Source organism: Staurois parvus, unplaced genomic scaffold (genome assembly GCF_062004578.1).
Source record: "Staurois parvus isolate SC_StPar_1 unplaced genomic scaffold, SC_StPar_1.0 ptg000295l, whole genome shotgun sequence".
NCBI lineage: Eukaryota > Metazoa > Chordata > Amphibia > Anura > Ranidae > Staurois > Staurois parvus.
The window spans coordinates 5460-582175 of NW_028318091.1; the positions used below are offsets into that span (position 1 = coordinate 5460).

At 43.1% G+C, this 576716-nt stretch overlaps 3 protein-coding genes across 7 annotated transcripts in view; 1 reads left to right on the plus strand and 2 right to left on the minus strand.

Annotated features, from left to right (window-relative positions):
- The first annotated feature begins 30206 nt into the window (after positions 1–30206).
- Positions 30207–107433, plus strand: RTN4 (reticulon 4). 3 transcript variants are annotated; one of them, XM_089682707.1, is made up of 8 exons: positions 30207–30261; positions 36392–38635; positions 77090–77297; positions 86030–86168; positions 98526–98595; positions 101355–101401; positions 104770–104828; positions 106356–107433. In XM_089682707.1, exons 1-8 carry the CDS (start codon positions 30246–30248, stop codon positions 106396–106398), a joined length of 2826 nt encoding a protein of 941 aa, XP_089538833.1. In that variant the 5' UTR covers positions 30207–30245; the 3' UTR covers positions 106399–107433. The 3 variants fall into 3 exon arrangements, with proteins under 3 accessions (XP_089538833.1, XP_089538834.1, XP_089538836.1); XM_089682708.1 differs by lacking the exons at positions 30207–30261; positions 36392–38635 and adding an exon at positions 48959–49117; XM_089682710.1 differs by lacking the exons at positions 30207–30261; positions 36392–38635 and adding an exon at positions 61885–62044.
- A 30756-nt stretch (positions 107434–138189) lies between these two features.
- EML6 (EMAP like 6) lies at positions 138190–410902 on the minus strand. Of its 3 annotated transcripts, XM_089682713.1 has the most exons (44): positions 410332–410902; positions 330942–331101; positions 325572–325670; positions 321271–321339; positions 314218–314403; positions 307824–307959; positions 301029–301230; positions 296040–296177; positions 292097–292353; positions 291193–291405; positions 283839–284006; positions 269322–269428; positions 256161–256279; positions 248821–249007; positions 245824–245929; positions 239918–240011; positions 238518–238618; positions 237146–237348; positions 232910–233021; positions 231283–231410; positions 224433–224574; positions 221789–221941; positions 219934–220065; positions 217070–217158; positions 214839–215015; positions 211886–212087; positions 208928–209054; positions 206328–206435; positions 199424–199438; positions 178743–178821; positions 175528–175657; positions 170686–170784; positions 161370–161390; positions 156183–156356; positions 155801–156009; positions 152631–152788; positions 150237–150351; positions 149963–150151; positions 149689–149861; positions 148148–148310; positions 145729–145832; positions 144729–144882; positions 140813–140913; positions 138190–139020 (listed from the first exon to the last, which is right to left on the minus strand). In XM_089682713.1, the coding sequence occupies exons 1-44, from the start codon at positions 410526–410528 to the stop codon at positions 138996–138998; spliced, it is 6021 nt and encodes a 2006-aa protein (XP_089538839.1). In that variant the 5' UTR covers positions 410529–410902; the 3' UTR covers positions 138190–138995. The 3 variants fall into 3 exon arrangements, with proteins under 3 accessions (XP_089538839.1, XP_089538837.1, XP_089538838.1); XM_089682711.1 differs by lacking the exons at positions 199424–199438; positions 206328–206435 and having other exon boundaries at positions 410332–410901; XM_089682712.1 differs by lacking the exons at positions 161370–161390; positions 199424–199438; positions 206328–206435 and having other exon boundaries at positions 410332–410901.
- Positions 410903–460128: 49226 nt separating this feature from the next.
- The window catches only part of SPTBN1 (spectrin beta, non-erythrocytic 1), a 215342-nt gene continuing 98754 nt past the window's right edge, over positions 460129–576716 (minus strand). Inside the window, exons 8-35 of the mRNA XM_089682714.1 lie at positions 574236–574423; positions 571613–571730; positions 564488–564646; positions 561601–561903; positions 557696–557849; positions 556090–556960; positions 555852–555989; positions 553095–553851; positions 549001–549203; positions 547355–547445; positions 543418–543564; positions 540007–540270; positions 535605–535829; positions 534361–534450; positions 524711–524989; positions 518261–518391; positions 513103–513307; positions 511749–512123; positions 508291–508535; positions 500726–500864; positions 496763–496847; positions 494341–494537; positions 490022–490131; positions 489857–489920; positions 469107–469345; positions 466272–466445; positions 464715–464757; positions 460129–462104 (exon numbers count right to left, since the gene is read on the minus strand). Of these exons, the coding sequence (XP_089538840.1) occupies positions 461889–462104; positions 464715–464757; positions 466272–466445; positions 469107–469345; positions 489857–489920; positions 490022–490131; positions 494341–494537; positions 496763–496847; positions 500726–500864; positions 508291–508535; positions 511749–512123; positions 513103–513307; positions 518261–518391; positions 524711–524989; positions 534361–534450; positions 535605–535829; positions 540007–540270; positions 543418–543564; positions 547355–547445; positions 549001–549203; positions 553095–553851; positions 555852–555989; positions 556090–556960; positions 557696–557849; positions 561601–561903; positions 564488–564646; positions 571613–571730; positions 574236–574423 (6210 nt within the window). The 3' untranslated portion in view covers positions 460129–461888. The remainder of the gene's footprint in view (positions 462105–464714; positions 464758–466271; positions 466446–469106; positions 469346–489856; positions 489921–490021; positions 490132–494340; positions 494538–496762; positions 496848–500725; positions 500865–508290; positions 508536–511748; positions 512124–513102; positions 513308–518260; positions 518392–524710; positions 524990–534360; positions 534451–535604; positions 535830–540006; positions 540271–543417; positions 543565–547354; positions 547446–549000; positions 549204–553094; positions 553852–555851; positions 555990–556089; positions 556961–557695; positions 557850–561600; positions 561904–564487; positions 564647–571612; positions 571731–574235; positions 574424–576716) is intronic.

The window sequence follows — 576716 nt, forward strand, 5'->3', positions numbered from 1 at the left end:
ATATAGCAGATAGGAAACCCATCCCTCGCCCTGTGTATAGGAGATATGGGATCCCTCGCCCTGTATATAGGAGATATGGGATCCCTCGCCCTGTATATAGGAGATATGGGATCCCTGGCCCTGTATGTAGGAGATATGGGATCCCTGGCCCTGTATATGTAGGAGATATGGGATCCCTGGCCCTGTATATGTAGGAGATATGGGATCCCTGGCCCTGTATATGTAGGAGATATGGGATCCCTGGCCCTGTATATGTAGGAGATATGGGATCCCTGGCCCTGTATATGTAGGAGATATGGGATCCCTGGCCCTGTATATGTAGGAGATATGGGATCCCTGGCCCTGTATATGTAGGAGATATGGGATCCCTGGCCCTGTATATGTAGGAGATATGGGATCCCTCGCCCTGTATATGTAGGAGATATGGGATCCCTGGCCCTGTATATGTAGGAGATATGGGATCCCTCGCCCTGTGTATAGGAGATATGGGATCCCTCACCCTGTATGCAGAGGGGGATATGGGATGCCAATTCTTTTCATTGTATATAGCAGATAGGACACCCATCCCTCGCCCTGTGTATAGGAGATATGGGATCCCTCGCCCTGTGTGTAGGAGATATGGGATCCCTCGCCCTGTATGTAGGAGATATGGGATCCCTCGCCCTGTATGTAGGAGATATGGGATCCCTCGCCCTGTATGTAGGAGATATGGGATCCCTCGCCCTGTATATAGGAGATATGGGATCCCTCGCCCTGTATGTAGGAGATATGGGATCCCTGGCCCTGTATATGTAGGAGATATGGGATCCCTGGCCCTGTATATGTAGGAGATATGGGATCCCTCGCCCTGTGTGTAGGAGATATGGGATCCCTCGCCCTGTGTATAGGAGCTATGGGATCCCTCACCCTGTATGCAGGGGGGGATATGGGATGCCAATTCTTTTCATTGTATATAGCAGATAGGACACCCATCCCTCGCCCTGTATGTAGGAGATGTGGGATCCCTCGCCCTGTATGTAGGAGATGTGGGATCCCTCGCCCTGTATGTAGGAGATATGGGATCCCTCGCCCTGTATATGTAGGATGCCAGTTCCTTTCACTGTATATAGAATATATAGGACACCCATCCCTTGGCACTCACACAGTTGAATGCCTGGATCTGTCATTCTTACCATGTTGCATTGCTTTTCCCCTGAAGATGGCAGGTCTGTGCTGGTCATGCTCCTGCGATGGGTGGAGCGCGGGCAGTGAGCATGCATTGAGCGTACATAATAGTGATTTGGATGTCTGGGTGGGGACTGATGTTTGCCAGCTGCTTGGAGAAGCCGGATTCATGGCTGACAAGGCCTTGGCTGCAGGGGGTGTGACTGGTGTCAGGCTCCCCCATCGCTTCTATCGGCCGGGTTTAATCATTATCTCCCTCAGACTAGTCCTGTGTGTAGAGGATTCTGCATCCCTCTCCTCCATGACATGGCTGGGTTAATAAATGACCTGAACTGTCCTTGCAGGCCAGGGCCATCAGCTGTAGACTTTGCAATGGATCCCGAGTCATAGTTTAGGATTAGGTAGCCGTATGGTGAGGTCATCGCTTGGTGCACAATGCCAGCGATTGCCTGCCGGATGCTGAATCCTTTATATGTCATTAATATAACCTTTTATATTTTTGCCGTTCTTTAGAACTAGAAACCTTCACAGCACTCCTTACTCCTTAGAGCTTCCAATTCATTCTCATTACTACAACACCCAACCTTCCAGCAAGTGTTTTGGATGGTAATATGAAACCCATGCTGTTTTGCCTCAAAACAAAGTGTTTTTAACACTACTACAATCGCTCACTAATACACGGATTAGGCTTACTAAATATTAAAGCAAAACGTGATTTATTGAATAAGTTCTGTTAGTATAATAACATAGGAATTGGCAGAATTGCAAATCATATTTCAATCGTATTATAGCAAGAATAAAGCATCAATACATCACCAGATATTGTAGCATCACCCGTTGCCCAACAATTGGGGGACTCCGCAATCAGCAAAGGGGAAATCCAGGAAATCACCGCAAGGCACGTCTGCCGCGTCTTCAATGAGCCCAAAATTCCCCTAGAATCCCGTCTTTTATATACATCATTTGCAGTGTCCTTGTCTACTGCCATGCGCAGTAGACTCTGTGTAACTATTGTGACTATTAACCTTGACTTGTTCGACTATATATCTTGTAACTATAAGTCCTTGACTGATTGCAACTGCACATCTGATAACTATGAATCATAGATCTAGCCTTGATAGATTTTAACAATGTTCTTGTCTTTTATTCTAAACTCTAGTTACTCCTCCACTGACGTATCCTACCAAAATTATGGCAATTGAGTGTCAATCATCCTTCACATATACATTCTATACACCCATGTCACATATGTATTACACATGCAAACATGCTGGATATACAAACTCCATGCAGACGGTGACCTTGTGGAAATGAACCCAGGAGACAAGTGCTGCAATGCATATGCACTAGCTAACCACTGAACTGCTATACCATATACGCAGGAAGGAAGGTGTCTGCCGCTCGGGGGATGAGAATTGTGTGCAGAAGACTTGTTTTTCTCCGCACTGATTGTTTCCTGTGTGTTTGTTCTCTCCAGCAGCTTTCCTATATAGAGGAGTGTAGACACAGCCACGGTCCTGGCAGGGTGTGGAGTACATGTCTGTCTTCACTATGCTTGTGTACTTTTTTATTATTATTATACAGTATTTATAAAGCTCCAATAGTTCGCTCAGCGCTGTACATTACAAAGGGGGACAGAACATGTGACGGAACAATACCAATACAATGCAAAACATGAGGGGATCGAGGGCCCTGCTCTTTCGAGCTTACAATCTTGACCGTATTATTTTTCCTAGCTCCCAACTCTACGGCTTTGTGTGCGATATTCTGCAGAGAAGCAGAGGTCTGTATTGAATCATGGACAGGGTGGCCTTTGCAGTTTACAAACCGGAACCTTTGACTAAATCTGGAAATAGAATTATTTTATTTATTTCAGGTACTTATATAGCGCCATCAATTTACACAGCGCTTTACATATATATTGTACATTCACATCGGTCCCTATTCCTCAAGGGGCGCACAATCTAAGGTCCCTAACTTACATTCATATACAAGGGCCAATTTAGACCGGATCCAGTTAACCTACCAGCATGTCTTTGGAGGTGGGAGGAAACTGGAGTACCCGGAGGAAACCCACGCAGGCACAGGGAGAACATGCAAACTCCAGACAGGTGGTGCCGTGGTTGGGTTTCGAACCAATGACCCTAGTACTGCCAGGTGGAAGTGCACTGCTAACCATTTAGCCAGAATAACATCACCCCCCCCATGTGTACACGGTGTAATCCTTGTCTTGTGTATAGCACTGCTGGTAAACATTGCATTCACACATTATGGGGCAATAATATACAATGCTGCCATGAAAGTATATTTTAAGGTTCCTCACATAGAGTACGGGGGGATTAAAACTACTGTCAGCAAATGAAATAAAAAAAAAATCCCTATCTGTATCAGAGAAGATTCCCTTCACTTCCTCCCCTGTAGACTCAACAAAGTGCAGATATCCCCATTGGAAGCTTAGAATTTTGGATTTACTCTTGGATTCATTCCCAGTGACATTGGTGGTGCCCCAAACAGGGACACAGCAATAAGAAACCCCTACATTGATTCTAAACCCTCACCTTTCTATCCAGATCTTAGCAGTGGACACTGGATGTGTTACACATGTGTCACACGCCCAAAAAACATAATCAAAGTACAAGGGTGTGTGTAGTACGTCCATTCCTTCTGCTCTGCTGCCAAGTCCCCCACTCCCTGACAGTTCTTACAATGAGGTTAGGAGTTGCTGTGAACATACAGCAGGTCTAGGAGCTGCTGCTCTTTATTTAGAAAAAAAAAAAACAAAAACGTTTGGATGCCAACATGGCTACTTTTGTTAAATAACAAAAAATGGAGCGCTAATAAAATATCAACATAAAAGTCCAAAGTAAAAGTCCAAATCATTCTCAAGTGAATGAGACAGATTGCAGAAGAAGATTCTGGCGTCCTAAACACCTGAATAGATAAGCCCCTTACCGGACGTTCAGACCGTAACCGGTCAATATACGCAGTAAATAAGAAATCACTGAAGCAAGTAATTTTCACTAGGAATCCTCCTTTTAAGATGATGAATAATCCTCTTTAGAGATCTTCACAAGCCGGAAAAACTCCCATCCGATAATCAAATAAGGGAAAATAACAAAAGCAACTCATAGTGTAGTAATTCAGTAAATTTTGACCAATCTAATAAAGGATCCATGTACATCAAGCATTAAAACAACCAGCAATGAATGTGAAATGTTTCAAACCAAAAATATGGCCGCCGTCCCTTCAAAACATGGTGACGTCACACGCCAAAGCTCCACCCACAACGTGCTTTGTCATCAGGGGTGTGGCCAGCAGGATGCACTGCCGTCTATATATAGGGCATGGAGGGACACTCCCATTGGGTGGAGAATTGTTTGGAATTTTATAAATCCTGTATAATAATGTTGATATTTTATTAGTGGTGCATTTTTTTGTTATCTTTATATTTGCCTATTGTGCGCAACCTGCTTTTCCCTATTTAATTTGCATTCTTGAATTCAGATTTTAGTTACATCCAAGCGCATGTTTTTTGTGTTTTATGTCTACTTTTGTAACTACTGTTTGATGAAACCAGCTGCGCTGTGGTTTGGCTGCAGTGCGCGTGTTTTTGCACATTTTAGCCACGATACCATAGTTTCTATTTTTCTGAAGGCACCAAAAATGCAGCATACAGGACTTTTGGTTCACTTTCTAAAGAACATGCCAAAACTGTGCACCCTAATAAAGAGGGTCTGTGGCTACCACCACGGGTAAAAGTACAAAAATCGCTGATTCACTCACGTTGCAGCCAAACGACACTTGGAGACTGTCTGCCTTAGTCTGAAGACCAAATGGATGAGATACATCTGCAGATGTTGTTGGTTAAGGGCCCATTCACATTTGCAAATGAGGCTGTTTGCAATTACCTGGGGGAGGCTCAGCAGGGATCCAAGTGAATAGGTGGGGGTGGGAAGCTTCCTTAAAATACAATGGGGGGGGCCTCATAGCACCCAAAGCGATTTCCAGCCATTCGCAAGTAATTGCTCATTTTGAAAAAATGCTAGTTGCCTGGCTAGTACATTTGAGTCAGTCCTGGAACTAGTATGCTGAAGATGGTGTTTGGAATAGCTCTATATTTGCCGGTGACTCGAGACAGCATTGAAGTCAAAACAAAACATCAACATGACAGCCAGGCAACTAGTAATCTAAAATTTAGTTAAGCGATGGCAGCCCCCCCCCCCCCCCTATTATTTTTGTTCCTCTAAAGCAGTGGTCTCCAAACTGCAGCCCAAGGGCCAGATGCTGCCCTTTGCTTGCTTTTATCTGGCCCTTGGGGCACTATTTCATCCACTGACACCAACGATGGGGCAGGATGCCTCCCAATGACACCAACGATGGGGCAGGATGCCTCCCAATGACACCAACGATGGGGCAGGATGCCTCCCAATGACACCAACGATGGGATGCTATTCCTACATATGACACCAACAATGGGGCCCATTCCTACATATGACACCAACAATGGGGCCCATTCACACCTCTCACTGACACCAAAGATGTTTAGAAAGTTTGGAGACCCCTGCTCTAAAGAGATGCCATCTCCAAATATACATTTCTGGTTGGGATTCGAATTGATTACGCTAGTGCTGCCAGGCATAAGTGCTAACCACTTAGCTACTGTGCTGCTAGTTCTTCATTAGCCTTCAGGTTCTCGGCACCGGCATCCTAACTGGGCAGCTGGCTTTGCTGCTTTACAGCCGGCTGCTCACTGCGCATGCGCAAGACTCGCTGAGCTTTGTGATTGGTCCCGCAATCTTATGGGACCTGTGCCATGTCCTAAAAGACTGTGTAGAGGTGGTGATCCGATCGGAAGTGGGAGCTGGTACCTATCAAAATGATATGCCTAATATCGTGGTGGGGGAGGGAGGACTTCAAGCAGAACTGTTGTGCAATATATCGTGCCTATCATTGTCTAACATGGTAAACCTAACCTCACCAGCTGTCAATATACAGTCAGGCCTGTTTGTGGCCTGCTGACTGGCTTCACCAAGGACAACTTGCTATCAGCACTTGCTTGACAATGCTAGCTATTAAACAGTAAGGCCCCATTCACAGTATGGCGGTTTGAAACAGATTCTGCCCACAATTTCAAAAGGCTTTGCTAAATTAATACATTGCACAACAGCGTATTCGGTACCATTCATTTTAATTGCGGCAAACCGTGTCACCCAAAAGAAACTCCTGAACTTCTTTTGAAAGACAGACTTGGGTACGATGCAGTTTGGGGGTCCCCAAGGAATTCCCTTAATTTGCAGGGATTTTCTTCCTTCCTTTTCTGGCTATCAGACAGGAAGCAAAGGGAAATTTCCCCAATAGAACACAAGGCAAAAAATAAACTTGTCAGGGATGATGACCCTCAATTACTCTATCCCAGATGGGAGGTGGGAGGGAGGTTTTGCCTAATTAGCTTTTTTTTTTTTTTATTTATTTATTTATTTTTATAAATACAAGTCCAGAAACCAGTAGAAAGTGAATAAAAATGCATACAAATCCATTTTTAATTTTAATGCAGAACCAAATCCATCAAGTTATCAATTTCACAAAGCATTTACATTCAAGGCATGCTATAAATAACTGTCACAGTTGCTTATGCTCTCAACCAAACCGTCAAGCTACCAAATGGCTGGTGACACAACTGATCACATGTGCAACACCATGGCAACTGTAGAAGAGAGACTATGGTAGCAGCTTCCTTGGCTGTAAAGGAGAGGAGGGTTCGGCTTAAAGCTGGCCATGCACTGTTCAGTTTTTGTTTTTTTTAAGCCCGCAGGCTGAAGGGGGCAAAAAAAAAAAAAATTAAGATTCCCCATCCTCACAATTGAGTTGGACGGGGGAATCCTCCCTGCTGCATTATTGTATTCTAACAGCAGGGAGACTCCCCTCACTGTCAGAAGTCACAGATCTGCACCACAGCCACTGATCGAGCAGCGGGTGGTTGAACAGAAGTCGATTGGTGGAATCCAAGTCTTTTGTTTACAGGGACCAATGGCGTTCAGATTTAGCTATTTGGAATTCTTCAGCGATTTGTGCACTTTTTTTTGTTTTTTATGGCAGCCAGGCGCATTCAGGATAGAGCATGAAATGCCTCCTCGTTTTTTTATGAAAAATATAAATGTTTAAAGGCGTACTTGTTCTGTGCGCATTGCAACACTGGCAGCACGTGATTCATTTTCTGTTCGTGTGAAACTGAATATGGCATCTTACCAAATTGCTTTGATGCCTCTTCCAAGCAAACATTTTAGCTAATGAGCTGGCAAGTAGAAGGTTCTCCGATGTACATGACTAACACTGGCTGAACTTTGCAAAACCTTGCCTCTGTTTATGTCCATACTCCGTCTTCAGCATAATCAGAATTGATGTGCAAATGTTTTATACATGTATCCTAGACATTGATGACAATTGTTAACATAATATAATATTGACTACCTTTTTGTTTGTATTGATCAGTCAACTATGGGGTCTCCAAACGTTCAACACAAAAGGGCCAGGTTACTGTCCTTTGAACTTTAGTGGGGCTGGACTGTGGCCAGTGGGAATAGAAAATCATCATTGGCATTTGTGGGAGTAAACCATGCCATAGACTTGCTAGTCAGTGGGAGAAAAAAAATGAATTGGCGTCAGTGGGAGGACTAGTGCCCCATCATTGGCGTCAGTGGGAGGACTAGTGCCCCATCATTGGCGTCGGTGGGAGGACTAGTGCCCCATCATTGGCGTCGGTGGGAGGACTAGTGCCCCATCATTGGCGTCGGTGGGAGGACTAGTGCCCCATCATTGGCGTCAGTGGGAGGACTAGTGCCCCATCATTGGCGTCGGTGGGAGGACTAGTGCCCCATCATTGGCGTCGGTGGGAGGACTAGTGCCCCATCATTGGCGTCGGTGGGAGGACTAGTGCCCCATCATTGGCGTCGGTGGGAGGACTAGTGCCCCATCATTGGCGTCGGTGGGAGGACTAGTGCCCCATCATTGGCGTCGGTGGGAGGACTAGTGCCCCATCATTGGCGTCGGTGGGAGGACTAGTGCCCCATCATTGGCGTCGGTGGGAGGACTAGTGCCCCATCATTGGCGTCGGTGGGAGGACTAGTGCCCCATCATTGGCGTCGGTGGGAGGACTAGTGCCCCATCATTGGCGTCGGTGGGAGGACTAGTGCCCCGTCGTTGGCGTCGGTGGGAGGACTAGTGCCCCGTCGTTGGTATCAGTGGGAGGAATAGTGCCTCATCATTGGTATCAGTGGGAGGAATAGTGCCCCATCATTGGTATCAGTGGGAGGAATAGTGCCCCATCATTGGTGTCAGTGGGAGGAATAGTGCCCCATCATTGGTATCAGTGGGAGGAATAGTGCCCCATCATTGGTATCAGTGGGAGGAATAGTGCCCCATCATTGGTATCAGTGGGAGGAATAGTGCCCCATCATTGGTATCAGTGGGAGGAATAGTGCCCCATCATTGGTGTCAGTGGGAGGAATAGTGCCCCGTCATTGGTGTCAGTGGGGGGAATAGTGCCCCGTCATTGGCGTCAGTGGGAGGAATGGTGCCCCGTCATTGGCGTCAGTGGGGGGAATAGTGCCCCGTCATTGGCATCAGTGGGAGGACTAGTGGCCCGTCGTTGGCGCCAGGTGGGAGGACTAGTGGCCCGTCGTTGGCGCCAGGTGGGAGGACTAGTGCCCCGTCGTTGGCGCCAGGTGGGAGGCAGAGTGCCCCGTCGTTGGCGTCAGGTGGAGAATAGTCTACAGTTGAAATACATCTCTTACTTGTCAGAATAATTGACCCCTGCTGTATAGCCTGGATGGCTGTTCTACTTTATTTCCCCCTAGCTTCAAGTGCCTGAAAGCATATTAGATTGCTAGGAGTATGTATTGGGGTGCATTTAAACTTCTGAATGCACCCAACTGGCAGTTGCTTACCGGCAGGGGTTCTTGCGATTTAGCAAGGAGAAGCATCCCCATTGGAAGTAATGGGAGGTTGCCGTCTAATCGTTCTCATGCAATCTCTTGTTTAGCGATCACAGGTGTGTCTGCGTCCAGGGAGCATGTGATTTCTGCATGAGAGATTAGCTGCGGGTGGGCATGATTAGCTGCGGGTGGGCATGATTAGCTGCGGGTGCCAACAACCTTCCATTGCTTTAAATGGTGCTGCCTCATGCAGCTAATCGCTGAAAACCCCTCTGGGGTTACTATATATAATCAGAAGCGGTGTGCATTTGCAAGTGTGAATGTACACTGACAGTATATGCATAGGAAAGGTTTTTTGTGAATAAATAGCTGGACTGAAGTTGTGGGGTTGTTTGTGGTTTTTTTTTTTTTTGCCTGGAGTTCTGCCATTAGTGTAGCTGACGTGGTGAGCAATTCCTTCAAGAGACTGTCGCCCCAACGTTGAAGGTGTCAGATTTGATGTGCAGGCACCCAGAGGTATAGCCGTATACGCTTTGTATGTCGAGCCATTCTGATTGGATAAAGTTTTGGCATTTTTTGCACTGCTGAAGCTCGTCCATCCACTTCAGCCTTAGACACATTCCTTTTGGTCAGTGAGGCCATCCATCATAATAATGGGCGAGTAGAAACATGAAATGGGGTTTAGCTGCAAGTTCTAACACAATTTAGGACATGAAAGTGTTGAAGCTTTGCCTGAGGATACTAAAAACTGCTGACTCTTAAAGGATAAGTTTACTTTTGGGAACATGTTGTTTTCCAGACATTTTTAGGGTGTTGCAGCCTCTCCCCAACCCACCGCCTCTAGTGACCGCACGATGAGGATCTTCTCCCTGAACTTTCGCCATCACAATTTTAAAGAAAACAGGGCTGTGCGGGGCTCCGCCCACCTGGCTGCCTCATTCATTCACAGGGTTCTGAGAATGGGGGAACTACAAGTACTGACAGCCTTTGCAGCTGTCAGCTTGTAATTCTCAGTGGACTACCACGGTGTTGTTGAGCACTCCAAGTAGTCCATTGTTTCTTCCTGTCATTGTGTAACTGCCTGCCCGTGCAAGCAGACCATCTACAAAGACAGTCTGCAGGAGCCCTGCATTTCACCTGCAGTCTGCTGATTGCATGTGCATTACTTTGCAGGTTCCTAAAAGGGAAAAAAAAGAAGTAATGCACAATTCTTTTTACCTGCAAAAGGGTATAAACATAATAGCAGCAGCAGCCTACCCCCCCCCCCCCCCCCCCAATCCAGGATCCTTGCTGTCCTCATTGACTGATATCTTCTGCACCCTGAGAGGACCCACACTAAAGGAAATGGGTCACATCTGGCAGCATTATCCACCCTCTGAATGTGACGTGCCGTTTCATTATTGCCATGGTCTCGGCATGTGCCCAGTCCTAAGCCAGCCTGTATTTCTGTGTTCAGTAGGTGGTCGGGGGGCTGGTAAAACTGCAGCTCAGCTTCCTTCTTTTACTACCTCCTGGCCACCCTAGTAAATGAGGCCTAGAACGGGACGGTAGAAGGAACTCTGTCAATACACTTCATTGTGAGTCTGCAGTCACACCTAAGCAGAGGGCATTTATTTTATTTTTTTTTCTTCTGTAAGGTGTTTGTTTTTGTAGGCTGGGCAAGAGAAGGGGAGGCATTCTTCAGGTTCAAAAATATGAATATCACTTGTTCACAGGTGTTCCTGTTGAAATCTGTGGGGCCAAACCCCCTCCCACCAGAAAAAAAAAAGTTCATGTAAGTGTGTGAACAGACAACTAGAAAGATCAAGATTCTGCATGTTGAGTGTAGTCAGGTATAGGGAAATGTAAACATAGTATATAAATGGTAAACCTACCCTCTAAAAAATCTGATAAAATAGGGATGCAGCACTAAAATGATACAAGTGAAAACATGTGCAGGCGTCAACTGGTGTAAAGGTGAAATCACGTGAATTGTCCAAATATGACGTAAATAATGTAAACACTATCCAATAATAATATACTATAGTCATGTGACTATGGTGGTGAGTAGGAAGTCCACTGAAGTGATAATCCAATTCCGTGACTTGAGTGCTTACAGAATGGTAATGTGAATGCACTAACCAGAAGTGCAATCTTTTTGCGCATTTGTGTAAATGGTGTAACCCGTCATGGTCATCTGGATGCGGACAGGACCAAGGCAATCATCTGGCACACGAGTAGATTAGCAGATCCTACACACACTCTCCAAGGACATCTCCTCACATGTACATGACCAATGGACAGGGACCCACAAAGCATGTAGTGGTATCCACCCTGGAAGGCTCGTGGAATGACAAGCCAAGAAGGTACTTGATAGTGCAGTATTTTATTTTGAGAATGGGTAATATACAGGGGCGGACTGACGATTTGGAAACTCGGGTACCGCCCGGGGTCAGTAGGGGGCCCCATGAGATGCCCCTGGTACCTTTTTTTTTTTTTTTTTTTTTTTTTGATCTAAAGGGGGAGCTGAGGACACTTATCTAGAGGGAATCTTGCTGTGGAAGGGTTGGGGACTGATGTGCAATGGGGATTGAGGACACTGATGTAAGAACAGGTTCAGATCTGTACATGTGCATTTGGTGCACACGACGTGGGTAGCTCACGCCATTAATTTTAAAGGGCTGATCCAAATCAAAAAACATTAGGTCCCCAACACTTTTTTTTTTTTTCTTCCAAAATTGCACTGCATCTACATGCGGTTTGGCACACGAAAATGCATCACAGGTGCCGACATGAGATTCAGACCTCTTCTGGATGAAACTTTTACTGCCCAGACCTCCGTGAATTTGAATTCAGTACCTCTAGTGTAAATGGTTAACCCCCCTGGCGGTATTCCCGAGTGTAGCTCGGGGTTGAGTTTCAGTACCAGAAGCAGTAACCCCGAGCTACACTCGGGATCACACTGCAGCGTTGCTCAGGGATCCCTCCAGCACTTACCTTGTCCCGCGCTGTCCTCCCACTGCGTTCCTGGCCATGTCCTCTGGCCGATGCCAGCATCTGTCTTCTGGGTTCCATTCCCTGCAAACGTCGGGACGTACGGGAGACAGAACCGGCAGGAGATTGAAAAATGTAAATTTTACATACACATAATACACTAAAATCACATTTCTGTATCAAACCATTTCACATACTTTTTGTCCTGAGTGCTTTGTCCTGCGCCCTGCCTGCATTTGTACTGTTCTTTCTGCCTGGAAACTGAGGGAAAAAAAGCGTCCCTTTAGGTCAAAATCGGTTTTAGACCGGCTAGAGAACAGCGATAGTAAATCAGAACCACTTGCAGAATTGAGTGATAATGATTCGTGGGGGAAATTCCTCATCAGACACTGAAAATGATTCTGCGACTTTGCTCAGCGATCTGCGAACTTGGAGCTCTATTTCACATTTCAGTGTTTTTGGTTTGATTATATTGAATTAAATGTATTATATTATTTTTTATTATAATTTATGATTTCGTGTTTCAAGTTTTATCTTACCCGGGCTGTTTACTAGACTCTTGTTTGGACAGATCTCAGTGAGTTATTCCTAAGAATTACAAGCAACAAAAAAAACAAAACAAAAACATTTCCATTGAATACAGTGTACCGCTTTGAGCACAGAAATACTGACATATTCAGACCGGCAGGGAGGTTAATGTAAAACTCCCAATGCATCCAATATGAAGGTGTTGGTGGGTGTTTGGAGTTGTACCTCTACGACTGCTGATCTTGCCAAGTGACCAGACCCGGCTGATGGCCTCCTATTGCACAGTGATGATGGGAGCATCCAGTTAGGAAGTCTTGAACAGCTTGTTTCTGTGCTCATCTGGATTTCTCTTCTCTCCTGATCTAGTGGACTAGATTGGTAAAAGGCAGAGTCAGGCTCTATTTTCATACCGTTGATGGTTGAGTTCTTACATTCATGTTTAAAATAACATCTGTGGTTTCAGGTTCTCCGTGTACATACACAGACATTATATGCATTAGCTAGGCATGTGATCTGGGATGGGTCGTAGTAAAACATGGGATAGTTGAAGTGCCGGGGGGTTCTTTTTTAAATGCCGTAACTTTACTGACATGGACTTTCTACTTTATTTACAGGGCGTACATTTTTAGCCCAGTTTCTTCGAACAGAAGGTAACTAAAAACCTGGATGTTCTAAACCGATCCCAGCAATATAAATCAATGATTTCGAACTTTAATTATAGCATCATTTATAATAATTGAACATCCAATCCTATAGTGCAGATAATTCATTTTTAGTAATGGCGGATGATTTTGATGTGGAAAATTTCCAGAAATGATCATGTATGAAATATTTACTAATGAATCTTGCTGACCCATGTCATTGCAATTTATAGGAATCGGTAAAGTAGTGTTAACAAATCGAGTTCTTTTTGTGTAAATTTAAATCTGTAGCTGTCTCTTGCTATGCTGTCAAGCTGTGTGGATGTTTTTATTTTATTTTTGTCTGTGGGAAATGTTCTTTTTTACTTCCTTTCCTAGACACACAACAGGAATTAAGTGGAAATAAGTGCTGCACCAAAATTAAAATTCTGGTGCAGAAACCGAAAATTCAGGATGCACTTGGCTGGAAATGGACAGTTTGAAAAATGTTAATTTTTAAAAATGCAACTTTTTTGGAAAATACACATTAATTTACAAAAAACAAACACAATATATACCCCATTTTTTTGGAAGGATTATGTTATGCCAAGTAAATAGATACCCAACATGTCATGCTTTAAAATTGCGCACGCTCATGGAATGGCGTCAAACTACGGTGCTTAAAAATTTCTACAGCTTACCAGTTTAAAGTTAGAGGAAATCTAGTGCTAGAATAATTGCTCTTGCTCTGACGTTCGTGGCGATACCTCATCTTTGTGGTTTGAACGCCGTTTACATATGTGGACGTGGCCTACGTATGCATTCACCACTACCCAGGAGGACGGGGCACTTTAAACTTTTTATTTATTTAATTTGTTTTATTTATTTATTTTTACACTGTACCTTTTAAATGTATTTATTTCTTTTAAATCCCTTTTTATTCCTATCACAAGGAATGCATGCATCCCTTGTGATAGAATATGCAGTAACAGGTCCTCTTTATGGAGAGATGTGGGGTCAATAAGACCCCACATCTCTCCTCTACAGTGTAAAGCATTAGATCAAAAAAAGCTCTGATCTAGTGCTTTTAGGGAAAAAAAAGAAAAAGGCGGAACCAGAAGTGACGTAGTGATGTCACTCCGGTCCTCCAAGGGCATAGAGATGAGTGGAGGCCATCTTTCCTTCACTTATCTCTATGCACAGCACCAGGATCATTCGATGGGTTCTCAGGTAAGCCTGACAACCACCGAACGGTGGCGGGCGGGGTTATTTTTGGCACCTGTATTGGTCTGTATTTTCATATCAGCTAAAGGCCGATAGGGTTGTTTTCGGGCTAAATGTTTTGGCCACTGACATTTTGGTGCATCCCTAGTGCAAATCCTTCCAAACTGATGGGAATACCCCTTTTTATTTATTTATTTCAGGTACTTATATAGCGCCATCCATTTACGCAGCACTTTACATATATATTGTACATTCACATCAGTCCCTAACCCTCAAGGGGCGTACAATCTAAGGTCCCTAACTCACATTCATACATACACATACTAGGGACAATTTAGACAGGAGCCAATTAACCCACCAGCATGTCTTTGGAGTACCCGGAGGAAACCCACGCAGGCACAGGGAGAACATGCAAACTCCAGGCAGGTGATGCCATGGTTGGGATTCGAACCAACGACCCGAGTACTGCCAGGCGGACGTGCTAACCATTTAGCCACTGTGCTTTTGAACGGTCAGTTTGTCTACCAAAAAATCTGCCTATGCAGATAAGGGTTGTCTGTAGATAAAACAAGCCGTGCAGCTCTGACTAAAGTTGGATAATGCCCTTGCTATATTAGGTGTATGCCATTTCCATACCTCCTGAAACCTGACTGGAAAACTCCTCGGACGTTTCTAAGTGAGGCCTAGTCATTACTGCTCACCTCCACCATCACAGGAGTAAGCTCAGCTACTGCATCGGGGAGGGAGAGAGCATGTGAGGGGGTTTGAATCAGAGAAAGTGCTCACTCCTGTGATGGTGGAGGTGAGCAGTAATGACTAGGCCTCACTTGGCAACATCCTGGTAATCCAGTCAGGCTTCGTGGGGTATGTAAATGACCTACACCTATAGCAATGGCATCGTTCATCATTGTAGATCGCAACAAACTGCGCAGCTCTGACTAAACACCCCTTAGGGCTCATGTACACTGCCGCTGATAAACTGACGGTCAGGAGCTGTTCAGCATTTTTTTCAGCAGCCCCTGAACTCCCCCTAATGTTTTCCTATTTGTCCATGTAAACATAGTCGTTTATAGTTTACAGGCAGTTGAGTTTACAGTCGTTTTCGTGAACTCACCAAAATTGCATTCAGCGTTTCAAACGGTTGTAAACACGGTTAACCATGTTTATAAGCGTTTGCGTTTAGAAGCGTTTTTTTAACTGTTCCATGTCCAGATGCTGTCCAGAGCCTTTTTTCATCAGAAATGCATACAAAGCGTTTTCCATGTGTTCAAATGGACCTGGTACACCAGCGCAGTCAGTTCCAGGTTTCGCGTGAAGGAAAAAATGGTAGAACGTGCCGCATTATGCTCATGATGGGATTCATAGTGAATACAACCAGAAAAGACAGGTCATCTCAACACATACTGTTCTCTCTGCTTCTGCTCTCTTTCAAAATGTCTGAAATAGTTAATTTATTATTTTTCAGTGCATTCTGGGCATTTAGGAGAGTCTCCTGAGGTTATCTTTTAAAAACTCTTCTAAGCGCACATAAATGCTGCTAAACACGGTATGCAAATGCGGCTAACCTGATGTTTGTACATGAACCCTTATCCGTGTAGGCAGTTTTTTTTTGGTAAAGGCAATGTTCACGTTTTGTGCGTGCAAAATTGGGCACTTTCACCACGCTCACAGAAACACACTGTCCTCTAGCAGTGTCCTCAATTCTTAATGACACCCCCACACATCTGCTAATGTGTGCACAAAAATGCACTGTGCTGCCGAACCACACATTTCAGTGCAGCACAATTTTGCAAAAGAGTCGGGGACTCGTGTATAGGCAACCTATTGGAATGAATCGGCTAGCCCTACATGCGATGTGCAACAGCATGCAGGACTTTGTTGCACCTACATCGTGTAAACAGAGCCTTAAACAATCATGCAGGAACTGAACCACTGGTTGAACACAAAAAAAAAAGTGTGTAATGTATTTACTGCCTTCTGTATACCCAATGAAGTGACTGGTTTCAGGTGATACAGAGATTAAACAAACTCGCCTATGTAAGCTGTACCTGTTTTTATCTGGAGCCATTCAAAGTATCTAGATCAATGGCTATTTCTCAGTTCGAAAAAGCAGCAGGGACGAGGATCTGATGTCATCCACTGCACAGCATAGTGCAGGGAGCTCAGTGTAATCTGAGCCCTTTGATAACGTGCACGGGCACGAAACTCGTTAGGAAGGAGCCCAGTCGGTGATGCCACGCCGCACAGGCCACGTGGGAGGCCGGCAGCCATCTTTAACACTGTATAGAAACAGATGTGAGTGCATTTTACTCTGCTTGTGGATTTCCCATAATTAAGCTACTACACTATCAAAGCTTTCTGCTTGGGCTTGTTTATTGCGAAGAGGCCCCCCCCCCCCAAGGTGGATTCCTTTGTGCTCCATATTATTGGGAGTGGTCCCCCTGCTGGAAGGATGTGAATCTCTGTTGCTTGGAGAGTGATCCCCCTGCTGGATGGATGAGTATTCCCGTTACCTGCAGAGTGATGACATGCTGATTACCTGTCAACCTGGTTTGCCAGATGATCCCTTGATCCTCCCCTTTCCAGATCCAGATGACCAGGAGTGGTCTGATTACTCAAATGCGCATTATTTTGCGCTATCTGGTTAGTGCAATATATACTCATTCATTATCACTGGAGTCATAGAATTCACTTGATTTTTCATATCTGGACTGATGTATTGTTTATCAGTGTTTTATTTAATATGTCACTTTTGCACTTTAAACATCATTCCTAGACGTCTTACGCACCTGTATATATCTGAGCGCTCCACAGCGCATGTACGGAATTATTATATTCATCATTTAATATACATTATCATAGCGCTGCATATTTTGTTCAGTAATCTGAGACCTGAATGAAGGGAATGGACACTCCCTCCTCTACACGGTCTCACAGGGACACATGTACAGCCTAGGCCAGTGGTGAGCAACCTTTTTTTTTCAACTGAGCCAAATCTTGCCAAAACCACGATTTATTAATTTATTTTGAGAGCCACATTTTTAAAACTGAAAATTCATCCCCCCTATAGTAATTCATCCCCCATATTGTGTCAATTCACTTACCTTTGCTCTGCGCGTTCCTCTCGCCGTGTTCCCGCGCCGTTCCGGTCTTCAGGGCGGACTGTGAGAGGAGAGGAGTTTGTCACGCTGCCCCGCCTACATCCTGACAGCCAATGTTTGCCACGCTCCGCGGGCCGGATTAAAAGGTCCGCCGGGCCGTAGTTTGTCCATTGCTGGGCTAGCTGCAGAGTCCTGACTTTTGGGGCGGCCGCCCGAGAGGAGGGAGGGGAGCGGGCGCCCGGCACACAGAAGAGCCGCATTAAAGAGTGTAAAGAGCCGCATGTGGCTCGCGAGCCGCGGCTTGCCGACCACTGGCCTAGGCTACCAATCTCCACCTGTGTGCTGTAGGGGAGGGAGTGCCGCTCTCAGGATCCCTTAGTGTTGGCATAACCAGTCAGAGGTGACTTCTGCAGAAAGCAGAGGAAGGAGACAGTTAGAAATCACACTTGTTACCTTGGATTGAGGCAAGTACATCATATAGAAGGATATGCTTTGTTCAGTTTTCTCTTCAGAGATTTACAACCACTTTAAACTTGGCTATCCTTCTGCTTCCCTAACATACCTGGTTGTTTGTGGGTTGCAGGCAACTGAATGGGGCCTGCCATGTGTGGTGTGTTTTTTTGTTTTTTTTTTTTGTTTTTTGTTTTTTTGTAGAGCGATGACCAGCCCATGGTAGAATGTCTTTGCCGGATTCATGATACAACTATGGCAATATATAGAGCTTGTAGTCAGGTCAACGGCTGTGACGTTTATGATTACTGGGCTGTGATAATCTCAGGACTGGATAGAGGTAACACAGCACCCATAAATGCATTGCAGCGGTGCATTTAGCTATTTGTATGGAGCTCAGCTTTGAAAAAGCTGGATTATTGCTGGCACATAATTGGATGATTGAAGTAAATACTGCTTCATCTTATTCACTTTGCTAAATGAACAGGCTCTATTCTAGGCTTAGTAAATCGACCCCAATGCGTCAGACGAAGCACTCCGCTAGGTAGTTAAGCAGGGAGGTAGAATGGTGATGGAGGTTAATCTACAGCTCTACACTTTTAATATTGTAACAAAAATAGGGCAGCGCATGTACCTACAAAGTCGTATCTATAAAACTTATTTTAGGTTAAGGAATTGTACACCTTTCAAATGTTTTTGTTGTTTGAACTAGGTATCAGTGTAGTTCTGTTCCCTGTGATGTATTTTTGCCGTACCTTGTAATGATGGACTCGCAGGTTGTGGCTGCAGTTTGTAGTGTCATGGATGATAGAGTCACCTATGTCCATGTATTCATTCACCAAGCTTGTCCCTGTTTGCTAAAGGGGCGGGAATCTTCTTGTATCTGGTCACACAGCATCCAGTGCATGACTCACCTGTGCTCACTTATGTGTTGCATCACAAATGTGAGAGTGTTGATGTGATGAAAAACTGCATGGTGATCTCTTGGTGGATGTTCTGCCTGTTTGTGTCTGTCAGATCTAGTTACTGTTTAGCTCTCACCTGCACCAGTGCTAGAATGAGAGACCAAGGGATTGTGGGATATGTAGTTCACAGGAAGTGTGAGTTCTTACACTGCATTAATAGCTGTGCAGTACCAGGCCGCATGCTCATGTTTGAACACAAACTGAAACTTTTGACCCCAGAATGTGAAGATTTACATAGTCTGTGTTTATAGGGCAGATGTCTCCAAACTGTGGCCCTTTTGCTTGCATGTATCTGACCCTTGGGGCACGATTCCATCCACTGATGCCAACAAAGGGGCACCATTCCTCCCGCTGATAGGACATTTTTTTCATCCTGCTGGCCTCAGTGAACCCCGACACGCACACGGACACGGACACGCACACGGAAATTATATAAAACCGTAAGCTGCAAAACCTAGCCTATAAACTTTTGGGATATACAAAACTTCAAAAAAATAGGTTGCGCTTAAATACATACAAAAGTGTAACAAAGTAAATAAAACAATATTTTAAATCAAAATAAAATCCAGCAAAAATGAAAGTCCAAAAGTTCAAATAATCAATGTCCAAAATAATTCATCACCAAGTAAATCCACCACCAAAAATGGTTAAATAGAACTTACCAGAGTAATATGCTTATTGTTGAAAAACCAGCATATAGTACTTGTTGTTCTGGGAGAAATGAATAATATGGTGACAACAACACTGAAGAAATGAGGGATGAACTCCAACAGATGATGTGCTGCAAAGTTGAAAATCCTTTCCAAAGGTGATTTAGTATCCAAACTGAGAGATGATCAGACCGTCACTCAAAAGAAAAAAGTGAGCAATCATGGTGCAGTATGTTTTAAAAAGCAGCAAACTTTAATGAAGAAATGCACCTACAAGCAAGGTGTCCAGACTGACACCAGTATAGACAGCGTGTGTAATGAATACAGGCGACTCAGACCCAGCCAAACATGCACATGCAACGTGCAGACAAACCAGGAGTATTCTGAACCTCACATCCAAAGGCACCGCCCTAAGCTTTTCGTCATCGACGTCCTCACGGAGCGGAGGTCCTTTTTTTTTTTTTTGTTTAGAAAGTTTGGAGACTCATGGTATAGGGCAGTGTTTTCTCAACTCCAGTCCTCATGGACCCCCAACAGGTCATGTTTTCAGGATTTCCATTATTTTGCACAGGTGATTTGATCAGTTTCACTGCCTTAGTAATTACCACAGCTGTTTCATCTGAGGGAAATCCTGAAAACATGACCTGTTGGGGGTCCATGAGGACTGGAGTTGAGAAACACTGGTATAGGGCAACAAATGACACAAAACTACAGGATCACTGCACATATGCACATGAAAAATACAAGGTGCAGGTAGGAAAGTTTAAATACTGTAGTAATAGCTACTCCTGTCTTTAACAGCTAGTGCCCATCCTCTGTACCTGCCATGTTGCTTGATGGTGATTCAGCAAGAACAGATTGTGGGAGTACCGCGTGTAACAATCCTGGTGGCCATTTTGCATTGGACAATATGCCTTGGTGTTGAGCTCGGTTATGTCTTATGAGCAACACTTAGATATAATTTAGCCCCAGCCCCCCCCCCCCCCCCCCCGTTTTCCTGATTTATTTATTTATCATGATGATCACTATGGCAACGAACAGTAGCACATTGCTGCTGGTATTATCAGATTGCAGTAATATCTCCCTGAGGTTCTGTTGTCCTGACCTTTGCTGGCGTCAGCTGCATGTGTTGGAAAGTGACCAAAAATTTATGTAAGGCAAATAAGCTGTAATTGATTTTGCATGTTTTAGATACAACCGTTTGGCTCAATGTAGAGATGGAAAAAATGATGACCACTAGACATGTATTTTATGCTTGTCTGTCTATATCAATATTAAACATTGGAAATTGGAGCTGCTCAGCCCTTGTTGTCTAAAAGCATATAAATTTGCTACACACAAGACCTGTTTAATATTATTAAAAATGACCTTTTCCATTTCAGTCTGCAGCTGCTGTCATTTTCTGTAAAATGTGATATGGCAACCTGGAGGAGTTCTGTACACAGCTGGTATGCAGAACACCAACAGAAATGTTATTTCCTGCTTCTGTGATTGGCTCACCTATTTTCCCAGAAGTCTGCACCAAGTCAGAGTTTGGGCATCCCCTGCAATAGGAATTTAAAATTTTGGTGAGATACTCCCCAAAGGGTTTAATACTTCTAAAGGGATGCAGACCCTGCAGCTTTTCTCACCAGGGCACTGAGAATGTATCAGGTAATTCTAGGGATTCAAGCCCTCCCACCTTCCAGAATCAGTCTAAGGACATGGGTGGAATGGGGAAAGATGGGGGGGAGGGCTATGGCAGATAAGAAGGTTCCTATGTTACAAACAACCAGTGGAAAGTGGTACCATTTGTATGAAAATAAAAAATATGCAAAATACGTGTGAACAAGGTGTCAATGATTTAAAGTGTTTGTTCACCAATGCCAGAAGTCTGCCAAGCAAAATAGGTGAGTTGGAAGCTTTGGTGCATGAAGAGAACTATGATTGGTAATGCTAAATCTTGGCTTGATTCTTCACATGACTGGGCCATTAATATTCCTGGCTATGTTCTCTTTCGGAGAGACAGAGTAAACAGGAAAGATGGTGGTGTCTGTCTCTGTGAGAAGTGATCTCAGAGCGAGTGTGAAAGAGGACCTAGTAGATGGAGAGTGTGATGAGGCTGAAGTGTTATGGGTGGAACTGCACCTTTGGGGTGTGTACTACAAAGGTAATCCATTGGAGTTTGTTATAGGCCTCCCAGTGTTGAGGTGGAAACTCAGCTCCTTGCACAGATCGAAAGGGCTGGGACAGTGATAATGGGGGATTTTAACTACCCGGAAATTGACTGGAGTAATGGTACTGCAGGAACAGTTAAAGGGCAAAAATTTCTAAACCTACTACAGGACAACTTTATGGTACAGTTCATAGAAGCCCCTACTAGAAATGATGCTCTGCTAGACCTGGTAATCTCAAACCATGCAGAGTTTATTACGAATGTCCATATAAAAGAACATCTGGGTAGCGGTGACCATAACATGATTTAATTTATTGTTAGCTGTAAATAGCAAACACATACTGGGAAAATAAAAATGCTCAATTTCAAGAGAGCTAATTTTCCACGACAGAGTTGCTCTCCAAGACTTAGACTGGTAGGGAATATTGGCATCCATGAACACTACACAGAAATGGGAGTTCTTCAAAAAGACTGTATGTGAACACACTGCAAAATATATTCCCATGCGCAGCACGTTTAAAAGGCTAAAAATCAAACCTATGTGGCTTACGGCCAAAGTTAAAGACTATTGATAATAAGAAAATAGCTTTTATTAAATATAATAACTAAGGAACGCTATCATCGTTTAAACATTACAAGGAATATAACGGAATATGTAAAAAGGAAATAAAGGCCACAAAAATTGAAAACGAACGACAGATTGCAAAAGATAGCAGGACCAACGCCCAAAAAATTCTTCAAATATATTAATAGTAAAAAGGTCCAGTCCAAGTATGTAGGCCCTTTACAACATAATCTAGAGTGGGTGACTGGGGACAAGGCAAATTTATTATATCCCTTCTTCAGCTCTGTGTATACAAAGGAGCATGGGGGAGCTCTTGTCCATAATGGGCATGGTACTGACACAGCTCCAAATGATCCACATTGGCTCACAACTGATGTGATCCAAAAATATTTAGACAGCATAAAGGAGAATAAAGCACCTGGACCAGACGGCATACACCCACGGGGCCTTAAAGAATTGAGCTCTGTCATTTCAAAGCCAGTTATTTTTTAGGGACTCTTTAATGACTGGCATAGTACCACTGGATTGGTGTAACGCCAATGTGGTGCCAATATTTAAAAAGGGGTCAAAATCTTTACCAAGTAATTATAGACCTGTTAGTGTAACTTCTATAGTTGGGAAGATACTGGAGAGTTTAATAAAAAACCACATAGATGAGTTCTTGCTGGAAAAAAATATTTTAAGCAACAGACAGCATGGATTCATGAAAGACAGAAGTTGGCAAACAAATCTGATTTCTTTTTATGAGGGAGTGAGCAAAACCTTGGACAGAGGGGTGGCGGTGGACGTGGTATACTTGGACAGAGGGGTGGCGGTGGACGTGGTATACTTGGACAGAGGGGTGGCGGTGGACGTGGTATACTTGGACAGAGGGGTGGCGGTGGACGTGGTATACTTGGACAGAGGGGGGGCTGTGGACGTGGTATACTTGGATTTTGCAAAAGCGTTTGACACAGTTCCCCACACCCGGCTAATGTGTAAGGTAAAGTCTACGGGTTTGGAAAAATCTGTATGTAAATGGATAGAAAACTGGCTAAAAGATCGCATTCAGAGAGTAGTGGTTAATGATTCATTATCTGAATGGTCTGGGGTTGGGACCCTTACTTTTTAATATATTTCTAAACGATTACGGGTCTGGGATTAAAAATACCATTTCAGTCATTGCAAACGACACCAAGCTGTGCAGTGGAATAATGTCCTTACAGGATATCTTCAATTTACAAGCTGACCTCAAAGCAATGTTTGATAAATGTAAGGTTCTGCACTTGGGGGCTAAGAATATGCATGCATCATAGATACTGGGGGGGGTACAGCTGGGGGAATCAATGGTGGAGAAGGATCTCGGGGTTCTAGTAGATCACAAGCTTAATAACGGCATGCAATGCCAAGCTGCGGGTTCTAAAGCGAGAAAAATCCTCTCTTGTATTAGGAGAGGTATAGACTCCAGAGAGAGAGATATCATTCCCCCCCCCCCCCCCCCCCCGGTACAAATCCTTAGTAAAACCTCATCTGGAATATGCAGTTCAGTTTTGGGCACCAATTCACAAAAAGAACATTGGGGAACTGGAGAAAGTACAGAGAAGGGCAACCAAACTGATAAGAGGCATGGAGGAGATCAGCTATGAGGAAAGATTAGAGGAACTGAATTTATTCTCTTGAGAAGAGGAGATTAAGGGGGGTATGATCTCCATGTATAATACATAAGGGGGGGATATGATCTCCATGCATAATATGGGGGGATATGATCTCCATGCATAATACATACGGGGGGATATGATCTCCATGTATAATACATAAGGGGGGGATATGATCACCATGTATAATACATAAGGAGGGATATGATCTCCATGTATAATACATAAGGAGGGATATGATCTCCATGTATAATACATAAGGGGGATATGATCTCCATGTATAATACATAAGGGGGGATATGATCTCCATGTATAAATACATAAGGGGGGATATGATCACCATGTATAATACATAAGGGGGGGATATGATCTCCATGTATAAATACATAAGGGGGGATATGATCTCCATGTATAATACATAAGGGGGGGATATGATCTCCATGCATAATATGGGGGGATATGATCTCCATGCATAATACATACGGGGGGATATGATCTCCATGTATAATACATAAGGGGGGGATATGATCACCATGTATAATACATAAGGAGGGATATGATCTCCATGTATAATACATAAGGAGGGATATGATCTCCATGTATAATACATAAGGGGGATATGATCTCCATGTATAATACATAAGGGGGGATATGATCTCCATGTATAAATACATAAGGGGGGATATGATCACCATGTATAATACATAAGGGGGGATATGATCTCCATGTGTAATACATAAGGGGGGATATGATCTCCATGTATAATACATAAGGGGGATATGATCTCCATGTATAATACATAAGGGGGGATATGATCACCATGTATAATACATAAGGGGGGATATGATCACCATGTATAATACATAAGGGGGGATATGATCTCCATGTATAATACATAAGTGGGGATATGATCTCCATGTATAAATACATAAGTGGGGATATGATCTCCATGTATAAATACATAAGGGGGGATATGATCTCCATGTATAATACATAAGGGGGATATGATCTCCATGTATAAATACATAAGGGGGGATATGATCTCCATGTATAAATACATCAGTGGTTCATATAGTGAACTCGGTGTAGAGTTATTCCCCCTGAGGTCATCACAGAGGACAAGGGGGCACTCTTTACGTCTGGAGGAAAAGAAATTTAATCTCCAAACACAGAAAGGTTTCTTCACGGTAAGAGCAGTGAAAACGTGGAATAGACTCCCTCAAGAGTTGGTTCTGGCCAGCTCAGTGGATTGCTTTAAAAAAAAAAAAGTCCTGGATTCTTTCTTGGATACACAGAATATAACTGGATACTAACATTTATTGGTAAAGTTGATCCAGGGAATATCCAATTGCCTCTCTGGGGATCAGGAAGGAATTTTTTTCCCCTGCAGAAACAAATTGAATCATTCTTTGCTGGGTTTTTTGCCTTCCTCTGGATCAACTGTGGGTGTAGGATTATAACTTTTTTTTTTTTTTAATGGTTGAACTGGATGGACTTTTGTCTTTTTATTTTTTTATTTTTTTTTTTTTCAGCCAGACTAACTATGTAACTATAGTGAAACAAACCGCTATAATTTCAGAGCAACAAAAGGTAGGAATCTGCTACAAAGTTTAATAGCTCTGTAATGTGCATTGATCAACCAGAGGGAGGGCGTGCGTGCGTGGTGTTTTTTGTTTTGTTGTGTGGTTTTGTTTTTTGTGTTTTTTTTTTCTTTCAAAAGTGGAATTATTTTTTAATCTCTTCTCTCAAATGGATGTACCCGTATGTCCTCTGGATTCCACCAGGGAGCAAGAGACTGAAACTGGTGGTTGAAGGAGGAACTTCTGTTCCCCAATCATCTCAACGGCATATGAAACCAGAAGAGACCAGGATTTTGTCACTTTGGTTTTGTTGTTTACACGCTATTACCGTCTTGTAAGGCCCCTTTCACACCGTCTGGCGGTTCCGATTACAGTCGGATGGAAACAGACAGGGGCCCGTTTCTATCTGACCACATCATAGAAAACAGCGGGTCTGTGCCTAGTGGAGGTCAGTGGAGTGCACACAGACCTGTCATCCACTTGTTTAGCGGGGGATCAGCGGAGAGATCTCCCAGTGAGCAAGTGGATCCGCTGACGGGACCGCCCCATCTGAAAGGGGCCTAAGGCATCTTGTAGTTTGGCTCCATTCCAAGGGCATGACGATTTTAAAGCGGGACATGTTTGTTATCTATTTACTGGGCTTAATACCATCTTTTATATTTTACCAAGCAATTGGGTTTGTGCACTAACATTTCGTAAGGTATTTTTTTTATTTTTTTTACAAAAGTCCAGTTTGGGTGTAATACTGTACCTACTCTGCTTGCTGTGTTCACCTCATTGGCTGCCCCCAGGATCACCATAGGTGAACAACAGACACCACTATAACCAAATATATAATTTCGTTATCCAGAAAGATCATAAATAAATTATAGAATGCTTTAAACTGTAAATCTAACAAAGTCCCACAAACACCTATTAAAAGAGGGTAATTGTATGCATTTCAACTCTAGAAGTGTTCACAAAGAGTGCACTATTTAATTTTATTTTATTTTGATTTATTTTGTTTTTATTTTTTTTAATATATTTTTTATCTTTATATTTTTGAGTGTACACTGATCGCTCATGTTTATTTATATATTTAAGGCGTACACAGAGTGATTTCACGATTCACGTGTTGCTCACGATTTGAATTTTGTGTATTAATTTTTGCACGTATTTGTGTTAAGTATATACTTGTTTGCTTAAAGTATATACCAGCTGTTATGTTATCAAAGGTAATGCACTAGGTAGTATTTTTTTTTTTTTTTTTTTGAGGTACACACTGGATTTTTTTTTTGGAAGTGCAAGTTGGACACGGAAGAGAATATTTTTGTAACTATTTTTGTGGACGTTATTTTTGTGGATTATATTTTACCACTATAACCAAGCCAAGCCAGGCCCAGATTCAGGGCAAGTGATGCCAAATGTGAGATCAAATGCAAAAGATTTCTCAAGGCAATATAGGTGAAGAATTGAGGGTTCTCAGTCGGCACTAGCTAAATAATAAAGGCAGTTTAAGCTGAACATATGATGAAATGTATATCTGAAATATTCTAGAAGCCCAACTTCAGACAAAACGCTTTTTTTTTTTTCTGCTTACTTATGGAAAGAGAATGTTTAGAACTTGACTCTGGTTTTTATCTTTATCTATTGTATAGATCTCTTAACCACTTGCAGACTGTAGACTGTCATATGATTTCTGTTGACAGTGGTTATACAGGCATCATCCCGGTATTAATATGTGCATTTCCCTTTTTAATGCAGAAGTGATTTAAGTGGCTGAACAACCACTCAAAAGCTTCTGCGAGCTGCGGAATGTGGTTCACTTGGAGACTCCCGGTCTGGCTTGCTCATCCATACTCTCCTAAATAGATGGGCAGGCTCTGCTAATGGAAAGCATGTGACATGGGTGTCATGCCAGCAGCCAGGCATCTTTGTCCTTCTTAATTATTTATTTCCTAGAAATGACCTCTCAATAAGTGATTTTTGCAAAAAATATATCTAGATGATTAACCTCCCTGGCGGTCTGATTATTTCAGATTTTTGGTGCTGAAAGCGTTACCATTATTTTGCATGGAAATATGTCGTTTTTTTTTATTGTAGGCTGTAATTTTTAGGAATAACTCACTGAAATCTGTCCGAACAAGAGTCTAGTAAACATCCCGGGTATGATAAAACTTGAAACACGAAATCATAAATTGTAATTTAATAAATAATCGTAAAAAATAATATAATACGTTTAATTCAATAATATAATCAAACCGAAAACACTGAAATTTGAAATATAGCGCCAAGTTCGCACATCACTGAGCAAAGTCGCAGAATCGTTTTCAGTGTCTGACGAATTTCCCCCACGAATCATTATCACTCAATTCTGCAAGTGGTTCTGACTTACTATCACTATTCTCTAGCTGATCTAAACCCGCTTTTGACATAAAGGGACACTTTTTGGACGCCATGGACGTTTCTCAGTTTCCAGGCAGAAAGAACAGACAAAATGCAGGCAGGGTACAGGACAAAGCACTCAGGACAATATGTATGTGATATGAGTTGAAACAGCAATGTTTTACTATGTAAAAGTTGTTTGGAAAAAAATGACATTTTTTAAAATTTTCAAATTTCCCGGCGGCGCCCGTACGTCCCGACGTCACAGGGACCGGAACACAGAAGCCGGATGCCGGCATCAGCCGGAGGAGATGGCCGGGGATGCTGCAGGGGACACATCGTGGGAGCGAAGGACAAGGTAAGTGCTGCAGGGACCCCCTATGCAGCGCTGCATGGTAAGCCTGAGTGTAGCTCGGGGTTACTGCTTTTGGTACTGACATTTTACCCCGAGCTACAGAAAGGAATACCGCCAGGGAGGTTAATGAAAAAATACTCTAAGGCTTCATGTACACGAGCAGCTGATAAACTCGTTTTAGGAGCTTTTTGGCATTTTTTTTGCCAAAGCTCCTAAACTTGTCTCCATAAAAGCCTAGATGTCCATGTACTCCATAGGCTTTTAGCAGAGTTTAGGAGCTGCCGAGTTTAGGTGAGGTTAGAATCACGTTCAGGATCTGAATGTTTTCACCGCCGACCATGGGAAATCGTGGTACCGAGGTTACCGCGATTTGAGTTTTTTCGGCAGTCAGGGTAGGCTCGTGTACATGAAGCTTAACAAGTGTTTTTGTTCTTTTCTGACCCTATTGGGGGGATTTAACTTCAGAACTTGTCTGGCTTCCCCTGTCACTGGGACAGGAGGTGAAGGATATCGGGGTGTCTTGGGCTTCGTGTACATGAGCAGCTCCTAAACTCAACTCCATAAAAGCCTAAGACACCCCGATATCCTTCACTTCCTGTCCCAGTGAATTTCAGAATATTTAGTTTTCTTTAACAAACTGGTTAACAAGACATGTTTCGCACACGGGTGTATTTTAGCACGTTATAGGAAGGCTATTCTTGCAGGCTCCTCCTGCGTTGGAGAAAATCGGCACATTTATTTTCTATAAATTTCAGCTGTAGGGGTAGAATTTACATCGAAACAAAAATATTTGATTGCATAGATGTGAACTAATGAGCAGTGACAACCAGTCTGCTGGAATACCTTCTGAACTGTACATCTGACAGACTTCACATGATACCTGGTGCCTGTAGCACCGTCCGTCCTGCATGACGACTTTACATGTAATGGACACCAATGCAGGGTATCTGTAACTTCAGTAGTCTGATCAGTGCCAATAGACCGCATGCAATGTGTTGATACAATTGAGACAGCAAATTTATGGGCTCTTTTTTGGTTTGCTGTGACCGCAAGCTCACTTAATTTTACTTGGATTCAGATATTTATTTTTCTTTCAGGTACTTCTATAGCGCCGTCAATTTTATGCAGCGCTTTACATATATATTGTACATTCACATCAGTCCCTAACCCTCAAGGGGTGCACAATCTAAGGTCCCTAGCTTACATTCATACATACACATACTAGGGCCAATTTAGACAAGATCCAATTAACCTACCAGCATGTCTTTGGAGTGTGGGAGGAAACCAGAGTACCCAGAGGAAACCCACGCAGGCACAGGGAGAACATGCAAACTCCAGGCAGGAGGTGTCATGGTTGGGATTCGAACCAGCGACCCTAGTACTGCCAGGCGGAAGTGCTAACCATTTAGCCACTGTGCTGATATGAAGAAATCTCCTCTTCATATGTGTTGTCAGAAACATACATGCCTTTAATATGAATAATGCTCAATGTTCACACGATGGGTGTATTTTTTTTATGAAACCTGGAATAAAGGGGACTGGTCCCTATGGCAGCCATCCACAATCCTTGTTTCCTGTTCCTGCGAGCAACTGGTTTAATGAACTGGAACTCAGTGCAGTGCGTTTACCCGTGGTACATCAAGGTAGCCTATTCATTTTGAATGGACTGCCAGTGCACCACAGATCACCGCAGACTACACCTTTGTTGGCAATGCACGGTAGCACTTTATGGCGGGTCTGTTGGTGTTCTATTGAAAATGAATGCCAACGTGCATGGTGCGCAATGCGTTGCTGAAACGGTTTGAAACCGGATAGAGCTGTCCTGTCTAATACAATAAATGTTTCTTGCATCACGTGCGGCGAGTCATGTTTGTGTTCCCTATTGCCCTTGCTTGTCTATTACGCATCTTACTTCTGCTGAGGCTTTCTTGTCTTTGTTTTTCAGATGTGAACCTCTTTCCTCTTCCTGCTTCATCTGCACCTCTGATGCAATCCTCTGCAGGCAAGTTCTCTCTGCTCCACTCTGCTGTCACTGTTTTTATGCTGGCTCTCTGCATCTGATGTCCTAGTGTAGCCTGTCTACCTCGTAGCTCTTCTTTCTGGTACTGCTGTGTAATAACACTTTTGTAAAATTTGCCATGGAATCAAAATGACCATTACCAAAGCTAATAACAAGGGCCCCAACCATTTTGATCCCCAGTTCTTGTACAACCAGAATATTGGATATATAAAATATAACATGCCTTTAGACGCCATTATTCTTTGCACTGTTTACGTTTTATTTTGTTCCAAAATGCAACTTTAGTTGTGAAAAGTATCATTTTGGATTTCCCAGCACACTTCTAGCTAATGTGGACAATTTGCAAAAATGAAAATGCTGTCTTATGGCTTTGTAGATCCAACCCAGAAAACAAATTCCCCTCTTGTGATACAGTAGGAATGGGCACCTAATGTTTCAGGGTGTCAGGCCTTGTACTGGATATTAATATTAATTGTCCTCCCATCCATACAAAAGGGTCAGGCCTTGTACTGGATATTAATTGTCCTCCCATCAATACAAAAGGGTCAGCGTTGCAATCTTTTCATCATATTAATGAGTTGCACTGTATATTCCCCAGAATGTGCTAAGGGATGAACTCCAGGCAAATCCTGTAATACATGAATGAAATGTTGATACGGTAGCTTTTTACCTGCCAAAGGGTCTGCAGTTCTGTCCATTCAGGCCTTTAGCCTGGGTTCACATATGTGCGGTGCAGTATATCGCATGTGATTCGCACAGGAACCGCACACTGCATTCCTGTGCAAATCACATGCGATTTGTGTACGGTGCGATCGGAGCCATACATTTTTGTACGGCTCTAATCGCACCGCACACGCACCAAAAATGTGCAGAAAAAATGTGCAGAACCCTTTTTTGGGTCCGCACTAGAATCGGATCGCATAGATATTCACACCTATGCAATCCGATTCTTCACATCGCACCACGTTTTACAGACCGCTTTCGGGGTGTTAACATACACACCTGCAGCGGTTCGCATGAACGGGGTGCTATTCTGATGCGGTGCGGAATTCGCACTGAAAACACTTCAAATTCCACAACAGTGTGAACCAGGACTTAACACAGCCCTATCTTACAGTATAGCAGATATGACACACTGTAAATTGATACAGTGGACAGTGAAGGAGCAGTGGGAGATGCATGAGGTCATCTCTCTGTTCCCTCTGTTTTCTTCCTATCACGTTCCTTGTAAGCACATACGTATGCTGCATATCCTATTTGGCTCCCAGTGCAGCCTCTTCCTCTTCTATGGAGTACTTTTTGAACAGGGAATTACAAGAGGCACATAAATGAAGCCAATTGGTTTGCAGTCTTCAGCACTGTGCTTGTGTGACAATTCGGTACATGTGCCAGCTGATGAACATATTGGGTGACATTAAAGTTGGTCCACTAAACTCTGAGCAACTGTAACCCCTGTTTACGGTAGATGTGAAGGTGGCTTCTCATGACTGATGTCAAAGTCAAAAGGTGTGTAAGGGCAGTCACACTTCTTCTAGAACAATGATTAGCAGCAGCTTAACAAGTTAATGTAAATGAGAGAGCCTTTAATTGGATTCATGAGTAGTGGACAATGCTGCAGCTGTCCAGACAACAACCAGGCAATATTGAACTAGAAGAGGAGCCACACGTGGTTTGTAAATATGTCATAGCTAACCGATCCCTGTATAAGCTGCACATCACTGTTCATCCCTGCTACTACAGTGATAGACGCATTCTTCAGGGTCCAGTATCGTGTGGCTGAAATTCTGCATAGCAACCACAGGGGATCACCTGCCACCATTCAGAGAGCCTTTTGTTTTCATCAGTGAATAAAGGGAATTCTCTGATTTGGATGAGGTGAAGATTGTGAAGTCAGCCCCTTGCCTGTCCACCTCATCCATTCAGAGAAGGCTTTGTATTTGGGAAAAAATGGCGGCAGTGTTGAGTGAGCAACTCCATATGGTTACTATGCAGAGTTGTGGCTGCAGGGCACTGGACCCTGAAGACTTCTGCTTTCACTGCAGTAGCAGCAGCCAGTATCGGGACAGGTTTGTTCAGGGCCCAGGGCAAGGATATGGAACTGCTCCCTCTCCCACGCTCCTAATAGAAGCTGTAGAATGGGTGTACCACCCTGTGCCCCTTCTCAGCCCCCTTTTTAAACCGCTTGTTCATGGTTGCCATGGAGTGTTTTCTACACATTTGGCCAATTGCTTGTGTTCTAGCATATAGAACGTACTTGCATATGCCCGGTGTGGTTTGTTGTAAAAAAAAAAGTTGTTTTTTTTATCAGCTGTGGGCAGATGGGGTTGAGTGTAGACAACTGGAACGTGTGTGGCATCAGTAGCTCTCAGAGCAGACCTGAATCTGCGCCCTTCCGATTGCTAGCCATTGGTCTGGGAATTGTGGTGAAGAGGCGTCTTCTCTACTGCTACTTCCTGGGCAGCTGCCCCTCCTGTCCACCCCTTGTCTTGGCCCTGGCAGCAGCGACTACTACAGTGATTTGCAGCATACACAGGGATTGGTCAGGTATGAAGGTATGACATATGCATGCATACATTGGTCCAAACTGGACTAATGGTTGCTCTGCAAAGAAAAAAACAAAAACAAAAAAACCCCCCTAAACTTCAGCCTTAACAAGTATGCATTGGTCATTTTGGTTCACATGGTAGATGTGGAATTCGAGCAGACATTACCTATCTTTTTAATGGTGTTCTTTCTGTTTCTTTTTGGGTACAGCAGGGAATATTTTACCCTGTCATTTATTACTGTCTGTGTCTTTCTTTGAGAGGTTCACCCTCCCTTTTTATTCTGGTGAGGATTGTCACGGGGACCGTAAGGCTGGCCATAGACTGGTCGTTTATCGGCCGATTTTTCGGCCCATAAATGAAAAATCGGTCGTTGCAGACAGCGATGCTGCTACCAATGTCCACGAAAAACGACCGGTTTTCATGAATTTTCCAACATGACTGATAAAAGTAAACGAGAAGATCCATGAAAAACGGCCGACGGGCTGGCCCCACTAACGGCGCGAATATCGGCTGATTTTTCGTGCGGGCGGAAAATCGGCCGATAAACGACCAATCTATGGCCTGCACAAGTGAAGAAAAATGTTAAATTGTCACCCAGATATAAAAGGAGGGGAAACCTATTGGGAACACTGTTATGTGAACAGATGTGATGAGAATTCTCTGTAATGGGACACAGATGGCAAAAAAGGCAGGACTTTTTAACATTCCCAATTTATCCAAAATGGAAGTTTTTTAGTTTTGGCTAAAGATATACTTTTAAAGGGTTGGTTCACCTTTATCAAAAAACATGCCTATGCAGGTAATGGGGTACCTATAGATAATAACAAAGTGCTAGTTTGGCTAAAGTTGGAATAATGCCCTTTCTCTAGGTGTAGGCTATTTTATGCACCTCTTGAAGCCAGGCTTTAACACTTCCAGAGATGGCATTATCCTCACCCGCCTTGTTGCTAGGACATTGCTAAGACACTTCCAGCCATTACTTCTCACCCACACTGTCACAGAAGCGAGTTCTCAAACGTGTGGTCAGTTATCTCCTCCATTGCAGCATTGCCGGGCTCAGAGCTACTGCGACGGGTGGAGAGAGAGCACATGGGAGAGGTTTATATTAAATGGGTGTGCCTTGCAATGTCCTAACAGGCCAGGATGGGAGGATTCTAGCTAGGTTTCAGGAGGCATGTAAATGGCCTAGATCAATGGTCTCCAAACTGCAGCCCGGGAGCTGGATGTGGCCCTTTGCTTGTCTTTATCCGGCCCTTGATACATTATTACGGACATAAACAATGGGGCATAATTCCTGCCACTAACAATAGGGCACTATTCCTCCCCCTAATACCAAAGATGGTGCATTGTTTACTCCCACTGGGCACACTCCGACCCCCCTAAAGTCGGAAGAACAGTAAATTGGCCATTTGTTTAGAAAGTTTGGCCTAGATCCTACAGCAAGGGCATTATTTAACGTCTATTTAAAGAGAAAAAATTTACACTATGGTCTATTAAATTTTAAAAGCAGCTGGCAGAATACTGGAGTGTTCCTCCACTTTCAACGGCCTTGTGGTCCCTAATGGGTAGCCAAATAATTTTCCACTTCGGAACGAGACATCCGTTCAGAACAACATCATAGGCATGTACCAGGCATCATGGAGAAAAAAGTACCCTCCATAGTGAAGATCCGTATAAAACGGGGGAAAAAAAAAATTTATTAAACCAATACATTTACAGATTCCAGCATGTAAAACGCATGTGCAAGTCACAGGGAAAGAAAACTCCAAATGCCAGTATCTAGGGTGGATGCAAGTATCTCACTCATACGTGGTGCATCGTATGTTCCAGCTCCGCCTTACACATTTCATCATGCGTGGCATCATAAGGGGCTTTTCTATTTAACTTTGGTCAGAGCTGCATAGTTTTTTTTTGTTTTTATCTACAGGATCCCGTTACCTGCATAGGCAGTTTATTAGTAAAGGTGAATGAAGCCTTTATTGAAGCCATTGGTTACTCGTGAATTGACTGCTAAATACCCCATTCCAGAAAAATTTGAGACCTACATAATTTCATAAATTGTGTGAACAGCTTTTGAAGAAAAAACAAAAAACGTACATTTTGAAACTTCCATGTTTGCTGTGTTTTGAACATTTCTTTATGGATGCCTGAGAGTGACAAATATAACATGCTTCATGCTTGTTCACTTTTCTTTAATTAACTTCTCTATACTGCTTTATTCACCCTATCCTCTGCTCCACTCACCAGAGACCTTGTATTGTGCACATCTGTCCTAAACTTATCTAGGTGGTCCTTTTTTACCCCAAAGAGAAAAATTAGATTTCTTCACATATTTTAAGGAATGCCTCCTCTCCCCCCTTTTAAAGCATATTAAATACAAGAAGAAAAGCAGTTGCTGAGTATTCTGGGACTCTGCTTTTCAGTTTATTAGTTCAGATGTAGCTATCAAAAAAAGATGCCTAGCAATGACTATACAGACCCACATGGCCTTTTTTTGTTAAGGCCCGCCATTTTAAAAGGTTTGCCTTTTTTTAAGTGTGCAATAATGAATGTACACATTGAGGACCACACTTGGATCTCCGGGTACCTCTAACATATGATTCATGGAGAATGCTGTCATCCAGACTGTTATGTACATTTAAAGTGGAGTTCCAGTCAAACTATATTTAAAGTGGAGTTCCAGTTAAACTCACTCCCATTCTAAACCTATTCTATGCTACCCTGTAAAGAATAGATACCTATACTTCTGAACCCGCTGTGGCCTGGTCTTTAGTGGCTGCTTCTGTATTCAGGAAAGAAAACTGACAATGGCTGCAAATGTCTCAGGAGAGGACGTTGCCCATAGACTTACTATGGGGCTTTCATTGATGGCTTCCCCTCTACATAGAAGTCGCCACTGATGTCTAATCCTGGGACCGGACCAGAACAACTTTAGAATAGGTAAGGATAGGGATATTTTTAGGTTTAGAATGTGGTTGGAAGTAGGTTTAGCCTTCGATTTTGACTGGAATTCCACTTTAATACTGTCATGTCCTCCAAAAGCCTCAAAGGAAGGTAGAAGAAAGGATTATCAATCAGATAAAACACTTGTGCTTCAAAAAATGGTTGCTTCCATTAATGACTGGTACACATAGGAAGTGTTTTCAATCTTGAAAGGACCCCTGTTTCAGAGCCTCCTACTTACTAGAAGGGGCTAGTCAAATTCTAAGAGCCAGGTAGCCAAAATATGGAAAAAGCTGGGAATTTCCTTGAGCCCTTCCTTTGTTTTATTGATTTTAATGCTATTTTTCACTGGCTGTTTAAAAGTGCCTACTACTTGCTTTAATCAGACTGAGTGAATTCTGATTTCTACAACCATTTCCCCTCCCCTCCCATCCCCTAATGTCTTCTGTAGCTCTCCTGAAATGAGTCTGCTTCTCATTTAAACTGGTAAACCTCTTTTTAAGCTGACTATATTTCTTTAACAAAGCTTTGAGTGCTTGAGCTAACACTGTTTCCTGTTACTCTTCCCTAAGTAATCAGTTTTCTTTCTGCTTGTCATCTTTCCTTTCTATTCATGGCTACAGATAATGTAATGGATTTACAGCAGCCTTCTAGCACTGAGCCAGCTGCCAAAGAGGACCTTTCATCTCTGCTGTTTGAATCTACTACTACCCTTCCTTCTTTGTCTCCTCTGTCTGCTGATTACCCTAAAGAGCACACAGCCACTATCACTTTCTCTGCTGACTCCACTACTCCTGAAGCTTTGCAAAGGTATGCTACAAAGACTGACTATTCGGAGGGAAAAGACTACAAATACACCTTTGGTCTAGGAGATGTTGAAGATGTAATCTTTTCTGATAGAGGTTATGCAGTTGAACATCCCACGTCTCAGCTCGAGTCTGCATCTGTAGACCAAGCAAAGCTGTACACGCAGTCCGCTAAAGAGATGTTTTCAGGAATGCTTCAATCTGTTGGACCGCCTCATGAAGAGTTTTCAGATCTCAAAGAAGGAGTTGATGAACACTATGTGGACTTCAAACCATTTGTTAGCACAGTGGGCTACGAATTTAAAGATCTGGCTCTAGGCAATAAAAGTGATGTCGGTCATTTGACTTTTGAATCCATAAAGCCTGAAGGAAAATACATTGACGAGAAGGATATAGACCTATCTGATGATATATCTCCTGCATCTCCTGAAGCTATATCTGATTCCTCCAGTTATGAAACACTCGCTCCTTTACAAAAGGCTGCACCATTGGCATATGGAGGAAATCCATTTACTGAGAAGAGCTTGGATAGAATGGAGACTTTTCAAACATCCCATCTAGGTTCAAATGTCGCAACGGTTAATCCTTTCCTGGAACACGTTGCCAAAGATGTAGAGTACGTCACATCCAGCTATGCATCTGGAATTATAGGTGCCCAGGCTTCCAACAAAGCTGAAGGACTTACTCCTGATATTGTACAAGAAGCTTATGAAAGTGAGGTGTATGATATTGGCATACCAAAGCTGAATTATGAACCGAAAATAGATTTGGTTCAGACCACTGCAAAAGCATCAAAAGAAGTTACCCCTCCAACACAAAACACATCCCCGTTTGAAGATTCAAACTCTGTCTCTTCACCAGTTCTTCCTGATATTGTCATGGAGGCACCACTGACCTCTGCCTCCCAACCTGATGTTTCTCCAGCAGGACGTGTTGGCATTGTCAGTGAAGAGAAAATAAAGTTTGAATCTGAGAAACCTCCATCATATGAAGATGCCATTAATAAGGCAAGCTTGAAAGAACAGGAAATCACTGTGGCACATGTTGAGCCAGTGAAAAAGGCTAAAGCCGTAGAGGCTGAGGCACCATACATATCCATAGCATGTGATTTGATAAAGGAGACAATACCAGAAAAAGTTACCGATTTCCCAAAGGCCCTAAAAAATGAGTTTGATTCCCAGTATAGCTCACATTATGATGAAAGCTCTCCAGAGTCCGAGCCCAGTGAACCTTCATACAAGCATTGGAAGGCAGAAGTGATCTCCAAGGAAGAAGTCGCCACCATAGGCAACATAAAGTCTCACGATGATATATTCGAAAAGGAGCAAGAAAGTGATCAGGAGGAAGATGTGAATAAAGCTTATGTAGAGACTGGATCTGGCTTTTTTGATACACATTTGTTGGCCAAGGAACCAGTTACACAGTTATCTAGTCAGGAGAAACCTTTACAGATGGAAGCGTTTGGAAACACTGTCTATTCTGAAGAGGTGCGTCCGTTCAACAAGCCTGTGCACTTTGAAAAGACATTCGAAAAGGAACAAGAAAGTGATAAGAGGTCCAAGGAAGCTGTGAATAAAGCTTATGTAGAGACTTTGTCTTACGGTTTTGATACAAATTTGTTGGCTAAGGAACTGGTTACACAAATATCTAGTCAGGAGAAACCTTTACAGATGGAAGCATTTGGAAAAACTGTCTATTCTGAAGAGGCGCCTCACACTACCGAGTCCGTGCACTTTGAAAAGCCATCCGCTGTATCATTCATTCCGGAATTTTCCAAACCTAGTAAGGAGGATCAAGTTAAAGTCAAAAAGCAGGATGATCTTGTCCTGAAAGATGAGCCTAAGAAACCAGAAGACTTACATTCACAGCAAAAAGCCAAAGAACGTGCTCAAGCTTCTGATAAGTTGCTAGACTTTAATAAAGGGGAGTCTAAAATGGAAGACACTATTTCAAAGCCTGCACCACCTACCAAGGGCACAGATGTGGTAGTTTCATCAAGTACAGAAAAGAAACAACCCCCAGCTCCACCTGTGTTGGGTGCTTGCAGTTTCAGGACATCAGGTAATCAACTGTATACTTTGCAGTACGAATGTCACCTCTTATGGAATGATTTAACATTTTTCTATAGTTTGAGATGAGGGTGTGCAACGGTTTTTAATAAATTTAATTTGTGCTGGGCTATCTTGCCAAAGGTTGTAGATTTAGGTTGTCCTGAAAACTACTGTAAAAAGCTTGTGGGCGTACATGGGATCCCCACACTCATATGAACTCCATTGCGTGTTTCCTTGATTTAAGGATTAACGAACCCTATGGCTTGGAAACGAGCGCATAAAAGGCTAGCTGCACTTTCAGCAAATCCCACTCGCCTACGCTCAGCCTTGGCCATGACTGCACGGCCTGCACTCTCCATCCCATCCATGTTCTTACTATGTTGTCTGACACAAGCACTGGGCTGTCTTCTGGTTTACACACAAGGCTATGTGAAATTTGGTTGGAATGGAATGCAGCAAAGAGAAAACTAGTTTTGAAAGCGGAGTTGAAATAGGTTAGGTTTCTGACTTTTCGAGATGTGATGAGATCACACGAACACTTGTACGCAAAATCAAACTGTATATAATATTTAATTTAAAAACAGACAAAGATAACAAATGTAACAAGAATACTTGACTATAGATGCCTTTCGCCAAGGAGTCCCCCTGTTTCTGGCTTGACAAAGATGATCAAACCAGGTGTATGCACGAAGTGGCCCTGGTACGGGACTAGTTTATTTAAATTTTTGACAGTGGTATGTACAGGACTAATAGGTGAGTAAGGACCGATTGTAACCCTTTGGAAAGTATTACATTTAACCTCCCTGGCGGTATTCCCGAGTGTAGCTTGGGGTTAATTTTCAGTACCAAAAGCGGTAACCCCGTGTTACACTCGGGAATACACTGCAGCGTTTCTCAGGGATCCCTCCAGCACTTACCTTGTCCTGCGCTCCCGCGATTTCCCCCCTGCAGCGTCCCCGGTCATCTCCTCCGGCTGATGCCACCATCCGTCTTCCAGGTTCCGTTCCCTACGAGCGTCTGGACGGAACCGGCGGGAAATTCAAATACTGAAAAATACAGACCTGTGCTCAGAGGCTTTCATTGCTGCCGGTGCCAGATGGCACTTTGACTTTCTGTTCTTGAGAACTTGCTGGGCACTGTACTGTTCATGCACTAACTGACCGCATTTACTTTAGCGGATTGCCCTTAGATCAGTGTATAGATGCAATGTCATGTGGGTCTGTCACCTAGAACAGTGAAGTGTCCAAACTGCGGGCTATGCATTGGTTTGCTAAAGTGGTGGGAAGGGGATGTGGGGGGATTGGGGTGGAGGTGGGATTATCTCCGTATCACTTTGAAGTCCTAGGGAAAATTAAATAAACTTGTTTAAATCTCTAATAGCAGGTGCTACCCTCTAGTTCAGAGCCTTTTGTGAGTACCTTGGAAGTTCCTGAAGCCAAGTGCGCTCATGGTGCAAAGGTTGACTTCAATCTAAGCTCTCACTCCTCACCATCTCAGTTTAGTCCCACTGTCAATACAGTGTTGCAGAGGGAATTCCTCCATCCACCTAAAATGTGTGGATGGAGGAATCCATTACTTTTTTTTGGGGAAAAAAAAGTAATCTATGACCAGCCTTAAGCCAAGGACTGGCCAAGATTAGATCCATCTATGGGCAGGCTGATTGTATCTAATTTGATCCATTGATTTAGGTACAGCCAAGCCTGATGGATTATTTTACATGCAATTGCTGCCAACGTCTATAGTGGAGAGAACACAGTAGTGCTGTGGAAGGGATTTCCCCCATCAACTCTGACTGTACTGATGAGAGTACGTCTTTCTTTCCACCAGTGGTTGAAGGAAAGAAATTTGCATAATCTATGGCCTGCTGTAGGCTGATGTATAGATCTAGCTTGGCCTGTCCCAGCTGTAGCTTTTAGTGGGGGGTTAAGTTTTTTGCCTAACTTAGTCAACTTCAACTCTAGCAATTCTCAAGTTGAACATTCAGTGTTGAAGAGCAGAGAGGATCTGGCAGGATACATTGGCATGTTGATAATTTGGAGACTTTTGTGACTGCGATGACTGGAGAAGGGATAAAATGCAAGAAGCTGTTGGATTCAGTATAGTGCAGCTTGCCTTTCCCAATGTAGATGGTTGTGCCTTTGTGTCTTCTATTTTCAGTCGGGTCCCCAGGGAGGACAGTTGTTTCCCTTGCCGTAAGCCCAAGATGTTCCTCTGATGACTGGCTCTATAAACAAGGGCCTGTGTTTTGTTGTCAGGGAGCCCAGTATAAAGTCACATGCTGTCTTTTCTAATGCTGAATGTTAAAGCGCTGGTGTGAGAAGTGCTTTCCGTGGTGGAATTTGTCACACTGTACTGTCACTTGTTCTCTTAGACACTCCATCTCTATTCATGTAGCATGGCAGAATTATATTGATGGGTTCCAGCAAGACCAAGCAAATTATACGTTCATATTTTAAATTCTAAAAAATTTGTACAATTTGCTATGCGAGTTCTTTGTTTTGTATAAAACAAATTCCCAAATAATTGGGGTTTCCATCTATATAGATATAGAGAAAGTTGTTATTTAACTGTCCTTCCCCCCCCCCCCCCCCCCCCCAATGTTGAGTGGTCAGCCCCCCTAGAAACCTTGCTCCACCATGTACAGTAATTTAGCGAGAAGGCAAGTTTAGTTCTGCTTTAATGGTCTGGGACCTGTTCTGGCCTCTCCTCCGTGGAGCATTTCCGTTTTGGCCAGAGTGATCCTCTCTAGAAGTTGCTTGCTCTGAGAAGGGAGAGGTGGGCTCGCTCAGGACGATGTCCTATCCGTTTGATTCTTCTCTGCTTCAGGGTTCTGGATAGGATGGTAGGCTCCTTCAGGCAGTTTTCTTGCCCAGTTTCAAGTCCAGCATGCATAGGAGTCAGTTGTCCCAGCACACAGGGGTTGTGCTGATGTGACTAGGCTTAGGTGACCAGGGGCGGACTGACAACTCATGGGGCCTCCGGGCAATAGGGGATCATGGGGCCCCTGTGTCCTTGCCCAAACTCAAAAAAGCCTATGAAAAAGGTACCAGGGGCATCTCATGGAGCCCCCTACTGACCCCGGGCCCGAGTTTCCAAATGGTCAGTCTGCCCCTGGGTGATACAGAGATGACACAAATCCTCCTACATAAGTGGTACCTTTCTGTCGTCTTCTCTACATCTGTTCAAAGTGCTTAATGTATAAAGCTTGTCTGAGTGTTTTACAAAAGAGGGCGGAGAGCTGAAATTGTGCTCTGCAGAGCTCATTGAGGAGAGCTCTGAGAGCTGATTGGAGGGAAGGGACACAACACCCTCCACACAGCTCACAGAAACAGACTCGAGGCTGTCAAATCTGCTGGAGCTCCCTCACCTGTCACCATGCTGATTAGCAGAGGAACGAGGCAGCAGACAGAAATGACACTTGGTGCTCTTAATTGAGACAAACACACACTACAGAGGGATATGCTTTGTTCGTATTTCATATCTGAGGTTTACAACCGCTTTAATGTGTATTATTTTTTTGTTTTAACTAGAGATTCACTGATACCGAGTATTTTCACAAGTACTCATAAAAATACTCCTGACACTTTGCGGTGCAATTTGTGTTAATGGACGCAAATTGCACCACAAAGATTAGCATGCGATTTGAACAGGAATGTGATTCCTGTCCAAATCACATGCGGTTTCCCCACTGCTCCTGTGTGAACCCAAGCTTGTGCTAGCCTGAGTTCACACAGGAGCCGTGCGGGAAACCTCCCTGCACCAATCCCAGCTGTGGGGATTCAAACAGCCAAAGTCACATCCAAGGCACACCCATCCAACGTTGCACCAAAGTCGCAATGGAATTGCACGACGTTGGCATTGCACAAGTGTGACTAGAGCCTAATGGATAATGGTTTCCTTTTTGTAGCAGAGTCAAAAGATGTTCAATTTACTCCGTGTAACAGGTTAACGGTCTCATAATGGCGCCATCCATCCAGTGCGCCATCCATCCAGTGCGCCATCCATCCCCATCCATCCAGTGCGCTGTTATTCAGAAACTCCCACACCTAAAATGTTCTCTATCGTTTAATAAAAGTTCGAACGCCTGTTTAAATTTAGTTTTTTTTCTCTTCCTTTGAGCTGCAGTGTGCATAAGCCCTTAGTACCATATTTAGTTTTTGAAGCTTTTAGTTCATGTTATTGAAATGAAATCAGTTTTGTATTTGGCCCCTGAACCTCAGTGTGAGCCCGATCACCATCCCTATACTGCCATCTGCTGTCTACTATAAGGAACTGCTTTTTTTTTTTTTGCTTTTTTTCTCCTTCCACCCCCCTAACTTTCAAGATTTACTTAGGATTTCTGTAAAGCCTGCCTCTTACTAATTCAGGGCTGCAAAATCATCAGCTTCCAGTAAGATTTCCTGTCCATTTTATTTTATTGCTTAGAAACTAAACTTTCTCCGAACACGTTTTGAGGATAAATTTGGGGTTGCCATTGCTGACCATTTTCAACAAAAGCAAGTAGCCTTGTGATACAATTACTCTTGGACTTCTGCACTGTTTGTCATGGATTTGGAATGAGTGCACGATAGGGGTAAAGTCCAAAGTTCTTTTCCAAGGTCGGTGTATATTTTTTCCTATTTTATGACCCTGCTGAGAATCCATTGAAGTCCAGAATAGAGAAACACTGTTACACTGCCCTCTAGTGGTTTCTGTATAGGAATACATATAGAGAACTACAGTTTACCATGAGGTTCACTAGATCCATTGGATGTAGACTTGCATGCTAGTGTTTGCGTTCCTATATAGGACTTCACGCACACAGCTGTACAGCACGCAGAGGCTGCATTATCACTCTCAGGATCTGCGGGTGCCGAGTGATTGTATTGAGCAGCTAAACGCATGTATGCTCCAGAGTTTGTGTTCAGAACAGATTTCCTTGTGGGTGTTTTTACACAACACCTGGTGTGTAACTGCATACATCTGCATCTTCTAATTCATCTCTATGGACAGCTGTGGGTCCCTGGAGACGCTCGCTCTGTAAAGCCGTGTGTATGAAGCCCTAGGACAAGTATCACTAAATGGCGGACCGCGGTCTGGATCCGAACTGCCACAGTCCCACCATTTAGAAGCCACTTCTTCACCACTGCTGTCAGAGTGGACAGGTAGGCAGAACAGTTCTAGACAGAGTGAGAGGCAGGACAGATCTGGATGGAGGGCGGGAGCTGCTGGAGTTAACTTTTCATGCTAACCACAGGTGATTGGTTGCTAGGATGTACGGCAGCCCTAGCAACCAATCGCCTGCTGGTTAACTTGATATGTTAACACCGGCAGCTACTGCCCTCCATCCAGATCTGTCCTGCCTCCCGCTCTCTGCACTGTGTACTTGAGTAAGGTAAGAGAGTGAAGGTGTAGAGCTGCAGGGGGGCTGTAATGTGAATGGGGGAGCTGAACTGACATGGGCTCTGATGTGAAAAGGGGGGGACGGGGACGCAGAGCTGCAAGGTCTGCATTATGAAGGGGGAAGACAGAGGACACCACTGTGGGGGTGTGATGTGAAGTGGGGGGGGGGGGGGAGGGAGCTGTGATGTAAAGGGGGTCAGGGGATACCACTTTTTCTTATATTATTGTAAATTTTTATTCAAGACCAAAGCCCATTTTTTTCAGAACATGGTTACAACCAGGGGCGGACTGACCATTTGGAAACTCGGGCACTGCCCGAGTGCCCGGGGTCAGTAGGGGGCCCCATGAGATGCCCCTGGTACCTTTTTCATAGGCTTTTTTGAGTTTGGGCAAGGACACAGGGGCCCCATGATCCCCTATTGCCCGGGGGCCCCAGGAGGTGTCAGTCCACCCCTGGTTACAACAACACTTTAGGTGTGAACGTTGTGGTAAAAGAAATCCACTAACGATATAAAAGTGAACAAAAACTAAAAAATCTTTAGACCGCATGGTAAACTTACAGTTTGAAAACACAAGACAACATAAACCTGCACATTGTTGGGTTACAGTAATTGTCAGAGGTGTGGTAAGTAAAGAGGTATCTGAGCTATATAAGGGGGGGGAGCGGAAGGATTTCTACCAAAGAGAGTGATCCCATGGTTCCCAAATAGATCTGAATAGTCACCCACTAGGGCTGTAAGATATTCCATTCTCTGATTTCAGAGATCGCTCTTAAAAGATGAGTTAGTGTGGGGACATCGACTGATTTCCAGAGCCGTTGTATTACCGTCTAGCAGCCGTCAGAATATGTAGAGGATACCACTTTGAAGAGGAAACTGTGATGTAAAAGGGGAACGAGGACATTGATGTAAGAAAGGGTTTATGATAGAAGAGGGGGGGGGGGCTGTGATGTGAAGGATCCGAGTCATCACACAAGCATGCAATTCGGATCTGGAAGGAAATTTTACTGATCGGACCTCCATCAATTCTAATCCAATACCCCTTCCCTAGGAAGTTGATTTATTCTTTTAATTAAATAGAATCTGTCAGTTATCATTTCATCCATGGCTGGGGCACAGCTGTTGCCTGACTTCTGGATGTTACTTGGAGGTCATATCACTCTGTATCCGGCTGTAGAATTCTCCTGTCCTGGTCCTAGCACGGCTTCTAAAAGTTGGGTCATGGAAGCCTCCAGTGAAATGGTGACTCAGAGAACGGCTATATTGGGTCCCATTAAACCCACTGCAGCTGCTCCAGTATAGGTTTATTTTCTGGATTGTGGATCGCCTTAAAAAATCAAAGACACAAATATGTAATGGGGAATCCCATGAACAAATATGTAATTGGGAATCTTGGGGAGTCCAAGGCACTAAAGCCACATATTGATAAAAATATTTCCCAACATTTCAGGTTGGTTTAAAAAATTAAATATAAATGTGATTATGCCATTTGCAACCTCTTGCACCGTGTTCTATGACTGGAATTGTGCTGCTCGAATCTGGTTGCTGTTGGTAACAAATCATTTTCAGTAAATTCTCATAACTTTCATAATTGAATCTTATGTCAACATATTGCTGATATTTTATTTAGCCAGCATGGCAGGATAGGTGTTTGCATACTTACTGTTCTCTAGAAGCTGCTAAATAATCTGGATATATTTAGTATTCGTATTCTAACCTGGATTTATGAAATGTCATATCTGCTCAGATTTAATATTTTAGTTTTGGATGATGTCCGTATGTTGACTCGCCTGTCACTTTCTAAGGATGACTGTGCACAACCTGACAAAAGCAAGCGGTTTGATCTTGTGACCGTTGGGCTGTCAGATTGTGGTAACAAGTAGTTCCTGTCAATATAAATATTTGCTAATGCTGGTAGAAAATTTGAGCCTTGTGGGATAATCTCTTTGGGACCAGTAATAAAGTTTGATTGATTTATTTTCCCATGGAGAAAAGTTTTCACCCTTTCTCAATCTTTTTAACCACGAGGAACCCTTGAAATAACTTTCAGGTCTCAGGGAACATCTGCCAAGTATAATTACATCTATAGCTCACAAGACATTGGTGAGAACAGTAACATATGCATAGAAGAATAAAGAAAATAATTGGATGCCAATCTATTGTGTATTTAAAGAGGTTGTAAAGTTAATTTTTTTTTTTTTTTTTTACTAAAACAATCATGGTACAAATGAAGAAAATATAGATGCCGCGCTCTATCAAGACCTATTACCTGTATATAGTATAAGAACTGTATTTGGATTAAATTTCTAATAGCTGCATGATCTCTTATGTGTAACCATACATGATTGTAATGCCAATCAATACCCAAACCTGTGTTAATGAATAAATGAATTAGAAAAATATATATCAAAATTGGTGATATAAAAGAAAAAAAAAATGTAAAAAAAATAAATAAGTCTGTGCAAAATTATTCAAATTTGTGTCCTTCGATGATTAAATAAATAATCCAATTAATAAATTGAAAAATATGGAAAATGAATAAAAGGTAAAAATTCAATAAATATTGTGCAAAAACACAAAACTAACTTGGTGCAGAGTTCAGCAAGGATGAAATATCTGTGCGCTCTCCTTCCAATCAGCCTGAGGTGATGCAGGTGAAGGTTGCAGATAGAGGGCTACTATGTAAGCCTGAACGGTCATGTGGATCTCTCCCTCCTCAGATCTTTCCTTGAGCCCTGTAAGCATTCCTCATACGGATCATGTAAATAGAGAAAAGTGCTTTATCGTTGATAAAAATAAACACTTTAATTTGTGCTCATTATGCACTCACATTGATTAAAAACAATCTACACTTTGTATAATAGCCGCTTAAAGCGGTGAAGACCAGCCTCTCGGGTGTGCTCACATACACTACCAGTGCTCGCCGTGTAAGCATGCGTGGTGATGTCACTGCCCCTCCCCAACGCGTATCTCCACAGGGATTCGTGGCTTCGTCCGGGGGATGTAGTATTACGTTCCTGTTCTGGGCAATGGTATTGAACAATGCCACCCTGAACCCCCTCTTCTGGGGTCCCCCGCCGGTGCTCTTAGTTCTGCTTGTGCCACCACTGCATGCAGATTTTTTTTTTCCTGCACAGGAATGTGGTAAAATGCATTGGACTCCAGCACAGTGAAAAAAAGCATCTGGAACGCATCCAGAAACGCATCAAACATGCAGCAGAGCGTGTTTAAGAATTGTGCATTGGGAAACGCATTCAGAACAGATCTGGAGTGCGTTTGTTTTGTGGTTTGAACTGGCCATAAGGGTTTAATTCTACTTTACTGCATTTAGTCAATTAAATAATCTTGCAGGCTTCTATAGATGACAACTACACATCTATTAAATCACCCCAGTGCTAAATAAAATGCATACTATAACCAAAAACTATTTTATTTTTTTCCAAAATAAGTAGCCGCTAATGCAGCCAAACTTTCTCATATCAGGAATGGCTTATAAATGCAGTGATAAGTGCAGCGCTACATTATAAGTTACAAAATTGTAAATCACAAAAATATTTTACAATTTTGTAATTTATTATATTGTAGTGCTGCAATTTATAAGCTACTTTACTGCATTGCTGTCCCATCCTGCACTCTACTGGCTTAGCAATCAATTGAGGGCTGTCTTTTCTTGTATAACTACAAGCCCTGCTTGTCAAATATACAAAATGCAGCCAGACTGAGGCAGGCAGATAAATAGAAAGTTAAACTGCACCTGAAGAGTAAGGTGGGTTATATTCAACCAGCGGGTTGAAAGGAAAAAATGGCTGATTTTCCCCCATCCATACACTCTGTGGGGGAATCGCTAGCGATGTGCTATTGTGTTCTGATGGTGAGGAGACTTCTCCGTCATCAGAAAACAATGATCAGTGTTGCTATAGCCCAGTGGGCACTTGATTGTTTGGAAAAACCGGACAGGGTGGTTGTACAGAACTCTGATATAGATATACGGATCAAAATTCAGCCGGTCCCTGCTGAACTACCTGAATTTTGTTCCAGGTTTGGCTGGCTTAACTCCACTTTTGTTGAGGGGAAAACAAACCAATCCCCTCTGGATGATCTATGCACATTAGAAGGCTTCACAAACTTTGTTGCAGATTTCCTACATGTTCTTGCTCTGGAGAAAAAGCCATTTGGCTGTTATTATGTGTGCGTGCAAAATTGTGTGTATAAAATATATATATATATATATATATATATATATACACACAAATTAAAAAAAATTAAAAATATACATACATACATACACATAAAAAAATATATATACATACACACACATAAAAAAATGATCTCTCTCTCTCTCTCTCTCTCTCTCTCTCTCTCTCTCTCTCTCTCTCTCTCTCTCTCTCTCTCTCTCTCTCTCTCTCTCTCTCTCTCTCTCTCTCTCTCTCTCTCTCTCTCTCTCTCTCTCTCAAAATATATATACACACACACAAAAAAAAATATAAATATATACACACAAAAATATATGTGTGTGTGTGTATATATACACACACATAAAAATCTATATATACATACACAAAAAAAAAAATATATATATACACACACACTAAAAAAAATATATATATATATTTTTTTTTTATACATACATACATACATACATACATACATACATAAAAATGTGTGTGCGCAAAAACTGCTCTAGCAGTGGAAAGGCTAAAGCACCTTTTCCAATATTTGACTGTTGTAACTCCTCCAGTCTGTCTCTACATTTAAATAGCAGACTGAATAGCAATGACTTTTGTTCCTCAAGAATCCTGTTGCTTTCCTGTAGCATCTGCAGCTTAGTGAGGGTTTTCCATCACCCTGGGTTGCAGCAGACTTCAGTAATAAGATTTGATCAGCAGCCTCCTGTTTACATCACCCTGCTGCACGCCCATGTGGCAGTCAGGTGACCCTTGAGCAGTGGAGCAGAGGGTGAGCCGTCTGCTAGCCAGTCCACAGTTCACAGCTGAGGCTTGCAGGCATCTTCTGCACTTGCTAAGGGTATGCTGCAATTCTGATCCTGCCAGAAAGGAGGTCAGATCACTGGTCAGAGATGGCATGTCAGCTGGGAAACTGGAAACAAATAGGTATTTTTTTTACTTTATTTTCTACTTTTTAATTGTATTTATTTTTTTTTTTTCCATGATGCGGGAGAGCTCAGCAACTTCACGGCACAGCAGCCGCCCCTAATGAAGGGTTTAGCCTAATGTGTTAATCAGCTTCTGTGTTGAGCATTGTCCATGCTTTTAGTCTCTTGGTAACCAACAATAATGTCTGTTGTATTTGCAGGGAGTTCAGTGTTGTGTAGTTCGTTCTGCATGACTATTGAGAGTGGTTTTGTAGAGGACATCTCTTTATAGATTTGGTGGTTTGGTGACCAGAATGGTTGTATTGGGTTAAATATTTGTTCAGCAGAACGAACCATGAGAATGCAAGATTTTTGATATGGGGAGGGTGGTTCATTGGCACGTAGGAGGGGAGCAGGAAATGATCCAGGGTAGCGTGTTTCTTACTGGCATCACTCCCCCTGATTACTTGGCAGACGGGGGCTGTCATGTGGTCATTGTGTTCTGATATTTGAAGGTATCTATCTTGTTCAAAATGAGCCACCCTCTTTAACTGTCGTCTGTTGTGCGAATGTCCAAGTACAGCGCAATCTATCATTTCATATCTCTTGTTTTGGGTTCTAAGTTTTCTTCTCAAATCTTTTTAATCAAAGTGTTTTAAGAAAAGCGCCACACCCCAAAACTCCAAAGAAGCAAATTCCCAACTCAAAAAATCAAATAAATTTTTTGCTTAAATAAATAAAAGGAATGCACTAATTAAATAAATAATACAAAGTAAATATGAAAATTATAAAGAATAAAAAATTATGAAAAAAAGTGTCCATAAATAATGTTCAAAAAAGTCTTTCAAATAATGTCCACACTGTGTTGAAACCACCACCAAAAAAAGTTTTTTTAAATCGCTCACCAGAGCTCAAAACTGAACGAATAATTGGACTAACAAACACTTTTTGCTCTGGGCAATATATAACAATCCGATTTCTTAGATGCAATGCTGTGTAAATAAACGAACGAATCTTCCTCAGATGAAAAGCCACCATTCAAGGATATAGGCAATTTCCAGGAATAAATCTCACGACTCTTTCATATATTTCCATACCATAGGAACCATGTTTAAAGGTAAGAGAAAAGAATCATGGTGCAGCAAGTTTTATAAATGTAACAAACTTTTTAATGAACGAATAAAACTCACAAGTCGGGTGTCTCCACCGACACCAGTGTTACAAGCATGTGTTTAGGCAACAGTGCACGAACGTATCTTCGTTTGCCATCCGCCCTGTGAGGACGTCGGTGACGAAACGCGTAGGATGTGGCCTACTGGATGCCGACGTCTGAGACACTCTTTGGATGTGAGAGCAGGGGATCCAGGGCAAACGAAGATACGTTCGTGCACTGTTGCCTAAACACATGCTTGTAACACTGGTGTCGGTGGAGACACCCGACTTGGGAGTTTTATTCGTTCATTAAAAAGTTTGTTACATTTATAAAACTTGCTGCACCATGATTCTTTTCTCTTACCTTTAAACATGGTTCCTATGGTATGGAAATATATGAAAGAGTCGTGAGATTTATTCCTGGAAATTGCCTATATCCTTGAATGGTGGCTTTTCATCTGAGGAAGATTAGTTCATTTATTTACACAGCATTGCATCTAAGAATCGGATTGTTCTATATTGCCCAGAGCAAAAAGTGTTTTAGTCCAATTATTCATTCAGTTTTGAGCTCTGGTGAGTGATTTAAAAAAAAATTTTTTGGTGGTGGTTTCAACACAGTGTGGACATTGTTTGAAAGACTTTTTTGAACATTATTTATGGACACTTTTTTTTTCATAATTTTTTCTTCTTTATAATTTTTCATATTTACTTTGTATTTATTTAATTAGCGCATTCCTTTTATTTGTTTAAGCAAATCTTTTTAATGTTCGTTTTTGAAGGCCCCCATAGATATTAGAGGGTGGTGAGACATGTGGGTTCTATCTAACCGCCTTTAGGAATTTATGCTGGTGGCCAGGTCTCATGGTTGGTCGTGTTCTGCAATCGTTCTTGAAGGGCTCATGGAGGGAGGTGCACTATCCGTACCAGCGCATGTATAGCTTATTTCCACATTCAGGTCTCTGCTGATGGTATGTGGTGGGGACGGTATGTCTTGGTCTCCTTGTATTCCTCTAATATGGCTGAACACTGGGAGAATTCATCCTAATAAGTGGCCAATAAGTAACATTTATTGAATAATCACAAAGGAGGACACAAACTGCACTGCATGACAAGCACTTGTTGCAAAATACAATTTAAGATCGCATCTTTACAGAGCATTAAGATGGCCATAGGCAGTTTGATTTTCTTTACAGCATTCACAGGTTGCTGGAAAGAAAATTAGTGTTGATGGTGGAATCCCTCTTGCAGAGGCATTGTGTTCTTCACGCCGGGAGAACACCGTGATTACTGCAATAATTTCATGTAAAACCTGGCAGAATGGTTGGATCCAAGTTGATCGATCAACTTTGGTACAACCAAGCAGGGGCGGACTGACAACTCATAGGGCCCCCAGGCAATAGGGGATCATGGGGCCCCTGTGTCCTCACCAACACCCGAAAAAGCCAATGAAAGGTACCAGGGGCATCTCATGGGGCTGCTACTGACCCCGGGCCCTCGGGCAGTGCTTGCGTGTTCGAATGGTCAGTCCGCCCCTGCAACCAAGCTGCCCATACATGTCTTGAATCTTGGCAGGTCCCTCTGAACCGGCTGAGATTCAAACAGTCTATGGTCATATGTGTAAAGAACATAAGGAACATTCGTTGTACAAAAGGCCTCCCAATAAACTATAGTTCCCAAGTAAACACTTCCAAAAGAGATAGAAGAGCCTAAGTGTGTTGGAAACATAAGCAAAGATTGAGGCAGGGAACAACCATTAGACAACTGGATGAAGGCCACTGGATAGGTCTCCAAGGATGGGGGCAGGCTATCACACTCCTAATGAAAGGCTGTGTAATACCCCAGATACCACGCCTCCTTCATCCATCTAATTACCCTGGGTATCTGTCCAGGCCTACCAGATCTTGTCGAATTTGCTTGAGCAATTCCTGCCCTCGTAGGTTAGTCTATATAAAGGAAAGACTCCGGTTTATGGTAGCCTTCCAGCTGGCCAGGGTAGCAGGGGTGGCTCATTTACAACAAAGTAGAATTTCCCTGTAAGCATAGTACATAGAAAATAAATTGCCATATCTGCCTTTGTAGATCTACCTTTCCCAACAACACATACGTCATTAATGATTCTCACGACATAATCTCAAAGTTCAGAGAGGGGTAGGCCCACATGGCCACCTTTTTAAACTCTGAGTCCACCTTTCTTACCATGTTACACCCATATTTATGGTGTAGCACGGTACCAAACCTCCCCCACACCCACTGCACTAGTAGTCCATTCACACTTCTTCCTGCAGTCCTGCAACTGAAGCTCTGTACTGTACCTTCGTTTGGACCAGCGGCAGCAGAAAGTTTTGCAAACGGTAGACTTCTTGGTTGTAAACCACAGACATGAAGTATGAAAGTATCTCCCAATATGTTGTGTACTCGTCTCAATTAAGTGCACGTAGTGTCTTTTTTTTTTTTTTTTTTTTTTTTTCCCCCCTGCTGCTTTGTTCCTCTATCAGCATGAATCACTTCTGGCAAGTTTTCCTGACACCAAGAGAAAAATGGTGACATGGGAGGCACCTCCAGCAGATTGACAGCCTCCGCTTTGTTCCTGTGCTATATATGAAAGGGGGGGGGTGTCCCTGTCCTCCAATCAGCTTTCAGAGTTCTCCTCCCTGAGCTCTGCAGAGTAACTTCAGCTTTTTTTTACAGCTCTGCAAGCTTTATAAATTCAGCACTTTCAGTAGGTGTAGAGAGAAGACTGTAGATAAACAGGTACAACCTATTTAGGTGCATTTGTTTAATCTCTATCACCTGAGGCCAGTCAATTCACTGGGTATATGTAAGGGTTTACAAACACTTTGGTACACACCAAACCTTTCTAAGCAAACATGATGCGCAGATCTGTTTGATTGCATCATCACTTCTGGGCCCGTCACAACACGACCTTTGTTGTTGACTTGGCCAATGTTTAGATACAAGCACACAAGACCGGCATAGTTCTTTTTCTATGGGGAATTGGGGGGAATGAATCGTATGTAAGAAAAGTTGCATGCAGTAGCACATTTTCTATGGTACACTGCGGCTCTGGGATTAGTTCCTAATGGAACCTCCTATTTATGGTCCCATTCTCACTGGTCTGTTTTCTTGCAGTAAATCACATATGTAATATTCATTCCAAATAAAACTCCCATTCTTTCCTATATGGCTAGTTCACATCTACAATTTAAAGGATAGGTTCTCCTTTTGAACATGTTGCACTTGTATTTATTTATTATTTCAGGTACTTCTATAGCGCCATCAATTTACGCAGCGCTTTACATATATATATTGTACATTCACATCAGTCCCTAACCCTTAAGGCGCGTCCAATCTAAGGTCCCGAACTCCCATTCATACATACACATACTAGGGCCAATTTAGACAGGAACCAATTCACCTACCAGCATGTCTTTGGAGTGTGGGAGGAAACCGAAGTACCCGGAGGAAACCCACGCATGCATAGGGAGAACATGCAAACTCCAGGCAGGTGGTGGGGATTCGAACCAACGACACTAGTACTGCCGGGCGGAAGTGCTAACCATTTAGCCACTGTGCTGCCCATTTAGGGTGTATTATGTTCAATCAGAACCCCCCCTTCACTTTGACAGTAGGTAGGGGTCCCTCTTCCCCACAACCGATGTCACGTTTGAAATCAGTGTGGCTGTACAGAGCTACACCCACGTCACTTATGCACAAGGATCTGTGACAGACGGGCTTGTAGTTTTCAATGGACTGCCAGCATGTTGATCGTAACACTCAGTTAATTCACACTTCCTACAACTCTGAAACTGACTCAGTCGATCCTGAATACGGCTGCCAGACTCATTCACCTTACTAACCGCTCCATCTCCACCACCCCCCTCTGCCAATCCCTCCACTGGCTTCTGATTGCGCAACGGATCAAATTCAAAATCCTAACACTGACGTACAAAGCCGTCCACCATACTGCCCCGAACTACATCACTGACCTAATATCCAAGTACCACTCAGCACGCACACTCCGCTCCTCACAAGACCTCCTTCTTTCTAGTTCCCTGGTCTCCTCCTCCCATGTCCGCCTCCAGGACTTCTCCAGGGTGTCACCCATCCTCTGGAACTCCCTGCCCCAACCCATCAGATTATCACCTACTCTCCTTTAGGCGCACCCTGAAAACCCATCTCTTCAGGGAAGCCTACCCCACCCCCTGCTAACCTGCCGACCTCCTCCACTCTTCCTACCACTCCATCCCCCACAGCTATCTCCTCCTGTGCCACCATCCCCTCCCTCCTAGATTGTAAGCTCCAAGGAGCAGGGCCCTCGATCCCCTCATGTTTTGCATTGTATTGGTATTGTTCTGTCACATGTTCTGTCCCCCTTTGTAATGTACAGCGCTGAGTGAACCATTGGCGCTTTATAAATACTGTATAATAATAATAATACTGACTTTTCAGCTGTAGGCAGTGTCTGCAGGAGTCTTTTGTACTGATCGGGGGTGCAGCGGTCTGCAGGCTGCTGTGAAAAATAATAAATTCACATTTTTTTAACTGCCAAAATATGTGCATTTATTTTTTTCAGAAAGGTGGACCTAAACCGGACAAATTGCGATCCATGCTTGTACAAAACCAGCCTGCTGGATGTCTCCCGAATGATTATATATAGCCAGCAGAACTGATCATTGTATTCTGTCGGTGGGGAAGGCTTCCACCATCCACATCGAACGGCTATAGTTGTGATCCCAGATTCAAGTAATATAAACTTTTAGGATTTTTCCAAGCTTGAGTCATTCATTACGAAAGATTGCGTTGCTTTACTACCAGGCAAAGGTCAAGGACTCTTGATTTACCTGGTGTGTTGTGCTCTGGTCCACTGATAATCTTATCAAGTCATCTACAGCTGAATAGCATTGCGTGATTGTCATTATGGCAATCCCTTAAGCCGAGTACACACCATCAGAAATCCCGTACAAAATACCACGTTCAAAGAGATCATATGATCTGATCGTTGGTACACAACTTTCATCCGAAATTATTCGAAGGGACAAGCAGGAAAATGTTTCTAGTACGATCTGGTATCGTATTTTCGTTTTTAATCAGCACAGTTTTTGTCCGTAAATACAATTACATTACATCACTTCCAAATTTTTTATTCTGTCGAATTTTTATGACTTCAGTAACCTATTCGTTTTCGATATGCAACTACAATGCAAAAGGCTTGGCCATACACGAGCCTTTTTTTATTTTTCCCCGTTCAACCAGCAGGTTGAATTAATGAGAGAACATGACTCAATTCCAGCACCCATACATTCGAGGTGGGTGGGGGAATCCCTCCCACTGGGTTATTGTATGCTTTACAGTGGGAAGATTTTTTTTTTTCCTGTCATCAGACTACACTCCTCAGCACTGATGGTGAGAATTTTCCAACAGTCTGGTTGTACATAAGTCATTCGATAGATTGACTTTTGTACAACCAAGCCTGCCCATACATGGATTTAAATTTGGCTGGTCTCTGCTGAACTGTCTGAATTTCGATCTATGTATGGCTGGCTTAACTGAAACAATGGTGGATAGTCACTGTAGCCATAGGACCTGGTCTCTTCTAGGGGTAAAGAGGTTGTGAAATGCCATATTATTAAAATGCCTGGTCTACTAGAGCGTACCTTTTTTTTATTTTATACCACTGTGTTTAGTTCCATCAGCTTGGGCTTTTGAATGATTAGTCCCTTAGGCCATACAGGATGGTCTACTGACCTGCCTGGATCTTGTGATGAGCCAATGGCTTTGAGACACTCAGACAAAGGTTAGAGGTTCTATTCCTGCCTGACTGCTATGGTTTCCTCCTGAGATAACCTTGCCTGCTCCATAGACTAAACACAATAGGTTGCCAAAGGCAGCTATTGTTTTCTTGGATGGGCTAGTTGGATTGTGCCTGTGCATCTGGCCGTCTACGGGCCATCTACTTGAACATGCATTAAGAGCTGAAACCAGTGCAAAATTATTTAACCACTGAAAAAGACAGTTCTGAAGGTTTGTTCAGAATGTAAATTAAGTTTGTTTCGAAGATACCGATCAAGAGCCCTCTCTTTGAAATATATGTGCCTTGACTACCATGCGGTCTTTATGGTGCCTTACATTGGGTCTGGATGGTTCCCCATTGGGGAGTTGGTCCTTCTATTTTAAGATTGTGTTCAAGACCATGGGCTGGTCACTGAATGTGCCTGAATTTTCCACCCGCGAGGCAGTGGCTTCATTTCGGTTTACTTTTTCTATGGGCAACATGCACATGCTAGGAATTCCAGTCTACCCTACTGGTCGATATTACTCGATTAAAGATTAGGAGTGGGTTCCAGTGTACTGATTCTGTCACATGGACTCCTGAAGGATTTCCGAAATGCGTTGAGTCCACATGTGAACGTTAATCGGAATCTTTGCATGTTGTGAACCCCTATGTGGAGAATAATTTTTAATGTGTAATAGATCTTTATTGGGATATAATGTTGTTTTACGGTACTCTCTTCTGTAGGTCCACATAAAGTCCATGACTACATACTCTGTTTATTGTTGTACAGTTCTGATGGTAATGAGCCTTTTCACCCTGGTGTGCTTAATAGCTGTTTTTTTTTTTTTGTTTTTTTTTTTTTGTGTTTTTTTTTTTTTTTGTTTTTTTGCACTGTACACTGCAACTCAGGCTAGTAAAGTGAAGCACTTGTAGTTCCAGCCTTCACTTGGGGTCCTAATGCAGAATTGAGGCTCTTCATACTCTCAAAACTACATCATCTACCAACATGTCCAACTGAATATCCCAGATGGCCTGACAGGAGTCCTTCATGTCACTGTTTGTGTCTGTGGACTGATGTGCAGTGAAATGACCACTCCCATAATAAGCCCCTTTTTATGGCCCACCATAGGCCACTCCCATAATAAGCGCCTTTTTTATGGCCCACCATAACCCATGCTTCAGTTCAGGAATCCTGGGAAATTGTGTTCTGGTAAATGTCTGTCTTTTGGTGCACTTCCTTCTCTAAGCCTTATAGTCACTGTTTGGTAGAGAATATATTATTTTAAAAGATGTATATAGCGCCAACCGTTTGTTCAGCGCTTTACAATATGATGATAGACAGTACAGTTCGATACGGGAGGAATCCAAGAGCCCTGCTCATTTTAATTTAAAATCTAAGAGGCAGGGTCAAAGGATAAAAAAGGGAATTGTGGAGGATTGGCTGATGGTGTCAAATAAAAGTACACTTTGGTGGAGGCAGGATAGGCTTTCCTAACAAGAAGGGTTTTCAGGGATCGCCTAAAAATGGATAGAATAGGCGATAGTTGGACAGATTGGGGTAGGGCGTTCCATAGGATGTGGGAGGCTCTGGTGAAGTCCTGGAGGTGACCAGGGAGCCAGAGAGCAGGAAATATTGGGCAATCTGGTTGGTATTTTGAGGCTAGGATAAGGATTGTAGCTGGGGCTGAGTTTTGTATGGCATTGCAAGTAGTTTGTATTTTGAATTTAATTAGTTGGGTGAGTGGAAGCCAGTGGAGGGATTGACAGAGGTAGCAGACACTGAACGGTTGGTAGGGTGGATGAGTCTGGCAGCAGCATTCATGATTGACTGTACATGGAATAGCCTATGAAGAGGGAGTTGCAGTAGTCGAGGTGAGATAACAGAGTTGGCTAGAAGCTCTGTAGAGTCATGGGTTAGGAAGGGGTGTGTTTTGGAGATGTTGCGGTGGCAAGCTTTGGACAATTATTGGATATGGGGCCGAAAGGAGAGTTACTACCACCTAGCACCCTGGCATGAAGGGATGGGCTAATAGTTGTGCCATCGATCTTGACAGAGAAGTCCGGAGAAGGGGCACGTGGGGGAGGAAATATGAGCTCACTTTTGGATAGGTTGAGTTTGAAGAAGTGGTTTGCCATTCAAGCTGATTTTTCTTTTTAGTAATGTGTGAGCTCAGGGGTAGAGCGATGGATATGAGTGTCATCGGCATAGAAGTGGTATTCAAAGCCATGGGAAGCTATCTTGCATGGCCCTGGGCTGTAAAAGATGACACTTTTTTCTGTAACCATGACAGAGGGAAACACAGGATCCAGACATTTCTCTGAAATGGGCTATAGATTATAAAGACTGTTCTCTGAACAAGTTAGGTTTGTTTTGCCTTTTCAGTAAAGCTGTGGATGCATCGATCCAGCATTATGGACTGTTATCAGGTGTAGATTTGAGATCTATTTGCTCACAAAGGCATGAAGTTTGCTCAAGTCCTGAGGTAGTGCTCTGTGCTCCTAGTGCTGTTAATATCTATCTATCTATCTATCTATCTATCTATCTATCTATCTATCTATCTATCTATCTATCTATCTATCTATCTATCTATCCTAGTTCTGGATATATATTTATGGGCTGGAATGCTATCAGAGCCATTAGAAATGAATGGCCTCATGCGTGTTTGCACATTTTTTTTCTTTTTTCATTGTTTGAAAACGTATATAATTTGTGTGCTAAAGTGACAACAGCAAAAAACCCACAAGATGCATGACCAAATGCTGCTGGGAATGCACTTTCTAATTGCAGCGGTATAGACCGCCTAAGGCTGGCCATACATTATACAATTATCTGCAGATTTTTGGTTTAGATTTACCAAAAACCATATAATAGGAGGACAAACCTAAACAACACTTTCAGTTGTATCCAATTAGGCAGGCCCTTGCACTACATAGTTGAAGGTAAATCTAAAGGAAATTGGGCAGAAAATCTGCAGATAATTGTATAATGTATGGCCAGCCTAAGACTGGCCTTATTTTGACCATTATTTTTTTTTTTTTTTTTTGGGTTCAGCTAGTGGGTTTAATGAAAAATGTTCTGATTTCCCCCATCTACACGTTCGAGGTGGATGGAAGAATTATTCCCACTGTGCCATTTTTGTTCTGATGGCGGGGGGACTTCCCCACCATCAGAACACACTGATCAGTGTTGCCTGCTGTAGCCTGTGACTCTGATCATTTGGGGAAAAACCCGGCAGGCTGGGTATACTGAAGTTGATCAGTAGACCCTGCTGGACCACATTTCTATTGGTGTATGGCCTCCTTAAGTCTCGATCATTGGAATATAATTTGGTTCAGGGGTCTCCAAACTATGGCCCTCCTGGTGTTGAGGAACTGCAAGTCCCATGAGGCCTTGCAAGACTAACATCCACAGGCAAGACTTCAAGAGGCAGTGGCATGATGGGACTTGTAGTACTTCAACAGCTGGAGGGCCATCATTTGGAGACCCTTGTTTTAGTTGTTGGAATTTTTCTTTTGACTTGATTTGGGATTATGGAATTAAAGGTTACATTTCAGGCCTTTTTCAAGCATTTTGCTTTTCATGATCATTACATTTTCCAGTCACCTGATTGGCCACATTGCCATGTATGTGTATGTATATAATATAGATGTGTGTGTAAAATATAATTATATATATATATATATATATATATATATATATATATATATATATATATATATATACACACACACACACACACACTTACAGTGCAGAACACCACGTAGTACATACGGTTATGGCTGAGATGGGCAGTCTGTTCAATGTTGGAGCACACAAGACTGCATTCGGTTTACTACAGACTCATGTACAACTCTATTGCTAGTCTTTCATGTGATCATTAGAAAGTTCAAGTATGATTGTTCTCTTGGCTGCATTCTACATGCAGTTGGAAAGTATGGTGTACTATGGTGATTCCCGATTTCCCATAGATTGTTCATGTCTGAAAGGTTAGTCTCTTGGAGAGAGTATTTTTTTTTTTTTCCCTTTTATCTGCTGCCTATCCATTTTTCTTTTTTCTTTTCAGACTCTGTATCCTTTTGTATAGATGTTAGATTGCTGCATCCTGATAACTTGAAGCCAACTCTGGGAAACCATTCTATTATCCCTTGCAGTGGGGCTGCACTCAGTCTTCAGGGTAATTGCTTGTTTAGGGTCTAAGAGGCAAAGAACTGAAGATTATCCACTCTGTTCTGCTAGATCGGTCCCTGTAGCGTCTTCTCCCCCATTCTCCATCGTTCTCAGGTCCTGATGTCAGGATTGATGCACAATCCACAGCCCTGCATTGGGTGTGATGACATTGAGGGGCAGCCTAATGCTGGAGCATGGGGGTGGCGCAGTCTGCCAGGGGAGCAGAGGATTGGTATGTAAATGTGGTTTTACGCTCCCATAGAATAAATGTCTAGCTAACACCTTGCTTTGCGGGTGGAGCCCCACTGCTAGGGAGAATTTTCAAGTTTCCTGAGTTGGGCTTTAAGTGATTTTTGACCACCACCTCATGCCTATGGGTGTCCGGAGATGCTGCTGCCTAGCAGGGCTCAGGGAAAATAATTTGATGGGTTAGTAAATGCTGTTCAAGAACAGTAATTTTCTTGGAAATAAGCCAGAACGGTATAAACTTGAACTCTAGAGCCAGATAATGGTGTATGGCATTGGTGTAGTACAGCAGTCTCTAAACTGTAGCCCGGGGGCTGGATATGGTCCTTTGCTTGCCTTTATCTGGCCCTTGGGCCACTTCTTCCCACTGATACAACACACTGTTCCTCCCACTGACACCAGTGATGAGGCGCACTGCTCCTCCCACTGACACCAGTGATGGGGCGCACTGCTCCTCCCACTGACACCAGTGATGGGGCGCACTGTTCCTTCCCCTAATAACAAAGATGCATTGTTTTCTCCAACTGATGCCAGGACAATTTCTTTTCCCACTGATCCTTTGTTTATAAAGTTTGGAGACCTCTGGTGTAGTGAAGGAGGGTGTCCTGGCCATTGTTTGATTTGGGTCAGCCTTCGCTAAGGGTGTTAGTTGGTATTAGTGGATGATCTGACTATGCTTGAAAATGTGGTTGACATCTCGATTGGTGTTCGTTGATATTAGAGGATGGTTGGATGTGTGGGTTTGCAACGATCTCCCTGGGACATTCGGGTCTACCATGAAAATGTTTCTGATCTTGTGAATGGAGGTAGGAGGAGGAGATGATGGATGCTGGCAGATGCTACCACTTATTTTAGGGGTGGATGGTAACCATTCTGGCAGATTTTAGTCAGAAGATTGGCTGGGCAAGATCGAAAGAGTGGCCAGTAGAATAGGTGTCTTCCCTTATTAGATATAAGGCGGTCTCGTAATATGGCCCAAAAAAAAAAAAAAAAAAGTTTGACTTATTAATGTTTTATATTGGTGGGCTTTTTGGCATGTTTTTATTGGATGGCCATCTCTTTATATGCGGTTTTCAAGGAAATATGTATGTTATGAGATCTCATTCCAGAAACCTAGATTTGTGATAGGCATTTCCTTGCATCATTCTTTATGGTGATATTCTATATTGAGCATTCTCTCGAGGTGTGACCATTGCTAAATGAATAGATCCCCTTTGTGTAGACGTCTGAACTGTTCTCAGCTGACTGCATTGACCAATTTCTAGGTTACAGGCAGCTTTCTTTTTCTCTAAAAATCTATGCATTGGCCAAGGAAAGGAACTGCTTCTGGCACAACTTCATTGTACTGTTCACCCTCCCCTCCCCCCTCCGTGTGCCCTGCGTGTGCAATGATTGCAGCTCTCTCATTGACTGAATGCGGTGGCTCAGCAGCTTGGTAGTCTGGGGTCCGAGGGGTGTGTTCTGTCCATGGCTGAGTCACACAGCAGGCAGTTACGTGTTCTTTCTGACCTCCTGAACGCTCCAGCAGGAAGTGAAAGGAGCTCCAGTTAGTCAGCTGTGGAAGGTCTCCCTGCATGCGGCAAGCCTCAAGATGGACTCCAAAGCCGGTCAGTGCATCCTCTGAGCTTCTCTATGGGCTTCACAAAGTGCCTTCACCCAGTGCTGTGCTGCATGCCTAAATGTTAGCAACCATTGCTGCTCCTACAAGACTTTTTTGTCTGCTACTTTAGTAGATCAGCCTTTTGCATGAATGCATGTGAAAACTTTTTACTTTCCTTTTTCGGGAAAAAAAAAAAAAAGTGTGTGTTGGTGATAACTAGTATTGTGCTTCTGGTACAACGTGGGCTTGGTGTTCGCTGTGGGAGCTTTACATGGACGGCATAGATGCGGGCGGCTATTTTTAGTGCTAGCAGATGCCACTTTTTCATCCTTGCTTACCAAGTGACGGCAGCTGCAGCTGTTTAACAACTACTTTTTACTTTTATCATCATTAAACAGCCGATTTCTTGTCTTTTCATTGATGTTTCATTTGTCTGGCTTATTTCAGTGTAATTGTAAAGAAAAAAAAAATGTGGAGGGTAATTGGCATGTTTCCTGTGTCTGGTCTATTGGATGCAAGTGCGGCTATCGATTTACAAAAACGTACGGTTTAGGTAGGCTCTGCTTCATCAGAAAGCACATGGAGGCTTATTTTATGGAGCTGTTAACTTTGCCAAATGTCCATATACTGAGCTTAGCTGGGAAGATTTCACCCTGGAAATAATTGTAATTGGTTACTAATAGAGGGACTACAGGCGTACCTCGGTTTATGAATTGAATGCATTATTCGGGACGTTTCGTATTGCGAAAAATTCGTAAACAGTAACACGGTTTCCTATAGGAATGCATTGAAAGCCAATCAATCTGTTCCGGAGGTCAGAAAAAAGTGAAAAAAAAAGTCTTATCTGTTAAACTTTGTAAAATGATTAAAAATTAATTCGTAAATGCATTGAAAACCAATTAATCCGTTCCGGAGGTCAGAAAAAAGAAAAAAAGTGTTTTATCTGTTCAAAACTCTTTATAAAGTGCACTTTAAAGGCATAAATACTGTACAGGGACATAATTAAAAAAAAAAATCTGTAAATGCATTGAAAACCAATTAACTTTTTTCTGACCTCCTGAATAGATGAAGTCTGATCTGTTCAAACTCTTTATGCCTTTAAAGTGCACTTTATAAAGAGTTTGAACAGATAAGACTTAACTTTTTTCTGACCTCCTGACTAGATTAATTGGTTTTCAATGCATTTACAATTTTTTTAATCGTGTACCTGTAGAGTATTTATGCCTTTAAAGTGCACTTTATAAATACTCTACAGGTACATGATTAAAAAAAATTGTAAATGCATTGAAAACCAATACATCCATTCCGGAAAAAGTAAAAAAAAAAAAAGACTTCTCTGTTTAAAACTCTTTATAAAGTGCACTTTAAAGGCACGGGGCTGGCACTATAAACCTCCCAGGCGGAATGCATCCTGGGGAAACTTGCTTCGTATTGCGAAAAAAAAAAAGTAAACCGAGGCATTATTTTCAATGGATTTTCATTCGTAAACCGAAAATTACATTAACTGAGATGTTCATAAACCGAGTTACGACCGTACTTACACTGACTTGTTTGTGAAAGTTTAATACTTGTTTTCCTGTATAGTAAGTCACTGACATAATATGCAGGTGGAAGCTGACTTCACTGGCTGCATGCTTATTCCAAGGCAGTGACTTGCCAAGCTGTGATGCAAAAGTCATTTTCTTTAGAGTACGTTAACACCAGGTGTGGTAGGACTGCACTGGGTAGCTATTCCAGAACAGTCCCCACTGCAAGACCTGGTCTCTTACCAGGCTGGTGCACTGGAAAGAAAGTACAACATGCACTTCTTCTTTCTTTTTTCTTTCGCGCAGTGTAATGCAGTCCACCACTTCGCACTGCGCTGTGGCGAAAAGAATTTATGCAACCGCTGTTGTGAATGAACCCTTTGAAATTGCACCTTCAAGAATAAGTTAGCAGCATTTCCCATGTTTGTCTGATGTGGTCACACCATCAAGTCCTACTTCTGTAGGCTGTATTACATTTTTAAAAATACCTAATATGGGGACGTTTATTGGTATTTAATGAAAAATATGGTTTTATCTGTGAAAGATTATTCCAACGTAATGAATTTCATAGTTTGGCATGTAGGGGCTGGTGGTCCTCGATGTATGACTTTGCATGGGCTGGTTATACAGTAAAGTGTTTCCATTGACATGTGTAGGAGGTTCTTAATGTGTAGACCAGGGTTTCTCAACTAGGATTCCATGGAACCCTGGGGTTCCTCCAGAGGTTGTTAGGGGTTCCTGAACAGGGTTTCTCAACTAGGATTCCATGGAACCCTAGGGTTCCTCCAGAGGTTGTTAGGGGTTCCTGAACAATGAGCAATTTCTGCCTCTAAGATAGGTTCCCATTGATCTTTTTAGCTATCTGTAAGGGGGTAATTCTTCCCATTGACTACTAGTGTAAGCAGCATCCTTCCCCCTGACCATCACACTAATGTATTATGAGTTTGTTCATAGTCATTTTTAGCAGGGGGTTCCCTGAAACCAGAAAGTTATTTCAAGGGTTCCTCTGAGTTGAAAAGGTTGAGAAATGCTGATGAAGACTTTGGCAGCCATAGGGTGCTTCACGTGGCACTTGGTTTTAATGAGTGGAGCGTTGGGCCTCACTGCTTCCGTGATTGATAGATGTAGAGATCTGTGAACACCTAGTTTCATGTGTTTGGTCTCCGTAAAGGAGGAGGTTATATTGGGAATAACCAAAATGGATTTGCTTTAGTGCACATTTTTACAGATTTAAATAAATGTAGCGTCTTGTTATGGTGATCTGTTAGATTGAGATTAGAAATGACTGATCTGCCTCTTTTTTGTTTTATATAGACTATGGAGGAGGTGGGGGATTTAGATGTTTCTTGACTTGATTTTATCAATCCAAAGTCAGTTCAGAAAAAGCACCACTCTATTATAGGCTAAATATGCCCCTTCCAATGGTGCACTACAGTGGATTTCTCGTTTACACTGAACACCAAAGCCAAGTCTTTTATGGTATGGTGGGTTTCACACCTTCGAGTGGCTATGAAGGTAACCATCATTGTTTGTTTAAAACTTTGAGAAATTTCTTTTATATTGATAAATATGTTGTTGGTTCATTGTAAGGGACCGAGCCACCCATTGATTCTTGTAGCTCTCTGGGACTCCATTAGTGTGATTCTCCTGCCATAGTTCACAGGCCTCTTCCTAATCTGTAGATTCTTCTAATAAAATGGGGGCATATTCATTCCTCCTATTGCAATTTTTGAAATGCGTTTTCATAGTCATGCAACCCAACCAGGATCGCTTGTAGTACTCTAGCAATGAAGTTGCTAACAAAATTTCAAGAGAGTTGGCTGCAGAAAATGTTCCAGCAAGCTGGAAAATCTCTGAACTAGCAGTCCTCTCACAGGTTATTGGGCTCCCATCTTATAACTGGTTGAGGATGGCGAAGAGGAGAAGCAACTCCTTTACTAAAGAGTGAATTAAAGCTTGTACATTATTATTATTATACAGGATTTATATAACGCCAACAGTTTGCTCAGCACTTTACAATATAGCAACAATACAGTTCAATACAAGAGGGATTGGAGGGCCTTGCTCCTTGGAGTTTACAATCTAGGTACATGGTAAAATACTTGCGCAGCATTAGTGCTGCACAAAGATCTGGTGTTCAGACATGATGAAATGTGTGATTTGATGCTGGTGATGACCCCTGTTTGTACATATCATCACTTGCATAGCTGCTCACCCTTAACCTTTTGTGATTAGTGCACATGCATCACGGGTTGATGTATACTAGCATTTACCTCTGGGATCATTGTGCTTGCTGAGATGAGACGTGGTGCAGACCTATATGTACTTATTGCATTCAAAGTTTCTGATGTTGAGTTTTGATGGTGTAATGTGTGCTTTTATGCTGACCAGTGTTTGTACATATCTGTACTTGCACAGCTACTCACCTTTACCTTTTTGTGATCACATCACATGCATCACGGGTCGCTGTACACTAGCATTTACCTCTGGGCTCATTGTGCTTGCTGAAGAAAGATGTGGCGCTGACCTCTATGTGCTTGTTGCATTCACATTTCTGGAGTCATTGTAGACTTGCACCCCGGTCATGATCAGGTCTCAAGCAGCAAGACTCCCTTCTTACTCTTGCTCTTAAGAAATTTTCACCTTGAATTGCTTGAACTTACCTGCATTAGAAACTTTATTTTTTTTTTAATCTTGCTTGGTACACTATAGTCTATTTGCTTGCTAAAATGTAACCAGGGTTTAACTGCCCTACTGACGCAAGCTCTTGTTACATGATTTCACTGGACATATAGCACCTGAACATCAGCTAGATACTATCCCTGTCTTCTATATTAAGAGAGCTGCAGACCTTTCCTGCCCTTCGTATTCCATGGATTAAAGATTGGAGGAGTCAGCATGGTGTCGTTTTCAGGCTGCCATGTGTTCCCTTCATGGCTTTTCTACCCTGCTGTTCTGTAGACCCAATTCTGGTGCTCATTAACATACTCCTCCAGCTTCGGTGGAGGGCTCCTGTATTAACTCACTGCTCATGGTAACCAATCAGGTAATCACTCATTAGTCTGTCTATACTAGGCTAAGCAAAGCTGCTGCGTATTTGCTGTAATTGCTCCTCAGGCTTTAAAAAAAAAAAAAAAAAAAAAAAAAAAAAGCCTCTTAGGAGGTAATTACCTGCTTGATGGATGTGGGTATCTGCGTAGTGCACATTACAGCAATTGTATGATGCTCTAATGCTTGGTAATAAATTATGGATCTCTTCAGAGTGCCTGAAAGATGACCTGTTTGTGGCACACTTAGCAACTAGTCGGGCTCTTCCTTTCTTCCTCTAGCTTGTAGTAGGAAATGACAGTAGTTCTGACACCTCAGTAAGGAATTGGATACCAGGCCATTACATCTACCCAAAAATCCTTTGGTTAGCTCTGACCCAAAGGAAACCCTTTAAGATGTCTGTGTAGAGGGAATATTTGTCTTGAATAGTAGTAAGTAATTTTAAATATTCAAACTGGGAAATATGCTTTTTCCTTAGTATTTAAAAAATAAATATGTATTTTTTTTTATATATAGATGTATTTGATTTTTTTTATTTAATATCATGAATTTTAATAAAAAAAAAAAAAATACAATCCAGTAATATAAAATAACTTTTATTGAAAGTAATGCGTTTTTGCATTGAAGTTAGTGGGACGCGACTTTTTTGCATTGAAGTCAGTTATTATCTGCTTCTTTTTTTTTTTTTTTGGAGAGAACAGACAGCCCTCTTTTCGGACAATAACTAAGAATAGATAGATAGATATAGAGAGATAGATAGAGATATAGATAGATAGAGATAGAGATATATATATATAGATAGATAGATATAATTTTTTTTATTTATATATTTTTAAATTCTGACTGCACTTATGCTTTGAGTAAAAATGGGCATTTGTAGGCTATGGTTTGGACAATATATGTTAATTGAGGTTTTTGTAAATGGAATATCCACCTTAGACCAGAATAGTTGGCAAGCTAACTAAATTCCAAAGTGGATTAATTTCCATCTAGACATCTAGAATGAACGGAAGCTGATAATGGTCTGAGTAATGCATTCTGTTTGTATTGTTACTGTGGGCTCATTGAGAGATTCAGATTTTTAGAGGCAAAATCATGGTAAGATTTCTTCAGACAACACCTTTTTGGTTTCCATTTTTTCTTTTTTTTTTTTTGTTTCCCCTAAAATTCATACATATACATTGGAAAAAGATTTGTTTGAATAGTCTGTTTTTTTTTTTTTTTTTATTTTTTTTATGCAGTGCTGTCACAAACCTGCTAGTCCACATCGGTGACCAGAACACTAGGTTTGTGATTCTAGCCCTGGTTCAAACTGAATGCAACTTTGGAGTCGCTCTACTTCACTTGAAGTGGTGTGATTTCCTGTGTGACTTGCCTGACCTCTGTGTGCATTTATGTACAGGTGTCTATATGTAAGTCACACCTGAAATCGCTGAAAATAGTGCAGGGACTATTGTGTGCAAGAGCTTGATATTGCACGCGCAATCCACTGATCGACAGGAAGGGAGGCGGGGCTAGCAGGAAACTACGTGCCACAATAGGAAAGATCCCAGCCGCTTCTCTGCCATGCTCTGCATAGGAAACCGGTACTGTAATGTGCCATGCTCCTGTGCCCCATAATTTGCCCTGAACACATGAATGGATGATCTGACTATGCTTGAAAATGTGGTTGACATCTCGATGGGTGTTCATTGATATTAGAGGATGATTGGATGTGTGGGTATGCAACGATCTCCCTGGGACATTCGGATCTACCAGAGGGTCTACAGAGAAAATGTTCCTGATCTTGTGAATGGAGGTAGGAGGAGGAGATGATGGATCCCACTGACGCCAGTGATGGGCCACTGTTCCTTCCCACTGACGCCAGTGACGGGCCACTGTTCCTTCCCACTGACGCCAGTGACGGGCCACTGTTCCTTCCCACTGACGCCAGTGACGGGCCACTGTTCCTTCCCACTGACGCCAGTGACGGGCCGCTGTTCCTTCCCACTGACGCCAGTGACGGGCCGCTGTTCCTTCCCACTGACGCCAGTGACGGGCCGCTGTTCCTTCCCACTGACGCCAGTGACGGGCCGCTGTTCCTTCCCACTGACGCCAGTGACGGGCCGCTGTTCCTTCCCACTGACGCCAGTGACGGGCCGCTGTTCCTTCCCACTGACGCCAGTGACGGGCCGCTGTTCCTTCCCACTGACGCCAGTGACGGGCCGCTGTTCCTTCCCACTGACGCCAGTGACGGGCCGCTGTTCCTTCCCACTGACGCCAGTGACGGGCCGCTGTTCCTTCCCACTGACGCCAGTGACGGGCCGCTGTTCCTTCCCACTGACGCCAGTGACGGGCCGCTGTTCCTTCCCACTGACGCCAGTGACGGGCCGCTGTTCCTTCCCACTGACGCCAGTGACGGGCCGCTGTTCCTTCCCACTCACGCCAGTGACGGGCCACTGTTCCTTCCCACTCACGCCAGTGACGGGCCACTGTTCCTTCCCACTGACGCCAGTGACGGGCCACTGTTCCTCCCACTGACCCTTCCCCTAATAACAAAGATGCATTGTTTTCTCAAACTGATGCCAGGACAATTTCTTTTCCCACTGGTCCTTTGTTTAGAAAGTTTGGAGACCTCTGGTGTAGTGAAGAAAGGTGTCCTGGCCATTGTTTGATTTGGGACAGCCTTCTCTAAGGCTGTTAGTTGGTATTAGTGGATGATCTGACTATGCTTGAAAATATAGTTGACATCTCAATGGGTGCTCATTGATATTAGAGAATGGTTGCAGGGATGAGGGTCTACAGAGAAAATGTTCCTGATCTTGTGAATGGAGGTAGGAGGAGATGATGGATGCTGGCAGATGCTACCACTTATTTTAGGGGTGAACGGTAACCATTCAGGCAGATTTTCGATCTTGCCCAGCCAGTCTTCTGACTAGAGTGGCCAGTAAAATAGGTGTCTTCCCTTTCGATATAAGTGGTCTCTTAATATGGCCCAAAAAAAAAACTGTTTAGTGGCTTTCTAATGTTGGTGGGCTTTTTGGCATGTTTTATTGGATGGCCATCTCTTTTATATGCTGTTTTTCAAGAAAATATGTACGTTATGGGACCTTATTCCAGAAACCTAGATTTGTGATAGGCAATTAATAGTCATTTCTTTGCATCATTATTTATGGTGATATTCTATACTGAGCCTTAATATTGATTCCATTATTTAATGCCATTTCTAAAAATAATTGCTGATTAAATCAACATCTCGCTGACCATACCAATGTTTCATGAGCTATAGATGTGAACATTATTTCAAGGGTTCCCCAAGATCTCAAGCACCCAGAAGTTTTTACCTTTTAATGCTTAGAATGCATGAAAGTGACACTGAAGGTTTGTTTATTTAAAAAAAAAAAACACATCATGGCTACCTGCCGGGTGTACTAGTTTTGCACAGATCCCGATCCTTCTCTTTTTGGGTTTCCCGCTGATGCTCCTGGCTCCTCCCCCTTGACCACCGCCCCCAATAGCAAGCCACTTGATATGAGGGCATTGGTGCGTGCTTGCTCCCAAGCCCCGCTCTCTGCCACCATAAGATACAAATGAAGAAACAGAAAAAGGACGCACCGACCTAGTGCATTATCGTTTAAAATAATTTATTAAAGAAACAAAAATAGGTATCATACTCACAATGGACATAATAACACAGGCATGTCAAACTGAACAAGACGTATGATCCAAACAACATCTGAGTCCATACGATGGAACCCTGGATGACAAACTGGCTAACGCGTTTCGAGGACAACCTCTTCCTCAGAGCCCTGAGGAAGTGGTTGTGTCTTCGAAACGCATTAGTGAGATACCTATTTTTGTTTCTTTAATAAATTATCATACTAACGCGTTTCGAGGACACAATCTCTTCCTCAGAGCCCTGAGGAAGAGGTTGTGTCCTCGAAACGCGTTAGCCAGTTGGTCATCCAGGGTTCCATCGTATGGACTCATGTTGTTTGGATCATACATCTTGTTCAGTTTGACATGGCTGTGTTATGTCCATTGTGAGTATAATACCTATTTTTGTTTCTTTAATAAATTATTTTAAACGATAATGCACTAGGTCGGTGCGCCCTTTTTCTGTTTCTCCATTTGTATCCAGTGTATCCGGACCACCCCGTTCTGTTGAGGGCAGCAAGCAGTGCATATTCCAGAACATTCCTATTGGGTCAGAGTCCCTTCCTAGCGCAGGAGTAAAGTGTTTGTTGTGTTTGCTATGCCACCATAACACTCGTCCCGCCTCTGCTTTCTCACTTTCTGTGATTGACAGCGGTGGGAGCCAATGAGGGGGGGGGGGGGGAAGCACACAGGTTATTTACCTTTATGCATAGAATGCGCTAAAAAACCTTCTATCTGTAGAACCACCTTACATATATTGGTACATAGAAAAGATTATAGAGCGAGCAATAAATGCAGTATATGATATTAAAATTATATTCAAATGAATTAAAAGCAGCTAGCACTCAAGGTATAGGTAACATTCCCAGAATCACAATTTCTAGAATATTAGCGCTGCACTAATATTTTAGAAATGTATTGGCACATACGGTACTAACACACAATAATTGTAAGTGTTGGGGGTCCTCGGCCATTCTCTCATAGGGGGTCCTCGGCCATTCTGTCATAGGGGTCAGTTGTGTGTAGTGCTGTTCTAGGAGAAGTAAGCAGCCGTTGCTACAAAGTTTTGGCCGTTTGCTCATGTTTGGCACATTCTCAGGGTGTTATTAGGTAATGAGCCTTTTCCATGTTTATCTTACTGTGAACTGAACCATATTTAGAAGCAAATGAAACACATTGTCAGATACGTGTTCTCTGTTCCCCTCACAACTATGTCTACGCTTGTATTTGCTGTCCTTGTGTTGTAACTCTTCCGTGTCCTTTAATGTGTTACATTGGCCATTGCATCAGCTCACGCTTCCGTTTGTGCAAAGTAAATTTATGTAGATTTTCTAAAAAGAACTTGGCTGAATTCCAGGGATGTCTATTTTTATCTAGTGATATTGGCCCGGCTCAATGCAACTACAGTATGTACATACCATACCTGGCCGACACCTCTAGAAGAAGGAAATCCTCAACCGCTACCCCAGTGATCTCCACTTGCCTCTGGATACCGTATCAAGTGGCTGCATTCTGAATGCAGGAGGTTGGCCGCTCGGCATTGGTGCCATTTAGAGAATGCTTTGCTTTTTTTTTTTTTTTTTTTTTTTTTTCTGTGAGTGAATGCAAAACTTTCTCTCATTGGACAGCATAACACTCTTTATCTTGTCCAATTAAAGAATACATTCAGAAATTGCAAAGCATTCTGTTGTAAAAATGGACATGAATTTGGGGCACGCACTGTATGCAGAGGCACATTGGGACTGGAGTGTTTATGCAGATGCTTCATCCTCCGTGCAGCAGAGCTCCCTTGCCACCGATGCAGCTGTCACGCAGACACCGCAGTGGCTGAGAAGTTTTGAAGCTGAGTGGGCGGAGCCAGGTGGGGATTCAAAGACACTGGTTCCCATCAGGTCCGCTCCTCTACTGATTGACAGCAGACAGTGGGCTGTTCCGTAACCAATACACAGTCTGCTGTTGGCTATAGAACCTGCCTACAACCTGCTGTCATCACAAGTAGAATGGACCTGATGAAGCGTTAGGCCTCTTTCACACGGGCGTTCCATATGTCCGTTTTTCATCTGTCCGTTTTGCGGATGAAAAACTGACCCCCGTGTATTTCTATGGATTTGTGGATGTAAACGGATGAACATTAATGTCCGCATCCCTTAACATTTTCGTTTTTTTGAACAGAAGAAACCCCTATTTTTCTTCAGGAAAAAAAAAAAAATGGAACGGATGTAAACGGATGGAAAAAAGATGTAAAAACGGATGTAAACTCATCCGTTTTTTTTTTTTTTCTTTCTTTGAAAAAAAGTGACTGAACTGGAAAAAAAAACAAAACAGAATGGATGTGTGAAAGGACCCTATGTGTCTCGGCTTCCTCATCGGGCTCCACCATCAGTGTCAATGATTACTAGGAGTCTGTCTGCTGTGAAGTAAATGACATCCTTACAAATCAGTGAGGGGAGTGGAGAAGGCAGGGGCGGCTAGCATGCTGCTACCACTCAGCGGCGTACAGAGACAGGCACTCTTGCCTGTCTCTGTACACCAGCTTATAGCTGGTCCTGATTACCTCCAGTTTTATTATATATGGAGGTAATTATTTTTGAATTTGGTGCAGTAACAACAACACTTTGTAAAAGTGGCGCTTTTAAGAACTACCTGAATCTGCCTCAAGTGTCGGTAAAATGAACAAAGTGGGCAGCAACAATTTTTTAATCTGTCACAGGCCATTTTAATAGGTCCTACCACCAGAAAAATGTCATTAGGGCTTTGTTTTTTGATATATGTATCTTATTAGGTTTTGATACACCTGGAATTACTTGTAGCAGAGGTCTGACACTAGAGCTAGCACTCTTTTTTTAACTCCTTGATGCCGATCACACGCAAATATGCGGCGTCTGGGCCTTGACACCAAGCGGCCACATATTAGCGTGCAATTAGAAATTACATATGTGCTGAGAGTGCTCCCCGGTGCGCTCCCAGCACATATGTCCGTGACTCCTGGAAAGGTCCCGATCTCCCCTTTCGATTGGGACCTTTTCCGATCATGTGATGGCGAATCACGGCGGTCACATGACCCTAAAACCCCGTCCCCTCTCCCGGCTTCTGAAACTCTTAAAGGGCCAGGAGGCGCAGTAGATGTGCATTACTATGCAGAGTTAATTGCACCCAAACGCACATGTTTAGTGTGCTGCCGCACGTCTGTGTTAAAGCACTGTGCAGTCCACCACATCGCAATTTCCCTGTGTGAATAGAATGAAATGTCAGCTGTGATACTTCAATAAAGTTCTAAGAAAAGTGAAAAGGGGAAAAAAAAAAAGTAAACAGTGCAACTTGCTGGAGTCTCTGGTTTCTTCCAGTGCACACCAACAGCCATGCGTTCAGCTGATTGCTGGTGTGAATTTATGTCCCTGAGTTTAAATAGGAGTATATATTGAGCCACAAGTAGTAATCGCTGTATATTTTAGATTTGTATTTCACTTTACAATTTCCAATAATGTACTTTTACTAATCATCCAGTTTTAAAGACGCTTGTACTGGTAAAAATACAGGGCCTGTCATTGTGGAATTCCTCCTGAACATGCTAGTTGCTTGGCTGTCTCAGTGTTCAGTGCGTTGAGTTGTTTGAGTGATAAGAAGCAACACGTGGAATCAGAGTAATATTATATAATAACTTCCATGCCAGTGACTGGGAGGGCTTAACCACTTCAATACTGGGCACTTTCACCCCCTTCCTGGCCAGGCCAGCTTTAAACACTGCCACCACTTTAAATGACAGTTGCACGGTCATGCAACACTGTACCTATGTTAAATTTTTATAATTTTTTTTTTTTAGACAGATGGCTTTATTTTGGTGGTATTTATTTACCAATAGTAGTTTTTATTTTTTGCTAAACAGACCGTAAATGTTGAAAAAGAAAATTGTTTTTCTTAGTTGTAAGTAAATTTTCTTCACTGATGTGTGTTGATGAGGCAGCACTGATGATCAATTCCTGGATTATCAGTGTGCACAAAGTGCTGACTGCCTTGCCTGGTATCAGCTGTCTTTTACACACACGCACATGCGCGCTCTTGCACACGCGCGCTCTCGCACACACACGCACGCGCACTCTCTCTCTCTGTGTTTATATGTGATCATCTGTGGTTGGACACAGCTGATCACATGGTAAAAGGCCACTGTGATAGTAAGTGTCCATAGGACTTAGCGGTCACACAGCACGCCCCCAGGAGTGAGGTTATGGGAGGATGTCTATACACGCCATCCAAGAATCCCAACATGAGAGAGCTGCACTATATTATACAGGATTTATATAGTGCCAACAGTTTGCGCAGAGCTTTTCAATGTGATGGCAGACATTACAATACAATTTAATACCGTAGGAAATGAGGGCCCTGCTCTTTAGAGCTTACAATCTAGAAGAGAGGGTCAATTGATCCAAAGGAAATAACTGTGGGGGATGACCTGATGGATTACAGATATAAGGTGGGGGAAGAAAGGTTCATCTGAAGAAATGGGTTTTCAGAGATTGTCTGAATGTAGACCGTGTAGGAGATTCACAGAATGGGTTAGGGATTTCCATAGGACGTGAGAGACTCTGGAAGAGTCCTGTAGGCGAGCATGGGAGTAGTCCTTCCGCTATAGTGCGATAGTAAAGTGCTTAAAAGTTCTACTTGAGGTGATTGTAGCCGTATTAGTGCACTTGTGATAGAAACAATTGAGTACTGACGTGATACTTTTTTTATTTGCACTAACATACAATTTTGAGGACAAGCTTTCGGGGAATGTCCCCTTCTTCAAGGTCCAGGCAGTACTATTTCACAAAGTTTTTTAGCAGAATGTTAGAGACAATTTCGCACAACCGGACCACACTATGGAAGACCTCAATATTTTAGTTCTTAAAGGAAATTTCAAAACTATTCAGGAAAGGAAAACTTCTGAACTAAGAATGATAATTCTATTTGATACAAGAGATAACGGCCTGAATTTGGCCAACCCTTTCAACATCTCTTCTAAAAGTTCTAAAAATTGACATGACAGCCAGGAAATCGGGCAGGGTACCTTTTTTTAAAAGACCATTTAGGGGATACTAAAGGCCCATTCACACCATCGGCCTGTTGACATACTGCATGTATATTGTGATGCACTGCTTTTCTTTCTGATTGGCACCCCAATGCACATATCCAGTACATAAAAGGGGAAATAAAACTTGTGCTATACAAGATTGATTTATCTGCATTTACTGCAGCATATGTACAGATGTAACAATGTTCTGCGTATTGCGGTGTGCTGCATTATAACAAAAGTATTGGGTTGACAGACCATTCAAAATGAGTCAGTTTCCTTTATGCACCATTAAATGAAAAAGAAACCTTCCCCAGACACAAGTGCTTAAAGGCATAATCTGTCTTTTGTAACCGGTTTCCATATTTAGGGAGTAACATGAAACCTGCTCACATCCCTTTAATCCCACACCCCCATTATTGAATCAAGGGGTGCACCTCCCTGCATGCTTGGTTTCAATAGCATTCATTGGAGCAGAGTATTATATAATCTGTTATGTGGGATCCAAATAACATTATGGAAAAGGGAGCCACACAAGACTTTCATTGAGTACAACAAAGCCAGTTAACCAGTTGCCAAAAAAAAAAAAAAAATGTTTATATATATTTATATATTTTTACACATTTATATTTATATATTTTTATACATTTATATTTTTATACATTTATATTTTTATACATTTATATTTTTATACATTTATATTTTTATATTTATATATTTTTATACATTTATATTTATATATTTTTATACATTTATATTTTTATACATTTATATTTTTATATATTTATACATTTATATTTATATATTTTTATAGATAGATAGATATATATAGATATATATAATAATTTTTATTTATTTTTCCTAAATAATGGCAAGTTGGCCTCTCTGCGTTTTATCACATACATGTATGAGATTTGGCTCTTCTGGGCAGGGGGTGCATATGCCGATCACCAGGTCCTGGCTAATGATTTATGGCCGGGACCCACTAATCGATGGAGCAAATGACAAGAGAGTCCTGTGTTGGTAAACAGCACAGGGCTCTCTACTGACAGCAGCAATGTGCAGTGGGTGTTGTGTTTTTTTTTTTTTTTTTTTTTTCATGCTTCAAAAGGAAGGAAGAAAACTCCACACAGTAAACGCATAGTTGGGTACACTGTTAACTCCTCGATTGCCAATACATGTTAACCCCTTCCCAGCCAGTGTCATTAGTACAGTGACCGTGTATATTATTAGCACTGATCACTGAATTAGTGTCATTGGAGATGTCATTGATCATTCCCCCAGTGTTGGTTAGTGTCAGGTTGCCTGCTGCACTATCACAGTCCCACTATAAGTCGCTGATCGCCACCATTACCAGTATAAAAATATAAAAATTCCAGTGTGTGTTCATATATACTATGATTTGTAGATGATATAAATTATAAACACTTAGGTGTAAAACCCTGACCGATCCTAATCCTTTCTGAATCTGCCCAAAATGGTTTTGGCTGGAGTACCACTTTAAGCAATCAATGAATTATTGCACAGACATACACACTTGTATCTCCTGATCTCGCATGTCCATACAACATGTCCAGGGCCAACAATTCCTTCCTCCCTGAGGCTGGTTGGCTTTGGGCTTGGTACGGTATATGTCTTTAATCGCAAAATACCTTGGTGAACTTTACCTGTTAGATAAGATGATTATTATTGTCCTCTATTGCTAAATCTTTCTCTCCTGGTCAGATAATGAGTGCATTTTCATGCATGCTGTTTATTTTCCTGTTGCTAACATGCGTCTCCCTTTTTCCTCTAGTTGTTGACCTCCTGTACTGGCGGGATATAAAGAAATCCGGACTGGTGTTCGGGGCCAGCCTCTTCCTGTTGCTCTCTCTGACTGTGTTCAGCATAGTGAGTGTTTCCGCATACATTGCCTTGGCCCTGCTGTCTATCACCATCAGCTTTAGAATATACAAGGGGGTGCTGCAAGCAATTCAGAAATCCGATGAAGGCCATCCATTTAAGTAAGTAGGGCTTTGGAATATCTCATGAAAGTAAATAAAATAATCTATTGTACACATGTTGTCTGTAGCTATATTGTGTTTAGTCAATCAGTAAAGAAAATGGCCATCAGCCACTAGTGCAGCAGAATAAATAATTGGTAATCAGCATAACTCTTAAAGCGGAGTTCCACTCACTCTGTAAAAAAAAAAAAAAAAAGTCAGCAGCCAAAAAAAAACTGTAGCTGCTGACTTTTCAAAAACAGCCACTCACCTGTCCCACAATCCCGCATTGCCCCTGCCGCAGCCTGTTTCACCAGCTGTCCTGTATTCCAGGTGCCGACATCTTCAGTGTGGGCACCCGGCTGTGACAGCTTGCGGCTTCACAGCCGGGTGCCCACTGCGCATGCACGAGAAGTGCTGTGCATCCTGAATGGCCCAGTCTTCTAGGACCTGTCGCATGTCCCACAAGACTTCGGGGAGGGAGGACACCTTCCGTTTCCGATCGTCTAGGCGATCGGACCAGAAGTGGAAGCGGGTGCTTGTCAAATTTGGATACCCTCCCCCCACCCCCCAAAGGTGCCAATCCTTAATGGGGAGCGGGGGAGCAGTCCTTAAAGCAGAATTTCCCCTTTTGGGTGGAGCTCCGCTTTAAGGTGAAGAAAAAAAAGTGGGGAAAAAATGCACCGAACGCATCAAAACGTGTCAAAAATGCACATGCAGAAACACAACTTCCGCTTCTAATCGCTTAGGCCAGCGGTAGGCAACGTGCGGCTCTCCAGCTGTTGCAGGACTACAAGTTCCATCATGCCTCTGCAAGTCATAGCTGTAACTGTCAATTTTGCAATGTCTCATGGGAAGTGTAGTTCCACAACCGCAAGAGAGCCGCAGGTTGCCTACCCCTGGCCTAGGCGATCGTAGCGGAAGTGGGAGCGGTTACCTGTCAAATTCAGGTACCTGTTCCCCCTCCCCAAAGGGGCCAATCCTTAATGGGGAGCGGGGGACCAATCTTTAAAGCGAAACTTCCCCTTTTTGGTGGAACTCCGCTTTAAGAGACATAACAGAAGATGGCAATGCCAATCCTGCTTCTGAAGATGCTGGCTGTTGGATAACCTCACTCAATAACATTTGAGTCTCTGGTACAAGTATACATATCCGTAAAAGAATACAAATAAATATGACCAATGTTTCAAAGTTCAGGACATAGAGTATTGAAGGAAGAGGGTGAACGTGACAGCCAGAAGCTAGCATTTGCAGAAGGAAAAGTCGCAATGTCAGTCCTCGTCTCCTTCAGGAAATATTGTAAGATCCCATGCACACTGGGCGTTACTGTGAAACATGGGGCTACAGTGTTTGGGTGCAGGCGGAGGGCACGGGTGCACTGTCCAGCCCTGCTGCCAGCAGCCTATCAAACTCTTGAGTAGTTTACAGCTGCTGGGGCTGGACAGCGGATGTAGTGACACCAATGGGGCAGTATGCACCCAGGGACAAATGCCCAGAACACAGACTTCTAGCAATCTAGGCAGTTATCTCTGGGTACATGCTGCCCTAATTACTAGTACTGTTGATGGCTTCCACAGCAGCCACCAGCCTCTTGTTTGACAGGCTGCTGGCAGCGGGGCTGGATGGTCACCTGTGTCCTCTGCCTGCAGCTCAGTCTGCCTTACAGTGGCCTTGGCTGTCACACATTGAGAATGTTCAGGCACCCACTCTGCGTGTGGGGGGGGGGGGAGGTGTAGGTTTTTGCTTCTGTGCAACCATGCTGCTAACCTAAAAGATAAGTTCACCTTTGAACATGTTACCGATTTTTTTAGGGTGAAAGGTGTAACATGTTCCCCATGCTGCTGCCTGCTGATCCAAACAGCAAAAAACCTGCGAAAAAATGTGCATTTATTATTTTTGGTCAAAAGGTGAATTTATCCTTTTAAACTGAACATAGATTGATCAAACCTCAGCCGCTTCAGCGGGGAATGGCTGAGATTCAATCCATCTATGTGCAGGCTGGTGTACTAAAGTTGATCCATTGACCGACTTCAGTACAACCAGCATGTTGGATTTTTTGCATGCAATCGCTGCTAAAGATACCGGCAGTGATCATTGTGTTCTGCCAGCCAGGAATGCTCCCCGTCAGCAGAACACAGTGGCGCTGCGGGATCAACAGTGTTGATGGGGGAATCGAACCCTTTTCTTTCCTTCCACCCATGATGGAGGGAAAGAAAATCATATCTGTGGCCTGCCTTACAACAAATCGGGGGACAACTATCATGTGGCTTCTTTGTCCCTGCCTCCATATTGTCTACATTATTTTTTTTTTTTTTTACACCACTTGGTAACCGCACCATAGCCGAATGATGGCTACAGTGCGGTTACCCAGTTCTGGGAGGGCATCGTATGATCTCCCAGAACATGCTCTCCAGTGTCCAATGACACAGCTGATCACGGAGTAAATACAGTTGCTAGTTATCGGCAGCACTTTCCTCACGCTGTCACAACATGAGGAAAGCACTGCCGATAACCGGCAGCTATCACAGAGCAGATCGGCAATGATGATCAGTGCCCTGCAGTGCCTCTCGTCAGTGCTGCCCAGCAGTTGTGCCCATCGGTGCAGCATCATCACTTTTTTTTTTTTGTTTTTTTTTTTGTTTTCCAAATTGCTGTTTTTTTGTTTATAGTGCAAACAATAAAAAACCCAGTGGTGATTAAATACCACCAAAAGAAAGCTATTTGTGTGAAAAAATGATACAAATTTCATATGGGTACAATGTTGCATGACTGCGCAATTGCCATTCAAAGTGTAAGAGTGCTGAAAGCTGAATATTGGCCTGGGCACGAAAGGGATAAAAGTTCCTGGTAGGCAAGTGGTTAAATGTCATGTCCCTTGATGTGGTGGTTTGGTTTTAATTCTATAATTATGTAATGATGGAAGTTCAGTTTCACATTAGGTCTGTTACGTGATGCTTGGAATACGGAGCAGCTGTCATATGCTTTTACATACAGCATGAATAAGTGTGCCAGAGGAATTTTTATCCCATGATGAGGAACGTCGAGGAAGCCTTTCTTCCATAAGTGTTTATGGATCTGTAATATTGAGGAGGAACTTCACCCAACTTTTGTGGTTTTTATTTTTGGACACACTTTTTTTTTTTTTTTTTTTTTTTTTTTTTTAAATTTTCTTTTGTTCCTAAATATTTTTAGTTTAGAATGGGTATAATATACATAACTGAAAGTAGCAAATAATTTAGCCTAAAGTGGTAGTAAACACAACAATGAGCAGACGGTAATGTGATTTGCCACATGCATTACTGGACAGGAAAGGAATGATAGTTCATACTAAATATTTGACTGTGCGATCCTATCAGCAAAACATGATCAGGGTATTTGTCTTGTGGTCATTGGCTATAGAGTAGATTATAGCCCTGAACTGATGCAAAACAAAACTGTGCAGCTCATCTTTGTATATTTTAACCCCCCCCCCCCCCCTTTTTCCTTAATATTTACCTAAGCCCAAGATCCATCACTGTGCATGAGAGCAGCGGCTCTCCCAACTCTGTCCCTCCTGACAAGGGAAATCGATTGACAGAAGTGGGAGCCAATGACTCCCGCTGCAAACTGAGGGTGAGGGACTATGCCCCACTGTGTCTATGGACACAGGCAGGGGATCTTGGGAGTGAACCCCCATAGGAAGCCGCTTCCCATGGAGGCAATGGGTGAAGAGGAGCCGCCAGGAGCACCGATGGGGGGGCACAAGAAGAGATGGATCAGGGCTGCTCTGTGCAAAACCATTGAGCACCAGAGAGCAGGTACGTTTTACATGTTTGTAAAAAGTTTTTTCTTTTTTGTTATGAAAATAACAATCACTTTAATGCCTAAATTCACTTTTCATGTCCCTTGTTTAAAATAGTTTGTTTAGGCTAAGCTGGCCCAAAATTGCACTTGCTGGATGCACTGTAAGAGCTGTATGTAGACTCGGCTATAGACAGTACACAGGGCTGTGGTCCGGCGGAGGGATGAGAACCTCCTGCCCCACTCCTGCAACAAAATTGTCGGGCTGAATACTGCTCAGTCAGTCACAGAAAACTTCGTATTCTATGAATAAATACAAGGCTTCCTTTGATTGGCTGAGGCAGAGACGAAGAGATGTCACAATCTTTGCTTCAGCCAGTCAGAAGAAGCCTTCTCTTCATTCATAGAATACAAAGCTTCCCATAAATAGCTGAGCAGCCCTCAGCCCGACTCTTTATTATTCCAGTCATGGTTCTGGTATACAGCTCTGTATATAGCTGAGGCTACGTAAGGTTTTTAATACAATGTGCCTAGCAAGTGCACTTGTTCAGTAATTGGTTCGCTTGGGCCAGCTTGACCCAAATGAACGATTTAAAAGGGATGTTAATGTGGAATTACATTTTATTTTTTTTTATCAAATTGTTCCTTGCTAAAGAATGTTAAAGTTTAACTTTATCTATAACAAACATTCCACATTAATAGTTATGCCACCAAAATTAGTGTGTGCTGTAAACTGCCTCTAGTATTGCTTCTGTTTTCTTCTTGCTGGAGGCTGCCATTTTGCTGAAGCCTGGTAAAGTAAATCTTTAGGTTGCCAGCAGATCTGCCTCTGGTGGCTCTGATTTTTGACACCATGCCGAGAACGGAGAACTGAGGCTGTGCAGAGCAGAGGGAGACTGTATTACTGAATTTTAAACAGTATAGGTACTTATTTTTATTTTTTACATAGCTATACCAACAAAGGGGGCCAGCCTTAACCATTTCAATACCGTGCAATTTTACACCTTCCTGCCCAGGCCATTTTTCAGGTTTCAGCGCTCTCACACTTTGAATGACAATTGTGCAGTCATACAACATTGTACCCAAACTAAAATTTTATCATTTTCTTCACACAACTAGAGCTTTCTTTTGGTGGTATTTAATCACCGCTGGGGTTTATATTTTTTGCTAAATTAACAAAAAAAGACGAAAAATTTTGAAAAAACCCACGTTTTTCTTTGTTTCTGTTATAAAAGTTTACAAATAAATAATTGTTCTTCATAAATTTAGGCCGAGATGTATTCTGCTACATGTCTTTGGTGAAAATAACCCAAATTAGGATGTATTATTTAGTTTTTAGGAAAGTTATAGAGTTCACAAACTATGGTATAGATCTGAATATTGATCAATCCTGAAGTACTGACGGCCAATCTAATTTTTTGAGGTCCAAGAATGTCAGAACAGTACAGATATCCCCCAAATGACCCCTTTTTGCAGAGTAGACAGTCCGACCTACTTCATAAGAGGCATGGCGAGTTTTCTGAAGTTGTATTTTTTTTTGTCATAATTTTTCGGAAAATCAAAAAATTAAAAAAATTTTCACTTTTTTTTTTTTACATACTGTCACCAGTGCAGTACAGCGTCATCATATAACTGGCATGGCGGCGAACAGGGACACTGACTGGTGACAGTATGAAAAAAATATATATTTTTTTTATTTTTAATTTTTTATTACTTTTTTTTATTTTTTTTTAAGATTTTTTTTTAGATTTTACTATGACCAAAGTAGTACAATGTTACCTTAGTAACATTGTACTACTTTGGGGAAGTGATCAGTATTTTTTTTTTTCTTACACAATTTGCTTATAGCAAAGAATTACTTTGCTATAAGCAAGCATTTACCTGAATGAAATCGATTCATTCAGCTTTTTTTTTTTTTTTTTTTTTTTTGTGCTTAGCTGTGATTTGGTCACAGCTAATCACATGACATGTGCATGTGATTAGCTGTGACCATTCACAGCTAGGCACTAGTATACAATGGATGGCATGAATGAAGCCATCCATTGTATACAACTGTCATGTGACCTGCTGTGATTGGTCACAGCAGGTCACATGGTACCAGCAACGGGGGCCGATACTCAGATCTGTCATCGGCCGTGTCCGAGGTACACGGCCGGTGACAGATCGCGCTGGTGTGCCGCTCTGCATTAGCGCAAACTGCGCATGTGCGGGAGCACGCCAAATGGCGTGCACCCGGAATGCAGCAGCACTTTTGAAGCCGCCAAACGGCCATTGGCCGGGCGGCTAATGGTTAAGTGATTGATCACTTAATTTTTTTTTATTAAAGTTCCACTTTGATATATGGGTAGGAGAATGTGTGTCTGTTTACATCCAGCTGTGATATATGGGTAGGGGAATATGCATCAGTTTACATCCAGCTATGATATATGCAGGGGGGACTGACCACTCGGGCACTGCCCGAGGGCCAAGGGTCAGTAGGGGGCCCCATGAGATGCCCCTGCTACCTTTTTTTTTCATAGGCTTTTTTGGGTGTGGCTTGAGTGTGGGCAAGGCCACGGGCCCCATGATCCCCTATTGCCCGGGGGCCCCATGAGTTGTCAGTCCGCCCCTGCATCTATGGGTAGTTGAATATGCGTCCATTTACATCCAGCTATGATTTATGGGTAGGAGAATATGCATTAGTTTACATCCAGCTGTGATTTATGGGTAGAATATGCATACGTTTACATCCAGCTGTGATTTATGGGTAGAATGTGTCCGTTTACATCCAGCTGTGATTTATGGGTAGAATGTGTCCGTTTACATCCAGCTGTGACTTACGGGTATAATATGCATCTGTTTACATCCAGCTATCATTGCTTTATGGATAGGAGAATATGCGTCCGTTTGCATCCAGCTGTGATTGATTTCTGGGTAGGAGAATGTGTCCATTTACATCCAGCTATGTAGGAGTCCATCTAGGGTTGGGGAACAAAACCGAATGCTAGTCTAACATCCGCCTGCCTATAAACAAGGGTATATGCAGCTCAATAGTAAATAACTGACTAGGCACAGATATCATAAGAAGTGACATCCATTCTGTTCTGCTCTGATTCAGCAGGAAATCTGTTCTCGGATCCCCTGCTGAATGAATGGAATGGACGTCGCCTGTCTGAAAGGACCTTTTTAACCTTTTTCATCTTACTGTACTACGCCATTCAAACATTCTTCAGCTTGAAACAAAGTTCTATTTAAAGCAAATGGTATTTTCAGAAAGTTGCTAAGCGGTTGTTCAGAGCTGCTGGCCTAAGTGAATTTTGTGTCAGCCCTTACTGTACTGAAATTGACAGTGCGGCTGTGGCATCAGTGCCTTTTTTAGTTGCACTGTGAGCGATCTGCTGCAAATTCCCCTTATGCAGACATACTCCACATACTGAGCAGTTTAGGGAAAGCCTTGTCAAGGTCATCGAAGCAGGAATGCCGTAACTGCTTGACCCATCTTCAGACCTTGTACCTAAAATATCCACCAGACTAGATCTGTGCTTCTTCACCGTTCTGCACTGGTCATCACCCTTCTCGTACTTTTGGTGATGTAAAGCATACATAGTTTAATTCCCTCACCCCCCTACTGACCTGTTCCATGGCATTAGAGACCACTGTTACTCAGCCGATCCCAATCTGTTTTCACAAGTGAAGCTGTTCCTTTCAGGGAACCTTTTTTTTTTTTCTGCATATTTGTATGACATTTTAAGAATATTTGAACTAAGCTCATCAGATTACAATCTGTAAGGGGTGTCGAAACAGGACGTCCTGTTCATTTTCTCCGCAGTGTTGTGGAGAAATCTTGCAGAGCAATCCTTGTGAACCCCTAGGAGAGCTCTCACTTTACAGAGCCCAGACTATTTTTGGCAGCAAACGTCATGGCTTAATGGTGTGGGGAAGCATGGAAGATGGTACGGCAATTGTACATTTTTACACTATGGTTGAGATCTGTAAGCTTTGCAGTTAGACAACAAAGTTTATCACCAGATCATTTTAACTATTTTTAAAGTGAACCTGTCAGCAGGCCATGGACATTCAAATCTTCAGATTTCTAGCAGGCAGTAAATGAGCTTAAAAATTAAACCATCACTGACCTCCTGTATCTACAGGTACTATGGAGCAAGTAATCCTCAAAGTTTGCAGCAGAGGTGCTGAAGTCGTCCTCTCAGCAACTCTGCTCCCTTCCCAGAACTCCTGCTCTGTTTATATTAGAGCACGGGTGTCAAACTGGCGGCCCTCCAGCTGTTGCGAAACTACAAGTCCCATCATGCCTCTGCCTTTTGGGAGTCATGTTTGTAACGGTCAATTTTGCAATGCCTCATGGGACTTGTAGTTTGGCAACAGCTGGAGGGCCACCATATTGACACCCGTGCTCTAATATAAACAGAGCAGGAGTTCTGGGAAGGGGAGTAGAGTTGCTGAGAGGACGACTTCAGCACCTCTGCTGGGAACTTTGAGGATTACTTGCTCCATAGTACCTGTAAAGTTCCCAGCAGAGGTGCTGAAGTTGTCCTCTCAGCAACTCTGCTCCCCTTCCCAGAACTCCTGTTCTGTTTATATTAGAGCACGGGTGTCAAACTGGTGGCCCTCCAGCTGTTGCCAAACTACAAGTCCCATGAGGCATTGCAAAATTGACCGTTACAAACATGACTCCCAAAAGGCAGAGGCATGATGGGACTTGTAGTTTCGCAACAGCTGGAGGGCCGCCAGTTTGACACCCCTGCATTAGAGATAGAAGGAAAGCTGTGTTGGTATGCACTGAAAAAATATAGGACATGTTGCATTCTTGTGTAGCATGGTGTGATGGGCTGCAGCTCATGGTAAAACGCAGAATGCCCTGCAACACAATTTAGAAACCCAAGCTAGGAAGTGTGTTGTGTGAATGAGACTCTAAACAACTGAACTTTGGAAAAGTCCTGTATTCTGATCTGCCTCTGTTTCATCATTTTTAGATCTTATCTGGATTCCAATGTGGCTGTGTCTGAAGAACTTGTTAATAAGTATAGCAATGTTGCCCTGGGACATGTCAACTGCACTCTTAAGGAGCTGAGGCGTCTTTTCCTGGTGGAGGATCTGGTGGATTCTCTGAAGGTAGGTGTATATTTTGGATGGAAAAGCATTCCTAACTCTCTAGAGCTGGATTGTGTTTTTTTAGTACAGGGAAAGGGGCCAGAAAACCCCGAAACAACCTACACACTGAACAGTCACTTCCTGAGTCAAGTCTGGCACAAGCTGCCCAATGTATCATCAATTACAGTTCCAAAAAATATACTCCGCTTAAAGTAAAACTTAAGGCTAACACCTAAATATAGTTGCTGTATCCAGGGAGCACCTCTCTTGCTTGGTCTTTGAGGAACGTTTTCTTCTGACCTACGTTTTGACGTTCATGTCTTCAAGGATATCACTGGAGGTCAGGAGCATTCACTTGCCTCAGTGTTAAGAAGTCTAGGGAAAGGTTGACTGAATCCCAACCCTCTTTTCACCAGCTCCAGTAGTAGGTACAGCCAGACCCTCTAAGCATGGTTTCCTGGCAGCCCACAAGGCTGGAAGCAAGAAACCCACTAAACCCTTGAAGTCTTCAGCATGAAGGTGCGACCATACTTGTCAAAGCAAGGGGATGTTTGCTAATCCCTGTGGGCCCTTGGCTAGTTGCCTTACTTTTTCAGGAGCATTGGTTCTTGAGAGACTTTACTATCTGAGGCACCTCTTCTTCTTCTTTTTTGTTTTCCCTTCCATCTCTTCTCAATATACCTCAGCATCTTGGTTTGCTGTTGTGGGCTAGCCCCTGAGCATACTAGTGTGTCTGCCTCGAAGGATCCGTTTGTTTCCTGCCTGGTCCTTCAGTCACCCAATCATGCAGCTGATAAGGACTTCTCTCCCTATGTCCAGAAGGTTCCTTTTGTTGAAGAATCCTTGTCTCCTGGACTACATTCTGGATTTCCAGAATAGATGGTTCCTTCCACATTGTGGAATCCCTCTTGGGTCAAGTCTCCTAATGCAAAAAGCACTGGGTAGCATCCAGATTGTGTTTTCACCACCAAAGAATAGGAGTTCTTGTGAAAGAAAAGGTAGTTTGATCCCAGCTGTGAATGGAACTATGGGTCCTAGGCTTGCCAACACTGTTAACTATAAGAGCAGTCTTTTGTAAGCCAGTTTTTCCTTTGTGGTTGCTTCAGGATATGGAGGAAGATGTCCATGCACCAAAGTGCCTTTCAGACCCTGCCATGCAGATGTCGGGGCCCTGTAACTCCCTGGACTGTCTGCAGGCAGAACAAACTAGTCACAGACTCAGCCCTAGCATGCAATGCCAAGCTGCAGCAAACAAGGCCAGTAGAATATTAGTGTGTATTAAAAAGGGTATTTGCTCAAGAGATCAAACTCTAATTCTACTCATTTACAAAGCTCTGGTTTGGCCACATACTGAGTATGCCATCAAGTTCTGGTCACCAGTCCTCAGGAGGGATGTGCTGGAACTGGAGAGAGAACAGAGAAGGGCAACAAAACTAATAAGGGGACTGGAGGACCTCAGTTATGGGAAACCATTACAAACATTAAACTTATTCTCCTTTGTAGAAGAGATGCTTAAGAGGAGATAGAACGATGTACAAATGCCTTAATGGTGGTTCCAACATTGGAAGGAAACTTTTTTTCAGTCGCAGGTAACTCAAGGCACGTGATCCCGAAAATAAAGTTGGACAAGACGCGTTTAACCATAAACCGTGTAGAGGGTTCTTTACTGTTTGTGGAAAGGCATTCCACATCCTTACTGCACTATCGGTGGTTTCAGTTGGAAGTGTTGCTAATTTAATTAAAAAAAAAAAAAATGTTAGTTGGGCATCTTGTTGAACACGATATACAGGGATATGCGAAGTGGTAGAGATATATAAATGCACAATGGTTGAACTAGATGGACTGGTGTCTTTATTCAATCTTACCAACCATAAATCCTGCTGCAGGCATGCTATGATACTAACAAGGCTTTAATGGGGTCCCTCTTCCTGGGCTGATTTACAGGGTTGTGAAGAATCCTTTCTGGTGCTCCTCCCTGTTTTGAACGTAAAGTTGATATTAAAGGCATAATTTTTTAGTTTAAAAATAATGTAAAATGTTATACTTGCCTGCTCTGTGTAATGGTTTTGCACAGCGCAACCCTGATCCTCCTCTTCTTGGGTCCCCTGCTCCTGGCCTCTCCCTACTGCCTAGTGCCCCCATAGGATGCAACTTGCTATGGGGGCACCTGAGCAGGCTTGCTCCCAAGTCGCTGCTGTGTCCATTCACACACGGAGCATGGCTCGGCCCGGCGCACTGCTTGTGACTGACATTAGCGGGAGCCAATTACTATCTCTGCTGTCTCAACCAATGAGAATGGAGATACCCAGGGAGCCAATGCTCTCATGAACAACGCTGGATCGGGCTCAAGTAAGTTGCTGGGGGTTGATGCTGCACACAGAATGTTTTTTACCTTTATGCATAGAATGCATGAAGGTAAAAAGCTTTGAGCATTTACAACCGCTTGAAAGAAAAAATTTAAATATATGCATTTTAACTCTGTATTTTTCTCTTTTCTGGAGATTCTCAGCTCCTGTTGCTGACCTTCAGAAAATAATTTTGAATTTTATGACCATTCACCACTAGTAAGTCACGGAAGTGAAAGGCATCCAGGAAAGATGGCGAAAAGGCAGTCCATAAATGCATAACTTCCAGGATTCTGACTTGTAAAGCCAGAGAGTTAGCATGACAGCCAGGCAACTAGTATTTTCCGGATTTGAAGATTTAGAAACTGAAAAAGTGTTCAGAAAATGGCTACATACATAGATATCCTATATTACTGTGTCCTTCCACATAGCGGTCATGTAATCAAGGCTCCCTCTGAAGCCGGGCCAGTATAGTAGTAGCCTGCTCAGAGTGGGCAGCAATAAAGAGGGGAGTTTGAAAATTTTGGCTGTGATTTCCATCCACAGGGCAGGGTGTCAGATATGGCAGAAATGAATACACTGGAAGGGAGGCTGCGTAATGACTACATACCCCGGCAATCGCCTTAATTACAATTTTTTTTTTTTTTTTTTGCGCTTGTGCCTAGTGCTGCACTGCTATGGACATGTCCCCTTGGCCTGTAATATGAAGACAGGCTGGTATCTGGGCAGTATCCAGACGGCTGTCTATTCCTAGCAGTACATGTGTAACCCAATGCAAGGGAGGGAGGGCTGTGCTGTCTTATGGATGTAACTCGGCCAGCTGCCAAGTGTCATCCAAATGATGTTCTCAGGTTCAATTTAAAGGTCATTATACGTTCTGGCTTATCAGCAACAGGAAGGTCTGTGACTAGACACTGGAGTTTTGTGGCCTTTACCACAGATCTTCTTTATCAGCCGCATGAAGACTTTGTGCTCAGCCATTATAAAAGAGGTGTGTGACCGATGTGTCATGCTATCTTGTGCACTGTAAACGTGAACAAATTCATGTCGAATTTTGTCTGGTCAAGAGACCAACAATACTCTAGTAATCTAAGAAAAGGTTGGGCTCCATGTTTGGGTGCGTTGAATGGGTTTTTATTTATTTTTTATTACTATACCTCTTAGATTGTAAGCTCCAAGGAGCAGGGCCCTCCTAACCCTTTTGTATTGAACTATATGTCTCCCTTTATTTTGTAAAGCAAACTTGGCGCTATATAAATCCTGTATAATAATTATAATTACTATGATTGCGTACCCTTGGTTATAAAGCAACTAAGTAATATTATAAAATAAAATAACATAAAACGTAAAATGCAGCGCTGACACATGAAAGGTACCAATGATACAGATGCACAAACAATATGGTAAAATAAAAATAATTATAAATATAAAAATGCAGTAAAGTTCTGTGAAGGTGCTCTCTGCGTTTCCAGTGCATATGATAGAAATGCGCACTAACCAGAAGCGTATTCAAAATATGCGGTGTGTAATTATGCTGAAGATCCCCCTCTCTCTGGTCAGAGTATGGACTGGAACTGAAGAAAATGAGGAAGAAGCGCCCTCGTGTGGTGAAGATGGGATCCAGAAAGTCAGAGATCCCCTTCCAGGGATGTGTAGATAGGAAATCCTTGAAGGTAAAAAAAACTTTCCCCTCTCTGGAGCTGGTGGATCACATCAGGGCTCTGAAACTTGAAAAGCTACTCATAGGAGACCGAGGGAAATACTCATAGTGTAGTATGTAAGTAAAATCTTTATTAGAGCAAGTACAGCAGGGATGTAATGAATCGCAGTATCGGGTAAAACATGAATGACTGACCATCTAGTATCTAAGATAGGCGCCAGCCTCCACGTGGCACCGGCGGTGTGACGTCCTGGGCTTCAACTGACGCATTTCGTGCGCACGCACTTCTTCAGAGGTAGAGACTATTACTAAGTAATATTGTCTCTAAATATCACCCAAACCGTCCTCTCCGCTCCTCGAAAGACCTCCTACTCTCTAGCTCCCTTGTCTCCTCCTCCCATGCTCATCTCCAGGACTTCTCCAGAGCTTCCCCCATCCTCTGGAACTCTCTACCCCAATTTATCAACTATCGCCTACTCTGCTCACTTTTAGGCAGCCTCTGAAAACCTCTCTCTTCAGGGAAGCCTATCCTGCCCTCAGCTAATACTGGAATCTTCTACTCTTCCTACCAGTCCATCCCCCACAGTTACTACCTTTTTGTACCACTAGCCCCTCCCTCCTAGATTGTAAGCTTCGAGGATCAGGGCCCTCCTAACCCTCTTGTATTGAACTGTATTGTTGCTGAGCAAACTGTTGGTGCTATATAAATCCTGTATAATAATAAAGCAAAGGCCCATTCGAGTTTTGTGTATGATGGCAATGCGTGCTGAACCTTGCACATGGCACAAATTGTCGCAATGCCCCATCTCTCTGCGGCTTGTTGCAGTGCCATTCATTGAATGACAATCCGAAGTGTTGTACAGTAGAGCACACCACAGTCTACAAGACAAGCTGAGCGTTGTAGTGCACTGCTTTTAGAAAAAAGAGTATGTGGTGTTTTTTTTTTTTTTTGTGTGTTTTCCATTCTCCTTTGGGAGTTAGCAGCTCCTTCATGATGAATGGACTACCCTAAAGCAGTAGTTAATATGGCCTGGTGACTTGTACCTATAGGTAAGCGTGCAATAAAACTTATCTGTAAGTACGAAGAATATCTTCTAAACGTGCGCCATTTCTGCAGGCGGTGACATCACCAGCACATGCACACTGCTCTCTGAATTGAGGGCACAGTCGATCTAGAGCTCTGGGCCGCGGCCATGACTCCCATGCACTTGCACGGCCGACGCCTGCAAACTCGGAAAGACCAGGTGGAAGCCCTGTCAGTGGTGACAGCGTGCTGCTGGAGGGATCCCTTTGGCAGGTAAATCTGTCATAATGTGCTGGTATGCAGTGCATCCTATGACATTGCGCCAATTTCAATAATAAACCTGTTATACTTACCTATGTATTGTTGCATAGAGCAGCCCCAATCCTCCTCCTCAGGTCTCACAGTCTGCGCCTCCTGGCTCCACCTCTTCGGCGAATGCTCCCGTAGGAAGCCGCTTCCTGTGGGGTTAGGCCTCATTCACACAAATGCAGTTTGCTTACGATTCGTTTTTGCATTTCGCTTTGCGTTTTTACACACGCGTCTTTACGGCTTTTTTTTTTTTTTGGAAATGTTTTTGTTGCTGGACAGGATAAAAACGCGGCAAAAATGCACTACATGCGTTTCATCAGTGTTTCTTCTGAACTCTAAAAATGCAAAAAGCAGCATTTTTGCTAAAATAAAGTCCCTGACCCTTTCCAAAAACACAGCCGCTCAAAAAAGCATAGATGTGAACATGTCCCATAGGAGGCCATGTTACATGGACTATAGTGCGTTTTCTGCAAAAAGTAGTAAAAAATGCATAGGTGTGAACCAGGCCTTACTTGTGTGACCTCAAGCCGCACTGCCTGCATCTATAGACATATTATAATCAAAGAATAAATGTGAGCGCAAGACAAAAAAGGAAAAAGTAAAGCAGCTAGCACAACGTGGCAAACCCTCTGTCTCCCCCAAAACAAAACACTATAATATCAATGTGCAGCGCTAATAGAAATGTGTTCTAATCAAAGATGACCAGTGTGGTTGTAAAAAAGAAAGCAAACAAATTATTTTTTTATGATGTTTTTTACAACCACACTGGTCATCTTTGATTAGAACACATTTTTATTAGCGCTGCACATTGATATTATAGTATAGACAGACATGGCTGAATTTTGGTCTGGTATTGGCTTTTTCCAGTCCCTGTACAGCCAAGCTCACACTAAGCAGCACAGAGAACCAGTCGGTTTGTGTGTGGCCATGATGCATGCTGATAGGAGGAGAAAACCGTGACGGATTAGTTGACCACTGTGCTACTGTTCCTTTAATTACCCATTCATAGGGAGGGAACGACCTGGACACTTAGGAAGTGGGTTGAATGATGCTGGCCATCAGTCTGAGGATATTTAGTGATATTGAGCGACTAGAAATTGTGTAATGGCGCCAGGGTTCACACATGCCGCGCCCCGCAGACTTGGGCGGGAGGCCGCGCCCCGCAGACTTGGGCGGGAGGCCGCGCCCCGCAGACTTGGGCGGGAGGCCGCGCCCCGCAGACTTGGGCGGGAGGCCGCGCCCCGCAGACTTGGGCGGGCACGCCGCGCCCCGCAGACTTGGTCGGGCAGGCCGCGCCCCGCACTCTTGCCGGGCAGGCCGCGCCCCGCACTCTTGCCGGGCAGGCCGCGCCCCGCACTCTTGCCGGGCAGGCCGCGCCCCGCACTCTTGCCGGGCAGGCCGCGCCCCGCACTCTTGCCGGGCAGGCCGCGCCCCGCACTCTTGCCGGGCAGGCCGCGCCCCGCACTCTTGCCGGGCAGGCCGCGCCCCGCACTCTTGCCGGGCAGGCCGCGCCCCGCACTCTTGCCGGGCAGGCCGCGCCCCGCACTCTTGCCGGGCAGGCCGCGCCCCGCACTCTTGCCGGGCAGGCCGCGCCCCGCACTCTTGCCGGGCAGGCCGCGCCCCGCACTCTTGCCGCGCCCCGCACTCTTGCCGCGCCCCGCACTCTTGCCGCGCCCCGCACTCTTGCCGCCCCGCACTCTTGCCGCGCCCCGCACTCTTGCCGCGCCCCGCACTCTTGCCGGGCAGGCCGCGCCCCGCACTCTTCACATAGGGTTGCTATTGACAGGAGTTTTTGCGTTGAGCGCATATCTCTGCATGCCACTCTATCACTTGCGAGTCTGGAACGCACTGGCACAAACTCGAATGGGACGCTTTTAATAATGGCACTCAAGACACAATGCCTGTGGATCGCATCTGTGTGAACCACCTCATTAGGAACACAATAGCCTGTTATGCGAATCTGTATGTTTCAAAAATAAATCCAGAATCGTGTGTGAACCAGGGCGGCTCCATTCACACTTGTGTTTTGTGATCACAGCGATTCTGCTGGGATCCCAAAAATGCCCAAGTTCAGGTGCCATTATCTTCAGTGGCACCTAAAACGTGGTGTGGTTTTGCCGTGATTGTCATGTGGCAAATCGCATCACTTGAGTCTCGGACACCAAAAACAGATGCTACGCTAAAAAAAAAAAAAACTGGCTTCTAGATTCAAAGCAAATTTGTCAAGCCCTGGTATATGCGGTCTAAAGCACACTGGTCATTAGCATTTATTGTTGGACTTACCTTTCTAGCCAGAGTCCCCCTTCTTTTTTTCTTTTTTTTTTTTTTTTTTTTTTTTTTTTGGCTATCCATGTTCTATATGTAGTTATTGTTGCATTGGCTTGACATGGGATGCTTATCCATGTTAGGTGTACCCAGTCACTATGAGCTGCTGTATAACTTCTGAAGGAAAAATGCTCAATTCTTTCCTTCTTCAGATCCTTGGCTTCCGCTTTTCCACAGAAAGTGACTTATGATACAATAATGTGGGACATAATGTTCCTGTAAAGGAGATACTCTATATCCAGAATAGATGTACATATTGGGTTCATTGAACCTTGCAGGAAAGGTATGGATCATTGTACTGGAAAGAGCTTGTTCAGTAATATAGCACATGGAAGGTGTGCAACGTAATCCTCGTTTTAATACTTGGAAGCCCACAGCACTGTACTGCAGCATTGCAGAGTGGTTGCTGTGTGGCCGTGTTCATTTGAATAGGTTGCATTTAGTGGCCTTACCACCCTCTGCACACCCCCCCCCCCCCTTAAAATCTTATTGAATAAACTTAATTTTTTTTTTTTTTTAGCTTTTTATTGCTTTCAGAAGTGTGCTCATGAGGATAGTGCAGGTGACGCGATTACCTTAACCCTTTCCGACCTGCCCTGGTGTCCCTTTAAAAAGTTCTGAACCTTGGGGGGGCTGGAAAGATTGGTCGACCACTGGAATTGGCTGTCATAGTGGTCACATAATAGTGAGCTGATCCCACCAGCTACCAACCATTAGCAGGGACCAAGAGAAGTCTTTCTCTGTGCTGGGAGAGTTCATTGAGTGCACTCTCAGCACAGAAACATCTGCCACTCATTGACACGTGTGGTGGTTAAAGCCCATCTGTTTGCCACTGCACATACACTATATTGGCCCACCTGCCTTTACACACACAGGATCTTTAATGGCATCCCAGTCTTAGTCCGTAGGGTTCAATATTGAGTTGGCCCCGCCCTTTGCAGCTATAACAGCTTCAACTCTTCTGGGAAGGCCGTCTACAAGGATTAGGAGGGTGTCTATGGGAAGGTTGGACCATTCTTCCAGAAGCACATTTGTGAGGTCAGGCACTGATGTCGGGGGAGGAGGCCTGGCTCTCAGTCTCCGCTCTAATTCATCCCAAAGGTGTTCTATGGGGTTGAGGTCAGGACTCTGTGCAGGCCAGTCAAGTTTCTCCACCCCAAACTCGCTCATCCATATCTTTTATGGACCTTGCTTTGTGCACTGGTGTGCAGTCATGTTGGAACAGGAAGGGGCCATCCCCAAACTCTTCCCACAAAGTTGGGAGCATGAAATTGTCCAAAATGTCTTGGTATGCTGACGCCTTTGAAGTTCCCTTCACTGGAACTAAGGGGCCCAGCGCAACCCCTGAAAAACAACCCCACACCGTAATCCCCCCTCCACCAAACTTTACACTTGGCACAATGCAGTCAGGCAAGTACCGTTCTATTGGTACTGCCAGACAGAGAAGCGCGATTCGTCACTCCAGAGAACACGTCTCCGCTGCTCTAGAGTCCAGTGGCGGCGTGCTTTACACCACGGCATCCGACAGTTTGCATTGCACTTGGTGATGTAAGGCTTGGATGCAGCTGCTCGGCCATGGAAACCCATTCCATGAAGCTCTCTACGCACTGTTGTTGTGCTAATCTAAAGGTTACACCAAGTTTGGAGGTCTTTAGCTTTTGACTCAGCAGACAGTTGGCGACTTGGTGGCTGAGTTGCTGCTGTTCCCAGTTGCTTCCACTTTACTAAACATTCCACGCTCAACTGTTAGTGGTATAACAGCCAGGAAATGTCACGGATGGACTTATTGCACAGGTGGCAATCTATCACGGGACCACGCTTGAATTCATTGAGCTCCTGAGAGCGACCCATTCTTTCACAGATGTTTGTAGAAGCAGTCTGTATGCCTAGGGGCTTTTCTATACCTGTGGCCATGGAGGGGATTGGAACACCTGAATCCAATGATTTTTGGAGGGCTTGCCCAATACTTTGGCAATATAGTGTATGTGTTGGGTAGTCGTATGTCTCATTGCAATCTGTTGAAGCAGATTAAGTGCAGTCCATGCTCCATCACCTTCTTCCCCAGCCAGAGAGGCAGGAGATTGATGGCTCTGAACATGGAAGCGCTCAGAGTTGAGCACCTCCGGTTCATACTTCCCAGGGGAGATCATCAAACAGATCTTGATTGCACACATTTACAAAAAAGTTGGTGTAATATCAGTTGTTGATCTCCTAAATATTTCACACGGTGACGTGTGAATGTTTCTGGCATGTACTCAGCTCTAAAGCCGCTTATTCTACAAACATAATTGGCACACTTCAACTACTTCATGGTCCTGTAATCTATTTTTGATAAAATTGTTCTCTGTGTTTTTCTGCCTCCATGTCTATGAGCTCCCGAACCTCTCCTCACCCTCGCTTCCATTTGTTTGGATTAAGCAGTGCACACTGTTTGCAGTTATGTACACTGCTCTGTGCAAATGTAAAAATTCCATAATCCATCTCAGGAGTGAACTAGAGAGGGAGGCTACGTTCCTACATACAGTACAATAAAGCGAACGTAGCCACCCTCTAACAGGAGCTGAATCACAGCAGCAAAAACAAAAAAGACATTCTGGAGGAGGATGAAGGTACCAGAGATTAGTGGTGACCAATTACAATTCCCATCCTTGCACAGTATAGAAGAGTGTACATGTTCACAAGAACTGTGCCACTCATCAGAAGGCAATCCTTGAGTTCCAGTCAATGGACTGTGTGAAAGCCTAAGAGGAGCATCCTGGGAGAATGGTGTGGTCTGCTGCAGGTAGGAGGGAGCATTTCCTCAGTCTCCCCCACCCCAGCGATAATCCGTTGCACTCCTGTAACATAGTAGCCTAGTACAGGGCTTAAAATTTCAAGTCCTGAGCTACTAGCCAGGCCTTAGAGTTACTCGCCACCAACAAACACACACAGAGACACCTGTACACACACACAGACATGTACAAACACACCTGTACACACACACAGACATGTACATACACAAACACATGCACACACAGAAACGTGTACACACACACACACACACACAGACACACACAGACACATGTATACACATAGGCACGTACAGACATGCATACACACAGATACATGTATATACACAGAAATACACACACATGTACATACAGACATGTACATACGTACACACACGTCACATGTACGTACATACACACATGTACATGCACACATGTAGACATAGACACATGTACAATTGTACATGCATACACAGACACACACTTGTCCATGTACACACACAACCAACCCCCCAATAAAAAGTTGCAGTACTTCGTTGTTCACGCACAGATCCAGGTACTGCACTCTAGGGGGAGGCAGAGAGCACAGCACACACTCCTTGCTTTGCTTTCACTGCGTTCAGCTATTGAGCAGTCTGACGGCTCGCAGTGCCAATGACAGATCCGGCCTGAGCTCCGAGCCTGCTCAGCAGACGGCCCTGTGGGACACACATACATTCACCCCCCACCATAATTTCCACTCGCCACTGGCGAGCAGGCAAGTGGAAATTTCAAGCCCTGGCCTAGTAACACAAGTGAGAAGCAGGGAGGCTGAAATGTGTGAGCGGTTTACCCCAGCCCAACATACATGTACCTGTTCAGATGCTGGGATTTACAGTGCTGTATATTAAACAGCCTATAGATGATTCTATTAAGAAATTGGCTTGATTTCCCCCATCAACACAGTCGGTGTTGGTGGAGGAATGCCTCTCACAGTGTTCTTCCTGTGGGGGGGGGGGGGTTGTGCGGCGTTGTGGGGTTTGTGGGAGAACTCTTATGATTACTGCCAGCAGCGATCACATGTTGTACCCAAGTCGATTGATGGTCAGCTGCAGTACAACCAGCCTGCCCATACATGGATCGAATCTTGGACGGTCCCTGCTGATTCAGCCATATTTCGATCCAGCTTTAGTCCTGGAAGGAATTTGTGACGCTGAACAAACATGACAACAGAATACAAGAGAGAAAGGAAGATGAGTCAGGAATATTGTAATCTGAGAAATTATACCTGTAAACGGCATACGGACAAATAACCAGCATTTATGTATTTTATGTGGACACATGGGGGTCTAGAAAATGTTCTCTATGCAGATAGGGAATGCATGATGGCCGCTAGATGGTGATGACTATATAGGACAGGAGTGTCAAACTGGCGGCCCTCCAGCTGTTGCCAAACTACAAGTCCCATGAGGCATTGCAAGATTGACAGTTACAAGCCTGACTCCCAAGGGCAGAGGCACGATGGGACTTGTAGTTTTGCCACAACTGGAGGGCCGCCAGTTTGACACCCCTGATATAGGAACTCCTATTTGGAATAATACAGGACGTTCTGTGTGGATAGATGTTACGTTTGTTTTATACATGGACCTCATAGGTTGGTTTTAAATGCATTTGACTTTTTTTTTTTTTTTTTTGTCATTTAAATTGTGTTCACTGTCCTAAATTTTTAAGGTTTTAGAAACCCTCAAAATTAATTCAAAGAGAAGAAATCAGTTGTGTGTCCGGTGTTAATGGCGGCTTGTGTCGCATGGTGTGATGGTTACTAATCGTGAAATACCATCCACTCCTCACATATTTTATGATATAAGAAGGCTGAATAGATCCGGGATGGTCTATGTGAGCCATAAATGTCATGTAAACTTGTGTCAGAATTGTACAATCCCCTGACCTGTTCTGTTCTGTGTTCAGTTTGCAGTGTTGATGTGGGTGTTCACCTATATCGGTGCCTTGTTCAATGGCCTGACCTTACTGATCCTGGGTGAGTAGAAATCTGCTTATGTATGTCTTGTGTCTGTATCGCGGCTGCTTACCATGCTGTTGTCTTAGGGCCATAGTCTCTCAGCTTGTCGGCCCCATTCCAGTCAGATTGTGGCATTTGGTCCCCTGTCACACTTGGCAGATTCTGCTCTGATCAGCTCATAGATCCCCTGCTGATTGGAGCAGAGCGGGCGGATGACATGTCTGTGTCCACTCCGTTTGTACAGAGAAGACACGGACATAGCCTGCTGTGCTCTATGGGCATGGGGGTAAACCGACTCCGCTGTCTACACAGACTACCCTCTGATCTGCCTGAATGGAAGAGGGCGGATCCCCTTCCATTGTTTTTAGGAGAAGGGCAGGTGTAAACGCACAAATCCATTTTACGCCCTCCTGTCCATAGGGATCAATGGACCTTCTGATCTGGTCCGCCTACAAAAATGATAGGCTGGCCATGTGAAAGGGGCCTTAATACTATAAATATGTTCTAGTATTAATATTATGGTACACATAAGAGAAGACCTCTGCTCATCATCCCACTTGGGGGAAATAAAACCGATTATTATGATATTGAATAGGCTGCTGCAGCATTTTCAGCTGGATGTGTCTCTTCAGTGTAACAATAGGGATTTATTGTCCGAAAAAAATGGCATCTTCTGTGTTCTTTATATAACATGATTTGTGAGGTGTTGGCGCTAAAATGCCTGAATCCTTACTAAGGCTCCATTCATATGGGGCCATTTGCCCCCATGTGAATGGAGCCTTAGTAAGGATTCAGGTCCCATGTGAATGGAGCCTTAGTAAGGATTCAGGCCCCATGTGAATGGAGTAAGGATTCAGGCCCCATGTGAATGGAGTAAGGATTCAGGCCCCACGTGAATGGAGTAAGCATTCAGGCCCCACGTGAATGGAGTAAGGATTCAGGCCCCACGTGAATGGAGTAAGGATTCAGGTCCCACGTGAATGGAGCCGGAGTAAGGATTCAGGTCCCACGTGAATGGAGCCGGAGTAAGGATTCAGGTCCCACGTGAATGGAGCCGGAGTAAGGATTCAGGTCCCACGTGAATGGAGCCGGAGTAAGGATTCAGGTCCCACGTGAATGGAGCCGGAGTAAGGATTCAGGTCCCACGTGAATGGAGCCGGAGTAAGGATTCAGGTCCCACGTGAATGGAGCCGGAGTAAGGATTCAGATCCCACGTGAATGGAGCCGGAGTAAGGATTCAGGTCCCACGTGAATGGAGCCGGAGTAAGGATTCAGGCATTTTAGAGCCAACACCTCACAAGTCATGTGGGAGACTCAGCGGGAACCCATGCGATTAGGTGCAGACGGGAAGCCCTATTAAAGCAATGGGAGCCTGACCACACTCTCAGCCATTCACAGCCATCCTTCTGTAATTGTTCATGCAGCAGTTACCTACAAAAAATCGGCCCTGGACAGTCTGCATCCTGGGCAGATCATCTGCAGGTAATCCCTGCATCAGTGATTACATGAGAATGACCGTGAAGATCTGTGAGCGCTGTCAGGATTCCATTACTTTTAAAGGGGCTTCCCGCCTGCACCTCTTTGCATGGGTCCCTGCTGAGTCTTCTATAGGTGATCACATGTGTGAGTTATGAAAACACGGACATAGGACATTGATTTTTGCTCCCTATGAGAGATAGTAAACACAGATTGGAGTGCAGAAAAAAAAATGGCAATTTCTATCTGCATGTTTTATTTAGTGCTTTATTCACCAAAATAGAAGTGTTGCACACAGCCACTTCCTTCCACAGCGCTGCTCCTCAGTCTGCTCCTCTTCATTACAGGGTTTTGTGTACATTTTTAGAACGATTTGTAACCTGAAACATTGGCACAAACGCTCTGAATAGTTTAGCGCACGCTAGCGGACATTAAATGGTAACTATGGATAGAGTGCTGAGGGATTAGATATCCACAAAAACCAGACAGAGGGTCCATGTCCCCGTTGGGGAGATTCACCCTCTCTATTTGTCCCGTTTACTGTTATCACTGAAGGTGAAGGAAAAGCCCAAATTTGGGAGGATGTCACCAGAACAGGAATAGAGGGAAAACTTTCAGTGAGGAGTCTAGTTGTAGTGACATCCAGGGATTCCCCCATTCCTCTCACTTCCTGTTTTGGCTTTGGGACAGGAAGTGAAGAGAAATTTCCCCAATGAGACACAAATGGTAAAAAAGAAAAAAAAACGGGTTATAACCCTCCCTTCCTTTGTCCAAAATAGGGGGGGGGGGGGGGGGGTTGGGGTTGCCTTTTAATTCTACTTTAACAGAAATTATTTTTAGCATGAATCGGTGCAACACGTGGAATGTGTGCGATGTCATTGTTATTTGGCGCATGAAAAATGCTGATATTTGCACTAAAACAATGACGTATTTTCCATTGTGAATCCCCCTATTTGTATATAATATTCCCCCTGGTCCAGCCTGCTTTGTTTCTTGTGCTTGGTAATATCTGTCTTGTATACAGGGGCAGGGTGTATTGCCCAGGGGCGGACTGACCATTTGGAAACTCGGGCACTGCTCGAGGGCCCGGGGTCAGTAGGGGGCCCCATGAGATGCCCCTGGTACCGTTTTCATAGGCTTTTTTGAGTTTGGGCAAGGACACAGGGGCCCCATGATCCCCTATTGCCTGGGGGCCCCATGAGTTGTCAGTCCGCCCATGGTCTTGCCCCTAATAACTAAACATTTCTGAGCCTAGAACTTCTCACCACTTTTGTCTGACTTTTTTTTTCCTTTTTTTCTAGCACTGATTTCCTTGTTCAGTATTCCTGTAGTTTATGAAAGACATCAGGTAAGTACGCCTGTTTATCATAAGTGCTCATAAAAATAATGGAATGTACCTAACTACATTGGTGATCGGAGGTTATGCTGAAGGTAACTTGCAGCTGACTCGTCCTTCACCCCTTTGCAGCAACTATGCGGCCCCTCGGGGGTGGGCCTTGACACCTAGAGGCTGCATGTTTCCGTACCCAAATGTGAATAGACCTGTGCCAAGGGCGCTCGCCCTGCATGCTCTTAGCACACTTACTGATTGCTACTTGCGATTAGGAGCTTTCTGGTCATGTGACTGCTGTGACAGCCCATCATGGCAGTTGCATGATCATAAACCCCGCCTCCTGGCATCAGAAACCTTTTAAAGGGCAGGGAGGCACAGAGTCAAGGGGTTAAGCTGACCATAGACGGGTGTTTTGTTTTTGTTTTTTTTTTGGTTTTTGTTTTTTTTTTTCCAACCAAAGGTGGATGAAGGAAACTTCACCCTTCAGGACATTGTATTCCAATAGTGGGACCCACCACTGTCAGAATGCACTGATCAATGCTGCAACTACTTCTTGGCTGACTTCTGACATATTTTATCAAACTATCGACTTCTGTTGAGAAGGGACAGCCACACCTTAATTGAACTATCCAAATTTCAATCACTGTATGGCCAGCCTTAGATGTGATGGCTGAACTAGTTTTTAATTTTTTTTTTTAGTCTTAGAACATTTTTAGCAAGTACAGAAAATACAGGTTGGTCCTGCCAAAATGCTGTGTCCTTGTCACTTCTGTGAGCTGAAAAGAAAGCAAACATCCTTTCTCTTACATATGTAAACTACTAATCCCATCAATCCATCATGTAATGGCAATTAACATCAGCAGGCATGTTTGATGTCCAGCCTATGTGCCAACCATGGTCTCCCCAATAGTTACAGTGGAGAAATGAGTGTAGCCATGAAGGGGATTAATCACAGGATTACTAGATTACAATAAAATGAAAATCCTGCTATGATGAAGGCCATCAGCCGAAACGCATAAGCTGTTGTATTCGGTTATCGCCGAGTAGCTAATAAAGACTCCTACACCTGGAGGTTTTGGGTTGCCAGCTGCTTATTTTTGCTTCTAAAATGAAAATGGGTTGAAAAAGCCAATGCAGGCTCCACATCTAATGACTGATCGCTGCAATATATTACATTTTTGTCTGGCAGAGAGACTTCGTCCTGATCTGTGCATTGAACCCGACTCCTGGATTCGCATAGAAATAGTGCAGCCAACCGCCTTTCATTCATGTGAGCAGGCTGTCTACATGGGGCTCTGCAGAATACCTGTGCATCCCGTGCAGATGAAGATGTTTCTTTGCACAGGTGTATGGGATTGGCACCCCTATGTGAACAGACCTTGGGGCAGGCAGTTTCGCACTGTCTGTTGCGGTCCCGCTATACTTTGGGTGGGTCAGCTGCACTTTCCCATAGACTTCTGTGACCTCAGAAAGCGCACCACAGATGCAGCATGCAGGAGTTTTTGTGCACTTTCTGAAAATCCACAGGACCCCATAGAAGTCTTTGGGAAAGTGCAGCTAACCCACATAAAAAAACTGGGGGTCATCTGCTTGTTCTGTGTGTCCAATCTAAGCATTGATAGCGTGATCTCTGTAACTTACAGTTGTGATGAGATAGCGATAACTTCAACCTCAGTTGGATACCACAGTCAGTGACTCAATCAGACTGACATCCTGTAGATCTTGTGAAGTTTATTCCATAAACTGAGAGAATCTTACAACAATGACCATTCGATAGGTCAAAAGAACATACAGTGTCTTGCTCCATGCCATGAGGCTAACTGCAATGCATCTCTGGGAAGGGGGAGGGCTATCTATGCAACATTAGCTAAATTAAAGGAAAGGGAGGAGCAGAGACAAAACACTGAAAACATTTAAAGGTATATGACAGACAATACGACAGTCATGTGAAACATGCCACAGATCTTTAACAGAAGCACAGCAGGGCAGTGCCACTAGGCCCCAGTCACATAATTGCATAGCAATTCTCATGCGATTTTGTATGCTGCATATGGCCAGCTCATTCACATGAATAGGCTTCCCTATGCATGTTGCCCGAAAAGAAGCTCTTCCTCCTTTTTGGGGTGATGAGCGTCACATGATTTTCAAGGGCTCAGTTTGCCATGCAGCTCTGTCGGGTGCCAATCACTGGAGCATCACATTGCATTTGTGTTGCCTTTAAGGATAATGACTCCAAAATGCTCATCTCACATTGTACAGCAAATTGGAACCGCAGACAGAATTGTGATTTCTGCTCACGATCCCAAATCACAAGATGTGAATAGGGCCTTAGAATTGCTGATGATTTTAGTAATATACTCCTTTCATGCTTTCTCCTGATGTTCTTCTCTTTTAACCCCCCTGGCGGTATTCCTGAGTGTAGTTCGGGGTAAAGTTTCAGCACCACAAGTGGTAACCCCGAGCTACACTCGGGAATACACTGCAGCGTTGCTCCGGGATCTCTTCTGCACTTACCTTGTCCTGCGCTCCCGCGATGTCCCTCCTGCAGTGTCCCCTGTAATGTCCTCCAGCCAATGCCGGCATCTGTCTTCTGGGTTCCGTTCCCTGCGACGTCGGGGGGGACGGAACTGGTGGGAAATTTGAAAATTGTAGAAGTGCTATTCCCTGAATTCACTAAAATCACATAGTATAACATTCCTGTATCAAACCATTTCACATACATTTTGTCCCGAGTGCTTTGTCCGGCGCCCTGCCTGCATTTTTACTGTTCTTTCTGCCTGGAAACATCCATGGCGTCCAAAAAGCGTCCCTTTTAGGTCAACAGCGGTTTTAGACCGGCTAGAGAACAGCGATAGTAAATTAGAACCACTTGCAGAATTGAGTGATAATAATTCGTGTGGGAAATTCGTCATCAGACACTGAAAACGATTTTGCAACTTTGCTCAGCGATGTGAGAACTTGGCGCTATATTTCACATTTCAGTGTTTTTGGTTTGATTATATTATTGAATTAAATTCTATTTTTTATGATTATTAAATTATAATTTATGATTTCGTGTTTCAAATTTTATCATATCTGGAATGTTTACTAGACTTTTGTTCGGAAAGATTTCAGTGAGTTATTCCTAAAAATTACAGGCCTACAATAAAAAAAAAACATATTTCCAGGCAAAAAAAAATGTACCGATTTGAGCACAGAAATAGTGACATAATCAGACCGCTGGGGAGGCTACCAATTCCTTCCTTAAGATGTTGTGATGCTGTATAGGATAGAAATGGAGAAGCTGAGTTCTTTGTATTGGCAAATGATGAATGTCCTGAATAGTTTATGCCGGTCTTCCCACCATCTTTGTTTTCTAAGACGATTATTGTTTTCTTTTGCAGACTCAAGTGGATCACTATTTAGCGCTCATAAGCAAGAATGTTAACAATGTAAAAGACTTGTAAGTGTTCTTTGTGCTTTAGTTGTGTAATGTCAGCTTTTGTCATCTTCTGTGTGGCACGGCCCTGATAGGACTGGAGGATTTTTTAGATTCATAAGATAGTGACCGGCTTATATAAAGAACATGATTTTTGTGAATTGATCTCACTTAGGGCCCATTCACATCTAGGTGTTGCATGTGGTGGTGTGTTTGTTAACCACCTCCCGTCCAGCCCATGTATATAAACGGCCAGACGGTGGCAGTGCAGGGTCGGGTGGCCATTTATAACCTGCCTCACCGCTCCCTGCATGTGCGCGCTCCCTGGGAGCGTGCAGCACCGCGATCCGCTGCCCGCTGTGTCCTCCGGACACAGTGGGGTTTATTTACTAAAGCTGGAGAGTCCAAAATCAGACTCCCTTCTGCATAGAAACCAATCAGCTTCTAACCTCAGCTTGTTCAATGAAGCTTTGGCAATGAAACCTGGAAGCTGATTGGTTTCTATGCAGAAGGGAGTCTGATTTTGGACTCTCCAGCTTTAGTAACTAAACCCAAGTGGAACACCGATCGTTGTACGGGATCTCTGTGCGAGGTCCCGATCATGTGATCACTGATTGTGATCATTCATAGATTTCACACGTAGTAAGCAATGATGTCAGAAGTGACATCTTGCTTACTACTCTTCATGCGATCACTGATTGGCCAATCAGTGATCACATGAAGAGTAGTAAGCAAGATGTCACTTCTGACATCATTGCTTACTACGTGTGAAATCTGTGAATGATCAGAGATCATATGGTACAAGGCTATTCACAACAGCCTTGTACCATGTGACAAGAGGTGACCAATCACAGCACACAGTATTTCTCAATGGCTGCAAGAATGCAGCCAGAGAGAAGGAGAAATGATTGCTTTTACAGCCTTTGGTCCCATTTAATGCTTCAGCATACAGACACCCATGTGTAATTTGGAGGGATTTCCACAACCCTTCGACCATGTGCACATCATCCTTGTTACATAGTTAGTCTGGCTGAAAAAAGACAAAAGTCCATCCAGTTCAACCATAAAAAAAAAAAAAGTTATAATCCTATACCCACAGTTGATCCAGAGGAAGGCAAAAAACCCAGCAAAGCATGAGTTGCTCCTGCAGGGGAAAAAAATTCCTTCCTGATCCCCCGAGAGGCAAATCGGATATTCCCTGGATCAACTTTACCTATAAATGTTATATCCAGTTATATTCTGTGTATCCAAGAAAGAATCCAGGACTTTTTTGAAGCAATCCACTTGTATCTGGGGTGGTTTGCAGACTTTGGACAGGCAAGACGTGCTATTTTTTTAGTAAGGTGTTCTACAGTTATCAGAAGATGACTTGTGTCCTCCATCTACCCTGTTATTAATGTACGGTTTTCTCCATCTACCCTGTTATTAATGTACGGTTTTCTCCATCTACCCTGTTATTAATGTACGGTTTTCTCCATCTACCCTGTTATTAATGTACGGTTTTCTCCATCTACCCTGTTATTAATGTACGGTTTTCTTTCCCTTGCACAGGATCCTGGCTAAAGTCCCCGGACTGAAACGCAAAACCGATTAACTGCTACTAAAAAAAAAAAAAAAAAAAAAGTCAAGTTTGCCGCAGATACCAATAGGAGCCTCGGAATTTGAGCGCTGTGTATTTGGATGACTTGGGGTGGGTCAGGGGAAGACCAGCCTTGACATTGCAGTGCATTTTCTCAGATCTCTACTTTTATTTTAATATATTTTTTTTTTTTTTTCTGCAACGCAGTGTTTAAGGATCGAAACAACCGTTTTACTGCCATGTGTTTCATTCTGAGTATTGTAAGCTGCTATGTATGGGTTTGAAACTATTTTCTGTTTCTTCTCCTGTGTGAAGCACTGTTTAATACAGAACTTTATTTGTTTTATAGCATGCTGTATATTGTGCTTCCGAAGTAGTCTTACTGCGCTTTCATGGGCATAATGTTAATCAATTCTTGCACTGTGTATGAAGAGTAAGTTATATTTGGTGGCCCTTCAGCGTAGAACGGAAGCCGCGGCACACCCAACGGCTCCTCTGCCCTGAACGAGCTGCCGAACAAAAACCCCCCTCGTGATCATACCCAGAGACAACACGGCTTCTGTTCGGTATGATGGTAGCTCTATCTCGTGATTTTATCGTTTTATCAGTTGCCAATATCTATAGTGTTTTCAGAGAGCCTAGCCTCCCACAGTGCTTTTTTTTTTTATTTTTAGGATTTAAATGACATTCTAACTGCTAGCTCCATAGCACATACACCTAAAGACAAAAATCTATTTCTAGGAACACTATTGTCTGTTTAATGAACAGTTATGTATACCAATATAGGAACTTACACGTCGTCGCTCAGTAGTTGGGTTTGCACAACCACATTTACAGTCACTTGAACCTTCTGTGGACCGAGTACTAAAAACGCTGCAAATTTTTGTTTTAAGAGAAAAAAAAGAATAAAAAAAAAAAAGTCAAATCTCGTTGCCAGAACGTAAAGCGTTACCCAGCTGCAGGAATGTGCTGAAGCAAGTCTTTGGAATGCATTGTGATATGTAATAAAACCAACAAAAAACAAGTATCAATAAAGCTTGTAGACCTTAACTTGTTTAAATGTTATCGCGGACTCTTCTTTATGCGGCGCTGCTGTGCGCATGGCTTTCTGCTGGGGACATGGTGCTGCTATAGGGAGTGGTGAACCGAAATGAAAATTCTGCTGCCGAAACCGAAAATTCAGAATGCATGTGGCCGAAAATCAAAATGTATGTGGGGGTGGGGAGGCTCAGATTTAAAAAATTTAAATTTTTTTTTTAACTTTAATGTTTATTTTTATTTATTTAACTTATGATTTTATTACTATCACTTTGGGGACCAATAGTGATTTGCATGTGAGTGACAGGTCCTCTTTGTAGGGGGCAGTTTGTGTAAGGAGGGGGCAGGAGAGGAGTAGTGTATAAAGAGGGAGCAGTGTAGACACTGGGGTTCCCTCACTGGATGCCCCAACGTCACTTTTTAAATGTAATTACTGGCTCCCCCCACTATAGCTCCAAGAATGAGCTGTCATTCTCCATACCACTAAAGGAAACTAAGGGGTGGGGTCACTAGGTGACCCCAGCCCCTTAGTAGCAGGGTAAAAGCTGGTAATAGATTTAAAAACCACCATTGTTTTTAAATGCAAATTACCAGCTTCCTTTTTTTTTTCCCCTCTTCACTATAGCTCCAAGAAGGAGCTGTCATTCTCCCTGCCGCTAAGGGGTGGGGTCACCCAGTGAACCCGCCCCTCAGTTTCCTTTAGCGATTGTGAGAATGACAGCTCATTCTTGGTGCTATAGTGAAGGGGAAAGAAGCCGGTAATTACTTTTAAAAACCAGCAGTGACATTTTGTGGTATCTTACTATATGTACACTGCACCTCTCCTTCCTTTCTCCCTCCCCCTCTTCCCCATATGCAGTAGGTGTAACCTACTGGTAAGTAGGTGTGCAAATGAAGGAAAGGGTGGGGTCATAGTATTTTGAGCAGCTATCATTGGGAAACGAGAAAGTTAGTGTTACTAAACCCCGGACCCCGCAGTCGCGATGTCCGCTCTCCCCGGACCCCGCAGTCGCGATGTCCGCTCTCCCCGGACCCCGCAGTCGCGATGTCCGCTCTCCCCGGACCCCGCAGTCGCGATGTCCGCTCTCCCCGGACCCCGCAGTCGCGATGTCCGCTCTCCCCGGACCCCGCAGTCGCGATGTCCGCTCTCCCCGGACCCCGCAGTCGCGATGTCCGCTCTCCCCGGACCCCGCAGTCGCGATGTCCGCTCTCCCCGGACCCCGCAGTCGCGATGTCCGCTCTCCCCGGACCCCGCAGTCGCGATGTCCGCTCTCCCCGGACCCCGCAGTCGCGATGTCCGCTCTCCCCGGACCCCGCAGTCGCGATGTCCGCTCTCCCACAGAACATGGAAACGCAATTATTTTAGTAAATATAAACTGCTAAATACCTTTTCTCATCAGCAGTATATAGCAGTCTTGTGACTTCTATCAGTGTCCAACTGACCACTGGTTAAAGCTTGTAGGAGGAGTTTTCATTCTCCTGACTGTCCTATGAGGCTGCATAACCCATGATCTGCTGGGCAGTGCTGATTGGCCCTGTGCTGATCACATGCACCCTTCCAAAAAAACTCTAGCAATACATACCAAACTGAGTATGTGTAGAGTGCTTCCTAGAGCTCTGTACTATCAGAAAATGGATAGGGGACAGTAGGAGAGGATCAGAGAAGACAGGATCAAATAGCCTTTTTACACAATGCAGAGGACTAACCCCTTAGGTTCCACAGTGAGTATAACAAGCATGCTTTATTGTATATACAGACTGATTGTACTGTTGGGGGTTTAGTAACAATGTTTTAAGCACTTTCCCTCACACAGGGCTCAGAACGGCTTTCCATCACACATTCTAAATGTCTTAGAATGGCTCAATCAAAGCCGAGACCTTAGTTCCCTACGTGTGGACTGAGAGACACATGCAGCCCTTTGAGTGGTCCTCAGCAATCTGTAGTGGTAACGTTGATCAGGGTGATGACATTGGCCTCTTCTAGCCTCGTTCTCCGTTTCATATGGTCTTCTGCAGCATATCCCCAGCCAGCACTCTCCACACTCTGACCATCATTTCCTCTATTAGGTCTGCAGTCTCTGACATTCCTCAAGCATTACATATGTTGAACATTGTGTGGCCCTTTGGCGAGGTCAGGGGCTGCATTTGAGGGCCCCCTTTAGCTCATACGTTGACAACCACTGCCCTAGTGCATTTGCTTGCAGTAAAACCTGAAAATTGCTCTGGACCAATCCCCATCTAAGGGTGTTTAACCGCCTCCTGCCTGCCATATCAGGAAATGACGGACAGGCGGTGGTTCGTTCTGGGAGGACGTCATATATCTGGTGTGCTGTGTCCCTGGGAATCAGCGGAAAGAGCCAATGACTTAGGCTCTGTCATGTGCTCAGCTGATCACATGTATATAAGGAAATGCCAGTTATCGACATTTCAGTCCTCAAGCTGTCACACTGACGATTCATGAGGAGAGCTGGTAATCGGCATTCCTCAGAGGGTTTATCTAAAAAAACCAAAAACTGAAAATTTTGAAAAAAAAAAAATTCTTGGTTTGTTAAAAAATTTTGTAAATGAGTAATTTTTCTCCTTGACTGATGGGCGCTAATGAGACTGAAGTGATGGGCACTGATGAGGAGGCACTGAAAGGCCGTACTCATATGGCGCAGATAGGCAGCTCAGATGGTCATTGATGTGTAGTGGTAGGCAATGATATGTGGCATTGATGGGGCTACACTGATGATCAGGGCATGGATGATCAGTGTAGCCCCATCAATGCCACATATCATTGCCTACCACTACACATCAATGACCATCTGAGCTGCCTATCTGCGCCATATGAGTACGGCCTTTCAGTGCCTCCTCATCAGTGCCCATCACTTCAGTCTCATTAGCGCCCATCAGTCAAGGAGAAAAATTACTCATTTACAAAATTTTATAACAAAGATCAGTTTTTGGTTTGTTTAGCACAAAATACAAAAACAAAACCCCAACGGTGATTAAATACCACCAAAAGAAAGCTCTATTTGTCTTATAAAAATTTCATATGGGTACAGTGTTTCATGACCGTGCAATTGTCATTCAAAGTGTGAAAGCTGAAAAATGGGCCTGGGCTGGAAGGGGGTGAAAGTGCCTGGTAGGCAAGGGGTTAATACTGTCAATCCCTATCCATCACTCCAGCACATTTAAGTTGCTTCACTGCCTGTCCCAGAGCCACAGCGGGAAGTAAGAGGAGATCTGCACAAAGGGAGGTATATCCCTTAATTTAAGGGCCATACTCCCTGCCATTTCTTTGATCGGGGTGCTATTTGATCAGAACAATTGAATAGCCATGACTTCCCTTCCAAATGGTTTAGGCCTCATGTACACTTGAGCTCTAAAAGCCTGCTTGAAAGGCGTTCAACTTTCCCACCTCTAAATGCCCCTCCGTAGTGTCCTGTATGTCCATGCACAGGGGTGCTGAGAGGCAGAAAATGACCCATCACTTGTGTGCTCCAGAGAGAAGAAAACCATTCCTTGGTGCCTTTAGCGCTTCAGCATTTTTTTCATTTCAATGACCAGAATAAATTAACATTCCGGACAATTAAATAAATGCTTGACATGCCTAAACATATTTCCAAAAACGCAGCTTAGGTTTTGTTTTAACCTGCCAGGGAAAAAGCGTTTACGAAAGCCCCAGTGTGCCTTAGACTCTCTTTATATCAAATGGAGAAGATTGGCCAGGGTAGAAAACTATCGATCGGAAGCAGAGAGATACTTTGTTCATGAATCTCATCAATCCAATTATGACATTCCATGGCAGAAAATGGATATTCCATCGCTAACCTACAAAGATACGTTACAGTTGTATATTGACAGCAAAAACCTCTGCGCTCACCAAGCGAGAAAAAGGAAAAAGAGTTGCTGCAAACCACTTACCGTGTTCTCACAGCAAAATATGAGGCAATCAATAAATAGGGGCACAATAAAAATATACAATTCATACACATAAAATGTTCATATATTGAGTCCCATGTGAATATTACCATTATGAATATGATTAGTCTTCTGGTTTTCAAATTCTCATCATGTGCGCCACCAAAAACTTGAAAAGTGCACCAACCCCAGAAGATGTAGCTGTTCTGAACTGGACCTAGACAAGTCTCAAAGGCATGTGTTTCCCGAACCAAACTCCAGGTGGTGGCAGGTCCCCTTTAAATCTCCATAAAGTGAGCCTGGACCCTGCATTCACTATATCCGGTTTCCCCGGACCCTGCATTCACTATATCCGGTTTCCCCGGACCCTGCATTCACTATATCCGCTCTCCCCGGACCCCGCATTCACTATATCCGCTCTCCCCGGACCCCTCATTCACTGTATCTCCCCTCCCGAACCCCACAGTCACTGTATCCGGTCCCCCCGGACCCTGCATTCCCTATATCTGGTCTCCTCGGACCCCGTATTCGCTATATCTGGTCTCCTCGGACCCCGTATTCGCTATATCCGGTCTCCCCGGATCCAGCATTCACTATATCCGCTCTCCCCGGACCCTGCATTCACTATATCCGCTCTCCCCGGACCCTGCATTCACTATATCCGGTCTCCCCAGGCCCTGCATTCACTATATCCGGTCTCCCCAGGCCCTGCATTCACTATATCTGGTCTCCCCAGACCCTGCATTCACTATATCCGGTCTCCCAGGACCCTGCATTCACTATATCCGCTCTCCCCGGACCCTGCATTCACTATATCCGCTCTCCCCGGACCCTGCATTCACTATATCCGGTCTCCCAGGACCCTGCAATCACTAGATCTGGTCTCCCACAGTACACAGAACATGGAAATGCAATTATTTTAGTGAATATAAACTGCTAAATACTTTTTCTCATCAGCAGTATATAGCAGTCTTGTGACTTATATCAGTGTCCAGCAGAGCAATGGTTAAAGCTTGCAGGAGTTTTCATTCTGCTCTAGAAGGATGCAGGATCCCTGACCTCTGTCTGGATAATGCTGATTGGCCCTATGCTGATCACATGCACTCTCCCAAGAAAAAAAAAAAATAGCAATACTGCACACACCAAACTGAGCATGTGCAGCTTGCCCCCTAAGGCTCTGTTTTATCAGCAGATGGATTGGGGATAATAGAAGAAGGAGAGAATCACAGAAGACAGGATCAAACATCCTTTTTACACAATGCAGAGGATTAACCCCTTAGGTTCCACAGTGAGTATAACAAGCATGCTTTACTGCATCTACAGACTGATTGTACTGTTGGGGGTTTAGTAACACTTTAAGCTCTGCTGAATTGTTCAATAAAAATCATGACACCCCGATTCTCTGTCACATACAAGCATCAACGCTCTACGCGTTACGCCACTAACCCATGTGTCTTCGTCAGGGAAGGAAGCCGACTCACACTAGCATTCAGTATATAGAAACATTTATCTCCATGGTAACTGGAAGGAGCCACATTGTAGCGGGATTACAGCATAACTATTACAATGCGGTTCCCTTGGTTGGATTGGTGTTAGGTAGCGCTGTTTTATGTACATTTTATGTTTTTTTGTTCCAGTTACCATGGAGCTGAATGTGTTTATATTGAATCCTAGCATCACTCGGATTCCTTTCCCTGACGAAGTGAGTTGGTGGCGTAGGGCGGAGCTTAGTGATATCACTCCCAGTATGCAGACAAAAAACTGAAGTTCTCAGTATACAAACGCTGGTGACTTTTTTGCACTGTGAGCGCATTTTTTAATGCCATTTTAATCGCTATCTGTATTAAACTTTGACATGATTGGATGCTTCCTCTTCCTATGTGGTGATGGAGAGTCGGGTGTTTGGAGTTTTATTGAACGAGTTAATGGCGCTTAAGGGGACCTGCTGCCACCTGGAGTTTGGTTTGTGAAACACTGATAGAAGTCACAAGACTGCTATATACTGCTGATGAGAAAAGGTATAGTGAATGCAGGGTCCAGGGAGACCGGATATAGTGAACGCAGGGTCCGGGGAGACCGGATATAGTGAACGCAGGGTCCGGGGAGACCGGATATAGTGAACGCAGGGTCCGGGGAGACCGGATATAGTGAACGCAGGGTGCGGGGAGACCGGATATAGTGAACGCGGGGGCCCGGGGAGACCGGATATAGTGAACGCGGGGCCCGGGGAGAGCGGCTATAGTGAACGCGGGGTCCTGGGAGAGCGGATATAGTGAACGCAGGGTCCTGGGAGAGCGGATATAGTGAACGCAGGGTCCTGGGAGAGCGGATATAGTGAACGCAGGGTCCTGGGAGAGCGGATATAGTGAACGCAGGGTCCTGGGAGAGCGGATATAGTGAACGCAGGGTCCTGGGAGAGCGGATATAGTGAACGCAGGGTCCGGGGAGAGCGGATATAGTGAACGCAGGGTCCGGGGAGAGCGGATATAGTGAACGCAGGGTCCGGGGAGAGCGGATATAGTGAACGCAGGGTCCGGGGAGAGCGGATATAGTGAACGCGGGGTCCGGGGAGACCGGATATAGTGCACGCGGGGTCCGGGGAGACCAGATATAGTGAATGCAGGGTCCGGGGAGACCAGATATAGTGAATGCGGGGTCGGGGGAGACCAGATATAGTGAATGCGGGGTACGGGGAGACCAGATATAGTGAATGCAGGGTCCAGGGTATAGTAACACTTTCATACTAATCTTTTGTTTTTTTTATAAAAAGCCCACTAGATGGCGCACACTGGATTTGCTTTGCTGGGCCTGAGTTCCTGACATGGTTCTGGCGCCCTCTAGTGGGATCTTTTTGCTACAACCAAACAATTGATATTTCTATTAGGCTAAGGACAGATTTGTTGTGAATGTATAACGTATCGGCAATCAGATGTTCCAGTATTGCTCAGTTTAACAGATGTTCAACACATGGAACGTTTGCACATTGTCATGATCATCCATACTTCTCTCCATCTGTTCCGGCCAATATCTGGAGACCAGCAGAATGGTGATGACTGCACTAAGGAGGCATTTATCAGAGAAGGCCGGCATCATTTTCTGAAGACAATTAAACTAGAAGCACAAAAAAGTCTATTAAAGAAAAGCTTAAGTTAAGGCCCAACTATGGGATGGGAAAAAAAATCCCCTGCTCTGGGGTCCCCTGTACTGCAAAATGGGAGGGGGGGAGGGGAAGGGGGTCGATTGTTTACCGTATTCCTCGTTCTGGCACTACTTTTCTAACACAGTGGCTAAGTGGTTAGCCCTGCCCCCTGGCAGTAGTAGGGTCATCAGTTTAAATCCAAACCGTGGCACCACCTGCCTGGAGTTTGCATGTTCTCCCTGTGCCTGCGTGGGTTTCCTCCGGATACTCCGGTTTCCTCCCACACTCCATGCTGGGAGGTTAATTGGATCCTGTCTAAATTGTCCCTAGTATGTGTATGTATGAATGTGAGTTAGGGACCTTAGATTGTACGCCCCTTGAGGGTTAGGGACCGATGTGAATGTACAATATATATGTAAAGTGCTGGCGCTATATAAGTGCCTGTAATAATAATGCTGTGGGCGGTCCCTTGACATCATCCAAGTCCAAGACTGAAAACAAAATATATTCTAATTTTCCATAGCAGCCTTCACTGCCCATGTGCATCAATAAGCCTCGGCTGCTCCTGACCCTGCCGCTGGGCCTTTCCTTCCTTGGACCACACGTGGTGGCTGCATTCACATTTTTCACCTCTTAATCCTGTCAGTCTGTTGCTTTTCAACTTCTTTAACAGGCCAACTTGTCCAGATAAAGAGGAAATTTGAGAGTTGAGACAAACCATTCACCCCCCGGTTCACATATATGCAGCCGTGCACGCCGCATTTTGTGCAGGCACAAGAGCCCATTCATTTGAATGGACTCCTGTGCCCCGGGACACGCAGGGAAGAAGTCCCTGCACTTCTTCTGAAAACGCAGCTGAGGTTCCCAGTACGGCTGTGTCTTCCAGTGCAGACGGCGTGCCATTAGAATTAATGGCACCCGCCCACGGCGCCGCATTCCTCTGTGCGGGTGGTGCGGCTGCACGGATTTTCATGTGGATCCACAGCAGCACCACCAGCACAGATGTGACCTAGCCTTACCCCAGGTTCACACTTATGCAGATTTCGGTGCATTTTCCAGTTTGCAGAAACACACAGCAGTCCATTTAACATGATTTCCTATGGATCTAGTTCGCATCTGTGCGTTTTGTGCTGGTGCGTTCTTTGGAAAGGATCAGGGATTTTTTTTTTCCCCGCAGCAGATTGCGTTTATGCGCGTAACAGACGTCAATGGACCTGCATCAAAAATGTAAGCAATGCGTTATCGATGCATTTTGAGTTGGTTTGATTGTTGGCTAATAGAAAAGTATGACCATTGTGTTCATGTAGTGCGACTTTGATGCTACTTGAGTGCCAGAGAGTGTAAAGTCACAATAAAGTGAAACTACATGAACAGAACTGTCATACTTCCCTATATAATAAAAAACCAGCAAAACGCGCCGGAAAAACACATCAACTACAACCTACATAGATGCACAGAGCCGTATCTGGCCGTACAGCTTACAGTCGGCTCGTTTCCCCTCCAGGAAGCCCACAGGAGCTGCATCTGGCCGTTTGTAGAATTCAATGGCTGTACATGTCTATACGAATGTATCCAAGTACCCGTGTAAACGTGTATGCCTCTGGATGCAGAAATGTGTGTTATTTCAAGGGGTCCAACCAGGGGCAGACTGACAACTCATGGGGCCCCCGGGCAATAGGGGATCATGGGGCCCCTTTGTCCTTGCCCAAACTCAAAAAAGCCTATGAAAAAGATACCAGGGGCATCTCATGGGGCCCTCGGGCACTGCCCGAGTTTCCAAATGGTCAGTCCGCCCCTGGGTCCAACCAGCCCTCCCAGGTCCCAACAATCTAGAGAGAGGGATTCTGCAGGGCTGACACCATTCAGTCCATGATGATGCTGTGTGTTGTCAGCCCCTCAACAGGACTTAAGAGCTGAGTGCATTTCTGTCGGATCAAAAGGTATTTTCCTTTACTTGCAGGATCTTTGAACGGATAAAACACAGATAAAGTGCATGTATTGCTGAGATACACTGATCCGCCATAGCATCATGACCACCCACTATTGAGTAGGTCACCTTTTGCTGCCAAAACAGCCATGATCTATCGATGTATGGGATGTGTGCATTCCACTAGACCAGGGGGTCTAAGCAAAGGGCCAGTCTGTAGTTCTTCAGCCTTTAGGGGGGCTGGACTGTGACCAATGGGAGTAGAAGATGCCCCAGCATCTGTGGGCATGTTCTATCATTGGTTTGAAAGGAAGAAATAATGCTTCCTTGTTGGTATCAATGAGAAGAATAGGGCCCCATCAACATTGTCAGTTGGTGGAATAGTGCCCCAAGGGCCAGTTTAAGGCAAGCCAAGGGCCACACCTGGCCCCAGGCTGCAGACCACTGCACTAGACAAAGCATCACACTGCTTCTGCTGGCTTGCCTTGGTCCATCCTGGTGCCATCTCTTCCCCAGGTAAGTGATGCACATGTACCCGGCCATCCACATGATGTAAAAGAAAATGTGATTGATCAGACCAGGCCACCTTCTTCCATTCCTCCGTGGTCCAGTTCTGATGCTCACATGTCCGTTGTAGACACCAGGGGCAGACTGACAACTCATGGGGCCCCCGGGCAATAGGGGATCATGGGGCCCCTGTGTCTTTGCTCAAACTCAAAAAAGCCTATGAAAAAGGTACCAGGGGCATCTCATGAGGCCCCCAACTGACCCCGGGCCCTCAGGCAGTGCCCGAGTTTACAAATGGTCAGTCCGCCCCTGGTAGACACTTTTGGCTGTGGACATGGGTCAGCATGTCTTCGTAGTCCTTCCGTTTGCTTCTGGATCTTCTTTTATTAGGAATAAGGCTTTTGGCCGCATTTAAAAGATGGAACAATATCATATTTTTAGATTGCTTCACTGAATGCTCTGATTTATAAAATAGGCAAACCCACCGGTCCATCGGTACACTGATTCTGTGGATCTCTTGTATACATGGCACTGACACCTTTCTATCAGAACCAGCATTATCTTTTTCAGCAATCTGAACTACAGTATCTCTCCTATTGGAGCCCTGGCTGCCATGACAGTCTCGCCAGTTTGATGGTTTTCCTTCCTTTGACCACTTTTGGTCGGTCCTGACCACTGCAGATCAGGAACATCCCACAAGAGCTGCAGTTTTGGAGTTGCTCTGACCCAGTGCTCTGGCCATTACAATTTGCCCCTTGTCAAAATCGCTCAAATCCTTAAACTTGCCCATTTTATTCTGCTTTGAACGCATCACCTTCAGGGACAACATATATCAAGCATTTAGATGAAAATCAAATTAAATACACCGGAAGTGACCTCAATGGAGATGTAGTCGCCCGTCCAGGCCAGAAGTGACTGGGGAGCCTGCAGACAGAAAGCCTCTCTCGTATACATCAAATCTGTTATCTCACCACCCCTCTCATCCTCGCCACTTATACTCCTCCTCATCCCAAACATAGAGAAATTATCTTCATTAGTCCCTGGTTGTCCTGTCCGCAGTGGTATACGGGGACACCGGAAATTACATAGTTGGTGATAAAACTGTGTCCACAGACTGGAAGTGACGTCACCACGCCTTCCAAGACACGGAAGACTGAAACTACCACCCCCCCGGGATGGGGCACAGCAACACCTCCCGACATCTACAAACAGTACAAACATTCCATATTATGTAAAATGTACAAAGTAAATAGAACACCAAACAAAATACATTTATGTATACTCTTGTAATCAGATAGATACAGTATACTGCAACTCAGGAAGGGGGATTAGTAAATATGGGGGAGGGGGGACAGATGAAAGGGGGGGCTCATGGGGGATATTTATGTGTTACTAATAAAACAATTAAGGTTGAAATCAATGTTAAGTCTCCAATTCGATACACTTTGGTTTCATGTATCCAAAAGGATTCTATCTTAAGTAACAGTCTAATGTAATGTCGTTTCCCCCCTCCCCCCCCCCACCCAGTGTTTGTCTACTTTCTCTACTGCCAAGAACTGAAGACCCCTTGGGTCCCTATTGTGGGGAGAGAGAGAAGAGAAGAGAGGAGAGGAGAGAAGAGAAGAGGGGACAAAAGGGGAGAAAAGAGAAGAGAAGAGAAAAGGGGAGAAAAGAGAAGAGAAAAGGGGAGAAAAAAGAAGAGAAGAGAAAAGGGGAGAAAAAAGAAGAGAAGAGGGGAGAAAAAAGAAGAGAAAAGGGGAGAAAAAAAGAAGAGAAAAGAGGAGAAGAGGAAAAGAGAAGAGAGGAGAAGAGAAGAGAGGAGAAGAGAAAAGAGGAGAAGAGAAAAGAGGAGAAGAGAAAAGAAGAAAAGAGAAAAGGGGAGAAAAGAGGAGAAGAGAAGAGAAAAGGGGAGGGGAGAAGAGAAAAGGGGAGAAAAGAGAAGAGAAGAGAAAAAAGGAGAAAAGAGAAGAGTAGAAGAGAAGAGAAAAGGGGAGAAAAAAGAAGAGAAAAGGGGAGAAAAGAGAAGAGTAGAAGAGAAGAGAAAGGGGAGAAAAGAGAAGAAGAGAAAAGGGGAGAAAAGAGAAGAGGAGAAGAGAAAAGGGGAGAGAAGAGAAGAGAAAAGGGGAGAGAAGAGAAGAGAAAAGGGGAGAAAAGAGAAGAGAAAATGGGAGAGAAGAGAAGAAAAAAGGGGAAAAAAGAGAAGAGAAAAGGGGAAAAAAGAGGAAAGGGGAGAGAAGAGCAGAAGATAAGAGGAGAAAAGAGGAGAAGAGGAGAAAAAAGGAGGAGAAAAGAGGAGAGGAGAGAGAGATTGTTGTTACAGTTCCACATACTAATGGCATTGTAGCCTGTGCATTTTTCAATGAATTTAACTGACAATTAGAAATGTTGTTGCATTATTGATTCTTCCTTTCAGAGGACAAGGGGGCGCTCTTTACATCTGGAGGAAAAGAATTTTAATCTGCAAACACGGAAAGGTTTCTTCACAGTGAGAGCTGTGAAAATGTGGAATAGACTCCCTCAAGAGTTGGTTGTGGCCAGCTCAGTGAATTGCTTCAAAAAAGTCCTGGATTCTTTCCTAGATACACAGAATATAACTGGATACTATTTATAGGTAAAGTTGATCCAGGGAATATCCGATTGCCTCTCGGGGGATCAGGAAGGAATTTTTTCCCAACAGGAGCAAATTAGATCGTGCTTTGCTGGGTTTTTTTCCCTTCCTCTGGATCAACTGTGGGTATAGGATTATAACTTTGGTTTTTTAATGGTTGAACTGGATGGACTTTTGTCTTTTTTCAGCCAGAATAAGACAAATAAATACATTTAAAAAAAAAAAAAACTAAAAAGTGCAAACGTGGAAAAACACGGCAAAACGCCACTAAACACTAATGCAAAAAAGCTAAAAAAAAATGCTGAAAAACAAGTTTTTAACATGACTTTACACAGCTAACGTTACCAGCATCATCAAAATGCCCTGTGTGCATGGAGCCTGAAGGGTTGGCTGTCTGTCCATGCGTGTGGGTTTCAGCTGGACACGGTCCTTGGTGTACCTACTAAATGACTCGTAATCCAGGGAGCCCCGCTGCTGGTGCTTGGGGAGGTTTTTATCATAGCTAACAGCCTTGTCTGGGGTCCGCTGGGTCCATGTGAAGTGGGCAGCGGTGTTGGCAGAGTCTCCTCTAGGCATGTGCGCCCGCGCAGTGCAAGTGATTACAGTCAGATGCCGGAGGTTGGGTGAGCTAAATTAAAAAATGCTTTGTATCCAAATGAATACTGCATTGCTGGGTATTGTTGTGCCTTGCTCCCTGCAGCCGCTGTGCATACCCTGAGCTCCTCCACAGATAGTACCCTGCATAACGGGTGTACAAAGTAATACTTTGTCTGTTCACACATGGCATTACCTGTTGGCAGCTTCTCATGTTTGCTTTACTATTGTGCCATTATGCCAACCCCCTCTAAAGACCAGCATCCCCAGAGAAGGTAGAGGAGTTGTCTGTGGATGACTACTGTAGCCAGCATTGCCTGTTGGAGTATAGGACATCCCTTTATATTTGTCTGTGGTCTCCAGTTTCTACATGAAAAAAAAAAGAAGATCTCTATGATGTCAACAATTCCATTGGATGGTTTGTGCACATTTCAGAATATTGTTGTAATTCTGTGGCAGATTCCTACCTTTTTGTTGCTCTTCTGAACAAAACCTTCGCATTATTTCCTGCTCTCTGGTTCATTAACCACCTGGTGAAATCTGGTTGTGGTTGGAAGCTGCAGTATCATCCTCCATCTAGCGTTGGTTAACTCTTTAGTGTGTGTTACTAAGCAAGCTATTTTCTACTGCATTGAATTACAGGTGAAACTCAAAAAATTAGAATATGGTGCAAAAGTTCATTTATTTCAGTAATGCAACTTAAAAGGTGAAACTAATATATGAGATAGACTCATTACATGCAAAGCAAGATAGTTCAAGCCGTGATTTGTCATCATTGTGATGATTATGGCTTACAGCTCATGAAAACCCCAAATCCACAATCTCAGAAAATGAGAATATTGTGAAAAGGTGCAATATTCTCGGCTCAAAGTGTCCCACTCTAATCAGATAATTAAGCCATAACACCTGCAAAGGGTTCCTGAGCCTTTAAATGGTCTCTCAGTCTGGTTCAGTAGGAATCACAATCATGGAAAAGACTGCTGACCTGACAGTTGTGCAGAAACCCATCATTGACACCCTCCATAAGGAGGGAAAGCCTCAAAAGGTAATTGCAAAAGAAGTTGGATGTTCCCAAAGTGCTGTATCAAAGCACATTAATAGAAAGATATGTGGAAGGGAAAAGTGTGGAAGAAAAAGGTGCTCAAGCAGCAGGGATGACCGCAGCATGGAGAGGATTGTCAGGAAAAGGCCATTCAAAAGTGTTGGGTACTTTCACAAGGAGTGGACTGAGGCTGGAGTCAGTGCATCAAGAGCCACCACACACAGACGGATCCTGGACATGGGCTTCAAATGTCGTATTCCTCTTGTCAAGCCGCTCCTGAACAACAAAAAATTTCAGAAGCGTCTTACCTGGGCTAAATAAAAACAGACCTGGTCTGTTGCTCAGTGGTCCAAAGTCCTCTTTTCTGATGAGAGCAACTTTTGCATCTCATTTGGAAACCAAGAACCCCAAGTATGGAGGAAGAATGGAGAGGCACAAGGACCCCGAGTATGGAGGAAGAATGGAGAGGCCCAAGGACCCCGAGTATGGAGGAAGAATGGAGAGGCACAAGGACCCCGAGTATGGAGGAAGAATGGAGAGGCCCAAGGACCCCGAGTATGGAGGAAGAATGGAGAGGCACAAGGACCCCGAGTATGGAGGAAGAATGGAGAGGCCCAAGGACCCCGAGTATGGAGGAAGAATGGAGAGGCACACACTGCAAGATGCTTGAAGTCCAGTGTGAAGTTTCCACAGTCTGTGTTGATTTGGGGAGCCATGTCATCTGCTGGTGTTGGTCCACTGTGCTTCATTAGGTCCAGGGTCAGCGCAGCCATCTGCCAGGAGATTTTGGAGCACTTCATGCTTCCTTCCGCAGACGAGCTTTATGGGGATGCTGACTTCATTTTCCAGCAGGACTTGGCACCGCCCACACTGCCAAAAGCACCAAAACCTGGTTCAATGACCGTGGGATTACTGTGCTTGATTGGCCAGAAAACTCGCCTGACCTGAACCCCATAGAGAATCTATGGGGCATTGCCAAGAGAAAGATGAGAGACTGATCAATGCAGAAGAGCTGAAGGCCGCTATTGAAGCATCCTGGTCTTCCATAACACCTCAGCAGTGCCACAGGCTGATAGCTTCCATGCCACGCCGCATTGAGGCAGTAATTGCTGCAAAAGGGCTTAAACCAAGTACTGAGTACATATGCATGCTTCTACTTTTCAGAGGTCCGTTATTGTTCTATGTACAATCCTTGTTTTATTGATTGCACGGAATATTCTCATTTTCTGAGATTGCGGATTTGGGGCTTTCATGAGCTGTAAGCCATAATCATCACAATGATGACAATTCACGGCTTGAACTATCTTGCTTTGCATGTAATGAGTCTATCTCATATATTAGTTTCACCTTTTAAGTTGCATTACTGAAATAAAAACTTTTGCACTATATTCTAATTTTTCGAGTTTCACCTGTATTTTTTGAAATGCTTTGGTAAGTGGCAGGCAAAACCTTCTGAAAAGATTATCTATTCTGGCAATGAGCAGCCTCAGAGCTTTCCAAAGCAAAACAGCCCTCCTAATCAGACTCTTTGTAAAGAACATGCGGATGGACATAAATGTATGATGGACACGAGTGTTTTACTCACCCAGGTTGTATGTCCTAGCAATAAGCAGTCTCATAGCCTTCCCAGGCAAAACAGCCTCTTCAGACTCTCCAAAGGGGAAGATATGGATGAACGTGACTGTATGAATCTTGCTTTGTTCAAGCAACCAGAAATGAGGATGATGACACCAAACATGTCGCATTCATTAAACAAGTGGCCAGTGCACTCAAAAGGAGTTGCTTCCACTCACCCTGTGAAAGGGTTATATTAGAAGTCTCATAGCCTTGCCAGGCAAAACAGCCTCTTCAGACTCTATGAACAGGAAGATGCAGGTGAGCATGACTGTGTGAATCCTGCTGGTTCAAGCAGCCAGGGATAGAGATGATGACAGGATGTCACATTCAATAAACACATAGTCAATACACTCTAAAGGAGTGGATTCCTCTCACTCTTTGAAAGGGTCTGCTTTGGCAATGAGCAGCTGCCTAGCCTTCCCAGGCGGAACAGCCCTCTGCAAAGTTTCCAAAGAGGACGATGTGGAAGGACATGACTGCATGAATACTGCTTTGTTCAAGCAACCAAGGATAAAGATGACAACACCTAGCAGGATGTCACATGAGGCTAATATACTCTAAAGGAATGTTTCCACTCACACTGTGAATGGGTTATCTATTCTATCAATGAGCAGTCTCCTAGCCTTCCAGGCAAATAATCCTCTTCAAACTCTTCCAAAAGAAGAGTTGGATGAGCATGACTGTATGAGCCCTTCTGGTTCAAACAGCCAGGGATAAAAAAAAGTTGATACCTAACAAGTTATCACATTGATTGACCATATGGTCAATACATTCTAGAGGAGTTGCTTCAGCTCACCCTGTGAAGTGGTCATATATTCTGCCAATCAGCAGTCTCAGATCCTTCTCAGGCAAATCAACCCTTGTCAGATTCTTCCAAAGAAGATGTGGATGAACATGACTGTATGATTCTTGCTTTGTTCATGTAGACAGTGATTATGATGTTGGTGACCAAGTTGTCACAATTCATTAAGCATGTTGTCAAGACACTTTAAAGGAATTGCTGAATTCACCTTCTGCAAGGGCCATCTATTGTGGTAATGTCCGGTCTTCCTTTTAGAGCCATTAAAACCATTAAATCAGAGCCTTCTCAAGCCAATCAATCCTCTTCAATCCCTTCTGAACAAGAAGATGAGAGTGACCTTTTTCAGGTTTTTCATTCCTCCCTTTTGTAAGGTAGGTGAAATGTCTTTAACTAGAAGCAAAGCTATGGAAGTATTTCAAGTGCCTCCAGAGGACGGCCCTTATGGTGACTGAATCAAGCGCTCGTTCTACAAGATTGGAACATGTTGTCAGCAAAGTAGTTGGGGAGCCCTAATTCAGGAGCAATGGGCCCAGGACCAATGGTCTTTTTTAAGGGTCCAAGATGGTGTTCAACATCTTGGAGCTGAGAACAGCATTTCAGGCTCTCCTAGCCTTCCACTGACAGTGGAATTACCTTTTAAAGTGTTACTAAACCCACAACAGTAAAATCAGTCTGTATATGCAGTAAAGCATGCTTGTTATACTCACTGTGGAATCTAAGGGGTTAATCCTCCGCATTGTGTAAAAATGCCATTTGATCCTGACTTCTCTGATCCTCCCCTTCTTCCAGTGTCCCCCTCTTATCACCTGATAAGACATATTGTGTGAAGACACTGCACATGGTCAGTTTGGTGTGTATTGCTAGAGAGGTTTTTTTTTTTTCTTGGGAGAGTGAATGTGATCAGCACAGGGCCAATCAGCAGTGCACAGACAGAGGTCAGGGATTCTACAGCCTCCTAGAGAAAACTCCTCCTTCAAGCTTTAACCACTTCCATACCGGGCACTTTTACCCCCTTCCTGCCCAGGCCATTTTTCAGGTTTCAGCGCTCTCACACTTTGAATGACAATTGCGCGGTCATACAACATTGTACCCAAACTAAAATTGTATCATTCTCTTCACACAACTAGAGCTTTCTTTTGGTGGTATTTAATCACCGCTGGGGTTTTTATTTTTTGCTAAATTAACAAAAAAAGTCCAAAAATGTTGAAAAAAAAACACGTTTTTCTTTGTTTCTGTTATAAAAGTTTACAAATAAATAATTGTTCTTCATAAATTTAGGCCGAGATGTATTCTGCTACATGTCTTTGGTGAAAATAACCCAAATTAGTATTTATTATTTAGTCTGTAGGAAAGTTATAGAGTTCACAAAGTATGGTATAGATCTGAATATTGATCAGTCCTGAAGTACTGACGGCCAATCTCATTTCTTGAGGTCCAAGAATGTCAGAACAGTACAGATATCCCCCAAATGACCCCTTTTTGCAAAGTAGACAGTCCGACGTACTTCATAAGAGGCATGGCAAGTTTTTTGAAGTTGTAATTTTTTTTCGGAAATGAAGAAAATGATTTTCACTATTTTTTTTTTACATACTGTCACCAGTGCAGTACAGCATCATCATATAACTGACATGGCAGTGATCAGGGACACTGACTGGTGTTAGTATGAAAAAAAAAATTGATTTTTTTTTTTTTTTTTTTTAGATTTTTTTTTTCATATTTCACTATGACCAAAGTAGTATAATGTTACCATAGTAACATTGTACTACTTTGGGGAAGTGATATATATATATATATTTTTTTACACTATTTGCTTATAGCAAGAATTACTTTGCTATAAGCAAGCATTTACCTGAATGAAATCGTTTCATTCAGGATTTTTTTTTTCTTAACTGTGATTTGGCCACAGCTAATCACATGACACAGCTGGGCTGTGATTGGTCCAGTTTGTGCATGTGATTGCTGTGACCATTCACAGCTAGCCACACTTGTATACAATGGATGGCATGACAGGAAGCCATCCATTGTATACAACTGTCATGTGACCTGCTGTGATTGGTCACAGCAGGTCACATGGTACTGGCAACGGGGTTGGTACACAGATCTGTCATCGGCCGTGTCCGAGGTACTGCGGCTCTGCGGGCATGCAAACTGCGCATGCCTGAAAGGACGCCATATGGCGTCCACCCGGAGGAACAAGGTGTTTTGCTGGCCGCCATCTGGCCATAGGTCGGGCGGGAAGCTGTTAACCAGTGCTCTGCTGGACACTGATAGATGTCACATGACTGCTACATATTGCTGATGAGAAAAGGTATTTAGCAGTTTATATTTACTAAAATAATTGCATTTCCATTGTCTGTGTACGGTGGGAGACCAGATATAGTGAATGCAGGGTCCTAGGTTTAGTAACACTTTAAAGGATAAGTTCACCTATGGGAACATGTTACATATTCCACCGGTTTCTAGGGTGGAACATGTAACATGTTCCTAATGTTGCAGCTGGTGAACCCCCCCCCCCCCTTCGTACATCTCATACGGGCAAGCAGTACTGACAGGTCTGCAAGAGTCCTGCATGGCCCCAGTCCTGGCTTTCCATGCCTTTTTGCACCTCCCTTTCTTCATGTGTTCAATACTTTTTATCTTCCATTTTATTATGCATAACTTAATTTCTAAACTTTTTTTTGTTTTGGTTTCTTTGTATGTATGGATGGCATGGGTTGTTACCGACATGTGGTGAAACTTTCATGCGAATAGCACCTTTAGAAATATATTTACTGAGAAAAATGGTGATGTATTCAATACTTGTATTACCAGCTGTATGTGAACCCTCACCTTGTAAAACAACCCATTCAGTTTAAGATAGAAATGAAAGCCAAAACTGCTCATCTTATTAGGTACACCTTGCTAGTACCGGGTTGGACCTCCTTTTGCCTTCATTTTTCATGGCATAGATTCAACAAGGTGTTGGAAACGTTCCTCAGAGATTTTGGTCCATATTGACATGATAACATCACGCAGTTGCTGCAGATTTGTTGGCTGCACATCCATGAACCGTTGATACAAGCCAGGATGGATCCACAATTTCAAGTTGTTTACGCCAAATTCTGACCCTATTATCTGAATGTCACAGCTGAAATTGAGACTCATCAGACCAGGTAACGTTTTTCCAATCTTCTATAGTCCAATTTTGGTGAGCCTGTGTGAATTGTAGCCTCTGTTTCCTGTTCTTAGCTGACAGGAGTGGCACCCGGTGTGGTCTTCTGCTGCTGTTGCCCATCCGTTTCAAGGTTCATTCACAACATGCAGCCCTCTACCAGGAAATTCTAAAGCATTTCATGTTTCCCTCTGCTGACCAGCTTTATGGAGGTGCTGATTTCATTTTTCAGCAGGACTTGGCACCTGCCCAAACTACTAAAAGTACCAATATCTAGTTTAATGATTGTGGTATCACTGTGATTGATTGGACAGCAAACTCACCTGACCTAAACCCCATAGAGAATCGGTGGGGTATTGTCAAGAGGAAAATGAAAGACACCAGACCCAACAATGCAGACAAGGTGAAGGCCACTATCAAAGCAACCTGGGCTTCCATGACACATCAGCAGTGCCACAGGCTGATCGCCTCCATGCCATGCCGCATTGATGCAGTAATTCATGCAAAAGGAGCCCCGACCAAGTATTGAGTATATACTATACTGTACGTGGACATACTTTTCAGTAAGCCAACATTTCTGTATTAAAAATCCTTTTTTATTGGTCTTATGTAATTTTCTAGTTTTCTGAGTTACTGAATTTTGGGTTTTCACTGAATAATAGTATATCCACCTATTGTATTAACTAGGGCAGGGGTCTCCAAACTTTCTAAGCAAAGGGCCAGTTTACTGTCCTTCAGGCTTAGGGGGGCTGGACTGTGGCCAGTGGAAGTAGAAAGTGCCCCATCATTGGTGTTAATGGGAGGAATAGTGCCCCATTGTTGATATCAATGAGAAGACTAGTGCCCCATTGATAATATAAGTAGGGGGGAATGGTGCCCCATTGGTGATATCAATGAGAAGACTTGTGCCCCATTGATAATATTAGTAGGGGGGAATGGTGCCCCATTGTTGATATCAATGAGATTAGTGCCCCATTGATAATATTAGTAGGGGGGGAATGGTGCCCCATTGTTGATATCAATGAGAAGACTAGTGTCCCATTGATAATATTAGTAGGGGGGAATGGTGCCCCATTGTTGATATCAATGAGAAGACTAGTGTCCCATTGATAATATTAGTAGGGGGGAATGGTGCCCCATTGTTGATATCAATGAGATTAGTGCCCCATTGATAATATTAGTAGGGGGGGAATGGTGCCCCATTGTTGATATCAATGAGAAGACTTGTGCCCCATTGATAATATTAGTAGGGGGGAATGGTGCCCCATTGTTGATATCAATGAGAAGACTAGTGCCCCATTGATAATATTAGTAGGGGGGAATGGTGCCCCATTGTTGATATCAATGAGAAGACTAGTGTCCCATTGATAATATTAGTAGGGGGGAATGATGCCCCATCCTTTATGTCAGTTGGTGGAATAATGCCGCAACATATTTAGGGTGCAATATGTAACATGTTACCAAAAATCACCTGCCTACATCCCTCATTGTGACAGTGGGCGGGGGATCCTCTCCCCGCACCCGATGTCACAATTCAAAAACAGTGTGGTCATGTGGAGCTCCGTCCACGTCTCAGAGAGTTGAGAATGAATGCACTGCAACTACCATCTGCCACTGCGGCAGATGGCTGGTAGATCTCAATGAACTGTCAGGGCGCTGTTGAAAGTTCTCGTAGTTCAGTCTCGTAGTGTCTGCCCATATGGGAGGTATTGTTTCATCTGCAGTTTTAGCCTTTGTAGGTAAGATATCCCCTTTTGTGATGGCACAACCATCACCTTGGAAGGTTACTACATTGCCTTGTTTTGTGAGCTTCTTCACTGACAAAATATTAGTTTCAGGGGCATACAGGACATTTTTCACAGGTATTTTTCTGGTGACACTGGGAAATAGGACAGTATGGAAAACCATCTCCTAGTCCAATATTTGCCTATTAGCTGTAGTGTTTTTTCCTGTTTTACTCTCCTCAAGGTGAATAACGAAAATTCTGTCATTTGTCATGCGACTTGTAGCTCCTGAATCAACACACCATTCCTGCAAAGATGATGCGCAACGTTTGGATTAAATAAACATATTCATTATCTGAAGAAAAATCAGTTTCCCCATTTACACTTTTGACCTTTTATAGTTCAGGTTGTTTCTGCATTCTGGATTTCCAGATTCTACAATCTGATTTTATATGGTTTTGTTTCTTGTACACAAAAATCACATGTTTCTTGCTGCATGTTACTGTTTTTATTCCTATTTTTCGTCTTTAAAGCAGACTCTGCGACAGAAGCACCATCACTATGCTTTCTGTTTTAATTAATTATCTTTATATATTAAACATATTAATTACAAAAACATATAATTATAACATTTAAATAAATGTTTTGATCACCATTCTATAGACTCCATTCCAAGCACCACAAATGACTGTGAGCTTCTCTGCCCAGCTTGGATTGCTTTCAAGTAATTTGTCACTTGAAACATGTGCAAGTTGTGTCCTAAAAATTATCTCTGGTATTCAGTTGTCTGAACCTCTCTTGTGTTGTTCTGGCCTCTATCTGGAGACAGGCAGAATGGTGAAGTGATATTCTGATAACTGCATTAAGAAGGTTTTCATCAGAGACAACTTGCACCTCTTTCAAAAGGCAATTTAGCTGGAAGCACATAGAATTGATTAGCTGAGTGAAGAAATCAATTGCATTCATACATTGGAGGCATGCACAAGCTGCTTTAGTGATGATCACTAGCTCTTAAAGAAACTGGCTATTTTCTATGAATATTACATTAGCTTACAAAATGACTGTCTTCTCTACCTGTGTACTGGAAGGCCCCTTTCACACCTATACATTCAGTTGCAGGCATTACCGCATTCACCCTAATGTGCGTTGTGTTAAAGCTGAACTCCGGCACATAAACCTCCATTTAAATATATTCTTCAACAGTTGCAAAGGATATAAATCCACTTTGTGTACACCAAATGCCTCTGCAAACACAGATATTAACATATAAAATATAGAGGACATCATCACTGGGCAGTACATAGCCTGAGCTGAAGGAGGGGCCCAGCAGGCTCCGCCCAATTCAGGCTGCCTGTTGAAATCTACAGAAAGGGGCGGAGACGAGACCAGTCACCCTGCACAAGGAGAGAGAGCAGCAGTGAACGGTCTGTATTACAGGAAGCCACAGCCTCACACTGGATTATTGCACAGACCTGGAAGAAATACACAAAGCACACCAAGGAAGAAGGATTCAAGGAACAATACACGTGATGAATGTATTTAAACAGTATTTATTTATTCCGGAGTTCAGCTTTAAGGCAGCTCATTAATTTAGAGTTGGATGGCAACACACAGCAATGGAAGCACAATAGAATCTTTTTGTAACAGAAGGTATTTGCTTGTCTCACTTCCATCTCAGATCCAAAAAAACAAAGGGTTCATTCCTCATTATAGGATATTGGGGGGAGCCATGCAAATCATTTATGCATAGTGGGGGGTTTATGCGTAGTGGGGGGAGCTATGTGTGAAATGTTTGTGTGACATATCATTCACACCGGTCGCTGCATTGCAAGACAGCGACTGGTGTGCGGTGAAGCCGAGATCAGTGCAGCGATGATGCTCTAAGCTTGGCGTATTGCATTATTTCCTTTTTTGTGTGAGATGTCACACAAACATCTTATAAAGTACAATTACCGGATATGCGGTGCAGCAGTGGATTGCCTTGCCATACCCACACACCACCGCCTAAGGCAGTCCACCAAATCTGGTGTGAAGCCAGCTTAAATGCCCCTGTGGCCATATATACATCCAGAACCACTGGTCTATAGTACAGATACACAGGGGCGTAGATAAGGGGGGGAAGTCAGGGGAGTCTGAACCCCCCCAGAGAAGAGTCGCCAACCATCCCTGGCTGCAGCCCTTGAAATTTGGGCTACGCAGTGAGAAGAATACAGCAGCGGGAACACAGCGGCGGTGGGAGGTCAGAAAGAAAATAGTTCTGTGCAGCGCAGGGGCGTAGATAAGGGGGGGGGTCTGAACACCCCCCCAGAGGACAGTTTCCAACCATCTCTGGCTGCAGGCTGCAGCCCTTGAAATTTGGGCTGGGCAGTGAGAAGAACACAACGGCGGGAACACAGTGGCAGTGGGAGGGAGGGGGGCCAGAAAGAAAACCGTTCTGTGCAGCGGTGGAGGCGGCGAGAGCTCCCTCTCACCGCCGCTGTGTTCCAGCCGCTGTGTTCTTCTCACTGCCCAGCAGCCCAGCCACTCCCTCTATCTTCCGAACCAATAGGAGAAGAGGGGAGAGGCTGGATCTGCTCTGCCTCGCCCCTGTGCACGTCCACACTCCAGTCCATGCAGCTTCAGAGGAGGTGTGGGTGGGAAACTGAACACAGCAGCCGACAGTCACAGCTCTGATGCTTCTGAAGGAGTCATGGTGAATTTAACCTAACCTTCCATCCTTCCACCCCCCTCCTTCCTTTCATCTCCCCCTCTTCCTTCCATCCTCCCACCCCCCCTTCCTTCCTCCCCCCTCCCTTCCTTCCACCCCCCCCTTCCATCTTTCCACACCCCCTTCCTTCCATTTTTTCACCCCCTTTCTCCCACCCACCCTTCCTTCCTTCGACCCACCAACCCACCAACCCCTCCCTTTCCTCCCCTCCTTCCTTCCACCCACCCCTCTCTACTCTACTTCCTTCCACATGGCTACAGGCATAAAGAAGTTATTTGCATTACTCGCTCACAATCCGGCATTTTTATGGATCTGTAATGGAAGTGGACTTTCTGATTTGAGAAGGCTCAACTGAGCTTCTCATTAATTGAGTGGTTGGCTTTTTGGTTCCTTTTAGCCCACCTCACCCTAAGGTGTCCAGTTCTACAATGGAAAGAAAACGGGAACTGATACAAACTGCACTTCTGCACACAGCATGTGCTTATGTGTTGGGATGGCAATATCCAGAGTGCCATGCAGTAATGCATAGGTGTGAAGCAAGCCTTAAGGTCTACTCTAGACCATCCAAAATGGATATTTACAGTTGCAAGAAAAAGTATGTGAACCCCTTGGGATTACGTGGAGTTTTGCATGAATTGGGCATAAAATGTGCTCTGAACGTCATCTAAGTCACAACAATAGAAGAACACAGTCTGCTGAACATAATACTACACAAATATTAGATGTTGCCATGGTTTAATTGCACATAACATGTAAACATTCACAGTGCAGGGAGGAAAAGGTATGTGAGGCCCTAGCTTAATGACTTCTCCCAGAGCTAATTGGAGCCAGGAGTGAGCCAACCTTGACTCCAATCAGTGTGATGATATTGGATGTGTTGCTGACAGCTGTCCTGCCCTTAAAAAACACACACCTGTTTTGGGTTTACTGGTTTCAAGAAGCACTGTCTGATGTGAACCATGCCTCGCTGAAAATAGCTCTCAGAAGACCTACGATCAAGAATTGTTGACTTGCATGAAGTTGGAAAGGATTACAAAAGTATCTACAAAAGCCTTTATGTTCATGTGTCCACGGTAAGACAGACTGTCTACAAATGGAGAAAGTTTAGCACTGTTGCTACTCTCCCTAGGCGCGGTCGTCCTGTAAAAATGACTGCAAGAGCACAGCGCAGAATGCTGCATGAGGTAAATAGGAATCCCAGAGTGTCAGCTAAAGACCTACAGAAATCTCTGGCACATGCTAACATTTTTGTTGACACATCTACAATAAGGAAAACATTAAACAAGAATGGAGTACATGGGAGGACACCACGGAGGAAGCTATTGCTGTCCAAAAAGCATATTGCAGCACGTTTGAAGTTTGCAAAAGAGCACCTGGATGTTCCACAGCACTACTGGCAAAATATACTGTGGACAGATGAAACCAAGATTGAGTTGTTTGGGAAGAACACACAACACTATGTGTGGAGAAAAAAAGGCACAGCACACCAACATCAAAACCTCATCCCCACTGTAAAACATGGCGGAGGGAGCATCATGGTTTGGGGCTGCTTTGCTGCCTCAGGGCCTGGACGGATTGTTGTCATTGATGGGAAAATGAATTCCAGAGTTTATCAAGACATTTTGCAGGAAAACGTACGACCATCTGTCCGCCAACTGAAGCTCCGCACAGCATGGGTGATGCAACAGGACAATGACCCAAAGCATACAAGTAATTCAACAAAACAATGGCTGCAACAGCACAGAATACGCCTTCTGAAGTGGCCCAGTCAGAGTCCTGACCTCAACCCAATTGAAATGCTGTGGCATGACCTTAAGAGAGCGATTCACACCAGACATACCAAGAATATTGCTACACTGAAACAGTTTTGTGAAGAGGAGTGGTCCAAAATGACTCCAGATCGTTGTGCAGGTCTGATCTGCAACTACAGGAAACGTTTGGTTGAGGTTATTGCTGCCAAAGAAGGGTCAACCAGTTATTAAGTCCAAAGGTTCACATACTTTTTCCTCCCTGCACTGGGAATGTTTACATGTTATGTGCAATTAAACCATGGCAACAGCTAATGTTTGTGTAGTATTATGTTCAGCAGACTGTGTTCTTCTATTGTTGTGACTTAGATGACATTCAGAGCACATTTTATGCCCAATTCATGCAAAACTCCACGTAATCCCAAGGGGTTCACATACTTTTTCTTGCAACTGTACATTATAGGAGGGTGAGGTTGTTCGAATCACCCAGTGCCTTCCTATAGTACTCTGGGGACTCCAGTAAGGAAATCTAACGTCTTGATCTGTTTTTCCATAATGAATCCAACATAGGGTGTAAGACCCCCATAAAACCAGTAGTAGGAGCACCTCAGAACTCAGGCACTGATATCTTACCACTAATTAACAGTCCCCAACTGATACAAGCCAGTGGGTAATTTCATGCGCAAGCATGAGCCCTTAAGGTCTAGACCAGCCTTTCTCAACCTTTTCAACACAGAGGAACCCTTGAAATAACTTTCTGGTCTCAGCGAACCCCTGTTAAAACTTATCTACAACTCATGATACGTTAGTGTGTTGGTCAGTGAGAAGAATGCTCCTTATGCAGGCCATAGATGGATCTTTTATCGGCCGAATTTTCGTCCACACAAAAAATCGGCCGATAATCAAGCCTTTAGTGGGGCCAGCTCGTCGGCTGTTTTTCGCGGACCTCCTCATTTATTTTTATCGGTCATGCTGGAAAATCCACTTAAAAACGGCCGTTTTTCGTGGACATTGGTGACAGCATCGGCAACGGGGCCAACCGATTTTTCGTTTATCGGCCGACAATTCGGCCGATAAGCGGCCCGTCTGTGGCCTGCCTTACACTTGTGGCTATTGGGAAGAATTACCCCCTTACAGATAGATAAAGATCAATGGTGTCAGTGGAAACTTATCTGAAAGGCAGAAATTGCTCAATGCTCAAGGAAACCTTAGCAACCTCTGGAGAAACCCTAGTTGAGAAACCCTGGTCTAGACCGTAAGGCTTTGAGTGCACTGACCTGCACATTGCTCACTGACAGCAAAGTAAACGGTTCACATTATAGCGCCCCCACCCAACTGTCCCAGCTTGTACATACCTTCTCCTTGCCCACCTAGCTTCCTATTTACCTGCCAAAGCCAAGTGAGAGAGCCATGTGTGAGTTCCAAGTAAGTCTGATTGTAACTTGCAGTGAGCTGAAGACCCCACCCTATGAACGCTCTCTGGCACTGTAATTGGGTAATAAGCACATGCAGCATGGGGGGGGGGGCAAGTGAACCTATTATTTTGCCTAAAACATGCAATGTAATAGGCCAACCTTGAAGGAACATAACTACAAACCAGGTTCATACTTTACAAGCAGGTAATGTAAGGCATTAATCAACAGCCAGCATGATACAGTTCATGTTTGCAAATCACATCATTAATGATCTTTAGGGGCACTTGAAATAACGTATTAAATTCTACATCTCCACACAATGTAAATGTCATCATATCACACAATATCGCACTAGAAAAAAATATTTCATTCAGTCTCTATACAGAAAATGATTTGCATTAATATTCATCATTTATGGTATTACAATATATATATATATATATAAACAACCCAAACCATCATAATAAAAATAACATATATAAAATCAAGACAAATTACATTTGTTTTATATGTCAAAGCTTTAAATGTAATGATGCTACCAGATAGTTTTTGGTCTACAAGGATGTTCAATAGAACCCATTTAATTCTGGAAGTTCATACCCATCCGGTAGAGGGGCAATACGATGATGGCACAGAAGATGGCACCTGTCAATGCTGTTCACTGAACCCACGTCAATGGTTTTATCAACCTCTATATTTTATTTAGTACATTAGTGACTGGCCCTTAAGTAGTATTGATCCTTAAACAATGCACAAATATGTAACTATTACAGGACGGATATGTCTAAATTCAGAGTCTACATTAAGATGTCACATTACATTGTATTGGTCTATTATCAGCCACAATCTGCAGACAGAGTTCTCTAATAATCCCCCACAAATAACACAATTTCATATCTAAGACTTTTTTTTTTTTTAAATGTATATTTTACACAATAATTATAATACCAGTCAAAGGCTTGACCTATTAAAGATCTGAATATTCTCTTTAACTTGCAGCAAATCTTTGTGGGCAAAAATAGCTATAACCATTTATTGTCAATTACGACACAGGTTACAAATGCTATTTCAGACTTGGGAAAAAAAAAAAATATATATAGATATAAAATCAATTAATTAATTCAATATTCATTTTATTGTTCTTTAAATTAACATAAATATTTTCAATAATTAATTTAAGTTAATATATTATTGTTTTGATTATTCCCATGAATCCAAAAAGAAAAAAATCCATATATAAATGAAATGATTACCCTGTGGTCTTTCTTGGAAGGTCAGCATAGATTATCACAATCCATGTGACAGATGTCTGCAATAATCGAGTAGAATGAAAAAGTCATGAAAGTCTCTGGTATCAGCTGTTGAGCTGCCATGAATACTAGGTGAATGATCTCTTATAGATTAGCACGCAGACATCTTGTCTCTCTATCAGCTCAGAAGACACTCCTGGCAATGTTCTTATTTCAGTCTCTCAGAATCACTCAACCCAACCCTCCAAGATCCTTTGGCATCACCCCCTTTGGGGCATAGCTAAGCTTCCCTGGACTCTGGTGCAAACAAATTGGAGGTCTCACAATAGTAAAATCTACCTCACATAAATATCTTTTTGACAAAAGTCTCTGCTAATGAATACATCAAGCTGGCTCTTCTATTGGCAATAAGAGAAAAGTAGACAGCTACTCTACTCTACTGTCTAGGCCACTTGCACAGACCTGGAAATGTGCAAAGTCTTTTGATCTCCTCCTCTCCTTATTATACTTCACCCTTCTTGCTCCTTGCGCACTGACTATATGCCCCTAGTTTTGTGTAGTAAATAGCCGGCAGCATTTTCTGTGTATGATGCTGGATGTATATGGGTAAAAAGTTGTTACAGAATAAAACTAGTAAGATAAGAAATATGTGTATCAGAATAGGATTTCCCAGAGTCATGGGCACAGTAACAGTTGTCAGCTCCCAGAGCCATGAGCCCGGACAACGAATATTACCTCAAACAGTCTTTTGCCCAGACAACAGTTATTACCTTTCAAAGCCATGAGTCCAAGAACAGTTGTCACCTCCCACAGCCATTAGCCTGGACAAACGTTGTTGCTTTCCAAAGTCATGGGCCTAAACAACAGCTGTTACCTTGAGTAGTCATTGACCCAGACAACAGTTATCACTTCCCTGAGTCATGGGCCTAGACAACAGTTGTTACCTTAAACAGTCATCAGCCCAGACTACAGTTATCACTTCCCAGTCATGGGCCGAGACAACAGTTGCTACCTTAAACAGTCATTGGCCCATGCAACAACTATTACAGAGCCATAGGACAAGTAACAGTTGTCACCTTTCAGAGCTATGTGTCCAGTAACAATTGTTACCTCCCAGAACCATGTGCCTAGGAAACAGTTGTCACCTCCCAGAGGCATGGGTCCAGACAACAGTTGCTACCTTCCTGAGTCATGGACCAAGACAATAAATGTTACCTAGATAGCAGCTGTTACCTCCAAAAGCCATTGGCCCAGACAAGTTATGTCACAGAGCCATAGGCCCAGTACCGGCTTTCACCTTTCAGAGCCATGGGCCCAATAATAGTCTCAGAGCCATAGGCCTAGACAACCGTTGTTACCTCTCAGAACCGTGGGACCATTAACAGTTGTCACCTTGCAGGGCCAAGGGTCCAGTAACAGTTCTTACCTCCCGCAGCCATGGGCCTAGGCAACAGTTGTTCCCTCCAAAAGCCATTGGCCCAGACAACAGTAATTACCTCCCAGAGTAATAGGCCCAGTGACAGTTATCACCTTCCAGAGCCGTGGGCCAAACAACTGCTGTTACCTCCCAGAACTATGGACCCAGGGACAGTTGTAATTTTCCAGAGCCATGGGCCTAGAAAACAGTTGTCACCTCCTAGAGTTACGAGTCCATTAACAGCTGTTATCTCCTAGAGCCATGGGCATTGACAACCATTGTCACCTCCTAAAGACATGGGTCCAGACAACAATTGCTACCTTCCTGAGCCATGCACCCAGACAACAGATGTTACCTTCCAGAGACATGGGCCTACACAACAGCTGTTACCTCCAAATGTCAAGGGGCTTAGATAACAGTTATTAGCTCCAAGAGCAATAGGAACAATAACAGTCTCAGAGCCATGGACCTAGACAAGTGCTGTTACTTTCGAGAATCATGGGACCATTACCAGCTGTCACCTCCCAGAAGCATGGCCCTAAACAACAGTTGTCACCTCCCACAGCCATGGTTTCAGACAACATATGTTACCTCCGAGAGCCATGGGCCTAGCAAACAGCGGTTACCTTCAAAAGCCATTGGCCCAGAAAACAGTTTATTACTTCCCAGAGTCACAGGACCAGTAACAGTTGTCACCTCCCAGAGCCATGGTTTCAGACAACATATGTTACCTCCGAGAGCCATGGGCCTAGCAAACAGCTGTTGCCTCCAAAAGCCATTGGCGCAGAAAACAGTTTATTACTTCCCACAGGACCAGTAACAGTTGTCACCTCCCAGAGCCATGGACATAGCCATCAGTTGTCACCTCCTATACCCAGCTGCTGAGCCACCGTTTTGGCCAACTGTATGCTGTTGGACACTTTCTAAGGTAAGTAGTAAATTCACTGTATTAATTATCATTTGCAGTAGTAAACTAATTTGATACTCAGCTATGTGTGAGCATTTAAATTGCTCTTTACAATGAGATTATTATTAGTAATTTCTTTTAGACAAAAAGGGGTTTATTTACTAAAGCTGGAGAGTCCAAAATCAGACTCCCTTCTGCATAGAAACCAATCAGCTTCTAACCTCAGCTTGTTCAATGAAGCTTTGGCAATGAAACCTGGAAGCTGATTGGTTTCTATGCAGAAGGGAGTCTGATTTTGGACTCTCCAGCTTTAGTAAATAAACCCCAAAATGTCCAATTCAAAAAACAAAACAAAACATTGATTTAAATGTTTTGCAAAATATGTCTGAAAGTGGTTAACCTCACGCTAAGCTATTAAATATCCAACATTTGAGCCCTAAAGCCCCTCTTGGACAATACACATCCCCGTGTTCTTGTGTGCCTGTGTTGTATAGTAATGACCAGGTGATTATTCATACATCGAGCCACAAAAACAATGACGAAATCTCACTCCGTGTAAAGCCGCCATCACTGAGAACGTTAATAGCACCATCGCTGTGCACCGTGGCATGAGGCTGGCCGATAACAAATAGATCAAGGCACTTTATGAGTCGAAATAAAACAACTGCAAAGGAAAAGTACAAGTGCTTCGAACATGGCTTATGTAAAATAGAAAATGCAAAAATAGCATGACAGTTCTCATTATACAAAAAGTGCAATTTTCACTAAAGATGCAGCGCCGGTTCGTTCCGGAAAATAAATCCACGTTTGAAATATCAATGGCCAAAAGTGTAAACTTTTTAGAATATTTCTATAAAATCTAAAATATATAACAAAAGGCTAAAGAGAACATGTTTGGCCGGTGACATGTACGATTCGATGGACGGCTTTTCTTGTGTATTCTCTGTAGAAAAAGAACGGCTTTGTACTTTAGATTCCCCCGAAAAACACGCAGTCTTCATATCGTTATCTTACAGTAATAGAACACCAGAACTCATGCAGCATTTTACAAGGACGTGTGCAGCAGATGACAAAGGGGAGCAGCTAATGCGTTTTCGGCCTCCGTAGTTCACATTATAAACATCGCCAGACAAATACACTGAAAGAGAAGGGAAATGGTTACCACAAATCTCATTTTCTTAAGAAATATACAATTTGCATTATGTGATACATTAGAACAAAAAGCAGTGAAGCCTTGACCCTTACCGGCCAATCAGATTTCATATCTCATACCTGAGGGTCCGCTGGGGAAGCTGATAATCACTGCAGTAGTCAACATTACTACACTGATAGCTTTGATCATCCAGATTAGGTGCAAGCAGCTTCCCCTTTGCACACTGACCATAGGGTCAGTGAATTCAAGGCATTCTCTGACTAAACTAGGTGGTAATTGTGCCGCCACAACATCTCTTCTCCATCTTATCCATTCATAGAATGCCTTGTCATTTTTTTAAATGAATACAAGCCATTCTCTGATTGGACAATGTAGAGAGCAGGGGTGGTATTGCCACAATTTCCACCTAGTCCAAACAGAGAACGGCTTGAATTCATTGAAAAAATACAAGACGTTCTATGAATGGCAACAGTGGTGGCAGTGTGATCCCCTGTGGTCAGTGTGCAGAGGGGAAGTGCTCAGCATAGGACCCAGAAGGTCATGGCTATCACTGTAGCAGTGAAAATGTCTGCAGTGATTGTCAGCTCCCCCAGCAGCCCCTCTGGTATGAGCTATACATACTTTGTGTCACGCTAGACTAATTTAAAGCAGCCTATAGATTATGCAATTTTCTTCAAAGAAAATTGTTTGATTCCCCCACAGTCAGTGTTGTTGGGGGAATCCCTCAGCAGCACTATTGTGTTCTGTTGGCGAGGAGCCTTCCCTGCCAGCAGAACACAATGATCATTCCCGGCTGCTATAGCCACCAGCAGTGATTGCATAAACAAAAAGGACAGGCTGGTTGTATTGAAGGTGATTGATCAAATTCAGTACATAGATGGATCGAATCTCAGTCAATCCCTACTAAACCGGCCGAGATTCAATCCGTCTATGACCAGCTTAAGTATGCCATAAAGATCACACCTGCAGTTCAGCTTTGAAGCCCAACTGTGAGCAAATAAAGCATCTCTCGCAGTGAGGTGCCTGCTCTGCAAGGGTTAATTGCTTGTTTATGTCTAGGGGAACAATAGAAGGTTATATACTTACCCAATCCTCCACTGCTCCCCACAGCTAGACAGGTCCCTACAGATTCTGTACACCTACGCTCCATTAGTCTTAGGTCCTGACGTCATCAAGACCACAGCAGGGTCCATAACCCTGTTCTGGACATGAGGACATCAAGTGACAGGCCACTGCTGGATTTTGGGGGAGCACCACCTGCTGAAGAGTGAAGGATTAGGTAAGTAAAAATGTTGTGGTCACTACAATAGCAAGGGAAGATAAATGCCCCTAATTAGCCAGACAGTTAAAGGGTTTGTGAAAGTGCCTAGCCAGTTTCCTGAACAAAAGCCTAATGCTTACAGACCTCAATAGCTCAAGTTAAAATGTGTTCTCCAAACAGCAACTCCTTACGCTTCCCTCCCTGCTTTGTTCCTATGCTAGATTAGGTTTAGTCAGAGAGATTCTGAAGGTGCACAACTTTCTGAAACCTATAATGCTCCAACACATTAGTATCATGAGTGCACCCTGCATTAAATTCTTAAATGTCAAATCAATATTGTCTAAACATAAATAAAATAGAAAATGTATGAAATATTGCTTTCAAAACAAATAAAATAAACTGGACCCAAAACCAGTTTCCCTTTAGGCAAGTTCCATTACCCAAGTCTTTTCTGGTTTTCAAAAAATAAGTAACAATAATATCACTCAAGTACTGATGAAGGAAAGCGTTTGTTACCTGCAGTCGTCCCCTCCAGTGCTTATGAGATATTTGTCATCATGCGAGAAGCGTACATTAGTCACATGTGCTGAATGACCAAAGTACCGCTTATGTTTGGCCTGGAAAGAAAACACCATCAAATAAATCAGCAGCTCAACTTTGGGCTATCTTTATAGGCACAGTAAGCACATTTCATTATTGTACATTATTTGTATAGTTTGTGATAAAGAATAAGGACAAAGATCAATTCACAATGTTTATCACTCTTTAAAATGCCTCTAGCTTCAGGCTGGCATTGCTCCAGTATGGCCACTAGTTATTTCCTATGATCGTCAGCTCCATCTAGTGGCCATACTGTGGTATTTTCCCGATTCACTCTATTCTGTATGAATGAATAACTGTCAACCTGAAGAGAATATAGCCTAATGCACATGCAGCCTCACAGGATGGATAGCTCTGCAGATTTTTTACATACAGTCCCCATAGACTTTGTGAGATAAAATAGCAAATCCTAATAAAATAAGGCTTTTAACGGGTGAATGGCAGTTTCAAGTGACAAAAGTAAGTTTCAGATTAGATTAGGTTGTGCCAAGTAAATAGATACCCAGCATGTCAACCTTTAAATTTTCACATGCCCGCCAAAACTTCCAAATCCTATATTTTCCATTGGCAGAGATTTAAACACTTCTATAGGTCATCAGTTTAGAGTTTCAGTAATTGTAATTGTGAATATTGACTCTAAAATGATTGCTCTCATTGCAGCGCACGCAAGGATATGTAACATGAGTATTGTAAGTGGCATCTTTGCATGTAGGTGCCCCTGTGTTTGTTCATGTGTGTGTGCACGTGGGGGCAAGGTGGGCTCAACATTTTGTGGGGGGGATTGATTTAAGTGCTTGGGTGTAACTTTTTTTTTTTTTTTTAATTTCACTAAAACTTTAATGAGATCCCTGATGTCTCACCTGCCTTCCACTGAAGCTAACTGAGTGCAGATCGCTGTACAGCCATCAAATCGCTTTCATTCAAAAGCCACCAGAAGTTTGTGTAAAGCCCCCTGCTGCCACCGCTGCACACATACAGTGGTGCCAAATAAAGGGTTAACCACTTGACCTCCAAAAGGTTTTACCCCCTGCATGACCAGACCATTATTTTTATATTCGGCACTGGGCTAATTTAACTGGTAATTGTGCAGTCATGCAACACTGTACCCAAATTAACTTTATGCCATTTTTGTCACACAAATAGAGCTTTCTTTGGTGGCATTTATTCACCAGTGGGGTTATTTTATTCTTTATTATATAAAAAAAAGACTGAAATTTTGGAAAAATCAAGTTTTTCTAAGTTTCTGTTATAAAATTTTGCAAACAGTGAATCTTTCTTCATAAATTTAGGTCAAAATGTATTCTGGTACATCTAGTTGATAAAAATACCCCATATTAGTGTATATTATTTACTATTAGGAAAGTTATAAAGTCTACAAACTATGGGATATATACCGTATTTGCCGGCGTATAAGACGACCCCCTACTTTTCCTGCTAAAATGTAGTGTTTGGGCTATACTCGCCATATAAGACTACCCCTCTTCCAATGCACACCAGTGGGAGGAATAGTGCCCCATCATGGGTGTCAGTGGGAGGAATAGTGCCCCATCATTGGTGTCAGTGGGAGGAATAGTCCCCCATCATTGGTGTCAGTGGGAGGAATAGTGTCCCATCATTGGTGTCAGTGGGAAGAACCGTGCCCCATGACTGGTGTCAGTGGGAAGAAACGTGCCCCACCATTGGTGTCAGTGGGAGGAATAGTGCCCCATCATTGGTATCAGTGGCAGGAATAGTGCCCCATCATTAGTATCAGTGGGGGGAATAGTGCCCCATCATTGGTGTCAGTGGGAGGAATAGTGTCCCAACATTGGTGTCAGTGGGGGGTGGAATAGTGCCCCATCATTGGTGTCAGTGGGGGGGAATAGTGCCCCATCGTTGGTGTCAGTGGGGGGGAGGAATAGTGCCCCATCGTTGGTGTCAGTGGGAGGAATAGTGCCCCATCATTGGTGTCAGTGGGAGGAATAGTGCTCCATCATTGATATCAGTGACACCAATGATGGGGCACTATTCCTCCCACTGACACCAATTACACTTGCTGACCCTGTTCTAGTATGGTGCTGCTGCAGCCAGCATATGTGGTTGCAGCAGCACCTCTACACTGAACACTTACCTGCTTCTCCTGCACTCAATTTTCGCGGGGCCGCTCGGCTCCATCCCCTCGCCGGTGACACTCGCCTGTGTGCCTTTCCTGAGCTACAGTTCTGGCGGCCAATCACCGGTGAGGAGGCGAAGCCGAGCAGCCGCGCGAACATCCAGTGGCCGAACTGAAGGAGCAGCCGCGCTTCCTGGACCGGATCGTCGTGGGACCGGAGCCAGGTAGGAAACACCAGCCCCTGCCCACCCCTGTACTTAGTGTCCCTTCCTGTTGGAAGAGGGTGGTGCGGCGGCACCGCGCCGCCCCCTAAAAAGGGTCAGTATGCCGTATACCGGCGTATAAGACGACCCACAACTTTAGAGAAGATTTTCAAGGGGTAAAAAGTCGTCTTATACGCCGGAAAATACGGTATATGAAAATTGATCAATCCTGATGTACTGATGGCCTATCTCATTTCTTGTGGCCAAAAATGCCAGGACAAACACCCCACAAATCACCCCTTTTTGGAAAGTAGTGCAAGGTATTTAATTAGTAAGAGACATGTTGAGTTTTTGAAGTTGTAATTTTTTTGTCATCATTTTTTGGAGAATGAAGAAATTAAATAAAATGTAGAGTTTTTTTCGCAATTTTCCTTTTTTTACATACTGTCACCAGTGCAGCACAGCGTCATCATATGACTGGTGTGGCGGTTATCAGTGATACTGATTGGTGACAGCATGTAAAAAAATAATTAATTACATTTTTTACACATTGTTTTTCTTTTTTTACAATTTTTTTTTATTACATACTGTCAGCAGAATAGTTCAGTGTTGCCATAGTGACATTGGACTACTCTTGGGGGTGATCAGAGATTTTATTTTTGTTGCACTGATTGCTTGTTACAGTGATGATCACTGTAACAGCAGTTATTCAGGTCATTCATGAATGGCTTTCATTCATGACAGCTTGCTAACTATTGTACCACAGCTATCACATGGTACAGGGTGTTGTGATTGGCTCAGGTACAAAGTGATAGCTGTGGGCCAATCACAGCGTCACAATAGCAAGCAAGTTGTCAAGAATGAAAGCCATTCAAGACAGTTTACTTATATGCTATCATGTGATTTCTATGATTGGTCATAGCAATCACATGATACCCCAGCTGCTCACAGAAGCCGGGTACTGAGCACTGTGATCTGCTGTGTCCACAAGACACAGTGGTCACAGGATCCTGACGCTGCGGCCTGGGGAAGATGGCCACCAGTAGTAAATTTACTGTTGGTGGTAGGCAAGTGGTTAAAAAAAATTAAATTGACAAAATGCCGACATGGCCATGCTAGGATTAACTCAAACTGGAGTACTTTAATTACAAGAAATCAACAATCATGGGAGCATTCTGGACTGAGTTTGGCAATGCTTGGAAACACTTTGCACAGTTTAGAAGGCTTGACTTTATTTGATTCCAAGTCTCCAGTCTCATTTGTCCATAGAACAGATGGAGGTTGGGATAGAGGTCAATAACTGCTGTGCAATGTCTGCCTGACAGCTGGTTACAGATGAATATTGTACTTGGATGTCTCAGCAGAAATGGCATAGTGTCCATTACTGTACAGAGGTCACCAGTCTCTGCATGCTTTCCTCTTTTCCAGCACAAGATCAGCAAGCCAGAGTCAGGTACAGCCCAGTACACATAGTACTCCAAACCTATCAATGGAGAGTGTTCAGAATGCAGAAATTCTACAATCATACTTGACTTACAAACTTTTCAGTGCAAGGAAAGTCAAAAAGTTTAACAAGGCCAAAGTCATCTCCTGTGGCGACATTGAGACCAGCGTGGGACACGCAGGCACAGTTTACATCGGCTTTATCTGCGTTTCGTGGCCAGATACCGATCACTTCATCCCCCAGGATACTGCAAATAAACAAGACTTCTATGAGAACAACGCACACTCCTACTGTTATCTCCAGACAATAATTCATTAGTTCAAATAGAACAGTGAAGCCAGTGATCATTTCATAAAAAAAGGGAAATAGTTTGAAATAAACTCAGTCCACTGTACACTGATGACTCAGCTATACCCTGTTCACATCAGTCCCTGTCTCCCAAATGCTCCCAGTATACACTCACTTTATTAGGTACACCTGTTCAATTGCTTGGTAACACAAATTCCTAATCAGCCAATCACATGGCAGCAGCTCAATGCATTTAGGCATCTAGACGTGGTGATGACGACTTGCTGAAGTTCAAACTGAGCATCAGAATGGGGGAAGAAAGGGGATTTAAGTGACTTTGAACATGGCATGGTTGTTGGTACCAGACGGGCTGGTCTGAGTATTTCCAAAACTGTTGATCTACTGGGATCTTCACACACAACCATCTGTAGGGTTTACAGAGAATGGTCCGAAAAAGAGAAAATATCCAGTGAGTGGCAGTTGTGTGGATGAAAATGCCTTGTTGATGTCAGAGGAGAATGGGCAGAATGGTTGCTGCGACATTCAGATGGCAGGGTCAGAACTTGGTATAAACAACATGAAAGCACGGATCCATCCTGCCTTGTATCAATGGTTCAGGCTGCTGGTGGTGGTGTAATGGCGTGGGGGAGATTCAATTGGCACTAGCAAGCTGGACCTAATAAAGTGGCCGGTGAGTGTAATACTCCCACTGCCTTCACATACTCAAGGAGCAATTCGGGAGAACGCCAATTAGCAAAATCATACGTACATCTTCTCAATAACTTAAGCTTGTGTCTTCTATTACCTTGTCCACGTGGCCCACGTAATCCTTTCTATAAGTGCTGTGTCTGTTATCTGCTTTCCTGATGGCACTTCATGGACTTGACGTTTGTAAGCACCAGTTGCTACCTGAAAATGAAAACATTTGCAGTCTTTCCAGAAAGGAGCAGCAGAGCAGAAAAGCCTTCTTCTTCCAAGCCCTAGCGGTGACACAACTGGTACGCTGAGGCTACATGCAGTATATTATAGAAGTGATCTTGAACATGGTGTATCATGGGACAAATATAATCTTTACCGAGGATAAATATTACAAAAATTGAACCTGCATACGGACCGGTTCACACCTTAGAAATGCAGTCCGGATGTGTTCCGGATGTGTTTCTGCATGTGCATTTTTGACACGTTTTTGATGCGTTCCGGTGCATTTTTTTCCCACTTTTTTTTTTTCACCTTAAAGCGGAGCTCCACCCAAAAGGGGAAGTTCTGCTTTAAGGACTGCTCCCCCGCTCCCCATTAAGGATTGGCACCTTTGGGGGGTGGGGGGGGGAGAGGGTACCCAAATTTGACAGGTACCCGCTCCCACTTCCGGTTTCGATCGCCTAGGCGTTCGGAAACGGAAGGAGTCCTCCCTCCCTCCCTGTAGTCTTTTGGGACACGTGACAGGTCCCAGAAGACTACAGGACCATTCATGAAGCGCAGCACTACTCAAGCATGCGCAATGCGCAATGGGTAGCGCAATGTGAAGCCACAAGCTATCACAGCTGGGTGCCCACACTGAAGATGCCGGCCTCCTGAAATACAGGACGGCCGGTGAAATGGGCTGCGGCAGGGAACCGCGGGATCATGGGACAGGTAAGTGGCTGTTTTTTAAAAGTCAGCAGCTACAGTTTTTGTAGCTGCTAACTTTTATATTTTGACAGGGTTAGTGGAACCCCGCTTTAAGGACCAGTTCACACCGCAGAAATGCTGTCCAGATGCATTCTGAATGTGTTTCTGCGTGTACATTTTTGTAGACGTTTTTGATGCGTTCCGGTGCATTTTTTCCCCTCTTTTTTTCTTCACCTTATATAAGGACTGTAAGGAAATATGTCTTATTAACTGGCCTCCATTTTGTATAATGCCTCCATTTCTAGATGTGTGAACAGTTAGTTTCGTTTTTGTAACTTTTCTCCCGTTTTCTTAGACTAGTTTAATTTCTGTAAACGGAACGACCTTATATGGTATCCCTCAACTATTTGCAGTTTCTGTTCTTCATGTAACTACATTGATAAGAGTGGAATGTTTCATTGGTCATCTTAGGATTAAACAACGCCTACTGAGTTCTGTATCACCGTTCTTGTTTTGGTTTAAACTTTCAGAGATTTCACTTGCACACTTCAGTGTCCGCAGCTTTATTTCTCCCAGGCCTGAGGGTGAAAATAACGAGGACTGGAGCTACAGACATAGGTTGAATCCTGGCAAGGACATGTGCATTTTTGGTATGTTCTGGTCCATTTTTTTTTTTTTGTGCTAGGTGCGTTTTACCACGTTCCAATACAGTTTTGTACAGAAAAAATGCAACATGTAGTACTTTTTTTCTGGAACTGGAACTGACCGCACTGGTGTGAACTATGCTACTCTAAACCATATAATCTACTATCCATGCGTTTTTGATGCAGAAAAAAATGCACTGGACTGTGGGGTGAACTGGCCCCAATTAGGACATGTGCGTTCCTGTGTGTTTAGTTGTGTCCCAGTGTGTTTTTGATTCGTTTTACCATGTTCCAGTACAGTTCAGTGTAGAAAAATTGCAGCATGTTCTATTATTTTTTCTGGAAATGGAATGCACTGGAACTGAGCTCACTTGTCTGCATATGCATTTTTGACATGTTGATGAGTTCCAGTGTGTTTTTAATGTGTTCCTGTGCATTTTCCCCTCTTTTATTCCTCAACTAAAATAAGGACATGTGCCTTACAGGGCACTTTTTATGTATTTTACCATGTTCCAGTACAGTTCAGTGCAGAAAAAATGCAGCATGCTTTTTTTTTCTGGAACTGGAATGCACTGGAACTGACCACAGTAGTGGGAACTGTGCCACTGGAAAATCTAAAACCTACTATCCATGCGTTTTTGATGTAGAAAAAAAAATACACTGGACTGCATGTGGTGTGAACCGGCACTTAACGTGCAAATGACTTAAAATAAATCACTATGATTGTAGCAGGTGCTCCTCACCACATGACCAAGCATGACTAGGGGCGGACTGACCATTTGGAAACTCGGGCACTGCCCGAGGGCCCGGGGTCAGTAGGGGGCCCCATGAGATGCCCCTGGTACCTTTTTCATAGGCTTTTTTGAGTTTGGGCAAGGACACAGGGGCCCCATGATCCCTTATTGCCTGGGGGCCCCATGAGTTGTCAGTCCTCCCCTGAGCATGATAAACAGTCTTTTATAAAGTTCATACCTGAATATATTTATTGTCAGCAGAAAAGTCCATCTGTATGACAAAGCTGGCAATGTCTTTGCAGTAACCAATTCTATTTAAGGATGTGCCTTGTGTGATATCATAGAAATCGACCGTGTTTTCTGCAGAGCCTACTGCCAGATATTTGTTATCAGGACTGAACCTGGAAAATGAGCAAAAAGTCAGTATAATGGTATTGTGGTCGCTTTGCTTTTAGACAAAACAGTAGACATTACAGTAAATTTTCATAATTTTTTGGGGGTGCATTTCATACTAAGGAGGGAAAGGGACTACTCTAGTTTAGTAGTTGTAGTACAGCTGCCCAGTAGTATGAGAGTTATTTCATTATTAAAGTTTGGTGTTCCTTCGGTCAGACTAGTTGATTCCATGAGGATGGTCACTTTGTAAGGTCAAAGCCAAGTACTGAGACCTAATCTCAGAAGTGCAACATGGCCTGCATGGGATGTGCCACGGATATGTACCACTGGTTCTCACCACACGTTCTCAAACATACCAGCAGAAGCGGCCAAAATCTATTACAGCTGAATCCTGGGCTGCCCTGATTGGAAAAGCTTTAACACTCCAACGGTAAAACCTACTGCTCAGTCCCAACCCCGACACATAAGACTGGCTCATTGCTATGATGGGCTTCCTACCTGGCCAATAAGAATATACAGAAAGAGGTAGGAAAGCTTCTGCACTACCAGGTAGTGCCGCTGTCTTGCCCTTTAAAATCGCTTGGATATTTGGCCACAGTGGCGGGGTCTTGGAGGCTACCACAGGTATGTGTAAGTCAGGCATGTCCAAAGTCCGGCCCGCAGGCCATTTACGGCCCGGGGGTTGGTTTAATACGGCCCTCCAACAGCCCTCCCTGCTCTGTGTAATGTGGCCCTCCCACGGCCCTCCCTTCTATGGCAGACAGTCTTCTGCTTGAGAGCAGAGGGCAGTGCGCATGCCTGACTGCGGCGCGTTCTCCCTGGTCTGTGTAAATGCGGCTGTCGCACGGCCCTCCCTTCTGTGGCAGACAGTCTTCTGCTTGAGAACAGTGCGCATGCGTGACTGCGCCGCGCTGGGAGCGACAGAGGGCGGTAACGTCAGGGCCGGGCTTCCAGCGTGAAGTGTGTTTCTCTTCCCCTCCCGGCTGCCGAGCAGAGACTTCAGCTCCAGCTACCTTTTTCACCCTTCACATTAGTGCAGGTAAGTTTTTTTTTTAAATTTATTTTCAATACATTGTGAAAACTCAGCTGTCAGTTGATCTTAATGTTATGAAATGAAAAGTATGTCGTTTGCAATTAACTTGGCATAAAATAATTCATTTGCATTTAATTGTAATGGTTCAAAGAATGTTCGGAAAAATGTTCGCCCTCCACCATGTTCACTTCATCCAATCTGGCCCTCTTTGAAAAAAGTTTGGACACCCCTGGTGTAAACATTTCAAGCTGTACATAATACTCAACATCAGTAGTTTTACAGCAGAAAGGTTCCAGAAAAAACATGACTGATCTTTGGGAGGAGCCCGGATAAAACACATCATTGCACACCTGATATCTTGTATGGCACCCTTGCGGTCTCTCTTTTTGCCCCACATCTTCAGAGAATTTACAAGCAGGACAACAAACTCTCCATTCCTCATGCCGATGGTGACCATTTCTCCGTTGGGACTGTAAGCAGCACAGCATGCAGCGTGGCCCAAACTTACTTTGTTCAGCAGCTTCTGTAAAAGACAAAATTGAGACACAATGGTCAATCAATGGGCCACATGTAGGAGTGAAGGCTTCTATGTAGATTTTTAAATGCATGTGTTACAGTACTCACTGTATCAGATAGGTCCCATATCCTCGCTGTCCCGTCATTGCTGGCAGTGAGGAAGATATCTTTGGAGGGATGTGTTGCCAAACCCCAAATCTCTCCCTCCACATGGCCATTAATGAGGATGTTAGAAGCAGCATTCTTTTCTCCCACTTCAATGATTTCTCCATCTTTGGTTCCCACCAACACTTTACCCTGTAATCATATGTAATGGGTGTTAGCACAGACACAAGATGCTGGGGACTAACATGCCTGTGCAAGGGATGAAGAGATGCGGTACCTTCCCTCTGCATACTGATCGCACACAGTCCAGAGCTTGTCCTGTCTCCAGCTGAAATGCCCGACAGCGTTTCATCTCCTGATCCCATAGCTTGACAGCACCACCTTCCTTTGTACTAAATGTCAAAGAGAATAAAGTATAAATATATCAGGTCATTACAATTAGATGGCAGGTAACATTTTAATACACATACATATGTGAATTTCTAAATTTAAGGAAGAATTCCAGGTATAGAAATTATTGCATAGTTTCTATGGTCCATCTTGGACCAACGTAAGTGTGTATGTGCCACAGTGATTTCCAGCTTTCCAATGAAGCTGGAAATTACTGGAGTAGGCAAGGCTACTCCAATGATTTCCACTAGCTTCCGGGTCCTGTACTGAGCTGCTGCCTTGCTGTATTGTGAATACAGGAGGTCACCGCTCAGCACAGGCACCATTCATGGAATACTTTGTATTTTCTCAATGAATGTCAATGAATGCAAAGTGTTCTCTGATTGAACTAAGCGGGGATTATCATGTTACCACCCATTAGCAGACTGACAACTCATGGGGACCCCGGGCAATAGGGGATCATGGGGCCCCTGTGTCCTTGCCCAAATTCAAAAAAGCCTATGAAAAAGATACCAGGGGCATCTTATGGGGCCCCCTACTGACCCCAGGGCCCTCGGGCAGTGCCCAAGTTTCCAAATGGTCAGTCTGCCCGTTACCACCCCATCCAATCAGGGAGTGGTTTAAATTCATTGAGAAAATGCAAATTGTTCTCTGAATGGTGCCTGTGCAAAGAGGCCAGCTTCCTGTATTCACAGTGCAGCAGGCCAGCCTCTTGCCATACCTACTACAGTGATTTTCAGCTTCCACTGGGGTCCCACAGGCATGGTACATAAATACTTACATTGGTCCTTTTTCATCTGCCTAGATCATTACTTTGGCTCCGAATTGTCCTGGTAGAATAACAATATTATTTTTGGTATTCTGGGCAGATCATCGTGATTGCATTATATCTATCACAATGCCATCACTGTTCATGCCTTCTAGAAACCTAGAAGATATAAGCCATGATGTCATTTTGATTGGTATGATCAAAAAGTAGACTTCCCATTTGCAGTGACAATAGGAGTAGGCCACATCTGCCCTTCATGGTGCGGTACTGTTGTTCCAGTTAAGCCCCTACAGTTCCAACTGAATCCGCCAATCATCTTATATGGCTTCCAATTATGTGTACTTGCTATTTGTATGCTTTAAACTACCCAAAAAAGAAGGGGTGAGTTTGATGTGGAACTGTTGAAACGTGAAAAGATGTGGATATATAGACTTGATATACTGGGGTTTATTTACTAAAGCTGGAGAGTGCAAAATCAGACTCACTTCTGCATAGAAACCAATCAGCTTCCAGGTTTCATTGCCAAAGCTTCATTGAACAAGCTGAGGTTAGAAGCTGGTTTCTATGCAGAAGGGAGTCTGATTTTGGACTCTCCAGCTTTAGTAAATAAACCCCACTGAGTCCAAAAGGTTTAAATACAGAATTGGGTTTGCAAGTATTCCTGGAATACTAATATATGGACTCAGTGTACTGCAGTCTATAAAGATCCACACTTTTTCCTTTACCTACTAATTGGTACATTAGTACAGAAAAAGAGTGAAAAGTGGTAATAGGGTATAAATGATATCTAAACCCAATTTTTAAAGATTTAAACGTGAGTATACCAGTATATGATTGCAATGAGGAGGAGCCTATCTATTCATGACTAAATACATAGAAGGAACGACATAATTGTTAGATGTACCAATCAGTAAGTAAAGGGAAAAGTGTGGATCTTTATAGACCGCAGTACGCTGAGCCCATATATTAGTGTTCTAAGAATACTTGCAAATTCAATATTGTATTCAAACCTTTTGAACTCAGTGTATCAAGTCTATGTATCCACATCTTTTCACGTTTTAACAGTTCCACATCAAAATCACCCCTTCTTTTGGGGGAAGTTTAAAAACCCTTTACTTTTGTGCCCTTTAGTTTGCTTCCATAAAATTCTTTGTAATGATGGGCCAAGGGACTACCCAGATCATTTTTTTTTATATCTTTAAAGTGTTCTCCTATTCTTATCTTCACTTGCCTTTTAGTTTTCCCTACATAGATCTTATTACATGGGCAGGTGATCATATATAATACCCGTGTAGTTGAACAATTTATCAGACTATTAATTTTAAACTGAAATTGATTTTGTGAATCATTAAAGGCATCTGTATGCTCCATATAAAGGCAGACTTGACATTTCCCACAAGGAAACATCCCATTTCACTGTGTCCAGACCGCAACAACAGCCAGCAGTCTGCAGATTATAGCCCAATAGTTGGAGGACTATACTTTGATTCGTAAGGACATTTTCACACTTACGGCCTCTCTTTCCCACCAGTTACAATCAGTCCATCGCGTAGAGTTGTGTACATTGTGAAGACTGGTCCAGAGTGGGCCTTGGCCACCAGTCGTATAAGAAAGTGGTCTTTCCAGACATATACATCTCCATTGATGGCACCGGTGAAAGTTAGGCTATTCTGTAAAGACATAAGTTCATACATTTTCTGGTTAGTATGCCTCCAGTCCCAGATAAATATAAAGTACAGTGCTACATGGCCACATCGTTTTCATGCTTTGAAACCGCCAATCATCTTACATGGCATCCAATTATGTATATTTGCTATTTGTATTTCACTGTAAGCTGCAGTAGTCCAGCTAGTTCAGGTGATCAATTTACAACTTTGCAAATAGCTTGCAACTTTGAACCTCTAAGAAAAGGATATCAAGATCAAGATCTTATCAATATCAAGACTAAAGATCTTTTATTAGAACTATAGCATCCCATTAAAAAAAAAGTGTGCATCAGCAGTTAATTATACATGCATCTGAATTTAAAGTTTTCCTTTAGCCCCCATGAAAAGTCCCACAAATACCTATTGAACCTGCCGGTGAAAATAACATTAATATATATAAACTATTATTCCTGCGCCAACAGATTCCCACAGGTTCTTTACTGCTGCTGTGCACTGTGCAAAAAACACAAACCACAATAAATAATGAATAAACCAGCGCAAACATAGACCTCTACACACCATCAATACATAAAGTGCATCATAATAATAAAAAAAGTTATAATAAAAATTAATAATAAAAATGAATAGTGAAAGTCCACAGAAAACACCAAAAATATTGTCCGTGAAATATATATATATATATCAAGTGAAAAAAAATTTTTTTTTTAATCAAGTGAATTTCTTCTTTCCCAAAGACTCTTCAAATACACCAAAAGAACTTTCACCTTCCACCCGTGAAACCAACATTAAATACACTCACCAGATTTAGGTGAATGAGACACTTTTTAGGAATTTAAGGGATCCCTTTAGAGTGAACAGCAAAGAGGGCTTAGGATCCCTTAAATTCCTAAAAAGTGTCTCATTCACCTAAATCTGGTTAGTGTATTTGATTTTGGTTTCACGGGTGGAAGGTGGAAGTTCTTTTGGTGTATTTGAAGAGTCTTTGGGAAAGAAGAAATTCACTTGATTTAAAAAAAAAAAATTTTCACTTGATATATATATATATATTTCACGGACAATATTTTTGGTGTTTTCTGTGGACTTTCACTATTCATTTTTATTATTAATTTTTATTATAAATTTTTTTATTATTATGATGCACTTTATGTATTGATGGTGTGTAGAGGTCTATGTTTGCACTGGTTTATTCATTATAAATCCACATTAATGTAGCTTCCTGTGATCATGTGGCAACAATGCTGCACTGCCCCTAAATTCAAAGCATAGTTGCTGCTCTTATGTAGGCTGTGTCTGATTGCTATTACTACAGTGGGATGGAAACATGTTGCAGGGGGCATGGCCATCAGCATTGTCACTCCTGACAAGTCTGTAGCTTGTCAAGCAGCACCTGGCCACACCTAGTTCTGTCCTCTGCTTTCTGAATTATAGCACTCTCTCTATTTTTGAACTGCCCTAATTTGAGCTGCAGTGTCTGGGAGGGGAAGCATGTAAGACACAGAAGGAAAAGTATTTGGCTCAGTCAAGGATGGTAAAGAAAGTTTTTTTGTTAATTTTATAAATGTGCATCACATAGTAACTGGATTTGGTATTTGTTTAGACCGGTGTTTCATAACCAGAGTTTCATGAAACACTGGGGTTCCTCCAGAGGTTGATAGGGGTTCCTTGAGCAATCAGCAATTTCAGCCTCTCAGATACGTAACTGCTGACACCATTGACCTTTTTACTTATCTGTATTGAGGACATTCTTCACAATGACTACAAGTGAAAGGAGCATTCTGGCTAGTAATCATCACGCCAATGTACTATGAGCTGTAAATATTAGCGGGGCGGGGGGGGGGTTGTCTGAGACCCGAAAGTTATTTTAAGGGTTCCTCTGTCTTAAAAAAGATGAGAAAAGCTGATTTAGACACATGGGGGTTTATTTACTAAACCTGGAGAGTGCAAAGTCAGGCTCACTTTTGCATAGAAACCAATCAGCTTCTAGCCTCAGCTTGTTCAATTAAGCTTTGGCAATGAAACCTGGAAGCTGACTGGTTTCTATGCAGAAGTGAGCCTGACTTTGCACTCTCCAGGTTTAGTAAATAAACCCCATGGGATCTTTTTATTTCTACTTAAAATATAAGGTAGACTTCAGGTAATCATAGTAGCAGTGTATAAAAATAAATGGAGTTATGCTTTCATTTCAGATTGAATTACAGTATTTTCCGGCGTATAAGACTACTTTTTATACTTAAAAATATACCCCAAAAATTGGGGGTCGTCTTATACGCGGGGTATAAAATGTGAACCTTGAGTTTGTTTGGGTCAAGCTGGTTGGATGTGTGGTAATACTGTACATACAGTATACCGTGCTGAGCCAAGCTGGCTCAAAACAAATGAGATGTGCGGTATATACAGTATACTGCGGTGAGCCAAGCGGTTTCAAAATGTACCGGTACGTCCCTACTGTAATCAGCCCGCTGGATGCGTGTATGTACGGTAGCTGCAGCTACATACAGTATACGCTGGGCCAATCACGGCGAGTGATGTATTCTACTAATGAATACAAAGCCTGCTCGGATTGGCTGAGTCAGAGAGGTGGGCTGGTGATGTCACAACCTCAGCCAATCCGAGCAGGCTTTGTATTCATTAGTAGAATACATCACTCGCCGTGATTGGCACAGTGTATACTGTATGTAGCCGCAGCTACAGTACATACACGCATCCAGCAGATTGATTACAGTAGGGACGTACCGGTACGTTTTGAAACAGCTTGGCTCAGCACAGTATACTGTATATACCGCACATCCAGCGGGCTGACAGATTAATCTGTCATAGGAACATTTGTTTTGAGCCAGCTTGGCTCAGCACGGTATACTGTATGTTTTTAAATGGTGTTGCCTCGGAAGGGGGGTAGTCTTATACGGCGAGTATAGCCCAAAACCTATGTTTTAACTGGAAAATTAGGGGGTCATCTTATACACCCAGTCACCTTATATGCTGGAAAATACGGGTATATTTTATTATCATACTTACAGCACCAAAGGCAACAGAAAGCATGGTCTGCATTTTGGCATTGTCCACAGATCCGACAATCCCTTTCTTATATAGTAATGTGCTCCCCGCCAACGTCCAGAATTTGATGTGTTTTACTCCGACAGATACAAATTGTGTGTCCGAGTCTGGACGGAATTCAGCCACAAATATTCTCTCCATGTGGCCTCCTTTACTGGCGACTTTTGCACCTGGGAAACATGAATGCCAACTTTAAATACACAAAATAGATTTTTATGTTCAATTGACTGAAATCTTGTTTCATTGGAAGTTTAAACACTGTGTGGCACTGTCATAAGAGAACCCTCTTAATTGAGGAGAGTGCATCAACAATGTATGTGGCTAGCATAAGACTGACACTTACCTTCTTGCCATCGCCATACAGTTATGGTGTGTTCAGGATCGACTCCCACTGACAAAAGCAGCTTTCCAGTGGCACTGAAATTAATGTATCCTACCCCCTTGGCATGGAAACACCTCAGAATGGATAAAGTCTGCTTATTCATGGCATCCCAGATATGAATGGAAGGTGTAGCCCCTGTATTGAAGAAATCCACAGCAGTCAACTTCTAGCAAGAAAACCTTGGTGGCTTTTAGTTCATAAACATTCATAATAATAATAAGGCAGAGCTCCTGACATTTTACCATGTAGAGTTTATCCATATGCATGACTTTTTAAGAACTATGGTGAAAACGTTTTTAATCTGGGAGCTGTATGGGCTTATTACACGTAGTGATACTATGGGCAATCCTCTCTTTCCACTCCTTTATATCTTTCCAGATTTACATGCAGATCAAGCTGTCCAACTTGAGAGGGCTAAGACCAATTCTAACCAGCCAGGTCACTTACAATGGTTACCTTTCCTTTACATGGTGTACCTCTAGGCAAAACCTTTTTTCTGGTTTTGAATAAAATGGGGAAACGTTAGACCCTCTATTGGTTTTTTTTTTTTTTTTCTGCTGTCTGTGTCCATATTAGTGCGAGCTCTCCACCTCTATCCTGCTGATCACTGTCACTGAGAAGTGAGGGGGAATCCAAATTTTAGAGATGTCACCGAGATAAAGGGTTATGGGAAAACCTTCTATTGGCAACATCTGTGCAAGGAACAATGGTCTAAAAAGCACATTTTCCTCAATTTTGTTTTCTAATTATGTCTTGCATCTTTGTGTTAGCAAGAGAATGGAAATTCCCCGAGTGATACAAGGACATGTACTGTGAAGTTATTACCAAACTAACCAACACGCTATTGTAAAAAATGGCAGCTGGACGGACTAAATTTTCAATAAGGCAGCTTGAAGCTGCATCTTCTGGTAAAAACGTTTGATGAAATATCTATAAATACTTTCAAACCCTTTTGATACCAAGCATTAGTTATAAGCCCTATTGAAGGGGAATTTGTGGATCCACAAAATGTACTGGCATCCTTTTGCTATTTGTGATAAGAATAAAGAATTGCGGACTCTTTTTGGTTCCGTTAATTGAGAATGCCTTTATGAGATCTTTAAACAAGCTTGTTTGTTGTCGAATGCTTTGCGTGTTTGCTTCCAAAAGATCATGTTCTTTGGATTAGTGTTTAAAACCAAACATGTAACAATGGCCCTGTGTTTAGAAATATAAAGGGGGTTTAGATTGTTAAAGGAGCGCATTTCATATATTAAATGCAGAGCTGTTCTTACTATAATGGGGCTGGTGCCTATTAGCACAACAAGACGAGAGAGAGTATCAGGAAAACATAACTTATTTCTTTGTATTTTTGCAATTTGTGGCCAGCTCAGAGTATTTGTGCAGCAGACATGAGAATAAAGAGGTTTACAGTTGACATGACTGCTGCGTAAAGACATATCCTTAGTCTTTACAGCAGCCATTCTCAACCAGGGTTCTGTGGACTCCAGGGTTACACAAGACATGGCTAGGGATGCCTTGAGCTGTAGCTAAGTGAGCTCCTATCTGATGGTGTCTGCATAGTTGTCAATAAGGGTGACATTCGGACCACCACAGTAAGGGGAACGTTCTTCCTACTGACCAATGTAAGGGACATTTTCCCAATGGCCCCCATAGAAAAATATTAGTAGGGATTCCCTGTGACCTGAAAATTATGAGGGCTGTACCTAAAGTCATGTAAAAGTGGGCATACATGAGATTATCAGTGGTCTTATATGTCTTCCATTTTCTAATTATTGCTCCCACAGTTGATTTGTTCACACCAAGCTGCTTGCCTATTGCAGATTCAGTCTTCCCAGCCTGGTGCAGGTCTACAATTTTGTTTCTGGTGTCCTTCGACAGCTCTTTGATCTTCACCATAGTGGAGTTTAGAGTGTGACTGTTTGAGGTTGTGGACAGGTGTCTTTTATACTGATAACAAGTTCAAATAGGTGCCATTGATACAGGTAATGAGTGCAGGACAGAGGAGCCTCTTAAAGAAGAAGGTACAGGTCTGTGAGAGCCAGAAATCTTGCTTGTTTGTAGTTGACCAAATACTTATTTTCCACCATAATTTGCAAATAAATTCTTTCCAAATCAGCCAATGTGATTGTCTGGATTTTTTTTCTCATTTTGTCTCTCATAGTTGAGGTCTACCTATGATGCCAATTACAGGCGCCTCTCATCTTTTTAAGTGGGAGAACTTGCACAATTGGTGGCTGAATAAATACTTTTTTGCCCCACTGTAACTTTTTTATTAACTTACATGGGTCATTCAAATTTCACATGCCGTATACTAACCTTTCCTAAATAGTAACTCTTCCTCTTCTTATTTTTCACTGCATGTGAATAATGGATTCCAAGCAGAAGCAATGTGCCTCCATTGAAGTTCTCATCCACAGAAGGCTACAGAATGTTTACAAAGATGACACCATTGACAAGAGCAAAGTGCACAGATCGATGTTTAAATGTTTAAAGAAGGGGAAACAAGCATTGCAGACAAACCATGCAGTGGGAGATTATCAGATGTGACCACTGACACGAATCATCAGTGAGTGGGCAAACTGATTCCAATGAACAGACAAGTCACAGTCCATGAGCCTGTGGCACAACTGGACTGTGGTCACAATATCATACAGATGATGGTACTCCAATCAAAAAAAGGGAATCCAAGAGGCGCTGGGATTTTGATACATGTTTAAACAAGGTAGTGAGAGGGCAAAACATATTTGAAGTGCCCACTGGCTCAGGTTAGACTGCTCACCAGAAGAACATATGCATATAAGCTGCTGCTTATTTTGACTGCTGATGTAGATGGCCAGGAATCCAAATAGGAGCCCTGATGAAGGGGGAGTTTCTTTGACACTCAAAACACTTTGGTTGTCTTTTAACACAATATCAATAAATTAATTTGGAGTCCTTTATCTTTTGGTCTGGCGCTCCTTCCATATACATCCGACTTCTTCTGATACAGAAGATGGTGGAAGACTTAGGGTATCGGAAAGTGTGTGCAAAGTGGTTACCTTGCCAGCGGACACCAGATTTGAGGGAGAGAAGGGTGGAAGTATGCTCTGATCTGCTGGAAGCGTTTGAAGCCAATGAAGACATGTTTTGTTTTGCTGAACTGATGACAGGGGATGAAACATGGGCATATTTTATTGATCTGGAAATGAAGAATCAATCCATGGAATGGACACTTAAGAAGCTTAGAGAAGCCATTAGGAGGAAGGAACTGAGCAAGAATCTGAAGACAATCCGCATTCACCATGACATTGTGCAACCACACACGTTTGGCAATAAATCAGGTGACTGGCAAATTCGGCTGGTCAGTGGTCCTCCATCCACCCTACAGCCCACATTTGATGCCCTCCAACTTCCGTTTGTTTGGCCCAATGAAAGACATTCTTCGGGGACAACGATTTGATGACACAGATGAGGTGAAAGTGGCTGTGAAGAAGTGGGTACAAAAGTGCATACCTGAATTTTTCCAAAGAGGATTCAAAAGTTTGGTGTCAACTAAGGAGCAAATGCATTGCTTGTAATGGAGACTAGGTTGAGTAGCACCTTTTTTGTACAGACAGATACTCTACCAACATGAGACATTCGAACGACCTAAGTAAGCTAATAAAAAAGCTATGTCCACTTTTGCATTACTTTTGGTACAGCCCTCAAATTTTATGGGTTCATCTGGGGTAAATGGTTGAGAAAGGCTGTGCTAATGATTGGTGAACTAGACAATCTTATGGTAGTTCTGTAAATTAAGCAGCCAGTGTGCTGCTTTAGATATTTTATCTAAACATTCATGATGTAACATAGAATGGGGTGGAGTCTGTAAAAAGTGTGCCATAATTTATGACCACGTTTCCAACTAATGGATTGCGACCCAAAAGTGAGTTATGACCAGGGGTGGACTGGTTCATGGAGCAAGTGCCCCCCCAGGCCTCTCTAATGCCCAATAAAACATCCAGTGCCCTGACAACATAGCTTACTAAAAAACGCCGGTTGCACTAATATAACTGTTAAGACGGCCAGGAGCACAACTATGGCTGGCCTTAATATTTGTATTATTGCGGCCAGCCGGTCCCATTAAGGTGGTGCGCATGGTGCACTTGGAAAGCGGTCCCATGGCCCTTGCGCTCATTCCACCTTCCTCCGTGGGAGCGCTGGGAGGAAGTGACATATAACTACACTTTCTTCCAGCCAGCTAGCCATGCAGGAGGGAAGAGAAGCACCACTGAATGCCAGGGAATGACTTTACTAGGTATTTTTCCTGGGTTGTGGCAGGGTGATGGAGAGCAGATTTTGAAAGGAGTGAAAGAAAGCAGGAAAGCGATGGTGATGATGGGGGGGGGGTGATTACTGCACTATCCATTTTGGAAGAAAGCTGTTTGTTTATGGTTTAAAAAGTGCATATACATTGTAGAATACCTTACAAGTTGTTTTATGGAATAAATTATAATGTTTCGGAAATTAAATTAATTTTGGGTCGTGACTTAATGGGCAAGGACAAATGTTGGTCCTGAGGTTCCACATTTTGAGAACCACTGATTCATGGTGTCCTAGGCAGCATGATACCAAAACCAACCTTACCTAAATGCATATAAAATATATGGTCCATGATAATACAAATATACAATAATACACATTCACACGCAACATAGGCCTTTATTTACAAGAATCAGAGCATGGGCCCTTATAGCAAGAATGTAAATCCACACATACAGATCTTTTGATACCACAAAAAAACACAGACTGAAATGATACGGATCAGATATTTACTATACAAGTCTAAACTGACATACTACAAGCTTGTGATAACGGGACTGGTGTGGTTTATGAAGAATGAGTCAAGTCTAGGATAACCATGGGCATCCTGTTGCTTTCAATCTTGGAAACTTAGAGTCCTGGATCCCTTGTGAGTCCATTAGGACCTGTAGTTTCTTAACAGTTGCCCAAAGTCAATCTAGTGACAATGTGCGAGACACAGGGGACACTGTGCATAGATACTGCCATGCGAAGACGTGAACATGGCGGATGTGTACCTGAGCCTGGTACAGCAGCTACAGACACAATGGATGGACTAAAGAGGACCTGTAACTAGTACTACACGACAGTTATGGTAAGCCTTACCTGAGTACTCAGCAATTTCACCTGCGTCATGAGAGCAATGGCAAATGGGGAAGCGTCAGGGATAACCAACAACTGAAATAAGTAGTATTTCTAATGCCGAGGCAAGCTAGATCAGCATTAGAGGCATGCAAACACAAAATGTTTAACGTATGAGAATGACAGGAAAAGAAATAGATATAGAACTATTGTTTAGTAAGTATAGGTAGAAAACACAGGGCTTAACAAAGACATTAACAGAATGTATTACAAAAACTTTAACTTGTGCCTGGCATCCTTTTTATTTGAATTACAAATTCTTATTACACACAAAAATGCACGTGTTACTGAAAATTAAATGTGACTGCATCTGTTTAATATGTGAATGTGTTTAAACCTCATTTAAAATATGTCAATATGTTACTAAACATTATTCATACTTTAGGGTTTGTAAACAAAAGCTAAATGTCCATAGAGCACCTCTTTTCTGGTGAGGTGTGATCAGTTAAAGTTTTAATAAACTGTCAGTTTTTTAATAACTTCAGTAGCTGATTTAATCACTAAAGCCAGCCATAGATGGATTGAATCTCAGCTGGTTCAGCAGGGACCGGCCGATATTTGTCTACAGGCAGGCTGATTGTACCCAAGTTGATCCATCGATCGACTTGGGTACGACCAGCCTGTCAGATTTTTAGCTTGCAAATACTGCCTGGGGCTATAGCCGCTAGCAGTGATGGTGTTCTGCCAGCAGGGAAGACTCACACCCACCCCCAGTAACACCCCTCCCCCCACCACCAATCCTCCCCCCCCCCCCTTCCCCTGGGCTGGCGGAATACAAAAGCACTGTGGGAGGCATTCCTTCATCAAGGCTGATTGTGTTGATGGGGTAATTGAGAAATTGTCTCCTTTTCACCAGTGGTGCAGCTTCTTGATGTTTTAATCCTAGCCTATGTTCCAGCTTAAGCTGGTGCCATGACTGCTGCCCCAGGTTTCTTGTTTCTCCTTTCTCTTGCAGCACCCTATGGAGCCATCCTTGCATGCAGGGACTAGCGTTGTGTCACCCTTCACTGTGCATCAATAGAAACACACATCCCCATATCCTAGGATGGCAAGGCACTCCCCTCCTTATTCCTCCTCTCCCTCTCTTTGCTTACCAGATTTCTCTGTCTGTTGTACACTCTTTCCTGTGAAGACCAGACGTTCAGACCAGCAGCACTGAGAGAGCAGGAGCCAGCAGCATTGAAAGCTGTAAGTGCTGGGATAAGAATTTTTACAAACTGGGGAATGTTTACTTCATTGTTCTCATTGTGTTAAAGTGTTACTGAACCCACAATAGTACAATCAGTCTGTATATGCTTTAAAGCATGCTTGTTATACTCACTGTGGAACCTAAGGGGTAAATCTGCCGCATTGTTTAAAAAAGTTGTTTGTTCCTGTCTTCTCTGATCCTTTCCTTCTTATACTGTCCCCAATTAATCTGCAGATAGTACAGAGCCCTAGGAGGAACTCTGCACATGCTCAGTTTGGTGTGTATTGCTAGAGAGTTTTTTATTTTTTGGGAGGGTGCATATGATCAGCACAGGGCCAATCAGCACTGTCCAGACAGAAGGTCAGGGGTCATGCAGCCTCATAGGACAGTCATAGGAGAATGAAAACTCCTCCTACAAGCTTTAACCACTGCTCGGCCAGACACTGGTAGAAGTCACAAGACTGCTATATACTGTTGATGAGAAAAGGTAATTAGCAGTTTACAGTATATTTACTAAAACAATTGCATTGCATGTTCTGTGTACTGTGGGAGATCTAGTGAATGCAGGGTCCGGGGTTTAATAACACTTTAAGCCAATAAAACACTGAGGGTTTAATACTACTTTAAAGCAGAAATACGGGAAAAACTGTTTTTGGCCCTTGCAGTGGGGCTGTGCCATGACTGCACGAGTCAAATGCTCGTTTTATTCTAGGGGAGAGGACACCAAAGATATACTCACCAGACCCGCCGATACTCCTTGCACAGGACCGGTCCTTTCGGCTCTTGTTCCCCCGCGGTCCAGTGGTCTTGTAAATGGACTGTTCCTTACGTCAGCACACTCAAGGTGCACTCCACAGTCAGGAATGGTCCACTGCTGGACCGTGGGGAAGCACAGTTTTCCATAGGATTGGCGGGTCAGGTAAGTATGAGCTTAGTCCTCACCCCTAGAAAAAATGAGCAGCCGATCCATGCAGTGGGTGCACAGCCCTACTGCATGGTAAAAAAAATTTTTTTTTAACTGGAGTTCTACTTTAAGTATAAAGACTAGTTTTGGTTGCACATATTTTATTATTATGAGTTTACCGTTTATCTAATTGTTTTCTTTTTTAACTATGACTTCCTTAAGTGATCTTAAAACCAGTAATTATGAAAAATCTTAATGTTTTGTTTTAATGCCAAACATTTATAATGTTTTTCTGTCATGTAAGCCCAGTGTGTGGTATATATGCTAAGCAAAAATAAAAAAAATGTAAACAAGAAAACACTTATTATATCTTCAAATGCAGCTGTAAAAAGTCATTGGGGTGTGCATTTCTAGCGGCTCTGTGCGTGTGGCTGGATGTAGTTACATGAATGACACCATATTCTAACTTTGCTTATCTTGCATCAGTAAGTAATGTCAGGTGGGAAGGTGGGCGATGGCAGATGATGCAAGAGGTTGTAACAAAGTTAATAATGGATTAGCTCTGAACAATGTCCTCTAGCTACTGACATCAACTACCTTCCTTTTAAAGATGCAACAAACTTTTCCCAGTTGCAAGATGCAGTGTTAAATCATATAATAGTTACTCATTTTGTTTCTAGACCAAATACACTAAGAGTTACATAAGACAGTAACATTTTTTTTCTGGTAAAGTTGACCTAAACTCAAAAAAGTGATTTCCTATTTAATGAAATTTGGAGTGGGATTTGGTGATGTCACTACTGTTCCGCTCACTGTTCTCCTTGCTGGAGAGTAAGCTGTATTGGAGGGACTGCAGTCCAAGGATCTCTCTGCTTCTGCTTCATTCATTCTATACATCTGTGCATTTTGATACTCTCCTGCTGCTTCTTAAAATGTTCCTATACCAACCATCAGAAGGGGGGCAGCTCTAACATGAGAAAGCAAATCCCTGGCTCTTTCAATATGGCTGCCTCCACACAGAGACATTATGCAGAACAGGGCATGATAACTCAGTAAGGCTAGGTTCACATCTATAAGTTCATTTTAATGTGCTTCTGTACCTGTGGAAAATGCACGGAAAAGGTCCCAGTAGTTTTTTCGAAACTGCAGTTGAAGGGAAAGCACATGGTGCTTTTACACCATGTGATTTCATGCTTCTGAAAACACGCTGCGTTTTCAGATGTGTAATGGTTCCCTTAAAAATTATGGACTCCCCCACACCAGCACTTTCTGCCTGCGGGTGCGGAAGCACGTGCTATTTGCATAAGCATTCTGCATAAGTATGAACCTAGCCTAATGGGGAAAAGATTGGATACAGGTAGCCTACAGGCAAAGATGGTGACTAACCATTTGTCCTCTGCTTGTTTTTTTTGGGTACAGTTCCCACTGCACAGATCCTCTTTCAAACATTTTTCTATAAAAGTTCACTTATGTGAATTGCTGAAACAAGCAATACAGCTGTGCTGCTGCATGAAAGCTTATGAAGATGTTAACAGCTCTTCTTTACAGGGGCTCTTACAGGAGAGATGGATAATAACACCACAGCCATTAACAAGGCAGCCCTTTGTACACTATGACTGCTCTGAAGGTGTGCCCAAATACCATGTTATTGTTTAGGGAGGAAGAACATGGAAGAGCTGTCAGAAACCCCTGCGCTTGTCTTTTTTCCTAAGGATAAGCAACCAATCAGGTGATAATATCTAATCTACCCAAGCAGCTAAAGAATCAGCCAGTGGCATCAACTGATGTCCATAGGCCAGCCATACTTAACCAGTATTCTGTGGAACCCTAGGTTTCCTCCAGAGGTTACCAAGGGTTCCTTGGGTTGTGGTTGACTGACCGTCCACTTGATGGTGCCTATATATTTCCAGGGCCAACGTTACTTGGCAAAGCCAGCAGTGTGACACAAGACATGTGCACACCTGAAATATTTTGATGCATTTGTTCATTGAAGAATTTTGCTTCATCATATTCGTTATGTTAAACCATTTTGTTTTCGTATATCATTTCATATCTTCAGCATTCGTTTAATATATTTATTGGATTCAAAAAATTTAGAAGCTTTTCCGGAACACTGCTATATATTCTATATATTATCAAATTGGATGGATTTGAATTGGAAGGATTTGATATTTTCGGATGCTAGTCCGACCCACCAAGAGAAATGCAATAAGCTGAATGGACAATGTCGACTGGCGTCATGTGCATCCGAATTAACTAATGGAATGAAATTTGGATCCATTCATTATCCAAATGATCAAAAAAACTTAAAAATGTAATTATTTTCCCCATGGGCCCCAAACTACTATTGCATCATGTGACGTTATCCAAATGAAACAAATGCATTTGTTTTTTTTGTTAAAACTTATCTTTTTCATATTCATTGACATTTGTTACTATGTCCATTCGTAGATTCGTATACTATCATTACTATGTACATCCATAGATTCATATATATCATGAATTTAAAAAAAAAATGCACATGTGTATGTGACACCAACACTCTTTTAGCTGTCTGCAAAGGGGCATCCTTACCACCATCAGTCTTCCTACTGACCACCAATGTAAGGGGCATTTTTCCCATTAGACTGCAATAAATAGGTTTTAGCAGGGGTTCCCCAAGACCTAAAAATTATTGTAGGGGTTCCCTTGCAGTAATAAGGTTTAGAAAGGCTGCCACAGGCAAATGACGATCATGACTCAATCCTGCCAATAATAATCTTTTATGGATACTGTAATAAATAACATGGCAAGCTACTAAGTTAAATGAGTAAAAATATTGGGGTTTATTTACTAAAGCTGAAGAGTGCAAAATCAGGCTCACTTCTGCATAGAAACCAATCAGCTTCTAACTTCAGCTTGTTCAATTAAGTTTTGTGAAAAAAACCTGGAAGCTGATTGGTTTCTATGCAGAAGTGAGCCTGATTTTGCAAGCTTCAGCTTTAGTAAATAAACCCCATTGACTTAAAATTCTTTTGTTGAACATGTAGTGAACCGATTTATAACTTGAGCATTTAGGATTAGCTGTAGATTTGTATTTCCTGACAACTCCATGTAAGCACAGCTGGGTAAGGGCCCTGAACCCCCATGCTTCCAGGACCTAACTCATAAATTTGATCCCACCTGCAGCCTCAGTGTTCCTCTTTTTTCCTCCTATGTGCAGGAGCTAGGGGTGCTCCTCTAGCTGGCCGGTCTAAAGGGCTGGCTGTCCGTCCGTCCGTGGGTTTCAGCTGGACACGGTCCCTGGTGTACCAGCTAAATGACTCATAATCCAGGGAGCCCCGCTGCTGGTTCTTGGGGCGGCTTTTATCACGGTTAACAGCCTTGTCTGGGGTCCACTGGGTCCATGTGAAGTGGGCAGCGGTGTTGGCAGAGTCCCCTGTAGGCACGCACACCCGCGCAGTGCCAGTGTCTACAGCTGGATGCTGCAGGTTGGGTGAGCGAAATGTAAAAATGCTTTGCATCCAAATGAATACTGCATTGCTGGCTATTGTTGTGCTTTGCTCCCTGCAGCCGCTGTGCATACCCTGAGCTCCTCCATAGATAGTACTCTGCATAACGGGTGTACAAAGTAATACTTTGTCTGTTCACACATGGCATTACCTGCTGATGGTTTCTCATATTTGCTTTACTATTGTGCCATTATGCCAACCCCCTCTAAAGACCAGCATTCCCAGAGAAGGTAGAGGAGTTGCCTGTGGATGACTACTGTAGCCAGCATTGCCTGTTGGAGTATAGGACATCCCTTTAATATTTGTTTGTGGTCTCCAGTTTCTCAAAAAAAAAAAAGAAGAGAAGGTCTTTATGATGTTAACAATTCCCTTGGATGGTTTGTGTACATTGCAGAATATTTTTGTAATTCTGATGCAGATTCCTTCCTTTTTGTTGCTTTTCTGAACAAAACATTTTCATCATGTCCTGTTTTCTGGCAGGGCAAGGGTTGGTTCATTAACCACCTGGTGACTTCAGGGCTATGGTTGGAAGCTGAAGTGTAGGCATCCCTCTAGCAGTGATTAACCCTTTTGGGTTTGTTACTAAGCAAGCTATTTTCTACATCATTAAATTATTGGGGATTTTCTCTTTTTAGCTGCTTTAAGCAGCAGGCAAAACCCTGTGAAAGGATTATCTAATCTGGCAATGAGCAGTCTTAGAGCTTTCCCAAACAAAACAACCCTCTTCAGACTTTTCAAAAAAAGAAGACAGATGAACATGAATGTAAGTGTTTCACTCACCCTGTGAAGGGGTTATTTTTTCTAACAAGGAACAGTCTCATGGCCTTCCCAAACAGAACAGCCTGTTCAGACTCTCCAAAGGGGAAAAGACAGATGAACATGACAATGTGAACCTTGCTTTCTTCAAGCAATCACAAATGAGGATGATGACACAATTATTAAGTGGCCAGTGCACTCAAAGGAAGTTGTTTCCACACACCCTGTGAAAGTGTTATATGTTGTGGCGATTAGAAGTCTCACAGCAGTGCCAGGCAAGACAGCCTCTTCAGATTCTATTAAAAAGAAGACGTGGACGAGCATGACTATGTATCCTGCTGGTTTAAGCAGCCAGGGATAGAAATGATGACACCTAACAGGATGTCACATTCAATAAACACATTGTCAATACACTAAAGGAATGGTTTCCATTTACCCTTTGAAAGGGTTATCTGTTTCAGCAATGAGAAGCTGCCTAGTCTTCCCAGGCGAAGCATCCCTCTTCAGACTTTCCAAAGAGGACGATGTGGATGGACATGACTGCATGAATACTGCTTCGTTCAAGCAACCAAAGATAAAGATGACACCTAACAGGTTGTCACATGAGGCTAATACATTCTATAGGAACGTTACCACTCACACTGTGAAAAGGTTATTTGTTCTATCAATAAGCAGTCTCCTACCATTCCAGGCAAACAATGCTTCTCAGAATCTTCCAAAAGAAGATTAGGTGAGCAGGACTGTATGAGCCCTGCTGGTTCATGCAACCAGGGATAAAGAAGTTGACACCTAACAATTTATTACATTCATTGACCATGTGGTTTTTTGAGAACTAACAGGCTTGGTAATCTCTTCCAGAGGTAGGCCTGTTCACATCCTCAGTCAACACCATGCTGCTTTCTATTCCAGGGTCCACAAGCAATCGGGGTGGAGGTGCTGATCGCAGAGTGGATCTCCGGGACAGCTTAGGTCTTTCTGCCTCTCCCTCTGATTCTCAGCTTTCTGCTGAGGCTGGAGCAGAGAAAGGTGATAGTTCTGGTAGTGCTCTCAGATTGGTTGAAGGGGCCTTGGTACCCTCTGCCCCTCCTAATGAGCGCCAAGGATCCACTTCCTCTGCCGGTTAGATCGGATTCTCCAGTCACATTCATCCAACACCTGACAGGCTCAAGCTCATGGCTTGGGTCTTGAGAGGCAGAGGCTAATAGGTCTTGGGGGCTCTGTAAAGGTTGTGAATACTCTTATGAAAGCAAAGAACATCACTAACAGTGCCTACAGTAGAATATGACATAAATTCACAGGACTGCTGCTGATCAAGGATTTACACTAGGCTCTTCACAAGTCTGTCACATTCTGAAGTTTCTGTAGGTGGGGATTGGTTTAAGTTTATGTGTAAGTACGCTATGGGACCACATTTCAGCTATCTCTGCCTTCACCGGCATACAATGGGCATCCAACACTCAGTTATACTGTCCTTCAAGCTGCAATTTGGTTGAGACCTAGCTAAGGGATTGTTTGTGAAGTGGGATCTACCATTGGTATTGGACTTGTTTGCATCAGATGCCTTCAATAAAAATGGCCACTTGTGGTACCTCTTGCTGAAAACTGCTTTCCTGGTGGCAATTACATCAGCCAGAAGATTGTCCGTATTAGCGGCCCTGGGGTTTAAAGAACCCTTTCTTACATTCATCCTAGATAGGGTGGTACTCAAGCTGATGCTCAAGCTTCTGCCTAAGTGACCTTCAGAGTCCATATCACACGTAAAATTGTCCTTCCTACATTTCTCTTGGGGAGTACCCAAGAAGTTAGTCCATCAGATGTGGATCAAGCTTTAAAATTTAACATCAAGGCGACATCTGGCATCAGGAAGTCAGAGCACTTGTTTGTCATTCCAGGTGGAGCGTGGAATGATTTTATGGCTTCCAACAAGATTGCCTCCTGGTTGTTGAAGCTCATCTCCTTGGTCTACAAGTTGAAACGGTTGGCTGTGCCAGAGGGGATCACTTCACTGTCCACCCAAAGGGTCTGGACCTTGTAAGCAGCAGCAGGCTGAGTGTGCCCAGACACTATCTGCAAGGCAGCTACGTGGGGGTCAATATATACGTCCATGGATCATTACTGTATAGAAGCAGCCTTAATGACAGTTGAGTTTGGCAGAGGCATCCTGGCTTCTGATTTTTAGCCAGAATTGAGAAGTGTGTAGCATTATCCCTCCCCTGTGCGGCTAGTTAATTCCCAGCTGTGCTGACATGGAGCTGTCATGAAAATGGAAAACTGAATGACAGATACTTACCATAATTTTCCTTTCCTGACAGGCTCCATGTCAGCATAATTCCCACCCTGCTTGGTAGGACTAGTTACAGAATGCTGAGGCTGCAGGTGGGCTCAAATTTATGAGTTAGGTCCTGGAAGCATGATGGGGGGGGGGGCCTTACTCAGCTGCTCTGACATGGAGCCCGTCAGGAAAAGAAAATTACGGTAAGTATCTAAACCCTACACAAACTAATATCCTCTTACCCAGTACCACTGCAGAATTAACAAATAGTATTATTGTAATTATGTATCAATGGACGTGATCAATAAATCAGAGGGAAATCACAAAGGAAAAATAAAAGAGAATCCGTAAAAAAAACAATCACAGAAAATTCTCTTTTGCCTTAAACTCTGCTGCCTTAATCAGTACTGCAAATGAAGACCTGTCTGTGGCAGGATTGCTCAATACGGGCTGATATAGCTCACAGACTGGGAAAAGCTCTGTTGCTCCTATACAGCACAGCAAGCATCTAATACTATAGCACTATAGACTGCAATGTCATGTCAGAATGGACGCCATTACAGATGTTCTTTTATTACACTGAATGCCATGTATATAATCCATTAGCACACACTGCAGTAATACTGTCTGATGATGACTGCAGAATACACATCACTCTCATTTCTTACCAATTTGTCCTGTGGCAATAACATTCTTGTACTTTGGATGTTGATTGACAGTCAGACAGAGAATATCATCAGTGTGTTCCAGGTAGAAGCTCTGACTTCCTAATTTTATACAAAATACAAGGTTAAAATCTATGTCCTTCACAGGAAGAGTGATGGGAGACATAAGAAAATCAATGTAGGTAATAACTATACATACACGGAAATGTTCACCATGGCTGCTACCTGAAGTGGTTGTAAACCTCAGACATGAAATATGAACAAAGCGTGTACTTGTCTCCATTAAGAGCACTATGTGTCATTTCTGTCTGCTGCTTTGTTTCTCTGTTATCAGCATGAATCACTTCTGAGAATTTTTCCTGACACCAAGAGAAAAATGGTGACAGAGGAGGGACCTTCAGGAGAATGAAAGCATTAGCTTTGTCCCTGTGTGCTGTGTTGAGGGAGGTTTGTCCCTTCCCTCCAATCAGCTCTCAGATCTCTCCACATTGAGCTCTGTAGAGTGTAACTTCAGCTTCCCCATCCCTTTTTTTCACAGCTCTACAAGCTTTATAAATTCAGCACTTTGAATGGATGTAGAGGAGAGAGGACTGCAAATAAACAGGTATAACATATGTAGGAGGAGTTTCATCTCTGTGTATCACCTGAGACCATTCACGTCACTGGGTATATGGAAGGGTTTACAACCACTTTAAAGATGAACTTCATTACATGCTTTTAATTTTTCCCCGTTACCTTAACAACTAGCTTGTCCTTAAAAACATACTCACTCGCCCAGTGAATCCAGCGTTATCTGGTGCAAGCTGCCACTCTGTCTCAGCACTCTGGGTCCCACACAATTATCTTCTCATCTGACATCATCAGGGGACAGGCTGACCCTTTTGGTTCTTGCCGTTGGCCCCCTGATGACGCACCGCAGCGTATGTGCAGTGCCATGGAGTTTGCCCAGGGTATATGGACTGCAGTGGATTAGTCAGTATCCTAGAATGTTTTGGATGGGGGAAGCTGGGGTTAAGAGACGTTCTCAACTAGGCAAGAAAGCCAGAAGTGTAGTTGGGAGGGAGGAGAATAATCATAAAAAGTGATAGATGAGGGTGGAGGTCCACTTTAAAGGATAAGTTAACCTTTTGGTAAAAAATAATAAATAATAAATGCACATTTTTTCGCAGGTAAAAAAATGTGCATTTATTATTTTTCGCTGCAGGAACCTGTAAAGCATTGCACCAGTGATCAGTAGATCGCTGGTGCCATGCAAGTCTCCTGCCTATCTGTCAGTATATCTGCTTGACCGTATGGGATGTACGGGGGAGAAGATCCCCCGCTAGCTGTCATTGTCTAAAAGGAATCTAGAACTGCTGCTCAGGATAATTCGATCAGCTGCTGCCGACATGATCTTTGTCCCTCCAATGGAAGTCAATCACTGTCTAGTGGGGGGCAGCCATACACCGTTTAAAATTCAGTTGGTCCCGACTGACTGTTGAAAATGGTGGTGCCAGTGGAGGGAGACAGAATCGCATCCAAGGGGACTCAAGTTTCTCTTTAAATTTCTACACTGATGCTTTAACAGAAAAGCAAAAACTGTCAATTCTATCAATTCAGTATTGGAAGAACCAAGTACAGCTTCTTCTTCCACTAGTCTCTTTACCACAGTGTGGGTGTTCTTTCAGCATTCTTATTGGGGTGTGGTTTCTTCTACAGAGGAGCCCGGATAATCAGCAGTGGAAGAGGGAGTCTTTCTTTGTCCTTGTCCTTTGTCCAGCCAGAGATGGATCGAAGTTTGGCCAGTTCAGCTGGAACCAGTCAAATTTGATCCATCTACGGGCAGGCTGGTTGTACTGAAGTTGATCCATCAATTGACTTCAGTACAATCAGCCTGTCGGATTTTTTTCATGCGATCACCGCCAGCAGTTATAGCAGTCATCATTGTATTCTGCCTGTGGGGAAGGCTGCCCATCGGCAGAACACAATAGCGCCGTGGGAGGGATTCCCCCATAAACACAATCAGTGTTGATGGGGGAATATAGCAATTTTCTTTCCTGCAACACATAGCTGAAGTAAAAAAAACTGCATAATGTTTGTCCTGCTTTACTCCCTAGGCGGCACCAGCGGCAGCATATCTAACCACACTTAAAGGATGTTAACTTTAAAAAATAAAAAATAAATGAAATTTTCTTGCAGGTAAATTTACTTGCAGTTTAATTACTATTTTTTTTTTCTGGAACCTGAAAAACATTGCATCAGCAATCACTATATCGCTGGTGCCATGCAGAAACTGTCCGTGTATCTGTGTGCCTGTACATCCTGTATGGGCAAGAAGATTCAGTCTGACATGAAGATTCAATGGACTACCACAGAGCTCAACAGCACTGTGGTAGTTCATTGAAAACTACAAGCCGGCAGGCACAAAGGCTGTCAGGCCTTATAGTTCGTTCATTCACAGAATGCTGTGAATGAGTAAGGCAGCCGTGTGGGCTTGTACGGGGAACTTCTCCCCATACTACTGTCACAGGGAGGGGGGGGGAATCGAGCTGCGGCTGAGGGAACAGGTTACATGTTCCACCCTAAAAATGGGTGGAACATGTAACATGTTCCCAAAGGTAAATTTACTCTTTGAGCTGGTCATAGAATTTTGGCCAATTCCGAAAAATCAGCCAAAAGTTCTAACAGTGGGTGGTCCTGCCATCTCAACAAAAGATGAGTACTTAACCCCCCTGGCGGTATTCTCGAGTGTAGCTCGGGGTTAACTTTCAGTACCAGAAGTGGTAACCCCGAGCTACACTTGGGATCACACTGCAGCGTTGCTCTGGGATCCCTCCAGCACCTTGTCCTTCACTCCCGCGATGTCCCCCCTGCAGCGTCCGGCCATCTCCTCTGGCTGATGCTGGCATCCGTCTTCCGGGTTCCGTTCCCTGCGAGCGTAGGGACGTATGGCAGACGGATCCAGCGGGAAATTCAAAAAATGTTAAAAGTGACATTCACTCAATAAACTAAAATCACATAGTATAACATTCCTGTATCACACCATTGCACATACATTTTGTCCCGAGTGCCTTGTCCTGTGCCCTGCCTGCATTTTTACTGTTCTTTCTGCCTGGAAACTGAGAAACGTACAAAAAGCGTCCCTTTAGGTCAAAAGCGGTTTTAGATCAGCTAGAGAATAGCGCTAGTGACGTCGGGACGTACGGGGGACGGAACGGCGGGAAATTTGAAAATGACAAAAAGTGACATTCACTAAATACACTAAAATCACATAGTATAACATTCCTGTATCAAACCATTTCACATACATTTTGTCCCGAGTGCTTTGTCCGGCGCCCTGCCTGCATTTTGACTGTTCTTTCTGCCTGGAAACTGAGAAACGTCCATGGCGTCCAAAAAGCGTCCCTTTAGGTCAAAAGCGGTTTTAGACCGGCTAGAGAACAGTGATAGTAAATCAGAACCACTTGCAGAATTGAGTGATAATGACTCGTGGGGGAAATTCATCATCAGACACTGAAAACGATTTTGCAACTGAGCTCAGTGATGTGCAAACTTGGCGCTATATTTCAAATTTCAGTTTTTTTGGTTTGATTATATTATTGAATTAAATTTATTATTATATTATTATTTTGTATGATTATTTATTATATTATAATTTATGATTTTGTGTTTCAAATTTTATCATACCCGGGATGTTTACTAGACTCTTGTTCGGACAGATTTCAGTGAGTTATTCCTAAAAAGTACAGGCCTACAATAAAAAAACGACACATTTCCATGCATAAAAATGTACCACTTTGAGCACAGAAATACTGACATAATCAGACTGCTAGGGAGGCTACAGCTGTCAATAATCAGTGATCCAGATTGCACCGTCAACAGATGCAGATTTCTAGAGCTTTGAACTCTGTATTAAATCAAAAGTGACATAATCAGACTGCTAGGGAGGTTAATCGACTTGTCAAAGGAGCTGGGCCGAAAACTGTCAGCTGATCACTGCCTGGACCCAATCAACTGCAAGCACTGTTCAGGTATTCTGACAGCAAAATACAATAACCCTACAAAGTCGATTAGTTCATCCACACCATTGATGTGGAGACAGGAATCTATTGGATTACCTTCTTTCAGCTTGTGAGCTAAACAAAAGAAACCTTCTAGTATTTGTCCAGCTTTAGTATGATGAATGACCCTGTTGATAGGGTATACACAGTGTTTTGCATGTTGTACTTTCACATCAGTTGCTGATTTCTAGGAGCTTACAATCTAAGCTTCTTATCTCACATGCATACATACACACATAGTATTTATTTATTTCAGGTACTTATATAGTGCCATCAATTTACGCAGCGCTTTACATATATATTGTACGTTCACATCAGTCCCTAACCCTCAAGGGATGTACAATCTAAGGTCCCTAACTCACATTCATACATACACATACTAGGGACAATTTAGACAGGATCCAATTCACCTACCAGTATGTCTTTGGAGTGTGGGAGGAAACCCACGTAGACACAGGGAGAACATGCAAACTCCAGGCAGGTGGTGCCATGGTTGGGATTCGAACCAATGACCCTAGTACTGCCAGGCAGAAGTGCTAACCATTTAGCCACTGTGCTGCCCTAGTAGGGCCAATCTGGACTGGAGCCAATTACCTACCAACATGTGTTTGGGGTTTGAGAAGAAAATGGAGCACCCATAGGAAACCATACCAAACACAGGAAGAACAATCAAACTCCATGCAGATAGTGTCATGACCAGTATTTGAAACATTTTGGGTATATTCCAGGTGAAATCATTATGAACAATATTTGGTGATACCATGTGGAAAACTGACATTTTTCGACTGCTATTGCTTAACCATACCTGCAGAAATGTTCTGTACAATGCCAGCAGCAGCTGTGTGATAGATAATATCGGCACCTTCACCGAGGTAATGGAGGTTGTTACGACAATCAAAGCCTCTATAGCCGAACACATGCTCCAGAGAGAGATCCTGCAACACAGTACAAGGCAGCAGTTTACAGAGGGTGTGAAGGTAAAATATACAAAAGGGTTTATAGAATAGCTAATGCAATGTGTCAAGTCAATATTTTTTCAATTCATTTTTTCAGCTACTTAATCACCCAGGAAAGGTGAGGAACTAGACCAGGGGCGGACTGACCATTTGAAAACTCGGGCGCTGCCTGAGAGCCCGGGGTCAGTAGGGGGCCCCATGAGATGCCCCTGGTACCTTTTTCATAGGTTTTTTTGAGTTTGGGCAAGGACACAGGGGCCCCATGATCCCCTATTGCCCGGGGGGCCCATGAGTTGTCAGTCCGCCCCTGAACCAGACTAAGCAGTTTGGCGTACAATCACCTTTCAGTATTTGTAAGGAGGTTGACCGCACTCCAATAGATAGAAAGTCTAATGAAATGTATAAAAAACACTTCCCGTCTGGCCCATGTACATAAACGGCTGGACAGAGCAGTGCAGTGGCGGGTGGCTGTTTATAAACGGCCCCCCGCCCCCTGCTTGTGCAGGCTCCCTGGGAGCATACAACACCTGAACACCGATCGTTGTACGAGACCTCTGTGTGAGGTCCCGATCATGTGATCACTGATTGGCCAATCCGTGATCACATGAAGAGTAGTAAGCAATGATGTCACTTCTGACATCATTGCTTACTACGTGTGAAATCTGTGAATGATCACAGAGGTCACATGGTACAAGGCTATTCACAACAGCCTTGTACCATGTGACAAGCTGTGACCAATCACAGCTCACTCAGTAGTTCTCAATGGCTGCAAGAATGCAGCCAGAGAGAAGGAGAAATTATTGCTTTTACAGCCTTTATGGGTATAAAAGCAATCAGTGTAAAAAAAAATAAAAAATCTTCATCATCCCCCACAAGTAGTACAGTGTCACTATGGTGACAATTTACTGCTAGGGAGAGAGTATGTTAAAAAAAAAAAAAAAAGTAAAATAATTTTTTTTTAAATTATAATTTTTGTTTTTAAACTAATTTGGATTTTTTTTTTTTTTTTTTACTAAAAAGATAATTGAATACATTTTGGCCAAGATTTATGAAGAAATATTAAAACACTTTTTTTCCAAATTTTTTGACTTTTTCATTTATATAGCAAAAAAAAAAAAAAATCCCAGTGGTGAATAAATACCACCAAAATAAAGTTTTATCTATCTAAAAAAAAAATCCATATGGGTACACTGTTGCATGACTGCGTAATTGTCATTCAAAGTGTGATAGCATTGAAAGCTGAAAATTGGCCTGGACAGGAAGGGGGTGAAAGTGTCTGGACTTGAAGTGTTTAAAGATACACATGATGAGTATTATTATTGTGTCCAATCACAGCCCAGAGCTCTATGTTGACAATCAACACAGAACTCTGTACAGAGGAAACAATCTCTGTGCGCAGGGATGAGTTCTATTAGTAAAAGCAGCACACTTTACATACATTACACATAGTTAGGCTAGTTAGGCACACATTCAACCCCTTGATCGCCCTAGATGTTAACTTCTTCCCAGCCAGTGTATAATATTATCACTGATCACTGTATTAATGTCACTGGTGATGTCACTGGCAGTTAGTTCACCCCAGCATTAGTCAGTGTCACACTGCCCGCCGCACTATCGCAGTCTCATTATAAGTCGCTGATCACAGCCATCAGTAGTATAATAAATAAAATGTTACTATATATACACCATAGTTTGTAGGTGCTATAACTTTCATGAAAACCAACATACACTTTTTGGGATTTTTTTTTTAATCAAATATATGTAGCACAATATATTTTGGCCAAAATTTATGAGGCAATTAGATTTTTAAAATTCTTTTATTGGATACATTTTTTTTTTCAAACTTTTTGGTCTCTTTTAGTTTAAATCACAAAAAATAGGAAACCCAGTGGTGATCAAATACCACCAAAAGAAAGCTCTATTTGTGTGAAAAAAAATTATATAAATTTAACTTGGGTACAGTGTTGCATGACCGCGCTATTACCAGTTAAAGTAGCGCAGTGTTGTATGGTTTAAAATGGCCTGGCTATGAAGGGGATAACATTTTCCAGAGCTCAAGTGGTTAATATATATACATTAAATGGCTAAACGTTTATGGACACCTGACCCTCATACCTATATGAACTGGTTGGACATCCCATTCCAAAAGCTTGGTCATTAACCCCTCAATATTGAAGATGCAAACGTTTTAATCTATCAGGTAAAGTGAGAGGGCAAATAGATGCATGCTACTTTATCCACAATGATTTTTCTCTGTTTATTCTGTTTTAGCCTGGCTATACATGGATCAAAGTTTGGTCAGTTCAGCGGGGAATGGTCGAATTTCGATCCATGGAGGGCACCCTGGTTGTAGAGAAGTCGATTTATTAATCAACTTCTGTACAACCACCCTGTCTGGTTTTTCTGAACCATCAGTGCCGCCAGCTATAGCTAGCAACCAGTGGTGTATTTAGGTTTTGTGCTGTGTTGCCCTAGGCAACACAAAAATTGGCGCCCCCCCAGAAAGAGCCTGACATTGAACAAGAACACCCCTGCCCTCCACCCGAGCCTTCCACTACCACTGCCCCCCATACACCAGTCACCATCCCCCACTTTGAGAGAGAGACACTCACCTTCACAACTCTGGACATCCCCAGGAACGAGAGTTGGTCTGTGCATACACCGTCATGAAACCCACAGTATCTCTTGGAACCCACCAGGTCCCCATGCCACGTGTGTCCCTTCTTCCTTCCTTTCTTCCAAGGGGCATTGCTGCCCCCCCATGAAAAATGCCGCCCTAGGCAAATGCCTTGTTTGCCTTGTGGTAAATACACCCCTGCCAGCAACACTTCTGAGGGCAGTGATAATACAATAGCACAGCAGGAGTGATTCCCCTGTCCACCTCGGATATGTGGATGGAGGAACTTTTTTTTGGTTCAACCCATTAGTTGAATGAAAAAAAATGTTTACTGTACGGCCTGTTGTCGAAACAGACCTGTACAACTACACCACTAAAGGAAAAAGCCAAAGCTATAATAAAACTCCTTTAAAAAAATACAATCTACTCATACCTATATATACATACCTCGACCACTTTCTTTTTCTTATTAATGTTGTTCTTCTGTAGCTTTTCTGGCTGGGGAGCCGCTCTGCTAACTGACGGTCTAAAAATATATAAATGGATAAAAAATCAACTCTGGCAATTAAATCTCTTTTTAACAGTTTATACACATTATTTATTTTCTTTGCTGTGTAAAATGAGGCTTTGGAGAAGGCCCCAGCATCGTCCAAAGCTTCACTGTGAAATACAATGTAACAACATCATTGTAACATTGAGGCTGATTTACTAAAAAAGTTGTGAGTCCTCAGGGGCTACATACTGGTCAGGATTTCAGTGTAAACACAGTCATTTTATGACTCTGTAAACAAATCTTACGTTATCACAGGGGTGCTCAACCCATGGCTTATGCGCCACATGTGGCCCTTGGAGCCCTCTAATGTGGCCCTCAACCAAAAACCAGGGAAGCGCATGTCTGGGGGTCGCAAACTTGTTGATCGCGATCTGGGCTTGCCAACCTACCATCCCAGAGCATCACAGTGCAGAGAGCCGGCGCTGGAAGCAGAGGAAGCAAGCAGCCATGGAGGGAGCAGAAGCGGCATAAGTCAATGCTTCCATTTTATGACTCTGTAAACCAAATCTTACTTTATCTCAGGGGTGCTCAACCCATGGCCTATGCGCCACATGTGGCCCTTGAAGCCTTCTGATGTGGCCCTCAACCAAAAACCAGGGAAGCGCATGCCTGGGGGTCGGCGACTCCTTGATCACGATCTTGGCTTGCCGACCCACTATCCCAGAGCATCACAGTGCCGAGAGCCGGCGCTGGAAGCAGAGGAAGCAGGCAACCATGGAGGGAGCAGGAGCGGCATAAGTCAATGCTTCCTCCGTAGCGCCAGCTCCTGTCCCAGGTGGAGTGATACCAAGTGCACTTCACTTGGGACATTTTCAGCAGACTGGAGAGCAATGCCAGCAGAAGCTGGAAGAGGAAAAAAAAGGTCAGTGTATTAACTATCATTCACACTGCACTTTTGCAATGAGCATAGTGGCACCTGTAAAAGGGTTAACCACTATTGGGCTGCTTTCACACTGATCCACGGGTGCAGCGCAGTGCACCTGTGGCTTTCCTGCAGGTTAGCTTCACGGAGACATAGACTTCTGTTATATGCTGCGGGTTTAGTGCCCTCCTGAATGCAGGAGTTTTGATGTGCTTTCAGAAACTGCACCGCACCTGCAGAATATAATAGAAGTCTATGGCAAAGTGCACCTATTCCCCAGGAAAGCCACAGGTGCACTGCATTGCACCCGCAGTGCCGGCAAATCACAGCACATCCGTGTGAAGGCAGCCTTATAGGGGGCTCAGGACAGTAAGGGCTCATTTACATCTGTGGTTTGGGGGGGGGGCAGTAAATCCCCAAACTTGAGACATATTTTTACCATGACCCTCCTAATTTATGTAGTGTCAGAGGTTGCACATTCAACCCCACCCCACGCTCCAGGGGGCCTCCCTGTCACATTCTGTTCTACAATTGGACAGGAGGGGCAGGGGCGGCATATACGGAAAGTGATGCTCTCCATTTTCATTCTGCAACAGCTGAAAGCCGGTTCTCCTCCCCTCCCTCCTGCCAGAACTCAGTGGCTGAAGGAGGAAAATGGTCCTTATGTTAGTCAAAATAAAAAAATTCTGAACCATTTCACCTCATTGTGGCCCGCGACCATTTACCAAATCCCTCACTCTTTGAAAGGTTGAGCCCCCTGCTTTATCTACTATTGTTTGTTAGAGAAATGCTAAAAATGTGTTTGGACCTAGGCCCTTGAGGATATTCACTTCAATTATCTGATCATGTCAAAAGCAAATTTATGTTTACTTTTTTTATCTGCATGACTGGATACTTGAAGTGAATATTCATTCAACATTCATTTATTGTGTGAAGATTCTCAATTCCTTTAGTAAATCAGTCTAATGCAGTGGTTCTCAACCTGTGGGTCGCGACCCCTTTGGGGGTCGAACGACCCTTTCACAGGGATCCCCTAAGACCATCAGAAAACACATATTTCCGATGTGTAAAGAGCAGCTACTGTGTAGAAAGCAGCTACTGTGTTGAAAGCAGCTACTGTGTTGAAAGCAGCAGTATTGGAGGTAAAACAACACTCAGGAATTATAATTACTGGGTAAATAATTTTATGGTTGGGGGTCACCACAACATGAGGAACTGTATTAAAGGGTCACGGCGTTAGGAAGGTTGAGAACCACTGGTCTAATGGCATGTATTGTGTTTTATTCATGTGCAGATGAAAGGAGTGGTCTCCGATCTACACAGGATGTCAGTTAAAGGAACCATACAAGTAAAAGTAATGAATGAGCCCTAAATACTCATGCCTTTCCTTTTCAACTTCAAGCCAGCCATAGCCAGACTGAAATTCATCTGCTTCTGCAGGAACCGGACACATTTCGATCCATCTATAGGCAGACAGGTTGTACTGAAGTCAATCTATTGACTTCAGTACAACCAGCCTGTCAGGCTTTTTTGTAGGATTACTGCCGGCAGCTATAGCCAGCAGCATTAGACTTTGTATTCTGATGGTGGGGAAACCTCCCGGTGTCAGAATACTATAGCGATGCAGGAGGGATTCCCCCATCAACACTGTATTGTAGATAAGGGAATCAATTGATTTTGTTTCCCTCAACCCTTGGCTAAAGGAAAGAAAATTACATAATCTATAGTCAGCCCAACATATTTTTTTTACCATTAATATTTAAACTTTTTTTGCTTTTGTTTTCTCTGTTAGTAATTTTTAGTTGGTGCACCATTAAAAAATTTTTTACAAAATGATCAAGATTGAAACAAATGGCTTTAGTTTATTTCTAATAACTCCCCAATGCTTTGTACCAGAACAGGGGCGGACTGACAACTCATGGGGCCCCCGGGCAATAGGGGATCATGGGGCCCGTGTCCATGTCCAAACTCAAAAAAGCCTATGAAAAAGGTACCAGGGGCATCTCATGGGGCCCCCTACTGACCTTGGGCCCTCGGGCAGTGCCCGAGTTTCCAAATGGTCAGTCCGCCCCTGTACCAGAAGCATAATTCAGGTGTTGTTATAGATGGGACAAATGATAGAATACATTTCTATCATGACACTAAGGCTGGCCACACATTATACAATTTTCCTTTACATTTACCAAAACCACATAATATGAGGTCAAACCTAAACACTTTCAATTTGTATGCAATCAGACAGGCCCTTGCATTACATGATTGAAGTTAAATCTAAAGGAAATTGAATAACAAAATAGTATACTGTATGGCGAGCCTAAGGCCAGCCATACATGGGTCGATTTTCAAATGATTTTTTGTTCAAAAATCTGACCTAAGAATAATCGGCCGATTTTCGCTATGTTAGTGGGGCAATGGCACCGACTGATTTTCATGGTTCCTCCCCATTTGGTTTATCGGGCATGCTGGAAAGTTTGTGAAAAACAACCAGTTTTCCAAATCATTGGTGGCACCGTCGGATTACAAAAAGAACGATGTTTTCGATTGAAAAATCATTCGGAATTCAACCCATGTATGGCCTGCTTAAGGGGTTTATTTACTAAAATCGAAGAGTGCAAAATCTGATGCAGCTCTGCATAGAAACCAATCATCTTCCAGGTTTTATTGTCAAAGCTTAATTGAACAAGCTAAAGTTAGAAGCTGATTGGCTACCATGCAGAGCTGCACCAGATTCTGAGCAATCCAGTTTTAGGCTCCGTTCACACCTATGCAGTTTGCTTTTTTTGCAGTGTTTTCTGCAGTTTGTTTTGCATTTTTCTACACAAGTTTTTGATGCATTTTTTATGCGTTTTTACCGCGATTTGTTCAGCTCTTTTTTTTTTTTTTTAAAGTGGATTTTTTTGGTACTTGTCTGTTAATTCACCGGATTTATTTATTTATCTATCTATATATATATATATATATATATATATATATATATATATAAAAAATATATATATTTTTTTATATGTTTTATTTAAATATATCAATATATATATATATATATATATATATATATATAAATATATAAATTAATTTATTTATCTATATATATATAAATATATATATATATATTTTTTTATATGTTTTATTTAAATATATCAAATATATATATATATATATATATATATAAATAAAACCGGTGAATTAACAGACAAGTACCATTTTTTTGCTGGGCAGAATAAAAATGCAAAACGCAAAACACAGCAAAAACGCACTACCATACATTTCAGCAGATTCTCCATTGAATTCTATTGTAGCAAAAACACTGCTTTTTGCTTTTAATAAAGTCCCTGACCCTTTCCAAAAATGCAGCAGCTCAAAAAAGCACAGATGTGAACAAGTTCCATAGGAAACCATGTTAAGTGGACTTGAAAAAAACAAAAGAACAGCAGCGCGGGATCTCCGTTAGCAATACATGTAGATTTATTAAACTAAAAAAATAGTACACTCACTTGTAAAATTCTTGTCAAACAACTCTGGTGCAGATCGCAACATAGAAAAAACTTTTTTCACTCTATTTGGCTAATTTCTAGCCTTTTGCGGTCACCTTTCCTATCAGTGTGATTATTGATCCCACATTCAGGGATTCACCTTTTTTGTTTATTATAGTTTATATATATTGAAGTCCCATCAGGACTTTTTCTTTTCACTGGCGTTTCTATTTCTACACATTATATATTCTATTTTTTCACGTTAGTAGATCAGCTCACTTTATGAGATTGATTTGTATTCACTGGATTGCATCGGTGGCATTTTTAGTCACTTATAAGTTTTTATGAATATTTTGTATGTCCTGAACTGTTTTATGTTCCTTCTATTCTATTTTACATATTATTGTATATCATATATTGGTTTAAGTATCTATGTTTTGGGATAAGCCAGTAAGGGAGTAGTTTAGTATTGGGGTAGCGCTGCACCAATTCACTTTAGATCATGCTGGGGGGTTTACTGGTGGTAGAAAAAAATGTCAAAAGCCAAAAACAGCCGCTGTAAAAACGTCCAATGTGCATGAGGACAAAAAATATATATTTTTTTTTGGTAAAAAAAAACACTAAAAAATGCAAACACGAAAAACCTAGCAAAACGCTAATATAAAAACACTGAAAAACTCACATTTTTAACGTGACTTTACACAGCTAACATTACCAGCGTTACTAAAACGCCCCGAGTGCATGGAGCTTAGTGGAGTGACAGCTGTCAAACTCACTGCATCATTATGGGCTGAGGGACTCTGAATGGTCATCTACTTCACACACTTGGAATTGCTTCTATGTTGTGATCTGCACCCAGGGGCGGACTGACCATCTGGAAACTCGGGCACTGCCCGAGGGCCCGGGGTCAGTAGGGGGCCCCATGAGATGTCCCTGGTACCTTTTTCATAGGCTTTTTTGAGTTTGGGCAAGGACACAGGGGCCCCATGATCCCCTATTGCCCGGGGGCCCCATGAGTTGTCAGTCCGCCCCTGTCTGCACCAGATCTGTTTGATAAGAATTTTACATGTGAGTGTGCTATTTTTTTTTTTATTGTTTAATAAAACTACATGTATTACGGAGATCCCGCGCTGCTGTTCTTTTGTTTTTTTCAAGCTGTTTCTGGATCTTCCCAGATCTATTGGTAGCTGCAGAATCTTTTGAGCAATTTTCATTCCATCTGCTCCCCCCGTCTCTACAGACTATTGGACATTGGAATTTGAAGGCTGGGACTTGTAGTGCGCTGGATGGGTTTGTGAATGTTAAGTGGACTGTAGTGCATTTCTATAAAAAGCAAAAAGCACTAAAAAATGCGTTGGTGTGAACGGAGCCTTCGTAATTCCATCCCTAATTGTTTAAAAACTACTCAACATCGTTTTTATGATTGCATAAAAAAATTAAATATTTTAAATAAATGTAAAAATAAAATAATGTTTGCAAGATAATATTACTAATATTATTTATTATTATTATTATTATTATTATTACCTGTTTGATGTATTATTTGATTAATCAGTTATTTCTGAATAAACACGCTAATAGCAGAAATGTAAAAATTGCTCTGACCCTAGGTTCACCTAAGCATTTTCTGCTGCGTTTTGCAGAATCGCAGTACAGTCCATTTAACATGATTTCCTATGGGACATGTTCACATTTCTGCGTTTTCACCTGGTGCATTTTTTGGAAAGGGTCAGGGACTTTTTTATTTTAAACACAAAACGTTGCGTTTTAGGTTCTATAGACTTCAATGGGAACGCTGCAGAAAAGCATGTATTGCATTTTTAAATCTGCCTAGCAACATCAAAAATAAAAAATAAACCTTAAGCCCCCCCCCCCCCCGCAAAACGCATAAAAAATGCAAGTGCAAAAATGCAAAACGCAATGCATAAACGCCTCAAACGCAACCTGCATAGGTGTGAACCTAGACTGAGGGATACACAGGTGCAAATGCTGAAGTGGCTAATATTATTTAATATTATTTTTTATTTTTTTTTTATTTTTTTTTTTTAGCAATGGCTGATATTCTTTAGAATATGTCAGCTGGGATTTGAGTTGCTTCAATACTGACATTTGTATCAAGCTGCTATCCATGAGGCAATACACATGGAGGGAAGAAAACTTTTGATTGCCCATTTTTTTGGGTTCAAACACACAGTTGTTTAACAATTGTACATCTCTTACAAAAGAACGTAAAATGGTAACAGTGAATAGTTAAACTTCAATATGAATGATGGCAATTATTACAATATATAACATTACCTTGATCCCCTTGTAAGCAGCAAATAAAACCAAGTGAAAAACTTAGTGAATGTTTGCTGAGGACACCTGAGCATGCGTTTCATGCACAAGCGAGGGTCAAAATGAGCTTTGATTTGCTGTACAAATCAAATGAACGCATGCCAGCAACTTTCAGTCACATTGGTGCATTGGTCTGAGAGGAAGGGAGAACCCACACTAGTCAATATGAATCATGATACTCATCACAAATCATGTGCTAAAAGCCCAGAGGTGCTGGAAAACATCAAAACTATGGGGCCTATTTACTAGGCTGAAGTCGTTAATGGCGTGTCACAGTTACCATTGAAACTACTTTGTATATTTTCTATTCCTTGGTTACTGTTTCCACTAATAGTACATCTGAATTCCACATTGATTACTGGATATAGCTATCATGAAACTGCATGCAAAAAAAAATCCAAAAAACTACAAAGCAAAACAGACTGTGACTTAAAGGGTCGGGTCACACAATTCTGATATTTCAATAGAAATAGATGCCAGTGGATTAGATTACATACTGGCTTGTCATATCTGTAGGAACTTCAGTGTTGAGATTCCCCCCCTTTGAGCTCCATACTCTGTTCAGTTGCTAGAAACATTAACTATTTTTAATCCTTAGGAAGGTATATTCTATTTACTTGTTTTAAACTTTTTTTCTATAATTTTTTAGTTACTTCCTGGTTTCTGGTCTAGGCCAAAATGATGTCATACATCCCAGGAGTGTTCATGGGCATTTTTATTTTCTTTCATCTGGAGGAGGGGCTTTCTTAACTAAATACTACTGCCTGAGCTAGGGGCAGATGGATTTCAGGAATATATGTTACATGAATCATCTGCCCTTACTCAAAATGGCCACGGCTAATGATAGAGGTGTGTTTTTCAAAGTAATTTCTCAAAAAAATAAAGCATGGAGACATGGATGGACGGTGGGAATTTGCTCTGAATAATAAAAATGAATTAAACAGAGTTTTCAGTTTGCGGTGCTCAGATACAGTTATTTTCCACTTAAAGCACAGGGACTCTGGCAGGGAGATGCATATTACAAGCAAGCAAGTCCCCACCCATAGGTGAAATAGCAGTTTGCGTTGGGTTGCTGATGTGAAATTCTAGGACACGTATTGAGCAATATGATTTGATCATTCAAAGTTCCAAATACAGGTATGCTTTTTGAGGCGCACACTGCACATTGTTACAGCAGAACAACAGGTGTACAGGTTTTATTCTGCACTGTATGTCAAATTTTATATATATACGTATATATATATATATATATATATACATACAGTATATTGCTTTTTGAGATCTTGTAGCGTGCTTCACTTTGTCAAACAGCTTCTATTTAAGTGATTTCTTGATTCAATAGGTCTGGCAGTAATCAGATCTGGGTGTGGCAGGTGAAATTTAACTCAGCTTTCCAAAAATGTAATTATTCATAGTTCATTCATGATTTGGCAAAGGGGGAGGCAATTACTTTTTCACATAGGGCCAGCCATGTTTGGACAGCTTTTTTTCCCTTAATAAATGAAATTGTCATTTAAAAACAGCATTTTGCATTTACTTGGGTTATCTTTGTGTGATTTTAAAATTTGTTTGATGATCTGAATCATTTACGTGTGACAAATATGCAAAAAATTAAAAAAATCAGGAAGGGGGCAAATACTTTTTCACAGCAGTGTATATATATTATTAAAAATGTATACTATATTCAATAGATTATTATATAGGTTGTTACACTGAGCTTGATGGTTAAAATTACGGCTTAGTATATAGGCCCCAATAAGCAAGCAGATTTTTACAGTAGGAACCAGGGACACAGGAAAGCACTACAGATGTTCTGGGAACAAGGAGGGGGCTCTAGATGCAAATACAGCTTCAACTACCATATAAGCAAAGCGCTAGTCTGTCTGTTAGCAGATATAATAAGTGTTCCATTACTCCCTTGGAAACTATTACTTGCAAACTATACTGTATGCATTCATACTAGCTTCATTACACTTATACTGCCCTTATATAATTAGGTATTATTTCAGCATTAAGTGACATGTAGTATCTTCCAAAATAAAATGACAGCTCACCCCCACAACAGATTTCCCGGTTTGGGTCAAGTCAGTTAGTAATTGATCCCACTCATGGTCTTCAATGTTTTCTGTAACCCTGAGAAAAGATCCTCACCCCAGCCCATGTATGAACATGATGGGCTAGCTTGGACTTTGAACCAAGCTACTTGTGTCACAGACCAGTGTCTATCATATATCCCTATAGAACAGGGGTCTCCAAACTTTCTAAAAAAAGGGCCAGTTTACTATCCTTCAGACTTTAGTGGTCAGACTGTGGCCATTGTGAGCAGAAAATGTCCTGGCATCAGTAAATGCCCCATCATTGCTGTCTGTGGGAGGAATAGTGCCCCATCATTGCTGTCATTGTGAGGAATAGTGCTTCGTCGTTGGTGTCAGTGGGGGTGGAAGCGCCCCACTCTTGATGTCAGTGGGGGGAAAAGTGTCCAATTTGTGTTGTCAGTGGCAGGAATTATGCCCCACTGTTGGTGCCAGTGGCAGAAATTATGCCCCATTGTTGGTGCCAGTGGCAGAAATTATGCCCCATTGTTAATGACAGTGGAAGGAATAGTGCCCCAAAGGCCGAATAAAGGTAAGCAAAGGGCCGCAGTCTGGAGACCACTGCTATAGGAAGTCTACTATAGAGAGAACGATAAGACATTGACTCTAGTCTGCATAGGAATAATGGCGCTTTGCCACATAGTCGCTTAGCCAAACACCAAGCTCAGCCTGTGACAGCCACACCGGGGCAAGATCTCTTCCCTGGTGTCCCAGAAACTAGTACAGACGGTGTATGGGATGAACCCTGTCTCACTCGCCAGTCATTCTTTAGTGTTCTTGAACAAGAAGCCAAAGAAAGACATTTGTGTTACTGACCATTGTTTACCATATATCCTTACAGAAAGACTACTAAAAGAGAGCAGGATAAAGCAATGTTCTCCCTAAGCGATTCTGCCTAGCAAGGACGGAGCTTTGCTAAGCCATTGACAACACTAGCTTAGCCACATGCCAAGCTCAGATTACGGCAGCCATGCTGGGTGACCTAAACACTAGGAAAGGCTATGTAGAAAATGCCTCTTTCTGCAGTCATTCTTCAATGTTCACGAACACAACGCCAACAAAAAATTCTGCCTATTTATTTATTAGAAAGTAGTGACACCAATGTACATGTTCTGGTTCTTCTGGGCTTAAAGTGGTTGTAAACCTCAGACATGAAATATGAATAAAGCATATCCCTCTGTAGTGTGTACTTGTTTCAACTAAGAGCACTAAGTATCATTTCTGTCTGCTGCTTAGTTCATCTGCTATCAGCATGAATCACTGACAAATTTACCTGACACCAGGAGAAAAATGGTGACAGGAGAGGGACCTCCAGCAGATTGGCAGCCTCAGCTCTGTTCTTGTTAGCTGTGTGAAGGGGGGCGGGGTGTCCCTTCCCTCCAATCAGCTTTCAGACCTTTCCTCACTGACCTCTGCAGAGTGTAACTTCAGCTCTCCACCCCCTTTTTTCTGAACTCTCAGACAAGCTTATTAAGTCTACACTTTGAATGGATGTAGAGAAAAGAAGACTGCAGATAGACAGATTTATTTAATCTCTGTGTAGCACCTGAGGGTAGTCCCTTCACTGGGTTATATGTGAGGGTTTACAACCACTTTAAGCTAGTCATCTACAGTATATCAGAGTAAGGTCAATCGTAGGCAAGATCTGACAATCTGTTAAAGTGCATCTTTAGGCAAAACCTGCTTTGGGTAAAGTAGAGAAAGGCAAGAGCCCCTGTCATGTCAAGTCTATCTAGCTGAGGAAAAAGGAAAAATAGCACTGAACCCATAAGGTCATCTCAGTGATATTGCCACCATAAAGTGTTAATGTGGATATAAATCATTTCCAGGCAAGCGGCTTCTACACCCCAAAGGATGCCCACTTTCTCGTTGGATTGTGCTGTAATGTAGCCCAAAATGGAAACTGATACACCAAACCACTGCTAAGAGGTCCAGGTACAACTTTATTCCAAGAAAAGTCAGGTCCAGGGGCGGACTGACAACTCATGGGGCCCCTGGGCAATAGAGGATCATGGGGCCCCTGTGTCCTTGCCCAAACTCAAAAAAGCCAATGAAAAAGGTACCAGGGGCATCTCATGGGGCCCCCTACTGACCCCGGGCCCTCGGGCAGTGCCGGAGCTTCCAAATGGTCAGTCCGCCCCTGGTCAGGTCTGCTACTGTTTGGATTTCCCCCCTGACTTTTATTGGAACAAAGTTGTGCTTGGACTTCTTAAGCTGGCCATAGATGGATTGGATGCCCGCCGGCAAAACACAATAGTGCTGTGGGCCATAGATGGATCCAATCTTGGCCAGTTCAGCATGGGACTGGCCGAGATTCAATCCATCTATGGACAGGCTGGTTGTACGGACGTCGATCCATCAATCAACGTCAGTACAACCAGCCTGTCAGATTTTTTACATGCAATTAATACTGGTGGCCATAGCTGCTAGCAGTAATTATTGTGTTCTGCCGGCAGGGAAGGATGCCCACGGGCAGAACACAATAGCATTGTGGGAGGCATTCCCCCCTCAACACTGACTATGTTAATTGGGGAATTGAGCGATTTTCTCTTCTACAACCTGTGGTTGCTGGAAAGAAAATTGCATCATTTATGGCTTGCCTTAGCAGTGCTGTGGCACTTCAATTTCCATTTAAATTTTTATTGCTGTCTGGGTCCCCATTGCGGAGATTTACTCCTCTGTTTGATCACTGTCACTGAGAAAGGGAAAATCATAAACTGATCCTCAAAACAGAAGGTAGAGGGAAATCTTCCATTGGAGAAGCTTTCAGGCCGACTCGATTTAGCTTCGGCAGCAGAAGGGAAGTCATCCGTACTTCTGCAGGAACACAAGGCTGCTGGCTAATACTACAACAGTATATAACAGAGCACAAAGAAAAGCTGAAGTTCAACTTTAAGGTGATTGTAGCCATATTTGTACACTTGCAACAACGCAGTTAAATGCTGACCATGATACTATTTTATTTGCAGTTACATTTTCGGCCAAACTTTAAGGGGTCTACCTATTTCTTCTTGGTCCAAGCAGTACTCAATACTTGGATAAACATACGATGATCGGTAGATTCAGAGACATAGGCATACACAGAAAGGCGGCTGAAGTCATATTCAAACCTCAACTTGTCCTGTAAAAGTAGAATTTGGCCCCCACCATTCCACCACCCAAGCCTCCCTGCTGGACAGCAAGTCTGTCCATCGAAGGTGGGGGCAGGTTCCACTTTTACACAAAACACCAAGATCTGTATATAATTCCAGATCTACTGATTTCTTTTATGTACAGCTTTTACCGAAGGTAACTACCATATTATGGGATGGCATATTGTCACAGGTGTACCTCAAAGGTCAGATTCAGGTATAAAATATCTCAGCATTCACAGTAAAGATGTCACACAAACAAGGTTTCTTGTATGATGCAATGGGGTTGATTTACTAAAACTGGAGAGCGCAAAATCATGTGCAGCTCTACATAGAAATCAGCTTCCAGGTTTTATTGTCAAAGCTTAAAATGGTAGCAAAGTCTTTTGTTTAAAGCGGAGCTCCACCCAAAAGGGGAAGTTCCGCTTTAACCACCTCCCATCCGGCCGTTGTATATAAACGGCCAGACGGTGGCAGTGCAGGATTTATAAACGACCTCCCCGCACCCTGCTTGTGCGCGCTCCCTGGGAGCGCGCAGCGCCGCGATCCGGTGCCCGCTGAGTCCTCCGGACACAGTGGAACACCGATTGCTGGATGGGACCTCTGTGTCATTTTGACATCATTGCTTACTAAGTGTGAAATCTGTAAATGATCAGAGGTCACATAGTACAAGGCTATTCACAACAGCTTTGTACCATGTGACAAGCTATGACCAATCACAGCTCACTCAGTAGTTCTCAATGGCTGCAAGAATGCAGCTAGAGAGAAGGAGAAATGATTGCTTTTACAGCCTTTATGGGTGTAAAAGCAATCAGTGTAAAAAAAAAAAAATGTTCATCACCCCCCACAAGTAGTACAGTGTCACCATGGTGACACTGTACTGCTAGGTTGACAGTATGTAGAAAAAAAAAACCATAAATAATAATATAAAAAAAAAAAAAGTAAAACAAAATGGTTAGAAACTAATTTGGGTTATTTTTTTTTTACTAAAAAGATAATGGAATAAATTTTGACCAAGATTTATGATAAAATACTATTTATTTGCAAAATTCTATAAGAAAAACACTTTTTTTCAAAATTTTGGGACTTTTTCATTTACATAGCAAAAAAAAAAAAATCCCAGTGGTGAATAAATACCATCAAAATAAAGCTTTATCTGTCTCAAAAAAATTCTAAAAAATTCATAGGGGTACAGTGGTGCATGACCGCGCAATTGTCATTCAAAGTGTGACAGCACTGAAAGCTGAAAATTGGCCTGGACAGGAAGAGGGTAAAAGTGTCCGGACTGGAAGTGGTTAAGGACTGCTCCTCCGCTCCCCATTAAGGATTGGCACCTTTGGGGGGTGGGGGGGAGCGGGTACCCAAATTCGACAGGTACCCGCTCCCACTTCTGGTCCGATCGCCTGGGCAATCGGAAATGGAAGGTGTCCTCCCTCCCTGTAGTTTTTTGGGACACGTGACAGGTCCCAGAAGACTACAGGACTATTCATGAAGTGCAGCGCTACTCGCGCATGCGCAGTGGGTACCCGGATGTGAAGCCGCAAGCAATCACAGCCGGGTGCCCACACTGAAGGTGAAACGGGCTGTGGAGGACACACTACAGGATCGAGGGACAGGTATATGGCTGTTTTTTAAAAGTCAGCAGCTACAGTTTTTGTAGCTGCTGAGTTTTATTTTTTGACAGGGTGAGTGGAACTCCGCTTTCAACTGACAGTGCTCCACCGCAAATCCGCAAATAGAAATTAGGTGGAGGGGCACTTGTTTCTTTTTGCGGTGGAGCACTGTCAGTTGAAGTTGTGGAGCAACACTATTTATATGATTTTGTATGTACTGAATGTGGGATCACTTTTAAGTGTTATTGCAGCATCTCATTTATTTTATTTCATTCTTGCGATAGCACACATTGTTTTTCTTTAGCATTTCTCCACCAACTAAACCCACCACCCCGGCCCCTGCCATCGCCATTCTCCGCCAATCACCCCCCTTCTACCATCCCGCTTGCAGAGAGAGTTAGTCAAGCAATAACCTTAACTTCTGCAGAAAGCAGCCGGCTGTCATTGGGGCCAAGCCCAGTGCCTTCCTTGTGTGGGAAGCTTACACCCTCCAGCAGCATGCAGCCTCCTCTAATTCCTTGGTAGAGCCTCACCAGGTCCCCATCCCTGCCACATGTGCCCATTCTTCCAGGGGGTGGCGCTGCCCCCCTGAAAATTGTCGCCCTAGTTTGCCTTGTGGTAAATACGCCGCTGCCTACAGGTAAGCCTATAATAAAGCTTACCTGTAGCTACTGTGAATATCTCCTAAACTTACACTGTTTAAGAGATATTCACACAGCATGCAGCCAGTGAAGTCACTGACGCATGCACTCTAAAGGAATGGCATAGCCATTCCGGACCTTCAGAGCCCATGCTGCAGCTAAAGGCTCCAGCGTAAATGTGCAGGAGTGACGCCATCGCGGCTCCAGCCATTCATATGGCTGGAGCCCACGAACCTGGAAGAATGACCGAGTGAAGATGGCATCACTGGGGAGCCGTCACAGCACCGTGCTGGAGGGCTCCATGTAAAGTCTATCATAATGTACTAGTGCGGTGCATACTAGTACATTATCACCTAAACATACAGGGGCCCACTGTTTTTTTTTTTTCTCCTGGCTGTTTACTACCACTTTAAATGAACAAGCTGAGGTTTGAAGCTGATTGGCTACCATGCAGATCTGCACCAGATTCTGAGTGCTTCAGTTTTAGTAAATCTACCCCCCACCCCCACCACCACAGTTAGTAATTCTAACATGAGACAAAACGTTTGGTTGCTAAATACCTAGAGAATACAAGAACCTACAAGCACAGCTCCACTCTACATTCTGGTAACATAGGTAAGAGCAAATTAATTGTAAGATCACAAAATGAAATATAATTATTTCTTTTTAAGTTTATATTTGCAGACAACCAACAATCTCATTTATTAAAAACATTGATTGAAAAATGTCAACTATATTTTCTTTCTATAGAATTACTATACAATTTACACTTTGAAGTCCTTCCTCTCTGAAGAAGTCAATTTGAACCAATAAAGGCAGTTGAGTGTAGGTGCATCCTAAGGAGTATTAAAATACGAGGGGCGTTCACATCAAACCAGAACTTTTAAGTTTACAGGTATAAAAAAAGGGATGCTAGTGTGGTACTACACACAGTAGTAAGTGGCAAGAGTGTCCTATTACTGATAGGCAGATCAAAATGCAGTTTTTCCAACATACACATTCCTGTAAGTGGCTGTAAATGGTGTTTGGGTGCTATAGTGACCGTGGGCTGGGAACCGCAGACAATCCAGAAAGAAAAATGTCACCAGCACACCAAGAATCCTCAAAAGGGTCCAAAGCTTTATTTAGTGGTCACATAGGGGTTTATTTACTAAAGCTGGAGAGTACAAAATCAGACTCCCTTCTGCATAGAAACCAGTCAGCTTCTAACCTCAGCTTGTTCAATGAAGCTTTGGCAATGAAACCTGGAAGCTGATTGGTTTCTATGCAGAAATGAGTCTGATTTTGGACTCTCCAGCTTTAGTAAATAAACCCCATAATATCAACAGTGGCAATGTTTCGGAGTCACGCAAGGCCCCTCCATCAGGCAAGTGTTGACTTGCCTGACAAAGGGGCCCTGCATGGATCCGAAAAGCTGCCGCTGTTGATATTATGTGACCACTAAATAAAGCTTTGGACCCTTTTGAGGATTCTTGGTGTGCTGGTGACATTTTTCTTTCTTTATTACTAATAGGTGGAGTACATGTTGCGGGCCAGTCCAGAGTCCAGGATGGCAGACAACAGTGTTAGTGTGTGCATGAAACAGCGTATGGTGATGAAATTTCTTGTGAACGAAGGTGTAAATCCCACAGATTTCTAAAGAAGGCTTCAGACGCTTAGCCAAAGTAAGTAATTTGAATGGTGTAAAGTTTCAAAGATGGCGGTACGTCCATCAGTGATGATCCCGGCCGTGGTGGTTCCCAGCCCACAGCAGTCATTCCTGTGAACATTAAGTGTATGGCATGCCTGATCCTGGATAATTGGCACATAACGCATAAACTATTGTGAAATTGCACAAGAGAAGAATTTCAACACTGATGATGAAGTGAAGCAGGCTGTCCTAGGATGGTTGAGGCATATTGACAAATATTTCTACGCCAAAGCTTTCCAGGCATTAGTTAAATGCTGGGATAAGTGTATAAATGTAGCAGGGGAATATGTTGAAAAATAAAAGCAGTTTCCACTCCTTGAAATTTGTTCTTTTATTATATAAACCCAAAAGTCCCAGTTTGACTTAAACACCCCTAGTAGTATGTTACAGGTGGAGCCTAGTGGGCTGATTCAGACTCTGGCTTCTTTTACAAATGTCCTGGAACAGCCTTTCTCAACCTTTTTACCTTGTTCCCCAGAAGAACCCTTAAAATTATGGATGTTTCCGGGAACCCCAGCTAAAACCAATTAATTTCAGTCCACTGGGAAACTGCCCTTACAGTGGTGGTCAGTAAGAATACTGCAACCCTTCCAGTGGTGGTCATAAAGCCATCCTTACAGACAGCCAAAAGAGATCACTGGTGTCATACTGTTGGCCTTGCCAAGTGACGCTGGCCCTGGGACTATGCAGGCACCATTAAATGGGAGGTCAATCAGCCACACTCAAGGAACCCCTGTAATCACTGGAGGAACCCTAGTGTACCTCAGAACCATGGTTGGGAATTGCTGTCTTAGATACTTCAACAGTAATGTCTCCCTGTTGTAGTTCCTGACTTTCCATCACATTCTATTGAATTCTTCATAATATAAAATAAAAATACCAACAGGGCCCCCTCACATGCGGAGCACAAAGATTTTACCAATAAAGAGCCAAAATATAAGAACTTATCAGGAAGTTTAACTTTCCAACATGTATTCTACATACATGCACTTTACTAACTTGTGATAATCAATGGAAACACACTCTGCATAGTTCAACTCAATGCATTCTTTCCAAACCAGTGGCTCAGATATGTTGTATGGGTAAAAACAACATGTGAAACACACAATCATTTAAAGTAGATCTAAACTTAAATATTGAACCTTTGCTATGTTACAGGGGACCAGGGGTGGACTGAAAACTCATGGGGCCCCCGGGCAATAGGGGATCATGGGGCCCCTGTGTCCTTGCCAAACTCAAAAAAGCCTATGAAAAAGGTAACAGGGGCATCTCATGGGGCCCCCTACTGACCCGGGCCCTCGGGCAGTGCCCGAGTTTCCAAATGGTCAGTCCGCCCCTGCAGGGGACATTTGAAATGTTAATTGTGCATAGGTAGCACCCTGAAAAACTGATTCTTTGTCTTAAATTCCTCGTGAAATACATCAGTGCATTTCCTAATATTTGAGGGTGCCTAGACACTGCTGTGCCTACAGCCTAATAGCTGTATATCCATAGTGTTAGAGGCATTGCTTCCTCTAAATTCCAGTTTTAGGAGATTTGGAGTGAGATATGGTGATGTACCTACTGTGTTCCTCACTATTCTCCTTGCTAGACACTCCAACATGAGGAAGCAAAGTCCTGCCTGTACCAAGGTGGCTGCCTCCACTCAGAGACACAGTGCAGAACAAGGTATGGTAAGTGAACATTTGCTGTGTTACAAGGAACACTTAAAAATGTTAATTGTGCACATGCAGTACCCAGAAAAATTGACCTTTTCTCTTGAGTTCCTCCTTAAAAATTACAGTACACTTCTTAGTATGTGAGGGTTCCCAAGCAGTCCTGTGCTTACAGACTAATAGCTGTACACTCACTGGCCACTTTATTACGTACACCTGTTCAACTGCTTGGTAACACAAATTGCTAATCATCCAATCACATGGCAGCAACTAGATGTGGTGAAGACGACTTGCTGAAGTTCAAACCGAGCATCAGAATGGGGTAGAAAGAGGATTTAAGTAACTTTGTTGGTTGTTGGTGCCAGACGGGCTGGTCTGAGTATTTCAAAAACTGCTGCTATACTGGGATTTTCATGCACAACCATCTCTAGAGTTTAGAGAATGGTCCGAAAACGAGAAAAAACCTCTTGAGCAGCAGTTGTGTGGACAAAAATGCCTTGTTGATGTCGGAGGTCAGAGGAGAATGGGCAGACTGGTTCGGGATGACAGAAAGGCAACAGTAACTCATTTCAATATGGACCAAACTCTCTGAGGAATGTTTTCAACACTTTGTTGAATCTATGCCACGAAGAATTAATACAGTTCTGAAGGCAAAAGGGAGTCCAACCCGGGACTAGCAAGGTGTACCTAATAAAGCGACCAGTGAGTATATACCTGTCCAAGATGGCCACGTCCACTCACAGCACAAACCAAAGAACGATAAGTCATTAATGGGGAAGGATCAGCTGCAAGAGGCCTAGGGACAACACCCCCTTGATTTGATTGTCAGCTGTAATGAGCAGGCCCTCCTAACCCTCTTGCATTGAACTGTAATTTACAGTAACTGTACTGTCTCCCTTTAAATTGTAAAGTACTGTACAAACTGTTGGCACTATATAAATTCTGTATAATAATAAAAATACTGGCAAGTAGTTATTTGTCTTTATTTGGGCACAGCTTCCAGAGTTCCGTTCATCCTCAACTTTCATATGCACATATCCTAATGGTTCCAGGTACTGCAAATTTTGGGAAATCGTGTAAAAGATAAACCAGAGACACACATCTACAGTACACTGAAGGTGGTGGGTGGGCAAGAGACACAGAGTGGCCACAACTCCACGAAGAGAGACATAGGCATAGAGGCCTCTCCAAGGTGGGGAGTGGGCAAAATATTTAGAGCAGCCATGGCCTTAGACTGACACTAGTGTGGGTCTTAGCAAAGCAAACAGGCTGTCCCGAATGGAGGAAGACATTAACACTGCATATATAGAGATTCTCTGAGAGTGGTGAGCAGGGAGATGCTAGAAGGGCAGACACTTGGTAGGTACGAACAGCAGTTCATTTGGCATGACTGGAAGAAGGTGTTAAGCAGCTCCAACAGAATACGCAGCCCTGGAGTTCCCTAAACCTCTCTCCTTGGCTATTATCAGTTTTATAATATAACATATCTATCATACACATTCTAAATAACAGGCATTCTCAGATAGGGTTCCGTGGAGGCCTAGGGTTCCCCCAGACGATGCTAGGGTTTCTTGAGTAAGAAGCAATTTTTACCCTCAGGGTTGTTGGTTAGAATCACAACCACAGCACCACCTGCCTGGAGTTTGCATGTTCTCCCTGTGCCTGCGTGGATTTCCTCCGGGTACTCTGATTTCCTCCCAGACTCAATAGACATGCTGGTAGGTTAACTGTCTCCTGTCTAAATTGTCCCTAGTATGTGTATGTATGAATGTGAGTTAGGGACCTTAGATTGTACACCCCTTGAGGGCAATGACTGATGTGAATGTGCAATTTATATGTAAAGCGCTTTGTAAATTGATGGCGCTATATAAGTACCTGTAATATTAGTAAGTAACCACTGACACCATTGATCTATCTGCAAGGGGAGGGGGAGATTCTTCCCAATGACCACAAATATAAAGAATATTCCCCTCAGTGAACATAACACTGATGTAACATGAGCTTTAGATACAGCAATTATTAGCAGCGGTTCCCTGAGACTGAATAGTTATTTCAAGGGTTCCTCCATATTAAAAAGGTTGAGAAAGGCAGCTGTATACAGTATCTGCAATAAGGGTGTAATTGCCTTTGAGTTTGACATGCCTGGATTTGATCACACGACAAACAGTATAAGCAGAGAGGTTACTGAAAGAAAATGTATTCTAATGGACTACTGAATGGGTGTTGGAAGCAGATATATGATTACTTACATATAATAAATAACCTCTAGGGTGTCAACAATCACTTTACTACCCAATCTTGGATATCTTCCTTTTTTTAGTACAATTCTGGGAGTGACCATGTGAATATAGTAGGCAGAAACATGCTTCTTCTGAAACAGAGGCTGTGTAGGCTTGTTCTGAAACAGGTTTGGGCCACCACGCTTGTAAAGATCTGAAAGGAGTGGCATCCTCTTTTGGACATCACACCCAACATAAAGAAGTTTGACACTTTTTCAGTGAAAGCAATGCAGAAAACCATTGAAAATAATTGAATATGAATTACTAAACCTGAAGGATATTTATACAAATGTAGGAAATGCTACATAGTACTTCTCTGTTTCCATGGACAAGAGGCAATAAAGTCAAATCAGAAGATGAGATTAAGCCAATCATACCATAAAAGCTGAATAATAGTACCAAGTTCTCCACCTCCCAGGTGCCAACCCTATGTGCCTAGACACCCAGTTGGGTGAGTTTCAGAATCCTAGATTAGTAGATGTATGAAATGAAGTATGTTTTATTGGGAACTGCATATTTTGGGATCCAAACCAATGTGACACTGACACTTGAGATCCCAAAAATGTAAGTATGACACCTGGAACCACAGGATGAAACAAGGCACCTCTGGTTTCAATAATACAAATGCACATATGTATAGTTCTGTCCTTCAATTGAACAATATTACAATCACAGTAGTGAACAACTGATGGCCGGCATATGACAATATAATCAACGGCTCTGTAATGTAGATGTATGACCGGTCAGCACATATCTAATGTAAATGTGTAGATAGAATAATGCATGTTGCGTGCTCATACTTACTTGACAATGCCCTGCCTCCAAAGGAAAGCAGATTAAAACACAATACAAATATTAACCGTTTCTTCCTCATCGTTAGATTTCACAGCATTGCCGCACACTAGTCTAAGTATACAGAAGAAAGCCAAACAGGAGAGCAGCTCATTTTCATAATTTATATCAATTATTCAGTTATCCATACAACCAAACAAATGTCACTATGGTTTCTAATTGGATGTTTATGGATAGGAGTCCTCTTCTACCTGCCTTATTAAATACAGCTGATTTAACAAGGTAGATAAGACTTTCAGCAACCCACAGCAGCCAATTAGCTTGCATCATACATCATTCTAGAGCTTTTAGAACAATGACAATGTTTTATTGGCTGCTGTGGGCTACTACACATTGCTCATGTCTTAACAAGTAAATTCTATAAATTGAATATCATAGATAAAAGTACAAAGTCATTTGCATTGTACTTACATAATCATCATTTTTATTTATCATCTCCTGTGTAGCTTTTATTGTTTTGCATTCAACTATGTCATGACCTGAAGCAATCATCAGTTCCTCGTATCTACATAACATGTGTTCACCGCTTGTACGACCAAAAACTTTTTTGATATTAATATAAAGCTCAATGTTTTTTTTTTTTTTAACTTAACATGCATGAAGCTTGGGAAGATGAGTGAGACACCATACCCATAAGCTGGGGGTTTAGTGCACACTCAGCTCCAATCCATGGGCAGAGATGTTGGGCCAGGAACAGTGCAATGACCTTGCAGAGCTTTCAGACTCGGGGCAGGGGGTGTATAACCATGGCATATATTCGCATATCCAGAGACGCAAGCATTGGTTTTGTTGTGGCCTGCTTACACTCTCAGTTTCAACAAGACCAAAAGATAAGTGTTTATTAGTAATTATCCCTCGTAGATTGTAAGCTCGAAAGAGCAGGGCCCTCGATCCCCTCATGTTTTGCATTGTATTGGTATTGTTCTGTCACATGTTCTGTCCCCCTTTGTAATGTACAGCGCTGAGCGAACTATTGGCGCTTTATAAATATTGTATAATAATAATAATAATTATCTATGTGCAATAAGAGCATTTTGCAAATCCCATTTTAAAAATATGGGTTGTGGTCTATTATGTAATGAGATTACTATTAGGGGATCCTTATCCAAGAAGTCTAGGAATAAACTATTGTTACATTAATTTTTCTTATTCTACAGTGTCATAAGTAACAAAACGGAATATGTTGTATACATTGGGGTTGATTTACAAAAGGAAAACAGACTGTGCACTTTGAAAAGGGCAGTTGCACTCTGCAAGTGCAATTGCTCCGCAGCTTAGTAAATTAGCAGAAACTCTGATGACTTCCATAATCCAATCATGTGCAAGCAAAAATGCAGTTTTTTTTTTCCTTGCATTTGACTGGGTATTATTTGCAAAGTGAAGCTTTACCTCATTTACTAAGCTTTGGAGCAATTGCACTTGCAGAGTACAACTGGACTTTGCAAAGTGCACAGTCTATTTGCCTTTAGTAAATCAACTACATTGGGTTTCCATCTTATCACAATCTGTTCTATTTAAAAGCTTTGGTACAATAACTGATACATGAGCCTGACGTACTGTGCTAGTTCATTTACCATGCGAAGAACATGGAATATTCCAAATAGCTGAACAACACTGCACAGGACCTCCGAAAAGTGTATTTTCTTTACTGGAAAACTAGTACAAGTACACATATGAGCAGCTTCCTGTCTAATGCATACTCATATAAAAAGGCCAATTTTTTCCATACCACTAAGGCTTTCTGATCATCAGAACTATTTATTAAAGCTGAAGTAAAGTCCACTTTGTAAGTTGTACCTACAGGTAAGCCTCTACTTAAACTTGCACCATTTAGGAGATATTCACACAACATGCAGCCAGTAATGTCACTGGTGCATGCGCTCTGATGGGATGGCACAGTGTGCCGGACCTTCAGAGCTCCGTGACACAGCTACGGGCGGACGGGGGTGACATCATCACGGCTCGGAGCATTCATACTGCCGAAGCCTGCAAACCCAGAAGAAAGACCAGGTGAAGATGGTGCAACGCGGCTTTGGAGGGCACTGTATTACCTGTATGTGCAGAATGGAAAATTTGTTTAGCTTTGTTTTGGGTATATTTGTTATGTTACTAATTTTGTTTCATAATTCGTTTTCTGAATTTATTTCGTTTCATTTCATTTATTCATTTTTCTAACGAATTTTAAATTTTTTTAACAATTACTGTAGAATTCGAATCGGTCAAAAACTGATCGACCTATCCAAATTCGAAGAATGGCTGGTTGCGAGCCAGCATTCTGGCCGTGGGGCATGCTGAGTTGGTGACGTCACAAGGGGGCAGGGTCACCTGGTGATGTCATTAGGTGGCCCTAACCCTTAGTTATTTAAGAACTGTCATATGGTGGAGCTGTCAGACTACCGGTGCCTTCGTCGGGTGCAGAGCTTTTTTTTTTTCGGGTTGGCGGCTGGCGTTTATTGTGATTGACATTGGACCTATTTAGGGAGGCATTTATTTATTTATTTATTTGATACAGAACTTGTCAAAAACTGTTGTGTTTTTACTCACTTTTAACACTTTTTTGGTGAATGAGTAGGGGTACTATATACCCCTACTCATTCACATGGTGGGCCGGGATCTAGGGGTGCCCTTGTTGAAGAAGGCTTCCAGATTCCGATAAGTCACCCCTTGCACCCCCACAACCATTGGGCCAGGGTTGTGGAGAAAAGGCCCTTGTCCTCATCAACATGGGGACATGGTGCTTTGGGGGGATTATCCCCCTACCCCAAAGCATCCCCCTTATGCTGAGGGCATGTGATCTGGTATGGTTTAGAAGGAGTAGGCTCGTCTCTCTTCCTTTTCCTGGCCTGCCGGGCTGCATGCTTGGATAAGGGTCTGGTATAGATTTTGGGAGAACTCACACCCTTTTTGAAAATTTTTTCCCCAGAATCTTTAATTGCCGGGAATTGTTTTTTTTACATTCAGCTGTCAGCAGGGAACCTTGTTGACAGCTGATAAGTTCTTAAGGACGCACTAGCCAGCTTGCTGTACCCCTCCTTAGCAACCAGCTATTCTGAAAATTCAGTTTTGAAAATTAAGAATTCATTAGAACACAAATATACGAAACAAAACTAGTCGAATTTCAGTGAAATTTGTTACTATTTCATATAACCAAAAATTAGTCTGAATTTATACGGTATTCGGAAAAAAATGAATTGCATGTCCAGTAACTTTTAGACCCTGTGTTGATGGGCTTTGGGCTTGTGTCAATGGTACTGGTTTGAAATCAATTTTAGGAACTTCATAGATCTTTCAGAATTCAGTAATAGATGTATGTGACCTGCAGTTGGCTTCCTTTTGTCCTGCATTTGACCTGCTTCTGGAATTCCTAATGAAAAACAGCTGAGCATGTGAGTGTGCCTAGGCACTGCCTAGGGGATATGAAGAGAGAATTAGTGATGTCACTACTGGGCTGCACACTGTTCTTCTTGCTGGAGGCTCTGACGTAAGAAAGCAAAGCAAAACCTTTACCAAATGGCCACCTCTACACAGACACACTGTGCTGAACAAAACATGGTAAGCCAAAAATCGGGAAAAGACCAACTGTATGGTGCCTAGAGACAATACAGGTGACTATTTCATTGCCTTCTGCTTGCCTTTTCTTGGGCACAACTTCAAGAGTTCAGTTGCTTTTTAAGGGCTCGATTACATTTGCTACAAAAAGTGGCACTTGACACGCTTTTTTAAAGCACTCTGAATGCCAATCAAAGCCCCTGGCACTAAATAAAATAGTAAGCTTACAGTCCTGTTTACATATTGTGTTTGCTTTGATTAAGAAATGATATCCCATGTCTCTTTTACGGTGCTTCAAAGCGTCTTCAAAGCCTCCATTGAAGTCTATGACAGTTCAAGTATGTATTCTGGAAGTGTCCGGTGCAGATGTCACATCTGGTGTGCAGCATAGACCAGCAGGAAGGTGAGCGGGGTCCAACTAGAGTGGATCAACTAGCAGATGGCACACATGGTGTGCAACATGGGAATGCTATAGCGGAAGGTGTGTGGGGACCTAAGAGAGAGGACTGAGCAGCAGAGGATCAGTAGAGCTGGCAGACCAGAGCAGGAGAATCTAGCAAAGTCACATGTTGTGCGCAGTATGGGAGCAATATAGTGGGAGGTGAGCGGGGACCAGATAGAGAGAGAGGAGGGTCGCAAAATAGAGGGTCAGCACAGCTGGGGATTACTAGTGATTGGGGGATCAACAAAGCTGGGAGTACAACTAAGCAGGGGATTTGCTGAGCAAGGGCATCAATACTGAACAGGGGTGCTAAGTAGCTGGGGATCTGCTGAGTGGGGGTACTACTGGGCCCCTTTAAAACAAATAGAAAATCAACACACACAAAGGGCATCTGCCAAGCTTCATTAAAGCTTCCAAAAAGTATCAGTGAACCATCACCGAAGCATCAAAAAAGCATGTTGAAGTGATAGGCGCTTTAATGTATGTTTAAGTTGTAGCAAGTGTAAATGAGCCCTAAAAGTGATAGAGGAGGTGCTGACATATTTTCTTTTCTGCAGAAACAAGTATGTCAGGCGTCCTGTAGTGTTGGCCATGTGCCTAGATACTGGACCTCTGACCACATTATATTGGTAGGCGAGGATCAAAGTTTAGGCAAAGCTGCTGATTTGCAGACTCTACTCAAGTCAGCATTTAGTATCTAGTTTGCTTCTTACATTTGGTAACATGGCCAACACAATTTTCTATAGGAAAGAGACTTCTGTATTAATAATAAGTTTGGGAGGCAAGATAATCAGGAGGATAATTGTTTAAGTATTGGTCTACCTTAAATTAAAATTGTACACAGCAATTTGTAGCAGTCTTTAAAGGAAACCCATACTGAAAGGGAGGATGTCTGTGGTGACCTCTACTTTTAACAATGCTAGTTGCCTGGATGTCCATTGGAATAAATAATTTCTAAGACATTGGCCTGAAATAAGTATGCAGATCAGTATCTCTGAGTTTACTCTCATTTTTAAATCTGGATGTTTGTTTCAAGCCAGAGACTCAGAAAGTACTGAAGCCAGAGTGTTCCTCTTTACAGTCGACTTAACATTGGCTAAGGGTCCTTTCCCTAAACATAATTCTAATAGTTCAGGTTTTTAGATGCACATACACTTACCAAGAAAAATGATTTGAGTTTTTGGAATACTAGACAACCCTATGAGATCACATCATACCCCTGAGGATCTATAGCAGGAGAGAAACCCAGACTATGGAGTTTATTTACTTAAGTAAAGTTCACTCAGAATCTCTTGAACGTCTGCATGGAAACCAATCAGCTTATAGCTTTTATTGCTAAAGCTTAATTGAACAAGCTGAGGTTAGAAGCTGATTGGCTACCATGCACAGGTGAACGAGATTCTGAGTGAACCAGCTATAGTAAATAAACCACATCCCAGCAAATCATGTACAACTATGAACAGAATATGTAGTCATGGACTTTGTGTGGACATATAGAAGAGAAACTGAGTACCGTAAAAACAACTTTATATGTACCATTAAAAACACAACATGCAACACAACATTCCAATTACATTTCACATGTGGACTCAATGAGTTTCGGGAATCCTTCTTATAGAAAGTAAGTCACCATAAAGACAGCATGGTAGTCAAGGACCATATATTCCAAAGAGGGAGCTCTTGATCTTAGAAACAAGCTCAGTTCACATCAATCCAGTCTGTAGCCTGTATCCAGCCTGTTTCTTTACAATGACTTACTTACATTGCGTCTGGATGGTTCCCCATTGGGAAGTTGGTACTTCTATTTTAAGATGATGTATACAAGACCATGGGCTGTTTATTGAATGTACTTGAATCTCCCACCCGAGAGGCAGTGGCTTCATCTTGGTCTACTCATTTGCACCTCTATTGGCAACATGCACATGCTATGAATTCCAGTCTATTCTACTGATTGATATTACTCTATTAAAGATTAAGAGTGGGTTCCAGTTTACTGATTCTGTCACATGTTGCTCCTGAAGTTGGATTCCCAACTGTTGAGATCACATGTGAATTGTAATCGGAATCTTTGCATGTTGTGAACCCCTATGTGAAGAGTCATTTTTAATGTTGTATAATAGATTTTTAATGGTACATAATAAAGTTCTTTTAACGGTACACAGTTTCTCTTCTATATGTCCACACAAAGTCCATGACTACATATCTTCTTCATAGTTGTGCATTCCCCCGAGCAGCCAATCCATCAGTGCACATCAGAGGCGACCATTTGATTCTACAGAGCTAGATCCTGTGTAAGTCAAAAGGCATTTAACATGTAATGTGCAGGCTCGCCTACCCTGTTCCCCTTCCCCCACAAACCAAATCAACATACCGTTGAAATTGTGTCACAAAGAATGGTCTGGGTAAAACCTTTGATAATTTATGCAAATATCTGTGCAGCTATACAGCTGCATTTGTGCATGTTAGATTTGTCCTTTTAACACAATCTTAGCCATAGCAACCTTTGCTGGAATATGTTCAATAATATACAAACACAACACAAAAGTCATTTTTAGGTAGGCTTTGGTGAAATAATGGCTATCCAAAGATCTAGCCCTGTACAAACATAACATTTCAGATATCTGGGGAAGTACAGTGACTTAATGCACGATTCCCTGCTTGGTGCATAGGAAAGCCACAAGATAACAACATGGAGAGAGGAAGAGTTGGTGGTTAGCTTAGGGGGTGGTGAATATGCATGTACTGGTGAAATGCAACATCTTGCAGTCATATTGCATTCTAGAGTTCAAAGCTTTTGCATCTTTTTGGATGCCACGTGCAAGGAAGCACATGATTCACAGTTGTGAATCCATGCAAAATACTTACCTTCTCAGAAATTGCATGATCATAGAGATTAGAGATGAGCAGGGGTCAAAATACTCGCAAACACCAAAATTATCACCTGATTTTGGCAGGTTACATTGGTATCTGAACCTAATGCCCATAGAAAGGACAGAAAAAGAAAGGGGAGGAAGACAGAAAAAGAGAAAAGAAGACAAGATATAGAGGGAGACAGAAGAAAGGAGTACACAACTTTTCTTCTGTGATTGATCTTTCACTGACATAACAAGAGTGACACTTGCACTGATTAAAATACTTTTTTGCTAATAGGGGGATTTCTTAAGAAGGATGAAGGCACTATGGGAAGGCATTAACAGTCCAATGCTAGCCATAGATGGAATAATCCTTTAGCCAATTCGAAGGAATATTTGCAAGTGCTCCAATTACAAAGCACTGCATAGAATCTTTTTGCTGGTCTGTGACAGTTACAGGATGCAGCAATGCAAAATGTCATGAGAATTTTCACCCACCCCTATTTGGGTCTACTAAAGTTGCCCATGCACATAAGAAGATGGCAGATGTGCCACCATATACCAACCTCCCCAAGGTGTATAAAACAATCAGCCACACACAGCATTACATGCTCAGCTTGGAAACCATCCAGTTTAACTCTACGGAGAGGGGATGGGCAGTGGTAGGAGAAAGCCACAGAATCAGGGTAGCACTATGTGTGCAGGAACATAAGAGTTTGGTTGTTGTCTAATAATATTCCCCATAGGTTAGTTGGCCATGGATAACTGAAAGTTCCACAAATATGGGATAGTGAGAAACCTTGTGTCTAGGGGTACCTTAAGGATCATGTGGTCTTTTATTATCTGACACCTTCTGTGCCCATACACGGGGAAATCAGCCACCCCTGAGAGATGCCTGCTGAGATAATGGGTGGTTTGAATGGGATATATGGTTGTATAAGGACTGCATCAGAGCTTAGTCTAACCACTTCTAATATACGCCATACAATCTGGATGCTTGGCGTAAGTCAGATGGCCATCCTGGGCCACCTACGGCCAAAATCAGTACTGTTGGTTGGCCCAATTCTAAGTAGGCAACTTTATCCTAACTAAACCCAGTAGCAGAACTACTAATGGAGTTCAAGATGCAAGAGGCTTCAGAGATGAAAAGTAAAAGCTAAAAAAAACTATCCACCTTGGTGCAAACACCTTCATAAAGAATGCATTTATTATTAGTGGTTTGCTTTCCATGAACAAAGACTCCTGATTTGTTCAGTCTTTGAAGAAATGTCTCTTGTTCATTAATTTGTAATTTTAATAATTGAATTTTTAAGGTACTGGCCAAAAAACGGATCCATCTATGGCCGGCATAGTTCGGAATGGACTGCTTCCTACATGATAAAAGCTAGCGTGAAATGGTCAATGGGTGGTTTCTGAATGATCATGAACTGTACTCCCTCCATTCAGCTGGGAGACATTATCAAGATCTCAACTACATCTAATCTGACATAAGCAATAAAACTCAGCACAGCTTAATCTCGAGTGTCATTTTTAGATGTACGGTTATTGATGATGTTTATGGTCATGTCAATAAAATGTGCCAGTCTGTTATCGCGGGAATCTTTGTCTTCCACAATGCGGTTAATACGTTTTGTATGTAACCATTTTCAACTACAAACACATATTCTCAACAACCTTAATGATTTAAAATATAATAAATTCAGACACCTTTCTGTAAAAATGCATAACAATGTATTCTTTTATGTATACATGGTGACAATTCACTTGTGTTTAGTGTCTGAGAAGGGCTAGGTAACTGATTTCATTCAAGTATAATAATTTCAAAATCTCATCCTTCTTAAAAGATAATTCCACCAAGTATTAAAAGTTCAGTGTTGAGTATAACTAAAGCCTGGTACACACAGGTAGTTTCTTTTAATTTAACCCAGCAGCTGAACGAAAAAAACCGAGGAGCTCACTGTACTAACTATGCAATGGAAGTACAGCGATCTCCCAACTGAGTTATTGTATTCTGACCGGGGGCACCACCCCTGCCAGAGCACACCAGTCATTGCTCGCAGCCATTGGCTGCAAGCTCTGATTGGATGCTGATCGTCTGCTACTTTTCCAGCATGTCTGTACGACATAAGCTGGACATTAAGCTGGCTTCTGTCAGAGGCTGCTGTACACACTGGCCAAGACCGTTCAATATTCAGCACGTGTGTACCAACTTTAGGTGTCTTAAAAGACACAATCAGGTCTAACCCTGGTGTAGGATTTTGGTGATGAGATCAAACAGCTGCAAGGTGAACACCATCCTCTTAATTGTTGCTGTACTAAAGATGGACGTAGACCTCCACTGTATATATTTTGTATTCAGTTGAAGATAAACTCATAGGGTTGGCTTGACTTCTGGGTTCTACACGAATTAGAAAACAGCAAAATGGCAATGGTTGAAAAGATGGAATGTGACCAAATTATGGTAGATCTCACCACTAAAAACCTGCAATGTTTAACCAATCACCAAATTTTACCCAACAGTAAAATGTAATATTAAACAGAATTATCTTTTAAGAGTTTTATTTGTGTGTGATACAGGGATCACCCACACCTTGTATCAGCACTGGAATGTACCTTTCCTCCACTGAAGCTTCTTTTATCTGATGGTGGGGCTTTGTTCCTTCCATTTCTCGGATACTAACAGCATAAATTTTAGTGGTATAATCAATAGCTTTCTCTCTCGCCACATCACTGTCATAACCTAGGTAGAGAAGTGATTAAAAAAAAATTCTCGTTTTAAATCCAATATACATGTAGATCATCAAGTAAGGCATAAAAGTAAAAAATAAAATCTTTAAGTAATAAGATATTGACTAAAGATAGTAACTTCATACGATGAGTATGCAATTGAAAACTGTAAATTATACAGGTTACAAATGTGATTCTAGACCTGATTTGGTATCTGAAACACTTTTTACGCTTTACACCTCTAAACTCAGCGGTGTGGTGTTGGTTGCCAGGGCCTGGGTTAAGGCAAGTATTTTGCCCCCTATCCCGTGGACCATTAGCACTCCCTGAGCCCCTTCTACCAGATTATACAAGATGTAGCTAGTCCCCACTGACTGAGAAGTACAGTATATAAATTAAAGAAAGATTTGGATTTGGTACAGTGACACCAAAGAATTCTCTATCTTGTTCCTGACATGTGCCAGACACACAGTGCAGTACAGGCAGGCAGCCGGAGGGTGCATGAGTTGATCAGAAAGGTGAAAGCAGCGGCTCCTCCCTCTCCATTACTTCCTCATTCTCAGGATACGTACAGTTAGGTCAATATATATTTAGACACAGGCACAATGTTAGATTTTTCAGGTATTTACCAAAACATATTCAAGCTATAGCTATATAATGGATATGGGCTGAAAGTGCACACTCTCAGGTTTAATTTGAGGGTACGTACATCCAAATTGGAGGAAGGGTTTAAGAATTACAGCTCTTAAGATTAGCCATCCCCCCTTTTTCAAGGGACCAAAAATAATTGGCCTGTTTCATGGCCAGGTGTGGGATACTCCTTCATTATTTCCTCATCAATTAAGCAGGTAAAAGGTCTGGAGTTGATTCTAAGTGTGGTATTTGCATTTGGAATATACTGCTGTGAACCTACATCATGAGTTCAAAGGAGCTGTCCATGCAAGTAAAACAGGCCATTGTAAGGCTTCAAAAACAAAACAAATCCATCAGAGAGATAGCAGCAACATTAGGAGTGGCTAAATCAACAGTTTGGTACATTCTGAGGAAAGAAGAATGCACTGGTGAGCTCAGCAATATAAAAAGGCATGGATGTCCATGGAAAACAACAGTGGTGGATGACTGCAGGATCCTCTCTATGGTAGAGAAAAACCCATTCACAACATCCATACAAGTGAAGGACACTCTCCAGGAGGTGGGCGTATCATTGTCAAAGTCTACAATCAAGGGAAGACTTCACGAGAGCAAATACAGAGGGTTCACCACAAGGTGCAAACCATTCATAATCCTGAAGAATAGAAAAGCCAGATTAGACTTTGCCAGAAAATATCAACAAAAGCCAGACCAGTTCTGGAAAAGCATTCTTTGGATGGATGAAACTAAGATTAATCTGTACCAGAGTGACGGGAAGAAAAAAGTGTGGAAAAGGCTTGGAACAGCTCATGATCCAAAGCCCACAACGTCATCTGTAAAACATGGTGGAGGCAGTATGATGGCATGGGCATGCATGGCTTCCAGTGGCACTGGCTCATTGGTGTTTATTGATGATGTGACAGAAGACAGAAGCAGCTGGATGAATGCTGCAGTGTTTACAGGTATACTGTCAGCCCAAATTAAGCCAAATGCAGAAAAGTTGATTGGACGGCGTTTCACAATACAGATGGACAATGATCCAAAACACACTGCAAAAGCAACCCAGGAGCTTTTGAAAGAAAAAAAGTGGAATGTCCTGCAATGGCCAAGTCAATCACCTGATCTCAACCCAATTGAGCATGCATTTCACTTGGTGAAGGCAAAACTAAGGCAGAAAGACCCACAAACAAAGAACAACTGAAGACAGCTGCAGTTAGAATCTGACAAAGCATCAGAAAAGAGGAAACCCAGTCTTTGGTAATGTCCATGGGTTCCAGACTTCAGGCAGTCATTGCCAGTAAAGGAATCTCAACAAAATATTAAAAATGAACATTTTATTTATGATTATATTAATTTGTCCAATTACATTTGAGCCCCTGAAAATGGAGGGACTGTGTATAAAAATGGTTGCAGTTCCTAAAATTTGTACTTGATATTTATGTTCAACCCCTTGAATTAAAGCTGAAAGTCTGCACTTCAAATTAATTTGGATTGTTTCATTTTAATTTATTCTGGTGGCATACAGTATGAAAAAGTATGAAAATCGTGCCTGTGTCCAAATATATATGGACTTAACTGTATCTGACAATCTCCTCCATCATCGCCTTGTGCCACATCTTCGCCACCTGTCCAGAGATGACCAAATTACCATGTTCAAGCCGCCATAAATCAATAAAGGGAAGTAATACATTTTGCACCATAGGCAACCACCCCGTGGCCCCGCTCGTGCTAGGCCACTGCCTAAACTGCAAGTAACCATGCAAAGCTGGTACCAAAAGGAGCCAAAACACAGTCAGATCCCTTGAAGAGTTCAGCAGAATCTCTAAAGACCAAGCAGTTCTAGTATTTAGAAAAACCTTTTGGATTCTGTATACTTTATTCTTGTTCAATAAACTTATTTTGATGGGAAAAAAAAGAAAAAAAGAAATGCCTAGCCCTGTCCCATCTTAAGGCTTACCAGCTGTTTGCATAAAAAGGCTTCCTGGGCTTTAAAACTGTCAAATATCTCTTCAGAGTGGCCATGTGTGCAGGCACCTCTGAAGTTTAAAGTCATGTTTTTTTTACTCTATAGTATATAATCTGTAAAGAAGAGCATAATATGTATTTTGGTGCTAAAAATTATAATATACGGTCTGGCATATCCCCTGGGAGTTTCGATAAACCCTATGAAAAAGGAAATTTGCTGGTTTGATTATCAGTATTGCTTGTTCTTACCTCCATCCTCTTCAGCATCAGTGTCTGACTCTTCGCTGTCCACAGGTTTGCTCTCTAGATTTCCAAAAGCCTCTCGCGTCCAGATCATCAGTGCTGTATCTGCTCCCCCGACAGTCAGCAGGGTGGAATCATCATACAACCATCTGACATTGGTCACATGTGCACTGTGGCCAACATACTTTTTGAACCTTGCATCACGACCCTGAAAATTCAGACACAAACCTAATGAAGTCATGCAAAGGGAGCGTTTTTTTTTTGTGACTTGTCCTTACTTTTGGGCAATGATAAATCTACCAAGATGTACAATACCATGACCATACTGTTGCTTAAAAGAGAAGTATGGGATTTTTTTTTTTTTAAATCAGTACAGTGGCTAAATGGTTAGCACTTCCACTTGGCATTACTAGGGTCATTGGTTCAAATCCTAACCACGGCACCATCTGCCTGGTGTTTGCATGTTCTCCCTGTGCCTGTGTGGGTTTCCTCTGGGTACTCCGGTTTCCTCCCACACCCCAAAAGACATGCTGGTAGGTTAATTGGCTGCTGTCTAAATTGGCCCTAGCATGTTGGTAGGTTAATTGGCTGCTGTCTAAATTGGCCCTAGTATGTTGGTAGGTTAATTGACTGCTGTCTAAATTGGCCCTAGTATGTTGGTAGGTTAATTGGCTGCTGTCTAAATTGGCCCTAGTATGTGTATGTATGAATGTGAGTTTGGGACCTTAGATTGTACGCCCCTTGAGGGTTAGGGACTGATGTGAATGTACAATATATATGTAAAGCGCTACGTAATTGATGGCGCTATACAAGTACCTATAATAAATAAATAAATATTTAGGTGGATGCAGCATCAGTTCCATGTTGCATCTGTCCTCCGCCAGCTCTAAGTGTGAGAACTCAGCGACCACATGAACGCTCTGAGCTGCCGTCAGTCATTGCTGTCTGCTCTGCGCTCACTGGAGCACTGGGCTGTGGAGCGGGTGGGAGCAGCTGGCTCAGGCTCTCAGCGGCCCACTGAGAGGCTGAGCCAGGTGCCACTCCTGACTCTGGGAAAGTCAGGATCTTTCCCCAGTCTGGACCGGCTGAGTGTCATCAGTTGACAGTGGGTTGAAGCCCACTGTGAGCTGAAAACGGGTCACAGGAGTACAGAATAAACTGCTTTGGCTGTACTTCTAGGTAGAATAAAATGTTGCACATTTATGAAGAACGACAATATGCTTTAGAAATGTGCTTGGTGCTCTGCTGGCTTTTGGACTCTTATGAATGGGGGGGGGGTCAAAATCCAATGACCAGCTCTTTTCCATTCATGGAGCTCTCTGTGATGTGTTAAGCCTGCATTCATGCAACCTAGTGGTGTATATTAGTGCAGGTAGCAGTGTTCTCTCCTTATAAACTAGCCCCAAAGTAACCTATCAGAAGTCATCTTTCACTTATGAAACAGCTCAAAAGTTTTGAATGGGGATATGGGCTACTGGCTTTAGGCTTTGCATAGCAGGAACTTGCGTTCCAGCTTGTGACTTTGTGTAGGCGATTTTAATGAAATTCTGCGTGTCATGCATAGGGCAGACTGTATACTTCAATGAGCTTCCCTATGTGTGCTTGTCGCACATAGGGAAGCTCCGGATCCTTTTTGAGCAACAAGCTTCACATGATTTTTAAAGGCTGCGATCCCATCGCAATTTTGTTGTGCGACATTAGCAGCAATATTGCACCACGTTTGGGGTGCCAGTTAAATTGAATGGCACCCAAATGCACATCACGCATTTTTGCAGCGACTGCCATGCAATTCTATATCGCCAAGTGTGAGTGGGGCCTTAACCTCCCTAGCGGTCTGATTATGTCCATATTTCTGTGCTCAAAGCGGTACATTTTGCATGGAAATATGTATTTTTTTTATTGTAGGCCTGTAATTTTTAGGAATAACTCAATGAAATCTGTCCGAACAAGAGTCTAGTAAACATCCCGGGTATGATAAAATTTGAAACACGAAATCATAAATTATAATTTAATAAATAATCATAAAAAATAATAATAATACATTTAATTCAATAATATAATCAAACCAAAAACACTGAAATTTGAAATATAGCGCCAAGTTCGCACATCACTGAGCAAAGTCGCAGAATCGTTTTCAGTGTCTGATGACGAATTTCCCCCACGAATCATTATCACTCAATTCTGCAAGTAGTTCTGATTTACTATCGCTGTTCTCTAGCCGGTCTAAAACCGATTTTGACGTAAAGGGACGCTTTTTGGACGCCATGGACGTTTCTCAGTTTCCAGGCAGAAAGAACAGTAAAAATGCAGGCAGGGCGCCGGACAAAGCACTCGGGACAAAATGTATGTGAAATGGTTTGATACAGGAATGTTATACTATGTGATTTTAGTGAATGTCACTTTTTGTCATTTTCAAATTTCCCGCCGTTCCATCCCCATACGTCCCGACGTCACAGGGGACGGAACCCAGGTGACAGATGCCGGCATCGGCCGGAGGACATTACAGGGGACACTGCAGGAGGGACGTCGCGGGAGCGCAGGACAAGGTAAGTGAGGAACAGATCCCTGAGCAGCGCCGCATGGTAAGCCTGAGTGTAGCTCGGGGTTACCGCTTGTGGTACTGAAACTTTACCCCGAGCTACACTCGGGAATACCGCCAGGGAGGCTACACATGAGTGCAAACTTTCTCTGACAGTTCTGATTCATTCACACATACGCTGAATTGATTTATATAGGGTGATATTGGAGTGTGGTGCAATGTATTTTCATACAATTCTGCAAGGTTGGTTAACACTTTGTGGCCCTTTTGCTGGTTAAATTGGTTGGCATATGGTGAGTGTGGGCGTTTTCTGTTTATTTTATAGTGGCTTTACACATCATCTTTTTCCACTGCACTCTTTTGTTGCAAAGACTTCATAATTTATGGAAAATGCATGAGAACAATGAAGGGTATACCCACCTTTACTGGGTAGGAAAACAATTTCACAAATCCAAAATCATCCCCAGTAGCTAAAGATTTTCTGTCTTTGGTAAGAGATGCTGAGTTCACATCTGTCACATCACTGTGCGCCGGCCAGATCCCTTCACATGTAGGACCGAGGACGCAAGTCCATGTGTGCCACTCTATTCGTTCAATCTGTACAGGGTAGCATATGGTTAGATAGGGGAAATGAAAACAGTATATGGATCACAGAATCAAGGCAAAAAGAAATGACAGTTACAATTTGCTAACTTAGTACCTTTTAAGACAAGGAATATTTTATACTTATAGCTTTGTACTTTAAAAATAGAATTTATCTGGCTTCAGAACTGGTCACACTTCGCGTAAACAAACTCCAATACTTTTTTCTAATAGTCAAATGAGCGTCCTAATGATCCCAGGTGAGTTTATGATCTTTTCAGTGTGGGACTAACTTATCAAAGAGTTTGAGATTAAAACTTTTAGCCTTCATTTACAAAATAATTCATGTATTAAAGCGGATCTTTACCCTCTACATATAGTTTCTTCCTCTCCTCTATATGAAGAGTGCAGTATTTTTTTTAATGTTTTTTATTTTTAACAAACAGTGCAACCTTGCCACCTCCCCCCCTCCCCCACTACCTCCATCGACAACATAAGCGAATGACGTGCACAGTGCCCGCAGGGTAGGCCTTAGTTTTTCATTTAGTAAATGGGGGGGCGCAGGACTAGCAGTGCTTCATCATGAGCCTCTTCCAGCTGAACTCGGAAGAGCCGTCGGGCCTCTCGATGACGTCACACGATGGCAACATGAGACCGAGCAGCATGTGTTTACAGAAGGATGTCAGTGGGACAACTCTGAAGTTTGGTGGGTGGGTGAGGATCCAAACAGTGCAGACAAAATCACCCAGTAATTATTATAGGATTATAGGGAAAAAAATGGAGGGGGGGTGTGAAGGTCCTCTCTAATATGCCATGCATTTTAGGCACACTGCACAATATTGTGTTTTGGAAAAGATTGTAATGACTTGGTTTTGCCAAATGCAGGTCAATACATCCAAAATGCAGCACTTATAGCCAACCGCTGCTCAAGCTGTATTTGGTTCCTCGGGAACTGGCTAAAATGTACTTAATGTATGGCCAGCTTTCATTTTGGGTAAGAGAGTTAACAAAGCTGGCACCACATGGGCAGATCAGATTTAATAATATTTCTGCCAATAGGCTAAGGGCAACTCCAAGAATCTGCTGTTGGCATTACTGGAAAATGTGCATTCTCTGTGTCTAGAATTGTAAAAAAAAAAAACAGCAGCATTAAGCTACCTGCAAATGTATCAAATAAATAAATAAATAATACACAAATAATGCATGTCCAATAAAGAATAAACAAGAAAGTACTCAAGAGTGAACACTTGCCACAAAATAAATACATTAAATAAACATAAATAAAACAGTCTTTATAAAGTGTATAGAACAGTTAACTTTTTTCTGTGATGAATGATGAAGCCCTGGAAGACGTCTGGGTATGACGAAACACGTCGGGTGGAGCCTCCCTTCTGAACATCATCGCGTAAGGATTGCCATTTTAGCTGGTTTCTGCTGATTGATGTTTTTAAGTTTGTAAGTGCATTTTTGTTCTTCTAAATAAATTAGCCTTAATTTACTGCACTAGGAGAGGCACCTCTTTATTTTCATATGAGTATATGTTGACCCCATAACATCAGGAGGAGCATCAGGTGATGCACGTGATCTGATCTGAGACACATGAGCCTGGACAGGATTAAATATATTGGCTGTGTATTGACCCCCTATAATTAAGAGTTCAAAGGATCTGGTAAGCCTCCAATTTGATATCACGGTGGTGCAAAATCACGTTGGTGGTTATGTTGGAATGAAGATTTTTCATCAGAGTGCACTCTTGAGCACTTTCTTGTTTATCCTTTATTGGACATACATTATTTGTATATTTATTTATCCATTTTTTGAGGTATTTATATTTCACCTAGCGCAACACAAGTTTTTCATTTAATGTGTGATTTAGAGGGGATATCCTCTTGGTGTGTTTCCTGCTTTATACACAATTAGGAAGGGGTATTTGCGCAGTTTAATTATTTTATATCAAATGTATCAAATAAGAGAGTTCTCAGATCTTTTCCATAAATTGCCTACCTATCGGCCTGGGCACGGTCAGCTTTAGCAACAATTCTCATGAGACAGCAAAGGAGAATAACTACCTCTGCAGATTTAATTGCGTATCTTTTTCCTCTTGGAGCTTCAAAAAATAACTGTTCTTTGGCACCAGTATTAACTTGCAGTAATTTACCTTCATTTATTTGAAAAGAAAAGATATATTATTAGCTGTCGGAGCATACAAAAGTAAAAAATGCTTCAAGAGTCATTTCCTATACATATATAGCATCTGCAATAAAACTTTTTTGGGGGGGTTAATTTTACACATGTAGTCCTGGAGAAATAATATGTCATCTCTCAGCATCTAAGAACATCACTGTAAATGACAAAACACTCTTCCACATTCCCCTTACAGTAACTACACAGAAAATGACTAAAACAGAGCAGGCTGCAGAGTTGGCAGAGCCTAAAGGTGAATTCCAGTCAAACCCTAACTACACTTAACCTCCTCGGCGGTATGATTCTTTCCGATTTTTTGTGCTGAAAGCGGTACCATTTTTTTGCATGGAAATATGTAATTTTTTATTGTAGGCTGTAATTTTTAGGAATAACTCACTGAAATCTGTCCGAACAAGAGTCTAGTAAACATCCCGGGTATGATAAAACTTGAAACACGAAATCATAAATTATAATTTAATAAATAATCATGAAAAATAATAATATAATAATAATAAATTTGATTCAATAATATAATCAAACCAAAAACACTGAAATTTGAAATACAGAGGCAAGTTCGCACATCGCTGAGCAAAGTCACAATATCGTTTTCAGTGTCTGATGACGAATTTCCCCCACAAATCATTATCACTAAATTCTGCAAGTGGTTCTGATTTACTATCGCTGTTCTCTAGCCGGTCTAAAACCGCTTTTGACCTAAAGGGACGCTTTTTGGACGCCATGGACTTTTCTAAGTTTCCAGGCAGAAAGAACAGTCAAAATGCAGGCAGGGCGCAGGACAAAGCACTCGGGACAGAATGTATGTGAAATGCATTGAAACAGCAATGACAGCAAAAATGACATTTTTTAAAAATTTCAAATTTCCCGCCGGTTCTGGCGCCCGTACGTCCCGACGTCACAGGGACCGGAACACGGAAGTCGGATGCCGGCATCGGCTGAAGGAGATGGCTGGGGACGCTGCAGGGGACACATCGTGGGAGCGAAGGACAAGGTAAGTGCTGCAGGAGCAACGCCGCATGGTAAGCCCAAGCCCTTGAGCAACGCCGCATGGTAAGCCCGAGTGTAGCTCGGGGTTACCGCTCTTGGTATTGAAATTTTACCCCGAGCTACACTCAGGAATACCGCTAAGGAGGTTAAAGTGATAATAAACTCCGGATTTTTATTTTTACCAACAGGTAAGCTTATAATAAGGCTTACTTGTAGGTAAAATGAATATCTCCTAAACGTGCCCCATTTAGGAGATATGTGCTCCTTTTGACAGCCTGCGCATGCGCTCTGGAAGACCGACATAGCAGTGCCATTCCTTCAGATCACTGTGCCATGGCCCGAGACTCCCATGCGCATGTAGTGACATTATTATTATTATTATTATTATACAGAATTTATATAGCGCCAAAAGTTTGCTCAGCGCTTTACAATACAAGGGAGACAATATAGCAACAGTACAGTTCAATACAAGAGGGTTAGGAGGGCCTGATCCTTGGAGCTTACAATCTAAGAGATCATCAGTCAGCCAGTCAGACTTCCGGAGCTTGCAAACGATGCATACTAGCAAATTATGACCTTGCAAGTGTGGTTTACTATTGCTGTAAAGTGTTATTAAACCCACAACAGTAAATCAGTCTGTATATGCAGTAAAGCATGCTTGTTATACTCACTGTGGAACCTAAGGGGTTAATCCTCTGCATTGTGTAAAAAGCCTGTTTGATCCTGTATTATCTGATACTCCCCTTCCTTCACAGTCCCTAGTCCATCTGCTGATAGTATAGCCCTAGGAGTCACTCTGCACATGCTCAGTTTGGTGTGTATTGCTAGAGAGGTTTTTTTTGGGAGAGTGCATGTGATTGGCACAGGGCCAATCAGCACTGTCCAGACAGAGGGTCAGGGGTCATGCAACCTCATAGGACAGTCAGAGGAGAGTGAAAACTCCTTATACAAGCTTTAACCAGTACTCAGCCGGGCACTGATAGAAGTCACAAGACTGCTATATACTGCTGATGAAAAAAGGTATTTAGCAGTTTATAATTACCAAAATAATTGCATTTACATTTTCTGTGTAGTGTGGGAGACTAGATATAGTGAATGCAGGGTCCTGGGTTTAGTAACTCTTTAAACCTGCTCTCATCCTCATTCTAAGCCTATTCTAACTACCCTGTAAAGGAAAGATGTCTATACTTACCCATGCTGAGGGCACTCTCTGCACTGGCTTCAGGGAAGAGGAGAGATCGCCGACAACAGCTGTAGAGCCTAGGCAATGACACCACCTATAGGCTTACTATAGGGCATCTGTTGTCAGTGATCTCTAAACTGAAGCCAGTGCTGTAAGCCAATCATGTGATCAGATCACAGCGTCCTCAGCATAGGTAAGTATAGACATCTTTCCTTTACAGGGTAGTTAACCCAGAATGGGGATGGAATTATTATGAAGGTGAGGCTTAATTTTGCTGGACAAATTCTGGCTATCACACATTTGTTTGCCTTAAAACTTTAGTATATGTGAAACTATCTGGATGGGCAAAGTGACCCCTTGACCACTTGAAGCCCGGATTGTTAAACCCTTTTTCTGTCCAGGCCATTCATTTTTTCAGCACTGTCATTCTTTGTATAACAATTACTCAGTCATGCAATGCTATATCCAAATTAATTTGATATACTACCTCCTAAAATGAATTGCAGACACCGCTAAGAGTGAAACCTATGCACAATGCTTCTAAATAAATCCATATTTTACCTCTGGAATCCCAGTCAATGTGTGTGATATAGCTGGAGGCACCTTTGCAGATTCCAACTCTCTTGCTTGAAAGTACATTATAAATATCCACAAAATTATCATGTGATGCCACAGCCAGATACTTTCCAGCATCTACAAAAAAACAAAACAATAAAAAAAAGGAAAAACAAAAAGAAAGTGCATTACAGATTGATTGTTATATCTCCACTAAAGGCACACACTGTATTAGTTTGTATAGATCCGCAGTAAAAACCTGTTCTGTTCTTCTGTTCATTTAACATATGGGCAGCACAGTTGCTTAGTGGTTAGCAGATTTGCCTTGCACTTATTTATTTTATTTATTTTTAATTTCAGGTACTTATATAGCGCCATCAATTTTCGCAGCGCTTTACATATATATTGTACATTCCAGGGTGGATAAAAATCAATGATTTTTTTTTTTTTTTTTTTTTAAATCTGATTTTTTTGATTTAAATCGGATTTTTTTGAATAAAATGCTTTTTGGAGGAAAATATATTACCATCCAAAGGTTATTCCATCATGAAATAAAGATTAGTTTTTTAATTATGTAGAATAAGGCTGTATATGTTTAATTCTTTTGGTAAATAAATTCCATGAATCCATTCACAATGTCATGCTCTTCCAGAGGTTTTGTAAGATTATTGGGCAGTTTCTCTGCCTACAAGATATTATCACAGATGATTGGTTTACTTTTGCAGTTCTCAAAACTGAATTTGACTCAGCGGAGATCACATGCCTCTTCTTCACAGCAAAAATGTTATAACATGAACAGAGTTAAGAAAAAGACCTTCATCCTAACTTCTACAAACCTATGAATACAGAATCAACCCCTTCACTGCTAAGTTTCAAGAAATTCAGTGAATAGAATAGGAACAATATTTTTCTGATTGTTTGGAGTGGAATAGATCTGCACAAGTGAAACTAAGTGTGAGGAGGAGGGGCGGACAGTCTAAGTTTCTTAAATTATATATATTTTGTTTAGCCAAATTAGTTAACAAACATGGATGTTTAAGCAAATCACATATGCTGGAATGTTATTGTTTCAGTTGAATAAATCTATTTAAATTGTTATTATTAAGGTAATGATTATTTTTCTCCTTCCTAAGTACAACAGAAAAGTTGTCCAAATATGAATGATTAACCTATTAAACTGGGGATAAAAAAACTAATATGAAAAGTTGTTATTCTAAAAATCTTCATCTACTTGCCTATTACAGTTATACCAGCAAGAATCAGTCCATGTAGAAAACTATGATTTAAATCAAGTCTTACTGACTAGTGATTTAAATCGTGATTTAAATTGTGATTTAAATCAGTTTGATTTAAATCAAATCCACCCTGGTACATTCACATCAGTCACTAACCCTCAAGTGGCGTACAATCTAAGGTCCCTAACTTACATTCATACATACACATACTAGGGCCAATTTAAACAGGATCCAATTCACCTACCAGCATGTCTTGGAGTGTGGGAGGAAACCAGAGTACCCGGAGGAAACCCACGCAGGCACAGGGAGAACATGCAAACTCCAGGCAGGTGGTGCTGTGGCTGGGATTCAAACCAACCAACGACCCTAGTAATGCCAGACGGAAGTGCTAACCATTTAGCCACTGTGCTGCACTTTTTTTTACACCTCAATAAACTGGAAGCATCACAAGACTGGATGTACACAACTGAAAATTCTTTAATAGGTAAAACAGCAAGCATATACTGTATGTCTTTGAACTATGTATCTAGTTCTGTGCTTGGCTTTAAAAAGTCAAATTGCCAGAAGGCATAATTGTTTTAATAGCTTTGATACAAATACCTTTAGAGTTCATAAAAAAAGAATACCTGGTGAAAACTTAATATCAGATATCATTTCCTTCCGGTGATGAAAGGACACCATGTCTTCAAGAGTGTCAGCATTGACCACCATAAAGCTGCCGTCATTCAAGCCTACAGCTAAGGCTTTCCCGTCTGGTGAAAAGGCACAGCATCGTCCACCTGAGACAAAACACATGTTAGCAGCTGAAGAAACCAAACCACAAACTAAACAACCTATTGGAATATCCATATCTCCACTAAACCAACGCCACCTACTGGAAATTCTGGGCATTCTTCTTGAGGAATTGCATCACAAGTGCAACTTAGATTGGATGGAGCTTTCCGATACAGTGCACCCCTGTCAGACTATAGATAATAAATGATTTACTTACTCTTAACAAGCATAATGAAAGCTTTAAAACAAGCTGTCTCTAACCTCTTCAGCTGCCTGTACTGTGAAGTAATTCTTCTTCAAAAATCACAACAAAGACTAAAGTTGGGTTTCAGTTTGTTTCTAACCATTTAGAAATACCTGCTGTGTGTTTGCATTAGAAGGCTGGCAGGTTGCCAAGATTCTGGTGCAAAACAAAGGTTTTCATTGCCTCTGTTGTAATGAATTTCTCAACAATGCCTTTAGCTACAGAGGAGAGTAGGGGATTGTTTTAAAGCAGAGCTAAACCCATCAATTGAATAGTTTCAAAAAGCAGTTACATTCCCGACATGCCAGGAATGCTAACTGTCACATTTGCTTGCGCTCTCAACCAAACTGTCAAACCATCAAATGACTGGTGTCATAATTGATCACATGTGCAGCATCATGGTAGTTGCAGGTCAAACAGAGGCTAAGATGGCAGCTTCCTTGGCTGAAAAAGGAGAAGGGAGTTTATTTCCACTTTAAGGCTTAATTCACACTAGCATTGAAAGCAGGCGTTTGAGGGGCCTTTTTAAAGCTCCTCAAATGCCTATGAAAATGATACACATGGCAGCACACAGTGCTGTTCACACTGAAGTGTTAGTGACACGTCAAAATTGACACCCCGTGTCATGTCAGGAGGAGTTGAAGCCTTTCAACGCCTCCCATTCAAGTCTATGGTGATGCTCCTCAAATGCCTGGCAGACATTTTTGGGGCGTTAATACCATTAAGTTCATTATAGGCGTTTGTGGTGCGGTTTTAACACTTGTAAAAAGCCGATAAAACGCCTCAAAACTGTGCATAGGGTGTTTGAGGAGCATTTTTAACGCTTGTAAAACGCCTGTCTAACAGCTGTCAAACGCTATAGGGGCGTTTGGGAAGAAGTCAAGTGTGAACAATCCCTTTAGTGCTTTTACTGTTTCTTCAGTATATGTAAGCATGTCTGAACACATGTTCCACTGTTTTGTTTCTTTAAGGATGCTGCAAGTACAGAAAAATAACTTTTGGACTACAGAACCTCCTCCACTTATTATTATTATTATTATACAGTATTTATAAAGTGCCAATAGTTCGCTCAGCGCTGTACATTACAAATGGGGACAGAACATGTGATAGAACAATACCAATACAATGCAAAACATGACTGTGGCACTTATGTTGATGATAGAGGCAGCATTGTCAGTTAATAACAGGAAGTTAGCAGTTTACCAGATTTTGGGCAGATCATTAATTTATTATTTTAACCACCTGCCGAACAGTGGCAGTGCAGGGTCAGGTGACTCCCAGGGAGTGCGCAGCACCGCGATCTGGTGCCTGCTGTGTCCTCCAGACACAGTGAAACACTGATCGTCGGACGGGACCTCTGTGCAAGGTCTGGATCATGTGATCACTGATTGGCCAATCAGTGATCACATGCAGAGTAGTAAGCAAGATGTCACTTGTGAATGATCGCAGAGGTCACATGGTACAAGGCTATTCACAACAGCCTTGTACCATGTGACAAGCTGTGACCAATCACAGCTCACACAGTAGTTCTCAATGGCTGCAAGAATGCAGCTAGAGAGAAGGAGAAATTATTTATTTTACATCCTTTATGGGTGTAAAAGCAATCAGTGTAAAAAAAAAAAAATCTTCATCACCCCCCACAAGTAGTACAGTGTCACCATGGTGACACTATACTGCTAGGGTGACAGTATGTAAAAAAAATAAAAAATAATATAAAAAAAATTAAAAAAATTTTAAAAAATGTTTTAAAATTATAGTTTTTGGTTATAAACTAATTTGGGTTATTTTTTTTTTACTAAAAATATAACGGAATAAATTTTGGCCAAGATTTATGATGAAATACTATTTATTTGCAAAATATTATAAGAAAAACACTTTTTTCAAAATTTTTGGACTTTTTAATTTACATAGCAAAAAAAATAAAAATCCCAGTGGTGAATAAATACCACCAAAAAAAGCTTTATCTGTCTCAAAAAAAATGCTAAAAAATTAATATGGGTTCAGTGTTGCATGACCATGCAAATGTCATTCAAAGTGTGATAGCACTGAAAGCTGAAAATTGGCCTGGACAGGAAGGGGGTAAAGGTGTCCGGACAGGAAGTGGTTAAAGAGGGTAAGTGTGCAAGTATCGCAGAGCTGTATTGAATGTGTTTGTATTTTTGTAATTCTGCCCATACATGTACTTTAATAGCTATTCAAGACCGGCATAAAAAGGACAGTATGCGCTCAATTATACAGGATATGATTCTCACCCTTTTTCAGCTTCCGCACAGCCAGCATGCGGTGTTGTGAGGAGAGTTCCCAGATCCGGAGAGTTTTGTCATCACTCACTGTGGCACTTATAGGCAGCTGTGGGTGGGTTGCCAGACCCCAGACCTCTCCTTCCATGTGGCCCTGTCAAAAAAGAAAAAGAAAACGTAATTACATTTTCTACAAAATTTTTATATCAGTCAAAACAGCCAATATGATTGCATTGACCTCTGTACTACTGTATATATTAGTTAAAAAGTGTATTTACATTTACTACTCACCATGATGGACATTTAAAATATATAACAAACCCATCCATTTTCAGTTCTTAGCAGGGGCGGACTGACAACTCATGGGGCCCCTGGGCAATAGGGGATCATGGGGCCCCTGTGTCCTTACACACACTCAAACCACACCCAAAAAAGCCTTTGAAAAATACTAAGGGCATCTCATGGGGCCCCCTACTGACCCTGGGCCCTCGGGCAGTGCCCGAGTGCCCAAATGGTCAGTCCGCCCTTGGTTCTTAGACAAATACAAAGAAGTAATGGGAGCCTATCTCTCCAAGGAGGTAGGCAGGGGCCCTTATCTCACCTCAATTTTTTTCTTATCTCATCTTCTTTGTCTTCTTCTTTCTAGGTTCTACTTACTCAATTTTATTCTTGTTTAAAAAAATTTAAACAAAAAATTCTAGGCACCTTTCCAGTAGCCTCTGCCGTTCCAAACTCTCTCTTTTCGAATCCCACCCCCTCCCCTACACTCACTTCGCCTTCTTAACTTATTGCACCCTCAGTCCTCCTCCTGACATTTCTCCTTGTTACCCTCAAGCTCCTTCCCTGTTCTCAGCTCATCTTTCTTTGAATAAACATTCTATCCACAATTTACCCACCCTTATGTTCTCTGCTCTATAAAACCGAAAACAAGACTCAAAGCAAATGTACCCTAGACCAAAGTGTTGATGTTTGAGCAGACCAAGAAGAAACCTTCCTTTTTTCCATGATCGCACTGAAACGGCTTTGGGCATCAATTAGCATGCTATACTTGAGAAGCATTGAACTGTATTGCCGTAGAGCGTGGAATGTACGTATCTTGTATCACAAACCTGTTTTGTCCATCTCAGTAATATATAATGTACTCTGATCTATTTCATGATTTGTACAATGTTCTGTTTCTTAATAAATAATTTACAAAAATATATACAAAAAGTATTGGGACACCCCCCCACATTATTGGACTCCAATGTTCCAATCAATTCCATGGCCACAGGTGTATAAAATCAAGCACCTAAGTATGCAGACTGCTTCTACAAACATTTGTGAAAGAATGGGTCGCTCTCAGGAGCTCAGTGACTCCAAGTGTGGTCCCGTGATAGGTTGCCACCTGTGCAATAAGTCCATCCATGACATTTCCTTGCTAGTAAAATGTGGTGCAAAGCACGCCGACAATGGACTCTAGAGCAGTGCAGACTTGTTCTCTGGAGTGACAAATCACACTTCTCTGTCTGGCAGTCTGATGGATGTGTCTGGGTTTGGCAGTTGCCAGGAGAACAGTACTTGCCTGACTGCATTGTGCCAAGTGTAAAGTTTGGTGGAGGGGGGATTATGGTGTTGGGTTGCTTTTCAGGGGTTGGGCCCTTTAGTTCCAGTGAAGGGAACTTCAAAGGCATCAGCATACCAAGACATTCTGGACAATTTTGTGGGAACAGTTTGGGGATGGCCCCTTCCTGTTCCAACATGACTGCGCACCAGTGCACAAAGCAAGGTCCATAAAGACATGGATGAGCAAGTTTGGGGTGGAGGAATTTGACTGGCCTGCACAGAGTCCTGACCTCAACCCGATAGAAAACCTTTGGGATGAATTAGAGCGGAGACTACGAGCCAGGCCTTCTCCCCCAACATCAGTGCCTGACCGCACAAATGCTCTTCTAGAAGTATGGTCAAACATTCCCATAGACACCCTCATAATCCTTGTGGACGGCCTTCCCAGAGGAGTTAAAGTTGTTATAGCTGCAAAGGGCGGGGCCAACTCAATATTGAACCCTACGGACTAAGACTGGGATGCCATTAAAGCTCATGTGCGTGTAAAGGCAGGCGGGCCAATACTTTTAGCAATATAGTGTATATAACAATAGAATCAGGTTGTGTGTACTGTTCACAAGACTGTGACCTCCAGTCTCTGGGCCTGGTCTTTACAATAAACTTTATTAATTTATAAAATTATCTCAGAATGAAGAGCCATCAGATCTTTCCACAATGACCACAAAGAATCTTTCCCTCTCTACTGAAGTATAGGTACTTTGTGAAACTGAAAGTAATGTATAATGGGCATAACTTTTTTATTAACTTAGATAGGTTGTTTAAATTTCACATGTTGGTAGAGTAACCCTTCCTCTATAGAAACTTCTCTTCTTTTTCATTGCAGGTAAATAAAAGATCCCCAGCAGAAGCAAAATGCTGTCATTGAGTTTTTGATGAAGGAGGGTGCAGGCTGTCCTACATCCACAGATGGATACAGAATACTTATGGAGATGACACCACTGACAAAAGCAATGTCTTGTCATTGGTGACTTTTGTCAATAGTGTCATCTCCGGGAATATTCTGTAGACATCTTTGGATGGTGGAAAGCCTGCACCCCTTTTTCATCAAGAACTCAATGATGGCACATTGCTTCTGTTTGTAATCCATTATTTGCCTGCAATGAAAAAGAAGACGGAGAAGAGTTACTATAGAGGAAGAGTGGCTTTACCAAATTTGAAGGACCTATGTAAGTTATTAAAAAGCTATGCCCATTTTAGCTTTCAGTACAACACTTGTAGTTCATTCATTAGTTAAAAAGCTGCTATGTAGTTTGGCATTTCAGTTTTGTCTGAGGTTAACTCTGTGACCACACTGTGGATTTTATCCAACAATAATAAACCTTCACCAAGCTTTCCGGAACACCATAATTACCTCTCAGAGCATCTGCTTTTCATATATTAGTCAATACATGCTTACACTGATCTAATCAATGTACAAAATGATGCTATTTTCTTCCATATAATTCGGTCATCCTGGCTACACCCCCCAGGGTGTTTGCTATTCAATGATCCAGCTTTGCAACTACATTTGTGCTCTTTAGAATCCCACCCTGCATTGTAAATGGCTGGAAGACATATCTTGAATTATATCACAGGCCAAATAATGGATTTAAAATTGGTTTTGGATGTATTTTTCCACCTTTACAGACAATGGAGCAGTCAAACAGAAAAGATTTAAAGGCAAACTGTTCCAGCTGCACTAGGGCTCATCAATGTAATGTGGTAGTTGTTGACGGTTAAAGCATAAACTTAACTGAATGGAGCACCACAAACTAAAAATGCTATTTAATTTATTCTCATTGTTCAAAGCAAACTCCCCACATCTATCCATGTCTACATGCTTTATTTTGTTGAAAAATCACTTTTGAACCTCCCCCCCCCCCCCAACATTTCTAGCCGCAGCCATCTTCAATAAGGTCAGATGATTCATGTGGCATTTACTTCCTGGAATCCATCTGCCCTTAGCTCAGGCATGCAGGCAGGAGGGTGTGCTTTGCTGAGAAAGCCACTCCTCTCCTCTTGATGTAAGAAAACAAAATGCCCATAAATACTCCTGGGATGTGGCCTAGGCCAGAGATCAGGAAGACACTGAAGATATATAAACAAAAGTTTAAAACAAGTATATGTTATATCAAACAAATTAGCTTGCGAGCCACTGAGGTATATTATGAAGGTATAAGTACTAGATCGCTGGTTAATAAGCCCACTCTCTTCTGATGTGCATTTTTAAGAAATTTATTTAAATTTTAACCGCGCTCTAATATCCACAAAACAAATAAATAAAAAGTGCTATGTGCTTATAAATAAATAAAATATAAGAATAAATGGTGAATCATGATTGAAATATGTGAAAGCAAATAAATTAGTAATATACGTAGCTAATTATATAAAATAATTCATACCTTATTAATACATCACAAAATGTGCAATCCTTATAACAATGTGCAATGTGCAAATTTCCCTCAGTGAAAAACTTATACTAAAATAAAATAAAAAAGTTAATAAAAAATAATAAATGAAAAATATATAAGAATGATAACATACATTAAATAGTGAAGCGCTCCCAAATTATCTAAAACAATTCCCTCTGTGTATAACTAAAATTACCAACTGAACTTAAAATGATCAATATTGTACGGTGATAAAAAACTTAAAATACACAAACACCTCTCATATATATCAATTACTCTTGCCTTTTGAAAAAACTGTGATAGAAAACCATAATAAATCCTCAAATATCAGTGATACATCACTTAACATAATAATACATAATAAATTGTGACAAATCGTGATAAGTGTGAAGAACCTATAAATCAAAAACAGTGATTCTGTAACAAATAATGTAATACATATATCCTGTGATAAACCTATAGCAAAATGAAATAGGATTGCTACTTGATACTGTGAAAAACAAATGAACTCAGTGTCCAAAAAAACTCAAAAAGTCCATGCAAAAATTGTGAAAAACACTCTGTGATCTCCACTTCTAGTGCTTTTGAGCACTAGAAGTGGAGATCACAGAGTGTTTTTCACAATTTTTGCATGGACTTTTTGAGTTTTTTTGGACACTGAGTTCATTTGTTTTTCACAGTATCAAGTAGCAATCCTATTTCATTTTGCTATAGGTTTATCACAGGATATATGTATTACATTATTTGTTACAGAATCACTGTTTTTGATTTATAGGTTCTTCACACTTATCACGATTTGTCACAATTTATTATGTATTATTATGTTAAGTGATGTATCACTGATATTTGAGGATTTATTATGGTTTTCTATCACAGTTTTTTCAAAAGGCAAGAGTAATTGATATATATGAGAGGTGTTTGTGTATTTTAAGTTTTTTATCACCGTACAATATTGATCATTTTAAGTTCAGTTGGTAATTTTAGTTATACACAGAGGGAATTGTTTTAGATAATTTGGGAGCGCTTCACTATTTAATGTATGTTATCTATGACTCATTGGTTGAGGTTGAGTGATTGCAGCTAGTAGTTAGGGACCTACCCATACGAAGCGCAGGAGGATACCCCCTCAGTTTATATAAGAATGATGTTTTTTAAAAAGATAAATAATAATAAAAAAGTCTCTGAATAAACGACAATTAAATCCCACTGTGCAAAATGAATGTCACTGTGCAATTAAATATATATATTTACCTTCCTATCTATTTACTAATGCTAGCAGCATAAGGCCCCTTTTACACAGCCGTTCCAATCAGGTTCTCCTGTCAGTTTTTTGAGGAGGTCCTGAGCAGAAGGTCTATTCATCTCTATGAACAGGCAGATGTAAATGGACTTGTGTCTGTATACACCTGCCTACCTCTGGGTCCGATCAGGTCTGCTAAAAATTACAGAAGGGGATCTATCCTCTTCTGTTTAGAATAGTTGGGTGTAAATGGACAGCATATTCCATTTACTCCCGGCTGCCCTTAGAGCAAAGCGGGCTGTGTCCGTGAAACTGCTCTATGGTGCTTGCTTTGCAAAAATGAAACAATATGAGTGGCAATATACACACACCTCCTATACGATCATAACTAAAATACAGTTAAAAACTTACACTTTAGAATCGAATGTTTCCAATGTAAAATTACAGTAAAAAGTACGTAAACACTCTCACTGTATTTGCTAACTTGTATGCAGAAACACAAACTAGGTAACAGAACACGTTGATCAGCAAGATCTTTTCAAATACTTACAAAAAATTTACATAAATTTGATCATATCTAAGGAACTAGAGCTGATGCAGTCAAGCCAGTACGATATTCTGAATCAGCACCCCAAATAACCCCAAAACAGGTCTAAAAGAAAAGCAACCAGATAAAAGATTTTTTTTTGTTGAGCTGTATTATTGCAGCACAAAAAGGCTCACACTGGAATTCTAGAAGGAGATAATTGGATTTTGCAAAAAGATAAACAATGAAAGTACAATTGAACATACAGTTGCAAGAAAAAGTATGTGAACCCCTTGGGATTACATGGAGTTTTGCACGAATTGGGCATAAAATGTGCTCTGAACCTCATCTAAATCACAACAATAGAAGAACACAGTCTGCTGAACATAATACTACACAAACATTAAATGTTGCCATGGTTTAATTGCACATAACATGTAAACATTCACAGTGCAGGGAGGAAAAAGTATGTGAGGCCCTAGCTTAATGACTTCTCCCAGAGCTAATTGTTGTGACTTAGATGACGTTTAGAGCACATTTTATGCCCAATTCATGCAAAACTCCACGTAATCCCAAGGGGTTCACATACTTTTTCTTGCAACTGTACATGTTTAAATGGGTTCAAACTACATTTTAGAAATCTAGTGGTTTGCCCTGTAGAGAACATTCTACATGACTAGGATTTCCAAAGCATTTGAAATACATCACTTGCTTTGGACATTTTTGTTGTAAGAAGTAATAAAGAATCGGGTTTCCTATGACCGCTCTCATAGATGTCTCTTTTGGTGTGGGCTTCATGGCCACTTTGAGGAGCGCAGAACAGTTATTGAGTGCTGGTTCTAAAGATGGGCCATGCAGGGTTGGGACTGAAAGGAATGCTTGTGAGAAAACACAGGAAAGTGGGAAAATGTGCGAGCTTGTGGCCAAGTTCATAGTCAAGACAGTGAAGTGATACTAAAGCTGCTGCCCAAAGAAACATTTACAGTAGTTGTTCTGGTAGTACTTACACACTGAAGTTTCAGAATGTAAAACACAACTAAACAAACCTTGGAAAGCACTGTCCTATACAATACCATTACCAACATCAGCAATAACTCTTACCTGAACAAGCAGTGTTATTGGACCACTTTTATCAAGTTCTAAAACTTCTCCATTCTTGGTCCCAACCAGTATGTGTCCATGTCCCAATGTGATGGCACGTATTGAAGGATTGTCTTCTAAGAGTAAGCCTATAAAAGATTAACGTTAAAGCTGTTTGTTCCATCTTGCATAAGTAGTAATGAGAACCAACCGGTACAGATGTTGACTGGTACCCTGACAACAAGGGCAGTCAGAGATGGACAGATCTCTTAAGGAGAATGATGGAGATGCAGCATGAGGGCAGTAATAGGCTTTTTCAACATCTAATATTAACCATGCCACGGCCTGATCTTCCCAAAGGAAGAATGAATATTTTTAAATGTATTGCCAAAATAAATGTGTGCAAACATTGCACAATCTGTAAATATATAAAAGCTTAGTTCAGCCTTAAAGCTGAACTCAAGGGAGTTAAGCTACTTTGCACTATGTGCTAGATTACTAGGGGTAAGTCCAACGAGGTGCATGCCACTTCCTGGACTTATCTCTTTAATGTACAATTTGTATTTTTATAGAGTGCCAGTATCATAGCTATTGCTATAGTTCCAGAGCTCTGAAGCTGGACCCTCTGGTTTCAGCTCCAGCAGTTGTAGAATTGCATGCAGCCACTGTGCCTGCTCCTTCCTTCCTCTTGTCCAATCACAGAGCGCTTTGTATTAGATGAACTTTTTCACAAAATACAAAGGCTTCTGTGAATAAACAGTGGAGGGGTGGGCAGAGATGCTGTGTGTGTGAGAGCTGTCAGAGCTCCAGGAGTGTAGTGATAGCTGCACTCCCAGAGCTCCATAAAAACTGGCAGATGTAAATTAAAGAGAGGTGGCATGCATCTTATTGGACTTACTTTCATAGCATGCCAGCAAGTGGCTGAATTTGTGGAGTTCAGCTTTAAAGTGGTTGTAAAAGCAGAAGGCTTTTTACCTTCTCTGTTCAGCTCCCCACCATGAGAACAGGGGCTCTCTTGGCTCTCTCCCTCCTCATAGGCTCAGAGACAGCAACAGGAGCCAATGGTTCAGCTCAGTGGGACGGAGCTGTGGTCAATGAGTCGGGAGTGTGCTCGGGAGCGAGCACACACACGAGTGCCCCCATAAAAAGCATCTTGATATGGTATGCACTCGGAGCAGGGGGTGGGGGCAGTTTGGCAGAGCCACGAACACCGGCAGGGGTCCCTAGAAGAGGATTAGGGCTGCTGTGTGCAAAACCATTGCACAGAGCAGATAAGTATGAAATGTTTGCTATTTACAAAAAAAAGGTTATGCCTTTACAAGCACTTTAATCTTTAGAATCAGGAGTGCAGCTGCAGTGTTCCAAGTGTGCAGCGACTGACAGCTCTAGCTGCTACAACACAGACACTCTGCGGAAGGGGGTGGTTTGGACTCACTTTTTCCCTTGTACACGTAAGAACTAAAATATGTTAGAAAGAATTAAACACCTCATCTCCGATTTTAAAAAATCCAATTAAAGAAAGGCTGCAGAGGTGGTCACACAGCAGCACTGACACAAACATTATGCAGAAAATGTCTTTAGGTGACAGCTGAGATAAATGTCAAACAAAATCCAGCACACTTCACTTTTTTTATAGTAACAGAATTACCTTTAGAATTGGAGGAAACTGCAGATCTTTTAATGGCATATGTCTTTAGGCACCTTTCGAACATGTCATCCCAGAGCGCCACTACTCCGTCCTTCCCACCGGTGACAAAGCCCTATCACACACACAGAAAAAAGAATGAAGGCTAGTACTGTATATAATGCTGATATTTTGTGTATCATTAATTGGGTTTCAAGCTTTGTATCATGTAGCTTTCATGCTGTGAAAAAGTGGCAAACCTAACAGCATTGCAGAACAGCCCTAAGGAGCTCCCTGTATTTTAAGAACTTGCCGTAATGCCAGATTTCACAAGCAAAGTCCCTAACTCTCTTCCCTGCATCCGAGGATTTGGGAAGGGGAATTGTCTGTGTTACTGTCTCCAAAAAAGCAGCAGATTACCAGACATGTCATGAATGCATTGTACTTCTTCTAGAAACAGTAAACACTTAATTACATAGCAGATCTGATTAATCAATTCATTATTTAGTATGTGCTGTAATTGCTTATAAAATTAAATGGGCAAGCTGATCTGCAAGGTCTGAGCTCAAGTCCAGATTAGGCTGATCTGCAACTAGAGGATGTCCATTGATCTGCCACTTCAAGTCTAACTGGAGTTATTTTCCTTCCCATATACACAAGGAAAGCCTGACTTTGGCTTAAACAAATGAAAAAAATCCCTTAAATTTAAAAGAAAATATTACCAACCTTCTGTTTTTGATTTAGTTTTTAGAGAAAATAATCTTTGGCTTTATTGAGCTGATGATGGGTTCTCTTTAGGATCAGTTATCCAAAACCCTTTCTATGCAGAAGAACAAGTCCCCCATGAAATAACCACCTGAGGCTAAAAGTCATATGTACTAATGTGGCTCCTTTGCTCTAGGGATATCAACTTGCATGCCTGATTTTCAAAGTCAGTGGTCTCCAAACTGTGGCCCAGGGGCTGGATGCAGCCCTTGGCTTGCTTCTATCCGGCCATTGGGGCACTATTCCTCCCACTAATACTAGACACTATTCTGCCAACTAACATCAACAATGGGGCACCATTTCTCTCACTGACACCAACAATGGTGCACCATTTCTCTCACTAACACCAACAATGGTGCACCATTTCTCCCGCTGACACCAACAATGGGGCACCATTTCTCTCACTAACACCAACAATGGTGCACCATTTCTCCCGCTGACACCAACAATGGTGCACCATTTCTCCCACTGACACCAACAATGGGGCACCATTTCTCCCAATGACACCAACAATGGGGCACCATTTCTCTCACTAAAACCAACAATGGTGCACCATTTCTCCCACTGACACCAACAAAAGGGCACTATTTTTCCCCCTAATACCAAATGTGGTGATGTTTACTCCCAGTGATGCCATGAAAATGTCCACAGTCCATTCCCCCTAAAGTCTGAAGGACAATAAACTGGCCCTTTGTTTAGAAAGTTTGGAGACCCCTACTCTAAATGATACCATTTAGGAAAGTTGTTGAAACTTTTCAAATATTTGTACATAGAGCAGCTGAATCATCAGCCAGCCATATGCATTAGACACTTTAGAGTTAAAAAAAAACTCTACAAAGTTTGCAACAGACGGACCGTAGTCCTACCATCCAAATGTCCATAGTTTGTGTCCTCTAAGGTATGAATGTTGCAACCGAAAGCTAGTGGATGTGGGAAAACCATCAAAGCCACAGTATGTAATAAAGGCAATTTATCAACAAATTGATGAAAATTGTAAGGGTTTAATGTAAAACTCACAAATAAACTTGCATAATTTGAGGTTACATGTATTTAGAAACTGTTTTGTTTGACCACCAGCTGCAGAGTAAAATGCAAGATCATATCAACTTCTTGTTCTGTGCATGTAAGGTATGTGGTCGTGGGATCAAATCGCACATTTAATGTTTTAAGTCTGGTGTGTTTTGCCTGTCAGAACTGTTCTGTTAACCTGCTTTGACCTGTGTCTCATCTGTTCTTTTTGTGTGGCTATTTAGGTGTTCCAGCTTCACCAGCCGTTGCTGGTGCTTCCATTTGAGTTAGCCTGTAATGTCTCTCACACTTCACCCTCTGTCTCTTTCACTGTTTGGGACAGACACGTCTGTCTTGAATCTTCTGATCCGATTCTAGTGTCTGTTAAGCATTTACTTTGTTTCATATCCTGTCTGTTTGTACATTCATTCTGTTGCTCTTGGGCAGTGGTCTCCAAACTGTGGCCCATGTGCCGGATGAAGCTCTGTGCTTGCCTTTATCTGGCCCTTTGGGCACTATACAATTATGAAACACTATTCCTTCCACAGACACCAATGTTGGGGCACTATTCTTCCCACTAATACTAACAATGGTATGCTATTCCTTCCACTGATAGCCATCAATAGGGCACTATTACCCCCACTGATACCACTGATGAGGCACTATTCCTCCTCCCACTGACCAGCAAGCCTGACGCACTGTTTGCTCTCACTGACACTAGGATGTTTTCTACTCCCACTGGCAACAGTCAGAGCTCCCTAATGTCTGAAGGACAGTAAACTGGCCCTTTGTTTAGACAGTTTGGAGACCCCTGCTCTTGGGTATGACTAAAGCAGGCCATAGAAGATTCTTTTTCTTTTTTTTTTGTTCAACCAAGGGATTCCTCCACCCACAAACAGGGTGGATGGAGGAATCCACCCTTCTGGGATATTGAGTTCTTACTGCAGGGCTCTCTGCTGTTAGAACACATTTATCAGCACCTGCAGTCCAATGGCTGCTGTGACTGATCAAGTTTTCGAATATTCCTGTTCGACAGAGTCAATCTAACAACTGGCTTCTGCCAAAAAGGAACAGCACGGCTACACAAGGATCAAAGTTTAGCCAGTCCCTGCTGAACTGGGGGGATTCTGATCCATCTATGGCCAGGTTAAATCTGTCTTTGTCTGTCCTTTGTGGTTTGGAACTCTGTCTGTTTTTGTCTGTGGTTTTCCAGTTAAGCATACTGTGAACAGGCAGACCTGCCTCAAAGGTCCATCCCCACCTTTAAGATGTCTGGTGATGACATTGTGCCTTTGGTCATTGTTTCCTGATGAGAACCATTTACCATCAGTTGCAAATGCGGTAACGTTTTGCTGTCTTCCATGATCCTGTACCTACTTTCCTCCTGTTTATCTGCAGCGTGTTAACTTTACTGTTCCTGCTCTGCCCTAAATTTCTATTTTTGTCAAAAGGTTTCTTTGCTCAAGGATTTCCCAGTACCCCACATGAGGACCTGGATCACCTGCTGGTGGCTCCGTATTTCCCAGAGTAGTAGGTTGTAGTTCTGGTGTCCACCAGCAGGTGTCTCCCCGCCGCCAGCTGATTCTAGTAATTTGTCTCCACCTGAAGCTGGCTGCTGGGAGGGTATTTAGTCTTTCCTCTGCTAGTACACTTTTCGTCAGTGCTCCTGTACCTTCCTGCATTATTCTTGCTCCCCCTGTACCTGATCCCAGTCCTGTTTGACAGTCTACCCTGTATATCGGTGTTCCCTATTTTTGTACATATTGTATATAGTTAGTTTGTAGGGCTTCTTGTTACTTAGTTAGGCATTTTGGTTATATAATGGTGGTTCACTTTTTATGTTCGCTGGTGCTTGAATTTCTTTTGTTTTACTGTTAATAAATCTTACTTTAAATATACAGTATATGAGCTGGTCCCAGGTTCCTTGTGTAGCTAGGGAACCAATCTGCTTTGTGCATATTGGTCAGGTGTGGTCCTGACTACAAAGGAGTCACCGCTGTCTGCTCTGCCCCCTGCACTCAACGGAGAGCTGGACTGTGGATGGGCTGGCTCAGGCTCTCAGCAGCTCGCTAAGAGCCTGAGCCAGGTGCCGCTCCAGACTCTGGGGTGGATCCCAACTTCCCGTCAGCTGAAAACAGATCACAGGAGTGCAGAATGAACTGCAATCCTTGATCCACAACCAAAAGAGCTTTGCCTGTACTTTTCCTTTCAGGATCAATTACTGCAAGGGCAATAGATGCTGGAGGCAATGAGTTCGTCTACTGGTCACCAGTAATGTGACAGCAGCCAAAAAGTTTGTTCCTAATAAAACACATTATTGTGCTAAATACAGAATAAAAATCTTGTGATAACTAAATGTTTTGATTCATGATACATTATATGTACATGTTCATATTTTTTAGGACAAAGCAATCTACATAAGTACATCCATTGGTTGCCAGTCATAGACTCAAGAACAGGACAGCATACGTATAAAGATGTTATCACCTTATCCAATGCGTACATAGCAAAGACTGGTCCATCGTGGGCTTTGATGGTTTTAAGCAGCACAACGTCTTTCCAGATATAGATATCTCCAGTAGCTGCACCAGAAAACACCAGTTCTTCTGCCCGTCCATAAGCAACACACATCATTGTTTCTAGTTTGGCAATGTTTCCGAACGTTCCACGTTTTGCAGTAAAGCCACCCCCTGCCAAGAGGATGTAGTAGAAAACAGTCATTTAATGAAAACCTGACACTTCTGCTAACACTGAATCTGGCCACAGTAATCCATTTCAGGCACCTTCCTAGTGGAGTCTACATATACTAAAAGGTACCTCATCTAGACCCTTAGGGAAACAAAAGTCTCCTCTATATATAAATACTGTTACTTATGTGCATGGTTGAAGGCCATCTGCACTCCTCCTGCACTTTTTTGGAAGCCCAATAAGGCCATCTATTATAATGACAGGCCAATAGGAAGGTGGGGAAGGCTGCAAATGGGCGCAACAGCCTTTGACACTGCAGACAAGTGTTGACATTTGCAAAAAGAAGTTTACCCCGGACTCCAGGCTCCTTGTAAGCTGAAATAGATATCTGAAGACATATATTTGTTTTCTATGTCCCTGCTGGGGAGTTTTCCCCCCCACGTCCTGTTCTGTTTGACGTCCATCACCATCAAACAGACAGAAGTTAAGGGAAAATCTCCCCAGTGGGAACACAGACTGCAATAACAACCTGACAGAGGTTTAACATCTACCTCTTTTCACCTATACCAGTGGTCTCCAAACTGCAGCCCGGGGGCCAGATGCAGCCCTTTGATTGCTTTCAGCCGTTCCATGGGGCTCAATTTGTCCCAGAGGCACCAACAATGGGACCCAATGACACCAACTACGGGGCACAATTTCTCCCTGTGACACCAACAATGGGACTCAACAGCACCAATGATGGGGCATTATTCCTCCCAGTGACACCAATGATGAGGCACAATATCTCCCACTGACATCAATGGGGCATTATTTTTCCCATTGACATTGGGATCTTTTCTACTCCCAATAGCCATAGCCCCCTAAAGTCTGAAGGACTGAAAACTGGCCCTTTGCTTAGAAAGTTTGGAGACCCCTAACCTATACAAAAATACTTCCTCCTATCACCCATACATAATGGAGCCTTCACATACATAAAGCTAATGTGAATACATTCTATCAACGTTTTATTTAAAAAAAATGTATTCAATGATATACATGGGAAATTAATAATGGCTATATGTACGGGCCCCCTAACTTGAAGGATGAGTCTTATTAAAATTGCCACAAAAAGTGTATGATCAGCACCAGTGACCAGCATCTGAAGCACCAGAGATTCTATGACAAACTTTACCTGTTTGTTGCCAGAACTTGATGTGCTTTATGCCAACGGTAACCAGCTTATCAGTGTGATGTGGATTACATTTCACAACAAATATTTTATCCTTGTGCCCTCTGCAGAAAAAAATACACAACGCAAAGTTATCAACGTTAGACAATACCACCCACACTACCCTATATTAGGTCCTACTGCCTCAGAGAAATTGACAACAAAGGCCATATTTAATGAAATGGACAAATGACAAAAAATGTATTCTGGAGCTCCAGAATACAGAAAGGGACCGGAGATCCAACATTTTGGAGTTGTCACAGAAATAGGAAGTGTATGGAAATCTTGCAGTGAGGACACTCGCTCCAGTGACAACTGTTATGAGGGGATTTCTCTGGGCTTTGGAGAGAATTTTCTTTATTTTCTCTTTTTTCTTTGGAAATCTCCCTGAGAGACAGAGGAAAATATATAAAAAGCTGACAAAAACTGTAAAAATTCTCTACTCTACAAAACTAAGGAAAAAAAACCCCTAACATTCAATATAAAGGAAGTACTATAAACTGTATGTGGTCTGTCCAATCCTGTGGCCAAATGCAGCCCTTTGACACTTTTCATGCTGCCCTCAGGGTCTGTGCATACACTACTCTGTGTTTCCCTATTGCCCTGTTTGAAGTCTTATGTATTATGTCCGACTTCTCTTGTATCATGTCTGCAGTCTCTGACCATCTGTTGTATCATGTCTGCAGTCTCTGACCATCTCTTGTATTATGTCCACCTTCTCTTGTATCATGTCTGCAGTCTCTGACCATCTCTTGTATTATGTCCACCTTCTCTTGTATCATGTCTGGAGTCTCTGACCATCTCTTGTATTATGTCCACCTTCTCTTGTATCATGTCTGCAGTCTCTGACCATCTCTTGTATTATGTCCACCTTCTCTTGTATCATGTCTGCAGTCTCTGACCATCTCTTGTATTATGTCCACCTTCCCTTGTATCATGTCTGCAGTCTCTGACCATCTCTTGTATTATGTCCACCTTCTCTTGTATCATGTCTGCAGTCTCTGACCATCTCTTGTATTATGTCCACCTTCTCTTGTATCATGTCTGCAGTCTCTGACCATCTCTTGTATTATGTCCATCATCTCTCACTATTTCCTGTATCGTGTCTGCAGTCTCTGACCTTCTCTTGTATCATGCCCATCGTTATTGACTGCATTCTATTGTGTGTCTGCTGTCTCCTATAATCAAAATTCACTGAATTTTATTTGCAGCCCTAAGGTGATGGCGGGGACTGTCCTTGAGGCCCCCCATATCAAGAAACTTGAACACCACTGGTATAAATAGCGTAGAGTACAGAACATTGCACACGTATAAAATTCTCCTTTGTAACATATCTACTGTACTAAAGAAAGCACAAAGCATACCGGGTTGTAGCAATTTTTTCTCCTTTCTTCCAGTCCCAGTATACAATGGTATGATTATCATCCAGGCCAATGGACACCAGACATTTCCCATCAGCTGAAATACATGCACAGATTGTCAGACTTAATTAAAAGAATCAGACAGGTGGTACAAAAAAAAACATGAATACATGCAATCTACAGTGTAAAACAGGGGTGCCCAACCTTTTGACTTTCCTGGGCCACATTGGAAGAAGAGGAATTGTCCTAGGTCACACATAAAATACACTAACAATAAGGAGAGCCGAGGAGCAGAAAAAGTCAAGCAGATCACAAGTTATCGATCACTGATATAGATAACGTACCTATCTGAGTAATAAAACGTCATTTTTTGTTGTAATATTTTTTTATTATAAAAGTAAAAGAGGGCAACATAAAACGAGTGTGATATCTGACAGTTTTTGATAAACAAACACACAAATATCTGGTCCAAGGGATGTAGTAGAAGTTTTCCAATGAATTCTTGAGGTGCTCATCAGATGTTTTGGTTCAAATTTTGCCCTTTGTGTGCTTCATCCTTGAAAATAGTTACTCACAAATATAGTCTATCATGAATGCTGTGACAGACTCATCCACCTTACTAACCGTTCTGTATCTGCCACCCCTCTCTGCCAATCCCTCCACTGGTCTCCACTCAGTGTCCTCCATCCCTCTCTGCCAATCCCTCCACTGGCCTCCACTCAGTGTCCTCCATCCCTCTCTGCCAATCCCTCCACTGGCCCCCACCCCTCTCTGCCAATCCCTCCACTGGCCTCCACTCAGTGTCCTCCACCCCTCTCTGCCAATCACTGGCTCCCAATTGCCCAATGGATAAAATTCAAAACACTAACACTGATGTATAAAGCCGTTCAAAACACTGTCTCTAATTACATCACCGACCTTGTCTCTAAATACCACCCAAACCGTACTCTCGGCTCCTCGCAAGACCTCCTACTCTTTAGCTCCCTTGTCTCCTCCTCCCATGCTCGTCTCCAGGATTTCTCAAGGGCTTCACCCATCCTCGGGAACTCCCTACCCCAAGCTATCAGGCTAACACCTACTCTGCTCACCTTTAGGCGCACTCTGAAAACCCATCTCTTCAGGGAAGCCTACCCTGACCCCAGCTAATACTGGAATCAACTACTCCTCCTACCACTCCATCCCCCAGAGCTAATTACCTCTTGTACCACTATCCCCTCCCTCCTAGATTGTAAACTCCAAGGGGCAGGGCCCTCTAATCCCTCTTGTATTGAACTGTATTGTTACTGTATTGTCTCCCATTATAATGTAAAGCGCTGAGCAAACTGTTGCCGCTATATAAGTCCTGTATAATAATAATAATAGGTGCTGCCGAAAAATGATGGCATTAAGAAGGAGTGATTGTGAAGAGTGGAAGATTTTTCTTTGGGAATATAAAATGTATAAAAGTCCAGTAAAGAGACATTGTCAAAGTTTTATTTGGTTGCATGTATCCGCTAAGTGTAAACACATTTTTACAAAAAAAAAAAAACAATCTCCCAAAAATTCAAAATTTTTAAGTAAGTTTACGACTTTGTGTAGGGCTGAATTCATAGGCATCTTGGGACGCAGGTTGGACACCCCTAGTGTAAAGTATATATTATACCGATGATACACATTATAGGTTTTCCATTGAGAACTGTCAGTGAAAGAGAAACACATCTAGATATAAAGATCAGCTATATTGTTTCCTACTGATAGTACAGTCTTCAGACAAAAAGTGAAAATCATCATGGAACTGCAAATACTATCCAGGTAAACACTTGCACAGAATTAGTTAGGAGCACCACTGAATTCTTCTTTAAAGCAGCCATTCTCAACCTTACTGCAGTTCCACAAATTAATCTACATAAATCTCCAGATGAAGCTCTCCTGAGCAAGCCAATCTCACATATCCCCAAATCCTCCCGAAAGGTAATCTCCTTTATATTCTAGGCTGCTAAAAGTGCCGCCACCTGCTTGTGGAAATTACTAAAAGTTACACTTGAAGATGCAATCTGAATTGTGACTAATAGACAACTAACAAGCATTCTTCTAAACGTTTTGATAAATTTTAGCCTCATGCTTTGACAATATTTAGAATGCCCTCTTCAGGGGATCAGAAGTATTGCTTGTCATGCCTGCTTGACGTAACGTGTAGGAATAGAGCGTGGTGACATCATTACGTTTGGATGGTAATCGCCATCTTGGGACTCCTTGTATGTATACCTGAGTGTGGGTTACACAGTACATGCCTGCACGGTCTGTGACCCTTGTTTTTATGTGAGTAGCCATTTGGCTGTTTTTGATTCTTGAAATAAATATATAATAACTACACTATGGAAGTTCTATATTTGACATCTTTTTGAGCCATTTGAAGACCCCTTAAAGATGTGTTTGATCATTTATATGATTTCGGTGGGAGCTGTTCCTGTGTCCACTTAAAGGGAGAGATTCACCATCCAACCAGGGATCATCTGGGGATATTAATTGCTCTATGACTCCTTGAGGGTCGAATTTTTGAGGTGAGCGCACACGCTAGAAGGTGATGGATAAAATTGGCACCATAAATATGAGCATGCAACAAAAAGTGGGAATATAAAAGTTGAAGAATTGAAAAATATGGATTTTTATATTGTATATTTTTTTGTGCTATCATTTTTTTCACTTGTTGGGACTAATTTCTTCACTTTTTGGGACTTTTTATTTATATCAATTGATATATGTCACGGTTTTATAATTGGTCACTTTGCTTTTAGTAGTTTAGCTGTGGTTAGATAAGCAAGGTTCTAAAAACCCTCCTAAACCGTTGTCACTGGAACAAGTGTTCATATTGAAGATTTACCCTCAGCTTCTGATCCTGTGGCATCTATAAGATTTTCCAATAACTTTCAGCCTCAATGATAATGAGAGGGTGAATCTCCCCAACAGAGACATGGAGAGCAATAAAAAACCTGACATAGGTCCTAACCCCTCCCTAATCCATCCAAAATAAAAAAAAAAACCATTTTGCCTTTATGCACAACACAACAATAAACACAACAATAAACACAACAATAAACTTCCCTTATTTGCTCCCTTTTGGTCTGTTTAATATACCATTGGAAGCATTTTGTTATATCTTTTTGCTAAGTGAAAAAAAACCTATTAATCTTGTCAGAAATTCAGAGCTGTCCTGTGTCCTTGGCAAACTTTCTGCGCTATCTCAAACAACCCCCCCCCACACACACACACACTTAACCATTATACAGTAGAGATCTAAGAGTGGGGGTAGTTGAGTAGTTTAGAAAAAATGTGTTGTCAGCAAACACAAGGGTTAAAGCGGAGCTCCACCCAAAAGGGGAAGTTCCACTTTAAGCCTTTGTCCCCCGCTCCCCATTAAGGATTGGCACCTTTGGGTGGGGGGCCCATGGAACACAGCCCCCTTTGGAGAGGTGGGGAGACCCCTGTCTCAGCTCCCCATATCCCTATTATGTGTAAGTCGCCCTGTGCCTGTTAGGGGTACAGGGTGGAATGTTCTAATAGTGGGGTGGGGGGTGTTCATTGTTCACTGCCATGCGGCTGCATCCCATTGTTCTATTGTGTGTCTTGCTTGGGTGCAAACTATTATGGGATGTATGGGTTTGTGTAGTCTACTGCCACATGGTGTATCCCATTGTTCTATTGTGTGTCTTGCTTGGGAGCAAACTATTATTATGGGATATATGTGTTTGTACTGGCTTGGTGGGGGGTGTTTCCGGCAGCCCTTCCCCCTGATGGGATGGCCTGCTGATGTATTTCCTGTTACTGGGTGTATTTCCCCGCCCTGTGTATATATCTTGTATCTATGTTAAAATAAAGCAGTCTATCTTCTGTTTTAATCTGTTTAGTCTGGTGCTGTCTCGTCTTGTATGGTCAGCGGTGGTGTCCATGGATCTTTGTTCGGACAGGGAAGCGGGAGTCTAGCGGAAATACCCTAGTGCAGTCGGGGTCCGGTTCCATTACACACTTCCGCTGCGATCATCTAAGGAAGTGGAAGTTGTCCATCTCCCTCCCTCCCTGTAGTCTTCTGTGACATGTGACAGGTTTCAGAACAATACGAGACCATTCACAAAGTACAGCGCTTCTCACGTAGGCGCAGTGGGCACCCGGCTGAGAAGCTGCAAGCTGTCACAGCCGGGTGCCCACACCGAAGATGCCGGTGTCCGGGAGAGAAGACGGCTGATGAAAACCAGCGGTGGTGAGGACACCGCTAGACAGAGGGACAGGTAAGTGTCTATATTTTAAAAGTCAGCAGCTACAGTTTTTGTATCTGCTGACTTTTATTTTTTTTTTCAGGTGGAACTCCAGCCGAGTGCATCTGTGGCAGATCAACAAGTATTTTTCTGTAGTTACAGGTACTTTAAGGAAATTAAACACTAAGAAATGTGCATTTACAGCAGAGATGTACTGCATATCTTTTTGTATTTTACTTTGACATACAGCTTAAGTGGCAAGTGAATGCCGAGAAGGTAGGCATAGTACAGACAATCAGAAAACTGGCCAAAAAATACAGCAAGCATACGATAATGTGATCATTAGCACATTTCTTTCGAGAGCCAATCACAACAGTTCATGCAAAATTATCCTAAGGGACAAGCATGAAACTTTTTCTCGTATGATACCAGAACAAACGATTTTCATTCAATCAGTACAGTATTCATCCAAAAACAATTGGAAGACCAAGATCACTCATGTTCAGAAACAAAAGAATATATTACAGTACTATACAATACATTACATCATACAAAGTTGTATTCTGTCATACGAGAATTTTCATAATTTTGGTAACCTATTGGTTTTTGATATGAGACTAGCATGCAGAAAAAAGGATGATCATGTGTCTGATATGCTCATTGTGTGTATGAAGCATTAGAAACTTTTGATTTAATGCAGATTTCAAAGCTCTGGAAATATGTATCTGTTGATGGTGCAATCTGGACCACTGAAGATTGACAGCTTTAAAATGGTATTTCTTAGCTTGTACCTGATGATATGGGTTTGTTAGCACCGTATACCTTATTAGAGAAAGTAGTCTTCCTATACTAAGTGAAAATATAAAAAAATATATATAAATCAGCTCAATAAATCCCGAAAACATAATCTAAATAATAATCCCCCAAAAAAATCTTAATGATCAAATCCAAAAACAATGTGATCAAAAAACAATGTGATCAAAAAACAATGTGATCAAATAAATATATAGTGACTACTATAAAAATAAATACTGAATAATGCAAAGAAGTCTCTGTTGAAATAAGGTGACAACTCCCAGTGATGTGATTCAAATAAAATATAAATTTCCAGTGATTCCTTAGTGTGATTAAATTGTGTGCTCACCTCCTTAATAGCCTATGATAGGCTTACTGCGCTTATGGAACTTTTGAAACCTGTTTTGCATCATATAAAGGGTGGTGGGTATCTCTCAGTTGGCTCCCCCTACTCCTATCCCCACAGGGATCTCTCTCTCCTGCTGCTACTCTCTTGTTTAAGTGTTGAATTGAGTGTTACTTGTAAAGCCACTAATTAAAATCAATACAGGTGCACTGACATCAAACACATCCTCTATTCATGTGTATATAAGTACCAAAAAAAAGATTAATAAATGTCGTGCTCCCAATCTGAGTGAAAATATAAAAATGATATATAAATCAGCTCAATAAATCCCTAAAACATCATCTCAATAATATTCCCCCCAAAAAAATATTATTATTATTATTGGGATTATTATTAGATCCCATTGTTTTTTGATCACATTGTTTTTGGATTTGATCATTAAGATGTTTTTTTGGGATTATTCTGGTATATAGTCTTCCTATACACTATGATACTGTCTGTACATTCCTAATACAAACAATAGGATGCATAAGATTTACCTGAAAAGTCCAGAGCGCAGACCCCTCTTTGATGTTGGCCTTTGAGCAGTGACAGGCATTTCAGTGTCTGAGTATCCCACACGTGTATTGCTGCATCTCTTCCAATCTGAGTAACACATTATAGTCATCTGTGAGTACCAACCACTCTACACATCCTTCCATATATTACAACCATTTTTTAGCTTCCAGAAATATTTTTTAGCCCTGGTTCACACTATCACTCGCGTGTACACCAAAAGGAACTGCACCGTATTCCTGTGCAATTCACATGCGATTCAATGTGGTGCGATTTGAGCCGGTTCATTCTGAACGGGCTCAAACCGCATCGCACCAAAAAAGTGCTGCCGCCTTTTTTGGAGCTGCATCACAACTGCATCACATGGTCGTTGTGTACCATACGATCCTATGTGGGCAAACCGCACTGTGTTTGCGATCCTTTTGGGGTGTCGTTAACTTTGTATTGACACCCGCAGCGGATTGCAAACACAGTGCAATTGCAATGCGGTGTGGGAAACGCTCTGGGGTTGCTGGGTTTCCCACACCACATATGTATGAACCTAGGTTAAATGTATTGATTGCAAAAAACCTTACAGCCATAAACAGATGCATGCAAGAAATCAACCAATTAAGGTGGTTGTAAACCCACTTATTTTAAAATTTACTGACCTGTAGGGCTTTTATGAGAGATGTGTCCATGCAGCCACTGCGTCCCAATAGAGCCCTAAAGCAGATCTATAGTTACATTTTTAAAAAATTGCTAGCAGGTTGGTTTTTACAGCAGATGAATACCTTTTCTGCCAGAAAACCTCTTTCTCTGCCTACTAAATGTATACTTACTGTAAAGCATGAGCAGCTGAATGTACAGATGCCAGGAGTAAGTTGCAGATGTGCAGAAGATACATCATCTGTGATCAGCCAATGAGATAAACGGAAGATTCTGGACCCAGAAGAATGGTCAAGTAAATTTCTTTAAATCATGAGAATTTTGGTAATCTTGCTAAACTTAAAGTATAACAAATATGCATCGTGATAAATGGGCTATACCTATAATGTGCAGTTACTCCCAGCATATTTGCACGTTATGCCACACTAACTTGTCAAAGTGATACCTCTACAACGACTACAACAGCCTTCATAGGTTGTCACCACCAGTGACATGTTCGCCCGGGGTTCTTCCAGGTTTGGCCATCTTAACCACTAGCCTACAGGGCACTTATACCCCCTTCCTGCCCAGGCCAATTTCCAGCTCTCAGCGCTGTCACACTTTGAATGACAATTGCGCGGTCATGCAACACTGTACCCATATGAAATTTTTTTATCATTTTTGTGACAGATAGAGCTTTATTTTGGTGGTATTTAATCACCTCTGGGATTTTTATTTTTTCTTAAACAAACCAAAAACCACTGACAATTTTGAAAAAAAAAAACATTTTTTCTTAGTTTTTGTTATAAAATTTTGTAAATAAGTGATTTTTCTCCTTCACTGATGTGCGCTAATGAGGCTGTAGTGATGGGCACTGATAGGCTGCACTGATGGACACTGATAGGTGGCACTGACGAGGAGGCACTGGTAGGTGGCACTGATGGGCATTGACAGGCATCACTGATGGGCACTGAAAGGCCGCACTGATAGGCGGCACTGACTGGCACTGATAGGCGGCACTGACTGGCACTGATAGGCGGCACTGACTGGCACTATTAGGTGGTACTGACTGGCACTATTAGGTGGCACTGATAGGCAGCACTGCCGGGCAATGATAGGTGGAACTGATGCACACTGATAGGCGGCACTGACTGGCACTGATAGGCGGCACTGACTGGCACTGATATGTGGCACTGATTGGCAACACTGATAGGTGACACTGATTGGCATTGATAGGTGGCACTGACTGGTACTGATGGGTGACACTGAAAGGCAGCTCAGATGGGCACTGATATGTGGCAATGATGAGCACTGGTAGGCACTGATATGTGGCATAGGTGTGGCACTGATGGGCATTGGCATGTCGCACTGTTCAGCACTGACAGCTGGCACTGATGGACACTGACAGGTGGCACTTCTGGGGTGCCCTGATGATCAGTGTGCATGTCCCCTCCGCAGAATGCTGATTACCAGCTCTCCTCTCGAGCTGTCAGCGTGACAGCCGGCACTGCCCGACCAGCACAACCCCCCCCCCTTCCCCCTCCCACGGAGAGAGCCTAACATTGACCAACAACACCCCTGCCCCCACCTTGGAGGGCCTTCCGCTACCCCCCTTCCCGGCGATAGAGAGACACTCATCTTCACAGCTCCAGACGTCCCCGGGAACGTGAGTCAGGCTCTACATACACCATTAAGCAGCCCGCAGCCTGTTGGATCCCACCTGGTTCCCATGGTGTGCGTGTCCTTTCTTTCATCCCTTTTTCTGGGGGGAGCTGCTGCTCCCCTGAAAAATGCAGCCCTAGGCAAGTGCCTTGTTTCCCTTGCGGTAAATACGCCCCTGCATGTGCGGCTCAGTGTACTTCCGGAAGAAACTTTGCTGGCAGGCAGAAGAGCAGCTTAGGTAGCCTACCTGCCACCAATGTTTCTGTTAAAGAGTTTAGCTCTGACCCCCGGTTCACATATATGCGGCCATGCGGGCCGTGTTTTCCACGGGCACGAGAGCCCATTCATTTGAATGGACTCCCTTGCCTGTGACACACAGGGAAGAAGTCCCTGCACTTCTTTGGAAAACGCAGCCCTCACGGAACCTCAGTTCCCAGTACGGTTGCGTTTTCCAGTGCGGGCAGCGTGCCATTAGAATTAATGGCACCTGCCAGCGGGACCACATTTCTCTGTATGGGTGGTGCGGCTGCACGGATTGTCGTGCTGATCCGCAGCGGCACCACACGCACAGATGTGAACCTAGGGTGAATGTACATGAATGCTCAGTTAATAAACAAGGTAGTCCTTTTAACAGTAATATTTCTAGATAAAATCCAAAGCCCACCATATAACAAAGCAGAGGACCACCTTACCTGACCAGTTGCTACGTAATCTTTCACTGGGTGAATGGCCAGACTGAGAATGTCATCGTCGTGTCCCAGGTAGAGTCTCTGGGAGTGTTGCAGCCTATTATAAACTACAGCCACGGCTGCTACATGATAGACCACCTCTCCTGTCTGGGTGTAGAACAGGTTGTTCCTACAGTCATAGCCTCTGTAACTGCAAGAGATGCCAAGACAGACAGAAAAACAAAATTAATTAGAGAAATATAAATCAATAAAACACTGTATAATTTTGATTCCTAACTATTTATTGTCTGATGTCTACTAATATTGAGTGATTATCTCTCTTTAGTAAAACAATAGAAAAAGCTAAATTTCAGGTAAACATCTAAATGCACAATAAAACACACACACACAAAATATAGGAGCTGCTTTACTTGCCGAAGGATTTGCATTTGTCCATTCAGTCCTGAGATTTACACGGCTCCATCACACAGCACAGCCAAGAGGATATACCAGCCTAAAAGCCATCTACTTCATTAAAGTGGAACTGCACTGCATCTGAGCACCTCATTGTTAATATTCAAAGCAAACTCCTCCATCCATCTATGTCTCCATGCTTTATTTTGGGGAGAAATCATTTTGAAAAACACCCCGTGGTATTTCTGGCAGTGGCCATCTTGAGTAAGGGCAGATGATTCAGGTAGCATTTACTTCCTGGAATCCATCTACCCTTAGCTCAGGGATTAGCTGAGTTGAGAACACTAAAACAAAAACAACCTGCGCCACAAGAACTATGTGAAAAATTGGAAAGTGAATGTTGCTGTGCCTTCATAAGAATCAAAAAGATTGATTAAAAATAAAAAAAAATCAGTGAAACAATAAAACAGCGCAAAACATGAAAGTAATCAAAAAATAATTATAAACAAATCATATTAAATTCTGTGGTTATAAAATAAATGTCCAAAACCACTAAAATGAAAAAGATATAAAATTTGTATCCAAATACAAAAAGTGATGAAACCAAAAACAAAGAAAGTCCCCTTTAGACATACAAATAGTGCTCCAAAAATTTTTTAGGATAAGTGTAATACAGAGAAAAGACTCCACACCTTCCTGTGAATACTGATGTATTCCGCACTCACCAGAGATAAGAATAAATTGCACTTTATGGATACAATACTATCCTCCAATTCCCAGGGAAAATTTCCTTTCCATAGCCTCCTCCATATACAATACTCCCTCCCCTCCTGAATACTCCTGGGCAGGTGTAGACTGACCATTCGAATGCTAACATTGACGTACAAAGCTGTTCATAACACTGCCCCAAACTACATCAACGATCTGGTATCCAAATACCACCCAAAACGTACTCTCCGCTCCTCACAAGACCTCCTACTCTCTAGTTCCCTAGTCTCCTCCTCCCATGCCCATCTCCAGGACTTCTCCAGGGCTTCCCCCATCCTCTGGAACTCCCTACTCCAATCTATCAGACTATCACCTACTCTACTCATCTTTAGGCGCACCCTGAAAACCCGTCTCTTCAGGGAAGCCTACCCCGCCCTCAGCTAACTGCCGATCTCCCCCACTCTTCCTACCACTCCATCCCCCACAGCTATTTCCTCCTGTACCACCATCCCCTCCCTCCTAGATTGTAAGCTCAAAGGAGCAGGGCCCTCGAATCCCTCATGTATTGTATTGTATTGTTACTGTACTGTCTCGTGTACTGTCACCCATCATATTGTAAAGCGCTGAGCAAACTGTTGGCGCTATATAAATCCTGTATAATAATAATAGTGTAGCCTCCTGGACTTTCCTTTGATCCTGGGATGTATGCCATCATTTGCCTAGGCATGGAAACCAGGAAGTAACTGAAGAAATGTAAAACAAGTAAATTTGACATACTTTCCATCCATTTACAAATGCTAGCAGCATAAGGATTAAAAATCAGTGCTGATTGAGAGAGTGAAGTTCCACTTTAAGTCTCGTTCATTTTTTAAGTTCACAATCACAAATACTGGCATACCTCGGTTTACGAACACCTTGGTTAAAGTCATTTTTGGTTTGAGAATGAAAATCCATTGAAAATAATGGCTCGATTTACAATTTTTTTTTCGCAATACAAACGGATTAATTGGTTTTCAATGCATTTACAAATTTTTTTTGTAATCATGCCCCTGTACAGTAATATGCCCTTAAAGTGCACTTTATAAAGAGTTTTGAACAGATAAGTCTTTTTTTGACTTTTGTCTGACCTCTGGAACGGATTAATTGGTTTTCAATGCATTTACGAATTAATTTTTAATCATGCCCCTGTACAGTATTTATGCCTTTAAAGTGCACTTTAGAAATAGTTTTGAACAGCACTTCCTCCTGGCAGTCCTCGGGTCGTTGGTTCGAATCCCAGCCACGGCACCTCCTGCCTGGAGTTTGCATGTTCTCCCTGTGCCTGTGTGGCTTTCCTCCAGGTACTCCGGTTTCCTCCCACACCCCAAAGACATGCTGGTAGGTTAATTGGCTCCTGTCTAAATTGTCCCTAGTATGTGTATGTATAAATGTGAGTTAGGGACCTTAGATTGTACACCCCTTGAGGGTTAGGGACTGATGTGAATGTACAATATATATGTAAAGAGCTGCGTAAATTGACGGCGCTATATAAGTACCTGAGATAAATAAATAAATAAACAGATAAAAGACTCTTTTTTTACTTTTTTCTGATCTCCGGAACGGATTAATTGGTTTTCAATGCATTCCTCTGGGAAACCGCGTTTCGGGTTACAAATTTTTCGCAATAAAAAAAGTCCTGCGGAACGAATTAAGTTCGTAAACTGAGGTACGCCTGTATTTCATTGTAAAATACTCAAGCACTGTAGAAAAACCTGAAAGACCATATCGTAATGCAATCGATTATCTTAACAAGTATTTTGTTCGGTCCCCACGTTTTACACAGGCACCAATGAATGCATGCCATCTGAAGTCAACATTTGACATTGACAACTGTATTTGACCCTTTATTTTACAATGCTATTTCTGTCCCTTCTGTCTTGGATGATATGATAATTAGGATGATATGATAGTGGATTAGGGGGATCTTATTCGCAATGGGCTGGTTAAATATGTTCCGAGGATCATTTGATAGAAAAAGCCCTTAGCTGCTGTGTAAATGGATGACAGTAACGTGAATTAAAACTGAAGCGTGTGGAAAAAATTCCAGGAAAGCAAAGCAATTACTGAAATGACAGAATTAAAAGGACTTGGTCGTGATCAGAGTGAGGGCTAAGGCTTACAGCAGACCCATCAAAAATACAAAACGGTACTCCTAATAATTATTACAGCCTGAATAAAAGATGAATTTTTCTAGGCATATGTTTTGTGAGAAATGTCAATTAAATTTCTGTTAATGTGCCCTTGTGAAAGTCTCAGAAAGTGAAGGTGTGCTATTTAAAAGAAAATTTGAAAATGTCAACTGTGCTTAAAGAGGAACTTCAGTCGTTTTTAAAAAAAATTACAAATACTGTAGCTGCTGAATTTTAAAGTGGTAGTAAACTGCGCTTTTTATCTTGTTCCTACAGGTAAGCATAAATATCTTCTAAAACATGCATCATTTAGGATATATATATATATATATATATATATATATATATATATATATATATATAGTTGCAAGAAAAAGTATGTGAACCTCTTGGGATTACGTGGAGTTTTGCATGAATTGGGCATAAAATGTGCTCTGAACGTCATCTAAGTCACAACAATAGAACACAGTTTGCTGAACATAATACTACACAAACATTAGATGTTGCCATGGTTTAATTGCACATAACATGTAAACATTCCCAGTGCAGGCAGGAAAAAGTATGTGAACCTTTGGACTTAATAACTGGTTGACCCTCCTTTGGCAGCAATAACCTCAACCAAACGTTTCCTGTAGTTGCAGATCAGACCTGCACAACGATCTGGGGTAATTTTGGACCACTCCTCTTCACAAAACTGTTTCAGTGTAGCAATATTCTTGGGATGTCTGGTGTGAATCGCTCTCTTAAGGTCATGCCACAGCATTTCAATCGGGTTGAGGTCAGGACTCTGACTGGGCCACTCCAGAAGGCGTATTCTGTGCTGTTGCAGCCATTGTTTTGTTGAATTACTTGTATGCTTTGGGTCATTGTCCTGTTGCATCACCCATCCTCTGCGGAGCTTCAGTTGGCGGACAGATGGTTGTACGTTTTCCTGCAAAATGTCTTGATAAACTCTGGAATTCATTTTCCCATCAATGACAACAATCCGTCCAGACCCTGAGGCAGCAAAGCAGCCCCAAACCATGATCCTCCCTCCGCCATGTTTTACAGTGGGGATGAGGTTTTGATGTTGGTGTGCTGTGCCTTTTTTTCTCCACACATGGTGTTGTGTGTTCTTCCCAAACAACTCAATCTTGGTTTCATCTGTCCACAGTATATTTTGCCAGTAGTGCTGTGGAACACCCAGGTGCTCTTTTGCAAACTTCAAACGTGCTGCAATATTCTTTTTGGACAGCAATGGCTTCCTCCGTGGTGTCCTCCCATGTACTCCATTCTTGTTTAATGTTTTCCTTATTGTAGATGTGTCAACAAAAATGTTAGCATGTGCCAGAGATTTCTGTAGGTCTTTAGCTGACACTCTGGGATTCTTCTTTACCTCATGCAGCATTCTGCGCTGTGCTCTTGCAGTCATTTTTACAGGACGACCACGCCTAGGGAGAGTAGCAACAGTGCTAAACTTTCTCCATTTGTAGACAATCTGTCTTACCATGGACACATGAACATCAAGGCTTTTGGAGATACTTTTGTAACCCTTTCCAGCTTCATGCAAGTCAACAATTCTTGATTGTAGGTCTTCTGAGAGCTCTTTTCTGCGAGGCATGGTTCACATCAGACAGTGCTTCTTGAAACCAGTAAACCCAAAACAGGTGTGTGTTTTTTAAGGGCAGGACAGCTGTCAGCAACACATCCAATATCATCACACTGATTGGAGTCAAGGTTGGCTCACTCCTGGCTCCAATTAGCCCTGGGAGAAGTCATTAAGCTAGGGCCTCACATACTTTTTCCTCCCTGCACTGTGAATGTTTACATGTTATGTGCAATTAAACCATGGCAACATCTAATGTTTGTGTAGTATTATGTTTAGCAGACTGTGTTCTTCTATTGTTGTGACTTAGATGACGTTCAGAACACATTTTATGCCCAATTCATGCAAAACTCCACGTAATCCCAAGGGGTTCACATACTTTTTCTTGCAACTGTATATATCTATAGCAGCTGGTGTCACTGGAGCATGGGCACTGCACTCTCAATGGGCGGCATGCCATCCATTGAGAGAGCTGTACCGTGGCCAGTGCATACTAGCACATTACGACATTTACTACCACTTTAAGAAACAGCCCCTCACCAGTCCAGGTGTCCAGCACTGTCTTCATCAGTGCTGTTTTGTTTGCAGGTCTTCAGATCTCCAGCACTGCCATTTTAGGTATGAAGAAAGAAGCAAACGAATGCTGTAACTTCTGCGCTGGACGATGGATTCCACAATGTCAGTGACCCCACATGGAGTGCTATAAGGAATGCAAGCCTTGCTGCCCCCAACAGACCAGGGAAATCCAAAGGAACTGTATATAAAGAAACAAACAGAGGGTACATAGGCCTAATGCATTATCTTCTAAAAATGGAATTTATTGTAGAAAAAGTAATATACTCACAAAGGAATTAAAATTAAAGGCACATCACAAGAATAACAGCATGGTCCAGTCTCCCTGAATGGTATCTAGTCAGGGACTGTAGTCCTCCAAATGGCTGATGTGTTTCGAGGCTATACCTCTTCCTCAGAGCCAAGTTGGAGGTCTACAGTCCACTACTAGATACCATTCAGGGAGATTGGACCATGCTGTTATTCTTGTGATGTGCCTTTGATTTTAATTCCTTTGTGAGTATATTACTTTTTATACAATAAATTCCATTTTTAGAAGGTAATGCACTAGGCCTGTGTGCCCTCTGTTTGTTTCTTTATATACCACCATTTTAGGTGGCTGTGCTTCAATACTACTGTACATGTGCAAGACTGCGATGCACTGTCAGACTGATCCCGCAGGCTCCTGGGACATGTGACAAGTCCCAGAATGTTTCGGGACATACTTCTGTAATTCTTGCTTAGGTGGTAGTTACAGAAATGGGAGCGGTTACCTCTCAGAAAAAGGTACTCACTATACACCATCATCCCCTAGCAAAAAAAAAAGCTTTCTAATATGTTCGAGAAAAGGAGATGAGGCGGATTTTTAGGTGAAGGTCTACTTTAAACAATACCTGGAAAACTTAAATCTCAGAAAATTAGGAGTGCACTTCTCGTGCCTAGACCAGCCTCAACCAGTGTTTCTGCAGATGTTGTTAGGGGTTCCTTGAGCAATGAGCAACTTCTGATTCCCAGGAGAGTAACCACTGACACCAATGATCATTTTACCTATCTGTAAGCAGGTCATTCTTTCCACTGACTACTAATGTAGAAGGCATTCTTCCCACTGACCACCACTCTAATGTACCACGAGTTGTAAACAAGAGTAATTAATGTAAGGGTTTACCTGAGACCTGAAAGTTATTTCAAGGGTTCCCACTGAGTCTAATAGCTGCATATCTATAGCACTGTGCCTATGATTGATGGAGCAGACTTTGTGATATCACTACTGTGTTGCTAACTGTTCTTCATAGTGGAGAGGACGCGGTACCTCATAGTAATGAATCATCGGTTGTTGGTGCTCCCTTCATTCACAAACCTTCATTGCTAAATATTCACTGTCTCATCTCCTCCATCGTGAGAAGTAGAGGGCTCTCAAATGCAAACATTATAGTATTTACATTTGTGATCTCTGTGACTGGTCATCACAAGGTATGGAGCCGCTTATATTGGCTCTGTACATTGTGCCTGTGAGCCGCTTGAAGTGGCTGCCAATGCCTTAATTCTGCAGTGGAGAGGGATGGTTAGTACTAGGAGCCAACAAAACTCTACTGAATTCACATGTGCCAAGGAATACGGTGACAGGAGGAGAGAGCAGAGTAAGCACGGTGATGTCTGATAGGCAGGCTGAAGGGTGTTCTTGACAAAGCTGTGCTGTTGCTGTAGTGGAGGATTAAATATTTGGCTGTGGAGACTGGATGGACAGAATTATAGATTTTTTTGTTAATTAAGATACTTCTTATATACTGTGTATATTTAATTGCTTGCCTGGAGTGCAGATCTAGAATGGATTTCAGTTTTGAACCGCTTGAACCTGTATTCAGATCACTCCAAAGCTGAACAACAACTGTTACATCAAGAAAGTGTCACTAAAATCTGTGGATTCAGTAAAAACTTACCCATGTACAAACTTTAATTTCAGGCTTTCTTCTGGGGCTTTTTCCCGCTTAAGGGAAGGCAAAGGATTTTGTTTCTCTTTATTTTGCTGCTTGAGCTGAGGTAGATCTTCTTTGTAAACCTTGAAATGAGAATTTCGAAATTGATGGTAAATTTTCTTTATATTATTACAGATTCATAGTCACATAGGCACTAGGCATGGTTTCTTAAATGGTAAGTACTACTTTGACCTAAGTTGGATAATGCCCTTGGTATAGGTGTAGGCCATTCATGCACCTCCCAAAATCTAGCTGAATAACTTACAGATATGGCATCAGCTCCTCCTGCCGTGTTAGTAGGACATTGCTAAGACACTCCCAGCTGTTACTGCTCACTCCCACCATTACAGGAGCTAGCTCTCCAAACCCCATACGTGTAAGGTCCACTATCTGCTTTGTCACAGCAAAGCTGAGCTCAGAATTACTGAGACAGGGGAGATACAACATATGCAAGGGGGTTTGAATTGTCTGGGAGTGTCTTAGCAACATCCTAGCAACAAGGCAGGACAGGATGATGCCATCTCTGGGAGTTTTTCAGCCAGGCTTCAGCAGGTACGTAAATGGCCTACAGCTATAAGAAGAATATTTTAACTTTAGTCAAAGCTGCACAGTTTGTCTTTATCTACAGTTGCCCATGACTAGTGCACCAGAGATCGGTTCATCCAGATCCCCCCCCTTTAACTTCTACTTAAAGAAAAACATGACACCAATTTGGAGTAAAATGGCTAACGCTGCCTTTTATTAACAAACACGTTTTTAACAACAACCATTCCTTATAACAGAAAAACATACAGATTTGTTGTTGGTCTTCGAAGGCACCACCCAAAAATGATCTGAAATGCACCTGCGGACCCCATATAACACCAGGCCTCCAGCCGCAACCAACCAGCTCGGAGACAACCTTATCGTCCTCAGTGCAGCACCACCACCTTCCAGTTAAACCTCAGTTAACTGGAATGTCCCCGGGCACACCATACCACCGATGGGTCCCACACCATTCTCTGTACCTCCAAGATAATACCCGCCTCCAAAGACCAACAACCGCCCATGAACCGCATAACCCCCATTCCCCTTAGAGGAACCCAATACTCACTAAATAGGGAGGGCGGGAGGGAAGCTCACTCACCAACGTCCAGCTCCGACTGACTGCCTCCCACCCAGGACACCCCACCCAAAGGTGCCAAAGAGCCCACCCACGCTCTCCCTCTACCAACCAGCTCCCCTGCTATATTTTCAAACCCCCTGGCACTAACTTAACCCTTTCTAGTCTTCCTTCCCACTCTAGGCCTAGTCATGCCTGCCCTGCGCTACTTCTTTTCTTTCTTTTACGCTACGGGCATTACTTTACCTGCATTGGTAGTGCTTGTTAAAGGTGAACTAAGCCTTTAAAGTGTCCCTAAACCAACATCATAAAAAATTATCACTAAATGCTGTATTACATGCTGTTCATACTTGCTCAGTCACTATGGGATTTGTTTTCTGTATTCTGCAAAAAACCTGGTTGATCCTGCTGTATCTTCACCTTCTGTTAATGCCCCAAATTCAGCTGGGGGTTTTGCAGCTATAGAAGCAACTCTGCACATGCTCAGTTTTCAGTGCGTTTCTATGCTGAGCATTTCCTCCCTATCACATCAGAGCGGCCCATATTACTAAAGAGTCACACATGTGGGTGAATACACAGTGGTAAATGACAGCTCCCTCCCTCCTTCTCCATGCCCACTAACCAGCTAAACACAATGGGGGTGGGATATTATAGGTAGATTGATGGAAGCTGCACCTCCCTCTTATGCCAAGACACAGGCTCAAGGGCCAAGAGACTGTAATTGGCAGAAATCCGCCCACACCATGTTATTTCCACAAAATAGTAAAGATTTGATTTCAAATATATATTTGTATGCCAAGTTAAAAACGTTTATTAATATTATTATTTATTTATTTTACTTAGTACTCCAAATGCTGTTTTTTTTTTAGTTTTGAACATGTGGCTAGCAGCAGAGGACTAGAGGCTCCTCTGACCACTGTTTCCCTGCAGACGGGCTGGGATAGAGCTGTGTCATATGACAGCTGTATATTGATCAGGAAAAAAGTATTTACTGGTAAATGTATTTTTAACCACTTCTCAGACCAGACGACCAGACAGGAGCAGTGCAGGAGCGGGTGGGACTTTATAAAAGGCCTCCGCATTCCTTGCCTGTGCGCGCTCCGGTGCCCGGAGATCGCTGTACGGGACCTCTGTGTGAGGTCCCGATCATGTGATCACTGATTGGCCAATCAGTGATCACATGCAGAGTAGTAAGCAAGTTGTGACTTCCTGACATCATTGCTTACTACTTGTGAAATCTGTGAATGATCACAGAGGTCACATGGTACAAGGCTATTCACAACAGCCTTGTACCATGTGACCAATCACAACTCTCACAGAATTTCTCAATGGCTGCAAGAATGGCCAATCAGTGATCACATGAATAGGTGGAAACAAGATGTCACTTCTGACATCATTGCTTACTACGTGTGAAATCTGCAAATGATCACATGATACAAGGCTATTCACAACAGCCTTGTACCATGTGACAAGCTGTGACCAATCACAGCTCACACAGTATTTCTCAATGGCTGCAAGAATGCCGTCAGAGAGAAGGAGAGATGATTGCTTTTACAGCCTTTATGGGTGTAAAAGCAATCAGTGTAAAAAAAAAAAAGAAAATCTTTATCACCCCCCACAAGTAGTACAGTGTCACTATGGTAACACTGTACTTCTAGGGTGACACTATGTTAAGAAAAAAAACAAACAAAAAACCCAACATAAATAACAATATAAAAAAAATAAAATAAAAATGTAAAAAAATGTTTTTGAAAAATTATGAATTTTTGGTTATAAACTAATTTGGGTTATTGTTTTTTTACTAAAAAGATAGATGAATACATTTTGGCCAAGATTTATGAAGAAAGATTATTTATTTGCAAAATTTTATAAGAAAAACACTTTTTTTTCAAAATGTTTGAACTTTTTCACTTATATAGCAAAAAAATAAAAATCCCAGTGGTGAATAAATACCACCAAAATAAAGTTTTATCTGTCTCAAAAAATGCAAACAAATTCATATGGGTACAGTGTTGCATGACTGCGCAATTGTCATTCAAAGTGTGATAGCGCTGAAAGCTGAAAATTGGCCTAGACAGGAATGGGTGAAAGTGTTCCGGACTGGAAGTGGTTAATTAAAATAATTACAGAGCCGTCATCCACATACAGAAATAGAAGGGACAATGTAAATGAAACAGTGTATGCTCAGTATCATCTAAAGTGGGAAGATGTGTGAACATTCTGGGTGTGTGACCTGCACCCATCCTCACCAACATGTATGAAGTATCCCATACAGATACACACAGACCCAGTATTCTGCACTTGTTACAGTTTCATCATATTGTGTCCTGAAACCACAAGGGAAACATATAAAGTCAAGTTATTTGCTCATCAAACGTGCTGTACTGCTATTATATACTAGCTTGAGTTGTATAAAATGAATCAAGAATCCCTTTCAGATATAATGAGATCAAGAGCTCCCTGTAAGACAGAAGGATCTCCTGCATTGCAGTAGGCTGTCAGCCTATTACGTTTCAGGCAACAAGGAAGGGAACAGAAGATATTTTGATAGCTAATAGTAGGCCTGAAGTGTACTTCCACTTTTACAGGCAAATTAGCATAACACCTACTTTATATTTGTTACCTGTTCTCATTCACACAGTATAAATGAAAAAAAAACCCATTGCTTAGATTTTTAGTTATTTATTTCTGAAAACTCCAAGACCGGTTTTCATCTGCAATGTAATGTTTATGCTAATTAACCCTGTTTGTACAGTTTCAGCATATCTCATTGAGTTGCAAGCTAGATAATGGAGATAAGCGGTAGGTAAGTGTGTTAACCACTTCAGTCTCCGGAAGGTTTTTCCCCTTTTTCAGGCCATTTGTTGCTATTCGGCACTTAGCCATTTCAACTGGTATTTGTGCGTTCATGCAGCGCTGTACCCAAACAAAATTTTCACACAAATAGAGCTTTCATTTGGTGGTGTTTGATCACCACTGGGATTTTTATGTTTTGTGATATAAACGAAAAATACCGAAAATTAAGAAAAAAAAAAAACATTTTCCTGTTGTAAAAAATATCCAATAAACTCACATTTAGTCATATATTTAGACCAAAATGTATTCCGCTGCATGTCTTTGGTAAAAAGAAAAAATCACAATACATGTATATTAATTGGTTTGTGTGAAAGGTAAAGCGTTTACAAACTATGGTATATACAGTATATTGGAAATTATACTGCTTTTACTTTCTGACTGCCTTTCACATTTCTTGAGGTGCTAAAATGCCAGGGATCCCCCATGACCCCTTTTTCGAAAGTAGACACCCAAGAAATTGGCATGTTGAGTATATGGAAGATTTTATTTTTTGCCACAAATCTTTGGAAAATTACAATTTTGTTTTTTTGCACAAAGTTGCTTAATTGCTCACACATGCCATGGGAATATGTGGAATAACACCCCAAAACACATTCTGCTACTTTTCCCAAGTATGGGGTTACCACATCTTTTACACACATTTTTTACACTTTGATTTGCAGAAGCAATAAAGATTATTGCACCTGCAATGCAATGCTTGCTTTGAGTTGTCATGAATGGGTTAAGTTCATGACAGTTCAAAATATTAGTGATCTGTGATTGGCTACAGCTGATCACATGGTACAAGGTGCTGTGATTGGCCCATGGCCCATGTGAGAGCTGTGGGCCAATCACAGCTCACTTGGAAAGGAAGCAGAGCTGTTATGAATCAGATTGATTGCATAGGGATCACATGATCATCGGGTCCTATTTACAAGGATCCGAAATTCCACTGTGTCCGACACAGTGGTTGCAGCGGGGGTGTAAGCGCCCCCTCCTGTGTAAGCACAGCCAGAGTGATGTATCCATACGTCACTTTGCCTGTAGCTGCCGCCTGTCCTCAGTAAAAGTACTGCTGGCGGGCATCAAGTGGCAAAAGCTTAACTACAGATATGGTATTGAAGTAGAATTCCAGACAAAACCCAAACTAATCTGAAAAATGTTCCCTTGGAGTGATCCCCACAATCTTCCAGGTCCTGTGCTGAGCAGCCTCCCCTCTGTACACCGTTGCTTTTGATATACTGTGTATATATATATATATATTATAATACATTGCCAAAAGAATAAAAGGAACACTTTTTAATCAGAATCTGGCATCAAGTGGATTAAACTCCTGGGATATTGATCTGGTCAGTGAAGTAGCAGAGGATGTTGTTAATCAGTTGAAGCTGCTTTGGTGTTAATGAAATTAACATCAGGTGCACTAGATGGGCAACAATGAGATGAACCCCAAAACAGGAATGGTATTACAGGTGGAGGCCACTGACATCTTTTCCCTACTAATTTTTTCTGACTATTCTTCAATAGTTTTGCATTTGGCTAGGGTCAGTGTCACTACTGATAGCATGAGGCGATACCTGGACCCTACAGAGGTTGCACAGGTAGTCCAACTTCTCCAGGATGGCACATCAATATGTGCCATTGTCAGAAGGTTTGCTTTGTCTCCCAGCACTGCCTCAAGAGCATGGAGGAGATTCCAGGAGACAGGCAGTTACTCTAGGAGAGCTGGACAGGACCATAGAAGATCCTTAACCCATCAGCAGGACTGGTATCTGCTCCTTTGTGCAAGGAGGAACAGGATGAGCACTTCCAGAGCCCTACAAAATGACCTCCAGCAGGCCACTGGTGTGAATGTCTCTGACCAAACAATCAGAAACAGACTTAATGAGGGTAGCCTGAAGGCCCGATGTCCTCTAGTGGGCCCTATGCTTATTGCCCGGCACCATAGAGCTCGATTGGCATTTGCCACTGAACACCAGAATTGGCAGGTCCACCACTGGCACCCTGTGCTTTTCACAGATAAGAGCAGGTTCACCCTGAGCACATGTGACAGACGTTAAAGTGTCTGGAGAAGACGTGGAGAACATTATGCTGCCTGTAACATCATTCAGCATGACCATTTTGGTGGTGGGTCAGTGATGGTCTGGGGAGGCATATCCATAGAGGGACGCAAAGACCTCCACAGGCTAGACAATGGCACCCTGACTGCAATTAGGTATCGGGATGAAATCCTTGGACCCATTGTCAGACCCTACACTGGTGCAGTGGGTCCTGGGTTCCTCCTGTTGCACGACAATGCCCGGCCTCATGTGGCGAGAGTATGCAGATTGTTCCTGGAGGATGAAGGACTTGATACCACTTGAATGGCCTCCACGCTCACCTCAGACTGTCCAGGAGCTCAGTGAAGTCCTGGTCCAGATCTGGGAGGAAATACCCCAGAACACCATCCTTCGTCTCATTAGGAGCATGCCCTGACGTTCTCAAGCATGCACACAAGCACGAGGGGGCCATACAAACTACTGAGTAACATTTTGAGTTGCTGAAATGAAATTTCAGCAAAATGGACTAGTCTGCTGCATCATTTTTTCACTTTGCTTTTCGGGGTGTCTTTGAATTCAGTCCTCTGTAGGTTGATAATTTTCATTTTCATCAAACGATGGGGCATATTTACATTCCTAACACACTATCCAGTCAATATCCGTATAGATATCCAGCATGATATTTTTCCCCATTGAGATCTGATGTGTTTTCAAAGTGTTCCTTTAATATTTTTGAGCAGTGTATATGCACACACACTTCCATATAAATCTTTCTGTTTGTTGCTTGTTCAGGTTTTTTTTAGTGAACACTTCTCAAACAACTGCCATTGGAAACGTTTGCATAAGCTGTTCTCTAATACAATGGGGACATAGATACTATTGGATATTGGGCAAATGTCACTGGCAGTTAGATGCTTCCATTGTTTAATGTATTAAATATATGACCTATGGCATTTTTTGATACAATAGAGCCATCTAGAAGTTGAATTGGGAAAAGTTTCACCCACAGAAAACTTATGTAAAGGAAGTAATGGGACAGGATATGTCCATGTGGGATTGTCTGTCTAAACTTTCCAAGAAAAAAAAAAAGGCCAGCAGCATAAGCAGAAGGAGGACTCCATAATGACATACTAACAGAGAAGGGCTGTGCGAGAAGAAACTTCACCTGAGGATGGCGTTATCCTGCAATCGTTGTAGAGCAGAACCTGTGGTCCTGGTTGCCTATGGATAATGTGAAGCCACTAAAACCTGAGCTTAGTAACTTCAGCGTATTCTTACTGTATTCAGACCATTGTTTTTGTCATTCAGGAGTTTAGGTAGCTTGTGTTTTATCTGTATCTGTCAGTCTTGTATTGTAATCCTATAATTGTAAATAGTTTGTTTGAGTACAGCAATTTGTTCAGTAAAGCACAGTAGCCTCCCTAGCGGTCTGATAATGTCAGTATTTCTGTGCTCAAAGCAGTACCTTTTTTTGCCTGGAAATATGTATTTTTTTATTGTAGGCCTGTAATTCTTAGGAACAACTCACTGAAATCTGTCTGAACAAGAGTCTAGTAAACATCCCGGGTATGCTTTACAGCAAAGAACCTTAAAAGACGCAAAGCAAAACAGAGAGTTGCTTCCTTGGCACTGCTGCCATTCACACAACACCTTGATTTTTTTTCAATGAATACAAGGCATTCTCTGATTGGAGGAGGTGGAGATTGTGACATCACTGACTCTTCTCTTGACCCGATCCAATCAGGGAATGCCATATATATATTTGCCAGAAAGAAACCTTTACTGCATCAAGCCCAGTTACAATATGCCTGACAACACCTTGGCACGCCTCACAGGACTTTTTTGTGGCATTGGTGCAGTAAAGGATTCATTCTGGCAACTCAACCATGCAGCTCATTTTTGATCAAGTATTGTTGTATTGTGTTTTATTGTGAAACAAGCGCACCGTCTTTTTCCATAACAGCTTGTATTTCTACTGAGGTCACCTCTGGGTTTTCTTTGTATCCGAAACAAATCTTCTGGCAGTTGTGGCTACAATCTTTCTTGGTCTACCTGACCTTGGCTTGGTATCAAGAGATCTCCAAATTTTCCACTTCTCAGTAAGTGATTGCACAGTACTGACTGGCATATTCAAAGCTTTGGATATCATTTTATATCCTTTTCCATTTTTATAAAGTTCCATTACCTTGTCACACATGTCTTTTGACAGTTCTTTTTAGCTCCCCATGGCTCAGTATCTACCCTGCATCCACGTGAGAGCTAACAAACTTATTGACTATTTATACACAGACGCTAAATACTATTTAAAAAGACGTGGGAAATTAACCTTTAATTGCCATTTTACCCTGTGTGTGTCACCTTGTGTCTGTACCAAGGCCAAACATTCCAGGGAATGGAAACTTTTGATTAGGGCCATTTGGGTGATTTTTGTTATAATTATGATTTAAAAAGCAGCCAAACAACTATTTGATAATAAATGGCTTATTGTGATCACTATCCTTAAAAAAAGGCAGTTTTTGGCATGATCAGTCATATTTTCATATATACATACATACATATATGTATATATATATATATATATATATATATATACACATGTATGTATGTATATATGAAAATATGACTGATCATGCCAAAAACTGCCTTTATATATATACACACGCTGTATGTTGAAATGTGTTTCTATTACAAAATATATGAAAAGTATTTTTAAAAATACACTTTCAAATATACTGTATGTCTTTAGAAATACATTTACTCTACATTTGTGGAATGCATTTACAAATATATGTAAAAATGACTTTTTTATATGTAAAAAAAAATCTGAAGCAAATATTTAAAAAATATATATTTTTAAAAATATTTTTCATTTATTTTGTAATATATAAAAAACGTATTTCAGCATGCAGTATATATATATATATATACGGTATATATATATATAATTTATTTTTTTATTTATTTTTTTAACCTCTCTAGCGGTCTGATTATGTCAATATTTCTGTGCTCAAGGCGGTACATTTTTTGCATGAAAATATGTTTGTTTGTTTTTTTTATTGTAGGCCTGTAATTCTTAGGATTAAGTTACTGAAATCTGTCCGAACAAGAGTCTAGTAAACATCCTGGAGATGATAAAATTTGAAACATGAAATCATAAATTATAATATAATAAATAATCATAAAAAAATAATAATATAATAATAATAAATTTAATTCAATAATATAATCAAACCAAAAATACTGAAATTTGAAATATAGCGCCAAGTTTGCACAGCACTGAGCAAAGTCGCAGAATCGTTTTCAGTGTCTGATGACGAATTTCCCAACGAATCGTTATCACTAAATTCTGCAAGTAGTTATAATTTACTATCACTGTTCTCTAGCCGGTCTAAAACAGTTTTTGACCTAAAGGGACGCTTTTTGGACGCCATGGACATTTCTCAGTTTCCAGGCAGAAAGAACAGTAAAAATGCAGGCAGGGCGCAGGACTAAGCACTCGGGACAACATGTATGTGAAAGGGTTTGGTTCAGTAATGTAATTCTATGTAATTTTAGTGTATTTAGTGCATTTGTCACTGTTGATCTGTGTTTCCTTTGTGATTAGGTTGGTTAACTGCTTCTTTATGCGGCTATATGCAGTATCTTCCATTTTGCTTGAGGTGATTGTAGCCGTATTAGTGCACTAATACGGCTACAATCACCTCAAGTAAAATAGTGTATTTAGTGAATGTCACATTTTAACATTGTTGAATTTCCTGCCGTTCCGTCCCCCGTACGTCCCGACGCTCGCAGGGAATGGAACCTGGAAGACAGATGCCGGCATCGGCCAGAGGACATGGCCGGGGACGCTGCAGGAGGGACATCGCGGGAGCGCAGGACAAGGTAAGTGAAGAAGAGATCCCGGAGCAACGCTGCAGGGTAATCCCAAGTGTAGCTCGGGGTTACCGCTTGTGGTACTGAAAGTTAACCCCCGAGCTACACTTGGGAATGCCGCCAAAGGGGTTAATATATTGAATATGGCCAAAATTGTAGTATTTCAAATATATTTTTCTTCCATGTGGGTTTGCGCACAACTGTATTTACGTTGTGCCAAGCTGGACCAATATCACTACCCAATGCAGAGCATACCTGGAGTTCAGATTTAACACACTTACCTACCACTGATCTCCACTGTACCCCTGAACTTACACCTGAACTACATTGTAACACTTGCCAGGGGTGTTAGCTGTAAGCCGGGAACCCTGTTTATTAGTAGACTGCAGTGATGTGAAATGATGCAACCACGAATGAAAGGCGTCACTTCTAGTTAAGATAAATTGGTGCTTGTGTGCACTCAGTGGAAGCCATTAGTACGCTCTGTACAATCTTCCTGTCAATTGAGAGAAGCATACAATAAATGAGCTGCCAGTGCAGTTATGAATGGCTGCTCTCCGAAGAGAAAATGAATAACTAAGCTTTTACTCTAATTAAAATGCTGAATGTTTCCATCAGATAACGCCAAAAATACAGATACAAGTTTAGAATATACAAAGAAAGCTGAGCAGGCAAGAGGAAGGAAATATTATTGCCGCTCATTGTTATTCCGGGAGCAGTAAGCCTTTTGTCCTTCAGACGACTGTGTTTGCATTAAACATTTATGACATTTCTATAAATGCTTATTAAGAAAATTAATTGTGGATGTACTAATAGTAGTTATTTGCAGCAATGTAGCCATTTAATAAATTACTCGAGATTCTTTACCCAATACAAGTGTTATCATAATGCAAATAATATACAGGTGAAACCTGAAAAATTAGAATATCGTGCAAAAGTTCATTTATTTCAGTAATGCAACTTAAAAGGTGAAACTAATATATGAGATAGACTCATTACATGCAAAGCAAGATAGTTCAAGCCGTGATTTGTTATAACTGTGATGATTATGGCTTACAGCTCATGAAAACCCCAAATCCACAATCTCAGAAAATGAGAATATTCCATGCAATCAATAAAACAAGGATTGTACATAGAACAATATCGGACCTCTGAAAAGTAGAAGCATGCATATGTACTCAGTACTTGGTTTGGGCCCCTTTTGCAGCAATTACTGCCTCAATGCGGCGTGGCATGGAAGCTATCAGCCTGTGGCACTGCTGAGGTGTTATGGAAGACCAGGATGTTTCAATAGCTGCCTTCAGCTCTTCTGCATTGTTCGGTCTCATGTCTCTCCTTGTTCGGTCTCGTGTCTCTCATCTTTCTCTTGGCAATGCCCCATAGATTCTCTATAGGGTTCAGGTCAGGTGAGTTTGCTGGCCAATCAAGCACAGTAATCCCATGGTCATTGAACCGGGTTTTGGTGCTTTTGGCAGTGTGGGCAGGTGCCAAGTCCTGCTGGAAAATGAAGTCAGCATCCCCATAAAGCTTGTCTGCGGAAGGAAGCATGAAGTGCTCCAAAATCTCCTGGTAGATGGCTGGGTTGACCCTGGACATAATGAAGCACAGTGGACCAACACCAGCAGATGACATGGCCCCCCAAATCAACACAGACTGTGGAAACTTCACACTGGACTTCAAGCATCTTGCAGTGTGTGCCTCTCCATTCTTCCTCCATACTCAGGGTCCTTGTGCCTCTCCATTCTTCCTCCATACTCGGGGTCCTTGGGTCTCTCCATTCTTCCTCCATACTCTGGGTCCTTTGTTTCCAAATGAGATGCAAAAGTTGCTCTCATCAGAAAAGAGGACTTTGGACCACTGAGCAACAGACCAGGTCTGTTTTTCTTTAGCCCAGGTAAGACGCTTCTGATGTTGTTTGTTGTTCAGGAGCGGCTTGACAAGAGGAATACGACATTTGAAGCCCATGTCCAGGATCCATCTGTGTGTGTTGGCTCTTGATGCACTGACTCTAGCCTCAGTCCACTCCTTGTGAAAGTCCCCAACACTTTTGAATGACCTTTTCCTGACAATCCTCTCTAGGCTGCAGTCATCCCTGCTGCTTGTGCACCTTTTTCTTCCACACTTTTCCCTTCCACATAACTTTCTATTAATGTGCTTTGATACAGCACTTTGGGAACATCCAACTTCTTTTGCAATTACCTTTTGAGGCTTTCTCTCCTTATGGAGGGTGTCAATGATGGTTTTCTGCACAACTGTCAGGTCAGCAGTCTTTCCCATGATTGTGATTCCTACTGAACCAGACTGAGAGACTATTTAAAGGCTCAGGAACCCTTTGCAGGTGTTATGGCTTAATTAGCTGATTAGAGTGGGACACTTTGAGCCGAGAATATTGCACTTTTTCACAATATTCTCATTTTCTGAGATTGTGGATTTGGAGTTTTCATGAGCTTTCTTTACAAGTTACCTTTTCGTGGAGCGGGTTCAGTGTCACCCCGTAAAGATTGCATGCCGATGATCCCCGCAGGATGGATCGGATCTGCGGACTGAGGAGCATAATGGATCGGACTCCGATCCATTATGCTCAATCCACAGACCAGAACCATCCTGTGTTTTAGTAACCCCCACCCCCAGCGCTGTGCAAACCCAACTACTTTAACCTGTAAATGACTAAACATTCTGGACCTAACATTGCTCATATGATCATGTGGCTGCAATGGGTTACAGGCTAGCTGCACGCCAACAGGTGGGACAGTGCTGCAACCTCCTACCGGGTACTCGGTCTGGAAGGTTCCCAATAACCGGTGGATATTTATTCAGCTGTATTCCACTCGTTTGTAATACAGGATCACCGTACATGCTGACTTACTGGGGTGCCTGCTTTTTCTGTGGACTGTGAAGCTGAACGGCAGCCTGACTATACAAAAAAAGGTGTTTAACCACTTGCCCTCCAGAGGATTTACCCCCCCACCTTCCTGAGCAGGCCATTTTTGCGATATGGCGCTGCGTTACCATAACTGACAATTGCGCGGTCATGCAACGCTGCACCCAAATGAAATTTATGTCCTTTTTTTCCCCCACAAATACAGCATTCTTTTGGTGGTATTTGAGTTTTTTATTTTTTGCTCTATAAACTAACAAGGGCTTTAACCCTTCCCTGTTCTAATAAAAAAAAAACACACAAACTTTAAATATGTCTAATACTTAGAAAGGAAAAGAGAATCATATTTTTCTATAAAAAAGGTATCAAAAATTCATCAGTTGGAGTTTACTACTTACCTGGCGATCATAACTGATTTGAGTCTCCTGTTCAATGTCTGAGTCTAGTTCGGGCACATCAGATAGATCTGAATCCGATTCTTCACTGCAGGAATCAATAATCCCCTCTGAGAATAACAAAAGGACAATGTCAGCTGTGTGCTATCATTTATATGCAATACTAGTATAGTCTGGAGGCACAATGCAAGCATTCGTAGCGTTCACTATAGATTGGGGACATTTTATAACACACTGAAAGATTCCAACAACCATCGCATGATTGTTCCCATTTCTTCAAAAACCATCTCAAAGTATTCCTCAAAATTTAAAGCCTACGTTCAGCCAATTTTTTTTCTTGTTTTAGAGATTTGGTTTTTTAAAGTGGTATTAAATCCAAAAGTGAACATTTGGCCTTACTTTCTGCCACAGTCACCACATAAACCTAGTATTCAAAATAGGGCTAAGGAACTCTCACCAAACCCAAAATCATAGGTGGCATTGGGCTACCAGATTTCGCACTATACCATAAGGTGTCACTTCTAGCTAGGATTGTAGAGGTCTCTCCTCTCTCCCACTCATGGCACTTCTCTTGGTAGACCCAGCACACCTTCCCACGTCTGATGCTCTTCCTCTTTTAATCACCTCTCTGCTCTATTCGTGGATCTTTAAGACAGTCTTCTAGACCTGACCCCAATTCCCTACAACCCCCAGTTTCCACCTGGCATGTTCCCAACCTCCTTCTTAAATCTGAACAATATTACAAAAATGCAAATACACCATCTCTTCCATTCCTGACTCTAGCCAACTGAGGCCCCAACATGAACCCTCAACCTCAATCCACCATAAAGCAAAACAAGGTAACTATCCAACTACATCAGGTCCATCAAAAGGGGGGACACTAAATCGCTTCCTGACAAAGTTTGAATGCTTATGCCCCTCTTCAACAGCAATACCGCAAGTAGTATCGGAGAAAGACCACCCCTTGAATGGGCTTGGAAAGACAGCCATTAGAGGACAAGGGAAGGGCTACAGCATATATTCTGAAGCACGCTCTTGTCCTGTCAACCAAAATCCAGGAAATTTTTTTTTATCTCAGTGGTACAGATGACCATTCACCTTCATGCTTTAGTGGGTCTTTTTGCCTTGCTCTGGATCAACTGTGGGTGTAGGATTATAACTTTTTTTTTTCCGTAATGGTTGAACTGGATGGACTTTTGTCTTTTTTCAGCCAGACTAACTATGTAACATGGTCAGGCTAAGCCATGTTCAGATCCTCCAAGGTATTCCTCAACCTCTTCACATCTTAATAACCAAACCACTTGGTGTCAACATTTTATTTATAGTTCATACATAAACGGTGATCTTCGTCACATCTTCCACCTCTCCCTCTTTGTCTCTTCCCTCCTTTCATGATACAAGCAATATCCCTCTTTTAAATACCAATAAAAAAAAAAGATTTAACCAAAAATGTGGCCAAGGCTCAAATTGGCTGGAGTGCCACTTTAAACCTCCAGTGTTGTACCTGACTTATGGTTACATCCTATAAGAATTCTACGTTACATTTAGAAACTAGAATCCAAGAATGTACAGCAGCACTGAAGTACAAGAATTATACTAACGACATTCTGGATGTACCCCAATTGTATATGTTTCCAGGATGCCGAGCTAGACAATATGCAGGTACTGGAAGCTATATGCTTACTAATGGGAGGTAACTCCATCTGTCAAATGTATGTTCAAGTTTTAAAAATAGAAGTGCTAGCTGTAATTTTGCTCTATCTTAGGCAGAATGGGCACAGTCAAATAATGAAGTGATTACCCCTTGATCTGGACACATACTAATGAACAGTATCATGTAGGGACTGGCATTTTCCAACACTTGCTTGTTATCCTTCATATACATATGTCAAGGTGGGGCGGTTTTCTGCAAATGCCAGTAAATGATTGAGAAAAGGGGTGGGTGGGGCTTTGTGGCTTCTTAGCCTAAATAGTTTTCACCAATGTTGGGACACATTTCATGACGTAGAGTTATCTCATGCTCTATTGGCTCCTGTGGCCCTTCACACTTGAGCGTTTTGTACCTGGTAGCTCGAAGCTCAAAAATGCTCAACAAGCAAAAATGTGTTCAATAGTCCTTGTTCAAATCTGGGCATTCCGTCACTTGTAGCAAAATGCCTGTTGCTCAAAAAAGTACATGAACTACTTTTCAGGCAGAATTGGATACTTTTGTCCCCATAGACTTCAATGGAAATGCCTGAAAAGAGCGACATGAGCTTTTTTCAAGCGTTTTGTTGCGCGTTTTCTTCTCAAACAGCAGCTCTCTTCCCCTTTTTCAACAGCATTACACACCTTTAGTTGAAAAATGGCTGGAAAAAATGCCAGCCAAAAGCTGCAAAAACGTGCAATTCTGCTCCAAAAAACGCTCAAAAACGCTTGAAAACCTGACACTTAGGTGTGAATGTAGTCTGAGAAGATGTTCAAGACCCAAGACATAAAGTGGTGTATTTAAAACAAAAATATGTATAACTATTCATCCAGCGAAACTGCTGATACCTTTGTTCTGTGAGAATGCCCACATGGAAGAAAAACATATTTGAAATATATTTTAAAAATATTCTTCCCAAATATATTGACATATATCTGAAATACTACAATTCTGGCGATATTCAATATATTTAAATATATATATTACATGTTGAAATGCGTTTTTTATATATTATAAAATATATGAAAAATATTTTTAAAAATATATATTTTATATATTCTTCAGATTTTTTTTAACATATAAAAAAAGGAATTTTAACATATGTTAGTAAATGTATTCCAAAAATGTAGATTAAATGTATTTTTAAAGACATACAGTATATTTGAAAACCTATTAATAAAAATATTTTTCATACATTTTGTAATAAAAACGCATCTCAACATACAGTGTGTGTGTGTATATATATATATATATATATATACACAGTGGGGATCGAAAGTTTGGGCACCCCAGCTAAAAATTTGTATTAATGTGCATAAAGAAGCCAAGGAAAGATGGAAAAATCTCCAAAAGGCATCAAATTACAGATTAGACATTCTTATAATATGTCAACAAAAGTTAGATTTTATTTCCATCATTTACACTTTCAAAATAACAGAAAACAAAAAAAATGGCGTCTGCAAAAGTTTGGGCACCCTGCAGAGTTAATATCTTGTACTGCCCCCTTTGGCAAGTATCACAGCTTGTAAACGCTTTTTGTAGCCAGCCAAGAGTCTTTCAATTCTTGTTTGAGGTATCTTTGCCCATTCTTCCTTACAAAAGTCTTCCAGTTCTTTGAGATTTCTGGGCTGTCTGTCACGCACTGCTCTTTTAAGGTCTATCCATAGATTTTCAATTATGTTGAGGTCAGGAGATTGTGAAGGCCATGAAAAAACCTTCAGTTTACTCCTCTTGATGTAATCCCCCGTGGATTTCGAGGTGTGTTTAGGATCATTATCCATTTGTAGAAGCCATCCTCTCTTTAACTTCAGCTTTTTCACAGATGGCACCAAGTTACCATCCAAAATTTGCTGAAATTTTATTGAATCCATTTTTCCTTCTACTCGTGAGATGTTCCCTGTGCCACTGGCTGCAACACAACCCCAAAGCATGATTGATCCAACCCCATGCTTAACAGTTGGACAGAGGTTCTTTTCATTAAATTCTGTGCCCCTTCTTCTCCAAACAAACCTTTGCTCATTCTGGCCAAAAAGTTCAATTTTAACCTCATCGGTCCACAGAACATGTTTCCAAAATGCATCAGGCTTGTCTATATGTTCATTTGCAAAGTTCAAACGATGATTTTTGTGGTGAGGACGTAGAAGAGGTTTTCTTCTGATGACTCTTCCATGAAGACCATATTTGTACAAGTATCTCTTTATAGCGGAATAGTGTACCACAACTCCAGTGTCTGCCAGATCTTTCTGGAGGGATCGTGCAGTCAAACGTGGGTTTTGAATTGTTTTTCTCACAATCCTGCGAGCTGTTCTGTCTGATATTTTTCTTGGTCTTCCAGATCTTGCTTTAACTTCCACTGTTCCTGATGACTGCCATTTCTTAATTACAATCCGAACAGAGGATATTGACATCTGAAAACGCTTTGCTATCTTCTTATAGCCTTCTCCAGCTTTGTGAGCGTCAACTATTTTCAGTTTCAGTTTTCTAGACAACTGCTTAGAAGAACCCATGGTGCTGATTGTTGGGGCAAGGTCAGATGAGTCTGGGCATTTAAAACCTTTGAGATTGACATCCCCTGGTCTTCCCAGACGATGATTGAGAACAATCCATGACACTGGCATGTCTCAGCTTGGCAAAGGGGGCAGTGCATGCTATAAAATCTGCAAGGTGCCCAAACTTTTGCAGACGCCATTTTTTGTTTTCTGTTATTTTGAAAGTGTAAATGATGGAGATAAAATCTAACTTTTGTTGACATATTATAAGAATGTCTAATCTGTAATTCGATGCCTTTTGGAGATTTTTCCATCTTTCCTTGGCTTTTTTATGCACATTAATACAAATTTTTAGCTGGGGTGCCCAAACTTTCGATCCCCACTGTATATATATATCTATATATATATATATATATATAGATATATATATATAGAGATAGATATATATATGGGCAGCACAGTGGCTAAATGGTTAGCACTTCCGCCTGTACATAGTGTACATGGACACATAGGAAAACATTAGGGAGAGTTCAAGGGCTGCTGCAGTGTACATGAACCCTAATACTTAACAGAGGAATCACATATAAACATTATTACTTGTTCATTTAATTGGATGCAGCTCAATGAAGAACAGCAGCTGACCCTCGAAGGACAACAGCAAGGCCCTTCCAGTCATATTCTAAATATATCATTTATGAGCGCCCGTCCATATGTCATGCCTTTCATTAACTCTGTTTCATTTACTGGCTCCTTCGCTATCTTTAGACCTTGTCAACTCAGGAAAAATAATAATTTAATTTATTTAATGTAACCCAACACTGCATTTCATTTTGATTAAAAAGGTTGTGAAAACACTGTAATACAAGAACTCAAGGTGGAATTATTATTAATGGGGATTAAAGAGAAACCATACTGATTGAGGGTCGAATTTATTTATCTTTTTCTTAAAGTTTATACATTTTTAAACTTTTATTTTATACCTGTTTTTGCTCTTTTCCCTTTTAAATCTTTGCTTAATAAATAAAAGAGAACGGATAACGCTTCATGCACACTGGGCGTTTTTACAGCGGCTGTTTAGGGCGTCAGGCGTTTCTACAGCCAGTAAACTTCCCAGCATGCTGTCCTATGTGTCCATGCACACATATTTATCAGCGTTTTTTGGCAGGGGCGTTTTTAGGCTGGCAAAATAACCCAGAACTACTGCGTTTGAAGAGGAGTTTTTAAACTGTAAAAAAGATCTAACGCTGCAAAACTCTGGAAAATGCAGCTATCCAGCATTTATGAGCGCTTTTGAGCCTCAAGTTTTAATAAAAAACGCAAACGCTGAAAAACTTTAAAAAACGCAAATGCTAACACACTATAAAACACGACAAAAAGTTTTTAAAGCGGCATTCTACAGCTAACACTACTGGTGTTTTTATACCATCCAGTGTGCGTAAGGCCTTAAGAGAGCCACCTGGATTTTAAAGCCTCATTTACATGGGCATATTTAAACTGGAATTTCACCCTTAAATGGAAGATCAACTTTTCTGCCTCCTCCCTTCTTCCACTTTTGGGCACTCTTTTTTTTGGGGGGGGGGGGCACCAGATTTTGACAAGTACCCACTCCCACTTTTGCCTAGGCGATCCAAGCAGAAGTTCGCCCCAACTGCTTACAGCCTCTTTTGATAAATCGCAGGTCCCAGGAGGCTGCGGCACCATTCACAGGGCGTAGTGCAGCTCGCGCATGTGCCTTTGGGAGCCAGATGTGAAGCCTCAAGGAGGCAGACCCGGCTTTCCACAGTATCCTTGCAGTGCCAGGGATATGAAGACTGGTGCAGAATCAGCCCGGGTGGGAACAGCGCTGGATCCCTGGACAGGTGGACTGGACTCTTTTTAACGTCAACAGCTACAGTATTTGTAGCTGCGGACGTTTAGTTTTTTTAGGGTACTGAAGAAAGTGTTTAAGTGTACATCCATGCGAAGGGCCATGTTTTCCTTCACAGGTCGCACATGTGTTCTGTGCATCTGCGTGCAGGCAGTCCCATTGATATCAACTGGATTATAGCTGCTGCACAGATGCAGATCCTGCTCTCAATTTGACATCCATCTGGGTGTAAGTGCATGCGGGTGCGTGTCCCCGAACGTAGACAATGTGAGTTCAGAGACATGCGCCCGCACCTACATGGATGCCAGATTGGGAGCTGCAGCTGTACCCATGCAGATTCTGCGTCCCAATTGACATTATTATTATTATTATACAGTATTTATAAAGCGCCAATAGTTCACTCAGCGCTGTACATTACAAAGGGGGACAGAACATGTGACAGAACAATACCAATACAATGCAATGAATGGGACTGCCTGCATACAGATGCACAGAACACCTGCGCATACCAAACAGGCAAACATGGTCCTTTCACACAGGTGTACACCCATGTAAACGAGGGCTAAATCTATCAAAAGCACAGTAGTAGTAGCCTGCTTTCTGGCTGACTTTGTCTGACTGAAACTACGGACTAATAAGGGCTCATGTTCATGAGCAGTTTGGCTCGTACAGAGTAAAAACATTGGTTTATGGGCGCAGGGGGAGCTCAGTGGGCTGTGAGCTGCAACTGTGCCTCACTTGAACCCAAAACACACGTTTATTATGCTATATGAGCCAACCCCCCTATGCACATGGTACATGCACAGTACCAATGGTCGATGATCAATTCAACATACAGTAAGCTACTGATTTCTGTAAACTGGTTATATTCATTGTGTAGTAAGAAGACAGCAAAATTAGAAGGAGCTTGAAACTCAGCATGCAAACTTGGAAATAAAGACTACATTATTGTGACAGACCCAACCGGGATAGGGACTTTTGGAGGGGACCGCCAGGCGGTCCGTCACAATAGTGTTTATGTGAAATATTTCATATTGCCTGATTCAACCAACTGGGGAAGAGTTGAGAAGTGCTCTTTATCTATATAGAATTCTCACACCACTGCCTTCAACAACAGTGTGAAGTTTGACCTGAGATAACAGTGGTAACAAAGGTGTCAGGACCAGGATAGGAACCCATGACCTCTGCTTTGCCCAGCAGTAGCTCTTCTTGCTGAGTCACCTGAGATGCTGAATAGTACCTTGTCTGATCCTTTAGACAGACCTTGTCCTTGTTTCTGGTGAACCTTGAACTCCTTGCTCCTCCAATGAACTTCCTATTTAAGCCATGCTTTTGCACTTCTTGTTTGCCAGATTATTGTGTTTTCTCCACCCGATATCTCGCTTTTGCCTGTCCTGATGCCATCCATATGTTCGCTGCCACTCAATACCAATCTTGCCTTGTTCCTGGACTAAGCTTCCGCTTGATCCCAACCTCTTACCACTTATTACTGACCTCTGGCTTGTTTACTGACTACACTTCTGCTTGATCCCAACCTGCTATACCTGCTACTGGATCCCGACTCCACCCACATCCTGGTGGGGAGATCCTGAGGACCGTGACCTGGTACAGGCAGCAAAACCCATCCCCACCATCAGGAGTTCTGGTGAATATCAGTTAGTGCTTAGACCCCGCACATTAGGTGAGCCCGCCTCATCTACCAAGGTGATTTGCTTGTGTATTTTTCCAGCTGGTCTGTGGGAGCCTCTCTATTGCTATAGCTACTGGTCTCCCAGCCTGACTCTTGACCGTTGTAAATGGGGTAGTTGGCAATAAAAAATGGAAACCAAACTACAAATGAGCATACTGAATACACAAATATCAACTGAAATAAATGAATACAAATGAAGTGATTAGTAGTGAGAATTTCCATCAGGAATGGCATAATATGTAATTTTATTTTAGATGGTCACCCCAAGAAATAAGTCCTTTTAAGTTTTCTTGTTTTTGGAACAGTTGCTATGGTGCTAGAACAAGGATTTCAGCACCTGCTCCTGCTATGTTTTATACTCATCACACCAAAATCAAATTTGTTACATCTGAAAAAACGCTCACAAACTGACACATTAAATAATAACTGTACTTTAAAGTGGACCTTTCCTCTAATCTAAACCCCTCTGGTGCACGCACCTCTACATGCTGATTACAAAATATTTGCAAGTAAGTTTTTAAGTTAAATCTTTATTCTGCTACTTTCATAGGTTAGAGTCCCACTTCTTTGTACACTGCTCAAAAAAAATAAAGGAGAACTTTTTAATCCGAGTCTAGCATCAATTCAATGAAACTCCTGGGATATTGATCTGGTGAGTTAAGTAGCAGAGGGGGTTGTTAATCAGTTTCAGCTGCTTTGGTGTTAATGAAAATACCAACAGGTGCACTAGATGGGCAACAATGAGACGACCCCCAACACAGGAATGGTTTTACAGGTGGAGGCCACTGGCATTTTGTTCCCTACTCATCTTTTCTGACTGTTTTTTCACTAGTTTTGCATTTGGCTAGGGTCAGTGTCACTACTGGTAGCATGAGGCGATACCTGGACCCTACAGAGGTTGCACAGGCAGTCCAACTCCTCCAAGATGGCATGTCAATATGTGCCATTGCCAGAAGGTTTGCTATATCTCCTAGAACAGTCTCAAGAGCATGGAGGAGATTCCAAGAGACAGGCAGTTACTCTAGGAGAGCTGGCCAGGGCCATAAAAGGCCCTTAACCCATCAGCAGGACCGGTATCTGCTCCTTTGTGCAAGGAGGAACAGGATGAGTGCTGCCAGAGCCCTACAAAATGACCTCCAGCAGGCCACTGGTGTGAATGTCTCTGACCAAATAATCAGAAACAGACTTCATGAGGGTGGCCTGAGGGCCTGACGTCCTCTAGTGGGCCCTGTGCTCACTGCCCAGCACCATAGAGCTCAATTGGCATTTTTCACTGAACATCAGAATTGGCAGGTCCACCACTGGCACCCTGTGCTTCTCACAGACGAGGGCAGGTTCACCCTGAACACATGTGACAGATGTGAAAGGGTCTGGAGAAGCCGTGGAGAACGTTATGCTGCCTGTAACATTGTTCAGCATGACCGTTTTGGTGGTGGGTCAGTGATGGTCTGGGGAGGCATATCCATGGAGGGACTCACAGACCTCTACAGGCTAGACAATGGCACCCTGACTGCCATTAGGTATCCGGATGAAATCCTTGGACCCATTGTCAGACCCTACGCTGGTGCAGTGGGTCCTGGGTTCCTCCTGGTGCACGACAATGCCCGGCCTCATGTGGCGAGAGTATGCAGGCAGTTCCTGGAGGATGAAGAAATTGATACCACTGAATGGCCCCCACACTTGCCTGACCTAAATCCAATAGGACACCTCTGGTATATCATGTTTCAGTCCATCCAACGCTGCCAGGTTGCACCTCAGACTGTCCAGGAGCTCAGTGATGCCCTGGTCCAGATCTGGGAGGAAATACCCCAGGACACCATCCGTCGTCTCATTAGGAGAATAGGATGTATACAAGCACATGGGGGCCATACTACTACTGAGGACCATTTTGAGTTGCTGCAATTAAATTTCAGCAAAATGGACTAGTCTGCTGCATCATTTTTTGACTTTGATTTTCAGGGTGTCTTTGAATTCAGTCCTCTCTAGGTTGATATTTTTCATTTCCATCAAATGATGGGGCATCTTTATGTTCCTAACATACTACCCCGTCCATATCAGTATAGATATCCAGCAGGAGATTTTTTTCCCCATTCTGATCTGATGTGCTTTAAAGTGTTCCTTTCATTTTTTTGATCAGTGTATATTAAGAACAGTAACAAAGTAGCCAGGCCCACAGAGAAGGCTACATCACCAGTGCCTTTCAGGGAGATCTCGTCTGTACATTATTCGATCTTGTAAGATTTTGTGAAATCTTGGGGGGAAAGTTTTTTTCTAATCGGCTGGCTGATTCAGAATAATGACTCAGATGACAGAGTGTGCAGGCCCAGGATCTTCCTGTGCATCATTGTAGGGGGCGGAATACTGTTCGGGAAGTAAAGGGATAGGAAATCTGTAGCCCTTATTAAAAATAGATGGCAGGATAAAAGCACCAAGGAAAGAAAGGTAATAATGGAAACACAAGCCTGTATGTATTGTAATCAGAAAACAATTAATTGCCATTTTAAAACATTTAGAATAACTCCTTTATTTTATTTTGGAAGATCTACATGAAGATCTGCTTTAGGTACAGTGATCCTTTAAATGACCCCCTTCTCTTCCCCCCAAGTAATTTGCATGTGTAGAAAAATCTAATCTCATTCCTATGAAGAGACCGTCCACCTTTGGGACACTAAATGATAAAAGAAAAAAGTTTTGGTTTGGATTTAACCTCCACATAACCCCTAAAATTACCCTGGAAGCTGCATTCACTTAAAGCTGGTTGTTTATTCCCCCTGCAAAGCAGCATCAGCTAGCGCAAGATTGCCCACCACACTGTCACAGTCCCTGTTATTACCAGTATAGTGTCATAGCTGCATACATTTCAGCATATATACCATAGTTTGTAGATGCTATAACCTTTGCACAAACCAATTAATATACACTTATTGGGATTTTTTTTTACCAAAGACATTTTTTATTGGATATGTTTTATAACAGAAAGCTGCATTAGCATGTGAGCCGAGCGTTGGCCGGCAGGCTTTTATTTTGTTCAAGCATTTTTACTTGAACATTTCTTTTTCAATTACCCCCAGCCAATGAAAAGCTAGTTACTAGGGGAAAAAAAAGTGAAATATGTGTATTTTTGCTCACTTTTTACACTTTTTTTTAGACCCTCATTTAGGTCTATTTGGGCCGAAAAATGCTTGAAGCTTGTAGCTCATACGGAGCTCATGTACTTTTTGACCTACAAGCCTAACCACTTACTGCCTGCCCACAATAGCTGTACTGCTAGTAGGCAGCAGCTGCAGGACGGGCAACGTATTTGTACATCGCGGTCTTTCTTCAGGGTGCATGCACGCCCCCCTGCCGACCCGTTCTGTGATTGGACACAGCACGAGTTTGGCAGCTGGTTTCAGCCAATGAGTTTGGTTGAAGTCAGCTGATCTGCTGTGTCCAATCACACAGTGTTCTGAGTTTATAAAACACAGGACTCTGTGTATAGGGAACAGAGAGCTGGTTGTTTATTCCCCCTGCACAGCAGGGGGAATAAACAGCCATACAGTAAAGTAATAGCAGCACATATTACACACATTACACATTGTTAAGCATGCAATTAACCCCATTGTCTCTGAATGTTAACCCCTTCCCAGCCAGTATCATTAGTACAGTGACAGTGTACAGTATTAGCACCAGTCATTTAGTGTACCTCCCACCCAGCGGCAGCTAGCGCCAGATTGCCCTCCACACTATCACAATCCCAGTATACATTGCTGATCACTGCTATTACCAGTATAGTGTAATAGCTTCATAAATTCCAGTATATATACCATAGTTTGTAGATGCTATAACCTTTGCACAAACCAGTTAATATACACCTATTGGGATTTTTTTTTTACCAAAGACATTTTTTATTGGATATGTTTTATAAAAGAAAGTAGAAAATATATTTATTTTCACAATTTTCAGGGTTTTTTCATTTATATTGCAAAAAAATTAAAGAAACAGTGAAGATCAAATACCACCAAAAGACAGCTCTGTGTGAAAACAATTATATAAATTTAATTTATGTACAGTGTTGCATGACTGCACAATTGCCCATTAAAGTAGCACAGTGCTGAATAGCAAAACAAATGTCCTGTCAAGAAGGGGGTAAAATCTTCTGGAACTGAGGTGGTTAAGGGTCTTTTCACATTGATACATTTTTACCTTCCAAAAAAGCAATAAAAATATTTCCCTTTAAATCCTATGGGACTCTTCACACCACTGCACTGCGGTTACAATGCATTTTGAAAAGTCCTGCATGCTGCATCTTTGGTGCACTTTTCAAATCCACATAAAAAATACAGATCACCAAGGAAGGGAATGGAAAACAAGTCAAAAACACATAAAAAATGCACCACAGTTGCATTTTTGGTGCGTTTTTGAGTCGGTTTTTGTCCATGGGTACATGCCAACTAGAAAGCACACCAGAAACGCATATGCATTTATGCGTTTTTTTCAAGGGAGCAGGGAAAAGGCACAATTTAAAACCACTGGATTTAAAATATTGACCATTTTGGAGCTTCAAGCTACAAAACACTCAGGTGTCAATGGGGGCCTTACCCATAAATTCAACCTATATTCCAAATCCCCAAATCTAACCCTAATCTACAACCTCAGGATAAATATAAATGTAATATTAATGTAATTAATATTAAATAAAAATACTATCTTGGCAATTCTGGTGGCGAGGATACTAACATGGTCACAGTGTCATAAAGGCCAAAACTGAAGTTATCTGCTTTTCTAAAAATTCCTATTAGTAACGCGGATTTGACAGCATCAACACTGCATCTCGCTACAAAAAAAAAGATCCAGATATATTATTTCAGATCTGGCACTTGGTGATTGGCACTTTCAGACTCGCCACCTCGGATAAAAGCTTTTAGAGGAAGAATTTGTCACTTTTCAATTTTTGATTGCATGTCTTCCACCCACACAATGTATCACCGGTACAGCAATATCACCGCTACAAACACACACATACAAGTCTAAGGAAGGAAAGAGATAAAAGTGGAGGAGCTGCTCGCAGCAACCAACCACAATTCAACAGTCATTGCTTTGTAGGAATGACAAGGACAGACAGCACCTAGCTATGTTTTTGGTCAACAATTCTAAGATTCTTTTCCACCAATTTTTAGAAATCAGTTCCATAATTAGGAAAAATGTGGAATAAGTGTTACAAATATTTCTGGTATACGACATTTTCTCAGCAAGGACCCATCAATGAACCTCATAGACTTTCAGCACCCCAAGCACTCATCCCACAATGCTCCAGTGACTCACGCCAAGGGAACCCGTCTCAGCTCAATGCACACAAAATGAAAGAAAGAAAATGGGACGCCACACTCCAAGGAAACAGCCTAAGTGTAGAGAAGATTACAGCAACTTCAACCTGACTCCTCCTAGGCCATGCCCCCCTAATGCATTCAACCCAGGGGCAGACTGACAACTCATGGGGCCCCCGGGCAATAGGGGATCATGGGGCCCCTGTGTCCTTGCCCAAACTCAAAAAAGCCTATGAAAAAGGTACCAGGGGCATCTCATGGGGCCCCTTACTGACCCCGGGCCCTCGGGCAGTGCCCGAGTTTCCAAATGGTCAGTCCACCCCTGATTCAACCCCACCCACAGGGCTTAGTCAGCCCTAATGACTAAGCCCTGTGGGCGGGGCGAAACGCGTCAGTGGCTTGGAGGAGTCAGACTGAAGCTGCTTCATTTTCTCTACACTAAGTGCAGAGTCCCATCTTCTTCCACCCAAGGACGCTTCAGCTATTTAAATAAATACAATCCTCCATTGTCTCTTTGCTCTCTAAAAACCAACAGCTTAACCCCTTGACACTGCCGTAACACAAATACGCGGCCTCACAGAACTGGGCTTTTTTTCGTAGGGCAGCATATCTGTGTACCTATCTTTCTGCTGGGAGCGTGCCACGCACCGCGCTCCCAGCACCAAGACCGTGGTGTCACTGAGAGCACCGGGTCCTGTTCTAACGATCAGGACCTGGGTCTCCATATTCTGGGTCACATGATCGCTGTGATAGCCTCTGATTGGCTATCACAGTGATCAGTCACTGTACAGCCCGGCCCCCTTGTTTTTTTTTCTCTCTATTAATGTATTGTATCTCTCTAACTCCTGGGAAAGAGGGAAAAAAATGTTTGTAAAAAAGATAAATAAATAAATATATAAATATTAAAATATAAAAGAAAACAAATAAAGAAAAAATACCTAGATCAAGGTTTGATCTAGTTCAGTGCCAGGTTAAGTGTTTGGGTCATGGTCAAGGTCAAAGGTCAGGATTTAAAAAATAAATTGGTGTCAGTGTGTTTTAGGTAAAAAAAAAAAGACAAAACAAAATGCGCACTATTGTTTCTGGGCTGTACTACGGGTACAAACAACAAATAACATACACATATATGGTATCGCTGCGATCGTCAAGAACTGGAGAATTTATTTTGGGTTGTTTTTTGGTGGTAGGTTATGGTCGTAACAAGAAACACACAGCTAAATAAAAAATAATATTTTTTTAAATTATTTTGAGTCAGATTTCCTTTGATAATAAAAACAAAAATTAGGAGATATCCATTACTATTTACCACCAAATGAAAGCCTAATTTGTCCTGAAAAAAACAAGATATAATTCACCTGGATGTACAAAGTAGTTCCGATGATATGTACTGTTTTACTAACACATGTCAACGTTGCAAAATTGTGCTTAGGCATTTAGATTTGTTTTACCCTTAGGCGTGAAGGGGTTAATATCTTCCTTACCTTGTGGTGCGGTTTCGATGATACCATTGGTTATCCCTTCAGGAATAAATCTCCATTGGAAAACAGAATGGTCAGCTCCGCCTGTGCTGAGAACCCACTGGAAGTCCTGTGACCAGCGAACGTTGGTGACGTGGGCAGAATGGCCGACATATTTGCGGAATTTAGCTCCTGCAAGAAATGAGTAAATGATAAAGAAAAGTGAAGTTGCTTTTCTAACATGAGGCTGGGTTGTACAGCCAGAGGCTCAGAAAGTGGAAGCTTCCAGCAAAGGATAATGATGAGCATTTTGCGTAGTCATGGCTACATTTGTAATCCAGTCATTTGAAAGTCCACGTGGACAAGATAGTTAAGCAGCTTAAAGAGCATTTCCACTTTTGTTAAGAAAAATTATTCCCCTCTGGGTAATCTATGTACATTGCAAGGATTTTATTAAACTTTGCTGCATATTCCTACCTTTTGTTATTCTGAAGAAATAGCTGTTTGTTTGCCTGGGTTCACGTGGAAAGTGAATGTGAATGGCAGTTATTTTATAATTATTATTCAGCTAATGCAATTGCAGGGCTCTAATAAAGAACGTGGCAGGGTCTGCATCCCTTTAGATATTCTTTCCCTTTGGGTGTATCTCACCAAAAATGATACTGACTTGTATTTTAGTGCAGACTTCTGGGAAAATCAATGAGCCAATCACGCAAACAGGAAATTACATTTCTAGGGGCCACTCTGTACACCATCTGTGTACAGAACACCTCCAGGCTGCCAGAGATTGCATTGCATTTTATGGAGAATTACAGTGCTGCAGATTGAAAAGGAAAGGTCGTTTTTAATAACATTCAATTACAATATGACTTGTGCACCAATTGTATACAATGCTGAAGTCCCCATTCTCCACTTTGCAGTTTGTTGCACTTCGGCCATTAAGTGACAATGAAAAACAAGAGGAATTCTATTACTGTTCATTTATTTGATGTATTATTTATTTATTATTGTGCTTGATCTGGGATGCAGGAGCCTTGGGGCCACTCTGATAATTAATGTTTCCATCCTTCTGTCCAATACACTAAACATCTAGCTGCCTATGATTTGCAGTCATCAGAGTTGAATGCCTTTCTTACCATCTCCTGCACCCACCTACATAAGAATTGAACATCTTAAAGGTATTGGCTGTGGGCTGCGGCTCCCCCCTACTTGGCTTTGGACGGTCATCTTGGCTCCTTGGGGGTTTGAACGCCAAATCGGGTGGTCTTTGTGGGTCAACTTTGAATGACCTTTTATACACTCTGGCATTATATATATACCCTTCATATTTTCCCTGATGAAGATTATATTTTATTTATTCGAAACGCGTCACTTATACCTCAATATAAAAATGACTAGTGCCTGTGTTGTCCATTGTTATTAATATTTGATTGTATATTATACGTCTAAAGGTACAGATTGTAATCATTTATGCCAGAGATATAAAATTGGTTTTATTATGTCTGTTTTAATAATTAATTTTGTACTAATAAAAAATATTTTTTCACATATTTATGCTGTCATGGCTGCAAAGTCACATGGGAGACGATTTTCTTTTTGATATAGTTCAGGGATGTAGCAGCCTCTGACTCAGGATCACCCACTCATTTCAATTGTTTACTATAGGTACTTACATAGTTCAGGGATGTAGCAGCCTCTGACTCAGGATCACCCACCCATTTCAATTGTTTACTATAGGTACTTACATAGTTCAGGGACGTAGCAGCCTCTGACTCAGGATCACCCACCCATTTCAATTGTTTCCTATAGGTACTTACATAGTTCAGGGATGTAGCAGCCTCTGACTCAGGATCACCCACCCATTTCCATTGTTTCCTATAGGTACTTACATAGTTCATGGACGTAGCAGCCTCTGACTCAGGATCACCCACCCATTTCCATTGTTTCCTATAGGTACTTACATAGTTCAGGGATGTAGCAGCCTCTGACTCAGGATCACCCACCCATTTCCATTGTTTCCTATAGGTACTTACATAGTTCAGGGACGTAGCAGCCTCTGACTCAGGATCACCCACCCATTTCCATTGTTTCCTATAGGTACTTACATAGTTCAGGGACGTAGCAGCCTCTGACTCAGGATCACCCACCCATTTCAATTGTTTCCTATAGGTACTTACATAGTTCAGGGACGTAGCAGCCTCTGACTCAGGATCACCCACCCATTTCCATTGTTTCCTATAGGTACTTACATAGTTCAGGGACGTAGCAGCCTCTGACTCAGGATCACCCACCCATTTCAATTGTTTACTATAGGTACTTAAGTACTGTCAATTTACACAGCACTTTATTATTATTATTATTATAATACAGTATTTATATAGCGCCAACAGTTTGCTCAGCGCTGTACATTATAATGGGAGACAGTACACGGGACAGCACAGTAACAATACAATACACAAGGGGTTCGAGGGCCCTGCTCCTTGGAGCTTACAATCTAGGAGGGAGGGGAGAGTGGTACAGGAGAAAATAGCTGTGGGGGATGGAGTGGTGGGAAAGCAGAGGAGATCGGCAATTAGGTGAGGGCAGGGTAGGCTTCCTTGAAGAGATGGGTTTTCAGGGTGCGCCTAAAGGTGAGGAGGGTAGGTGACAGTCTGATGGATTGGGGTAGTGAGTTCCAGAGGATGGGGGAAGCCCTGGTGAAGTCCTGGAGATGGGCATGGGAGGAGGAGACCAGGGAACTAGAGAGTAGGAGGTCTTGTGAGGAGCGGAGAGTACGTTTTGGGTGGTAGATGGATATCAGGTCGGTGATGTAGTTTGGGGCAGTGTTATGAACAGCTTTGTACGTCAGTGTTAATAATTTGAATTTTATGCGTTGGGCAATTGGAAGCCAGTGGAGGGATTGGCAGAGGGGGGGTTGATACGGAGCGGTTAGTAAGGTGGATGAGTCTGGCCGCAGATTTTAGGATAGACTGAAGAGGGGATAGCCTGTGTTGGGGTAGGCCGGCGAGGAGGGAGTTACAGTAGTCAAGTTGTGATATAATAAGGGAGTGAATGAGTTGCTTTGTAGTTTCTGGAGTTAGGAACGTTCGTATTTTGGAGATGTTGCGGAGGTGGAGTCTGCATGAATTTGTCAGCGATTGGACCTGGTGCTGGAAAGACTTTAGCTGGATTAGACTGTAATAGCATTACTTATTTACATATAGGGTATATTCACATCAGTCCCTGCTGTCAAGGAGCTTACAATATAAGGTCCCTAACTCACGTTCACACATATTAGGGCCAGTTTAGACAGGAGCTAATTACCTACCAACATATGTTTGGAGTATGGGAGGAAACCGGAGTACCCGGAAGAAACCCACGCAGGCGCAGGGAGAACATGCAAACTCCAGGCAGGTAGTGCCGTGGCTGGGTTTTGAACCAACGACCCTAGTGCTGCCAGGTGGAAGTGCTAACCACTTTTCATGGGATTCATTTACACCTATTCAATGCACTTCCATGCAATTTGAAAAAAAGATGTAGGTTCTCCTTTTGGGCTCTATAGACTTCAATGGTAGCATATGCATTAAAAATACATTAACAGACATGGAAACATATGACAAAAGTATGAAAAGTGCACAAAAAAACAAATGCAAAAGCACAAATTTAAACTTGGACTTACAAAGTAATGTTTACAAAGGCTGACAGGTTCGCTTTGATAGGTTGTAGCATGCAGCACTCGTCTATTACTTACCGACCCCGAACACCACGGCTATTATTTTATTCATAGCTCAGCCTTTCAAAAATAATCAATTCACTCTATCCTGGAAAGGCACGTTTTCTTTTTTCGGTCATATTATAAATATTTAAAGCACGTATTCTAAGATAGGATCTAAAAAACGTTACCCATGTGAGTTGGATTATCATGTCTGAAGACTTGCTGGAAAGTCTTACTTATGTCTGTGGAGTGTGAGACCTCAGTGTAGGTATACACCAAGTGCACTGATTAATAAATAAAATAGTATGCTCTGCATGAACACCATCTATTATACATCAGCCATTTACTGGAGGACACAATGTACAGCCCACTCTAGCAAAATCAATTGAATCCACATCGCTCAGGTTGTCCCTTGATGTAAAATAATTACTGTACTTCTTTTGTAACAGATAATGGACACTGTCCTGCTTGTGTACTATTTTTCATCTAAGATATACTACAGTAAGATATAACGGGAGATTTACTAAGGCTTGGTTCACACTTACGCATTTTGTAGTACGTTTTGCAGAAACTACAGTCCATTTAACATGGTTTGCTATGGGACACAATCACATCTATGCTTTTAAAGCCGCTATATTTATGGAAAGGGTCAGGGACTTTTTTTTTTCACAGATTGCATTTTTGGTGCAATGAAAACACACCAAAAACCCAAGTGTTGTGCTTTTGATGCGTTTTATGGGGGTTTTTTTGCCAATAAGAATGTATTGAGATGTGACTTTGCTGTCACCATAAACTCGTTGGCACTCAAGTCGCATCAAAGCTGAAGCGACTTTGAAAAGGTTCCTGTACTACTTTGATGCAACTTTGAGTGCCAGTGAGTGTATTGTCACATCAAAGTCGTATTAATGTCACACTCAATACTTTCGTATTGGGGAAAAAAAATACAAAATGCATAAAAAACGGCCCAAAAACGTGTTCACAAACGTACCACAAAACCACAAAATCGAAGCGACTTTGAAAAGGTTCCTGTACTACTTTGATGCAACTTTGAGTGCCAGTGAGTGTATAGTCACATCAAAGTCGCATTAACGTCACACTCAATACTTTCGTATTGGGGAAAAAAAACACAAAATGCATAAAAAAAGGACCAAAAACGTGTTCAAAAACGTACCACAAAACCACAAAATCGAAGCGACTTTGAAAAGGTTCCTGTACTACTTTGATGCAACTTTGAGTGCCAGTGAGTGTATAGTCACAACAAAGTCGCATTAACGTCACACTCAATACTTTCGTATTGGGGGAAAAAAACACAAAATGCATAAAAAAAGGACCAAAAACGTGTTCAAAAACGTACCACAAAACCACAAAATCGAAGCGACTTTGAAAAGGTTCCTGTACTACTTTGATGCAACTTTGAGTGCCAGTGAGTGTATAGTCACATCAAAGTCGCATTAACGTCACACTCAATACTTTCGTATTGGGGAAAAAAAACACAAAATGCATAAAAAAAGGACCAAAAACGTGTTCAAAAACGTACCACAAAACCACAAAATTGAAGCGACTTTGAAAAGGTTCCTGTACTACTTTGATGCAACTTTAAGTGCCAGTGAGTGTATAGTCACATCAAACTCGCATTAATGTCACACTCAATGCATAAAAAAAGGACCAAAAACGTGTTCAAAAACGTACCACAAAACCACAAAATCGAAGCGACTTTGAAAAGGTTCCTGTACTACTTTGATGCAACTTTGAGTGCCAGTGAGTGTATAGTCACATCAAAGTCGCATTAATGTCAGACTCAATACTTTCGTATTGGGGAAAAAAAACACAAAATGCATAAAAAACGGCCCAAAAACGTACCACAAAACGCATCGGAAAAACGCATTAAGCACAACATGCACAGGTGTGAACCAGGCCTAAAACTGGAGTGCCCATAATCTGGTGCAGCTGTGCATGGGAGCCAGTCAGCTTCTAACCTCAACTTGCTCAATTAAGCTTTGACAATTATTATTATATTATTATTATACAGTATTTATATAGCGCTAAAAGGTTTGCTCAGCGCTGATAAATAAAATCCAGTCTTAGTAAATCCCCCCCATCAAGTCCTTCTAAAACCAAAATCTATGTTTTCACCAAGAGCTAAAATTCCTCAGTGCAGGCTTGGAAAACTTATTCCTGGGTTGATTTTTCGGTTTAAAAAATGCCTCTTAAAGGAAAACTCAATTTTCACAAAAAAATAATAATATAACACAAACACCGATTGGCCATAACATTATGACCACCAACAGGTAAAATTATTAACATTGATTATCTCATTGCAATGGCGTCTAAAAGTGGGTGGGATATATTAGGCAGCAAGTGAACATGTTGTCCCTCAAGTTGATGTTTTCAAGCAGGAAAAAAATGGGTAAGGTAAGGATTTGAGTGACTTTGACAAGGGCCAAATTATAATGACTAGACAATAACATCTAGTCATCAGAGCAATTATAACGATGGAATTCTGACCACAACTATAAGGAGTAAACCCCAATGAATTGGTTTTGTAAGATCACTAGTAACCTGCACAGTATGACTCTTTGACTCTCTTATTAACCTATATTATCTATTTTTGTTTCATAAGTAACAGTAAGTTAATCTTTCACATTAAAGAGGTACTTACCTGTGCCTGGGGTCTAGCGCTGTCTTTCTGCAGCTGGTTCTTCTTACTGTTGCGGGTCCCCGGTAACACCAACGTGAATATGGGAGCCAATTGTGGATTCCTGTGAAACCATAGCCATCTCCCCACTGCACATGTATGAGCACACGTAGCGCTTTGGGAAAGGTCCTGCAGCCTCCTGGGATATGTCCAAGGAGGCTGCGGGAGGGGAGGGGGCAAGGCAAGAAAGGCCATCCCCGCCTAGGTAGGGATTGAGGAAGTGGGAGTGGGTTCCGATCAAAATTTGTTTTCACCCCCTCAACCCATTGAAAAAAAAACCTGTAACTCAGTTACAGGCTCAGGGGAGGGAGCGAATCATGGGTACGTCACTTTCTGAGTGAAGATCCACCTTAAATTAAAGGGTCGGTTCACCCAAAGGTGAGAATTACACTACAGTATACTGGGCTGAGTTACACCTCCCTGCTAAAGTTCCTGGTTCTGATACCATCCATCCTGCAGCCTGTTATTCTTCATCTTCTGATATCTATGGCATCCTTACAAGGTAGATTGAGGTGTGCCATTGTCACCAAAATCTCCCTGTACACAGTAATGATGCACAGTATTCCCCGGCACCCCCACACATTACTAATCTTAGAAGTTACAATGACTTCAACACATCAGCAGCATCTGCATAATCCATATTATTGTTGGCGCCAGTTTAGAATTTAGCAAATATTATAGTGAAGTACACAATGGGGTTGATTTACTAAAGGCAACTAGACTGTGCACTTTGCAAGTGCAGTTGCTCCAGAGCTTATTAAATGTGATGAAGGTTCACTTTGTAAAGAATACCCAATCACGTACAAGGAAAATAAAAAAACAGCATGTTTGCTTACACATGATTGGATGATGAAAGTCAGCATTGCTTCTGCTCATTTACTAAGCTCTGAAGCAACTGCACTTGCAAAGTGCACAGTCTATTTGCCTTTAGCAACTCAACACCAAAGAGTGGTTCTTTTCATTTATCAAATATAAGAAAGGTCACAAACCTTTTTTTAAACTTGGAAATCTGAATAATTTCACCAGTCCAAAGTCATCTCCTGTCACCAAAGCTGAGCTGTTGAAATTGGCATCCACTGAGTTGATGTCGGTAAGGTCTGTGTACTTTGGCCATATTCCACTGACTTCTGGTCCAACTACACAAGTCCATGAGAACCAGTGAATCCCTTTGATCTCATCCTTGTTTGTCAGATGCTTACCAGCTGCAATACAGAAATACATATCTTAATAATGTATATAATGATTTCTATAATCCCAGAGAATATTTAATATGCAACTGTAATTAAAACCAATCTCTACATTTATTCACTGTCCTTGTGGTCACTAAGACAGGAAATTAGAAGACGGGAGACATAGACTGAAATTAACCACCTCCCGTCCGGCCGTTGTATATAAACAGCCGGACGGTGGCAGTGCAGGGGCGGGTGGCCGTTTATAAACGGCCTCCCCGCCCCCTGCTTGTGTGCGCTTCCTGGGAGCGCGCAGCACCGCGATCTGGTGCCCGCTGTGTCCCCCGGACACAGTGGAACGCCGATCGGCGTACAACGTTGCAAAATACATTTTGGCCAATAATTTAGGACGAAATTTGATTTTTAACATTTTTTTACTGCACATGTTTAATAGCAAAATGTTCAAAATATTGTTTTTTTCTCAAGATTGTTGGTCTTTTTTTGCTTATAGCGCAAAAAATTTAAAATGCACAGGCGATCAAATACCACCGAAAGAAAGCTCAATTCATAGGAAAAAAAGGATGTCAATTTAATCTGGGTGCAGCGTTGCATGACCACGCAATTGTCAAAGTAACACAGTGCCATAGTGCAAAAAATGGTCTGGTCATGAAGGGGGGTAAATCCTCTGGAGGGCAAATGGTTAAAATACAGTTTTAGCACTAACATGGCATTTTGTAGAACAATCTTTCTCCGGCTCCATCATTGGTTTGTAGATATTTGCTGTCCACAGACCAGTCGAGATGAGTTATGAAACTGGAAGACTTGTTACACTCTCCGATTTTCTTGTATCGCTGCGCGACAGCATACACATCCACAAGACCATCATTGGATCCCACAGCAAGATAGGAACCATCAGGAGAAAACTTCATTTCATGAATGACTTCTTTCCTGTCCTTAATGTGAACCACTTCCGTCATGTCTCTGAAACAAAAACATATTAAACATGTTACCATGAGGGTACAGTATTATTGGTTTTTTAATTTTGATTATTTTTAAAAATTAATTTTAATTTTTAAATTAATTATTTATAATTTTTTCATTATTTCTGCCGTAACCTTTATTTTACATATATTTATTACACAGTGTCTCCGAAGCAGTTTACAAAGCATGTTGGGCTGTATTAGGAAAGGCCAACACTGCCTGGTCTTGTCTGCCTCTGCAGACTGGCCAATCCAAATGATATTGTCTCTGGAAAAATAGAGGAAAAATGGTAAATCAGTCACCAAGAAAACTATTATATTATCCTTTCAAAAAACATTTTTATTTTAAATTAAAAAAGACCCGCAGGCTGGATCCGGTCATTTCATGTGGCCCTGGAACCTCTCCTGCAGCTGCGTCAACCTAATCATCTTCACCCTCATCTTGAGCTCTGATGAAAAAGGGACCCCCCCTTCGAAACACGTCAGCGTCAACCTGAGAGTCTTCCCTTCCGATGGGATTCGCACGTGTCTTCTGATCGTATGATTGGTTTTTGCGCAAGGTTGGTGCGCTCCGTTTTTGTTCTCTACTACAGTTTGTATCGAGATTCCCCAGCGTTGTGTTGGAGCGGCACAACCTTTGATCGGTCTTGGACGAACTTCCATTTACTCTAGTATTATTGGTCCATCGGCCCTCTACTGATCTGGGTCCCTGAGCGCAGGAGGTGTTGCATCAGTGTCTACTCATCTTCACCCCCACCTTGTCCCAGCACTTGGCAGCAGAGAGGAGGACAGAACTCCTCCACTAGATTCTGCACTTCTACTTGCGGCCACAAAGAGGCTCATCTCTGGCCCCATGCCCTGTCCCAGCAGTCAAAAGCAGAGAGATGAACTGAACATCTCCTACAGATCCTGTGCCTCTCTGTGCAGCCAGAGCACTCCCTCATCTCCGCCTCCATTGGTCTCAGCATTCAGCAGACTCCAGCAGCTGACTCCAGCCTCCCTCTGCTCCTCCTCCAGACTCTGCACTTTCTGCTTCCCAGCTCTGGCCCCAGCTTCTTCCTGGCAGCAGCACAAGGTAAGGGGGGTTCACTGTTATGTAAGGGAGGATGGGGGACTCTCTTACTCTGATATAAGGGGGGTGGGGTGCTCTGAACATCTAGTCATACAAATACAACCAGCCTTTGAGGGCAACCATAATGCTGATGTGGCCCACGATGAAATTGAGACTGACACTCCTGGTCTAGAATATAAATAAGGAAATAATATGTTTTTATTGCAATGTGTTTATTTTATTTTTCATGGTTGATCAACAGTACATTAGAAAGATGTGTCAGTACATAGTGCCTGAGTACAGCAACTGATACAATATCTGCTATTAACAGTATCATGTCTTCTATAAAGGAGGAGCATACAAAATGAAGGCATATATGTGACTAGCAGATGAAGCCAGTAAAGTCTTAGGGAGATGTTCAAGAAGAGAAGAAAGGAAGAAAAAAAAAGCAAGATTGGACAGAAAATAGTAGAAAAATGGTGATAGGGAGGAGAGGGGAGAAATGAACAAGAAAGGAGATGTAGAGAGGGGTAGGAAGGAAGCAACACGGGGGAGTGTCGTATATTATCAACAGCTGGATCAAAAGGAGGCCAGATTAGACAGCTAGTTTTGGATGGCGATATGCCATCCAGGGGTTCCAGATTTTGAAGAATTTGGTATAGGTATTAGCAAGGATGCTAGATAACTGTCCGTTCGCGAAAAAACTATCTATTCGGAATTCGACTTCAGAGATGTGGATGAATTGTTTTTTCCATACCCTGGCTATGATCATTTTAGAAGCTAATAGGATGAAATTAATTTGAACTTTCTCTTAGTAATACCAGAAGGTTTGAAATGCAATAGTGCTAGCAAGGGATTTCTAGAAAAAACTTTAGACCAGAAGCGGTTTAGCACTGGGCAGGTCCACCATATAGGAAGGACGTTGCCAGTAGTCTGGCATCCTCTGAAACATAGGCCCAAATGGCTGGGGAACATATGAGCCAATCTGGAAGGTACCAGATACCATCTGGTAAGTAGCTTGAATGCTGACTCCAATGTAGTAACGTGAATAGAGCAGTATGTGATAGTGGACAACGCATCTTGCAAAACTTTTTCCTATTTTTGTGCCCTCAAATCCTTTTTCCAACTGGCCACATAAGTATGTGTGGACAGAGAGGGCAGTTTGTTGAGCTGGGAGTAGACCAAGGAAATGACCTGAGGTGCTAGGGGAGTGTAGCAACAAGTGTGTTCTAGGCTGTTAGTGAGTTCAGGGAGTCGTCATCCTTGAGAAGTGGTACTATCCAGTGCTGAAGCTGGCGGCACCAAAAGAATTCTGAAGAGGGCGCCTTGAAGAGGCTTTGGAGGGTCCCCTAGGGTAAGACAGACCCCTTCTCCACCAGAAAATGCTCCATATCAAGTTTATGTGAGGTCCACCAATCATAGGAAGTCTGGATTCAAGTCAAGCAGGACACAATGGGGGAGTAAGGGGAGCTGTGGAGAAAGCAACTGACCAAGGTATTTCACAGAATCCCATATTTTCAGGACGTGTTTTAATAAGGGGCTAAGGTTGAGTGGGCGGGAGGCAGGAGGGGTCCAGGGGAGCAATTTGATTTTGATGGGGAGCAATAAAAGCAGATTCCAAGTCTATCCACAAAGGGGCTTTGTGACCTACATATAAAGTTACTAATGACGTAATTTGGGCAGCTTGGTAATAATTCAGGAGGGTGGGGACGTCGAGCCTCCTTTGTCGCCTCTGGACGCACATGGTCTGTCTGGGGATTCTGGGTTTATGGTTGTGCTAAACAAAGGACAATATATGATTTTGAAAGGACTTGATAGAGAAAGAGAATGCTGGAGTCAGGAGGGTGTGGAATAGGTATAATATTTTTGGGAGAATGGTCATTTTGATGACACCCCATCCAAGAAAATAGATGACTGGACCAAGAGGAGAGTAAGGTTTTAAGACTGCGTATACTTGGAATATAATTGGTAGAATATAAATCTGTGTATTGAGGGGTCAGGCATATGCCCAGATATTCTAGGCTTTTATCAGCCCAGGGAAATTTGAAAGAGGATCTGAGAGAGCCAAGGGTAGCAGGAGGTAAAGTGACATTCAGCGCTATTGATTTGCACTAATTAAAACTGAGGTTAGAGGTGCGGGTGAAGGACTGCAACCTAGATAGCAGATTCAGTAGAGAAATAACAGGCTGGGGTAAAGTTAGTAGGAAGTCATCTACAAGCAAGCTGGCCCTGTAAGTGCAATAACCAAAAGATACCCCATGGACATTGGGATTGAGTCTATAAATGTGGGCTAAAGGTTCAATGGCCAGGATAAACAAGATCAGGGATAAGTGGAATCCCTGCCAGGTACCCCTCCCGATAGGGAAAGGAGTGGAATAAAAGTTCAGATATTTTGAAATAATATATTTTAAATAAACACTATACATTAGATTGCAGTACTTCCATAACCAGCATCTGATTGTATAAAGCCTGTGTCCAAGGCAAAAGCAGGTAAATATAAAAATACAAAAACTGAATGTACTGCACTATATTTTTTAACAACTGATGTGTCAGGAAATCTGCATCTCTCTATCAATAAAAATATATAACAGTTTAGCATATTTATTTTACAGAACTCAGTACTTAGTTAGTCCTACCTGACCCTGAGAACAGTGAATGAGCCATCTTTCATTCCCAGCGCTAGCTGGGATCCATCTGGACTAAAGGCTACACTTCGTACTGCTTCCTCCATGTTACAGCGGGCGATCAGTGCATGGTCTGCGAGACTCCAGAGTCTAAGGCAAGAACAAAGGGTCATGAGATAGTTTTGCTTGATGGAAAAATGAAACTGCGCAACACCCCTTCCATGACAATAAACATGAGATTTCTATCACTTTAATTATAAAATTTGTTAAAAATTAGCTGCTTGTGTTATAGTCCAAGGGAAAACACAATGGTTTTTGTAATCATTTAGAAGGTTTGTATGGAATATTTAGTGACTGTAAACCCCAGACGTAAAATATGAACAAAGCATATCCCTCTATAGTGTGTGCTTGTCTGAATTTAGAGCACTGAGTGTCATTTCTGTCTGCTGCCTCCTTCCTCTGTTATCAGCATGAGACACGTTTTCCTGACACCAAGAGAAAAATAGTGACAGTGGAGGGACCTCTAGCAGATTGCCAGCCTCAGCTCTGTAACTGCGTGCTGTGTGGAGGGGTGGGTGTGTGTCTTTTTCCTCCAATCAGCTCTCAGAGTTCTCCTCACTTAGCTCTACAGAATGTAATTTCAGCTCTCCACCCCCTTTTTTCTGAACTCTCAGACAAGGTTTATAAATTCAGCACTTTGAACGCATGTAGAGAATAGAGGGCTGCAAATAGACAGATGCAACATATGTAGAAGGATTGGCTTCATCTATGTGTATCACCTGAGGCCAGTCAATTCACTAGTTATATGTAAGGGTTTACAACCACTTTCATTATTTTTTTTTAAATAAACATTAAATACCCGGTGTATCCATGATATTCAGTTTGCAAAGCATGCTGGGCTTTCCAACAAGGAGCATCCTGTATTACTAAGATCATATTTACTGGTAAACAAGGAGGGGTTTGTGCCTTCACTAAGTTGCACTGCAACTGTGTAATCTGAAATCCTTGCTTGTCAGGTCTGTTCACAATACAGCTGTAGATAGAGCTTTGAAAAGTGTCTGCTTTTGTCTGGAGCTGGCCATCTGCTGGCTAAAAGTGGTAAATATGAAATAATAATATATACAGTAATATTTCCTATTTAACTTTTTAAAGGTTCGCAAAATTAGTTTTACATTTTTATTTTTTTGTACTAAACATAATGGATAAATAAAGACAGTATATAAAAACATGATATGCTCCCTTCAACACACCTGTCCCACTCGTCGATGTTACTTTTGAACTGGAAATTAAAGAGTGATATGTTGTTGCTATGGGTATCTGTTCATGTTTGCTGTAAAAAAGGTTGTGCTTTGAGCTGCGTGGAGGGGGTGTGTGTCTCTTTCCTCCAATCAGCTCTCAGAACTCTCCTCACTGAGCTCTGCAAAGTGTAACTTAAGCTCTCCACCCCCCTTTTTTCTAAACTTCCAGACATGCTTTAGAATTCAGCACTTTGAACAGATGTAAAGAAGACTGCAGATAGACAGGTACAATGTATGTAGGGGGATTTGTTCACCTCTGTGTATCACCTGAGGCCAGTCACTTCACTGGGTATATGTGAGGGTTTACATTCACTTTATATTTCATAAACAAGTTAAATGATTTTTTTTTAAATCTTCATATGCTTGAAATTTTGATCTTTGTAAAATTATAACAGAAAAACATCACTAGAAACTACATGAATAGAAACAACATAATACAGTAGACGATGGGCTAAAATTAAGTGCCCAAAAATGGCAAAAATTACATAAGGACCATCATGGTTTTGGGTCAATTTAATTTATTTATTTATTTTATACATTCTTTTAAACTGTTCTATTATGTGTTTTTCACTTACTGTATGCAATCTTTGTGTTGCTAAAAAAAAAAAAGCAATATATGACAAAGAGTTCCCAGAGCACTATAGTTTAGCTTAACAGACAGCGCCAAGGCTCACTTTGCTTTGCAGCTACTTTTGTCTGATAGAATCAACAGGCTTCTTCCATCACAGCTAAAAAGTAAACATACTAATGATTTGAAATGAATTTTGTTTGCTGGCTGGTTAGAAAAATATATTCAATCAAAGGAGACCTTGCACCTGAAAAGCTAGTTGTGTCCTTTAAGGGCCGGTTCACACTATAGAAACGAAGTCCAGATGCATTCCAGATGCGTTTCCGCATGCATGTTTTTGAAGCGTTCTGGTGCATTTTTTATGCATTCCAGTTAAGTTTTTCCCCTCTCTTTTTCTTTAATTTAAATAGGGACATGTGCATTCCAGTGTATTTTTGATGCGGTTTACCACGTTCTAGCACAGTTTTGTGCAGAAAAAACGCAGCATGTTCTACTTTTTTTTCTGCAACCGAATCGTACTGGAACTCCAAGAACAGATGTGAACTATGACATAGATAACCATATAACCTACTTGCTGTGCATTTTGGATGCAGAAAAAATACAATTGAAATCCATGTAGTGTGAACTGGCCCTAATACATGCCTGTCAAAAGCTGATAAATGGCAATCATCTGTATTAGCTCTGCATTTGTTCAACAGGATCCCTTTAGGTGCTACGTATCATTTTACTGTGTCTGCCCGGTTCCCTAGTACTTCAGTCCCTTCCCCATCCTGTGTCAGGACCCAGGTCTGAACCTATGACCTCTGCTGTGTCTGGTAATGTCTCTTCTTGCGCAGCCACCTGAGATGCTGGAAAGCTCCCTACCTGATCTTCTAAAACAGGGGTGGGCAAACTTTTTGACTTGAGGGCCGCAATGGGTTCATATATTGGACCCGGGGGCCGGACCAAGAGTAGATGAATGATGTGTATGTGTCATCCATAGTAAGTATAGTAATATTCCCCCATAGTAAGCATAGTAATTCATCCCCCATAGTAATTAATCCCCCATATAGTAATTCATCCCCCATATAGTAATTCATCCCCCATAGTAATTCATCCCCCATATAGTAATTCATCCCCCATAGTAATTCATCCCCCATAGTAATTCATCCCCCATATAGTAATTCATCCCCCATAGTAATTCATCCCCCATATAGTAATTCATCCCCCATAGTAATTCATCCCCCATATAGTAATTCATCCCCCATAGTAATTCATCCCCCATAGTAATTCATCCCCCATATAGTAATGCATCCCCCATAGTAATTCATCCCCCATAGTAATTCATCCCCCATATAGTAATTCATCCCCCATAGTAATTCATCCCCCATATAGTAATTCATCCCCCATAGTAATTCATCCCCCATATAGTAATTCATCCCCCATAGTAATTCATCCCCCATATAGTAATTCATCCCCCATAGTAATTCATCCCCCATATAGTAATTCATCCCCCATAGTAATTCATCCCCCATATAGTAATTCATCCCCCATAGTAATTCATCCCCCATAGTAATTCATCCCCCATATAGTAATGCATCCCCCATAGTAACTCATCCCCCATAGTAATTCATCCCCCATATAGTAATTCATCCCCCATAGTAATTCATCCCCCATATAGTAATTCATCCCCCATAGTAATTCATCCCCCATATAGTAATTCATCCCCCATATAGTAATTCATCCCCCATAGTAATTCATCCCCCCTATAGTAATTCATTCCCCATATAGTAATTCATCCCCCATAGTAATTCATCCCCCATATAGTAATTCATCCCCCATAGTAATTCATCCCCCATATAGTAATTCATCCCCCATATAGTAATTCATCCCCCATAGTAATTCATCCCCCATATAGTAATTCATCCCCCATAGTAGTTCATCCCCCATATAGTAATTCATCCCCCATAGTAATTCATCCCCCATATAGTAATTCATCCTCCCTATTAATTCATCCCCCATATTAAGTCCCCAAGTCCCCCCTGTGTCAATTCACTTACCTTTGCTCCGCGCGTTCCTCTCGCCGTCTTCCCGTGCCGTTCCGGTGTAGCATGAAAATCTGTCTCCTATGAGGATCTGCCCCCCTCGACGTATCTGTGCATGTGCCAGTTTCAGGCATTAGCAGCCGATCGGCGATCTCCGGCACATGCGCAGATACGTCGAGGGGGACAGATCCTCATAGGAGACAGATTTTCATGCTACACCGGTCTTCAGGGCAGACTGTGAGAGGAGCCTAGCGGGAGCCTAGCTCCGCGGGCCAGATTAAAAGGTCCGCCGGGCCGTAGTTTGCCCATTGCTGTTCTAAAACAAACTTACCCTATGATTTGTTTGTCTTGAACCTTGAACCCCATGCTCCTCCCATGAACTTCCAATTAAAGCCATGCCTTTGCGCTTCCTGTTTGCCAGATTATTGCCGATATCTTGCTCTTTTCTCTCCTGCCTCTGTCAGTATCTTCGCTACCACTCGTTACTGACCTTAGGCTTGTTCCTAGACTACGCTTATGCTTGATCCCAACCTGCAACCGCTCGTTACCAACCTTTGGCTTGTTTACTGACAACGCTTCTGTGTGATCCCTACCTGCTATATCTGCTACTGGACCCCAGCTTACTCACCTCATGGTGGGGCAATCCTGAGAACTGCAACCAGCTACTAACATTAAGCAAAACCCATCTCCACCATCAGGAGCTCTGGTGAATACGGGTTAGCGCTTAGACTCTGTGCCTCAGGTGAGCCCACATCACCCACCAGGGTGACCGGCCAGTGTACTCTTCCGGTTGGCCTCTCTACTGCTATAGTTACTGGTCTCCGAGCCTCACCCCTGCCTCGTGACATCCTGTAATGTTAAGCTCTGTACATGGGCAACCTACAGCCAGGCCCAATTGCTGCCACTATTGCAAAGCCAAGTACAAATCTCCACTTTCATAAATCTGGTTTCTGCACAGGATCCTCATTGGCTGCAGTATTGTATTGAGGAAGCAAGTTGGCACTCTAAAAGTAAAAAAAAAAAAATGCCACGGAAGGATGCTGATGCAGGGTTGCTCTCCATCAACATGTGTCCTTTGACTCAATTAATATTTAAAGACTTTTCCACATACCTTACAGAGCGATCATCGCTACCAGTAACGGCTAAGGGTTTCTTGGGGTGTACGGCAAGGGCCCAAAGCTCCCCCTCACAGTGACCCTGCATGATCAGCATGGGCTTGTCCCGTTCTCTCACCATCACTTCAAAGATTTCACTATCCTGAGTACCAGCTAGAATTCTATCCCCTTTCCAGCACACGCTCCTGATGGACAAGCCTGGGGAAGAGCAAAAAATAGGACAGGAAGACCAGTTAACAAATGGCATACTGCTAAGTACCAATTCTTCACTGACATGGACAAGGACAAGTACAAGTAGGCTAGTCATGCAGGCAGCTGCAAAACAGCCACGATAAAGGGTAATTTGTGCTAATATTAATGATGTAATCAATAATACTACAAAAAAACCTTTACGGTCACAGAAGTTTAATGACTTAATTTATTATTTTCAAGAACTATTTAGAATAGTCATATCTGATGTTCCCTCGCCTATCTGTAGGAACTTCCATTTGCCCTCATCAGTAGGACTGCATTTTGACCATTCCACAACATACTGGAAAAGGGTCAGGGCTACATGGGAAGAATGAGGTCCATCTCAGGTCTCCCCAAAATCAAGATAGGTAGAAATGGATTGCAGGATAGCTTCCAGGGCATTGAAAAATTGAACCTTACCTTGCCTAAAGTGTTATGAAAGCAGCAACAAAACTAAGGTGCAGGCACCTTTGATTTCTTCTCTATACAAGGCACTTTTGAGTAATTTATTGGCCCATAAAGTTCTCCCAGGACAAAGGGGGTGGGAGAATGGGAACTATCCGATGACTGATGGAACAAAAAATGGATCTCAGCGATCCCCAGAGGATCTCCTCCATATGCTGTGGCGATGCCCCAAGCGGGTTCGCTATTGCAGTATGATTGTAGATACGATCAATAGAGCTTTTCAAATTCACCTTGAATTGCTCCCAATGCTATGATTACTTGGGGATATTGATGAGGAGCGCTTTCCTTCTGAGACTAGTATACCTATCATATGCTTGTGGTTTATTGCCCGCAAAACGATAGCTATGAAGTGGCTATTCCCCGGTCCTCCAACATTTAAGAACTGGTGAATTCAAGTGAATAAAACCCTACTAACTGAAAAACAGATAAACTATATTGCCAAAAGTATTGGGGTGCCTGCCTTTACAAGCACAAGAACTTTAATGGCATCCCAGTCTTAGTCCGTAGGGTTCAGTGTTGGGTTGGCCCGCCCTTTGCAGCTATAACAGCTTCAACTCTTCTGGGAAGGCCGTCCACAAGGGTTAGGAGGGTGTCTATGGGAAGGTTTGACCATTCTTTCAGAAGCACATTTGTGAGGTCAGGAACTGATGTCAGACGAGAAGGCCTGGCTCTCGGTCTCTGCTCTAATTCATCCCAAAGGTGTTCTATCGGGTTGAGGTCAGGATCTGTGCAGGCCAGTCAAGTTCCTCCACCCCAAACTCACTCTTCCATATCTTTATGGACCTTGTTTTGTGTACTGGTGCGCAGTCATGTTTGAACTGGAAGGGGCCATCCCCAAGCTGTTCCCACAAAGTTGGGAGCAAGATAATTGTTCAGAATGTCTTGGTATGCTGACGCCTTAAGAGTTCCCTTCACTGGAACTAAGGGGATAAATTCAACTTCTGAAAAACAATCCCACACCCTAATCCCCCCTCCACCATACTGTACACTTGGCACAATGCAGTCAGGCAAGTACTGTTCTCCTGGCAACCGCCAAACCCAGTTACCTCCATCAGATTTCCAGACAAAGAAGCGTGATTCGTCACTCCAGAGAACACGTCCCCACTGCTCTAGAGTCCTTTACACCACCTGCATCTGACGCTTTGTATTGCACTTGCTGATATAAGGCTTGGATGTAGCTGATATAAGGCTTGGATGCAGCTACTCGGCCATGGAAACCCATTCCATGAAGCTCTCTACACACTGTTGTTGTGCCAATCTGAAGGCCACATGAAGTTTGGAGGTCTTTAGCTATTGACTCTGCAGACAGTTAGCAACTTTTGTGCACTGTGCGCTTCAGCATGTGCTGACCCCGCTCTGTCATTTTACGTGTCCTACCACTTTGTGGCTGAATTGCTGTTGTTCCCAGTTGCTTCCACTTTGTTATAATCCCACTAACAGTTGAGCGTGGAATATTTAGTAGCCAGGAAATGTCACGGATGGACTTATTGCACAGGTGACAACCTATCACGGGACCACGCTTGGAGTCACTGAGCTCCTGAGAGCGACCCATTCTTTCACAAATGTTTGTAGAAGCAGTCTCCATGCCTAGGTGCTTGATTTGATACACCTGTGACCATGGAGGTGATTGGAACACCTGAATCCAATGATTTGGAGGGGTGTCCCAAAACCTTTGGCAATATAGTGTATATCAATACAGGGGCACTCCAAAAAATGTTTCCAAATTATGGGAACCATGGCTGAAGGTACCAGGACTGGCCCCTCTATCCCTCCCTTTACTGTTCTTCTCTACTTAGCCTGCACTGTAGCTCTATTTTTCTTTTTCTACTTAGCCTGTGCTGTAGCTTTGTTTCTACTTATATTGAGCTGTAGTTTTATTTTTCTCTTCCACTTACCCTGTGCTGTAGCTTTACCTTTCTTTTCTACTTGGCCTGTGCAGTAGATTTCCTTTATTTCCACTCAGCCTGTACTGTAGCTTCACTGTTCTTTTCTACCTAACCTGTGCTGTAGCTTTACTTTCATTTTCTACTTTACTTCAACCACAGGCAATTCTTCCCTCTAAAATACACTCACCGGCCACTTTATTAGATACACCTGTTCAATTGCTTGGTAACACAAATTGCTAATCAGCCAGTGACATGGCAGAAACTCAATGCATTTAGGCATCTAGACGTGGTGAAGACGACTTGCTGAAGTTCAAACCGAGTATCAGAATGGGGAAGAAAGGCAATTTAAGTGCCTTTCAATGTGGCATGGTTGTTGGTGCCAGACAGGCTGGTTTGAGTATTTAAAAAACAGCTAATCTACTGGGATTTTCAAGCACAGCCATCTCTAGGGTTTACAGAGAATGGTGAAAAATGAAAAAATATTCAGCGAGTGGCAGTTGTGTGAATGAAAATGCCTTGTTGATGTCAGAGGTCAGAGGAGAATGGGCACACTGATTCGAGATGATAGCAGGACAACAGTAACTCATATAACCACTCGTTACAACCAAGGTATGCAGAATAGCATCGCTGAATGCACAACATATCGAACCTTGAAGCAGATGGGCTACAGAAGCAGAAGACCACACCGGGTGACACTCCTGTCAGCTAAGAAGAGGAAACAGAAGCTACAATTCGCACAGGCTCACCAAAATTGGACAACAGAATATTGGAAAAACATTGCCTGGTCTGATGAGTCTCGATTTCAGCTACGACACTCAGATGGTAGGATCAGAATTTGGCATAAACAACATGAAAGTATGGATCTATCCTGCCTTGTATCAATGGTTCAGGCTGGTGGTGTCATGGTGTGGGGATATTTTCTTGGCACACTTTGGGCCCCTTAGTACCAATTAAGCATCGTTTAATCACCACGGCCTACTTGAGTATTGTTGCTGACCATGTCCATCCCTTTATGACTTTAGTGTACGCATCTTCTGATGGCTACTTCCAGCTGGATAATTCCCCATGTCACAAAGCTCATCTCAAACTGGTTTCTTGAACATGACAATGAGTTCACTGTACTCCAATGGTCTCCACAGTCTCCAGATCTCAATCCAATAGAGCACCTTTGGGATGTGGTTGAACGGGAGATTTCGCATTATGGGTGTGCAGCCAACAAATCTGCAGCAACTGCGTGATGTTGTCATGGCAATATGGACCAGAATCTCTAAAGGAATGCTTCCAACACCTTGTTGATTCTATGCCACAAAGAATTAAGGTAGTTCTGAAGGCAAAAGGGGGTCCAACCCGATACTAGCAAGGTGCATCTAATAAAGTGGCCAGTGAGTGTATATTGACCATTTTGTGGGTTCAGAATATATCACACTATATTTCTTTACAATTGTGCTTCAAACTTAAGCTGGATTTTTATACTGGAATCCCAAGCTGTAACCTTTCTTTTCTACTAAGCCTGAGCTGTACCTTTACTTTTCTTTTATACTTTTTCTCAATCAAAGGCAATTCTTCCTCTTAAGATATATTGAACATTTTGTAAGTGTGTTCAGAATATATCACAGTATAAAAATTCTGTACAATTGTGCTTCAATCCTAAACTGGATTTTTATACTGGAATCCAATTTATTTCTATTATAGTCACACAGCTAGTGGGGAGTTCATGTGACTCTTGCTCTGGAAATTTCATTTCGACAAAAGAATATTGAATTTTCCTCACTGACTCGTTGCTTTACAGGTGCGGCAGTGAATATACATTATGAATAATAGAAAGCGTGTATTTTGCAGTATTTTTTAAGCAAAAGATATTCTGTCAAAAGATGACATCTGTAAGAAAAACATGAAAAATAGAACCTGTAACAAAGCTGCGTTTCTTTGCCTCAAGCATGACCACACAAGTACGCTTTAATGTTTTAACGATAGAAGGCGTTTAAATAGATGCTTAACCGTCAGATACACAATTTGGTCGGTTATTTTTTACCAGCCACCTGCTCTACCACTTAACAGATGGTAACATGCAAGATAATTGCAAGACTGGGCTTGCAAATTACAAACAGTAGGAGAGATTTGTTCTTCATTATAAAGAATGTTTTTTGGCGTTAACCCTTTCAAAGCCACAACTGAACTCATAGCAACATCTACTGCGCAGTATTTACATTTTTTTTTTATTTAAACTTTTACAATACAAAAGGGACAACTCAATTACAAAAATGTTTCACATATACATATTCTGTTTACCCCAAAATTAACCCCACCCCCACCCACCCTTCCCCCCGATCCATTTTCCCCATCCACATCCTCCATCTTGATCTGTTTCTTCTCTCATAATTATCTATATATGACAGCTCTCTCTCTCTCAGATTCTCTATTAAGGCTCTCTCCTGACTTTAACTTCTAACTTCCCCCTCAGTTCCGGTGCACCTGCCTATTCAAGCAATTATCTTTTCTGCCAATCATCTGACAGCAACCCAGTGCATTGCATTATGGAGATGCAGGACAAAAGCTTCAGTTAATGGTCACATCAAACATCAGAATAGGGAAAAAATGTGAGCTCAGCGATTTGACTATGGCACAATTGTTGGTTCCAGACAAGATGGATTAAGTATTTCTGTAAGACCTCGTTCACATGGGAATTCTTAAAGTGGAATCGAATGCTAGAAATAACTAATTAACTGTTCCCACCCCCATTCTAATACCTATACTAACTATCCTGTGGAAGAAGAATGATTATACTTACCTATTCTCAGGGCGCTCCAGTCTGGTGTTGTGATTGGCTTCCGGCAGCCAGCTTCAGGGGAGAGGAGGGACAGTCAACAATGGATGCCCCATAGTAAGCCCATGGGTGACTTCACTGCCCAGGCATTCCATCTGTTGCTGGTGCTTTCTCCACTTCTCTGCTCAGGAGATCATGTGACTGGACTAGAGCGCCCTGAGAATAGGTAAGTATAAGCACCTACCTTCTACAGGGTAGTTAGTAAAAGTGTTAGAAGTGGTGGGAGGAGTTTTAAAGTAGAACTTCACCTAAAAGGGGAGGTTCTGCTTGTCTGCCACCCACCGTCCACCAATTGTTAATAAATGTATTCTTTTTGGGAAGTGGGTACTTGGCTTTGACAGGTACCCGCTCCCTCTTCAGCTCAGGTCACCTAGGCAATCCAAGCAGAAGTTCCTACATTTAAAATGCTTGTTTTTTTTTCATTTACTTTTTTAAATTATTATTTATTTTTATTTTAGTTTTTGGGGTTTTTTTTATATAAAATAACAAACATGTTATCCTTTCCTGCCCTGTGCAGTGTAGTTTTGCACCCAGCTGCCCTGATACACTTCTTTTCGAGCCCCCTGCCAGTGCTCCTGGCTCCTCCTCCTTGAGCACTACCCCCAGAGAAAGCTGCTTGCCCTGGTGGCACCACTGTGTGTTCATTCCTGCGCAGCTGCTCTATGCTTCCATTGGACATATAGAGCTGCAGCTCAGTCCCGCACAGCAGCAGGAGCCAATGGACATTTAGAGGCAGAAATATAACCCCACAGCCAGTGCATTCAGGTGCAGCAGCGTTTTGGCAGAAGAGATGGCTGATGCGCCTAAATGCAGGTAAACATACTTATTATTATTATACAGTATTTATATAGCACCAATAGTTTGCTCAGCGCTGTACATTATAATGGGAGACAGTACACAAGACAGTACAGTAACAATACAATACACGAGGGGTTTGAGGGCCCTGCTCCTTGGAGCTTACAATCTAGGAGGGAGGGGAGAGTGGTACAGGAGGAAATAGCTATGGGGGATGGAGTGGTGGGAAGAGCGGAGGAGATCAACAATTAGGTGAGGGCGGGGTAGGCTTCTCTGAAAAGATGGGTTTTCAGGGTGCGCCTTAAGCAGTAGCTGCATCATGCGCATTTCAATGGTCAGAATAAATTAATTTTCAATAAATAAATGTATTTATTTCAATAAATTTCAAGTGCTTGAAGCGCTTCAGCGCGCCTAAACACGTTTGAAAAAAACACGGCATTAGGCACAATTTTGGTGCTGTTTTTCTCTTGCCAGGAGAAAGGTGTTTAGAAGAGCTGGGGCAAACACCTAGTGTGAATGAGGTCTTAGAAATATTATAGCTGCATTTTATTGTTGTGAATTAGTCTCTTACATAACAGAAAAAAGTCTACCTTTATAACCCTGCTCACTGTCACGGAGATCAATTTTTGTAATTGGCTTGAAGTCATTATCCCACAGACGGATACATCCATCTCTTCCTCCAGTAGAAAATCCTTCTTCACAGGCGTACATACTAAATATACCAGCCTTAGAGAAAAGAGACAGATCCAAATGGAGTGAAGAGCAATTAATGGCAATTACATGGAAGGAAAAGTAAACACAGTGATACTGAAATCATATGATCTAAATACGTGATAAGAAATTTCCAATGTGTATTGTTATGAGCGCGAAACATACTACAGAGTTCCAGTGAATTTTTTAAAATTGAAAGTGAACATAAAGTCAATTTTGTTTTTATAATAAATCAATTTTTTTTAAATTTAAACAACAAACACGACATATTTACCTGCTCTGTTCAAGTGCTTGTTTAAAAAAATGTCTATAGTTACCTGCTTTGTGCAATAGGATTGTACATTGCGGCCTCGAACCCCTTCTTCTTGGGTCCCCCACTGGTGCTCCTGGCACCTTCTCTCTGGCTAGAGCCCCCAATAGGAAGCCGATTCCCATGTGGGCGCTCCTGCGGGCTTGCTCCTGAGCAGATTCAGCCCCCTGATCCCTTGTCACTGGCTTAGATTGGCAGCAGTGGGAGACAATGACTCCCGCTGCCTCAGAAAAGCCTGTGAGACCTGGAAATGAGGGCAGAAAAGAGCTGCAGACAGCTACAGTACTGGATCGAATGAGCACTCAGGTAAGTATAAGGGAGGGGGTGATAAGTAAATACCGATGCCTTAACTTTTTTACCTTAATGCAAGGAATGCATTAAGGTAAAAAATGTTTAGTTTTTAGAACCATTTTAAATGGTTTGATACAAAGCAGACACTGACTTCCTCTTCTTGGGTCCCCTGCCGGTGCTCCTGGCTCCTCCTCTTCTTCTCGATGGTACCTGTTTCCTTTGAGGTACCAGCTGAATTCTTTCTCCCAAGCTGTGCTGCCTGCATCTATAGACAAAAACATCACAACTCAGCTCCACCCACTAGTCACAGGATTTGACTGACAGCAGCGGGAGCCAATGGCTCCCACTGGCTCAGCAAAGCCTGTGAGAGTGGAGAGAACCATTACAGATAGGCACAGCGCTAGATCGAGTGAGGAAACAGGTGTATATATAAGGGGGGTGAGGGGTCAATACTGTTACCTAAAATTTTTTACCTTTTAGATGTTTGACAGGAGGAGGTATCATGGCTGACTGCAAGGTTCTTTGAACAATATTAAAGTGAGCCTGTCCCAAGTCTGTCCTCATTAACCTACAACACAAGAAGCCTGACCTCTACCTTTAACCTTTTGCTAAGACAGACAGCAGGGATGTTGAATTTATATCGCCCAATGCCCGGGACATGTACTTCTGGGACCGGGCAGGTAGTTTTTTTTAACCTTTAGCTGTTACCCAATTGCTTTCACACAGGCCCCTTCACTACATAGTTGAAGGTAAATCTAAAGGAAATTTGGCAGAAATGGACAAAAAATGGTAAGAAAATTATATAGTGGATGTCCAGCCTAAGTCTTTACAGGTCACTGTTCAGTGATTTTTTTTTAAATATACATACTGTATATGTAAAAGAGGTTAGCTTAAAGCTCATAATGGGGTTGATCTACTAAAGGTAACTGGACTTTGCACTTTGCAGGTGCAGTTGCATTTGTTTTTCTTAGTGAATCTAAATGCGGTAGAGCTTCACTATGTAAAGAATACCCAATCAGGTGCAAGGGAAATAAAAAAAACCAACATTTTACCTAGAAATCAGCAGAGTGTTACCACATTCACCACGCTCTGAGGAAAACGACTGCAACTGCACTTGCAAAGTGCACAATCTATTTGCCTTTAGTAAATCAACCCCGCTGCTATCAGTGTGTGATAATGCTTTATGTTCTTAGTGAGGGGAGGTGAAACATCCCTATTGTTAGTACAAGACCCGGAACTCTCGGTGAGGGCCCAGTCGCTGTGCTGGGAATGTGCTGCCATCACAAAGACAGGCACACATACAGTCATGGCCGAAATTGTTGGCACCCTTGATATTTTTCCTGAAAATCAAGTATTTCACACAAAAAAGGTATTGCATTAACACATGTTTTGCTATACACATGTTTATTCCCTTTGTATGTATTGGAACAAATATAAAACAGAGGCAGAAAAGCAAATATGACATAATGTCACACAAAACCCCAAAAATGGGCTGGACAAAAGTATTGGCACCCTTAACTTAATATTTGGTTGCACACCCTTTGGAAAACATAACTGAAATCAGTCGCTTCCTATAACCATCAATAAGCTTCTGACACCTCTCACCCGGAATTTTGGACCACTCTTCCTTTGCAAACAGCTCCAGGTCTCTCTTATTGGAAGGACACCTTTTCCCAACAGCAATTTTAAGATCTCTCCACAGGTGTTCAATGGGATTTAGATCTGGGCTCATTGCTGGCCACTTCAGAACTCTCCAGCGCTTCTTTGCCATCCATTTCTGAGTGCTTTTTGACGTATGTTTGGGGTCATTGTCCTGCTGGAAGACCCAGGATCTTGGACGCAAACCCAGCTTTCTGACACTGGGCCCTACAGTGCGACCCAAAATCCTTTGGTAATCCTCAGATTTCATGATGCCTTGCACACAGTCAAGGCACCCAGTGCCAGAGGCAGCAAAACAACCCCAAAACATCATTGAACCTCCACCATATTTTACCGTAGGTACTGTGTTTTGTTCTTTGTAGGCCTCATTCCGTTTTCGGTAAACAGTAGAATGATGTGCTTTACCGAAAAGCTCTATCTTGGTCTCATCTGTCCACAAGACGTTTTCCCAGAAGGCTTTTGGCTTACTCAAGTACATTTTGGCAAACTGTAGTCTTGCTTTTTTATGTCTCTGTGTCAGCAGTGGGGTCCTCCTGGGTCTCCTGCCATAGCGTTTCATTTCATTTAAATGTCGACGGATAGTTCGCGCTGACACTGATGCTCCCTGAGCCTGCAGGACAGCTTGAATGTCTTTGGAACATGTTTGGGGCTGCTTATCCACCATCCGGACTATTCTGCGTTGCAATCTTTCATCAATTTTCCTCATCCGTCCACGACCAGGGAGATTAGCTACAGTGCCATGGGTTGCAAACTTCTTGATAATGTTGCGCACTGTGGACAAAGGCAAATCTAGTTCTCTGGAGATGGACTTGTAACCTTGAGATTGTTGATATTTTGCCACAATTTTGGTTCTCAGGTCCTCAGACAGTTCTCGTCTCCTCTTTCTGTTGTCCATGCTTAGTGTGGCACAGACAGACACACAATGCAAAGGTTAAGTGAACGTCTCTCCTTTTTATCTGCTTTCAGGTGTGATTTCTATATTGCCCACACCTGTTACTTGCCCCAGGTGAGTTTACAGGAGCATCACATGCTTGTAACATTCTTATTTATCCGCAGTTGTGAAAGGGTGCCAATACTTTTGTCCAGCCCATTTTTGGAGGTTTGTGTGACATTATGTCGAATTTGCTTTCTTTCCTCCCTTTTTTTGTTTTGTCCCAATACACACAAAGGGAATAAACATGTGTATAGCAAAACATGTGTTAATGCAATACGTTTCGTGAGAAATACATGATTTCCTGGAGAAATATCAAGGGTGCCAACAATTTCGGCCATGACTGTATTTGGGGCCTCACGGATAAAGACCCACTTCGGTGAGGCCGCATATATGCGTACTGTCGGTGCGAAGGGGTTAAACAGTTCTGAACATCCGGGGGGCGTTAAGGATTGGCGATCATGTGACCATTGTTATTGGAAAAAGAGAAGACACAGCGGTGCCACTCTAAGTGTAGATGTTAGATAAAATCAACAATTTAATAAGTAAAGAACTCACAAGTGTAGGTAAGTAAAGGGCACGTCATATTGGGCCTGAGGAAGGAGCCATGCATGTTCCAAACGCGCCGCACAGTCATCCGGTTTCCAGGTGACGTCATCAGCTGCTAGCCGCCCTGCACCTCTCTGAGCGCTGGACACCACCAGAGCAGCCGGGATGACAAAGAGGCCCACACAGGACCCAGTCGCAGCACTGCCTGGACTCACTGCACTATGACATGCCCATTACTTACCTACACATGTGAGTTCTTTACTTAATAAATTGTGAATTTTATCTAACATCTACACTTAGAGTGGCGTCGCTGTGTCTTCCCTTTTCCCGTTTGTGCACTAGAGTTGCTTCCTGTTCTGACAGCAGGCTGCCTTCTACCCCATTTCCATGAAGGAGATACCTTCCAGTCCTGGACTTATACCTAATAGGACATTGCCAGATTATTTATGTCCGCCTGTTTTACCACATATGTACGGACTTTACTATTCACCTGTTTATATATACAGTGTTAGAATATATACCTGGGACTGTATTTTAGCACTCCCCATCCTTCTCCCTTTATGCCCACTGTTATTGGAAGTCCGTCCTCCCAGCTACCGATCTTTAGTCTGGACTGAGAGCTGTCTTTGACAGCTCGGTCTTGGTGCTGAGAGTGCACAGTGAGCACTCTCTCAGCATAGAAACATCAGATGCCCAATGACACATATGTGTGCAATGTGGGATTTAAATTCCATTCTTTTGCTGACGCACATATGTGTTAGGCAGTCGTAAAGGGGTTAAAAAAGCAGTTTCTATGTATAGATAGTAATTATAGATGTATGTGTGGGAAGCCACATTTTCTGATTAGATCCTGAGACTACGATTTCTGCATTGCAGTGTTATCCAGCAATCAGGGGCGGACTAACCATTTGGAAACTAGGGCACTGCCCAAGGGCCCGGGGTCAGTAGGGGGCCCCATGAGATGCCCCTGGTACCTTTTTCATAGATTTTTTTGAGTTTGGGCAAGGACACAGGGGCCCCATGATCCTCTATTGAGGGCCCGGGGTCAGTAGGGGGCCCCAAGAGATGCCCGATACCTTTTTCATAGGCTTTTTTGAGTTTGGCCAAGGACACAGGGGCCCCATGATCCCCTATTGCCCAGGGGCCCCATGAGTTGTCAGTCCACCCCTGCCAGCAATGTTTCACTGCTCTGTCCTAAAGTCTGAGTCTGCCAACTCAATGAACGCAATGGGGTTGATCTACTAAAGCTGAAGAGTGTGAAACCTGCCGCAGCTCTGCATTGAAACCAATCAGCTTCCGGGTTTTTTTGCTAAAACTTAACTGAACAAGCTGAAGTAAGAAGTTGATTGGCTACCATGCAGAGCTGCACCAGATTTTGTACTCCCCAGTTTTAGTAAGGCTCCATTCACACTAGGTTTTTACAAATCGCAGGTGGAATTCTGCTCGCAATTTGAAAACGCGTGGCCAAAGTGTGAAAACGTGTGAAAAACATTTACATGGCACCTGAAAATGCAGGGTGTTTTTGACGCAATCGCGACCAGTTTTTCCACGTGGCAAAACGCGCCACGATTGCACACACAAAATCGTGGGACACGCAACGCTCAAAAAAGGTTCTGGATTCAAATGAATGGTATCTGAAAACAAGACCGTGCATTTTCACACTTTGACAGCAGGTTTTCAAATCTCAGGCAGAATCGCAGCAATTCCATCCACCATTTGAAAAAGCCTAGTGTGAATGGAGCCTAATCAACCCCAATGCTTCATGTCTGTATGTATCAGAAAGGGCACATTACATGTGTTACTCAACCTACAACAGTAAAATCAGTCTGTATATGCAGTAAAGCATGCTTGTTATACTCCCTGTGGAACCCAAGGGGTTAATTTTCTGCACTGTGTTCCATGAAAGAGTACCTACAAGTAGCGACTGTGGGTTTGTAGTTTTCAATGAATGGCACAGCGCCGTGGTGGTTCATTGAAGCTTCCTGTCAGTATATTTGCTTGGCCGTACATCCCGTACAGCAAGAAGATATTCTGACAGGTCTGCAGGAGACCTGCATGGCATCTGCAATCTACTGATTGCTGGTGCAATGCTTTCCAGGCTCCTTTGGACAAAAATAATAAATGCAAATTTTTTTTTTACCCGCAAAAAAATGTGCATTTATTATTTTTGACCAAAAAGTGAACTTATCCTTTAATTCCAAAATGGCTCTATAATATTAGGTTATATTCGCACTATGCAGCAGAGGTTCTGGATGTACATTTGGTCAAAGGGGCATAAAGTGATTATCCGTATGGGTGACTGACAGCTTTCTGAAGGCCAAGGGTGGACAATATTAGACTCCCTGACCGATAGAGCTTCTTTTTACATCACTATTCATAAGCTCTGAATCAGTAAAGTATTTCGGGAACTGTCACAGGTTCTGTTACTGTAACAGGCTTTAACACATCATATTGCGTTTTCCATAAAATAAAATGAAAATATTACAAAGCAAAAAAAAAAAGAGTCTTACTAGATACTTGTATGGATACTTACACTGTGAGCTCCTTGAATGGTGCGGACTAAGTTGAGGCCCTTCCATACATATATGTCTCCGTTTAAAGCACCTGAGTAAGTGATATCATCTCTTGCACATGCTAAGCACAAGATCGTCTGTAAGTCCCCAGTTTTCCCAAAAATCCCCCTTTTGGCTGTTAGTGCATTTCCACATAGCGTCCAGAACTGCAAGAGAGATTGCAAAGGTCTTATTTAAATAAACGCAAAATTAAACGACCTTCAGAGATATATGAGCCTGTAGGTGATACATATAGTGTACACAGTGCCTTGAAAAAGTATTCATACCCCTTGAAATTTTCCACATTTTGTCACGTTACAACCAAAATGTAAATGTATTTTATTGGGATTTTGTGATAGACCAACACAAAGTGGCACATAATTGTGAAGTGGAAAGAAAATAATAAATGTTTTTCAAATTGTTTTACAAATAAATATGTGAAAAGTGTGGCGGCATTTGAATTCAGCCCCCCGGAGTCAATACTTTGTAGAATCACCTTTTGCTGCAATTACAGCTGCAAGTCTTTTTGGGGATGTCTCTACCAGCTTTGCACATCTAGAGAGGGACATTTCTGCCCATTCTTCAAAATAGCTCAAGCTCTGTTATTGGATGGAGAGCGTCTCTGAACAGCAATCTTCAAGTCTTACCACAGATTCTCCATTGGATTTAGGTCTGGACTGTGACTGGGCCATTCTAGCACATGAATATGCTTTGATCTAAACCATTCCATTGTAGGTCTGGCTGTATGTTTAGGATCGTTGCCCTGCTGAAAGGTAAACCTCCACCCCGGTCTCAAGTATTTTGCAGACTAACAGGTTTTCTTCAAAGACTTCTCTGTACAGTGATACCTTGGTTCACAAACGCTTCTATTCATGAACAACTCGGTTTGCGAACAGAAGAGTTTGCAAAAATTTGCTTCGGTTCGTCCATCTTCCCTGCTCTGACACGTGGTCGTGACTTCCTGTAGGCAAGATCGCGGTCACAGACAGACAGTAAAAGTGTACTGTGAAGGCACTTACAGTACTGTGAATATTTTTGGTGTGCTTTTAGCACATACTGTACACAACTGTACTGTACATCGCTCTGCACACTTGCTGTAAAACTTTTTTGTGTGCTTTTTAGCACATACTGTACCAGACATCCAGTATGGCTCCAACAAAAATTCAGAGCAAGCATGGTGCGGAGAGGTAATGAAGGTGACAAGAATGTGCAGAGCAAGCATGGTGGTAAAAAGAAAGTGTAGAGCGTTAATGAGGGCACAAGAATGTGCAGAGTAAGCATGGTGGTAAAAAGAAAGTGCAGAGCAGTAATGAAGGTGGCAAGACTGTGCAGAGCAAGCATGGTTATAAAAAGAACATGCAGAGCGGTAATGAAGGTTACCAGAATCTGCAGAGCAAGCATGGTGGTAAAAAGAACGTGCAGAGCGGTAATGAAGGTTACAAGAACGTGCAGAGCGGTAATGAAGGTTACAAGAATCTGCAGAGCAAGCATGGTGGTAAAAAGAATGTGCAGAGCGGTAATGAAGGTTACAAGAACGTGCAGAGCGGTAATGAAGGTGACAAGAATTTGCAGAGCAAGCATGGTGGTAAAAAGAACGTGCAGAGCGGTAATGAAGGTTACAAGAACGTGCAGAGCGGTAATGAAGGTTATAAGAACATGCAGAGCGGTAATGTACATTGCTGTGCACACTTGCTGTAAAGCTTTTTTGTGTGCTTTTTAGCACATACTGTACTGGACATCCAGTATGGCTCAACAAAAAATTCAGAGCAAGTATGGTAGTAAGAAGAAAGTGCGGAGAGGTAATGAAGGTGACAAGAATGTGCAGAGCAAGCATGTTGTTGAAAAGAAAGTACAGAGTGGTAATGATGGTGACCAGAATGTGCAGAGCGGTAATGAAGGTGACAAGAATGTGCAGAGCAAGCATGGTGGTAAAAAGAAAGTACAGAGCAAGGATGGTGGTAAAAAGAAAGTGCGGAGCAGTAATGAAGGTGACAAGAATGTGCAGAGCGGTAATGAAGGTGACAAGAATGTGCAGAGCAAGCATGGTGGTAAAAAGAAAGAGTAGAGCGTTAATGAGGGCACAAGAATGTGCAGAGTAAGCATGGTGGTAAAAAGAAAGTGCAGAGCAGTAATGAAGGTGGCAAGAATGTGCAGAGCAAGCATGGTGGCAAAAAGAAAGTGCAGAGCAAAAATGGTAAGAACAAGCTTGTGAAGAAAATAACCATCGACTTGAAAAAGGAAGTTGTAGAAAAGCATGACCGTGGTATTCGTGTGACAGATCTGGCCTCAGAGTACAAGATGGAGAAGTCGACAATCTCCACTATTTTGAAGAAGAACGCTGCCATCAAAGGAGCTGATGTGGCAAAAGGAGTAATGATGTTAACCAAGCAGAGGATACAAGTGCTGGAAGAGGTGGAAAAACATTTTGTTAGTGTGGTTGAATGAGAAACAGCTGATAGGTGATAGCGTTAGTGAAGCTATGATCTGTGAAAAAGCCAGGAAATTGCACAGTGAATTATTGCAAAAAAAACCCTCTACAAGTGCAGCAAGAGAAGAATTTAAAGCCAGTAGAGGGTGGTTTGAAAAAGTCCACAAGAGAAGTGGCATCCACAGTGTGACAAGACATGGTGAGGCTTCCAGTTCTGACAAGGCCGCTGCAGAAGCCTACAAGAAAGAATTTGAGGAATTCATGAAGGCAGAAGGATATGTCTCTCAACAAGTGTTCAACTGTGATCAAACAGGGCTCTTCTGGAAAAAGATGCTGAACAGAACCTATATCACGCAGGAGGAAAAGGCACTGCCAGGGCACAAGCCCATGAAGGACAGATTGACTCTTTTGCTGTGTGTGAACACAAGTGGCGATCTGAAGATTAAGCTACTACTGGTGTACCATTCCCAGACCCTTTGTGCATTAAGTGAACAAGGCCAGACTGCCTGTCATGTGGAGGGCCAATGCAAAAGCTTGGGTCACAAGGCAATTGTTCAGGGAATGGCTGCACAAGGTGTTCACACCCACCATAAGAAAATATCTTTCTGACAACCAACTGCCTGAAAGTTGCCTTCTTCTGATAGACAATGCCCAGCCTTGGTGGATGATATGGAAGCTAAGTATGACTTCATAAAGGTCAAGTTCCTCCCCCCAACACGACACCTCTTCTGCAGCCCATGGACCAGCAAGTGACCTTCAACTTCAAGAAGCTGTACACAAAGGTTCTCTTCACTATGTGTTTTAATGTCACTGAAGAGACGTCCTTGAGTCTTAAGAATTCTGGAAGAAACATTTCAATGTTCTCCACTGCATCAACTTCATTTACAAAGTCTGGGAAGATGTCAAGTACCGGACCTTAAACTCGGCCTGGAAGAAACTGTAGCCAGAATGTGTCACTAAACGTGACTCTGAAGGGTCTGATGCAGAGATAGTGGAAGGGATTGTGTCCATGGACAAGAGTATGGGTCTGGACGTCAATAGTGCAGACATAGAGGAGCTTGTTGAGGAACATAAGGAGGAGCTAGCCACGGCAGTTACTTTCTGAAGTCCACAGTGAGCAGCAGAAGGCGCTTATTTTTGAGCATTCCACTGAGGAAGAAGAAGACAGGGAGCAGATTAGCAGTGATGCCATAAAATCTATGGAAAAATGGAATGAGTGCCTTGATTTTTTTGAGAAGCACCAACCTAACATAACTGTAACAAACAGAGTGTTGAATCTGATGAACGATAACGTGGTCTCTCATTTCCGGAGGGTTATGCAGTGCAGGAAAAGACAAGCGACATTGGACAGATTTTTCACCAAAACTGAGCCTGCAGCTAAGAGACAAAGAAGAGAGGAAACCCCTGAAGGAGATCTCCCCAATGTCCTTATGGAGGGAAACTCTCCCTCTGAACAATAACCGCCTCCCACCTGCCTTCCTGTCCTCCATGCCAGAAGTCATCTCAAGCAATGTTAGTGTTCTCTCTCTTCATACTATACTGTACTTTGATTCATATTTTTGTGGTTCGAAAAAAAAAAGTTCAGAACGGATTAACCTTGTTTACAATGAACCTTATGGGAAAATTTGATTTGTTTGGCGACCAAATTCAGTTTGTGACCACGTTCGTAGGGGTCAGAATGGATTAATCTGATTTACATTGAACCCTGTGGGAAAATTTGCCTCGGTTCACGACCAATTCGATTCGTGACCAGAACCGTGGAATGAATTTAGTTCGTGAACCGAGGTATCACTGTATTTGACTCCATCCATCTTCCCATCAACTCTGACCAGCTTCCCTGTCCCTGCTGAAGAAAAGCATCCCCACAACACGATGCTGCCACCCCCATGTTTCACAGTGGGGATGGTGTGTTCACGGTGATGTACAGTGTTAGTTTTCCGCCACACATAGCGTTTTGGTTTTAGGCCCAAAAGTTCAATTTTGGTCTCATCTCACCTTCTTCCACATGTTTGCTGTGTCCCCAACATGGCCTCTCACAAACTGCAAATGGGACTTCTTATGGCTTTCTTTCAACCATGGCTTTCTTCTAGCCACTCTTCCATAAAGTCCATATTTGTGAAGTGCACGACTAATAGTTGTCCTGTGGACAGATTCTCCCACCTGAGCTGTGGATCTCTGCAGCTCCTCCAGAGTTCCCATGGACCTCTTAGCTGCTTCTCTGATTAATGCTCTCCTTGCCCGGCCTGTCAGTTTAGGTGGACGGCCATGTCTTGGTAGGTTTGCAGTTGTGCCATACTCTTTCCATTTTCGGATGATGGATTGAACAGTGCTCCGTGAGATGTTCAAAGCTTGGGATATTTTTTTTTTATAACCTAACCCTGCTTTAAAATTCATTTTTATTATTTTCCTTCCACTTCACAATTATGTGCCATTTTGTGTCGGTCTATCACATAAAATCTCAATAAAATCCATTTACTTTTTTGGTTGTAACATGATAAAATGTGGAAAATTTCAAGGGGTATGAGTTTTTCAAGGCACTGTGTATATATATATATATATATATATATATATACACACACATACAGTACTGGACAAAAATCTTAGGCAGGTGTAACAAAAGCTATAAATTAGGAATGCTTTCAGAAATAGAAGTGTTAATAGTTTATTATTTATTAATTAACAAAATGGAAAGTAAATAAACAGAAGAGCAATCTATATCACTAGTTGATGTGACCGCCCTTTGCCTTCAAAACAGCATCAATTCTTCTAGGTATACTTACACAGTTTTTGAATGAACTCGACAGGTAGGTTGTTCCAAACATCTTGGAGAACTAAGCACAGATCTTATGTGGATGTAGGCTGCCTCAAATCCTCCTACCTCGTCATGTAATCCCAAACAGATTCCATGATGTTGAGATCAGGGCTCTGTGGGGGCCAAGCCATCACTTCCAGGACTCCTTGTTCTTCTTAATGCTGAACCCCAACTGTACTTGCAGAAATGTAACTCCAAAATGCAAGGAACGTCCACCATGCTTCACTGTTGCCTGCAGACACTCAAAATGTAACCACTCTCCAGCCCTTCACGTATGAACTGACTTTTGGTACTGCCAAATGTTTCAAATTTTGACTCCAGAGCACCTGCTCCCATTCTTCTGCACCCCAGTTCCTATGTTTTCATGCATAGGGAAACAAGGCTAAGTGGCTCAACTATGCACGGAAACATAAGAACTGGGGTGCAGAAAAATGGCAGAAGGTGCTCTGGACTGATGAGTCAAAATGTGAAATATTTGGCTGTAGCAGGAGGCAATTTGTTCACCGAAGGGCTGGAGGGCGGTACGATAATGGGTATTTGCAGGCAACGATGATGTATGGTGAAGGTTACATACAATTTTGGGGCTGCATTTCTGCAAGTGGAGTTGGAGATTTAGTCAGGATTAATGGGATCCACAATGCTGAAAGATATAGGCAGATACTTATCCATCATGACGTACCATCAGTGATGATACCAGCATGTGATTGGCCCAAAATGTATTGTGCAGCAGGACAATGACCCCAATCATATAACCATGTCATTGAGAACTATCTTCAGCGTAAAGAAGAACAAGGTCCTGGAAGTGATGGGTTGGCCCCCACAGAGCCCTGAGCTCAAAATCACGGAGTCTGTCTGGGATTATATGAAGAGACACAAGGATTTCAGGTAGCCTACAGCCGCAGATCTGTGGTTAGTTCGCCAGGATGTTTGGAACAACCTATCTCCCTATCTCTAGTTCCTTCAAAACCTGTGTGCAAGTCTACCTAGAAGAATTGAAGAATTTATGCAGTTTTGAAGGCAAAGGGTGGTAACACCAAATATTGATTTGACTTAAATTTCTCTTGTGTCCATTTACTTTCCATTTTGTTAATTGATAAAATAAACTATTAACACTTCATATAAGTACCTGTAATCAAAATAATAGCAATAAACAATTAACACTTCTATTTCTGAAAGCATTATACATATATATTCTTAATTTCCTTGCCTAATATATGAAAATACTGATAAATCCATGTCACAAAACATCCTTACAAATGTGGAACAGCTTAATCTGAATGCCCATACATTGATAATTTTTTTTTCTTCAACCAGCGGGTGAAAATGATCCGATTTCCCCATTCACACATTCGTGGTAGAGGGGGGAATCACTCTCACTGTGTTAGTGAGTTCTGACGGCGGGGAAGGGGGCCCTTCCCCGCCATCAGAACACAATAATCAATGCTGCCAGCCATTGCTGGTAGCCCTGATCGATCAGGAAAACCCAAACAGGCTGGATGTACAGCAGTCAATTGGTAGATCAACTGTTGTACAACCAAGCTGCCAATACAGGGATCAAAATTTGTCCGTAACTCTTTCAAACAGCCGGGTAGCTGCAGCAGCTGGATTCCCATGAGGTGGTGTGAACTGGCCAGGTAGGAGACGAGGCATTTTGCAGTGGGCCTGCATTAGAATAGCCACCCGACACAGCCCTACCACACCTGGTGCGAACAGGCCCTCAAAATACTTTAAAAAACTAAATATTAATTAAAAATAATCTCAGGCAACACTACAAAATAACCTTCCAAAACTTACCTTTATGTGTTTTACTCCACAGCTGACCAATCTGTTGGGTTGATATGGATCCCAGGAGATATCAAATATCTATCAATAAATAAAATAATAAAAGAAAGAACTGAGTTAGATAATATATATATATATATATATATATATATATATATATACACACACACACACACACCCATCAGCCATAATATTATGACCACCCACCTAATATTGGATAGGTCCCCCCCCCCAGAACAGCCCTGACCCATCGATGTGTGGACACTGCCTTTGCCAGCTTGTCTTCTTTCCAAAGTGCATCCTGATGCCATCTCTTCCCCTGGTAAGCGATGCATTCGCACCTTGCCATCCACATGATGTAATAGAAAACGTGATTCATCAGACCAGGCCACCTTCTTCCATTGCTCCGTGGTTCTGTTCGTATGCTCACATACCCATTGTAAGCACTTTTCGCTGTGGACATGGGTCAGCATGGGTACCCTGACCTGTCTGCAGCTATGCAGCCCCATACACAACAAACTGCGATGCCCCGTGCTTCCTGACAACTTTCTATCAGAACCAGTGCTGACTTTTTCAGCAATTTGAGCTACAGTGTATCTTCTATTGGATTGGACTACACAGGCAAGCCTTTGCTCCCTATGTGCATCCATCAGCCTTGGTCGCCTATGACCTTGTCGCTGGTTTTCCTTCCCTAGACCACTTTTGGTTGGTCCTGACCACTGCAGACCCGGAACATTCCACAAGAGCTGCACTTTTGGAGTTGCTCTGACTCTGACAATTACAATTTGGCCCCTGTCAAAGTCGCTCAATTCCTTCTGCTTGCCCATTTTTTCTGTTTTCAACACATTAACTTCAGGGGCAGCATGTTCACTTGCTGCCTAATATATCCCCCCACTTTCAGGTGTCATTGTAATGCGATAATTAAGGTTCTTCACTTTACCTGTCAATGGTCATAATGTTATGGCTGATAAGTGTATATTTGCATTAGTATACATCTGAGGCCTGAGTTTTAATTAAAATGTTTAAAAAAGCCCTTCTAGGATTTAGCCTCCATTCACACATGAACAAGAGGGTGTTCACACACTTTCACTGCTTTTCTATTTATAAACAACAGATTGGGGGATGCTTATTTTCTCTGTGCCATTTATAAAGTGCACTGGATAAAGTACCAACTCACTCATAAAGTACCATGACACTGTGTACAGAGCCAATCTGAGTGGCTCTGTACCTTAGTATAAAGACACCAATTGCAGTGATCACATTATATAGACAGTGTATGTTTACATCTGTGAGCCCATCCCTTCCTCTTACAACAGAGGAAGGGGAGGAAATAGGAACCAGTCAATGAAAGACTCATTTAGTTCCTGAATTACTATCCAAATCTCGGCAGCAGTAGCTGCAAAATTTTTAACAATTCTTTCATCCCCCTGCTATACATAGTGTTTCTCTATATGTCCTTTATATCAATCCTTCACCTCCCTTGTCCTGCGCATTCACCCCTTCACCTCCATCCTCCCATTGTATCTGACGTGTACATTAACCCCTTCATCTCCTTGTCTCCCTATGTATGATCTTTACACACTGTATCTAGTGCACCAGCACCAACCTCCATGGTTCTACCCTCCTCAGTACCAGCATGTTCTTCATTTGACAAACAATTATGGCAAAAAAGGGATCACGTTGGTGTGTCCTATTTCCAAACAGGGGTCTTTTGGGAGATTTTCATACTTTAATAACAGAAAATAACAATTTTATTTGTCTGTTTGCTTATGTATAGTAAAAATTAAAATAAAAAATCCAGTGGTTATTAGATATCACCAAGGCAAAGCTCTACATACTAAAAAAAACAAAACAAAAAAAGGTAAGAAAAAATATATATTTTTTTTTTTGCATAGTGTTGCATGACTGAGTATTTGTCAGTCAAACTATGACAACAATGAAACTGAAAAATGGTCTTGTAATGAAGGGGTATTAGGCCTCCTTCACATGGTTGTTTAGCCACAAAAACTGCAATTCCATGGACAAGAAGGAGCGAAGTCTTGCAGCTGGAACGACAGCAAAAAGCAGGGACCGCTCAGCCTGTATAACAGTGGTTCTCAACCTGTGGGTCGCGACCCCTTTGGGGGTCGAACAACCCTTGCACAGGGGTCGCCTAAGACCATCGGAAAACACATATTTCCGATGTGTAAAGAGCAGCTACTGTGTAGAAAGCAGCTACTGTGTTGAAAGCAGCAGTATTGGAGGTAAAACGACACTTCATGAATTATAATTAATGGGTAAATAATTTTATGGTTGGGGGTCACCACAACATGAGGAACTGTATTGACCGTTTCAATACCGTGCAATTTTACCCCTTCCTGCCCAGGCCATTTTTCAGGTTTCAGCGCTCTCACACTTTGAATGACAATTGCGCGGTCATACAACATTGTACCCAAACTAAAATTTTATCATCTTCTTCACACAGCTAGAGCTTTCTTTTGGTGGTATTTAATCACCGCTGGGGTTTTTATTTTTTGCTAAATTAACAAAAAAAGACCAAAAATTTTGAAAAAAAAACACATTTTTCTTTGTTTCTGTTATAAAAGTTTACAAATAAATAATTGTTCTTCATAAATTTAGGCCGAGATGTATTCTGCTACATGTCTTTGGTGAAAATAACCCAAATTAGGATGTATTTTTTAGTTTGTAGGAAAGTTATAGAGTTCACAAACTATGGTATAGATCTGAAAATTGATCAATCCTGAAGTACTGACAGCCAATCTAATTTCTTGAGGTCCAAGAATGTCAGAATAGTACAGATATCCCCCAAATGACCCCTTTTTGCAGAGTAGACAGTCCGACGTACTTCATAAGAGGAATGGCGAGTTTTTTGAAGTTGTATTTTTTTTGTCATAATTTTTCGGAAAATGAAAAAAATTAGTTTCACTATTTTTTTTTTTACATACTGTCACCAGTGCAGTACAGCGTCATCATATATCTGGCATGGCGGTGAACAGGGACACTGACTGGTGACAGTATGAAAAAAATATATATATATATTTTTTTTTTTTTTTAATTTTTTTATTATATTTAATTTTTTATTACATTTTTTTTTATTTTTTTTAAGATTTTTTTTTCATATTTTACTATGACCAAAGTAGTACAATGTTACCATAGTAACATTGTACTACTTTGGGGAAGTGATCGGTATTTTTTTTTTTTTTACACAATTTGCTTATAGCAAAGAATTACTTTGCTATAAGCAAGCATTTACCTGAATGAAATCGATTCATTCAGCTTTTTTTTTTTTTTTTTTTTTTTTTGTGCTTAGCTGTGATTTGGTCACAGCTAATCACATGACATGTGCATGTGACCTGTTGTGACCATTCACAGCTAGGCACTAGTATACAATGGATGGCATGAATGAAGCCATCCATTGTATACAACTGTCATGTGACCTGCTGTGATTGGTCACAGCAGGTCACATGGTACCAGCAACGGGAGCCGGTACTCGGATCTGTCATCGGCCGTGTCCGAGGTGCACGGCCGGTGACAGATCGCACTGCTGCGCCGCTCTGCATTAGCGCAAACGGCGCATGTGCGGGAGCACGCCAAATGGCGTGCACCCGGAATGGAGAGACACATCTGAAGCCGCCAAACGGCCATTGGCCGGGCGGCTAATGGTTAAAGGGTCGCGGCATTAGGAAGGTTGAGAACAACTGCTGTATAAGGTAGGGCTGCCAGCGGCTATTGCTGTTGGCATGCAGCTGCACACCAAGTTCGTTACCGGCAGTTATGGACGGATATTCGAGCCTGGAAGTAGTCAAATGGGTTCAAGTTCCAATATCCATCCCTATATTTGTTACAGGCTGACTGATATTTTTCGCCTGCGCCAGCTGCAGCGATCCATTGATTCTGGTGTATGCAGCTAAGTGGTCATGTGAAAGAGGCCTTATAGGCTGATAATCAAGCATTGAAGGTCTACATGTAATATAGAGAAATAATTATAATGATTGCTGAGCCGGGACCAGCCGTACATAACATGTGTACTCAATAGGCTGGTGGGACCAGCTGTGCTGGAAGTGGCACTCATCATCATTTATGGCATCAACTACCTCTTCAAATGAAAATCTCTTTACAAAAGTGAAAGGAAGTACATGAATTACCATTTTGAAATGTGGGGTAATTGTCGGCCCTCTGGCTGGTTTTATCTCTCTGCCTCTTAATTGAACACACATCCTCAGTACAGGTTATCACAGCAACACACAGACATGACATCAAACACCAAATACAAGACCAGGAATAGAACACGGGGTGTAAGCACTTCATAGTACCCTGTCTGAATGGCCAGTCGCTGTAGCCAGAATTTTGCCTTTCTGCCAATCCCAAATGCAGATGGTGTTTTTGGCATCCAGTCCAACAGAGGCGAGGCGCTATACAAACCGAAAGAAAGAGAAAGTCTAGTTAGTTTGGGAACACAATAATATTTAGAATAATTTTAGTGGGTGCCTATACCGGTCATACACTTAGCCAGGGCATTTAAAATGGGTTGTGGATGGGTGTTGCAGCATGACAATGACCCAAAACACACGGCCAAGGCAACAAAGGAGTGGCTCAAGAAGAAGCACATTAAGGTCCTGGAGTGGCCTAGCCAGTCTCCAGACCTTAATCCGACTGAAAATCTGTGGAGGGAGCTGAAAGTTCGAGTTGCCAAATTTCAGCCACCAAACCTAATGACTTGGAGAGGATCTGCCAAGAGGAGTGGGCCAAAATCCCTCCTGAGATGTGTGCGAACCTGGTGGCCAACTACAGGAAACGTCTGACCTCTGTGATTGCCAACAAGGGATTTGCCACCAAGTACTAAGTCATGAAGGGGATCAAATACTCATTTCCCTCATGAACATGCAGATCAGTCATCATTTGTTAGACATGCATTTCTTTTGAATTGTTTTGTTGATATTCTGTCTCTCAGTGTTACAATACACCTACCATTCGATTTTTAGACCGATCATTTATTTGTGAGTGGGCAAACATTCAACATCAGCAGGGGATCAAATACTTATTTCCTTCACTGTATCCATAAATCGATTATATAGTTACGAATGAACTTGAAGAAACCATTGCGACTTGAGTCACGCAAAATCACATGACAATGGATATTACATTGTTTTCAATGGTGCCCATTCACATCAATGCGACTGTATGACTTTGGTGCGATTTCAGTGCGATTTTGGCCCCCTTAGGATATGCAGACCTCATCAAAGTTGTATCCAAGTTGCACTACATAATCTCACTGAAAATCGTATCAAAGTGAGATCACAGCAGTGTGAATCGAGCCTCAGAGCTTGTTCTCGGTAGAGGTAAGGGGGAGTAAAACCCTGTGGTTGAGCTGTGTTTTTTCATCCCACTACCACTTTTAGCTGCAGAGGCAGCAGCCAAGGTGTACCATGGATGCGCAAATCATATCGTCCGACGCCAGGGACATGCAGTTCCAAGCACTGGGTGGGTCTTTTTTTCTTACATTCACGTAGCTCTGCTGTGGGCAAGCAGCAGGGTTTACTTTATTCAGTGTGATTTTCATGTCAGTTTTCAGTGTGATTGTCAAAGGTAGTCGTTCAGCGGTTCAGGTGCGATTCAAATCTGTCCTCTAGCCACTTCTATGCAAATCTGCCTTCCAGCCTCTTCTATGCAAAACCAGCTATAAATCACATCCTATGTGAACAGTTATCTCAGAATGCCACTATATGCTGTGCGCATCGCTCCAAACGTACAAGACTCTTCTTTTAATTGGATCAAAATCGCACCGCATACATGTGAACATCCTACCAGTGGTGTATTGCCCTAGGCAACACAAATATCGTCTGCCCCCATGGACACCAATCAACACCAACCTCTCCCCCTCCCGTGGAGAGAGCCTGACATTGACCAACAACACCCCTGCCCCCTACCTGGGAGAGCCTTCCACTACCCCCCCCCCCCCACCCCAGCGATAGAGAGAAAGACACTCATCTTCATCTCCGGTCATCCCTGGGAATGAGTGCCAGGCTCTACATACACCATCAAGCAGCTCGCAGCTCTTGGATCCCACCTGGTTCCCATGGTGCACATGTCCCTTCTTTCATCCCTTCTTCTGGGGGAGGTGCTGCCGCCCTGAAAAATGCCGCCCTAGGCAAGTGCCTTGTTTGCCTTGTGGTAAATATGCCCCTGCATCCTTCATGGAAAACAACGTATTTTCAGATGCCAATGCAAATCTATACTTTTCGAGTCTCATCCAATCCACATCAGATTTGCATCATAGTGAACCGGAACTAAGGCTCCATTCACACCCCTGCCCTCCACCTGAGAGAGCCTTCCACTACCCCCCCCCCCCTCCCATCCCCTAGCAATAGAGAAAAAGACACTCATCTTGTAATGTACAGCGCTGAGCGAACTATCAGCGCTTTCTAAATACTGTATAATAATAATAATCTTCATCTCCGGTCATCCCCGGGAATGAGGGCCAGGCTCTACATACACCATCAAGCAGCTTGCAGCTCTTAGATCCCACCTGGTTCCCATGGTGCACATGTCCCTTCTTTCATCCCTTCTTCTGGGGGATGTGCTGCCCCCCTGAAAAAGCCGCCCTAGGCAAGTGCCTTGTTTGCCTTGTGGTAAATATGCCTCTGCATCCTTCATAGAAAACAATGTATTTTCAGATGCCAATGCGAATCTATACTTTTCGAATCTCATCCGATCCGCATCAGATTTGTATCATAGTGAACCAGAACTAAGGCTCCATCAGTCTGAACCAAGACTAAGGCTGCATTCACACCTGGGCATTTTGAGATCATGGCAGAATCACACTACAATCACAAAATGCATACTCAGGTACCGTTATTTTTCAATGGCACCCAAAACATGGTGCGGTTTTGCCGTGATTTATTGCGCGTGAAATTTGTCACCCAAAAAGGAGCAGGATAAATCGTGCGACAATCACAGCAAAACTGCACTGCTAATGGCACCTGAACCTGCGATTATATAGTGTTTTGAGATCGCAGGGAGAATTGCAGCGATTCTGCTGCAATCCTAAAATACACAGATGTGAATGGAGCTTCATGAAGCGGAAACAGGAGCTTGATTTGGCTGCTCAGCATGCGCTTGTACTGAGCACCCCACCCTGTGTGCTAGGATAACCTGAAGGAATACAGTTTATTTTTCTCTCATTGGGGCCTGCGAGTCATTTAGTCGCTCAGCAGATGCGCTGCTGAGCGTTAAGAGAGCCCGATACTCCCCCTTCCTAATGAGCACCCAGTCGGTGCTCGCCATACTGCAAGGTATCTCCCCTTCCTGCTAGTCCCCGGGTGCGATGCTGGAGGCAGAGTAACAGATAAACAGCACAATGTTAAGACTTTATTTAACCACTTCCAGTCCGGACACTTTTACCCCCTTCCTGTCCAGGGCAATTTTCAGCTTTCAGCACTATCACACTTTGAATGACAATTGCGCCGTCATGCAACACTGCACCCATATGGATTTTTTACCATTTTTTTGAGACAGATAAAGCTTTATTTTGGTGGTATTTATTCACTGCTGGGATTTTTATTTTTTTTGCTATGTAAATGAAAAAGTCCCAAAATTTTGAAAAAAAGTGTTTTTCTTATACAATTTTGCAAATAAAAAATATTTCATCATAAATCTTGGCCAAAATGTATTACATTATCTTTTTAGTAAAATAAAAATAAGCCAAATTAGTTTATAACCAAAAATTATAATTTTTAAACTTTTTTTTTTACATTTTTATTTTATTTTTTTATATTATTATTTATGGGGTTTTTTTTACATACTGTCACCCTAGCAGTACAGTGTCACCATGGTGACACTGTACTACTTGTGGGGGGTGATGAAGATTTTTTTTTTTTTTTACACTGATTGCTTTTACACCCATATAGGATGTAAAGCAATAATTTCTCCTTCTCTCTGTCTGCATTCTTGCAGCCATTGAGAACTACTGAGTGAGCCGAGATTGGTCACAGCTTGTCACATGGTACAAGGCTGTTGTGAATAGCCTTGTACTATGTGACCTCTGTGATCATTCACAGATTTCACACATAGTAAGCAATGATGTCACAAGTGACATCTTGCTTACTACTTTGCATGTGATCACTGATTGGCCAATCAGTGATCACATGATCAGGACCTCGTACGGAGGTCCCGTCCGACGATCGGTGTTTCACTGTGTCCGGAGGGAGCGCGTACAAGCAGGGTGCGGGGAGGCCGTTTATAAACGGCCATCCGACCCTGCAGTGCCACCGTCCGGCAGTTTATATACAACGGCCGGACGGGAGGTGGTTAAATACGGTTTTGGTCAAAATTATTTTTTATCAGGACAAGTAGATTGGGACCCCCATTTAGTCCCTTGGACAAATAGTTCGTTAACAAAATTTCCACACCCCTGCAATGCTTTGCTTCGTCACCACAGCTAGAATTATACCCCTTGTCACTTTCAGCAAGCATAGCGCCCGTCTAATGCAACCCATTCAAGTGAATGGGGCAGCTCTGCATGCCCCCAGCAAACATGTGCAATGCTTTGAATATTAAAGTAGAACTATAGGCAACACTTTTTTTTTTCATTTTGGATAGCGTAAGGGAGGGATATAACCCCTGCCAGATTTTTTTTTTTGCCATCTGTGTCCCATTGGCGAGATTTACCTTCACTTCCTGTCCCATAGCCAAACAGGAAGTGAGGGGAAATCCCTCCAAATAAAGGAAATTCCTTGGGGACACCCAGGTCACTAGAACTAGTGTTCACATTGGAAGATTTCCCCCTATTACTTTTGTGGGGACAACCCAGAATTTGGTATTTTCTTTTACTTTCACTTTCAATGATAATGGTCGACAGGACAGATGGAGAGGGGGGATCTCCCTAACTGGGATGCAGGCAGCAATAAGAACTGACAGGTGTTCTAATCCATCTCCATTCTATCCAAAACCCCCCAAAAAAGGTTTGCTTTTAGTTATACTTTAAAAAGGAATTAAATAGGGTTTTTGCCTTGTGGTGCTTAGATGCAGTGTAGTTCCACTTTAGGTGATACCAGGGGCGGACTGACCATTCGAGCACTTGGGCACTGCCCGAAGGCCCGGGGTCAGTAGGGGGCCCCATGAAATGCCCCTGGTACCTTTTATAGGCTTTTTTGGGTGTGCTTTGAGTGTGGGCAAGGACACAGGGGCCCCATGATCTCCTATTGCCCGGGGGCCCCATGAGTTGTCAGTCCTCCCCTGGGTGATACTATAGTGTTTCCCTTTGCTCCTTACCTGGCGGCTAGTTAAAAGGTTATGTGAAGAGGGGAGAGGCGGGGGAGCTGGGCCAGCACAGACAGCACTTAGCCACTCCAAGAAGGAGGGAGAGGGCCATGATGTGGCAGAGGAATTGACTCCTGCTGGGAGAGTCACATTTTCTAACAAGTTCAAAGTCACGTTGCTGGTAAATAAAAATCCTTTATGAAATGAAAACACGCAGCAAATAAGTATTTAAAAAACTTGATTTTTTTGAGCTTTTACCTGCATATTTCATACTTATGACAGGGTGTCTTTAAATATGAAATAAATAGAGTACAGGATGCAAGGAAGGAAGGACAAAGGCCAGGGTATGTCATTAGTAGCAATGCATGGTCATGCTGGGATGTCTGCATCCAGAGCCTGGAGGTGCAAATACAGAAAAGACAAACCTGTCCATCTGAATCAAATGCCAGGCCGGCCACTCCATGCGTGTGCACATCTTTCAGGATGGAGATGGTCTGTACTGTGTAGGAATCCCATATACAGATGTACGGATCCTTCCCAACCTGTCCTGTTGCGACAAGAGTTCTGTCTGGATGTAACGCAAGGCTGCAGAGATAAACAACAAATAAATAAATGTTCAATATTACAAAACCAGGAAACGAGGTAGGCACTGTCTGACTTGCTGCAGATTCTAAAGCACATTATAAGAAGCTCACAGTGTGCAGTGAAATCAAGTAAGCAGTATTAGTCCAGGAAAAGAGCCGGTACAACCATGCAAGACTGAAGGGAAGGCCGGAGTTTAGTGTTAAAGGGTCAGTCCACCAAAAACTGATATTTTGTAGACTCCACCTCCGCAACATCTCCAAGATACGGCCGTTCCTAACCTTGGAAACCACTAAGCAACTCATTCACTCCCTTGTTATATCTCGCCTTGACTATTGTAACTCCCTCCTCATTGGCCAACCTCATCGCAGGCTATCCCCTCTTCAGTCTAACATGAATGCTGCTGTCAGACTCATTCACCTTACTAACCGTTCTGTATCTGCCACCCGTCTCTGACAATCCCTCCACTGGCCTCCACTCAATGTCCTCCACCCCTCTCTGCCAATCCCTCCACTGGCCTCCACTCAGTGTCCTCCACCCCTCTCTGCCAATCCCTCCACTGGCCTCCACTCAATGTCCTCCACCCCTCTCTGCCAATCCCTCCACTGGCCTCCACTCAGTGCCCTCCACCCCTCTCTGCCAATCCCTCCACTGGCCTCCACTCAGTGTCCTCCACCCCTCTCTGCCAATCCCTCCACTGGCCTCCACTCAGTGTCCTCCACCCCTCTCTGCCGATCCCTCCACTGGCCTCCACTCAGTGTCCTCCATCCCTCTCTGCCAATCCCTCCACTGGCCTGCACTCAGTGTCCCCCACCCCTCTCTTCCAATCCCTCCACTGGCCTCCACTCAGTGTCCTCCACCCCTCTCTGCCAATCCCTCCACTGGCCTCCACTCAGTGTCCTCCACCCCTCTCTGCCAATCCCTCCACTGGCCTGCACTCAGTGTCCCCCACCCCTCTCTTCCAATCCCTCCACTGGCCTCCACTCAGTGTCCTCCACCCCTCTCTGCCAATCCCTCCAGTGGCCTCCACTCAGTGTCCTCCACCCCTCTCTGCCAATCCCTCCACTGGCCTCCACTCAGTGTCCTCCACCCCTCTCTTCCAATCCCTCCACTGGCCTCCCCTCAGTCTCCTCCATCCCTCTCTGCCAATCCCTCCACTGGCCTCCACTCAGTGTCCTCCTTCCCTCTGCCAATCCCTCCACTGGCCTCCACTCAGTGTCCTCCACCCCTCTCTGCCAATCCCTCCACTGGCCTCCACTCAGTGTCTTCCACCCCTCTCTGCCAATCCCTCCACTGGCCTCCACTCAGTGTCCTCCACCCCTCTCTGCCAATCCCTCCACTGACCTCCACTCAGTGTCCTCCTTCCCTCTGCCAATCCCTCCACTGGCCTCCACTCAGTGTCTTCCACCCCTCTCTGCCAATCCCACCACTGGCCTCCACTCAGTGTCCTCCATCCCTCTCTGCCAATCCCTCCACTGGCCTCCACTCAGTGTCTTCCACCCCTCTCTGCCAATCCCTCCACTAGCCTCCACTCAGTGTCCTCCACCCTTCTCTGCTGATCCCTCCACTGGCTTCCTGTTGCCCATTGTTAATTCAAAACATTAACAATAACGTATAAAGCCATTTATAACTCTGCCCCAAATTACATCACCAATCTTGTCTCTAAATATCACCCAAACTGTACTCTCTGCTCTTCGCAATTTGACCATTATTGAGTCGAAAATCGGTTGTTTTTCATGAATTTTCAAACATGCCCTATCAACGAAAAGGGGAGGAACCACGAAAATCGTCTGGTACCATTGATCCACTAACAGTGCGAAAATCGGACGATTATTCTTAGGTCCGATTTTTGGACAAAAAAATCGGTCGAATTTTGACCCATGTATGGCCGACCTAAGAGTGAAACCATCATAAAATGTGTTTATCTCCTAGGAAGTGTATTGGGGAGGTCTCTGTGTTTCAGTCCTGGATTACGCACACATACTGCGACTTATATAAAGGGGCACCACACCCCATACTGGATTTATCTACTTGCTTTATATTATGGAGAATGTACAAGAAGTGGACAGGATCGGGGTCAGGAATGATGTGGCATGGAGGTCTCACTGTTGGAGTTTCCAGTAAGGCACTAGGGACCTACCCAGCTCACCATGCTCCACCTATAACCAAAATATCTCTTGTGAGCAGAGTGCCCCTTTAAAACAGAGGTCTTCAAGCTATAAAACTGGCCCCATCAAAGATTTTATCTGACCCTCTGATGTAGAGGGGGACCCTGATTTAAGAGGGACTTTGATGGGCACTATGATGAAGGGGGGACTCTGATGAGGACACTGATTTAAGGGGTGACTCTAGTGAGGATATTGATTTACAGGGGACTCTACTGGGGATATTGATTTAAGTGAGGACTCTAACGAGGACCCTGATGTAAGGGGATACTCTAATGGGGACCCTGATGTAAGGGGGGACTCTAATGGGGACCCTGATGTAAGGAGAGACTCTAATGGGGACCCTGATGTAAGGGGGACTCTAATGTGGAATCTGATGTAGGGGGGAGGTCTCTAATGGGGACCCTGATGTAAGGGGGGATGCTAATGGGGGCCCTGATGTGGGGGGGGGACTCTAATGGGTAACCTGATGTAAGGGGAGACTCTAATAGGGACCCTGATGTATAGTGGGAGTCTAATGGGGACCCTGATGTAAGGGGGACTCTAATGGGGAACCTGATGTAAGGGGGGACTCTGATGGGGATAGTGCTTTAAGGGGGGCTTTGATGGGAACCCTGTTGTAAGGTGTACTCTGATGGAAATACTAATATAAGGGGGGATTCTAATGGTGAACCTGATGTAAAGGGGGACTCTAATGGGGAATCTGATGTAAGGGGAGAGTCTAATGGGGACGCTGATGTAAGGGGGAACTCTAACGGGGAACCTGATGTAAGGGGAACTCTGATGGGAATAGTGCTTTAAGGGGGGCTTTGATGGGAACCCTGTTGTAAGGTGTACTCTGATGGAAATACTAATGTAAGGGGTGATTCTAATGGTGAACCTGCTGTAAAGGGGACTCTAATGGGGAATCTGATGTAAGGGGAGAGTCTAATGGGGACGCTGATGTAAGGGGGGAGTCTAATGGGGACCCTGATGTAAGGGGGGAGTCTAATGGGGACCCTGATGTAAGGGGGGAGTCTAATGGGGACCCTGATGTAAGGGGGGAGTCTAATGGGGACCCTGATGTAAAGGGGGGAGTCTAATGGGGACCCTGATGTAAGGGGGGAGTCTAATGGGGACCCTGATGTAAGGGGGGAGTCTAATGGGGACCCTGATGTAAAGGGGGAGTCTAATGGGGAACCTGAGGTAAGGGGGGACTCTAAGGGGGAACCTGATGTAAAAGGGGACTCTGATGGGGACCTTGATGCAAGAACAGACTCCAATGTAAGGGGTTGCCTTGATGGGAACTCTGATATACAGGGGACATTAATGGGCTCATGATTTTATGGAATTTATTTCCTCTGTTTCTAACTACCATACTGATTACAAAGAAAAACAAACTCCAAGTAAAACACATTCATTCATTTAGATGTAGTTTGTTCATGTATGAAAGTGATTGTTTTCGGCCTGATATGTGATGTGGCCCTTATACTGAAATGTATGAAGACCCTTGGTTTACATCCCCACTCCATCTCCCCCTGTACAGGCTCACCGCTGATCTAACAGCACCTTCCACTCCCAGACAGTCTCTATTACTATGAATGTTATTTTAGCAAAACTGAAAATCGCCGTCCGCCATTGGCTGCGGCACCAACGACGTGATTATTATTCATAGATGGAAAGTGACTGATTGAGGTCTATGTGTGCAGTCACATCAAGGTGAGAGGGGGAGCCGTGTGCTGGGGGATTCTGGCAGCTGAATGTGAGAATTCGGAGGGCGGTGTCATCGGCAGAGCGGCGCGGGGAAGGGCGAGCCATTATTCTGGGATAGTTCACAGAATCCACAACATCACACTTCTTACATGTACAGAGCTGTGAAGAGAGTCGAAGAAACCTGTCGCTGTCGTGTTTTCTATGAAATGTAGAAATGAAAGGTGCGAGGTGAATGGTACATATTTGGTTTAAAGCGGTATTAAACCCAAACCCAGAACTGTAATATATTGCAGCTTACCAATCATTACATGTGGCGGCTGCATTAGTGTTCTTTTCTTTGTGGCCTTTTTCCCCTCTGTTTTCACCAGGTGATCTGGCCGGTAACACACCGGAGCAGATTGAAAATAGGTAAGTACACAGATCTTTTTTATACAGGGTAGGTAGGAGGAGGAGGAGGGAACATCTCAAAGAATAGTTATAAATATGTTTTCTTCCTCTTCCATTTTTCTTTATAAATAACAAACATGTTATACTTATCTGCTCTGTGCAGTGTTTTGCACAGATCAGCCCCGATCCTCTTCAACGGGTCCCCCACTGGTGCTCCTGGCTCCTCCCTCCTGCTGAGTGCCCCCAGAGCAAGCAGCTTGCTATGGAGCCACCCAAGCAGGTTTGCTCCAGAGCCACTGCTCTGCGTGTCCATTCACAAGCAGAGCTGCAGCTTGGCCCCATTACATCTCATGGACTCACTTGCTGTGAGTGACAGCAGCGGGAGAGGAGAGAGAGTCCCTGGAGAGCTGAGGCTCTCATGCACATCACTGGATTGCAATGGGACTCATGAAAGTAAAAGAGAGGGCTGAGGGAGGCTGCTGCACACAGAAGGTTTTTTACCTTCATTCATAGAATGGATGGTAAAAAACTTTGAGCCTTTACAACCACTTTAAAGTGTTACTAAACCCAGGACCCTGCATTCACTATATCTGGTCTCCCCAGACCCTGCATTCACTATATCTGGTCTCCCCGGACCCTGCATTCCCTATATCTGGTCTCCCCGGACCCTGCATTCACTATATCTGGTCTCCCCGGACCCTGCATTCACTATATCCGGTCTCCCCAGACCCTGCATTCACTATATCTGGTCTCCCCGGACCCTGCATTCACTATATCTGGTCTCCCAGCACCCTGCATTCACTATATCTGGTCTCCCCAGACCCTGGATTCACTATATCTGGTCTCCCCGGACCCTGCATTCACTATATCTGGTCTCCCAGCACCCTGCATTTACTATATCCGGTCTCCCCGGACCCTGCATTCATTATATCTGGTCTCCCAGGACCCTGCATTCACTATATCTGGTCTCCCCGGACCCTGCATTCACTATATCCGGTCTCCCCAGACCCTGCATTCACTATATCTGGTCTCCCAGGACCCTGCATTCACTATATCTGGTCTCCCTGGACCCTGCATTCACTATATCCGGTCTCCCAGGACCCTGCATTCACTATATCCGGTATCCCCAGACCCTGCATTCACTATATCTGGTCTCCCCGGGCCCTGCATTCACTATATCTGGTCTCCCCGGACCCTGCATTCACTATATCTGGTCTCCCCATACCATGCATTCACTATATCTGGTCTCCCCGGATCCTGCATTCACGATATCTGGTCTCCCAGGACCCTGCATTCACGATATCTGGTCTCCCAGGACCCTGCATTCACTATATCTGGTCTCCCCATACCCTGCATTCACTATATCTGGTCTCCCACAGTACACAGAACATGGAAATGAAATTATTCAGTAAATATAAACTGCTAAATACCTTTTCTCATCAGCAGTATATAGCAGTCTTGTGACTTCAGTAGAGCACAGGTTATAGCTTGAAGGAGGAGTTTTCTAGAAGGATGCAGAACCCCTGACCTCTGTCTGGACAGTGTTGATTGGCCCTGTGCTGGTCACATGAATTCTCCCAAGAAAAAAAAAACTCTAGCAATACGCACCAAACTGAGCATGTGCAGAGAAGACAGGATCAAACAGCCTTTTTACACAATGCAGAGGATTAACCCCTTAGTGAGTATAACAAGCATTCTTTATTGCATACACAGACTGATTTTACTGTTGTGGGTTTAGAAACACTTTAAGTAACACTTTAAGCTGGTCATACACATACACATATATGTCAAAAGACATTTGATACATTCCTCCATCACACTCCACCCATTGCTATTAGAATGTCAGAATACCAGAAGAGCAGCTGCATCTAATTGGATACAGTCACTGCTGGGCTTGCAATTCTTTTCACCCAGCTCCTTTGACAAATGTTGACTGAACCATCAAAACTTGTGGAGCTGAGAGGTGCTGACTGGGGCACCCACAACTCAAATTCGGGCCTATTCAGCCTCACTGAGAGCTCAATGCTACAGCAAGAGGGGAGAGAGAGTGTATGTGAGGGGGTTGGAATTGGCTGGGAGTGTCTTAGCAACATCTTAGCAACAAGGCAGGATGCAATGATACCATCACTGTGAGTTTTTCGGCCACCCTCTGGGAGGTATGTAAAAGGCCTACACATACATCCAGCAAGAGCATCATTTACCTTTGATCAAAGCTGTGCGGTTTGTTTTTATCTACAGACATCCCATATCTGTATAGGCAGTTTTGTGGTGTAGGTGAACTAATCCTTTAACGCATTACCATTCTGACATTCCATACTACCCCTACAACACTGGGATACACACATGGCGTAATTGTTATCATTTCCAACTGCATCCAGACACACTCAAAAATAAGAGGCTACACCATATTTGTAGGGTACGCATGTCTTTTGTGTCATGTTTATGTTTCAAGGATAGATGGCCACAACACAACTCAGTATTATATTGTATCTTTAAATATGTGCTAAATAATAAATATTTTTAAACAATATTTAAAAATATTTTCTAAAACAAAAATGGCTTATATTCAGCATTAAACAAACAAAACAGTCCATAACTTTGGCTCACCACCAGCATAAAATTGTCCCACAACAGGGTTTAGAGTCCCTGCTCCAGGGGTTCATAAACAGTCACAATTGCCCAGCAGCAGTTCAGTAGCCAAACAGCCCACAGCTATCATACCATTGTGTTCCATGTCCTATGCCTCATCTACGCCTGATGGAGCCTTCCTGTCCTTTTCAGACCTTTCTGGCAGGCGGCTTAACTCCTTCAGGTCCAAAGTACCCCATAATCAGCGTTGGAGATAATTTTCCACGCAAGATAGCTCTGAGCCCCCAAATTCTGAGACCCATATCAGGACTTAATAATCCTGGGAAAACTGAAAATCAGTCCTCCCTCTTTAAGAGCTTATTCCAGGATCACCCTCACCCTACACAGGTAAGAATCCCCGAGTACTCAAAACTTGTTGTCCAATGGTGACACATATCTACCATCCAGGACCTGGCATCCTGAACAATATATACAGGGCTTTTTTTCAGCAGGCACGCAGAGAAACGCAGTTCAAGCACCTCCAGCACTGAATGTATGTACTGGAGGGTCTACTGATGCTGGCTGCTGAGGGATCTATTGCTGCTGGTGAGGGGAGATCTATTGCTGCAGGGGGTGGGAACAATGATTGCTGGGGAGGTCTATTTTTGCTGGTGGGGGATCTACTGTTGATGGGGGGTGTCTTATGTTGCTGGGAGGGTCAGTTGTTGTTGTCAGAAATCTACTGTTTATGGAGGGGTCTGGCCGCTGGGGGGTCTATTGGTGCTGGCTGCTGGGGGATCTATTGTTGCTGGTGGGGGGTATATTGTTGCTGAGGGTTTCTTTTGGTGCTTTTCTTGTTATCATTAGCAAATTCCATACAAATTATGTAGCACCAGGAAACAAATGGATTTTTTTGTTACTCACGAAAATCCTTTCTTTGAGTTCACTGACAGACACCGCCTTCACAATCTTGACCATAGGGTTATATCGCCACCTTCAGAAGTAGGACTAGGCAGAAAAAAAGAACAAGTACAGCACCGCATATGGGCAGTCCTAACTGGTAGTGAACCTCCACTCTGCGATAGGCAATTCAGTTCATTACAAAGCAGTAAAAAAAAGGGGGGGGGGTGCCTCATTGTGGCACTGCTTTGGTACGTCCCTACAGTCAAGATTGTGAAAGCTGTACCTGACAGTGAACTCAGAGAAAGGGATTTTACGGTGAGTAACAAAAAAATTCTGTTTTCTCTTTCGATCATTGACAGACACAGCCTTCACAATCTTGACTGTAGGGACGTACCAAAGCAGTGCCACAATGAGGGGTGGGAACTCAATAAAAGGAAACACACAACCAACCAAAGGAACCCTCTGCAAGAGGCCCCGAAATCCTCAGACAAACGCCTGCAAAACTTTGCGGCCAAAACATGCATCTGAAGACGCCAGAACATCAACTTTGTAAAGCTTCGTAAAAGTGTGCACAGACGACCAGGTAGCCACCTTACAAACTTGAGACACAGACACCTAATGTCAGAACGCCCAGGAAGCAATAATCGCCCTAGTAGAATGTGCCGTGACAGGGAAGGGAGGTACCCAACCCCTAACTGCATAAGCCTGGACAACTGTCTACCTGATCCAAGGAGAAATAGTGGCCGAGAAGGCCACCAGACCCTTTCATAGACCTTCCACAATCGCAAAGAGCGAATACAACCTCCAAAAGGGGGCCGTAACAGAAAGGTACACGTGAATGACCAGGACCACACCTAAAGAGTGCAGCGCAACCTGCTTAGGATGAGATGGCCAAAGACACATGGAAGAGAGAACAATGTCCTCCTTTAGGTGAAAGGCAGAACCCGTGGGGCCAAAAGATACCGTCACAAACTGATAGTGCATGTCTCTGATCGCAAGTCTCAGGAAACGCTGGTGGCTGGAACTAATGAGAACATGCAGGTACGCATGCAGGTTGATGTCTATGGAGACCAGGAAATCCCCCTGATGGAAGGCGGCCACCACAGAATGAACCAATTCCATCTTGAACCTCTGTACTTTTACAAAACAATTGAGGGCCTTGAGGTCCAGGATTGGCTGGACACCTTCCTTCTTAGGGACCGTAAAAAGGTAGTAGTAGAAACCCCAAAACCCTTTGGAAGGCAGCACTGGGGCTATCACACCCTGAAGGAACAAGCCCTGCACTGCTCCACAGAAATCCTGCAGATGAGATAAGGAGAAACAAAGATTGGAAGTAAAAAAACCTGTCTGGCGGGCAGGACAGAAACTCTAGTTTGTAGTCAGGCAAAATCAGTTCGTGGACCGAGTTGTCAGAAAGTAGGGAGGTCCACCAACTAATGAAGGCGACACCCCACCCAGACAATGGGTGGGGGCAGCCCTTCATGCTGATGAGGGTTTGTTTGTCTGGCGGGCAGGACAGAAACTCTAGTTTGTAGCCAGGCAAAATCAGTTTGTGGACAGAGTTGTCAGAAAGTAGGGAGGTCCACCAACTAATGAAGGCGACCCCCCACCCATTGTCAGCCCTTCATGCTGATGAGGGTTTGTTCGCAGGCTTGGAGGGCTTGTGAAGCCAGGATCACTTAGTTCCACCTGCGGGAGCCTTAGCGGGCTGGGAACCCTTGCCTGCCGAACCCGGCAAACAAAACAGCTGTTTGCGAGCAGAAAAGGAGGGGCCCAGCTTGCGGCGTGGCTCCTTGCCCTTCCTGGATCGTGGGAGAAAGGTACTCTTCCCTCCCGTAAGATCCTTAAAAATGTTGTCCAGAGTGGCTTCGGAAGTCATTGCCAGTAAAGGATTCTTAACAAAATATTAAAAATTTACATTTTATTTATGAATCTAATCATTTGTCCAATTACATCTGAGCGCCTTGAACTAAACTTGATAGTCTGCACTGTGCTGTTCCCCTCATATTTGTTATTTAACTGTGCATTGTATCACCAATTCTTATTTCACCATGTTTGTTTCTATGTCTTGATCTGTTGCTGCCATCTGCTGGCCAGAATTTGCATGCTGCATGCCTCTGTTATAGCTAGTAAGTGTTTTCTCTGCTGGGCGTGGTTTTAGGCAAGCCTTGGTTCTGGTCACTTCCTGCAGCCATTTTATCTGCTATATAGCTGTGTGACAGGACATTCAATACCCTGGGCTTGTGAAGGCATCAGTTTTTGACCAGCAGTTAGCCTCAGGAAAGATATCACAGGACAGCATCAATACCTCTACTACCTTACAGTATTGTATCACTGTTTGTCGCTGTATTTTGGACCAAATAAACCCACGCTGATTTCATTCCCGTGTATACGTTTGGATCCATCTAACCTGAACATCTGCCGGTCCGGTCTGCTCCACTGCTTGGATACGAAGGTAGGAAGTTACACAGCCATTATCAGATATACCTTCATTCGCCTTCATGTGGGGACAGAACAGTCAAAAACTGCCTTAAAGTCCATACCCCGCTACAGATTCCCTCAGAGTCCAGTACCACACTCAGGAATCTCCCTAGCAACAGGCCCACTTGCAGCAAATCTGCCCGGCTACAGTGCATGTTCCACAAGCCTATGCGGAAGCACTGCGCATACGCAGTATCTATAGTCTTGCCTGGAAGTCCTCCACAACTCTCCAAGCCATTCTTTACATCCTATATTAACCTTTCCTCGCATAATAGAAGTACTGTTTATGCACGTTCCTTACACTGCCGTGGCCGCCGCAAAACCCCGCAATTCATTCTAAATATCTTAGAAATTTTGTCAAAGTGCCCTATCGGAGCCGTGCTGCGATTTTCAGCGCCCAATTCAAAACTTCATTTTCTTAAAGGGACAGCGCACCTTAAGTCAAAATGGCCGAAAAGGACTTTGCACAGTTCCCCAGTGATGAAATAAAGCAAATGCAACCTGATACTGATCATTATGAAGGGCAGGGAACAGAATCCACACTTCCAGCAGAACAAGTCGTGCGACCAAGACGCTCTCTCAAACCGACAGTAAAGGTCATTGAAAATTATCACACTACAAAAGATGAGCTATGTGATAACCTGGAGGAACAATGGGAACGAGTTTCCTCCCTCATGTCCGGACTTAAATCCTCAGGTGATGCCACAAGCTTGCAAGTTGCCATCGGGCGGCTGGACACAGCTCAAGAAAGATACAATAGACTGTCCACAAGGTATATAACCTTTCTGAAAGACTCTAATATCGATGAAGCCCTATCAGAACTGAGCAAGGCAGAATCAATAGCCAGACAAAGAGACGTCATGGTGCTGGATGTTAAAGGTAAAGCGGAACTCCGTATCTCGCATTTGCAAGAAACTAAATCACACAGATCAAATTCATCTAAACATTCCTCTCGGTCATACAGATCATCGTGCTCAAGAAGCTCAGCCTTGAGCGACAGATTACTAGAGGCCCGCATAAACGCAGAGCAATCCAAAGCGAGACGCTCCTTCACAGAAAAAGAAGCTCTTGCAAAAGCAGAGGTCAAGAGGGCAGAAGCAGAGGCAGAGGCCAAGAGGGCAGAGGCAGAAGCAGAGGCCAAGAGGGCAGAAGCAGAGGCTCGAATAAAGATTTTTGAATCAGAGATGCAGGAGGAAATTGCATTAGCTAACGTAAGACTACTTGAGCAAGCATTGAGCCAAGGTCTTGATCCAGTCTGCTCGCTACCACAGGAGATAGATGATCCAGTTGACCGCACCAGTGACTATGTACTGAATCAGGTATCTGCGCCACCCCCAGTTTGCAGTACCGTCCAAGCCAAGAACACTGAAACCTGCAAGTCAGCTCTACCTGCGGTACCAGTGTCACCCACAGCACCCGAGCAACCTAATAACCGTTACCCGGAAGTGCCCTCTCAAGGACGGTTGTTACAGCAAGATCGCTATCAGGCATTTTCTGGCCTACCTCCACAGCTCAAGCAGCAGTCATCACAATATACAGAGGCTAAACGAAAGCTTAACCCTGCAGCTACATCATTCTACCCGGAAGCATTTCACCCCTTTACGCCAGGCAGCCCATACGCCCCAGGGGCATCACAAGTCGTCATGGCCACAAGCAGTGAGAAATCAGATATGTCTGAGTTTGCCAGGTTTATGGTGAGCAGAGAGCTAATCAACACCAGTCTCTCAAAATTTGATGACCGTGCAGAGAGCTACAGAGCTTGGAAGGCAACCTTCAAGGCCGCCATCGCTAACCTTAACCTAACCGCAGAGCAGGAGTTTGACCTCTTGATCAAATGGCTGGGCCCAGGCTCCACAAATCGTGTCAAGAGCCTCAGAACTGTCTACATGGGACAAGCAGAAGCAGGTCTCGCTGCCACCTGGCAGAGACTCGAACGTACCTTCGGCAGTGCAGAAGCAATAGAGAAGGCCCTATTCAAGAGACTGCAGAACGTTCCAAGGATCAATCTCAAGGATGTCCAGAAGCTTCAGGATTTAAGTGATCTGCTCATGGAACTGGAGCTTGCCAAGGGTGACCCTCGTCTCTCCGGGCTGTGCTACCTGGATACAGCTCATGGAGTGAACCCAATTGTCGTGAAGCTACCATACAGTCTGCAAGAAAAGTGGGCGGCATCAGTCTCAAGGTACAAAAGAGAGCATGACATCACCTTTCCCCCATTTATTCACTTCTGTAGATTTATCGATGAACAGTCCCAGATGAGGAATGACCCCAGCCTCGACTTCCTGGAGTTCAACACTACAGCTTCAGCAACATCATCGTCAAGGTATGAAAGCATCATGCATAAACACAGAGACTTCAAGAGCAGCGTGAGTGTTAGAAAGACTAACCTACCATCTCCTGCAGTACCCACGGGTAAACAGTACACTACCTCATCAGGAGATAAGACCTTCAATCGTGAATGTCCCATTCATAAAAAACCACACTCTCTGAACAAATGTAGAGGGTTTAGATCCAAAACCATACAGGAGCGCAAGAAAATCCTCACCGAGCTCGGGGTATGTTTCAGATGCTGCGCTTCATTGGAGCACATTGTTGTGGACCTTTTGAATTATGTCTCAAAAATATGACTTTATCAAGACATAATATTATATGACAAACAGCTCAGTATAGCCGGATGCTAAGAGTTAATTTTGTCTTGGTTGAACCATCAAGGATTCTAGTTAAAGAAATGGAGAGAATGGGGGAAGTAAGACTTTTCCAAGACAATAAGACTGTTTGGACTGTCAACAAGGACTATTTGTATATTGAGGTTGAGAAGAATGCATATACAGAAAGTCAAACAAATAGCCAGATAGGACTTTGACTTTCAAACATTTTAACAATAATGAGACGGGAACTCAACTGGTTGAAAGCTTAACCAAAACTTGCAGAGTGTGATGAACTAACAGACCTCTGAAACTATTACAATATACTATTGTTCACCAAGGGTGAAAGCATTAACAGTTGTTTACCATGAGTCCAATACAAGGGCCAGGCAAACAGAGAGTTTTTTTCCTACACATAGAAAATGTTGATTCTAAAACAAAGAGGTGAAATTCAGGACATTTAAGTCTAAAAGTTGACTGTATATAATTACAAAGATATATTACAAAAACATATTATAAATGAGATGTTATGGATTTTACACACCACTAAATATTCAGAAATGGGAACTATATATCACTAACTTGAGTATTGAGATGATGGGAAGTAAGATGTATTATAAACTAGCATTAGTTACATGTCTTATCAGGAAACAAACAGGATGGTATTTCAAGAAGGAATAACTGAATATACACCTATATTCCATGGTCCCTATTTAGAATATTATAGGTATGATCACTTATATCTGGAAAAAGACGTATATTTGATTCCTGAAATTACCTTAAGATTCCACCCAAGGTATGAGTCATCTCAAATACTCAAATTGTTCTATGATACATGACCGCCACCTGGCGGGCAGGTGAGAAATAGCTTATGTACACACATTTCTCAACTAGCCAATCAAGAAGCCTGGTGGGAAGGTATCTTAGAACAATGGATTAGTGGATATAAAAGCCCTTGTACCTTTAAGAAAAAAAACCTCATCAAGAAAAAGCTCAAGAAAGAGACCTCATCAAAAGAAGACCCTGACATCTGAAGAAGATCTCTGCTGAATAACTACTCTTCCATCCTTTCAAACTTCCTAAAACTTTAACTAAATTTCTAAACCTCTAACCTTATAACTTCCTACATTCTCCCCTACTGAATATCTATCACTTGCCCTATAATATCAGTCTAAAGGCGTTCCACTGCCAGCTAAATCCACGGGAGAGTTGCCTAGTCTGAATTCCGGGTGTGGTGAGATGTTTATTTGATTTTGTATTACCTATTTTCTCCGTTGTGTGGAATCATAAAATTACCTTAGTGTATCACAACAATATTGGGTGGTTAGATATATGTAGAGAGATCCTGTTTTACTGTTAAAAATTGTTTGTTGCCATATTATAATTTTTTTTCATATTTCATAATTTATTGAATATTAATAACCAGAGTATCATATATCAAGGGCTTGCTTCTTGCAATCCTATGGCCACGGCTTGTGAGAATATAACCTTTGAGATATTCGAAATTATTAATTATTAATAAATTTAATAAATAATCATATCACTTAAAAATTGTGATATTGATGTAATTAGTTAGAAACCTTATTATTGTGTCTTACATTGGTAGGATATATTTTTGATTGTGTGTACCAATGTTCATTTATCACCAGTCTTTTGCGTTTTGTGTTAATATATATATAATTTTTGTACATAAATAAATTCTTATATTTATCTATTACAAGGCAAATTTTGTGTGTATGGTACGAAATCATATTGGCTAAAAGAATTCAAGGTATAATAATAAGTGGTGATCAAATTATCAAGGTGTCCAAATTATTGGTTTACTAAATATTTGCCGTATTTTAACGGCTGGAGGCACTGTAATATTTCATCTAAGGGAAAGGGACACGCCCTTTATAAATAATATATATCCTTACATAAACCACCACAGGATAAATTTGGAGGCACTGCTGAGATCCATAGAAATCGTACCATAACACAAAACGCACTGGTGATTGTATATTTGTACACTTTGTCAAACATATATTTTATATCAAAATGGCATCCAGTAATCACGGATCCACCTCTTCCAAGCATAACGAGGAAAATATGGCGGCTCAAGGCATTGAGCAGGAAGCTATGAAGCCAGCCCGGAAAGCTGCCGGTGCTTGGCAGAAGTATGTTGAATGTGAAGTAATAGATTATCTCCGCAAGAGATTAGGTCTGGGGGATAGCAATAATGAATTTGTGGATGAAGAGAAAAAGCAGGCCATGAGCACCTTTGAGGACCTGTTCAACCAAAAGGGCCAGGTTGTTGGGTTTTTAATAGCATTTGCTGGAGCAGAAAGTGATAGAAGCCGTGACAGACTTCTCCTAGAAGCTTGGCCCATGTTATGGTTCATGACCGCTGGAGCTGCCCAGCGGACCATGACTCTAAGGGAAGAGTTGTCAGAGGCCCACCTCTTGTTAGAAAGCAAAAATCAGGACATTGAGTCTTTAAAAGGGAAGCTTGGTCATGCCGGTATTCGTTTAGACGAATCCGAGAAATGTTATGATAGATTGGTCAGAGACTTTCGAAGTGCTCAGGACCTGTATGAAAGAAACTTTCAGGAATTAAAACAACTTCAAGAGAAGTATCAGGACTTAAAAGATGAGGTGGAGTACTTCAGATCAGAGAGGTTATCTCCTGTCAAAATTAAAGTTCACCCAGGGGATAAGCATGATCAGTCAGAACTTACCTTGATAAAATCTGAGCAGAAAACTCTGGAGGAGCAGATTATGAGGTTGACGGCCCAAATAAATTCTGGGGTCCAAAGACGGACCAACCCAGTCAAGCCAGAGGCTGATGAGCGGAGATACCCGCATCACAGCGAAGTATCTGATAGTGAGTCAGGGTCAGAATATAGGTCACCTCCTAAGCTTTCAAGATACACTCCAGAGCGCTCTGAAGAAAAATATGAGGTTTCATATAGGCAGGAAGGGAAATCCCAGGGGTCATTCAGGAGATATGACACCCCAAAGGTCATTAAGTTCCTGAAGGACACTGTTCCTATGTTTTCTAAGAAAGGGTCCCTTGAGATCACCGAACACATGAAAACATATGAACAGACGTTAGAGATTCTGGGCATTAGAGATGACCAGACCAAAATAGAATTGCTGCCATGGGTGTTTGAAGAGAAATACCGGCAATTCTTTGAGACCTTGAGGGCCTATTCCAATCAGTCCTGGAGAGAGGTTAAACATAAGTGCCACATGGAATTTGGGCCTTATAAAACTGTAACCTCTGCCAAGGCTGCGGCCTACAATTTAAAGTGTGGTCCTCACCAAAGCCCTGCAGAATTTCTGGCTGTCCTCAGAAATGCCTATTTCCTGGCTGAAAAGGATCCCAATCCTAACCAGCCAGAATTCAAGACACTATTCTATGAAGCATTACCTGCTTACATAAAATTGGGACTTGCAAAGGATTACAGAAAGGGATGCTCTCTTGATTGGTTGGTGAGAGAGAGTGACTATTTATTCTCGATCCAACAGTCCAGTGAGGGCGGGATAAAAAGAGAACCCAAAAATAGCCCCAAGATAGTAGCAACCACTACCGTTTCCCCTCCAAATCCAAATTTGCAGGCAGAGAAGAAATCATATGCGGAAGTAGTCCGTGGGGGTTAAACCAATGGTTCCCCTAGATTTGTGCCTCAAACCCAGCAAGTGAAGGAGGTCCATAACTTTGCACCCCAAAACCAGTGGGTGAGAAAGGATAGACAAAAGCCAGGAAACTACGGTAGTGGAAGTGAGAAGAATAAAAAGTATGGTAAGGGCCAGTATAGTGATGGGAATCAAAGGAGTCAATGGTATCCTCGGAGGTTCTATTATCCTCGCCAAAACCAACATGGGAATTTTTATGGGAACCCCAATTTCAACAGGAACCATAATTACAATAAGAATCCCAATTTTAATAAGAACTCCGATTTCCAAAGATTTCCTCCACGCCAAGAACACCCTCAATCTCAAAGGGGGGATACAGTACCCCAGGCTCCCTTTAATAACAGGGAGACCCCAAAACCTCAGAGAGAACAATGGCGTCGGGACCAGAGCAGTAGTTCTGACTCTGAGTCTCATTACCAGTCCCGTCCAAAATACAAGCGCAAGTATAGGAAGAGGGAGAATCAACAGAATGACTCCTCTGAGCGTATTGGACAAATAGAGGCACAGATCAGCAAAATGGCTGAACAAATGGACAGGCTTGTCACTCAATTTCCATCCAATCCTTTTTTAGGAGCAGCTCCTGTGACCAACCAAGGGTCACAGAATTAATAGGCAACCAAGCCTTAAACCAACAGGGGAGAACACTGAGTCGAATGACAGGAGATGTGTGCCCCGTCCCTGACACGCCTACTAATGGAGAAGCTAGTTCTCAGGCAAAGGGGGACCAGTTGTTGGGTATTAACGATTCTCCTGTTTTTCAGTGTCCATCTATTGCCCCTAATATAGTCGCGGCATCGGAAGTCGTCGGGATTGACAAGCCAGACGGAGCACCAACTTCTAGTTGTGCTTCTGTCTTGAGACAGTCCAAGAATCCCACCAGGGAGGATAAGGGTAATGTGTCCACCACATGCGGTGAGATAAGAGCTAGTCATATGTCATTGAAGGGCCCACAGATCTTCAACCATACCAATTTCATGTGTGAGCTGACTGAATCTGATGGGAGATATTATGCCACAGTACAGGTGCAGGATGCCAGTGATCTTTCAATTGTCGGTTTAATAGACACTGGATCCCAAGCAACCATCATGTCACAGGAACATTTTGATAAAGTGGCGAATGTCATGCCCACCAAGCCGAGACTTAAAAGCTTTGACAGCTCATTGATTGGTGTAGGTGGAGACCCTTTACAAGTCATGGGTACCGCCTGGCTTAAACTGAAACTGGGTAATAAGGAACTGAGACACCCCATCATCATTGCCAGCATCTCCCGGCACCACATGATAATTGGGATGGACTTCCTAAAAAGGCTGAACACCATAGTTGACTGTGTGAACCAAGTACTGTGGTCACAGGTAAATACCCCGATTAAATATGGGAAACTTAAAACTCCCCATTCCCGACAACACTGCCACCTGGTGGAAGAAAGGCCTGGATCATTAGAAATCCATTTCAGGAACAGCCAACTTCCTGATGTAACGGTTATCAAACCTGATGACCATAACCCTATCAGAAGAGATGAGGAACACATTTTTAGAATTCCCCAAGAGAAAATAAAAGATATTTCCCTCCAAGATGACATCCTTACGATATCTTTTCATCAGGAGGATAAACCAAGAAAAGGGGGAGATCATACCCAATTCTTGACAGGTATTGAAAGGGTTAACAGCGACTTGTTTATCCCCATCCGGATAAATGGTCTTAATAGGTCAAAATATGCCAAACTAGATTTGAGACAGGAACACAGCTTTGTAAGCCATGGGCTGATAAAACAACTGACCGAAATGGAAATGATCCGTTTCTCCACACCTCAGCGTCATTGGATTTCAGACTCCCTTGATGACTCTGATGATCACAATTCAATGGCTAGGTGTCTCTTAAACGTCACTGTAGGAAACAAAACAGCCACCCATGTGTTTCTAGTCTTGGATAATCCCCAAACTAAAATTTATTTTGGCAACGATATATTACATCGCTTTGCAATGCAAGTCGACCTAATTAATGACTGTTTATGGAGTCGACTAAAGGGGGACCCCGAAAAATACCAAAATCTGGACTTAGCTTTAAAATCCCAGCAACAGATGCCTTATGCTGTTGAAGTCCAGGTAGCCCAAAAGATTACAATTCCTAAGGGCATAAATAATTTCATACTCCCCATCCAAGTTAAAAAGGGACATAGACTGAAGGGGTCAGATGCATTAGTATGCCTCTCCCATAAAATGCAGGGGGAGGGACTGAACATTACACACACGCCCCTAGTCAACACACATCAATCCCCCATGTACATTTACGTACATAATCTGTCCAATCAGGACATCGTCTTACCCAAAGAGACCCTTATTGGTCTAGCGGTAGAGACTGAATATTACACCTTTGGGGTCACTAACCAGGTGATTGGACTCATCCCCGATGAATATTTGTCGGAGGAACAATTAATTGAACAAACATTCCATTCATTACCAGAGGGTATTTTCACCATAGAGTCCATTTATCCATTCGATTCTAAAGATGGCACCTGTCGAATCGAAGAGACATCAATTATCTTTGATCACCCAATCAAAGAACAAGAGTACCCCAAAGAACCTGGATGGCAGAAGAACACACACACACATCACATACCCAATGACCTCACCACAAAACTTGAAGAGGCATATGAGATAGGTCAGCCGGAAAGCTTTCCTGGATTCAAGGAGTTAGTGGAAGAGATGGTGGCCCTCGCCGATGCGTGTTCCAATGATCTCGACCGACAATTGCTCCGAGAGCTTCTCCTTGAATTCCAAGAAATCTTTGCCAAGGATTCTTACGATTGTGGGACTACTGACCTACACATCGCTAGGATCCAAACAGATCCAGATGCCCCACCAGTATTTGTAAGACAGTATAGGTTACCATTAGCTTCCTATGAATCTCTAGCTGAGATTATCAGGAAGTTACATGAAAGGGGTATAATTCGGCCCATCCACAGCTCCTACAACCACCCGATCCTGGGTATCTTAAAACCCAATGGACAATGGCGTCTGTGCGCTGACCTCCGTCAGCTAAACAAGCGTGTGTACATGTCAGGATGGCCTGTCCCATACATAGACCAGTGTCTGGCCCAGCTCCAAGGATCCCAAGTTTTCACAGCCTTGGATTGTGCACAGGGGTATTGGACCATAAAGGTGAGTGAGGAAGACCAATACAAACTGGCTTTCAGTTTTGGGAATCGACAATATTGTTGGGTGCGAATGCCTTTCGGATTCATAAATTCCGGACATGAATTTGCTGTGTTCATGCACAAGGCCATGCCAGACGCCTTCGAAAGGGGGACGTTGGCATATGTGGACGATATCCTGATCAAAAGTACTGATATGGCCAAACACATTACAGAACTTCGGCATGTCCTGGGCCAATTAAAAGCAGCAGGAGTTAAACTGTCCTTACAAAAAGCCCAGTGGTGTCGCACGAAGGTAAACTTCCTAGGCCATGAAGTTACTGCTGAAGGTTTGAACCCACAAAAGAAGAAAGTTGAGGCGGTTCTGAACTGTAAAGTCCCTACTAACCTTAAAGAATTGAGATCATTCCAAGGTATGGTAAACTACTCGCGTAAATTTATTGATAACTACGCCGAGATAAGCAAGCCGTTGCTTCACCTACTGAAGAAGGATGTCGGATGGTCGTGGGGTAAGAAACAGGAGGACGCCATGAAGGAATTAAAGGAACGTCTCACACAAGCCCCGTGTCTCGGATATCCCGAAGGGGGTAAAAATTTCTATCTAGAGACAGGGTTTACGCAGGTAAGTATGAGTTCTGTTCTTTACCAGAAACGTGATGATGTCAGTAAGGTGATTGCCTATGCCAGTAAAACTTTGTCCCCGGTTGAAGTAAAGTTCAGTGACTGTGAAAAAGCTCTATTGTCCACCGTGTGGGCATTACAGAATTTCCGCAGTTACATTCAGGGAGAGAGAATCATTGTTGAAACGGCACACCAGCCTTTACAGTATTTAAAGAGTGAACGTATCAAGGGAGGAAATGTGTCTAATAGCCGCATCACTGCTTGGACTTTGTCTTTGCAAGGGTGGCCTCTTGAAATTCGGTACAAACAGAACAAGGAAAGTCCAGTAGCCCAGGGCCTAGCCGAGCTCCATGATTGTTCCTCAACTACGCCTGCTATGGAGGCCCCGGACACTGACTTTCTGGAAGAACAACTGTTCTCTCTCTACAAGGTTTACGATGAAGAATACTGTAAACAGCTGCCGTGTGTATATGTGGATGGTTGTGCTTTTCATCACAAGGATGGGGAACAGCTCCAACTAGTGGCAGGTATTGGAATCGTTTGGACCCAAGGTGTCACCCCAATTTCTGTGGGATACAAACTTGGACCAAAAAGCAGTCAGGTTGCTGAACTTACTGCAATCCTTAGAGCAGTTGAGATGGCTATAGAGTTCAACATCAAAGAGTGTGCCATCATAACCGATTCCAATTATGTCAGGAATAGTTTTGTGGAGTATTTCCCTAGGTGGAAGCGAAACAACATGAACAAGAGTAATCACAAACCCGTGAAACATGGTAAGCTCTTTTGTCACATCGATGAACTGGTAAGGTCAAATGATCTCACCCTGCACTTCAAGAAGACCAAAGGCCACTCCAAGGTTCTAGGTGCCGAGAAAGAAGGGAACGATCTGGCCGATTCTCTAGCCAAGGAAGGGGCAATCACCGGTGAACTGTTAGACATTGACCAATTTTTAGGTACCGTACAGGTTGAAGCTGTCACCAGGCAACAGGCCAGAACAGCTGGTGATCCGAATGCATTACAGTGGAGTCACGATTTTCCTAGTGAGGATTTAATTACTGCCCAAAAAGAAGACCCAATAATTGGCTTGTTTTATAGTCATATAGAAGATCCCAACCAAAATCCCTTAAATAAGGAAGTATGTAGTGGGAAGGAGGATTTACGTATCTTAATGAAATCCAAATCCCAATTCTCTTTATACCAGGGATTGTTGATACGAACCTCAAAGGGTGGCGTACAACAATGGGTCGTCCCACTTAAATTTAGAGGTTTGATGCTACAGCATGCCCATGATGCTCCCACTTCCGGTCATCGTGGAGAGAAGATCACGTATGAGATCCTGCGGGATTATGCCTACTGGCCTCATCTGTTACGTGATGTGAAGGAATACTGCCAAGGTTGCCTAATATGTCCCCAATTTCAACCTACCAAGCCAACTCACAGAGCACCTCTCCAGAAAAGGGGGATATGTATGCCTTGGTCAGACCTTCAGATGGATTTTATTGGGCCCGTAACAAAATCTTCACGAGGAAATCGGTATATGTTAACAGTTACATGTTTATTCACCAAGTATGTCGAATGTATACCAGCACCAAATAATAGCTCCGAGACATGTGCTGCATTGCTAATAAATCATGTATTTTCTCGTTTTGTTCTCCCACAGAGGATAGAGTCTGATAGAGGATCGCACTTCACTAGCGAAGTGATGGCCAAATTGTGGAAAATTTTGGGGGTTAAAAGGAAATTGCATATCGCCTATCGGCCAGCCTCTAGTGGTGGTGTAGAACGATACAATCAGACCATCGTTAATGTCCTTAAGAAATTTGTTAAGGAAACAGGCAAAGATTGGGATGTCAAACTCCCGCTGGTCCTGATGGCGTTGAGGGCTACTCCGAATACAGTTACAAAAATGTCAGCTTTTGAACTGATGACAGGTAGACGGATGGTACTGCCCCAGCACTTATTGTATCGCACTACAGATCAAAATTTGATCAATGCTACCACCACACACCAGTACATAGAGGATTTACGTAAACATCTGCAATATGCTTTTGCCTTTGCCCAGCGAAATTTGGAAAGAGCTGCAACTAGTGCTAAGACATACTATGATCTCAAAACCTCCAAGAAGGAATATGAGATTGGTGACAAGGTCTATCTATACAACTTTGCAAGAGACCAGATCAAGGAACGGAAATTCCTTCCATCTTGGAAAGGTCCGTTCTCTATCATTGATAAAATCTCTCCGGTCGCATATAAATTGCAGGTTACCCGGTATGGTGAAATCAGTGATAGATGGGTGCACATCAATCAATTACGTGCTTGCCATCCAAAGTCTCAATTGCAGTTGTTGGAAGACTAACCCACCAGTTCCTATCTGGAGATATTGAGATCATTATTAAATTTCCTTTGAACATATCATTAATCTTTTGCCTTACAGGATCCAGTAATATAATTTTATGTATATCCAATACTTAAACTGTTCATTTTAATAATTTAGAAAGGAAGGCCCAGACTGTGATCAGACCGGCGATCGGAGGTGTCAATGACCAGACCCTAGAAGGAAGCTATAATGTCCTGTGGGAAAGACGAGATGCCAGAGATCGATCCGGAGACGATAACCTGATGTCCCAGGCCACCAAGGGCCAGTCCAGAGGAAAAGACCCGCCTAGGAGACCGTCTACGAGACCTGTCGTGCGGAGGACCCATGGACCCCAAGGTGGATGTGCCAGGCCAGGCCGGCCTCATCACAAGACCAGGATCGTCATCAGAAGTGTCCATCTAAAGACGCCGAGTCAAGTTGAGGACCAACCAGCATCACCGCTGCCATTTTATTATTAAAAAAAAAAAAAAAAATTTTTTTTTTTTATAATTTCATTCACTTCACCGGAGAAGACGAACGATCACTCTAGCCAAAAGTCCCACTCATGTTTTTCGATACAGACACCCCTCTACACGTGCCTGTACCCCAAAAAAAAGGGGGATTTGTTGTGGACCTTTTGAATTATGTCTCAAAAATATGACTTTATCAAGACATAATATTATATGACAAACAGCTCAGTATAGCCGGATGCTAAGAGTTAATTTTGTCTTGGTTGAACCATCAAGGATTCTAGTTAAAGAAATGGAGAGAATGGGGGAAGTAAGACTTTTCCAAGACAATAAGACTGTTTGGACTGTCAACAAGGACTATTTGTATATTGAGGTTGAGAAGAATGCATATACAGAAAGTCAAACAAATAGCCAGATAGGACTTCGACTTTCAAACATTTTAACAATAATGAGACGGGAACTCAACTGGTTGAAAGCTTAACCAAAACTTGCAGAGTGTGATGAACTAACAGACCTCTGAAACTATTACAATATACTATTGTTCACCAAGGGTGAAAGCATTAACAGTTGTTTACCATGAGTCCAATACAAGGGCCAGGCAAACAGAGAGTTTTTTTCCTACACATAGAAAATGTTGATTCTAAAACAAAGAGGTGAAATTCAGGACATTTAAGTCTAAAAGTTGACTGTATATAATTACAAAGATATATTACAAAAACATATTATAAATGAGATGTTATGGATTTTACACACCACTAAATATTCAGAAATGGGAACTATATATCACTAACTTGAGTATTGAGATGATGGGAAGTAAGATGTATTATAAACTAGCATTAGTTACATGTCTTATCAGGAAACAAACAGGATGGTATTTCAAGAAGGAATAACTGAATATACACCTATATTCCATGGTCCCTATTTAGAATATTATAGGTATGATCACTTATATCTGGAAAAAGACGTATATTTGATTCCTGAAATTACCTTAAGATTCCACCCAAGGTATGAGTCATCTCAAATACTCAAATTGTTCTATGATACATGACCGCCACCTGGCGGGCAGGTGAGAAATAGCTTATGTACACACATTTCTCAACTAGCCAATCAAGAAGCCTGGTGGGAAGGTATCTTAGAACAATGGATTAGTGGATATAAAAGCCCTTGTACCTTTAAGAAAAAAAACCTCATCAAGAAAAAGCTCAAGAAAGAGACCTCATCAAAAGAAGACCCTGACATCTGAAGAAGATCTCTGCTGAATAACTACTCTTCCATCCTTTCAAACTTCCTAAAACTTTAACTAAATTTCTAAACCTCTAACCTTATAACTTCCTACATTCTCCCCTACTGAATATCTATCACTTGCCCTATAATATCAGTCTAAAGGCGTTCCACTGCCAGCTAAATCCACGGGAGAGTTGCCTAGTCTGAATTCCGGGTGTGGTGAGATGTTTATTTGATTTTGTATTACCTATTTTCTCCGTTGTGTGGAATCATAAAATTACCTTAGTGTATCACAACAATATTGGGTGGTTAGATATATGTAGAGAGATCCTGTTTTACTGTTAAAAATTGTTTGTTGCCATATTATAATTTTTTTTCATATTTCATAATTTATTGAATATTAATAACCAGAGTATCATATATCAAGGGCTTGCTTCTTGCAATCCTATGGCCACGGCTTGTGAGAATATAACCTTTGAGATATTCGAAATTATTAATTATTAATAAATTTAATAAATAATCATATCACTTAAAAATTGTGATATTGATGTAATTAGTTAGAAACCTTATTATTGTGTCTTACATTGGTAGGATATATTTTTGATTGTGTGTACCAATGTTCATTTATCACCAGTCTTTTGCGTTTTGTGTTAATATATATATAATTTTTGTACATAAATAAATTCTTATATTTATCTATTACAAGGCAAATTTTGTGTGTATGGTACGAAATCATATTGGCTAAAAGAATTCAAGGTATAATAATAAGTGGTGATCAAATTATCAAGGTGTCCAAATTATTGGTTTACTAAATATTTGCCGTATTTTAACGGCTGGAGGCACTGTAATATTTCATCTAAGGGAAAGGGACACGCCCTTTATAAATAATATATATCCTTACATAAACCACCACAACATGGCTAAGGACTGTAAATCTGTCATCAAGTGTGAGGAGTGTCATAGTGAAAGACATGCCTCAGCTATGCACCCAATCCCACTCTCCAGAGATTCACCCACTGCCGTCACCACCAGTCCTGCTCCAAGTCATGGCGGGGAGCCCCAAAATTACGCTAATGCAGCGACTGCTGTTTCCTGCTCATGCTTGGATGTATGTGGGGAGGGCCAGTGCGAGAAATGTTGTGCCCGAATATGCCTGATCAAGGTCTACCCAGAGGGACTACCAGGAAAGGCAGTAAAAATGTATGCCATCATTGATGACCAAAGCAACCGGTCCCTAGCAGGTCCTAAATTCTTTGAAGCCTTTGGAATAAAGGGACCATCCGAACCCTATACCTTAAACACCTGCTCGGGCCGCATAGAGACTAGCGGCAGAAGAGCACAAGGATTCATCGCTTCTCCTGTCAGTGGGGATACGGAAATACCCTTACCGACGCTGATCCATTGTGATCAAATACCCAACCATAGGGATGAGATTCCTACCCCAGAAGCTGCATTTCACCAACCTCACCTAAGGCATCTAGCCAACGTTATCCCACCTATGGACATCAACGCCGAGATTCTACTCCTGCTCGGCAGAGACAATCTAAGGGTACACAAGGTGCGTCAACAGTGTAATGGTCCTGACTATGCGCCATATGCCCAGAGACTGGACTTGGGATGGGTAATCATAGGAAATGTATGCTTAAATCAACCAGGAATTGACTCCTTCAAAACGTACGTGCGTGCAGATGGACGCACAACTTGCATTAAGCCGTGTCCTCATCACTATGAGGTGAGAGAGAAGTCTCCAGGCCTCGTACAACTACCTGACGTCATTACTCCTCTCTTTGCCAACAACTTGGGGAGATCAGTCTTTCATACAACCAAGGACGACGATAAAGTAGCCTTGTCAGTAGAGGACAGAGAATTTGTCGAGATGGACAGTGAGTTCTTTAAAGACGAAACCAATCACTGGGTTTCTCCATTACCCTTCCGAGCTACCAGGGTAAGACTCCCGAACAACCGGGAACAAGCTCTGTCTAGATTTAACTCTCTTCAGCGTACCATGAACAGCAAGCCTGAAATGAGAGAACACATCGTTGCCTTTATGGATAAAATATTCCGTAACAACCATGCAGAACCAGCTCCATCCTTAAGGAAGAACGACGAGTACTGCTACTTGCCTTCATTCGAAGCAGATCATGCCACTAGACCTATGTCAGTAGGTTCCTTTACTAACTCTACTTGGCTTACAGGTCCGGAGTTTCTGCTAAGACAGGCGGACGAATGTGTACAGGAAGTTTTCAGCATCCAGGATCCGGATAATGATCCAGAAATCCGCGCTGAAGTTAGTGCATTGGTCACTGGAACAAAGCAAACCTCCAGCCTCGGTTGCCAGCGCTTTGAACGTTTCTCCAGTTGGATGAGACTCGTCAGGACTATCGCAAGGTTAGTGCACATTGCGAAATGTTATCACAATACTCACAAAGATAAGGATTGTCACGGTTGGCATGTCTGCTATAAACCCTTCTCTGCGGAGAACATCTCTCATAGTGAGTCCCTCATAATACGTCATGTCCAACAAGAGGAATTCAATGTAGAATGGAAGTGCTTATACAACAAACAGCAGATTCCAATAAAAAGCCCTCTTGCCAACTTAAATCCAGTTATTGACAGTTTTGGCTTGCTCAGAGTTGGTGGTCATTTGAATCAAGCCCACCTAAGAGTTGCAGAACAAAATCCTCTCATCATTCCCAGCAAACACCATATCACCGTCTTGCTGATCCGACACTACCACAAAAAGACTGAACACCAGGGCAGGCAAATCACTGAGGGCAAGTTACGGTCTGCTGGCCTTTGGATTATAGGTATGAAAAGACGTGTGGCCCAAGTACTGCATGACTGTGTTCACTGTCGCAAAGCTAGAGGAAAACAACTACACCAACAAATGGCTGATTTGCCTGCGGACAGACTATGTACAGAGCCGCCTTTCACCTACGTTGGCCTAGACGTCTTCGGGCCATGGATGGTGTCCGCACGCAGGACCCGTGGCGGTCACGCAAACAGTAAGCGTTGGGCTGTACTATTTACTTGCATGAGTGTGCGAGCTGTTCACTTAGAGGTCATAGAATCCATGGACACATCCAGCCTTATTAATGCCTTAAGACGGTTCTGCGCAATCAGAGGACCAGTGAAACAGTTGAGGTCTGACCGTGGAAGCAACTTCATTGGAGCCTGTAGAGAACTGAACATAGACACCAAATCCATTCAAGATCACTTGGCGGAAAAGGGTTGCACCTGGATTTTCAATCCTCCTCATAGTTCCCACATGGGGGGCTCCTGGGAGAGAATGATCGGGATCTCACGCAACATCTTGAATTCTATGTTGATGGATGTAAACTCTTCAAGACTCACACATGAGACTCTAGTCACCCTTCTCGCTGAAGTTTCAGCCATCATCAATTCTAGACCCCTCGTGCCAGTATCTATGGATCCTGAAACACCAGCCGTACTGACTCCAGCTATCCTACTTACCCAAAAAACTGAGATTACGCTATTACCTAGTGGAGAATTTACTCATGCGAATATCTACCAAAAACACTGGAAACGTGTACAATACCTAGCTGATTACTTCTGGAACAGGTGGCGAAAGGAGTATCTCAATATTCTTCAAGGAAGAAGAAAGTGGCAACACCACAAACCAAACCTAAAAGAAGGCGACCTCGTGTTAATGAAGGAGCAACATACCGTACGGATTGACTGGCCTATGGGACTAATTACAAAGGTTCTTCCTAGCAAGGATGGCAAGGTCCGTAAAGTGGAGTTGAAGATCTTCAGAAAGGGTGAGCTTAAAATATTCGCAAGGCCAATTAACGAACTCATTTTGATACTACCCATCGAGAACATTCCTGCTGGGTGTACTCTCCTGAACTTGAACTTTGTGGTTCTTCTCTATTCCAACTCGGAATCTACTATATTGTTATGTTTATTGCATTCTAACATGTTCTTTGTTACAGGTTGTTTTATATTTTATGGACATTCGTCATAGTGAAATCCCTTATGGAATTTCAGACGGGGAGTGTGCTGTTCCCCTCATATTTGTTATTTAACTGTGCATTGTATCACCAATTCTTATTTCACCATGTTTGTTTCTATGTCTTGATCTGTTGCTGCCATCTGCTGGCCAGAATTTGCATGCTGCATGCCTCTGTTATAGCTAGTAAGTGTTTTCTCTGCTGGGCGTGGTTTTAGGCAAGCCTTGGTTCTGGTCACTTCCTGCAGCCATTTTATCTGCTATATAGCTGTGTGACAGGACATTCAATACCCTGGGCTTGTGAAGGCATCAGTTTTTGACCAGCAGTTAGCCTCAGGAAAGATATCACAGGACAGCATCAATACCTCTACTACCTTACAGTATTGTATCACTGTTTGTCGCTGTATTTTGGACCAAATAAACCCACGCTGATTTCATTCCCGTGTATACGTTTGGATCCATCTAACCTGAACATCTGCCGGTCCGGTCTGCTCCACTGCTTGGATACGAAGGTAGGAAGTTACACAGCCATTATCAGATATACCTTCATTCGCCTTCATGTGGGGACAGAACATGCACTTCAAATTCATTTGGATTGTTTCGTTATAATTTACTCTGGTGGTGTATAGAGCCAAAAGTATGAAAATTGTGCCTGTATCCAAATATATATGGACCTAACTGTATGTGTTGGCTTGATACTTTCATCAGCTGACAGCTCCATGTCGATCGCTTCTACCCAGCTCTTTATCCTGCTCCAGCCATCCTCAAGTTTTTTCCTTTGCTTCACTATCACTGTTTGGCTACATTATATCAGGTGTTTTGTATTTATGTGAGATTATTTTTATACAGTGTTGCAAAGGAGCTGTGATCCTCAGTGTTAGGTTCTGTTATCAACCTCTCTTCAAGTTGATACATTGTTTAATCTCTTCATGCTCAGTGTTTGGGCAGAGGTCTATGATATAGGACCTGTTATAACCCTAGGTTCACATCTGTGCGGGTGGTGCCACTGTGGATGCACACGAATATCTGTGCAGCCGCACCACCTGCACCGAGAAATGCGGACCCGCGGGCGGGTGCCATTAGTTCTAATGGCACGCCGCCCGCACTGGAAAACGCAACCGTACTGAAAACTGAGGTTCCGTGTGGGCTGTGTTTTCCAAAGAAGTGCAGGGACTGCTTCCCTGTGTGTCACGGACACAGGAATCCATTCAAATGAATGGGCTCTCGTGCCCTTGCAAAATGCGACCCGCACAACTGCATATATGTGAACCGGGGGTAACTGAGGGTCACACATCGCTGCTAAGTCACTTTCAGCCTAGAATCTGGTTTTAATTGACAGCCTTGTCAAACTTTTAATGGTAATGGGTGGAGGTATATATTTTTGTACTGAAAATCTTTTTCATTTTGTTGATTTTTTTCATGGTTCTGTAATAAATTTTGTTACTAAGTCAAACTACTTGGATCACTAGTTACCTTCTTTTTTCCCTTAAGGCTCAGTTCACACTAGCGTTGAAAGCAGGCGTTTGAGGTGCATTTTTAACTCTCCTCAAATGAAAATGATATACATGACAGCACACAGTGCTGTTCATACTGAAGCGTTAGCGTCGCGTCAAAATTGACGCCTCGTGTCAAGTCAGGAGTTGAAGCCTTTCAACGCTTCCCATTCAAGTCTAGGGTGACTCTCCTCAAACGCCTGACAGGCATTTGCAAGGCATTTGCTGGGCTTTAAGTTCATTATTAGCATTTGTGGTGTGGTTTAACACTTGTAAAACTGCACATGGGCTTTTTGGGAGCGTTTTTATCGCTTGTAAAATGCCTGTCTAATGCTATAGGAGTGTTTGGGAAGAGGTCAAGTGTGAACCACACAGTACCAAAATACAGTAATTCAGCCTGTCACCCAGCCCAGATGGTGATTGAAGATCTCTGCAGAAAGGAGAGGAAAATCAAAAAGGAGAGGGAAAAGAAAAAATGTACGGAACCACAGGTCCCAGCAGTAATCCAGGTTCTTACTCCTACATTAGGCAGACAAAAACTGAGTTGCCTATCGCAGAGTGGGGGTTTACTACCAGTTAGGACTGCCCATATGCAGAGTTGTGCCTGTTCTTTTTTTCTGCCTAGTCCTACGCCAGAAGGTGGCAATATAACCCACAGTCAAGTTTTTGAAGGCTGTGTCCGTCAGTGAACGAGAGAGAAATACTTTCTTCTATATTCTTTAAAAGGGGCAGTACTAGGAGATGAGTAGGTGGTACCAAAGGATGGTGCTTGGAGGTGGGTAGGGGGGGGAGACAAGGGGTGACTCAGAAGGGGGGAGGGGCCTGCACCTTTTCTCTGAGAAGAAAAACCATATACAGCAGCATTTTTCTCGGTAAATGTATTTCTAAAGGTACTACTGACATGAAATTGTCACCATCTGTCGATAACAACCCATGCAATCCATACGTACAAAGAAACCAAAACAAATAAGTTCAGAAATTAAGTTATGTATAATAAAATGGAATGACACAGGGAAAAAGTATTAAACACGCAAACTGAAATGTATTAATTATATGTACAAAATCCTTCAAAATTGTTGGTATTGACAGCTTCAAGACACCTTCTGTATGGAGAAACTAGTCGCATGCATTGCTCAGGTGTGATTCTTCTACACAAATGGTCTTCAAATCTTGAAGGTTCCATGGACCTCTTCTATGAACTCTGATCTTTAGTTCTTTCCTTAGATTTTTTTATTGGATTCAAGTCAGGTGATTGGCTGGGCCATTCTAGCAGCTTTATTTTATTTCTTTGAAACCAGCTGAGAGTTTCCTTGGATTTGTGTTTGGGATCATTGTATTCCTGAAATGTCCATCCTCATTTCATCTTCATCATCCTGGTAGATGGCAGTAGATTTTTATCACGAATGTCTTGGTACATTTTTCCATTCATCCTTCCTTCAATGATATGAAGTTTGCCAGTACCATATGCTAAAAAACAGCTCCACACCATGGTGTTCCCACCTCCATGCTTCACAGTTGGTATAGTGTTTTTGGGGTGATGTGCAGTGCCATTTGACCACCAAACATGATGTGTATTATGGCATCCTAAGAGTTAAATTTGGTCTCATCTGACCAGACTATATTCTCCCAGTATTTCACAGGCTTGTCTAAATGTTGTGCAGAAAACTTTAAACGAGCTTCAACATGCTTTTTCTTCAGCAAAGGAGTCTTGCGTGGTGAGCGTGCATACAGACCATGGTGGCTGGGTGCATTACTTATTGTTTTCTTTGAAACAATTATACCTGGTAATTCCAGGTCTTTCTGAAGCTCTCAACAAGTGGTCCTTGGCTCTTGGACAACTCTTCTAATAATTCTTTATACTCTTTTATCAGAAATATTGCGAGGAGCACTTGGTCGTGTCTGGTTTATGGTGAAATAATGCTCTTTTCACTTCTGGATTATGGCCCCAACAGGGCTCACTGGAACAATCAGAAATCCTTCTGTAACCAATGCCATCAGTATGTTTTGCAACAATAAGGTTGCAAAGGTCTTTAGAGAGCTCTTTGCTTTTACCCATCATGAGATATTTCTTGTGTGAAGCCTCGGCAATGAGACACCTTTTTATAGGCCATCAGTTGAGACTGAACCAGCTGATATTAAATTGCACTGACAGGAGGCAGGATTGCTTTCAAATTACTGATAGATTGGTGTCTTGGCTTTCCATGCCTTTCTGCGCCTCCATTCCTTGATGTGTTCAATACCTTTTCCCTGTGTCATTCCATTTTATTACACATTACTTAATTTCTGAACGTATTTGTATTTATGGATTGCATGAGTTGTTACCAATATGTGGTGAAAAAAAAGTACACACACACACAAAAATATATATACAATGGGGCAAAAAAGTATTTAGTCAGCCACCAATTGTGCAAGTTCTCCCACTTAAAAAGATGAGAGAGGCCTGTAATTGGCAACATAGGTAGACCTCAACTATGAGAGACAAAATGAGAAACAAAATCCAGACAATCACATTGGCTGATTTGGAAAGAATTTATTTGCAAATTATGGTGGAAAATAAGTATTTGGTCACCTACAAACAAGCAAGATTTCTGGCTCTCACAGACCTGTACCTTCTTCTTTAAGAGGCTCCTCTGTCCTGCACTCATTACCTGTATCAATGGCACCTGTTTGAACTTGTTATCAGTATAAAAGACACCTGTCCACAACCTCAAACAGTCACACTCCAAACTCCACTATGGTGAAGACCAAAGAGCTGTCGAAGGACACCAGAAACAAAATTGTAGACCTGCACCAGGCTGGGAAGACTGAATCTACAATAGGCAAGCAGCTTGGTGTGAACAAATCAACTGTGGGAGCAATAATTAGAAAATGGAAGACATACAAGACCACTGATAATCTCCCTCGATCTGGGGCTCCACGCAAGATCTCACCCCGTGGGGTCAAAATGATCACAAGAACGGTGACCAAAAATCCCAGGACCACACGGGGGGACATAGTGAATGACCTGCAGAGAGCTGGGACCAACATAACAAAGGCTACCATCAGTAACGTACTACGCCGCCAGGGACTCAGATCCTGCAGTGCCAGACGTGTCCCCCTGCTTAAGCCAGTACATGTCCGGGCCCGTCTGAAGTTTGCTAGAGAGCATTTAGATGATCCAGAAGAGGATTGGGAGAATGTCATATGGTCAGATGAAACCAAAATAGAAATGTTTGGTAGAAACACAACTCGTCGTATTTGGAGGAGAGAGAATGCTGAATTGCATCCAAAGAACACCATACCTACTGTGAAGCATGGGGGTGGCAACATCATGATTTGGGGCTGTTTCTCCGCAAAGGGACCAGGACAACTGATCCATGTACAGGACAGAATGAATGGGGCCATGTATCGTGAGATTTTGAGTGCAAACCTTCTTCCATCAGCAAGGGCATTGAAGATGAAACGTGGCTGGGTCTTCCAACATGACAATGATCCCAAACATACCGCACGGGCAACAAAGGAGTGGCTTCGTAAGAACCATTTCAAGGTCCTGGAGTGGCCTAGCCAGTCTCCAGATCTCAACCCCATAGAAAACCTTTGGAGGGAGTTGAAAGTCCGTGTTGCCCAGCGACAGCCCCAAAACATCACTGCTCTAGAGGAGATCTGCATGGAGGATGGGCCAACACACCAGCAACAGTGTGTGCCAACCTTGTGAAGACTTACAGGAAACGTCTGACCTCTGTCATTGCCAACAAAGGATATATAACAAAGTATTGAGATGAACTTTTGATATTGACCAAATACTTATTTTCCACCATAATTTGCAAATAAATTCTTTCCAAATCAGCCAATGTGATTGTCTGGATTTTTTTTCTCATTTTGTCTCTCATAGTTGAGGTCTACCTATGATGCCAATCACAGGCCTCTCTCATCTTTTTAAGTGGGAGAACTTGCACAATTGGTGGCTGACTAAATACTTTTTTGCCCCACTGTATACACACACACACTTATTTAATCACATAATATGTTAGAATCCATAAATGCCTGTATCAGATTTTAGTCATTGGTTTTATATCAATCTGCATAATTTGTAACATATGATAGCACATCTTATTTTAAAGGTGTGTGCTGAGTTGTCGGCCAATTTTATTACAACAAATATTATTATATGTAATTTTTGTACATTTCTGTTCTCTTTTTTTTGCCTTCAAAGAGCTGTATCCTCAGTCTATTTCCGGCCATGTCCCGAGGTGCAGGCCGGACTAGACATCAGGCCAGGATTGGGCTGGTCATTTGCACTGCAAGACACAAGAGGGGCATTTCTCCAGCAGCCCCCTGGCATCATTTACCAGTCAAGTAGAAAGACTATTTCTGGGAAGAGCTGATGTGAGTAGCCAAACAGCGTTCGGTATTCTCCCCTAGCGAAACCAGTAATTAATTGCTGAGGAATTCCCTGAACTTGTCGTTATGACTTCTCATAATTAAAATAGCAGAATGCAGTTAGTTTTATGGTTCTCTAATTAATCGGAGATATCATACGTCTAGACCTTAATTTAGGATGTCAGGATCACGCTTGTTGTAAAGGCAAACAAAAATCTAGGGCAGTTCTGTGGAAATATTTCAAGATCGGATTTAATGAAGGGAATGAATTAAACATACAATAAGCTCTTGACGCCCATAATTGATCGCGGCTAAAATACGACTTATGTGTGCGCTCTGAATTGATGTACTGAATTCCAGAAAGCAGAGTACCTGGGTAACTGGAATATGATGCTAAATCATCTAAAGCTGTCCATATCTGAGCCCGTTGGCGCCCATTCTCAATATGGATTATGTTGCTGAATGACTGTACAGAATGGACATAACTGACTTCTGATAATCTCATTTGGAAGTGCTGGGAAACTTCTCAGATCTTCATTTGATCTCTTTTCAGCTGATAATGAACTTCCCTATGGCTCGTGTGGCTTATTATGGCTAACATTTATTCTGGCAACAGATTTAGGGTGGTAAAACTGAACAAAACATAATGACTCTGACTGATAATCTAGCAAATATGTCCCTGCAGGTCATATATGACATGGCAGCTATAAATGCAGAGTGAGGCAAGATGGCACTGTCCCTGATGATGTCATACTGACGAAACGCGTTGGGTAAAGCTTCTTACGTCACTTCCGCTTTTGTAACTTCTGGTCTGTTTAGTTCAGGAGTGTTCCACAAACTCTGTAAACACTTCCTTGCTTGTGGTGCACAAGCTAAATAACATTATAAGTAGATTTTATTTGTTTTTATGCTTCAAATTAATGGTATTATACTATTCGCTGCTGGCTTCCCAGTTTATTTTATGTTTGACTGGCCCGGAGGAGGAGAAATAAGAGGCGGTGGAATTTCAATACCCCAGAGAAGGGATCCCCTGGCTGGAGGAGTCCCAAGGAGATGGAGAAATGCACTATTAAATTAAGGTGTCACCTACAAACAAGCAAGATTTCTGGCTCTCACAGACCTGTACCTTCTTCTTTAAGAGGCTCCTCTGTACTGCACTCATTACCTGTATCAATGGTACCTGTTTGAACTTGTCATCAGTATAAAAGACACCTGTCCGCAATCTCAAACAGTCACACTCCAAACTCCACTATGGTGAAGACCAAAGAGCTGTCGAAGGACACCAGAAACAAAATTGTAGACCTGCACCAGGCTGGGAAGACTGAATCTGCAATAGGCAAGCAGCTTGGTGTGAACAAATCAACTGTGGGAGCAATAATTAGAAAATGGAAGACATACAAGACCACTGATAATGTCCCTCGATCTGGGGCTCCACGCAAGATCTTACCCTGTGGGGTCAAAATGATCACAAGAACGGTGAGAAAAAATCCCAGGACCACACGGGGGGACCTAGTGAATGACCTGCAGAGAGCTGGGACCAACGTAACAAAGGCTACCATCAGTAACACACTATGCCGCCAGGGACTCAGATCCTGCAGTGCCAGACGTGTCCCCCTGCTTAAGCCAGTACATGTCCGGGCCCGTCTGAAGTTTGCTAGAGAGCATTTGGATGATCCAGAAAAGGATTGGGAGAATGTCATATGGTCAGATGAAACCAAAATAGAACTGTTTGGTAGAAACACAACTCGTCGTGTTTGGAGGAGAGAGAATGCTGAGTTGCATCCAAAGAACACCATACCTACTGTGAAGCATGGTGGTGGCACCATCATGCTTTGGGGCTGTTTCTCTGCAAAGGGACCAGGACAACTGATCCATGTACAGGACAGAATGAATGAGGCTATGTATCGTGAGATTTTGAGTGCAAACCTCCTTCCATCAGAAAGGGCATTGAAGATTCCATCAGAAAGGGCATTGAAGATGAAACGTGGCTGGGTCTTCCAACATGACAATGATCCCAAACATAGCGCCCGGGCAACGAAGGAGTGGCTTCGTAAGAAGCATTTCAAGGTCATGGAGTGGCCTAGCCAGTTTCCAGATCTCAACCCCATAGAAAACCTTTGGAGGGAGTTGAAAGTCTGTGTTGCCCAGCGACAGCCCCAAAATATCACTGCTCTAGAGGAGATCTGCATGGAGGATGGGCCAACATACCAGCAACAGTGTGTGCCAACCTTGTGAAGACTTACAGGAAACGTCTGACCTCTGTCATTGCCAACAAAGGATATATAACAAAGTACTGAGATGAACTTTTCATATTGACCAAATATTTATTTTCCACCATAATTTGCAAATAAATTCTTTCCAAATCAGCCAATGTGATTGTCTGGATTTGTTTTCTCATTTTGTCTCTCATAGTTGAGGTCTACCTATGATGCCAATCACAGGCCTCTCTCATCTTTTTAAGTGGGAGAACTTGCACAATTGGTGGCTGACTAAATAATTTTTTGCCCCACTGTATATATATGTAAAGTGCTGCGTAAATTGACGGCGCTATACAAGTACCTGAAATATAAAAATAACAAATAATTCTCTCAACAGAGACATGTGGGAATACTGGTTACGCCTCAGTAGCCAATTTTTGCACCACAGCCTCCTTTTTGTCTTTTTCCTCTGTTGCCTCTGTATGGCCAGAATTCCAAAACCCATAATGGCAATTGCAGTATCTTCAGAACATTCGGATACGGTATCCCTGACTATTCTGAAAATTCGTCACAAAAGATCCGTCGCTGAGAGAAAACAAATATGGCACCAAAAAGGCGTGGCTACAGGGTCACACGTACATTACATCATCTCCACAGCTACACTACGACGTTCGTACGCAATGCCTTTATATCATACAATATTCTCATGCATAAAAGCACATCGCTTTCGACCAGCAGCGTAAAATCGATGATAACCGGACGATAATAATCCGATTTTCTTATAGTGTGTATGGGGCATTACTCAACATTGCCATTTGTATCCTGCCACAGTGAAGCCAATGTCTTTTATACTGCCATGACAACAGCTACAGAGAACTAATAGACTCCCATAATGATCCCGGACACAATGGAGAGACACCTGCACAAAGGGATAGCCAACAATGGCAGGCAAGCAGGATGTGAAAGAGTCGAGCAGCGAGAACTTTGCCACGCTAAATTTATGAACGCCGTGTCAGATGAAATCACTGGCTTCTATTTTTATCCATGGATCCCTTCTGTACATTAGTACAACGGCTCCGTTAAAACAGATTGCCTAGTTTTCTCAATTATTCATCGGACTCATCGCTCTGGATGGAAAAGAAAAGCATAAAATGTCACATAAATCAAATATGCAGAAGCTGGAGTAATTAGTTTCAATTAAGCTCCTTGCTAACAGATCTGCCTGGCAGTTCTACAAAATGCTAAGCATACGTTAGTCTAGCGATCCCACAATTCTATTGATGATGACATGGATAAAATACAAGACGAACACTATCATGTTACCCCAACAATTCATTTTCCTGATATGTGCCTGCTGTACCCAGGAGCGGACTGACCATTTGGAAACTCGGGCACTGCCCGAGGGCCCGGGGTCAGTAGGGGGCCCCATGAGATGCCCCTGGTACCTTTTTCATAGGCTTTTTTGAGTTTGGGCAAGGACACAGGGGCCCCATGATCCCCTATTGCCCGGGGGCCCCATGAGTTGTCAGTCCGCCCCTGGCTGTACCTTTTCCTTTATCCTCCTCTTCTTGGGTCCCCTGCTGGCTCTCCTGGCTCCTCCTGTCTGCCGGGTGCCCCCATAACAAGCATAGCCCTCCATTCTGTCGGTCGGGTGCCCCCATAGCAAGTAGAGCCCTTAATTCACACATGAAGCCGTGGATTGGCCCTGCCCCCTCTCTCCTCATTGGCTGACTGGCCCTGATTGACAGCAGCTCCCGCTTGCTGTCTCAGCCAATGAGGAGGCAGCCGAGGCTGTCATCCATGTTGCTGGATCGCGATGAGGTATTGAGGGGGCTGGGAGAGCTGCTGCACACAGAAGGTTTTTTACCTTCATACATAGAATACATAAAGGTTTAAAACCTTCAGCCTTTACTACCACTTTAAAAAGTATCCTATTGTGTTTGTATTGCTTCTTTTGTTTTCCTGCCAGTCCCTCTGCTTTCCAAAAAAAAAAAAAAAAACTGACCACACCACTCATTTAAAAAATCCATCTCAGAGTGGTCAGTTTTCTGGTTGTCCACCAATGGCTAAGACTTCTGCTGTCACCAACCCTCCCTGCAGAGCCATTCACTGGGAAGATCAGTGTTCTGCTGTTTCTCCTCCCCCAGCTCTCTAAGCCCCTTATGCAGCTAAGAACAGAGGTTATGTGATCTCTTAAAAAAAAAAAAGGTATTTATAATGTTTTATTTTATCAGTACACAAATGTTTTGCCTTTCATTTCTAATTTAAACTGAATGGGTTGTTTTACAAGGTAAGGCAGTGCGATATGTGCGGTAACCAGGGGCGGATTGACAACTCATGGGGCCCCTGGGCAATAGGGGATCATGGGGCCCCTGAGTCCTCACCCACACTCAAACCACAACCAACAACACCTATGAAAAAGCCTATGAAAGGTACCAGGGGCATCTCATGGGGCCCCCTAATGATCCCGGGCCCTCGGGCAGTGCCTGAGTGCCCGAATGGTCAGTTCGCCCCTGGGGGTAACCCTGGTGGAGAGCTAGTTGGTTATCACCCGGGGAGAACATTTAGCACAGTGCAATATCTAAGGATTACAGAACACTCCCGACAGACCTGACATGATGGTACAGAAAATGTAAAACCCATTTCTGGGCGAATGTTGTGCCCCCACCCCTAAAAATAAAATCTAACACCTATTTTTTTTTCTCACGTGACCCTCCATTCTGGGAATAGACATCGTTAAACCTGACCTGCAATCTAGGACAGCAACTGACTGGTCTAGTTACCACCTTTGCCATCTGGTTGCAGCCCCTTGCTGTATCATCATGCTGCTGCAGTCTTCTGGAGCCAGAGAGAACCCCACCACTGGACAGCCAATGGGAAGTGTAAGCACCAGAAGAAGAACCATCATGGTCTGCTGTCCAGTAGATGAAAGACTCAGGACTTGGCACATCCCATGACTGTGGATTCAAGAAAGCAAAAGAGGCTTTTAGGTCTCTTTCAGACAGGTGACCGGGGAGGGGGGTGGTGAGGGATGGGGTACCATCCCATCATACCATACCTACTATAAGTGCTACATCATTGATACCATAGGAAAACATTGTATGACAAAACCTGTGGGCAAATCAAAGACTGTGGACGTCTGAGTGCTGCACCGATCGTACCTGCCCGCAGATTGAAGTGTGATGTCAGCACGTTGCCGCTCCCTTCCGTGATATTACGCCAAGGAGGTTATACAACCGGGAAGAAATCAGCAACACAAAGTTGCATAAACTGGAACAACTATGAAACATAATGAAATCTCAGCCATGTTGGAGGGGAACAAATTAATAGAATAAAAGCATTTTATGGTGGCCATACAAGCTTCAGTAAAAGATCAATTTCTGTTGATAGGAATAATTGATCTATAGTCAGCAAGCCATACGATCGATATACCACACATGGGGAAACTTCAGTCGTAGTTAGGATACAATCGTAGTTTATGACCGTAAGTTACAGTATCGATCGCATCTCTAGTCTAAGTAATCATATAATCTGACCAATTGAAATAAAATCATATTCATCAATTCAATCAATATTCATGAACAGGGCCAGTGCAAGGCTTTATATCTACATATCTCCCATCCCACACTGGTGCTGCTAGCCCATCCCCGTCTTCCAGCCACCCCAGGCTGGTACTGCTAGCCCATCCCCGTCTTCCAGCGCCCACCACATTGGTACTGCTAGCCCATCCCCGTCTTCCAGCCACCCCAGGCTGGTATTGCTAGCCCATCCCCATCTTCCAGCGCCCACCACATTGGTACTGCTAGCCCATCCCCGTCTTCCAGCCACCCCAGGCTGGTACTGCTAGCCCATCCCCGTCTTCCAGCCACCCCAGGCTGGTACTGCTAGCCCAACCCCATCTTCCAGCACCCACCACATTGGTACTGCTAGCCCATCCCCATCTTCCAGCGCCCACCACATTGGTACTGCTAGCCCATCCCCGTCTTCCAGTGCCCACCATATTGGTACTGCTAGCCCATCCCCATCTTCCAGCCACCCCAGGCTGGTACTGGTAGCCCACCCCCGTCTTCCAGCGCCCACCACATTAGTACTGCTGGCCCATCCCCGTCTTCCAGCCAACTCAGGCTCGTACTGCTAGCCCATCCCCCTCTTCCAGCGCCCACCACATTGGTACTGCTAGCCCATCCCCGTCTTCCAGCGCCCACCACATTGGTACTGCTCGCCCACCCCCGTCTTGCAGCGCCTCCCACATTGGTACTGCTAGCCCACCCCCATCTTCCAGCGCCTCCCACATTGGTACTGCTAGCCCACCCCACATCTTCCAGCAGTGGTGTATTTAGGTTTTGCACTGCCCTAGGCAACACAAAAATTGTCTGCCCTTACTGACACCAACCAACACCACCACCGCCTTCCCCCTTCTGCGGAGAGTGCCTGACATTGACCCCCCGGCGATAGACAGAAAGACACCCAGCTTCACAGCTCCGGACATCCCCGGGAACAAGAGCTCTAAATACACCATCAAGCAGCCTGCAGCCTCTCTCGGAATCCCACTTGGTTCCCATGGCGCGCGTCTCCCTTCTTCCTTCCCTTTTTCTGGGGGACGGTGCTGCCCCCCTGAAAAATGCCACCCTAGGCAAGTGCTTTGTTTGCCTTATGGTAAATATGTCCCTGTCTTCCAGCCACCCCATGCTGGTACTGCTAGCCCACCCCCATCTTTCAGTCACCCCATGGTGGTACTGCTAGCCCCCCCCCAGTCATCCAGCCACCCCATGCTGGTATTGCTAGCCCATCCCAAACTTTCAGCCACCCCATGCTGGTACTGCTAGCCCACCCCCCCGTCATCCAGCCACCCCACGCTGGTATTGTTAGCCCCCCCATCTTACAGCCACCCCGTGCTGGTACTGCTAGCCTAGCCATCCTCCCCTGTCATCCAGCCATCCTACACTTGCACTGCTAGCCCACCCCCATTTTCAGCCACCCAATGCTGGTACAGCTAGCCCACCCCGACATCCAGCCACCCCAAGGCAAGTGCCTTGTTTGCCTTATGGTAAATATGTCCCTGTCTTCCAGCCACCCCATGCTGGTACTGCTAGCCCACCCCCATCTTTCAGTCAAACCATGCTGGTACCGCTAGCCGCCTCCCCATCTTCCAGCCACCCCATGCTGGTACTGCTAGCTCACCCCAATCTTCCAGCCACCCCACGCTCTGGTACTGCTAGCCCACATCCATCTTCCAGCCACCCCACACTGGTACTGCTAGCCCACATCCATCTTCCAGCCACCCCACGCTGGTAATGTTAGCCCTCCTGACACCCCACCCTCCTGCATATCTCACCGCAGGGTGGGTTCCACACATGCTGTGGCCCTGTGCTCGATCTCCTGAAGTATCCTCTCATGCTTGATGACGTTCCCAGGCTCTGACCCTCCGCCATCTTGCTGGGTAGTCGTCCAGCACTCTAAGGCAGCTGCAAAGTATCTCAGTGCTGCTGCCTAATGGAAAATGATCGATAATATTCCACCCTGGCTGATCGACTCAGGTTGATTAAATGTAATTGAAATTGAGTCTAAATTTATTAGAAAGGAAGTTATTGCTATTCTCTGACATTATTATTACTATACAAGATTTATATAGCGCCAACAGTTCGCTCAGCGCTGTACATTGCAATGGGAGACAATACACGAGACAGTACAATAACAATACAATGCGATACACGAGGGGGTCGAGGGCCCTGCTCCTTGGAGCTTACAATCTAGGATCTGACATCCCTCTGACCCCCCTTCCCTTCCCCCTCCCTGTCCCTAAACATTTACCTGACTCATTGTCACTGCTCCAACGCTGTCTCCACCTCCAATGTCACTCCCCTTTTTCCTTCTTCACAGGAGAAACAAAAAGCAGCACAGCAATAGGCTCCCTCTGCCATAAAACTTCTGTGAGGAGGGAACGGGGGGCGTGGCTTACCGCTTCTGTCTGTCTATGGATTCACACAGCTCAGCACAGGACCTGACATGAGCGCACACGCACAGGTGACTCTTTAGTATCTAGCTTGCTACAGGAGACACCCGAAGGAGGGAAAAGCCTACAATGCTGGCAGGGCAGCTAGAAGAAGAGGAAAGCAATGTTTCTGTCCAATTTTGCTGCACAGAACAGGTAAACGTTGCCTCTTTTTATATTTACAAAATTGACTTCAATGTCACTTTAGGCATTCCAGGTGTTTAAATATGACACAATGGGATTAATGTTTTACAATCGGCGGCATCGTGACTGAAGAGGCAATTACAGACTATAAACAGAGATTACCTAGAGCTCAAAACACAAAAGCAGCCTATCAAGTAATATGTAAAAAGCATTTTACGAGATCCGGCAAGCCATTAAAAATCATGGTATATGTATAATTAGGCTCAGTGTGAGTCACAATTGCAGCTCTAGAACCCAGCAGTGCAGTGCTGGGAAAATAGTACATGTATTACTGTAGACACCATTCTTCATCACATCACTTGAAAGGTTCATATATATTATTTCCTGAAGGAGATTTCCAACTGCAATCAAGTAGACACCTACCGAGTATAAAAATACAACAATACCTTCCCTTCCAAGAACTGTATGCAGTCATCATATCACTACAACCTGCTCTGAATGGCACAGAAAGCTGCCGCTATTTTAACCGCTTGTTCTCCCGAGGATCCCCCCCTTCCTGACCAGGCCACTTTTTGTGATACGGCGCTGCATTACTATAACTGACAATTGCGCGGTCATGCAATGCTGTACCCAAATTAAATTTGCATCCTTTTGTCCCACAAATTGAATTTTTTCTGGTGGTATTTGATCACCTCTGCGGTTTTTATTAATTTTGCGCTATAAATAAAAAAAGACTGACAATTTTGAGAAAAAAACAATATATTTGACTTTTTGCTAATAAACATGTTCAGTAAAAAAATGTTAAAAAGCTAATTTCGTCATAAATTTTGGCTAAAATGTATTTTGCTACATGTCTTTGCTAATGGCGGTATATATACTGGAATTTTTCATTTTTTTTTACTAGTAATGGTGGCGATCAGCGACTTATAGGGGGACTGCGGGACTGCAGTGGGCATTCTGACACTGGGGGGAACTGACTTGGTGTCACTGACATCCCCAGTGACACCAATACAGTGATCAGTGCTACAGTTGCAAGAAAAAGTATGTGAACCCCTTGGGATTACGTGGAGTTTTGCATGAATTGGGCATAAAATGTGCTCTGAACGTCATCTAAGTCACAACAATAGAAGAACACAGTCTGCTGAACATAATACTACACAAACATTAGATGTTGCCATGGTTTAATTGCACATAACATGTAAACATTCACAGTGCAGGGAGGAAAAAGTATGTGAGGCCCTAGCTTAATGACTTCTCCCAGAGCTAATTGGAGCCAGGAGTGAGCCAACCTTGACTCCAATCAGTGTGATGATATTGGATGTGTTGCTGACAGCTGTCCTGCCCTTAAAAAACACACACCTGTTTTGGGTTTATTGGTTTCAAGAAGCACTGTCTGATGTGAACCATGCCTCGCAGAAAAGAGCTCTCAGAAGACCTACGATCAAGAATTGTTGACTTGCATGAAGCTGGAAAGGGTTACAAAAGTATCTCCAAAAGCCTTGATGTTCATGTGTCCACGGTAAGACAGACTGTCTACAAATGGAGAAAGTTTAGCACTGTTGCTATTTTCCCTAGGCGTGGTCGTCCTGTAAAAATGACTGCAAGAGCACAGCGCAGAATGCTGCATGAGGTAAAGAAGAATCCCAGAGTGTCAGCTAAAGACCTACAGAAATCTCTGGCACATGCTAACATTTTTGTTGACACATCTACAATAAGGAAAACATTAAACAAGAATGGAGTACATGGGAGGACACCACGGAGGAAGCCATTGCTGTCCAAAAAGAATATTGCAGCACGTTTGAAGTTTGCAAAAGAGCACCTGGATGTTCCACAGCACTACTGGCAAAATATACTGTGGACAGATGAAACCAAGATTGAGTTGTTTGGGAAGAACACACAACACTATGTGTGGAGAAAAAAAGGCACAGCACACCAACATCAAAACCTCATCCCCACTGTAAAACATGGCGGAGGGAGCATCATGGTTTGGGGCTGCTTTGCTGCCTCGGGGCCTGGACGGATTGTTGTCATTGATGGGAAAATGAATTCCAGAGTTTATCAAGACATTTTGCAGGAAAACGTACGACCATCTGTCCGCCAACTGAAGCTCCGCAGAGGATGGGTGATGCAACAGGACAATGACCCAAAGCATACAAGTAATTCAACAAAACAATGGCTGCAACAGCACAGAATACGCCTTCTGGAGTGGCCCAGTCAGAGTCCTGACCTCAACCCAATTGAAATGCTGTGGCATGACCTTAAGAGAGCGATTCGCACCAGACATCCCAAGAATATTGCTACACTGAAACAGTTTTGTGAAGAGGAGTGGTCCAAAATGACTCCAGATCGTTGTGCAGGTCTGATCTGCAACTACAGGAAACGTTTGGTTGAGGTTATTGCTGCCAAAGGAGGGTCAACCAGTTATTAAGTCCAAAGGTTCACATACTTTTATGCCCAATTCATGCAAAACTCCACGTAATCCCAAGGGGTTCACATACTTTTTCTTGCAACTGTAATAAAAAGCACTGACACTGTACTAATGGCACTGGGCAGGAAGGGGTTAACATGTGGGGCAATCAAAGGGTTAGCTGTGTGCTGTATTTTACTATGAGGGCGGTGTGTGTGTTTCACTGTAAGCACACTGTTTTGTATGGCTGTGCTATGCAGAGCCATACAAAGCAGTGTGCAGGAGCTGACAGGGGAGAGATCTGTGTTGTTTATACAGAGATACTTGGCAATCACTGGGTTCAGGGGGGAAATCACCGACAGGGACCCAGTGATTGACAACCAAGTCCGCAAATGGCGGTGCAGGTAGGGCGCCCACATCACCTATCCAGAAACGCAAAATCACCTATATAAACGTGATTTTGCGCACCCGTGCTGCCCTGTAACAGTATTTCTGCTATAGGGTGGCATGGAGGTGGTTGATAGTGTAGCACCCTCCTGGAATAGGTTGCTAGACAGGTTCAGGTAAATGAAGTTCTTTAGTAATCATTGAAGCGGTGTGTGATTATTTTTGGCTGTTCTGGGTCTTCACTGGCTGCAGGATTGACAGTTTCTCCATCTTCTAGTGGATTCTAGAATGTAGTGGGTTAGAAGACGCAGACCCTGGGCCTGAATATTTATACAGTCCCAGACAATTCCTGTGAGGGGAGAATGCACAGTAGGTGGGTGAGAGGTGCATAAATAATCTGGGGCCTGGAACAGCAGGGTTTTTGTCCAGGAGGAGAAGCCCCAACCTGAAGGGCTAATGCCCTTCTGTGCAGATTTGCTGAAGTCTGCAGGAGTTCACCGAGGTCCCAGAGCAGTAAGGCTCCATTCACACTTGTACAATTCCGAAGTCTTTGATGCAACTTTGGATGGGTGCAACTTGGATGTGACTTGTCCCTCTGCAAAGTCGGACCCATTCTTGCACCATTGTTGCATGTAAAACATTCAGGTACGACTTTCAAGCAACTTTTGAGGGTTAACATTGAAGTCTATGGCCCTCATGAAAGTCGAACCAAAGTAGTGCATGAACAAATATGAACTCTGAGTTGCGCAAATATGACTAGTTGTCATTAGAAAATTTAGGGTTTGACTTCATGCATCTTTGAGTAACAAGACAAGTCACACAAGTGTGATTAGGGTTTGAGAGCTGGGAGGCCTATTTTCTGGAAAAAGCTGGGGCCAAGGGGGCTCACTGAGGATCTGGCCTGGGAATTCACTGGAGAAGTGTCTGGTCAACATTGGATGGAGGTATCTAAGTATACGTGAACATGTTGAGCACAGGCCTGAGTGCTGGACCCTAGTGACTGTTCACTGCTTCTAACCCTATGAGCATCTACTCCAGTGCGGATGATTTGGGATCTTTCCTTTCCTTGGAGTCCTAGGGTTGCTTGCTCCTCTATTGTCTGCTAAGAGGGGAATTATCCTGAGGAGTGTAGACAAGGCAAAGTGTGCCCTCTGATTTTGTGTGTTGTATTCAATCCAACATGTACTGGAGATGAACAAAAGAAGTCATTAGTGCAGATATGGAGGAACAGGAGGGGGATTGTTTGCAGGATTTATGAATTAAATTAAATAGAAAAAGAGCCTGAAAAAAGAAAGCTAAAGCAGCCACCATATTTAACCACTTGCCTACCGGCCACTTTTACCCCCTTCCCGCCCAGGCACAATTTTCAGCTTTTAACACTGTGAATGACAATTGCGCGGTCATGCAACACTGTACCCAAAGAAAATTTGTATCATTTTTTTGAGACAGATAGAGCTTTCTTTTGGTAGTATTTAATCACCACTGGGGTTTTTTATTTTTTGCTAAACAAACTAAAAAAGACTGAAATTTTGAAAAAAAAACGTTTTTTCTTAGTTTCTGTTATAACATTTTGTAAATAAGTAATTTTTCGCATTCACTGATGTGCGCTAATGAGGCTGCAGTGAGGGGCACTGATAGGCTGCACTGATAGGCGGCACTGATGGGGAGGCACTGGTAGATGACACTGATGGGCATTGGCAGGCATCACTTGTGGGCACTTTAAGGCAGCACTCATATATGGCACTGATAGGCACCGATAGGTGGCACTGATTGGAACTGTTAGGTGGCACTGATTGGAACTGTTAGGCGGCACTGATTGGAACTGTTAGGCGGCACTGACAGGCACTGGTAGGTGGCACTGATTGGTGGCACTGATAGGCGACACTGACTGGCACTGATAGGTGGCACTGACTGGCAATGATAGTTGGCAATGACTGGCATTGATAGGCAACACTGACTGGCACTGATAATTGGCACTGAAAGGCAGATCTGATGTGCACTGATATGTGACATTCATGTGCACTGGTAGGCACTGATATGTGGCATTGATGGGCACTGACAGGTGGCACTGATGGGGCTACACTGATCATCAGGGTACTGATCATTAGTGCCCTGATGATCAGTGTAAATGTCCCCTCTGAGGAATGGTGATTACCGGCTCTCCTCTCCTCACGCGCTGTCAGTGTAAGGAGAGGACTGCCGATAACCAGCATTTCCTTGTTTACATGTGATCAGCTGTGATTGGACACAGCTGGTCACATGACAGAGCTGATGTCATCAACTCTTCGCTCTGACCGTTGATCCGCTGTGTCCGTCGGACACAGCGCACCACAGATCGTTGTGACGGAGGGGAGGCGGTTAAAGTGGAACTTCACTCTCTCAATCAACATTGACTATGTTGAATCCTTATATTGCTAGCATTAGTAAATAGATAGGAATGTATATTTTTATTTACTTATTTTAAACAGTTTTTTACATTTCTTTAGTTACTTCCTGGGTTCCATGCCTAGGCTAATGATGGCACTAGCCTTCTGAACGACATATCAGACTGGATGTCACTCCACTTCCTCAAAGTAACCTTGCCAAAACTGAGCTCCTAGTTTTCCCCCCAGCCCGCGCCCCCCCCCCCCCCCCCCGACCTCTCCATCACGACCAACAACGCCACCATTAGCCCCACCCCACAAGCCAGAGTACTAGGCGTCATTCTAGACTCCAATCTGTCTTTCCAGCTCTAGACTCCAATCTGTCTTTCGCTGACAAACTCATGCAGACTCCACCTCTGCAACATCTCCAAAATACGTCCATTCCTAACTCCAGAAACTACAAAGCAACTCATTCACTCCCTTATTATATCACGACTCGACTACTGTAACTCCCTCCTCGCCGGCCTACCCCAACACAGACTATCCCCACTTCAGTCGATCCTGAATACCGCAGCCAGACTCATTCACCTTACCAACTGCTCCGTATCTGCCACCCCCCTCTGCCAATCCCTCCACTGGCTTCCGATTGCCAAACACATAAAATTCAAAATATTAACATTGACGTACAAAGCTGTTCATAACACTGCCCCAAACTACATCACCGACCTGATATCCATCTACCACCCAAAACGCACTCTCCGCTCCTCACAAGACCTCCTACTCTCTAGTTCCCTGGTCTCCTCCTCCCATGCCCGTCTCCAGGACTTCCCCTGGGCTTCCACCATCCTCTGGAACTCACTACCCCAATCCATCAGATTATCACCTACTCTCCTCTCCATTAGGCGCACCCTGAAAACCCACCTCTTCAGGGAAGCCTACACCACCCTCACCTAATTGCCGATCTCCTCCGCCCTTCCCACCACTCCATCCCCCACTGCTATTTCCTCCTGTACCACTATCCCCTCCCTCCTAGATTGTAAGCTCCAAGGAGCAGGGCCCTCGAACCCCTTGTGTATTGTATTGTTACTGTACTGTCTTACTGTACTGTCCCATTACAATGTACAGCGCTGAGCAAACTATTGGCGCTATATAAATACTGCATAATAATAATAATTATAATGTCATACATCCCAGGAGTCTTCAGGAGGGGAGGAGAGGCTTTCTCAGCTAAGCACATGCTCCTGCTTGCATACCTGAGCTAAGGGATTCCAGTTAGTAAATGCTAAGTGAATCGTCTGCCCTTACTCAAGATGGCCACACCCAGAAATGCTGGGGGAGGGGGGGTTTCAAAATTGATTTCTCAGCAAAATAAAGCATGGAGACATGGATGGATGGGGGAGTTTGCTTTGCGTATTAAAAATGAATTAGTAGCGCTTTTGGTTTGTGGTGCTCAGGTAGAGTGTAGTTCCACTTTAAGAACAGGTAAGCTGCAACACATTCCATTTTTGTTTCTGGGTTTAGATACACGTTACTGGAGTGTTCCCTTCATGGTAATCAGGATTCAGTCCACGTTCATTTTAGCTCCTGCTGAGCATGTCGGAAATGAGCCGTTTGGCTTAGCAAGGTTTTTCTACACTGAGCCTTCCTATACGTATTTTCAAGGTTACTCACTTATACAAATATATACATACACTATACAGGAATGATCTGATTCCTATTTAGGGGTCAAGGAGGATTTATTTTTCTGTTGCATCAAACGGACAAATTATTTTAAAGATTACCCATCTTCCTCTCAACCAGCTGGGGCTTCAAGGTAATGCAGAGTAGCTGCAGAGAAGGCTCACTGTAAAGGAAATCTATAATGATTTGGGGTCAGTTTTACTCAGTTTTGATTTTTTTTTTTATGTTTATGTGTTTAAACGTATTATTACCTTTTTGTTACTATTCATATGAATTCTTTGTTTTACACATAAACATTAAAAATGACCCCCACCAATTCATTTGCTAGCCCTTCTAAGGCAGGCCATAGACGGGTCGAAAATTGGCCAATTTTTCGTCCGAAAAAAAAATCGGCTGTTTTTCGCACCGTTAGTGGGTTAATTGGCCGGCGGTTTTTCGGGATTTTGGCACATTTTTTTTATCGGTGAAGTTGAAAAAAAATCAGCCGATTTTGCCGATCGGCCGATTTTCCCAGTAATGATGGGCAAATCGGCAGATCTTTTTACCGATAAAAAATCTGCGCATGAGCCGTGACCTGCAAGAAGAAGAAAAAGAAGAAGAAAAAGAAGAAGAAGAAGAAAAAGAATTCCAGTCCACTATTATATTTGACATGAAAAAGTCTTGCGGTTGCAACAATGTATCTATTTGTATCTGAATAAAACCATCTGTATCCGAAATGGATACAAATAGATACATTGTTGCAACCACAATACTTTTTAATGTCAAATATAATAGCGGAGCTCTCTGCAAGGGACAGAAGTAATTAAATGCCGGCCGTAGACGGGACGAAAAATTGGCTGATTTTTTTTACCGTTGGTGGTAACGTCGGCCTATTGAACGTCTGATTTTTCTTTTTTTTTTTTTTTTAGAACGGCCGGTTTTCGACCCGTCTATGGCCTGCATAAGGGTAAATATGTAGAGAGGATGCTGTAAACTCTTTGTTGCCTTTTCTCATTTCGCAGCTCTGTAGCAATCCCCAGTTAGCAGCTGTGAAAACTATGTAAATTTGACTTTATCTCCAGAAGTTGGACCCCCATGCTGTGTCTTTGCTTAGTCTACCTGAATGCAATGACAATATCCCCCTTTCCTGATAGGCATGAATTATTGTCATTTATCAGGTAGCTGAGACCAGGGATCATGAATGGGGGTATGAGATGGGTTTGGGGGGGATATTAAATGGCTGGATCCTCCACCTGGCTGTAAAACTACGTAAATTTGACTTTATCTCCAGAAATTGGATCCCCATGCTGTGTCTTTGCTTATGCAGGCCATAGACAAATTGTTTATCGGACAATTTTTTAGTCCACAAGCCATTAGTGGGGCCAGCCCGTCGTCCGTTTTTCGTGGATCTCCTCATTTATTTTTATCGGTCATGCTGGAAAATCCAGGAAAACGGCCGTTTTTCATGGACATGGGTGGCAGCATCGGCAACGGGGCTGACCGATTTTTTGTTTATCGGCTGAAAATTCGGCCGATAAACAGCCCGTCTATGGCCTGCCTTAGTCTGCCTGAATGCAATTACTATATCCCCCCTTTCCTGATTGGTTAAAATTAATTTCATTTATCAGGTGGCTGAGCCCAGGGATCCTGAATGGGGGTATGAGATGGGTGTGAAGGGGGGATATTAAATGACTGGGTCTTCTACCTGGCTGTAAACTGGAGAGGGACCAGCTGACAATTTACAGCCAGGTTGAGGACCCGGCAAAAAAACTGACAGTGTGCTAATCCTTTGACAGTCATACTAAAATGTGTTTTTAGTGTACATACGCTGTATAGAGATATGGATATAATTTGTTAGGATGGAAGATGTGGTTGTTTAAAGGCAACTAGTGAGTCTGCATGCAGGCCTCTTTCAGCTCTTCATATAGTCTCTCAAATCATATGGGCCGCTGCCCTGCATAGACCACCCATGTCTATTGGATTTGGTCATAGCTCTAGATCTGCAGACTGAGCCCCCTGAAGCCGAGAAGGACAATGGTGAACCGTCAGATCATGGGTAGTTTGTGATTAAAGTGGATCTAAAGCCTGCAGTTTTACCAAATTAATTCCCTGCATTAGCCCCGATTCACATGTGTGGGAAACGCTGCGATCCCTGGGTGTTTCCCACACTGCACTGCAAACACACTGTGTTTTGCAATCTGCTGCGGGTGTCAATTCAAAGCAGGGGACTGACAACTCATGGGGCACCCGGGCAATAGGAGATCATGGGCCCCGTGTCCTCGCCTACACTCAAACCACACCCAAAAAAGCCTATGAAAGGTACCAGGGGCATCTCATGGGGCCCCCTACTGACCCAAGTTCCCGAATGGTTAGTCCGCCCTGATTCAAAGTTAACAACACCCCAAAAGCAGGTTGCAAACGCAGTGTATTTACCTGAACCACATCACAAGGTACAAATCTACCATGTGATCTGGTTCCAGTGTGTTCCCAAAAATTCTTTAGGCACCTTTTTGGTGCAGATGTAGTGCGATTTGAGCCATTCAGCCCCGATTCACACTGATGCAGTGCCGGAAACACAGCGATTCCTGTAGGTTTCCTGCAAAGCATAGCAATCACACTGTGTTCTGTGCATCTGGTTCTTGTGCAATTCATATGAGATCCATAGTGTGAACCTAGGCTTAAGGGAGAAGTATAGCCAAAGTTTATTAGGTCTGTACTTCTCCTGCGGATCACAGGAGTGCAGTTCCTTCTGTACTCCTGTGACCCGTTATCAGCTGACAGCCCGCTGTTGGCTGACGTCACTCAGCCAGTGAAAGGGGGGAAAGATTTCGACCATATGGTTGGGATCCACCCTGGAGCCTGGACTGGCACCTGGCTCAGCCTCTCAGCAACCCGCAGACAACCTGAACCAGCTGCTCCCACCCCCTCCATAGCCCACTACTCCAGTGAGTGCTGGGGGGGAAGAGCAGGAAGCCAGAGACTGACAGTCCCGACTCTCTGCTCAGAGCGGACCTGAGAACTGAGTGATCAGCTCAGTTCTCAGCCTAAGTCCCGGCAGGGGACAGATGCAGCATCGGACTTGACCCAGTGCTGTGCCCATCTGTAGCGGTGCTCTCCTTTCTTTCTGTTCACAAAGGCAGCAGCAGGAACCATTGGCTCCTGCTGCTGTCAATCAAATCCTGAGAGCAGAGAGTTGTGGGTGGGGGCTGGGCCAAGCCACACCACACCGTGTGTGTCTACAGATTGAGGGGGTTCGAGCCCGTAGATGAGCCAACATAAGAAGCCCAGTACTCGGTTCTCATACTCACTGATAAAAAATCCAGTGTCAGTGCAAGCCTAAAAATTACCTTTACAAACACTTTTAGGCCCCTTTCACACGGGCGGACCGTTTGTCAGTTTTTCATTCATCCGTTGATGGATGAAAAATGGACATCAATGTATTTCTATGGACCAGCAGATGTGAATGGATGATCATCCATTTACCATCCGGTAACATCCGTGGCCAATATAGTCCGTTTTTTTAAATGTACAAGAGTACGTCCAGATCCGCTGAAACGGAATAGAACGGATGTAAACGGATGTCATCCGATTACATCAGTTCCGTTTATAGGCAAGAAAACTGTTTGTTTATACTTTTGTCACCTCTGGTTGGTCTCTGCAACAACTAAGCAAAAACTTGTGCAAAAACGGATGTAGACTGATGTAAACTGACGTGAAATAAATAGAAGTAAACTGACATAAACTGACAAAGGGTCCTTCACATGGAGCAGACCCGTGTAGCGGATCCGCTTGCTCAGCTGGGGATCTTTCCGCTGATCCCTGCTGAACAAGCGGATGACAGCTCTGTGTCCGCTCCACTGCTGCAGAGCAGACACGGAGCTGCTCTCTCTCCTCAAGAGGCAGTCGGATCAAATGGGCCGCCTGTTTTCATCCGACCAAATCCGATGGACTGAAGGGGAATTGGATCCCCATCTGTCCCTTATTGGCAGATCGGACTGGATCAGATGTTGGTGGGTGTAAACGGACACATGTCCGTTTATACCCGCCGCTCCATAGAGGAGAATGGAGGTTCCGATCGGGTCCGCCTGCCAGTTTTTCGGAACGTCTGTGTGAAAGAACCCATAAACTGATGTAAACTGACTATGTTTTTCCTTTGAAAAAACATGACTGATGTGCTGATGCCCGTGTGAAAGGCTCCATGTACACTGCAGATGATAAATTGACGTTTAGGAGCTTTTCTGTGTTTTTTTCAGCAGCCCCTGAACTCTCCCTAATGTTTTCCTATATGTCCATGTACACATTGTCGTTTACAGGCAGCTGAGTTTAGAGTCGTTTTTTTTTTTTCAAGGAACAAACTTGCGCTTAGGAGTAGATTTTATTAGCGTTTCAAACGCCAAACGCTTGTACACGCGGCTAACTGAGTTTATAAGCGTTTCAAATTTTTTTCCAGATGCTGTCCAGAGCCTTTTTTCATCATGCAAAGCATTTTCCCCGTACTCAAATGGACCCGGTACACCATACTTTGAGGTTTTGCATGAAAGAAAATATGTTAGACGCCGCTGCAATAATTTCTGCACAGAAATGAGCTGGAACACATCCAAACACCACAAAAAAAAAAAAGACAGCTAATCCCAACAAATACTGCTTTCTCTACTTTTCTCAAAAGGTCTGAAATAGTTAATTTTTTACAGTTTTTAGTGCATTCTGGGCATTTTGGAAGGTCTCCAGAGGTTATCTTTAAAAAACGCTTCTAAACGCAAACGCTCATAAACGCGGTATGCAAACGTGGCTAAACAGACATTTGTAACCTACGTTTTCTAGCAGTTTCCATCGTTCAGAAGTGTCCCGTGTACATGGAGCCAAAGGGGCCAAAGGAGTCAAACTGAATTTTTGCAACAATGAGCTTCATTTATGGTCGTTATACAATATAATCAGCTGTGTAAATAAATGCAGGCTGTCTTGAAATCCAACGACTGAATGATGCAACACTGAATGGAGCGATTCTTGAAAACAGGTCCATTGTAAATAAACAGATATCGACGAGGCGGCTATAAAAAAATAAAAAAAAAGGCTCCCCAGGCTTACTGAGAATTGTTCCTAATCAGTGCTTGGATTGTATATTATATAATGTTCAATGTATTTAATGCCATAAGAGGTGCAGGCATGCCTGGGTAAGTGCTGCCATTGTGACAAAGGAAGAAAGAAAGTCTCTGGGATAAAAGGTCAGGCGGCACACATTGAAGTGACTTAGTGCGGCAGGACTCGGAGGATTATGTGCTGGACTCACACTGCGCCTCCCGACTAGACAGCGCAGCACTGCCACCGCTAAGCTTCATTACACCTCCAATTACCGGAGTGCCCCTGTGAGCCTTAATAAATGTTACATTATAGAAAGGGCAACTGTGAGATCCCAATAACATTGACTCTTTGCTGGCCAGACAGGATTAAGCTCAGCTAGTAATATTGGATGGCTATACAGGCATGATAGAAATAATGATCCTGTAAAAGCAAAGCAATTCAATGTAACTGGAAATTCTATTCATCTCCTGGTAAGGGATGTACAGTCAAAGTTTATACACATGTGTAAGGAACTGCACAAGGACTGTACAAGGACTACACCACTACAAATACAGTGACGTCGACAATCTTGTCCCTGACATCCTTGGACAGCTCTTTGGTCTTTACCATGGTGGAGAGTTTGGAATCTGATGGTTTGATTGCTCCTGTGGACAGGTGTCTTTTATACAGGTAACAAAAAGAGATTAGCAGCACTCCCTTTAAGAGACTGCTTCAAATCTCAGCTTGTTACCTGTATGAAAGACACCTGGTAGCCAGAAATCCTGCTGAATGATAGGGGATCAAATACTTATTTCCCTCATGAACATGCAGATTAGTCATCATTTGTTAGACATGCATTTCTTTTGAATTTTTTGTTGCTATTATGTCTCTCAGTGTTACAATACACCAAACATTCGATTTTTAGACTGATAATTTCTTTGTGAGTGGGCAAACATTCAAAATCAGTAGGGGTCAAATACTTATTTCCTTCACTGTACACACTTTAGCTATTAACCACTTGAGCTCCAGAGGATTTACCCCCCTTAATGACCAGGCCTCTCTTTTTGCTACTCAGCGCTGCACTAATTCAACTGATAATTGCGCGGTCATGCAATGCTGCTCCCAAATGAAATTTACGTCCTTTTTTTCTTTCGGTGGTATTTGATCATCTGTGCGCTTTTTATTTTTCACGCTATAAACATAAAAAGGCCACCGTATATGTACAGTGGCTGGGCGGCATGTAGTTAAGGCATGCTAAAGTTTTAGGGCCGGTTCACACTACATGCGTTTAAGTTGCTTTTTTTCTGCATCCAAAACACACAGAAAGTAGGTGATATGGTTGTCAATGTCATAGTTCACACCAGTGTTTACAGTTCCAGTGCGTTACAGTTGCAGAAAAAAAGTAGAACAGGCTGCATCTTTTCTGCACAGCACTGAACTGGAATGCAGTAAAACACATCAAAAGCGCACCAGAACGCACCAAAACGCACTGGAACATACGTTCCTATTTAAATTGAGGAAAAAGAGAGGGGGAAAAATGAACTGGAATGCATAAAAAATGCATTGAGACACGTCAAAAATGCATCAAAAACGCATCTGGACTGCATTTCTATAGTGTGAACCAGCTCTTAAAATGTTACTAAACCCAGGACCCTGCATTCACTATATCTGCTCTCCCCAGACCGAGCATTCACTATATCTGGTCTCCCCGGACCCTGCATTCACTATATCCGGTCTCCCCGGACCCTGCATTCATTCCATCTGGTCTCCTCGGACCCTGCATTCATTCCATCTGGTCTCCCCGGACCCTGCATTCATTCCATCTGGTCTCCCTGGACCCTGCATTCACTATATCTGGTCTCCCCGGACCCTGCATTCACTATATCTGGTCTCCCCGGACCCTGCATTCACTCCATCTTGTCTTCCCGGACCCTGCATTCATTTCATCTGGTCTCCCCGGACCCTGCATTCATTCCATCTGGTCTCCCCGGACCCTGCATTCACTCCATCTGGACTCCCCGGACCCTGCATTCACTCCATCTGGTCTCCCCGGACCCTGCATTCCCTATATCTGGTCTCCCTGGACCCTGCATTCACTCCATCTTGTCTCCCACAGTACACAGAACATGGAAATGCAATTGTTTTAGTAAATATAAACTGCTAAATACCTTTTCTCATCAGAAGTATATAGCAGTCTTGTGACTTCTATCAGTGTCCAGCAGAGCACTGGTTAAAGCTTTGTAGGAGTAGTTTTCATTCTGCTCTGACTGTCCTATGAGGCGGCATGACCCCTGACCTCTGTCTGGACAGTGCTGATTGGTCCTGTGCTCATCACATGCACCCTCTCAAAGAAATAAATCTCTAGCCATACACATGAAACTGAGCATATGCAGTGACTCCTAGAGCTCGGTACCATCAGGAGATGGATTGGGGACTGATGAAGAAGTGGAGGATCAGAGAAGACAGGATCAAACAGCCTTTTTACACATTGTGGAGGATTAACCCCTTAGGTTCCACAGTGAGTATACCAAGCATGCTTTACTGCATATACCAGGGGTTGGCAACCTGCGGCTCCGGAGCTGCATGTGGCTCCGTCATCACTCTGCTGTGGCTCCCTGTCGCTGAAGATATGTCAATGTGCGACACCCCGCCGGACACTCCACCAGACATCCCGCCGGAAACCCAGTCTGACTTCTGCCAGACACCCGGCCGGACACCCTGCTGGACAACCCACTGGACACCCCGCCGGGCAACCCGCTGGACACCCTGTCAGACTTCCCTCCAGACATTCTGCCAGACACCCGGCTGGATACTCTGCCAGAAACCCATCTGGACACCCTGCCAGACACCCATCCGGACACCCCACCAGAAACCCTGCTGGACACCTCACCAGACACCCCGCCAGACATCCTGCCAGACACCCTGCCGGACACCCAGCCAGACACCCTGCTGGACACCCTGCTGGACACCCTGCTGGCACAAGATTTATTGTGATAGGGCAGCCAACCTGATAAGGCAGCCAACCATGGATAAATCCAAGCACCATCTTACAGCCGCGATGTGCAGATGCTGTGCGCTGAGGTTCAGAAGCAAAAATCACATAACCAGGTAAAATAAATATTTTAACTGGCTATTATTTTGCAAACATATATTTTACTTTGTTCGGTGAATAAGCCCTTTTTTTATTCAGGTTGACAGCTGACTGCACGCTCCAGTACACGTTGGCACACACATTTAAAAGTAACCTTCAACCCAGTGATTTTTTTTCGGAGTTCAAAATGTTTTTGTTGCATGGAGAAATAAAAATGTGTTGTCTCTGTAGCAGTTCATTGATTTCATAAATGCAACACACTATAGATTTTTTATACATAGCATAAAGGTAAAAAACAATATATTCAGTGTTATCTTCATTTTAGATGTCATAAAGGTTTTGTGGCTCCGTGTTTTTTGTGGGTCCATATGGCTCTTTGAGTGTTCAAGGTTGCTGACATATACAGACAGATTTTTACTATTGTGGGTTTAGTATCACTTTACCTTTTAGGGCCCATTAAAGTGTATTTTATGCTAAATAATGATTAAAATAAATGATAATCATTTTTTTTTAATTTGCCGTAGCAAACATGTTCCATATCAAACATGTCACGCTTTAAAATTCCACACGCCTGTGGTATAGCAACAAACTACAGTACATTAAATTGTCCATAGGTGACGCTTTAAAAGCCTCAACAGGCTACCAGTTTGGAGCTGCACATTAGGTCCGCTGCTAGAATTATTGCTCTCACTCTGACGTTCGCAGTGATACCTCACATGTGTGGTGCGCTCACTGTTTATATAGGCATGCGGGACCTATGTGCATATTCACATTTGCGCATGAGCATGTGGGCACTTTACATCTTTTTTATTAGAATTATTAATTTAAAAAATGTTTTGCACTGTACCTTAATTTTTTTATGTTTATACCAACTTTATTGCTATCACAAGGGATGAACAGCATCCCTTCTAATAGCATGGGCCGTGACAGGTCCTCTTTATGTAGGGATTTGGGGTCTACATGGCCCCATATTGCTCCTCTGACCTCCAAAGCATCTGATCAAACTGAGATCGGTTTGATGAGATGCTGTACAAGCCGGTAACAGCTTGGAAACAAACAAACCGAAACTGGAAGTGACACAATCCTTGCTGCTTCTGGTTTCTGATGTCATTCTTTACAGGGAATGCGCCCTGATTTGTCTCATTAGTACCCCAATGGGACAGGAGTGCCCGCTAAAGGCGGCGGGAGGGAGAGGAGACATGCGTTCACATTTGCGTTTAAGCGCCGGTGATAGGGACGCTTTAAATTCTTTTTTTTGTTCTTTTTTTCAATTAATTATCTTATTTCAAACTTTTTTTTTACATTGTCTCTTATTTTTTCTTTCTATCAGCTTTATTGCAATCACAAGGGATGAACAACAGCCCTTTGCACAGCATGGGCCGTGACAGGTCCTCTTTATGTAGAGATCTGGGGTGTGTTAGATCCCAAATCTCTCCTCTTTTCTCCGATCAGGAGACGTGTGTTCACGTTTGCTCTTAAGCATCGGTGATAAGGACACTTTAATTTCTTTTTTTTTTTTTTTTTTGACACAATCCTTGCTGCTTCTGGTTTTCGATCTCATTAAAAAGGGGTGGGAACTTCCGTTCGTTCCACTCTTCACAGGGAATGTGACCTGACTTGTCACATTGGTACCCCAATGGGACAGGAGAGCCCAGTAAAGGTGGCGGGAGGGAAAAGGGACCTACTTCCACTGCCTATAAATGTGATCTAGTGCAGGGCTTGAAATTTCCACTCCAATGGCAAGTCTAAACTATGGTGGGGGCAAGTGTGTACCCCAGGGCTGTCTTGATGAGCAGGCTCGGAGCTCAAGCCAGATCTGTCATTGGCACTGGGAGCTGTCAGACTGCTCAATAGCTGAGCGAAGTTAAAACAAAGCAAGGAGTGTGTGCTGTGCTCTCTGCCTCCCCGTAGAGTGCAGTACCCGGCTCTGTGAGTGAACAACGAAGTACTGCAACTTTTTATGGGGGGGGTGTACGTGTACATGTGTGTGTATTTGTGCGTGTCTGTGTATGCATGTACAATTGTACATGTGTCTGTGTGTATGTATATGTATGTGTGTTTATGTACATACATGTGTGTTTATGTATGTACATGTGTCTGTGTATGTATGTACATGTGTCTGTGCGTGTGTATTTCTGTGTATGTACATGTATCTGTGTGTATGCGTGTCTGTAGGTGCCTGTGTGTGTATACACATTTATGTGTGTGTACATGTGTCTCTGTGCGTGTGTGTACATGTTTCTGTGTGTGTGTATGTATGTGTGTGTGTATGTACAGTCAGGTCCATAAATATTGGGACATCGACACAATTCTATCATTTTTGGCTCTATACACCACCACAATGGATTTGAAATGAAACGAACAAGATGTGCTTTAACTGCAGACTGTCAGCTTTAATTTGAGGGTATTTACATCCAAATCAGGTGAACGGTGTAGGAATTACAACAGTTTGCATATGTGCCTCCCACTTATTAAGGAACCAAAAGTAATGGGACAATTGGCTTCTCAGCTGTTCCATGGCCAGGTGTGTGTTATTCCCTCATTATCCCAATTACAATGGGCAGATAAAAGGTCCAGAGTTCATTTCAAGTGTGCTATTTGCATTTGGAATCTGTTGCTGTCAACTCTCAAGATGAGATCCAAAGAGCTGTCACTATCAGTGAAGCAAGCCATCATTAGGCTGAAAAAACAAAACAAAGCCATCAGAGAGATAGCAAAAACATTAGGCGTGGCCAAAACAACTGTTTGGAACATTCTTAAAAAGAAGGAACGCACCGGTGAGCTCAGCAACACCAAAAGACCCAAAAGACCACGGAAAACAACTGTGGTGGATGACCGAAGAATTCTTTTCCTGGTGAAGAAAACACCCTTCACAACAGTTGGCCAGATCAAGAACACTCTCCAGGAGGTAGGTGTATGTGTGTCAAAGTCAACAATCAAGAGAAGACTTCACCAGAGTGAATACAGAGGGTTCACCACAAGATGGAAACCATTGGTGAGCCTCAAAAACAGGAAGGCCAGATTAGAGTTTGCCAAACGACATCTAAAAAAGCCTTCACAGTTCTGGAACAACATCCTATGGACAGATGAGACCAAGATCAACTTGTACCAGAGTGATGGGAAGAGAAGAGTATGGAGAAGGAAAGGAACTGCTCATGATCCTAAGCATACCACCTCATCAGTGAAGCATGGTGGTGGTAGTGTCATGGCGTGGGCATGTATGGCTGCCAATGGAACTGCTTCTCTTGTATTTATTGATGATGTGACTGCTGACAAAAGCAGCCGGATGAATTCTGAAGTGTTTCGGGAATATTATCTGCTCATATTCAGGCAAATGCTTCACAACTCATTGGACGCTTCACAGTGCAGATGGACAATGACCCAAAGCATCCTGCAAAAGCAACCAAAGAGTTTTTTAAGGGAAAGAAGTGGAATGTTCTGCAATGGCCAAGTCAGTCACCTGACCTGAATCCGATTGAGCATGCATTTCACTTGCTGAAGACAAAACTGAAGGGAAAATGCCCCAAGAACAAGCAGGAACTGAAGACAGTTGCAGGAGAGGCCTGGCAGAGCATCACCAGGGATGAAACCCAGCGTCTGGTGATGTCTATGCGTTCCAGACTTCAGGCTGTAATTGACTGCAAAGGATTTGCAGCCAAGTATTAAAAAGTGAAAGTTTGATTTATGATTAATATTCTGTCCCATTACTTTTGGTCCCTTAATAAGTGGGAGGCACATATGCAAACTGTTGCAATTCCTACACCGTTCACCTGATTTTTATGTAAATACACTCAAATTAAAGCTGACAGTCTGCAGTTAAAGCGCATCTTGTTCATTTCATTTCAAATCCATTGTGGTGGTGTATAGAGCCAAAAATGTTAGAATTGTGTCGATGTCCCAATATTTATGGACCTGACTGTACATGTCTGTGTGTGTGTGTACAGGTGTCTCAGTTTGTGTGTGTTTGTTGGTGGCAAGTAACTCTAAGGCCTGGCCATTCAGTCACAATCACTTTTACCTAAAAGAAAATTGCCGGCAGAAAAGAACGTTACTAAGACCATGGCTGTGGCTGCATTCATTATTCTGGTATAACCACTTCAACATGAGCCCGTATATATATGGCCTACAGGAGGGAAGTGGTTAAGCCACAAAGAATGAATTTTCAGGGCTAATATCCATTTCAGAGAGCATGACAGGTTGAACTGGCAGTTCTCCTTTAACCACTTGCAGCCCAAGCACAGTAGATGTACAGTGAGTGGGTGGCAGTTGCAGGCCAGGTGATGTCTTGGTATGTCGCAACCTTTCCGCCAGGTTTTGGGCAAGCATGCACGCACCCCTTGCCAACCGGTGCTGTGATTGGACACAGCATGAGTTTGGCAGCTGATTTCAGCCAATGATCTTGGCTGAAGTCAGCTGATCGGCTGTGCCCACACACAGAGTTCTGTGTTTTACAAAACACAGGACTCTGTGTACAGGGAATGGCGATCTGGCTGTTTATTCACCCTGCAAAGTAAAAGCAGCATGCATTACACACAGTTAACCCTTTGATTTCCCCTAGATGTCAACCCCTTCCCAGCCAGTATCATTAGTACAGTATTATCACTTATCACTGTGTTTATTTTATTTTAGGTACTTATATAATGTTGTCAATTTATGCAGCACTTTACATATTTATTGTACACTCACATCAATCCCTAAAGGGGCGTACAATCTAAGGTCTCTAACTCACATTCATACATACACATACTAGGGCCAATTTAGAAAAGAGCCAATTCACCTACCAACATGTCTTTGGAGTGTGGAGGGAAACCAGAGTACCTGGTGGAAGCCCATGCAGGCACAGGGAGAACATGCAAGCTCCAGGCAGGTGGTGTCGTGGTTGGGATTTGAACCACCAACCTTAGTACTGCCAGGCGGAAGTGCTAACCACTTAGATGCTGTGCTACCCCCAGCATTAGTGTCAGGGTCAGTCAGTTAGTATACCTCCCAGCCAGCATCAGCCAGTGTCAAATTGCCCGTCACACTATCTCAATCCCACTATAAGTCGCTGATCACCGCCAACACCATTATAGCATCGTAGCTGCGTAGATTACAGTATATTATATACCATAGTTTGTAGACGCTGTAACTTTCACACAAACCAATTATTATACACTTAATGGGATTTTCTTGTACCAAAGATATGTAACAGAATACAGTTTGGCATAAATTTATGAAGAAATCTGATATATATATATATATATATATATATATATATATATATTACAATAGAAAGAAAAAAGATTGTTTTTTCCCCCCATAATTTTCTCTTTTTTTTGTTTATATTGCAAAAAAACAAAACAAAACAGTGGTGATCAAATACCACCAAAAGAAAGCTCTATTTGTGTGAAAAAGGGATATAAATTTAATTTGGATACAGTGTTGAAAGACTGAGCAATTGCCAGTTAAAGTAACACAGTGCTGAATAGCAAAAAATACCCTGCTCTTGAAGGGAGTGAAACCTTCCAAACGACAAGTGGTCAAAGAGAATATTTCAGAGGGAAAAAAAAGAGCACAAGGGAGTAAATTATCAGCAGAAGAGGAATCTTAAATGGGCCCCAAATGGGCAAAGCACAGGTTCCTCTTAAACAGAAGTACTTTTACACATTTTTTTTTTATTAATTATTTTATTGTATAATGTGACCTGAGCGTTCCACGCTTTACATATAGTGTTATATAATTGTAGTCTTTGCTCAATATTGTCATTAAAAAGAAATTGAACACTAAGCAGGATAGCCTGTAGATTACATTTCGGGCCCTTTAGCTCTCCAGTCTCTATGAGTGTGATGTCATTTAGAAGGAAATATGAATGTTGGAGAGAACGAATAGTTTTGAAATCATTCCTGTATAATCTACTACTTCCACATGTATCATATGCATCCCCTAAATGTCACGGCTGCATGCATAAATCATGGAACCAAGAAGAGCGAGTGTTAGGGAGCGGACGCTGGCGCTGATCAGCCCCTCTGCGGCTGCCGGGGTTGTTATGGCTTTAATGACACCTTTATCCGCTCCTGTTTATTGTACCCCACACTCCAAATCTTACTAACAACTGTCACATTAGATGAAAATAAATGTGCTGTGTATACGAGTCGACCAATATGTCAACCCAACATTTCATATTCCTGATATGTGCCTCCTGTACTATGTACTTGTATGAAGACGTTTTCTGTTCTCTTTGTATTGCTTCCATTGTGTAAAATCCCTGGCGTCCCTGCCAGTCCCTCTGCTTTCCTATTAAGATCTGACCACACTAGGCATTGGAGCACAGCATAGTCAGTTTTCTAGCTGTGCTGGGAACTCAGCCTGCTCTCCTCTAATGACACTGTTCAACAAATTTTTATTTTTTGCCAGTTTTGGAAACAAAAGGATCCATTTCTTAATGAATTTCACATTCTGAGTTCAAATATAACAATGAAATTTGTCAATTGGCTCTAGTTTTTCTGTAAACGGAAAGTTTTCTACTATAGGCGTAATGACTACATAATGCACAATAATTATATAGATAGATGTCTTTCCACAAATATAAAGCAAGTGATATTGACTACATAACAAAGCCTAAATGGCATAATATATTGCATAGGATTACCAAGAAAAATTTTAGCCATAAGCTAAGTTGAATCATTTTAATACTTAGGATTCTCACTAGTTTTGTCTTCAGTTTGTGTCGGTTTTGCTTCTCTTGGCTTTTCTCTTGTATTCGAGGAAAGGGCTATCTCTTACAACTGCACGTGACTACACGCTTCAGGTTCTTCCTCACTTGACTCAACCACGAAGGATTCTGGTGCTTTAGGAATTGGTAGCCCCTCTCCATGAGGAACTGGACGTATTGCCGATGGAATATTTGGATAGTGCACAGATAACTTTTTCTTCTTATTTAGCCCTTTTACAATTGGAGGCACCATACAAAAGTAACAATTACTAACATGATCTGTTGGCTCTCTCCAAATCATTGGCACAGCGAAAGGCATAGATGCCTTTTTTCCATTCAACCATTGCTCCAGTGCCGTCCCACAAGAATTGCAGCATATATGTGGTGCCCAGCTCTTGTCCTGGTCTCCTATCTTGCAGCCAAAACACAAGTTGTAGGCTTTCTTAATCATTCCTGTTATCCTCCTTTTTTGTGAGATAAAAGTTATTTCACCGCAGATATAGCAGAAATTATCTGCTTTATTCACACAAGTTCGAGGCATTACTGAGTAGCCTATATAAGCATAAAACGAAATGTAAAGACGCTGTCCAACTACAATCAGCTACAGATACTGCAGCTTTTATGCAGTGAAGTGATGCAATTAAAGGCTAATATTGCATCATCTCAGTATACATGCAATTTTCTATTGGTCACCAGTATCAATTGCGCAATATGCAGCTGAAGTTGCATCATAATTTTGAATGGCTTACGTCATTAGATGGGTGAATATATCATGGAAACTAGAGCCAATCAACATTTTTTAGGGTCATTTTCGTTTTCAGCACCCCAAAATTATGTAAGATTAGCTCATTTTATGCCCAAAACTTTTTACCTGTTGAACAGTGTGATCAGACTTGTGCTGACAAGTCCCCCCCCCCCTCCCCTGCACAGGCATTCACTAGGAAGACCTCCTCCCCTAGCTCTATAAGCTCCTTATGCAGCTGAGAACAGAGGGAATGTGATCATTTATAAAAAAAAAGGGAAAAAAAAGTATTTATAATTTTTTTTCTACACTATATTGCCAAAAGTATTTGGACGCCCCGCCAAATGATTGAATTCAGATGTTCCAATCCCCTCCATGGACACAGGTGTATACAATCATCACCTAGGCATGCAGACTGCTTCTGCAAACATTGGTGAAAGAATGGGTCGCTCTCAGGAGCTCAGTGACTCCAAGCGTGGTCCCGTGATAGGTGGTCACCTGTGCAATAAGTCCATCCGTGACATTTCCTGGCTACTAAATATTCCACTTAAATCAAGGAATGCGCTAAAACCACAAACTATTCCTAATTTAGTGTAGAAACATTAGTGCAAAAGATATATATATCTATTATCAATTAATATCAAAAAATATCAAAATTATGTGCAAAACATAAGTAATTTAAATAATTAAATTTGTGAATATAAAAAAAACAAAAATGTCCAATTCTGAATTTCTTCAAATGTCCAAATAAATCCTTTCCAAATTCAGGTGCTCTCAAAGAAATTGTGCCAAAATCCACCACCAAAAGTAAAGTTGGGTAACTCACCAGAGCTCCATGCTGATCAATCTCTAGATCAGCAAAAAACGCTTTTTGCTCTGGGAGCAGATGCAATGAATCAACTTCTCAGGTGTGATGATCAATAGCTACACATTCATCCATAAGGTAGGTATCCACCACTCAATATAATGGTTCTAGGAGCATTATATCACTCTCTCTTTTTATATCTCTCCACCGAGGTCATGTTTGGGAATGAAAGAGAAAAATCATGGTGCAGCCAGTTTTTTTATAAAAGTATCCAACAATTTAATAAAGATTTACACTCACAAAAAGGGTGTCTTCACCGACACCAGTATAACAGCATAAAACAGCAAATGGTATAACAGTCTCCTGTTCCCCGTACACTCACTACAGCGCTCGTGACTTAATTTTCTCCACAAACGTCAGCATCCAGTAAGCCCTACTAGTTTCGTCATGAATGACGTCTTCAAGGGGCGGTTGATTCATTGCATCTGCTCCCAGAGCAAAAAGCGTTTTTTGCTGATCTAGAGATTGATCAGCATGGAGCTCTGGTGAGTTACCCAACTTTACTTTTGGTGGTGGATTTTGGCACAATTTCTTTGAGAGCACCTGAATTTGGAAAGGATTTATTTGGACATTTGAAGAAATTCAGAATTGGACATTTTTGTTTTTTTTATATTCACAAATTTAATTATTTAAATTACTTATGTTTTGCACATAATTTTGATATTTTTTGATATTAATTGATAATAGATATATATATCTTTTGCACTAATGTTTCTACACTAAATTAGGAATAGTTTGTGGTTTTAGCGCATTCCTTGATTTAAGTTATAGCACTAAGAAATTCATTTGGTTTCTTTGAGGTGGAATTGCTGCTTTAAAGTATTAAGGGTGTGGCGCTTTTATTACACTTGTGACTAAATATTCCACGCCAGGGCCGGACTGACAACTCAATAGGGGATCCTGGGGCCCCTGTGTCCTTGCCCAAACTCAAAAAAGCCTATGAAAAAGGTACCAGGGGCATCTCATAGGGCCCCCTACTGACCCCTGCCCTCGGACAGTGCCCGAGTTTCCAAATGGTCAGTTCGCCCCTGTTCCACGGTCAACTGTTAGTGGGATTATAACAAAGTGGAAGCAACTGGGAACAACAGCCACTCAGCCAACAAGTGGTAGGCCACGTCACATGACAGAGCAGGGTCAGCGCATGCTGAAGCGCACAGTGCGCAGAAGTCGCCAACTGTCTGCAGAGTCAATAGCTAAAGACCTCCAAACTTGGTGTGGCCTTCAGATTAGCACAACTACAGTGCGTAGAGAGTTTCATGGAATGGGTTTCCATGGCCGAGCAGCTGCATCCAAGCCTTACTTCATCAAGTGCAATGCAGAGCGTTGGATGCCGTAGTGTAAAGCACGTTGCCACTGAACTCTAGAGCAGTGGATATGTTTTCTCTGGAGTGACTAATCAGGCTTCTCTGTCTGGCAATCCGATGGATATGTCTGGGTTTGGCAGTTGCCAGGAGAACGGGACTTGCCTGACTGCATTGAGCCAAGTGTAAAGTTTGGTGGAGGGGGGATTATAGTGTGGGGTTGTATTTCAGGGTTTGGGCTTGGCCCCCTAGTTCCACTGAAGGGAACTCTTAAAGTCTCAGAATACCAAGACATTTTGGACAATTTCATGCTCCCAACTTTGTGGGAAGAGTTTGGGGATGGCCCCTTCCTGTTCCAACATGACTGCCCACCATTGCACAAAGCAAGGTCCATAAAGACATGGAGGAGCCAGTTTGGGGTGGCGAAACTTGACTGGCCTGCACAGAGTCCTGACCTCAATCCCATAGAACACCTTTTGGATGAAATAAAGTGGAGACTACGAGCCAGGCCCCCTCCCCCGACATCAGTGCCTGACCTCACAAATGCACTTCTGGAAGAATGGTCAAACCTTCCCATAGACACCCTCCTAAACCTTGTGGACGGCCTTCCCAGAAGAGTTGAAGCTGTTATAGCTGAAAAGGGCGGGGCCAACTCAATATTGAACCCTACGGACTAAGACTGGGGGGGCATTAAAGTTCATGTGCGTGGAAAGGCAGGCCGACCAATACTTTTGGCAATATAGAGTATATACTGTATACACAAATGTTTTGTCTTTAATTTCTATTTTAAACTGAATGAGTTGTTTTACAAGGTGAGGCCTTAAATATACTTTAAACTAATCTAATGTAACCTAGGTATAGGAATATATGCTGACATTATCAAGACGGCTCACCAGGTAAAAAGATCATGGCTTAGTGGTTAGCTCCTTGTAGCACTGGGGTTCTTATCCTGGTCAGGACTCTATCTGCCTGGACTGTGCATGTTCTCCCTGTGCCTGCACGGGTTTCCTCCAGTTTCCTCCCACACTCCAAAGACATGCTGGTAGGTTAATTGGCTCCTGTCTAAACTGGCCCTAGTTTGTGTATGTATGAATGTGAGATAGGGACCCTAGATTGTACGCCCCTTAAGGCAGGACCTGCTGTGACTATAAAATACACATACATATAAATACGCTTTGTAATCAGAGTCCAGCATCAAGTAAATTAAACTCCTGGGGTATTGATCTGGTCAGGTAAGTAACAGAGGGGGATGGTAATCAGTTTCAGCTGCTTTGGTGTTAATGAAATTAACAACTGGTGCACTACATGGGCAACAATGACACAACCCCCAAAACAGGAATGGTTTTACAGGTGGAGGCCACTAAAATATTTTTCCTTACTCATCTTTTCTGACTGTTTTTCATTAGTTTTGCATTTGGCTAGGGTCAGTGTCACTACTGTAACATGAGGCGATACCTGGACCCTACAGAGGTTGCACAGGCAGTCCAACTCCTCCAGGATGGCACATCAATACGTGCCATTGCCAGAAGGTTTGCTGTGGCTCCCAGCACAGTCTCAAGAGCATGGAGGAGATTCCAGGAGACACGCAGTTACTCTAGGAGAGCTGGACAGGGCCATAAAAGGCCCTTAACCCATCAGCAGGACCGGTATCTGCTCCTTTGTGTAAGGAGGAACAGGATGAGCCCTGCCATAGCCCTACAAAATGACCTCCAGCAGGCCACTGGTGTGAATGTCTCTGACCAAACAATCAGAAACAGACTTCATGACGGTGGCCTGAGGGCCCGACATCCTCTAGTGGGCCCTGTGCTCACTGCCCGGCACCATAGAGCTGGATTGGCATTTGCCATTGAACACCAGAATTGGCAGGTCCACCACTGGCGCTCTGTGCTTTTCACAGATGAGAGTAAGTCCACCCTGAGCACATGTGACAGACATGAAAGGGTCTGGAGAAGCCGTGGAGAACGTTCTACTGCCTGTGACATCGTTCACCATGACTGTTGTGGTGGTGGGTCAGTGATGGTCTGGGGAAGCATATCCATGGAGGGACTCACAGACCTCTACAGGCTAGACAATGGCACCCTGACTGCCATTAGGTATCGGGATGAAATCCTTGGACCCATTGTCAGACCCTACGCTGGTGCAGTGGGTCCTGGGTTCCTCCTGGTGCAGCGGGTCCTGGGTTCCTCCTGGTGCAGTGGGTCCTGGGTTCCTCCTGGTGCAGTGGGTCCTGGGTTCCTCCTGGTGCAGTGGGTTCTGGGTTCCTCCTGGTGCATGACATTGTCCGGCCTCATGTGGGGAGAGTATGCAGGCAGTTCCTGGAGGATGAAGGACTTGATACCATTGAATGGCCCCCACACTCGCCCAACCTAAATCCAGTAGAACACCTCTGGGATGTCATGTTTCGGTCCATACAACGCCGCCAGGTTGCACCTCACACTGTCCAGGAGCTCAGTGATACCCTGGTCCAGATCTGGGAGGAAATCCCCCAGGACACCATCCGTCGTCTCATTAGGAACCCCCCCCTGACGTTGTCAGGCATGCATACAAGCACATGGGGGCCATAGAAACTACTGAGGACCATTCTGAGTTGCTGCAATGAAATTTCAGCAAAATGGACTGGCCTGCTGCATCATTATTTCACTTTGATTTTCAGGGTGTCTTTGAATTCAGTCCTCTGTAGGTCGATCATTTTCATTTCCATCAATGGGGCGTCCTTACATTCCTAACACATTACCCCGTCCATATCAGGATAGATATCCAGCAGGAGATTTCTCCCCCATTGAGATCTGATGGGTTCAAAGTCTTTCATTTTTGTGAGCCGTGTACATAATACATATAAAAGTGATGTCAGTGCTGATAAATAAAACAAATATTCAGCATAATATAGGCTGTGCCAAGCCAGGCCCACTTCATGGATGACAAGGAGAGGACAAATGTATCCGTGTCATCGGTTCACCTGTGCACATCCCATTGGACTCATATGGAGAAAACAGACCAGAAACAGCCACAGTATGGAGCCAGATTGATACCTCTGAAAGAATTAGCAGGGCTCTTTTTTCAGACAGGCACTAGAGGGGGGGTAGTAAAAAAAAAGAGGGGGGTGCCTGAGCCAAGGTTTTACTGATCCATAATACTAAAAAAAAAAAAAGGGAGTGGGTGGCTGAGCCAAGGTTTTACTGACCCCATTACTGAAAAAAAAGGGAGTGGGTGGCTGAGCCAAGGTTTTACTGACCCCTATTACTAAAGAAAAAAAAAGGGAGTGGGTGGCTGAGCCAAGGTTTTACTGACCCCTATTACTAAAGAAAAAAAAAAAGGGAGTGGGTGGCTGAGCCAAGGTTTTACTGACCCCTATTACTAAAGAAAAAAAAAAGGGAGTGGGTGGCTGAGCCAAGGTTTTACTGACCCCTATTACTAAAGAAAAAAAAAAAAGGAAGTGGGTGGCTGAGCCAAGGTTTTACTGACCCCTATTACTAAAGTAAAAAAAAAGGGAGTGGGTGGCTGAGCCAAGGTTTTACTGACCCCTATTACTAAAGAAAAAAAAAGGGAGTGGGTGGCTGAGCCAAGGTTTTACTGACCCCTATTACTAAAGAAAAAAAAAGGGAGTGGGTGCTTGAGCCAAGGTTTTACTGACCCCTATTACTAAAGAAAAAAAAAAGGGAGTGGGTGGCTGAGCCAAGGTTTTACTGACCCCTATTACTAAAGAAAAAAAAAGGGAGTGGGTGCCTGAGCCAAGGTTTTACTGACCCCTATTACTAAAGAAAAAAAAAAGGGAGTGGGTGGCTGAGCCAAGGTTTTACTGACCCCTATTACTAAAGAAAAAAAAAGGGAGTGGGTGGCTGAGCCAAGGTTTTACTGACCCCTATTACTAAAGAAAAAAAAAGGGAGTGGGTGGCTGAGCCAAGGTTTTACTGACCCCTATTACTAAAGAAAAAAAAAGGGAGTGGGTGGCTGAGCCAAGGTTTTACTGACCCCTATTACTAAAGAAAAAAAAGGGAGTGGGTGGCTGAGCCAAGGTTTTACTGACCCCTATTACTAAAGAAAAAAAAAGGGAGTGGGTGGCTGAGCCAAGGTTTTACTGACCCCTATTACTAAAGAAAAAAAAAAGGGAGTGGGTGGCTGAGCCAAGGTTTTACTGACCCCTATTACTAAAGAAAAAAAAAAAAAAGGAAGTGGGTGGCTGAGCCAAGGTTTTACTGATCCCTATTACTAAAGAAAAAAAAAGGGAGTGGATGGCTGAGCCAAGGTTTTACTGACCCCTATTACTAAAGAAAAAAAAAAAAAAAGGAAGTGGGTGGCTGAGCCAAGGTTTTACTGACTCCATTACTAAAAAAAAAGGGAGTGGGTGGCTGAGCCAAGGTTTTACTGACCCCTATTACTAAAGAAAAAAAAAAAAAAGGAAGTGGGTGGCTGAGCCAAGGTTTTACTGACTCCATTACTAAAAAAAAAGGGAGTGGGTGTCTGAGCCAAGGTTTTACTGACCCCTATTACTAAAGAAAAAAAAAAGGAGTGGGTGGCTGAGCCAAGGTTTTACTGACTCCATTACTAAAGAAAAAAAAAAAGGAAGTGGGTGGCTGAGCCAAGGTTTTACTGACCCCATTACTAAAAAAAAAGGGAGTGGGTGGCTGAGCCACGGTTTTACTGAATCCCCCCCCCCCCCCGGCTACCCATCCAAATTGTTATAACTCAGACAAGGCTGTACATTTGCTGCAGCCACAATGCTATGCAGCCACGGCATTTTTAACTCCGGGTGTAATGCTTGGCAGGCGGCACCACCTGTCAGACTTTAAGCTCAATGGGGCTGCACTGCAACCATGAACTGAATGCTCGGCTTACAGTTACAGCGTGGTCTTGCGATGTGAAATGAGCATTCAGCTATATAAAAAGAAAAGTTAAAAAAACTATAGTAGTGACTCCTGAACGCCTCCTAGCGGCTGCAATACCACAGTCTGAAATGCAATCCACCATGGATCACTTTTCAGAGGGAGGTAAGCAGTAATGCAAGTCTGAAAGAAGCCTAAAGCAGGCCAAAGACGGGTCGAAAACCGGACGTTTTTTTAAAAAAAAACAAAACGAAAAATCGGTTGTTCGATCGGCCGACGTTACCACCAACGGTAAAAAAATCAACCGATTTTTGTCCCGTCTATAGCCGGCATTTAACCCCATAATTACTTCTGTCCCTTGCAGAGACAGGGGAGCACACAGGGGAGCAATACATAAGAACAAGAAGAAGAATAAAAGCAGAAGAATAAAAAGAAAAAGGAGAAGAATTCCAGTCCGCTATTATATTTTATATGAAAAGTCTGGCAGTTGCTACATTGTATCTATTTGTATCCATTTCGGATACAGATGTTTTTATTCGGATACAAATAGATACATTGTTGCAACTTGCAGACTTTTCATATAAAATATAATAGCGGACTGGAATTCTTCTCCTTTTTCTTCTTCTTGCAGATCACGGCTCACGCGCAGATTTTCTATCGGTAAAACGATCGGCCAATTTGCCCATCATTGCCTGGAAAAATCGGCCAATCGTCCAAATCGGCTGCAAATTTTCCAACATGCCCAATAAAAAAATGCGCAAAAAGCCAGAAAAATGGCCGACCAATTAACCCACTAACGGTGCGAAAATCGGACGGTTTTTTTCCGGACGAAAAATTGGCCGATATTCGACCCGTCTATGGCCTGCATAAGAGTACCTGCAGCCCCATATTTGTAGATCAGTCTGCACTGCCGCTCCTTTATAACATGGAAACCATCTGTAACACAACAAAGAGAACAAACAAAGCACTCCCTGCATTTCACAGCCGGTGACCTATCAGACCTGTCCATTTACTGCTGGTTTCCATGTAATGCTGAAGATTGGTCTCCAGGCACTGCCCTGAGCGTGCATCAGGATTACCCCAACCATACATTTGTTACACGCTTCCATTTACACGTCATAACGTAAAGCAGTATTAAACCCAAAAGATAACATTTATTATATTACAACTTATGTCATGGCTGCAATAGTTTTCTTTTTTTTTTATTTTCTTTTCACCAGGTGATCTTGCCAGTAAGTTTGTTGCTTTTTAATAAAGCAAGCTCTCTTGCAGATGTAGCAGTTAGAAGGATAAGAATGAATATGAATCCCATAAGAAATAAAAGAAATGTGTTTTGCCGGCTCACTCGTGTTTTCTTTGGAAATGGTTCATCCTGTCGATTCTCAAGGGGAGGTAAACTTTGAGCACAACTGTATATACTGCAGAAATATCCATATCTGTCTGTTATATTTCACCTGACTTTACCAGACCAAGCTGTCCTGCAGATGTAGCAGTTACAGGGATGGGACAAACCATCTACCGCTGACAGGGGTGCCTGTATAATCAGACGTGTGTCCCCTCTACATCCTCATCCCACTAATTGTTGTTACAGAACCTTCTGCAGATTGAACTAGAGTCTCATAGGAATGCGAAACTCACATGAAATGCTAGTTAAAGCTGCATGAGAGATAGCCTAGAGCCACATCAGAGAAAGCCTAGAGCCACATCAGTAAGACCCTAGAGCAACATCAGAAAGATCCTAGAGTAACATCAGATACAGCCTACAGCCACATCAGTGAGCACCTAGAGTCATTTCAGTGAAAGCCTAGAGCCACATCAGAGACAGCCTAAAGCCACATCAGTGAGAGCCTAGAGCCACGTCAGTGAGAGCCTAGAGCAACACCAATGAGATGCTAGAGCCACACCAGAGACAGCCAGGTGTCATGTCAAAGAGAGCCTAGAGCCACTTAATAGATAGCCTAGAGCCACATCAGAGACAGCCTAGAGCCACATCAGTGACAGCCTAGAGCCATGTCAGTAAGACTCTAGAGCAACATCAGAACGATCCCAGAGTAATGTCAGAGACAGCCTAGAGCCATATCAGTGAGCACCTAGAGTCATTTCAGTGAAAGCCTAGAGCCACATCACAGAGAGCCTAGAGCCACATCATAGAGAGAGAGTCTAGAAACACATCATAGAGAGAGCCTAGAGCCACATCATAGAGAGAGCCTAGAGCCACACCACAGAGAGAGCCTAGAGTCACATCATAGAGAACCTAGAGCCACATCATAGAGAGCTTAGAGCCACATCATAGAGAGAGACTAGAAACACATCATAGAGAGAACCTAGAGCCACATCATAGAGAGAGCCTAGAGCCACACCACAGAGAGAGCCTAGAGTCACATCATAGAGAACCTAGAGCCACATCATAGAGAGCTTAGAGCCACATCATAGAGAGAGCCTAGTGCCACATCATAGAGAGCTTAGAGCCACATCAGAGAGAGCCTAGAGCCACATCAGAAGTAGCTTAGAGCCACATCATAGAGTCACATCATAGAGAGAGCCTAGTGCCACATCATAGAGCGCTTAGAGCCACATCAGAGAGAGCCTAGAGCCACATCAGAAGTAGCTTAGAGCCACATCAGAGCGATCCTAGAGCCACATTAGAAGTAGCTTAGAGCCACATCAGAGAGAGCCTAGAGCTACATCAAAGAGAGCTTAGAGCCACATCATAGAGAAAGCCTAGAGCCACATCATAGAAAGAGCCTAGAAACACATCATAGAGAACCTAGAGACACATCATAGAGAAAGCCTAGAGACATATCAGAAGTATCTTACAGCAACATCATAGAGAGCTTAGAGCCACATGATAGAGAGAGCCTAGAGCCACATCAGAAGTAGCTTAGAGCCACATCATAGAGAGCCTAGCATCACATCAGAGAGAGCCTTGAGCCACATCATAGAGCGCTTAGAGCCACATCACAGAGAGAGCCTAGAGCCACATCAAAGAGAGCCTAGAGCCACATCACAGAGAAAGCCTAGAGCCACATCAAAGAGAGCCTAGAGCCACATCACAGAGAAAGCCTATAGCCACATCATAGAGAGAGCCTATAGCCACATCATAGAGAGAGCCTAGAGCCATATTATAGAGAGAGCCTAGAGCCACATCATAGAGAGCTTAGAGCCACATCATAGAGAGAGCCTAGAGCCACATCATAGAGAGCTTAGAGCCACATCATAAAGAGAGCCTAAAACCACCTCATAGAGCACTTAGAACCACATCATAGATAGCTTAGAGCCACATCATAGAGAGCCTAGAGCTACATCAGAGAAAAAGCCTATAACCACATCATATAGAGAGCCTAGAGCCCCATCATAGAGAGCCTAGAGCCACATCACAGAGAAAGTCTATAGCCACATCATAGAGAGAGCCAAGAGCCACATCATAGAGAACTTAGAGCCACATCATAGAGAGAGCCTAGAGCCACATCATAGAGAGCTTAGAGCCACATCATAGAGAGAGCCTAAAAACACATCATAGAGAGCGCGTAGAGCCACATCATAGAGAGAGCCTAGAGCCACGTCATAGAGAGAGTCTAGAAACACATCATAGAGAACCTAGAGACACATCATAGAGAGAGCCTAGAGACATATTAGAAGTATTTTAGAGCAACATCATAGAGAGCTTAGAGCCACATGATAGAGAGATTAGAGCCACATCATAGAGAGCCTAGAGCCACATCAGAAGTAGCTTAGAGCCACATCATAGAGAGCCTAGCATCACATCAGAGAGCCTTGAGCCACATAAAAGAGAGATCCTAGAACCACATCAGAAGTAGCTTAGAGCCACATCATAGAGAGCCCAGCATCACATCAGAGAGAACCTTGAGCCTCATCATAGAGCGCTTAGAGCCACATCATAGAGAGAGCCTAGAGCAGCAATGGGCAAACTACGGCCCGTGGGCCGTATACGGCCCGGCGGACCTTTTAATCCGGCCCGCGGAGCGTGATACTGTCAGGATGGCTGTCAGGATGTGTGTAGGCGGGGCAGCGTGACGAATGTGAGGGGAGCTAGGCTCCTCTCACAGTCCGCCCTGAAGACCGGAACGGCGCGGGAACACGGCGAGAGGAACGCGCGGAGCAAAGGTAAGTAAATTGAATTACTATGGGGGATGAATTACTATATGGGGGATGAATTACTATGGGGGATGAATTACTATATGGGGGAGGAATTACTATGGGGGATGAATTACTATATGGGGGATGAATTACTATATGGGGGATGAATTACTATATGGGGGATGAATTACTATATGGGGGATTAATTACTATATGGGGGATGAATTACTATGGGGGATGAATTACTATGGGGGATGAATTACTATGGGGGATGAATTACTATATGGGGGATGAATTACTATGGGGGATGAATTACTATATGGGGGAGGAATTACTATGGGGGATGAATTACTATATGGGGGAGGAATTACTATGGGGGATGAATTACTATGGGGGGTGAATTACTATATGGGGGATGAATTACTATATGGGGGATGAATTACTATATGGGGGATGAATTACTATATGGGGGATTAATTACTATATGGGGGATGAATTACTATGGGGGATGAATTACTATGGGGGATGAATTACTATGGGGGATGAATTACTATATGGGGGATTATTTACTATGCTTACTATGGGGGAATATTACTATACTTACTATGGATGACACATACACATCATTCATCTACTCTTGGTCCGGCCCCGGGGTCCAATATATGAACCCATTGTGGCCCTCAAGTCAAAAAGTTTGCCCACCCCTGGCCTAGAGCCACATCATAGAGAGAGCCTAGAGCCACATCAAAGAGAGCCTAGAGCCACATCATAGAGAGAGCCTAGAGCCACATCACAGAGAAAGCCTATAGCCACATCATAGAGAGCTTAGAGCCACATCATAGAGAGCTTAGAGCCACATCATAGAGAGAGCCTAGAGCCACATCATAGAGAGCTTAGAGCCACATCATAGAGAGAGCCTAAAACCACCTCATAGAGCACTTAGAACCACATCTTAGAGAGCCTAGAGCCACATCAGAAGTAGCTTAAAGCCACATGGAGCACACAAGCCATTGTCAGATGACCATTGATGTCACTTAGACAGGTAGCTGTACACCCCCGAGCCCAATGCATGCAATAGCTATAAATCCTCAAACCTCCAATAACATGTTTCCTTGGAGAATCCTCATCAACTTGAATGAAAGTTTCTCAATCTTTATATAAAGGAATGCCGAATATATGCAAAATGCTGCTTAAAGCCACATCAGAGATAGCCTACAGCCGCATCAGAGATAGACAAACCCACATTAAGGATAACCTAGAGCCACATCAGAAATAGCCTAGAGTCTAAAGCCACATCATAGTCTACAGCCATATCATAGATAGTCTAGAGCCACACCAGAGATAGACAGTCCAGTTTACGCTACCTGTGATGTGGCTCTAGACTATGATGTGACTTTAGACTATCTATCACTGATGTGGCTCTATGCTATCTATTTTTGATGTGACTTTAGACTATCTATGATGTGGCTCTACACCAGTGGTCTCCACTGCGGCCGGGGGGGGGGGGGCATATGAGGCCTTTGCTTTCTTTTATCTGGCCCTTGGTGGGGCACTATGTGGCTCTAGGCTCTCTATGATGTGGCTCTAGGCTCTCTATGAAGTGGCTTTAAGCTCTCTATGATGTGGCTTTAAGCATGATTCCATATGGATTCAACATCAATGTATATAAAGGCTGAGAAACTAATTCAAATTGAAGAGGATTCTGCAAAGGCAATGATTGGATGTAAATGCCTGCTAGGCTATCTCTGATGTGCCTTTATGCCATCTCTTTCTGATGTAGCTCTAGAGTATCCCTGATGTGGCTTTAAGCAACATTACACATGCGTTCAACATCCCTGCGTATAAAGATTGAGAAATTCTAATTCAAGTTGAAGAGGGTTCTCCAAACATAATAAATGGAGGTTTGAGGATTTACAGAGTCACATCATAAACAGTCTACAGCTACATCAGAGACAGTCTACAGCTACATCATAGATAGTCTACAGCTACATCACAGATAGATAGAATACAGCCACATCACAGATAGATAGTCTACAGCCACAGAAGAGACTGTATATATCCACATCAGACCTAGGCTAGAGCTACATCATAGATAGTCTACAGCCAGTCTACAGTCACATCTATAGATAGTCTAGAGCCACAGAAGAGATTGTCTACAGCTACATCATAGATAGATAGTCTACAGCCACATCACAGATAAATAGAATAGAGCCACATCATAGATAGTCTACAGCCACAGAAGAGATTGTATATAGGCACATCAGAGATAAGCTAGAGCTACATCATAGATAGTCTACAGCCACATCATAGATAGTCTAGAGCTACATCTTAGATAGTCTACACCCACATAGTCTACAGCCACATCATATATATAGTCTACAGGCATATCAGAGATAGTCTAGAGCTACATCTTACACAGTTAGTCTACAGCCACATGACAGATAGTTTAAAGCCACAGCATAGTCTAGAACCACATCATAGATAGTCTACAGCCACATTAGAGATAGTTAGTCTTGTCTAGGCTATCTGCAATGTGGCACTAGACTATGATGTGGCTCTAGACTATCTATCTTTCATGTGGCTCTAGAGCTACATCATAGATAGTCTACAGCTACATCCGAGATAGTCTAGAGCTACATCATTGATAGTCTACAGCCACATCAGAGATAGTCTACAGCTACATCAGAGATAGTCTACAGCCATATCACAGATAGACAGAATAGAGCCACATCATAGATAATCTACAGCCACATCAGAGGCAGTCTACAGCCACATCAGAGACAGTCTACAGCCACATCAGAGAAAGTCTACAGCCACATCAAGGACAGTCTACAGCCACATCAGAGATAGTCTACAGCCACATCAGAGACAGTCTACAGCCACATCAAGGACAGTCTACAGCCACATCAGAGATAGTCTACAGCCACATCTTAGACAGTTAGTCCACAGCCATATGACAGATAGTTTAAAGCCACGTCATAGTCTACAGCCACATCATAGATAGTCTACAGCCACATCAGAGACAGTCTAGTCTAGTCTATGTACAATGTGGCTCTAGACTATTTCTGCTGTGGCTCTAGACTATGATGTGGCTCTAGACCATGATGTGGCTCTAGACTATGATGTGGCTGTAGATCGACATCAGAGATAGTTTAGAGCCACATCCCAGGTAATATACAGCCTCCCCCCGTCTGATGCCCCCCCCCCCTCTCCCAGGCCCCCCTCCCCCGTTCTTGCCTGCTTTTGCCCACCTGATAATGTCATCGTTGTGCCCCAGGAAGAATTTCTGCCCATGTTCCCGGGTGTTGTAGACCACCCCGACCCCGGCCACGAAGTAGACGAGCTCCTTGCCGGCGGTGTAGTAGAGGTTGTTGCGGCACTGGTGGCCCCGGTATCCGTAGACCCAGTCCAGGCGGAGCTGACACCCCGGAGCCGTCCTGTCCGCCATGATCGGTGCAGAGATGGCCGGTGTCCGGCTCCTCCTCCACCAGGGAAGCCTCACTCCGCTGCCACCATAATCCCCTCAACTGGCAGCTGGCAGAGCTCCATGGAGGAGGATGTCCTCACCGCCCCGGCCCCGCGATCACCGGGGGAGGGGAGACCGATGTCCGTCCCTAGGGAGCCGCCAGCATCCTCACTGCAGCATCCCCATCAATCACAGCCCGGGAGACACCGAGAGGACCGAGATCGCTAATACCGCACAAAACAACTAACGACCCCGGTATCGGGGGAGGATACGGCTCCGCTAATTTTCGCTCGAACCACCGGAGGTGAAATAATGACACTCCGCTTCAATCACAGGCGGCGGCTGCGTCAGCGTAGCGGCCCCCCCGCAACACGGAGCTTACGCTGGTACTCCGGCGTAGCGGGCTTAAAGAATAGGGCGGGGCGTAGTTGCTAGGTAAAAGGAGCACATCGCATAGAAACGGCGACGCCAAGCGGGCAAGACACCAGCTGCTCCCTTCTGAAGTATTCTGGGAGTTGTAGTTTTCAGGGCGGGGGTGGTGTATAGAGAGCGCTGGCGGGTCAAAGTGGGGGAAAACTACAGTTCCCAGAGTTCCGTGCGGCGTTGGTCAGGATTTAGCTCCAAGCTTTACCGTTTTTTGCCGTTGAGAGGGATAGTCAGGGAACTGGTCTGAGGAGATTTGTCGGCGGGCAGGTGGAGGGGTTTACCTGACAAGGTGTTAGAGGAACAGGACTGTTTAAATCAGTTAAAAGGTGTAACCGATAAAATCAAAAGTGTAAACTAAATACAGGCCATACACTATGCAGAAAATGAAAAGCGCTTTCGAAAAACGAAACATCACTTGGCACAGATTTTGAAATTTCGAAAGATAAATCGTTCAATAGACATAAATTAATTGGTTTAGCGTTCGGTTGGTTCATATTAGAAAGTAAAATATATATGATCTTTTGACGTCCCCTCCGTGTATTCCTGCTTTTGTATAGAGGAACATTCCGATGAAGTATTTTCTGAGGAAGTATTTCACTTCCAGGCTACCGTTTTCTTGCTCAAAAATCGAATGAATTTTACCACCCACAAACCTTTCAATTTTCATTCAGTAAAAACATTTTCAAGTTTTTCAATAGATTTTTCGGCTCTGAAAAGTTGAAAACGATTATGTTTTTTTTTGCACACTAATTATAAGAAAATCAAACAAGCGTTACAATCGACAGAATTTCATGCGATTTTTTTCAGATAGAGTATAGTCACCATTAAGCCTAGTACACTCTATCAGAAAATTGGACGAAAAACCCATTCAAAGCGATCGTTTGATAATCTGTACACAGCTTTTGAGAGCCAATCACGACAGTTCAGACGAACATTTCCGAAGGGATGTGCTTGAAAAATGTTCTCATTAGTTAACAGAATGAATGATTTTGTTTCATCAATATAATAGTTCTGCATTAAAAATTGATCCACGAAATGTCTTGCACATCTGGGGGTCATGCCCGAGACTGTTTTGTTTTTGGTCTCGTGTGTTTGGCCTCCTTTTCACCTTGTTCCATCTCTCCATATGCCGGGATGCTCGGTATGTCTTGCTTCATTGCCCCATACCGGGCCTCTTGGCTCACCAGCAGAAGTTGGCTTCTTATTTGTTTTTATCGGCCACTAGAACAATTGCCTAGGCCTGGAAGAGTCCGTTTGTCCCTCTTCGGGGGGTGCGGGATTGTATGACCACTATGATGCTCAACGAGCAGATGTCGAGTATCTGCAACGACTCCCACCGTAAATTTTTGAAAATATGGGAGCCGTGGTTGCAATATGCCTTTCCCACAGGCTAGCCTGGGGATGTAATGGCGTTCGATACTGGCGCTCTTGGACCCCTGCTTTTTGCCCCCCCTCCTTTTTTTTTTTTCCCCCTTTCTCTCTCTCTCTGTTTTTGGTGTGACTGGACAGCTGCCTTTAGTTGTTAGTCAGTTGCATTAATGTTTTGTACCTTATGTGCCATTGATAGCCCCTGCGTGGGCGTACCTTTTACCCTGTTGGCGTTAGAGCACTGTTTTCCTTTTAGTTTGCTTTTTTTTTTTCTGTGCAATTGATAGCCCCTGTGTGGGCGAGTTTTATTGCCTCTGTTTTACAATGTTTAAAAATTAATAAAAACCATTGTAATATAAAAATCGATCCATGTACAATGCATCCAGAAAGCGTTCACAGCGCTTAACTTTTGCCACATTTTGTTATGTTACAGCCTTATTCCAAAATGGATTAAATTCATTTTTTTTCCTCAACATTCTACAATCAATACCCCATAATGACCCCATAATGACGTGTTTTGAAATCTTTGCAATTTATTAAAAATAAAAAATGAAAAAACCCCCCATGTACATAAGTATTCCCAGCCTTTGCTCAATACTTTGTTGAAGCCCCTTTAGCACCAATTACAGCCTCAAGTCATTTTCAGTATGATGCTACAAGCTTGGCATACCTAGTTTTGGGCAATTTCTCCCATTTTTCTTTGCAGTACTTCTCAAGCTCCATCAGGTTGGATGGGGAGCGTCGGTGCACAGCCATTTTCAGATCTCTCCAGAAATGTTCAATCGGGTTCAAGTCTGGGCTCTGGCTGGGCCACTCCAGGACATTCACAGAGTTGGCCCGTAGCCACTCCTTTGTTATGTGGGCTGTGTGCTGAGCAGGGTGGATTTGATTTAAATCAAACTGATTTAAATCACTAGTCAGTAAGACTTGATTTAAATCCTAGTTTTCTACATAGACTGATTCTTGCTGGTATAACTTTAATAGGCAAGTAGATGAAGATTTTTAGAATAACAACTTTTCATATTAGTTTTTTTATCCCCAGTTTAATAGGTTAATCATTCATATTTGGACAACTTTTCTGTTGTACTTAGGAAGGAGAAAAATAATCATTACCTTAATAATAACAATTTAAATAGATTTATTCAACTGAAACAATAACATTCCAGCATATATGATTTGCTTAAACATCCATGTTTGTTAACTAATTTGGCTAAACAAAATATATATATTTGAAGAAACTTAGACTGTCAGCCCCTCCTCCTCACACTTAGTTTCACTTTCTTCTTGTGCAGATCTATTCCACTCCAAACAATCAGAAAAATATTGTTTCTATTCTATTCACTGAACTTCTTGAAACTTAGCACTGAAGGGGTTGATTCTGTATTCATAGGTTTGTAGAAGTTAGGATGAAGGTCTTTTTCTTAATTCTGTTCATGTTATAACATTTTTGCTGTGAAGAAGAGGCATGTGATCTCCGCTGAGTCAAATTCAGTTTTGAGAACTGCAAAAGTAAACCAATCATCTGTGATAATATCTTGTAGGCAGAGAAACTGCCCACAAATCTTACAAAAACCTCTGGAAGAGCATGACATTGTGAATGGATTCATGGAATTTATTTACCAAAAAAATTAAACATATACAGCCTTATTCTACATAATTAAAAAACTAATCTTTATTTCATGATGGAATAACCTTTGGATGGTAATATACTTTCCTCAAAAAGCATTTTATTTTAAAAAATCCGATTTAAATAAAAAAAATCCGATTTAAATTAAAAAAATGTGATTTAAATCAAAAAAATCCGATTTTTTTGATTTTTAAAAAAAAATCATTGATTTTTATCCACCCTGGTGCTGAGGGTTGTTGTTATTTTGAAAGATGAACCATCGCCCCAGTCTAAGGTCCAGAGCACTCTGGAACAGGTTTTCATCAAGGATGTCTCTGTACATTGCTGCATTCATCTTTCCTTCAAACACGACTAGTCTCCCAGTTCCTGCTGCTGAAAAACATCCCCACAGCATGATGCTGCCACCACCATGCTTCACTGTAGGGATGGTATTGGCCAGGTGGTGAGCAGTGCCTGGTTTTCTCCAGACATGACGCTTGGCATTCAGTCCAAAGAGTTCAATCTTTGTTTCATCAGACCAGAGAGTTTTGTTTCTCATAGTCTGAGAGTCCCTCATGTGCTTTTCGGCAAACTCCAGGTGGCCTGCCATTTGCCTTTCACTGAAAAGTGGCTTTCGTCTGGCCACTCTACCATACAGGCCTGATTGATGGAGTGCTGCAGAGATGGTTGTTCTTCTAAATTCTCCTCTCTCCACAGAGAAACACTGGAGCTCTCTCAGAGTGACCATCAGGTACTTGGTTACCTCCCTGGCTAAGGCCCTTCTCCCTCGATCACTTATTGTGGCCAGGCGGCCTGCTCTAGGAAGATTCCTAGTGGTTCCAGACTTCTTCCATTTATAGATGATGGAGGCCACTGTGCCCATTGGGACCTTCAATGCTGCAGAAATTTTTTTGTACCCTTCCTCAGATCTATGCCTTGATACAATCCTGTCTTGGAGGTCTACGGACAATTCCTTGGACTTCATGGCTTGGTTTCCACTCTGACATGCACTGTTACCTGTGGGACCTTATATAGACAGGTTTATGCCTTTCCTAATAATGTCCAATCAACTGAATTTCCCACAGGTGGACTCCAATCAAGTTGTGGAAAATCTCAAGGATGATCAGTGGGAACAGGATGTACCAGAGCTCAATTTTGAGTGTCACGGCAAAGGCTGTGAATACTTATGTTTTTTTTTTTTGTTTTTTTAATTTTAATAAATTGAAAAGATTTAAAAACAAACTTCTTGAGGAAAAAAATGAATTTAATCCATTTTGGAATAAGGCTGTAATATAACAAAATGTGGCAAAAGTTAAGCGCTGTAAATACTTTCTGGATGGACTGTATGAAGAAGAAAATAATTTTCAGGTACCACAAAAAATGTTCTAAGCTACTTGCCTGCTGGGCCACTTTTCACAATCGTGGAAAAATCTGTGCTTTTTTTTTCTAGAAAATTACTTAGAACCCCCCAAACATTTTATGTATATATACACACTATATTGCAAAAAGTATTGGGCCGCCTGCCTTTCCCCGCACATGAACTTTATTGGCATCCAGTCTTAGTCCGTAGGGTTCAATATTGAGTTGGCCCCGCCCTTTGCAGCTATAACAGCTTCAACTCTTCTAGGAAGGCCGTCCACAAGGTTTAGGAGGGTGTCTATGGGAAGGTTGGACCATTCTTCCAGAAGCACATTTGTCAGGTCAGACACTGATGTCGGGGGAGGAGGCCTGGCTCACAGTCTCCCTTCACTGGAACTAAGGGGCCAAGCCCAACCCCTGAAAAACAACCCCACACCATAATCCCCCTCCACCAAACTTTACACTTGGCACAACGCAGTCGGTGGTGGAATATTTAGTAGCCAGGAAATGTCACGGATGGACTTATTGCACAGGTGGCCACCTATCACGGGACCACACTTGGAATCACTGAGCTCCTGAGAGCGACCCATTCTTTCACCAATGTTTGTAAAAGCAGTCTGCATGCCTAGGGGCTTGATTTTATACATTCAAAATTTGATTTTATACACCTGTGTCCATGGAGGGGAATGAAAATCCTGAATCCAATGATTTTGAGGGCTGACCCAATTCTTTTGGCAATATAGTGTGTGTATATATATATATATTTTTTTTTTTCTCCAGAGGCCATAGAGAATAAAATTGTGGGTGTTGCAATTGTTTATGTCACACGGTATTTGCTCAGCAACTTATCAAACAGAATTTTTTTGGAAAAAAATACATTTGAATTAATTTTATTTCACACAAACACTATATAATACACAATGTTTTGTTAAAATATAAAAGAAGATGTTACGCTGAGTAAATAGATACCTAACATGTCACGCTTTAACCACCTCCCGCCCGCCATATAAGGTAATGACAGGCGCAAGGTGGTTCTCCCATTCTAACCGCGCATGCGCGGCTCCGGGGGTGCGCAGCACGGCGATCTCTGGTGTGCTGTGTTTCTCGGACACAGCGGATCACTGAACAATGGGAAGAGCTGAAGATGTCGGCTCGGTCATGTGATCAGCTGTATCCGGTCACAGCTGATCTCATGTAAATAGGGAAATGCCGGTTATCAGCATTTCTCTCCTCACGAGCTGTCACGCTGACAGCTCGAGAGGAGAGCCAGTAATCCGCATTCCTCAGAGGGGACATGTACACTGCTCAGCAGCGCCGATCGCCGCGCTGCGCGCTCCCGTAGCCGTGCATGTGCGGTGAGAATGGGAGGACGTCATATGACGTCCTCCCAGAACGAGAGAACCGCCTTGCGCCCGTCATAGGACTACATGGCGGGTGGGAGGCGGTTAATAGATGACTACTATTCTAGTTGGTGTCATATGACATCCTTGGGTTGAAGTGGTTATACCGGCACCTGCAGGCATCATCCTGGGATCAAATTGTTCTGCTGCTGATTCTCTTATCCGCAGAAGTGATTCGAGTGGCTAAACAGGCGATCACTTCTGCGGGTGGAGGAATGCCTCTGTGACTGAAGTAGCCAGTTTATATGCTGTGTTACGAGGTTCAGTATCAGAGGTTATGGCGGCATATACAGTTTCTGGGAAAACGTCGTCTGATAAGCATAAGCACGGTCCATAAGTGATTGCAGAGCTCAATCTCAGTCTTTACGAGACTCGTTCTTTATAGGACTCAGTCTTCACGGAACTCAGTCTTCACGAGACTCGTTCTTCATAGGACTCAGTCTTCATGGGACTCAGTCTTCACGGGACTCAGTCTTCACGGGACGCAGTCTTCACGGGACCAAGTCTTCACGGGACTCAGTCTTTATGAGACTCAGTCTTCACGAGACTCAGCCTTCACGGGACTCAGCCTTCACGGGACTCAGTCTTCACGGGACTCAGTCTACACGGGACTCAGTCTACACGGGACTCAGTCTTCATGGGACTCAGTCTTCACGGGACGCAGTCTTCACGGGACTCAGTCTTCACGAGACTCAGTCTTCACGGGACTCAGCCTTCACGGGACTCAGCCTTCACGGGACTCAGCCTTCACGGGACTCAGTCTTCACGGGACTCAGTCTTCATAGGACTCAGTCTACACAGGATTCAGTCTTCATAGCACTCAGTCTTCACAGGACTCAGTCTTCTTGAGACTCAGTCTTCATAGGACTGAGATTGAGCTCTGCAGCCACTTTTGCAGCAGTTGTTATTCTTATTCAGGGTCACAATCCTGCGCAATGTCCTTTTGTCTTTTTTCAACCACGCTTATGCTTATCACATGATGTTTTCACAGAAATTGCATATGCCGCCATAACCTTTGATACTGAACCTCGCGACATGGCATATAAATGGGCAACTTCAGTCACAGAGGCACCAGCTAAGCGGCGCCAAAAACTTGCCCTCTTTGAAGCTCAGTCAGCTCTGACATGATTTCGTATTATTAGCAGCGCATGCAGCGAATGACAAAAGTGAGGCTTCCTAACTGCCACCTAGGTGTCTCATCACACAGCGAAAGCAAAAGAATGTTACATCACTTCCGCTTTCAACGTGAAGCATGTCGTCACTTTCACACCTGCGAAGTGCGATTTAATAAAAACGATTGACTCAGAAACCAATCGAATAGCCATACCTTCCCTTCCTGTCAATGTAATCTCAGTTTAGATCAGATTCAGACAAACTGAGTTGATTGGCAGAAAATTATCCATCGGTTAGCACTGAGATATTTTGTTCATGTATAGGATGGTATTTCGATTGATCAGATTATGAGATTACATGGTGGAAACAGAGATATGATTGGTAATTTATGATCGTAAATTACGATTGCATCTTAACTATTGATAGAAATCCACTTTTCTGATTTTGGTAAATCGATCGAATGAGTTTGCTGACTATAGATCAGTTATTCGACTATTTTATGTATTACCATAAGGCCCCATTCACACCTGAGCATTTTGTAGCTTGAAGCCCCAAACCACTTAGGGAGAAAAAAAATCAATATTACTCTATGGAATTGGTTTACATCCCCACTCCAAGCCGCCTGAAGCAGAACGCTTGAAGCTCAAAAAGGTTTTGGAGCTACTTTTGTAGCTCAATTCAGGCAGATTGATGCGTTTGTGGCACATTTTTTACTTCCATAGAAATACATGGCAATATGCAAATCACACCTTTTCAGGTGATTTTGCTAGTTTTGTCGTGCGACCAAGAGTGTTTTTGTGGCATGTAAAAACATGGCAACAATTGATGTCACAGATTACATTTTTCTCTATTAGCTAGTACAAAAGCCTGAAAAAGCCTGAAACTGCCCGAACAAATTGCAAACAAATGCACATAAAAACGCACGACAAAACACGTGAAAAAATGCACAAAAACGCTTTGCTCAGATGTGAGTGGAGACGTAGGGCTCATTCACACTATTTGCTGCGACTTGCATTTTTCCACAATAGATAAACACAGCTCATTGCTTAGTCTAGATTCACACCTATCTATTTTCCGCTGCGTTTTGCAGAAACGCACAGCAGTCCATTTAACATGATTTCCTATGGGACACGTTCACATCTCTGCGCTTTCACCCAGATGCATTTTTTGGAAAGGGTCAGAGACAAAAACATTGCAGTTTTGGTTCTATAGACTTCAATGGAGATGCTGCAGAAAAGCATTTAGTGCGTTTTTGATGCATTTTAATCTGCCCAGCAACAAGTAGAAAACCCCCCCGCAAAATGCATCAAAAACGTGGCAAAAAACGCAAAACGCACTGCAGAAATGGATCAAACACAAACTGCATAGATGTGAACCTAGCCTAAGGCACATAGAAAACAATTGCAATGCTGGTGTGATGTGCAGTGTGGAAAGATGGAGCACCTCTACATTTTGCTGTGCTGCACTGGATGGCACCTTTTGTCAACGCACAGCAGTGCAACACACCATGCTGCTGTGCAGTGACATAAATAAAGTGTCACCTTGTGACCCTTCACATAACGTTGAAAGAAAAAACAAGCAGTGCACTGCACAGAAATGCCACAGCCAGCACTGCATTAGCCTGCATAGTAAATTGCTGCATTTTCTGCGCAAACTAGTGTGAACAGGGACTAAGAGCTGGTTCACACCTGAATGGCACAGGAATGCAGTCGACATTCCTCTTCAGCACATTCCCGTGTGGTGCGATTTTGCAGCCCATTCAAATGAACGTGCTAGAATCACACAGGAGCACATGCATTCACATGCAATCCCAGCTGACAACTCAGCATCCCTGGAGGTACAATAAGTACAGCAGGGACCAGGGGGTGTTGGGGGGTATGGTGTTAGCTACCCGCTTCCCGAAAGCCCTATAGCAGAAGTACTGCTACATGGAGACAGGGATGTGCAAAATCACACACACACATATTATTATTATTATACAGGATTTATATAGCGCCAACAGTTTGCTCAGCGCTTTACAATATAATGGGAGACAATACAGCAACAATACAGTTCAATACAAGAGGGATAGGAGGGCCTGATCCTTGGAGCTTACAATCTAGGAGGGAGGGGCTAGTGGTACAAAAGGTAGTAACTGTGGGGGATGGACTGGTAGGAGGAGTAGAAGATTCCATTATTAGCTGAGGGCAGGATAGGCTTCCCTGAAGAGATAGGCTTTCAGAGATCGCCTAAAAGTGAGCAGAGTAGGCGATAGTCTGATAAATTGGGGTAGAGAGTTCCAGAGGATGGGGGAAGCTCTGCAGAAGTCCTGGAGACGAGCATGGGAGGAGGAGACAAGGGAGTTAGAGAGCAGGAGGTCATGCGAAGAGCGGAGAGTACGGTTTGGGTGGTATTTGGAGACAAGATTGGTGATGTAATTTGGGGCAGAGTTATAAATGGCTTTATATGTTATTGTTAATGTTTTGAATTTTATCCGTTGGGCAATGGGAAGCCAGTGGAGGGATTGGCAGAGAGGGGTGGCTCATACAGAACGGTTAGTAATATATACAGTTGCAAGAAAAAGTATGTGAACCCCTTGGGATTACGTGGAGTTTTGCATGAATTGGGCATAAAATGTGCTCTGAACGTCATCTAAGTCACAACAATAGAAGAACACAGTCTGCTGAACATAATACTACACAAACATTAGATGTTGGCATGGTTTAATTGCACATAACATGTAAACATTCCCAGTGCAGGGAGGAAAAAGTATGTGAACCTTTGGACTTAATAACTGGTTGACCCTCCTTTGGCAGCAATAACCTCAACCAAACATTTCCTGTAGTTGCAGATCAGACCTGCACAACGATCTGGAGTAATTTTGGACCACTCCTCTTCACAAAACTGTTTCAGTGTAGCAATATTCTTGGGATGTCTGGTGTGAATCGCTCTCTTAAGGTCATGCCACAGCATTTCAATCGGGTTGAGGTCAGGACTCTGACTGGGCCACTCCAGAAGGCGTATTCTGTGCTGTTGCAGCCATTGTTTTGTTGAATTACTTGTATGCTTTGGGTCATTGTTCTGTTGCATCACCCATCCTCTGCGGAGCTTCAGTTGGTGGACAGATGGTCGTACGTTTTCCTGCAAAATGTCTTGATAAACTCTGGAATTCATTTTCCCATCAATGACAACAATCCGTCCAGGCCCTGAGGCAGCAAAGCAGCCCCAAACCATGATGCTCCCTCCACCATGTTTTACAGTGGGGATGAGGTTTTGATGTTGGTGTGCTGTGCCTTTTTTGCTCCACACATAGTGTTGTGTGTTCTTCCCAAACAACTCAATCTTGGTGTCATCTGTCCACAGTATATTTTGCCAGTAGTGCTGTGGAACATCCAGGTGCTCTTTTGCAAACTTCAAACGTGCTGCAATATTCTTTTTGGACAGCAATGGCTTCCTCCGTGGTGTCCTCCCATGTACTCCATTCTTGTTTAATGTTTTCCTTATTGTAGATGTGTCAACAAAAATGTTAGCATGTGCCAGAGATTTCTGTAGGTCTTTAGCTGACACTCTGGGATTCTTCTTTACCTCATGCAGCATTCTGCGCTGTGCTCTTGCAGTCATTTTTACAGGACGACTGCGCCTAGGGAGAGTAGCAACAGTGCTAAACTTTCTCCATTTGTAGACAGTCTGTCTTACCGTGGACACATGAACATCAAGGCTTTTGGAGATACTTTTGTAACCCTTTCCAGCTTCATGCAAGTCAACAATTCTTGATCGTAGGTCTTCTGAGAGCTCTTTTCTGCGAGACATGGTTCACATCAGACAGTGCTTCTTGAAACCAGTAAGCCCAAAACAGGTGTGTGTTTTTTAAGGGCAGGACAGCTGTCAGCAACACAACCAATATCATCACACTGATTGGAGTCAAGGTTGGCTCACTCCTGGCTCCAATTAGCTCTGGGAGAAGTCATTAAGCTAGGGCCTCACATACTTTTTTCTCCCTGCACTGTGAATGTTTACATGTTATGTGCAATTAAACCATGGCAACATCTAATGTTTGTGTAGTATTATGTTCAGCAGACTGTGTTCTTCTATTGTTGTGACTTAGATGACGTTCAGAGCACATTTTATGCCCAATTCATGCAAAACTCCACGTAATCCCAAGGGGTTCACATACTTTTTCTTGCAACTGTATATACTATATTTACTGTATATATATATATACATGTGATTTTTACATTTCCGGGTAGGGGGTGCGCCTGCGCTCCCTACCTGCGCCACTGTTGGCTCCTCGACATGTCAGTCACCGGGTTCAAGCCGCCAATTCTCGGCTGGGACTGTGACTGATCAACAGCGGAGCTGACAGGGGAGAGGTCTGTATGTAAACAATACAGATATCTCCCGTCAGCACAAACAGCAGAGCAATACAAAGCAGCATGTTTCTGTAGTAAAACACACACAGCACACTGTTAACCCTTTGATCATCCCAGATGTTAACCCCTTCCTGCCCAGTGTCATTAGTACAGTGTCAGTGCTTTTTATTAGCACTGATCACTGTATTAGTGTCACAGGGGATGTCCGTGGCAGTTAGTCAGTTCCCTGCCAGTGTCAGAATTCCCGCCGCAGTCCCGCTATAAGTCGCTGATTGCCGGCATTACTAGTAAAAATAAATAAATAAAAATTCCAGTATTGTCATGTTTCACATGACTGACATATGCCTTTAAGTGTTCTTTGTATTTTGTCTCTGCTCCTCCCTTTCCTTTGGTTTAGTTAATGCTGTATAACTAGCCCTCCCCCTTTCCCAGTAATGCATTTCAGCTTCTAGCCTCATGTCTTATGGAAGTAGATCACATTTTGATCTTTTAACCTATCAAATGTTCATTGTTGTAAGATTCTCTCAGTTTATGGAATAAACTTCACAAAATCTACAAGGTGTCATCTGGATTGAGTCACTGCCTGTGTTATTCAACTAAGATTGGAGTTATCACTATCTCATCAGGGGCGGACTGACAACTCATGGGGCCCCCGAGCAATAGGGCATCATAGGGCTCCTGTGTCCTTGCCCAAACTCAAAAAGCCTATGAAAAAGGTACCAGGGGCATCTCATGGGGCCCCCTACTGACTCCGGGCCCTCGGGCAGTGCCCGAGTTTCCAAATGGTAAGTCCGCCCCTGTATCTCATCACAACTGTAAGTTACAGAGATCACACTTTCAATGCTTAGATTGGAGAGACAGAACAGGTATACAGTGAGGAACAGAAGTATTTGAACACCCTGCGATTTTGCAAGTTCTCCCACTTAGAAATCATGGAGGGGTCTGAAATTCACATTGTAGGTGCATTCCCATTCTGAGAGACAGAATTTTAAAACAAAATTCAGGAAATCACATTGTATGATTTTTAAAGAATTTATTTGTCTTGCACTGCTGAACATAAGTATTTGAACACCTAAGAAACAGCAAGAATTCTCGCTCTCAAAGACCTGTTACTGTGCCTTTAAAAAGTCCACCTCTACTCCACTCATTAATCTAACTTAGTAGCACCTGTCTGAGCTCTTTAAAGACACCTGTCCACCCCACAGTCAGTCAGACGCCAACTACTACCATGGGCAAGACCAAAGAGCTGTCAAAAGACACCAGAGACAAAATTGTGGACCTCCACAAGGCTGGAAAGGGCTACGGGGCAATTGCCAAGCAGCTTGGTGAAAATAGATCAACTGTTGGAGCAATTATTAGAAAATGGAAGAGGCTAAAGACGACTATCAGTCTCCCTCGGACTGGGGCTCCATGCAAGATCTCACCTCGTGGGGTATCACTGATGATAAGAAAGGTGAGGAATCAGCCCAGAACTACAAGGGAGGAGCTGGCCAATGACATGAAGAGAGTTGGGACCACAGTTTCAAAGGTCACTGTCAGTAGAACACTACGCCGTCATGGTTTCAAATCATGCATTGCACGGAAGGTTCCCCTGCTCAAGTCATCACATGTCCAGGCCCGTCTGAAGTTTGCCAATGACCATCTGGATGATCCAGAGGAGGCATGGGAGAAAGTCATGTGGTCAGATGAGGCCAAAGTAGAACTTTTTGGTCTAAACTTCACTCGTCGTGTTTGGAGGAAAAAGAAGGATGAGTTGCGTCCCAAGAACACCATCCCTACTGTGAAGCATGGGGGTGGTAACATCATGCTTTGGGGGTGCTTTTCTGCGAAGGGGACAGGACGACTGCACTGTATTAAGGAGAGGATGAATGGGGCCATTTATTGTGAGATTTTGAGCAACAACCTCCTTCCCTCAGTCAGAGCATTGAAGATGGGTCGTGGCTGGGTCTTCCAACATGACAATGACCCGAAGCACACAGCCAGGATAACCAAGGAGGGGCTCCGTAAGAAGCATATCAAGGTTCTGGAGTGGCCTAGCCAGTCTCCAGACCTAAATCCAATAGAACATCTTTGGAGGGAGCTGAAACTTTGTGTTGCTGAGCGACAGCCCCGAAACCTGACAGATCTAGAGGAGATCTGTGTGGAGGAGTCGGCCAAAATCCCTGTTGCAGTGCAAACCTGGTCAAGAACTACAGGAAACGTCTGACCTCTGTAATTGCAGACAAAGGCTTCTGTACCAAATATTAACACTGATTTTGTCAGGTGTTCAAATACTTATGTTCAGCAGTGCAAGACAAATAAATTCTTTACAAATCATACAATGTGATTTCCTAAATTTTTTTTTAAATTCTGTCTCTCAGAGTGGGAATGCACCTACAATGTGAATTTCAGACCCCTCCATGAGATCTAAGTGGGAGAACTTGCAAAATTGCAGGGTGTTCAAATATTTCTGTTCCTCACTGTATATACCGCCATTTGTAGATGCTATAACTTTCATGTAAATTAATTTACATGTATTGGGATTTTGTTTATAGCAAAGACATGTTGCAGAATACATTTTGGCGTACATTTTTGAAGAAATCTTATTTTTCTATTTCAATGGTCTTTATTAAATTTTTTAAACAGTATAAACAGAGGCAATAAAACACGCCCACGCAGGGGCTATCAATTGCACAGATAAACAAAATGCAAAATAAAAAAAAAGGAAAAACAATGCTCTAATGCCAACAGGGCAAAAGGTACGCCCACGCAGGGGCTATCAATGGCACATAAGGTACAAAACAGTAATGTAACTGATTATAACAACTAAATGCAGCTGTCCAGTCACACCAAAAACAGAGAGAGAGAGAAAAAAGAAAAGAGAGAAAGAAAAAAAGAAAAAAGGGGGTGGGGGGGAGGGGCAAAGAGCAGGGATTCAAGAGCGCCAATACCGAACGCCATTACATCCCCAGACTAGAAGAAATCTTATTTTTAAACTTTTTCACTGGGTATGTTTTATAGCAAAAAGTCAAAAATATTGGTTTTTTTTTTTCAAAATTGTCAGTCTATTTTTGTTTATAGCGCAAAAAACTAAAAAAAAAAAAAACGCAGAAGAAGATCAAATACCACCGAAAGGAAGCTCCATTTGTGGGAAAAATAGGACATAAATTTCATTTGGGTGCAGCGTTGCATGACCGCGCAATTGTCAGTTAAAGTAACGCAGCGCCGTATTGCAAAAAATCGCCTGGTCAGGAAGGGGGGGGGGAGTCCTCTGGAGGGCAAGGGGTTAAATATTTTTTTCTGTAAAGGTGAACTAACCCTTTAAATAAAGTTCCAGTGTTGCCCTTTACACATCTCGGGGTGTCTCTAAATAATTCTGCGGCCATTGGTTATTTAGGTTTTAAGTCACATCACATTAAAGGCTGCGTATTTTTAAAATAAATATTGCCTTCTCTGCACAGTCCTTTTCTTTTCATTATAAAAACACACTTTAGTATGAATGTGAGCTGAATATTTCTAGTTTAATAAATATTGATGTAAGAGCCCTTTCCTCTAGAACACACAGAACTGGCGGTGTGATTCATCAGTGATAATAACAATGGTGGGGATTTTCTTGTCTTGTATTGTTTGTTTTGTTTTTTTTCCACAGGGTATGAACATATACTAAAACCTCCATGAGCTATTGTTAGCTGTCCCCTTTATGTGTTTTTTATGTCTGTACATTGCTTTGATTAGTAAGTATACAGTGCAGTGTGTACTGTAAGTGTTGTCACCCCAGGACAGGAAGTGTGTTAGTGGCAGGATTGCCAGGTAAAAATATAAAACAAAAAAGCCTAAAAAAAAAAGAAAGAAATCTATGCAGCTATCACATCTAAAGCTGGCCATAGATGGTTCAAAACTCAGCCGGATCAGCAGGAACTGGCTGAGATTCGAACCATCTATAGGCAGGCTGGTTGCACCCAAATCGATTGTTGTACGACTTGGGTACAACCAGACTTTCACATTTTTTTATGCAATTAGCTGCTAGCTGCTCCTCCCCACCAGGAGAACACAATAGCTCCACGGGAGGGATTTCCCCATCAACGCTCACTGTGTTGATGGGTGAATCGAGCAATTTTGTTTCCTGCAACCCGTGTTTGAAGGAAAGAAAATCGCATCATCTATGACCTGCCTAAAGACTGATAAACTGCATGTTGATCTCCAGATTAGATATATATTACTTTAAAGCTGAACCACAGCAATGATCTTTATTGCATGCTTACAATGGTCCAACTTGTCACAATGTAAGTATGTACAGGTGTACCTTGGTATACCAATTTAATGTGTTCTCCCAGACTTTTCACATTGTGAAAAATTTGTAAACCGAAATGCGGTTTCCCATAGGAATGCATTGAAAACCAATTAATCCGTTCCGGAGGTCAGAAAAGTCACTGTCACTATAGGTCAGTGCTGGTTTTTAAATGTAATTACCGGCTTTTTTTTTTTCCTTCACTATTGCTCAGAGAATCAGCTGTCACTTCCCCCCCAGCTAAAAGAAAGAACGTTTTGTTTTAGTTTATTCCCTGAGTTAAAGAAACAATGTTTCCTTTTAGTTTGTTTCCCCGAGATAAAAGAAACAAAGTATCCTTTAGCTCCGGGAAAGTGACAGCTAATTCTGTGAACTATAGTGAAGAGAAAAAAGCCGGCAATTGCATTTAAAATCAGCACCAACATACATTTCGTATTGCGAAAAAAATTAGTTAAAAAATTTGTAAACCGAGGCATTATTTTCAATGAATGGATTTTCATTCGTAAACCGAAAATTACGTTAACCGAGGCGTTCGTAAACCGAGGTACACCTGTATATATCATACCTTTGAAGCTGACAATCACTGTAGTAGTCAGCGCTACTACAATGATATCCATAAGTTTCCAGATCTTATGCCGAGCAGTTTCCCTTCTGCATGCTGACCATTAATAGTTGCTTGCTCAGCACTGCTGCTATTTATAGAATGCTTTGTATTTTCTTGATGAATACAAAGCATTCCCTGATTGGACAAGGTGGAGATCATGACATCACTACCCTTTCTTCTCCAAGTCATCCAATCAGAGAATGCTTTGTATTCATTGAAAAAAAAAAAGGTGAATGAATAGGTGAATGTATAGAATGGACCTCCCGCGCTACCTGCCTGTGCAGCAAAGAAAGGGGGAGCTGCTATAACCTGACTATATGCCTAGATAGAAAAATATGTATATTCAAAACAAAATTGTGTAGCGCTATCCCAAAAATTCTATGACTTCATCCACATATATGAATCATAATATGCAGTGTAACTCAGTAATAGTAATATTGAACCACACATCAGATCTCAATGGGGAAAAATCTTCTACTGGACGGGGTAATGTGTTAGGAATGTAAAGATGCCCCATCGTTTGATGGAAATTAAAATGATCGACCTACAGAGGACTGAATTCAAAGACACCCTAAAAATCAAAGTGAAAAAACTAGTAACAGGCTAGTCCATTTTGCTGAAATTTCATTGCAGTAAATCAAAATGGTACTCAGTAGTTTGTATGGCTCCCACGTGCTTTTATGCATGCCTGATAACATCGAGGCATGCTCCTAATGAGACGACAGATGGTCGTGCACCAGGAGGAACCCAGGACCAACTGCACCAGTGTAGGGTCTGACAATGGGTCCAAGGATTTCATCCCGATACCTAATGGCAGTCAGGGTGCCATTGTCTGTGAAAAGCACAGGGAACCAGTGGCGGACCTGCAATTCTGGTTATCAATGGCAAATGCCATTTGTGCTCTATGGTGCCGAGCAGTGAGCACAGGGCCCACTAGAGGATGTCGGGCTCTCAGGCCACCCTCATGAAGTCTGTTTCTGATTGGTCAGAAACATTCACACCAGTGGCCCGCTGGAGGTCATTTTGTAGGGCAGTGCTGGCAGTGCTCATCCTGTTTCTCCTTGCACAAAGGAGCAGATACCAGTCCTGCTGATGGGTTAAGGACCTTCTATGGCCCTGTCCAGCTCTGCTAGAGTAACTGCCTGTCTCCTGGAATCTCCTCCATGCTCTTGAGACTGTGCTGAGAGACAAGGCAAACCTTCTGGCAATTGCATATATTGATGTGCCATCCTGAAGGAGTTGGACTGCCTGTGCAACCTCTGTAGGGTCCAGGTATCACCTCATGCTACCAGTAGTGACACTGACCCTAGCCAATCGCAAAACTAGTGAAAAACAGTCAGAAAAGATGTACGGTAAAACCATTCCTGTTTTGGGGGTCATCTCATTGTTGCCCATCCAGTGCACCTGTTGTTAATTTAATTAACACCGAAGCAGCTGAAACTGATTAACAACCCCCTCTGCTACTTAACTGACCAGATCAATATCCCAGGAGTTTCATTGGGTTGATGATATACTCTGATTAAAAAGTGTTATTTTAATTTTTTTGTTTCAAGCTGAACCTTTTTACATTGTAAGTGTCCAATAAAGATCATAGCTGGAGTTCATCTTTAAGTATATCAAAAGCCAAACTATTTTTTTTGGCTTTGAATAAAGTAGGGGATAGGTAAAACCCCCTATCAGTTTTTTGCAATTTTGTCCCATTGAGGAGATTTTTCTTTACTTCTTGTCTTGTAGGTACAACAGGAAAAAAAGAAAAATCCCAATTTTTAACATTTTTTCAACTGAATGAGTCTCCATTTTGAAAGATTTTCACACAATTTTGCTTCTGGTGATAACCAAACATTTTCCCCCCACTTTTAATCCAGATAACAGTGGTCATTGGGACAAATAGAAATAGTGAGGGGACACAAACAGCAAATAAAACCTTGGAAGGGGTTCCAAACCTTCACTACTCTATCAAAACTTAAATTATTTGGGCTTCAGATATAATTTAATGATCTAGCCTTTGGATTCAGAAACAATCTAGACTCCAAGCAGTCTTTCTAACAAAAGATCATAGTACAGAGCTGCATATTAACATTAGGCAAGTATGCGTGTATATGCTTGCATGGTTGCTGAAGTCACTATGTTGCTTTGAAGAAAAGACCCTTTGGGGCCCTTAATGTCAGCATTGACATTGTGACGATATGCTTTAAGATGAAGAAATTGACTTTTCTGAGTGCTGCAGACCTTTTATACTCTGGAGCAGCCATTCTCAACCAGGGTTTGGTGGAACCCAAGGGTTCCCAAGAGATTGGCAAGTATTCCTTGGATTATGGTTCCTTCATAGATTAATAGTGATTCCTTGAATTATGATTGTTTGAATTCCCATTTAATTGGGGCCTGCATAGTTTCATGGCCAACACCACTTGGCAGAGCCTACATCATGACATCAATGATCTTTTTTAGCTGTCTGTTAGGGTAGCATTCTGACTTCTACTGTAAGAGTTAAATTCTTCCCATTGTTCACCAATGTAAGGGTATGGACTGTTTTGACCATATGTTCCCTGAGACCTGAAAATTAGTTTATGGGTTCCTCTTCAGTAAAATGGTTGAGAAAGGCCGTGGTTCTCAACCTTTTTGAGACCAGAGTCCTGTAAATTCTTCCAAACCTTTCATGCCCCAACAGTAAAAGATAAAGTTTATATCCGCACAATAAAACTATGGGAATGCTAAACGTGTATTAAAAAGTTGGAAGGCTCTGGATAAGGCTGGATGTCACTGTGAGGGTGATGTGGAACGGATTAGGGGACTTTGCAGCGAACTTGGTGTCAATGTAGGGCAAGAGGTTTCTGGAGGGGGTTGGGGGGGCACTGTGGGAGGTGGGGAAACTATGGAAGGCTGAATGGCACTGTGAGAGCCTGGGTAGCACTGGAAGCAGGGAGGTACTGTGAATGGTTTAAGAAAGATTGAGGCAAAGGAAAAATGAAGCCATGGCTCAGCTGTGGGCCACGGCCGAGTGATTGACAACCACTGCTTTAAAGGACTGCCTACAGACATCCAACTGTAAATGGCTAGGTCGGGTAAGCCTTCTATAATGTCTGGCACCTTACTGTCCCAGTCCAGGTTCATTTATGACATTGCAGTTGACTACCAGAGGACAAAGTACCATTAGGTTTTCCAGACATCACATATAATTATTTTAAACGTGATGGATCTGTTAATATTACCCTGCAACACTTTAATTTGCTGTTTCTCTGCAGAAAGCCATTTGATTAATTGTCCTGAGTAATTGATGTACTTTAAGTGTCTCCAAACCTTTGGAAAGTTAACCTGCATTTGGAGCACTGCCAATAGTAGCCATTTAGTTATTACTAGACTCCGTATAGCACTGGGAACAGCTAAATGGGATGGAAGCTATCCAGTCGTAAATCAATGCTAAAGGATAACTGTACTTTAAGTAACCAACCACCTTTGGCAAAATTACCTCTTAGCTTTGATTTTTTTTTTTTTTTTTTGAGCTTTAAGAGATGCAAAAAATGACTTAAGCAACTGTAAACATTGCATTATTTAGATTTAACTTATCTGAATATGCACTGAAACCATTGGATCAAGCAGGTATGTGGAGCACTTAAACCTTATACAGTCATGGCCAAAAATATTGGCACCCCTGCATTTCTGTCAGATAATGCACCACTTCGCCCAGAAAATTGTTGCAATTACAAATGTTTCAGCATTCTCATGTTTATTTCTTTTGTTTGTATTGGTCTGACACAAAAAAGTGGAAAAACAAAAAGCCAAGTCTGACACATTCCACGAAAACCTCAAAAATGGAGTGGACACAATTATTGGCACCTTCTCAAAATTGTAAGAAATAAATGCATTCCATGTCTGCGATGCTCCTATAATTTATAATAAAACTCACTTGTATGAATTAACAGGTGCTGAGAATATAGAAATCACACCGGCACCAGTTAAAATGGTGAAAAATTGACTCAACCTTTCTGTGGTGTGTCTTTGTGTGCCACATGGAGCATGGAGAAGAGAAAAAGTAGCAAAGAATTGTCTGAGAACAAAAATTGTGGAAAGGGATGGACAATCTCAAGGTTACAAGTCCATCTTCAGAGATCTTAATGTTCCTGTGTCCATTGTGTGCAACACTGTCAAGAAATTTACATCCCATGGCACTATAGCTAATCTCCCTTGATGTGGATGAAAAAGAAAAATTGATCAAAAGGATTGTTTGTACGGTGGATAAAGAACCTCGATCAACTTCTAGACAAATTCAATCCCACCTTCAGGCACAGGGTACAACTGCGTCAGCTCGCACTATACGTTACCATCTGAATGAAAAGGAACTCTATGGTAGGAGAACCAGGAGGACCCCACTGCTGACACAGAAACATAAAAAGGCGAGAATGGAATTTACCAAAACGTACCTGAGGAAGGCAAAATCCTTTTGGGAGAATGTGCTGTGGACAGACGAAAAAAATTACAGCTTTTTGGTAAAACCCATCATTCTACTGTTTTCAGAAAAAGCAAAGAGGCCTTTAAAGAAAAGAGTACAGTCTCTACAGTCAAACATGGTGGAGGTTCACTGATGTTTTGGGGTTCCTTTGCTGCTTCAGGCACTGGATGTCTTGACCGTGTGCATGTTATTATGAAATCTGAAGACCACCAAAGAATGCTGGGGTGCAATGTGGGGCCCAGTGTCAGAAAGTTGGATCTCCATCAGAGGACATGGGTCTTACAGCAGGACAATGACCCAAAACACATGTCAAAAAGCCCTCAGAAATGGTTTCAGACAAAGCACTGGAGAGTACTGAACAGGCCTGCAATGAGTCCAGATCTCAATCCCATAGAGCTCCTGTGGAGAGATCTCAAAATACCAGTTGGGAAAAGGAACCCTTCCAGTCTGAGGGACCTGGAGCAGTTGACAAAAAAAAGAGTGATCCGAAAATTCCAGTAGAGAGGTGAAAGAAACTCATTCATGATGGTTACAGGAAGAAATTGATTTTAGTTATTTTTATCCAAGGGGTGTGCTATCAAATATTAAATTGAGGGTGCCAATAATTTTGTCCAGTCCATTTTTTTTTTGGGGGGGGGGGGGGGGGGGTTGTGTGGAATGTGTCAGATCTGGATTTTTGTTTCTCCACTTTTCTGTGTTATACCAATACAAAAAAAAAAAGAAATAAACATGAGAATACCTAAACATTTGTAATCGCAACCATATTCTGGGCAAAGTGGTACATTCTCTGAGAGAAATGCAGGGGCAGAGGCGGACTGACCAATTGGAAACTCAGGCACTGCCCGAGGGCCTGGGGTCAGTAGGGGGCCCCATGAGTGCCCCTGGTACCTTTTTCATAGGCTTTTTTGAGTTTGAGCAAGGACACAGGGGCCCCATGATCCCCTATTGCCCGGAGGCCCCATGAGTTGTCAGTCCGCCCCTGTGCAGGGGTGCTAATGTTTTTGGCCATGACTGTGTATACAATACAACCACTAATAAAAGCAGCCGTTCACACAAAAATCAGATATACAAAATAATACACTCCCAAAAGAACAGCTCTATAAACCCACTAATTGATTCATATATATTAACATAATGAAATAAGAGCCCACAAATTTGAAAATAGTGTAATTCCTCTTAATATATAATCTGTGCCAATCACCTTGGGATCCATCGCCAATCACCTTGGGATCCATCACCAATCAGAACCACACTCACCAACAGTAGTGACCTAATTATACTGTAGGTAGGTCTATTTTGCCTGAAACATATAGCATCCATGCCACAAATGATTCACCGTCTCCTCGATAGCTCATGGGTCATCATGGAGGTACCAAGACTGAAAAAAACTTCATATACCATTTATTAAAGTATAACAAAAGTAACCACCACTTTTGCACTCACAATATATTACCCATATACCACTTATCTCATCTATGGGCATCGCAACATGACCACTACAATCAATAGCCTCCACAGACGGGTGAACCACCGCTCGTCTCACCTTTCCGATAGGTTGCAGAGTGCCAGCGGGAGCCTCAGAGTGCCACGTGTAGCATGCGGGATGATATCACTTATGCACATTTTGATATTAGGTCTTCATCAGTAACATCTGATATCCAATGCATGGAAAATAAGCAGTTCAACCTACAATTTAGTGTCCTATCAACATAAAACAAAAATGATTTTCTCCCCAAATAAGTTAACCTCCCTCACAAAAATAAAACACTGAGTGGTCTCTTACCTCCTCCTTGGCTGTTCGCTCCTCACCAGGGGTGGACTGACAACTCATGGGGCCCCTGGGCAATAGGGGATCATGGGGCCCCTGTGTTCTTGCCCAAACTCAAAAAAGCCTATGAAAAAGGTACCAGGGGCATCTCATGGGGCCCCCTACTGACCCCGGGCCCTCGGGCAGTGCCCGAGTTTCCAAATGGCCAGTCCACCCCTGCTCCTCACTCCTCCAGGTGCCACCCAAGCTGGGCTGCATGCATCCATAGACACACACAGAGCTAGAAAGCCATGCCGCTGCTTCCTCTTCACAGTTAAAGGGGAAGTTCTGCAGCCAGGACAGCACTGGAGTGGTGAAAGAAGTCAGGTAAGTGCTTAGGGAGAATAAGAAGTGGGGGAACTAGTGTCTCCGCTTCCCCATCAGGCTCTACCCACTGCAGAATCACTGGTTGCTAGGAGGCTGTCAGCTGTCAGTGTCCTTAACAAGCAGTGACCAATGCCACTCTGCTATACTACGTACAGGGACAGGCACTTTACCTGTCTCTGTATATCAAGTTAGAGTAGGTCTTAATTAACTCCAGTTTAGTTATCTACAAAATGGAGGTAATTTGTTTTTTAACTTGTGCATTAATAGCGCTTTTTGTAAAAGTGATTCTGCCGCACGTGTCGGTAAAGTCACTGAAACGGGTGGTAGGGATTTTTTCATTTGGGGCAGGCCATTTTAAAGGGCAGAAAACAGTCAATAGTGCTTTATTGTCTTTTCTGCATCAAAAGTCCTGCCTGTTCACGAATATTTATTTTGTATGTAAAGTTCCCCTTTAAGAAAAGATGTCTTCCCATATGTCATTGACAGCCCCACTTGTGCAAAACCCAGCTTGTGTAATGTGTTACAGAATGGATAATGGATATCCTGTACAAATATTTGCCCTGTTTACCACCAAACCCATTTTTGATCTTTTTTATTTGCCATTTCTCACTGAAAACCTTTCGGACATTCTAATGTTTCTAATAATTTGTGTCCCCAGTATGGACAGCACATGGACATGTGCCTGCTGTGTAATCGGTTGATGTTTGCCCCTTTCTTCAGTCTTTCCACTTGATTGACAGAGAGGTAATGTGACAGCTCAAGCAGCATAGTGCCAAAGTCTATTTACAAGGAAGACGGAGTTCTGGACATGACAGGGAATGACATGCTTATCACAGCAGAGGAGAACGCCATTAGACGATGAATTGTGCACCCTACAGGGGCCGGCTGCCCGGAAAACTCGCCTTCTCATCAGAGACATTTCAGGACTAGTCAATGTCACACCTATGGAACATTTTTATCATCAGGTCCTGTCATCGCCCTGCACAGAAATCCAATTACAGTTCCTGAAGATGGCTGCACACATGCAGATTATCAGCAAGAAAGGTCATTTTGGAGCAAGCAACTCATTTAAAGGAAACAACAGTCTGTGGACATGGATGATAAAGCTTCTCCTTCCCAGTTCTTACATGGACCTTTCCCTGCCCCAGGAATGTAAAATTAGAGGCACACTCATAATCTGTTCAAAAGATCCCTTAACCCAAAAGATGAGGCAGAAGTATACTGAACAGTGCTGTTATAGATTTTTGCCAAAAGAAGCCAGTTCCTGATCTCCATATTTAACCCCACCTAATCTCCAATACTGTCTCGGGAATGAAGAGATGTCCTTGATTTGCTGAATGTGATTGACAACCTAGCAACCTCTGTTGTAAGAGATACAAGATGGCAGCACCCAACAGGGAAACGTTGGAACTCACAAGAACAGACCAAGGAAGAGCCTCTGTTTGTACGGAGGGGTTAAGACAGTTCTCAGACCCTGCTACTAGATAGTGCCCTCCACTAAGCTACAGTATATATGTAGGGCTGTGTAGGGGGTCCAGGTTGCCTAGAAAGGACTAGAAATAGGAACAAGATAGAAGCCTGCTAAGGGGAAAGTACTAACAGCTGCCATTGGAATTTGTAACAACATGTAACCTTAACCCTAACCCTGTAAAGCACTGAAAACCAACTGGACTCATTTCTGATTTTGTGGATGGCCTTTTCAGAAACTGGTACCTGGCTTGTGAGTAGGTGCAGTTTGGTGCAGTGGCAGTAAAGACTTGGAACTGCAAACATCCCAGAATTAGAGTTCCACTTAGGAAAACACTTACAGTTCAGTTCAAATGCAGATATGCAGCATGAGGAGATGCACCGACAGTGTCTGTTTCAGGGGGCGGAAAGTGGCCTGGATGGTCCGGTCCCAAAAGGGAGGCTTACTTGCAGGATATAGAGTTCCTAGCCTGTCCCTACTCACCTGGAACCTTCCCTGCCACTAATCACTTTCTCTGTCAGACAGGGTTTCTCTCCAGTAATTTTTGCAGCAGTCTCTGTTGCAATACGATAAGTCTTTAAAAGCAATGTCCAGCTGTTCCAGTTTTGACTTGTATTGGGCCTCATCCCAGAACACAATAGCTGCCTGTAGAGGGGCACACACAGCTTCCACTCCCGATTCGGCCTTAGAGATGCTGAGGCGAGGAACTCCATAGAGATCAATGAGGGTGGCATCCCTGGGCAGTGCGATTGGTGTGGTGCCCAGATTGATGAGTTGTACCAACATTCTTCCCCAGTGGACCTTGGACAAGGTTCGGCCCACCAGCCACTCTTCTGTCATCGCAGGGTCCTTGCAGGGTTCAGTCATGACAGTGGTCCCCTGTAATTTTATGTGAGTCCCAACAGGAAGTGACCAGACCACCTCTTGCTGTGGTGCCACCAGTAGCTTCTGCTTGGAAGACATGCGGACCACCCCCACTTGTTCTGGTTGTTTCTTTACTGCCTTCCGTTGGGCCTCATAGACCTGGAGCACTCTGAGTCACACGTATCGCAAGCAACAGCCTCGAGCCCAACAGCTGGAGTGTTTGTATTTATCAAGCAGGTGAGGTAAATCCAGGTCTTTCAAAACATGCATGCCCAACACAACAGGCACTTCTAGGTTTACTGGGCCAAAGGGTCACTACTACTGCCACCTGCTCCACCACCTGGTCCTCAATTTGGATCCTCACCCAGGTGATGCCTTTGAACCAGATATGCAGGTTATTGGCTGCTCTGTGGACAGCCAGCAGGGGTTCAGTTGTTCTTGTGCTCCAAATCTCTGTACATAAAAATCATACTCCATGACCAACACCTCTGACCCAGTGTCAGCCAGGCATGGGACTTCCTGCCTTGTAACCAGGGCTGATACCATTGGGCTGGGTGCGGCCATGGCCTCTGGTTTTCTGGGACTTTAGACTGCTAGTCCTGGGGGTTGTCCCTTTGCCCCAGGAACCACTAGTTTAATGACGGCCTGGAGGAGTTTTTAAATCCAGACACAGTGTGGATTATGGAAGTAAGTTCATAATGGCCACACCGCCAGCATTTCCGGTCCTCCTCAGGGTCCCTTTGCTACGGGTTCTTGCCCCTCTATGGTTGAGGAGAGTCCTTTTTGGAGGAGGCCTTTTCTTGCTTTAAGGCAGCCACATCTTGAACCAGCTCTCTCAGTGCAGTTTGCAGGGCTGACAGTGGTGAAGATGCCAGGGCTTTCTTCTTGAGGTACACAGGTTCATACTTTTTGGTCACTGCCACACATGCATCTGCCTCTTCTTGCTACCTTGAAACTGTGTCCACAACCACATCATGAAAGGTAGTGGAAGTTTGTGCTTTACCCCTGTCCTGCAGGGCTCTCCAGACTGGGCCAGACTTCCTGCCAGCTATGTATTTGTCCCTGAGCTTGTGGTCAGAGTCAGTGATGTCAGCGCCCGCTTTTCCAGGTGCCTCCACAGGTTCTTCATGACTACAGCATAATAACTGTGGTTCTCATCCTTCTGCTGTTTCCTGAAGAATCTTTGCCTCAGCTCCAACAGCGGTATATTTTCCCCAAAGAGGCCCTCCAGATGTGACACAATCTGCTCTAAAGTAACCTGCTCCTCCGCTGGTAGCGCCATCACTGCTTTGCGGGTGTCATCCTGGCTGGTCCGGTCTCAAAGGGGAGGCTTATCTGCAAGATAGTGAGTCGCTAGCCTGTCCCTAATTATCTGGAACCTTTCCCTGCAGCTAATCACTTTTCCTGCCAGACAGTGTCTGCTACACTAGCCACTTCTCAAATGCTTGCCACAACCTGGGGACAGGGACTTATACAGACTCTGTTGACCCAAGATGGCCACCAGAAGTCACCTGGGCGCAGCATAGCCAACTGGAACGCTGCTCCCAGGGACCAGGAAACCATCGAGAAACATTCTTTCTCCTGACTTCCTCTCCGAGCCGTGGTACCACTCTGGTTGAGCACCACCTACAGTGGAGGAAACATACTGCACCTGCCTACAGGCTCAGCTGGGTAGGAAGCTGGGTGCAGTGCGTGTTATGGTGAACTGAATAATGCTCCGCTAGGGAGCGGGACCCACACTGATGTAGAAATTGGGCAACAAGCATGTTAGTGGTACCTAGGGAGGTAATGTTGTACCAATTTTTTCTTGCCCATTCCTACATGTTAACAAGCTGAAATTACAAATGTGCCATTTGTCACTAGCATTAATACAGCAGATATTGTTTCTGAGTCCCCCTGTAATAATGTGTGAGATGGGGAAACAGCTCTCATTGTTTGAACACTGTGTGGAAGTAAATTAATGTTTTGACTGACATTCTGCAGTTTAGCCACAAGATGTCACTGTTTTTCTAACACAGCCTCAGACTGCATAGATATTTGTATATTCATGAAGAGGTGGGGTTTTGCACACAGAATTGGAGAGAGCAGGACGGAGAGAGAGAAGCCATGTTTTGGAGCATGGTAAATAAGGGGCTGTGTGAGCTGAGAATCTGATGACATCCAGGTATGAAAGCTTCCCTCAGTAACCAGAGATTGCTGCCAGGAATGCTGATGAGATTGCTGCCAGAAATTTGATGAGATTGCTGCCAGGAATGCTGTTGAGATTGCTGCCAGGAAGGCTGATGAGAGCAGAGGAACTAAGCAACATATACGTCAAGACCGCATGCTTGTTGGAGAGACATTTGTTCTGTTCAGAGCCACCAGCGGATGCAAAGCAGACCCGGGCTGGTAAGATCGTACACGCACCTCATTTCAGAGTTGGCGCCTTGAAACTGAGTCCAGGCCTATAGTTAGTTAGTTAGGGTCTCTGTTTGTGTCAGGCCACAAGTGTTGTTACTGATTATTGGAAGCACTCCACAACTTAAAGTGACATTTCACATTGGAGAGCTGATAAAATCCTCCAAACTCAAGCCAGACTGGCGTTTTGCTCAGAAGGAATACTCAGGCACGTGCTACAGGACCAGTTATGGGAGGGGGAATACTGAAGATTTGTGTAAGATTGTAAGCTGTTGTGCTGCAGCGCAGGCTAGCCCATACCGTACACCCATATACTGATTCCTGCTTAGGGTAATAACAGGTAAGGTGTGGCAGCTTAGTTGCGCCCCCCAGTAGGTAAATTACTACACCTTCTACCTTCATCCATCAGGAGGCGCCGTGCTGTGCAGCACAAGGGTCTCAGCCTTTGGGCTGGGTGTATGTAAATTTATTGTATGTTTCCAGCATTTGTGGTTGTGTTTATTTGCCACATCTAAGAAAAATTCTGTTGTGGCAAAAGCTGGTGTTGGGGTTGCTTTCCTCGTTCGTGACTTCACTGTATCCTGGGGAGCCCACCCCGGTACACAGCTTACAAATGTTTAAAGCACAACTCTGGGAAACGTAAACGTCCTCCCTTTCAGTTGGGCTGCCCCTCCACTGCATGGGTTAAATGCTTCTTTCTGTCTAGGGGACGGTAAAAGCAGTTTTACTTATTCGATCCTCTGCTCCCCCAGAAGATGACACTCCCCTATCCTCTAGGAGTGGACTGTTCCTTGGCATCCTCACATCCAATGCAGGGCTATGGATCTTACATTGGTCTTGAGAACCTTAGACCGATGGATTGCAGGGGAAAAGAGGCTGCAGGGACCAGGCTAGCAGCATGCAGTAACCTGCTGGAGTGCAGGATCTGGTAAGAAAAGCTGCTTTATCCTATTCCCCTAGACATAAAGGAGCAGGTAATCCTTGCAGTGCAGACCAATGCAAGGGCAGACTTGTACATTTCCTGAAGTTCATCTTTAAAAAAAAAAACAACAAATTATTGCGCACCTTAGTGGACTGAGTGCATGTAGCACTTGGTCCCATTCCAATCTGTCCTGTGGTTGCATAGCAGCATGGCCGAATAGCACACCTCCTTCCAGCAGTGCTGTCCCACCATGATGCTAGCAAGGAGAAGAATAATTAGCCCGTTCACCGTCAGAACCGTTTTTTGCATTTTTTTTTTAGCACACGTGTAAAAAATAGTTTTAGGCCTGAAGATTGCACAACCCCCCTCCCAAAACATTATACAGTGCCTTGAAGAAGTATTCATACCCTTTTCCACATTTTGTCATGTTACAAACAAAAATGTAAATGTATTTTATTGGGATTTTGTGTGATAGACCAACACAGTGGCACATAATTGGTGGAAGGAAAATCAGAAATGGTTTTCAACTATTTTGTGCCCTAGGCAAGACCAGCTTCCTGCCCCCCCCCACCCCCAAAGAAAACATTTTTAGAAAATGTAGAAAATATTAAATCAACAAAATATGAAACTGTTAAATTTCTTTTAATTTGCAAAAATAAGTGCCATAAGATGCCACCAGAACCAATACTAAAGACAGATTAACCAGATATACACTATATTGCCACAAGTATTGGGTCCACCCTCCAAATCATGTGATTCAGGTGTTCCAATCCCCTCCAAATCATGTGATTCAGGTGTTCCAATCCCCTCTATGGACACAGGGGTATAACATCAAGCCCCTAGGCATGCAGACTGCTTCTACAAACATTGGTGAAAGAATGGGTCGCTCTCAGGAGCTCAGTGACTCCAAGCGTGGTCCCGTGATAGGTTGTCACCTGGGCAATAAGTCCATCCGTGACATTTCCTGGCTACTAAATATTCCACGCTCAACTGTTAGTGGGATTATAACAAAGTGGAAGCAACTGGGAACAACAGCAACTCAGCCACCAAGTGGTAGGCCACGTCACATGACAGGGCGGGGTCAGCGCATGCTGAAGCACACAGTGCGCAGAAGTCGCCAACTGTCTGCAGAGTCAATAGCTAAAGACCTCCAAACTTCATGTGGCCTTCAGTTTAGCACAACAACAGTGTGTAGAGACTTCATGGAATGGGTTTCCATGGCCGAGCAGCTGCATCCAAGCCTTACATCTCCATGTACAATGCAAAGCGTCAGATGCAGTAGTGTAAAGCACGCCACCACTGGACTCTAGAGCAGTGGAGACGTGTTCTCTGGAGTGACCAATCACACTTCTCTGTCTGGCAATCCAATGGACTTGTCTGGGTTTGGCGGTTGCCAAGAGAACGGTACTTGCCTGACTGCATTGTGCCAAGCGTAAAGTTTGGTGGAGGGGGGATTGTGGTGGGGGGCTGTTTTTCAGGGGTTGGGCTTGGCCCCCTAGTTCCAGTGAAGGAAACTCTTAAGGCGTCAGCATACCAAGACATTTTGGACAATTTCATGCTCCCAACTTTGTGGGAAGAGTTTGGGGATGGTCCCTTCCTGTTCCAACATGACTGCGCACCAGTGCATAAAGCAAGGTCCATAAAGACATGGAGGAGCCAGTTTGGAGTGGAGGAATTTGACTGGCCTGCACAGAGTCCTGACCTCAACCCCATAGAACACCTTTGGGATGAATTAGAGCTGGGACTGCGAGCCAGGCCTCCTCCCCCGACATCAGTGTCTGACCTGACAAATGTGCTTCTGGAAGAATGGTCCAACCTTCCCATAGACACCCTCCTAAACCTTGTGGACGGCCTTCCCAGAGGAGTTGAAGCTGTTATAGCTGAAAAGGGCGGGGCCAACTCAATATTGAACCCTACAGACTAAGACTGGGGGGGCCATTAAAGTTCATGTGTGAGGAAAGGCAGGCGGCCCAATACTTCTGGCAATATAGTGTATATCTGAAAATTGATCAATCCTGATGTACTGACAGCTGATCTCATTTCTTGAGGCCTGAAAACGCCAGTACAGAACAAATACCCTCAAATGACCCCTTTTTGGACAGTAGAAAGTCCAAGATATTTAGTAAGACGCACAGTGAGTTTTTGAAGTTGTTATTTTTTGTCACAATTTTTTGGAAAATTAAGAAATTAAAAGAAATTTTTTTTTTGTGACAATTTTTAAAACTTTTTACATACTGTCACCAGTGCAGCTCAGTGTCATCATATGACTAGTGTGGGGGTGATCGGGGATACTGACTGGCGACAGTATGTAAAAAAAGAAATTCTACTTTTAAATTTTTTTTGTTGTTTTTTATTACTTATTTTTTTCCTTTTTCTTATTTACATTTTTTTTTGCAAACAGTGACCAGAGCAATACAGTGTTACCATAGTAGCTCTGTACTACTCTGGAGAGGTGATCAGGATTTTTTTTACACTAAAATTGCTTATAACTGAGTTTTACAGTAATAAGCAATTTTTTTTTTCTGAATGTAAACTATTCATTCAGTGTTTACTATTATGATTAGCTGTAATTGGCCCTGTCTGTACCATGTGATCACTGTGACCAATCACAGATCATTGTTACCAATCACAGAGCTCATCCCAATAGTACACAATGAAAGGCATGAATCAAAGCCTTTCATTGTGTACAATTGTCATGTGATCTGCTGTGATTGGTCACAGCGATCACATGGTACAGCGAGCCCTTTTTACAGTGATCTGTCATTTGTTGTGTCATATGACGTCCTCCCAGGATATTGTCATATTACAATAGGCCAGCTAGGAAGGGGTTAATTACCTGTTGATCCTGCCAGTAAATCGATTTTTTAAACTTCCGTTCAGAGCGACAATGCTATTCAGCAAAATTGCACAGCAGCATTGTCAATCCATGGAAAGCGTAGTCATAAACAGAAACTAATGCTGGCCATAGACGGTTCGAAAATCGGCCGATTTTTCGGCCGTACAAAACCGGCCGATTTTCGCACTGTTAGTGGGTTAATCGGTCTGCTGTTTTTCGGGTTTTTTGCACTTTGAGATTATCGGTCATGTTGGAAAATTCCTGGCCGATTTGGCCGATCGGCCGATTTTCCCGGCAATGATGGTCAAATCGGCCGATCGTTTTAACGATAAAAAATCAGCGCATGAGGACAGAAGTTATGGGGTGAACTTTATGATTTAGTCGGCTGATTTTTTTCATCGTTGGTGGTAACGTTGGCCGAACGAACGACCGATTTTTTGTTTATCGTTTGAAAAAACGTCCTATGTTCGACCCGTCTATGGCCTGCATTAGCTTTAGATTGACTAAAGCAAATAGAAAATTATACCAAATATCTCCAGGTTGGCAATGCATGCTAAAGCATACATGTTAATGCATCTTACAAGACATGGCAATGCACCGCCTCCAGGCATGTCACCTGTGGTTGGGGACATCAGACTGTGCCCTGGCTCAGACATCCATGGTGTGCAGATACATGTGAACAGCCGCTGTCAGCCTGTCATTAGTTACTTGTAATAAATAAATAGTCCCAGTGCCATGAAGTCACACTGTGGACCTCATCACCATCTCCTGAAATAACAATCTATGATATTGGAACAAACCCGTTTTTTCTAATACTTTTTTTTTTTGCCATTTAATTTTTTTTGTGCAACAACACTGCCATCTACTGGAACAAATTATGTCTTACAGGCAGTTTGATGAAATTACTTTCACATGTGAGTCAGATCAATGGCACTCAATTTCAGGCCTGACTACTAAGGCCCCCCATGCTTCCTAGGTGTTGAACCCATGTTCGTCCAATCCCAGCATTTTAGTGAGTCCAGGAGGCTCAGGTGCAGCCTGACAAAATCCATGCAGCATATGAGTGAATACCAAGGAATAGTGCCCCATCATTGGTGTCAGTGGGAGGAATAGTGCCCCATCATTGGTGTCAGTGGGAGGAATAGTGCCCCATCATTGGTAATAGTGGGAGGAATAGTGCCCCATCATTGGTATCAGTGGGAGGAATAGTGCCCCATCATTGGTATCAGTGGGAGGAATAGTGCCCCATCCTTGGTATCAGTGGGAGGAATAGTGCCCCATCCTTGGTATCAGTGGGAGGAATAGTGCCCCATCATTGGTATCAGTGGGAGGAATAGTGCCCCATCCTTGGTATCAGTGGGAGGAATAGTGCCCCATCATTGGTATCAGTGGGAGGAATAGTGCCCCATCCTTGGTATCAGTGGGAGGAATAGTGCCCCATCCTTGGTATCAGTGGGAGGAATAGTGCCCCATCATTGGTGTCAGTGGGAGGAATAGTGCCCCATCCTTGGTGTCAGTGGGAGGAATAGTGCCCCATCATTGGTATTAGTGGGAGGAATAGTGCCCCATCATAAGTATTAGTGGGAGGAATAGTGCCCCATCATTGGTATCAGTGGGAGGAATAGTGCCCCATCATTGGTAATAGTGGGAGGAATAGTGCCCCATCATTGGTAATAGTGGGAGGAATAGTGCCCCATCATTGGTGTCAGTGGGAGGAATAGTGCCCCATCATAAGTATTAGTGGGAGGAATAGCGCCCCATTATTGGTATCAGTGGGAGGAATAGTGCCCCATTATTGGTATCAGTGGGAGGAATAGTGCCCCATCATTGGTGTCAGTGGGAGGACTAGTGCCCCATCATAAGTATTAGTGGGAGGAATAGTGCCCCATCATTGGTGTCAGTGGGAAGAATAGTGCCCCATCATTGGTGTCAGTGGGAAGAATAGTGCCCCATCATTGGTGTCAGTGGGAAGAATAGTGCCCCATCATTGGTGTCAGTGGGAGGAATAGTGCCCCATTATTGGTATCAGTGGGAGGAATAGTGCCCCATCATTGGTGTCAGTGGGAAGAATAGTGCCCCATCATTGGTGTCAGTGGGAGGAATAGTGCCCCGTCATTGGTGTCAGTGGGAAGAATAGTGCCCCATCATTGGTGTCAGTGGGAGGAATAGTGCCCCATCATTGGTGTCAGTGGGAGGAATAGTTCCCCATCATTGGTGTCAGTGGTAGGAATACTGCCCCATCATTGGTGTTAATCAGGGATGGATCTAGCCAGTCTGATTTGGAGGTGCAGTAAAAATATCAGCAGGGCAGTGTATAAGAATCAGTAGCGCAATATACAGGGGTTAGCAGGGCAGGGTACAGGAGTCAGCACGGTGGAAGACAGAGGTGACTAAGCAGACACAGCACAAAGTACATGGGAGGAGGGGGCACCTAGCCTGGGGGAGCACAACTGGAATCTGGGGGAGGGGGCACAGCCCACCCCAACACCCTCCTAGATCCAGCAATGGTGTCAATGAAAGGAATAGTGCCCCACCATTGGTGTCAGTGGGAGGAATACTGCCCCGTTGTTTGTGCCATTGCAAGGAAGAGTGCCCCATCATTGGCATCAGTGAAAGGAATAATGTCCTATCCATGGTGTCAATGGAAGGAATAGTGCCCCATCACTGGTGTCAGTGGAAAGAATAGTGCCCCATCGTTGGTATCAGTGGGAGGAATAGTGCCCCATCACTGGTGTCAGTGGAAAGAATAGTGCCCCATCGTTGGTATCAGTGGGAGGAATAGTGCCCCATCGTTGGTGTCAGTGGAAAGAACAGTGCCCCATTGTTGGTATCAGTGGGAGGAATAGTGCCCCGTCATTGGTGTCAATGAAAGGAATAGTGCCCCATCACTGGTGTCAGTGGAAAGAATAGTGCCCCATCGTTGGTGTCAGTGGGAGGAATAGTGCCCCATCATTGGTGTCAGTGGGAGGAATAGTGCCCCATCGTTGGTGTCAGTGGAAAGAATAGTGCCCCATCGTTGGTATCAGTGGGAGGAATAGTGCCCCATCATTGGTGTCAATGAAAGGAATAGTGCCCCATCACTGGTGTCAGTGGAAAGAATAGTGCCCCATCGTTGGTGTCAGTGGGAGGAATAGCTCCCCATTGTTGGTGCCAATGTAAGGAATGCCATCATTCCCATGCCCCATCACTGTCGTCATCATTGGCCCCATTGTTGGCATCAGTGAAAGGAATATTGTCCTATCCATGGTGTCAGTGGAAGGAATAGTACCCTATTGTTGCTGTCAGTGGGAGGAAAATGCCCCATTGTTCCTCTCAGTGAAAGGAATAGCACCCCTTCAATGGTGTCACTGGAGGAATAAGTGCCCCATCGATGGTGCCAATAGAAGGAATAGCAATCCATCGATGTTGTCAGTGGAAGGAATAGTGCCCCATTGTTAGTGCCAATGTAAGGAATACCATCATTCCCATGCCCCATCATTGGCATAATCATTGGTCCCATCATTTGCATCAGTGAAAGGAATAATGTCCTATCCATGGTGTCAGTGGGAGGAAAAATGCCCCATTGTTGCTGTCAGTGAAACGAATAGTGCCCCATTGATGATATCACTGGAGGAATAGTGCCCCATTGATGGTGTCAGTAGAAGGAATAGCGCCCATTCCATGGTGTCTGTGGAAGGAATAGCGCCCCATTGATGACGTCAGTAGAAGGAATAGTGCCCCATCATTGGTGTCAGTGAGAGGAATAGTGTCCCATCATTGGTGTCAGTGGAAGGAACAATGTCCCATCATTGGTGTCAATGGAACAAATAGTGCCCCGTCATTGGTGTCACTGGAAGGGATAGTGCCCTAACATTGGTGTCGATGGAAGGAATAGTGTTACATCATTGGTGTCAGTGGGAGAAATAATGTACTATTCATGGTGTCAGTGGAAGGAATAGTGCCCCATAGATGGTGTCAGGGGGAGGAATAGTGTCCCATTGTTGGTGTCAGGGGGAGGAGTAGTGCCCCGTCAATGTTGCAAAATTGGAAGGGATAGTGTCCTAACATTAGTGTCAATGGAAAGAATAGTGTCCCATCATTGGTGTCCGTGAAAGGAACAGTGTCCCAGTATTGGTGTCAACGGAAGAAACGATGCCCCATTCATGGTGTCAGTGTAAGGAATAGTGCCCAGTCATTGGTGTCAGTGGAAGGAATAGTACCCCATCATTGGTGTCAGTGGAAGGTATAGTGCCCCATCATTGGTATCAGTGGGAGGAATAGTGCCCCATCATTGGTATCAGTGGGAGGAATAGTACCTCATCATTGGTGTCAGTGGAAGAAATAGTGCCCCATCATTGGTATCAGTGGGAGGAATAGTGCCCCATCATTGGTATCAGTGGGAGGAATAGTGCCCCATCATTGGTGTCAGTGTGAGGAATAGTGCCCCATCATTGGTGTCAGTGGAAGGAATAGTACCCCATCATTGGTGTCAGTGGGAGGAATAGTGTCCCATCATTGGTGTCAGTTGCAGTAATGGTGTTCAGGTCTATGGGACAATCTTGTTCAGGTATATTGGACAATGTGTTGGGTGTTCGGACTAATTACCGTGTGAATGATATTGCAGTACTTTGACAGGAAGGGAATTGTTTGTACTGGGGCTCCGCCCCCCACAGCTCTGGCACACAATCGGATTATGACTTTATTACTCCTCGCCATCCTGGGACGCCCCTCTGTCCTCCTGCCAGGTGGTTTGTTAAGCTGCTCACAATGCTTGGCTTGGCCCTCTGCCATGGTAATGGTTGCCACAACATGAAGGACGTTCTCTCAGTGTGGGCGGACAGGTCGCTCTGCTAGAGATCTCAAGAACAAACACAGGTATGTGCAAGACGGGCGGACTGGCAACTCATGGGGCCCCCGAGCAATAGGGGATCATGGGGTCCCTGTGTCCTTGCCCACACTCAAAAAAGCCTATAAAAAAGGTACCAGGGGCATTTCATGGGGTCCCCTACTGACCCCGGGCTCTCGGGCAGTGCTCGAATGGTCAGTCTGCCCCTGGTGCAAGAGAATCCAGAGGCATGGATCGCCCTTCATCCAGACCACCTATACACCAGAGGTAGGTACATTCTATTACCACTCATCCTACACCACCATGTCTAATGTCATGGCTTTCCCTTCACCGGGACGGCTAGGCCCATCCATGCAGAGCAGGAGGTTCTATTCTACATTAGATGACTCTGCCATCCATGGGGGGCCGACCTTTGCTGTCTGCCTAGTCTGAGCAGACCCTTCTCTCTTCCCACATCTGGGGTCCACAAACTCTCTAAACAAAGAGTCAGCTCACTGTCCTTCAGACGTTAGGGGGGCCAGTGGGTGTAGAAAACTGACATACAGCCTGTGATCAGGAGGTGGAGGAAGAGTACCCCAATGTTGGCAGCAATAGAAGGAATAGTGCCCCATTGTTGGTGTCAGTGGAAGGAATAGTGCTCCTTTGTTGGTGTCAGGGGGAGGAATAATGCCCCATTGGTGTCACTGGAAGGAATAGTGCCCCATCGTTGGTGTCAGTGAGAGAAATAGTGCCCCATTCTTGGTGTCACTGGAAGGAATAATGCCCTATTGTTGGTGCCAGGGGGAGGAATAGTGCTCTGTCTTTGGTGTCAATGGGAGGAATAGTGCCCTATCTTTGGTGTCAGTGAAAATAATAATGCCTTATCGTTGGTTTCAGTTGAAAGAATAGTACCCCATCACTGGTGTTAGTGGGAGGAATGGTGCCCCATCTTTGGTGTCAGTGGGAGGAATAGTGCCCCATCTTTGGTGTTAGTGGGAGGAATAGTGCCCCATCTTTGGTGTCAGTGGGAGGAATAGTGCCCCATCATTGGTGTTAGTGGGAGGAATAGTGCCCCATCTTTGGTGTCAGTGGAACAAATAGTGCCCCATTCTTGGTGTCAGTCGAAGGAATAGTGCCCCATCATTGGTGTCAGAGGGAGAAATAGTGCCTCATCTTTGGTGTCAGTGATAGGAACAGTGCCCCATCATTGGTGTCAGGGGGAGAAATAGTGCCCCGTTTTTGGTGTCAGGGGGAGAAATAGTGCCCCGTCTTTGGTGTCAGTGGGAGGAATAGTGCCCCATTGTTGGTGTCAGTGGGAGGAATAGTGCCCCATTGTTGGTGTCAGTGGGAGGAATAGTGCCCCATCATTGGTGTCAGTGGGAGGAATAGTGCCCCATTGTTGGTGTCAGTGGGAGGAATAGTGCCCCATTGCTGGCGGCACTGCAAGGGTAGACTTTTTCTAATTCCTGGAATTGGGCTTTAACCATGAAGGGGAGGAGTGGTTTGTGGGGCCAGGTTGAGTGTGATGGGTTATATTTTAAAGAGAACCTGTCACCAGACCATTCATGTCAACAATCCCATTAGATTATATGTGCACTTACCATATTCTGTATTGTCATTTAGCGGTAAAATACTTTCCTTGTATAGACATCTGAAAGCAGCAAAGCTGTCATTTCGGTTTGATGGTAATTTTTGTCTTAAAATGGTTAAAAAGGGACTGAGAGAAGGGGGGACTCACAGAAGGGGGGGGGCTCATAGACTGGGGGACTCATAGAAGTGGAAGACTCATAGAAGGGTGGACTCATAGAAGGGGGTACTCATAGAAGGGGGGAGCTCACAGAAGGGGCGGACTCATAGAAGTGGGGGACTCATAGAAGGGTGGGACTCAAAGAAGTGGGGGACTCATAGAAGGGGGGAACTCATAGAAGTGGGGGACTCATAGAAGGGGGGAACTCATAGAAGTGGAAGACTCATAGAAGGGGAAACTCATAGAAGTGGGGGACTCATAGAAGGGGGGAACTCATAGAAGTGGGGGACTCATAGAAGTGGGGGACTCATAGAAGTGGGGGAACTCATAGAAGTTGGGACTCATAGAAGGGGGGAACTCATAGAAGCTGGGACTCATAGAAGGGGGGAACTCATAGAAGTGGGGGAACTCATATAAGTTGGGACTCATAGAAGGAGGGAACTCATAGAAGGAGGGAACTCATAGAAGTGGGGGAACTCATATAAGTTGGGACTCATAGAAGGGGGGAACTCATAGAAGCTGGGACTCATAGAAGGGGGGGGAACTCATAGAAGTGGGGGACTCATAGAAGGAGGGAACTCGTAGAAGCGAAAGACTCATAGAAGGGGGGAACTCAAAGAAGTGGAAGACTCATAGAAGGGGGAAACTCATAGAAGTTTGGGACTCATAGAAGGGGGGAACTCATAGAAGGGGGGAACTCATAGAAGCGGAAGACTCATAGAAGGGGGGAACTCATAGAAATGGGGGACTCAAAGAAGGGGGGAACTCATAGAAGTGGGGGACTCATAGAAGGGGGGAACTCATAGAAGTGGGGGACTCGAAGGGGGGAACTCATAGAAGCGGAAGACTCATAGAAGGGGGGAACTCATAGAAGTGGAAGACTCATAGAAGGGGGGAACTCGTAGAAGGGGGGGGCTCATAGAAGGGGGAACTGATAGAAGTGGGGGACTCATAGAAGGGGGGAACTCATAGAAGTGAGGGACTCAAAGAAGGGGGGAACTCATAGAAGTGGAAGACTCATAGAAGGGGGGAACTCATAGAAGGGGGGGGACTCATAGAAGGGGGAACTGATAGAAGTGGGGGACTCATAGAAGGGGGAACTCATAGAAGTGGGGGACTCATAGAAGGGGGGAACTCATAGAAGTGGAAGACTCATAGAAGGGGGGAACTCATAGAAGTGGGGGACTTATAGAAGGGGGGAACTCATAGAAGGGGGGGACTCATAGAAGGGGGTACTGATAGAAGTGGGGGACTCATAGAAGTGGGGGACTCATAGAAGGGGGGAACTCATAGAAGGGGGGGACTCATAGAAGGGGGGAACTCATAGAAGGGGGGGGACTCATAGAAGGGGGTACTGATAGAAGTGGGGTACTCATAGAAGGGGGGAACTCATAGAAGTGCAAGACTCATAGAAGGGGGGAACTCATAGAAGGGGGAGACTCATAGAAGGGGGAACTCATAGAAGGGGGGGACTCATAGAAGGGGGGAATTCATAGAAGTGGGGGACTCATAGAAGGGGGGGCACTCATAGAAGTGACTGTACAAAGAACTTTCCCTCACTTTAAAGGGTCTATTCATAAAAGGAATCCCCATGCCATGGCAGCATTCACTCAGCTGTCGCAATAAATCCCTGTAATGTTTCCAGTAGGTTTATTTTACTATGATCATCAGCTCCATCTAGTGGCCATAATGTGGTATGTTCCTGAAATACCTCAAACAGGAAAATACTGCATTATGGCCACTAGTAGTGCTGACGAGCCTAGGAAATAAACATATTAGACACAATTCAGGGATTTTTTTTTTTGCAAAGAATTTGCCATTGAGGAGACATTCACACACCAAATTTAGTTTTTTTTTTATAAATAGACCTTTAAGACTACAGGATGTTTTGTTGGTCATAAAAGAAATGAAATGTTATAAGTCTGTTCATGTCCTCATCATATAATAGTCGGTGTGATTTTATGGCATTGAGGCAGATCCTGTGCTTAATTATGAAGGTGTTTGTGTGTCTTTAGTGCAAGCATTCAGTAAACAGGGCAGCACAGTGCCTAAGTTATTAGCACTTCCACCTGGCAGTACTAGGGTTGTTGGTTCATATCCCAGCCACAGCACCACCTGCCTGGAGTTTGCATGTTCTCCCTGTGCCTGCATGGGTTTCCTCCGGGTACTCTGGTTTCCTCCCACACTCCAAAGACATGCTGGTAGGTTAATTGGCTCCTGTCTAAATTGTCCCTAGTATGTGTATGTATGAATGTAGGTTAGGGACCTTAGATTGTACGCCCCTTGAGGGTTAGGGACTGATGTGAATGTACAATATATATGTAAAGCGCTGCGTAAATTTATGGCGCTATATAAGTACCTGAAATAAATAAACAGGAACTTGGAGGTACCTGTAGTGCCCGGTCATACCGGTGCGACTCGTCATGTGATTTGATCGTTTCAACTCGTATGACAAATCTCACCCTATTGTCCGCAATTGAAGCGGCATATCGGTGAGATTCTGACGTCATCGAGTCGCACAGATTTTGAAAGTAGTGCATTTAATACTCTTTGCAAGTTCAGGTACAACTTTCATAGACAACTGTGTCCTGCAAGTCGCACCTGAAGTCGGACTGACATCAGACTTTGAAATCGCGCAACTTCGCTGGAATTCACATGATTTCAAAGTCAGATTGGTGTGATGGAAGACTCGGAGCTGAACTCCGGGATAGGTAAATATTGTCTAAATCCAAAAGTCGAATATTCTTCAGTCTTGGTGCGCTCTGTGTATTTCTTCCAGATCTGTGCAGTCATCCAGCGTGACTCTTCACCTCTGCGCAGGAGCTTCCTGTAGTAAAGACCGCTCACTGCTTCTATCTCTCCTTGTGCAGGGAGACTGGTCTTGTCTCCGCCCCCTCCTGTAGTTTTCTGCAGGCGGCCTGTAGTGGGTGGAGCCTACTGGGTCCCTCCCACAGCTCTGCTGCCGATACAGACTACTTTTACAAGGTAATACCTGAGATTGTAGAGATGTTTGGTGTTTACAAAGTGGATTTAACTGTTGAGGAATAGATTTAAATAAAAGTTTTTGTGCCCAGAGTTCAGTTGTAGTCACCGGTCACACTGCGCAATTTGTGTGCGATTTCAGTGTGATTTCATGTGTGATTTTTGAAGACTGTTGCTACATGTGAACATTTTCATTGATTTCTTGCAATTTGCGGTGCGATTTCCATTATATTCTATGTACATGAAATTACAACAAAACTGTAGAAAATGTGATGCAAGAACGACTTTAGAAACCATAAAACAGCACATCGCACGTTAAGACACTGACCTTCACATTCATTAGATGCGATTTCAATTTAAAATTGTACCGTGTGACCGGCCACTTAAAGTGTTACTAAACCCACAACAGTACAATCAGTCTGTATATGCAGTAAAGCATGCTTGTTATACTCACTGTGAACCTAAGGGGTTAGTCCTCCGCATTGTGTAAAAAGGCCGTTTGATCCAGACTTCTCTGGTCCTCCTCTTGTTGAAATGACCACCTGATACAGTCTGAATCCGTGGTCACATGCACATGTTCAGTTTGGTTTGTATTGCTAGAAGGGTTTTTTTTTTTTTCTTGGGAGGGTGCATGTAATCAGCACAGGGCCAACTAGCACTGTCCAGACAGACGGTCAGGGGTTCTGGATCCTCTTGCGCAGAAAGAAAACTCCTCCTACAAGCTTTAACCAGTTCTCTGCTGAAGTCACAAGACTGCTCTAACTGCTGATGAGAAAAGGTATTTAACAGTTTATATTTACTAAAATAATTGCATTTCTATGTTGTGTGTACTGTGGGAGACCAGATATAGTGAATGCAGGGTCTGGGGAGACCAGATATAGTGAATGCGGGGTCCGGGGAGACCGGATATAGTGAATGCAGGGTCCGGGGAGACCAGATATAGTGAATGCAGGGTCTGGGGGACCAGATATAGTGAATGCAGGGTCCTAGGAGACCAGATATAGTGAATGCAGGGTCCGGGGAGACCAGATATAGTGAATGCAGGGTCCGGGGAGACCAGATATAGGGAATGGAGGGTCCGGGGAGACCAGATATAGTGAATGCAGGGTCCGGGGAGACCATATATAGTGAATGCTGGGTCTGGGAAGACCAGATATAGTGAATGCAGGGTCCGGGGAGACCGGATATAGTGAATGCTGGGTCTGGGAAGACCAGATATAGTGAATGCAGGGTCCGGGGAGACCGGATATAGTGAATACAGGGCCCGGGGAGACCGGATATAGTGAATGCAGGGTCCGGGGAGACCAGATATAGTGAATGCAGGGTCCGGGGAGACCAGATATAGGGAATGGAGGGTCCGGGGAGACCAGATATAGTGAATGCAGGGTACGGGGAGACCAGATATAGTGAATGCAGGGTACGGGGAGACCAGATATAGTGAATGCTGGGTCTGGGAAGACCAGATATAGTGAATGCAGGGTCCGGGGAGACCGGATATAGTGAATGCTGGGTCTGGGAAGACCAAATATAGTGAATGCAGGGTTCGGGGAGACCGGATATAGTGAATGCAGGGTCCGGGGAGACCGGATATAGTGAATGCAGGGTCCGGGGAGACCAGGGTCCGGGGTGACCGGATATAGTGAATGCAGGGTCCGGGGTGACCGGATATAGTGAATGCAGGGTCCGGGGAGACCAGATATAGTGAATGCAGGTTCATGGGGAGACCAGATACAGTGAATGCAGGGTCCGGGGAGACCAGATACAGTGAATGCACGGTCCAAGAAGACCAGATATAGTGAATGCAGGATCCGGGGAGACCAGATATAGTGAATGCAGGGTCCGGGGAGACCAGATATAGTGAATGCAGGGTCCGGGGAGACCAGATATGGGGACTGCAGGGTCTGGGGAGATCAGATATAGTTAATGCAGGGTCCGGGGAGACCAGATATAGTGAATGCAGGGTCCGGGGAGATCAGATATAGTGAATGCAGGGTCCGGGGAGACCAGATATAGTGAATGCAGGGTCCGGGGAGATCAGATATAGTGAATGCAGGGTCCGGGGAGACCAGATATAGTGAATGCAGGGGTCCGGGGAGACCAGATCTAGTGAATGCAGGGTCCGGGGAGACCAGATCTAGTGAATGCAGGGTCCGGGGAGACCAGATATGGGGACTGCAGGGTCCGAGGAGATCAGATATAGTGAATGCAGGGTCCTGGGAGACCAGATATAGTGAATGCGGGGTCCGGGGAGACCAGATATAGTGAATGCGGGGTCCGGGGAGACCAGATATAGTGAATGCAGGGTCCAGGGAGACCAGATATAGTGAATGCAGGGTCCGAGGAGACCAGATATAGTGAATGCAGGGTCCGGGGAGACCAGATATAGTGAATGCTGGGTCCGGGGAGAGCAGATATTGTGAATGCAGGGTCCGGGGAGACCGGATATAGTGAATGCAGGGTCCGGGGAGACCGGATATAGTGAATGCAGGGTCCGGGGAGACCGGATATAGTGAATGCAGGGTCCGGGGAGACCGGATATAGTGAATGCAGGGTCCGGGGGGACCGGATATAGTGAATGCAGGGTCCGGGGAGACCGGATATAGTGAATGCAGGGTCCGGGGAGACCGGATATAGTGAATGCAGGGTCTGGGGAGACCAGATATACTGAATGCAGGGTCCGGGGAGACCAGATATAGTGAATGCGAGGTCCGGGGTTTAGGAACACTTTAAGGACCATTAAGGAATTTGAAGGTCAGTCTGCCTGCAGCTCCCATGTTGCCTTGGTAGCTCTGTCATCCCATATATGACAATTGGGATGGCTGGCCAAACTGACCAATAGTGAGTTGAGTCTCTGCTGCAGGTCACTGAGTTGAAATTTGCATTTTGCTGCCAATTTATATTCTTTACATTTACTAGAGGTAGAAACCTGAGCTGAAATACACAGTCCAAACGGATTGTTTCTGTGAATTCTCTGACCATCAGGTTGTTCTAATGGCTTCATTGAGTCACCGACCAGAAAACACACGCAGTTGACATATTTTTACTTCCCTGGCTGGATGCTTCTTCTGAGTCAGTGACAAAGTGATACAGAGACAGCCAGTCATTGACCATTTCTGGGAGGTTGTACAGATTTATCTCTCAGCACAGGTTTCCTTTCAGTTACATGTGTGCTGTGCCTTTATACTGGCAGTCGAGGCCTCTTAGGTGCAGGAAGGGTTAGATCAGATGGGCACCACTATGAAGGAGGTGCAGGAAGGGTTAGATCAGACGGGCACCACTATGAAGGAGGTGCAGGAAGGGTTAGATCGTGAATGCAGGGTCCATGGCAACATCTAATGTTTGTGTAGTATTATGTTCAGCAGACTGTGTTCTTCTATTGTTGTGACTTAGATGACGTTCAGAGCACATTTTATGCCCAATTCATGCAAAACTCCACGTAATCCCAAGGGGTTCACATACTTTTTCTTGCAACTGTAGTGCCCACTTGTAGTGAAGGTCTATGGGGGGGGGGTCCTTATAGTGCTCACTTATAGTGCAGGTCTATAGGTTGGTGGTCCTTGTAGTACCCACTGGTAGTGGAGGTCTATAGGTTGGTGGTCCTTGTAGTGCCCACTCGTAGTGAAGGTCTATAGGTTGGTGGTCCTTGTAGTGCCCACTTGTAGTTGGTTTATAGAGTTGTGGTCCATGGTCCATATAGTGCCCACTTGTAGTGTAGGTCTATAGGGAAGCGGTCACTTGAGTTCCCACTTGTAGTGGAGGTTTTTAGGGAGGTGGTCCTTATAGAGCTCACTGGTAGTGATGGTCTATAGCATGGGCGCTACAAGGACCACCTCCCTATAAACCTCCTGTACAAGTGGGCACTACAAGGACCACCTCCCTATGGACCAGGGGTGTCAAACCAAGGGCCGCCAGTTTGACACCTCTGGTCTATAGGGAGGTGGTCCTTATAGTGCCCACTTGTAGTGGAGGTCTATAGGGAGGCAGTCTCTTGAGTGTCCACTTGTAGTGGAGGTCTATAGGAGGTGGTCCTTGCAGTACCCATTTGTAGTAGATGTCTATAGGGAGGCAGTCTCTGGAGTGCACCCTCATTGTGAAGGTCTATAGGGAGGCAGTCCCTGGAGTGCCCACTTATACAGGAGGTCTATAAGGAGGGGGTCCTTATAGTGCTCACTCCTAGTGCAGGTCTATGGGGAGGCAGTGCCTTAAGTTCCCACTTATTGAGGAGGTCTATAAGGAGGCAGTCCTTGTAGTGCCCACTTATTGTGGAGATCTATAGGGAGGTGGTCCCTGGAGTACCCACTTGTAGTAGAAGTGTATAGGGAGGTAGACCCTGGAGAACTATTTATAGAGGAGGTCCATAGCGAGGTGGTCCTTGTAATGTCCACTTGTAGCAAGGTTCTATACGGAGGTGGTCCAGAAACAAGTCCGGTAGCTGCACAATGACTTGGAGAAAAGACTGGTCTTCAGATTCTCGGTATGGATGAAAATGGACTGTATGAGACCACAAATGTGGGTTTATAGTTCATGTTCTATTTTATAACAGTTCTTGTTATGCTGCCAGACACTTTTTACAGAAATATTACATTTCCTAGGCCTGACATTAAAGTGTTATTGAACCAGAATATTAAAAACTAAACTCAAAACAGCAACACTTACTGCACAGCTAAGCTTTCCTATTCATCCAGGATATTTCCAGTACTTTTAATTCACACCAGAATCATTTATCGGTTTCCCATAACAACAGTTCCATGGTTTGTGCTCTTTCAATGGCGCCAACACTCCCCCTGAAGGTCCACACTGTGTCCAGCTACTCTGCACCATCATGTAAAGGCAGCTGGATCAGATTTGGACCAGTGTTCTGGTCTCCCTGGACCCTGCATTCACTATATCCGGTCTCCCCGGACCCTGCATTCACTATATCCGGTCTCCCCGGACCCTGCATTCACTATATCCGGTCTCCCCGGACCCTGCATTCACTATATCCGGTCTCCCCGGACCCCGCATTCACTATATCCGGTCTCCCCGGACCCCGCATTCACTATATCCGGTCTCCCCGGACCCTGCATTCACTATATCTGGTCTCCCCGGACCCTGCATTCACTATATCTGGTCTCCACAGTACACACAACATGGAAATGCAATTATTTTCCTAAATATAAACTGCTAAATACCTTTTCTTATCAGCAGTATATAGCAGTCTTGTGACTTCAGTAGAGAACTGGTTAAAGCTTGTAGGAGGAGTTTTCTTTCTGCTCTAGGAGGATGCAGAACCCCTGCCCTCTGTCTGGACAGTGCTAGTTGGCCCTGTGCTGATCACAAGCACTCTCCCAAAAAAATTAAAAACCATTTTTAGCAATACACACTAAACTGAGCATGTGACTACAGATTCAGACTGGATCAGGTGGTCATTTCAACAAGAGGACCATAGAAGACCGCATCAAACAGCCTTTTTACACAATGCAGAGAATTAACCCCTTAGGTTCTACAGTGAGTATAACAAGCATGCTTTACTGCCTATATAGACTGATTGTACTGTTGGGGGTTTAGTAACACTTTAAACTCCAGGTCTGATTTTTTTTTTTTTTTTGTATTGTTACATTGATCCAAGTTTGATTCATGTAAAAAATACAGCAGCCATACCTGTGGGATCGCTATAATAATCACTTCTACTCCTGTGATCGTCACTGTTTTTTGGGTCCTGTGCAGCTACAATGTGAACACACGGGGTCCATCAGTCGGCACAGTCACCATTCATAGAAAGTCTTGTAGTCTTCTCAATGAGTGCAAAGCATTCTCTGATTGGATGAGGTGAAAATCATGACATCACTGCCCCTTTCCGTCTAGTCCAGTGGTAGGCAACCTGTGGTTCTCTAGCTGTTGTGGAACTACATTTCCTATGAGGCATTGCAAAGATTACAAAACTGAGTTACAGCTATGACTTGCAGAGGCATGATGGAACTTGTAGTCCTGCGGCTCTCAGGTTGCCTACCTATTGTCTAGTCCAGTGGTCGGCAAGCCGCGGCTCACGAGCCACATGCGGCTCTTTACACACTTTAATGCGTCTCTTCTGTGTGCCGGGCGCCCGCTCCCCTCCCTCCTCTCGGGCGGCCGCCCCAAAAGTCAGGACTCTGCAGCTAGCCCAGCAATGGGCAAACTACGGCCCGGCGGACCTTTTAATCCGGCCCGCGGAGCGTGGCAAACATTGGCTGTCAGGATGTAGGTGGGGCAGCGTGACAAACTCCTCTCCTCTCACAGTCCACCCTGAAGACCGGAACGGCGCGGGAACACGGCGAGAGGAACGCGCGGAGCAAAGGTAAGTGAATGGACACAGGGGGGACTTGGCTTACTACTTGGGGGGGAATAGTACTATGGGGGATGAAATACTATATGAGGGATGAATTAATATGGGGGATGAATTACTATATGGGGGATGTATTTTCAGTTTTAAAAATGTGGCTCTTAAAATAAATTTCAATCGTGGTTTTGGCGAGATTTGGCTCAGTTGAAAAAAAAAAAGGTTGCCCACCACTGGTCTAGTCCATTCAAAGAACGCCTTGCATTCATTGGGAAAGTGAATGGTGCCTGTGCTGAGTGAACCGGTGCTATGCTACATAGTGAACTCCGGGTGGGTTGCCTGCTCGGCCTGCGTGCCATTCATTGATTGCCTTGCATTTTCCTCAATGAAAGGAGAGGTGGGGCAGTGGCAGCCCCAGAGGACCACAGCGATGACTTCTAGTGCTTCTCCACTTCCACAGCAGTCACTCCGGTATGGCAGATCCAAGCTGGACCAACGTAACTATGCAAAAAAAAAAATCTATGCATGGAATTCAGTTTTAAAGTGTTATAGTTCACCTTTCCAGAAAAAATGAGAAGGTGACCATTGTACACCCACCCCACCTTCCCCCAGACCCTGCCCTGGGGATGCTGAGCGGTCAGAGGCCAGGCAGCCAGTCCAGCAATTCCAGAATCTGAAACCTCCGCTCTTCTCAGTGCACTTCTGGGACAAACCAGAGCAATTCTGATTGGTCCACGCCTGCACAATGAGGGGGATGGGCAGGGATTTCCAATCCCCAGACTGGCTGCCTGGGCAATGACAGCCCAGCATCCCTAGAGGGAAGTGCAATTTGGGGGGGGGGTTGCATTTCCTATATATGAGTGTAACCTTGTAGAAGCCATGTGATCTGAGTTACCCTTCAAAAAACAAAACAAAAAGAAAAACAAACTCCTGCACTGGAATCTCATGTCCATATTGGGTTTGATACATTTAGGCCAGGGGTCTCCAAACTTTCCAAACAAAGGGCCAGTTTACTGTCCGAGACTTATGGGGGGTGCAGGCTATTGCCAGTGGGAGTATAAAGTGACCTGGCGTTCAGTTTGCGTAAACAATGTCCTGTGCTTGGTGTCAGTGGAAGGACTAGTGCCCTATCGTTGGCATCAATGGACTGAATTCTGCCCCATCGCGTGTGTCAATTGTGCCCTTTCATTGGTGTCAGGGGAGGAAATAGTGCCTTATAGTTGGTGTCAGTGGCAGGAATAGTGTCCCATTGTTGTTGTCAGTGGGAGGAATAGTGCATTATTGTTTTTGTCAGTGGGAGGAATAGTGCCCCATTGCTGGTGTCGGTGGAAGGAGTAGTGCCCCATAGTTGGTGTCGGTTGGAGGTCTAGTGCCCCATTGATGGGGTTGGTGGGAGGACTAGTGTCCCATTGATGGTGTCGGTGGGAGGAATAGCGCATTATTGTTGGTGTCGGTGGGAGGAATAGCGCATTATTATTGGTGTCGGTGGGAGGACTAGTGGCCCATAGTTGGTGCCGGTGGCAGGAATAGTGCCCCACTGATGGTGCCGGTGGCAGGAATAGTGCCCCACTGATGGTGTCGGTGGCAGGCATAGTGCCCCACTGATGGTGCCGGTGGCAGGCATAGTGCCCCACTGATGGTGCCGGTGGCAGGCATAGTGCCCCACTGTTGGTGCCGGTGGCAGGCATAGTGCCCCACTGTTGGTGCCGGTGGCAGGCATAGTGCCCCACTGTTGGTGCCGGTGGCAGGATTAGTGCCCCACTGTTGGTGCCGGTGGCAGGATTAGTGCCCCACTGTTGGTGCCGGTGGCAGGGATAGTGCCCCACTGTTGGTGCCGGTGGCAGGGATAGTGCCCCACTGTTGGTGCCGGTGGCAGGGATAGTGCCCCACTGTTGGTGTCGGTGGCAGGGATAGTGCCCCACTGTTGGTGTCGGTGGCAGGGATAGTGCCCCAATGTTGGTGTCGGTGGCAGGAATAGTGACCCTGGGGCTGGATAAAAGCAATCAGAGGGCCGTAGTTTGGAAAATGCAGATATAAGCTGTCCTGTACGCTCAGAAACACACACATTTCCCTACGTTTTTTTTTTATCAGACAAAAAGTGATTGATTTATTTGTATTTCTTGTGCTAAAAATAACAGTGAACACTGCAGCGGAGCCTAAACAGCAAGCAATGAAAGAAGCCGACGTCTTCCAGTGACTGTCATTTTTAAAAGCATTTAATGACATAGCATATATTTAACAGATAGGGTAAAAGTCTAGAACAGGGGCCAAGCCGGCCCTCAGCCCTTCCAGCAGTTGGTGAACAACGCCCCCCCGATGAGCACAGACAGGTGGAAAGGAGGTCGGCGGTCGCCCTTCACCAACTGACGGAGGTCTTCAGAGCCCGCCAGCCCCCCGCCTCTAGTGGCACAGTTCCATTCAACTGAAAGCCATTTCCAGGACTACAGGCCCAGTCATTGAGAGGAGATTATTCCTAATAAATGTCATTCTGATTGTGCAGTAAAATGTCAAATTTGTCATTACAATAGTTACAGTGACAGAGAAATGCACACTATGTATCAAATAGCAAAATAATGTAGCAAAAAATTATAACACACAGTGCTGTAGCTGACAAGCAAGTAATCAGTTGAGTAACATTACTTCTTTGTTCCAGTAAATGCTTCATTTCACTTGTACATTTAACATTGAGGATTCCTTTAAAGAGTTTATTATACAGCTAGTTTCTCATTATAGTTTTTACTAGAATTAAATCAGAAAACATACAATATAGTGTATTTCAGCAGAAAAAAAATATAAACAAAAACAAGAGTTTTTTTTTTTTTTTTTTTTTTAAATTACAAGAGTATTTAAAACCGCTATTCTTTCCAAAACAAGGTTCTCCAGGAAAGAGCTCAACGCTCTCCAAGTGCTCACTGAGGGCCGTTCAACGATTTACAGCCCTCAGCTCATTACCTTCCCCCCGGGGCTGTGTAGGTTCTGGGCCCTTTTCTGAAATCAGCCAATGCTGAAACGGACTGGGTGCTAGGACTGGATTTCTAACAACCAGTCTAAGTGCTCAGACTTGGAAGTTAACGAGCTGTGGGCTGTCTATATCTGAACAGCCCCCTCCCCCTCCATCCCTTCACAACTGGAAAAAAAAAAAGAAAAAAAAAAAAAAACTCCAACATTCGGAAGTCACACACGTGATGTCGTGTTGATGCTTGCGGCATCAACTCTTCTACAGGCAAAAAAAAAAAAAAAATTGTGTCTGCACTCTGGTTACCAAATACTCTTGTGTATCTGACCTGGTAACCGAGGACTGCTAGCGAAAGAGGAACTACAAGAACCAACGTGCCCAGCGGGCATGCTGAGACTTGTGCTTCCTCCACAGCTACAGGCCACAAGCTACCCAACATTTATGTACATCGCTGTTTTCTAGTAAAGAGATTCAGCGCTCACTCCTGTGTGCACGGTAGTGATGAACGTGTCTCAATGTATTCTTTTATCTTGGATGATCGACTTTTTTTTTTTTTCTTTAGAATTACTAAAAGCACCGCTGCCTTGCATCCTATCAGTGTATCTAGAGTGTGGGTTGTTTTCAAGACAGCCTCACAAAATTGAGGAAAAATGTTTAAATATTTAGATTTTAATCTACAATGTCTTAGAAAAAAAAAAGAAACACAAGAAAAAAAGAAAGGAAAAAAAAAAAAAAAAAAAAAAGAAGAATGGTCCTCCCTCTTGTATAGATGCCCAATGTCCCTCAAGTCATATGTGTCTTATCAGCATTCTATAAATAAAGTTTTTTTTTGTTTTTTTTCTTTTAATTATTATCTTTGAATCACATTGGGGGAACATTAGGCACAGAGTAATGTATTGGTTCTGAGCTTGCATGCTGACATTTCACTGAAAAGAAAAGAAAATAGTATAGAAGTGCAGTGGTTTGTATCATTTTTTTGTTTCGTTTTAGGTTGGAGTTCACTTCTTTTTCCCGAACAGGCTGAATCTTTTCTCCTTGTCCTTCTCTTTGTCTTTCTCCCGCTTGCCGGGGCTGGACTCGGTGGTGACGGTGACGCTGGCGGGCAAGGTTTGGGCGCGGCTGGATGCTGGAGTGCTCTGTGTGCTCAGGGACACCTCGGTTTTGTCTGCTGAGATTGCGTTTGTGATGGCCTGGATCCATGTGTTCATCTCCTCCTGCGGGATAGGAGACATGTCACAAGGATCAAAGCCTACGTTTAGGAATCGCTCATATTGTACGTACATGAGGGTGGCTCATACCTACGGCATATTGCAACTCCTTTCATTACTCAAGAACTACATGTGGGAAGGGGGGTGCTAAGATCAATGCAAAAAATGGCCGCAATACCATAGATTTGTGAGTAAATATGCCGGTATCTGGGCGGTAGGATGAGCTCAGGTGTGATAAAGGATAAGTTCCCATTTTGGTAAAAAATAATAAATGCACATATTTTATATATGTTTTATTATTTCTTTTCCCTAAGGAGCCTGGAAAGCATTGCACTTGTGATCACTGGATCAGGGGTGCAATGCCAGACTCCTGCAGACAAGCCCTGCAGCTTTCAGCTCATACATCCACACAGGCTGACTATTTACAAGCTGCAGGGCTTGTGAATGAACACCACCACTCATCAACGCCCTCAGTTCATTCCAGGGGCGGACTGACAACTCATGGGGCCCCCGGGCAATAGGGGATCATGGGGCCCCCGTGTCCTTGCCCAAACTCAAAAAAGCCTATGAAAAAGGTACCAGGGGCATCTCATGGGGCCCCCCCACTGACCCCGGGCCCTCGGGCAGTGCCCGAGTTTCCAAATGGTCAGTCCGCCCCTGGTTCATTCAGAACTATGAGCCATCAGCCACAATGGCTAACGGTTCTTGTAGTTCATTCATTCACAGGGAACTGTGACTGAATGATGTGACCGTGTGGGTGGAGCCCCGCGTGGCCGCACTGCTTTTGAATTGTGAACAGTGGGTAGGGGAAGAGCATCCCCAGACCTGCTGTCAGGATGAGGGGGCGATCGGGGGAACTGGCTGCTGGAGCTTTCCACATTCCAACCTAAATACGGCTGGAACATGAAACTTATCCTTTAGGATTCCAGTCCAAGACGCACTTGAGCGAGCCCACCAGAAAGCGATGATTTTCTACAGATCTCTACATTTAAGCCCCGATTGGGTGTTAAAGGGGGGCAGTCCTAGCGCAAAGACGGTCATTGCCATGTTTGTGGATGTGCTACAAAAAAATTGCAGGTCTGCAATTCATCCGGCGTGCGGCGGTTCTTTTCTGTGCTTCAGAGGCGTGAGCATGGATGACTCAATTTGCCTTCAGCACCCAAAGCATGAGTGGCAGTAGTGAGAAGCTGCTTAGAGTTTCTTCAGTCCTAGGTCATCTCCATCAGGAAGTTGTCACCTTTTATGGACCAATCATGGGCATACCCAACCTGCTGCCATATGCATTCATACCCATTGAATTGGATGCGTGGTGGTAGAATGCCCAGGCTGCAGGTGATTGGCCTGGTACAGGTGAGAGCTTCCTGCTGAGCTCAGACTTGGATCTAGACACACTTGAGGTCACCATTAATGGGCTGCTACACTGGAGCTATAGACACCATAGTGCACCTACGAATGCCACAAGGGCTGCAGGGCACGCAGTTCCAACCACTAGCCAGGATAAAACCACAAACACTGCCTAAAGTATCACCAGTAGAAAACCCTCCATCTTGGTTTCATTACAAAAACAGCCAGACAGTGAAAGTAGATACAGCACTGACACTGCTCACTAAACTGCTGAGAAGCACCAAAGATGGCGGCACACGGCAGTGATCTCTCTGAACTAATAGACTCCCCTGGTACCAAATCCAATTGGATCCCAAAAGGTTAGAAAAACCACCATTAGACATTCTGAAGCCATACATGTATTGCAGACACAGCAGTCCTTAGTCCCGATTCATAAAGGGATCCTAACGTGCACTTTAAGGCACGCTAAAGTGGCTTCTCAGACATTATTATGTCATATGTAATTTTAGCATGCCATAAGCACTAGTTAGCCAACTGCAGCTTGTTGAATTAGGGCCCATGTGTTGTAACATATCTAAGGATGGCTAGAAAAGAATGCTTAGAGTGGAGAGTGGAGCTAAACGTGCCTATCCTTCAATGGTCCAACGTCCATTACTAGTGCCAACATTTTCAACCTGGCTTCCTTCAGGTGCCGGGCAGCATTTGTTTCCATTGTCTGGTGTATGATGACGTCACTCCTGCGCAGGCACAGGAGTTCAGTCTTCCCAGCGCACAAGCTGTGCTGAAATGTAAGTTGAGTTGCGCTTGCACAGCTCAGTGTACATTCCAAAGACGACCGCCTGCAGGCAGCTAGGTGTCCTTAGTTGCAGAAAAGACATTGAATGTCTCTTCTGAAACACAGAGCCTGCCTGCGCTTAGGTATTGATAGTGGAACTAGAGTTCTGTTTTTATATGACCTGATGGAAGGACGAAACTCCAACTGAGGCTACCTTACTCTACTGTCAGAATACCTGGACAGTGCTTGCACGTGTAGGCAGTTTGGCCGACATTTTTCCACCCAGCTCCTCAGATTTTGTAATGGAAGACTGCCAAAAGATGCGGATCTGGCAAGACCACCCACTGATTGAACTTTGCTTACTGTATGGCCAGATTTTCATTACAGCCAATTGGTCGCTGTAGGCAAAGGCCTGGACAGGGTCTGCTTCACATTTTATAAATCAACCTTACAGCCCATAATTTTGACATGATCAGTGGTGTAGGAGGAGTACTTACATCATCTTTGGCTTGGAAGAGGTACTCATTACCGTCATTCAGCCTGTAATAAAACAGAACACACACATTACAATCAAATAACTGTCATTTACAGAGCTATAAATGATCATTACCTAATTCCACAACATAATACAAATAAACAGCTCAGGGATCACAACACAGTAAATGTTTTAATTAAAAACGCCAGCAGTGGTGCATGGGAACAACTTACTGACTCTTATGCCCGCCTTTAACTCACTATTCCTAGTACTCCCCATGCAGAGCAGTAGAAAGCATTCTGTAGATTATGCAATTCTCTTTCCTTCCATCGGGGGGTGGAAGGAAAGAAAATTGCTGGATTCTCCCATCTACACAGTCAGTGTTGATGGGGAAATCCCTCCCACAGCGTTATTGTGTTCTGTCGGCAGTAAGCCTTCCCTGCTGGCAGAACACAATGATCGCCTCCGACAGTGATAGCATGAAAAGGACGTCTGTTTGGCTGGGTGTTATTACTATTATTATACAGGATGTATATAGCGCCAACAGTTTGCTCAGCGCTTTATAATATAACGGGAGACAATACAGCAACAATACAGTTCAATACAAGAGGGTTAGGAGGGCCCTGCTCCTTGGAGCTTACAATCTAGGAAGGAGGGGCTAGTGATGCAAAAGGTAATAAATGTGGGGGATGGACTGATAGATAAAATAAAAGATTTGGTTAATAGCGGACGGTGGGATAGGCTTCCCTGAAGAGATAGGTTTTCAGAGATCGCCTAAAAGTGGGCAGAGTAGGCAACAGTCAGATAGACTGGGGTAGAGAGTTCCAGAGGATGGCGAAGGCTCTGGAGAAGTCCTGGAGAAGAGCATGGGAGGAGGAGACAAGGGAGCTAGAGAGTAGGAGGTCCTGAGAGGAGCAGAGAGGACGGTTTGGGTGATATTTAGAGACAAGATTGGTGATGTAATTGTAAGAAGAGTTATAAATGGCTTTATATGTTACTGTTAATGTTTTGATTATTATTTGTTGGGCAATGGGAAGCCAGTGGAGGGATTGGCAGAGAGGGATGGAGGACACTGAGTGGAGGGATTGGAAGAGAGGTACGGAGGACACTGAGTGGAGGCCAGTGGAAGGATTGGCAGACATGGAATGGTTGGTAAGGTGGATGAGTCTGCAGCAGCTTGTACTGAAATTGATCGATGGATCAACTTCACCAGTCTAGGAATAGATGGATTGAATCTTGGCCGGTCCTTCCTGAACCAGCTGAGATTCTATCCATCTATGGCCGGCTTTAGTTCTAGCTTGATACAGATCTATAGTGGAAGGCCCTGACGGTGAATTACCCTAAACCTTTAGGTTACCAGCTAGCCTGGAGCTCATGACAACAGCTACATAAAGACCAGCGGGACGTAGTGTCAACTGATATGAACAATTGTAAAGCAAGCAATTTTGAATTATTGCAGTTGTAACCTATTTACCAACTTTGAGTATTAATTGACTGAAAGCCATTCAGATTCCTAAAACTCATACAAACATAATGCTGAATGAACACTGGGAGAGGAGGCAGAGAGCAGGACACTTACTTCAGCTTGAATACATGCTTTTTCTTCTTGTAGTCAGTGGCTACTTCACAGACGGCTTCCTTCAGATTCACCGGGACCTCGTTGTGGTAGGGAATACCGGAAGCTGCAGTCTTGGCGTCTTTGTAAAATCCCATTTCTTGATTGTTTATCACACAGTATACATTATGCCAAGACCTACAAGAAACAAATCAACACATTAAATAACACAATCCAACCTCCAAGGGAACCAGGAGAATGTTACCAAAAATACATAGAGAGGTGGCATATATGGTTTCACATTTAGGATGTCTGATGGCATGCTGTTTGATGTTACTGTACTGTTTCATGTATTGTCCCCCCCTCTATTGTACAGCGCTGAGCAAACCCTTTGGCGCTATATAAATTCGATAAATAAATAAATAAATATATGGGTTTATATTTAGGATGTCTGATGGCATATATGGGTTTATATTTCGGAAGTCTGATGGCATATATGGGTTTATATTTCAGAAGTCTGATGGCATATATGGGTTTATATTTCGGATGTCTGATGGCATATATGGGTTTATATTTCGGAAGTCTGATGGCATATATGGGTTTATATTTCAGAAGTCTGATGGCATATATGGGTTTATATTTCGGATGTCTGATGGCATATATGGGTTTATGTTTCGGATGTCTGATGGCATATATGGGTTTATATTTAGGATGTCTGATGGCATATATGGGTTTATATTTCGGATGTCTGATAGCATATATGGGTTTATCTTTTGGATGTCTGATGGCATATATGGGTTTATATTTAGCATGGCACAGTTCTAGATGCATGGCTGTCACAACAGAATAAAGAAATTATCTTTGAATGTTTATAAAGGGGACAATGAAAAGAGAATATCTTTTCAATGTAAAACCCAACTATTGTTTTATTTAAAAAAAAAAAGAAAAAAAGAATTCTATCTGGCAATTCAAAGTAGTATTTCTCCTTAGTCACAAGATATCCTCAGGTTTCTGGGTTTAAAGAATATGTAAACCCAACATTTCATAGTCCCGATATGTGCCTGCTGTACCATGTACTTGTATGAAAACGTCTCCTGTTCTCTTTGTATTGCATCCGCTGGTGTTCCTGCCAGTCTCTCTGCTGTTCTATTAAAAACTGACCATGCTGGGTATGACAGCACATCGTGGTCAGTTCTCAGCTGTGCTGGGAACAGAGCCTGCTCTCCTCCAATGATCTGACTTCTGCTGACACGCCCCCCTGCACAGACATTCGCTGGGAAGATCAGCATACTGCTGTTTTTCCTCTCCTAGCTCTTACGCAGAACAAGAACAGAGGGTATGTAATCACATATATAAAAAAAAGGGGGGGCAGTGTATATAATGTTTTTATTACGTCTATAAACAAAGGTTTTGCCTTTCATTTCTATTTTAAACTGAATACGCTTTTCAAAGTGAGGGTTTACAATCACTTTAATGATGGCTGGCAAGACTAAAGGAATGACTAAGCTTGGAGGACGCCATTGTCCTTCCACCGAAGCACAGCACCCATCACTCACAATTTATTGATCCAGAGAGCAGGGGGAATTATGCCACTATGTTAGTGAATCAAAAATAACCCATTGCCTGGAGAAGACAAAGAGGCAAGAGGGTCCAGCGAGTCACCAGTAAGATACCATAAAAAAAAAAAAATGCAAAACATGCTACTGGAAAGGACTTCAAGGAGGAAAACTTGCCGCTTGGATTTGGGCTTTAAGAAGTGATGTCAGAACTATCATCTGTAATACGGAAATGTTGTACTTTTATGATCTAACTCTTTAAAGTAAAACTCTAGACAAAACCAATCTACTCTTGAAAATGTTCCCTTCCCCCAACAAGTATTCGACAAACCTGTGCAAGGAAGATCTGTATAGTTACCTATTTTCATGCCACTTTGGTTTGGTCAAGTGATCCAGCACCTTGTATCAGCCAGCAGCTGCAGGGGAGAGGAGGGAGTGCCCACATTGAATGGGTCATTGAAGCCCATGGGGGATGTCACTACTCCCAGGCATTACCAACCGTTATCAAAGCGCTCTCTCCTCTCCCCTTCAGCCGCCGTTTGCTGGATCATGTGACCGGAGCCACCTGAAAATAAGTAAGTATACAGATCTTTCTTACACAGGTTAGTCAGAGTAGGTGTTCGGAGGGAACATTTTTACCAGTGGGTTTTGCCCGAAATTCGAGTGACCAGTAGTAACTCATATCAACCAATCAGGATTCATTCAGTCCAGTACAAGGTGAATTCTGACTGGTTACCAATTGGCTTGGTAATCGACATTTTGGAACAAGAAATCTTTACTGAATAAGTATGACTGTGTTCATTCTTTAGCTAGAATATAAGTATACTACTTGTTTTATATTATATCTATGAGTAACTAAAGCAAGCCATGGATTAGACAGTTTACTTTCCTCCGACCGCGGGTGGAAGGAAAGAAAATCGCTCGATTCCCCCATCAACACAGTCAGTGATGATGAGGGAATCTCTCCCGCAGTGCTACTGTGTTCCGCAGCCTTCCTTGCCAGTAGAACACATTGATCACTGCTAGAAGTTGTAGCCGCTACCAGTGATCACATGCAAAAAATCTGACAGGCTGGTTGTACTAAAGTCAATCGATGGATTGACTTCAGTCCAACCAGCCTGCCTATGAATGGATCAAAATTCAGTTGGTCGATGCTGAACCGGCCGAGATTCAATTATTCTATGGCTGGCTTTAGTAATTCAGTCTTCAGTGATCATATGACCATACACATTTACAGCTTCGGTTTGATCCAAAATACACTAATGAACCTTGCCGTTTGCCTAACAGGCAGGCTAGTAAGTACCTGTTTGAGGCTTTCTTGTTGTGTGTTTCCCATTCATGTTTACGATGTAGGATGCCTTCAAACTGAGCAGAAGGAATATCCTGCGTCTTGGCGGGTAATGTGGCGGCAGTCTGCGGCTGCATTCCTGATTTTGACTTGCGGTCAGCAGTCGGCGATGGAATGGGGCTGGATTCTTTGGAACTTGATCTCTGTTCTGTGGATCCATTCACCATTTCATTGGTTTCAGCATTCTCACCCATCTAGGACCATCAAAGGACAAGTTCATTGACATACGATAGAAATGTCTTTAGACCATCAGCAAGAGTCAAGATGGCAGCGCACACGCCATGTAATGTAGCTGCCAACAGCTCATCGGAAAAAGGAGTGAGGTACAGCAAATCTGCTTTTCCAACAGACACCAGTATACAGTAAGGAAATTAAATTAGATGTATCAATATGATTAGTGTAGACAGGAAAAACAGTCAAAAGTGAGGTTAGATTAGAACTGTACCTCAATCCTTTTTGCTTCGGTTATATTTATTAAACAGTAAGCCATCATGAATGCTCAGACATGGAATGCATATGGCAGCCTTTCTGAGCTTTTGAAATAATAGCGGCAAGAACAACAGGGTGAAACAACCCTTGGCAAGCAATCACATTTTAACGACACAACCGATTAATTGCCGAAAGCATTCCCGTTGCTTGCTAGGGGTTCCTGCACACCATTGTCTTTTATACTGTCAATATATAAACCCAACTGCCTGCTAAACATTACAGTATGACAGATCTTCAACAAGCATTGTCAGAAACGGATTGGTCACTGGCAAGTTTCTGAAAATGCTCCTTTTTTTTTTTTTTCACCGGAGGTAAAAAAAAAAAAAAAAAAATTAAAAAAAAAAAATCAGAACACATGCAAAGATTAAAACAGAATTAACACCATGCATTTCCACAACCACCATCCCGGTTAGGTTGGATTCTTAGGAAAGCAGACGGGAAATTAAGTATAGTAAGACACAATTTTGTTTCAATACCATGAGTTACTTTGCTGGTCATTATGGAATTGAGCTGGATTGATGTTAAGAAGGGACAAAAAGAAATCAGTACAATCACTCAACACCACACGGCTATTTACCCCCAAAACAAAGACAGAACCAAGGCCTTGCCCATCTCGTGCTTTTCTGGTCATGTTGCTTGCTGCCCGCTGTGACCGAGAAGGACTAGAGAGCCACGTTATCCAGCAGCTGATTGGTCAAGCTGGAGACGTCCTCCTCAGGAGCCGTTCTTATGTTATGGATTCCTATTAACTTTTCTTTACAGATAAAACACTGATACTCTATTTTGTATTTATTTTGTCTTTTAGTATCACGGTCGCAGCCTGGAGTATGCCATTAAGCAAGTTATGGAAGCTGTGTGCTACTCGCTGTGTTTAGTACATTACAAGCACCGTCAGTCCTAGTTTTTGCTGACAAGAAGCATGAAGCCATGGCTTAAAGGTGTTCTCCTGGCTAAACTAAACTTGAACCTCTGTTGTGTAGTAACTCAAGAGTGACCCCCCCCCCTTCCATCATGCACTGAATCCAACATGGAAACTCTGTTGGTCCTTTACTAGCAAGTTAAGGTAGGATTTAGACAAGCAATATGACAGATCAAGATTTGCTTGTGGTAATCTGGTGGGAACACCATTGTAAGATTCAGCAGTGACTGTCTTCTTAGTGCTGCATTAAGAACGCTGATCAAGCTGAGGAAGCCAAACTCCCGCAGTCACCACAGAGAAAAGTTGCAGGCTATAAAATCAAAGAAGTGCCGCAGTCCTGTCCAGCCAACCTAGTGTAGACTTGAAAACGGCCTCAGCCCATGAGTCTCCGCCAAAGCCACGAGGCATGGCTGTAGTGGAGATTCATGGGCTGAGGTTGATTTCAAGTCTACACCACGTTGGCTTGACAGGAATGTGGTTCTTCTTTGATTTTCAAGCAGTGATTGTTATTGGAAGTTTTCTACTTTGTATGAAAGACGGAAAAATGAGGCAATCTCTACTAGCTATGCTCCAAAGCAATATGTCAGCCCAGTTGGGCTATAAAATGTTGCAATGGAACTGGCCAGGAAAAAAAACAGACCATGTATAACCATCTTAGGGTAAATAATTGTTGCATATCTTTAATTTGCCATCCCTGTCACAGCTGCATTACATCTAAACTCAGCACAATTTTCACCTAACTCTACTCTTTTTTTCTACAGAAAACGGGAATCCTTAACTGAAGCACACTAAGAACTTTAAGACAACCCCTCTCAACCAGGGTTTCATAGATCCCTAGGGTTCCTCCAGATGTTTGCGGGGGTTCCTTGAACAAAGAGCAATTTCTGCCTTTCAGATATATAATCACAGCTGCCAATGATCTTTTAGCAATCTCTATGGGAATGCTTCTTCCCAAAGACCACTAATGGAAGAAGCATTCTTCCCAAAGGCAACCAATGTAAGGAACATTCTGCCCAAAGACCACCTGGCTAATGTACTGTGAGCTTTGGGCATAGAAATTATTGGCATGAGATCCCTGAAACATGTGGTTTTCAAGAATTCCTCCATGTTAAAAAGGCCCACTGATGACCAAGTAAAAGCCAAGACATGTTTGGCAAAAGTCAATTCAACTTTGAGCTATAACTAAGTTTAATTGGTATACTATAGATCTGATTTTACCTGCAAATAGCACTTCAAGAGAGAACTGAATTGCAGTTTCTTGTGAAAATGGAGGAAAATCATGGGAAGGGGAATCTCAGTGTGTTACTACATGGAAAAGTCTACAACAGGGGTAAAATTTTAGTTTACATTGGAAAACTCAAAATGCTGCTTAAGTGATTAATAGCAGGCAGCAAGACGAAAATGAAAGTTTAAAGCTTGAAAGCTTGTTGAAAAGTCTTGGATTTGGTTCATACTATTCAAGACTCAATATGGGAAAGGCTGGTTGACTGCCTTTACACATCCTTCACTTGATCAGCTAACATGGCGTCACAGCACAAAACAAGAGGTAACATTTCTAGGGTGTTTTTTTTAAACAGCTTTGCACATAATGTTAGGATCTGGAATGGTCATGGACAAGAGAGACCACAACTCAACTACAGGCCAAAGGAGTGTTTTAATCAGAAAGGAGGAAAACACAACTGCACATAAAATAAACATTTCTGGGACTTTAATGTATATTGTGTGACCTTCAAGATGGAACCATTACCAGCCTAAGGAACCATTACCAGTCTAAAAATGAATGGGGCGGCCACTGACTGGTGACAGAGGGACTGCCAACTGTCTTGCTGAATGATTCAAACCAATTTAACTGTTAGGGGTTTCCCTCATTGCATGGCTAAAATCCGGTGCTAAAACACAAAAATGTTGGATTTTATTGTTTGACATGTGACACAGACAAAGATGTTGGAATTTATTGTTTAATGTGTGACACTGGAAAGACAACCTTTCCGGACCTCATTTATCAATGTGCCTTAAGGAGCTTTTAATATCTGTTTGCTTTGGGTGACACAGACAGCTTTTGTTTTATTGATGAATGAAGGACCATGTCGGCCAAACTGGTTTATGTCCATAAATTAAAGAGGACCTCCCATTGCAAATGAATGGTCTTCTTTATTTGCCAGCCCCCACCCCATTTGTTAAAAAAAAAAACCTGTTCCTATAACCCCCCCCCCCAAAAAAGAAAAAAAAAGAAAAAATACTCATCTTGACCCTGGCCTACAACACTTTGGGAAGGCACATGGTATCTTCTAGCTGAAGTGGATTCTCATGGGATTTCGAGCTCCCAGCTCTACCAGAACCTGTGCCTCCCAGAAGAGTCTGAGGCCGGGGCGGGCAGCCAAAAGAAGCAGACCTTCTGTTTGCCATGGCAGGTCTGCTTTTGTATTGGAAATGAGTGACATTACAAACACATTTGATATGCCTTTGGTATCACAATATTGGCCTTCATTTCACTGATTAGAACTACTTACTGCTTTCACATACTTTGCAATAAATTTGTGAAGAACTTTGCTAATTTATGTCTATCTGGGCAAATAGAACTAATTTTGGACAACAAAATTAGATAAAAAAAAAAATTCCAAATTCACAAATTGTGTTTTATAATATTTAGTTACAAATCCTAATACACAAACACCTGTCCATTATAACCAGAAGACAGAACTATCGAAAGGAGTTACTAAAGCAGTGGTTCTCAACCTGTGGGTCGCGACCCCTTTGGGGGTCAAACAACCCTTTCACAGGGGTCGCCTAAGACCATCGGAAAACACATATTTCCGATGTGTACAGAGCAGCTACTGTGTAGAAAGCAGCTGCTGTGTTGAAAGCAGCAGTATTGGAGGTAAAACGACACATGAATTATAATTACTGGATAAAGAATTTTATGGTTGGGGGGTCACCATAACATGAGGAACTGTATTAAAGGGTCGCGGCATTAGGAAGGTTGATAACCACTGCACTAAAGCTACCTGGATGACTTGTAAGTCCTGATTTCTCCCATCATAGAAAATTATTTTGCCTATATGGGCATACTAGTGAGGGCCAGAGGTCCATTTTTAAACAATAAAAAAAAACTGCAAAATGAGTTCCAATAAGCTGGAGGTGATGTTAGGGCTCAACTATATACTATATTTTTAAAGGAAACCTTTACGTAGGCTGCAATAGCCTAATTGTTCTTTAAATGCTAGTTGCCCGGTAGTCACTGAGCTGGAGCAAGCATGCAGAAGGTCTCAGTGAAATTACAACTCCTTAGCTGCAAACTGGTGAGCAGTGATTCAGAGTATGACAGCTAGACAACCAGCATCTTCAGAAAATAGAGGTCAGAAGTAGCATGCCCGTGTGCATGTGCGGGAGTTACATCATCCCAGCTTGGCCAACCAAGATGTCCAAAGTCTATGTACCCAGAAGACAACTCCATGAAAATGGAAGCACCAGAAATGGAGGGGAACGTGGAGCTGGTGAGGATGCACAGAATGTTTGCACATTATGCCAAAAAGCTATTGGGGGGGCTCAAAAAATGTTAGATTTAGTATTGTGGCTTACTCCTGCTTTAACATTCTCCTATTTACCTGAACTCTCTTAGAGGAAACTGAATACATTCACTGATGTAAAATATATTCAAGCCATTCCAAAGAGAATCTCTTGGACTAGTCTTTCGATATCCTGATTCGCTCATCATGTGCTATGGCACTAGAATTTCTGGGAGATATCATGTGATATCTTGGTTACATTCAGTGAACCACATAACTGCTCTTCCCCCACAGAAGTGGAAAAGGGCTGATCTGAGTTAGACTTCGCTGTAATTCTATTCTCAGGAGTCTTCCAGGAAAAGCACATGAGAGATAGGTTCCTCCTGCAACAACCAACAACAACTTTAATGAAGCCCCTCTGCAAAACCAGTCAGTTTAAAGAACAGAAGGGCCTTATCTGAAGCAAAACACCTACAACCAAAAATGATCATAACATGGGAATCCTGCTGTCCTGGAAAGCTGGAAATAAGAGTTACCGGTAAGTCTAACTCTGGATTTCCCAAATTGTCTTCAAGGACATTTCATGGGAGGATAAACCGAGACCTTACTAGATTAGGGAGGGAAAAAAGCTGGAAAGCTCTCTTCCCAAAGGGCAGACCATAAATATTACAGATGGCTCCAGGTATAAGATCCACTCAAGAGAGGAATATAAAAATCAAATGCAGGAGACCTACATTGCAAAGAGGAAAACCGAGTACATAACCAACATGCACATATTGGCTCCTGGCTGACCTAATACAAAGTTACACAGGACTGACTCATGAACCAAGGCAAGGCCTTGGCCAACTGGGGACACACACAAGGCCTGTATAGCACAATGTAAAGGGGTCATTAAGAAATCTAATGGGCCCAGTATTTGGCTCCGGTATAACATACAGTCATGGACTGGAACACTTCTTGTAGAGAAGATGCAACTTAAAAAATTGAAAAAAATAATCAGTAGTAACTCGTCCATATTGTACTGCTAAGGTTAAAATTTGACGTACGGCTATAAAACAAAAATGCCCTCACTGCTCTCAGGAAGATAAATGCTGGAACGGGTATTACTCTCTGACCCCATTCTAGGCTTACCGCCTGTTCCCCAATGGCTAATATTACAGCCAATTATGGCCATTCAGATCAGCCAATGGTCTGATCCAAACCTCTACTGCACTAGGTATAGACAGATGTGGACATGTCCTATCTGGGTGTCCAACACAACCGCTATCACAGCAGCACAATGACTTACCCAGGGGGGCCCTGAGTGAGTGCAGATTCTGAAACTGGGCCTATACCCAACTGCCATATGCCCTGAATCAAGGCAGTTAGTCTGGGAGCTAATTGGATCAAAAAAACGAAATGCCCCCAAAAGACCTCCATATTTAACGTAACACGCAGAAATGCCTTACCCAGCACTAACCTCCCCCTGAAGTGGACCCCAGGCCTCTACCTGCCCATAAAGAGAAATGGACCGGAAGGGCGGTGGGGGGTCAAGATGGACGTCTCACCATCTGAAGAGTAAGGAAAGAAATTAAGAAAAAAAACAAAGTAGTGGATGAAGGACTGCAGACGAGAATCCTGACCTAAGGCTCCTACCACCAGGTTCCAGGCACTGTCTCCCCCCCAGATGGAGGAAACACAAGGCCCCAATCACACGGGCAATGATGAAGTTTATATGGACATATCTGCTGCTCCTCATAGCAGCCTGGCAGGTGAGCAGCGCTGAATGCACCCGTTTGGGTTCAGGGCTGCTCATCGGCATGCCTGTCACATTACAATGCTGCACGCCGCACCTACACATCGAGGCACCAGAACCATGTTCTGTTCATGCTACACATCATCACCCTGGTCACTGAGGTCCTTACTGACCACTTCGGCCAAAGGACTTCCTTTCACAGTGTCTTTTGGTGATGCGTTTGCGGTTCATGTTGGAGGAGGAGCCTATCTCTCATATGCTGTGCTAGAAGATGATCTGGGAGAAAAGGCATTGCAGGCCACAAAATGTATGAACTTAAACAGCCATTTTACTTCTGCCTGTGTTGCTGTTGGGGAATTCTTACTTCTTGTTGAGTTAAAAAAACAAAACATCATCAAAACAGAAAAGTGGGAGGAACAAGCTGAAATTCTAACAGTGGATGGGCCTGTCGGCTCGCCAAAAGTCGATTACGCAATTGAATTTTGACAAAGCAGCTGGACCAGAAATTGACAAGCGAACAGCATCTGCATCCAATCAGATGCAGGCACTGTTCAGGTGATCTGACAGCGGCAGACAGAATATATTAGCACAACAGGGGAGATCTGTCTGCCCATACCATTTGTGTGCTGATGGAGGAATCTAGTAGATGACTTTGGTTCAGCCCACGGGCTGAACCAATGGAATCTATCAATGTATGGCTAGCTTGAGGTCTCTTTCACTCAGGTAAAAATGATTACCACATTCTGAAAAGCGATCCAAAGTGATTCACTTTTCAGAGGGTCGTATCTCTGCAGCTGACAGACGTTCAGGGAGGTGCTACTTGCTGTCTCCTGAATGCCTGCTTCTTACTTTTATTTTTAATATGCTGAATCGTGGGACCGTGGCACAACTGTGAGCCATGAGTGGTCCCACTGAGACAGGTTGTGGTGCAGCCCCATTGAGCTCAGTGTCAATCTCTGCACTCCAAGTTAAAAAATGTCACGTCCGCAAAGCATAGCATCCATGGCATATGTACAGCCCTGTCCGGCTGCATTGTTAGCATTCCTAGGGGTGGTAAACTGCGGCTTGGCTGCCCATTTTTACCACCCCTGGCCGCCCATCAGAAAGAACTCTGAGCCACAGACAGCAGTAGAACTGGTTATAGTTTCTCATCCTTCCCTACTCTATTTAAAACTATAATTTGCTATTGATAAACTAAAACAACTGTTTTATCCACTATCACTAAGGCTAGGTTCACACCAATGCAGTTTGCTTTTGATCCGTTTCTGCAGTGCGTTTTGCACGTGTGCACATGCGTTTTGACACACTTTTGCTATGTTTTTGATGCGTTTTGCTTTTTTTGTGTTGCTGGACAGATTAAACCGCAAAACGCATCAAAAGCGCACTCCATTCTTTACTGCAGCTTCTCCATTGAAGTCTATAGAACCAAAAACGCAACGTTTAAAAAAAGTCCCCGACCCTTTACAATAAACGCACCGAGTGAAAACACGGAGATTTGAACCGGTGCCATTGGAAATCATGTTAAATGGACTGCTGTGCGTTTCTGGAAAACACAGGAGGTGTGAACCTAGACTAATGCAGGCCATAGACGGGTTGAAAACCGGCCTTTTTTTTTTTAAAAAAAAAAAAGAAAAATCGGTCATTCGATCGGCCGACATTACCACCAATGGTAAAAAAAAAAAAAGTCTGACTTTCTTCCCGTCTACGGCCGGCATTTAATTACTTCTGTCCCTTGCAGAGAGCTCCACTATTATATTTGATATGAAAAAGTATTGCGGTTGCAACAATGTATCTATTTGTATCCATTTCGGATACAGATGTTGCAAATAGATACATTGTTGCAACCACAAGACTTTTTCCATGTCAAATATAATAGCGGACTACAATTCTTATTCTTCTTCAGCCGTGAATTTTCCAACTTTACCGATAAAAAAAAATGTGCCAAAACCCCGAAAACCGGCCGACCAATTAACCCACTAACGGTGTGAAAATCGGCCGATTTTTCGACCAGTCTATGGCCTGCATAAGTATATTGAACTTTGTATTGGACTTTTTTGGGTCTCAGCATTTCCCACTGTAGGTTTAAGAACAAATGGGAGACTATCTGCTGGGAGCAACACAGATATTTCATTAAGATGGATTAAAAAGAAGCCCCCTTTTTTGGGGGGGGGTGTCAGATTATAAATGGTCTTTTCAAGCAATGTTAACAAAAACAGCACAAATGTAAAAGGTAAGCTCACATAACAATTAACACACAAATCCACTAAACATTGAAAAATGAACAAGCAAATGAACTTTAATTGGACATGCTTGAAGCATGCAAACAAAAATAAAGCACAAACAGTGAAACAAACTTTTTAGGGATGTAAAACACACAACGATGATTTCATTCATGGACGGAGGTTAGTTGCATGTGATCACGTCAGAGACTCGCTGTCATGGTGCTATGTATGATCAGAGGTGACATGCAGTATGATGGCTGCCGGCAAGGCTTCAACATGTGCCGTATAGGTGCATAGCTCTACTACAACCAATGGACACATTGGAGTCTCTGCACCCATGACTTTTGGATTTTAGTACTTTTATATATAGATTTGTTTTTTTTTTCCTGGCAAAAACACATGTTGAAATGTAAAAATCAAACAAAATTACAGACAAATAATAATCATCTAGTTCAGAAAATAAAAATCTATTTGTATTAAGGCATTATCGACATGATCTACACACTAGGCAGCCGTTTTGTGGGCGGAAGAAAGAGCGGTCCCTTCACAGCCCATCCGTTCACTACACTGGCGATCCACCAGCAGAATTTTGGGGAAATGTTTGTACGGAAATTCAGAAAAATAGTAGGTCAGAGCCTTCAATGAAGTCAACAAATTTTGAATGAAAATTTCTGTCCGAATGCCATGCTGAAATTTTGAATTTAGCGCTTGATTTTGGGATGTTCACAGGCAATACAATTAGTGCAATTATTCCTGAATGAAAGCCACAGTCGGGGCTTATTTTACACGAGGTTCGCCCTCTGAAGAGTGATCCACATCAGTGAAGGGATGGGTTGTTTTTGGTGATCTGTTCTGCCAATCAAACGCAATGGGGGGAGGGGCTACTTTAGCAAAGCTTTACAACAGCAGCATGTGTAAAATGCTGTCTGCTGCCTTTGCCACAAAGTGTTATTAAACCCAGGACCCTGCATTCCCTGGATCCGCTCTCCCCGAACCCCGCAGTCACTGGATCCGCTCTCCCCGGACCCCGCATTCCCTGGATCCGCTCTCCCCGGACCCCGCAGTCACTGGATCCGCTCTCCCCGAACCCCGCAGTCACTGGATCCGCTCTCCCCGGACCCCGCAGTCACTGGATCCGCTCTCCCCGGACCCCGCAGTCACTGGATCCGCTCTCCCCGGACCCCGCAGTCACTGGATCCGCTCTCCCCGGACCCCGCAGTCACTGGATCCGCTCTCCCCGGACCCCGCATTCACTGGATCCGCTCTCCCCGGACCCCGCATTCACTGGATCCGCTCTCCCCGGACCCCGCATTCACTGGATCCGCTCTCCCCGGACCCCGCATTCACTGGATCCGCTCTCCCCGCATTCCGCATTCACTAGATCCGCACTCCCCGGACCCCGCATTCACTAGATCCGCACTCCCCGGACCACGCATTCACTAGATCCGCACTCCCCGGACCCCGCATTCAATAGATCCGCACTACCCGGACCCCGCTTTCACTAGATCTGCACCCCCCGGACCCCGCATTCACTATATCAGGTCTCCTTGGACCCCGCATTCACTATATCAGGTCTCCCCGGACCCTGCATTCACTATATCAGGTCTCCCCGGACCCCGCATTTACTATATCAGGTCTCCCCGGACCCCGCATTTACTATATCAGTTCTCCCCGGACCCCGCATTCACTAGATCTGGTCTCCCCAGGAACCCGCATTCACTAGATCTGGTCTCCCCAGGAACCCTGCATTCACTAGATCTGGTCTCCCCGGACCCTGCATTCACTAGATCTGGTCTCCCCGGACCCTGCATTCACTAGATCTGGTCTCCCCGGACCCTGCATTCACTAGATCTGGTCTCCCCGGACCCCGCATTCACTATATCCGGTCTCCCATAGTACACAGAACATGGAAATGCAATTATTTTAGTAAATATAAACTGCTAAATACCTTTTCTCATCAGAAGTATATAGCAGTCATGTGACTTCTATCTGTGTTCAGCTAAGCACTGGTTAAAGCTTGTAGGAGGCATTTTTATTCTGCTTCAGGAGGATGCAGGACCCCTGACCTCTGTCTGGACAGTGCTGTTTGGCCCTGTGATCACATGCACTCTCCCCCTCCCACAAAAAACCTCTCTAGCAATACACATTAAACTGAGCATGGGCAGAGTGTCTCCACACGATATGTCTTATCAGGAGATATGAGGGGGACACTGGAAGAAGGGGAGGATCCGAGAAGACAGGATCAAACAGCCTTTTTACACAATGTGGAGGGTTAACCCCTTAGGTTCCACAGTGAGTATACCAAGCATGCTTTACTGCATATACAGACTAACTATACTGTTGTGGGCTTAGTAACACTTTAAGGATTAGCAGTAAAAATGAACGTGGCTCAACCACAGGTTTTTACCATCCCCCAGCCGCAAGTGTAACCATCTAGAATTTTATTTGTTAAAAAAAAAAAAAAAAATTCCAGCCGCTTTTGATTTTTTTTTCATCTCTACAGTCCCCCGCATTGCATGTAGTTGTGGGGCGCTAGTAAAGCAGCCCCATTCACAAGAATAGGTCATGCTTGACAGACGATAGGTTGCATAATTCCTGCCATGTAACATAGCATTGCAGCCACAGCATGTCTACATCTCCCGCCGTTGATTCTGCAGGTAAATGGGAGCAGTAAAAATATGACTTGACCACAAGGTTTTACCACCCTTCAAAACTAGTGTGAACGAGCCCTTAGAAAATTAAAGGATGTTCCAGAAAAAAAAAATTCAAAACAGAAATTTTACTGGTGAATGGCCAGCTTTAGTAACTAGTTATCAAAGCTATGGGGCCACAAGTATCAAAAGAACCTCAATGCGGACAAACCCATTGGCTCTCAGAAACCAATCAGCTAACCCCATTCATAGCCATGGGAACACAGGCAGTTCTGGCTTTTACCCATCCCAGCCCCGGATCTCCAGTGATCCCAGAGGCCATATTCTCATATTGGTCTGCCACACAAAACGGCTGCCTAATGTTATGTTCAGGCTACAGGTGCGATCTACATAAAATATTATTCCTATAAATTATATAATATCTCCTATGTAGTCAATCTACTTTATTCTAAAGGATTTGACAAAAAGGCACAGAGACCCAATTTTGGGAAGCGCTGAAAAAATAAATAAGCTGCTAAGTAATGCTTTCCTGGCAGAAGAAAATGACATGCGCTGTGAAAAAGAAAATAAAAACTGATAGAATACATTTGTTATATGACTTTGTTCCTGATGTCGACCATTAGGAAAGAAATGAAAAAATATAAATTAGATGAAGCATGTGGGATAAAATGTGAAGTAACATAAGTGAATTTACATGAACAAAGCCATGAAGAAGAACACAAGCCAGAAAAAGTCAAATTCATTCTTTCCAAACATCATTTTTTCTATTGAATTTACACTCACTCCCAAACACAACTAGGTCGAATGTAACATATTCCTACAGAAACTCTGTTGCCCACAGCAACTAACCATCTCTCACTATGGGAGAATTAAACAAAAAAAATGCTATGAGTAACAAGTACAGTATTTCCTTCAAAACTTCATAAATGAGGTCTAGAACTTTTTCTTTCACCATCGACTCATCCACACACAGTTATTACTTTTTGTATCTCTCGCCATTCCTTTTTAGATTGTAAACTCACAAGCAGGGTCCTTTGAACCTTCTCGTCTTGAACTATAGTGTGACGGTTCTGTGCCCCTATACAGTGGGGGAAATGAGGATTTGATCCCCTGCAGATTTTGTAAGGTTGCCCACTTCCAAGGAAATGAAGGGTCTATAAGTATCATAGGTGTATTTTAAATGATAGAGACAGAATATCAACCAAAAATCCATAAAAAAAACATGATACAAATGTTATCAATTGAGTTGCAGTTCAGCGAGTAAAAATTATTTGATCCCCTACAATGATTCTGGCTCCCACAGACTGGCTATGTGCTCATGTGGTACACAGATCAGTCCTGTAAATGTAAGAAGGTGCTCAGCATGACAACTCGTTATGTGTATAAAAGACAGCTGTCGACAGAATCTCTTTCTTCCATTCAAACCTCACCACCATCACCACCATGGGCAAGACCAAAGAGCTGCCATAGGACGTCAAGGACAAGATTGTAGACCTGCACACGGCTGGAATGGGCTACAAGACTATCCTCAAGCAGCTTGATGAGGAGACAACTGTTGGATGATTATTTTGTATTTCTTCCATTTGTGAATAATTGCTCCATCACCCTTGTTCTGGAGCTCCATGCAAGATTTTGCCTCATGGGGTGAGGATGATCATGAAAAAAGTGAGGGATCAGCTCATAACTACACGTGAGGAGCTTGTGAATGATCTCAAGGCAGGTGGGACCACAGTCACCAAACAAACCATTGGTAACACAATACACTGCCATGGATTGAAATCCTGCAGTGCCCGCAATGTCCCCCTCCTCAAGAAGGCACATGTAGAGGCAAATCCAACAAAACAAACACTTTACTCCTGCGCTAGGAAAGGACTCAGTAGACCCAATAGGAATGTTCTGGAATATGCACTGCTTGCTGCCCTCATCAGACCGGGGTGGTCCGAATACACTGGATACAAATGGAGAAACAAAAAGGGCGCACCGACCTAGTGCATCATCATTCAAAATAATCCATTAAAGAAACAAAAATAGGCACCATACTCACAACGGACACAACACAGGGACGTCAAACTGAACAAGATGCACGATCCAAACAACATCCGAGTCCACACGATGGAACCCCGGATGACCAACCGGCCAACACGCCCCGAGAACACAACCTCTCCCCCAGAGCCAACCAATACGCTGCCATGGATTGAAATCCTGCAGTGATCGCAATGTCCCTCTCCTCAACAAGGCACATGTAGAGGCCCCATCTTAAGTTTGCCAATGAACACCTAACTGATTCAGAGAAGGATTGGGAGAAAGTGCTGTCATCAGATGGGACCACAATTGAGCTCTTTGGCATTAACTCGTCTCGCTGTGTTTAGAGGAAGAAAAATGCTTATTATGACCCTAAGAACACAATCCCTACAGTCAAGCATGGAGGTGGAAACACTATGTTTTGGGGCTGTTTCCCTGCTAGGGGTACAGGCCAACTTTGCCGCATTGAGGGGCCAATGGATAGGGCCATGTATTGTAAAATCTTGGATGAGAACTTTCTTTCCTCAGCCCTGAAGATAGGTAGTGGATGGGAATTCCAGCATGACAATGACCCAAAACATACCGCCAAGACAACAAAGGAGTGGCTCATTAAGGTCATGGAGTAGCCTAGCCAGTCTGCAGACCTTAATGCTATCAAAAATTTAGGTAGGGAGCTGAAACTTTGAGTTGCCAAGCGACAACCAAGAAACCTTAAGGATTTAGAGAAGATCTGTTAAGAAGAGTGGACCACAATCCCTCCTAAGATGTATGCAAACCTGGTAACCAACTACAACAAACATCTTACCTCTGTGATTGCCAATAAGGGTTTCTCCACCAAGTACGAGGTCATATTTTGCTTGCTTTACCCACTGAACTGCAACTCAATTTATAACATTTGTATCGTGTTTTTTCTGGATTTTTGGTTGATATTCTTTCTCTAGTATTTAAAATACATCTTCTTTGTAAGTGGGCAAACTTGCAAAATCTGCAGGAGATCAAACAATTACTTTCCCCACTATATTGTAAAGTGCTGTGCTAAATGTTGATGCTATATAAATCCTGTATAACAAGAACAGTGCTATGCACTAACCCATACAGTCAGGGATGAACGAACCACTCTGGGATATTATCCCAGATCAGATGACACAGCCTAGGGTGCATCACATCAAATAAACTCACCTGCTTCACCTTCTAATGGAGCTTTAAGGCTCCTTTCACACGAAGGAACCAATCAGGTCAGTCGGTAAGTTTTTCAGGTGGACCTGATCAGATGGTCCATTCATCCCTATGTCTGCTTTCACCCATCTACCTCCAAACCGATCTGGTCCGCTAAAAAGAAAAAAGGAAGGTAATCTGTCCCCTTCCCCCTAGGTAGATCAGATTGGAAGGCAGTTGGGTGCAAATGGTCAATTTACTCCCAGCTGCCCATAGAGCACAGTGGGCTCTGTCCATGTCTGCTCTTCATAAAGAGCAGACGTGGACCTGTCATCTAAACGCTATGCTCTGATCAGCAGTAGATCAGCGGACAGATCCCCTTCTGACTGAAACTGAGTCTGTCCCATGTGAATGAGGCCTAATTCTCAAGCTGAATGACTCTACAAGAAGGGTAATCAGTAACATAAGCTGGTCCTAATGATCAGATAGTTTTGCCATAACACCAAACTGAAAACAGCAGCTACAATGGTGACACCTCAGTAAGTCCAGGATTGGCCATCAGCATCTCAATGTTCCACTGAATTTAAACTATTGCTCTACAAACCCACCATTTTTCTGTGATTCTTGTCCTTGCATGGTATTATCAGAAAGAGTGGTTCTGATTCAGTATGGGATGACAGTCTCCCCAGGCTGGCAACAACAGATAAAGCAGCCATTCTCGACCAGTGTTCCTTCAGCTGGGGCCAAATGACTTCCCATTAGATGGGGTCTACATTGTTCCAGGTCTAGCGCCACTTGGCAGAGCCATCGGCACAACACCAATGACCTTTCTTCTGTTTGGTAGCACTGTAGCCAACACTTTAATAAGGCATTTTATCCACTGACCATTGAATTAATTTTAGTAAGGGTTCCCTGAGACCTGGAAACTATTTCAAGGGTTCTCCTGGAGTAAGAAGCTTAAGAAAGACCAAGATAAACCAATATGCAGAATACAGAATCATGGCAACAAGAAATAATAATGTAGACATGACTGAAAGGAATCAAATGAAATAAAAATTAAATAATCAATTTTTTCAAGTCAAATCAATTGTTGGAATTATCGAAGTGCCCAAATACCAGTGATTTACTGATGCTGAGAATTCTTGTAAGGGTGTTTTCAAAATCAATTTCTCTTTAAATTGATCCTGTTCTGTTTATAGGGATTTGGACACAGAAGTTACATATGTTTACCAACTGAGTGGACTGTGGCTCTTCAGGGACAATCTCATGTACAGGTTCTCCTGTTTGGGCACCATCAGCATACAAACCAACACTACTCAGTGTCATCTATGGAACAAAACACACATTACCCATTCCTCTTCTGTTCTCCAGCAATGCAGAAGGCACTCAACAGATCAGCCTCTCTCAACCAGGGCTCTATGGAACCATAGGGTTCCTCCAGAGGTTGCTAAGACTTCCTTGACTAACCACAAATGTAACCACTAATGTAAAGGACATTCTTCCTCCAATTGTCTACCAGTGTTACCCCGTCTAACTGGCCATAAATGTAAGAGGTGCTTCTCTAAACACCAATGGAAGGGGGACCTTTTGGGCTGACCATCAATACAGAAGGCACACTTCTACTGGCCAACAATGTAACAGGGGGTTGGAGGCTTCTGCATTGCCCACTGATGTGAGGGGTCAGTACAATTTCACTATCTGCCATTTTTGTCATTCTTATATTAGTTTTATACTTCTATCTACAACTTTCTGATTATGCTATATACTGTGCCCTGTAGATATCATTCATTTTAGAAGGGTTTCTCTGAGACCTGAAAATTAACTCAAGGGTTCCTCTGGGTTAAACCAATTGAGAAAGGCCAAGATAAACCAATATACAGGCATTTCAATAACAAATAACGTAGAAATGACTGAAAAGAACCAAATTAAATAAACATAAAATGATATGATCAATTTACCAAATTAACTGTTGAAATGATCAAACTGGCCAAATACCAGTGATTTAGGATCTGATATTGAAAATTCCTTTAAGGGGTGTTTTCAGAAAAGATTTCCCCTTAAATTGATCCTGTTCTGTTTATAAGGATTAGGACATTGACAATACGTATGTTTACCAACTGAGGGGACAATCTCATGTACATGTTCTCCTGTTTGGTCACCATCAGAATACAAACCAACACTACTCAACAGTGTCATCTACGGAACAAAAACACACATTGCCCTTTTCCTCTTCTGTTCTCCGGCAATGCAGAAGGTATTCAACAGATCAGCCTCTCTCAACCAGGCTTCTGTGGAACCATAGAGTTCCTCCAGAGGTTGCTAGGGGTTCCTTGACTAACTACAAACGTAACCAGTAATGTAAAAGACATTCTTCCTTCGAATGTCTACCAGTGTATCCCGTCTCACTGGTGATAAATGTAAGAGGCCCTTCTCTGAGGACCACCAGCAGAAGGGGCGACCTATCACTACAGACCATCAATATAGAGGGCACATTTCTACTGAACACCAACGTAAAGAGCAGGACCTTTCTCCACTGACCATCAATATAGAGGGTGCACATCTACTGACCACCAATGTAAAGAGTGGGACCTTTCTCCACTGACCATCAGTATAGAAGACACATTTACTGACCACCTATGTAAAGAGCAGGGCCTTTCTCCACTGACCATCAGTATAGAGGACACATTTACTGACCATCTATGTAAAGAGCGGGAACTTTCTCCACAGACCATCAATATAGAGGGTGCGCATCTACTGACCACCAATGTAAAGAGCAGGAACTTTCTCCACTGACCATCAATATAGAGGGCGCACATTTACTGACCACCTATGTAAAGAGCGGGATCTTTCTCCACTGACCATCAGTATAGAGGACACATTTACTAACTACCTATGTAAAGATGACCACCAGCAGAAGGGGCGACCTATCACTACAGACCATCAATATAGAGGGCACATTTCTACTGAACACCAACGTAAAGAGCAGGACCTTTCTCCACTGACCATCAAATTAGAGGGTGCACATTTACTGACCACCAATGTAAAGAGCGGGACCTTTCTCCACTGACCATCAGTATAGAAGACACATTTACTGACCACCTATGTAAAGAGCAGGGCCTTTCTCCACTGACCATCAGTATAGAGGACACATTTACTGACCATCTATGTAAAGAGCAGGACCATTCTCCACTGACCATCAATATAGAGGGCGCACATTTACTGACCACCAATGCAAAGAACGGGGCCTTTCTCCACTGACCATCAGTACAGAGGACACATTTACTGACCACCTATATAAAGAGGTGTGGGTGGGTTGCCTTTCTCTGCTTACCACTAATATAGAAGGCTCACTTCTATTGACCAACAATGTACAGTGGGGGCTTCTCAGCTAACCTCTACTGTGAAGGAGATGTTACAATTTTCACTATCTGCTTTTTTTAATTATATTTCATAATTACATCTACAATTTAATGAACGATGTACTGCGACCTGTAGATTAAACGATGTTCAGGTCTCAGGGAAACCCTTCTTAAAATAATTATAAGGGTTCCTCTGGGTTACAATGGTTGAGAAAGGCTGCAAAAGAACAAAAAAACTAATCTGCTGGACAGTCAGTGAATTAGATGGATAAAAGCTTTTTTTCAATTGCACTTATTAGTCACATTTTTAAAATATCTTTGAATTGTATATATTCAAATATTATAAAAGCCTGTAACAATAATGTATGTGTAACATTAAATAAGGTTAATAAACTAATATACTCCATGTTGTTGATTGTGCAAGAATAGTAAAACTTGGAACTATGTATATCACTTCATTTTTGGCTTGGAATTATAAACTACTTCATAAACACATTCAAATAACATGTATAAATATATATATATTTTTAAGTTAAACGACTAAATGTTAGCAACTAAGTTGTATTCATAAAATTAAGGGCGTCATTTAGAAAAACTGGATAACGATGGAGCAGCTTCTCATAGCTACTAGAACCTATACTTTGAGAGAACAAAGGATGCAATTCTGATTCGCTGCTAAGGAAGCAATGCTTAACTGTTTCCACAAGTGTGCTTGTAAAAACCAGGATAACCAATCAGAAATTGCAGTTCGTGAATCTGACTATTCTAAATTGATAATAAGAGTGCCAAACTAAAGTCTTGAAGAGTCCAAAGTCTTGATATCTCAACCAGTGAGAATAAGACAGCAAAAGGCAACTGTTGTGTTTCGGGGGCCAGAAAATCTTAATTTATCAGGACTTAAGCCAAGTATCAAAGTGTTCAGTGGACTAAACAATGTTCTGAACAGGCAGGTCTATAAAGTAATGAAGAATAGGATTGTTCGTTACTCTGCCATTGATACAGTCAAATCACCGGTGGACTGACCATTGGGGAACTCTGGCACTGCCCGAGGGCCTGGGGTCAGTAGGGAGCCCCATGAGATGTCCCTGGTACCTTTCATAGGCTTTTTTGGGTGTGGTTTGAGTGTGGGCGAGGACACAGGGGCCCCATGATCCCTTATTGCCCGGGGCCCCATGAGTTGTCAGTTCGCCCCTGCTGGTGGTCCTTCTAAATAGCTCCTGTTATAGAACGGTTTCAGAGCATTTTTGAGGCCACTAAACATTCCGATACTTTAAGCCCTGATCAGGGGAATTTTGGCCCCTAAAACGCATTGGCTGCTTTTTACTCTTCCTACTGTCATTGGGTGAATTAATGAAAGACTCTGGACTCTCAAGATGTTTGTTTGGTACTCTTATCATTATGTTTTCCAAGATGTTTTGTGGAGAGCGGCCAAAGCCAAGCCATTAGGCTCAAAGTAATGACCTTTTTCCACCATCTGAAGATTGGTGTCTATTTCAACCTTTTTAATTCTAAAGCTAAAGACAAGGGTAGGTAACTATAAACCCTTTGCTCTGTTTGATCAAATGTAAATCCAGCTCCACAGCTGGAAATGTCAATAGAGGACCAGAATCTGCAGCATAAACTTTGTTCCAGAGCATTCCATTTTCAAAGTATACATTTTCTTATGCTTGCCATACACATACATATGGTAAAGGATCGACTGATCACAGATCAGATTATTTCAAACAATCTTCAACGTGGAAATGATGCCTTTAACAACGAGAACAATTATATTTTCCATCAAGAATTTACAAGAAAATGTCTGAGTGAGCCATGATTTTTGAAAGTTTTGGTTCTCTCTAGGAATCGATCCTTAACCCCTTGGCGCCGGCGCCTCCCGGCCCTTTAAGGGTTTCAGAAGCCGGGGGGCGGAGTTTTAGGGTCATGTGACCGCCGTGATGGCGGTCACATGATCGGGAAAGGTCTCGATCGAAAGAGACCAGGAGCTTTCCGTGAGTACCGGACATGTGTGCTTGGAGCGCGCAGGGCGCAAGCTCTCGTAACATATGTTTTTCTTAATTGCACGCAAATGTGCGTCCGCTCGGCGTCTAGACCCAGACGCCGGAAGGCTGCACATTTGTGTGCGGCCGGCGTGAAGAGGTTAAATTGAATAATCGAAATATTACATGTATGGCCAGCAAAAGAAACATGGTTGGCAAGCAATATGTAATACCACACTTGCAACTTTCACGTAGAGGAGCATTAGGGACCTCCAGAAAACGATGAAACACAAAATCGCACAACTTGTACACTCACCACCAGATTTTACATACAAAGGGGCTGACCTATAGCGAACCTGACCCATAAACGCAACTGTAAATCTATAGTTCCTATGGAATCCCTGGCTGTAGCCATCTGTCATCTGCTAAGGATTAAAAAAAAAATAATTCCTGCACATACCTAGCAAATACATTACAAATAGTACCTGCCATTAGTAAAGTCCAATAAACATGATCTCTAGATTATTAAACATTATTAACAGCATGTTTCAATCAGTTTAGTGTGTTCAGGGTTGATGGGCTCACAGTCCAGACCACTGCCGGTCATTGGCTGCTCTTCGGCTATTAAAGTTTTTGTAGTTTTGGTAGGTTTGTGATCGGTAACTAACCCGTGGAGAATCTTGGTCTGATGGTAATCCATTCTGAGAAATCTGTTCTCCTTCTTTTCCATCCCTTAAAAGAAAGAAAGAAAAAAAAAAAAAAAAAAAGACACATCAGATATTAGCGCTGATACACAAGAGTTGTTGGCAGCAAGCAAAGGGTAAATTTCTTACCATTGCTGTGGTGAATCTCCTTCTGACACCTTTGGGCTCAGTTCAGGTGTTGGAGGCTTCCGCTTCCTTTCCTCTTCCTCTTGCATTCGACGAACTTCCAATAATTCCAGCTAAAATGTCAGACCAAATGAAACACATTTTACTTGGCTTCTCATGACAGATAGAAGCATACTTTTTTTTTTAAAGTATATCTTGAAAAATTAGTCAAGTCTGTGTAATATTTCATTCTAAAACCCAAATGAAGCATTAAGTCTTTTTTTTTTTTTTTTTACCTCTTTATGGTTCTTTACCCTCACAGGTTATGATTTGAAACTGATTTTCCTTTAAAAGGTCTTTAAAAAACAAAAAAAAAAAAGAAAAGAAAACAACTTTCCTTAAAATGCCATTTTCTGGTCTGGTCCCACACTCCAGTGCTCTAAACTGGCAGAGCTGAGTAACAGACACACCCATAATCACAACTGCCCTGCCACTGATTTGTTTTAGGGCCGATGCACACTATAGAAATGCAGTCCAGATGCGTTCCAGTGCGGTTTTTATGCATTCTAGTTCATTTTTCCCCTCTCTTTTTCTGCAATTTAAATAGGGACATGTGCTTTCCAGTGCATTTTGATGCGTTTTAGCGGATTCCAGTACAGTTCTGTGCAGAAAAAATACAGCCTGTTCTACTTTTTCTGCAACTACTGATGTGAACTATGACATTGACAACCATATAACTTAATTTCTGTGCGTTTTGGATGCATAAAACATGCAGGAACATGTGCGTTTCAGTGCATTTTTGATGCGTTTTACCGCGTTTCAGTACAGTTCTGTGCAGAAAAAAAAATGCAGCACTTTTTTTTCTGCAAGTGGCACGCACTGGAACTGCAAGCACTGATGTGAACGTTGACATTGACAACCATATAACTTACTTTCTGTGTGTTTTGGATGCAGAAAAAAAAGCAACTGAAACGCGTGTAGTGTGAACCGGGCCTTTGAGAAAGGGGGGAGACTTGTCAGACAAGTTCTGTTAATGAATGCCACTTACTGTGTGCTGATTAGTGAATGCACCAAGTACATCCCCTGGCAAAAAGTATGGAATCAACACTCTTGGAAAATGTTCATTCGATTGTGTAGAAAAAAAGAAAAACAATCAGACATGCCTCAAAAGATTTTCATTTAGCACTCCAACCTTCTGGCCTGAATAAACATTTTCCAAGAGTGGTGATTCCATACTTTTTGCCGGGGGTTGTAGAACTTTGATGCCTATTGGGCTGCATAGCTGGCCATACATGGATCGAAATTCAGCTGGTTCAGCAGTGACCAGCCAAATTTCGATCCATGTATGGGCAGGAAGGTTGTACAGAAGGTTTTCCACCAATCAACCTTTGTACAACCACCCCGTCAGGTTTCCTTGCTTGATCAGCGCTGCAGGATACAGCTGGCAGCGCTGATCCGTGCATTCGGAGGGTGGGGATGCCTTCCTGCTGCAAAAATATAATATCTCCGCAAGGAGGATTCCCCCATCCACACAACTGCTGCTTGAATGAGAAAAACTGACTGAGAAAGTCATGACGAAACGCGTCCGGGCGTGGTTAGTTATGTCAGGATGCCGGAAGTGAGGGATCGGCCATTTTAACTACTGGACACCGGACGGGTGTTTCTCCTTAAGGGTGCAATCTTTGTTATAATTGAATAAGCAATAATTCTTTGTGCAATGGACCAGTGCACTATATTTGTGAGTACATTTTGAGCATCCTTTTAATAAAATTTGTGTTTAATGGGATACGGCACTATGAGATATTCCATTCTTTCCCCTAATCACATTGGCTTATATGAACGACCGAATTATCTACTTGGGATCGTGAGATAGAAGTAGTTGTTACCCATATGATTGGGGAAAGGCTGTCTTTGATCTAATCTATACTGGGTCATTGTGTGGAGGTAAGCGGCAGCATTGAGCACAGAGTGGTGTGATGGGGAACACTTTTATTTCTGTGAATGGGGATACCGCACTGCTGACACTTTATTGGAGCACGGGAATATTTGGTTTCTATCCTTCTAAGAGGAAAAGGAGGATTCTATGAACACTTATCTTTTATATCTATTGCATATATATCCATAATGCTTGGAATTTGCACTGTGTTAGTGTTTTGCATTTTAGAGGATATTTTGTGATGTCATTCACTAAACACCAGCTTGCGCACTATTTTGGGAAAGTACACGGTTTTGATGCGACAACACGTCAAGCGCTAGCAGCAACTAGGTGGATTTTCATTGATGGACTTTCAATTGTATTTGTTTTTTTTGGTCTATATTGTTTGTACCTTTTCACACTATTTTGGCAAGCATGGGATTATTTGGGTTTATTATCTATTGACTCGTGTACGGGCTGCCCTAGACACCCTGCACAACTGCTGTAACAGTTGGGCAGAGTATTATTTGGTCTCTGACCAAATATTTATTGCAGTGACCTAGATTGGATGTAAACCTTTACATATACTGAGTAAAGTGACTGGTCTCAGGTGATACACAGAGATGAAACAAATCCTTCTACATAAGTTGCACCTGTTTATCTGTAGTCTTCTCTTCTCCTGAGGTTCTGAGTGTGGAACAAAGCATTTCTCAGATTCCAAAAACAGAAGGGCAGGGATCTGATGTGTCACACTGCATAGCTCAGAGAGAGGAGCTGACTGGAGGGAAGGGACGCTCCTCACCCCACAGGAAACATGCACAGCTGAGGCTGTCAATTACAGGCTGTGTGCTGAAGCCCCCCTCTATTCTCATGGAGTCAGAAAACCTTTCAGCAGTGACTCATGCAGACAGCAGAGGAACTAGACAGCAAGAGAAATCAAACTCAGTGCTTTTTACTGAGGCAAGTACACACTATAGAAGGATGTGCTTTATTTCATTTTCATGTCAGCAGTTTACAACCACGTAGAGCTACGCCTAAAGCCCAAGACATTTAAAAAGTTAGTTTGAGCCAAGCTGGCCCAATCGAAGTATTCCCCTATTAAGTGTAACAGCGGCTATCAGCACTGTATCATACTATAGTGTCATCAGCAATAAATGGTATGCAGTGCTGTGTTCTGGCATCATCACATGTGATTACAGGCAGGCGGATAATGTCACGATCTCCACGTCACTTATCCAAAAGAAGACTTGTATTTATTGATAAAAATAGAAGGCTTTATTTAAATGGCTGAGAAGCACTTAGCAGCCTGACTTAATATTGTTCCGGCAGCGGACAGGAATTTGTCTGTACAGCTGCGGAATACAGCGCTGCATACTGTATATAGTGGATGCTACATACAGTATGATACGTGATCACAGCTTCCATAGTGCTTAGTAAAACAGATAAGTTGGGCCAACTATAATGTGAGGGGGTGTATACTTGGGGAATATTAAAAGAGAAGTTTTTAAATAGTCAGAGGTACACTGACTGCTAAATGGGCATGCAACAAGCACATTATGTGGGTCTTTTTAGAAAAAACTTTACACACACACACACATATATATATACATATACACACACACACACACACATACACATATATACACACACACACACACATACACACACACACACACACACACATATATATATATATATATATATGCACACACACCCATACATACACACACAATATCTATCTCTATCCATCTCTCTCTATATATCTCTATCTCTCTCTCTATATATATATATATATATATATATATATAGACACACACACACACACACACACACACACACACACACACACACACATATATATATATATATATATATACACATGAACGTGCATAAAAGTTGGAAAAAAGCTGTAAACAGAGACCTATTACAGCAGCTTCTATTTCCTTAGCCTTTCTGCTGCAGAGATCCATCCTTGGCACCACCATGCTGGAACTGGATGTGTCAGGTCATGGGGATGGCTCCCTGCAGATATTAGGTTGCTGAGCTCCATCCCAACGGGGACAATGCCTGACCCAGGGACACCAGACAATATATTATGCCCTCCAAATTTTCAGTTATATAAAACAATGCATTTTGGAAACACTGGGACATTCCTTGTACCCCTGACTAGACTTTTGTTTTTTAGTTCTCAAGTACTCTAGATAATATAACTGTATGTGGGCGTGTTTATAAATACATGTGATATATTCAAGCTAATATACTATAAAAAACCCCACACTGTTCAATCCTGTGACAATTACTCTGATGATCATAGGAAACCCTTTCCAAGACAAGAAAAAAAGCACACCGTATTGCTAAGTTACTGGTGTAGTTTCAGTGATTTACATACAAACCACACTAGAAAAATGAATAAAAAGGCAGAAAATACCGTTGTAAGTCTTTCCAAGGCAGAAAACCTTTCATCCCAAGTAGCTGCTGATTTCTCAAATGCCTCGTGCCTCTTGATGAGTTTTTCCACTTCGTCTACACTCTGGCCTATTTCACGACTTGACAGGTATGGCTCCTGTCCCAACAGCCAGGCCTCGGCGACACTGGCGTCCCGGGAAAACTGGTGCACCTCCAGAACTGAGAGCAAATGAACAAGAATTATTTACTGGCATTATACATGGAATAGGAAAAGCGACAACGGGAAAACAAAGGTTTACTTTTTGGGGTTAATGATCTGCAGGCATATTGACCACTTCAATACCGGGCACTTTTACCCCCTTCCTGCCCAGGCCAAGTTTCAGCTTTCAGTGCTGTCACACTTTGAATGACAATTGCGCAGTCATGCAACACTGTACCTATATAAAGTTATAATTTTTCCTTTTTTTCACACAAATAGAGCTTTCTTTTGGTGGTATTTAATCACCACTGAGCTGATTTTTTTCTAAAAAAAACACCTGAAACTTTTGAAAAAAAAAAAAATGCACTTTTCTTCGTTTCGGTTATGAAATTTTGCAAATAACATTTCTTCATAAATTTAGGTCAAAATGTATTCTGCTACATTTCTTTGGTGAAAATAATAATAAATAATAATAATAATAATAATAATAGAATTTGTATTTTTTTTCTTCAGCTGTTTGTTTTTAAAATTTTTATTACTATTTTTAAGCACGCTGTGACCAAAGCAATACATTACCATAGTAACATTGAACTACTCTGGGCAAGTGATCAGGATTTTTTTTTTTTCTTTAACACATTATGATTACTAATACCAATGTATTTCATTGATATTTGCAATCATTGTTACTGAAGGAAACAGATTAATTCAGTCTTTTGTTGTGATTAGGCAAAGCTGATCACGATACAGATGGACTGTGATTGGCCCTGTCTGTATCATGTGACTGCCTTGACCAATCACAGCTAACAACATAATTGTATACAATGGATGACTTGACAGGAAGCCATCCATTGTATACAATTGACATGTGATCTGCTGTGATTGGTCACAGCGGTCACACGATACTGGCAACGGGACGGTGTAGTGATGTCATCGGCTGTGTCCCGTGGACACAGCCGGTGACAGATTGTGCCACTGCGTGGCCCTGTAAGTGGTTTGTTTTGACAGGACGTCATATGACGCCCAGTTACAAAGGCGAGTGTCCCACCCGGCCATCAATCTGTGTTTAGGCCGGGCGGAAAGGTGTTAAGAGTGTCAGCATAGTCCTCATGGGAGGGTGTTGCAAATGGGTCTAATAAAGTGTTTCTAAAGTCTGAACATTTTGTCATCCTAACCTCTTGGCGCCGTGCCTTCCAGCCCGTTAAGAGTTTTCAGAAGCCGGGAGGTGGGGCAGGGTTTTAGGGTCATGTGACCACCGTGATTCGCCGTCACATGATCGGAAAAGTTCCTGACCGTAAGGGGAGATCGGGACCTTTCCAGGAGTAGCGGACATATGTGCTGAGAGCGCGCAGGGCGCGTGCTCTCAGCACATATGTGTTTTTTAATTGCACGCGAATATGCGGCCACCTGGCGTCAAGGCCCAAACGCCGACAGGACACGTATTTGCGTGCGATTGGCATCAAGGGGTTAATGTATTCTCTCTGCACTAGGGTAACACACTCCTGTCCTAACCCCTCCCCCCCCATCGCTAAACACTTACCTGCCTATATTTCACTGCTCCAGCAGTTTCCGGCTCTGCTGCTGTTCCCTTTGTTTCCCGTTTTCACAAGAGAAACTGAGGGCAGCAGAGCCATAAGCTCCTGCTGTCATCAGCCAAAATTCTGTTAGGAGGGAGTAGAGACCTTGCTTACCTGCACTATGTGCATCTATAGGCACACATAGCCCGGCTCAGGAGCATGATTACATGGGTGCATCCTTAACACCCAGCTTGATGCAAGAGGCTGCCGAATGAGGGAGGAGCCCACAATGCCAGTGGGGTCTGCCAGAAACAGAGGTAAGTGACCTCTCTGCGGCATTGCATAGAGCAGGTAAGATTAACCTCTTGAATTTATTTTAAATAAATAAAAAGACTTCAGTGTCACTTACTGAGCTCAGACATGTCAAGAAAGGCCACAATAACAAGGTATGGTGACAGGTATAAAGAATATCAGAACTTTGCTGAGTTTTACATTATAGAATACAGAACACACGGTGCCACGGTGACTGTATTTTTACAGCGTCATCACTAGGCAAGAGCTGGTAAAAAAATCTGACTAAAACGGCATTTTTTTTTTCATTTAAACATATTCATGGAATTGTGTCAAATCTGCATCCTAAAAATGAATGGATCAGGATTATTGGGATTGGATCTTGACTTCCGTTGTGTGTGCGTTAGTGCTCATGTATATGGGATTAAACCCAATCTTACTCAGTCTCAGCCATTCCCATCGGTCCTCCCACTTGTCAATCATCTCTTTTCTCTTCTCAGTCAGTTGTAACAACTTTTCTTTTATCTACGGGTAAAGAAAACACCAAATTCAGCTGAATGAAACAAAAACTGATGTGTATGGTAAGAGAACAGTGTAAGCTGCAGTCAGAAAGACATTAGGAAGGTATATTATATTTACTTGATTTTATTTTTTTTTTTAATTTTTTTATTTTTTTAACATTTCTTTGATGTCCTCCTGGTTTCTGGCCTATGCCAAAATGTCGTCATACATCCCAGAGGTCTTTGTGGGCATTTTTTTCCTTTCATCTGGAGGACAGGCTTTCTCAGCTAAGCACACCATCCTGTCTGCATTAAAAAATGATGGTGTGCAGCGCTAAATTGATATAATCAATATATAAAAATTGCCGTAGAACATAGAATATTAATCAAAATTAAGATCATACGGTTAAAATATCAAGAGTTATAAAAATGTTCATCAGGTGACTGAGGTGCTCAATACTCCTGTGACTTCCAGAAAGCGGTGATTGTGCATACAGGTGTATAAGAAATGCGCACTCACTGGAACGCGCAAAATAGTGCGCGGTTTTTGTAATACATCCTGATGTCATCTAATGGTCATCATAGGGTAGGGTAGGAATCCAGTACACCTCCTCTTAAAGTGGATGGATCCTTGGGTTTAGGGGTGATGAACCAGGATTATCCAGAGTTCCCCTTTAAGGGATGGATGGGTGCAGCTCACTGGGCGTAGTGGAGGCTCCCTCTCTAGAGGTTAGGTGGTGGATAGCTGTGAATTATTACTTCCTAATGCTCCTTGTTGTATACCATATGGTCGCCTCTACTACGCCCAGTGTGCTGCACCACAACAGATCTCATGGTTGCGGTCACATGGCCCAGCCACGTGGTGACGTCACTGCTGATCAAGCCCTCAGCAGTGACATCAACACGTACGCCATGAGCACGTGGCTGGACCATGTGACTGCAACCACAAGATCTGTTGTTGAGAGTGGGTGTGAGACGCTACTGTTAGAGCTGGAGATTGTTTGCAGCTATGTCTATCATTGAATGCTGTAAGTTTGATTCTAAAGGGGGAATTTTGATACAATAAATTTATAAACGTTATTATGCTATGGCGAGTGTTCTTTATTAATCCACATATGGAATTGGATTATACTTACCTTGATGAAGTCTAAGTTGGATCAACCATCTGATGAATGAATAGTATTATCTGCATTAATCTAGTTTTTGATGAATCTTCCACATCTACTGATATCTCATTGAAATGCTGATTAAACACCAGCATCTGGTGAGTTAGCACTTTGATGGGGTGTTAAGCACAATGAAAATCACGGTTGTGGCGAATACCTTTTGAAGAAAATTATATTTGGACAATATTTTTTTTTTATAGTATGGATTGATTCTTTCACTTTTTTGCACTTTTTTGGTGGCAGTCTATTTTTTTTTTCTGAATATTTATACATTATTTAAGGGGATATTTATATTATTTGAGAGCGCTGTTTATGGTATGTCCATTTATCTCCTAGATTGTAAGTTCCAAGGAGCAGGGTCCTCGAACCCCTCGTGTATCGCATTGTATTGTTATTGTACTGTCGCATGTTCTGTCTCCCATTGTAATGTACATCGCTGAGTGAACTGTTGGCGCTATATAAATACTGTATAATAATAATTTATATGCTTTTTAATGTCTAAAACAGCAGCTCTAATCACATATTTGATTAATAGTTATTTCATTATAATTATTCCACATTTTTTTGGCGTGGTGATATCAGCTATTAACTTAATAATATATTAATTTGTCAATTTAATATTGATATATTGATTTAATTTAGCTTATATAAAAGTTTTTTTAGTTTTTTGCTATGTACAGTCAGGTCCATAAATATTGGGACATCGACACAATTCTAACATTTTTGGCTCTATACACCACCACAATAGATTTGAAATGAAACAAACAAGATGTGCTTTAACTGCAGACTGTCAGCTTTAATTTGAGGGTATTTACATCCAAATCAGGTGAACGATGTAGGAAATACAACAGTTTGCATATGTGCCTCCCACTTGTTAAGGGACCAAAAGTAATGGGACAATTGGCTTCCCAGCTGTTCCATGGCCAGTTGCATGTTATTCCTTCATTATCCCAATTACAATGAGCAGATAAAAGGTCCAGAGTTCATTTCAAGTGTGCTATTTGCATTTGGAATCTGTTACTGTCAACTCTCAAGATGAGATCCAAAGAACTGTCACTATCAGTGAAGCAAGCCATCATTAGGCTGAAAAACAAAACAAACCCATCAGAGAGATAGAAAAAACATTAGTCGTGGCCAAAACAACTGTTTGGAACATTCTTAAAAAGAAGGAACGCACCGGTGAGCTCAGCAACACCAAAAGACCCGGAAGACCACGGAAAACAGCTGTGGTGGATGACCGAAGAATTCTTTCCCTGGTGAAGAAAACACCCTTCACAACAGTTGGCCAGATCAAGAACACTCTCCAGGAGGTAGGTGTAGGTGTGTCAAAGTCAACAATCAAGAGAAGACTTCACCAGAGTGAATACAGAGGGTTCACCACAAGATGTAAACCATTGGTGAGCCTCAAAAACAGGAAGGCCAGATTAGAGTTTGCCAAACGACATCTAAAAAAGCCTTCACAGTTCTGGAACAACATCCTATGGACAGATGAGACCAAGATCAACTTGTACCAGAGTGATGGGAAGAGAAGAGTATGGAGAAGGAAAGGAACTGCTCATGATCCTAAGCATGCCACCTCATCAGTGAAGCATGGTGGTGGTAGTGTCATGGCGTGGGCATGTATGGCTGCCAATGGAACTGGTTCTCTTGTATTTATTGATGATGTGACTGCTGACAAAAGCAGCCGGATGAATTCTGAAGTGTTTCGGGAATATTATCTGCTCACATTCAGCCAAATGCTTCAGAACTCATTGGACGCTTCACAGTGCAGATGGACAATGACCCAAAGCATACTGCAAAAGCAACCAAAGAGTTTAAGGGAAAGAAGTGGAATGTTATGCAATGGCCAAGTCAGTCACCTGACCTGAATCCGATTGAGCATGCATTTCACTTGCTGAAGACAAAACTGAAGGGAAAATGCCCCAAGAACAAGAAGGAACTGAAGACAGTTGCAGTAGAGGCCTGGCAGAGCATCACCAGGGATGACACCCAGCGTCTGGTGATGTCTATGCGTTCCACACTTCAGGCTGTAATTGACTGCAAAGGATTTGCAACCAAGTATTAAAAAGTGAAAGTTTGATTTATGATTATTATTCTGTCCCATTACTTTTGGTCCCTTAACAAGTGGAAGGCACATATGCAAACTGTTATAATTCCTACACCGTTCACCTGATTTGGATGTAAATACCCTCAAATTAAAGCTGACAGTCTGCAGTTAAAGCACATCTTATTTGTTTCATTTCAAATCCATTGTGGTGGTGTATAGAGCCAAAAATGTTAGAATTGTGTTGATGTCCCAATATTTATGGACCTGACTGTATGTCATTGTATAATTATTCCGGCTTTCACCACGAGCGCTCTGATTTTCTTGGTTTGATGAAAGAACCAAGCAGACAAATCCCCATTACCTCTTAGAAGTTGAGCTTTCTTCCGATATATAATGCTATAAAATGCTGCATTAGATTTGCACAAAAAAGCTAAATTCCCCATCTTTACAGGCCATAAAATTTAGCATTTTATTTTCCACAATCCGGAAACACAGCAGTCAATCACATTGGGGGTCGGAATACAGTACAAAAGGCGGTAAAAGGCTGTAGAAGTTCTATTACAGTAGATTTGCTAAGCGCAGGGAGAACAGTAGCCAACCTTCCTTCTGATGATGGGGTTTGTCTTTGCAGCAGCCAAGTACATGCAGATCTGCAATGCAGCTGAGCTATAAATTATCTGGGCGGATTACCTCTTCCGTTGCATAGTGCTTCCTCGCCAGCAGAGACTTGCCGAGCTCAATGCATGTAGTAAAGCTGTCATTCCGGGCATCAATTTCAGCTTTAATGCCCTGGTGATTATTCATAAGCAGTTCTACTGAAGAAACGTCTCTGCAATGGCAAACAACACAATGAATTGTACGCGGCTCTACAGAATGCAGAAAAGTAGGAATGCAGCGCGCTATGCTGTAGTAATCGGCAGGAATCTGAATTTATAATCTGGTTTGTGAAGACGACAAGGTCAGATCATCTTCATGGGAAAAAATAGATTTTTGGTTGTTTTTTTCTTTTTTAAAACGGAGTTCCACTCACCTGTCAAAAATTAAAAAGTCAGCAGCTACAAAAAACTGTAGCTGCTGACTTTTAAATAACAGCCACTTACCTGTCCCTCGGTCCCGTGGTGTGTCCCCCGCAGCCCGTTTCACCGGCCGTCCTGGATTCCAGGAGGCCGGCATCTTTAGTGTGGGCACCCGGCTGTGATAGCTTGCGGCTTCACAGACGGGTACCCACTGCGCATGCGCGAGTAGCGCTGCGCTTCATGAATGGTCCTGTAGTCTTCTGGGACCTGTCACGTGTCCAAAAGACTACAAGGAGGGAGGACGTGAGGACACCTGCCGTTTCCGATCGCCAAGGCCAGGGGTGGGCAACTGTGGCCCTCCAGCTGTTGTAGAACTACAAGTCCCATGAGGCATTGCAAAACTGACAGTTACAAGCATGACTCCCAAAGGCAGAGGCATGGTGGGACTTGTAGTTCACCAACAGCTGGAGGGCCAGAGTTGCCCACCCCTGGCCTTGGCGAGCAGACCGGAAATGGGAGCGGGTACCTGTCAAATACGGGTACCCGCCCCCCAAAAGGTGCCAATCCTTAAGGGGGAGCAGTCCTTAAAGCGGAACTTCCCCTTTTGGGTGGAGCTCCGCTTTAGGTTAAAGCAGAGTTCCACTCGAAAGCAGAAGCTCCACTTATTTGCCCTCCCTCCCCCTTCACTGCCATATTTTGCACGTTTTTGGGGGGAGCAGATACCTGTTTTTGACAGGTACCCGCTTCCATTTCTGGTTCAGTTCGCTGCAGCGAAGTAAGCTGGAAGTGCGTCCCACTCCTCCCTCCTGGGAACCTTCACAGGCCCCGGCAGACTGCCGGACCAATTAACGCAACTATCGCATGCGCAGTGGGCACCACTCGCGCAAACGGTCACAGCCTGGCGCCCTCAGGTGAGATGCCAGCGCCATGGAGGAGAGAAGAGGAGAAGGAACGGCGCGGACTCCGAGACAGGTAAGCGTGTGTTTACTAAAAGTCAGCAGATACAGTTTTTGTAGCTGACTTTTAATAAACACAACAAAGGCTGGAACTCCGCTTTAAACTGATTTTTTATGTTTGCAGTCCTTGTTATAAAATGAAATATCTTCTCTGGGATTATTTCTAATTTGTTCGTATATACTTATCTTTTCGATTTTTAGTTCACCTCATTTTATACACAGAGGTATAAAAAACACACCACCATGCATTTCAGCAGCTTCTCCATTGAACTCTACTGTAGCAAAAACGCTTTTTGCTTTTAAAAGTCCCTGCAAAAAGCATTAAAAAATGCATTGGTGTGAACGAAGCCTAAGGCCCAGGGGAGGACTGACCGTTTGGAAACTCGGGCACGGGGTCAGTAGGGGGCCCCATGAGATGCCCCTGGTACCTTTTTCATAGGCTTTTTTGAGTTTGGGCAAGGACACAGGGGCCATTGATCCCCTATTGCCCGGGGGTCCCATGAGTTGTCAGTCTGCCCCTGCTAAGGCCCCATTCACACTTACCAATTACATGAGGAGGTTCCTGGTGATTGGCTGAGGGTGGTGGCAGCGGCCCCATTACAGCTCCTGCAGGTAGTACCAGGGCCTGAAGGACACAACTTATAAACTAAGTTGGCTCCTTTAGGACCCATTCACACTTAACAAATACAAGTGGTAGACCCAGCAGGAGGTCCTGGCAATTGGCTGTGGGTGGCAGCCCCACTTAAAGCAGGTAAACGCAGCCACTCGCATGCAATTCCTCATGGAGCGACTACCTGCGATGACTGGCTCTGAATGCAAAAAGTCTGCATCCAGGGCCAATCTTTGCAGGTAATTGCTCGATAAGCGATTACATGCAAGTATCCAGGATTAGCTGCAAGTATGTATGAGGCCTTAATAAAAGTCTATTAACATCGCAAAACATAAATGTAAAGGTTTCAGTACTGAATACATCAACAGAAGCTGAAACATCTGCAAAGATTTTACAAATTTGGGTCCAACTTTGAACAAAAATGGTTAGATATGGAAACTGAAGTTGTCCTCTGAGCTTTAAATGTGGTAATTAAAAAACTAAAATGGAATTTTTTTTTCTTTTTTTGGGGGGGGCGCGGTGGTAGATCAATGTATGGCATTAAGGTGTGTTAACCTCCTCATTACTGGAACCCTTTTCCCAAATGTTAAAAAAGTGCATTTTAGGTCTGAAGATTAGTTAAACCCCCCAAACGTCAAATACCCTGGTGAATAAAATGGTGATAGTTACAATTTATGCTGCATTTTAAGAAAAAAAAATTAGTACACACAAACACAATTTATTGCCCAATGTTTGGTAAAATTTATAGATGAGTGTCTATTCACTTGTCACAATCTCAATATGTTGAGCTATAAAATTGGGCACGCCCATGAAACGGCGACAAACTTTAGCACCTAAAATTGTCCATAGGCACTGTTTAAAAGCCTCTATATGTCATCAGTCTAGGGCAGTGGTGGGCAACCTTTTTTTTCAACTGAGCCAAATCTCGCCAAAACCACGATTGAAATTTATTTTGAGAGCCACATTTTTAAAACTGAAAATACATCTCCCATATAGTAATTCATCCCCCATAGTAATTCATCCCCCATATAGTAATTCATCCCCCATATAGCAATTCATCCCCCATATAGTAATTCATCCCCCATATAGTAATTCATCCCCCATATAGTAATTCATCCCCCATATAGTAATTCATCCCCCATATAGTAATTCATCCCCCATAGTAATTCATCCCCCATAGTAATTCATCCCCCATATAGTAATTCATCCCCCATATTAATTCATCCCCCATAGTAATTCATCCCCCATATTAATTCATCCCCCATAGTAATTCATCCCCCATAGTAATTCATCCCCCATATAGTAATTCATCCCCCATATAGTAATTCATCCCCCATATAGTAATTCATCCCCCATAGTAATTCATCTCCCATATAGTAATTCATCCCCCATATAGTAATTCATCCCCCATAGTAATTCATCCCCCATATAGTAATTCATCTCCCATATAGTAATTCATCCCCCATATAGTAATTCATCCCCCATATAGTAATTCGTCCCCCATATAGTAATTCGTCCCCCATATAGTAAGTCCCCCATATAGTAAGTCCCCCCCCATATAGTAAGTCCCCCCCATATAGTAAGTCCCCCATATAGTAATTCATCCCCCATATAGTAAGTCCCCCCTGTGTCAATTCACTTACCTTTGCTCCGCGCGTTCCTCTCGCCGTGCTTCCCGCGCCGTTCTGGTCTTCAGGGCGGACTGTGAGAGGAGAGGAGTTCGTCACGCTGCCCCGCCTACATCCTGGCTGCCCCGCCTACATCCTGACAGCTGCAGAGTCCTGACTTTTGGGGCGGCCGCCCGAGAGGAGGGAGGGGAGCGGGCGGCCGTCCGAGAGGAGGGAGGGGAGGGGAGGTGAGGGGGCGGCCGCCCTGCACACGCCCGTCCGAGAGGAGGGAGAGGAGGGAGGGGAGCGGGCGGCCGTCCGAGAGGAGGGAGGGGAGAGGAGGGAGGGGAGAGGAGGGAGGGGAGGAGAGGAGGGAGGGGAGAGGAGGGAGGGGAGGGGAGGGGAGGTGAGGGGGCGGCCGCCCTGCACACGCCCGTCCGAGAGGAGGGAGGGGAGCGGGCGCCCGGCACACAGAAGAGCCGCATTTAAGCTTGTAAAGAGCCGCATGTGGCTCGCGAGCCGCGGCTTGCCGACCACTGGTCTAGGGGTAACCATGAATGATGGCCCTAGAAGTATTGCTCTCACCCGGAAGTTCACAGAGATATGTAATGTGTAGCGCAGTCGGCGGTTTCATATGCAGACGCACCCACCACATGCGTTTATGATCTTCCTCCACTTATCTCCACTTTATCCAAAACTATCTTTTTGGTTTTGGAAGAAGTAGATGGATTAGAACAGCTGTCGGGTTTTTATTGTGGTCTGTGCCCCGTTTGGAAGATTCACCCTTTTTAATTGTCAAATTTTCTCATCAAATGTGAAAGTAAAAAAAAATCCCCAATTTTGGGTGGCTTCCAGAACAGTAATAGAGGGGAACTCTTTCAATGAGGACTCTAACTCTGCTGACAACTAGGGATTCCCTTTGGAGGGATTTCCTCTCACTTCCTTGTGTGGCTATGGCACAGGAACTAAAAGAGAAATCTCCCCACAGACGGCAAAAAAAAAAAAAAAAACCCTGACGGGCTATAACCCTTCCTTACCCTAACTAAAATTAAAAAAAAGTTTTTCTTAGTATAACATTTAATATCACAATACAGCCACCCAAATCATTTCCACCTAAATTCTCATTGCTGGCTGAAAAAAATATAAAAATGTTGTCGGGAGTGTATTTAGAATCCTGGTCTACCAACTGCCATTTATAAACAGCTTTGGTGGTCAGTGGTTAATTTAAAAACTTTTTTCAAATGGTATTTTTTATGAGGGATTGTTCATTTTTTATTTATTACAGGTACTTATATAGTGCGGTCAATGTATGCAGCGCTTTACATATATATTGAACATTCACATCAGTCCCTAACCCTCAAGGGGTGTACAATCTAAGGTCCCTAACTCACATTCATACATACACATACTAGGGACAATTTAGACAGGAGCCAATTAACCTACCAGCATGTCTTTGGAGTGTGGGAGGAAACCGAAGTACCCGGAGGAAACCCACGCAGGCACAGGGAGAACATGCAAACTCTATGCAGGTAATGCAGTGGTTGGGATTCTAATCAAGGACCCTAGTACTGCTGGGCGGAAGTGCTAACCACTTGGCCACTATGCTGCAATTGCAAACTCCTAAATGGATGACAATAGGTCACTATTAAGTAGGAGGGGTGAGTTGCTCTATATGAACAAATCTAAGGAGGGGGGAGGTTGTCTTCACTCGTATTGACCATTGGAATGTTTGCTGCTCTATGGAGATTGGATTCATTTTTGGATGAGTAGATGCCTGGGGGAAAGGGATTCGGTAAGGAATCACAAGTAATTGATGAGATATTGCTTGTTGCCATTGTTTTAAAAACGAGTCTAAAATTTTCTTTACCTATGACCACTAGCCATTCCATTCTCATTATAGAATTTAGAGTAAATTAATATTTCGATCTCATCAGTCCAAGAGCGGTGTTCAGGGTATACAAAAGCACATGGACGGTGTCATTGCCAACTTGATAAAAACTGCAAGTTCTTGGGCTGTCAGCTTGGGAACTGGCATTTCCTAAAACAGACAATGGTAACACTGCCAAGCTGCGGTTTCTAAAGCGAGTAAAATCCTCTCTTGTAAAAAGAGGTATAGACTCCATTGAGAAAGATATCATTCCCCCGGTACAAATCATTAGTAAGACCTCATCTGGAATATGCAGTTCAGTTTTGGGCACCAATTCACAAAAAGAACATTGGGGAACTGGAGAAAGTACAGAGAAGGGCAACCAAACTGATAAGAGGCATGGAGGATATCCGCTATAAGGAAAGATTAGAGGAACTGAATTTATTCTCTCTTGAGAAGAGGAGATTAAGAGGGGATATGATCACCATGTATAATACATAAGGGGGGATATGATCACCATGTATAATACATAAGGGGGGATATGATCACCATGTATAATACATAAGGGGGGATATGATCTCCATGTATAATACATAAGGGGGGATATGATCTCCATGTATAATACATAAGGGGGATATGATCACCATGTATAATACATAAGGGGGATATGATCTCCATGTATAATACATAAGGGGGATATGATCACCATGTATAATACATAAGGGGGGATATGATCTCCATGTATAATACATAAGGGGGATATGATCTCCATGTATAATACATAAGGGGGATATGATCACCATGTATAATACATAAGGGGGATATGATCTCCATGTATAATAAATAAGGGGGGGATATGATCTCCATGTAAAATACATAAGGGGGGGATATGATCACCATGTATAATACATAAGGGGGGATATGATCTCCATGTAAAATACATAAGGGGGGGATATGATCTCCATGTATAATACATAACGGGGATATGATCTCCATGTATAATACATAAGGGGGGATATGATCTCCATGTATAATACATAAGGGGGGATATGATCTCCATGTATAATACATAACGGGGATATGATCTCCATGTATAATACATAAGGGGGGGATATGATCTCCATATATAATACATAAGGGGGGGATATGATCTCCATGTATAATACATAAGGGGGGGATATGATCTCCATGTATAATACATAAGGGGGGGATATGATCACCATGTATAATACATAAGGGGGGATATGATCTCCATGTATAATACATAAGGGGGGATATGATCTCCATGTATAATACATAAGGGGGGATATGATCTCCATGTATAATACATAAGGGGGGGATATGATCTCCATGTATAATACATAAGGGGGGATATGATCACCATGTATAATACATAAGGGGGGATATGATCACCATGTATAATACATAAGGGGGGATATGATCACCATGTATAATACATAAGGGGGATATGATCTCCATGTATAATACATAAGGGGGGATATGATCAACATGTATGAATACATCAGTGGTTCATATAGTGAACTCGGTGTAGAGTTGTTTACCCTGAGGCCATCACAGAGGACAAGGGGGCGCTCTTCATGTCTGAAGGAAAAGAAACTTAATCTCCAAACACGGAAAGGTTTCTTCACAGTAAGAGCTGTGAAAATGTGGAATAGACTCCCTCAAGAGTTGGTTCTGGCCAGCTCAGTGGATTGTTTTTAAAAAAGTCCTGGATTCTTTCCTGGATACACAGAATATAACTGGATACTAACATTTATAGGTAAAGTTGATCCAGGGAATATCCGATTGCCTATCGGGGGATCAGGAAGAACTTTTTTCCCCTGCAGGAGCAAATTGGATCATGCTTTGCTGGTTTTTTTTGCCTTCCTCTGGATCACTGGATCAACTGTGGGTATAGGATTATAACTTTTTTTTTTTTTTACTGGTTGAATTGGATGGACTTTTGTTTTTTTTTCAGCCAGACTAACTATGTAACACTCCAATAAATTCAGCATGATATGTTCATTTTCAACATGACAGCACACTGCTGTGCACATCACACTGTATGGCTTTGTTATCCTCTGGAGTTTAGCCCGTATGTCAATATTACATTACAACTATACAGGCTGCACTGTACGGCAATACTGATCTGTCTACATTATAGAACGTATGCGAATACACTAAACATGACAGCTGTACCTTGGCTTCTCTTGGGCTTCAATCTGTCGGATGACATCTTCCATCCAGAGCATGAGGTCACGGACCATGCTGAAGAATCGGAACTTGTCTCCTGTGTCCACCAGTCGAAGCCGCCTGCCTTCACAAGCATCCAGCAAAGCTTTCCAGGCCTCCAGGACTTCGCTCTCCCTCTTCTGAATGTCATCGGCTTTGTCTCCCGCATAAGCAGCCTGCAACCGTGTAGCATCCTCCTGAAGCTGCCTCACCTGGGAGTTAAAGGGACATAGTCAGTACAGGCACACAACAAATACAATGCTTCTTCTTACACCAACAGAAAACACTGCCCCTCTGTGTCTGCCCATGCATTTCTATGACACTGCACCTCTGTGTCTGCCCATGCATTTCTATGACACTGCACCTCTGTGTCTGCCCATGCATTTCTATGACACTGCACCTCTCTGTCTGCCCATGCATTTCTATGACACTGCACCTCTCTGTCTGCCCATGCATTTCTATCTATGACACTGCACCTCTCTGTCTGCCCATGCATTTCTATGACACTGCACCTCTCTGTCTGCCCATGCATTTCTATGACACTGCACCTCTCTGTCTGCCCATGCATTTCTATCTATGACACTGCACCTCTCTGTCTGCCCATGCATTTCTATGACACTGCACCTCTCTGTCTGCCCATGCATTTCTATGACACTGCACCTCTCTGTCTGCCCATGCATTTCTATGACACTGCACCTCTCTGTCTGCCCATGCATTTCTATCTATGACACTGCACCTCTCTGTCTGCCCATGCATTTCTATCTATGACACTGCACCTCTCTGTCTGCCCATGCATTTCTATGACACTGCACCTCTCTGTCTGCCCATGCATTTCTATGACACTGCACCTCTCTGTCTGTCCATGCATTTCTAGGACACTGAACCTCTCTGTCTGCCCATGCATTTCTATGACACTGCACCTCTCTGTCTGCCCATGCATTTCTAGGACACTGAACCTCTCTGTTTGCCCATGCATTTCTATGACACTGAACCTCTCTGTCTGCCCATGCATTTCTATGGACTGCAGAAAATTTGTGACATTTTGATAAAGTTAAGAGTGGGGGGGAAGCAGCACCTTGCACTGCAAAAATGCAAGGTACTGCCTTCCCTTCTTGAACCACATGGACACCAGTCCTGTAAGGGTAGTGTGAATGAACACTTAGACATTAATGCCAAACTTAAAAAAAAAAAAAAAAAAAAAAAAAAGATCTCTTGCAGTGGGGCTGCAAGGGTTAATAGCTTGTTTTGTCAGGGGTGGAGAAACCGTTTTACAGTCCCTTGGTGTCCTCACTTCCAAAGCAGGACTATGGACCCTGCTCTGGTCCTGATGTCATCACCACAGGGGTGCAGAAGCTGGGGGACTGGTCTAGCTGCTGGAAGGAATGGAGGATCAGGTGCGTATATTTCCCTTTATTTTTCCCCTAGACATAAACGAGCAACACCTGCAGTGCAGGCACAACCCCACTGCAAGGGATCATTTTTACTAGCCCAGAGATGGGCTTTAAATCTAATGTTTAACCATAGGTTTCTAAACTTTGCAGAGTGTCATTGCACTTTACATTAGATAAAAACAATCCCTTTTAAAGTATTACTAAACCCACAACAGTACAGTCTGTATATGCAGTAAAGCATGCTTGTTATACTCACTGTGGAACCTAAGGGGTTAATCATCTGCATTGTGTAAAAAGACTGTTTGATCCTGTCTTCTCTGATCCTCCCCTTCTACTGTCCCTAATGCATCTGCTGATAGTACAGAGCTCTAGGAGTCACTCTGCACATGCCGTTTAGTGTGTATGGCTAGAAAATTATTATTTTTTCTTTGGGAGGATGCATGTGATCAGTACAGGGCCAATCAGCACTGTCCAGAGGGTCAGAGGTTATGCAGCCTCATTGGACAGTCAGAGCAGAATGAAAACTCCAAGATTAACCAGTGCTCTGCTGGACACCGATAGAAGTCACATGACTGCTGATGAGAAAAGGTATATAATGAATGCGGGGTCCGGGGAGAGCCGATATAGTGAATGCGGGGTCCGGGGAGAGCCGATATAGGGAATGCGGGGTCCGGGGAGAGCCGATATAGGGAATGCGGGGTCCGGGGAGAGCCGATATAGGGAATGCGGGGTCCGGGGAGAGCCGATATAGGGAATGCGGGGTCCGGGGAGAGCCGATATAGGGAATGCGGGGTCCGGGGAGAGCCGATATAGTGAATGCGGGGTCCGGGGAGAGCCGATATAGTGAATGCGGGGTCCGGGGAGAGCCGATATAGTGAATGCGGGGTCCGGGGAGAGCCGATATAGTGAATGCGGGGTCCGGGGAGAGCCGATATAGTGAATGCGGGGTCCGGGGAGAGCCGATATAGTGAATGCGGGGTCCGGGGAGAGCCGATATAGTGAATGCGGGGTCCGGGGAGAGCCGATATAGTGAATGCGGGGTCCGGGGAGAGCCGATATAGTGAATGCGGGGTCCGGGGAGAGCCGATATAGTGAATGCGGGGTCCGGGGAGAGCCGATATAGTGAATGCGGGGTCCGGGGAGAGCCGATATAGTGAATGCGGGGTCCGGGGAGAGCCGATATAGTGAATGCGGGGTCCGGGGAGAGCCGATATAGTGAATGCGGGGTCCGGGGAGAGCCGATATAGTGAATGCGGGGTCCGGGGAGAGCAGATATAGTAAATGCGGGGTTCGGGGAGAGCAGATATAGTGAATGCGGGGTCCGGGGAGAGCAGATATAGTGAATGCGGGGTCCGGGGAGAGCAGATATAGTGAATGCGGGGTCCGGGGAGAGCAGATATAGTGAATGCGGGGTCCGGGGAGAGCAGATATAGTGAATGCGGTTTAGTTTATTGAGCTAACGATTCCCAGGACTCCAGTAGGATTACAGTTGCAGAGCAGTCTCATATCCAGTGGAGGGAGTCTCTTCCCATGCTGTCTGTCTGGTCCATCTAAAGGGGGCTTCCTGTAGATCCTTGGTCAATATACGGTTCAACACATTGCGCTTTAACGATGCGCATCTGGTGAGTGCGCACTTTTATCAATCTCCCGCACGGATAAAAGGCACATGTGACACCACCTGTGCAATAGGATCCGTTGGCAGCACTATTTCAGGACCGGTGTTTGTCAGACCCTCACCATCATATGAACACTTTTTTTTTTTTTTAAGACTTTCACAGCTGCACTTTTTTCATTGCGCCAACCACAGTGCTTCATTCACTTATTTGTTATCACTTATACGCATTATTGTTTTCATATTATTATCACTAATTATTATGTATTTTTAGTTCTGCACTGTATCAATTTCTTTCAGCACTGCACTGTTTTTGTCTGCATATAATGGTACATATGATTCATGCTGCCATTGAGCCCAACGACAGCGTTCTTGGCCTGAGACAGAGGCAAGACCAAATCCAAACCCATTATACCGCTTACCTGTGTGCCCAGTGCCTGAATGTCATGCTCGAATGTGGTGTGCATTCTTTGTAGTGTTTCAACTGTGTTCTGATCTCTTCCCAGCTCCTCCGGAAGCTTCTTATGCTTATCCTGTATGCGTCCAAAGATTTCCTTCGCATCATGATAGAATTTATGCAGTTCATAGGAGGCAGCCAGTATCTGTGTTCTGGTGTCAATCAGCTCAAGAAGGTCTGCCCAGGCCTCGTTCAAGCCATCCTTCCATTCTGCTATGGTAGCAGCATCGGAATGTCCAGAATTAATAAGGTCATCTGCCATGTGATTAACCGTGTCCACCCTCTCCTGTCCAATGTGCCCGGTGTCACGTGCAAACTCTCTGAACCTCTCTTGCAACATCTGAAAAAAGAAAAGAGAAAATGGGTTTTGAGTTTCAATGTTGTGCCAATTAAGATGGCAATGAATATTATTTTCTATGGTCAAAATGCATTTAAATCATTTGCCAGCCATAAAGGTTATATTTTATTCCCCACTCAAAATGGCACCTGTTCAAACATGAGCTACCTGACCCCATCGATAACGGCCAAATCTTGCTGATGTGGAAAGTTGGTGAGATTGCTGAAAACCTATATAGTGCTGGGAGTAATTGAAGTGTAGTACCCTAGGTTCACATCTATGCGGGTGGTGCCGCTGCGGATCCGCACAAAAATCCGTGCAGCCACACCACCCACACAGAGAATTGCGGACCCGTGGGTGGGTGCCATTGATTCTAATGGCACGCTGCCTGCACTGGAAAACGCAACCGTACTGGGAACCGAGGTTCCCGTGCTGGCTGCATTTTCCATAGAAGTGCAGGGACTTCTTTCCCTGCCTGTCACAGGCACGGGAGTCCATTCAAATGAATGGGCTCTCGTGCCCATGCAAAACGCAGCTCGCACGGCCGCATAGATGTGAACCCGGGGGTAAGTGAACACAGGAGATCACTAGTTTGGCACAAGTGGCAGTCAGAGAACACTTTGCATTTTCTCAATGAATATAAAGCACTCTCAGAGGCTATCACAGCGATCATGTGACCCGGAATCGGGAGTCCCGGGTCCCGATTGTTTGAACGGGACCCGTGGCTCTCAGTGACAACGCGGTCTTTGTGCTGGGAGCGCGCAGTGCGGCGCGCTCCCAGCACAAAGACAGGTGCGCAAATATGTGGCCCCACGGAAAAAAGCCCAGTTCTGTGAGGCCGCATATTTGTGTGATGTCGGCGTCAAGGGGTTAATGTGCAAACAACCCTGGAGATATAATATAGAGATTTTATGCAGATAGAAAAGTCACTGAAGAATCCGAGTCTAAAAACCCGAGCGACATAAAAACATGAGCCACTTACTGTAACATGCTCATAGTCCTGTCCCAACTCATGGGAACCTGCTACAACCTCCCTCTCGGCAATCCATTGCTCCAGGTCATCCACCTCCCGGTTGAGCTGGAACAGCCTGTGCCTTTCATCCAGTTTTCCTCTCCTCTCCTCCGACAAATCTTTCAGACCCGCATACAGTTTGTCCACTTGCGACTGACGCATGCTGATGCGTTCGCTGTGCAAATATAGAGAAAGTGGAAAGAAATGCATGAAAAAGAATTTATGTTAAACGGAAAGTAGCATTAATTCCCAACTCTGCCCGAAACATTTCATTTTATTTTTGCTGACATTTAGAGGAATGATCAGGTTTTTATTCCTATTTGTACATCCGATGGGGAGACAGGAAGTGAGGGAAAATCTCCACAGCAGGAAAACGGAGAAGGGTAGGAACAGTCTTACTGACGTCTGTCCAAACCTTAAAGTGGTTGTAAAAGCTCAAGGTTTTTTACATTCATGCATTCTAAAAAGGTAAAAAAACCTTCTGTGTGCAGCAGTGACCCCAGCCCCCTCAATGCTTACCTGAGCCCCATCGCGATCCAGCGATGTGCACGAGAGCCTTGGCTGTCCTGGGTGTCTGCCTCCTCATTGGCCCCCGCTGCTGTCAATCACAGCCAGCGAAGAGCGAGAGGGGGCGGGGCTGAGACAGCAGCAGGAGCCATTTGCTCCCGCTGCTGTCAATCACAGCCAGCCAGCGAGGAGCAAGAGGGGGCGGGGCTGAGAAAGCAAGCAGGAGCCATTTGCTCCCGCTGCTGTCATTCACAGCCAACCAGCGAGGAGCGAGAGGGGGTGGGGCTGAGACAGCAAGCGGCAGCCATTTGCTCCCGCTGCTGTCAATCACAGCCAGCAAGGAGCGAAAGGGGGCGGGGCTGAGACAGGAAGCGGAAGCCATTTGCTCCCGCTGTTGTCAATCACAGCCAGCCAGCAAGGAGCGAGAGGCGGTGGGGTCAAGCCACGGCTTTGTGTGTGAATGGATACACAGAGCAGCGGGTGCCCCCATAGCAAGCTGTTTGCTGTGGGGGCACCCAAAAGACTGGAGGAGCCAGGAGAGCCTGTTGGGGATCTGAGAAAAGAAGGATGCAGGCTGCTCTGTGCAAAACCGCTGCACACAGCAGGTAAGTATAGACATGTTTGTTATTTTACAAAAAAAAAAAAAAAAAAAAAAAAGAAAACAAACCTTTAGAATAGCTTTAAAGTGATTGTAAACCTAAAGTTTTTTTGTGAAATAACAAACATGTTATACTTGCCTACTCTGCAGTGGTATACTTCACTTCCCTGGTTTCCCACTGGTGCTTCTTGCGCCTCCCCACTGCCAGATGCCCCCAAAGGAACCTGCTTGCTATGGGGGAACTCATACAGGCTTGCTCCCAAGTCGCAGCTGTGTGTGTCCATTGGCTGGGGCTGCACACAGAAGCTTTTTTACCTTAATATAGACAATGCAGGAAGGTAAAAATCTTCTACCTTTAGAACCACTTTAAAGGGTCAGTCCACATGTACAGAAATGGTGAACACCGTACGCCCTCCCCACCCCCGATTCCCATTGTATTTACCTTCAGGGATCCCGAACTGTCAATACCCATGCAGCTGGTGCAGCGGTCTGGGGATTTGAAATCCCCGCTCTTCCTCCTTTTCTCTTTGAAGAGCTTCCAGGACGGAGCGGAGTGATTCTGATTGGTCAGCGCCTGTGCTGTGAATCGCTCTGGTTCGTCCAGGAAGCTCTCCACAGAGAAAAGGTTTATGAGAGAGAATTTCAAAATCATGCGTGGACACTGACCGCTCAGGTAAGTACAGCAAAATCAAAGTGATGCCACATACTTGTGGCTGGTAAGAAAGTTAGAAACGATTGGTTCAACGTGAGAGCCATGAAGAAGACAGCAATGGCAGCCTACATAATCACTCAGTACAGTTTCCAAAGAGCTGCACCCCATGACAGTAATTCATAGTGCCTCTCAAAAATCGTATCTGTCATTAAAGCGGAACTTCACTCTCTCAATCAACACGGACAATTTGTAATCCTTATGCTGCTAGCATTAGTAAATAGATAGCAAAATGGATCATATTTACAGGGGTTTTTGTTTTATATACATTTCTTAATTTACTTCATGGTTTCCATGCCTAGGCAAATGTCATACATCCCAGGAGTCTTCAAGAGGGGAGGGTTTTCTGACTGAGCTAGGGGTAGATGGATTCCAGAACGTGAACGCTGTATGAATCAGCTGCTCAGATGCAGTGCAGTTCCACTTTAACTTTCTTCAGTTTGCACATTACTATTGCTATCTGTATAGTTGTAATGTTGAAGACTGTACACTCACCGGACACTTTATTATTAGGTACACCTTGCTAGTGCCAAGTAAATCTCCCCCACACCATGACACCACCAGCCTGAGACGTTGATACAAGGCAGGATGGATCCATGCTTTCATGTTGTTTATGCCAAATTCTGACCCTACCATCTGAGTGTTGCAGCAACCAGTCTGCCCATTCTCCTCTGACCTCAACAAGGCATTTTCCTCCACACAACTGCCACTCACTGGATATTTTCTCTTTTTCGGACCATTCTCTGTAAACCCTAGAGATGGTTGTGCATGAAAATCCCAGTAGATCAGCAGTTTTTGAAATACTCAGACCAGCCTGTCTGGCACCAACAACCATTCCCAGGTTCAAAGTCACTTAAATTCCCTTTCTTCGCCATTCTGATACTCCGTTTAAACTTCAGCAAGTCGTCTTCACCACATTTAGATGCCTAAATGCATTTAGTTCCCACCATGTGATTGGCTGATTAGCAATTTGTGTTACCAAGAAATTGAACAGGTGTTCCTAATAAAGTGTCCGGTGAGTGCATAATGCTCAGCAACATAGTTTTTCCACACCCTGCTACCCTATTTAATAGTACATCGTATACGGTTTCTAAGCCAGAATACATAAGACTAATCAGCTTAAACTGCAAAATATACAATATTTTAAAAAAAAAACGTATTAATACAGTTAAAAAACTAAAAGTTCTAAAAATTTAATCAAAAAGAGTTTTTTTTTTTTTAATAAACATTGGATATTCAGGGAGACCTTTACTTGCACACAGCCTATTTTCTTTATTAAATCCTTGGGAGGCTCAATACAGCTGGGTACCCCCCTCCTCCGTTACATCTCACAGCCTGCAATATGTAGCTATACAATGTCAAATTCCTAACGGGGACAGGCTGATTGATTTTATGAAAAAACAAAACAAAAAAAAAAACTTTTTTTCATTAACCATTAGCCGCCCGGCCAATAGCCGTTTGGCGGCTTGAAAAGCGCTGCAGCTTTCCGGGTCCACGCCATTTGGCGTGCTCCCGCACATGCGCCGTTTGCGCTATTGCAGAGCGGCGCAGCAGCGGGATCTGTCACCGCCCGTGCACCTCGGACACGGCCGATGACAGATCCGAGTACCGGCTCCCGTTGCCGGTACCATGTGACCTGCCGCGACCAATCACAGCAGGTCACATGACAGTTGTATACAATGGATGGCTTCATTCATGATGCCATCCATTGTATACTAGTGCCTAGCTGTGAATGGTCACAGCTAATCACATGCACATGTCATGTGATTAGCTGTGACCAAATCACAGCTAAGCACAAAAAAAAAAAAAAAAAAAAAAAGCTGAATGAATCGATTTCATTCAGCTAAATGCTTGCTTATAGCAAAGTAATTCTTTGCTATAAGCAAATTGTGTAAAAAAAAAAAAAAAAAAAAAAATACTGATCACTTCCCCAAAGTAGTACAATGTTACTATGGTAACATTGTACTATTTTGGTCATAGTAAAATTTGAAAAAAAATCTTAAAAAAATAAAAAAAAAATGTAATAAAAAATTAAATATAATAAAAAAATAAAAAAAAATTAAAAAAAAATATAATTTTTTTTTTTTTCATACTGTCACCAGTCAGTGTCCCTGTTCACCGCCATGCCAGTTATATGATGACGCTGTACTGCACTGGTGACAGTATGTAAAAAAAAAAATAGTGAAAATAATATTTTTCATTTTTTCATTTTCGGAAAAATTATGACAAAAAAATACAACTTCAAAAAACTCGCCATGCCTCTTATGAAGTACGTCCAACTGTCTACTCAGCAAAAAGGGGTCATTTGGGGATATCTGTACTATTCTGACATTCTTGGACCTCAAGAAATTAGATTGGCTGTCAGTGCTTCAGGATTGATCAATATTCAGATCTATACCATAGTTTGTGAACTCTATAACTTTCCTACAAACTAAATAATACATCCTAATTTGGGTTATTTTCACCAAAGACATGTAGCAGAATACATCTCGGCCTAAATTTATGAAGAACAATTATTTATTTGTAAACTTTTATAACAGAAACAAAGAAAAATGTGTTTTTTTTTCAAAATTTTTGGTCTTTTTTTGTTAATTTAGCAAAAAATAAAAACCCCAGCGGTGATTAAATACCACCAAAAGAAAGCTCTAGTTGTGTGAAGAAAATGATAAAATTTTAGTTTGGGTACAATGTTGTATGACTGCGCAATTGTCATTCAAAGTGTGAGAGCGCTGAAACCTGAAAAATGGCCTGGGCAGGAAGGTGTAAAATTGCACGGTATTGAAACGGTTAATATGTATTTCTAATAATTATATTATAATTACAATAATACTAATTATAATAAAAGTCATAATTATTATTAATAGTTGTAATGATTTCTAATTATTTCTAATTATTATTATTTATAATTAATATTTACAATAGTTAATTATTAATAATTATTATAAATACATATTATAAATAATTATTAGAAATATTAAATTATTATTTATATTATTTCTAATAATTATTTATAATAATACATTATTATTTCTAATTATTAATTGTTATTTATAATAATTATTTATAATAATAATAATAATAATAATATCTATTGAATGCTGTTTAGCGAAGCAACTGCAATTTTCAATATGGTTTTACTTCTCGCTATAGCTAAGCAATTACAAAAGTCTCCTATTAGGTAGAATGTACCGGCCGACAAAGCCTTAGGGCTTTTGATTGCACTAGACCGCTGTGTCAAGACGCTCACCTCCTGTGAACTGCACAAGCCCCAATCACCCTCCCAAGACACCGTGTACAATAGACAAGACACTGACCTCTCTGGATGTCCATCTGCCACCAATGATCTACTCGTCTTGGAAAGCTGATGTACAGTCTCTGCGTAGTCCTCCACTGCCTGCTCCAAAATCTGGTGCTTCTTCAGCATAGACACAGCGCTCTGCTCATCCTGCAATACAACACCAGAGGTCAGCGGGAAAGCGATACATGTCATTGGATCTCTGTTCTCCAGCAATCTGCCAGAACAGCACTGAAAATAAAATCATGAACAGGATGAACGGTTCTCTCTCGCTCTACAGACCGATTGTTCATCCTTTGGGTTCCGGGTATCCTAGTTCACCTAATCCGTAGCTTTGCGGGAACGTCAGTTGCGGGACCCTGGAAAGACGATCGCTTACCACCACACTATGCATTTAGAAGATCGATAGTCTGTCTGTGAGCAGCTAGCGGGTCGGTGTATATTTAGAATCCTAAAATAAACGGTCTTCCAGTTCTCCATTTCTAGCAGAACCCCCATTAAATGCATTTTTTTTCCCTTCTCTGTTAACCCTTTGAGGACCAAGGGACGTATTTGTCCCATGTTTTTAATTGCGTGTATCCTCTGATTAGCCAATGGCCGCTTGGCAGCTTGAAAAGCGCTGCAGCTTTCCGGGTGCACGCCATTTGGCGTGCTACCGCACATGCGCGGTTTGCGCGGTTGCAGAGCGACGCAGCAGTGCGATCTGTCACCGCCCGTGCACCTCGGACACGGCCGATGACAGATCCGAGTACCGACTCCCGTTGCCGGTACCATGTGACCTGCTGTGACCAATCACAGCAGGTCACATGACAGTTGTATACAATGGATGGCTTCATTCATGCCATCCATTGTATACTAGTGCCTAGCTGTGAATGGTCACAGCTAATCACATGCACATGTCATGTGATTAGCTGTGACCAAATCACAGCCAAGCACAAAAAAAAAGCAAAAAAAAAAAAAAGCTGAATGAATCGATTTCATTCAGGTAAATGCTTGCTTATAGCAAAGTAATTCTTTGCTATAAGCAAATTGTGTAAAAAAAAAAAAAAAAAATACTGATCACTTCCCCAAAGTAGTACAGTGTTACTATGGTAACATTGTACTATTTTGGTCATAGTAAAATATGAAAAAAAAATCTTAAAAAAAATAAAAAAAAATGTAATAAAAAATTAAATATAATAAAAAAAAAAATATATATATATATATTTTTTTCATACTGTCACCAGTCAGTGTCGCTGTTCACCGCCATGCCAGTTATATGATGACGCTGTACTGCACTGGTGACAGTATGTAAAAAAAAAATAGTGAAAATAATTTTTTTAATTTTTTCATTTTCCGAAAAATTATGACAAAAAAATACAACTTCAAAAAACTCGCCATGCCTCTTATGAAGTACGTCGGACTGTCTACTCTGCAAAAAGGGGTCATTTGGGGGATATCTGTACTGTTCTGACATTCTTGGACCTCAAGAAATTAGATTGGCTGTCAGTACTTCAGGACTGATCAATAATCAGATCTATACCATAGTTTGTGAACTCTATAACTTTCCTACAAACTAAAAAATACATCCTAATTTGGGTTATTTTCACCAAAGACATGTAGCAGAATACATCTCGGCCTAAATTTATGAAGAACAATTATTTATTTGTAAACTTTTATAACAGAAACAAAGAAAAATGTGTTTTTTTTTCAAAATTTTTGGTCTTTTTTTGTTAATTTAGCAAAAAATAAAAACCCCAGCGGTGATTAAATACCACCAAAAGAAAGCTCTAGTTGTGTGAAGAAAATGATCAAATTTTAGTTTGGGTACAATGTTGTATGACCGCGCAATTGTCATTCAAAGTGTGAGAGCGCTGAAACCTGAAAACTGGCCTGGGCAGGAAGGTGTAAAATTGCATGGTATTGAAACGGTTAAGAACTTAAAACTCTTTTTTTTTTTTTTTTTTGGTTTGAGTCAAAATATTAGTTCTTATCAACAAACAACAAATGGATCTAGCTTTTTGCCAATTATTTCATGAAAAGGCTTATTTACAGCAACTGAAGTATACGAACTTTAAAAAAAAAAAGAATTGATTCTTTTGGCGTTCCAAAATCTTACGGTCCTCAAAGGGTTAAAGGGACACCTCAGACTATTTTTAGTGATGATGTATATTATATAGAGCGCGCTTTTTGGAGCCCAACCTCTGTAGCTGTAAGATAAAGGTGCCAGATGGATATCAGGGATGGATGGATGGGAGCAGTAACACTGAGGCAGCTCTTCTTAGAGTGGAAGCAAGGCTCTAATGCAGTAACAAGAAAAAGAGAGGAAGGCGCCTCTAAGTGCAGTATTAACAATTTATTCAGTAAACAATGGAAAATTTACACTTACAAGATAAACGGTTAAAAAGACTCATCGTGTGGTAATTGGATCCAGGTGGGACATCCAGCCGTCCAGCAGCAAACTATGCCTATAGGATCAGGAAGTAGAGTCCAGGATGTGCCTGTGCATCAAAAATGAAGCTTGGAGAGCAGAGTCAGATGTAGCACGTGAAGGGGGCGGTAATGCATTTCGGAGCACGCTCAATAGGCTCCTTCTTCAGACCTCAGGTCCAAGCTTCATTTTGATGCACAGGCACATCCTGTTCTCTACTTCCTGATCCTATAGGCATAGTCTGCTGCTGGACGGCTGGATGTCCCACCTGGATCCAATTACCACACGGTGAGTCTTTTTAACCGTTTATCTTGTAAGTGCAAATTTTCCATTGTTTACTGAATTGTCAATACTGCACTTAGAGGCGCCTTCCTCTCTTTTTCTTATTTTTAGTGATGACATTTTTTTTTCGTCATAACGCTGCCATTTTTTATGTGACTCCTATTTTTACATGACTGCTGTTCTAGTTCTTCAGAAAACATTTAAAGGAGAAGTACAGCCAAAGTCAACTCTGCACTCCTGTGACCTGTTTTTTGCTGACAGCTTCAGCTGACATCACTCAGCCGGTCCAGGGTGGGGAAAGATCCCGACTTTAAAGCCCGGATCCACCCCAGAGTTTGGAGCGGAGCCTGGTTCAGCCTCTCAATAGGCAACTGAGAGCCTGAGCCAGCGGCTCCCTCCCCCTCCCCACCCCAACACTCCAGTGAGCGCACGGGGTGGGGGGGCAGAGCAGAGAGTGGTGACTGACAGTCACTGATCTCTGCTCACAATGGTGGTAAGAACGCAGTTATCATGTGATTGCTGAGTTCTCACACATACAGCCGGCGGGGGACCAATGCTGCATCCTAGGTAAGTATAATTTGGGGAAAAAAAAGCAAAACAAAAAAAAACTTCTCTTAACCATTTCACGTCCGGCCCATGTATATAAAAGGCCGGACGGGTTGCCGTTCATAAAAGGCACCCACATTTTCAGACTGTGCGCGGTCCTTGGGAGCGCGTAGCACCACGATCTGGTACCCACTGTGTCCAGTGATCACATGAATAGTAGTAAGCAAGATGTCACTTCCTGACATCATTGCTTACTACGTGTGAAATCTGTGAATAATCACAGAGGTCACATGGTACAAGGCTATTCACAACAGCCTTGTACCATGTGAGAAGCTGTGACCAATCACAGCTCTCACAGTATTTCTCAATGGCTGCAAGAATGCAGCCAGAGAGGAGAAATTATTGCTTTTACAGCCTTTATGGGTATAAAAGAAACCAGTGTAAAAAAAGAAAAAAAAAATATTCATCACCCCCCACAAGTAGTACAGTGTCACTATGGTGACACTGTACTGCTAGGGTGACAGTAGGTTAGTAAAAAAAAATATATAAAAAATAAAAATGTAAAAAAAACAAAAAATTAACATTTTTGGTTATAAACTAATTTGGGTTATTTTTTTTTACTAAAAAGATAGCTGAATACATTTTGGCCAAGATTTATGAAGAAAGATTTGCAAAATTTTATAAAAAAACTTTTCAAAATTTTTGGACTTTTTCATTTATATAGCAAAAAAAAAATTAAAAATCCCAGTGGTGAATAAATACCACCAAAATAAAGTTTTATATGTCTAAAAAAATGCATATGGGTAGTGTTGCATGACCGCGCAATTGTCAAAGTGTGACAGCGCTGAAAGCTGAAAATTGTCCTGGACAGGAAGGGGGTAAAAGTATCTGGACTTGAAGTGGTTAAAGATCGCCTTTCGAGTTGCTTACTGTATTGTTAGACCAAGTGTTTAGCATCCATGCTAAAATACTAAGATGAGATAAAATGTGGGATAAACCCAAAACAAAGTTTACAAACTTTCCATAAAAAAATGTATCATGTACACAAAACTATAAGGGACAGTTCACACCACAGAAACGCAGTGTGGAAGCATTTTTGATGCGCTCTGGTGCATTTTTCCCCCTTATTTTTCTCTTCACTTTAAATAAGAACATGTGCATTTTGGTGCGTTTTACTGCGTTCCAGTACAGTTCAGTGCAAAAAAAAACAGCATTTTCTACTTTTTTTATCTGGAACTGTGTGACTATGCCATTGGAAACCATATAACTATATAACTTTTGATGCAGAAAAAAAACAAAACGCATTGGACTGTATGTAGTGTGAACCGGCACTAAAACAATTTTCAGCAAAGAATACACACATTCTCTACAGAAGCTCCAGCAAGGAAAAAGGGGGATCGCTCACCATGTAAGGAGCCTTCAAATCAATTTACTGGTCGTTCCAAAATACAGGGTACTCCATCTGATATATGCACTAATGCATTTTGGTCTATTAGGAGCTTATTAGGGTAATGAAGTGCAATGTGCAGGGACTGCATTTGCCAGATGAAGTGGTCCGTGATTTGGAGAGACCACTAAATTGATTTTGAGGCTCTTAATATGGTGAGCGATCCCCCTTTTTCCTTGCTGGAGCTTCGGTAGAGAATGTGTATATTCTTTGCTGAAAATAGTTTTAAGGCCGGTTCACACCACATACAGTCCAATGCGTTTTATCCTCAAAATCATTTTAGTGATCTCTCCAAATCACGGACCGCTCCATCTGGCAAATGCAATCCCTGCACATCGCACTTCATTACCCTAATAAGCTCATGAAGACTGAAATGCATTAGAAATTGCCTATACCAGATGGAGTACCCCCGTATTTTGGAACGGCCAATAAATTGATTTTAAGCCTCCCTTTTTCCTTTCTGAACTCCTGCAGAGACTCTGCAAGTGGCCGACGACTACAGGGAATCAGCTCCTGTGATTGGTAGTTGCTTGGGGATCGAGGCTTGTAGCCGAGTACCTATTCTCATTTATGAAAGAATAGAGATCTTCTAGTGTACACTCGTCTCACCCCAGCTGCTTTTGATCTATTTGAAGGAGTTCCCTGCATTCCCCCACATTGTTTGGCTAGAGATATAGGCATAGAATTTTCTGTCACTTAAGCACAGTCACTGTTTACAGTGCTTACACTGGCCATACATGGTATAAAAAAAAAAAGAAAAAGAACAAAAAAAGAAAAAGGAACAAAAAAAAGAAGGAAAAAAAGAAACAAAAAAAGAAAAAGAAAAAAAAAAAGAATGAACAGATTCCTCTATCTACACAAACAGCATGGAAGGCAGAATCTCCACTGTCAGCTATCGAATTCAGACAGCCATTACACAGGTGGCTGCCTGAATACACCTACATGTGACTGCATCTCATAGGATCATTTTCCACCCAGCAAAGGAGATTTTTAAATTGACTTTCGTGAGACAGGTAGCGCTGACAGGGCCACCCATGTCTCAAACTTCTTCTTTATTGAGCCTGCGCTCTGCACGCGGCGTGAGCCTGAACTCTGCGCTCTGCACGCGGCGTGAGCCTGAACTCTGCGCTCTGCACGCGGCGTGAGCCTGAACTCTGCGCTCTGCACGCGGCGTGAGCCTGAACTCTGCGCTCTGCACGCGGCGTGAGCCTGAACTCTGCGCTCTGCACGCGGCGTGAGCCTGAACTCTGCGCTCTGCACGCGGCGTGAGCCTGAACTCTGCGCTCTGCACGCGGCGTGAGCCTGAACTCTGCGCTCTGCACGCGGCGTGAGCCTGAACTCTGTACGTCACACACCTAAATACAACTGGCCATTTGAGGGCAACCATACTAATGATGTGGCCCCAATAAAATTGAGTGACACCTATCTTAAGAAATGATGTTTTGTTTTTGTTTTTTTTGCAGCCTAGTTAGTGGCTGAGCTGAAAAATTAGATCTCGTCAGGAAAAGGTACTTCTGGTCAATTACGGAAACCCTAAATCATGTACAGGCATAGATAACCGTTTCAACTTTGTTTTTGTAGAACCTAAGTTCATTTTCCGTCACGCCAAGCAGAGGACACACTGGAGTTAAATCAGTCATTGTAATGGCAATGCTCCAACTGAGAACTTATCACTAAGATGGTAAGACTTGGTAAACTTGTAATAGTGAACACCAATGCCTCATAAAAACAACATCTATGTGATCAAGACAAAAGGTTGTACTTATTAAGTATAGTGCGGTCACCTTGGCTTTCTCTTCAGACATCATGTAAAGTTCTTGCTCACTCATCCAGGCCTCAGCCTCTGCAGCATCAAAGTAATACTGCTGAGCTCTGTGGGCTTCCTCCAGCCTCCTGTGCCTCTTCTCGGTCTCCTCGATCAGGAGATTCCATAGTGTCTGAAGGTCTGACAGTCGTTTCTGGATGGCTTCAGGATTAAGACTGCCATCTTCCAAAATATTTTGGCTCCTCTCGAAGATATCATCATTGCGGTGCTGGTGGCCTTGGATCTCCTTCTGAAGAGTCTACACAAAAAAACAGTCAAAGATTATACAATGTCAAACCACAACTGATTATACCACCACAAGCTGAAGAAAGGTTCAGTATAACAATGATCACTGCGTATGGTGACTGCTAGCTATGGATGGTCAAGACCGTCTTTTTGACTGCAAGTTACAGTGGCTCACTGATTCTGGTTACATAATCACATAGATTTCTATGAACACCAGGTATTAATAGTCTTCATTCTTTACTCCCTGGCAAACCCTGATCTCTTGGGATCGCAAACATTACAACGTTCGAGAGCACTTTAGAGCAGCAATGCATTGTTTTTCCTCACTGGTTCTCAAACATCCTCATGACAGATATCAACTGACAACTAATATAGAAATAGCACCGATATTTCAGGATTAAGCAACTTTTTGAATAAAAGGAAAAAAAAGCTAGAAGACCATAATAGTTTTTCCAATGATGAAGGTATGGGTATATCTTGAGATTCCTTTGCAGTAAAGCTGACCTGACCTAAAAAAGCATAAAAACCTGTGGTGCCATCATGTACCTGTGATAGTTTTCAAATGAATCTCCGTATTGCGCGCTGGCTCCTAGGCCTATACTGTACACAAGATTGAGCCCCACACTCTTCTGCCACTAAACCTCACTCCCTGCCATTCAAGTGAAAGATACCAGAGCATCAGTTGGCAGTGCAAGCTCTGGCATTTGATAAATACATAAGTGGGTCTTCGTGTCAAGAGATGCAGAAGTAGGACTTTGGCTCACTTGAAACTTTTTTCTTTTAATTTAATGTTTTTTTTTCACTATCCCTTTAAAAATTTTTTTAAATTGCTTTTATTCCTCTTTATAGAGAGATATGGGGTCAATAAGACCCCACATCTCTCCACTGCAATGTAAAGCATTGGATCAAAAAAAAAAAAAGGCATTGATCTAGTTCTAGTGCTTTATTAAAAAAAAAAAAAAAAAAAATTAAAAAAGAGATCGGGACCGCTCCAGTCCTCCCAGGGCATAGAGATGAGTGGAGGCCAACTTTCCTTCAATCATCTCTATGCCCAGTGGCGGGATCGTTTGATGGTTTCTCAGGTAAGGCTGAGAACTACTGAGCAGCGGCAAGGGCGGGGTTTTTCGGCACTTGTATAGGTGCTTTTTTTAATTTCGGCCACCGAACTTTTGCTGCATCCCTAGTTTAAAGTGAATTTTATACACTGCAAGGACTTAAAGGTTTAAAAGTTCTTTTGGTCCTACTTCTGTGGGTCACAGGAGTGCACTTTGTTCTGTACTCCTGTGACCAGTTTTCAACTGCCAGCAGGCTAAAGTTTGCTGTTGGCTAACGTCAGTCAGCCAGACCAGGCTCTGGAAAGATCCCAACTTTAATGTCAGGATTTGCTCAGATTCCTGATCGGCAGCTGGCCCAGCCTTTCAGTATGACACAGAGGCTGCTCCCGCCCCCCTCCTCAGCTTGGCACTCCAGTGAGCGCTGAAGGGGCAGAGCAGAGAGCTGGTGACTGACAGCCACCGGCTCTCTGCTCACTAAAGACTGAGATCAGGGATGTGGACATTTATAAAATAATACACAAGGTAATTTTAGGGTACAAAAAGCAATAAATTATCCAAATTTTTTGTAAAATATGAAGACGAGGCTGCACCGAGTAAATAGATATCCAACATGTCAAACCTTATATTTTGCGCACGCTCGTAAAACGGCAACAAACTGTAGTAACCCTATATTTTTTTTTGTATAGGTGACGCTTTTAAAGCCCCTTATAGGTCATCATTTTAGAGTTATGGAGGAGGTCTGGTGCTAGAATTAATGCTCTCATCCTGTGTGGTGATATGTAACGTGTGTATCGCAATCGTCGTTTTCATGCGTACGTGCCCCGGCGCTTTTACGTTTGTATGTGCGCACATATGCTGGCAAGTAGTGGGCTGTGTTGGAGCAAACGGGCGGCAGCGCTGCTTCCACCTGACAGATGAGTGCTGATGCTTGCCGCACAGATGTGAACCGGGGCTTATTGTCGCATTACTTTTTTTTAACTTCAAACGGAGTGCTTTATTAACACCACACATACAATACAGCATATATACAAAGAAAGACATGGTACAATGTCAAAACAGTCCTCGAGGGGAAGAAAAGAGCAAAGAAAACAAACAGAATCTGTTCACCCATGCAGTACGCAATTAGACAAATAATGATAAAGCCTGTTATAGATGATTTACATAGTCAAAGTACAGAGATAGGTACAACAAACCATTAGCAATTCCAAACTCCCACCGTAGTCGAAGGAAGGGAGGGGGAGGAGGGAGGGGACAGAGAGAAGGGGGAGGAGCAGAAAGGGAAGGGACAGACATGTGCAATAATAATGCAATGCAGTACACACCTGTTGCCCCTCAGCCGTAACCATCAATAAAAAAGATCCCCAAGAAAGAGGGGCATGGGGGGGCAGTGAGGATCACTGATCAGACGAACATGGAGCCCATACTTGAGCATACTTCCCTGGTTAATATAGCTACGTTTATACATTGGTAGAGCGGCATCCACCAGAGCCTCCCAGGCCGGCAAGTATGGAGGAGCTGGGGAGGTCAATTTAAACAATATCTCTTTTTAGCATAAAATAATAGGTATAAAGTTAGAAGTTTAGCATGGTGTGATCGTTGGTCATTATCATGAATACCCAACAGGGCCGGCTCCGGAGAGGAAGGTAGTGACAAATGTAACTGGAGGTTTGTCCTGGCAAAAACCTCAGACCAATAGGCCATAATCATGGAGCATGACCAAAACATATGAAAAAAGGTCCCTGGGTGTACACAACGGGGACAAACAGGGTCCTGATCAGGGTAGATTGTATGAAGTTTCAGAGGGGTGTAGTAAATTCTATGGAGAACTTCGACCTGAATCAGTTTATCCCTGGAGGTGATGACCAGTTTAGGACCCCCTTCCAGTTCTCCTTGTCTAACATTGGGATATCAGCTCGCCATTGTTCCCACATATGCTCAAGTTTTTAATAATTAACATTAAAAAAGTGCAGTACAGGGTCACCAAGTCTCCTGGAAACACCATTTCCTCAATGGGGTCAGCCTGGAGGATAGGCTTCTGGGGGAATTGGGCTCTTGCAGCGTGCCGTAGTTGAAGGTATCTAAAGAACATATGTACCGGTTGTATAAAGGTGGCGGAGAGTTAGGAAAAAGGCAAGAGGGTCCCTAGGGGCATGATATCAGTCAAGGTTTTAATACCATTCCACGCCAAGATTTGGACGGTACAAAAGAGAGAAGGGATGCCCCAGAGCGGTTGAGCTGGAGACCACTGGTCTGGAATCATAAAACGGCACCAGGCAGCTTCCCACACCCTCCACATATTGTCACATTACTTAGAGGACTGTGCTAAAATAATATGTACACCATACCTATGTTCCCATTGCTCCTGACCCATGGTCCACCCCCTTCTCTATATTCTTTTGACTGGAATTACTTTTGTTGGCTCCTAGATTTTTTTTTTAGTTTTCCGTTTTTATTGTAATTCTCTGTACTGACAGGGCAGAGAGTGAAGAACTGAGAGATCAACGGTGTCTGAACTCACAGTTCTCATTCTTAGAGACGGTGGGGGACAGATGCAGCACTGGACTGATATTGCATCCACCTAGGTAAGTATGATTTCTAAGAAGAAAAAAAAAAACCCCTAAACTTAAAATTAATAGAACCCTTGGCTGCAAACACAATTTGCATACAAGCAGTGTGGCGTAAGCTCTTCCCTAGGCTACATCTCTACTGTAGTCACATAAAAAAGGTGAGGTCCAACATTCCGGAGTCAGCAGTATTTGGAAAGTTTCAAATTAACTTTCAAACAGAACCTAAACTTTGAAAAATGAAAAAAAATAAAAGCCTGTGTGACCAAAGACACAATCTATGTGAAGTGTTTCACCATTCAGAAAGAACGTGTGATGAATTACATACAGAATTCTTCCTGAACGACTTCTCATACCATAGCTGAATATCTCATTTTCCTATATTCATTCTACACAAATAAAACAAAACAATTGTTCGTTCTAGGAATTTACTCGAGTTAAATGAACCTCTTCACAACAGCGGTAAAGAACCATGAGAGCTCACCCTCCAATCACACAAACGCCATTCATAAAAGGAAACATTTGTTTAACGGCTATAAACAAACGTTCGGGGCGGTAAAGAAAGTCAGTCCTTTGAAACGTTCCTCTAATCCTCCCTTTCTGTATGTAAAAATAACAGTGTGAACACAAAAGGCCTCGGAGACATCTCACAGAAAGGAAACGCGTCTCCCGAAACCAGAGGACAAGGAAAATACAGCTCATTTGCGCTTACGAGTGTTTACACATGGGTGTAGCCGCTATCGGAGGGAGGAAGGAAATGATGCAAATCACATTCCACGGCGTGGATGCAGCAAACTCAGGAAATGCAATTTCATGTGGCTAACGTTTTAACCCTTTGAGGACCAAGGGACGTATTTGTCCCATGTTTGTAATTGCGTGTATCATCTGATTAAGAACTTAAAACTCTTTTTTTTTTGGTTTGAGTCAAAATATTAGTTCTTATCAAACAACAAATGGATCTAGCTTTTTGCCAATTATTTCATGAAATGGCGTAGTTACAGCAACTGAAGTGTACGAACTTTAAAAACAAAAAAAATTGATTTTGGCGGTCCAAAACCTTACGGTCCTCAAAGGGTTAACTCTTTATGAAAAGGCAAGGCTGGTTTAGAACAGGTCCAACCAATACAAGATGAAAAAAAGAGTATGAACAGCGCCTACGCTACTCTCATACCATTTATTTATTTATTTTGTTTACTTCAGGTACTTATATAGCGCCGTCAATTTACGCAGCGCTTTACATATATATTGTACATTCACATCAGTCCCTAACCCTCAAGGGGCGTACAATCTAACTCACATTCATACATACACATACTAGGGCCAATTTAGACCGGAGCTAATTCACCTACCAGCATGTCTTTGGAGTGTAGAAGGAAACCGGAGTACCCGAAGGAAACCCACGCAGGCACAGGGAGAACATGCAAACTCCAGGCAGGTGGTGCCATGGTTGGGATTCGAACCGATGACCCTAGTACTGCCAGGGGAAAGTGCTAACCATTTAGCCACTCTGCTGTCCCCATACCATGCATATAAACGAAAAATCCTACACTGTCCAATCACTGTAAACATACATACACAGTGCAATGTGCAAATATGTATCATGCAATCAGAAATACCATAATACCTGCCATGTACAATGTGCAAACATAGAGATCCATAGAAATCTCAAATAATGATCCAATATTGTGAAATATTCTTATATGTGTTAGAAATGTCCATCAACATTAAAACTTGTAATGTTCACCATAAAGTCTTCCCCAAGTATGTGCTCTTCCACCACCATAGATACTAAATGTACTCATCAGAGCCCCATGCTGGTAATCTAAACCAGCTAAGCCCTGGTTCACACATGCGGCTGTCCAGGCCATGTTTTGCACTGGCACGAGAGTCCATTCATTTGAATGGACTCCCGTGCCCCGGGACACGCAGAGAAGGAGTCCCTGCTCTTCTTTAGAAACCGCAGCCCGCACGGGAACCTCGGTTCCCATTGCGGTTGCAATTTCCAGTGCGGGCGGCGTGCCATTAGAACTAATGGCACCCGCCCGCAGGTCTGCATTCTTCTGTGAGGGTGGTGCGGCTGCACAGATTTTTGTGCGGATCCGCAGCGGCACCACCCACACAGACGTGAACCTAGCCTAATAGTGAATGATACTCTGGGAGCAACAATCTGCAGCTTCATGATCCTTCTCTCAGCCCGGGTACACACTTCTGCGGTGCGGCATATCACATGTAAACTGCACTGCATTCCTGTGCAAACCACATGCGAATTCTGTGCGGTGCGATTTGAGCCTTACATTTTGTATGGCTCAAATAGCACCGCATCCTCAACAAAAAAGTGCAGGACCCTTTTTTTGGTCCACTCTAGAATCGGATCGTATGGGCAGTTACACCCATGTGATCCAATTCTGCACATTGCACTGAGTTTTGCAAACCGATTTCGGAGTGTTAGTTTAACATACACACCCGCAGCAGTTCGCATGAACGGGGTGCGATTGTGACGACTGAAACTGCTGCAAATTCTGCATTGCATCAGAAAAGTTAATTCACTCAATAAGTCGCATAGAAAGAAGTGTGGAGCTCCCGTAGTGTAAAAACATTTAAGAGTCTTCTAGTGTATAAAAACAGTAAACTCACACTTACATGTGTTGTCGCTGACACAAGTATACAGGCATAGTCATGGGGTTGTCTCCAGCCGCAACCTCCAAGCTGCAAGTGTGAATGAATGCAGCTGCTCGGCCATGGAAACCCATTCCATGAAGCTCTCTATGCACTGTTGTTGGGCTCATCTGAAGGCCACATGAAGTTTGGAGGTCTTTAGCTATTGACTCTGCAGACAGTTGGCGTCTTCTGCGCACTGTGCGCTTCAGCATGCGCTGACCCCACTCTGTCATGTTACGTGGCCTACCACTTGGTGGCTGAGTTGCTGTTGTTCCCAGTTGCTTCCACTTTGTTATAATCCCACTAACAGTTCAGCGTGGAATATTTAGTAGCCAGGAAATGTCACGGATGGACTTATTGCACAGGTGACCACCTATCACGGGACCACGCTTGGAGTCACGGAGCTCCTGAGAGCGACCCATTCTTTCACCAATGTTTGTAGAAGCAGTCTGCATGCCTAGGGGCTTGATTGTATACACCTGTGTCCATGGAGGGGATTGGAACACCTGAATCACATGATTTGGAGGGCGGGGCCATTACTTTTGGAATTATAGTGTATGTGAAATCGGGATCTTCGATTGGAAACTCCTTGAGGGCACAGATTGATGTGCATTTACAGTATGTAAAGGGCTGTGTAAATTATAATTTGTCTTTTCTATATAAGCAGCTATAACAATATAGTACGCAAATCACTTTACAACATGCTATTTACCTAACAGGTTATATTGTTAAAGCAAAGCTGCAATACGACAAAAGGGGCAACTGAACCAACCCGTGCTGAGTGTAGCAAGTACCGTAAAGTCAGTTCTCGCCTCTTTGTTGGACTAGACCAGGGGTAGGCAACCTGCGGCTCTCTAGCTGTTGTGGAACTACATTTCCCATGAGGCATTGCAACATTACAAAACTGACAGTTACCGCTCTGACTTGCAGAGGCATGATGGAACTTGTAGTCCTGCAACATCTGGAGAGCCGCAGGTTGCCTACCTCTGGACTAGACTCACTGAAGCTTGCAAAATGCCCCTACAGCTGGTGTAAGCACCCTCCCTTGTCTATACTCCCCATGAGACTGCCTGGGCCCAGCGGCTAGTCACCCAGGTACAGGTGTTAAGCAGGCCATACATGGGTCGAATACCAAACAATTTTTCGATCGAAAATTCCATTCTTTCTGTAATCCAATGGTGCCAACAATGATTTTGACAAATCGGTTGTTTTTCACAAATTTTCCAACGTGCCTGATAAACCAAATGGGAAGGAGCCACGAAAATCGGCCGGTGCCATTGCCCCACTAAAAGAGCAAAAATCGGTCGATTATTCTTAGGTACGATTTTTTAAATCGACCTATAAATGGCCAACCTTTGTTGCCTCTTTCTTCCTGGAGTCTTCCCTGCCACCTCCGTTGGTGCTACAGAGCCAATGGTGGATAATGCCAATGTTGCCAGCGTTGACAGCAGAGGCCAAATATGAGATTAACAAATAAATTTGCTCAAAACTGGTATGTTTTTACAATGATACAGATGGATTTAAACAATCTCAGCTTTTCACCGCCTCTAAGTATAGCCCTCACATCTCTATGGGGGAGATTTACTAAATCTGGTGCGCTCAGATCCTGGTGCAGATGTGCATGGCAGCCAATCAGCTTCTAACGTCACTTTGTTCAATTAAGCTTTGGCAAATTGAATCTGGAAGCGGATTGGTTTCTGTGCAGAGCTGCACCATGCAGTTTTAGTAAATAACCCCCAATGTCTATTTCCATTCACAACTGTGGAAGAATTCCTTTCACCTTCATACCAAGGCAGTCACCTTGTGTTTTCTGAGAAGCAGCGGGGAGGTGTTTGCACCAACCCTCACCCATCCCATATTACAAATACATTTTTTATTGAATTCCTCCTTAATAGGATTATGACAAGGAAAAATGTACAATGAGAAAAGTATTTTTTTTTAAGGGTTTGTTTGTGCCACCTCCATTTACATGAAAAATGGAAAAACATTCAAAAAAAAAAATCTAATTTAAAAGGGTAACTTTCAAGGGAGAAAAAAAATAGCAAATAAAATATATAGCATTTACAATTGTGACACAAGTCATATTGTAATTGAATATTATTAACCTCCCTCGCGGTCTGATTATGTGCTCAAAGCGGTAAATTTTTTTGCATGGAAATATGTATTTTTTCCCCCACAAATCATTATCACTCAATTCTGCAAGTGGTTCTAATTTACTATCGCTGTTCTAAAACTGCTTTTGACCTAAAGGGACGCTTTTTGGACGCCATGGACACTTCTCAGTTTCCAGACAGAAAGAACAGTAAAAATGCAGGCAGGGCGCCGGACAAAGCACTCGGGACAAAATGTATGTGAAATGGTTTGATACAGTAATGTTATACTATGTGATTTTAGTGTATTTAGTGAATGTCATTTTTAAAATGTTCAAATTTCCCGCCAGTTCCGTCCCCCGTACGTCCTGATGTCGCAGGGAACGGAACCCAGAAGACAGATGCTGGCATCGGCTGGAGGACATTGCCGGGGACACTGCAGGACAAGGTAAGTGAAGAAGAGATCCCGGAGCAATGCTGCAGTGTATTCCCGAGTGTAGCTCGGGGTTACCGCTTGAGGTGCTGAAACTTTACCCCGAGCTACACTCGGGAATACCTCCAGGGAGGTTAAAAATCACATTTTCTTTTCAATCTGCAGCACTGCAATTTTCTGTAAAATGCAATATGGCAACATGTATACAGAATGTGTACAGAACGTCCCCCAGCAACATCATTTCCTGAACGTCAGATTTCAGGCAAAATTTTGGGGAGATATTCCCATTGGGGAAAAAACACGTCTAAAGGGATGCAGACCCTGCCACTTTCCTCAGAGCCCTGCAAGTGCAGCAGCTGTTTGAAAATTATGAAACCATTCCCACTAGATTCACTTTGCACATGGATGGACACAAACAAACATCTACTCATTCAGAAGAACAAAAGAAAGAACTCTACAACAAAGTTTGGTAAAATCCCTGCAATGTACATAGATCACCCAGGGGAAGGTTTTTTTCCCTCAACAAAAGTGAAGTTACTCTTTAAATTCAAAGCATCATATTTTAAAACAACCAATGAGCTTACCTGATTTTTTTTGATCAATAGCTGCACAGTCTGTAGATTGTGTCCATGGTCAGTTGATGTTGCAAGAGGCATTCTCTCTTCAACCCAGAGCTGGAAGAAAGAGAACCACAATGTTCAACAGAAAGCAACATTCATTCTATTTTATTAGGATGAGAGAATACACCCCTTGCCCTCCAGAGGATCCCCCCCCCCCTTCCTGACCAGGCCATTTTTTGCAAAACAGCGCTGCGTTACTTTAACTGATAACTGCGCAGTCATGCAACGCTGTACATAAAAGAAATTTACGTCCTTTTTTTCCCACAAATAGATATTTTGTTCTGTGGTATTTGATCGCCTGTGAATTTTTAATTTTTTTGCGCTATAAACAGAAAAGTCCGACAATTTTGAGAAAAAACAATATTTTTTACTTTTTGCTAATATACATGTCCATTAAAACTTTTTTTAAAAAAATCACATTTCATCATAACTTTAGGCCAAAATGTATTCTGTGACATGTCTTGGCTAAAAAAAAAAAGAAATCCCAATACGTGTAAATGAATTGGTTTACCTGAAAGTTAGTGGCGGTATATATACTGGGATTTAAAAACAAAACATTTTTTACTAGTAATGCCTGTGATCGGCAACTTATAGCGGGATTGCAGCAGGCATTCTGACACTGGGGGGGGGACCGATTTGGTGTCACTGACATCCCCAGTGGCACCAATACAGTGATCACTGCTAATAAAAAGCACTGACACTGTACTAATGGCACTGGGCAAGAAGGGGTAACGTGGGGCGATCAAAGGGTTAACCGTGTGCTGTTTTACTATGTGGGCAGTGTCTGTAAGCACACTGCTTTGTATGGCTCTGCTATGCAGACCCATACAAAACAGCGTGCAGGAGCTGACAGGGGAGAGATCTGTATTGTTTGCATACAGGTCTCTCCCCCCGTTGAAGATACTTGGCGATCACCAGGTTCAGCAAGTAATCACCAGCCGGGACCCAGTGATTGACAGCCAAGGCCACAAATGGTGGAGCAGATAGGGCACACGTGGCTCACGCAGGCACGCCCGCTACCCGGAACTGAAAAATCATACATTTATATGTGTGTGATTTTGCGCACCCCTGCCGCCCTGTAGCAGTATGTCTGTTTTAGGGCAGAGGGGAAGCAGTTAACTTTAAATCCTGCTATTTAAATTTTCAGGAAGAATCAATGAAATCACAGGTGTCAAATCATTCAGTACACTAGAAATGGGGTCACTTACAATCTCATCTTCCACGTCTCGGTTGAACTGGTGAATTTCTTTAGAAGCCAAAAGATATTTTTTCCTCTCGTTTAGCGGGGCCAGTAGTTCCACGAACCTCTGCTCCACAACGATGCGCTGACCGTCAACCTCATCTGGACTCTTCCCCTCCTGGCTCAGGGCCTGAGCCTGGCTCTGCAGCTCTTCCACCTCTTTCTTGCGCACGTCCATTTGATTTTCCAGCATCTAATGACAAAGGAACCATAATACTTATATTCAAGATAAGAAGAGAGAACTCTTCAAATGAGTATGGTGGCGAGAACTGCATGCAATTGAAGCAGAAATCATTATATTTCATGTATGCAGACAGAGATTATTACATCACAAACATTTTTGGTACACTTGTGTGATAATCTCTGTGTATGGATTGCAAATGATTGGGAGACCAACATCAGAAATCTGATGGGCTATATGTTTCTTAACCCTCTTAAGACATTCTATACGTGTGCAGATAAAAAAAAAACAAAAAAAAACAACATGGCTCAAAATGAATGCCTACTAATCAGGAGGAGATTACCTGGCACTGAGTCTCCAAACTGAGGCCCATGGGCAGGATGTGGCCCTTTTCTTGCCCTTATCTGGCTCTTGGGCCACTATTTCTTCCACTGATACAAGGCAGTATTCCTTTCAGTAACACCTAAGATGGGGAACTAATTCTCCCACTGACCCCAATGATGGGGCACTATTCCTCCCACTGACCCCAATGATGGGGCACTATTCCTCCCACTGACCCCAAGGATGGGGCACTACTCCTCCCACTGACCCCAATGATGGGGCACTATTCCTCCCACTGACCCAAATGATGGGGCACTATTCCTCCCACTGACCCCAATGATGGGGCGCTATTCCTCCCACTGATACTAATGATGGGGCGCTATTCCTCCCACTGATACTAATGATGGGGCGCTATTCCTCCCACTGATATTAATGATGGGGCACTATTCCTCCCACTGATACCAATGATGGGGCACTATTCCTCCCACTGATATTAATGATGGGGCACTATTCCTCCCACTGATACCAATGATGGGGCACTATTCCTCCCACTGATACCAATGATGGGGCACTATTCCTCCCACTGATACCAAGGATGGGGCACTATTCCTCCCACTGATACCAATGATGGGGCACTATTCCTCCCACTGATACCAATGATGGGGCACTATTCCTCCCACTGATACCAATGATGGGGCACTATTCCTCCCACTGATACCAATGATGGGGCACTATTCCTCCCACTGATACCAATGATGGGGCACTATTCCTCCCACTGATATCAATGATGGGGCACTATTCCTCCCACTGACACCAATGATGAGGCACTATTCCTCCCACTGACCCCAATGATGGGGCAATATTCCTCCCACTGACACCAATGATGAGGCACTATTCCTCCCACTGACCCCAATGATGGGGCAATATTCCTCCCACTGACACCAATGATGGGGCAATATTCCTCCCACTGACACCAATGATGGGGCACTATTCCTCCCACTGACACCAATGATGGGGCACTATTCCTCCCACTGACACCAATGATGGGGCACTATTCCTCCCACTGAGAGCCCACCTATCCGAGCCTACTGGTCAGCAGTTACACCTTTTCCCCCACCTACCCTGATCTCAGCATTCAGCTGACCCCAGCCCTACTCTGGTCCTCCTCCAGACTCTAGACTTTCCAGTTCCCAGCTCCGCCCCCAGCCTCCTCCCAGCAGCAGCACAAGGTAAGGGGGTGCACGGTAATATAAGGGAGGGTGGGGGACTCTTGACTTCTGAGGGTGGGGGCTGTTAAGATCTGATGTAAGGGGGGGGGGGGGCTGCTCTGGACATCTAGTCCTACAGATATGACCGACCCTTTGAATGCTGATGCAGCCCATGTTAAAATTGAGTTTGACATCCCTGGTATATACACAGTTATATTGGTCCAAGCTAGACCAATGTAATTATGTATAAAACATCCACAGCTAGAATTCTTCTTTAAAACAACATTTTGCCAAGCATTTTGTTGTGTACAATAATAATTAATAAACACCCCAAAATATGAAATATTTGCTAAAAGGATAATTGAAAGACAAAAACCCCACAAACCTGCAGTGTGCTATGTCATAAGCAGAGGGCGCTGTAAGGTGCGATGCCTGGCATATGCGCCATACATAATGGATGTAATGAGTTGCACATGGGATTGCAATGTCACATGGAGCCTTTGTCCCTGGAGGGATTCGGTAGCTTTCCTAGCCAGTCCTGGCTGTACAAATCTGGCTTGCGACTGAACTGAATTAAACACTGCACTCGGGGAGAGAGTGACAGGGATGGAGAGAAGAGAAAGGCTCTGTGTGAATGACTGATTTCCCGGGTACAGTGCCTACTCAATGCCTCTTCATAGTCCTTTCACTGGCTGACATTTGAAAGATCACATTCCGGCACAAGCTGTCTGAGATCGCAGCACAATAAATGTGCAAACAGAAGCTGCATAGAGCCTATAACTGGCAGGGGCTGCGTAGGAGGACAGCCGGATTTACACACTCCCCTTTGTCTCCGGCTATTTCTGAGAGCTAATGAATTAAATCTCCAAGTCGTCAGATTCCCTTTACTGGGTTTACTTATGGGTCACCGAAAAGGATTTCCAGATATGCTGCAAGCGTTGTCATGTGTACTGTGCCTGGCACCCTCTGATGGAAGGTTTTACAAATCCTTCAGTATTTGGTGAAAGCAAAGGGCCCACATTAACCCTAGGTTCACACCGAAGCGTTTTCCGCAGCGTCTTGCAGAAACGCATTACAGTCCATTTAACCTCCCTAGCAGTATGATTATGTCAGTATTTCTGTGCTCAAAGCGGTACATTGTTTTCAATATAAATATGTTGTTTTTTTTAATTGTAGGCCTGTAATTCTTAGGAATAACTCACTGAAATCTGTCCGAACAAGAGTCTAGTAAACATCCCGGGGATGATAAAATGTGAAACACGAAATCATAAATTATAATATAATAATAATAAATTTAATTCAATAATGTAATCAAACCAAAAACACTGAAATCTGAAATATAGCGCCAAGTTCGCATATCGCTGAGCAAAGTCGCAAAATCGTTTTCAGTGTCTGATGACAAATTTTCCCCACAAATCATTATCACTCAATTCTGCAAGTGGTTCTGATTTACTATCGCTGTTCTCTAGCCGGTCTAAAATCGCTTTTGACCTAAAGGGGCACTTTTTGGACCCCATGGATGTTTCTCAGTTTCCAGGCAGAAAGAACAGTCAAAATGCAGGCAGAGAACAGGACAAAGCACTCGGGACAAAATGTATGTGAAATGGTTTGATACAGGAATGTTATACTATGTGATTTTAGTGTATTGAGTGAAAGTCAAATGTTTACATTTTTGAAATTCCCGCCAGTTCTGCCCCCCGTATGTCCCGACGTCGCAGGGAACGGAACCCGGATGTAACATGTTTTGCAATCGACGTTTTCATACGTAGGCACACCTCGACGCGTGCGTTTATGTTCGTCTGTGAGTATATGTGGAGGTGGGGGCTTCTCAAAATTTTTTGGGGGGGATGTTATGTGCTTGGGTGTAACTTTATGTTTCCCCTGGATGGATTGCAATGCAGATTGGATTTCAATACATCTCTCCCCAGGGAAAGTGACACCGGTGACCTGGATATGACGTCATATAAAACGCTTTCTGGGTCACAGCAAGAAGGGGAGGAGAGCGGACATGTGTCCACTCTCCCCTCCACCCGCCAGCACCCACCATGTTGGCCCTGGGCCCGCAGATGCAGGCTGCCCGACTGCTTCCACCTGCCTGTCAATTTTAGACACAATCTGACCTGCCAGCGAAAGGGTTAAAGCAGAGCTCCACCCAAAGGGGGACGTTCCGCTTTAAGGACTGCTCCCCATTAAGGATTGGCACCTTTGGGGGGCAGGGGGGAGCGGGTACCTGAATTTGACAGGTACCCGCTCTCATTTCCAGTCCGATCGCCTAGGCGATCGGAAACGAACGGTGTCCTCCCTCTCTTCCTTCCTGTAGTCTTGTAGGACACGTGACAGGTCCCAGAAGACTACAGGACCATTCATGAAGTGCATGCGCAGTGGGTACCCGGCTGTGAAGCCGCAAGCTATCACAGCTGGGTGCCCACACTGAAGATGCCGGCCTCCTGGAATCCAGGACGGCCGGTCAAACGGGCTGCGGGGGGACACACCACGGGACTGAAGGACAGGTAAGTGGCTGTATTTAAAAGTCAGCAGCTACAGTGTTTGTAGGACAGGTGTACCAACTGGAAAAAAAAGCTGTATGTGGAGAAGTGCAAGAAATGGCACAGATTACTGATCCTTACCATTACCTAGGCTCTTATCAGTCAATCACTCACCTGCTGCTTCTTCAGCAGGATGTTTACACTGGTGAGATCCTTGCCATAGTCATCAGACTGAATCTGACTCTCCAGTCCATGAAGCCACTTGTCCAGATCTGCACAGCTCTGGGTGAACAGTTCAGCTTTGTTGGCATCGAAAAGTGTCTGGGCCTTTGTCTGTGTGGTGGATTCCAGCTCTTCCCACATTTCATGCAGGGCTGTCATCTTCTCCCTTACTACGGGCTCCAATTCTGGCTTTTCTGCAATCAACTGGTTTCCTTCCTACAACACAGGAGAAGAGTACTCAGAATTGGCCATTAAACTTTTCAGTGGAAATCTGTTACAGCCAAAGACGTAATTCCAGGAACGTTAAAGTCTGGCACTTTCTAAATGTGAAAAAATAACTAAATGATATATAAAAAAAAAAGAAAAAAAAAAAAAAAACACAACGAGACAACCCTATATTTTGTACAATCTTGTGGTTAGTATTTTACTGCTTGCAAAAGTGGAGTACAAAATTATACATAAGAAACGTTATACAATATCTCAAGGGATCCCCAACTTTTGCTGTGTTTAGTGCAGGATTGGATGAAGTCAAAATTGTGACATCACCTCCTCGCCTCTCCACCTTATCCAATCAGAGAACAGCTTGCAAACATTGAGAAAAATGTAAGGTATTCTGTGAATGGCACCTGTGCTGAGTGAGCGACTCCCTTGGGTTGCTGTGTAGCAAGGGAGCAAGTCGGCATGGACCCAGAAGACAGCGGCAAATACAGAGGTAGAAGCTACTCGGCATGGATCCAGAAGACCGCGGCGAATACTGAGGTAGCAGTTACTCGGCATGGATCCAGAAGACAGCGGTGAATACTGAGGTAGCAGTTACTCGGCATGGATCCAGAAGACAGCGGTGAATACTGAGGTAGCAGTTACTCGGCATGGACCCAGAAGACAGCGGCGAATATGGAGGTAGAAGCTACTCAGCATGGATCCAGAAGACAGCGGCGAATATGGAGGTAGAAGCTACTCAGCATGGACCCAGAAGACAGCGGTGAATACTGAGGTAGCAGCTACTACTACAGTAATTCTCTGCTTCCACAGTGGTCCCACAGGTATGACATATGTATACTTACCAAGCAGGACCAATGTAACTATAAAATAAAATCGACACCTGGAGTTCAGCTGTAAAGATTTACCTCCACAGATCAATGTAACTTAAAGGCAGAAAGTCCACTCCGTTCTCCGTTCTCCATTTTCACATTATTACATATCCTCATATGTACTGTTGGGCTGGACTGCAGCTTAGGATTTAATGCTGCTCGATCTCTCGAAGGCTGCGCTCACACTCGGCATGGTTGAACTGAATCTTTTGCCCCTTCTCCCCTGCTGGTTTGCACTCACACTGCACTCTAAAGGATAAGTTCATCTTTGCAACATGTTACACCTGTTTTTAGGGTTGAAAATGTAACCCGTTCTAGAATCTGCACCCCTGATCCCCCTGACCTCCTTGTGACAGCGAGCCAGGGATCTTCTCCCCGCACCCAGTGTCAAAATTTTACAATAACTTGACTGAAGGGCACTGCCCACACAGCCACATCATTCATTACCAGTTTCCTGTGAATCAATGAACTGCAATTACCATTAGCCACTGCAGCTGACAGGTTGTAGTTCTCAATGAACTACCAGGTTGCTGGTCAGCGCTCTGGTAGTTCATTAATTCTTCCTGCTCTCAAGTAACTGTATGCCCGTACGAGGTACGGGCAGACAGCTATCCTGAGAGTCTGCAGGAGCCTGAGATCGCACCCATGATCTGCTGATCATGGGTGTAATGCTCTGCTGGCCCCTTAGAAAAAAAATAAATGCAGGATTACAAGACCACTGCTCGTGGTGGTGATGGCAGGATCTGCAGGTAACAAATTTCGCAACAGATTAAAAAAAAAAAAAAGATCGCACCCATGATTTACTGACTGTGGGTGCAATGTTCTGCAGGCTCTTTAGGAAAAGAAAATATTGCACTTTTTTTTTTACCTGCAAAAAAAAAAAAAAAAGTATTTATTATTTTTTTTTAAAAAGATGAACTTATCCTTTAAGATAACTGTTCCTGGGTGCACTTACTTGCAGTGATCCCCTGCTTCTGTGATCAGGCGCATCGTTCTGTTACGGAGCACAAGTGAACCATGCCCAGGGCTAACCTCTTCAAAGTGGTCCCAGGCACGGTTCAGCACACTCACACTACACAAATGTAGTGAACCAAGCAGCTGCACTGTGCCTGGACACAGCTGAAACTGCCAGTCTGGGTGCACCTTTGATGCCTGATACATTGATAGAATGCCTGGTCTTGGTAGGTTGTGTTACCTCTCTGCACTTTAACCCTTTGAAGCCAACCATGCGCAAATATGCGGCCTCTCGGCGGCTGGACCTTGACGCCGAGTGGTCGCATATTTGCATACCATTTGAAAACACGTATGTGCTGAGAGTGCGCGAGCTGCACGCTCCCAGCACACATGTTGGTGTCTCACGGAAAGGTCCCGGATCTCCCCCTTTTTTTTTTTTTAATTTAAATATTTATTACATTTTTCAAAGTAATTACAAACAACTTCATCATATTCACAAAAAATATACACAACTATCTCTTATTACCTTTTTTTTTTCCCCCCTTAAAACATTTCCCTCTTCCCCCCATTACCCCCCACCCCCCCCCCCGCCCACCCATCCATCCTCTTCCCGCCCACCCACTCTGCATTCTTTCCCCACCTCTCTTCTAAAGCAATAATATCCTACCCTTCCACCCTCTCTATATCCTTCTACATTTCACTTTTTCACGTTTACTCCAGATTTTTCCCATTTTTCCCATTTCGCATGGTATATCTCCATCTTATCTTCCTGCAAATAATAGAGCTTCTCCATTTTACTAATCCAGTTTATTCTTTCTATCCAATCCTCCTCTTTCGGCACTTCTGTTTTTTTCCCAATACTTAGGGATCAGAGTTTTTGCGGCATTTAAATAATACCCTAAACCTAATTTCTTATATTTGCTAATTGATATCTCTGAGCTATGTAACAAACAAATCCCTGGGTCTAACCCAATATTTATCTCAGTTATGATCTCAATTAAACCGATCTCCCCTTGTGATCAGGACCTTTTCCGATTAATGTGACCACCGTGACAGCGAATCACGGTAGTCGCATGACCCTAAAACCCCGCCCCGCCTCCCGGCGTCTGAAACCCCTTAAAGGGACGGGAGTCGCCAGCGTGAAAAGGTTAAAAATTAATTTTCACTTTTAAATGGAGTGCAGCTTTAGGAGTCTGGATGCACATTATTCTTGCCTCAACATCATACATGTGCCAGCATACGTAATCCCCATCTTGCTGCTAACGCCAGACTGAATCTTTCCAGCGCCATTGACATGACTGTATTTAGAGCACATCACCTTCTCGATTTTGTCCAGCCATTCCTTGTTGGATGCCAGTTCTGCCATAAAAGCTTGGTGCTTCAGCCATTTACTGTGCAAGTTCCTGGCTTCGTCATATGACATATCCCGAGCAGTGAGCATTTTCTCATTAATCCAGAGGGACAGCTGGAAGACGAAGAGAAAGAGTATCATTACTCACAAGATACATGCCAGGGTAAAACAAAATTACTGTCTGAAACATCTGGAGCATATTAAATCCATTATAAAAATGAAAAGCATATGGAACAATTCATCTATGCTCTTCGATGAACTCAGGGTCCAGTTTACTACACATTGCTTTAGGAAACGGCAATAAAATACCTATTTCTCTTACATGGGATCTGTTGATTGCTAACATTGCAGTATTTAATAGCATGATGAATGAAGGGGGCAATGGGAATCACAGTGTAATACAGCGATAGAACTGTGGCTGAGGTGGGTCTGGCTCCCAGCTGTGTTGGTGACAATGTCAGCTTAAGGATGTCACTTTTATCTTCTACCAGAGCTCATTAATAAATGCATGAGGCGTGTAGTCTCTATGCATCATTAATACACGGATAATGAGGAACGTCCAAGAAAGGAGGTATGAGTGGTGACAGTTCACATCAAAGATGTGTGGATTCTTGCGTTCTGGTCGGAACTCAATACTTTCATCTCTTCTGCCCTAAGATTCCCCAATATTATGCATCCTAAGAATGGTCTCCTGAGAATTTTTGGGGATTTACCATTTTTAAATATAATAAACTGCTACTATGGCTCTTTTATCTCTATGCAAAGAAAATTATACTCCTGTCTTGGAAGGGAGCCTCTCCCTTGACTCTGGAAACCTGGGAAGCTATGATCAATAGTAACTTACACCTGTACAAGTGAACGTACGTGCTTCGTAAAAGCCCTAGGCTCTTTGAGAACGTCTGGGGATGTTGGCTGGACAGCCCTCACATGGCCGCCAATACGGATCCAGAACCCTAGCTGTTCATTGTTACTATTTACTTACTTTATACCATTTTCACGATTTTGATGGCGTCATGTTTGCTATACTGTTCACTTTATATTCTGTATGAATATTTGTCTGTTGGCTACACTAAGGCTGTACTTGTTTGCTAAGTAGGGCTTTCTATGCCCTTTTTGTTTCTGATTTTGTATGTTGTGCAAAATCCAATAATCATATCTTAAAAAAAAAAAAAAAAAAGATGTGTGGATTCTTAAAGACAGAACATTTATATGCACTGCAGTATACAAATTGGGCTAGATTTGCCTATACACATTAACCCCTTCCTGCAGAGAAGGCTGTTTAAAGTGTTACTAAACCCCGGACCCTGCATTCACTCTATCTGGTCTCCCCAGACCCTGCATTCACTCTATCTGCTCTCCCAGGACCCTGCATTCACTATATCTGGTCTCCCAGGACCCTGCATTCACTATATCTGGTCTCCCCGGACCCTGCATTCACTATATCTGGTCTCCACGGACCCTGCATTCACTATATCTGGTCTCCCCAGACCCCGCATTCACTATATCTGGTCTCTCCGGACCCTGCATTCACTATATCCGGTCTCCCCGGACCCTGCATTCACTCTGTCTGGTCTCCCACAGTACAAAGAAATGTAATTATTTCAGTAAATATAAACTGCTAAATACTTTTCTAATCAGCAGTTAGAGCAGGCTTGTGACTTCTATCAGTGTTCAGCAGAGCACTGGTTAAAGCTTGTAGGAGGAGTTTTCTCTAGGAGGATCGAAATCCCCTGACCCTCTGTCTGGACAGTGCTGATTGGCCCTGTGCTGATCACATGCACTCTCCCAAGAAGAAAAAAACCTCTCTAGCAATACACACTAAACTGAGCATGTGCAGAAGGGCACAGTTCAGTCTGTCTTATCAGTGTGGGTATTTGAACAAAAGGTGTGGTAGAAGAGAAGAGAAGATCAAACATCCTTTTTACACAATGCGAAGGATTAACCCCTTGGGTTCCACAGTGAGTATAACAAGCATGCTTTACTGCATATACAGACTGATTGTACTGTTGGGGGTTTAGTAACACTTTAAGTAAGTCTGAACGCCAGATGGTGGGATGGACTTCCCAATGACATGATGGCTGTGATGGGCTGTCACAGTGCTCACATGATCGGGGGCCCATCCTGCTGGCTGAACAGAAACCAGGAGCTGTCTGACTGTGTTTGCATTCCCAGCACAGAAACCTTCTTTCCCATGAATACGTATGTGCAGCATGTAGGCGTTAGGGCCCACCTGTTCTGCTGCCACACGTATGCATGACATGGTTGATAAGAGGTTAAACTCTACTAAAACAGATGCATGGTTTTTGAGGCTAGGAAATTGTGCAAGTGATGCAACAGCACTGCAATAAAATGCCTATGGACGAAAGCTGCACCACTCCCATATGTGAAAAGTGCAAACGTATAAATATTACAATCATGAGTAAACATTGTGACACTTTCCATACCTCCCAATAAAACACAAATTCACACCCTAAAATAATTTAGTATGTAGGTTTTTGTATTGTGGAAAATGTTAACATGTTTGTGTATAATTTGAATAAAGCTTTATTGTATAAACAATTCTTACACAAGAAAGTGGTGCAGCCTTCGTCTATAAGGGTTTCTTTAGAAAGGAGTTATGGACGAATAATGAGACTAGCAGTGGGGGGGGTTGGGCATTATAGAATGTCTGATCCTGGGGCTCCCAGGACACTCTACAACAGGGATGGCAAATATCAGCCCTCTAAATGTTGCAGAACTACAAAACCTATGTGGAATCACAAGACTGACAGCCACAAACACGACTCCCAGAGGCATGAAGGGGTTTTAGCAACACCTGGAGGGCCAATGTTTGCCCACCCCTGCTCTACAAGATTATGTGATCTTTCAAATGGAACGTCTGGATGTCTAGATTTTACATCTGACTACACTTTAGAACACGAACGTCAACATAGGCTCACTTTTTAAAAGTGATTGTAAAGCTTAATTTTTTTTGTAAATTAAAATAAACGTCAAACTTATCAGCTTTGCACAATGGTTTTGAACACAGCAGCCTCTATCCTTTTCTTCTGTGGTCCCCCACCAGCACTCCTGTTTGGAGAGTACCCCCATAGAAACCCGCTTTCTATGGGGGCACTCATGCGGGCTCGATCCTGAGCCACAATGCCTGTGTCTTTAGACACAAACAGCACGGCTTAGTCCCACCCCCTAGTCACAGAAATTGATTGACAGCAGCAGGAGCCAATAGCTACTGTTGCTATCATTTTGCCCTGTGAGGAGGGAGAGAGTAGAGAGAGCCATTGATCCTGTACACAGCGCTGGATTGAGATCGGGCTCAAATAAGTATAATTTGGTGAAGGGGGGGGGGGCCATGTGAATGGGCTGTTCCTGACGTCGTTATGACAGGAACAGTCCACCGCTGGACGTGGGAGAACATGGTTTTCTGGAGGATCGGAGGACAGGGTAAGTATAGCTTTTCCCTGAGCCCCTAGACCAGGGGTGTCAAACTGGCGGCCCTCCAGCTGTTGCAAAACTACAAGTCCCATCATGCCTTTGCCTTTGGGAGTCATGCCTGTAACTGTCAATCTTGCAATGCCTCATGGGACTTGTAGTTTGGCAACAGCTGGAGGGCCACCAGTTTGACACCCGTGCAGTTAACCCATGCAGTGCGAGCACAGCTCCACTGCATGGGAAAATAAAAACTAACTGGAGTTCTGCTTTAAGGCTTTGGAACCAATTCTGCTGTAAGAAGTTTAAGGTGAGAAAAATAATGAAACCACTATACACCTTGCAAGGGCTTCTGAAGTGTTTAGAATAATCTTAGACATTGGTCAGTCCATTATGTGCTACTATGATCTAATCTATACAAGTTATCTCAATTACAGAGATCATCTCATCCAGGCCACCTCATTTGCACCTCACATACCTCTTGACAATCCTGCAGAAACTTCTGCATCTCTTTGTTGTCCTTCAGTCGAGATAAAAGATCTTTTGCTGCCTCCCGATTTCGCTGATGCCTTAAAAAGGAATACAATAAAAATTAAAAGCCTTCAATTAAAAGTCCTGCTTAAATTTGCCTTGTTGGATCTAAACAGATTTTTCAGAAAACACATAAAAATTAAATGATTAAAAAAAAAAAAAAATTATATATATATATATATAATATATATATATATATATATATATATATATATATATATATATATATATATATATATCTATATATATCTCTATCTCTCTCAATAAAATTATAAAATATTAAATAAAATAAAAACAAACAAAAATCAGGGTCATATAAAAGACTGAAAAATTTAGAAATCAATTTTACTTTTTAAATGCTTACTGTCCATCTAACGGTTTAACAATGTAAAAGAAAGGAACATGGACGTCCGCTATATGTCTGACCATTGGAGATAATACCTAAAATGGTTGGGTCTGCAGCTCATTTAATATTAGGGTACCTGCACATGGCCATATAAAAAATATATCAATTAGTAAACAGGATTTTGCTATTTGAAGCTGACAGAAAGATCCTGAGAAAAAAAAAGGCAATAAAAAGGATGTATGTCTTGATCAACATTTACAAGTGCACAATATTTTCCAGCCTATTGGTTGGTAGGATGCAGGAGGGTATTGCCACCTAGCATCCTCCATTGCTACGAAACAGATGGCTATTGCCAGCTAGCATCCTCCATTGCTACGAAGCAGATGGCTATTGCCAGCTAGCATCCTCCATTGCTACGAAGCATATGGCTATTGCCACCTAGCATCCTCCATTGCTACGAAGCATATGGCTATTGCCACCTAGCATCCTCCATTGCTACGAAGCAGATGGCTATTGCCACCTAGCATCCTTCATTGCTACGAAGCAGATGGCTATTGCCACCTAGCATCCTCCATTGCTACAAAGCAAATGGCTATTGCCACCTAGCATCCTCCATTGCTATCAAGCAAATGGCTATTGCCACCTAGCATCCTCCATTGATACGAAGCAAATGGCTATTGCCACCTAGCATCCTCCATTGATACGAAGCAGATGGCTATTGCCGTCTAGCATCCTCAGTTGCTATGAAGCAAATATATATTGCCACCTAGCATCCTCCATTGATATGAAGCAAATGGCTATTGCCACCTAGCATGCTCCATTGCTACAAAGCAGATGGCTATTGCCGTCTAGCATCCTCAGTTGCTAGGGTTCAGATGGCTATTTCTGCTCACCATCCTCTATTGCTAGGACGCAGGCTTCTCTTGCACTCTTAATGGTGTTAGCACATGTTTACAGAGGGACAACGCAAAATACAATTCACATGCAGTACCTTAGATGCATATTTTACTATTTTTTTTGTCACGGATCGTTAGACAGAGCAAGTTTACAGATCTCTAAGCAGGTATATGCATGGATCCATAGAAAACAATACACCAGATAAGTAAAAAAAAAAAAAAAAGAAAAAAAAAAAAAGAAAGTTTCCTGATTAAAAAGAAAAGAAAAAAACCCCCATACTGGCAAATCCATGCAGCCTATTACCACCATGCGTCAGAAAGCTGTGAATAGAAAAAAAAACTAATCCAAACCTGCTGTCAATAGAATCAACTTTTTCTTCAATTCTATCAGAATTGATGTTGCCATCCTTGACCAGCCTTCTGCCGGTATCTACCACTGCATTAATCTTCTCTTCGCTGGCATCCATTGTGGTCATAAAGTCCTCTTGTTTCTTTATGGCGGCTTCAGCTGCTTCCAAGTTATTGGGCATTTCAGTGTGTGCCAAGACATATTCCTTTGTGGAAAGGTGAAAAAAAAAAAAAATGATCACAGGACAGATAGGCGACTTTATGTTTGCATAATGCTCACTTGTTTCATTGTAAAGAATGAGTGCAGCTTTGTTATAAAATCAAAAGTTACATGTTGTGATTTCCCCCCCATATCTGGGTGTTTTGATGCCAGGATCCTTAAAATGATTACAGCTACACATACTATGCATGGCATCTGTTAACATGCGTTAGCACAATGCACACATCAGAGCTTTGCAGCTGAGCCTATTGCATTTGATCACAACCAGCCAGCTGTCAGCAAGCTTTGAGAATCACACACATCCAAAGGGATGCCGATATGCCCGTGTTTGATATCACTCCCCAAGTACAAGACTTGATTGTTCTCCTGTTTGGAAGACTACTTAAAAGGTAAATAGACAACGTCACCAACTAAAACTACATAGGCACACTCAAGAGCTGTAAAAATAAAAAAGAAGTGCTTACAGTCGTCCCTTTGTTTCATCAATGTTTGTCCCATTTCTGAGCAATCAGTTGTGGAACCTCCGACACTACCCAGAAGTGTCAGACTTATTATTCAGCCTGTAGCTACGTCCCCCCGCAATACTGTCACTACAGTCACTAATTATGGGCAGCACAGTGGCTAAATGGTTAGCACTTCCGCCTGGCAGTACTAGGGTCATTGGTTCGAATCCCAGCCACGGCACCTCCTTTCTGGAGTTTGCATGTTCTCCCTGTGCCTGCGTGGGTTTCCTCCGGGTACTCTGGTTTCCTCCCACACTCCAAAGACATGCTGGTAGGTTAATTGGATCCTGTCTAAATTGGCCCTTGTATATGAATGTGAGTTAGGGACCTTAGATTGTATACCCCTTGAGGGTTAGGGACTGATGTAAATGTACATTATATATGTAAAGTGCTGCGTAAATTGACAGTGCTATATAAGTACCTGAAATAAATAAATAAATTCAACAGAAGACAGCTTTGGTGATGTCTGTGTAGTGGAATTGTGGACTTGACAAGGTGAAGAATCCCCGGACAGATCTGGGTTGTGTCTGTTGTTTCACAACCAATTATAACTTCTAAGAAGTGGAAGTGGGTTGATCTATAGGGTCTTAGAAATAAAAACGTTTGCCTCATCCACTTCTTGTTGTTTATTACAATATGTCCACCATTACTATGCATTCAATTAGTAACTAATTAAAGAGTACTTGGGAGAGTGGATTCCCTATAGACTGCCAATTGTACTTCCAGTTATCAACCCTCATTATTAAAAAACGACTGTTCTCTACCCTCAATATGTCTAAATCGTTCTTAAGAAGTGGAAGTGGGATGATCTAGAGTACCTAATATACCAAACCACTTCCACTTCTTTAGTACGATTTGAATGTACATACAGTGAAGGAAATAAGTATTTGATCCCCGGCTGATTTTGAATGTTTGCCCACTCACAAAGAAATGATCGGTCTAAAAATCGAATGTTCGGTGTATTGTAACACAGAGACAGAATAGCAACAAAAAAATTAAATTATGCACTGATTTGCATGTTCATGAGGGAAATAAGTATTTGATCCCCTATCATTCAGCAGGATTTCTGGCTACCAGGTGTCTTTCATACATGTAACAAGCTGAGATTAGAAGCAGTCTCTTAAAGGGAGTGCTGCAAATCACATTTTGTTACCTGTATAAAAGACACCTGTTCACAGGAGCAACCAAACAATCAGCTTCCAAACTCTCCATCAAATACTTATTTCCTTCACTGTAGGGAGGAAAACACACACAACAGATAAGCATGTTACAAAAAACCCCAAAAAACAACAAAAAATAAAACTTTGTTACATCAAAACAGATCTCATACAACCAATGAAGAAATATGGTGGAGGTGTTCATACCAACCAATCAACTTTAAAAAAAAAAAAATAAGTAAAATGAAAGTAGGCACCTGAGTGCATTGGACAACACCTACACGTTCTTTTCCTCTAGTTTTGTATGAAGCCCTGTTCATACCACAAATCACTGGAAGAGACTATGGGGTTGATTTACTAAATACAAACAGACTGTGAACTTTGCAAGTCCATTGCTCCAGAGCTTAGTAAATGCTAACTTCCATGATCCAATCACATGCAAGCAGAAAAGCGTTTTTTTTTTTTCATTGCATGTGATTGGCTATTTTTTGTAAAATGAAGCTTGCAGAGTACACAGTCTATTTACCTTTAGTAAATCAATCTAAAAATGTTCAGGGTTACACAGACAGAACACAGAGATGTAGGTGTTGAAGGCACTCCACCTGCACCCAGGATCTGTTAATGTGTGGTGATTTGTAGAAAGGCTGGAGGGCAACAGTATACATCCCATTAAAAGAGAAGTATGGATCCCCCCCCAAATTATACCTATCTAGGTGGATGCAGCATCGATCCAATGCTGCATCTGTCCCCCGCTGGCTCTAAGTGTGAGAACTCAGTGATCACATGACCGCTGATCGCCGCGTTCTCACCGCCACTTTGAACAGAGAGTGGGACTGGCAGTCACCGCTGTCTGCATCGCATACTAGCACATTATGAAAGACTTACCTGAATACGAAGCCCTCCATTGGAGCGCTGTCATGGTTCCCCAGGGCTTTCATCTTCACCTAGTCTTCCTTCCAGGTTCCCGGGTTGCAGCCGTTTGACTGGCCGAGCCTCGGTGACGTCACTCCCACGCATGAGTCTCACGCCATGGCACGGCTCTCAATGGATGGCACGCCAACCATTGACAGCACAGTGCGCGTCACCAGCGCCAATGTAAATGTCTCCTATATGGTGCAGGTTTAGGAGATATGTACAGTACCTAAAGCAGTGGTTCTCAACCTTCCTAATGCCGCGACCCTTTAATACAGTTCCTCATGTTGTGGTGACCCCCAACCATAAAATTATTTACCCAGTAATTATAATTCATGAGTGTCGCTTTCCTCCAATACTGCTGCTTTCAACACAGTAGCTGCTTTTAACAGAGTAGCTGCTTTCAACACAGCAGCTGCTTTCTACACAGTAGCTGCTCTTTACACATCGGAAATGTGTTTTCTGATGGTCTTAGGAGACCCCTGTGAAAGGGTCGTTCGACCCCTAAAGGGGTCGCGACCCACAGGTTGAGAACCACTGACCTAAAGGCTTACCTGTAGGCAGGGTGGACTGACAACTCATGGGGCCCCCGAGCAATACGGGATCATGGGGCCCCTGTGTTCTCATCCACATTTAAACCACACCCAAAAAAGCCTATGAAAAGATACCAACAGCACCTCATGGGGCCCCCTACTGATCCCAGGCCCTCGGGCAGTGCCCGAGTTCCCAAATGGTCAGTCCACCCCTGCCTGTAGGTAAAACATGAAAAAATGACTTTATTTCCACTTTAAAATCAGGATCTTTCCCCCAGCCTGGACTGGCTGAGCGACATCAGCTTCAGCCCACTGTCAGCTGAAAACAGGTCATAGGAGTGCAGAACGAACTGCACTCCTGAGATCCACAGGAAAAAGAAGAGCCAAGAGAGCTTTGGCTGTATGTCTCCTTTAACTTTTTTTTACACTATTTCCTGAACAAAGAAGTTCACTTTCAACATATGCTCTAAAGCAGCATCTCCTAACCAGTGTTCCTCCAGAGGTTGCTAAGGATTCGTTGAACAATTAGCAATTTCAGCCTCTCAGATAAGTGACACTAATGTACTGTGAGCCATAGATATGGTATAAATCAGAATGGGTCCACTGGGACTGGAAGGTTATTTCAAGGGCTCCTCTATGTTAAACAAAAGGTGGAGAAAGGGTGCCCTAAAGGGTTCTCTTTACAGTAAATGCAGATTTGGCAACCCTGGGGTTACGTTAATATCTCCATAAATATCCAAATATATCAATATACCTGCCTTCATCAACATACCTGGTTATTAAGGAAAGCTTCTGCTTGCTTGGTGTCTCTTAGGAAGAGTTGGTAGGCATGGGACTGAGATAAAAGGTTCTGCCTGTTCTCCCACATTTTGTGAAGCTCGTTCCAGCCAGTGTCAAGAGCCTGAAGACGCTGACGCAAGAACATGTACTGTGCATCTGTCTGTCCCTGTGTCACCATCTCACCCATGTCCCTCATCTTCTGGTAATCCTCTTCATAGTTGTTGATTTCATTTTTAATATTTTCATGTTGAGTAAGCAGCTTCTCTGCTTCTGCTAATGTATTTGGCATGTCCTCGGACGCGATGGCTGTCTGTGTCCTTGATAACCAGGACTGAAAATCATCTAAGTCACGAAGGAACTGTTGGAGTTTGCTGGCTTCACCAAGAGACTCTTCTCTGTTCTTCAGGGTGGTCTTCATTTCTTCCCATACTTCATTAATTTCTGCAAGCCTACTCATGATAGCCTGAGCTTGGTCGGGATGCTCAGCTTCCAGTTTCTCTGCTTCTTTTTGCAGATCAGACAGTTTGGCCTCAATGGCAGCCAAGTCACGTTCCATACCGGTTAACTTCCTCTGGAGTGCCATGACTCCAGCAAGGTCATTGCCCAGGTCTTGAGTTGACTCGATGACTTTGGTCTTTTCCCTAATCCAGGACTTGGTCTCATTGCACTCAAGATGGTAGTTCTGAATACTTAGTACTGAACTGAGTGCATCCTTTGTCCTGTCGACCAATTCTCTAAACTGGCCCCACCTAACAGAAAAACAGGAGCAAACTTTTTATTAGGTTTTGTTCTGAAGTTTGCTATTTTAGTTCTTATTTCAAATCTCCTGGATCCTTTAATACTGATGGGGTCTAGAAGTCTAGTTGCTGAAGGTACATTAAAGAGCCGATACAGGGGACTGTGTGTACTGCAAATGTAAGGGGGTGGATGGGAGCGTCAGAGAAAGGCAGGAGAGGAGCAGTGTAAACAGTGACTGGCTGTCACTTTATGTCAGTGCCGGTTTTAAAATGTACTTACCAGATTTTTTTTTTTCTTCATTATAGCTCAGAGAATGACTTGTCACTTTCCTCGAGTTAAAAGAAACAAAGTTTCTTTTTAGTTTCTTTCCCAAGGTAAAAGAAACAAAGGTTTTCTCTGAGCTATCGTGAAAAAAAAAAAAAAATCCGGCAACTGAACTTAAAAACCAGCACTGACATATAGAAGTTTATTTACCAAAGCTGGAGAGTGAAAAATCAGACTCACTTCTGCATAGAAACCAATCAGCTTCCAGGTTCTATTGGCAAAACTTAACTGAACATGCTGAGGTTAGAAGCCGATTGGTTTATATGCTAGATTGTAAGGTCGAAAGAGCAGGGCCCTCAAACTCCTCGTGTATTGTATTGTTACTGTATTGTCTCTTGTACTGTCCCCCCACTTTAATCTACAGTGCTGAGCAAACCCTTTGGCGCTATATAAACACTGTATAATGTAATGTAATATGCAGACGTGAGCCTAATTTTGCACTTTCCAGCTTTAGTAAATCAACCCCATAGTGACAGCCAGAGAGGGAGCCTCTGTATACACTGCTCCTCTCCTGCCCCCTCCTTGTACACACTGCCACCCCCCCCCCCCCCCCCACCTTCCTACAAAGATGGCCTGTCACTCATATGCTATCACATAGGGGACTATTGGTCCCCTATGTGATAACACTAAAATCATAATTTAAAAAAAAAAGTGTGTATATATATAATTTAAAAAATTGGAGCGTCCCCACCCCCACATACGTAGACATTTTGGTTTTCAGCCACCTGCAGTCTGAATTTTCGGTATCGGTATCGGCACCAAAAATTTCATTTCGGTGCACCACTACATTAAAGTATTCCTCCTCTGATCTCCTCCAACCCATAATCATGCTGTGCGATGAGGGTTAAAAGATAGGTTCACCTTTGGGAACATGTCACAAAGTCCACGCATTTTTAGTGGAACATGAACATCTTCCCGCTCCTGTAGCTCTTTCCCCGACCTTTTCCCAGCACTCGCTGTCATAATTTGAAAAGAGCATGGCTGTGCAGGGCTCTGCCCACATGGCTGCATCATTCATTCGTTCTCTGAATGAAAGCCAACAAGTTCTGTCAGCCTTTGTGACTGACACCTTGTAGTTTTTAATGAACTTGGAGGGCGCTGGTGAATGCTCTTGTAGTCCATTGAACTTCTTGTCATTCAGTAACTGCCGGCCCATATCTGAGGAGGGGCAGACAGCTACACTGACAGTTGTACAGGAGTCGGACATTGCACCTGCAATCTGCTGCTCGTGGGTACAATGCTTTACAGGCTCCTTACAATAAAAAAAAAAAAAAAGTAAAAACGCACAATTTTTTTTTACTTGCAAAAACAAAAAGTGCATTCATTTATTTTAAATGAAAAGGTGAACTTATCTTTTAATAGAGCTGATGGACCTCTGACAGGCACTGATCAAGAATGCCCAACTACACCTACCCTTTCAACTCACCTCCTCCATTCACAGAAACTAGTACTATAGCGCCTATGAATGAAGTACAATCAATGAATGAATCAATCATCCAGCCGTCCTCCATTCATAGATCATAAAAACATAAAGCATTAGGAAAAATGCCTTGTCTGTGTTGGGCAAGACTTCCCAATGCATACAGTGTGAACGGGGTGCTAAAGCCTAGACTAAAGGGAAGGCTTACTTACTAACCCATAAAAAAATATAAAAAGATATGTTTTTGTGGAGGACTTTAAAGTTTACCTCGTGTTCAGTTTCTCTTGTTGTGCTTTGATTTCACTCTCACTCGGATGGCCACTGTGAATCAACTGACGAGCAATTTGGTTCACGACAGCCACTCGTGATGCCTGGTTGTTCATTTCTGGCTCTAGACTTTCAAATCTGAAGAAAAAAAAAAAAAAAATGTGCAGGTGAAAATCACATTCTTCTATTCTGGCTTTCCAGAGAGCAGACCAAGTGCCAAGCATGAAACTAGAATTACCTATGCTGAACAACCTCCAGGTCTTCTAGCTTCTCAGGGATTTGCAGATGGTTCAACCATTGCTCCTTCTCAACAATCCAAAGCTCGCAGGCATCAGCTTCACTAAACATTTTGTACAGTGTGAGGGCGTCTTGCAACGCCTGTTTCCGAAGTCGCGTCAGCTCAGCCAGTTCCTTGTATCTTTCCTCGATTCCAGACAATCTGCTCTGTACTTCATTAGATTCAAACTGTTCCTGAGGAAGGGCAGCAGCTTGTTCATGTAAAGCATCAATAATGGCTCTGTAACTTGCAATTTCTTCAGCTACATCTTTGTGTTTCTTGACTAGAGACTGCGTGGAATATTCATCATGTCCAACATCATTACTGGACACTATCCTCAAGATGTCTAACATCCAAGCATCAATATCATCTGCATCTGCCTGGAACTGATGGAAACTTGATGTTTCTTCCAGGTGTTTCTTGCGAATGGCAGACAGCTGTTCCAGGTTAGCCCATTGCTCCTGAATATCCTTGATTCGTTCCCTGATCTTCTCAGATCCAAAGTGCTCCTCTGCAATCATCTCCTCTCCTTCCTTGATGGTCTGCAGTAAATGACCACTTCGCCCGCTCATTTCGTCTTCAAAAGCTTTGTGTTTAGACAGTAGACGGACGACACTGGTCAAATCCTTCCCATAGTCATCAGACGAGAGGATCTGCTCTTTTTCTCTAATCCATCCTTCCTCTTCTGCCATCTCCCAGAAAAACTTCCAAAGCCGCCTAGACTCTTCCAAACGTGCACGTCTTTCAGCTGCCAGTTGACACAGTTCCTGATAGCAGAATTCCATATGAGCAACGCGGTCCCGGATAATCTGTGGATCACACGGCTTGTAACCTATGTATAAGACAGAGAAAAGATTTAGAAAACCCATACTCTTAGAATCATAAGTGCAAGACTTCCCACTCTTCTTACATCCCATAAACAGAAGTCAATTGTATGGAATAACTTCTATTACTATTCCTAAAAGAACTGGTCCAAGCTCTGGATTCATCCCAACTTTACAGCCGGGATCCACCCAGACAGGCAGCTGGCTCAGCCTCTCAGAGAGCTGCTGGGAGACTGAGCCCCTGAACAGCCTGGAGCTCCAGTGAGAGCTGGAGGGGCAGAGCAGAGAGTCGGTGACTGAGTACATTCCAGTGGCCATCTGATCACCCAGAGCAACAAGAATATGGCAAAGACAGGGGTGTATTTACCACAAGGCAAACAAGGCATTTGCCTAGGGCAGCATTTTTCAGGGGGGGAAGCACTTCCCCTCCGAAGCTGTGAAGGCGAGTGTCTTTCTCTGTCTCGCCGTAGCGGAGCGGATGGTGGCTGGTGTATGGGGGGCAGTGGTAGTGGAAGGCTCTCTTGGGGCGGGGGGGGGGGGGGTTGGGCAGGGGTGTTGTTGGCCAACTCTGGGCAAAGACATGTACATCCAACACCACAAAACGCCTTGACGTGTCTGCACCTTTAGTGCTTACTCATAAGATCTATATCTAAATGTTTACAGCATACCACTTAGTTTAACAATATTTTTTATTTGTCTGCTAACATTAGGTTGTACTGAAAAGAAATATTTAGTTTTTTTACCTTCCCCTCCAGCAGCAAATCTCTGAGCTGATGCATTAACACCACGTACTCTCTCTGCCTGAATGGCAATGTCAGCCTCCACCAGAGCATGCTTCTGTAACAAGTCTTCCACTCCCAGCAAATGTTTCCCATAATCTTGAGATAGCAGAAGCACCTGCAAATAATAGCAAAAAAAAAAAATTTAAGCATATACAAACATCTTAAAATGGGCCCATAAGTGAATACGCCTCATAGTTGTATATCTGTTTTGTGATATGTAAGGTACTGTTGCTTCTGACTAGGGATGCCCTGAAATTGTGGCCACCGAAACATAATCGGCCAAAAATAACCCTATCAGGAAAAATTTAGCTGATACAGGTGCCGATACAGGAGACTGTGTGTATTGCAGATGTGAGGGGGAAGGGGGACAGCTGAGAAAGGCAGGAGAGGAGCAGTGTATACAGTGACTGGCTGTCACTATAGGTCAGTGCCAGTTTTGAAATGTAATTACCGGCTTTTTTTTTTTCTTCACTACAGCTCACAGAATTAGCTGTCACTTTCCCCCCAGCTAAAAGAATCAAAAGTTTCCTTTTAGTTTCTTTCACGAGATAAAAGAAAAAGTTTCCTTTAGCTCCGGGGAAAGTGACAGCTAATTCTGTGATCTATAGTGAAGAAAAAAACAAAAAAACAAAAAAACAAAAAGCCGGCAATTGCATTTAAAAACCAGCAACGGCATATAGTGACAGCCAGTGAGGGAGCCTCTCTGTATACACTGCTCCTCTCCTTGCACACAGTGCCCCCTCCCCCCTAAAAAAGAGGACCTGTCACTCATAAGATATCACATAGGGGACTATTGGTCCCCTATGTGATAGCAATAAAATCATAATTTAAAAAGAAAAAGTGTGTGTATATATGTGTGTATATATATATATATATATATATATATATAAAAAAAAAATTGGAGCCTCCCCACCACCACATACGTAGACATTTTGGTTTTCAGCCACCTAGTTAAAAAAGTTAAGTTAAAAAAAATAAATACAAATATAAATGAAAGTAGAAAAAAAAAAAATACAAAAAAATTGGAACTTCCCCACCCCCACATACGCAAGACATTTCAGTTTGGTTTTTGGCTACATGCATTCTGAATTTTCATTTCTGTGCACTACTTCTGACTGCAAGTCTTAGGAGGTTTGGAGTGAGATTATGGTACTGCACGCTTTTCTCCTTGCCTGAAGTTCTAACACAAGAAAGCAAATCCCTGCCTCTACCAACATGGCCTCCTCCACACAGACAGTGCAGAATAAGGCACACAGTGCCCCCTCCCCCCTAACAAAGAGGACCTGTCACTCATAAGATATCACATAGGGGACTATTGGTCCCCTATGTGATAGCAATAAAATCATAATTTAAAAAGAAAAAGTGTGTGTATATATATATATATATATATATATATATATACAGTCATGGCCGAAATTGTTGGCACCCTTGATATTTCTCCAGGAAATCATGTATTTCTCACGAAACGTATTGCATTAACACATGTTTTGCTATACACATGTTTATTCCCTTTGTGTGTATTGGGACAAAACAAAAAAAGGGAGGAAAGAAAGCAAATTCGACATAATGTCACACAAACCTCCAAAAATGGGCTGGACAAAAGTATTGGCACCCTTTCACAACTGCGGATAAATAAGAATGTTACAAGCATGTGATGCTCCTGTAAACTCACCTGGGGCAAGTAACAGGTGTGGGCAATATAGAAATCACACCTGAAAGCAGATAAAAAGGAGAGACGTTCACTTAACCTTTGCATTGTGTGTCTGTCTGTGCCACACTAAGCATGGACAACAGAAAGAGGAGACGAGAACTGTCTGAGGACCTGAGAACCAAAATTGTGGCAAAATATCAACAATCTCAAGGTTACAAGTCCATCTCCAGAGAACTAGATTTGCCTTTGTCCACAGTGCGCAACATTATCAAGAAGTTTGCAACCCATGGCACTGTAGCTAATCTCCCTGGTCGTGGACGGATGAGGAAAATTGATGAAAGATTGCAACGCAGAATAGTCCGGATGGTGGATAAGCAGCCCCAAACATGTTCCAAAGACATTCAAGCTGTCCTGCAGGCTCAGGGAGCATCAGTGTCAGCGCGAACTATCCGTCGACATTTAAATGAAATGAAACGCTATGGCAGGAGACCCAGGAGGACCCCACTGCTGACACAGAGACATAAAAAAGCAAGACTACAGTTTGCCAAAATGTACTTGAGTAAGCCAAAAGCCTTCTGGGAAAACGTCTTGTGGACAGATGAGACCAAGATAGAGCTTTTCGGTAAAGCACATCATTCTACTGTTTACCGAAAACGGAATGAGGCCTACAAAGAACAAAACACAGTACCTACGGTAAAATATGGTGGAGGTTCAATGATGTTTTGGGGTTGTTTTGCTGCCTCTGGCACTGGGTGCCTTGACTGTGTGCAAGGCATCATGAAATCTGAGGATTACCAAAGGATTTTGGGTCGCACTGTAGGGCCCAGTGTCAGAAAGCTGGGTTTGCGTCCAAGATCCTGGGTCTTCCAGCAGGACAATGACCCCAAACATACGTCAAAAAGCACTCAGAAATGGATGGCAAAGAAGCGCTGGAGAGTTCTGAAGTGGCCAGCAATGAGCCCAGATCTAAATCCCATTGAACACCTGTGGAGAGATCTTAAAATTGCTGTTGGGAAAAGGTGTCCTTCCAATAAGAGAGACCTGGAGCTGTTTGCAAAGGAAGAGTGGTCCAAAATTCCGGGTGAGAGGTGTCAGAAGCTTATTGATGGTTATAGGAAGCGACTGATTTCAGTTATGTTTTCCAAAGGGTGTGCAACCAAATATTAAGTTAAGGGTGCCAATACTTTTGTCCAGCCCATTTTTGGGGTTTTGTGTGACATTATGTCATATTTGCTTTTCTGCCTCTGTTTTATATTTGTTCCAATACATACAAAGGGAATAAACATGTGTATAGCAAAACATGTGTTAATGCAATACCTTTTTTGTGTGAAATACTTGATTTTCAGGAAAAATATCAAGGGTGCCAACAATTTCGGCCATGACTGTATATATATATATATATATATATATATATATAAAAATTGGAGCCTCCCCACCACCACATACGTAGACATTTTGGTTTTCAGCCACCTAGTTAAAAAAGTTAAGTTAAAAAAAATAAATACAAATATAAATGAAAGTAGAAAAAAAAAAAATACAAAAAAAATTGGAACTTCCCCATCCCCACATACGCAAGACATTTCAGTTTGGTTTTTGGCTACATGCATTCTGAATTTTCATTTCTGTGCACTACTTCTGACTGCAAGTCTTAGGAGGTTTGGAGTGAGATTATGGTACTGCACGCTTTTCTCCTTGCCGGAAGTTCTAACACAAGAAAGCAAATCCCTGCCTCCACCAACATGGCCTCCTCCACACAGACAGTGCAGAATAAGGCATAGTAAGTCAGTAAAAGGGGAAACAATGGCTGCAGGGAGAAAACAGGCAATACCAGTGACTAGTCCTTTTCCCTCGTCTGCTTTTTCTGAGCACAGCTTCCAGATTTCAGTTCCTCTTTAAAACATGCAAATACGCCACTCAGACCAGCTTAATTTTCATTCTTTTGATGACCACAATGAACAGCAAACTCTAAATGGGACTCTCAGAGTTACAGTCCATGTATTATTAATGGGTGATCATCCTGAACAATCAGTTTTCACCGCATGTGAAACACAGCAGCATGATAAAGCTGCTAGAGGGCAATGCTATCCAATATTATATCAGTAATAAAAAACTACATATAGATTTGGCCAGGTATATCATATGAATGTAAATTCTATATATTGCTAACTAGGAAGGAAATCCTCAGCAGTGATCAATGTCCTGGAGACATTTGTACCTTCATTTCGTCCATCCAGTCCATAATGTAAAGCATCTCTTGGAAAACCTTCTGTAGCCCAAGGTTCATTTCCAGGCGCAGGCGCCGTGCCCGCAGCAGCTCCAGAAGGTATTCCCAGAGTCGGATGACATTGTCCTTTCGAGCAGTGATTCGTTTTATGTCATGGTAGTTTTCGGCTTCCAGTTCTCGCGCCACTGCCACCACAGCCTGAACACGTTCTTCATAGGCTGCTATGTCTGTTTCAATGGCTTCATGTTTCTTAGTGGCGGCTTCCACAGCAGGAAGGTCAAACCCAAAGTTATCCTGTAATATGAAGAGAAAGAATAAAGCATTATCACATCTTGGCAGGCACAGCTTCACAGTTGGATAGTACAAGTATAGGTCACAATAATGGACCACATCCATGAAACAAAACATGAGTACACAGTTTGAAAGATAAGTCCACCCCAAAAAAAATATGTTTTTCGAGAAATTGAGTGAAAATAGTATTTTCTAATGTCTAAGGATCTCGACTGGTGGAAAATCTGTGCTTGGGCTGCAACGCCTGCACACCTGCCATAAACAATTACAAGTGAAGTTAAAGTAGTTCTAAAGCCTTACTTGAGCCCATTCCAGCGCTGTGCATGAGAATACCGGCTCTCCCAACGCTGTCCCTCGTCATAGGGCACATTGATAGCAGCGGAAGCCATGGGTCAATCAAAATCTATAAAGAGGGAGCGGGGCCGAGCAGCCCTGTCTGTGTCAATAGACGTAGGCAGCGGGGCTCAGGTGCGAGCACACATGAGTGTCCCCATAGGAAGCATCTTCCTATGTAGGAACTCGCAGAAAAGGAGGAGCCATTGGCACCAGCAGGAGACCTGAGGTGGATTGGGGCTGCTCTGTGCAAAACCATTTGGTTTAACTTGTTCTTCTCTTCTGTGGTCCCCCATTAGTGCTCCTGGCTTCTCCCCTGCAACTTGCTAGGAGGGGTACTCATGCAGGCTTGTTCCCGAGCTGCACTGTGTGCATTTATTGACAAACACAGTGCAGCTTGACCCCCTTTCTCCCTGGTCACTGGATTTAATTGACAGGAGCCAACTGAGTCCAGTAAGGAGGGAGAGAGACAGCAATGCTGCTGCTGACGTGCACAGCGATGGACCGAAGTCAGCTTAGGTAAGTATTTATGGGGGCAGGATTGGGGGGGAGCTGCACCTAAAAGGTATTTTTACCTTAATGCAGAGAATGCAATAAGGTGAAAAAAACCTTTAGCCTTTACCGTCACTTCAATTGTGTTCAGTCATTCTTGTGTGGCATTGCACAGCCAGGCAAGTGTCTTCTATTCTACTTCTCTGCCATCACCAGTAAATTGGCACAAATCCGTCTGTCCAGTGACCAGGTCATTTACCCAGTGTGCAGTAATCCTACACTGGGAGTGCCAAAGTGATCCTTCCTGAATTATGGCAGGCCAGAGATACAAATCCTGTTGTAATGAGTCATTTCCTGGAGGTCTATATTTCTGTACAAGTGTACCAAGGTCACTAAAGGTATTATTTTGCCTATAGGTGGTTACTATATCTTATATCTCTCAGGAAATTAACAGTCGGATGTCTGAAGAAGAGATCTCAGCTCTGCTTTCCCTTGCCTGACCCTCAAATGGTGCTTAAAAGTTCACCTTTTGACCAAAAATAATAAATGCACATTTTTTTTTGCAGGTAAAAAATTGTGCATTTAATATTTTTGTCTGTAGGAGCCTGCAAAGCATTGAACCAGCGATCAGCAGATCATTGGTGCCATGCAGGTCTCCTGCAGATCTGTCAGTATATCTGCTTGCCCGTGCGGGATGTATTTGCAAGCAGATATACTGACAGGAAGAATCAATGAACTACCACGGTGCTCCACAGCACTTTGGTAGTTCATTGAGAACTAAAAGCCAACAGCCAATAAGGCTGTCGGACTTGTAGTTCGTTCATTCACAGAACTCTGTGAATGAAGGACGCGGCCGAGTGGGCGGAGCCCCACACGATCGCGCTGTTTTTAAAAAGTGACAGCTTGTATGGAGAACTTTTCCACGTACTGCTGTCACAGGGAGAGGGTGGCTGCAGCATTGGGAACATGTTACGTTCTCCACCCTAAAAACGGGACCGTTCTGAAGATGAACTTTTCCTTTATTGCAAGTCATCCCCAGTACAAGAATTTGTGGCTGTCTAAGGAGAATTATGGGGCATTGTTGGGAACTAAAGTGGTTGTAAAGGATCAAGGTTATTTATCTTCATGCATTCTATGCATGAAAGTGAAAAAAACCTTCTGTGTGCAGCAGCTCCCCCAGCCCCCTCAATACTTACCTGAGCTTTATCGCGATCCAGCAATGTGAATGACAGCCTCGGTTGTTCTGGGTCTCTGCCTCCTCATTGGCTGAAACAGCAAGCTGAAGCCATTGGCTCCCGCTGCTGTCAGTCACAGCCAGTCAGCCAATGAGGAGATGGTGGGTGGGGGGGCAAGCCACGTCTCCGTCTGTGAATGGAAAAATGGAGCACGGGTGCCCCCATAGCAAGCTGCTTGCTGTGGGGGCACCCGACAAACAGGAGGAGCCACGGGAGGCTTTAAGGCTCTCTTTTGATGAAGTCACTGAAAATATTAATACTTCACAAAGCAAACAGCAGGACACTGAAATGATTTAAAGTGAAAATAATTTACTTAGGTTTGACAAAATGTCTATACAGGAGGATGGAAATAAATTGTTTTAGTCTTATTGCTACCTAACAAACTCAGAGCCAAAGTACAGCTCTGGCTCCGTACAATACGGGAACCCTTGGGTCCCTGCAATCTCCTTCCTGTACTTAAAAGCAGACACAGTTCTGGGTAAGCGTTAGTGGTGGCAATGGCACTGTATGAGGCCCTTGGTTCATACCTGAGACACCAGGCGCTGGTTCTCACTCAGCCAAGTCTCTCTCATAGCTGCCTTGCGATCAAATCTGCGTGCAAGTTGTTCCAGTTTTTCCTGTCGGATCAGCTCATTTCGCAGTGCCAGTTCTCTCTCGTGTTCGGCTTTTTCCAGTCGTTCCCAGGCCTGGATACAGGAAAAGAAGATATTTTCATTTGGTGAGTAAGACACTTATCTAGACTAACTCTGATCACTGTAGATGATGGGAAGTGCCAGTTATTACATCATTTCTTATAGCGCAGAAATCATCGGTACCATTAATACGGTTCTGATTATGCTGCTCAAGATCATCATCAACATGTATTCACATCTCTCTCTAGATACAAGACTTCCAATAACTAGTTAAAATACCTTAAAACTGCTAAGATTTTGAGTTAAAGCTTAACATTGATTACTTTAATAAATAGCAATGAGCAGGACCCTGATAAAGTCACGAGGTGGGCGTGGCGCAGCGCGTCGGTATGTGGGGAGGAGCTTCCGGTGACGTCATTTCCGGCGTGGGGGCCATATTGGATCACCCTGTTGAGTACACCCATGCAGTACACCCATAGCATGTGGTAAAAAGCTGGAAAACTCGTGGGCAAATGAGAGTGTAATACTTATTGTTGTTTTATATTTGATGCAATAAAAACCAGTTGCACTATGGAGGGTCTCTGTTGGTGTCTTATCATGATCCTGTGAGGAGCTGGCTGTTAGTCTGTTGGAGGCTGGAGACATGAGGGGAAAGCCTGAGAGGGACCCATTCTGATAGGATCGCTTGATCCTCAAAGCGTGTTGACCCTGTGGGGTCTAATGAAGGAGGTGAGGGGGTATTTTGGCTGGTAAAGGATTGGCACGTGTACCACGTATACGGCACATTATATATTCTTGCATGAAGAGTGAAGTGTGAGGATCACCACAAATTATCGTATTATTAATATTATTATTCTATCATTTTGGACTTTTTGAATTGATTATTTGTTCACTAATTTTGTGCACCAGTATACATATTGTTTCACAATGTGCAAATAGGAGCGTGTTTGTCACTTTTTTTCACTAAATATTCCCCGTGAGGGAATTCACGTATGACACAACTATTTTATTATTTATGTATTGATTTATCACCTTGGATATATATATGTAGGGGTTGTATATAGAGTTTGCGCATTTTAACACGTAATTTGTTAGTATTATTAGCGCTACACTATTTATTTTAACTGAGCAGGACCAACCACACATGCTTACCCAGGCCATGTAGAGGTTTAAAGTCCACCATTCATGTCTAGCTAGGACTGACATTCGCTCAAAGCCAACTACCACACATTTGCAGTTGGGAAAAGTTACATATATTGGGTATACATTCCAGAAAGCATTGCCTGAAAGTCTCCATACCTATAATGTTGCCTAAACATACAAATAAAATCATAATAGCATGACTGTATGGGGCAGATCAATCAACAGTAATCATCACGCATGGTTTCAACCAGTGCCTGGACCAGACTATTCAAACTTGAGTAGAAATTGATTAAAAATATCCTCTGGCTGTTATCGAATCAATTTCTACAGAAATTTCAATTTAAGGGTTGCTTGAAAGTGGAAAAAGACCAGAAATGCATATCAGAGATGGCGGTGTGAACATGGTGTCAGTGGAACAGGGCGGTTTGACATACCAACTAGGGATGCACCGAAACTTCGGCCACCGAAACATATTGGCCAAAAATAGCCCTATCGGCATTCTGTGTGTACTGCAGATGTGAGGGGGGGGGGGGGGGGCGGCTGAGAAAGGCAGGAGAAGAACAGTGTATACAGTGACTGGCTGTCACTACAGGTCAGTGCCAGTTTCGAAATGTACTTACCCATTTTTTTTTTTCTTCACTATAGCTGGGGGGGGGGGGGGGGGTAGCTGAGAAAGGCAGGAGAAGAGCAGTGTATACAGTGACTGGCTGTCACTATAGGTCAGTGCCGGTTTTGAAATGTAATTACCGGATTTTTTTTTTCTTCACTATAGCTGAGGGGGGGGGGGGGGGGGTTAGCTGAGAAAGGCAGGAGAAGAGCAGTGTATACAGTGACTGGCTGTCACTATAGGTCAGTGCCGGTTTTGAAATGTAATTACCGGATTTTTTTTTCCTTCCCTATAGCTCACAGAATTAGCTATCACTTTCCCCCCAGCTAAAAGAAACAAAGTTTCCTTTTAGTTTCTTTCCAGAGATAAAAGAAACAATGTATACTTTAGCTCCAGAGAAAGTGACAGCTAATTCTGTGAGCTATAGTGAAGAGAAAAAAAAAACCCCAAAAAAGCCAGCAATCGCATTTAAAAATCAGCACCAACATATAGTGACAACCAGTGAGGGAGCCTCTATATACACTGCTCCTCTCCTGCCCCCTCTGCACACACTGCCGCCCACCCCCTCCCCCCTACAAAGATAACCTGTCACTCATATGCTATCACATAGGGGACTATTGGTCCTCTATGTGATAGCAATAAAATCATAATAATAAAAAATAAATAAAAATATACATGAAAGTAGAAAAAAAATACAAAAAAAATTGGAGCCTCCCCACCCCCACTTACGCAAACATTTTGGTTTTAGTTCAGTTTTAGGCCACAAGCATTCTGAATTTTCGGTATCGGCACCAGAATTTCCATTTCGGTGCACCACTAATACCAACAGATGCAATTCAGGGGGAAGATGGTTTTGATCAGCACATGCAGTGCAATATTTAAAATGAAACAGTTACAGGGATGGCCATATTTTACAAAGAATAGCACCATAAAGCATGTTCCAAAGAGTGCCTACGTGTCCCTTTACATCTACTCATCCATTGTATTGGAGATCACCCTGAACCTCAACGACACACTAATGAAACTGTATCTTTAGCCTCCATTCAGATTCCAATTCTTACCTTGATGTTGTTTCTATGTTGCTACCTCAATGGCCACATGATAGGTACCCAAATTTAAATGGGGCACTGTAGGCAACATGACACCGCTCAAAGTCAGATATTACGTCAAAGTGACCCTGTCAGGGGGTTAAAATGGCAAAAGCAGCAATCGTTGATGAAAGCAATGATATACTTACCTGTCCGACTCATTTGCTAAACCCACTACTGTGTTGCCAAGCTCCTATTCAAATTCTCAAGCCGGTTGAATGGCGGATCCCCCTGCTTGCCACTGTAGTTCCTCCTGCTGACCTAGAGTCACTGCAGGACACAATAGTGACATGGGGTTGGTGGGAGGCACCACAGCAGCCAGCTAGGGGCATCTTATTTGACACACCAGGAACTGTAGAACATAATCTGTTCTGGGAGCTCTGCTATACAGCACAGTTTCAGGAAATGGGCCGACAAGGAGGTATGATGACTTGTTAACAGGTTAGCACTTGGCAGTTTAACCCCCCCTTCCACCCCCCCCCCCCCGAATCCCAACAGGGTTTTTTTTAATGATGCAATGATGAGCTTTTCTCCCCTTGTATCTCTACTTTCATCATGCTCAGATGTTGAAGTAAAGCTGTACTCGCTCTCAAGTGCATGCTACTCCAGGTTTCTTGATGCAATATGCACATAATAGAACTCTCAAGTAACAGCATTAGAGAAAGCTTCATCCTTTAAAAGTAATAATTTTCCATAAAGGATATGTTCACCTTTAGCAACATGTTACACCCACACCACCTGATTTCCCCCCCCCGTGACAGCGGGCAGGGGTTCCTCTCCCCCAGTCACATTAAAAAATTGGCGCCGCTGTGTGAGGCTCTGCCGCACAACTGCATCATGCATTCACAGAGATCTGTGAATGAATAAACTACAAGTTCCGTCTGCCACCACAGCAGATGTGCTTGTAGTTCTCAATGGACTACAAGGGCGCTGCAGAGCCATTCTAGTTCATTGACACTTCCTGCAGCCCGATAATTGACAGCCTGTACAGAGCTATGGGCAGAAAGCCCAGAAAGCCAGAAAACGTGTCTGCAGGAGACTGACTGCACCTGCGATCCACAGATCGCTGATGCAATGCCTGGCAGGATCCAGTGTAAAAAAAATAAAAGCACATTTATTTTTCTTTTTAACAACGGTGAACTTAGCCTTCCATTTTTGCTTGATGCAGCAAAAAGATCAGAAACTACCTAGAGATCATTTTTTCCTTTAGGAATAGTTGGCAAGTTATTCATACATAGCAGCCAGCCACGTATGAAGGAGATTTACTCAGTAACGTTTCCTTCTAGAGATGCTTATTTGAAAATAGTTTCCAGTCTTGGCAAAAAAAAAAAAAAAAATTCCAAACCTACCCAAGTGCACACATTAAAACAGCCTAGCATCAAAAAAAGTTGTCAAACTTCAACTTTGATCAGTTTTAGCAGTACTTAAGACACCAATCCCTTCGAAATAAATTCCTCATCACAAGTGCACTCCTGAATGGTGCACTATAGGTGCAATCTAGAAACAGAGCATTAAATGCAGTTCTAATCTGCCCAGAAATGAAGACTGCAAGCTAATCTGTTATAGACCTGTTAAAGCGGTAGTAAACTCTACTTTTTAACTAGTACTTACAGGTAATCCAATAACAAAGCAAACCTGTAGGTACAGTTAATACAGTTAAATGTGCACCATTTAGGACAGTGGTCTCCAAACTGCGGCCCTTTGCTTGCCTTTATCCGGCCCTTGAGGCAATTATTCCTGCCACTGACCCCCACTATAGGGCAACAAACCTCCCACCGACACCGACGGTGGGGCCCTGCGCCTCCCACCGACACCGACGGTGGGGCCCTGCGCCTCCCACCGACACCGACGGTGGGGCCCTGCGCCTCCCACCGACACCGACGGTGGGGCCCTGCGCCTCCCACCGACACCGACGGTGGGGCCCTGCGCCTCCCACCGACACCGACGGTGGGGCCCTGCGCCTCCCACCGACACCGACGGTGGGGCCCTGCGCCTCCCACCGACACCGACGGTGGGGCCTTGTGCCTCCCACTGACACAAATTACAGTGGGGATCGAAAGTTTGGGCACCCCAGCTAACAATTTGTATTAATGTGCATAAAGAAGCCAAGGAAAGATGGAAAAATCTCCAAAAGGCATCAAATTACAGATTAGACATTCTTATATGTCAACAAAAGTTAGATTTTATTTCCATCATTTACACTTTCAAAATAACAGAAAACAAAAAAATGGCGTCTGCAAAAGTTTGGGCACCCCGCAGAGTTAATATCTTGTACTGCCCCCTTTGACAAGTATCACAGCTTGTAAACGCTTTTTGTAGCCAGCCAAGAGTCTTTCAGTTCTTGTTTGAGGTATCTTTGCCCATTCTTCCTTACAAAAGTCTTCCAGTTCTTTGAGATTTCTGGGCTGTCTGTCACGCACTGCTCTTTTAAGGTCTATCCATAGATTTTCAATTATGTTGAGGTCAGGAGATTGTGAAGGCCATGTCAAAACCTTCAGTTTACGCCTCTTGATGTAATCCCCCGTGGATTTCGAGGTGTGTTTAGGGTCATTATCCATTTGTAGAAGCCATCCTCTCTTTAACGTCAGCTTTTTCACAGATGGCATCAAGTTACCATCCAAAATTTGCTGAAATTTTATTGAATCCATTTTTCCTTCTACTCGTGAGATGTTCCCTGTGCCACTGGCTGCAACACAACCCCAAAGCATGATTGATCCAACCCCATGCTTAACAGTTGGACAGAGGTTCTTTTCATTAAATTCTGTGCCCCTTCTTCTCCAAACGTACCTTTGCTCATTCCGGCCAAAAAGTTCAATTTTAACCTCATCGGTCCACAGAACTTGTTTCCAAAATGCATCAGGCTTGTCTATATGTTCATTTGCAAAGTTCAAATGATGATTTTTGTGGCGAGGACGAAGAAGTGGTTTTCTTCTGATGACTCTTCCATGAAGACCATATTTGTACAAGTATCTCTTTATAGTGGAATAGTGTACCACAACTCCAGTGTCTGCCAGATCTTTCTGGAGGGATTGTGCAGTCAAACGTGGGTTTTGAATTGTTTTTCTCACAATCCTGCGAGCTGTTCTGTCTGATATTTTTCTTGGTCTTCCAGATCTTGCCTTAACTTCCACTGTTCCTGATGACTGCCATTTCTTAATTACATTCCGAACAGAGGATATTGACATCTGAAAACGCTTTGCTATCTTCTTATAGCCTTCTCCAGCTTTGTGAGCGTCAACTATTTTCAGTTTTCTAGACAACTGCTTAGAAGAATCCATGGTGCTGATTGTTGGGGCAAGGTCAGATGAGTCTGGGCATTTAAAACCTTTGAGATTGACATCACCTGGTCTTCCCAGACGATGATTGAGAACAATCCATGACACTGGCAGGTCTCAGCTTTGCAAAGGGGGCAGTGCATGCTATAAATTCTGCAGGGTGCCCAAACTTTTGCAGACGCCATTTTTTTGTTTTCTGTTATTTTGAAAGTGTAAATGATGAAAATAAAATCTAACTTTTGTTGACATGTTATAAGAATGTCTAATCTGTAATTTGATGCCTTTTGGAGATATTTCCATCTTTCCTTGGCTTCTTTATGCACATTAATACACATTTTTATGTGGGGCGCCCAAACTTTCGATCCCCACTGTACTTCTAACCCTAATACCAAAGATGGGCATGGTTTACTCCCACTGGGCACAGTCTGGCCACCCTAAAATCTCAAGGATAGTAAACTGGCCCTTTATTTAGAAAGTTTGGAGACTCCTGGTTTAGGACATATGTGAACTCACAGGGAGCATGCGCACGGAACAGACGGCATACCCAAATGCGCTGTAAATTGAGATTGCTGTGCTGCAATCATGACTCCAGCGCACATGCATGGTGACCGCACGCCACTGGAGGAATCAGGTTTCTACGCAAGTTTGTCATAATGTAATCGTTTGCAGCACTGCACTCTGAATGGATGGCACACTCAAGTGTGCCGTCCATTGAGAGTGCTGTGCCGCAATAGTGACAATATGACATCGCCCTGCAGGGTGACCAGTTTTTTTGTTTTTTTTCCTCCTACAGCAGTTAATACAGCTTTAACCATACAAGATCAGAGTGGTAGCAAAACCGCACAATACGGATTATGATTTTGTTCTTGTTTAGTGACATCGCTGCAGAATAAAGAGAGGACTTTACCTTATTAATGTCTGAGATGAGCTTGCCCTCTCTTGGCATGTACACCTTCTGGTTGTTGGCCCGCATCTTACTCCGAATGGTAAAGAGCAACACTTCCAAGTTTCCTTTTTCTGTAAATCTAGAGCCATACAAAGAAAGAACACGGTTACCTGTGTGATATATCCCAAGGTAAACACAGCTGCACAATTGTGGAATTGCAGGGGGCTGATTGATAAAAAAATGAAGCAAAGAAAATGGGAACAGTTGCCGCTACGTAGCAAAAAAAAAAAAAAAAAAAACTAAACTAAAAGGGCAACTGACCGCTGCTATATTTTCTGTGTAAAACCACCTGCACTAAGGATGTTACATTTTAAGAAATGGGAGTATTAGGATGTAAAATTCTCTTGCTGGCAGTAACTAGGTACTCAAGGACCATCTAACCACAACTGTCTTTTTCTGGGCGGCAAATGCCAACTCCATCCCTCTTTGTTTCTCTCTAGTTTAACCATTAGCTGCCCGGCCAATGGCCGTTTGGCGGCTTCAAAAGTGCTTCGGCATTCCGGGTGCACGCCATTTGGCGTGCTCCCGCACATGCGCAGTTTGCGCTAATGCAGTGCCGCGCAGCGGCGCGATCTGTCACCGGCCGTGTACCTCGGACATGGCCGATGACAGATCTGAGTACCGGCCCCCGTTGCTGGTACCATGTGACCTGCTGTGACCAATCACAGCAGGTCACATGACAGTTGTATACAATGGATGGCTTCATTCATGCCATTGTATACTAGTGCCTAGCTGTGAATGGTCACAGCTAATCACATGCACATGTCATGTGATTAGCTGTGACCAAATCACAGCTAAGCACAAAAAAAAAAAAAACCTGAATGAATCGATTTCATTCAGGTAAATGCTTGCTTATAGCAAAGTAATTCTTTGCTATAAGCAAATTGTGTAAAAAAAAAAAAAAAAAAATACTGATCACTTCCCCAAAGTAGTACAATGTTACTAGGGTAACATTGTACTACTTTGGTCATAATAAAATATGAAAAAAATCTTAAAAAAAAATTTAAAAAAATGTAATAAAAAAAAAATAAAAAATAAAAAAAAAAATATATTTTTTTTTTCATACTGTCACCAGTCAGTGTCCCTGTTCACCGCCATGCCAGTTATATGATGACGCTGTACTGCACTGGTGAAAGTATGTAAAAAAAAAAAAATTTGTGAAAATAATTTTTTTAATTTTTTCATTTTCTGAAAAATGACAAAAAAAATACAACTTCAAAAAACTCGCCATTCTCTTATGAAGTACGTCGGACTGTCTACTCTGCAACAAAGGGTCATTTGGAGGATATCTGTACTGTTCTGACATTCTTGGACCTCAAGAAATTGGATTGGCTGTCAGTACTTCAGGATTGATCAATATTCAGATATATACCATAGTTTGTGAACTCTATAACTTTCCTACAAACTAAATAATACATCCTAATTTGGGTTATTTTCACCAAAGACATGTAGCAGAATACATCTCGGCCTAAATTTATGAAGAATAATTATTTATTTGTAAACTTTTATAACAGAAACAAAGAAAAACGTGTTTTTTTTTCAAAATTTTTAGTCTTTTTTTGTTAATTTAGCAAAAAATAAAAACCCCAGCGGTGATTACATACCACCAAAAGAAAGCTCTAGTTGTGTGAAGAAAATGATAAAATTTTACTTTGGGTACAATGTTGTATGACCGTGCAATTGTCATTCAAAGTGTGAGAGCGCTGAAACGTGAAAAATGGCCTGGGCAGGAAGGTGTAAAATTGCCCGGTATTGAAATGGTTAAACCCACACACCAACCTTGCTCCAACCCCATAGCCAGCTACAGAAAAAGTATTACTTGCAGGTCTGAAGGTTGCACAAACATTAAGACACTAAAATCACGCTCAGAGGCCTTCGGAGAACATTGTCCACTCTGCCAAATGATTGGGGAAATAAACTAAAAGAAAACACTTTCTTTTAGCTGGGGGGAAAGGGACAGCGGATTCTCTGAGCTATAGTGAAGAAAAAAAAAAGCCGATAATTACATTTAAAAACCAGCACTGACCTATACTGACAGTGATTTTTTTTTTTTTTAACTTTTTTCTGACCTCTGGAACGGATTAATTGGCTTTCAATGCATTCCTATGGGAAACCGCGTTTCGGTTTCCGAATTTTTCGCAATATGAAACGTCCTGGAGAACGCACTAAATTCGTAAAACGAGGTACACCTGTACTCTTGTTCTAGGTAGGTGACATGGAAAGTATTGGAAGCCAAACCTTCTGAAAAGTAACCTGGCATCAAAAGTTCTCCAAAGGAAAAGGGAAAAAGGTAGCAATGACAGCTTGGATATTTCCTCAATGACGGGCATACCATCAAGATCGCTTGCCTTCTACGGGACAGAAATACACTACCCAAATATTTGCTATAGATGTGATGTCAAGAAGGACATATGTGTCCTAGCTTTACAAAAAAATAAAGAAGAAAAAAAAAAAAAAAAAAGAAAAAAGGATTTACATTTTTAATACTTATGATGACCAACTACACATTTCAGTGACACGGTGATACCATAAGCCCAGCAGGTAATATTTACACTCTCCCTCCCTTCACCTATAGTCCTCTTACTTTGGTGGTTTTTCCACAGTGCGGTAGGTGTTGAAAGCTTGAAGCTGCTGTTGCACACCGACCAGTGAGTTGGCGAATTTCCGATTGTTCAGGATGATAATGGTTTGTTCAATCCACTCAAGGAGGTCGGAGGCCAGGGATTCATACTTCTCAATCATTTTCTCTGTTTCGATGGCATTGTCAAGAACCTACAAATACAAAGCCAACTTGAGGTATGGGCATCTGTTTGTTCTGTCACACAGCACCTCAAAAAGGTATAAGAGGAAGATTCAAAAGTTTTAACTTTAAAAATGTACTCTAGTTAATATAATCGGATTTAAACAAAAAGTAACCACGCTTTTGGAGAAATCTCAAATCAAGTGAGGAGCTGCAAGCACTCTGAGATTTTTCCTAGTGATACAACATTGATATAAGAATTGTGCTTCGCTACTCCAACAAAAATACATAAAAATTACATAATCAAATAAAAAGTCCAATTGAGTTCCAAAATTGTGATCTCGTCATCTGACGAAACGCGTCAGACGGAGCTACGTGCCATGAAGTTATCACGCCCGGAAGAGTCCCCGAAAGTGAGTTTTGATCAGTTTACAGTACTAATTTGGGTGTGCGGTTTGATTCTCTTCATATGTGAGTGCATACTGAGTGGTTTTAACAACAAAGTGATGCAGTTTACACTGTGTGAAGCATATGATCTCCTTCCTATTTTTACATATGCTGGTATATCTGAGGCAATACTAAAAAAGGAGACTTAAAAGGGATATTCCCCCTGTATACCTCCACTGGTTGGATGAAAGTGCTAAACCTGGGTGAGGAGTAGATACATTTATATAGAAAGCTTTATGACTTATTTTTATCTAGAGAGTCGACAGTTTACAGTAAGCCTTCAGGTGCGTCTCTCTGGTGGAGGTGATCCAGTCTGGAGGGGAATTCACAGCACCTTCTCTCCTTTTGGTGTTTGGAGGGTTTAATATTACCTATTAACGCAATTTTGGGGCTCAACGGGATTCTTTATTTATGTAAACTTTTAAGTTTTTTTTTATATATTTTGGTTGGTGTTTTCATATAAAAAAACAATTTAATTATCCATACAATAAATAAAATTGCATTTGCCACATCCCCTACTTTTTAACAAAAAAATAAAATGAGTGGAGTGTGCTCCCCTAAATCATATATCCCAAAAACCACTAATGCAAGAACAAGAAGAACATTCGCACACTCAAATATCCTTACCAATAAAACAAACAACCCTGTCCCTATAATTAAAACAGGCAATTGTCTGTTACCATGATACCATGGGGCATGTATCCAGGAGGGAATACATGTGTATTTCGAGCCGCCTCCTCCTGGATTCATGCTAAACTAGACACCATTACTGTATAAGGAACCTATAGAAGAAAGGGGAAATGTTAATTTGCCTTGGTGTGCAGATTAGTCCATATATCTGTCATATTATCTTGTACAACACGGGTGCCCAGTTTAGCATCAATCCACATGAATGTCAAATTGGAAGCTGCGGCCATGTCCCTGCAGCTGCTGCGGCCATGTCCCTGCAGCTGCTGCGGCCTTGTCCCTGCAGCTGCTGCGGCCTTGTCCCTGCAGCTGCTGCGGCCATGTCCCTGCAGCTGCTGCGGCCATGTCCCTGCAGCTGCTGCGGCCATGTCCCTGCAGCTGCTGCGGCCATGTCCCTGCAGCTGCTGCGGCCATGTCCCTGCAGCTGCTGCGGCCATGTCCCTGCAGCTGCTGCGGCCTTGTCCCTGCAGCTGCTGCGGCCTTGTCCCTGCAGCTGCTGCGGCCTTGTCCCTGCAGCTGCTGCGGCCTTGTCCCTGCAGCTGCTGCGGCCTTGTCCCTGCAGCTGCTGCGGCCTTGTCCCTGCAGCTGCTGCGGCCTTGTCCCTGCAGCTGCTGCGGCCTTGTCCCTGCAGCTGCTGCGGCCATGTCCCTGCAGCTGCTGCATCCCGACTGACATAAATGGAACTGCCTGCATGCAGGGAACACCTGTGCATCCCGTGCAAACAAAACATGGTACTCACATGGGTGTACGCTTAAGTTCAAACGTGTGAACGAGACCTAATACAAGGCCAGTCATTAGGAAACTTCTTTATGATCAGCCTGCAAGATGATGTTTATGGATCACCAGACATCTAATGCCATGAGAATTGATAGGTTCAGCTGTGGTATGCCTCCATGTACTTTATTTTCAGAGCTGGCACTTTCTTGGTTGTCAGCCAATTAAAATAAACAGACTACCAAAGCCCAGTCAACCTTGACAGCCTTCTCCACCATGTACTGTGTAACCCATCTCTCTGGCCGGTCTCCAGACAGACTAGTCACAGTTCACAAAGCACCTCTGCCATAAACAGGTAGAGTGGTCCAACACATTTTGAGATTTTAGGGTCTTCCTTCAGGAAAGACTATCATGTAAATTCTTTTGCATAGTTACATTGGTCCATTTTGCAGCATAAATGAATGCAAGAGCTCACTT

Bases quoted from the DNA above. Each gene is read 5' to 3' on its own strand.
- EML6 (XM_089682713.1), bottom strand. From the start codon at position 410,528: ATGGCGGACAGGACGGCTCCGGGGTGTCAGCTCCGCCTGGACTGGGTC. The intron at 224,575-231,282 runs GTAAGAGTTATT...CTTTTTTGACAG, and splicing joins CAATAACACTGCTTGTTCAG to GGCCACATGGAAGGAGAGGT. The intron at 220,066-221,788 runs GTATTCTTTTTT...GTTTTTTTGTAG, and splicing joins TGATATTAAGTTTTCACCAG to ATGCTGGAAAGTATCTGGCT.
- RTN4 (XM_089682707.1), top strand. The intron at 77,298-86,029 runs GTAAGTAGGGCT...CATCATTTTTAG, and splicing joins GATGAAGGCCATCCATTTAA to ATCTTATCTGGATTCCAATG. The intron at 86,169-98,525 runs GTAGGTGTATAT...TTCTGTGTTCAG, and splicing joins ATCTGGTGGATTCTCTGAAG to TTTGCAGTGTTGATGTGGGT.